Raw genomic sequence first — 535,823 nt, 5'->3', positions numbered from 1 at the left:
GCCGGCGCAGGCGCAGAGTCATAGGCCGGCGCGACGCAGGCCGGCGCAGGCGCAGAGTCGCAGGCCGGCGCGGCGCAGGCGCAGAGTCGCAGGTCGGCGTGGCGCAGGCGCAGAGTCGTGCGCGCGCGCGGCACAGGCGCAGAGTGGCGCGCCGGCGCGGCGCGGGCCGGCGCAGGCGCAGAGTCGCACGCCGGCGCGTCGGGGCGGGGAGGGTGGCGGCGCAGGCGCAGAGACGCACGCTGCGTGGGCCTGAGGGGGCGCGGTGCAGGCGCAGAGACGCACGCCGCCGGGGGAGTGACGCAGAGACGGGGGAACATCAGTAATCTGAAAAGCCTGGCTCGGGTGCCCCCTGCTTGCAGCCGCACACTACAGAGCCCTCTTGCTCAGGGTGCTGTTCCACTGCGCCGCCTGCTGGCGTCTAGAGCAGCTGCAGGGCCCTCTTTCTTACAGTGGCCAGCGCCCCCTGCTGGCGCCGGGGCACTCCATGGCCCTGTTGCTCGCAGTATAGTCACGGCACGCCGCCTGCTGGCAGTTGGTGACATTGCAGGACTCTCTGGGTCACAGTGTAGTAGTAGCACTCCCGATTCTGGCAGCTGGGGACACTGCCCGGCCCTCTTGCTCCAAGTGAAGTGGTGGCTGGCTCCCCGGCTGGCAGCTGGGGACACTGCCGGGCCCTCTTGCTTGCCTTCTAGTGGGGGAACGCCCCCTTCTGGTCGCTGGGGGCACTACAGGATCCTCTTGCTCACAGTGGAGTGGCAGCACGCCCCCTGCTGCCGACCAGGACACTGCAGGGTCCTCTTGCTCCTGGTGTGGTGGCCGTGCGCCACCTGCTGGCAGCTAAGGACACTGCGGGATCCTCTTGCTCACAGTCGTACACTGCCTGCTGAAAGCTGGGGACACTGCTGGGCCTTCTTGCCGGCAGTGTCGTGGCAGCACAACACCTGCAGGCACATGGGGACTATGCAGGGCCCTCTTGCTCCAGGTGTGACGGCTGGCGCCCCCTAAAGGCCGCCTCCTGCACCACTTAAAGTTGGAGCGCCAGTTATTAAGCGCTGTCGGTTTTGGAAATTGATGTCCCAGTTCTTGTCTAACTTAGAAGAATGATTTTTACCAAGAGGCAATACAAAGAGGGCAGATAACTTCATTGAAAAAAATACAGTGTGAAGAACTTATTGTAGAAAAATAGGAGTAGGCTGATCGTGCAGGAAAGCAGCCTGAGAGTCCTGTGCAGGGAATTTTATTTTGGACTTCTTCACATTCCTGCCTCTGTCTCAAGTCTCCGCCTGTTTTCTTTGTCTGCTTTTCCTGCTACTGCCTTAGGTCCCCAACTTGCCCCAGTTAGGCTTGTGGGACCTCCTCACTGTTGGATGAGGCACGTGTGTGGTGATCGATCCAAATTCACTCTGGCACCAGGCTCCTTCCCACCATCCCAGGCAGGCTGACAGCGGTCACATTTGTACCTACTGCATCTATCTCTTTTAAATGTGCTTCTCTGCCCTAATCTGTACTTATGGTGCCAGGTTTCTTTTAAGAATGTCCCCTTTGTCCTTATCAGTATGTAGCTAGCAATATTGTGACATTATTACTGCAAAGTGAATGATGACTGGGGCATCTTAAGAGGAGTTCTAGGGTGTTTCTTTCTGCATAGGTACCTCTTCTCCCTCCTACCCGCAATTGACAAGTGCCCATCCACTCCAGCGTTACAGATGCCACTAAATGTGAATTTTTGGTGGTACCTCCAGGTGAGCCTTCCCAGACTTTCCCTTTTTCAGGAGCTCCCCCTCCTGTTCATGTCTAGCCATCTCTCTGCTCTAACAGAGCCCACTACCCTGTGTCTTTCCCAAAAATAGTGAGGGAACGATAATTGGAAACCATAGGAAATGATATGCATGTAGATGAAAACTTTACAACTTACACAAATAATCACTCAAAATCATCCTTACACTAAAAATGCAAAACTATACAATTTCTGGAAGAAACTATGGAAGAAAAGCTATGTGCCTTTGGGTTTGGTAATGAATTTTAACAAATGACACACAAGGTTGATATACACGGAAGAAATGACAATGTGGATTTGTTAATATTTACAGTTTATACTCTGGAAAAGACCTTGTTAAGGGAATAAAAAGACAAACCACATATTGAAAAAAAATTGCAAAATGCAGATCTGAGAAAGAATTTGTATTCAAAATATATACAAAATTCTTGAAACTAAACAATAAGTTAAACAGCTCAATTAGAAATGCACACAGTTCTGAACAGACACCTCACCAAAGACGATCTACAGATCTCAAGGAAACATACAAAAAGATGCTCAACGTACTAGAGAACTGAAAACCACAATGAGATAGCACAGCTGGTCTATATCTGTTAGAACTGCTAAACTCAAAAAATGACAAATTGCTGGAGGAAAAACAAGAACTCTTTTCATTGCTGGTGGAAGACAGTGTGTAAGACCAGAATATGCCACCCCAAAATATGATGGTAGAAAACCAGAATATGCCACCCCAAAATATGTCCCTTTGGCATAAGAATTATTCTGAGATGATTACTTTGAAAAAATGCTTAAAAAGGAAGTTCTGAAAACAGAGTATAAGTTACCCTTGTGTAAGGAAAATTTACATCTATAAATGAAATCCCCATTTAAAAGATCTCTCTCTCTCTCTCTCTCTCTCTCTCTCTCTCTCTCTCTCTCCCCCTCTCCCTCTCGGCACCAACCAAGAAGAGAAGGATGACTAAATCACCAAAGAGTCTTATCAACAGAGAACGCATGGAGTTAACTCTGTATAAGAAAACTTACCCTTGTCTACTGTGCTTTTGCTTGTTACCTCCCCACTACTGAGCCTCAAATCTTCTTTCTTTAAGTTGAAGATAGCATTTACACTTGAATTGAAAGCCACTTGTTGGGGATTTACTCATTTTTCCCTGAGTATCTCCCATGTATCCATAAGGTATACATGTTTTTAAACTTGTCTACTTTTTTCTCATTTTAATCTGTAATTTGTTACAGAGGGTCCCATCTAAGAATTCCATAAAGGTAGACAGAAAATTATTTTTCCTCCCCTATTACTAGTTGGGCAGTTTTTCCCAAAGCTAAACAAGTCTCACCTTACAATCCAAAAATCACATTCTTAAGTATTTTGACAGCTACTTTGATATTATTTCCAAACAAAAGCTACCATGCAATATGTACAGAAGCGCTATTCATAATGACCAAAGAAAAAAAGGAATCAGAAAGTCTTACAACAGATGACTGTGTGGGAACCCACTCAGACATCAAGAGTTGTCATAGGGGCCGGGCACGGTAGCTCATGCCTGTAATCCCAGCACTTTGGGAGGCCGAGGCAGGTGGATCACCAGGTCAGGAGATCGAGACCATACTGGCTAACATGGTGAAACCTCATCTCTACTAAAAAAAATACAAAAAAAAATTAGCCGGGTGTGGTGGCAAGCACCTGTAGTCCCAGCTACTTGGGAGACTGAGGCAGGAGAATGGCATAAACCTGGGAGGTGGAGCTTGCAGTGAGCCAAGATCGTGCCACTGCACTCCAGCCTGGGCAACAGAGCAAGACTCTGTCTCAAAAAAAAAAAAAAAAAAAAGAGTTGTTATAAAGATTATTTAAATGAAAACATTTGAGATACTGAAGATAAAGAAAGAAATCTTACCAGAACTTACTTTGTCTAATTATAGCAGAGCTCCCAGAAAATACAGCTGCCATTAATCCCATCCAAGGAGTTTCAAATTCAGCTGCCAGGAAGACAGCCTATTCATTCCCATTAGCACTGATAAATGAAAATGAAATCCTAAGCTCCCAAATGACTGAACAGACCCACTCTTGGCTGAGGGGATCCCAGAGTGACTTTCAAAACTGAGTTCTCGGATTTACAGAGGGTCCCATCTTAGAATTCCGTAAAGGTAGACAGAAAATTATTTTTCCTCCCCTATTACAAGTTGGGCAGGATGGGATGACAGGGGTCAGATACACCTCGTTATGCCCCCTCCTTTGCTAACCATGATGAGGCTTTCTTCCCTAAGGATTTAACAGAAACAAGCCTTTCAAAAGACTCCACCAATGATTTCAACCAACTGCCTGAAGCTGCCTCTCCTCTCTTGCCTGATAAGAGACCAACCATGACGGAGAGGTTCTGGACAGCGTACACAGGATGCACAGAGCGAATTTTCATATCCTCTGCTTCACCTTTTAATGTCAGAGGGCTGAAAACTCCACCCTGGGATCATGCTAACACTGCCATTTTTTTGTACATTGGACCCATGAAGGAGCAAGAAACTCAATTGTGCATGCATGCATTTCTCCTTTCAGAAATACGCATGACTCCTCCTAGAGCTTATTAAGTATGTGTATTTGTCCACGCCACTCAGTATAAATTACTATTTCCTTTACCTCTCCCTTGAAGTGTCTGTTTCTGACTTCTGGCTGGAGGTTATGCTTCCTAGCCTCTCAGGACTATCCTGCAGGCTGCAACCCTTTATAGGAAATAAATCTCTCGCTGGGTGCAGTGGCTCATGCCTGTAATCAAAGCACTTTGGGAAGCCGAGGCAGGTAGATCACCTGAGACCAAGAGATTGAGACCATCCTGGCCAATATGGTGAAACCCCATCTCTACTAAAAATACAAAAATTAGTTGGGCATGGTGGTGCATGCCTGTAGTCCCAGCTACTAGGGAGGTGCAGGCCTGCAGTGAGCCAAGATCACTCCACTGCACTCCAGCCTTGGCAACAAGAGTGAAACTCTGACTCAAAAAAAAAAAAAAAAACATAATGAAATCTCTCCTTTCCGAATTTATGAAGCTCATCATTCTTCATTTGACAGCTTTAAAAAGTTCAAAAAGACCTTCCGTACTCTCCCACAGAAGCCCTAGAAATCTTCATTTTGTTAATCATTTTGGATGCCTGAGAACTTGTAATCCAATGAGTAGAAATGTTGGTACCCCATTTATGGTTGTCATCCTGCCACTTCTCTGGAGTTTGTATAAGTCTAAATCTGCAAGGGTCTCATCCCATAAGGACCCTTGTCTCTTTCTCTGTTGCCTTTGCCCACTGACTCTGGCAACAGGGGTCTTTCTTTCTCCTTGGTTATCTTTAGATATGGGGGCTCCATCTTCTGTGCCACCTTAGGGAATGCCTTTTGCATGCAGGGCTAAGTCATTAAAAAGCCTACAGTTTGAATAACATTTTGAGTGAGTACTCTCTGAAGGTGGGTTAGAATCTCAGGCTTCTTTGTCTGAAAGGTAACTCTTGGGCTAGAAGTTTCTTATCCTAGCTTTCGTTTTGAGGCCTCTCTGTTCTCCTCTTGGGTTGGAAGTTATTCCTGGCTTTTTGTTTCATGGTGTCTCTGTGATCTTGGTCTTGCTCCTTTCATGGGAACTTCTCAGTTGACTAAATTCTCCCTTCTCAAAACTCTGTTGTGTGTTCCACCAATATGGAACTGATTCTGTCTACTTCCTTTCCTGTTTGCATGACTTTACCAAGAATTATTTAGAACTTTAATGGTTCTTTTGAGAAAATTTTGATCTTCCAAATTGCATCCTTTAGATCTTTCCTTTCCTAATTGAGTCTCTCAACTCCCTATAATCACTGAAACTTTAGGCACCCCACTCCATGCCTTGGAAGCTCTCAATGTGCTCAAGGATCTGCAAAAGCAAACACCTGAGGCTGAAAAATAAAATAGAAAAAAAACCAAAATTTAATTCTCAGCTTCATAAGATTATATGTCAAAAGAAAATCTTGAAAATCTTTAAAATCTCCAAAAATATTGGTGAGAAAAAAGCTTTAGCCTTCATATGAAGAAGATAAAAACTTGTTCGATTTTCCAGAAACACAGTTATAATACAAACATAAAATGGGGTAAAGACAAAAACCAAGTCTTCTCTATAAACTAGTGAATTTTGTATTACTGTAATCACATTACTCAGAGTTCCCCAGAAAGGCACAATCCGTAGGATATATGTAGATAGACAGATGAGGAAGGTTCACATAATTATGAAGGCTGAGAAAGTTCACGATAGGCTGTCTCCAAGTTGGGGAACCAGGAAAGCTGGTAGCATTGCTCAGCCCATGTCCAAAGGACACAGAATCAGTTAAGCCAATGGTGTAACTCGTTCTGAGGCCAAAGGCCTGAGACCCTGAAGTTCTGATGTCAAAAGCAAGAGAAGGATGTTTCAGTTTCAGAAGGAGATAATTCACCTTTCCTCTTCCTTTTTGTTCTATCTGGGCTCTCAAGTAATTGGATGGTGCCTGTATTAGTCCATTTTTATACTGCTATGAAGAAGTACCTGAGTCTGAGCAATTTATAAAGAACAAAGAGGTTTATTTTTTGTTTGTTTGTTTTGTTTTTGTTTTGTTTTGTTTTGAGATAGAGCCTCGCTCTGTCGCCCAGGCTGGAGTGCAGTCGCGCGATCTCCGCTCACTGAAAGCTCTGCTGCCTCCTGGGTAAACGCCATTCTCTTGCCTCAGCCTTCCTGAAAGCTGTGACTACAGGCGCCCATCACCATGCCCAGCTAATTTTTTTGTATTTTCAGTAGAGACGGGGTTTCACCGTGTTCGCCAGGATGGTCTTGATCTCCTGACCTCGTGATCTGCCCACCTCGGCCTCCCAAAGTGCTGGGATTACAGGCATGAGCCACCGCGCCCGGCCAAGAACAAAGAGGTTTAATGGGCTGACAGTTCCACATGGCTGGAGGCACCTCAGAAGGGGAAGCAAAGATGTCTTTCTTCACATGGCAGCAGCAAGAAGTGCTAAGCCATAAAACCATCAGATCATGAGAACTCACTCACTATCACGAGAACAGCATGGCAGTAACCACCACCATGATTCAATCGTCCCCCACCAGGTCCCTCCCACAACATGTAGGGATCATAGCAACTACAATTCAAGATGAGATCTGGGTGGGGACACAGCCAAACCATATCAGTGCACATCCACATTGGGTCAGGGTGGATCTTCCTTATCTCAGTGTCTTCCAGAAACACCCTCACACTTATGCCCAGAAACTGCTTTACCAGCTATGTTAGTATCTCTTAATCCAATCAAGCTGACGTCTAAAATTAACCATCAGAATATTTATGCCTGATTCGTGACTAAAATTTCAGGATGAAAGCTATGAGATTTCTATTTGTATGTCTATTAATGTATGTTCTGTATATGTGATTTTTCTTAACTCTGGATAGCACTGCAAAATCCATTTATAAAATCCTCTATAAATGTTCTGTTCTAACTTGACTTGGAAAAAAAAATAATCATTTATAAATAAATATCCCCCAAACTCCTAGAAATATAGCAACTGATCCAAATGTTTTTCAAGTGAATGCGATTTGGACACAACTTAGTTAAATAAGATAAATTTAATATTTTTTGTGTAATAAAACAACTATGTCTTCAGAGTTATCACTATTAAATAAAAACAAACAAGTTTCTTTTTTTTTTTCTTTTTCTTTTTTTTTTTTGAGATGTAGTCTCTCTCTGTCACCCGGGCTGGGGTGCAGTGGTGCGATCTTGGCTCACTGCAAGCTCCGCCTCCTGGGTTCACGCCAGTCTCCTGCCTCAGCCTCCCAAGTAACTGGGACTACAGGTGCCTGCCACCACACCCAGCTAATTTTTTTTTTGTATTTTTAGTAGAGACAGGGTTCCACAGTGTTAGCCAGGATGGTCTTGATCTCCTGACCTCATGATCCGCCCACCTCGTTCTCCCAAAATGCTGGGATTACAGGTGTGAGCCACCATGCCCGGCCAACAAACAAATTTCTATTCTGCTTGAGTGCTTACAAGAAGCTAATATTATACTTACTAGATAATTAGAATCAAATCTATAAGTTTTAAGATTTTAAGTCGTCATTCTTATGAAAAACATTATTTCCTCTTTTTTATGGTGAAAAGATATACATCTATGTAGAATCAGCCAGCTAGACTCAGTTTAGATGATTCCAAGTTTGTTGGCAACATCCAAAGCATCGTAATCAGGAGCCAGTCGAACATATGCCTTCTTCTCTCCATCAGGCCGAATCAGGATGTTGACTGTGGCCACATCCACGTCCCAGAGCTTCTTCACAGTCTGTTTGATCCGGTGCTTGTTGGCTTTAACATCGACAGTGAACACAAGCGTGTTGTTGTCTTCTATCTTCTCTATGGCCGACTCAGTGGTCAGTGGAAACTTGATGATAGCATGGTGGTCAAGCTTCTTTCTCCGGGGGGCGCTCTTCCCAGGATATCTGGGCTGCCTCCGGAGTCGCAGTGTCTTGGGACACTGGAAGGTGGGTGAGGTGCAGATCTTCTTTTCTGGGGGGCTGTGGACACATTTCAACACTGCCTTCTTGGCCTTTAAAGCCTTTGCTTTGGCTTCAGCTTTAGGAGGGGCAGGAGCTTCCTTCTTCACTTTTGGTACCATCTTGTGAAAAGTGAAAAACATTATTTCAATAATAAGTTTTTTACAGTAAATCTGCCTAATAGTAGTTTCCAAAATACTTTTGGTAATTTTTAACCTTAAAGTTAAGCTAAGTAAAATATTTCCATTAAATATCTAGATCATTTATAAATAAGATACAATACTAAACATTAATTACTAAACATAAGTAATTCAAGTTTATATACTTTTGGCTTCTTATTTTTACAGAGACTCTAGATATTTTGGCCTGTTAATAAACATGTTTTTGCCTACCACACTGTACTACGTACTATGAGAAACTACCACACTGTACTACGTACTATGAGAAACAACGACACTGTACTACGTACTATGAGAAACTACCACACTGTACTGTGTACTATGAGAAACATATGTACTATGAGAAAACACATCCCAATGTTGGGAGATGGTATACTCATACATTTTCTAATCTACTACAGAATGCTAACATATGACAGTTTAAAACGGTCTATGTCCTAGTTTTCTCTGGAAAATAAAAGTATTAAAATTATAATCAATATATGTAAATAAAACTACTAGAAACAAGCCAGGTGCAGTGGCTCAAGCCTACAATCCCAGCACTTTGGGAGGCCAACGCGGGTGGATCATGAGGTCAGGAGATCGAGACCATCCTGGCTAACATGGTGAAACCATGTCTCCACTAAAAATACAAAAAATTAGCTGGGCATGGTGGCAGGCGCCTATAGTCCCAGCTACTCAGGAGACTTAGGCAGGAGAATGGTGTGAACCCGGGAGGTGGAGCTTTCAGTGAGCCAAGATCATGCCACCGTACTCCAGCCTGGGGGACAGACCGAGACTCTGTCTCAAAAAAAAAAAAAAAAAAAGGGCATGTTGTGCAAGAAAAATAGGATGTAATATTTTATAAGGAAAACCATACAAAATATACAAATAAAAAGAGATACCTAAACTTTGTTATATTTGTATGGGTAAAATGTTATGTTTTCAGAAATTATATAAAATTCCTGGAAATTCATCAACATCCTCCTTATTCATGCTATGTACTGGTATAGAGTTATGAGTCATAATTCCAGTTATTATTTTAAATGTTGTATGCCACAGGAAAAAAAAAAACTCAGATATCCTTGTCAGTTGTGGTATAATGAACTCTCATCAGATCTTTCATCTTTCTACTTATTAGCTGCAAAATATAATTGTATTTGAAATTTTTATCATGGACACTAACCATCACTATGGACACAGGATGGCCATTGACCAATGAGAAAGCATGGTGGTCGTAACAACCAGCAGTGCCCATGGCACATCCGCCAGTGTGCAGTGACTATCAGCTCTGACTGATCTGGATGTCTTAACAGCTTCATCTGTGAGTGAGAGGATTGCCTTGTGTCAATGGCTCTCAAACCTGGGTGCTTGCTTGAATCTCTTAAAGAACTTTCAAAAATATGTTCATCGCTAATTCACAATTATACTGTTTAGGAATTATGAATCTGGGTGCTCCTGTATTGGGTGCATATATATTTAGGATAGTTAGCTCTTCTTGTTGAATTGATCCTTTTACCATCATGTAATGGCCTTGTCTTTTTTGATCTTTGTTCGTTTAAAGTTTGTTTTATCAGAGACTTGGATTGCAACCCCTGTCTTTTTTTGTTTTCCTTTTGCTTGGCAGATCTTCCTCCATCCCTTTATTTTGAGCCTATGTGTGTCTCTGCATGTAAGATGGGTCTCCTGAATACAGCACACTGATGGGTCTTGACACTTTATCCAATTTTCCAGTCTGTGTCTTTTAATTGGAGCATTTAGCCCATTTACATTTAAGGTTAATATTGTTATGTGTGAATTTGATGCTGTCATTATGATGTTAGCTGGTTGTTTTGCTCATTAGTTGATGCGGTTTCTTCCTAGCATTGATGGTCTTTACATTTTGGCATGTTTTTGCAGTGGCTGGTACCAGTTGTTCCTTTCCATGTTTAGTGCTTCCTTCAGGAGCTCTTGTAGGGCAGGCCTGGTGGTGATAAAATCTCTCAACATTTGCTCGTCTGTAAATGATTTTATTTCTCCTTCACTTATGAAACTTAGTTTGGCTGGATATGAAATTCTGGGTTGAAAATTCTTTTCTTTAAGAATGATGAATATTGGCCCCCACTCTCTTCTGGCTTGTAGAGTTTCTGCTGAGAGATCCGCTGTTAGTCTGATGGGCTTCCCTTTGTGGGTAAGCCAACCTTTCTCTCTGGCTGCCCTTAACATTTTTTCCTTCATTTCAACTTTGGTGAATCTGACAATTATGTGTCTTGGAGTTGCTCTTCTTGAGGAGTATCTTTGTGGCATTCTCTGTATTTCCTGAATTTGAATGTTGGCCTACCTTGCTAGGTTGGGGAGGTTCTCCTGGATAATATCCTGCAGAGTGTTTTCCAACTTGGTTCCATTCTCCCCGTCACTTTCAGGTACACCAATCAGACGTAGATTTGGTCTTTTTACATAGTCCCATATCTCTTGGAGGCTTTGTTCATTTCTTTTTACTCTTTTTTCCCTAAACTTCTCTTCTCGCTTCATTTCATTCATTTGATCTTCAATCATTGATACTCTTTCTTCCAGTTGGTTGAATCAGTTACTGAAGCTTGTGCATTTGTCACGTAGTTCTCATGCCATGGTTTTCAGTTCTATCAGGTCATTTAAGGACTTCTCTACATTGGTTATTCTAGTTAGCCATTCATTTAATCTTTTTGCAAGATTTTTAGCTTCTTTGCAATGGGTTCGAACTTCCTCCTTTAGCTCGGAGAAGTTTGATCATCTGAAGCCTTCTTCTCTCAACTCATCAAAGTCATTCTCCATCCAGCTTTGTTCCATTGCTGGTGAGGAGCTGCGTCCCTTTGGAGGGGGAGAGCTGCTCTGATTTTTAGAATTTTCAACTTTTCTGCTCTGTTTTTCACCCATCTTGGTGGTTTTATCTACCTTTGGTCTTTGATGATGGTGACGTACAGATGGGGCTTTGGTGTGGATGTCCTTTCTGTTTGTCAGTTTTCCTTCTAACAGTCAGGATCCTCAGCTGCAGGTCTGTTGGAGTTTGCTGGAGGTCCACTCCAGACTCTGTTTGCCTCGGTATCAGCTGCAGAATGGTGAATATTGCTGAACAGCAAATGTTGCTGCCTGATCATTCCTCTGGAAGCTTCATCTCAGAGGGGCACCTGGCTGTGTGAGGAGTCAGTCGGCCCCTACTGGGGGGGTGCCTCCCAGTTAGGCTACTTGGGGGTCAGGGACCCACTTGAGGAAGCTGTCTGTCCATTCTCAGATCTCAAACTCCATGCTGGGAGAACCACTACTCTCTTCAAAGCTGTCAGACAGGGACATTTAAATCTGCAGAGGTTTCTGCAGACTTTTGTTTGGCTATGCCCTGTCCCCAGAGGTGGAGTCTACAGAGGCAGACAGGCCTCCTTAAGCTGCAGTGGGCTCCACCCAGTTCGAGCTTCCCGGTCGCTTTTTTTACCTACTCAAGCCTCAGCAATAGTGGGCACCCCTCCCCCAGCCTCGCTGCCACCTTGCAGTTAGATCTCAGACTGCTGTGCTAGCAATGAGCGAAGCTCCATGGGCATGGAACCCTCCAAGATAGGTGCAGGATACAATCTCCTAGTGTGCAGTTTGCTAAGACCCTTGGAAAAGCACAGTATTAGGGTGGGAGTGACCCCAATTTCCAGGTGTTGTGTGTCAGGGTTTCCCTTGGCTAGGAAAGGGAATTCCCTTACCCCTTGCACTTCCTGGGTGAGGCAATGCCTCACCCTGCTTCGGCTCTCACTCGGTGGGCTGCACCCACTGTCCAGCACCCACTGTCCAATGTGCCCCAGTGAGATGAACCCAGTACCTCAGTTGGAAATGCAGAAATCACCTGTCTTCTGTGTCGCTCACGCTGGGAGTTGTAGCCTGGAGCTGTTCCTATTCGGCCATCTTGGAACCACCCAGCTTTAGCTTCTTTCCAGGTAACGCTGCATCTGCATTTGAGACCAGAGGCATTAACATGGGTTAAATTGTGAAACTGTCTAGCATTAGATATGGCAGTAGCAACTAGGCAATCAGCCATTTGATTCCCTGCAGTCAAAGGTCCTAGAAGAGGTGTATGAGCCCTAATGTGAGTGATGTAAAAAGGGGGCATTCTACTCCTAACTGCTGTTTGCAATTGGATAAATAAAGTCATCAGTTGTTCATCTGTATGAAATTGTAACTGAGCATTTTCATTTAATTCTGTGGAATGAACCACATATGAAGAACAGAAACCACATTAATAGGCATATCAAAAGCATTCAATACCTCAATTACAGCTATAAGCTCTGCTTTTTGAGCTGAAGTATAGGGCATCTGAAAATCTTTACATTTTGAGCCAGAATAAGAAGCTTTACCATTACTAGACCCATCTGTAAAAAACATTCTCACACCTTCAATTGGTTTAAATTTAGTTATTTTAGTGAGAATCCAATTTGTTAATTTCAACAATTGAAACAGTTTCATTTTAGGAAAATGATTATCCAGAATTGTTTAGTAACCAAGTCCTCTAAAGTCTGCAGTTTCTCTTTACTCAGCGGCCATTGTTCTAGCCAATTTGGATAGCATTTTAAAGGTATAGGTTCTGGAGGCTTAACGATGGCCACCATCAAAAATGATATCCTAAACCTCGGCGGGAACTTTGTCTTTCCACTTAAGCAGTTCTTTCAAACCTTGCAAATTTTGTCCTAGTCCCATACCAGGGACATACCCCATTTAATGCATCATGTGTTGACTTTGGGGGCTGTCTAATTGTTCTGGAATTAGAACTTGTACTCCCCATTGTTGTAATAAATCTCTCCCCCATAAATTTATAGGTATAGAAGTTATAATTGGCTGAATAGTCCCAAGTTGTACATCAGAGCCTTTACAATGCAAAACAACTACTTTGATATACTTCAGGGGATTTACCAACTCCAACTATGTTAAATTAAACTATGTTAAATTGAATTGGCCATGTGGATCACCAGTGTTACAGAGACATGATTAAAATGTCTGCTCCTGTATCTACCACACCTTTAAATTTCTTTCCCTGAATAGTTATTTCACAGGTAGGACGTTTATCAGTAATTTGATTCACCCAATAAGCTGCCGTGCCTTGTTTGTTTGTGCTTCCAAATCCTCCTGTTCATTTCATTTCGCTTTTCCCCATTTCCACATATGGCATAATCAGGAGCTGTGCTATACGCTCTCCTGGCTCTGTTTCCAGGGAACAGACGTAGATATAACAGTTCGAATTTCCCCACTGTAACCTAAATCAATGACTCCTGTATGTATTTGTACTCCTTTTAAATTTAAACTAGACCTTCCTAGAAGTAATCCTATCATCCCCAGTCGCAAGGGTCCACAGAACCCTGTTGGAACTTTTTGCAGGAGTTCCCCAGGCAGAAGGCTCAGAGCTTTTGTGCAGCATAAATCTACTGTGGCACTACCGGCTGTGGTGGGGGACAGACATTGTACAGGGAGGAGGGAATGGCCTGAGCTGGAAATGCCCTGGTTTGGAATGGGGCCTGGGACGGTCCCCTCAGCATCTCCCGAAATCGGGTTCCCATCTTTATCAAATTTAGAGTGACACTGATTAGCCCAATGTTTTCCTTTTTTACATTTTGGACATATTTCAAGATCAGCAGTTTTCTTTTTTCCCCTATCTGGTGGGCTGACTCACTGATTTTTTCTACATTCTGTTTTAGTATGACCATGCTTCTCACAGTTAAAATAAGCTCCAGGAAACAGAGTATTTCCTCTATCCACCTTCAGTCCTACCATTGCCTGTGCCAACAAAGTAGCTTTATGCAGATTACCTCTGATACCATCACAGGCCTTGATATAATCAACTAAATGTGCTTTCCCTCTAAAAGACCACGGAGCAGCCTGGCACTCGGGATTAGCATTGCTGAAAGCTAATAAACACAACACTATACACTGAGCAGCCGAATTTGCAATTGCCCTAGCCCCTAGCCCTAGACCTATCCCCTAGCCCTAGCCCTTACCCAAACCCGAACCTTAACCCTAACCCTAAAACCTTCACCCTAACCCTAGCCCTAGCCCTAGCCCTTACCTGAACCCTAAGCCTAACCCTAAAACCTTCACCCTAACCCTAACCCTAAAACCTTCACCCTAACCCTAGCCCTAGACCTTACCTGAACCCAAACCCTAACCCTAACCCTAAAACCTTCACCCTAACCCTACTCCTAAAACCTTCACCCTAACCCTAGCCCTAGCCCTTACCCGAACTCTAACCCAAACCCGAACCCGAACCCAAACCCAAACCCTTTGCATTTCCCTATAAATTTTATAATTAATTTGCTGATGTCCACAAAAATGTCTACTAGAATTTTAATGAGGTAGCTAAAGGTAGTATGGTAATTTTAGGAGAAACAAGAGATACTTAAAAATTGTGTGACCTTCAGAGATGAGTGTGTTTATTTTTTTCATTTTTAAAAAAATTGGTAATTCACAGAACATGGAGATGAGTTTGTTTTGAAGGCTTGGAGGCATGCAAGCGGGAGAAGAAAGGAGCCAGCTACATGCTGGCTGTGTGCAGAGGCAGGCCGCTGAGGTCACTGTCCCCTGTGCTGCAGGTATACGGCCAATATGTGGTGGTGTTGGGAGAGGCCCCAAGGAGGTGGGAGTGCTCCTGTCTCACGGACTCTGCAACTCGCAATGCTTGGCATGGCCTCCTGACCCTGATGGCAGAGAAGCAAACACCAGTCGGAGAGCTGGGGTCTTCCCGGCCTCTTGGTCCTGTGGACATTTTTTTCTTCAACAGCCTTATAAAATAACATAATTTGAGTGTCCATGGCTCCAAAACAAGCAGGGATGCCCACGGACCCTGATTTTCAGTTGTCACCCCTCCTTCCAAACAGCCCCTCTCCAGGGACACCTCCTGCTGGTGTCATCCTCTTCTGCACATCCTCTCCCCAAGCAGGGACATAAGGCCAGGGCTAGTTGTGCACTCACACTGGGGGCCCTTCCTCTGCAAGCTCTGACACACAGGGGATCCAGGAGCCACCACACCCTCCAACCCCACCCTCCACCCGAACGCATACTCCTCAGCCCTGGAAACTGATTCTGCTCTGCCATTCGCAGATCTGCCCTCACCTATAACTAGGGTGGGGCAGACGGGGTTCAGAAAAGACCTTCGAATGTGAGGTGGATATTGGTTCTGCACTTCCCAGCTGTGTGACTGTGGCCCATTAGGTAACTTCTCTCAACCTCAGCTTCTCATCTAGAAAAGACAGAAAAATTATGACCATGCATGCCTGTGATGATAAAATACATGACCGAACAAATGAATAAATTACATGAATACTCAGAAGGCCCCTGCAGGGTCCCCTCTGCTCAGTTTCCCTGCTGCAAGTCAGAAGGGAAAGGGCCAGAAACCTTCAGGGCTGGCAAGGAGGTTCAGGACCCCAGCACTCCCACCTGCTTCCCAAACCTCAGTAGCGATCTGTTGTGCTCCATGGCCAGGGTTATGGAGGCTCTGGGGAGGAAAGGGGAGGTATGTGGAGGCAAAGGCACAAAGCGCTCCCCTGGAGATAGCCCCATCCTCCACTCAGACCTGTGCACTTCCTTGTATCCTTGTCACCTGCTTTTCATGCCTCAGTTTACAAACACCAAATTGGAAGACAGCAGGAGCTGCCTCATAGTACCAGTAAAGTGAGAAGCAGATAAACCATCCCAGACAGCAGACCCATGCTGGGTGTCCCACACAGCAGACCCAGCTCACTCACAGTGGCCCTGACCCAGCTCTGACTGGAGGCCACTAGCTCTCAACTCCAGGGTGCTCCACGGTCCGTCCTGGTGCTCTGCTCTTCTCTTTCCACCTTCACTTTCCCGGGATCCTTGCAGCCTGTGACTCCATCCATGGGCTAGTGACCCCCAGACCTTTTCCTGGGACCACAGGCTTGTGTCTCTATCTGTTGCTCAACACCTCCCCTCGAACACCCATGGCTGAAACTGAGCTCCTGACACTCTCTTCAAACCCGCTTCTCTGCGGATTCCCCAGCTCCACGAAGGACAGCTTCACCCTTTCAGCTACTCAGGCCAGAAGATTGAAGTCATCTCCTTCTCCAGGAAATCTTACTGGGGGAGCTCCAAACATCCGAAATCCGATTGCTTCTCCACTGTGCCCCAGCCCCACCACCCATTTTGCCTGAGTTGTTGCGGCAGCCTCCTAACGAATCTCAGCTTTCACTTGGGCACCTCGGTTTTTTCCAGAACAACAACCAGAGAGATCTGCTCACACCCAAGTCAGACCAGGTTACTCCTCTGCTCTCACAGCATTTGGAGGAAAACCCAGAGTGCTTGTGTTGGCCGGCAGAGCCAGCCCCCATCACCTCTGATCTCCTCCCCACCTCGCCCTCAGCTAGCCCTCGAACGTGTCTGATGTGGTCCCACCTTGGGACCCACATTGCTGCCTCTCTGCCTGGAGGGTACCCACAGGTACCACACAGTTCACTCCGGCCTTTCAGGTCTTTGTGCAAATATCACCTTCTCGGTGGAGACTGCTCCTTCAGGCTTAGGCTGTGCCTGGCACAAAGTAGGTGCTCAGCAGACACTGGACGTCAGAAGGAATCTACAGGATGAAATGAGGAGATCATTTCCCTGAGGTTCTGAAGCTCGTATTTACTCACTATTTGTTGTTTACTGCTAATACTCAGCACTGTCAGTAAAATACATAAAATCCTTTGCCAATTCAGGAAGTGACAATGACACTTTACTGTTTTAATTTGCATTTCTCTGCTTACAAATGGATTAAACACATTTTCATGTGCTGTTGGCTACTTATTCATTCAGAAAACCTACCAAGTGCTGGCTATTTTTCACGTTCTTTATCAAGTTCGGATCATGTCATTTGCTGTTTCCTTTCTGATGTAAACTCTCAAGTCTGAAGGGTATTGTCTCTTCCTAACACATATGTTGTAAATAATTTTCTAGCTTACATTTTGACTTTTAATTTCATTCACCATGTTTTTAAGGAATAATTTTAATTTTTATGAATGCAAGTTAAAATAATTCTTCCATTGTGGTTTCTGACATGTCATGCCAATAAGGGTCTTCTCCTCCAGGAGCACAGAAATATTTGCCAAGACTGTCCTTAAAATCTGTCAGTTTCATTTTTTATATACACGTTTTACTTCAATTGGGGCTTCATTTTAGTGAATGCCCTATTTGAAACAAGTTTCTCAGTTAATTCTCTTCTCAAAGTGCTAAGATGGTAGATTGCAAACATAAGTGGCCACATATCGCTCCTACCTCCTTTGCCTCCTATCCCAGGAGGAGATATGGTCCATCTTTCCACTCCTTGATCTGGGCTTGGCCGTGTGACTTGCATTGGCCAATGATATTAACAAGTCTGACGTGCACTGGGGCTGTGGTATGTGCACTGGGGCTTGGTCTCTCTTGCTGCCCTGGAGACCAGCTGCCCCACGAAGGAGCCAGAGCCAACCTGCTGCCTCCTGGAGGAAGACAGTCGCTCTGGAGGAAGACAGTCGCTCTGGAGGAAGGCAGTGGCTCCGGAGGAAGGCAGTGGCTCCGGAGGAAGGCAGTCGCTCCGGAGGAAGGCAGTGGCTCTGGAGGAAGGCAGTGGCTCTGGAGGAAGGCAGTCGCTCTGTCTCTGCCATCCCAGTTAACCACAGACATGCAGGTCTGCTCAGGTAAGACAAGCGCAGTCACTGCCCTGTGAGCCAAACCAAATGGTCCAGTCACAGAATCGTGAGCAAATAAGTGAGGCTTGTGTTAAGTCACTAAGATTTGGGCCAAAGCTGAGCATTTATCCCAGTCCCAGTATCGTCTATCCTTCTGTTTCTCTGGGTGTCCTTCCCTGCTGATTTGAAAGGCCCCCACTGCATCTAGTACATTTTTATAGAATCAGGGATCTGCTCTTGGATTAATGTGTTCCCACCTCGAGACAGCTTCGTAACCTGAGCACATCCCAGTTCTGGGTGACTTCAGAGGATGGGAGGCCAGTGCATCACCCCTGGGTCTCAGGAAATCAGTGTCATGCTGACACCACTCCAGACCGAAAACTTAGGTTCTTGGATGTTCTGGAAAGAGGGTTCTTTATCTAGGATCCTTGAAGCACCCCCAAGGGCATCTTCACAAAGTTGGATGTGTGCATTCTCCTGAGAGGGAAGTTTTCCCACATTACACAGGTGACATGAAGCTGAGGCTGAAGGAGCCTGGTGTGGATTCCTCTCAGTTCCTCTGTGCGGCACCAGGTGGCAGCAGAAGTCAGCAAGGCAAACCCGAGCCCAGGGACGGGGGGGTGGGGGCAGGTGCGTCCTCTCTTGAGCTACAGCAGATTAACTCTGTTCTGTTTGATTGTTGTTGTTTAGTTTGCGTTTTGTTTCTCCAACTTTGTGCTTCGTCAGGAAAAGCTTTGGATCACAATTCCCAGTGCTGAGGGAAAAGCCAAACTCTGGAAAAAAACTTTGAATATTCTGAGCCAAATGTGAGGACCATGACCTGTGTGAAAGGAAAACAGATCCTGGGACCCCAGACTCACTGAGCCAAAGGGAAAAGTCAAGTTGGGAACTGGCTCACACAAACCTGCTTCCTATTTGGTTCCCAAATAAGATAGATATTACACAAAGATAAAAAAGCTACATCCCTGCCTCTACCTCCATCGCACGTAAAATGTGTATTCAGTGAACGCTGACCAAAGACAAAAGAATGCACCACTTGCCTCTGATTTACCCATTTCTTCCATTTCTTCCCCTTTCCCCAATACCCACATTTTCCCCTTTAACTACTGAGGTCCCCAGACCATCTCTGGGAAAAGCACGGACCACAGTTTTTCCTGTGGTTTTGTGTTCTTTCCTCAGGTGTGTCCTTAACTTTGGCAAACAGATTTCTTAAAATGATTGAGACTCACTTTGGTTGTGTTCTTGGATTAACGCCTGTGACGCCGCTTCAGGAGGTCCTGAGAACATGCGTACAACGTAGTCAGGCTGCAGCTTGGTTTATACACCTTAGGGAGACGTAAGACCACAGTCAGTACCCAGGAGTCATGCACTGGTTTGGTCTGGAAAGAGGACAATTCAAAATAATGGGGCTTCCAGGTCATAGACAGTGTCAAAGATTTTCTAATTGTCAATTGGTTGAAAGAATTATTATCTACAGACCTGCTGTCAATAGAAAGGAGTGTCTGGGTTAAGATAAGAGACCGTGGAGACCACGGTTCTTATTACATAGATGAAATCTCATAGGTGGTCACCCTTAGAGACAACAGATGGCAAATGTTTGCTGTTCAGACCTATAGCAGGTGCCAGACTCTCAGCCAGTTTCTTCAGCATCAGAAGAAGACCTGGAAAGGGAAGGTGGTTCTCTATAGAATGTAAATGTCCCCCACAAGAGACAGCTTGGCAGGGCCATTTCAAGATATGTCAAAGAAATATATTTTGAGGTAAAATATTGATTTCACGGCCTTCTATCTGTCATGTGATGCTATACTCTGGCGTCAGGTTGGAATTTGGTGTCTTATTGCTACAGAGCGCCTTGTCAGTCTTAAGATCTCTGTTTTAATGTCATTTCTGGTCAGTTGTGCCCAAATTCCGAAGAAGGGAGGAGGGTATAAGGCCTGTCCAGCCCCCACTCCTTCTCATCATGGCCTGAACTAGTTTTTCAGGTTTGTTTGGAATCCCCTTGGCCCAGAGGCGGGGTCCATTCCATCAGCTGTAGGGCTTAGAATTTCGTTTTTGGCTTACGGCAGCTTTAGGAAGGTGCTCTGAGACCCGAAACTAGACTTGACTTTAACAGACACAGACAACCCTGAAGGTGTAACTGTCTGGTGGGATGCTGGACGAGTTGCTGAATGTCCCTGAGCTGCTATTTGCTAACTGTGAAGTGGGATCGTGGTCCCTGACAGGCAAGATTGTGACACACAGAGAGCTGGTGCACTGTGGGCGACTGTCTCCAAACTCTCGGGTCCCTTTTTTCAATCCTACCCCACTGGCTGTACCTGCACCTTCTCCCAGGCACACACTGAAGAGAAGAAGCTGAGATCCTCAAATCTCTTGTCTGCTCCCACCGGGCAGTCTCTGTTCCCCGTGCCCAGGCGGCAGTGGTGGACACCAGTGTCCCGGAATAGTGTAGAAAGGCAGACCCCTTCGTAGCCAAAGCCTGGGGTCCCCTGTTTCCCTCCTCCTCCTCCCCACTCCTCCCCCCACCTCTCCCTCCTCCACTTACCCCCATCCCCTGCATAATGGGTTTCTAGCTGCCTCCTCTGGCTGCCCAAACAGGACAGGCAGGAAAAACTGGCTTGGTTCTGAGTAGGCAGTTTCAGGGCCTTAGGGAGAAATTCGTCGGCCATGAACCAGGGCCTTCCCTCTGGGGAGTGGGCAGCTTCGGGTGTGGTCTCTGGAAACAATCCCCATAACTTATTATCTGAGAACCTCTGTCTTGGGTGGCAGAGGCAGCCTGGTTGGGGTGGGCACGCCGGCCACGGAAAGAGGCAGCTCCCTCCACTTTCCTTCGGGCTGCCTGTGGAGAGGCTCCAGCGCGGCACAGTCCCTGAGGAGACATTAATCTTGTGGTTGGCTTTTTCTTTTTTTTAATAAAGAAGAAACATAAGGTATTGTGCTCATCTTGTAAAAATCAAGCACACAGAACATCATCTATCCTACAAAGAAACACAACCTAAGCAAAAGATTTGTTATGGGCAGTGGCCAGTTACAGAGACAGTGGGACTTGCATTGAGGGTTTTGTAAGGGAAAGAAAGGGAGTCAGAAACAGGGGTCGACAGGGGCAGGAAGACAGAGCAGCTGACACTTCCAGAAATAGCTGGCCAGAGGCCAGCGGGAGGGAAACACCAACCCAAGGAAAGAGAGAGAGAGAGACAGGGATCAGGAGAGAAATTCAGAAGAGACTGAGGGACATGCGCGCACACACACACACGGATTCAAAGAGACACGCACACTCTGAGTTTCTAAGAGGAAGTCACTGTCAGTTACCGGTGTGAGCCACCAGCCACATGAACACAATTTCCTCTTTCTGGCAAGTTCTTTGACCTGTATGAACCCCCTACTTAATTACCTATAAAATGAGTCATTTCTAGGATGACAAAGACACTCTTCTTGACCAAACTCCACTCAGGCTCCTTTGAGCCTTCTCCGTGATAAAGCCTCATCCTTGGCCTGCTGAGCTCAGTGCTAGCAAGGAATCCTGCTAAGGTCCTTTCGTGAGAATCTTCCCTCCCTTGCTATCTAACCAAGTTCCTCTGGTAACTTTTCATCATCTCCCTCACCCTGCTCATTGGCCATCCCCACTTGTCTCTGTCGTATTGAGAGTTGAATTCAGTCTCTCTCTCTCCTATTGCAATAGCTTTTTTTTTTTTCTTAAGAGACAGGGCCTTGCTCTGTCAACCAGGCTGGAGTGCAGTAGCACAATCACAGCTCACAGCAGCCTCAAACTCCTGGGCTCAAAGGATCCTCCCACCTCAGCCTCCTGCGTAGTTGGGACTACAGGTGCGTGCCACTGCACCAAATAATTTTTTAAAATATTGTAGAGACGGGGTCCTGCTTTGTTGCCCAGGCTGGTTTTGAAGTCCTGGCTTCAAGTGATCCTCCCACCTGTGCTGGGATTACAGGCATGAGCCACCACACCCAACCTATTGCAATAGTCTTGACCGGTGTTTCCTGCCATTTTGAACAAGTGTCTGGTGAGTGACCCTCTTTGAGGAGGGCATAAGAGAGACTGCTCAGCTCTAGTCTGGCATGAACGAGTGCTCAGACACCTCGCTGTGTTATCCTGCCTGTCTGGGGCTCTCAGATAGGGTCCCTTTGACTCTGTAACTTTGGTTCTAGTCATGTGTCTGGCCCAAGAGGGCCACAAATGTATGAATGAAGCTCGAAGTGAGGGCTGACCCCCACGGACAGACATCCTCAGGGTCTCAGCAGCACGCACATGTAGCAGGACTTCAGCCAACAGACTTTCACGGACCGTAGCCAAAGGCGTTAAATGCCAGGCATGTCTTCTTCACTGTAGACAAATGTGGAACTATCGCCTCTGATATGAGTTCTGTGGGCAAAGTTCTGAGGGCCAGATCTCCTGCCTCTGGAACAGAAATCAGGAACCCATGGGAACTGGGGTGTGCTAAGGCACAGCCCTCCACTCCTCTTGAGGCTGCCTCAGCTCGGTTCTTGTTGGATCTCATTCTGGACACTCCAAGCCTCTGATCTCAGCACTTACTGGAGAATCGTCTCGGGAGGCAAAGACGTTTGACATGCAGACCCTCCCAGCTCACCTCTTCCAGTGGAAAAGGAATGTAGACATAATCATTATCAATCACTATACTAGCAAATTTGTAGTGAATTATTACTACATCCACTTTTAGAATAAGGCTATGGATACATATTGGACCTGTAACACAAGCAACCTAAAAATCTAGTTATTGAAAACTCCAGGTCTAATCTCCAGTGACAAAATTATGTATTTCTCATATAGCACGTTTATAAAAAAACCCTACAGCTGAGGATACTGAAACGAAACTCCTTGCAATCTGTATTTTCAAAGCAAGAATAGCAGTAGCTGCTAACAAACTCCAGTGATCTGATGATGTCAAACCTCCTCCCTGAAACTGCGGGTGGCCTGCGTGCGGAAGGTGCGTGCGGAAGGTGCATGCGGGCGGCCTGCGTGTGCAGAAGGTGCGTCGGAAGGTGCGTGCGGCAGCCGCATTCACGGGAGGGAGTCACACAGGAATCTGAAGCGAGGGCCAAGAACGATGCCTTCGGGACACGAGACCACATTCTAATAATCCGAATCACCGAGTAGGCAGCCCTGAGTTACACAGAAGTGGAAAGATGACAAAACACAGTTATGTCCATAATTGTCCATAAGATACAAGGATTTAGCCAGGGGCACCGCACTACCTGACTCCAGAATTTACTACAAAGCTATAGTAACCAAATCAGCCTGGTAATGGCGTAAAACAGACACACAGTCCAGTGGAACAGAATAGAGAACCCAGATGTAAATCACACATTTACAGCCAGCTCATCTTCAACAAAACGACCAAGACCATGTGGGGGAAAGACAGTCTCTTTCGTAAGTGGTGCAGGGGAAACTCGATAACGACACGCAGAGGAACAAAACTAGACCCTCCCGTCCCCCTTACGATACACAGAAATCAAACCAAATGCATTAAAGGTAAAACTGAGACCTGAAACTGTAAAACGACTGGAAGAAGACAGCAGGGAAGCGCTCCAGGACATCGTTCTGGGAAAAGGCTTTTTGGATAGGACCCCAAAAGCACAGGCAACCAAGGCAAAAATAGACAAGTGAAATCACACCAAGCTAAGAACCCTCTGCACATCAAAGGAAACAGTCAGCAGACTGAAGAGACAACCCACAGAATGGGAGAAAATATTTGCAAACTTCCCACCTAACAAGGGATTCATAACCAGGAGCTCAAACAAGAGCAAACAATTAATCCAATTTAAAAATGGGCAAAAGACATGAGTAGACATTTCTCAAAAGAAGATGTACAAATGACTGGCAGGTATATGAAAAAATGCTCAGCATCACTAATCATCAGAGAAATGCAAATCAAAAAACTACAATGAGGTATTATCTCACCTCAGTTAAAATGGCTTTCATCAAAAAGACGGGGAATAAGGGATGCTGGCGAGGATGTAGAGAAAGGGGACCCGCACACACTGTTGTGGGAATGTCAATTAGCACCACCACTATGGAGAACAGATGGAGGCTCCTCAAAAAACTAAAAGGGGCCGGGCACAGTGACTCACACCTGTGGTCCCAGCACTCTGGGAGGCCGAGGCAGGCAGATCACAAGGTCAGGAGTTTGAGACCAGCCTGGCCAACACGGTGAAACCCCATCTCTACTAAAAATACAAAAAATTAGCTGGACGTGGTGGTGGGCACCTGTAGTCCCAGCTACTCGGGAGGCTGAGGCAGGAGAATGGCGTGAACCCGGGAGGCAGAGCTTGTGGTGAGCCAAGATCTGGCCGCTGCACTCCAGCCTGGGCGCCAGAGCGAGACTCCGCCTCAAAAACAAACAAACAAACAAAAATAATAAAAGTGGGCCGGGCACAGTGGCTCACGCCTGTAATCCCAGCACTTTAGGAGGCTGAGGTGAGTAGATCACAAGGTCAGGAGATCAAGACCATCCTGGCTAACACGGTGAAACCCTGTCTCTAGTAAAATACAAAAAATTAGCTGGGCATGGTGGGCCATAGTGGGCGCCTGTAGTCCCAGCTACTTGGGAGGATGAGGCAGGGGAATCACTTAAACCCAGGAACCCGGGAGGCGGAGCTTGCAGTGAGCTGAGATCACACTGCTGCACACCAGCCTAGCGACAGAGCGAGACTCCGTCTCAAAAAAAAAAAAAGTAAAACTACTGTATGATCCAGGAATTTCACTAACTGGGCATATAGTCAAAGGAAACGAAATCAATATATCGAAAAGACATCTGCACTCCCTTGTTTACTGCGGCACTGTTTACGGTAACAAAATACAGAATCAGCCTATGGGTTCAGCAGCAGACGGTGGACACACAGAACATGGTACGTATGCACAGTGCAATATTATTCCGCCATGCAGAGGAATGACAGCCTGTTATCTGCACAACGGATGGAACCAGGGATCATTCTGTTAAGTGAGATAAGCCAAGCACAGAAGGACGAACACTGAACGTTCTCACTCACCTACTAAAAAAGTAGATCTCGTGAAGATAGAGGGTAGACCAGAGGCCGGGAAAGGTAGTGGGGAGAGGGGGACAAAGAGAAGTTGATTAAAAGGTACAAATATATGGTTTGATAAAAGGAATAAGACCTAGTGTTACATAGCTCATAGTTGACAGTTGTCTACCGTGTATTTCAAAAGAGCTAGAAGAGAAGACTCGGAATGGTTCTAGCAGAAAGCAAACACAAATATTTAAGGTGATAGATATTCGAGTATGCTGATTTGATTTTTACAATTATATGAACGTATTAAACAATCACATGTACCCTGAAAATATGTACATTGATTATGCATCAAGAAAAAAGAAATAAGAACTTAGATTTTAAAAATCAGCACCCTCCTAGAGAGCTCGGTAAAAATGTTTTGTTTGGGAGGACAGGGTAGGAGGACTGCTTGGCCCAGGAGCTTGAGGCTGCAGTGAGATGGGGCCACTGCACTCCAGCCTGAGCGACAGAGACATACGCTGTCTCTAAATACAAATAATATAAATATATATTTGTGGAATAAATAAAAGAATAAAATATCTTTGCATGCAGGTGAGCCCAGGGCTACAGTCTGCCTCTGGCAGCTCGGTGACACAGCCAAGGTGGCTGAACGATCCTCGCCCACTAGAGAGTGGAGGCCGCCCTCCAGAGGACCTCATCAGATGTACGTGCAAAGCAGTTTTCAAGACAGTTTTCTATTCAGAGTGTGGTTTAATCATTCAGGGAGAGAGATCACAAAGGAAAACCACCTTTAGGAAAGGAGGTGAGAAAGGTGTAAGTTCCCAGACTTGGGGGTCCTGGCCCTGCCTAGCTGTAGGCAACCTGGGAAGGCTGAGCCCCGCAGGCTGTACAGACAAAGCATCTGGCTTTCCACACTGGCCACAGGTCTATCCCTGGCAGTAAACAGGTCGCAGGTGGGCAGCAGGTCTAACACGTGCAGCAAGAGAACGCAGGAGAGGAACTGAGGCTCTGCTCCCACCAGATGCTCCATGCACATCCCACGGAGAAGACCATGCACAACTCAGCTGGCCACGACCAGGAAAACGGTGCCCCGGACCTCAGAGCTGCTTCAGTGGGGCTATTTCCAGGCTCCCAAGCAGTAAGGTGGGTGCCCTCTCCAGAACAGAAGCAAAACAGCCTAACATTAATGTTTGGGAAGAAGAGAACAGTGGTGCCCCTGGTTACCTCCCATCTCTGTCTGCAGTTCTCATGCATCTGTGCACACACACTCACACACACATGTACATCCATCAATCCACTCACAATGTTTGACTTAAAGCAGAGACCATATAAACAGCAGGATAAGGAGAAAAGACGAAAGGAACTGAAAAGATGCAAACAGCCACTAACACACCAATTTGCACCTTCCACAGGGCCTGGGAAGTAATGAAACTTCTTCTCATTATGAATCAACGATCTAATGTTTTCATTTTAACAAACACCCTGTTTTCTACTTTCACTGGCAATTGGTGTTTTTTCTGGTATGGTGTTGTAATACAAAAATATGTTTTATAGGGAGGAGAGAAAAGCCGTTCTAAAGAGTTGGATAGGGTGCTTTTGGCCCACCTGGAGTCAGCCCCGTGCCCCAGCCACCAGGATCGGGCTCCAGGCCCTGGCTAGAGAAACTTGAACACCAGGACCCACTGCCCCCCAGTGCAGGAGACCTGTCGGAATGCTTTCTGCAGTGGAACGAAAACCGAAGAAACGGGAATTTGGTGAGAAATAGGGGAGGTGGTCACAGAATCTGCAGAGCAGTGACTTCTAAACTGTGCGATTGCAACCCCAGCCAGAAAAACACACACATACGCACGCACATGTGTTTGCATGCACACACCGTGTGCAAACACACACACATACACATATGCACAGTATAGGACATCTGGAATACAGAAAGCCCTGGAATTCCTAAATAACATCCTGCCCCCAGCTGTTGGCTTCTCTGAGGCCTAGGCCCAAATCCACACCCACTGTTTAGCCCAGAACCAAGCCTGGGGGTGTAGGGTCACCTGTGTATCCAACCCCATCACTGTCCCTCATAGCACAGGTGCTTCTCAGTTCCACAGACGTTGGCGACTGGGGAGGAGCGGTTCCTCCAGGGCTCCATGTCTGCCTCCACCACTGAGGCCAGCACAGTGGGACTGGGCTGGGGAGACAGGCAGGCTGGCCTCCCCATGAAGGAGCCAGTCTGTCTCCATCTAGTCAGCGGCTACAGTGAGTGCATCTCCCTCCAGGAAGGGCAGGAGGCCAAGAGGAGCTGGAAAGGTGGGCATTTGATATCATGAGGTATAAAGAGAGCCCCTGGAGGTCTCGGACATCAACTAATAAAAGCCCCTGGGAAGTTCATAGATGGGGAGACGGCTGTGTGAATATACTGCGTTATCCAAGTCGTGCAGAGAGGAAGGGCTTGAACCCATGACGACTACTCCCCACCCCCATCCTCCTCCTCCTCTTTCCATTAAGTTTTTGTGGTTATGAAAGTAGCTTATTTTGGTGTAGAAAATATAGAACATACGGAAAAACATAAAAAGACTCAGGCAAAGGGTCACGTGTCACTCACGGCTGGAGGACGTCGCTCTTTATTAACCGATGGAAATCTGTTCTTCTGAATCGTTCTGCACGTTTTCGGCGAGAGCGTGGGGCTGTGCAGCGTCCCCGCCCTGGCGCCCACCTGTGCCCTGCACGTTGGCCTGCACTTTGGTGATCTCACTGGGCCCCCACCTGATTCCCGACACACAGCAGAGGAAGCTGAGGTGCAGGTGGAACGGTTTCAGCTGATTCTGTCCCTGAACTTCGGTACACAGCCCTGGAGTCGTCTTCGAGTCATGATTTATTTAACTGTTCTTTCATTTCACAGAACATAAAATGTGTTGTTTCCAACTTTTTTCCTATGGCAAATAATGCTAAAGTAAATATCTCTGTGCATGAATCTTTTTGTATATGTTGGAATATCCTCAAGATAAGGCCCCAGAACTAAAAGTGCCCTGTCAAAGGCTGAGCATTTCCGGTTCCCCTGCTGTGCTTTGCTGCATTGTTCTCCACGGCTGCAATGTTCTCTCTCCACATTCCTGGGGCAGGTAGGGGAGGGCCAGCTGGGTTTGGATCATAATCCTGAAAGACACAATCCCAAACACCATAATCTCCAATGTTGAAATCCCTAAAGATCAATATCCCTAAAGTCTAACACCCCTAATGCTTCAGATGACCACAGTTAGAGGGCTGGGTGCACACAAGTAGTAACCATGGTCATACACATGTATCCGTTTCTCTTTTGACTTATTTCTTTATGGTCTGTCTTCTTGTAACTGCTACACCCATGCCACCACTGTTACTTTCCTCAGGGTTTATGCAAAAATGCCTGTGTTATCACTGCCTATTTTATTGTGTAAGTTGGCCTATGAAACGTTCTGCTGTGTTTTTGTTTCTCAAATACATACCTTTTAAAATGTAAATAAATAACATTGACATTACTTTTTCCAGAGTTATGTCTTTGGGATTTCAGGATGAGGTATTTGGAGTTGTGTCTTTGGGGATGATGGTTGGCTCCTGTGCCGTCACACCCATCTTTGCAGCGTGGGACATCCCCACCTCGGCCCTGGCTCTACCCGCCCTCACAACGGACCGGGCCAACTCAGTCGACGCGGAGGCAGCAGCAGTTAGACCTGGGGCTGAAACTCAACGCTGGTGCTCACCTTGACCTAACCTCTCTGAGCCTCAAGGTCCTCATCTGGACACCAGTGGGGTTAGGGGCCGAGGTACATCAGCACCAAGCAGGAGAGCTCATCGTTGGCGCGCACCAGCTGTGGCTTCTCCAGCCCCTCCCCCGTCCACCCATTTTGGCTGCACTCACCCTATCACTTGCTGCTGATAAACCCCCGGGAGGGGCACGCCAGCTCCAAGACCTCCTGCTACTCCCAGAGTATCTCAGCCAAAGCTTTAACTAAAGTAGAACCAGAGGAATAACCACCCCTTCGATTCGCAGATGAAAGGGTGACGCGGTCATACAAGTGTCCGTCTGCAGAGCTGGGCCCGTCCTGGACAGGAGGGAACAGGATTCCAGGCAGATCCGCCGCTGGCCGCTGTTCCCAGAGTGGCTGTGTCCCCTCTTCAGTGTCCTCGCCCAGCCAGCCTCCCCCGCCTCCCTCTGCAGCTGCCCTTCTCCGTCCCCCTCTCCTTTCTTCACGGCTCTTTCCCTTTCCCTGCCACGACCAAACTGAGCGGAGGTGTTTTTCGCGGCTTGCTGGCTTTATCCAGCTTCAGGTTCTTGACTTGAAAGGTGGAAGCTGACAATGTGTGGCTTGTGTCACGTGTGTGGCAACGTCGCTGAAACAAGTTACTCTTCACTGACTGGCCTCTGGGGCTTTCTGCTGGGTTTCTGGACCTTGTAAGCAAAGCAGATCCCGACTGACCTCCTGGCTGTGACGATGTGTGTTTCTGTCCCACACGGAGGCTGTTTATGGTCTGAAGCGAGGCCTCTCGTTAACTCAACAGCCGATTGAAGCACAGTTTATTAGAGCCCAGAAATCATGGTAATCCATTCCCACAAGCACATAGCACAGCTAAACCAGCTCCGAGGAGGGTCCGAGTGGCCACAACTGCACCCCAGGCCCACTGTGCCTGCCGCGGGGAGTGTGAAAATCACTACACGAGACAGATCGATCAATAGGAGAAAAGGCATGCAAATTTATTTAGTGTGTATATATGAGTGCCTTTAAAGCAAAGACCTAAAGATGGGGGAAATTGTCCACTTTTATGTTTAGGTTTAAAAAAGTATGAACAGTCCTCTAGAAAAAGGATTGGACAAAAAGGACTTGATCTAATATTAACAGACTGAGTGGGAACCCAGCAAGGTCTGTCTAGATTTTTTTTGGCCTCTTTGAGCATTTTTTTTTCTCTGGGCGTGGGGCAGGGCCCTCTCTGGAATGGGAGTCTTGTGACCTGTAGTCAAACAGGGTCTGTCATATCGTTTCTTTGTAGTCAGTTCTTATATAGAAACGCAGATGGAAAACTGAGTAATATTTTTAGGTTTTATGACCAGCTTTGGGGAGAAGGGGTTCTGGTTTCTACGACTGGCCTTGGGGAAAAACAGTCTGGTTTCTACGGTGCCGTGGGGGAGAATGAGACTGAGAGGCAGGAGGGCAGGAAAAGGTCAGAGAAAACGTTTGCTTCCGAGGCTGCTGCTGAGGCCTTCATTTTGGGGCGTTGTTTTCTGAGCCCCAACAGGAGGAAGGAAGCCTGTCCCTCCAGGGCTCAGTCCTGGGCCTCAAGGGCACCCTCAAAGCAGGCAGCTCAGCTCACAGAGCTCCCCTCGGCCATGTCGTCCCCCCGCCCTTCCCTGGTCCAGCACCTCACCTGCTCACACCTGTCTGGAGAGTCCCCGAGGCGGGAGAGCTGCTGGCAGCCGGGCCGAGCACGCAGCACAACGCTTCCCTGCGCCTCCCAACCATGACGGGCGACATCAGCCCATTTTATGGATGAGACAAGAAGAAACCGGGCTGACAAGCCCAACGTAGTGGGACCAGCAACAGGCTTTTACCCTCCTCCTCTCCTTTGTCTCTCTCCCCCACCGTATCTCCGTCTGCCCCATTCTCTCTGCAGATCAGCTTCCCAGACAGTATTCTTGGTTTCTGAAGCTTCCCCACGGTGGTTGTAACTGTCCAGACTGGGGCCACACCTGGGCCTCCAGTCAGGGATCCAGTGATCACATTCTGGTCGCCTCGTCAGGCCAGCTCCCCTGAGCTCTGCCCTCCTTGTCTCTCCTCTCCCGTCGAGCCCTCAGCTGGTTGCCTGCACGAGGAAACTTGCCCCTAACTGACCCCCGTTCCTCCCTCCATGTCCCTCAATCCAACACCAACTCTGGCAAAATGACAGCCTAAAGCAGAGATTGGGTCCCAGCCTGGCTCTCCCTGGCCACCGCTCCCGCTTCACGCCATAGACGGAAGGCTGCTCTGTGGAGGGATCCCTGGACCCTCTTGGTGGGTGCCAAGCGGGTATGGAGGCCAAGGCCTGAGTGGTGAGAATAGTCAAGGGGCTGGCACTGCGTGGGGAGGAGGAGCTCAGAGGGCAGAGGAGCCTGACCCTGCAGGTCAAGACTTCTGTCTAAGATAAATGAAAAGTTGTTTGGGAATTTTAAGGAAAGGAATGCCTTGACCCAAACCTCACGCCTTACATAATAATTAACTTAAAAGGAATCATAGGTTTAAACAGAAAATCTACATAATAGGTTTACCGTTTAATTTAAAAACTATAATAGGTTTACAGTTTTTAAATTAAAAATTTAAATATAGTGGCTTATAAAACTTTGAGAAGACAACAGAAAATCTTCATGAATGCTGCAAAAGTCACCATGGAGAGAATTAAAACACAAGACACAGAGTTGGAGAAAATATTTGTGAATCGCATATCTGACAGAGGAATTGTATCTAGAATACATAAAGAACTCTCAAACTCCAACAGTAAAAACACCAAATAATCTGATTACATATTGAGGAAGGACTTGAACAGATGCCTCACCAAGTAAGGGATATGGATGGGAAATCAGCACGTGAAAGATGCGTCCATTAGCCACTAGGGAGATGCAAAACAGCCACGATGAAACGCTTTTCACTCATTCCAGGGTGGCTGAAATGTAAGCACGGAAAATGCTGAGTGCCCGCAAGAACACGGAACATCAGGCACTCTCATTCCTGATCAGCAGGCACTCTCACCCCTGACCGTCGGGCGCTCTCACCCCTGACCGTCGGGCGCTCTCACCCCTGACCGTCGGGCGCTCTCACCCCTGACCGTCATGACCGTCGGGCGCTCTCACCCATGACCGTCGGGCGCTCTCACTCCTGATCAGCAAAGTGCAGGGCCAGCCTTTGGTGTTTTCTTGTAAAGCTGAGCATATGCTTTTCCCACACGACTCAGCAATCACACTTCTGGGTGTTTACCCAAGAGAAATGAAAGCTTATCTTCACACAAAAACCTACAACGTAAATGCACAAACAGCTCTACTCAACAATCATCCCACCCTGGAAACAACCCAAATATGCTTCAGTGGCACAGGTGCCTCCATGCAGAACCCTACCCAGCACCGCCGAGGAGGGAGCTGTGGACACACGGTCGGCTCGGCGGGTCCGACGCACCCAGCGGGAGGAGCTGGTCTCCAAGTGCTGCCAGCTGCATGATTTCCTCTACAAAAGACAAAAGCACAGGGAGAGCTGCCGGGGCTGCGCTGGGGGAGTGCGACTACGAAAGGAGTTCTGGGGGTGATGTCACTGTTCTGCGTCCACAGTGTTGCTACATGAATCTGTAAATGTGTTAAATTCATAGAACTGTACACCAAAAAATAGCAGTTGTACTGAATGTTAATTCAGAAATGAAATAAAAATTTTAAATTAACAACAAGCAACTTTACAAGGTAAATAAAACAAAACAACCTCATTTGCTCCCCACAAAGCCACCTCGTGAGCCTGGGTGGTGTCTGAGCCGGGCCTGCTGCTGAACTTGCTCTGACCTGGCCCAAGGGTAGGACTCGAGGCTGGGAGCCAAGGGCCAGCCACAGGACACGCAGAGAGACCCACTCCGCTGGTCTGTCACACACACCGCACCAACTCTGTGCTCAGGATGAACCAGGGCACACTCTGAGCTGAGCCTGTCTCCGGCTTCAACCAAAAAGCCTGAGCTCTGGCAGGCGAAGGACCAGGCGTTTCTGTGGGGCTATGGGCTTGTCTGGGAGGCAGCTGCCTCTGAACCACCCAGGATGGTTTTGGCTGTGTTTGGATGGAGTTCCGAGTTTTGCCAGTTAAAATTCCTCCTTCAGGAGCTCGCTATGGGGGTAAAGCACAAGATTTGGGGTGGAAAAATGACAAGTCAGAGGACTGGAAGGAACATTATGGACTGTCCTCCCTTCTGCCTGCAGAGACGGGGAGCCTCTCACGGGCCATTGTGGAAGACCCCACAGGAGGACCAACAGATGCCTTTCAGCCTGGCTGAGGGAAGAGCCCCTGACTCAGACTCCCCAGGAAGCAGCGGGCTGGAACCAAGTTTCCCTGCCTCAGTCCAGGCAGGCAGCCCCGAACGGTGCACTCCAACATGGGATAGCTGCGCCAGCGTGGGGGACGGTAGCCGTCTCAACAGGAGCGTGCAACTCCCATGCTGGGAGCTCCCCAGGGTCAGAGCTGCCCAGGGTCACAGCTACTCGAGGTCAGAGCCACCCCGGGTCAGGGCTGCCCAAGGTCAGAGCTACCCACGGTCACAGCCGTCCCGGGCCTCAGAGGAGCAGAGGTGGTTAGGGCTGACTTCAGGGAGGAGTTATGTTGCAAAGGGTCTCGAAGGCCAGTGTTGTTGACAGGGTAAGGAGTCTGGGTAATAGCACGGGAAGAAAAAGGCTTAGAGTTGGAGGGAACAACATGAACTGGAGTTGGGGGAGTGGACATGCCCCCTCAGAGACCACAAGGTCTCCCCGGGGCTGGGCCGTGGCTGCTGGAGCTCCCAACCCAGGCCGAGTGTCAGAGCCTGGGCAAGACCCTCTGGGGGCAGCCTGGGACCACCAGAGGTCAGAGCTGGAGAAGGCTCAGCTGGGGCCCTTGCACCAGGCAGGAGGCCCAGAAAAGAGACAGTGCTCTTGAGTTGCAGGAAGGCAGCTCCATAGAGAGGCAAATCTCACCCCAGCTCGGGCAATACTCAACTTCATGGACGTGCATGTTCTCAACGGTGCTTTGGGGCATGCGACATCGGCACTGGACCCGAATATGGGCTCAAAGATTTACTTTACCATATTCTTTCTTTTATTTTTCTTACAGCTTGAGACGGGATAGGGAGGAGTTTAGAGAAGTGAGTGAAGCAGGAAGATGCCGACCAAGGGAATTAATTCCATCAAGAGGAGGATGAGGGACAGAAAGGCAGGAGGAAGAGGAGGAGGATCTTTCTCACAGGGGTGTCAGCTGATGGGGGCAGCACGGGCACCCACAGAGCCCTTCGGGGGCTGTTTGTTGTGTGCAGAGAGGCCACAGTAGGCGAGGCAGGTGGTGTCGACCAGCCCCAAGGAGACACTAGAATCCCTGTTCTTAGGAAGGTCCCCTCTTCCTCCGCCTGAGTCTCATCTTGGAAAGAGGGTCAGTCAGAGCTCAGGCCAAACACTGGGGTTAACAGGGATAAGAACAGGGACCTGTGGGGTCTTCACCTCTGTCCCCTTCTCACCTTCCTGGCTCAGCCCCCAGTGGTCTATTGTCTTTCTGTCACCTACCTACCCACCTATCTAACCGTATGTCATCTATTTCATCTATTTTTATCTATCAACCATCTATCATATATCTACCTACCTACCTTTCCATCTATCATCTAGTTCATCTACTTCTATCTATTCTCTGATTTGCCTATCAATTATCCATCTATCATCTACTTCTATCATCTGTCCGTCACCTATTATCGATCATCCATATACCATCTCTCTCTCCACCTACCGCCTCTCTAGGCAGCAATCCATCCATCAACTACTTCATCTATTTCTACCTGTCTCCCACCCCCTCTGCCCACCCTCACCGGGGAGTATGCAAGCACGGCCATGTCAACAGCCCCTAAAGGCACAGGTGCACACAGCACGTTTTCTGCTCCCTCACGTGTGTGGGGCAGGGGACGGTAGAGCTGGGGGAGAAGAGAGAAGGAATTAAGTCAAACAGGGACTGTCTTGTCTGCCCCAAGGTCCTTTCCTCATCCAGAAAGCAGATTTTTTCTTGTAGAGCACCACGAGAGCTGTAAAATGTGAGTGAGGGGTGAGGCAGGCCACGGGGCCTTCCACAAGGTGGGCAAGATGGTTGTCTCTGGGGAACCGCTGGCCAGAGGGGGCCAAGTGCCAACCGGTTGCGATGCGAGCAAAGCAGCAGGCGGAAGTTTACAGAGGCAAGTGTCAGTGTCGGGGTGAACACTGGGATTTTTCAACTCCAAGAGGCATTTCAAGTAAGGGGAAAACCTCCCCCTGGGGCTGGGCTGCGAAGCTAGTCGGTGATGGGGTGAGAGAATGGCAAGATGTATCCGGTTGTCCTGGAGACCTTGCTGAGAACTCCGTATGATTCTCTCAGGTAGACAGTTACACTCACTCTTGTTTTCAGTGAGAGTCCGTTTCCACAGAGAATTGCGTGGTCCCCAAGAACCGAGGGGGCAAGGCCCAGGAATGCCCCAGCAGTGGCCTGGAAGGGCCTGTGGGGCTGGGCGGGAGGTGGGTGGGGATGGGGGGCAGAGGGAATGGAGGCAGAGAGATGGTGCCGCCCGGGGAAAGCAGCACCCCCAGGACAGAACGTGCCTGAGAGCCACATGCACTCACAGCAGCTTCCCAAAGTGTTGTTTTCCCCCAAACCCTCTGCAGCCCGTTCCCTGCCTTGGGGGTCCTGCTGACGGCCACCCTTTGGGTCTGGGGCTCAGGCCACTGTTCCTTCCTCAGGGCCCCTGGTGTGTCCATGGGATGAGCTGGTCGCCCTACCTAGTGGGAGCCTATGCACTGCGGTTCGTGTGGCCCAGGGGAGGAGGCTTTGCCTTTCCTGGACCCCACTTTATCGGGGTAAAGCCTGAACCCTGGGACCGGCAAGGGGAGGGAGCTAGCGGGGAGGGCAGTGGCTGGTCATGGAGGCCAGTGTCCAGCCCTCTGCTCATCACCTCCAAGACTGATTCTGGGAACGGAGCCCAGTCCCTGGGCCCAAACCTTTGCCTCTGCCCTTCTTGCTCTCCCGAAATTGGAGGCCACGTCCCTGGCTGCTGAAGCCTTGCACTCTGACCCACTGTCTGAACCTGATGGAGTCTCAGTGCAGTGACCTGGTGCCAACCTTTCCTGGGGCTCTGCAGAGCCAAGGAGGGGGTGGATGGAAAGGTGGGGAGTCCCTCCCCTCGGGTGAGGAGAGGAACTAGGGCGGGGGGAGATGCCCAGGCCTGGTGGCCGGCGCACACGGTTCCCCGTGGCCAGGAGGGGGCACTGCAGGAGTGCTCAGAAGCGGAGACCTGGGCCCGCTCCGGGTAGAATCCGCCCCCCTCCCCGCCCCACCGTGGCCACTCGCTGGAGCCCGGCCTTTCCTGAGGTTCCCGAGTGGCTGTGAAGGGTGGGCTCAGGGTGAGGGGTCAGGCCACACCAGTGGGTGCAGGGATGGCTGTGGCCACGGGAGGGTGCTGGGGAGGAGGCCAGAACTCAGGCCCACGCTGCAGCACCCAGCCCACCACTTCCCCTAGCTTTCTCTTCCTTCGTGCACATTCTGGGGCTCACGCTTCTGCCGTGGTCCCACTTAGCAAACCTGGTCAGCCTTTGATGCGTGTTTCATGGGTGAGACGTGGAGGCCAGGTCAGCCACAGAACCCAGGGCACACGCAGCAGGAGGCCGTCTGCGGCCGGGGCCAGCACGGAGTCCACTGGGCCTCAGAGGAGCATATCTGTGCCCGTCCTGCAGCCTAAAGTCCACCCAGAGCGCTCGATCTTCCGTCCAACAGGCCAAGGATGCAGAGTGAGGATGTGTGTGTCTAAGCGTGTGGGCGTGATGTGGGGTGTTCTGTGTGGGGACGTGCGTGTGGTGTTTGCATGTTCTCTGTGCATGAGTCCCTATGTGTGATGCCCGTGTTCTCAGTGTGCGTTCGTGTGACGGGGTGTGTTCTGTGTGCGTTCGTGTGTGTGACGGGGTGTGTTCTGTGTGAGAACGTGTGTAGCGTTTGTATGTTCTTGGTGTGAGTTCACGTGTGCGATGCCCGTGTTCTCGGTGTGCGTTCGTGCATGCTCTTGTGTGTCAGCACATGCGTATGACGTGGGTATGCTCTCTGTGGGTGAAAACGTGTGTATGACGTGGTTCCTTGTGAATCTGTGTGTGATGGGCACGTTCTCTGAGTGTGTGTGGTGAGTGTGTCTGGGTATGTCTCTGGTATGTGCGTGCTGTGTCTGCAGTATGTGTTCCTGTGTTTCTCTAAACTGGTAGCTTCATCTCTCCCATGTTCTCTGACATTCAGAGAAATTTTCTCACAAATGTGTCCACAACATGGCTCTATGCCATCTCCCCTGCTTTGGGGAGCACCAGTGTCCGCAGGGAGAAGTGTCCCTGCTCCTGCCCATGCATTCATGGCATGACCCTCGTTACCAGCTTTCCCCCCATGCAGCCCAGGACACACCCTCCTGGGTGAACGTGGCGGGCTCCACTCTGACCTCAGGGTCTGCCTCTCACCGTGGATCGATATCCACACAAAAGGGCCAGAGCAACAGCTGGCACATCCCCTTCCTTCCTCCACCCTTCCCACTTATTCCTCAACCAGCCCTAGCCAGGCAGGGAGCCCAGGTCCCACAGAAAACCTCTATGAGAAAGACAGAAGGGCAGACCTCCACAGCGGTCCCTGGAGCGCCAGTCGGCGCTGACACCAGGAGCGGGAACTTACCCTGTCCCAGAGGCAGACAGGGACTGTCATCCTTGCCCAGAGGCCTTGCCTAGAGTGTTCCCAGCCCTGCAAGGGACCCCTAGGAAGGGGAAAGGAGCCACTTGTGCGTCCTTGCTTCTTACAGACGAGCCCTCACACGGAGCACGTGGCCACTTCGGTCTGGGTCTCTGCGCTGGTGGTGTGTGCTGTGGAGGTTTCTGGGGAGGTCCCAGGAGCAAGAATGGACCAGGCCCAGGGTAGAGGTGCAAAAGGGTCCTGCCCTTGGCTCCCTCCCCCAGTACAGACCAGTCAAGGCGGAGAGGAGGCCCCAGCTTGTCCAGCTGGTGGAGACTAGCCAGGGCACTGACACGGTGCCACTCTAACCCTCATTTTTCTCAACTCTTCCATTCCTTACGCCCTCTTGCTTGGAGAACCCTGACACCATCCCTGCTGACACTGGAGGGATTCCAGAGAGGTTGATCGTCATTGAAAGGAAAGCTCCGTGAGCCCTCTGAGCCCTCTCTGACTTCAGAAGCAGTCGTCTAACCGCTCGCAGATTCAGTAGGAAGTCCAATTGCATCAGTTTGGAAGTCATGCGGTCAGGCTTCCTGTACCCAGAGGGTGATTCAGCTGCAGGCAGCTCTGGGCTGCACCCCACCCACCCCTGGCCTTCAGGGCCACATCGAGGCTGCAGGGCGAGTCTGGCCCCCACGCTTGACAGCCAGATTCCCTGACAGCCTCACCTTGGATCTGACAGGGAGGGATCCTAGGACACCAGCCTCGACTATCCTCCCTGGGACAGCCCAGAACCTCACAGCCTGTGGGAAACACCAGAGCATGGAGGGTCAAGCCTACAAAACCCCCCAGTAGGTGATCAGGATAAGGTGAGCACTGGCCCTACCTGACTCAGGCCAGCCCCCCAAGCAGCCAGACAATGTGAGAAGTGATGGCCACATAATGCTCTGGGGTCTCAGGGAAAGTCCAGGAGCAGGGGCACTCCAGGCTGCATCCTTGTAGTAAGCACAGAGCAAGACCCCAGCATGTCTGGCAGACCCCACCTATGGGCCCTGCACCCCACGGCTCCAGGAGGGGTCAGCACCCCCATGCCAGGGCTGGTTTTCGGGGTGGGCGCCTGGACAAGCTGAAGGGCCTTTCAGCCACAAGGTGTTGAGAACTCTGCAGAGGATGCTGGGGATTGGCACAGTAAGCTCTGCCCCTTCGGGCTGTGTGAGGCCTCATGAAAGCTCCTAAAAGGCAGCAGAAGGGCCACGGCAGCGCCTGGGCCGAGGGTGCAGCTGACAGAGAGGACCGGCTGCTTGGCGTTAGCCCAAGCTTCTCCCACTGCTCCTGCCTCAACTGCTACTGCCCGGGGTCTAAGCCCACTTGGTTGACAAGGACCCATTCTATAGAGAGCCTCGCCTAGCTCCAGGTAGAGGCAGAAAAGTGTGTGCAGATCAAATAGCCCAGCTGGCAGCAGAGCCAAAAGTCATGCTTCCTCGCTGGCCGGCCTTGCACAAGGCACCAAAGGTCACCTCTGCAGGCTTCAGATCCTGCCCATGAACAGTCAAAAAGAAGGTGCTAGAAGGAGCTAGAGGATGCAAGTGTGGTCAAGGGGCACAGAGGAGGGTTGGGTTACACCGGGGGGGAGGAGAGGCAGCCTTTGCATTCTCTAGGAGAAGCAGGGCAGGAGACTTCGGAGCTCAAGTCCCTGGTGGACATGGGGGAACCTGGGGGGACAGGAGAGTGTCTGTGATAGGCCAGCCCAGTGCCTCTTACCTTCAGGAGGGCGCCTGAACCGTGAAGTCTGCCTCTGTTGCTCAGAGATCGTTCCCTCCATCAGGAAAACCTCTCTGAGGTGAGTTATGGCTTCTGGAGGCACAAGGATGGGCTGAGGTCACCAGGCCTTCCTGTCCACCTTACCTGCCCTGAAGTGCATGGCCTTTCTTAGGGACAGGGTCACTCTAGTTAATCTTAGAGCCCTGGCCAGGAGCCCAGGATGGGGCAGTGTGGGGCATGACACTTACTAGATGGTCAGGCCAGGGGAGCAACTAGGACCCTCCCCTCCAATTCAAACCATGCGTGTGATTTATGTGCATGTACACGTGTGTATGTGAAGCCAGATGTGTGCATGCGTGCTATGCATGGACATGCTAATGTGTGTATGTACATGTGTGAATGTGCACACAAGTGTGCATGTGTTATGGTGTATGTGCATGTGGACATGTGTGAGTTGCCCTAGCACACGTTTGCGCATATGCTTCTGTGGACACGGGCTATGCTGCTCTCTCTCCTGGTTCTCTTTCGGGACTGGCCGAGTGAAGCGGGGCAAGCTCTTCTCTCCCTCTGACGGCCCCTCCCCAGGAGAGGGGAACAGGGACCATGGCTCCTTCAGCCACCAGACCCTAAGGCTCAGGGCACAGGGTCAGAAAGCTTCTAAGGACCCATGAAAATATTGAAACTGGGGAAATTAACTCTTATCTGCCCGACATGTGAAAACTGCTTCTGAGCTTCCGGGAGCTCTCCCCGGGTTTTTGGTTTGGGGATTTCCTGGGAAGGGTGTGTTTCCAAACAAGACTCTTGCCCAGCCTAGTTCCCTTCTGCTCACCCGGAGCTCCCCACCCAGCCAGGAGAGGCCACTGGGCAGGAAAGAAGATCCAGCCCAGCACAGACTCCCGAGGGAGGGCCGCAGCCCAGCGAAAGGGGCATGGAAACCGTGTCAGTCTCCCTCAGCAGGGCTGCCGTGGGTTCACATGTCCCCTCAGGGATCTCAGGTTTCAACCCTCTAGTCAGTTCTGAGCTGAGTTTTCCTGGAGCTTTATATTCAACACGGACTTTGCTCCCCCTCACCTCTACTCCCCACCCTAGAAATAGAAACCCGAGGTCAGGAAGCGCTCAGGGTCCTCGGGCTTGGTGTCGGGGAAGACACCTGTGCTGACTCGCACCCTCTAGACCTCGAGCCCAAAAGTCACTTCTCTGTGGCCTGCGCCAAGCACCTTCAGCCACGTCCCCTTCCCTGTGGTGACCGAGTGACCCCCATTGGCTCCCAGCCACCGCGGGGCCTCAGGCAGTCGCAGTGGCCTCGGCTCTGGCTTTGCTGAGCCAGTGACGGCAATGGCACCTCCTGGATGTGAAATGTGCCAACACCCAGGCCTCGGTGGCCATGTAGCCTGGTGTGAAATTTCTGTTTTAATGCTCCATGACCACATAGGTCTCGGTTTTTCACAAGTGAAGCAGAGACCATGTTGTACTCAAGCTCTCTGGGCGGCACCCACGGCTTCCTCAGTGGGGCACGGCGACGGGTGGACAACTGGCCCACAGGCAAACTGCACGGCCCCCACAGCAAGCATCTCTGAGCTGCACTGACCAGTTCAGGCCCACACTTCACAGGCATGATTCTGAGCCAGCTCCTCTGCTTCGTGAGAAGGTCTGAATTCAAGAAAGGAACCCCCAGCAATTAGCAACGTCCACAGAATCCAATGAGCATGGCTTCAGTCGTCCTCCTGGGCAGCTTTGCCAGTCGGGTATGAGGTAAAGCCAGAGGGACCCTGCCTCACCCAAGCGCCCCAAGAGGGGTCCAAGGACCACCGACTGTCCCCACTTCCCTGGAACTGAGGATGAGGCTGATTCATGTGTTTCCTGTGACAGCCACGACATCATCACATCCGCTCGGAGAACTATTTTTAACTGATTTATGTATTTCTTGTATGAGGAAGACATCAACTTCTCCTTTAGTCTGTTTTACAGGAAAGTGTTGCAACCGTGCTCAGCTCAGCAACATTAATCGCCACAGAGCATCCTCCAGAGTCTTGCAAAAATTAATAAAGTTGGAAATATGAGTCAGGTTCGGATGCCACTCATTTTGAAAAAGAAGAAACTCACAATAGTTACCTCCTTCTGTAGAATCAACAAACCCGGTTTGCGAAAGGGCACACTAGGTCTTTAAATTTCTGTGGCAGTGCCCACAGAGGAAGGCGTTCAGACCTCTGCTGCTGCTGCAGCTCCAGGGCACTGACCACATAGAGCTGGTTTCTGCCCTCGCAACGCTTGCCTGGGAGCGAGTCACCGCGGGTGTGGGCGGGGCTGCCAGGTGGCGAGGGGGCCGAGGGCCACCTGCCTGCCAGGGTCAGTGTGCCTGTCCTTAAGGCTAGGGGCTCCTGAGGACACAGACACTTCCCTCCTCTTTCAGACAAGGACAAGCTCAGGGGCATGGGTGGTTTGGACTCAGGCTGACTGGGGAAGACCCGTAGAAAGTTTGGTGTGTGCTCTGGGTTGTGGGGGCCCGGCGGGAGGGTGGGCATCAGGATCCCATCCCAGGACACATTCATTCTGCAGCCCTCACACCCCAGCACCTGCTCCCTGCTGGCGCCATGGCACCTTTCGCTTTTCCTAGCATGTCCTCCTCACTCACTCGACTCCAACCAACAACCACTTATGTACCAGCTACGCGCCAGGTTGCTGAACAGCTCTGAGCAGTGAAAGGGCAGCCAGGACCAGCTGGGAGAGGAGGGGCTGGAGGAGGAAGAGGGGTCCAGGACCCAGGGGCTCACTGGACGTCCCGAAGTCTTTGTGCAGACCTAGGGTTGGGGCTGCAGCAGTGGGGTCAGGGGGCAGCCAGTTCCTGGTAGACCTGGGAGGGGCCTGATCAGGGGAAGGTGGGGCCACAGAACCAGGGTCAGGCCAGACTGTGAGGGGCCTCTTATTGGGACAGTGTCCCCTCAGAGCGAGAGCCCGGGGCTTGTGGCCGCCTCACTGTGACCTCTGGCTGTGCAGCCTCTGGGGAAGGTGGAGATGTTTTCCCTTTTTCAGAGCAGGAAGGTGTCACCTGCCCACGGAGTGGGAAGTGGGGTGCTCTCACCTGCACTGCCCAGGTGAGGAAGCTGAAAGCCCAAGCCGCCTGTCTGTCCTGAGGCCACCAGATGGAGCGGCAGGCGGGGCTACTCAGAGCCCTTGGTCTCACTCCGGCTGAGTCACCCGGAGGCTTTGGGGAACAGATTTTCTTCCCCCTCCAGCCGTACCGCCACCCTCCTCTCTTCTAGAAGAGGCAAGAAGCAGCGGCGGGCGGGGGGTGGGTAGAATTGCTTGGAGGTAGGGGGACCCCGAGGCCTGAGTCAGGGCTCTGTGAGACCCCCTGGTTCTTCAGTCACTGTGGGCTGAGACACCAGCTGAGTCGTCCACAGGAAGACGCTCTCTCACTCTGCACAACCACTCTTTCGAAGAGGAAACCGAGGCTCAGAGAGGATCCCCAAAGCAATCGCCAGCCACCGTGGGCAGGGCATGGACTCCAGCCCAGGAAGCCTGGCTCCAGAATCATGCTCCAAGCCCCGAAGCTGTAATTTGTGTCCTCCAGGGCTCACAATATCTAAGATTTAATGTGGAAAAATGGTTCTATTCTGTCTCACCCCATGACCCAAAATGAACTTACATTAAAGGCAAAAAAAAAAAAAAAAAAAAAAAAAGAATAATTATAAAGCTTTGGAAGAAAATACAAGAGCATTTTAGTATAAAAAATGCAAAATCCAAAACCTTAAAGGAAACCATTTGACCACTTAAAATTTAAAAACTTTAATGTGATGAAAAGAACAATCTTTAAAAGGCAAAATAATAAGCAGCAGACTGGGAACGAATATCTGCAATGTAAACACAAAGTACTAACATTCATCACATATAAAGAACTCCCACAAATAACAAGAAAAAAGCAAACGACGAGATAGAAGTGGTAAAGAGTAAAAACAGAAAACATAGTCAACTAAACTGATGAATATCACAAAATATCCAACCTCCCTATTAATCATAGAAATAAGAAATTGAAAAATATTTTATGACAAAATCTAGTGTTGCTTCAGTGAGGAAGCGATGCACTGACTCACGCATGCAGGGGTGCAAATGGGAGCAACCTTTTGAAAGGTGATTTGGAGTCTCTATCACAAGTTTAAATGCACCAGCCCTGAGACCCCCATCCCTGGGAAGAGATGTCCATGCAGATGTCTAAGGCACACGTCTGGAACCAGTGAAGACCTGGTAAGAACAATCCTCAAGGGACCCAGCTTCCAGGGAACCAGTCCTCACGGAGAACTCAGAGCCCTGGTGGGGTGGTGGGTGGGGTCTAGGGCCTTTGTCAAGGTTCACCCCAGGCTGGGCTTGGAGGCCAGGGACGCTGCTAGTATCTGGGTGGCTGCCTGAGTCTGCAGATGCCGCACCCAGCTGCCCCGAGGAGCTACCGTCCGCCTGGTGGAGACTCGGGCTGCGCCCAACTCAGAACTAGGGGTGAGGGAGTGAAGTAGGGACGGGGTCCTGCGGAGGGGGTGGGTCCAGCCCTCTTGCTCTGGGGGACCTCCCCGGGCAGCACGCTCCCTGTGTCCCACCCCAACCTCCTGCTGGTCTTTTCCTGGATCCCCCCATCCCCCATTCCCCTCCAGGCTGGGCTTCCCACTGTCTTCCCTCTGACTCAGCCTCCATCCTTCCCGTGTGCGCAGCAGCATCACTGCCTTCTCACGTGGAATCCCAGGGAGCTGCAGCCCGCACCCGGCCTTCTGGAGAGTTCTGCCTCTAATTTTATACACCCTATCAGCCTGTTATTCGATCCAGATGCCTGTGAAATTTGCAGGGATCAGTCTGTGATGGGCGGTGGGCAGCCCAGGCAGGGCTCCCGTTTCGTGCAGCAGCCAGAGAGGTCTGAAGAGGGTGTGGCTCCTTCCCTGGGAAACATGGGATTTGTTCCAGGTGCTTTTCCACCCAGAGCCAACACCCTGGCATTTTGCAGCCCCCTAGGGGAGTATGCGTGGGGGGCAGAGGGCTCAGGCTGGACCATCCCTGCACCTTCCACAGTGAGGCCGTCCCCTCCTGAGCCTCTGGCTCCCGGCCTGTCCTCGCTCCCTCACCCAAGCCCCGTGAGGATTTGGTAGCTCAGGAAGGACCCTCTGCTCACCAGAGGTCGCCGTGACTGTGAGGCCACCCTCCTCCCCTCTTCCCCCCACTCCTTCCTGGACCTTGGGAGACTTCTGGGAGCCAGTGCCCTCCCCCAGCAGAGTCTTCTCCACGGGTCAGCCACAGGGACGTGGAGGATACCAGGTCCTCACCCAGGCGCCCGTCTCAGAGTCAAAGCCGTAACTGCCATAGCGCAGCGGCCTTCAAGATGCCCTCCTGTCACCCGCCAAGGGGTGCCGGGACCGAGTGCGGGGATTCAACTTCCCACCCCACAAGAGGTTCCCAGCACTTCTGCTGACCTGGCTCAGTGGGTCGGGGAAAAGGGGTGCCCAGCCTCTTCTGTGTCTCCAAGTCAGGGGCATCCCAAGGCACCTCACTTGGGTATTCTCAGAAAAGCCACCCTTGAATCTCAGAGCCACCAAAGGCAGGCAGGATTCGAGCCTGGCCTCAAGTATGACTCTGGAATGTAAAGAGGAAAACACGATTTAGGTTAACATGGGACACAACCCATTTCCCGCCCAAACCAAGGTCCAGGGGGACTTCTCATCCCCAGCAGGGGGTGTGTCTACAAAGAACCACCACAAACTGGGGTCATTTCCAAAAGAAACACTCCCGGTTTCCTCCAGGGGCGGAGACCGAGGCGTCTGGGGGAGGAGGCTGGGATGGGCGGAGGCCCGAGGTGGGGAGGTCCGGAGGCACATCCCAGGTCTGGCAGTGTGGGCCAGGCCCTGCTGGGAGGGGGCTGAGGACCCCGGAGCCTAGGCCTGTCCTGAGCCTTTCCTCAGCCGTGACAGCCTCGGCCCTGTGCTGGCAGCAGCAGTCTTCCCTCCACATAGGCAGCCAGGCTCAAGCTCAGGCCGGCCCCCAGCCACCCCCGGCTCCCAACACGCCCGGCCCTGTGGGAGATGCCAAGCTGGCGTCCCTTTCGAGCCAGGCCTCCTGGTGGTGTGGCCAGCGCTGGCACAGACCTGAATTCCATCAAAGAACAACAAACTGAAAATCCAGCTGAGTTCAAATTTGCCCAGATTCCCACTGGAAGCACCTCTCAGGTTCCCTGTCCCAGAGGGTGGCGCCCGCCCTGCCCCGGTGGGATGTGGTCAAGGCAGCGGCTCCTCCAGGCCACAGGGCATAAGCAAATACCTCCTGGCACACAGGGGCTCGGCCGGAGCCCTTGACTCAGCCCCACCCAGGCCCCCTCCTGCACTCGACCGACTCCTGGGACTCCACGACGCATAAGCCGGCAAGTTTCCAGGCCGCCGGGACACAGCCTAAGACGGGGCTCCAGTCCCTGTGGTGCCCATCCCGGGAAACCAGCCTCCACCTGGTCAGTCTCGTGCCCATCCCGGGAAACCAGCCTCCACCTGGTCAGTCTCGTGCCCAATCCAGGAAACTGGTCTCCACCTGGTCAGTCCCAGAGACCTTTCTCCTCACGCCCAAGGTGGGCAGCGCCCCGTGATTTCAGTCTTTCAGGGTTGACCCTGACCTGACCCGCACCCCACCTCAAGTCTCCAGTCCAGTCCCAGAAACCCTCCCCACTCCAGCCCCTACGCCCAGCCCAGCCCAGTCCAGCCCCACAGGGTCTCCTGACTCACCCAGATCTGCTCCCACAAGAGCCCTCCTCGCTCCTCAGTCGGGGACTCCATGGCCTGCGGGCCCCATGAGCTCCGTGGTCCCGGAAGTGAAGGTGGGGCTGGGAGGAGGAAGCGAAGTGGACGTCGGCTTCCTGGAGGGACTCTGGAGCCACTTCAGTGGATATCTTTGGCCAGCAGCACAACTGAGCCTGTGGCCTGTGCAGCCCCAGCCCCTCCTGCGGGATCACTGGCCCATTGGGGATGACCGAGAGACACTCGCCGTCCTCCAGAGCAGGGGTCCCCAGGCTGTGGCTTGTTGGGAACCGAGGAGGTGAGCGTGACCGCCTGAGCTCCGCCTCCTGTCAGATCAGCAGCAGCACTAACTTCTCACAGGAGTGCGACCCTAATGTGAAGGGCGCACGTGCGGGATCCAGGTTGTCCCCTCCTTACGGGAATCGAATCCCTGATGATCTGAGGAGGAAACCATCCCTTCTTCTCCCCAGCACCCACGGAAACATTGTCTTCCACGAAACCTGTCCCCGGTGTCAAAAGGGTTGGGGACCAGATGGTGCCAGGCCCCTCAGCCCCTTCCCGGAGCCTGAGAAAGGGTTCCAGAAACCCAGGGGGGCCGGTCGGTTCAGCAACCCCCCACCCTTGGCTCAGCCGAGTCAGGGGCTCCACCCAGCAGGCAGAGATGAAAACTCACGGGGGCGTCTGCGGGAGGGGAATGTCCACTGCCACCTGCCAGGTCACGGGGGACGCTGGAGGTCTGCTCTGCCTCCGTTCCCCTGGCCTGGGTGCCTGGGGATCCAGACTCACCCTTGTGTGGAGGTGGGGAGGCAGGACTGGGGAGGACCCTGAGTCTCCCAGGCAGGCAGCCTGGCGCCAGGTGGGGGAACTGTGATCCAGCAAACCTGCTCATTCCTGTGGGCGGCTAACGGCTTTTATTTCAGGACACTCACATGTGTTAAAACAGGAAATAAAGTATGAGAAACGGCAATCCCACACACTCCCGGGGAGGAGGCTCTCCCTCAGTCCCCCACCCGCACAGCCCCAGGAGGGACCCCTGGGCGCAGCCCACGCCTCCACCTCCCATCCACCCCCCGCGTTCCTGGGCTGCTCTTCCTCTGAAGCATTTTAACACACACGCGTGAGTGCACATAGGCATGCGCGTTTACCAACAGTGCTTGTCCCCTGTAGCGTCTCCTTCCACCTGGGGCAGGTGGCATCGGGGGCAGTTGCCCGCTGACTCAGGACTTGCTGCTCCTGGAACTCTCAACCTGTGGCTGCACGAGTCCCACCCTGAGGGCTGATGACGTGGACCCACAGAGTTCTGGGCCTGCCCTAAACCTCAGAGCAGGTCACGCTGAATGTCCAGACACCAAGGAGCTTCAGGCAAGGTCAGGGGCCAGGCATCATGACAGTGTCCCTGGGAAACTGCAGGCCCAGCCCGGCATGTGTCTCCTGGGAATCTGCTATGGGGGCCCCAGCACTGTGCCGTGCTCCCAGGGGGACCCCCACATACCCAGGCCAGGGCCAGGGCCAGGGGTGGCAGCTCCATGCAGTGGTCAATGCTGTGCAGGGTCTGGGGGCTGGCACAGGGGAGGGGCTGGCACAGGGGAGGGGCTGGTACAGAGGGGCTGGCACAGGGGTGGGGCTTGTTACAGGGGAAGGGCTGGTACAGGGGAGGGGCTGGTACAGGGGTGGGGCTGGCACAGGGGCGGGGCTGGCACAGGGGCGGGGCTTGTTACAGGGGAGGGGCTGACACAGGGGAGGGGCTGGTACACGAGAGGGGCTTGGTACAGGGGAGGGTCTTGGTACAGGGGAGGGGTTTGGTACAGGAGAGGGGCTGGTACAGGGGAGGGGCTTGGTACAGGGGAGGGGCTGGTATAGAGGAGGGGCTTGGTACAGGGGAGGGGCTGGTATAGGGGAGGGGCTTGGTACAGGGGAGGGGCTGGTATAGGGGAGGGGCCGGTACAGGGGAGGGGCTGGTACAGGGGAGGGGCCGGTACAGGGGAGGGGCTGGTATAGGGGAGGGGCTTGGTACAGGGGAGGGGCCGGTATAGGGGAGGGGCCGGTACAGGGGAGGGGCTGGTACAGGGGAGGGGCTTGGTACAGGGGAGGGGCTGGTATAGGGGAGGGGCTTGGTACAGGGGAGGGGCTGGTACAGGGGAGGGGCTTGGTACAGGGGAGGGGCTTGGTACAGGGGAGGGGCTGGTACAGGGGAGGGGCTTGGTACAGGGGAGGGGCTGGTATAGAGGAGGGGTTTGGTACAGGGGAGGGGCTGGTATAGGGGAGGGGCTTGGTACAGGGGAGGGGCCGGTATAGGGGAGGGGCCGGTACAGGGGAGGGGCCGGTACAGGGGAGGGGCTGGTATAGGGGAGGGGCTTGGTACAGGGGAGGGGCTGGTATAGGGGAGGGGCTTGGTACAGGGGAGGGGCTGGTACAGGGGAGGGGCTGGTACAGGGGAGGGGCTTGGTACAGGGGAGGGGCCGGTATAGGGGAGGGGCCGGTACAGGGGAGGGGCTGGTATAGGGGAGGGGCTTGGTACAGGGGAGGGGCTGGTACAGGGGAGGGTCTTGGTACACGGGAGGGGCTTGGTACAGGGGAGGGGCTTGGTACAGGGGAGGGGCCGGTACAGGGGAGGGGCTTGGTACAGCGGAGGGGCTGGTACAGGGGAGGGGTTTGGTACAGGGGAGGGGTTTGGTACAGGGGAGGGGCCGGTACAGGGGAGGGGTTTGGTACAGGGGAGGGGTTTGGTACAGGGGAGGGGCCGGTACAGGGGAGGGGCTGGTACAGGGGAGGGGCCGGTACAGGGGAGGGGCCGGTACAGGGGAGGGGTTTGGTACAGGGGAGGGGCCGGTACAGGGGAGGGGTTTGGTACAGGGGAGGGGTTTGGTACAGGGGAGGGGTTTGGTACAGGGGAGGGGCCGGTACAGGGGAGGGGCCGGTACAGGGGAGGGGTTTGGTACAGGGGAGGGGCCGGTACAGGGGAGGGGTTTGGTACAGGGGAGGGGCTGGAACAGGGGAGGGGCTGGTAGAGGGGAGGGTCAGTTCTGTGTGATTCTGACCAGGACTTGTGTGTGGAGGGCTTCACCCCCAGGTGGGGCCCCAAGTTTACCCATGGTTCCCCCACCCTATTTGCACACGGGCTGAGGTCGGACGGCTGCCTGCCCAAGGCCCTGCGACTAGCTCGTGGGGTCTGCTCCACTCTTGAGCCAAGGGCTGAGTATCTGCCTGGTGGGGGAGCTTGGCGGGGAACGTTCTGTCTCGTAAATCCACTCGGGGCTGGGTGTGACTGTTTAGTCGAGGTTGGTCATGAATGTTTGGAGGGTTATGTCACTGTGCCTCTGTGGAACTGGCACCGAGCTCATCTTGCCTCCTCTTCTATTGAAGAAATGATGCCCCTTTCTGGGGTCACGTTCTCAGGGTAGGCAGGGGTGGCTGCCCCTCTGACCAAAGCCCCCGTAAGCCTGGCACCTGTCCCCGAGGAGGCCTGGTCTCTCCCTGGTGCCACAAGGTGCCAGTGTGGGGGCAAGCCGGGGTCCCCCTGGCCCTGGGGGAGAGAGGGCTCCTTCCTGGCCTGGGTCCCTAGGGGTAAGGAGAGGAGGTGGCCCCTGCCTTCACCAAGGGGCTCCCCATCAGTACCCCTAACCTGGTCAGAGGGAGGGTACTTAGGTCTCCTGTGCCAGTTTCCAGCAATGGCTGTCCTCGGGGCCTGCCTTTGGTCAGGCCACCCTGGAACAAGCTTCGCTCGGCCACTGATGGCTGTGGCTGTGGGATTCAGCTCCTGGCAGGACCTTGGAGGGAAGCCACTGCCGACCAGCCAGGTCCCACCCCCCGCCCGCTGGACCGCACAGGAGCGCCCCCTCCTCTCAGAGCCCTAGGGGCGGCCCCAGCCTGGCGTCTAGCATTTGATGATGTCCCTGACCCCATGTCCCTCTGAGGGTCCCTAAGAGAAAGCTTGACTGAGACCTTGTCAAGGAGGGCTGGAGTCAGGAGCAAAGGCGCTCCCTCCAAACCAGAAACTCACCCTGGAGCCCGAAGGGCCTTGAGAACAAACAGGCAAAGTGACTTCCGTTTTTCTTTCCACAAAGAGGCAGTTGTGGCACCAGAAAAGTGAAGATGTCCTTCTCCCAGGAACACGGTTGACTCTGAAGTTTGTTCTATCCTAAAAGTGTCACTAAAGCCACATGGCCATTTTGCAATCCAAATGATCCCCCAGCCCATGGTCACCTTCAGAAGGTCCTCACACCAGGTGCCACTGTGTGTCTATGGCCTGCACACCCTCTTCCCCAAGGGCAAAAGCAGAGGCCTCACAGAGGGCTGTGCCGGAGGCAGCCACGGGTTCCAGAAGCCCCTCTCCTGGCCTCGCGGCTGTATCTCTACAACATTGCCATGGAGGTAGAATTAGACGGGAGAGTCCCTGTCCCTTCAGTGAGTGTCACTCCTCCTCCCTGCGGATAAACAGCTACCTCCAGTGGGGATGCAAAGGGGCCATTCCAGTCAGTGCATTTGACACAGCTTGGGGTTGTCAGGCAAGAAATGAACACCAAGGTGAAGACCTTTGAGAGGGAGGCCCTGATCCGGAAGCCAGCCCGGGCACTGCAGAGAGGGGCGGCCCAGCCAGGGCGCCAGCAGATATGGGAGTGAGCCAGGCACCGGGCCAGGCAGGTGCAAGTGCCTTCCAGGACTGGAGGTTTTGTGTGAATGTCTCACTGCACTTCAGATGGACAGATAGAGGTAGGTACAGAGAGACTGCAGATGGCTGGACACATAGACAGGACAGACGTGTGAGGGGGTGTATGTGTGTGTGAAGACTCTGTAGACTCAAACAACAACTGCTATCCAGTGACTGAGAACACAGGCTTTGAAATCAACAGACCTGAGTTCGCGCGTCAGTCCTACCACGTGACCGTGAACACGTATCAGACAGTTCCTTGATCCCCAACGTGGAGAGGGTCACTGCGAGCCTGATGTGACCCCTCTTTGGAAGGGCTGTAGTCACCGTGAGGGGCCAAGGTTTGCTCTCAGGGCTCTGATTCTCATTCAGCTGTGTGCTGGGCACCACTTTAGGGCTTAAGACACTTCCACGAGAAACAGGCTCCTGCCCTGAAGGGCGCCTCCAGTTGGGGGGCGATGCCATCTGCCGTGAAGAAGCCTTTGTGGTGTGGCGTGGGTGACGGGGCTCAGACCAGCACTGGGTGGGAGCAGCTGAGCCAAGCAGTGGCACTCAGCAGGGACTGGGGGGCTTGGTGGGAAGGGGACTGGCAGGAGGCCAGGAAAGAACATTCCAGGTTGTCAGCCCTAGTGAGGGTGGAGACCACTGGGAGAGGAGAAGCACGGAGGCCATGTCAGGGGAGGCTGGTGGGAGGGAGGCACAGAGTCCAGAGGGTCCCTTGTGACCAGAAGGGGCACCCCCAAACTCCTGAGATCCCTGTGTCCACTGTTGCAAGGGAAATGGGACTCCAAGCTGGCCTCGGTTTGATTGAAAAAACAAAGCAAATGAAATAAAACAAAACACTGACATGTCTCGCCCACTGGAGACATGGAATGAGACTCACGGTGGGTGGAAGAGTTGGCTTTGAGTTGTGCTTTGGGAAGTCAGGAGAGAAAGGAGACAGCCCCACCCCAGAGGCTCATGGAGGCCAGGTGGACAGAGGGACGAAGGAAGGCACAGGGCTCCTGGCCCCAAGAGGTTTGGGTTTATCAAGATAACAGACGTCTACGCAGCTCGTCCCAGGACAAGGCGGAGGGAACAGAGCTGTTCCCCCAAATGCCTGTGTTCCTCGGTTGCCATGACTTAACTCCATGGAGAGCTGAACCAGCAGACTGAGCAGAAGCTGGGGCCTCACCGACGTGGCCGGGGCCGAGGCTCAGCCTGTCAGCGTGAACCGTTTGTCACCAGCACTTTACAGACCATGCAATGGCAGCTTTCACGGGCCATGAGCAAAACAATCCCAACCTTATTTTCCACAAGCACCAACAGATGTTTAAGATTGGGGAGAAATTTCTAGGACTGGAACGCTTCTCAGGCAGGGCCTCTGGAGCAGCTCCAGGGAGCTGCACGCCCAGGGCCTGGTGCTGTTGTTCTAAGTGCGCCCTTCACACATCAGGAATGTCAAACAGAGCTGACCTCAGCACTGCCGAGAGTCCCACTCCAAACAGAGCCCTCTCCAGCAGCAGGCAGGCTCCGCGGTGTTTGTCTAATTTAAAACAAACTAGTTGGGCGGTATATTATTTCTCCAACCAAACAGGATTGAAAGCCGCATGTGCGAGGCATGACTATTGCTTCCTGCTGAAGTCCAGGCATCCCTCAAGCCTGCTCAGCACATTTAGGAGAAAGGAGACGATTGTTTCTCATCTCACTGAGAAAATAGAAGCAATCAGAAAAGAATGTCCACGTGCTCCGACCACACCATCTTCCCATCCAACTGTGCTGCCCGGCCAGACCCGCCCCCATCCCCCACTCCAGGCTGGCCAGGAGCTCTGGTTGCCCCTCGGTGGGGCCACCCTCAACAACAGTCGTGCTGTCCCCTCTCCTGCCTGCCAGGGGCCCCCAGCTGCTGCCTGTCTGCTCTTTTTCAAGATGCCCCTCTAGGAACACAGCCTTCCGTCTCCACTTCCTCTCTTCCTAGTCTTTCCTGAGTCCTCTCTAACCAAGCTCTTACCGCCCCGACTCCACTAAACATGCTTTTGCTGATGTTACCGGCAAAGGCTAACCCTGGCGTCAATCCTCAGCCCTCATCTTGGCTGAGCAGCAGCACCCAGTAGGAGCAGGAGGAGCGTGTTCTTCCTGCGGCTTCCGGGACGCCTGTCTCCTGGCCTGCTCTTGTCATGTTCATCCCTGTATTCGCTTCCTATTGCTGCTACAGCCGATTACCACAAACCTAGTGGCTTAAAGCAACACACATTTATCATCTTACAGTTCTGGGAATCGGAAGTCCCACGTGGGTTTCACTGGGCTAAACCAAGGTGTCAGCAAGAGTCTCATCTTTCTGGAGGCTCTGGGGGGAATTCACTTCCGTGCCTCTTCCAGCTTCTAGAGGCTTCCTGTCTTCCATGCCTCTGGGCTCCTCCCTCCACCTCTAAAGCACACGCATCACTCTGACTTTTGCTTCCGTAGTTACGTCTCCTCTGGTGCCATCTTCTCTGAAGAGGTTACATCTTTTCTGCTTGCTTTCTTCTTGTGAGGACTCTCATGATTGCACTGGCCACCTGGTTAATCCAGGATAATCCCCCACCTCAAGACCCTTAATGTAATCACACCTGCAGACTCCCTCTCGACACATAAGGAAGTGGGGAGTGAGATGTGGACATCTTTGGGGGCCATTATCCTGCTGCCTGCAGTTGGCCCCTGGCTTCCAAAGACTCACATGGACGCCACTGCACCCCAGCGTCTGTGAGTGTCTACCTCATTACAGCATCAAGTCAAAGTCCAGAAATCTCATCAAATTTACTCAATTCAAACGTCCCAATTTCATAATGTAAACTAGGGATGGGTTAGGGTTAGGGTAGAATCCATCCAGAGACGTAATTCCTCTCCACCTGTAAACCTGCAGAACTCAAGAAACAAATGATCTGCTCGCAAACATAATATTAGGACAGACATATGTTGACAGTTATAGACATTCTCATTCAAAAAGGGAGAAAATGGAAAGAATAAAGGAGTCCCCAGTCCCAAGCACTTTGAAAATCCAGCTAAGCAAACATTAGATTTCAAGGCCAGAGAAAATAATCCTTTGTAGGTCCCAGATCCAACCTCTGGGCCCATGGCTCCACCCTTGGAGTCCTCCTTCCTTTTTCACGAAAGGTAGCACGCGTTTGCCACTGAGTGGTTTTCTCAGCCTGTTTCCTTCTGGTAGAATTTCAGAGACTCCAAGAGTGTTCTTTCATCTTTCATTTCATGCTTTCTCTGTTCCCTTCAGTCCCAGTTGGCAGTGTTTCTGCTGACATAACATTCTCAAGAACGTTGTGGTCTCCTGTGTATGTCATGCCCAGGATTCACCCGATTTCACAAGAAGGTCCTCCCAAGGCCTTTCACAGATAGTCCTGCCTCTGTCTTCTGCTGAGATGACTGAGGGGCTCCTGAGTCATTCATCTGAAGTCTTCAAAGGCTCCTCTGTGTGACTGAATACACGGGCTTTTGATACCCTCAAGGGACTGGTAGAATGTTGTCCAGCCACTGTGTTGGCTTTCTTTTCAGAGCACAGATTCATGCACATATGCACACATGCACACTGCACACACATACATACTATATACAATGCACTGTGTATACACAGAGACATACTACAGCACATGTGCACACACAGGCACACATTCTGCATACAATACTGCATGCATGCACATACAGCACAGCACATACATGCACACGTGCTGCAGCACACACAATACTGCACACACAGCACACAGTCCGGCATGCACACATACCACATAACCCTTATAGATACCCTGTATATACACCAGATATGTTAAATATGCCTTTTGCACACACAGAATACACGCAAACACATGTGCTCTGTACTCGTAGAGAAACGCATCCACACACACACCATACATGTGCACACCCACATGGATGATAGAAAAGCCATCATATAAACATGCAACTCTAAGGTCTTGCCTGATGATGTCAGAGAAGCTACCCAGGCAGGGCTGAGAAGTGGGAGCTATGACAGGAAACCAGACAGCAGAAATTGACGGACTCAAAGCTGACACAACCAGGACCACAGGTGCTCCCCAGCAGAGTCTGGAGCATGGGAGGCCCTGGGCATGAGCAGCGTGGTGCCCAAGGTCTAGACCTGGCTGTGTGACCACATCTCGCTGCATTGCCCCAGCAATGACCACATGTCTGCCACCAAGGAGGACACTTGTCCTGGGGCTGGGATGGTGACTCTGTTGAGCCCAGGGACCAGGAGCAGGCAAACTGGGGTTGGGAGGGTCGCAGGGTTCCTGCAGGCACTACTTCAAAGATCACAGGAAGTGGGAGAGCCGGAGCAGAGACGCCCTGCTGCACCCTCCAGAACCAGATTGCCAGAAACATCCAGGATTCACCTGGCCCTGAGCTCAAGTCCCTGGCTTCCGCTCAGCACCTTGTGACTTCAAGCTGACTCTGTAACCCCTGACTCTCAGCGTCTTCATCCAACAAAGGGAGTCGGGGAGGCCCACCCCGAGAGCTGCTGTGAGGACAAAACGACGGTCTGAAAGAACGGATCGGCCGCTGGTAGAGGCCCTGTCTCTTCACCCACTCTTTGTCCCCAAACTACTCTCCTTTTTCTTCTAAGGGAAAGGAACAGGAACCATGAAGCAGGCATGCAGCATCTCAGGCCCTCGGCCCCCTGCCTGTTCCTCTGGGCTCCCCAGCCCCAACGAGGCCCCGTCCTCCCTGCTGTGGTCTCTCACAAGCTGCCAGAGGGGGCAAGGACTTGGGTCCCCCTAGTCAGACACAGGGCTTCAGTGGGAGGCCCATTTTGAAGATGAGTGGGAGGTGGAGGGGCATTTCCAGCCAATTCCACACACCGAGAAGCCCCAGGCATGGGAACTCCATACTAAGGCTGAGCCCTACCTGAGACTGTATGTGGGGGCCAGCCCAAGATGCCCGCTTCCTCTAGGGACCATCAGCCGGGGTGCACGTGGCACCAGCCCAAGACCCCGCTTCCTCTAGGGACCATCAGCCGGGGTGTACGTGGCGCCAGCCCAAGACCCCCACTTCCTCTAGGGACCATCAGCCGGTGTGCAGGTGGCGCCAGCCCAAGACCCCCACTTCCTCTAGGGACCATCAGCCGGGGTGCAGGTGGCGCCAGCCCAAGACCCCGCTTCCTCTAGGGACCATCAGCCGGGGTGCACGTGGCACCAGCCCAAGACCCCCACTTCCTCTAGGGACCATCAGCCGGGGTGCAGGTGGCGCCAGCCCAAGACCCCGCTTCCTCTAGGGACCATCAGCCGGGGTGCACGTGGCGCCAGCCCAAGACCCCCACTTCCTCTAGGGACCATCAGCCGGGGTGCAGGTGGCGCCAGCCCAAGACCCCGCTTCCTCTAGGGACCATCAGCCAGGGTGCAGGTGGCGCCAGCCCAAGACCCCGCTTCCTCTAGGGACCATCAGCCGGGGTGCACGTGGCGCCAGCCCAAGACCCCGCTTCCTCTAGGGACCATCAGCTGGGGTGCAGGTGGCGCCAGCCCAAGACCCCCACTTCCTCTAGGGACCATCAGCCGGGGTGCAGGTGGCGCCAGCCCAAGACCCCGCTTCCTCTAGGGACCATCAGCCGGGGTGCAGGTGGCGCCAGCCCAAGACCCCGCTTCCTCTAGGGACCATCAGCCGGGGTGCAGGTGGCGCCAGCCCAAGACCCCGCTTCCTCTAGGGACCATCAGCCGGGGTGCAGGTGGCGCCAGCCCAAGACCCCGCTTCCTCTAGGGACCATCAGCCGGGGTGCACGTGGCGCCAGCCCAAGACCCCGCTTCCTCTAGGGACCATCAGCCAGGGTGCAGGTGGTGCCAGCCCAAGACCCTGCTTCCTCTAGGGACCATCACCCGGGGCGCAGAGAGGCTCGGTGCCTAACTACTTCATTTCAGCAGCCCATAGGTGGCAGGCTGTCCAGCCCTCACCTGCCTGTGTTAAAGCCAGCGCATCAGGGCGAGCTCCTTCCGCTGAACTTCTCTTTGCCTGTAGATTGATTCAAGGACCGAAGCACAGATTGGATTCTGATTCTGCCATTAGCAACTATTATCGTCAAATGACCCAAACTCCAGGCCCTGGTTTCGTGACCTGTCAAAGGGGCATCAAATACCTACCATGTTGGGTTTCATAATATAAATAAGATGGCGTGTTCGTTTCCTGCAGCAGCCTTTAACAAATTACCACAAAATGGGCAGCTTAAAACAATAAATATTTATTCTCGCACAGTTCAGGAGGCTGGAAGTCCAAAACCAGGCAGCAGGGCTCCCTTCAGAGACTCCAGGGGAGGGCCTTCCTGCCCCTTCCAGTCTGGGGCTGCAGGCATTTCTTGGCTTGTGGCCACAGCACTCCAGCCTCTGCCTCTGTGGTCACACGGCCTCCTCCTCTTCTGTCTTCTAAGAATACGTATCACTGGATTAGAGCCCCCCAGGTAGGCAGGAATGATCTCCCCAACTCAATACCCTTCACGTAATTAAATCTGCAAAGACCCTTTTTCCAAATAAGCTCACAGTCCCAGGTGCTGGGAATTAGGATGTGGACATATATCTTTGAGGGTTACCCTCAGCCTAGTACGGGTGTTGTAAAGTGTTCCGTATGGAAGTGTCCAGCACAAAGCAAAGACACAAGAAGATGGCTGCAGGTGTTGCAACAGATGTGGTGGGATTGTTTCCAGAGCCTGCAAGCTCCATGCAACAGGGACCTTCTCACCTGTACCACCACCAAATTCCCAGCCAATTAGACTGGGGTGGCCAGATGGATGCTTCTTGGGTCTTAGGGGGTTAAATCTAGCTCCCTTCAACTGGGGTACACAGGCCCCAGCCTTCTCCTAGTCCTCTGCTCCCACCCAGCTGCCCAGCATCCTCTTGTCAGACAGCGCTAGCCATGGCCCCCTTGAGGCATGGGCTGTGCAAGGTGGGGCCATGGCTGGCACTCAGTATGGAGCAATGTCAGGTTTGGTGTCCCTGTTCCTCCACCCTCCATCCAGAGGGAAGACGAAGGCCCAGGAAGCGATGTCTGTTAGTGTCTCTCACATAGCTGGCTCTTCCCAGACAGTCACCTGTTAATCTTTAGTGCTTCTTGGTGTATACAGTTGGCTGGAAATGCCCCTCCACCTCCCACTCATCTTCTACCCTCATGTCAAAGCTGCAGCTCCAGGGACACCGAGGAGAGGCCTGCTGGCCACAGAGCATGTCAGGGCGGCCGAGCTGGCCCGCCACGCACTACGTCCTTTCCACTGCCCCACATCATCTCTGCAAAGCCAAGGGTTTCAGGAGCAGAGGGACAGGGCAACTCCTGGTGTTAACTTTGCCTTCATCCTCGAGCCATTCCTGTGGCAGGTGGCGTTGTACACTCAGTCCTTCCTTCCCTTCCAGCCCCAGCACCATGGATTGGCCATGGGACTTGCTGCGACCACTGGAGTGTGGCAGGGGACAGTGGGTGCAGTTCTCAGCACAGGTAAGTATGTGCTTCCCCTCGCCCTCCTGCACGCCTGGCCTGGGACGTGCCCCAGGGGGACCTTCTGCCTCTTCCATCAGGTCTCAAAATGAGAGCCAAGCCACACACCTGAAAGGCACCTGCAGCCTGAAGCACACCAACATAGGTGTAAGAGGCAAACAGCTTCTTCTAAACCACCGGGATTGGTGGGGCCATTTGTACACAGCATTATTATAACAATAGCTGACCAATAGAGAATTTGGTGCCAAAAGTAGGTGCTGATGTAATAAAACCTAAAGTATTAATATATGGCACTGGCTGATAGACTGGGTGGTGAATAAACTACTTTAGAAAGTCGGGAAATGGCAACTTGTGACATGTAATGGTAAAAAAATCACTAAAATGGGTTCCTGTAAAAACTTAGAAAGCAGGAGACGTAGCTAATGCAGTCCTGGCTTTGGGCGAAAAGCTTTCCAAGCAAAATGTCTCCAGAGCGAATAATCTTTGCTACTGCATTTGATAAAGTACCTCAAGAAAAAGATAAGCTCAGGAAGGAAAGTCAAGCTTGCAGCAGAATTGAGGGAAAACGCAGGGAGCTCAGAAATTCTAGCATTTGCAAGATTAAAATAAGACTTTTTCAGCCAATAATTAATATATTGAGGAGTAGCTTGAGCTCGAAAAGGTTTTTAAGAGTTAAAACTTGGCATCAGGGCGCTGTGAATTCGAGTGCAGACCCCAGGCCCCACCTCAGGGCTCAGGTGACACCCCCCTAATCACTGCCTGTTCACATCCAAGGCAACTAAGACCAGAGGAGGCGACTCTCAGAGCCCCGGCGTCTGGGAGGTGGGCGCCCTTGGCAGCCGCAGGGATTTCTGCCGCCGTGGGGCTTATCTCAGTGTTCTCAGTAGTTGGAACAGCCCATAGCAGCCGCTGAGTCTGCCATCCTGTTATGAAGGAAACACGCTGAGGGAAAGCGGGTATGAGGCTGGCGTGGACAATAAACAGAGGTGTGCCAACTGGGAAACACGGGGAGGCTGCAGTCGCCACCCGCAGACACCAACATCCCTGCCCTGAACTGACCTTCCCCGCGTCTCAATTCTCTGCCAACCGCGTTTTTACTTCAAACCAGCACAGCCAGGTCACCCACGTCAGGAAGGGCAGAAGGTCATCCAGCCTGGACCTTCACCCCCACTCCTGCGAGGAGGCCTTCGGTGGCCTCAGCCCCCAGGGCGCTGCCAAGAACCTGCCATCCTGGACGTTTGCTTGGCCTGCCTGGGAAACAGCTCATCCTGCATGGCAAGCCACAGAGAGGCTGGGATGTGGAGCTGGACCAGGTCTAAATCTTGGCTTTGCCACTTCCTGTGTGGGCCTGGACTTCCCTGAGTCTCAGTACACACGTATGTGAACCCGAAACGCAACCACTGCAATCTTGAGGTATTGTGGAGTGGCTGAGGTGTGTGCACATTTTCTCAAAGACCACTTGAGCAATAGCTGGTTCTTTGAAAGTCTCGCTGAGGCAACGGAGGAAGATCAGGAGAAGGAGGGGGCCGATGACGGGGACGATGACAGGATTATAAGGAACCAAGACCAGCGCCTGCTCCATGAATGTGCGGGCGTCTGTGGGAAGCGTCACACACAACCCTGGCCAGAGCCAGGCGACAGGCGGAGAAGCCCTAACAGTGGCATTGTCGGAAACCGATTTACTTTGTTCAAAAAAATGGGATAATCCTGGAAAACTGGCAAAATCCCAGGGGTGACTTGGAGACAAAGCTTACGCACTCCAGGGATCAAACCAGGAAGAAACACGTGGGGCTGTAATGGTGAGGGATGTACATTCTGGAAGGCACTGGAAGAAACCCAGTTTCGTGACCTCAGATGACCAATAGCCGCACGAAGGGTCTGCGTGAAGAAACACCAGCCCTGCCGTCTCAGGCATCCGTGCCTTTGTGGCAGCACTGGCATTTCTGTTTGCTCAAAGTTTTAATTCTGTTTTGATGTCAGCAACACGTCAACACTCATATGCTAGATAGCAAATTTGTCCCTCTGCTCCTTATGGCTAATGCAAAAGTAAACTCCAATTTACATTTGTCTGAATTATAAAAAATTCAAGTGGAATCACATAGGATTCAGAGGAATAGGATTTTCCCGTTTCTGCTGTCATCTTAAAATGGCACACAAGCTTCCCTCCCCCTCCACTCACCCTGTGACTTCCTTCTGGTCCACACCCTCCCTCAGGGCGTCTTCTCAGAGGGTGTAGAAACTAGAACTTTCACAAAACACAGAGGCCAGCCTGGCCCTGTCCTGAGCCCGTCTCATTATTTCCTGTCTGTGGACAGGCCCGGACCTCAAGGAGACCACACACTGTGAGACTGTCTTTGCCACAGGCTGCCCTGGCCCAAGGTGGAGGAGCAAAGCTGCCCTCACAGGCTCCCAGACATACCCCTACTGCAGCTGGAGGCGAGTGTCTCTGCCCGGACCAGCCGTGCTCATCAAATTGACTGCACCCTGCACGAGCCACAAGGGCCCTGTGAATTCCTTCCTGATGTTGCCAGTTTCTCTGGCCAGGGCGTTTGCCCTCCTGGGGAAGCTCAATGTCTTCATGTAAAACAAAAGCAATTGTTACCTCCAGGACCCTGGAACTCCATCTGTCTGTCTCTGGTGACCTGACCTTCTCTGGATAGCTGCACAGGACTCGGTTCTCTGGGCCATCTGGGACCCTCTGTGCCAGGCCCTAACTTCCGGAAGGCTCGGCCACAGTTATTTCCCCTCTTACACACGAGCAGTGAGTCTAAGTGCACGTGGGAGAGCTCTGCCGGGTCCTGGTGCTAAGCTCTCTGGCGGGTGCTGCGAGGCTGTCCAAGCTCTCCAGGTCACCCTTCCAAGGTGGCTGACAAACGGAAGCTCTGTCCCAGCCGTGGCTCCTGAGTGCCTTTTGTCCACCCCTCACCCAACCCAGCGAACGGCCACTCAGCTTGTCCACCCCTCACCCATCCCAGCAAACGGCCACTCAGCTTGTCCGCCCCTCACCCATCCCAGCGAACGGCCACTCAGCTTGTCCGCCCCTCACCCATCCCAGCGAACGGCCACTCAGCAAGCCCTTCCTGGAGGGATCCACATCCTGAAACGGCCCCCCAGTGTGGGAAAAGCCCAGAGCACCACGCTGACACCCGGAGCCCAGGGCCAACAGTGGCAGCTGCTGCTGGGGGCCGTGTGGGTCAGGGCAGTGCTACCCACCCTCAGGCGATGCCCGAATGCCCTCCAGGAATGCCAGAGGTGGTATCTGGGTGATGGACACACACGCCCAGGCGTGGAATACAGGCCCGTTCCCCCCTGCACTCCCCAGGCGTGGAATCCAGGCCCGTTCCCCCCTGCACCCCCCAGGCGTGGAAAGCCAGGCCTGTTCCCCACCACCGGCGCTCACTCAGGAACCACACATGAGGATGCCCAGCTGCCAGCTGAATCCCTCAGACAGGCCACTCTGGGAGCATCTGCTTGTCTTCAGGGACCGTGCAGAGTGAGCATCTGACCCTCCCTCCAAGAAGGGCAAGGGTTTCTCTCTGCACGCTGGGGTGATGGAGACGGTTTCTCTCTGCACGCTGGGGTGATGGAGACGGTTTCTCTCTGCATGCTGGGGTGATGGAGGAAGGTAAGCTCATCGAGGAGTGAGCAGACCCGCTGGGCCAGGGTGTTTGGAGCCCCAGGTGGGTGTGCACCTGCTCTGTGAGGGGGAGGCTGCACACGGCTTAGCAGAGCTGAACCCTCGTCATCACGGCTGGGGAGTCTCAAACCCGAAGTCTCAGTGTGGCTTAGGGGAATGCGGATGCCCTGGGGGAGGTCGCCATGACCCGCAACCATCAGACAAGACCAGGGGCCTCCCCAGGTTTCAGGGTCTGCAGACCTTTTCCAACACACAAACATCTGTAGCCGGAAGCCCCACAGACACCTCGAACTCAAGAGGGCACAAAATCGAGCCCATCACTAACCCTCCAGTCAGCCCCTCCCCAGTGATGTCAGTGTCAGACGTCAAGGACTGTTCCGACCTCCTCTTCCCGCCCCACCCCCAAGTCCTGATTGAACCTGCTCTGTTTCCTGCTGGCCCAGCTCTGGCAAAGCCTCCACTCACGGCAACCATCTCATTCCTCTGTTCGGAGCTCCGTGGTGGTCCCTGGGCTCAGGGACTTGTCAAGAACCCCTATTTTAATTGCCCCCAAATTTCCTCTCTAAATACCAGCTCTGGCCCCTCTGCACGTCACCCGTAAGTCCCAGCCTCACAGAAACAAGAGAAGTCAAGGTTCCTGGTCCACACAGTGGACTCACAGTGGCGGGGTGCGGGTGACTGAGGCCCAAGGTTTTCAAAAATGTGCTTTGTGTGTTCTGTCGGTTGTTGTTTCCGAGGGGGGTGTAAATCTACTTCTGATCCCTGTCTGGGGCAGAGGCTGTGGCTCTCGGGTGTGTGAACTTCAGCTTGGCCGAGTCCTAGCTGTCGGGTGCTGCTGTCCCTGCCGCCCTCACTGCCTCCAGCAGAGTCACACCAGGCAGCGCACACCTGTCTGGCAGGTATGATGGATCTGTCTGCTGCTTTAAATTCCTCTGAAAATTGCCTGTTAATATCCTTTGTCCATCCATCCACCAGAGTTCCTGTCTTTTTCTTATGAATTGGGGGAATTTCTTGTATGTTCCTAATTAATCCCGAATTGGGTTTAGAAGTTGTGCATATCTTATCCTGACCTGTCTTGGTTACTTTTGGGGCAGCATTTTTATGGAACCACTAAGGGGGAACCACTGAAATGAAGTGGGTGCCACCACCGAGCCCCCCGTGCCGAGGAAGAAACGGAGGCTCAGAGGTGCTGAGTGCTGGCTGCGGGTTCCCTGGCCAGTGGGTGAGGGAGGTGGGAGTCACACCAGGCCCCGTGCTCCATGCTAGTCCCTGCTCTGCGAGACTCAGTGCCGACACCCAACGGTGAGTCCGGTGAACCCCAAGTGGTCATTGTCCCAGCTCCATGAGGCGTCCAGAGGGAACACTTGATGGTTGTTGGATCCAAGTTTTTGCATTGTGGAAGAGGTTTTGTTTCCACTGAAATACCCAGAAGGTCAAATTCAACAAAATCACTGAAAACTGCTCTCTTCCACAAGTAGCTCTTCTGGGAGAAAGGGAAGCTTCTGGACAAACTCAAGCCGCCGGGACTCCTGAGCCAGCTGGAAAGGCAGGCTGTGAGGAGGACGTGGGGCCTGTGCTACCTGCACCCGGGTGCCAAAACCAGCTTCTGTGTCCTGTTTCCTCCAAAGGTTGGCTCTTGAAAGCAGGGTCACCTCCTGGAAATCCAGTGTTTCCCACCATGCTAACAAAATGAAATAACGAGTCTGGCACTGGGGCGAGAGTCACAGGCCACCGGGCAGGGGTTGGCCGAGGACGTGGCTGGTGTGTTGTCAGGGAAGGTGGGCGCCAAGCACCTGGCACTGGCAGTGCCTTTGTTGGGCGCCTGGGAGATTGTTGTTTAAAAGTTTTAAAATCCATCCTGGCTAACATGGTGAAACCCCATCTCTACTAAAAAATACAAAAAAAAAAAAAACTACCTGGGCGAGGTGGCAGCGCCTGCAGTCCCAGCTACTCGAGAGGCTAAGGCAGGAGAATGGCATAAACCCGGGAGGCAAAGCTTGCAGTGAGCTGAGATCCGGCCACTGCACTCCAGCCTGGGCGACACAGCAAGACTCTGTCTCCAAAAAAAAAAAAAAGTTTTAAAATAGTAATACAAAGTGAAAGGCCTTCCAAGAGGGAGGAGGAGAAAGCTGCACCAAGAGGAAGGTGGGAGAACATCCAGCTCATCCATCCTGATCCACGTAAATAAGAAGAAATGTGAGGTGGTCTTTGAGAATAGAGGAAACTGAGAATAAAAATACCTCAGGGCTGTATCGCTGTGTGAACGCTTTTCCCAGCAAAGTACCTTTCACAGAAAACAGCAAACGGTTTGTCATCAGCTCAGGAAACAGACGGACGGGGACCGCCGCAGCCTCCTCGCAGCTCCCTCGCCTGACGTCCTCTCAGTTCCCCTGTAGCCGGCACTGAGCCCGCGCCCCGAGGGCTGCCACCCTTGCTCTGTGGCCTTCTCTCTCCAGCCATCAGCAGGAAGCGGTGGCACAGGAAGAGGAGGCAGAAGCTGGACGTCCTGGCTCTGTCCTTGGCTGCAAACAGGTTGCTGATGGTCCTAAACACATTTGCCCAACCTGCTCCGTGGAACCCTGAGGCTGGGGGGCCCTCAGCTGTGAGGTGACCCACCACGGGCATCTGTCCTGAGCCCCAGGCTGCCCGGCCAGGCCCTCCTGCACGGGCTCCGTTTCCCTGAGGCAGGAGCACTCCTCTCCTCCCTGTTGGCCTCTCCTTGCTCCTGTGCCTGAGCACAGAACACAGATCCTGCATCGTCACAGAGAGAAACCGGTCTGGAAAGCACCAGTTCAAACAGAATCACAGCAACACTGATGCAATGGCGGCTGTGCCAGGCACCGTTTTAAACTGTCTGAATGTATCCGCTCATGTAATCCCCACCAAAGCTCTGTGAGGCATGGCCAGGTTCAGGGGCTGGCCCAAGGCCTGCAACCCCAGTCAGTCCCCAGGATCTGTGGCCGGAGTCGCAAAGCTGCAGCGTTTCTGGGCCCAGGTGTGGCCAGTCCTGCCACACAGGCCTGTGGGTTGCCTCTGAGCTTGTCCTCAAGTCATTAATAAATAGCACCGTGGCCTGAAGGTCCTGAGAGGCATGTCTGGGGGAGGGGAAGGGACACAAGGCACCTCTTGGTCAGGGGCCCAGGGGCACTCAGCACCTGCTCCTCCCTTGTGGCCCACAGCAGGTGCAGATTTGACCGTGCTCCTCACAGCAGCGCCAGGTGCCGGCCAGGCCAGGGAGGGCCAGAAGCTGGGGGCACAGGCCATGGGGCTGAGCCACCTCTGCCTGGCGAGGCTTCCCCGGTGCTTCGAGGCCGTGCTTCCAGAGGGGCCAGAGGACAGCCCAGTGCTCTGAGCAGCTGCCGCCCAGACAGGACTAACCTCCTGAGGATTTCATCAGGGAAATGCCTGTAAACGGAATGAGCAGGAGCCGGGCCGGCAGGAAGGACAGACCTGAGGGCCTCCCCTGGACCTAGGACATGGCCTTGCGGTTGGTCTTGGCTCTGTCCCCACGGAGGAGCTGAGACTAAAAGGCTGCCCCAAAAGTGCACCCCAGCACACAAGCAGCAAGGAGGGTTGAAGCCGGAGACCTGTAGAGGAAGCGCCCCGGGGCGGCACAGCCCCTCTGTGGAGCTGTAGGCTGCAGGTCACACAGCCCGGCTCTCGTGTGTGCCAGGTACCCCAGAGATGGTGAGAGCCTTCTTCCTGGCTTGCAGGCAGCCACCTTCTCACTGTGGCACATGGAGGAAGAGAGGGGCATGCCTTAGGCCTCTTCTCTCAGGGCACTAACCCCATTCGGGAGCCTCCGCCCTCATGACCCCATCACCTCCTAAAGGCCGCACCCCCAAATGCCATCACCTTGAGGGTTAGGATTTCAACACATGAATTTGGGGGGATGCAAGAATTCAGCCCATTGCTTTCCCAGAAAACAAGCCACGAGGGGGCCTGGTGGGGGCCAGGTGGTCCTCGACAGCAGCCCAGCTCCAGCAGGCTCTGCAGGCTGCAGAACAGAAGCCCACGTCCCAGGCCCCCCTGCAGCTGGGTCGCTGGCACGTGTGTGGCACCTCGTCGGCAGGGTCGAGGTGGAGGCCACTGTCCTGCTGCCAGGCATGTTTTGTAGGCAGGTAGCGTCGCGCCTCCCTGCTCCGTGTCCACCGTCCGTGCCTGCAGCCAATTCCTCATGCCCGGGGCTCAGCTGAGGGACATCTTCCTGAGTCAGCACCCCCAGAGCTGGCTTCCAGTGCCCCACCTGTGCAGGCCAATTCTGCACTATCTCTGGGATGGGTCTTTACCACTTCTCTCCTGCATCCAAGCCCACCTCACCCAGCAGGGGCCTGCTCCTGTGCGGGATGCTGATGGTTGCAAAAAAAGAAAACAGCTTTTGGGGTCTGAGGGGCTGAGGAAGCCCACCAAGCTGCTGGACTCGGCACCCGAGCACCGGCTGGGCCATGTCGGAGTTCTCTGCACACAACATGGACCCGACATCACCGCTCTCCGCAGCTCCCGCAGCCAAAACACAGACGTGCGCGCCAGCCTGCTTGTGCCATGGAACCCCGTCGGCATAGGGAGGCTGTGCCCTGGAGGAGCAGGCTGGGGAACGGCCTGGAAGTGGGCAGGTGTCGGGCCTGAAGACCCCATTTTCCCGGCCATTCCAATCTCCGGGATTCTTGGGTGTCCCCACCTCTCAGAAACTTGATTTCTGAAGATGAACTCACAGAGCTCTTTTGGGCTGAAAGAAACAATGCTAGGAAATGCTTTTGTAAAATCTGCCCTGCCTGTTGTTTATGGAAGAAGGGGCACCCCTTCTTTATGTCCCATCAAGGAGCCCCACCCTGGTGTCCCAGCCCCCGCCGCTGCTGTTAGCCGTGCACAGATCTAAGTGGGCTCGGGAAACCTGTCCCCATTCATCTCACACATTTCTGACTTGGACCAAACCCAAATTTCATTTGGTAAACGCCCTTCTCACCTCCTCCAACCCCATGTCAAGAAATGAAGCCTGAGTGTTTCCGAATCATCTGCACTTAAATAACCCAAGAGAACAGCACTAAGGGGTTTCATCCCCAGAGAGGCCTTGCCCAGCCTTTTCTCTGAGTGACAGGACGTTCCCATCTGCTGGGATATATTAAACTCCAGCTTCTAGAAAGGGTGGAGTAGGATCCGAGGTGTTGCAAGGGCCTGAGCTTCCAGCATGGCCTGAGAATCTGGAATCTGCGGTGTTCCCTCAAGGGGAGGCGGGGTGAGCTTGGACAGGGCCACACACTGGGCCCCAGGGGAAAACCGCTCCCCCATGGTCGAGGGCTACACGAAACCCTCCCTCTGTCTCTCGGTGGTCAAGTGCATGTGAACTTGTCCTCTTCCGAAACCTCGTTTGTCGATGAGATACAAACGTGCCCTGAGCCTGGGCAGCTCGGGGCACACTCGGCACTCGGGAGGTTACGGTCTCTGACCCCAGTGCCGACTCTCACAGAGGGTCAGGCATCGCAGTTGGCGCTGAGCCTGGGCAGCCACAAGGAATTCTGGACAAACAAGAGCGCCACCCTCCCCCAGCCAACCCCTCTGGACTCCAGGTAAGCAGGATGACAGCACAGCTGGAACCCAAGACCCAGAGGGGACAGAGCTGGGTGGGGGCAGGACCAGTGGTCTCAGACCCAGGGAGGACTGTGTGCAGCTCAGCACGCTCTGAACATGGGGATGGAGGACAAGGGGTCCCCTCCTCTCTGAGATGGGCTGCCTGAGGGTGACTGTGAGGAAGGGTCCAGGTCCAGCACCGTCTCAGCCCCTCAGGTCCCACGGAAGCCCAGTGTTCCGGCACCAGGAGGCTCCAAGCACAACCTGGGGCTCAGTTCCCTCACTGGCCGCCCTGCCCGCTCCACACCACTTCCCCTCTGAAAAATCTGCTCTATCTTTATTTCACTCAGAGCCTGCATGCCGTGTCACCACATTTGGAATTATGCAAACTATTGTTATAAATAAATCACAGGCATCGAAAAGTGACCAAGTAGAAAATGAGCCAAACTCTGCAGCCTGCTGCGTCGCTCGTGTGCCCGGCCCCGCGGAGCTGACGCGATCCCACCTAGAATTTGTGCTCTCAGGCCCTGGTGCAAGTCGCCCTCCAGACAGGGCATGGGAGGAGCAGCTGGACTCAGCCTCCAGAGCAAGGAGGGGCGAGAAGGAGAAAGGGGCCTCCTTTCAGAAATCCCTCCTCTTACCAGATGCTATTTCACCACTAGAGATTCATTCCTTTGGCTGAGACTGTGTCTCTGCACCTTCTATTAAATGCAGGTATCTGGATGAGGAGGGCACCAGTGTGTTGCCAAGAACCGGCCTCTCTGTGGGCTTTGTCTGGGTGGCATATTGTGGGCAGGGAAGCCAAGTGCAGAGACAGAAGTGGCCCCGTGGGTGGGAGGTGCTCATGGTCAGTGTGATTGGGGTGTGCACTGGCGACCCCTCTGAGGCCGACAGAGACACCCCCACCGGGTAGGAGAGAGGCACGAACAGGGAGGCAGGCAGAGCTGAGACAGCCCGTGCACCCAGTCCTCTGGCCTCCATCGTAACCAGCGAGGTCACAGAGGCTCCCGGGGGACCCACATTCAGCTGCAGGATGTTGCACCCCCCGGGCCTGGCCGCGGAGTCGTGTAGCTGCAGCTGCATCTCTCAGCACCCTGGGCTCATCTACAGAGTCAACAGGGAGGGATTAGGGAGGGGGCTGCATGCAGAGGGTTTAGGGTTTCAAGTAAAGTAAACCCATGTGTGCACTGTTATGTAACCTGCTCAGCCAGCCTGAGATGCCCCCACCCCGTCCACTAGACAGTGCGGCAGACAGGCCTGGGCACCAGCCCCCAGTCATTAGGACGGTGGGTGCTCGGCCCCCGATGCCTCGTGAGCCGTGTGTTGCAGGCTGGGTCCTTCTCTGGCCTCAGTGCAAGGATATGGAGGCTGCTCGTGTTCACTGGCATTGGGTAAATGCTGTACATGGCAAAGGCTGGTGGTGTGCTGGGAGGGAACTGTTCTCACCTAAGGAAACCGTCATTCAACACATGGGAGCCACAGTGCAGGAGTGAGGAGCAGTCAATGCCACTGAGGCAAAGCAGGAGACAGGCCCACCTTCCTCCAGGCTGAGGGATGCCTGCGGGGACCTAATCCCAGCCCAGGACTGGCCACACTGTCTGGGTCTGGATGCCCCACTCTGCTCAGGGGAATACTGTCCAGTTGAACATCAAGGGCTGCCACGTCTGGGCCTCCAAGGGCCAAAAGTGAGGGTCCTCAAGCCTCCCCACAGCAACCTGCCCCCCACGGGGCCTGCACAGGCCCTGGAGCCACGGAGGGTTCACCAACAGCTGCCGGGGCCGTCCGCCTCAGCCCGCTTGGGGCAGAGCCTGGCGTGGGGGACAGAGGTGGGATGAACAAAGCTCCTGTGGTGCTGCAGCCCTCACTCCTGAGCACCTTGCCAGCCCTCTCCCTCAGGAAGGGGATCGCCCGTATCTGGGCAGGACCCTGTCCCACCGCCACGCAGGCTCAGATGCTGAGGTCGGCTTCTCCTGCCTCAGCATTGACAACTTTTCCGTCTTCATCTGATCTTTCTCCAAGTATTTACTGAGTCTTCACCAGACGTGGCACCACTCTAGGTACTGTGCAGAGTGGAGAAGAGGCCAACACTGCGGACCCAGCCCTCCTCGCCGCACCCCTGACCCCACTGCTCACCCAGCCCTCCTCGCCGCACCCCTGACCCCACTGCTCACCCAGCCCTCCTCGCCGCACCCCTGGCCCCACTGCTCACCCAGCCCTCCTCGCCGCACCCCTGGCCCCACTGCTCACCCAGCCCTCCTCGCCGCACCCCTGACCCCCACACAGGGCACAGCCAGGCGGTGTGTTGGAGCCCATCCCACCCCATGTAGAAGGCAGTGGTTTGGGACACATGTGCTGCCATCACCCCTGCATCCCCTCCTGCCCCCACTCCCACCCTGCTCTGCCTGCCCTTGGCCTGGGCTTCTCTAGACCTTTGCATCCCCAGACTGGCCCCCCATCCAACTCCAGGCTAGTCGGTCTCTGGACACCACTGGGTGCGTCACTTTAGAATATGCGGTGGGCCCTAAACTAGGCTATAAGTAGGTACCAAAAATAAACAATGTACTTAATTTAAAAGAGGGGTGCAAATGAGGAGCTGGTCCCCAGGGACCGCCCTGCTCCTCCATGCCGGCTCCAACGTGAGGAACGCACCAGAAGCTCCCACCACATACGACAAGTGAGGAGCCGTGTTTGCCGAGTGTGCGCTCTGGCAAGGCCTGGTCTCAGCACGGTCACATCCTGGCCACTGCCCACACCGAGTTGCAGGTGAGGCCCTGGCCGTGGGCTCCATCTGGATAAGCCAGGCTGCCCAGCCACGAACCACAGAAACTCTGTTCCTCGGGAGTCCAAAAATCCTGAGGCTGTGAAATCAGTTTAAAAAGATTTCAGATTGATGGAGCTGCAGGAGCCTGGGAAAAGCAAATACAGCCTGTGAAGGGATGCAAATTCATCTCAAACAAGAATTTCCCCAAATAACTGTATAAGCAACATGAGCAGCCCACAGTAAAAAATAGCTAAATATACAAAGACACAAGGCACCGTGAGTTAGAACTGGCAGAAAAAATAGTAAGCAAAAATCCACAAAGACTTAAAAAAATGGAATTATCGACACATATTATTTTTAGTTATCATTATGCTTAAAGAAGTAAAAGATCAACTTGAAAATAACAGAAAATATAGTTTTCTGTTAATTAACACACAGGACCAACAGATTTGTTAAACAGCCAATTAAGATTTTTAGAAATCAAAATATAATGCGCAAAATTGAAAAGATGTGGAGAACTTAGAAGTTGCCGCTCTGTCCTAACAAGTAAAACACTGAAAAATGGAAAAATCACCTCTTCTTAGTCTTTCAGAGAAATTAGGTCACAGGACAAACTGCTCCACCACTGCCCCAAATTGAGGAGAAATTCTGACAGACACAGAGAATCACCACTTCCCAAGGGCAGACACCTCCGCAGGAACCTCTGCCAGGATAAGAAAACCTGGAGGAAATTGATGCGCTGCGGTTCAGTGTGGACAACTTTGAGAGTTAAAAACTCTAGCGGGACCCAGTTGTGGGAAACGCGCCTTTGTGAATTCTGTCTGCAGGAGCTCTACCAGGTCCTCACAGTGAGTGTCAGAGAAAATCCCCTCGTGCTTTCTGTGGGGGGAGGGAGAAAGGAATCGTTTTAAAGCATGCCAGAGCATTCTGTTCTTAACGAGGCTGCCCCCAAGAGAAGCTATTTAATCAGCCTGGCCTGCTGAGGTTTTATCGGGGCCCAGGTGACCTGGGAGAAGGGAAATACCCAACTGCAGGCCCTTCTGGTCGTCCTGTCCAACCTTTAAGGAGGATAAAAACTGAAAAGCATCGGTGAAGTTCACAGTCCAGGGCACAGGTTCAAAAGACTGAGACTATTCAGAGGACTAGAGAGTGCCTCTCCTGGCCCCATGTTGGACCACTACATCTCTCTCTTTTTTTTTTTTTTTTTGTGATGGAGTCTTGCTCTGTTGCCCAGGCTGGAATGCCGTGGTGCGATCTCGGCTCACTGCAGCCTCTGCCTCCCTGGTTCAAGCAATTCTCCTGCCTCAGCCTCCTGAGTAGCTGTTACTACAGGTACCCGCCACCACCGTGGCTAATTGTTTGCATTTTTAGTAGAGACAGAATTTCACCGTGTTAGCCAGGATGGTCTCGATCTCCTGACCTCGTGATCCACCCGCGTGGGCCTCCCAAAGTGCTGGGATTACAGGCACGAGCTACCGCACCTGGCTTGGATCACTACATTGCTAAAGGGCCATTTACTGCAGTTTCTTTTGCCCAGTACATATGTCTGCCTTTCAACAAAACATTACAAGGCATACTAAAAGACAAAAGACATAGTTTAAAAAGATGGAATACCATCAGAACCAGAGTCAGATATGGCAGGCATGTTGAAATTATCGTATCAGGAATGACAAGAACAGATGGGCAATGTAAGCAGAGATGTGGAAAATTCTGAGAAAGAATAAAGAAGAAATGCTAGCGATCAAAACCACTAAAACAGATATGAAGAATGCCTTTGATGGGTTCATTAGCAGACTAAGCATGCATGGCTGTGGAAATGAGTCTTAGCTTAAGGATATGACAATAGAAACTTCCCAAACTGAAAAGGAAGGAGAAAAGGGAAATAAAAAAACAGAATATTCAATAACTGCGGGACAACTACAAAAGATGTAGCACGTGTGTGATGGGAACACAAGAAAAAGAAAGAAATTTGAAGCAATAATGACCAAGAACTTTTCCAAATCAATGTCAGACACCAAACCATAAATCCAGAAAGCTTCGAGAAGACCAACCAGAATAAATGCCAAAAAAACTCCTAACAACCAAAAACACCACCTAGGTATACCACATTCCAACTTTAGAAAGTCAGAAATAAAGAAAAAATCTTGAAAAAAGCCGGAGGGAAACAATCACCTTACTTACGGAGGAGCACGGGTAAGAATCACATCTGACTTCTCAGAATTGTGTAAGCAGCTGGGCATGGTGACTCGCGCCTATAATCCCGACACTTTGGGAAGCTGAGGCAGGTGGAATGTTTGAGCCCAGGAGTTCAATATCGGCCTGGGCAACATGACAGGACTCTATCTCTACAAAAAATACAAAAAGTAGCCAGGTGTGGTGGAAAGTGCCTGTAATCCTGGCTACTTGGGAAGCTGAGGTGGAAGGATCACCTGAGCCCAGGGAAGTCTAGGCTGTGATGAGCTGTGGGTGCACCACTGCACTGCAGCCTATGCAACAGGGTTTCAAAAAGAAAGAGAAAGAAAGGAGGGAGGGAGGGAGGGAGGGAGGGAGGGAGGGAGGAAGGAAGGAAGGAAGGAAGGAAGGAAGGAAGGAAGGAAGGAAGGAAGGAAGGAAGGACGAAGGAGGGAAGGAAAGAAGGAAGGCATGCAGGCAGGCAGGAAGGAAGGCAGAAAGGAAGGCAGGAAAGCAGGAAGGCAGGCAGGCAGGCAGGCAGGCAGGCAGGAAGGCAGGAAGGAAGGAAGGCAGGAAAGCAGGAAGGCAGGCAGGCAGGCAGGCAGGAAGGCAGGAAGGAAGGAAGGCAGGAAGGCAGGAAGGAAGGAAGGCAGGAAAATTGTATAAGCAAGAAAATAGTGGTGGAGTGAAATATTTAAAGTGCTGAGAGAAAAAAACACCAAACAAGAATTAAGTACTCTGTGAAATTATCCTCTAAAAGTGAAGGAAAAATAAAGTCTCAAACAAATAAAAATTGAGGGAATTTGTTGTCAATAGATTCCTTACAAGAAATAGTAGAAATTATTTAGAGAGAAGGAAAATTAACTAGGTCAGAAACTTGGAGCTACGCAAAGTGAGGAGAGCACTGGAACATAACAAATGAAGTGAAATAGAAACTTCGTCTTTTTCTTCATTTAGCTAACAGAAAACAGTGCAAAATAATAACAGCAACAATGAACTGGATTATGTATGCATATATATGCTTATGTATAAATGAAGTGAATGACAGTGATGATACAGGAAGAAGGAGGTTAAGAATTAGAAATATTTTTTATTATAAGATATTTGCACTAGTCATGAAGCTGTATAGTGTTATTTGAAAGTAGACTTACAGATTATTGTATAATGTATGTTGCAAACTCAAGGGAAACCACCCAAAAAATTTTTTTAAAGAAGTGCAATTGACATGCTCAGAATGGGGAAAATGAAATAATACCAAATGCTCAATTAAAACCATAAAAGGTAGAGAAAATGTGACAAAATTAGAAACAAAGATCAAGGGCAACAAATAGAAAGCAGTAAACAATACAGCAGCTATTAACCCAATTAGGCTAATAATCCCTGAAATACCAGTGGTGTAAATACATCAGTGAAAAGCCAGATTGTCAGAGCAGATCAAAAAACAATACCTAATTATATGTCATCTACAAGAAACCCACTTTCATATAACGACACATATCGATTAAAAGTTCAGTACATCTTCACTAAACATCAGTGATAGTTTCTTGGAAACTGTGGCTTTTTGAGTAAAGTGATGTATAACACATCCACTTTTCCTATAGGCTAATTGTTAAAAACAAGAGTTAAGTTTTTAATGACATATTTCTGGTCACAATAGTATCACCAAACTTCTAAATAGAGGCTCAAAATACTTATAATATTAAACATTGAAATAAATGTAAGATATACATACATTTAAGAAAAATTAAAACAAGACAATCATTTACTCAATATTTGATGAATTGTCAATGACAGTGGTCACAGTGGTGGTGGGTTAAATCAAGGAATAAATGTTCATAAAGTGAAAATTGTAAGGAGCACCTCCTACCACCACTCAATTCAAAAACAAACGGTAACAAACACGGCAGGCTTGATGAGCACTTTTGTACCATATTGTTTGTGGTCATGTATTTTTATGATTGTTGTATAGTTTATGAATTGTTACTTTAAAATACTTTATTAATAATTCATTTATTTTTCAATGCACTTACTCTAGTTCAGGGTTGCAGGTGGCTGGAGCTTATCCCAGTAGCTTAGGGTACAAGGTGGGAACCAGTCCTGGACAGGACTCTTCTCCATTGCAGGGCACATTTCACACACACCCCCACTCACTTACAGTGAGACAATGGGGACACCCCAGCTCACCTAGTGTGCACATCTTTGGTGTATCAGAAGAACTGGAATACCTAGAGAAAATCCACACAGACATGTGAGGGAGAATGCACAAAACTTATCATCATTATAACGAAATAAAATGATGTTGATGTTATTTGGGGATCTGCTGTAAATGGATGGAGAAAGATATACCATGCTAACACTAACCAAAGAAAGTGGGAGTGGCTATATTAATTTCAGACAGAGCAGACTTCAGAGCAAAGAAAGTTATCAGAGACAAAGGGAGGTATTACAGGTGATAAAGGAATCAATACTCCAAGAAGATGCAACAATCCTTAGTGTGTATGTGCCTAACAACCGAGTGTCAAATATATACAAGGCAAAAACATCACTAATAGCACTGCAATAAGAAATAGATGAATCCACTATTAGAGTTGGAGACTTCTACACTCCTCTATCAGAAATGAGCAGATCCAGCAGGCAGAAAGTCAATAAGGACATAGATGAACTCAACAACACCATCAATCAACTGAATATAATTGACATCTAAATACCACACCCAACAACAGCAGATTGCGCAGTCTTCTCAAGCTTGCATTGAATATTGACCAAGAGAGACCACATTCTGGGCCATGAAATACATTTTAACAGATTTATAGATCAGAAATCATATAATGTTTGCTTTCCAACCACAATGGATTAAACTCAAAATCAATAACAGAAAGATTGCTGGAAAATTCCCAAATGCTTGAAGATTAAACAACACACTTTAAATAGTCCATGGGTCAAAGAAGAAATCTCAAGAGAAATTTTAAAATATTTTGAATTAGCACTTTAGGAGGCTGAAGCATGAGGATCATTTGAGGCCAGGAGTTTGAGACCAGCCTGGGCAACACAGCAAGACCCCCATCTTACAAAAACATTTAAAAATTAGCTGGGCATGCTTATGTGTACCTGTAGTACCAACTACTCAGGAGACTGAGGCAAGAGGATGGCTTGAGCCCAAGAGTTTGAAGCTGCAGTGAGCTGTGATCATGCCATTGCACTCCAGCCTGGGTGACAGAGCAAGACCCTGTTTCTAAAAAAATTTTTTAATTAAATAAAAATAAAAATAAAACCTATCAAAATTTGTGGGACACAGTTAAAGCAGTGCTTAGAAATTTACAGCATTGAATGCATATATTAGAAAAGAAGAACAATCTAAAATCAATAATCTAAGTTTCCACCTTATGAAACTAGAAAAAGAAGAGCAAATTAAATCCAAACTAACCATAATAAAAGAAATAATAAAAACTAGAGCAGAAATCAATAAAATTGAAACCAGCAATTATAGAGAATATTAACAAAAACAAATGCTGGTTCTTTTAAAAACTGAATAAAATTGGTAAGCCTCTGCCAGGCTAAGAAAAAAAGAGAGAGAGACAAATTACTAATATCAGAAATGAAAGAGGGGACATCACCATAGATCTCATGAACATTAAAGGCATAATAAAGGAATATTTTGAAAAATGCTATGCCCACCAATCTGATAACCTAAATAAAATGGAGCAGTTCCTTGAAAGACACAATCTGCCAAAATTCACACAAGAAGAAATAAATCATCTGGATAGGCCTATTTATATTAAAGACATTGCATCAATAATTAATAACCTTCCAAAACAGAAAGCACCAAGCCCAGATGGGTTCATTGTTGAATTCTACCAAACATTCAAGGAAAAAATCACACCAATCCTCTACAATCTCTCCCAGAGCACAGAAACGGCAGGGACGCCTTCTCAATCATTCTATGAGGCCAGCATCACCCCAACACCAAAACCAAAGATTTTACAAGAAAAAAACTACAGACAAATGTCTCTCAAGAGCATACATGCAAAAATCCTCAACAAAATATCAGCAAATCGATTCAACAATATGCAAAAACATTCTGTATTATGACCAAGTAGGGTTTATTCCAGGTATCCAAGGCTGGTTCAACATTTGAAAATCAGTAAACATCACAATCACATCAATAGGCTAAAGAAGAAAAATCTCATCACCATATCCATGGATGGATGCAAAAACACTTTTGACAAAACCTAACACTCTCATGATAAAAACTCTCAGCAAACTAGGAATAGAGGAGAATTTGATTGTTAAAGAGTATCTACCAAAAAACTAAAACAAATACTCCACTTAATGGTGAGAAACTCAAAGATTTCCCACTAAGATCAGGAACAAGGCAAGGATGTCCTCTCTTATCACGGCTTTTCAACATCGTACTGGAAATCTTAGCTAATGGAATAACACAAGAAAAATAAATAAAAGATATATAGTTAGGATGGGAGAAAATAAAACTGTCTTTGTTCACAGGTAATATGTAGAAAATCCAAAAGAAGTGAAAAAAGAAAAAAAAAAAGAAGAAGAAAACACCTCTCCTGGAACTAATAAGTGATTATAGCAAGGTTGCAAGATATAAAGTTAATATACAAAAGTCAATCATTTTCCTACATATCAGCAATGAACAGTGGAATTTGAAATTAAAAATATATTACCATTTACGTTAGTACCCAAGAAATGAAATACTTAGTCATAAACCTATCAAAATATGTATGATATATATAAGGAAAACTGAAATATCAAAGAACTAAATAAATCGAGAAATTTTCCATGTTCATAGATAAGAAGACTTATATGAAAGGACTTCAAAATGTTTGTGAAGAAAATAAAAGGATAAAAATTTTAAAATGTAAACTAGATTTCTCAACATAATCTCCACCAAGTTCAAGACACTTTTGTAAGTGATGATCCAGCCATTTAGTCCATCCCTAAATAACTGAGGGTCCTGAGAATTTAACCATGTCAATGCAGTCTTTTTCACATTTTCAACTCAAGGAAAATGAATGCCCTTTAAAGATTTTTTAAAATTAAGAACAAAAAGCAGTCAGAAGTAGCCAAATTAGGACTGTACGTTGGATACTGGTGGATGCCTAACGATTTCCCATCACAACTCTCACAAAACTGCCCTTGTTTGATGAGAGGAATGAACAGAAGCACTACCATGACAGAGAAGGGCCCGTCGGTGAAACTTCCCCAGGCACTTTTCTGCTAAAGCTTTGGCTAACTTTCTTAGAACACTTTCATAATAAGTAAAAGTTTTTGTTCTTTTGCCCTCCAGAAAGTCAACAAGCAAAATGCCCTGAGCATTCCAAAAACCTGTTGCCATGGCTTTTGCTCTCGAATGGTCCACTTTTGCTGTGACTAAACCACTTCTACACCTTGGTAGCCACTGCTTTGATTGTGCTTTGTCTTCAGGATGATACTGGTAAAGCCATGTTTCATCTCCTTTTATGATTTGAAAAAATGCTTCAGGATCTTGATCCCCTGGCTTTACTTTTGTTGGCAGCCAATCTGAGCACAATGGTTTTGATGCCCACCAAGTGGGAAAGTTTGCTCAACTTTAATTTTCCAGTTCAAATTGTGTATGCTGAACCAGTTAAGATCTCTGTGGTGTTGGCTATTGTTTCTGCTGCTAATCACTGGTGCTCTTCAATTAGGACATGAGTAAAATGAAATTTGTTCCTCACCAATTGATGTGGATAGCCTGCCACTGTGGGCTTCATCTTCAACATCGTCTTGTCCCTTCTTAAAATGAGTTATCCATTTGTAAACTGCTGATTTATTTGGGGCATTGTCCGCATGAACTTTTAGTAAAGCATCACTGATTTCACATCCCTCTTCCCAAATTTCACCATAAATTTGATGTTTGTTCTGGCTTCAATTCAATTAGCAGAATTCATGTTGTCCTGAAAGGGGCTCTTTTGAAACTGTTGTCTTATTCTTCTTAGTGCCTCAGACTAGAGCCTGTTCAGATGTGTTATAACAAGGCAGTATGAGTTTATTTTGAAATTGAAATCTATGCATTGTTTCATAATACACATTTGCCATGATCCTTTTGGAGACCCTCTCACGTATTGTTGAGTCAGGTGTTCTAGACTAATCTGTAGATTGAACATACTCCTGATAAAAATCTCAGCAAGTTAATTTATAGATATTGACAAACTAATTCTAAAGTTTATATGAAGAGGCAAAAGACACCATAATCAAGATACTGACATAAGAAAAGGCAAATAAAGCAACAGAATAGAATAAAGTCCTGAAATAGACTCACATAATTTTATCAACTGATCTTTGGCAAAAAAGCAGAGACAATACAGTGGCCAAAAATCATCTTTTCAACAAAGAAGGCTAGAGCAACTGGACATCTGCATACAGAAATTAAATCCAGACACAGACTTTATACCTATCACAAAACGAACGAAAAATGGATCATAGACCTCAAGTAAAATGCAAACTACAAAACTCTTAGAAGTTAACACAGCAAAAGCCTAGATGACTTTGGGTAGGGTGATGACTTTCTAGATACAACATTAAAGGCAAAATCCATGCAAGAAATAATGGATAAGCTGGGCTTTGCTGAAATTAGAAATTCCTGCTCTGTGAAAGACACTTTCAAGAAAATGAGAAGACAAGCCACAGGCACATCTGATAAAGAACTGACATCCAAAATACATGAAGAACTATTAAAACCCAACAATAAAAAATGAACTTGATTTTAAATTGGGCAAGAGACCAAAACAGACACCCCATCAAAGAAGATACACAGATGACAAGTAAGCGTGTGAAAACATGTTCAACATCATACATCACTAGAGATTGCAAATTAAAACAACAGTACCACTCTACATCTGTTAGAGTGGCCAAAATGTGTTTTGAGGACACAAAGTGCTGGCCAGGACGTGTAGCACCAGAGCTCTCGTTCACAGCCGCTGGGAATGCAGCACCATTGGAAGGCAGTCCGGCCGTCTCTTCCAAAATGGAACATGCTCTCCCCACAGAATCTGTCAATCGCTGTCTTTGGTATTTAGGCAAATGAACTGAAGGAGTGTGTACACAGAGAACCCTGCACACAGACGTTTATAGGAGCTTGGTCCTTCAGGAAGTGAGTGGCACGTCCAGACAATGGCGTGTTATTCAGTGCTGAGAAGAAACGAGATGTCAAGCCATGAAAGAATCTCAGATGTATTACTAAGAAAACAATCTGAAAGGGCTACAAGCTGTATGATCCCAACTGGACGCCATCCTGCAAAAGGCAAAACTATGGAGACGTAAAAAGTCAGTGGTTGCCAGGGGCTGGGGGAGGGAGGGGCGACCACGGAAGCACAGAAGGTTTTAGGGCGGTGAGACTATCCCACGATGCTACCGTGGCAGCTGCACGTCATTATATTATAAATTTGTCCACACTCACAATGGACAACACCAAGAGTAAATCCTGACGTAAACCACGGAGTTGGGCAATGATCGTGTGTCACTGTAGGTTCATTCGCTGTAACAAATGTACCCTCTGATGGGAAATAGTGATAAGGGGGAGGTTGTGTGCCTGTGTGGGGGTGTAACACAAGAAACTTGTGTAACTTCTATCTAATTTTGCTGTGAACCTAAAATTGTTCTAAAAATTAAAGTTTACTTACTAAAAACCAAGTAATCCCAGATGATCGCACATTAAGATCTCATATTAAGATTACATCTGCAAAGACCCTTTTCCCAAATACAGTGACATTCAAATTCAGAGGCTAGGATGCAAACATTTCTTTTCCAGGGGCCACCACTGAGCAAACCTACTGTGGAAAACAAAGTATGAAGAAGAAATTGTCCAACTCTCCAAATCTCATTATTCCAAATGAACCATTAGTGATATTTAAACATATTTCCTTTGTCTTTTTCCTGTATATTTTAAGACGCAGGGAAAGTCTATATATAATTTTACATAATAGATTTTAATCAACTTTAAGAGGACATAATTTATATACAATACAAAGCACACACTTTTAGTGCAATTTGATGAGTTTTGACAAGTATGTGCACCGCTCACCAGCACCCCATCCGCATCTGGAATCTTTCTCCCCTCCTGGAAGTTACCCTCCCTGCTCTGTCCTCGAGAGCCGCTGATGGATTTTCCCATCACGCTTTTCCTCCGATGTGGTCACAGGTATCCCGTGATCTCCAGGCCCCTCCTCCATGTGACTTCCGTGCTGCATCACAGCCCTTCATTCATTCTCTCAACAATTATAATAATTCTGAGAGGCACTGGGGAATCTGCTTAAGCACTGCTCTGATGTTGAATACTTCAATGTGTCCTAATTTCCCTGATTATGAACAATGCTGTGAGAACATGTTTGGGCGCTGAGTTTTGTCCACTCCCTTTTCTCGGGGGTGGCTTGTCCAGGGGAACACACAGGTCGAAGGTGTGAACTTCCTGGAGCACGCTGGCCGCCTCCCTCCCGGGCTGTGGTGCCTGTCAGTCTCGGTGGCCACACCTCGCAGGCTCAGGGACTGTTTCGCAAACGCCAGGGCCCTACTGTTTTGCTTTGTATTTCTTGGATTACTGGTGAGACCATGTGTTTCATGTTTTTAGCCACCTGGGTTTTCATAGCTCTGAACTATCTGCTTGTGGCCTCTGCCCACCTCTCTGTTGGGAAAAAGTTGTGTTCTCTGGGGACAGTAGCTCAGGGTCCTTGGAAAGGGGCCTCTCTCTGGGCTGTACCAGTCATGAGTGGAGCAATGTCCCCCCGAGGCCTGGAGAAGCCTGTTCCTGCCGGACGGCACCAGACCTGAGCACCCTCCCCCGCAGGAGCCTGTGATCGGCTCCCCCAATTTAACGCTGAGGCGACAGCCATTGGTTCTGTCTCCCAGGGGCTGCCCATTTACAGTGACATCCTGGCTACAGCATCGACCTTGAGCTGCAAAGCACACAAGGAGAATATGCAAATTTGCTGTCAATACGGGGATGGGAACGCTGGGAACTGCGCTCATTTTTAAGCCGAAAGTCCAATATTTGGACACCAAGATTCTGTTTCCCAGTCATAAGCCAGCATAACAACCGCATGGAAACCATTTGTGCTGGATGATAGATTGTAAACAGCTGGTGGGATCAGCCTTCACAGCCCCCAAAACTGCAAATCAAAAATCCACATGTTTAATAAACAGACGATGAATCACAATGAGAACGGAAGGGAGATGGGGAGAGCGCCGGGCCTCCAGTGTTGAGCTGGTGGGATGCGGTGGGCGTGAGCCTCGCCCCAGGCACAGGACACCAGACACTCGGGTCGGACATGGTTCCCAGGCGTGGGGCCACAGCCTGGACCCAGAGGAACACTGCAGCCACAAATCCATCTCAAAACCTGTGAATCTGGGGCAACTCCTCCGACAGAGGCCAAAACCACGGAGAGCAGTTTCGTCAGTACTGGGGAGGGGAAGGTACGTGGTAGGGCTGGAAGTGCCTGGGCCCAGCCCTGGTGCACAGTGGTGCTTAATCAAGGCCAGCACCCGGCGCGGGGCAGCGGTCGCTGGGGTCTGAATTACAAGCTGAAGCTGGTGGTGTCTGGGAGGCCTGAGCTGAGGACAGCTCAGGAGAGCCCCCTGAGACCTGTGTGTCCAGAAGAAGCAGCAGAAACAGGGAAACCTCAGGGGATCCCAGGACAACCGTGACAAACCTGGGCCAGGGTGGGGCAGCTGTAAGGCCCTGATGTGAGAAGAAAGCCTCTGGCAGGATCAGCAGCTTCGGCTGAATCCTAGCTCAGCCACTGTCCAGCTGCAGGCCACGGCAGGGAGAGCCACGGCAGGGAGAGCCACGGCAGGGAGAGCCACGGCAGGGAGAGCCACGCCTGTGATCGGGGACGCCTTGGCTGCTCTGGCCAGCACTGGCTTGGACCTGCACAGATGTGCACCTGTCACCAGACCCTGCGTGGCCAGCATTCCCGGTCAAGAGCCTCTGGCCTGCCACCCACCTTCCCTGGGCCCCAGCCCATGCCAGCCCCCTTCCTTCAATCCCACAGCCTCCTGCCACCCTCACAACCACCCCTCCTGTCTCTGTTCAGCCCCTTCTCCATTTAGGCCAGCCCTGCCCCACCTGCCCTGGGCAGCATCTTCCCTGACCTGGAGACTTCAAGGCATATTGAGAAAGAAAAGGCCACAGTAAAGTGGATGGCGCACTGACGGTCATGAAAGCCAAGGTGACAAGAGTCCCTAGAAGAAGAAAGAGTGAAGAAAGTTCACAGATAACACAAGTGAAGAGCTGCAGGGGTCTGTTGGCATCCGGGGGAGAGCAGAGCCAGCAGCAAAAAGATGTAACTGGAGCTAGAGTGATGGGTTGGGGTGAGGTGAAAGCAGAGATGTGAGGGGACATCTCCCTCACGGCACACGGGGGGCACGGGGACATCTCCCTCACGGCACACGGGGGGCACGGGGACATCTCCCTCACGGCACACGGGGGGCACGGGGACATCTCCCTCACGGCACACGGGAGGCACGGGGACATCTCACTCACGGCACACGGGGGGCACGGGAAGCCCCACGGAAGAGAGAAGCTCAGGCAGTCTTGGAGGGACAGGGAAGGCCTCTGAAGCTGAAGACAGGAATCAACTCCGACAGGGACTGAGCACACAGGAGTGAGGCCTGAGGGGCAGCGGCAGCATTAGCAGAAGGCTTGGGGACGGGAGGAGACATACAGAGAAGGGGACCAGGAGGGCAAGTCCTGTGGGACACTGTGGGGAGAAGTCCCCTGATCATGTCTTTGGTTTTCTTGGATGTCAAGGACATGGTGAGGTCCTTGCTCAGAGTGAGGGGCAGCTTTTGGGTGGGGGTGCAAGGATTTAGGGAGCAGTTAGCTAGGAGATGCAAATGACCAAAGACTTATCAAGTAGTTGAATATCAGTGGTTCAGACTAGATTAGAGATGGTGTATCTAAGAATTAAAATGCTAAACTCTTTAATGGACTAAGCAGCAGATTGGGCAAAGATAAAAAGAGAATTATTGAACTTGAAGATAGATCTAAACAAGTTACCCAGAATGCAGAACAGACACTCAGTGAGAAGGAATCTGTTAAAATGGAATGAAGAAACATGAAGAAGAGACTCCCACTACAACAGAGCGTCTGGTATGAGACTATCCCTCCTACCACAAACATTATAAACTGGAGGAAAAAATAGGAAACATTCGTTCTAAGACAATAGACAACAGACAGCTGGGATCTCTAAGACAAAGACAGCAAGCAAGGTGAACCCCATGACACCGCAGCTTTGTTCCTGGAGGCACTTTCTGGCCCCAGCACAGGTAGAGGAGCTCAAGAAGAGCAAAACAGTTTAACTGGGCTGAGAAGACAGGTGCCAGGGCTCAGAGAGGCCAAGGCTCCTGAAAAGTGTGGGCAAAGTACCAGAGATGGAAAAACCATGTGCAGAAAGAACTCCAGAAGTCTCCATGGTGGCCCCTTGTGCCTTTGGCTGCACCTGTGGGAGACTCCGTGTGGCCGGAAAGAGCTCTTAGTGGGAACTGTCATCCGAACAACGCTCAGAGCCCCGCAGGGCTAGGAGATGCAGTCTGACCAATCAGAGTGAACAGACCTTGGTAAGAAGCAATGATAAGAAATACTGCTGAGTTATCACCAGAAACAATGAAAGGCAGAACACAATGGAATAACATCCGTAATAGAAGGTTCTGGGGGAAAAATACAACTGTCAACATAGAATCCAAGACTCAGCAAAAATCCTTCAAAAATGAAATGATACAATTATAGCATTTTCAGACCAACAAACATGGAGAGCACTGGTCACCAGCAGATGTAAATACAAGAGGTGGAAATGTTCTTTATGCTGAAGAAAAATGATTCCAGAGAGGAATTGGGTCTGTTCAAAGTAACGAGGAACACTGGGAACAGTAAATATGTGGTGAATATAAAAGCCCCTTTTCTCATTTTTAATGTCCCTATCATAAATGTGTCTCTTTAAAGCAAAAATAATCACAATTTATTATGGAGAATTATAACATATATGGAAGATGTATGACAATAATAGCAAAAAGGATATAAGGGAGAAAATGGAAGCATACTATTGAAGAGTCTTACATTATAGTAGCATTTAAAGGAAATGTTATTAAGTTACAGAGGCATGCCTTAAACCCTACAGAAAGCACTAAAAGCATTAAAGAAAGAGGTATAGCTGATGAGCCAACAGAAGAGATAAGATGGAAAAATACTCGGTATACCCAAAAGGAGAAAAAAATGGGAAAGAAAAAAGGAGGAACGAAGAATAAATGAAGCAAATAACAAGATGGAAGACTCAATCCCAACTTTCAATAATCATATTAAATGAAAATGGACCAAATATTCCCATTAAAAAGGCAGAGATTGGGTCGTGCACAGTGGCTCACGCCTATAATCCCAGCACTTTGGGAGGCTGAGGTGGGTGGATCACCTGAGGTCAGAAGTTCAAGACCAGCCTGACCAACATGGTGAAACCCTGTCTCTACTAAAAATACAAAAAAATTAGCTGGGTGTGGTGGTGGACCCTGTAGTCTCAGCTACTTGGGAGGCTAGGGTAGGAGAATCGTTTGAACCCAGGAGGCGGAGGTTGCAGTGAGCCAAGATTACACCACTGCACCCCAGCCTGGGCAACAAGAGCGAAACTCTGTCTCAAAAGAAAAAAATAAGGCAGAGATTGGTCTAGACACTGCCATAAACCAAGAAAAGAAATGGAAGTCATACAGATTGAGAAAGAAGTTAACTGTCTTTATTCACAGGTAACATGATTCTATTCATATACGATCCTAAAATATGTATCTAAGAAAACTACTAAAATAAGTAAGTGAACTTAACAAGGTCATGGAATATAAAAACTATACAAAAATTAGCTATATTTCTGTATATCAGCACAATTGGAAAATGAAAATAAGTAACAAAAACAAATATTTACAAAAGTACCCAGAAGCGTGATATAATTAGGGATAAATTTAACAAAATGTGTGTGAGGCCTGTATACCAAAAACTACAAAGCATTGCTGAGAGAAATTAAGAACTAAATTCATGGAAAGACATACCATGTTTATGACTTAGAAGACTCAATACTGTTCAGATGTCTTTTCTTTCAAATTCATCTATGGATTAGACTCAATCCCTATCAAAATCCCAGCAGGCATTTGTTTTTGTAAAAACTGATTCTAAAACAGATTCTAAAATTTTTTTTTTTTTTTTTTGAGATGGAGTCTCGCTCTGTCACCCAGGCTGGAGTGCAGTGGCCCGATCTCGGCTCACTGCAAGCTCCGCCTCCCGGGTTCACGCCATTCTCCTGCCTCAGCCTCCCGAGTAGCTGGGACTACAGGCGCCGCCACCTCGCCCGGCTAGTTTTTTTGTATTTTTAGTAGAGACGGGGTTTCACTGTGGTCTTGATCCCCTGACCTCGTGATCTGCCCGCCTCGGCCTCCCAAAGTGCTGGGATTACAGGCGTGAGCCGCCGCACCCGGCCAGATTCTAAAATTTTATGCGGGAATGCAAAGGACCCAGTATAGCCAAAACAATTTTGAAAAAGAAGAACAAATTTGGAGGATTTACACTACTTAATTTCAATACATACAATAAAGCAGCAAACAGTAGGGCACCAGTGTTAGGATAAGCATAGAAAGTCCAGAAACAGACCAATATATACATATAGCCAATTTTATACAGTGCCAAGGTAATTCAATGTGAAAGTACAGTCTCAAGTCTTACCTCATGCCATACGTAAAAATTAAGTCAAAAGGGATCATGGAACTAAGTTAAAGTTAAAACCATGAAACTACTAAAACACAACATAGGAGAAAATCTTTGTGGCTTTGGTGTTTGCAAAGGTTTTTTAGCAGGACACAAATCATCTAGTGAAAAGAAAAAGTTAATAAAGTATACTTCATCAAAATTAAAAGCCTTTGTTTTTCAAAAACAACTATTAAGAAAATTTTTAAAAAGATGGACTGAAGAGAATATTCGCAATACACGTATCGGACAAAGGACCTGTACCCAGAATATATACAGAACACTTGCAATTCAAAGTAATTTTTATTGCCTGTAGTCCCAGCTACTCGGGAGGCTGAGGCATGAGAATCGCCTGAACCTGAGAGGCGGAGCCTGCAGTGAGCCGAGATCGCACCACTGTACTCCAGCCTGGGCAAAAGATCAACACTCCATCTCAAAAAATAAATAAATACATAATTTTTATAAGCAACTCAATTCAACAAATGAGCAAAATAGATGGAAAGTTTACAGGCCAAGCGTGGTGGCTCACGCCTGTAATCCCAGCACTGTGGGAGGCCAAAGGGGGCGGATCACGAGGTCAGGAGATTGAGACCATCCTGGCTAACACAGTGAAACCCTGTCTCTGCTAAAAAAATACAACAAATTAGCCAGTGGTGAGCACCTGTGGTCCCAGCTACTTGGGAGGCTGAGGCAGGAGAATGGCGTGAACCTGGAAGGCGGAGCTTGCAGTGAGCCGAGATCACGCCACTGCACTCCAGCCTGGGCGACAGAGTGAGACTCCTTCTAAAAAAAAAACAAAAAACAAAATACAAAAAATTAGCCGGGCGAGGTGGTGGGCACCCGTAGTCCCAGCTACTTGGGAGGCTGAGGCAGGAGAATGGCGTGAACCCGGGAGGTGGAACTTGCAGTGAGCTGTGATCATGCCACTGCACTCCAGCCTGGGCCACAGAGCAAGACTCTGTCTCAAAAAAAAGGAAGTTTACAAAGGATGTATGAATGACTAATAAACACATGAAATAGTGATCAGCATCTTCAGTTATCAGGGAAGTGAAAATTAGCCTCAATGAGACACCACTCCACACCCACCAACATGGCTAAAATTTAAATTACTGGTAAAATCAAAAGTTGCCAAGGATGAGGAGCGGTGGGGACTCCCGCTCTGGTGGGTATGAATCCGTAACCACTCAGAAAGACGGTTTGGTGTTACCAGCTAAAGTTGAACAGACACATGCTCTGCCCAGCAATCACAGCCCTAGGTACACACCCAGCAGAAATGCGTATGTGCCCCCAGCCATGGTAGCATATTCCAAACCGCCATAAACTGAGCAACCCAAATAGCCATCAACAACTGAACAGACAGGTGCAGTGCAGCCTGTTCACACAATGGGCAGTGGCGTGAAGACAAGGGTTCCACTCACATACGTTAAAACAACATGCAAGACGGGCAGAGGTAGGGACCATCCTGACCTCGGCAAGGAGGAATCATAAGTGGGAGGAGTCAAACTCCCCCTGTTGCCCCATTTCACCCCAAGTGAGATGCACCTGTCTCCCCATTTCACCCCAAGTGAGATGCACCTGTCTCCCCATTTCACCCCAAGTGAGATGCACAGACTTTCCAACAGGTCACAGGCCCTGCAAGACACACCCCTGGGGCTTCCGACCTCATCTCCAACACCTGCCCTCCCTCAACCCTCGCCAGCCACACTGGCCCCTCCTCTGCTCCTGACCACACCAGGCCTTGGCTCAGGCCTCTACTCCTACTGTTCCCTCCGCTGGAGCACTCACCCTCTAATCCCCTCCGCTGGAGCACCCTCCCTCCAATCCCCTATGCTGGAGCACTCACCCTCTAATCCCCTCCGCTGGAACACTCTCCCTCCAATCCCCTATGCTGGAGCACTCACCCTTTAACCCCCTCCGCTGGAGCACTCACCCTCTAATCCCCTCCGCTGGAGCACTCACCCTCTAATCCCCTCTGCGGGAGCACTCACCCTCTAATCCCCTCCACTGGAGCACTCTCCCTCTAATCCCCTCTGCGGGAGCACTCACCCTCTAATCCCCTCCACTGGAGCACTCTCCCTCTAATCCTCTCCGCTGGAGCACTCACCCTCCAATCCCCTCCGCTGGAGCACTCTCCCTCTAATCCTCTCCGCTGGAGCACTCACCCTCCAATCCCCTCCACTGGAGCACTCTCCCTCTAATCCTCTCCACTGGAGCACTCACCCTCCAATCCCCTCCGCTGGAGCACTCTCCCTCCAATCCCCTCCGCTGGAGCACTCTCCCTCCAATCCTCTCTGCGGGAGCACTCTCCCTCCAATCCCCTCTGCGGGAGCACTCACCCTCCAATCCCCTCCGCTGGAGCACTCACCCTCCAATCCCCTACGCTGGAGCACTCACCCTCTAATCCTCTCCACTGGAGCACTCACCCTCTAATCCTCTCCACTGGAGCACTCTCCCTCCAATCCCCTACGCTGGAGCACTCACCCTCTAATCCCCTCCGCTGGAGCACTCTCCCTCCAATCCCCTACGCTGGAGCACTCTCCCTCTAATCCCCTCCGCGGGAGCACTCACCCTCTAATCCCCTCCACTGGAGCACTCTCCCTCCAATCCCCTACTCTGGAGCACTCTCCCTCTAATTCCCTCCGCGGGAGAACTCACCCTCTAATCCCCTCCGCTGGAGCACTCACCCTCTAATCCCCTCCGTGGGAGCACTCACCCTCTAATCCCCTCCGTGGGAGCACTCACCCTCTAATCCCCTCTGCTGGAGCACTCACCCTCCAATCCCCTCCGCTGGAGCACTCACCCTCTAATCCCCTCCGCTGGAGCACTCTCCCTCTAATCCCCTCCGCGGGAGCACTCACCCTCTAATCCCCTCCGCTGGAGCACTCTCCCTCCAATCCCCTACGCTGGAGCACTCTCCCTCTAATCCCCTCCGCGGGAGCACTCACCCTCTAATCCCCTCCGCTGGAGCACTCTCCCTCCAATCCTCTCCACTGGAACAGTCTTCCCTGAGGACGTCCGTGGCTCACTCTCTCCTTTCCTTTAAGTTTTGCTCAGACGCCTCCTTCTCAATGAGCCTCCCTGGCCGTTCCGTCTAAACAGCAGCTGCCATTCACTATCATGCTCAGTTCTTCTCACTCCACCTCTGTCCAGTAGAACCTTCCATCACAGAGTCTGTCTCTCTCCCACACAGACGAAACTGCGTTTGAATATGGGCTTCAAGAAGGCAGATGTCCTTGTGACACTTTTCTTGACACGCGGGTGTTTGATGAATGCTGGAGTGAGTGAGTCAGGGCAGGGCAAGGCCGGAGAGCTTCCCAGTAGCACGCTGAGACCGACAGCTGAGCCCAGGGATGGCATGTGGGGGCAGTGGTGCAGGGACAGGCACACGGCCCGTGGAGCCGACCAGGGAGCCCAGAAACGGCCCGGCGCACAGAGAAGCCCTGGGCCTGACGGAGGTGAGGTGCCGTCCTGCGCACGGTGCCAGGGACTGGCCAGACACATTAGGAAAACGAAATTGGATCCCTATCTTCAACCGAACACGAGGAAATTGCTTCCAGATGGATGAGGACTTGTGATGGGGGCAAGATGATGGAAGCAAAAGCTACAGGAGAGTATCTCCCACACTCGAGCACACTCAAGGCTGGGAAGGGTTTGCTCAGATACAAAAGGCTGACGCACGTCCTACATCCAAATCTACCATCAGAAGACAAAAGACAAGGGCAACGGCAAGGCATGAACTGGGAGGAAACGTCTGCAGCGCACACAGCCGAGGAGGTTCGTGTTGGGAGCCACAGGGAGCCGTGACTCAGAAAGCGAGAGGCGGCCCTGCCGGAGGGCACAGGCAGGCATTGGGGGATGCGTGAGGACGGCAAGTTCTACTTACAGTCAGGGAAATTCAAAGCAAACCCCAAGCAAGGCCACTTTATAGTCACCAGATTCCCAAACAGAAAGAGCCAGGATGGGGCCCAGGGCTGCTGTGAGCACTGGAGGAGCCTCTGCCTGGGACCGGCCGTGGGCACCTACCTGCTGGCTCAGGTCTGAGCTGGGGCAGGGCCAGGCGAGAGAACAACAGAAGGTGGGCTAAACTGCCATTTCACATGGGCTCCCACACCCAGGGTCAGTGCAACCACGAGACGCCTTCCTGAGGAGGTCCAGGGCCTGTGGGAGGCGGAGCCGGGGACCCCCCGTCACCTGGGGTCTGAGGGTCTGTGGGAGGCGGAGCCGGGGACCCCCCGTCGCCCGGGGTCTGAGGGTCTGTGGGAGGCGGAGCCGGGGACCCCCCGTCGCCCGGGGTCTGAGGGCCTGTGGGAGGTGGAGCCGGGGACCCCCCGTCACCTGGTGTCTGAGGGCCTGTGGGAGGTGGAGCCGGGGACCCCCCATCGCCCGGGGTCTGAGGGTCTGTGGGAGGTGGAGCCGGGGACCCCCCGTCACCTGGTGTCTGAGGGCCTGTGGGAGGTGGAGCCGGGGACCCCCCATCGCCCGGGGTCTGAGGGTCTGTGGGAGGCAGGCGGGGATGTTCCAGGCTCTCTAACCTGCTCTCCAGTGGAAGTACTGAGCTGGGGCCCTGGAACAGGGGCCTGGGAACTTGGGGAGCTCCTGGGGGTTGAGGGTTTCCTGGCTGGGAGAGGTTTCTCTTGGGAAGGAGGTCAGGGCTTGACTGGGAACACGGCGGCCTCACAGACAGGCCAAGTGGGGCAGGAAGACAAGAATCGTCCTTTACAACAGAGTGCGAGTGGGATTTTAACAAACCGTCCCCATGTCCCCAGAGCAGGCGGCATCGCAGGGCCCAGAACCGTCCCCATCCTGGGTGGCCCCAGGGCTCGGTGGGAGCAGCGGAGGAAAGACCAGGGGACTTGGCTGGTGACTCTGAGAACAAGTTCCTGGATTGGGTTCCAGAGGCCCTGGAAGGCCCCTTCCCGCTCCACACATGTGAGGGGTGCAGGGGACCCCACTCGGACCCCAGCTGGGGCCCTTCCTGACCCACAAGGACCATGACAGGAAGGCCTGAGGCCGCCGCTGGGGAGTTTCTTGGGCGGAAGAGGTTTTTCTCACGAAGGAGGTGGACAGCTTGACTGGGAAGGGGGCTGGGGGAGAGTAAACGGGGGACGTGGAGTGGGGCTCCCCTGCTTCCCACTGTGGGGAGGGACAGGTGCCGGGCGTGCAGGGAGGACCCTTGAAAAGGGCAGATGCCAAGGCCAGGTCCCACTTCAACCCCCAAGGGCACTGGAAAAGGTCACCTCAGCCTCAGTTCCTCAAGCCGTCTCCAGGGCAAGGTCCCTTCGGCCTGCAGGATTCTGGGGTTCCCAAGTTCCCCGATTGACAGACCAGCTGTGGTGGTGACAGCGAGGTCTCCCTGGCGCCCCCCTGCCACAGGAACGCCTCGTGCCTCAGGCGGCGGTGGCCCCCACAGCCTCAAACCCCGGCCAGATCAGACATCCGGGAGGGAGGCAGGACAAGGTGTTCCTGTCACCCCGAGAAGTCACCAGCGCCAGGGGCTGGTCTCCATGCGTCGCACCTGCAGCACAGGTGGGGCTCCCTCCCCCCAGGAGAGAGGGCAGGAGGCAGGCAGCACCGACGTCCCCACATAGCTGTCACCCAGGCACCAGGGCCAGCAACTCTCACACATGCCCTGGAGTATTTCATCATATCAGGTATTCAATCAAAAGCTCACAAAACTGCCCGCAGGACGGAGCCCAGAATTCAGAGCATGAGCAGGGGCAGAAGGAAGCAGCAGCCCCAAGTTAACAAGAAGTGGTGAGAAAACAGGGAACAGAGAAAGTGAGGGTGGGGTCGGACGCTCGTGTTCCCAGCCAGCCTTCCGCAGCGACGCTTTTGGAAAGTGATGGTGACGTGGCCGGGCACGAAGCCAGCAGCGCGGACGAGACGGCTTTCTCCTAAAGACGGGGTTTGGCTTTGACAGTTTTTCAATCCCTCGTTCTCAGCCACAATGGAAAAAAATCTCTTTTCAGTAAAGTATCCCGGATACCAAAGCACCGGCCACGAGGTGTGCGGATCTCAGGGAGCTGATGGTGAGCGGGGGACACCTGCTCCCTCCGCCTGGCCCTGGACGGGAACCGCAGGCCTCCCCCACGGTGTCAGGTCCTCACTAGGCTTCAGTCCCAGCCCGAGATCAGCTCGAAGCCCCATGCCTGTGGCCGTTGAGGGATGGGGGCCTGAGGGGCAGCCCCTCGCCCGGGCCGACTGTTCCCCCCAAGGATACGCAGCCCCTGCCCCAGCCTGAACACCACCGTGGGCTGTCCAGCTGCCCGACTGGGGCTCCCCTTTTCCAGACACGGCATCCCCAGCCCATGGGCACCTCCTGGCCCCAAGTCCCCTGCTGGGGACACCGTCCCCATTCTCAGCCCCGTAAACACACGGGGGGGCCGCGGCCCATCTCCACAGCCAGCCTGGCTGAGGCAGGAAGGGTTTCTCTCGACCCTGTGCCTCTCCCTGTCCGTAAGCGGAGCCCTACGGCCCCTGCTCTGAGCTCTGTGCCCCAATCGACTCCTCTGCCACCGGGCCCGTCGGCCTGCCCTGCACGGGGGGTCTCCTGCCTGGTTCCAGCCTGAGGCCTGGGGGCCTGGACCCTCTCCCTCTCCTGCCCCCAGACGGCATCCACTGTCACCCCGAGAGTTCTCTCCAGGTGTCCTCTCCCGCGGCCCGTCCCCGCTCCCCTTGCTCCCCTCCCCTCTGGCTGCTGGGACCCTTTGTGCGTCCGCAGCCTCTGTCCCCACGGAGATTTCCTGACCGGAACTCCGGCCCAGCAGCACATTCACCTCCTCGGGCACTTTGCCAGCAGGGCTGCCTGAGTCCAGGGCTGCCCAAAGCGGGCAGCGGGAGACACCCAGGACCAGGACAGAGGCTCCGGCCCTGGGCCGCAGGCCAGAGAGAGACGCAGCTGACCTTGCAGGCCCTGCTGCCTACACCCGAGCTTTCTCTGGAGTAGAGGGTATGTGGACCGTCCTTGGCCGTCTGTGGACCGTCCTTGGCCGTCTGTGGGGGAGGGCAGCAGACGCGTCCTGCCCTTGACCCTGCAGGGCCCAGACTCCCAGCTGCCCGTGGGAGGGTGAGGTTCCGTTTTTGCCAAGGTCACCGGTTTGTTCTGCCCACTGTCTCCCTGCCACCCGCAGTTCCTGCACAAAATCCCCAGCGGGTCCCAGCCGCAAGGCTGGTGTCTGTGCAGACGGCAGGGGAGGGTTTGAACTTCGTGCCGATCTCACTCCCTGGTTCCCAACAATTTGAGGAATGTTGGAGGTCCGGGTCAGAATGTAAACAAGGAATCCTCCCAGACCGGGCCCAGGTCAGTGAACCTCACACTGAGCTGCAGGGAGCCCCGCGGCCTGGCGACGTGGATGTGTCTTTGGTCTCGTGAAAATACACAGCTCAGATTTTACACATGGAAGCCTGCGTCTTAGGCCAACGGCTTTCAGGTTCCAGAAACACTGCACACGATTGCTCCCATTGTATCTTCCCTCCTCGTCTGCGGCTGGGGGAGCGCCTCGGGGCTGCTGCCTTGGTGTGTGAAGGTCTACAGCGTGCTGTGGCGACTTCCTTCGTCGCAGGCCCAGCCGGGAGCTCGAGCTCGGACGCCCAGAGCGGCACACGCACCGCCTCTCCCAGGCCAGAACAGCCGGCTCAGCCTCGGCCACAGAGGCCAGCGGACCGGCAGCTCCGAAGGGGGCTGCACTGAGGAACGGGCCTCACTGAAGAACAACACAGAGCATCACACGAAGGTCGGGGGAGGGAAAGAAAGGCGTTTGGTAGGGAGACGTGCCACAGAAAGCAGGGATTATGTGGAGACCTGATAATTCTGCCATAAGAAACAGAAGCTCTGACAGAGAAACATGCACGTGGGGGTGCCAAAAGCCGGGCTGATGTCCAGCTGGGTGTGGGGGCTCACGCCTGTAATCCCAGCACTTTGGGAGGCGGAGGTAGGACGATCGCTTGAGGCCAGCAGCCCAAGAACAGCCTGAGCAACACAGCAAGACCTTGTCTCTGCAAAAAATAAAAATAAAAAATAAACAAATTTAACTGGCCACAAGGGCGTGCACCTGTGGTCCCACCTGCGCGGGAAGCTGAGGTGGGGGGAGGTCGAGGCTACGGTGAGCTGATTGCACCACTGCACTCCAACCTGGGTGGCAGGCTGCAATCCTGCTTCAAAAAAAAAAAAAAAAAAAAAAGAAAGAAAAGAAAACCAGACTGAGGATGGCGGAGTTAACACGAGCTTGCGCTGCACATTTTATGCACTTCATGCTGTTTTCATTTTCTTAACATGATTACATATTATTTACAGAAAAACGAATACGAGAGAAGCAATGCAGTGTGGAAAGGGCCTAGACTGCATGGATGCTGCTGTGTGGTGAGGCCCTCCCTGCGGCCCGTGGCCTGTCCCAGACAAGGCCTCCCAGGCCACAAGGTGGGGGCTGCAGTGACTGTCTTCAAAGTGATCTTCTGAACCTCCATGGCACCAGGTCTCCGTGCAGCCACAGCCGCCCCCCTTCCTTGTTCTGAGGGTTGCCCTCAGGTTGAAGGGGGCCCCTGCTCCTGGGAGGCTGGGGTTGGGAGCTGCGCTGCACCCCCCATCTGAGGACAATGTGTCATGCTCTCATCATCCACCTGGATGTCTACAGGAGAAATGGTCCTAAACCACAGCAGCGGAGTTCACAGGAGGGAAGGAAGGGAGGACAGTCGATTCCAGAACGGAGGGAATGGTTCTGTAAGGCGGCTGCAGGAGAAAGGAGGCGGAACCCAAGCTCTCGAGGGCTTAGGATTTTGTGGCAGTCTGTCGAGGGGCACAGAGCTACACCAAGGGGTTCCACAACGGTCCTTTAAGGGAGGCGGTCGTGGGCCATCTGGTCCCAGGGGCTCCGTTCTGCTGACACCTAGACTTTCCTGGGCACGGGCCTGCGGGGACCCCAGTGCACCCTGAGTCCCTCTGAGTCTCTGGAGCTGGGCCACCAGCAGGGAAGGAGACACCCTGGAATGGAGCCACAAAGTCCCAGCACGAGATGCTGCTCCACCAGGGGAGGGAGGCGTGAGCAGGACACGAGACCAGGAGGCCCGTGGAGAACGAGCCTGGAAAGCCACAAGGCTCCTCACAGCTCCACCATCACACGTGGGCCCGTGGGGAGCCCCCACTCATGCTGGAGAGGCCATGAGGAGCAGCTGCGGCGAGGAGTGGAGGACACCTCGCTCCGTGCTGTGGTGGCCCCGGTGGAGGATGAGCTGGCTGAGGCTGCGTGAGGCTGTTCTTGCATTGCTGTAAATACCTGAGGCTGTGCAATTTATAAGAGAAAAGGTTTGACTGGCTCGTGGTTCTGCAGGCTGTCCAGGAAGCGTGGTGCCTGCATCTGCTTCTGGGGAGGCCTCAGGAAGCTGCAGTCATGGCAGGAGGTGAGGGGGAGCAGGTGTCCCACATGTCAGCAGTGGGAGCAAGGGGGAGGGGGGTGCCACACTTTTGTACAACCAGATCCGTGAGAACACACTCACTGTGGCAAGGACGGCACCACGCTATGAGGACAGGGCTGGACAGGCCTGCGGGTGACGGCCACGTTGGGGTGTGGCTTTAGCATTGAGTGAGACTCCGGGGGGCTTGTCACAGAGCCAGCAAGACCCCTGAAAATCTTCTCCAGCAGCTCTGAAAGCTTGGAGGTACTCGAAAACTCAAGGCCCAGGCGAGATCCACATTCCTTGTTTCTAAACTAAAGCCCAGCACTCTGAAAGCTTGGAGGTACCCGAAAACTCAAGGCCCAGGCGAGATCCACATTCCTTGTTTCTAAACTAAAGCCCAGCATCTGCTCTTGCAAAAGGAATCAGATGAGTTCCGCAGGCGCGGCCTTCTAACAGGCCATTAGCTTCTCCGGCATTTGGGGAGTTTTTGTCCCCTGTTTATGACTAATTAGTGTAGATAGGAACAAAAATGTTAACAAGGAGCACGACAGCCAAAGCCTGCCTGCCTCCAGCCAGTCGGCCGAGTTGGCGGGTGTTTCCAGGCCAGAAGCATCTGTAATGAGATTGTGTTTGATTCAGAGACTATTTTCTGTGTGGCTCTTTAAGGGACAGGAAAGAGGAAAAGCAAAGCTGTGAGGACCAGTCGGTCGCCCTTTCCCAGGTCTGACTGGCACTCTTCCTCCCATGCTAGGAGCTGCAGTCAGCAAGGGTGCACTGGGCCCCACGTCCGGCGCGCCTCAGGGCCAGCGCAGGACAAAGGCACAGAAAGCCTGAGTGGCAACTGGCCCTGGTCCGTCCCGGGACCCTGACCCAGCCCCCTCCTGCACCCTCACCTGGCACCAACACCCGGCTTGTGCCCCCAGCAGTGACCATCCCGTCACCCACAGCCCCACCGCAGCCCCCTCCAATCCTCATTCTGTGCAGTAAGCAGGGTGGAGGGCAGCCCTGGGTTGAAGCATCTGGACGTCAGCACTTGAGCGTTTGCCTGAAAGTGGTGGGGAGGATGCCGCTGTGACACGGCCACAGCCCAGTCCGGACAGGTGCTTAAGGCTTTCCTGGCCAGACCACGTGGGGAGTTTGCCCAAGTCCTGGTAGACCCAGAGTCAAGGAAGGCGAACACAGAAGAGAAGCTAACATTGACTGAGCCCCGTTCTAGTGCTAGCCAGTGTGCTGTGGGGGTCACCCTGTCATCACCTGTGACCGGGAAGCCTGGGTCAGATGAGCGACCACAGCGGATGCTGGGGGTCAAACAACAGGGCCCTGGGCAAGGGCTGGGATGTGAAATAAAAATCTGTTTACCCCTCGCGTCCTTTTACAGTAGGGGAAAAAGATGGGGCACAAGTGACTAAAACCAGGGGTAAGAAGAGAGAATCACTATTGATCCTACACACGTTAAAAGGGTTATAAAATAATAATATTAACAACTGTATGCCAGTAAATTAGACGTCTTAGATGAGATGGACAAATTCGAAGAAATACACAAATTACCAGATCTGACTCAAGAAGACAGAGTATGTGAATAGACTTATAACTAGTAACGATATTGAATTAATAATTAAAATCACCCTATAGGGAAAAGCCAGATGGCTTCATTGGTGAATTCTGGCAAATATTAACAAAAGAAATAATACCAATCCTTTACAAACTGTTCACGAAAACAGAGGAGGAAAGAAATACCTCCCAATTCGTCTGATGAGGTCAGTATTGTCCTTACATCCTAGCCGAAGACATCACAAGAAAAGAAAAGCACAGCTCCATATCTGCCATGAATATAGATACAAAAATCCTTAACAAAATATTAACAAAGGAGGATTTATACCCAAACATTGGAAAGCATTTGAAAATATCCAATACTCTTTCATAATAAAATATCTCCACAAACTACAAATGGAAGAGAAACTTCCTCAGTTTGACAAAGGGCATCTGGGTAAAACCTAGAGCTAACGTAATACCTAATAGTGAAAGACTGATTAAAACTTTTTCCTCTAAGATCGAGAATGAAGACAGTATGCCCACTCTCATCACTTCTGTTCAACATTGTACTTGAGATTGCAGCCAATGCGACAAGGTAACCAATAAAATAAAGGCATCTGTATTGGAAAAAAGAGAAGTAAAACTCTTTGCTGTTATTTTTTTGTACAAAATTCTAAGAAATCCACCAAAAGTACTACTGAAACTAATAAACAAGTTTAGCCAGATCACAGGATGCACAATTTCAAAAATCAACTATATTTCTATACACCATCAACTGTAGCTCTATAATAGCAATGAGTAGGAAAATTAAGAAAATAATTATATTCACGGTAGCATCAAACTGTGAAAAAAAGATAAGTTAAATTTAACAAAACAAGTACAAAACTTGCTGAGAGACTTAAAAGAAGATCTAGATACATGGAGAGACAGCCAATGTCCATGGATTGGAAGATTCGGTATTGTTAAATAGCTATTCTCCCCACATCCATCTTCAAGCTCAACATGATCCATGCTCAAATCCCAGCAGGCTCTTTTTGCAGAAAATAAAAAGACAATCCTAAAATTTATATGAAACTGCAAAGGATCCAGAATGCCAAAACAATTTGGAGCAGAAAAACAAAGTTGTAAGACTTACATTTCCTAATTTCAACACTTACTACAAAGCCACAATAATCAAAACAGTGTGGAACTGGCATTAAGGATGGACTTATAGATTAATGGAACAGAATTGAGAGCCCAGAAATAAATCCTTATATTTACAGTAAGCTGATTTTCAACAAAGGTACCAAGGCAGTTCAGTGGGGAAATTATAGTCTTTTAACAAATAATGCTGGGAAAACTGGATGCCCATATGCAAGAAAGGTGGATATAGAACCTTTCCTCACACCATACACACAAAATAACTCAAAAGGTATCATAGACCTTGACGTGGTTTGGGCGTGTCCCCACCCAAATCTCAAATTGCAGCTCCTAGAATTCCCATCCGTCATGGGAGGGACCTGGTGGGAGGTAACTGAATCATGAGCGTGAGTCTTTCCCATGCTGTTCTTATGACAGTGAATAAGTCTCACACGATCCGAGACATGGGAGTTCCCTGAACGAGCTCTCTCGTCTGCTGCCATGTAAGGCGTGCCTTTTGCCTTCTGCCATGATTGTGAGGCCGCCCCAGCCAAATAGAACTGAGTCCATTCAACCTCTTCCTCTTTATAAATGACCCAGTCTCAGGTATGTCTATATCAGCAGTGTGAAAATGGACTAATACAGACCGAAACATAATAGCTAAATCTCTACAACTTTTAGAAGAAAATATAGGAGACAAAAATTTGTGACCTTCTATTAGACAAGAAATCTTAGATGCCACGCCAAAACCACAATCCGAAGTTATAATCATAAGTTATAATCAGAAAATTAACAGAGAATCAATGCCAAGCGGATGGGCAAAGTAACCCTAACAGGGACATCATTAATATGTAGAAGCTGGGGGCACCCGCCTCCAACACAGGGACGTGCCCCCCACAGAGGTCAGAATCCTGTGTTCGGGGCCAAACCGTCCCCACTCTCAAGCAATGCTAGAGACACAAGCCAGATGTGGTCTCCCTGGGCTCTGCTTTTACAAGGTGCAATGCCGGCCACCCAGCCATTGAAACGTCTTCTCTTCTGACAGAGCACAGTGAAGTTACTGAGATAAGCACTTCCACAGCAATCTGTATGACGCAAGTCACCCCACAGTCTGGAGGTTCAGAGACAATCTCCAAGGCTGTTTCTTGGGATGGCTTATGTCTTCTATTTGGATTTGGATTTTACTCCTTAAATCCATTTTTAAGGTCACTTTGGGGCCACTGTGTACAACATCCATGAGGTGGCTTGTCCCCTCCTCCTCCTAGGCGGACCCAGCCTGAGGCTGGCCAGAGTGTCCCCCTCGAATGCCCCTCACAGGACCCAGCCTTTCTCCACATGGAGCTCCTCCAGCAGGTATGCCAGTGGCATAAAGCAGAGAGCTGAGTGACAGCTCAGACACGAAGGCTGCCCCACATCTCTCAGGGCCTTTCTTCCCAGTCTCCCTGTCGGGTCCAGTGAACCTCGGGACACAGCACCTGGCACCGTGTCCAGGACCTCCCCCAGTCCCCCGAATGCACATAAAGGATTCTAGGACCTGTTGAGAGTTAGCGATAACTCAGCCTTCACACGTACCAGGAGTGATAACGGAGAGCGTCTGTGGTGAATCGGGGAGGCAGAAGCTTAGGATTTTCCTACACCCAGCCGATGGCTAAGAGAGAAAATTCCAGAGTAGGCGTAACTTTGACTGGTGGAGCAGTGGGCGGTGCGTTTCTGATGGATAACGCCCGCAGCATCACCTACCCAGGGCAACGGCAGAGGAAGGGCTGGCTCTGCATCTCCTGGGACCACCGCGTGCTGGCGCAGAGGCTGCAGGGTGGAGCCCACAGTTCCTGTGTGTCCCTGTATGAGATGCGTGAGCGCCGCAGGCAGCATCCCCGGGGAGTGGGCTTGGCATGGGCCACTCATCCGGTCACTGAGTCCCACAAAGGCTGCGGGCAGCACGGCCCTGAAATCGGTCCACTCTCCTAAATGACTGCAGGCTTGCCTCCTGGGCGTTTTTGCTTCTCAGCTTTATGTCACTGGAGGTAGCCAGTCAAGGATGGCCAGGCAGCAACGTAGAGACGTAGGCATGGTCTGTGTCAGACATTGCGGATTATGTCTCCTCCGTGCCCACAGAAGCTGGGTGTGGACGCCCCAGCAGTGTTTGCTGATAGCCAAAGTCAGAAACACCAGAGTCGCCAGCTGAACTGGTCCCAGGCTTCTTCTAATCAAGGAAGAGACAGACGACACCCCAAAGTGTCGGGGAGTGTGGATGGCGCCTGCCCTCCACGGCCTGACTCACTCAGCCCTCTGGCCCCCACAGAGTTCTGAGGTCCACCAAGAGCCACGTAGCTGCCCAGGGCCAGGAGTGGCTTTTTCTGGCCTCCTGGCAGGGGCATGCAGACTGTTCCTGAACCACTCTGCCGCGAAGGGAGTGGAGCAGACGCTGTAAGGTGGGGCCCAGGGGCACGCTTCCGGGGTGCCCTGCTGCCTTCCTGCTGAGCTGTTTCTGGCAGAGAGGGTGTTACAGAGCGAGGGAGGACACAGCTGCACTTCGTAAGCCCAGCAAGCACCGTCACCAGTTCCTTGAGTATCACGTGCAAGGGTTTGGAAACAGAAGAAAGCGCCACTTCTTTTAATTAAAGACAGAGATAAAAAGTTTTTAAATACATACGGCACACACTTAGGACCTGCTAAGATGAGGAATAAGTAAAGGAAAAAAGAAAAGATTAGGTGGAGGGAGAAAGAACATATGCAGAGTGGGTGGGGAAAGGGAGATTAAAGAAAGAATGAGAGATTTCTAGAAACAAAGAGAAATTGAGTGAGGCGCAGCTGCTTTCAAGTAAGCATGAACAAGCGAGTCTTCTCAACTCCCTCAGTGATGCCGGCCTCCCCATCCTTCGAAGGGTTTACACCAGGAGATGGTCACATATCCTTGGCAGACACCGCAGTTCCCCAGATTATCTGAGCTGTGGCCAAATTCAAATCCAACTAGCTTTTATCAAGCACCTCATATGCAAAGTTTCTAAAAGATAATTCTGCCTGGGCCAGCCCCTCGCAGATTCTGTCTGAGGAAGTCTAGGGTGGGAGGAGACACCATTCTTAGAAGTTCTGAAGTAGACTGTTCCGTGCCCAAACTGAGGACCGCCTGGCAGTAAACTCACGTGTGCTGTCCGTTTGTGAGACCCAAAGCTGCTCTGTGAGGCAGGTGCCCTCACGCAGACGGGAAACTGTTCCTCAGATTGAGAGAGGAAGACACCACACTGTAGACCAGGCAAGTCCGAGGCCTACAGCAGACATGCTCAACTCCGGGGTTGAGCCGCACAGGACCTTTAGGGGAATCTAACCCTTCGGAATTCAATGGGAAAGTGTGTTTTTCTGAGAAGGAAGTCTGGGGCTTTTTCTTTTAATTTTCTTTTAAAAATTTCCCTTATATGCACATGTAAGTTTCAGTAACTGTGTATACATCATGATACCATGATACTGTTCAGGATTTCAGTGCAGTCCCTTTTGCTTCCCCTTCCATTTTTGCTTTGTGATCCATCTTTCCCTCCACCATGCCAACCCCAACCCCTTCCAGGTCACCTGGGCTAACAACCAGCTGTATGCCCTTCCATGTTTATAGAAACCATGTGAAATACATAGCGGCTTGTCTAGAGAGCGAGCAGAGAGGCCTTCCAACACCGCAGGGGACAGCGTCATCTCACTGACACGTTTAGAATGTACGCTGACAATAAAAAGCAGGCCAACTTCTCGCCACTTTTACTACTGTTTTTCAATTCATTACAATTTACCCAATGACGGTCAACACCTGGGAGAGACTGACCCACGTTCCCCCTTGGCATGCCACTCAAACATACACACACACACACAAATATGGACAAATATATTAGATTTTGTCATCCTATTTTTGTAAAACTATTTCTTACCCCTTTTTGTCAACTGACATGGTTCTAACTCATGCTTTTTAATGGGTGCTTAATAGTACATATCCATGTCATGGATGTACTATTATTTTTCAACCGTTCTCCCATTGGTAGGATGTATATTGCTTGCAGTTCTTATTTTGTTTTTGTTCTAGAGTAATATTTTCTCCTGATGTAGAACACCGGGTTGACAGTGTTTTTCTTTTGTTCTCCCAGCACTTTAAACATGGCGTTCCACTGTTTTCTGGCCTCCCTTGTCTCTGAGGAGAAGTCAGTGGTTGTTCTATCATCGTTCCCTGTGCATTTTCCCCGCCTGCTTTCGAAATTTTCTCTTTACGTTTTGTTTTCGGCAGTTGGACTATGATGAAGCTAGGTGTGCTTTTATTTTAGGTTTTAATTGACAAATAATAGTGTATATTTATGGTGTCAATGTAATGTTTTGGTACATGTGTACATTGTGGAATGATCAAATCACACTAAATAGCATAGTCATCACCTCAAATATTTATCATTTCTTTGTGGTGAGAACATTTAAAATCCTCCCTTTTAGCTATTTTCAAATATGTAATACGTTATTGTTAACTCTGGCCACCATGCCGTGCAACAGAACACCAGAACACATTCCCCCCGTCTAACTGAAACTTGGCGCCGTTGACCACTATCTCCCCGTCCTCATCCACACTCTCCCCAGGCCCAGCCCCACCCAGCCTCCGGTAACCACCAGTCTACTCCCTACTTCCATGAGTCTGACTTCTTAAAAATTCCACATATAAGTACGATCACACGTATTTTCTCTCTCCATAGCTGGCTTATTTCACTTCACTTAATGTCCTCCAGATGTATTCGTGTTATTGCAAGTGACAGAATTTCCTGTTTTTAAGGCTAAATAGTGTTGCATTGTGTGTGTGCCACATTTTAAAAATCCATTCACCTGCTGACGGACACTGAGGTTGACTCCACACCTTGGCTATTGTGGATAACGTAGCAACGAACCTGGGAACGCAGCTGCCTCTTCCACAGATGATTTCAGTTCCTTTGGGTGTATACCCGGTAGTGCGGTTGCTGAAACAAATGATAAGCCTAGTTTTAGTTTTACTAACCCCCTACTGTTTTCCAAAATGGCTATACTAATTTACAATACCACCAGCACTGTGCCAGGGTTCCCTTTTCTCCACATCTTAGCCAACACGTATCTTTTGTCTTTTCTATCACAGCCAACCTAACAGGTACGAGGTCTCTCACTGTGGTTTTCACTTGTGTTTCTCTAACGATTAGAAAGGTTGAGCATTTTTTCATTCATCTGTTGGCCAGTTACATGTCTTCTTTTGAGAAATGTCTATTCAAGTCCTTTGTCTGTTTTTAATAGGGTTTTTATTTTTGTTATTGAGTTCTGTATATATTTTGAAAAGTAGCCCCTTACACAACATATGACTTGCAGATATTATTTCTCAGTCTGTGAGTTGCACCTTCACTCTATTAATTGTTTTCTTTGTGGTGAAGATGCTTTTAGTTTCATGTAATTCCATTTGTCTGTTTTTGCTTTTGTTGTCTGAGCCTTTGGGGTCATATCCAAGAAATAACTGCCCATATCAATGTCATGGAGCTTTTTCCCTGTATGTTCTTCTAGTAGTTTCGTAGTTTCAGGTCTTCAACTTACGTCTTTAATCCATTTTGTGTTGATTCTTGTAAAGATGTGAGATACAGATTCACATGGATATACAGTTTTCTCAACACCATTTATTAAACAGACTGCCTTTCCCCATTGTGTGTTCTTGGCATCTTTGTTGAAAGAAAGTTACTTCTTTGTTCGTTTGTTGGACTGTTTTGTTTTTTAAGCTATTGGTTTTTATACAGCTATTTTGTATCCAGCCACCTAACCAAATTCTTCATTAATTTTAGTAGTTTGTTATTAGTATCTCTTGAGTTTTGCAGATACACATTCATGTCATCAGCACAAAAGAGGTAGTTTTATGTTTCCTTTTCCAGTTGTATACCACATATTTCCTTTTGTTTTCTTATGCTATATTTTCTATAATCTCCAACACAATGTTAAATAATAGTAATTAAGGCATCCCTGTCTAGCTCCTAAATTTAACTGAAAGGTTTGTTGGCTGGTTTTTATTACACTTAAGTAGTCTCATTCTGTTCCCATTGTACTTAGTTTTTTTTTCTAATTAGGAATGGCTGTTAAGTTGTATTACATATCTTTTCAACATATATTGATATGATTTAATTCTTTACAAATTATTGATGTGATGGTTTTGTTGATAATCCATTATTGAAACACCCTAACTCTTTCCCAGAATAAACCTAACTTGATCAGAGTATATGTGATCAGCAGCTTCTGAAGTGGCTTCTAATGATCCCACCTCCTGGTATTCGCTCCCTTTTGTTTCCTCCCCTTGTGCGTGGGCTGAGCCTAGTGACTTGCTTCTAACAAATAGATTATGACAGAAGTGATGAGTGTCACTTCTGAGATTATGTTGTAAAAGACTGAGACTTCCATCTCTCTCCTGCTTACAGGTACACTCTCAGTCTCAGCTTCTCCCACCCTTTCATGTTGATGAAGCCGGCTGCTGTGCTGTGAGCCGCCTCAGGAGAAGCCTCCGGCAAACAGCCAGTGGGGACCGGCGGCCCTCAGGGGAACGGCCAGTGGGGACCGGCGGCCCTCAGGGGAATGGCCAGTGGGGACCGGCGGCCCTCAGGGGAACGGCCAGTGGGGACCGGCGGCCCTCAGGGGAACAGCCTTGGGGAACCCCAACAACCCCTGCCAAGCCACTGAGTGAGCTTGTAAGCAAGTTCTGCCCCAGTTGAGCCTTGAGATGACTGCAGTCTCAGCTGACACCTGACAGTCTTGAGAGAGACCCTGCACTGCAGAGCCCAGTTGAGGCCATGCCAAGATTCCTGGCCCATAGAAACCAGGAGATAATCATCTACTATTTAACCCACTAAGGTTTGGGGCAATTTGTCACACAATAATCATTAATACAGTGTATTCTATTTTTGATGCAAGACTGAATTTTATTTTCGAATATCTTCTCTGGAAGCAATGCATCGGTATTCATAAAATAAAGTGGGGTATAGGAATGTTCTAGACTGTCTGCAGCAGACTTTCATTTTGAACTAAATAATAAGCTCATAAAAGTAAGTTGGAAAAATTTGAAAAACATTGGACTTAAAATTCAGCTGAGACCGGGCATGGTGGCTCATACCTGTAATCTCAGCACTTTGGGAGGCCAAAGTGGGAAGACTGAGCCCAGGAGTTCAAGACCACCCTGGGCCATATAGTGAGACCCTGTCTCCACAAAATAATTAAAAATTTTAATTATTTAATTAGAACAACATTAAAAATTTTTTAAAATTTAGCTGAGAAGACATCTAATCTTGACGTAATTTCTTTGCAGCTCATAAGACCGCGTAGGCTGGGTGAGGGTGCTGAAGTCCTGAGGAGCAGGGTGGGGTCTACACCTGCAAACAGCTGTAACTTTCCCAGCAACCCACGGCTGGTATTCTGGGTTCCAGCCCAGAGCTTTGAGCAGCCCCTCTGTATCCGAGTCCCCTGAAAACTTGGATTCAAGGATCATGGTCATGAGACGAGGTAGAGCGTGCCACCCTGGAAGAACAGAATAGGGTTTGCTAGAACCTGCTGCTGAAATTCAGACAAACCACTTTCTTCCAGACTTCAGTTTCCTGGTGTTCAAAAGGAGAAGGCTGGGTTTCTAAGATCCTGTCGTGCCTTAAGAGTCCCTGAATCTTTAAGATAATTAAACAGAAAATAAGAGCCTCAAGGGGGGATATAACTGGTATTTTTGTCCCCGCCCAAATCTCATGTTGAATTGTAATCCCCAGTATTGAAGGCAGGGTCTGGTGGAGGTGACTGGACCCTGGGGGTGGATTTCTTGTGAATGGTTTAGCAGCACCTCGTGCTGTCCTCACGAGGGTGAGTTCTCACAGACCTGACTGTTTTACGTGGGTGGCACCTCCCGCGCTCTTTCTCCTCCTTCACCTTCTGCCCCGATTGCAAGCTGCCAGAGGCCTCCCTGGAAGCTGTACAGTTGCCAGCAACATGGTGCCTATAAAGCCTGCAGAACCATGAGTCAATTAAAACTCTTTTCTTTATAAATTACCCAGTCTCAAGTGTTTCTTTACAGCAAGGCAAGAATGACCTAAGACAAGGGTGGAACAATTGTGACTTGTGCTGACGTCTACTTGTCTATATAGTTTCCAGCGACTGACGCTTCAATATTGAAATTGAAGGTGCCCAGTTCACCATCAGGGTGATAATGGCCAGACACCAAGTGGTTCATATCCCAGGTCTGAGGCTGTGGCAGGAGATGGAGCTGGAACCTTTCACAGAGCAGTCCCCGCAACAAGGGTGTTCATCATGGCAACAGGAGTTCTTAGCAAGATCTCAGCCGAGTCACCAGGTGTATTTCCTGAAGGTGGAAGCTCCGAGAGTAGGCATCTTGGTTCCCAGGATGCCTGCAATCCCCGGAAAGCCCTGAAAGAACCTTGGGGGTCCTGGCACACCCTCGAACGCTCAGGGCCTTCGGTTCTTTATGTGTTTACTTATTTTTCTTTCAATGGTTTTAGCTCATTTTTCTATTCTTAACACAGTGAACTGGCATGAGGCACAAGTTAGGAGAACATTTGTTCTGAGAAGAGGTTGAAGCCCTTTCCCTCCCCCCGCCCTGACCGAACCAGACCATCTCCCTCCTTGTGACACCTTCCCCCATAACAAGCCACCTGCCCCACCCCAAGATGAAGAGGTCACACTAAAGTTGGCCTGAAAAGGAAGGCTGAGCACCTTTTTAAAAAGCAACTGAACTGGAAAGTTCGGAAGAGACCGAGGCCACAATTTGCCACCCTTTCCCCCACGCATGGCAGCATCACCCCAGCCCACAGCCCCGGGGCCCCCGTCTCCACACATGACCTTGCTACATGAAAACCCAGATCAGGACCCGGTCTTGGGAACTCAGTCACACCACCCCTGCCCATCAGGGATCTTTCACTTCAGCCCTGGGGTGTCCTCGGCCTGGTCTCTTCCCCTTTCTCTGTCCTGCTTGCTTTTCCCTCATAATCCATTCAGTCCCCCAGGACGTTCCCCCGGGACGTTCCCCCGGGGTACTAATGAACCACATGTTTGCAGGGTGACCTGTTCCACCAGGGAAGAGATGAAATACAGGCGAGTCACTGGAGGAAACCGTACTCCGCAAGGTTGCGAGGAGGGCTCTGCAGCCTGAGACAGGTGAGCCACAAGCACTCCCGACCTTCAGCTGCTGCATCTAGATCAGATGCTGCCACAGCTCTCACCGATGCGGTGATTCTCACCTGTACAGTTTTGGTACAGTAAGCAACCGTACTCCATTCACGAGTACTCAGTAGTCAACAAGCCTGTAAACTTTGAGGCTTTTGTTTATAATTTATTATCAGTAAGTTATAAAATTAAATTTCATGGTGACCAGGGATCTTGATGGGGCTGTAGATATCTCTAGAAAGTAGAGAGCTGCTGTGCCCACTGCAGCCCCCAGCTCTGAGACCCCGGGCCTTGCAAGCCAGAGCAGCTGGCCGGGGATGAGTCCTCCCTGGGTGCATTTGAATGGTCCTGCATGCCCTATGTGGGCAGCCCAGTCTCCTCCTCACCTGTGGCCAGGGACACTGGCTCTTCCTCCCCTCGGGCACAGGAGGCCTGGAGGTGACGCTGGCTCTTCCCTCCCCCGTCTCCGCCCCGCTGGTCACAGCTCCTCCCTGGCGGAATCCAGTCACCGTTCTCTCGTGCAGGAATAGTTTCACTGTTTTTAAAAAGTTACACTTTCATTTAGCACAGCAATGAGAAAAACTTCTTTCTGCAGTTCGTGGATGTACAGAGAGCAACACACACGTTTAATCACTAAGAAACCACGTGGGTCTAATGGCGGTAGATTGAGCGGTGCGGGCCAGGGTGGGGGCAGGTGGGTCTAATGGCGGTAGATTGAGCGGTGCGGGCCAGGGTGGGGGCAGGTGGGTCTAATGGCGGTAGATTGAGCGGTGCGGGCCAGGGTGGGGGCAGGTGAAGCTGATCTGCAGAGACAGGCAGGCAGGGAGGGATCCTGCGTCCTCTCTCAGAGCCCTGCCCCGCAGCCCGGCATGGGAGGGCTTCCACCACCAGGGATGCTCCACATCCAACACATGTCTGCATGGCCGTCCCTCACTGCCAGGTTGTCACCCCCACGGGGAGCCCAGCAACCCACCGCCCCTCAGCCCTAGGGGTGAGGCGGCGACCCCCCAGCACCCAGCAGCCCGCCTGACACAGATGCCCACACGGCCGCCCTGAGCACCACCTGGCACCCAGCACACAGCACCTGACACCTGGCACCTGGCACTCTGACAGGGATGCCCGTACAACCACCCTGAGCACAGCACTCTGACAGGGATGCCCACACGGCCGTCCTGAGCACCACCTGGCACACAGCACACAGCAACTCTGCGGCATTTCTTGTCTGCTTGTTGCTGTTGTCTCTGCCCCGATAGAACTCGCGTCCCTGGAGCACTGGGACGTCGCCTGTCTGCTCACTGTAGCTCTCGTGCTGCAGCCCCCGCGGGCGCCCAGTGCTCTTCGGTGAGTGACAGGAAGCTGGAGGCTGGCCTGTCTTCAGGAGAGATGCTTCTGAATGTCTGCTCCATCCTTGTATTTTGGCTCAGACACACTTGCTGGTTGAAGGAAAATGACAGACAGAGCTCCAGCCACTGCCCAGGACTTGTCCCTGTGCCCCAGGGTGTATTCTGAGCTCCAGCCTCTCAGGCTCACGTGTTGGCTGACACAAGTGGACATGGTCACTCCAGGCAGCCAGCGGCCTGGGGTTCCACAGAAGGGCCCATGAAGCCCAGGTTAGAGGGGAACGGAGTTCTTAAGTCACCTCAGAGTAGGCAGGAGAAGGCGATTTTCAGAATAAGCTCCATGTAGTTCCACAGGGATGAGAAATTGAGGGTCTCCTAATCCCCAGATTTCTCCCATCTGTCTGGCTCTTACTCGGATGTCCTTAGGGCACAGGGCACCCAACAAGCATCGTTCACCAGGAGAAGTGCATCCTTGTTCATGGCTAGCTGCAGCTGCCCTCCAATTCCCCCTTTAATTCCCCGACGCTTTAATAATGCAGGCCACCCATCCTGGCTAACACGGTGAAACCCCGTCTCTACTAAAAAATACAAAAAACTAGCCAGGCGAGGTGGCGGGCGCCTGTAATCCCAGCTACTTGGGAGGCTGAGGCAGGAGAATGGCGTGAACCCGGGAGGCGGAGCTTGCAGTGAGCTGAGATCCGGCCACTGCACTCCAGCCTGGGTGACAGAGCGAGACTCTGTCTCAAAAAAAAATAAAAATAAAAAAATAATGCAGGCCACAGAGTCGGGTGTGGGGGTGCAGGATGGGGGCCGGGAGTGACTGGGCTCCAGGGAGCTCCCAGCCTGCAGCCAGAGGAATGCCGGGCAGACCCCGCCCCTGCTCAGGACAAACTGCACCAGCACAGACCAGAACTTCGAGTTCTTACAGTTTTAGGGTTCCTTTTTCTTGAAGGAATTTGTCATCACTCTGTGCCATGCGGCATGGTGCTTTTAATACGCCTGGCAGGTAACTCCCTAAGACGATACAGCTAAGACAAACCACTGTTTCCCTGAGAAAGCCGTCGCACTGTAGCCTGCGCCCGAGCCTCCGTCAGCGCTACCTGGCATCTGCGCGAGACGCTGCTGCTGTGGAACAACCCACGGGTGCGGGCGCCTGGGAGGAGCCACGCATAGGCTGTGCGTGTGAGACGTGCACTTTACAAAAGCCACTTGTACTGATGTAGCCATGTCAGGCCCTCTCCCCACCACGTGTTGAAATCCACGGCCTGGTGGACTGTGGCTCCTTCTGAGGCCACGACTCTGGCCCACAGACTTCAGCTCATGCACCTCCTGGTCTGCGTGTGCAGTTGGTGAGCGTGGATGTGGGGCCCTGAGGAATGGGTCGAGGAAGATGCCCCCGTTAACAAGTAGATTTACTCTCAATGACCCCAAATGGGTCCAGACCCTCAGTCCCCGGAGGCCCTTCCACAGCCCCTGGCCAAAGACCACAGGCCAACTTCAGACACCAGCGTGGATGGATTTGCAGGCTGCACCGGGAGGAGCTGGGTATCATAGCTTGGGAAAAACAGCCAAGCCAGAGTCACTAACACACCCAAGGGGTCAGCTGACCATGAGCTGGGAGAACGGGGATGAGGAAAGAGACTCAACGAAGGGCACTTTGGGGAGAATGGCCAACCCACCTCACCTGCTTGGTAATTCTGCCCAGTTGGGCCTCGGTGGGTGTAGGGTGTTGGGCACATAGGGCTGTGGGGAGAATTGGGGCAGCGAGGACCCAGGAAGGTCCCGTAGAGACTCCTCCAGCGCCAGACAACCCTCAGCCACCTTTGTTATGCAGCAACACAGAAGTCAGACTCAGACAGAAGGCCAGGTATTCAGAAGTTAAATAAAACTGTACACGCATGCAGCTTGTCTTAAGCTGAACAAATACCTGCAATTCATAAAACAGTCTAAAAGCCACGAGGCCCCTCAGTCAGTTCCCTGAGTAGTCAGTCACTGCAGTTCTGACCCCTGGGGACGCCGAGAAACAGAGCCTAGCCCTGGCTTCAAGGTGTTCTGGGCTCAGCCGGCAGATGGAGACGTGCAGACACCTTATTTCAGTCCCACGGAAGCTGCATGAGGAGGCCAGCGGTCCTCAAGAGAGACGCCATCGAGTCTGCCTGCAGGGTCACGACGTCTCCAAGAGGACTGACACGGAGCAGGTGCTGTGCGTCCACAGGTGGGCGATGGGTGCGGAAATCCCAGCAGGGAGGGGCAGAGAGCACCCCAGATGTGCAAGGCCGGGCAGCTGGCGGGGGTGTAGGAGAAGCAGAAGACAGTGACCACCTCGAACTTCCACCTCGGGTTAGAGAACCATCTGGTGAAGTTCTTTAACAGAAACAGTTCCCTCCAGGGAGAAGTGTCGAGGTCTATCGGTACCACGCGGCACCTCTGTGAGCCCCGACAACTTCATACCTTTGTGGTGTGAGCTCACAGATAAGTAACTGGGATGCTTTGCCTTCTAGTCATTCCTGACGATGACCAGTGAGGGGAAGAAGGAACCCAGATGATAAACACAGAGGCAGGAAGAGGGGGCGCGTGATGGGACCCTGGGGCCTGAAGCTTGGTGCCACTCTGCTGTCTGTCAGACCACGGGCAAGATATTGCCTCTATCTCAGTGTTCCAGTCCGCAAAACAGGCGCAAGGCATCAACTACCTCCTGGCACCTGCCCAGCCAGACTCATGGAACCGAATATAGTTCAGAAAAAAACCTCAATGCGTGTATGAGCTGCTGGTATGTGGCAAAGGCAGCACCTTAAGTCAGTGGTGAAAACACGAATTACTGGTAACGATGTTCAAACACTAGGTGACCACCTTCAGTGAGATCACACCTCACCCCAGCCCCCAGCAGGACCCTACGGGGCCACGGTGTGAACACCAGGGAGAAAACCGCAGAACGTAGAGCGCGTGGGGCCCCCAGGACCCAGCCTGGGGAAGCCCTTCCACATCCCGCCACAAAGCCCAGAAGCTGCACAACAGATGAAAAGTTTTTACCCAAATTTATGTTTTCATGGTCAAAACACCTACAACAAAACAAAGCTGAAAGACAAATGACCCCGGGGGAAAATATGCAAGCAATTCCTGTCTCAGACGGAGAGCTAATCTTTATTGCCAAGAAACTAACAGATCAACGAACAAACTGTTCACAAAAAAATGAATCAAAATGACCCCTTATCATAAGAGATGCTCAAAGTCATTCAGCAAAAGGTAAATTACAGATTAAAGCTTCACTGAGATACCAGTTCTCATACATCTGCTCGGTGAAAGCCAAACTTGCCGGCTGCTGGTGGGAGCACGGAACGGCACAAGCTTCAGTGGAGGAGAGTTCACAGCATTTAGCAAAATTGCAAGTGCATCTGGCTCTGATCCAACAGTTCTAAGAATTTACCAAATCAATGTAAAAATAATATTTTTAAAAGTATGTGTCTTCGGCTGGAAGCGGAGGCTCACGCCTGTAATCCCAGCACTTCGGGAGGCCGAGGCGGGCGGATCACGAGGTCAGGAGATTAAGACCATCCTGGCTAACACGGTGAAACCCCATCTCTACTAAAAATACAAAAAAACTAGCCGGGCGACGTGGCGGGCGCCTGTAGTCCCAACTACTGGGGAGGCTGAGGCAGGAGAATGGCGTGAACCCGGGAGGCGGAGCTTGCAGTGAGCCGAGATCGCGCCACTGTACTCCAGCCTGGGCGACAGAGCGAGACTCCGTCTCAAAAAAAAAAAAAAAAAAAGTGTGTGTTTTCAATGCTACTTACGTCCTAAATGCATATCAAGCAGAGGACCGGTCAAATGTCACGGCAGGTGCATACAATAGAATACTATGAGATGTAAAAGAGAACATGAAGCTCTCTTTGTAGTCATATGAAAAGATCTCCAAGAAATAATATTAAATTAAACATAAATACGCAACCCTCAAGTGTGGGCTGTGTAGACTGACTTCCTTCCCAAAAGTATGGAGAGGGAAGGAAAAGGTTCACGTCACCGCGGGGAGACTTGACTGACTCACCCCAGCCGGGTGGCCGAGGCCGGTGTCCACAGCGAGCATCCGTGCCGGTGTGAGTCCCTCACATGATGGGGTGAGCAGAGCACCTCACCTCTGGGGTCATCCTCCCCAAGCCCCAAACCCCAGTTTTACCACGAGAAACACATCAGAAAATTCCAGTAGAGAGGCGGTCTACAAAACACCCACCCAGGCCTCCTGAAAACCGTCCCAGCCACCGAAAGCTGGTCTGAGAACTGCCGGGCCCAGAGAGGCCTACGGAGACACGGGGACAAAATGTCACGTGGACCCTGGATGGGTCCTGGGACAGAGAAAGGACGTTTAGGGGAAACGACAGACATGAATAAACTACAGACTTTAGCTAACAATGATGTGTCAACATGGGGTCGTTAACTGTAACGACGCGTCGTTCTAACATGCGCTGTCAGGAGGGAGAAACTGAACGTGGGTATGTGGGAGCTGTCTCCACAATCCCTCAATTTTCTGTAGACCTAACACTGCCTAAAAATAAACTCTATTATAAAAATGAAAGAAAATTTAAACATTTTAAGGTAACAAGAAGAGCATTGTAGCATCCTGCCATTTGTGCAAAAGTCCGGGGAATGTGTGTTTGTGTTGAACGGCATGGTGCATTCGAGGACCTCTGGGAAGTCTTCTAAGAACCAGTCACAACGGCTGCCTCTTGTGAGAGGCAGGACTGAGCAGATGGGAGAGGAGGTGGGAGGAGTGAAGATTTTGTAATACATTTTGAAGTTGGAAATGCGTAAACCCATTATTTAAAATGCTTAAATAAGGGAGGAGCAGGGGCTCGCCTCATGGGACCCATCGAGGTGAATAGAGCAACGATTGTGAAGTCCCCGGAAGGAGGCCTCCCAGTGACGGTGAACCCCACCTACAGGATCCACACGGGAAACAGCCACCCTTCGTCCTGGCCGGACCCGGCCCCAGGCGTGGTGGAGATCAGCGCTCACTCCCCTGTTGCTGCAAAACCTCAGTGGTTTCAAACAACAGCAACTTCTTTTTCTCAGGAAGCTGCCTCTGGGCAGCACCCCTGGGGTTGCCTCGGCTCCACTCCACTGCAGCCGTGCTGCACACTCGTGTGAAGCTTTAGCTGCCCCGGCCAGAGTCCATGCTCCTTTGGACACAGGTCCAGGACCCCAGTGTCTGGGAAGCCCCTGTCAAGAAGCTCGGCGAGAGGTCTGAGAGGCAACAGGCGGGACCCACGGACACCAGTGTGAATGTCCCGTTCCTCTCACTCTGTCTGGCGCTGGGATCCCGTAAACCTACAGCACATCCCACTGCAAATGTGAGGGCCCACAGGGCGTCCGTGCCCTCCCCCAGATCCCTTCCCGGCTCCAGGATCTGCCCTTTCTCACTTAGACTCCTCTTCCTACGGCAGGTCTTGCAGGGCTGATGGCGAATCAGAGAGAACGACCTGCCGGCCCAGCTCAGCGGTGTGGGGTGCTCTCCTGGGCGCCGGTTCCCAGACGCCCAGGTGAGTCTGCAGAACAACCAGCACCGGGTTACGCTTTCAAGTGACTGGTACGTAGCAGGAATTCAACAAATATGAATCAGATGAACGAATGTTTCACAGTGTTGCTCTGGAACCCCCTGGAAAGGGGCTCCAGGTCCCTGTGATCTCAAGGGTACGTCCTGTAGGGGACACCCCTTTACGAGAAAAACTTGGGACTGTAACATCCCCCCTCCCAAACTGGGAAGGGTCAAAAGAGCAAAGAATGACCCAGAAGAGTCCACGATGTCTGACAAGCCGATGTGTTGCTCAGGATTTACCCAGGGCCCTGCTGCACGGTGGCAGGACAGCTCTGAGACCTGCACCTCCTCCTATCTCTAAACTATTTTAAGTTGATTTTCTGGCTTTGCCTCCCGTGTGTGTGATGTGACTGTTTCCTCGGTGGGTTCTCAGATCCTCTCTGGGATCTTTGGGTTCTCAGGGACACCTGCTCCTGGCCTGGGCACCAGGGCCTTGGCTCACCACCTGGCTTTCAGGCCCAGGCAGTGAACACAGGCCCTTAAGTAACCTGGTAGGGACCCGCCACCCTAGGAATCCCACACCCCACCCTTCCAGGGTGGTAGGGCTCTGGGAGAGGACGCCTGAGCTCTTGCACTCAGCCCTTCACGTGTGGTGCCTGCCTTTCATTGAACCTCTCAGTGCCTTGTGGTCAGTGTCTGCCTGGGGCCGCGAGGACAGCTGCAGGCTGTGGTCTGAACATGAACAGGACCAAGGGCCACACACAGGGACCTGGTCATGGCCGCTGCTGCTCAGGGAGGCAGGTGGAGTCCAAAGCGTCTGTGCCCTGAGGGGCCGTTGCCTGCCTCTGGGAGCAGCATCCTTTAGGCCGACTTTGTTGTCCCCAGGCACTTCCCGTAAGTGATGATGTCTGCTGTTGCTTGCTTTATTGATTTTCTTATTTTTGGACAAAATTAAAAGTACATTTAAATCAGTCCTCAGATATGGGGGGTTACTTAGCTGGCCTATGAAATCCAAAGCCAACAAGCTTGTTTCTGGATTTACGGTTGAAGCTTGTGCCAAAGAGAAGCCTCTGCACAGGGAGGGGAATGTCCGTGCACAGCTGTCAGGCCGACTGTGCTACAAACCACGCACACTTCAAACCAGCACAAAGCCCAGCTGGGCTGCAGGCATCAATGATGAGCCAATATTTAACAAGGCGTCTGAATATCAGAAGGGTCTACTCATTTATAACAGTAATGTAAATTTACAGACACTTGTAAGAATTGCAAATTGCCCAAAACCTGCTTATCCTTCAAAAAAGACAGTCTTCAGAATTCCATGAAAAAGTAATGTCTCTTCCATAATAAACATAAATATTTGAAACACGGAAACAAACGCTGTTTCATAGAAATAGATGCCCAGGCGTCCATCAGACCAGAGGACAGCGGTCACTCAGAGAAGAGCAGGACGCTGGGAGAGCTGGCGACCCCCACGAGGCCAGAAGTAGGCACGTTCTTTACGAACTCCCAAAGGGTAGATTCTGCTGTGGTGTGCCCTGGACTTAAGCCAGGATGATCCTCGACCTCCTAGGTAAACGACTAAACCCAAGCCCGCTGGTGCAAGGTGGGTCCTGACCTCTGACCCAGACACTCCACCGTCCTCTCTGAGCTCCTCGAGGTGATACATGTCCTCAGGGCCTGTCCAGACAGGGGTTGTGGCATCTGATGGCCATCAGCTTGTCCCAGAGACCAGGGGTCTCTCAGGTGCGAGCCCAGCTGAACAACAGAGGCCCTGAGCAGCGCCAGCCACGCCAGCCATGCCACTGTTCTTGTCCTCAGCTTATTTTCTGTGCAAAGGGAAAGGGGCTGTTGCAAGAAGCAGACCCTCCCTGGTCATGGTACCCTACACTGCCCAAGGCTCCCCAGGCCTGACTGCCCCCCACAGTCATGTGGCTCCCCACTGGCCAGAGCTGCCTCCGCTGCCCCCAGCGTTCAGTGGACCAGGGGCACAGGGCGAATGAATGAATGACTGATCCATTCAGAGAACCTGAGCAAATGCTGTGCAAGCTGCTGGCTTTGATAGGAAGTTGTTCTCACACGCAGGGAACCCTCTTACCGGCCGACAGGTGGATGACCTTCTCCCCTGGCAAATCCCCAGAGAAACAGACTCAGAACTTGCCTCAGGAGTGACAGCCCCACATGTTCCCTGCGTGAAGGGACTGAAGGTCGGACCTCGCAGGTCACCAGGGGTCCCCTCTGCACCCAGGTCCATCATCAGGGCTGGAGTCGAGCTGGGCTCCACCTGCTGCAGGTGCAGGAAGCCAGGGGTTCAAGGACAAGGGTGTAGCCTGCGTCACCTGCCGCACGCACGTATTTCCTACTGATGCCTGCACACTCCTGAGTTATGGTGACGTCTTTATAGCACTAAGCGCGTGGTAAAAATAAACCAACACAGCCCATTCACCTCGCTGTGTCTCAATTTATTCTCTTAGCAAATTTCCAGCGAATGGCTGCAGAGTTGCTGAGGTTGAGCTAGAATTTCAGTTCTTCAAGGACCTAGGCCTGCACAGAACCCAGGGGTGTGGCAGGCAAAGGGACCAGGAGCCACAAGTCCAGAGCCTGGGGGAGCCTCCTGCCAGCCAGTCTGACCTCAGCCATTCTGATGCGAAATCATTGGTTTTCCCTGAAGTATTCCAAGGCCTGTACCGGATGCCAAAGAGCTGCTCTAGCCCCTCACACAATGGATGTGGGGCTTTTCCCGTGCAGGAGGCTGCAGGTGCCTGTCAGTGGGAGCTGCTCCTGCCGCAGCCGCGGCCAGCTCTGTTCTGAAGCACTGGGAACGAGAAGGATCGACCTCTGGGTGTGTGGAAGGACAGAGAGTGTCGGCTTCAGGCACCACGAGCCCTTGGAGAGCAGAGAGGCAGGGCCGTGGGGCCCGAAGGAGAGCGGAGAGGGACAGGGGATGCGGCGGCTCGGGGAGACCACAGCCCAGAGGTTGCAGGCGCCGTCAGGGCCCCTGGGCCAGGGGTTCTCTCAGGCTGCTTCCCAGGGAGGAGCCTTCACGGACCCCGGGCAGCGGCCAGAGGATGCTCCTCTTCCTCGGGCCCCTGTGAATGGATTGAGGCCCCACACACACACAAACCCCCCAACCCAGCGCCAACCCCGCGGCATGGGCTCTGCCTGGTCAACAGCTCTCCCTGTGCCTCCAGCAAGCCCCCAGATGGTGCCACGGCTGCCCGAGCCCTCCAGGGGCTCCATGTCCCACCCACCCGGTCCACAGTCTCCCCAGGACCAACCAGGGCTAGGGGGCCTCCTCCCCACTCCCCTTGGGCCGTGGCAGCTCCTGTCCCAGCCATGGCCTCCGCCGTGCGGCTTCTTGGCTGGACCCCCACCCCCAAAGCACGTGCTGTGCTTTCTCAGTGCGGCCACCCCTCTAACCTCACAGCCCCCACGCTCCTCCCCAGCTCTCTCGCAGCGTTTCTTAGGTACCACGTTAGGCCGTCTTCTCATTCGCTTCATCTGCCCCACGCGCGTGTACAGGTTCACCAGCAGGTGGGTTCTACAAGGTCCTCAATGTTGATACATTTGTGTTATTAAAACTTTCAAACATAATACAAAAGTCGAGAAAATAGTAAGATAAACCCCAGCGTCCAGTCCCCTGACTTCAGTAATTACCAATACTCGCCCATCTTGCTCATCCATACCCCACTCTCATACACGGAAAAGCAAATCCCACACGTTATGTCATTTTCGCTGCAAATGTCACTGAAATGCAAGGAGTATTAAGGAGGGTAACCGGAGTATTAAAGAGGGTAACCACAATAACACTGTCACATCTAAAAAACAAATAAACAGTCCGGGCACGTGGCTCACACTGGTAATCCCAGCACTGTGGGAGGCCGAGGAGGGCAGACCACCTGAGCTCAGGAGTTTGAGACCAGCCTGGCCAACATGGTGAAATCCCATCTCTACTAAAAATACAAAATTAGCCGGGTGTGGTGACGTGCGCCTATAATCCCAGCTACTTGGGAGGCTGAGGCAGGAGAATTGCTTGAACCCGGGAGGCAGAGGTTGTAGTGAGCTGAGATCGCGCCACTGCACTCCAGCCTGGGCAACGAGAGTGAAACTCCGTCTCAAAAAAAAAAAAAAAAATCAAATAAACAGTCAATATCCAGAATTCCCCAACTAGTTGTTAACGCTCTTCTCCCTTTCTCTCTGCTAAAGGAGCTGGGTGTTTGCCTGTGGACTCCCTCCCTCCTGCACTGCAGGCTGCAGCCCCCAGGGCCACCTGCCTGCTCCCCCGAGCCGGGGGACCCTGGGACAAACCCAGAGGTTGGCAACATAAGCTTGTTTCTTGGCAGGAGTGAGTCCACAGGGCTGTGTGGCTTCCCAGCGTGTCCCTCAAGGAGCTCTCGGTGTTGCCGCCGGCACACGGTCCTGAGCTGCCCACAGCAAATCTTACCACTCCTCTCGCATCTGTCAGCCGGGTTTTCCATGAGAACTTTCTGATTGGACACGACGCGTCCGAGAAAGGCAGGAGGAGCACCTGTTGCCTTTGTTTATGCATTTTCAGGAGAATGACTTGGTTCCCGGCATCATTCTCTCTGGTTTCCAGCTTTTTCTTCTTCTTCTTCTTCTTCTTTTTTTTGTTGTTGTTGTTGTTTTCTTCTTTTTTGGCGGGGGGGGAGATAGTTATGAACCCATGGGATGTGAGTTACGTAACACATTTCAACCCATTTCAGCCCCACCTGTGGCCAGCAGGTCCCTTCCCCTTGGTCTGTGTCCTTTTGACGGACCGGAGTATTGGTGAGTCGGATGTCCAGGCTCTGGGCCGGCCACCTCTGAGGAGGGACCAAGATGTCAGGCTGTTGTGCTCCCCCCGTACACCAGCGGCGTTCTGTAAATGCCAGGTGGATGAATGGGCAAGCGAAGGCGCTGGTTGAAGTCTCATGTACGGAGACAACTGAGAAGCCGCCCTCCACCTGCTTGCCCTGCTGTCTCCAGGAGTTCCCACCTGGCTCCTGCAAACACTCTTTCGTCTGGGATTAGCAACGCCACGTTCTCCAGCTCCTCCTTCCTCCTCCTTCCTCTTCCTTCTGCCTGTGCTCTGGCAGCTCCTCCTGCGGTTTTGGCTTCAGCGACAGCCAGGGGACCCGAAACCCTCCCAGCCTGAGTTCCTGGTCTCCGAATGAAGGGGTCCCCACGTCGTGCTCTGAGCTTGCCTCGAGTCATGAGCTCTGTGCTCTGTTTCTGAGCTCCTGAAAGTTTTCTAAAAACCAAAAACAACTCCATGGTACAATTCTCACAACGCCACCGCCACGTGCGATGCCTCCACTTACCGGTGACTGTTCTCTCTCTGTTGGTGCCAAGACTTCGGGCAGCCGTGCTCTTCCCACTCCTGGGTCCACCAACAGGGACCTCCCGATTCTCTGATTTGCTCCTCAAGCACCAGTGTGTGTGGGGCGGGTGCACTGTAGCCCTGGGGGCCGGGCACGTCTTCCCTGGACAACTTGATGCAGACACAGGTTCCGGTCTCCGATGAGTGGCTCCCGGGGAGGAGCCCACGCTTCTCTCCTTTGCGTATTCCTCCACTAAGTCCTATATTCTCCACTTTGAAAATGTGCTTTTGGGCCCCACCGGGCATGAAGCCTCAGTCCTGCTGCCACCCCCTCACCCCAAACAAAACCAAGGCGACTTCCCCGGCTGCCAGGGCCACTTCCTTCCGGGAAAGACGGGCGGCCAGTTTTCAGGAGTTCTCCTCGTTTCCTTTGTGGAGGAGGCCATACGTATTCAGAAGGCAGAACCCCCTCCTCGTCTGGATCCAGAATAGTCTACGATCTGAGGACGCACCCTCATCGTTCTGGTTAAACAAAATGCCTGCAACACACACTCACGCCACACGCAGCCTGCCTGTCAGCCCCTTTACCAACTGGGGGGAAAGCCCCAAACCTGCGCTTCATGCCAACTTCGTCTTTTTCTCTGTCCTGACACAACAAAGTGAAATTGCAGCGAGCCACGATGGCTCACCTGCAGGACACCGGGCAGCACCGGGCAGGGCACAGGGCAGCACCGGGCAGGACACAGGACAGCACACGGGACAGCACATGGGACAGCACACAGGGCAGCACAGGACAGCACACAGGACAGCACCGGGCAGGACACCGGGCAGCACCAGGCAGGGCACAGGGCAGCACCGGGCAGGACACAGGACAGCACACAGGGCAGCACACGGGACAGCACACGGGGCAGCACCGGGCAGCACACAGGGCAGCACACAGGGCAGCACACAGGGCAGCACCGGGCAGCACGGCGCACGCTATGCCACTTGCACCGCAGGTTCCTGTTTTCGGTTCTACCTGGACTCTGCTCTGCGAGGTTCCTCTTCCTCTTTTCCTCCCCCACTGGCACCTCTGTCTCTTCCTCTCTTCCCCCCTTTCTTTTTCAAACAGCTTCATTGAGGAAAAAAGACACGCACCATAAAAATCAACCATTTAAAGTGTAGAATCTGGTGGCCTTTTGTACATTCCAAGGTTGTACGACTCTGATTTTAGAATGTTTTCATTACACAAAAGGAAACCTCGGACAACATTAGCAGCCCCTCCCCAGGCCTCGGCAACCCCTGTCCACTTTCCGTCTCTGGATTTGCCTCTTCTTAGCTCTTGGTGTAAATGGCATCACACACTGTGTGGCCTTTTGTGTATGACTCATGTCACTGAGCACGATCTTGTCGTGGTTCATCCACGTTGTAACAAATGACAGGGCTTCATTCCTTTGTATTTTTGCAGCGCGTTGCACAGACACACCACTTTTTTTCTGAGGCAGAGTCTCGCTCTGTTGCCCAGGCTGGAGCGCAGTGGCACGATCTCAGCTCCCTGCAACCTCCGCCTCCTGAGTTAAGCGATTCTCCTGCCTCAGCCTCCCGAGTAACTGGGATTACAGGCGCCTGCCACCATGCCCAGCTAATTTTTGTATTTAGTAGAGCTGGGGCTTCACCATGTAGGTCAGGCTGGTCTTGAACTCCTGACCTCAGGTGATCCGCCCGCCTCGGCCTCCCACCGTGCTGGGATGACAGGCTGAGCCGCCGCGCCCGGTAGACGTACCACATTTTCTTGTCTACGGATGAACTTGGGGCTGTTTCCACTTTTTGGCTACATCTGGGCGTGGACGGCTGGCCTGTGTGGGGCTCCGTGCTTCTAACCTGAGGAGTGACCGGCTGTTCTGCACAGCGGCTGCGCCCATCACGTTCCCGCTGGTGGCGACAGGCTCGTTTCTCCGCCTCCTCACCACACTTGCCATCTGCCCGTGGGGAGGGCCGTCCCGCTGCCGAGGACCCTGGTTCCCGGGCCGCTCTTCCCGCTGCGTTCCCACCCCCACACGTCTCTGCTCTTTTGAGCCGGAGCTCTGGGTCAGCCATCCGGAGCCTCCACCCACAGGAGCCCAGCGGCTTCTTTTCTCTTTGACTTTTCCAGGTCCACCTCTGTGCTTCTCCCATCCCTCTTCTCACAAAAGTGCCTTTCTGCTGCCAGTCCTGCGGCCGCACCTGCACAGAGCAACAACTTCGTCAGGATTCCCTATGAAAATAATACAGTGATTAAAGCATAAACACAACGAACATGCTTTCATATCAAAGGTCCTGCACTGGGTCCCTCTGCAAGCACAGGGGAAGGCAGATGTTTTGTTCTCAGGTGCCAGCGCCACATTCTCGGACAGGCAGAGATGTTGGCGGTTTAGACGAGCAGAGTTCATCCCTCCTGGACCCCCAGCTCCCCCGGACCCAAGCTTCACAGAGCGCCTCTCCCGGCACGGCCGGGGCGCATGAGTGAGGAAGACACATCCTGGATGTGGAACGTTCTTCCCCGGAGCTCTCCCAGCCCATCCGCCCCACTGTCGTACGCCCCGCACACCCTAGCTACTGCAGGGGCATCTCTGAGGCATCACTGGCTGTTCATTGCGTCTGCTCCCCACACAGTAACCTCCAGGCCTCCCCACATCCCCCAGAACAGAACCCAGCCTCCATGCCAGGTTCGTTCGTCAACGACGGCCACAGAACAGCACTCAGTGACTCAAATCAATAGTGAACATTGATCGTCCTCAATGTCTTCGGCTCAGGGATTTGGGCGCTGCTCAGCTGTGCTTGCTTGGGGTCTGCTGTGAGGTTGTTACCAAGAGGTCGGTCGATGGTAGCTCCCTGTCAAGGCTGGGGAGCCTTCAGTTCCCCACAGTGTGAGCCTCACGGGCTGCTTAAGGGCCCTGCAACAGGGCAGCTGCTCCCCCAAAGTGAACGACAAGAGAGCGCACCAGGCAGAAGCCATCCTTTTCTGAGCTAGCCTGGGGAGTCTCGGCACGTCACTCCGACCACATCCCACTCTCTAAAGGCAGGTCCGGAGGCGCAGCCCACGTCAGGGACAGGAACTGGGCTCTACCTTTTGGAAGGAGGACTGTCAAAGTAGCAGATACATTTTAAACCATCAGGCCGGGTATCCAAGACCCCACAGCCTGTCCCAGCCCAATGTCTTTCTGACGGTCCTGCAGGTAAGAAACCTGTTTGATTGTGTTCAGTTCAAGTTTATGTGCACATAGAACGTGCACAGCAACATGTCCAAGGCCTTTGTTCGGTGTAAGCTGTTCAGGGGCAGAGTGGGTGTGTCGTACCCACAACCCCAACCACCGTGCACACCTGGGAGGCTTCCAAAACTGAGGACCAAATGATAACACCTCAATAATATACTTATTTCCTTTGCACATCAAGGTCAAATTCTAAAAAGGAAAATGTCTATATAACAGAGAGATTTCCAGGCTGCCCTTATGCCCAGAGTCCCACATTCTATATGGTAAACGTTGACTCTGATCAGGAAGCCCCCAGAAGGTTTTTGTAGCCCACTTTGACCCAGACGACCGACGGTTTCCACCGAAGGCACACGTCTTCCATGAACACAGATGTTGTGCAACGTGGCATCTCCTCACACCCGCAGGAGGAGCCCTTGACCTCTCTTCTGTTGCTGTGCCCTTCGTGGGTCAGGTTGCTGGGGAGACACCCACACGCTGTGAGCAGCGAAACGACTCACCCGCGTGGCTCACGGAACCAGACTAGGCATGTGGCTCAGCACTTTGGGAGGCCGAGGCAGGAGGATCCCTTGAGGCCAGGAGTTCCAGACCAGCCTGGGCAACGTAGCAAGACCCCATCTCTGTTTTTCAAAAACTAAAAATAAAACAAATCCATCTCCTAGACCTTGGGCACTAGGACAAAACACGAAAAGCTGGGCTCTGCCGCTGCCTGCTGAGCAGCCGAATGTGGCCTCCCTGCTTGGTGAGCTTCTGAAAGCGGGGTCTTCGGTTTCTCTTTGCTGCCCCTTCAACGTCACCCTGTGACCTTCAAACGCTTTGGGTCTGTCCTGCAAGTCCAGGCCCCCGTTCCAGGGTACCCGTTCCCCACCAGGCTCAGCCTTTTCCAGATAGCACCTCATGTCGACGCAGGCCTTATCAGTGCCTTTATTATCTATCTCCAGTGATGTTCTCCCAGCTTGTCTCCTGACTGTCTGGGACAAGCCCTCAATCCTGCCCAGGCTGACAACCATCAAATCTGGCACCTCCAAATTAAGCCCTGGGGTGGCCACGACACTCCAGAGACAGTGCCTGCTCCACGCCGCCCTGTCCGAGCACGCTGGACAGAGGGAGTGTGGCTGGGTGGACGGGGCATGAGTCCACCCAGCTCATGTGTGGAGAAAGACTCCTCTCCAGGTGAGTGGGGCTGCTTTCTGGACAACTCTCTCCTCGGTGTCAGCGGGGGACACCCCCAGGGCTCCTGGCTGCAGCGGGTATTGGAGCTGAGCTGGGCCAGCGCTCCTGCTGTTTGACCCTCAGAGCCTTTTCTCAGGCACAGCACCTCCTTCCTGCACGTTTTGCTCAGTCATCTCTACGCCCATCACAATTTCTCAGTGTTTGCCCACCGGGGCGCCTGTCAGCCGTGGGAGGCCAACAAAGCCGCCTGGCCCTGTGAGGATTGATGGCCTGGGCTCCCAGCTGCCCCCACCACCCACACTCATCCTTCACCCGCCTTTAATTTACTTCTGACACTGGGGTCTTAAGTCTCTGGCCTCAGCCACCCTGCAGCTCCGAGTTCCACGGTGACCCCAAGCAAGTCCCTCAATACCAGGGGGACCCGAGAGCGGCGGCTGCTGCAGAGACAGCCTGTGGTCACCCAGTTGCCAGGACACTGGCCAGAGAGTGGAGTCGGCCCCCAGGGCTCACATCACCTCAGCATCCTGCAGGCTGCACCACTGGCCTCAATCTCACCCAAGCTCTGAGACGAAGCCCTTGCGGGGCTCTGCAGTGCCCGACCCACCAAAGCTGCCGGGGCGGCCCCTCCAAGCTCCGCCCAGCCCCCAGGACCAGGCGCCGTCCCTGAGCACAGAACGGATTCCCCCACAGGGCTGCAGGGAGAGGAAGCTCAGAGCTGTGACTCCACCCACAGGAAGGATGTGCTGGAGGAAGGCTTGGTGTGATGGTAGACCGCGTCCACCTCCATGGACCCCGTCGCCTCCCCTCCCCGCCGGCGTGGGGTGACGGTGGACCGCGTCCACCTCCGTGGCCCCCGTCGCCTCCCCTCCCCCTGGTCCTGCCCAACTCAAACCTGCCTCACCTCAGACCCAACCACGGAGACCTCTCAGCCCCTCCTGCCACCTAGCTGCCCATAGCCAGGCCCTGATGGCCCCACTGCTGGCTCCTGTGAGGCCACTGCCCTCCCCTCTGGTGGCACCTGTGTCACCCCAGCCCCTCAGAGAGACGCTTTGAAACAGGGACCTGGAGAGGAAAGGGCAGAGGCTACACAGCGTAGGGCCCAGCGAGGCCAAACGACTTGTCCAAGATGGAGCAGCCTGAGGGCGCAGCCCTGGCGTGACCTGAGAAGCATCTGAGCACCAGGGCCAAGCTCTGCCCCTCCCTCTCCCCACCGAGGGCGTCGAAGGAGGCTGGTGCCCACTCAGAAGAAGAATCGCAAGTCAGTCACCCCCTGGAACGCAGCCTCTGCCACCTGCCAGGTGTCCCGCCGTCCCACGCGCACGACCCGCCGCTCACACAGGAGGTGAGTCCACGGAGGCAGATCTGACTCTCCAAGGAACACCGGGCCCTGTGCCACCAGCTCCAAGCAGTGTGGGCACCGCGGCTCCACGCCTGGCTTTGGGCAGGTCAGCCGGCCATACCTGGGAGCCACACTAGGGCTGTTTTCACCCTTAACCTTCTAGCAAGCTCATCGCACAGCTCCTGACCTTGCAGACTCTCTGCACCATTGGGAAGAACAGAATCGCCGAAGCTGAAAAGTCTTTGTCCACCACTTCCATACGTTTTGTGATTTTTAAAGACACCATTGCAAACACTGGGCAGGAGACCCGGTTCCGAGACAGCCCAGCCTGGATGAGACTCGAGGCAACCACAAAAACCGCGGACCCTGAGGTTTACCTGCACCATCGGCCCCTGTAAGATACACCCTGCTCCCCTCTGCGACGAATCCTGGGCTGCTCTGGTGTTTAGACGACATCGGCCCTGGCCCCATGCGCCAGAGACAGCACCTGCTTAAACCCAACACAAAGGGCAGACACTGGCACCTCCCCCTCCCTCAGTGCTTCTGGGGGAGCACGAGACCCTTCCACCCACCACCCAGTTCAAATTTCCTAGGGAGAAAGGGTGGAAATTCCTAAAGATAATTACTGTGAGGCTTTTGGGTTGGGTTTTTGTGGGGGTGGGGGTACTGATTTGAGACGAGAACTTGTCTTTTTGCTCTCTCTTCCCTTCCCTAAATCCCTATTGGGAATCATACACATAAAAAATGTGGCTGGGTGCAGTGTCTGACGCCTGTAATCTCAGTACTTTGAGAGGCCGAGGCAAGAGGACCACCTGAGCCCAGGAGTTCAAGACCCACCTGGGCAATAAAGAAAGACCCCGTGTTTACTTAAAACCAAAAAATTAGCTGGGCATGGCAGTGCACGCCTGTAGTCTCAGCCACTCAGGAGGCTGAGGTGGAAGGATCGCTTGAGCCCAGATGAGGCTGTCTCAAAAAGATGTGCTAGTTTTCAGAGGAACGTGATTCACAGTGGTGTGAAGTATCGCCTCCTGGCTGTTTTGAAGCGTCCTGCTGAAGCCATCCAACAGGCTGCTATGTGTGTGTTTCTGGGCACTACGCAGCGGCACACCCTCTCATATTTGGGATGGGCTGCGCCCATCACACACACCACCCGCCGTCTCCCAGCACTGCTGTGCTGGGCTTCTACAACCCTCACCAATGCCTCCTTTCCACACTGAAGAGATTCTCCTCCCTTGGTACAGCCATGGAGATCCCAGGACTTCTCGTGAGTTATACTTAAAAAGGAAAAAAAGAAAGTCCGATGTGTTTGCAGAATGGCCAGTTCCACAGCCCCAGGGACTGTGCAGGACATCTGCCCACAGGACACACAGGGGAGATCATTCCTTTCGTCGAACTGCACGTGCTCACAAGCAGCACACTCCTCTTCCTCATCAGAACTACTGGGAAGTTTCACGAGCACTGTCCTGTAGATAATACAATTGATTGTGATTGGCTGTTAAATATCTAAAAAGGTGTTTAAATTCAGTGCTGTTCTGACCTCCGGCTCAGCCAAGATGCCCATCTCCACTGGTTTGGTTTGGTGGTGTCCCCACCCAAATCTCATCTTGAATCAGACAGAATAACCCTAATCCCCACATGTCGAGGGAGAGCCGAGGTGGAGGTGATTGGATCATAGAGGCGGTTTCCTCCGTGCTGTTCTCATGATGGTGAGTGAGTTCTCATGAGACCTGATGGTTCTATAGGTGTCTGGTAGCTCCTCCTGCATCATCCTCTCTCCTGCCACCTTGTTAAAAAGGTGGCTGCCTCCCTCGGCCTTCTGTTGTGATTGTTTCCTGAGGCCTGCCCAGCCATGCGGAACTGTGAGTCAATTAAATCTCTTTCCTTTATAAATTGCCCGGTCTCGGGAAGTTCTTTACAGCAGCGTAAAAGTGGACTAACACACCCACCCTGTTCAGGCTTAAACCAACCAGGAAAAGTTGTGTTACAGAGGTTTGGAGACTGACAGGCTTCCAGGCTGATGAAGCTTGTACACGCTGCCTGGCTCAGAGGCGAAACCACATTCTCAGGGAGGCTGTGCAGTTCAAAGGCGAGGGAGCTGGAGGAACTGCAATATTTTTCACCCCATGGAAATGAACTGGGGCCCCCTGTCTTCTAGAACGCTACGGAAGGCTCCATACAGACGATACAGGCATCAAAACATCACCCTCAGCTTCTCGTTCTGAAGGTGGCCAAGGCCTTGTCGCGTTGCCCCTAATTACAAGGCAGTGAAATGGTTCCCACTACATTCTGCATTTGTAAGTTCTGAGCAAAAGTCCTGATTCTCAGGGTCTGTCAGGTAAATGGGGCAGCCCAGGCCTGACTTTGTGGCTCAAACAGCCAAGGTTCCCAAACGTAAAGGGCAGCTGGATGGACACAGTGCCGACCCACCCCCAAAAGGGAAACCAAGCCCCTAGCCCAACCACCTGCAGGAGGCCTGTCCCCCTGGGAGGCAGGGCAGCTGGTGGCCGTCACGTCCTCAGCTGTCCCACAGGTTTGGAAGGGACTCAGGCCCACCCCCAGCTCTTACCCACACAGTATCCCCACTTCCCAAGTCTGCCTTCCATCTCTTCCACATGCTTGGCCGCAACCTCTGGTCCATCCAGGCACCCCTCTCTGCCATGAACCCCCATCCCAACACCCTTGATAGTTAATGGTACCCGTCAGGGGACATCTTCTGAATTACCTCCTCGCACAGCCCCTGTAATTTTGCACATGCATCTCTCACAGTCACCAGCCCCTAGAACCACACATGAAACACAGCCCTGCACAAGGAGTAGGTGCTCACTTAATTTCAGTGAATGAACATTCCTTTCAGTTAAAGTCTTTATTAAAACAACATAGCACAAACTTTTGAAATAAGATAATCTTAAACCCAGCAAATTTTACAAGAAGCTACCTAATCATATTGCCTCCCATCCTGGCTCCACCTCCTTTTGTCCTGACCCCGCCTCCTCCTGTCCTGACCCCGCCTCCTCCTGTCCTGACCCCGCCTCCTCCCCCCTGACCCTGCCTCCTCCTGTCCTGACCCCGCCTCCTCCAGTCCAGACCCCGCCTCCTCCTGTCCTGACCCCGCCTCCTCCTGTCCTGACCCCGTCTCCTTCTGTCCTGACCCCGTCTCCTCTGGTCCTGATCCCGCCTCCTCCTGTCCTGACCCCGCCTCCTCCCGTCCTGATCCCACCTCCTCCCATCCTGACCCCGCCTCCTCCGGTCCTGATCCCGCCTCCTCCCGTCCTGACCCCGCCTCCTCCTGTCCTGACCCCGCCTCCTCCAGTCCTGACCCCACCTCCTTCTGTCCTGACCCCGCCTCCTCCAGTCCAGACCCCGCCTCCTTCTGTCCTGACCCCGCCTCCTTCTGTCCTGACCCCGCCTCCTTCTGTCCTGACCCCGTCTCCTCCGGTCCTGATCCTGCCTCCTCCTGTCCTGACCCCGTCTCCTCCCGTCCAGACCCCGCCTCCTTCTGTCCTGACCCCGTCTCCTCCGGTCCTGATCCCGCCTCCTCCCGTCCTGACCCCGCCTCCTCCTATCCTGACCCCGCCTCCTGTCTGACCCCACCTCGTCCTGACCCCGCCTCCTCCTATCCTGACCCCGCCTCCTCCCATCCTGACCCCACCTCCTCCGGTCCAGACCCCGCCTCCTCCCATCCTGACCCCGCCTCCTCCCGTCCTGACCCCGCCTCCTCCTGTCCTGCTCTGCCTCCTCCCTAAGAACCTGGCTGGGGAGCCCTGGCCTTGGGAAGTCCGTGCCATGTTGAGGGGGCACAGTAAACAGAGGAGAGGTCCTGCCCTCAAGGGTTTGGGGGATCTGGCCTCAGGGAGCTCTGCAAACAGGTTTTATGTTTTTATTGAGGTAAAATTCACATATAAATTTAACCATTTTAAAATGTACACCTCAGTGATTTTTAGTCTATTTGTAATGTTATGCCACCATCACCTTTACCTCGTTCCAAAACATTGTCATCGCCCCAAAAGAAGCCCACGCCTGTCAGCAGCCCCAGCCCCAGGACCCCTCCTGCGGCTGTGTGGGTGGCTGTGCCTGTCCTGGGACCCCCGCGTGCTCCCGTGTGGCGGCTTTCTCTGGGCTTCATGTTTTGAGTCCGTCGGGGGCTCCATCCCTTGCTGTGGCCGAGAGGACTCCACCATGCGGGTGCCCAGTGTGTCTGTGGGCGGCTGGTCCCCTGTGCCCCCCCTACCAGCGGACCTGCCCCTTCAAGGAGGGTTGCAGGGTCCTGTGGGCCAGAGCAGCAGTAGAGCACTGAGGTCTATCTGGTTTCCAGCAGGCTGCGTGGCCCTGGGACACCCTCGGGTGCTCATGGCCAGCATGATGGAAACGCTATGGTTGGCAGGACAGGCCAGACTCCCCAATGAATAAAGGGCAAAAACTGCACTTACCGTGGCTATGCAGGAGAAAATCAGAGCAAAATCTTCCCAAAACAACTGCAGGGGCCACCCAGGCTCCCAAGCGCACTTCCTACCTGAGCGTGTGAGGCTCCAGGCCTTTTGGGTGAGCCCTGGCCTGGGCACCGGCCCCTGGACACCGGCCCTCCGGCACGGAGAACAGGCTTGGGCACCCCACCCTGACGCCCTGGCCCTAGGCCTCCCGAGGGAGCTGAGTGGGAAGCCCCTGAGCCTCCGAATCAGCATTTCCATGTCAAAGGGTCTTAGCAGTAGCCCCAGCTTCTGTCCCTGCGATTTTATCCTGGGACTTCCTGGGCATCAAAGTGGGGCTGGAACAGGACTGAGCTGAGCCCCCAGTGCCCAGAGCAAGGTGGGAGGAATCCCTGGTCTCAGGGCCTGTGCAGAAGAGAATGGCCAGGGGACACCCTGGGCCTCAGCCCACTTATGGCTACAGCTCTCCGTTTCCCCTGGCCTGTCACACTGCCCCACATTTCCCCTGGCCTGTCACACAGGCCCCCCTGCCCCCAGCCCTCTGTCCTGAGGTTACAGAGATTGGAACCCTGGCCTCTCAGGCTCCCGAATTCTGGTTTCCGTTTTATTCACATCCATGGATTGGGGCTGGGAACAGAGGGCGAGGCCACACTCAGACACACTCTGAGCAGGCCCTGCAGACAGAGGCTGGACCTGGGCTGGGGCTGAGACGTGAAAAGCAGCCCCAGATCTGGTGGGAAGCGAGGGCCTCAGCAGGAGGAAACACTGGCCCAACATCATGCGGGCTGCAAGGCTCTTCCTCCCTCTGGATCCTTTCCATAAACCAGGAGAGGCCTTTGCACACTAGGAACGTTGCTCAGGGGCTGCACAGTCTAGGAGAAGCTCCCCGTACCAGCCTCGCGCCCCGCCGTACCCAGGAGTACGAGGCCCCAGCTCACTGACACTGCTGGGAGTGTATGCAAAGGCAGAAGGAGAGAAAAAGCATTGTTTGTAATGCAAGGAAAAAGGGAACCTAAAATCTTAACATCCATTGATTGTGTTCACAAAATAAAAGCCTGCACAACTGTTAACCTGAGTGAGGTACATCCATAGTTACAGTCATGGAAGTCTGTCCCAAGACTTCATTTTAAAATCAATCCAGAAAAGTATATACATACATATAAAATGTGCTCCTGATTTGGAAAAGCCTGAAAACATCCTGCTGTGTGCATAAAAGGAGAAAAGGTCCGCAGTGGCCTATAGGAAAGGATGAAAATAGATCATCCCTGGGTCATGAAAATGGATAATTTCATCAGTAGGAGAACAATAGTTACGCTTGTTTTGTGATTTTAAAAAACAAGCCCCTCAAAACCTGCTCTTGAAAGTAGGTTAAGGCCGGGCACGGTGGCTCAAGCCTGTAATCCCAGCACTTTGGGAGGCCGAGACGGGCGGATCATGAGGTCAGGAGATGGAGACCATCCTGGCTAACACGGTGAAACCCCGTCTCTACTAAAAAGTACAAAAAAACTAGCCGGACGTGGTGGCAGCGCCTGTAGTCCCAGCTACTCCGGAGGCTGAGGCAGGAGAATGGCGGGAACCCGGGAGGCAGAGCTTGCAGTGAGCTGAGATCTGGCCACTGCACTCCAGCCTGGGCGACAGAGCGAGACTCCGTCTCAAAAAAAAAAAAAAAAAAAAAAAAAAAAAAAAAAAAAGGAAGTAGGTTAAAAGGGTCCTGCATCCCCGGCCCGGGACGGGAAAAGCCACACTCCCTAGGAACACAGCGTCATTTTCCTGGACTGAAGGTTGTCGTTGGTGATTCGCACACCCCCACGCACCGCAGTCAGGTCAGCATCCTGCAGGAGGCCAACGCCCGGGGGATGGGGAGGGGACCCTGGGGGTCCACACAGACTGTTCCAGGGACCCTCTGGTTCCACCCACTGGCAGGGACTTAAGGCCCCTCAGGGAGGGTGTCGACTCCCAAGACCCCCCACAGCCTTTCCTGGTGTCCCCACCACACAGCGCTGAGCACGGCCCGGCCCCCAGCTGCAGACCGCATGGCCTTTCCCACCGGCCCTCCTGCAGACCCGGCTCCTGCCCCGCTCTGTACACACCTGGCGAGCTCTCTGTCGCGCTAGACCCTGAGAGAGCGGCTACTGTCTGGCTCCTTCTGCTTCAACGTTCTGCCTGGCCACGGCCCTTTCAAAAGAAAAAAAAGTAAATAAATCTCTCAAAATAGGGTCCATCCTGGGACCTGCGTGCACAGACAGGAGAACAAAAGGGCCCGCCCGGTGGGAAAATGGTTCCCCAAGGCCACCTCCCAGAGCTACCCTCCCTGGTTCCGGGGGCCCCGTCAGCTCTGCCCACTGTAGTGGGGGAAAGCCGGGCTCTGGAACCCAGCCCCTGGCGCCAGGGAAGCCGCCACCTGGGCTGACCTGCCAAGAGGCGGTTCTCCCACAGGTCAGTGCAGGGTGGGGCTGCTGGGCAGGCTCAGGACCCCGGACCCCGTCCTCTTTACCAGGCTCCTGCAGGGCCATGGAGCCTTCACCCTCTTCTCTCAGACAGCAGAAAAAACTCTCAGGTGAGGAGAAAAGAAAACCTGCACCAGCCCTCGCTCTGAAGGAGGGGGTCCCGGAGGTAGACCCCAGCCCACCAAGGATCAGGGTTTGCAACCCCAGCCTCCGAAGGATCAGCTCGTGGACTGAGAGGGGCTTCTCGCTCGCTTGTCTGTTGTCAGGGAAAAGAAACTCGGACTCAGGATGGCCAGGCTAGAGAGACCCCCAGTCCTCCAGAGAGAAAAATTTCTGAACAGCCGACCGTGGGGAGGATGTGTCCGGAGACCACAAAAGGTTTGAGGCTCTTTCCTGCGAAAACCCTGGGTGTGATAATGACCGGCTCCCCCAAATCCTGAGTCCAGGGCATTCAACAGGAAACATAAGGACATTTTGGAAAGAATGAAAATGTGTGTTTTGCTTTGTACAGAACAAGACACAAACGTTCGCGGCCACATTACTCACAATAGCCAAAAAGACCATCTCCAGATGAGCGAATAAAACACGGTCTGGCCACATGAAGGGCCGTTACCCAGCCTTGAAGAGGAAGGAAAGTCAGACGCTTGCGATGGCACGGATGAGCCCCGAGGACACTGTGCCGAGGGAAACAGCCCAGACGCATAAGGGCAAATCCTGCGTGACTCCACTCATGTGCAGTCCCAGGTCGTCCGCTTCGTGGAGACGGAAGCAGAACGGTGGGTGCTGGGGGAGGGGGACTGGGAAGTTCGTGTTTCACGGGGACAGTCTCGGCCAGGGAAGATAAAACATCCTGGAAATTGACAGTTAGTTAATGTAAATGTATTTCATGCCACCAAGCTGTAGACTTAACCACAGTTAAGATGGTAGAGTTTGTTTTATATATATATAAAAAATACAAATTACACAAGTTAAAAAGTAGTTTTTACAGCACATACGACGTGACCCGAGCGATGTGAGCACACACATAAACGCAGACGTGTTTGTATGCACGGACAGACACACAGACATGTGGGCTTAAAGCTCTGAAGGAAATGCCCGAAGGCTGACGGCCGTGGGCTCTGGGTGGGGAGACAGCGCAGCCCAGAGATAAGACCCCTCCCCCATGGCGCTGCTTCCCTGCTGGAGACCTGCTGTGATTTCCAAGTTTTCTGAAAGAGGCAGGCAGTCCTTTCACAATGGAACAGAAGTTATGAAACGTGCGTCCTCCCCCGCCTGCCCCGCTTGGCCTTTCGGCCTCACTCCACACAATGGGGCCGTTCAGCCGCTCTGCCACGCTGCCACGCACTTGCGGCTGCACCCTGGTTCCTCAGCCATCCGCCAGGAGAGCGCCGCCCACGCCCTCGCCCGGCCTCCTTCCTCCTCCCCTGGGGAGGGGCAGAGGCGCCCCCAGGCCAGCACCCCCACGGCTGTGCCCACCCGTGCCCAGGCATCCCTCCGTCCCCACCAGCCAGCGCCCTCCCCTCCTGAGGGTCAGAGACACTTTTCCAGCTGCTGCACTTTGCCGTCCTCTCAGCGCTCAGTAAAATAAGCGGAATCGGTGGCATGCACTGGGTTTGTTATGCCGTGTTCCCCCAGTGCATAATTATGTCTCTACAAGGCACATTCTTGGTGCACGGCCATGCCTCGGTGCCAGAGCCCCAGACGTCTTCCTGCATTCCTGGGCCGTGACACCGGCCGCAGCCTGGCGTGCGTACTCAGCCAGATGTGTGCGTGGAGCTGGCCGTGGTGGCCTGGCTGGGCCTGGGGCAAGAGGGGCCTGTCGGAGAGGACGTGGCCGCGGGGCTGCCTGTGTCTTGTGGCCAGTGGGAGGCCTGCTGGGGAGCCTCTGGCCCCCAAACCCGGCCTTGACACATCCAGCCCAGATGAGAACCTGCCCCTGTGATGCTCATGGCCGGTGGCCCGAGGGTGGCCGTCCTGTTTTCCTGTTCAGCAAAGGGAGGCCCTGCGTGTTGTGAGGTCCAAGGGCCCCCAGCGATCCCTAAGCAAGGGTGGCCAGCGGGACTGAGGCCAGGCCAGGCTGGGGTTGCGGGTGACCGTGCTCTGGGGGCTCTGAAAGGCGAAGTGAAGGGTGAGGACACGCCTCTTCAGGCAGCACCAACCAGGCAGATCAGGGTCCTCCCACCGTCCCCAGACGGCCAACCCAGAGAGGACCCCACAGGCACGGGGGCGCCTGCATGCCAGGTCAGCACCCCCAAGTGATGTGACCCCAGGAGCAGCCACCTGGCCAAGAACTGTCTGCCTGTCCCAGAGCCTCTGGGGTCCTGGGATGCGGGAGAGGGGCGGCCTCTCTTCTGAAACCCACTGAGGGGACAGGGACTCAATGGTCAACGTGGCTCGAGATCCGTCACATCTAGTCCACGTGTAACTGTCCCAAAGGCTGGATGAGAATTCCTAGTTCCCCCCTCACAGCTACGTGCCCTGGGCCAGTGGCTCACCCTCTCTGTGCTGTGGTTCCTCCCTCAAGCAGTGAGGAATAATGGTGCAGTGATCATCTGCAATGATCTTGCAGTGAGGACTGATTCTGCAGTGAGGACTGATCCTGCAGTGAAGACTGATCCTGCGGTGAGGAGCGATCGTGCAGTGATCATCTGCAATGATCGTGCAGACCTCATTGAGCGGTTGTGCCACAGACATAACATGGGTCCAAGTGCACTCAGCACCAAGTGGGGCCTTCCAGTCACTCATAGTCATAATCCCATTTACCCGAACAGAGTTCAGAGGCTGAGAGATCTGGTCTGTCCTGCTGGTAGAGGCTGGGACCTGCTGTCACAGTGTGAGCCTCCCTCTGCTTGTTCTCACCCAGAGCCCCCTGCCCCCCTGCCCCCACCAGTGCCCACACTGCCCCCGTCCTCCACCCAAAGCAACGGCTTTGTCACGAAACTCCCCACTCAGAAAACTAGAGTGCTCATCTACTCAGGATGCTCAGAGCCACTGTTTAACTCGGATGCAACTTTAAAATGTCATCTGTGTTTATCTCTAGGTGATGGGATTTTAGCTAACTTTAAAAATTTTGTCTTTCTTTCATAGCACACTTTGTGCTGTTTGAAAATCACAAAGCCCTATTTTTAAATCCTTCTGTATCTTCCTCTCCCCTCTCTCTTCATAGACCTTCTCTGCTCTGGTCAGCCAGGTCCAGTGGCTGCCCCACCCTCTGCACTGGCCCTCAGCCCCCTTCCCGTCCAGCACCTGCGTGTGACACCGCGTGCCCGTCTGCCCGTCCCCCTCGAGCCTGCAGTGGTGTTGCTGGCACAGCTGAGTCCACCTGGAACGTTCCTCATTCTCCACGGCGGCTCCCAGAGGGGCAACAGGTGACGGCAAAGGAAGAAAACTCAGGCTGCGGACGAGCCTCGTCCCAAGCTCCCCAGGCTCCTCTCCTTTGAGACTTGGACATCCTGAGTCCACATGTTGTCCCGAGGCTCCTGGACCCTGCCCCCAGCAGGAGCCCTAGGCTGCAATGGGGGCAGGATTTTATAAGTAGCTCTGTGTCCTGGGCAGCCCCATGAGGGCCTCTCTCCCGAGGGGGAAGGGGACAGAGGGACCCCCATCCCAGCAGGGGCACCTTCCACTCCTGCGCCAACACCCCCCGAAGCCCCCACAGTGCGCTGTCCAGCAGCCAACCCAGTCAGGTTCCCGAAGCCCCCAGTGCAAGGGTCTAACCCAATACGGCAGTGAGTGGCCCATGCGTGACTGTCCCAGCACTGCCGGCACAAATGACCACAAACAAGGTGGCTTAAAGCAACAGAATCGTGCCGTCTCATGGCTCTGGAGGCCAGAGTCTGCAATCGAGGAGTTGCAGGACCACGAGGTGTCTGCCTGAGGGAGCCCCCCACGGCCGCTCTCAGGGGACCCTGCCCTGCGTCTTCCAGCTTCTGGTGGATCAGACACTCCTGGCCTTTGGCCACAGTGCTGCAATCTCTTTCTCTGTATTCACATGGGCCTCACCCTCTGTGTCTCTGTTTTCTTCTCGGAAAGACACCAGTCATATTGGATTAGGGCCTGTCCTTATGATATCATCCTAGCTTGATTATGTCTGCAGAGACCCTGTTTCCAAATACAGCCACATTCACAGGCCCCGGGGGTTAGGACGCGAACACGTCTTTTCAGGGAACACAGTCGTCACACAGAATTCCATCCCATCACCATGTTGAATAGCAGATCCAGTGACTAGTGAGTTTTAACAAAAGGAAACATCTGTAAAAGGTACAATTAGGCAACTGCAAAACCCTACCACTGGTGCAACGCTTTATTCTCTTGGATTGGTCTTTAGTTGCAAACAATTAACAATTCTTAAGGTCTACTAAATTCTGTTTTAAAGATCTTCAAAATCAGTTTCATGAATGAGCTAAAATGTGCACCTTTACGAAATAAAAATCACGTCTCAGAGTTTACACTGTCACGCTGTTTAAATGTTAAACACAAACAAAAGTGCTGAGGTCACAACAAATCAGAAAACGGAAATAAGTTATTTCTTCACTTTTCTAGTCACAGTGCTGTCGCTGTTTATTTCTTTTTTTTTTTTTTTTTTTTTTGAGACGGAGTCTCACTCTGTCACCCAGGCTGGAGTGCAGTGGCCCGCTCTCTGCTCACTGCAAGCTCCGCCTCCCGGGTTCGCGCAATTCTCCTGCCTCAGCCTCCCGAGCAGCTGGGACTACAGGCGCCCGCCACCTCGCCCGGCTTATTTTTTGTATTTTTAGTAGAGACGGGGTTTCACCATGTTAGCCAGGATGGTCTCGATCTCCTGACCTCGTGATCCGCCCGTCTCAGCCTCCCAAAGTGCTGGGATTACAGGCTTGAGCCACCGCACCCGGCCCGCTGTTTATTTCTACTCGACTGTTTTGACACAGAAAACGTGGTATTGAGTAGGAGACAGGTGAGCCTGGTCCCCGGACTGACCAAAGACAGGACAAACTGGAAGGGACGCCGAGGCCACCTCCAGTCGCTCACTGCCTTGGCAACACCTGGAAGCGACTGCCCATCCTCCAGCTATATCTGAATAACCCGCCCCCTAATTCGCATGTCATTAAAAGTGGTTATCAATATGACTGCAAGTTGGCCCTGGGCGGCTGCACTCTGCACACTGCCTGAGGGGCAGCCCCGCTCTGTGGGAGCAGTCGCAGAGCCGGACCACCACGGCCGCCTCAGCCAAGCTGCTGGCTTCCCCACCACCTCACTCCTGAGTCCCTTCCGGAGGGAAGCGAGAAGCTGGCCAGCATCAGTGCCCCAGGGCTGAAGACGCAGGCTGCACCCAGGGCCAGTGCAAACACTTCTGTTGCTTCAAATTTACTCCTAAAACCAGTGCATGTCGCTGAACCCCACTGGGCTGGGGCAGCAGCTCTGACTGGGAGTTCTACAACTAAACACCACGGAGCATGTCGTGTTTACTGAAGGGTACGTGTAACCCTGTCATTGCTTGAACGTGTCTCCAGGAAAGATAAGATGAAGTCCTAACTCTCAGTACCACAGGGGGAGGCCTCACTTGGAAATCACGTCTTCAAGTAAATTCAGATTTACATTCAATCAAATTCAAATTAGGTCATTAGAGTGGGCCTAAGGCAGGGTCCCAGGCAGGAGGGGTGGGGGCCACATCCCTGCCTCCTTCTCAGACAGGACCTGGTCTCAGGGCCCAGCCTGTGAGCTCCCTGCCCGTGCTGCTGGCCAGCCTCGCCCTGAGTTAAACCCAGGAGAGACCGTGAGAGAAGCCCCCGGTGTGGGTGGGGCTGGGAGGGAGGAAAGGTCCAAGGGAGCTGGCAGGGAGGGTGGGTGCCGGGACGTCTCTCACAGCACGCTGCTCCCTTTGCCCTCGTTTTCTGCCCATGAAGCCACTTTCCAGCTCGCCAGGAATGGGGAACCCTTGGTAGGAGACGGGACGGGTGTCCCAGAGCCGTGACGAGCAATCGCAAGCTCAGATCCCTTCTGTCTCCTGTGACTCTCACTGTTTTGAACCCCAAAGGCCCACAGATGGCTGTGACTGTGACCACATCTCCCAGAGTCACCTGGGTCCCAGGCCCGACCACTCTTTGGGAACCGGCTGCCACCCATCCACTGTCATCAGTTCAGATTCAGCAGCCTCATCACCTGGGATGAGCCAGGGCGTCCTGTCGGGGGCTGGGGGGCTGCATGAGCCCCAGCCCCTTCCACTAAGAAACCCTCCTGGTCCCCACGCTCCAGCCTCTGGGCTGTGGGACTCACCCTTCAGGTGGCCAACGCTCCCATGTCGCATGATCCCTTCCTCTCCCCACGCAAACAGACGGCGTAGGGACCTCGTGCAGGGCCGTCACTGCCCAGAGAAGAGTCCCTGCCTTGCTGCTGACCGGGCGCCCTGAGGCATCGGGCGTCCTCCCACGCACCCCTCACGCCCACGCCTGGACCGCTGGACCCCTCCCCGTCGCCCCTCTGATCCACAGCCAGCACAGGGGGAGGTCCCTCCAGAGGGTGGAGGCAGTTGCCCGAGTCCAGCTGCCAAGAACAACAAGGAGAAGGGGAGTGGGGCTGCCCTCCCCCAACTGTCCACCCCAGACCCGGCTCAAGGGGCACATTCACTGAAGACAGGAAGCACCACATCTGATGCCTGCCGGGCCTGCTCACCGCTTCCCGGAAGGTGCCCCCTATCTCATCAGGAAGCACCAGGCCAAGCCTCTCCTGTCAGCAGTGGGAAGAGGCAGGAGCTCCTCTCTCAGGGTCGGGGCCCATGAGCAAAGTGCGTCGCTGGGGACCCTGGCGAGGAGGCCCCTCCCGGGCAGCTTGGCGGACGCTTCCTGCAAGTTTCTGCCTCGATTCCTCCGCTTCCGGCCTCCGACCCAGGACGGCACCAGCCCTCCCCCGCAGCGTGATTTCTAAAAACCCAGGATCCCGAGACGCGCTGCACTGGTGCAGTCAGGGTATGTCCCGCCTGTTTCCTTCGATTCTGTGTCCGGTGCTGGTGCACAGCCTCAAGTCATCCGCCCGCCTCGGCCTCCCAAAGTGCTGGGATTACAGGCCTGAGCCACCGCGCCCGGCCTCCCATCTGCTTCTGCAACCACCATCCTCCCGGTGCCCTCCGCCCTGAGCAGGGAGGCTGGACCAGGAGCACAGGGACCCCTGGGCTCACGGCAGGGAGGGACCACAGAGCTTGCAGGCAGAAAGTGGAGGGGAGGGCAGGTCCTGTCCTGGGAGAACAGATTCCAGACCCTGGCCAGGAGCCGGTGGGACTCCTGGGAAGGGAACCAGGGAGTGGACAGAAGTGAGCCTTGGTCTGCCTGGGGCCCGAGTGACCAGTAGCAACCCCAGCTCCCTCTCATCAAGACTGGGGAAACTGAGGCATACGCCACCCATGGTGCCCCAGGCAGAGCCCAGCCTGCCCCAAGACACCACCGCTTTGCTGTACGTGGGGTTTTCAGGTGAGGCCCGGGTACATGCAGGAGATCCAGAGAGGGAGAGGCAGGGCCCTGGGGAGATGCCACGGCCCATGGGGGCAGTGCCACAGCCCTCCCCAGGCTTCCCTGCATGGCAGCCCTGGCCCGAGGCAGCCAACCCGTGGGCTTCCATCTTCACAGCCAGAGGGAGGAAGGAGCAGGGCTGGTCTGCAGCAGGACGGGTGGAACCTGGGCCAGGACATTAAACAGTCACAAGACCCTGGTGGGTCACAAGGGTCACCCGCACCCTTCCTAGTCCACCAGCACAGGTGGTGCTGCGAGAAGACCGATGGACACCCAGTGTGGTGGCCCCTCAGTCTGCAGCAGGGACAGCTCTCAGTGTCTCCTGACCAGGCCGTCCCAAGGCTATTTACCATCTGGGGGACCAGGGTCGTGGCAACACAGGACGGGGCATCATCACCACCCAGGAGCAAACGCTAAGCCACATGTGTAAGACCCTGCAGGGCCCCTGGAACAAGCGACCTTCCCACAGCGACCTCTCAGACCCCTGGTGCCCAGTTTTGGGAAGCAGGTGGCACGTCTGTGACAACAAGGTCCAGCAGCCACCACCCAGGCCCATCTTCACACCTGGGATCCCAGGCCCTGCCCAGCATCATGCCCAGCACATGGCAGCCATCTTGGGTGGCTCGAGGTGCCACAGCTGCCGTGGGGGCTGGGGCTGAGCTGAGGGCCATCATGTGTGGGGCCACAGGCCGCAGGGGCCCCCGGGAAAGACCCGCCTGCTCATTTTCTTTTCTTTTTTTTTTTTGAGACAGAGTCTCGCTCTGTGGCCCAGGCTGGAGTGAGTGGCACGATCTCAGCTCACTGCAAGCTCCGCCTCCCGGGTTCACGCCATTCTCCTGCCTCAGCCTCCCGAGTAGCTGGGACTACAGGCACCGCCACCTCGCCCGGCTAGTTTTTTTTGTATTTTTAGTAGAGACGGGGTTTCACCGTGTTAGCCAGGATGGTCTCGATCTCCTGACCTCGTGATCTGCCCGCCTAGGCCTCCCAAAGTGCTGGGATTCCAGGTGTGAGCCACTGCGCCCGGCCGCACCTGCTCATTTCTAACCTTCAGTATCGGCCGCAGGAGTGTCTGAGGTTGGATTCTACATTTTTATGGTTTCTCAGTAAAGCTTCCTGCCCATGGTTTGGGCTGAGCCCCTGGGGCCTGTGCTGGGACGGGGCAGGGGGTCCATGCTATCTTCGTCTGAAGGGCTCTTGCCACTGGACGTCAGCCTGACCTCCCGTCCCTCTTGCCGCCCTGCCACCAACGCTCCTTGCCTCTGCAGCTGGGGCCACTCCCCCTTCCCACTGCCCTGAAGCTCTTCCTGCGGGACAGGCGCCAGGCCATAGTGGGGGGTGTCCCTGGACGAGCTTTCCCAGATGCACCCCATGGTCATGGCCGCATCTGGGCCCTCCCTGGAAGTCGCCCATTCTCTGTCCTCAGTGTCCTCCGCCCTCAGCAAACACCACAGGCCTCTCGCAGACGGCAACCCACGTGCAGCAGCCATGACCGGCACTTCCCAGCACTGCCGGGCCACGGCCTGGAGTACATGCCAGGCCCCAAGGGGCTGTTCCATGGCGAGGAGCAAGCCCTGGGAGGCGCCGGCCATCGGGAAATCAGACAGAGTCTGCTCCACCGGGAAGGCCATGTGCAGCTCAGCTGGACTCAAGCTCGGGGTGGGGAGAGGCAGCTGAGGCGCCTGAAGGCTGGACTGGGGCAAAGCAGCTGGAGGCCGGAGAGAAGGGCAGGCCCTGACAGCAGGCGACGGTGGCATGGACCCACCAGGTTGGTCTCCTCACCGGACTGAGGCCTTCCCTTCCCCACCAGGCTGGTCTCACTGGACCGAGGCCCTCTCTCCCCCAGGCTGGTCTCACCGGACCGAGGCCCTCCCTTCCCCACCAGGCTGGTCTCACCGGACCGAGGCCCTCCCTTCCCCACCAGGCTGGTCTCACCGGACCGAGGCCCTCTCTCCCCCAGGCCCTGGGCCGGCCTCCATGTCCTACACCACTCAGCTTCGGTGGGTCACTGGACAGACTCAGGGACAGTCTCTGCCTGCCTTGGGGTTTTCCCTCCCCAGGTTCCAGTTCTCCCACAAACGCCCTCTGCTCACCTCTCAAGGTACAGGAAGAGCCGTGCTCAGAGGTCCCACTGGAGACCCCTCCAAGGCACGGCAGGTGCCAGTAGCAGCAATACCAGGGCACCCTGCCCGGAAGTAGAGCCAAGTGAGCAAGCCTGGGGGCTCTGGAGGTCCAGACAAGACCGTCTGGGGGCAGAAGAGTCAAGTGTCCTGATCAAGGACACACCGTGGCTGGGACCAGGGACCCCTCCCCACCACCCTGGGAAGCACAGCTGCCTGCGCAGAAGTCCAGACCTGGCCCCACTGCACGGGAGAGGCAGGAGCCCCAGCAGTGGCTTCTCCCTGAGCTGCGGCTCCAGGTGGAACCGGGTGGAGGAGGAGCCTGGGAACCACTCAAGAGGAGCCGGGCGGGGAACACGGCCCCTGCAGCGTCTCCTGGGCAGAAGCAGGTGTGGTCAGGATGAAGGAAGCACCTGGTCTGTGGCCCAGACAGTGTCTCCTCCTATCCACATCTGGAGCAACACTGAGGTTGAACAGAGGCTCTGGTGGACAAAGACCCGTGGGCACCGCCCGGTCTGCCCCTGCCCAAGCTGCCCAGGCTGCTTCTTACTGAGCCCCACTGCATGGCACACACATCGCCTCAGGGGTCCTGCCACCCTTGCCCACCCGCCCACAGACCCGTCACGCCCCTCACAGGTCCTGCCACCCTTGTCCACCCACCCACAGACCCACCACGCCCCTCACGGGTCCTGCCACCCTTGTCCACCCGCCCACAGACCCGCCACGCCCCTCACGGGTCCTGCCACCCTTGTCCATCCGCCCACAGACCCGCCACGCCCCTCACGGGTCCTGCCACCCTTGCCCACCCGCCCACAGACCCGTCACGCCCCTCACGGGTCCTGCCACCCTTGCCCACCCGCCCACAGACCCGTCACGCCCCTCACGGGTCCTGCCACCCTTGTCCACCCGCCCACAGACCCGTCACGCCCCTCACGGGTCCTGCCACCCTTGTCCACCCGCCCACAGACCCGTCACGCCCCTCACGGGTCCTGCCACCCTTGTCCACCCGCCCACAGACCCGTCACGCCCCTCACGGGTCCTGCCACCCTTGTCCACCCGCCCACAGACCCGTCACGCCCCTCACGGGTCCTGCCACCCTTGTCCACCCGCCCACAGACCCACCACGCCCCTCACGGGTCCTGCCACCCTTGTCCACCCGCCCACAGACCCGCCACAGCCCCTGTCAGGCCCAGGGAAGTGCAGCGCCTGTGGGTGGGCCTGGCAGACCCAGCCAACGTGGCCGACACCCAACCTGGCAGCCGCTGCAGCCAGAGACCAGTTATCTACCATCAAGAATGTGCTCTTGACTATTTTTATGGCATCTGTGTTTTCTTTATTGCCTCAATTTTTAGTAAAGCTCCTTGTTGGACACGTGAGTCCCGCTCAGCAGTGCTAAAAGGGGAAAGGAAGGGGCGTTGGGCTCTCTCTGGGCGGAGAGCGCGGGGCAGAGTGGCTCCCGGCCCCTCACCCTCCCTGGGCCCTCCGCCCCTCCCACAGCGCCCCTCCCTCACCGGAGCCCGGGTGCTTTTTTGTTTCTTTGTTGTTTAGCATATTTTTCATCTTGCCCCTGATCAAGCTGATGGCCAGGAAAGTATGTGGCTTGGTAAGCAAAATTCTTCTGAAGAAATTCCAGAGCCCCCAGCCGCCGTGACCTCACCGCCCTGATACCAGCCAAGCTCTGCTGTTTGTATAAACCACGGCCCGCCCGGGTGGCAGCACACAGTGGCCCAGTGTTGACTCCGGATTCCTCACGTTCCCTGGCATCCCCCGTGGGGCCCCTGTCCCAGCAGTGGGGGGAGCAGAGCAGGCAGCTCGGGGTCCCTGGGCAGCCATCCCCTCCCCGCTGGGTGAGCCGGCGTCCTCCTGCAGGTCTGTGTCCCCACGTCCCGCTCCTGGCTTCTGCCCCTCAGAACCCCTGCCATAGCTGCACTGCCACGACCTCCTGCTGTTAGTGGCCGCTCCCACCTCCGAGGCCCAGCCCACTCTGCTCCGAGGTTGCCTGAGTGGGCACTCACCTGGAACCAAGGGTGAATGGCAGAGCCCGTGCTGGCTGCAGGCCAGACACCAGCAGGGCTGACCAGGCCCCAGGCCGCTCCTCCGGCGGGGGCAGCACCCACTGCGCGCTGGCACAGGGGCTGCACTGGGAACCAAGGCTCGGCCCTTCTCCCAGGACTGAGCCTGGGCTGATGTCCTAGAGGGAAGACCTGGGGGTAGGGGGCACTGGGGAGGGCAGGCATGGAGCATGGTGGGGGAAGGAATGGCATGAGGGGAGAGGGTGTTGGGGGATCCCACAGGAGAGGAAGGAAGAGGCTGAGGTCACAGCGCAGAAAATCCCAGGGCAGCAGAAGGCTCTCGGGCCTCTGGGCGCTGCTCCCTGGGCCTCTGCTCACAGCCCCGTGCCCCTCCTGGTAATGAGGAACCCACCTGCCGTCCTTCACAAGGGCTGGTTTAATCCCAGCAGGCAGGTTCCCGGGACATGCCCGTGCACAGCAGGCCACCCTCCAGGCTTGCCCAGTGAGTGGTCAGGGAGGAGAGGACCCCAGGGTCTCACCAGCTCCTCTCAGGACCCTCACCACTTTTGACCAGACAAAGGAGCAAAGAAGGGTTCCCGAGGGCGGCCAGGGCCGAGACCCCACCAACGCGCCTGACGGGTGAACTCCGGGGGCCGCTGCCTGCACAGAAGGGGAGCGGACAGTCCGGCTGGGGCCAATTCCCACCACGCCAGCCTGGTTTCTAAACAGTTTAATCAATTAGCGAGGTGGAAGCCCTCAGTGTCAGCTGCAGTGCTAATGAGGGGCCCCGCCCCCACCCGTGGGACCCGAAGCCAGACTCTGGCCCCTCAGCAGGTCCTCCCAGTGCAGTGGGGGTGGGGGGGGCGGGCAGGGAGGGGGTCTGGGAACCCAGCGGTGCAGCCCCCACCAGAGGCTCAGCCACACGGTGCCCAGTGCCTGGCCCTCCCTGCAGCCAGCTTTCCTTCTGGAACCACAGGGAACCTCCGACAAAACCCTCCCAGCAGAGGAAGCTCAACTCCTGCGATAGCCAGGAAGGGGGTGGCTCCGTATGTGGGGGGAGTCGAGGTCGAGGGAGGCTGAGGGGTGAGCCCAGACTGACTCTGCCACCCCAGCGTCCCAGCTGACGCCTCTCTCTCACACACACAGAGTCACATGTGAACACGGGCCACATTCCTGCCCAACCTGACATGGCTTGCACACGCCGGGGCCTCAGCCAGCCCCGTGACAAACGGGAAACTGAGTCACAGCTGCTATGGGGCCCAGCGTTTGCGGATGGGGGACCAGCGTGGAGCTGTGGGCTGCAGTTGCTCTCAGCTTCTCTCTCATGGCCATCAGTCGACTGGACCCCCAGGGTGAAAGGTGGAGGTGTCTGGCATCCAGCAGGCAGGAGCCCCCCACCACCCAGCACAGGCTGCCCCCTCGACCCGGAGAGTTCTTGGAAAACCTCCAGGGCTCCCCGGAGGGAAAAGGGCAGGTGGAGGGGGCAATTGGGGGCCGGAAAAGCAGGGGCGATCCTCACTCTGGGAGCAAGGAGGAGCTTGTCACCCCCCCTCCCTTATGGGGGGACTGACAGATATGGGGCTACTGGGAGAAGCCACCACCCCCAAGACCTCCGAAGCCTCCGACTTGTCTTGGGAAAGTCTCACTGCTGTTGGAGCACGTGGGGGACGACGGGGGCCACCCTGGAGGGGAAGCAGTCACTGTCCAGGGCAGGACCAGGTGTTCAGCGAGGACAGTGCGGGCTGCGCTGCACTCCCACGGCCTTTCTGGTCGCTCTCCGGGGACGAGTCACCCCCTGAGCCCCGGCCTCCTTGCCTTCGTGTGGAGCTCCCCAACCCTCTCTGGTGGCAAAGTCCAGTGAGCCAGGACCCCCTGCATTGGTGATGACCTAGTGAGTCCAGGCCCCAGCCAGGGCAGCATCTCCCCCTGGTCACCTGCGTCTGCCCCCACTGGGCTCCCTGCCACCCACCCTGGCCTGCCCAGGTCAGACGCCCCCAGCAGATGGGAACCCTCAGGGCTGGGTGCCGTGTTCACCCCTGGGGTGTCAGGCAGGACCATGATATCGAGTCCCCAGGAAGGAGCTGGGGGTGCAGACCTGCAGGCAGGGGTGTACTGCAGAGGAGAGAGCTCAGGGAGAGCCCGGAAGCCACTTCCAGATGCCGGGCTGCAGGCGTGGCTCAAAGCCCACCTCCTCTGTGAAGCCCACCTCGACCCTCATAGTTAGAAGTGAGTTCTGCAGCCGGGCGCAGTGGCTCATGCCTGTAATCCCAGCACTTTGGGAGGCCGAGACGGGCGGATCACGAGGTCAGGAGATCGAGACCATCCTGGCTAACACGGTGAAACCCCGTCTCTACTACAAATACAAAAAATTAGCCGAGCGAGGTGGCGGGCGCCTGTAGTCCCAGCTACTGGGAGGCTGAGGCAGGAGAATGGCATGAACCCAGGAGGCGGAGCTTGCAGTGAGCCCAGATCGCACCACTGTACTCCTGCCTGGGCGACAGGGCAAGACTCCATCTCAAAAAAAAAAAAAAAAAGAAGAAGTGAGTTCTGCAACCCCTAGCACCCACACACTCAACCCTGACCCTCTCTCCCTCTCTTTTTCCTTGGAGGACACGTGGATCCACTGTGAGCATGTTCACAGCTGTGGGCTCCTGCAGGAGGGCAGGTCCCAGAGCTGAGCAGGCCGCTGGACCTCACAGCCCTGTCCTGGCCCAGTGAAGAGATGAGGCCCCAGTGCCATCAGGGTATCCTGCTGCGGCAGCGGGGCATGGGGGGCCCACACACGGCTCTTGGGGTTCCCTGGCACCCCAATAAGCAGGGCAGGCAGGCGTGGGTCCCCAAGGGGCCTGTGCCAGGGGCCCTGACTGATGCTGGTCGGAGGTGGGAGGAAGGTGGACACCCCTGGGCATCTGTGAACTACAGGAGCCTGAGGCCCTTGGGGCATCCCATGGGTGGGAGGAGAAAACTGGGTCCAGCGTCCTCACGAGTCCCTCTGTCCCCAGCTCTAATGTGGGCCCCGCCTGGCAGGGTTGTGGAGACAGGTGAGGCGGCCCCTCTACAAACAGACCAGGGAGTGCAGTGACCACCAACCACTGCGCAAACCCATCAGGCTGGGGGCTCCCTGCACCAGCGTGTTTGAGGAACGTGGCGAGAAAGGCGTCCGGGCCTCTTAAGGCCTTGGGATTGGACCAGATGAGGCGTCGGAGGAGCAGGACAAATGGAGCTGGCACTAAGGGAGGGAGGGTCCCTGAGCGCATCGTGGCCTGACACCCGGAGGCTCTGGGCAGCAGGAGGGCACGGGTCAGAGGGAGGTCGGGCGCTTTCACTGCTGGGAAATGTGGATCTTCCCACTGCCCTGCAACCCGCAGCCGCTGGGGGAGGCTCCCTCGTGGTACTAGGCTCACAGGCCAGAGAGAGAAGGTTCTCGTGTGCCAGCACCAGGCGCCCACCCACAGGCCCCGACAGCCTTGGCTGCCTCTCACAACAGCCTCCTGGACCCCTCCCACCTCAGCCTGGCCCCCGACCCCGAGTGGAGACTGTTCGGTAAGCTTTGCCTTCCCCTAGACTCTGGACCAAGAGCCCCCCAGCCCACAGGCACTTCTTAAAACACAGTAGCTTCCCATGAAGCGTGACCTCTACTCCACCTGACCCCAGGTTCGGGCCCCAGGTTCGGGCCTACCCCCGCATCCCTGTAATTGAGGAGGCCGCCAGCCTGAAACCTGACCTTCTTGTTCTGCAGCCTCCTCCGGTCAGTCAACACCCCCTGGAGCTGGCCCAGAAAACCCAGGTTCCAGGAGCAGGTTCTCCGCCTCCCCACTGTGGGCTGGGCACCTGTGCTGTGGCACCGTTGGCAAAGGTGGGCTGTCCACCAGCCACAGTGGGACCTGGCCCAGCCCCAGTCTTGCTGCTTCAGGTCCTCACCCAGAAGCACCTGCTTCTTGTTGTGACCTGTGGGAGCCTGTAGACATGTGCTGGCTCAGATCTGAGTCGGTACACACCTGAGCTGGTGCACACCTGAGAAGGTGAACAGTCCTCCCCCGGCTGAGGAGAAGGTGAAGAGTCCTCCCCCGGCTGAGGAGAAGGTGAAGGGTCCTCCCCGGCTGAGGAGAAGGTGAAGAGCCCTCCCCCGGCTGAGGAGAAGGTGAAGGGCCCTCCCCGGCTGAGGAGAAGGTGAAGGGCCCTCCCCGGCTGAGGAGAAGGTGAAGGGCCCTCCCCAGGGTGAAGAGAAGATGAAGAGTCCTCCCCCGGCTGAGGAGAAGATGAAGGGCCCTCCCCGGGGTGAAGAGAAGATGAAGGGCCCTCCCCGGCTGAGGAGAAGGTGAAGGGCCCTCCCCCGGCTGAGGAGAAGGTGAAGAGTCCTCCCCCGGCTGAGGAGAAGGTGAAGGGTCCTCCCCCGGCTGAGGAGAAGGTGAAGGGCCCTCCCCAGGGTGAAGAGAAGATGAAGAGTCCTCCCCCGGCTGAGGAGAAGGTGAAGGGCCCTCCCCGGCTGAGGAGAAGGTGAAGAGTCCTCCCCCGGCTGAGGAGAAGGTGAAGGGCCCTCCCTGGAGCCCCTGGAGGGAGAGGCTCTGCCCACACCATGACTTTGGATTGTGGCCTCAGGAATTCAGAGAACGAGGCTGTCTCAGCCTGCAGTTGGTGGTGATTTGTTCTGGTAGCCGCATCTTTTGGGGACATGGCGTCACCAACTTAGGTTCAGACCAGCTCCTGGGCATCCAGAGACTTGCTGTGGGCTCCTGCACTTTGGGGAGGCTGGGGCCCCAGGGCAGGACCTGAATTAACGGAAATGCAGCAGCAGGCGCTGACGGACAGTGGCCGGGAGGAGCAAGGCGCGTCTGCCGAGGCAATGGACGCCCGTGGGTATGTCTAGCGTGGCCCTGAACAAGGGCTGTGGGCACCAAGCCTGGCAAAAGATAGACTGGCTCCTAGCTGGTCGGATCCTGGTCTTTATTCTCTGGAATGGAAACAACTAGCAGTCCGAAAAGGACTACAGCTGGCCAAGCTCATTCTTTAAAAATAAAATGAAAATAAAAAACGTGTTATTTGGCTCCATAAACTTCTGTCGTGAGAATAACTCTGGATGGCGCCTTTTCACACGTCCACTGTGCCCAACGGCCAGCGCCTCCCCCAACACCAGGCCAGACGCCGCGACTCAAGACGTCTTTAGAGAACAGTATCAAATGGCACACCAAGGCATTTTAAGACACAGGAGTTGCTTTCCTATGGACATTTCTTTTTTACCAAAAAAATATAATAACTTAGTTTGCATTTTACAGCATTTCCAACTGGCCAGGGCGTCCTTGGCTGGGAGCTCATGGGGTTGAGTGTGGCGAGAATGTCCACAGCTTGGGCACCAGGGTCAGGCCTGGGTCCCCGGCACGCGGCCCCCAGCGGGCGGCCCCACTGCACGGCCCCACCGGGACCGCAGCACCCACCGCAGCACGGGACTCATCAGGAGAGGGAGGGCAGCGCCCCAAGGACCCCCAGGGTCAGTCCGTGCCAACCTCGCACGGGTTCAGTCCCCTCTCCTGGGCGTCCCTGTACATCCTCTGGAAGTCTTTGAAGCGTGGGGCACAGCCGAGCCGCGCCTCCCCAAAGTGCATGTGGCCGGTGAAGAGAAAGTCGCCATGCCCTGGCCGCACGCCACACTCCAGCAGCGTCCTGACACGCCCCTGCCAGTGGCCGTCGCCCTCGGGCGCCGGCTCGAAGACCCTGCTCTTCTGCCGATAGAGTCTGCTCACGCGCAGGTGGATGGCCGAGTCCTGCCGCTCGGGCTCGTGGGTGACTTCCTGGATGGAGCCTCGAACGGCTGTGCGGGAAAGGAGATGGAGACCGGCAGTGAGCGGGCATACGGCAAGGCCACCGCCCCTCCCCCGGCCCCCGCATCGTCGGGCACTGGAACGGATAGCTGACCCCAGACTCTGCCATCTAGCGTGGAAATTCCCACAGAAAAGTACAAGGTAACAGCAGGAAGCTGCCAAGGGGTGTCCCAGACAGTTAGACTTCGTCAGAGAACAGGTGGTCTCTCTACCAAGCGGGAAAACAGAACGAACACCGCGGTGTGTATCAGATGCTTTTCAAGTCAGAACAGCTGACACACAGGGTGCCCCTGCAGTTCTGTGTCCTGATCAGACAGACCCGGTGCTGCTCAGAGGAGAGGGTGGGCATGGGGGCAGCCGTAGGGCCGCACTTGGAGACCCCTGCCCGGCCCCGATTCCATGCCAGGGATCGGGAAAGCAGTGAGAAGGGGCCCGTCCTTGAGCTTGGAGGTGGAGTAGAGTGGACACAGCTTCCACGGCACCACACGGGAGGCCAAACTTTTCCCAGAGAGCGTCTGTGCAAACGCCACAAGCAAAGGGGCTGCAGCCCTGGGACCCCAAAGCTCCCCCTGCAGAGCCGCAGAGCCACCGGGAGCCTTAGGCATGGACCAGCGTGAACTCTGGTAGGGGGCAGGGAGTGTCCAACGCCAAGGTTGCTCTGGGCTGCTGATAAAATGCTGTTTACAAAGCACTTCAGCAAGACAAGCTGCTGGGAAACAGTGCACTTCAAGTGTCCCCTCGAAGAGCAATGATCTCATTTACAAAATGGGAAAATGCTTGACAGTCACCTAAAACCACTCCCGGCTCCCTCCAAGTGTGGGCAGTGGAGTCCCTGTCCCCAGGGCTGGTGGAGGGCCAAGCCCAGGGCTTCCATGGCGTGTAACCCTCCAGCAGGGTCCACACAGCACCGGAAGGCTGTCCTGGGCCCTGAAGAGGGACCCCTGGGCCCAAACAGCTCCACGTGGCAGAAACCAGGCTCACAGGAGGTTGAAGCTACCAAGCAGACACTCACCGAAGTCGCTGGTGCAGACGGCTAGGAGCACCTCGGTGTCACTGCAGGGACGGCACGGGGCTGCGGAAGAAAGGCAGAGTCAGGAAGCAGCCTGGATGGGGCAGGCTCTGGGATGCCACCCACCACAGTCAAAAGAGCGTCACATTCAGCAAAGCCAAGTCAGGGAGGTGCCCACGTCAAGGCACCTCTTGGCCAACGCCACTTCCGAGGTGAGTCGGCGGCACGTGCTGGAGGGGCCGGCAGAGCAGGAGACAGAAAACACAACCTCGGCCATGCCAGGGTCTCACCCAGGGGACCCCTCAGCCCCACCTGGACCAAAGGCACCTGCAACTCGGCCATGATGGGCACGTGCCCTGACACCAAGACCCTCAGTCCGGCCACGTCCCAGGGCCTTCGTGGGGAGGGGTCTTTGTGCTGTTTCCCCACTTACCTCCTCAGTGCAGCCGAGCCGGACTCTGAGAAATCACTCTCATGCCTGACGCAAATGCAAAGCCCACCCGGGGCTGAACCGAACCCACGGGACAACAGTCACCCCCAACCCACTCCACAGCCCATGACGCCGGGACCACCCTCACTTCCCAGAATCACCCCCAACCCACCCCACAGCCCATGACGCCGGGACCACCCTCACTTCCCAGAATCACCCCTAATCCACCTCCACAGCCCACGATGCCAACGCCGGGGCCACCCTCACTCGCCAGAGTCATCCCCAACCCACCTCCATGGCTCATGACGCCGGGACCACCCTCACTTCCCAGCTCCCTCAAAGGGCAGACACTCCCCACAGCTGTGCTGCCCACTTCCCTGGGCCACGACGGCAGCGGCACCTGAAAGGAGGGTCACATCCTGCAGGACCCCCCACACGGCTAGAAGGGCCAGCAATGCTGAGACTCCAGGAAGGTGATCCCTGAGCAGGCAGCAACGCGTCCACCTGCCACCGGCGTGAGGCCTCACCCAGCAGGGCAGAGATCCAGTCAGGGCCATGGGCTCAGCCCCTTCTCCGGACGCCACCTGGCCGTGGGATGAGACACGCACCCCAAACGGCTCTCGAGCCAAGCCCCGCTCACAGAACCCCCTCTGAAGCCCCTGAAGCCTGCAGGGCCCGGCCTCCCCCAGAGAATGCAGAAAGCACGGAGGCTTCTCAGAATGAGCTCCCGCACCAGCCAAACCAGGCTTTCTCAACGAGCTTCTCCCGGGGCCCAGCCCTCGCCCTGCCCTTCGCCCCAGTTTCTCAGACGGGCGGGCCACTGCGAAACAGAAACCTGCACCACGCGTCCCCACACCCAGGATGGACTTGGGAAACATGGTTTTATTATTTGCTCTTATTGCAGGTTTCAAGGCCTCACCTCACCTGTTCTGAGCCTCTAGGTTTTGGCCCCAAGTCTGCTAACTCAACAGAAGCTTTGAGATGTGAAATCTCAATGACGCTGGTTTCCCCGGTGCCGTTTCACCTTCTGAAGGCTCTGAAACGTCCCTGGCCGAGAGCTGGGACAGCCTTGACGTGGGGTTCACCGGCCCTGGAAGAAGCTAACGCTGTCTGCACCCCTGTCTGCTGGACTGAAGTGAGCTGAGATCTCGCCTGCCTGATGAGTGTGGGTCCGAGCTGGCTGCTGGTGACTGGCGGCCCCGGGGGACAGGGCAGCACACATACCTGGCACCTTGGCCGAGGTGGGGACAGCTGCTCGGAGAGGCCATCTGGGGTCAGGAACTTCCTTCTGGGGTCAGGAACTCGCATGGACCCTCAGGGCCTGCACATGTGGTCAATGGAGACCCTGGAGTCTACAGTGCCCTGGGCAAGTGCAGGTGTCTGTGGGCCCCTCAGGTGGAGGTAGGAGGGACCCAGAGACAAGGCCAGGCAGGGGTGAGGGTGCCTCCCAGCCAGGCTCAGTGCCTGACTCACCGGCCCACCCACCTCCTCCTGCATTTGCTTCCATTAAGTTATCAGGAAAAAGAAGCTGCAGAGCAAGCACAGACTGCTGGGAGCCTCGCGGCCGGTCCAGCCTGGCACTGGGGGCACCTCGAGGCCGGTCCAGCCTGGCACTGGGGGGTACCTGAAAGTTGGTCCAGCCTGGCACTGGGGGCACCTCGAGGCCGGTCCAGCCTGGCACTGGGGGCACCTCGAGGCCGGTCCAGCCTGGCACTGGGGGGTACCTGAAGGCTGGTCCAGCCTGGCACTGGGGGCACCTCGAGGCCAGACCAGCCTGGCACTGGGGGCACCTCGAGGCCGGTCCAGCCTGGCACTGGGGGGTACCTGAAGGCTGGTCCAGCCTGGCACTGGGGGCACCTCGAGGCCGGACCAGCCTGGCACTGGGGGCACCTCGAGGCCGGACCAGCCTGGCACTGGGGGCACCTCGAGGCCGGTCCAGCCTGGCACTGGGGGCACCTCCGCCATCCCAGCAACCCTGCAGAACGGAAGCTTCTGGCCAAATCCCCCTCCTGCTGCTTGGTACAAACTCACACTGCAGCCCCCACCACTGGGGCCTCCTGACCCGCAAGCTGGAAGCTGCCCGGTGGGCTCTTCTATGGGGGCCCCGGGGTGTGGCCCACCCTCGATACTTGGTTCCCCTATGTGGACCCCCATCCCACTCGCCGGCGGGGCCTGCAGACCATGGTGGGCCTGATGCAGGCGCTGAACAGAGGCCAGGGAGGGCCAGGACAGTGCTGGGGGGACTCAAATTTCAGGCAGCATTTTTACCCTTCACAGGTGACTGCACCTCGGCCAGCACCTGCCCAGTGGCCACAGGGCCAGAGGTCCCAGCCCAGGGCAACTCATGTGAATGAGGGTGGCCTCGGTTGAGAGAGAGCTGGTCAACAACAGAAGCCTGGTGACCACAGCCCACAAGAGGGTCCCCTCACCGAGCAGCACCCTCCGGCTGGGCAGCCATGGCCGCTGGGCTGGGCCGGGTGGTCCTGCAAGGGCAGGAGGCAGGAGGTGCCCAAAGCCCATCCTCACAGTCAGCAACGCAGTTGGGTCCGTGTGTATCTCCCACCCCGGGGCAGTAGGTCCATGTGTATCTCCCACCCTGGGGCGGGGGGTGTGTGTATCTCCCACCCCGGGGCGGGGGGTGTGTGTATCTCCCACCCTGGGGCGGGGGGTCCGTGTGTGTCTCCCACCCCGGGGCGGGGGGTGTGTGTATCTCCCACCCTGGGGCGGGGGGTCCGTGTGTATCTCCCACTCTGGGGCAGGGGGTCCGTGTGTGTCTCCCACCCCGGGGCGGGGGGTGTGTGTATCTCCCACCCTGGGGCGGGGGGTGTGTGTATCTCCCACCCTGGGGCGGGGGGTCCGTGTGTATCTCCCACTCTGGGGCGGGGGGTCCGTGTGTATCTCCCACCCTGGGGCGGGGGGTCCGTGTGTGTCTCCCACCCTGGGGCGGGGGGTCCGTGTGTATCTCCCACCCTGGGGCGGGGGGTCCGTGTGTATCTCCCACCCTGGGGCGGGGGGTCCGTGTGTATCTCCCACTCTGGGGCGGGGGGTCCGTGTGTATCTCCCACTCTGGGGCAGTGGGTCCATGTGTATCTCCCACTCTGGGGCAGGGGAGCCCACAGGCCCAGCCGCACACGTCCCACCCCGGGGCCTGGGCGTGCGAGCGTATCCAAGTCGTAGCTCATCACCGTCTGTGAGTCACGGCCCCAAGACCTCAGCGGACGGCTCAGGGGGAGGATGGAGACGCTGCCCTCACGTGCCCTGCGTATCCCGCCCTGACTCATCCGGCCAACAGCGGGGGTGTGGGGCCCGGGGGCGGTCAGCACCTGCAGCCTCGCCTGCTGAAAGCCTCTGGAGCCGACTCATCAACAGCTGAGCTAGTAACAAGCACCCTGGAGACCTCCCTGTTCTGATTCTGAGCTTTACAAAGCAGAGGTCACCTTCACAGAGAACACAGGGCGGACTCCAGGAGACTATCTGGAGACAATTATTAACAGGAGCCAGGCTCATAAAGGCTTCGGAATGTGCTGGTCACGGACACATCACATCTAGTTTCCAGGCGGCGGGGAGGGTCGGCAAAGGGTTGGAATCCTGGTCCCTCCTCGTTGGAGGGGAGGGCTGGGGTGTGGACATCTCAGGACGGTCACTCAGGAGCTGGCATGAACAGGGTGGGAGGCACCAGCAGGGTGGGGTTGGGGAAGCTGCTGTGGGGACTTAGGTTGGACAGCAGGTGTAAGTGGAGAGGCGGTGCCGTAGGTAAAAGCAGGACCGGCTGGTTCCGAGGAGAGGCTGAGAACGACAGACACCGACCGGTCCAGCAGGACTGCCCAGGTTAAGGACAGCCAGAGGGACTCACACAGTTCTGACGGGAAACCTCTGTGGCCAGGACTGCCGGGTCTCCCACGCAGCTGGTGACGGGGGAAGGCGGGGACACGTTGCTTTCAGAGGAGGTGGTGACGGGGACAAGGTGCTTTCACAGGAGCCAAGAACAGGGAGCAGTGGGTAGGGGTGGAGGGTGGGCTCCCGTGGGCTCGAGGACCCAAGGCCGAGCTCCTAAGGCTCCTCCCAAGGCTGCCATTGTCACCGTCGCAGTGAGGTCGCACTCCAGGTTGCAGTCCATTGCTGGGGGGCCCCAGGGGTGTTGGCCCAATGGCCCCTGCCCTTCCCCGCCTCCCTCTCTTTCTCCCTCCCTCTTCCTGGTGAGGAAGCTGGCAGGGGCCACGCCCTTCCTCTCCGCAAGCCCGGAGATGGTTAAAATGAAAATTATAGTGGCTGGAGAGAAGCCACCAAGCAGGAAGCCAAAGATGGACGAGAGATGGGACGCCTTGGAAAAAAATCAGCCCCTCTCCTCTGCCTCCAGGAAATAATGAGAATTATCTTCCACACTTTTCCACCCATCCCTCCCACCATCAAGGACTTCTCCAAACTCTGAGGCTCCTGGAGGGGGCTCATCGGCAGGGACTCTGTGCCCGCCAAGCTGGTCATTCACCTACGGGCTCAGCCAGGGGCAGGACTGTAAAGGGAGGGGCGCTGAGGCCCCTGAGACGCTGCAGGACTCCGGCGTCCTGGAGAGCCAGGGATGGCACCATGTGTTTACGATCAGCATCAAGGCAGCGTCCCCTCCCCTCCCACTGTCTGTGTCCACGATGCTGCTGCCCGGCCCTGGGCACCTGCTCACTGGGGCCTGCACCCCAAGCTCCAAGCAGACGTGACCAACCCAGAAGCACCTGACACATGGACCTGGGAGAAGGTGAAGGACAGACTGGAATCCTGGGACCTGCCTGGACTGCCTAGGGTCTGTGTTCCCCAGAACCAGACAGAGCCCCCACCCACATTCCCCAAGCCACTGAGTGGTGCCTGTTTCCCAGATGCACTGGCCTGAGAACAGCAGCCCCACACAGCCTCAGCCAGGTCTGTTGGGCACAGGTCTGGGCACGGCCTGGAGTAGCACCTGTCCACTCTCTGCGCCTCCCATCCTGCAGGGTTTCCTCAGCATCCAAGGAAGGCGTTCGTGTCGCCTGCGGAAGCAGCCAGTGCAGGGCTGGGAGGTCCTGCCCACAGGTAACCAAATCCCAAGGTCCTGGGGCCAGGTCCCCTCCCTCCTGGTCCTGTCTGTGCCCCTGCACGAGCAGCCCGCCCCTGTGTTCTGGCCAACTCCAGGTTATCAGTGCCAAGTTTATTCAAGGAACCTGATTACGGAGCACGAAGGTGCCATGATCACGCCTACAAGAACCACCAGAGCAGCGGGTTTCCTCCTGGCTGGGCAGGGGACGGGGCTCACACCCCATCTCTTGTCCGGGTTTCCAGCCCATGGAACCTCTGTTCTCCTAAATCAGCACAAACTGGACCTTCTGACTCACAGATGAGCTCGTCCACCTCTCGGCGGGTCGCCCATGCCAGGCCAAAGGCATAGGAAAGGCATAGGCACACCTCAGGCTCAGCGAGGCTGGCGCTGCGCGGCTCAGCCTCCATCGGTTCTCGCAGCTGCAGCAAGTGCAGGAACGGGAGACAAGGGAAACTGCAGCGCTGGCTGGACAGAGCTGCGGAGCCAGCCTCGCCCAGGGGACAGCGTCACTGCTGCCAGATGGCCGGCACCGACATTCCACATTACGTACCCATTCCTGCGGCATTAAGGGCTTAGGGGCCCCCGTCCCCTGATGAAAGGCGAATACCCTGGGGACAGGCGATGCATCAACCTCCTCGGATCCCTCCTGCCCCTCGACCCCATCAGGATAGGAGAGGCCTCTCGTGAGGGCCCTGGAGGTGCTCAGCCCAGGGAGGGGCCCTGCACCTGTGCCTGTTCCTGTGGCGACACCAGGCGTGGGTCCCAGCTCCGGGGCCCCCGGTGAACCACCAAGTCTGGGCCCCTGTCCTCAGTTCCGACGGTCCCTGCACGTCTGCTTCCTCACATAGACAACCCACCAGGCACAGAGCCCTGGAAATCACCTCAGGCTCGGTTTAAGCAGGTGCCACAGGGTCACCAGGTGTGAACAAGGAAACCCCGGCACCTGCCTCACAGGACACAGCAAAGTTCTGGGACCCCCAAGCCAGCCTGACATGTGCTGGGCCACAGTCCCGCGCAGGACCCCACAGGCCCAGGAGGCACATGGAGGGCGAGCGAGGACCCATGGCCAAATGCCTGCTCTGGTCCCTCGGGGCTCAAGTCACTCCTCACAAGAGGCCGCTGCCTCCCTGCGACCCCACAGGACCCCAAGGCAGCTCAGCCCCGACCCTCATGTGTCTCTCCCAAACCCACCCACTGCCCCAGCCTACACAGGGCCTGGAGGCCTCGGACCCCCCCCCCCCCCAGAGGCAGGAGAGGCAGTCTCTGTTCCCAAAGGAGAGCTCACAGGCTCCATAAGGGTCACCCCAGCTGACAAGCAGAACCATTGATTTTCACTGGAAATGTCGAAATTGGGCCTGTGCCACGTGGACGTCCAGGTGTGCATGGCAGGGACTGATGTGCTGCAGCCTCTTTAAGAATCTCACCCAGAAGCAGAACAAAGCTCAGGCCACAGAGCACGTGACCTGCAGCCCAACGTCTTCAAAACCAATCATCACTTCAATCAGCAGAAAGAACGTTCGCAAGTCACTAATATCTGGCCGGGCACCTTTACCTCCGGCTAGAAAGACTGGACTTGGTGCTTGGGTTTCTCTAGCTTTTATCTCATTGTGAGTTTTTCTCCAGGACCCCCAGAGCAAGGCTGGTGCCCCCTCCCCCAGATCTCCCACCCACCGTAACTGTTGGTGACCGAGATAAAGGCCGCTGTGGTTAAAGTTTTATCCAGCGTGCAACCAACCACAGCACAGCTGAGTTTTCACCAGCATCCAGCCCTGCGGGTGCTGAGGCCCAAGGGGCAGTCAGAGCTCATGGGCTAGTCAGGACTCCAGGCAGACGGTCCTACGCTCACTCTGTAAATGACCAGTCCATTTAAGAGAGATTTCAGAGAGAGACGGAAAACTGATCTAGGCCAAGAACATAGAACACAAAAACGTGGGCTCCCATCAGGATAAAAGTCTGCACACCTGAGGCCGAGGCCACACAGACCATGGAGGTCACACAGCCCACAGGTGCCTCCCAGGACCTCATGCCTCCTGGTGTCTACCCTCAGAATTTTCTAGAGACCAACACAGCCCTCCACAAAGGACCTGTCCCCCAAGCACAGGCGTCCACAGACGCCACGTGACAACTCCACACCCTGCCGGCCACACAGGGAAGCTGTCTGCTTATCGTACCCACAAGACCCCTCAGGGACGGGGGTGGCCCCACGTTCTGGGCATCACAGCTGAGCACCGCTCCAGGCTGAGTCAGTCTCAGCTCCCACCCAAAAATTGACGTTTCAGGGTCTTTAGCCGACACCAGAAACACCCAGACAATTCCCAGGGCAGTTTGAGTGATAAAAGCACCCGTTTCAAAGGCACTTCACCATCCACAAGCACGGGGCGTGTCTGACCCAGCAATGGCCCCGCCGCCCACAGGGGGACGCTCGCCATGCTCCCCCCAGACACACCTCCCGGGAGACAGGCCCCGCTTCGCCAAGGCCATGCCGCCCAGAACACTAACCCAGATGGGCCAGTCTTTTCAAAGGTGGTTTTAGTGGGAAAGGCTACATTTCAAAGATGGTTTAGTTTGGACGTCCCGCACCCCCCACACCATGTCACACCCCTAGGAGGGCCCCTCTGCGGGCGCCAGTGCCCCCAAACCCCAGTCGCCCGTGGGGTTCTTTGGGTAAAACGTCATGTCCGAAGCACAGACACAGGAGGGTTTTCACCAAGGCTGAGCAGATGAGGGGGCAGGAAGAAATCAGAGACACCTGTCAGATCACAGCCCCACAATGACAAGGCCTGCCGCCCTGGACAGGGGAGCCCGCGCCAGCCCACTGCCCCCGCCCCGGGCAGGACACTCACCAGACAGCTCATGCAGGTCTGACGCCCTGTGCCTCCTAATCAGCTCATACTGGAAGCCCGTGGTCCTCCGGCCGATATCCTGCTGCGGCGTGGCCTCCACGAACAGGCCGCCCTGCTCCAGGCCAAAGCACTGCACCCGGCCAGGCCTGCCATCCCCATCCGGTACCAGCAGTCTCAGTTCTCCAGTTTTTTCCAAATAAATATTGGCCCCCGAGGAGTCCCTGAAGGGCTTGATGCACACAGTCAGGTGCCGGGCAGGCGAGAAGGTGTTGGGCCGCAGGTTAACGATGAGAGCACCTGTCGGGTACATCCACTCCACGGCGCCCACTGCGCAGCGCAGATACACCTGCTCCACCTCCTTCCTGTGCGTCTCGTGCGTCAGCCCGCTGCAGAGGACAGACACGTCAGCCAGGCCCGGAGCTGAGACTCCTGCCCCCAGCACACACCCCACCCACACCCACAGACAGCCAGTAAGAACGACACCCCTCAAATGATGGTGGCTCACGGACCCACCCGCTGCCAGCCACAGGTGCCACAAGGACCCCTGCCCGTGAGGCAGGCCGGCGCCATCTCCGCCCTTCAGCACAGGGGCCCCACCCAGTTCCTTCCAGGGCATCTGCACCAAGAGCCACAGTGGGGCTGAGCTCCCAGGAATGCAGGTGGTGCTGGCCCCCAGGCTCTCCAGACACCCTCCAACACTCAGAGTCTGCGCCTCTGCTGCCATAGTGTCCAACACCAATCTCTGCAGTGTTCCTGAATCAGGGTGGCTGGAGGTGCCGGGGCAGTGGGAGGGAGCCCGAAGGAAGGGATGGATTCCTCCGGAAAATCACGGAGTATCATGGAAACACCAGCAGGCCCTGTGTACCAACTCTGGTTCCAGATGAGCACGAGTGCTGGGACGCTAGAGGCAAAGTGACGGTGGGACCCCACGCTAGAGGTGTGTGAAGGAGGAACCCTGGGATGCAACCTGCCCAGAGAGCAGCTTTTAAATTAATCCAGAGGATTGGCAGTTTGGGGGGAAGGAGGTTCCAGATGAGTTTTGTTTTTAGCACCTAATTAAGCATAGATGTTTATACATTTTTCAAAGTAACGATGTGACCGTTTTCTGCAAGCCTGAAGACCCTGCACTGCCGACAGTGTTTGTAAAAATAAGCTATCATTAAAGCAAGATTCACTACAAAAGCGAGGTGAACTTCCTCCACAGGGTGAGGATTCGGGCGGGGGACTACTGTGTGAGTAGCAAGCTAAGTTTACCCCCATAAACGCTAAATAGAAAAAAATGAAGTGTGCTACACCCTTGGAGAGGCAGGTCCTGAGTAGAAACAGTTATATTTTCGAGAAACTGAAACATCAAAAACCTTACACTTCTTCTCCACACTTTAATGTAAATGCCAGCTCGTGGCTAACAGTCACATCACAACCACCAAGTGGGCCTGGAACTAACCCAGTGACTTCAACTAAGTGTTTTATTACATGAAACTGGGTTCTGAGCAGATCTCAGACAGGTTCACCCACATTCTTAGGATTTTTATGTGAAATAAGCAATGCTCTTTCCAGAGCCCTGGCCTGAGCGAGTCACCAGAAACCCTTTCGGCGGCAGAGAAAATGCATAACATATGGTTTGCATTTACTGCTGCTGACTCACACTCTCGGCCCCCAAACCTCACTTTTCATAGGCTGCAGGCCACATCAGAGGGAGGTGTCGAGGGGTGCACTCCCCCTCACCCTCTCCCCACCCCCACAAGGCCCTAGGTCATGAGTGGCCACGCCGCACCGGCTGCCAGGATCACACACCCAGAACAGACTCACAAATTACAGTTCATAAAGCTCACGCAAGCTCATCTAACACATATGTGGGGAAGGGCATGATGATCGTGCTGTGTGGAAACCGGACTCAGTGGAGAGTGGCTGACACACTCGGCTACAGTCAGTTCTCTCCTTATGCAGCCTCATCGTCGTGTCCCTCCCTCCCGTCTGTGGCATCGAGGCCACTGTCCTCCTGCCCCTGCTCGGGCACCGAGCCTCAACCCTCTCTCCACATACACCGTCCTGACGCGTTGCCTCCTCTCGGGGGGTCCTGAAGCTCGAGGGAGTGGGCTCTGGTCACCTCTGACAGTACTGCCTTCATCCGAGCAGGGGAGGAGAACAGCCACAAATCAGCAGGGGCGCAGGGCACCCTCCTGGGGACAGGCAGCCAACCCACCTCTGCCCAGGGGGAGGCCAACTTGAGCCTTGGGGCCATCCTGGCCTAGCACAGGCTACCTGCATCTGGTGGGCACATCTGGCTCCACCCACTCAGAAGACACTGGGCAAAAAGAGGACGAGGACAAAACGAAGGTGGACACAGAAGAAAGAAGGCACCCGGCTACCTCACCCTTCACCTAACGTCTTCTCAGCCCACTCAGAGGGGTCTGCACACAGCGCAGGGCCTGCTCCCCTTTTCTCACATTCTTGCGAAACATCCAGACCAACAAGACTTCAGCTAGGCCAGTGACATGGGAATTTTCACATTAAAATCAGTAGCATGTGATGCACAAGACCCATGCAGATTAAAAAAAAAAGTAAAACGATGCGTCCTTCAGCCTGGGACGCAGCGGACCTCCGCACGAAGTCCAAGACTCATGGTCTGTGCTGGTTCCTACCAGAAAATCGAGTGCCTCAAAGTTCTCACCTGCAAATATCCAGCACCTCAGCAAACCTGGAAACAGAGCCTGTTTATGCAAAATCGGTGGCATTGCAAAAATGTGACATATTTAATGGTCATGGATGAGGGCATTTTGTGATTTTCACAAGAGATGCAGGTGACACACACACAGTTCTGTTGTGATAAAACTAAACCGTGCAGACAAAACTGTGGTTCTGTCCAACTTTAGGAAACTGGCAAGACTGATTTGATGTTGGATAAACAGACTCAACAGATGCATTTTAATAGTCAGCAAAGGACATGCTTGTGGGGCACCTTCGTGGAAAGGAGGGCAAATCCCAAGTGGATCAAGGGACTCGCTGAAGGACGCAGTGCAGGTCACTGGAGTGCTGCTGAGGCACCAGCCCACACACAACTCTGAGTCACCAGGACAAAATGCCCGGCTCCTGTATGAAAGTCAGGAAGGGCTTTGAACCCACTGGCAGGTTAACTTTCCTTTCCCACCTTGCATGAGAGACAAACCAGGTGTGACCGCACCTGCGATGCCTGGGCTGACACAAGTGGGAAAGTTCATGGTCCACCTTTATGGCCACTGGCTGATAAAGACAGGGCGCTGGTCCTGCCTCCCCCAAAGGGAAAAAGGTTTCATCATCTCCTACTTAATTGCTTAGAAGAAAAACCCAGCAACAGAGGCTGTCAATGCCGTCGCCCGTGTCATGAGGGGCAACTTTCCTGCTATCAGTGGATGAAAATCCACCCAGCACACCAGTGCTCGCTCCACGCTGTGCTTCTTCAGGACAGCTGGTAAAAAGTCACAAACACTGGAGGGTCGCAGGCAGGCCGGTGCACTCCAGTTTCGACAGCGAGTCTCTGTCACTGATTTGTGAAGTGTGTGGATCAACGGGGCAGTGATTACAACAAAAGGAAGTCTCACTTATGCCCCAGAAACAGCCAGGCCCCGTGTCCCCTCCAGATCACACCTGCAGCTCCAGCAGCCCCCACAGCCGCCCTCTGCCAGGCTCTGCAGGTGGGGGTGGGGGCCCTCCGGGGAGTCTGAGGCCAGGAGCACGCCGGCAAGGACGGGGCGAAGAGGGCCTCCGGGTAGACCGGAGGGTGCACAGGTCCTGGAGGGCAAAACACTCCTGTCCCGCTGCCATGACCCGGCTGGAGGAGCCGCCCGCCCCTGGAGGTGGAGGGGTGGAGGGGTGGCCTCCCACCCACCCTTGGCTCCCTACTGCGCCCTCCGGGCCCCAGGAGACGCCCCCTCCCACCGGGCAACAGTCCCCCGACACCCTGAAAAGGCTGCCGGCTCCTTCTCAACAAACTCAGCCTGGGCGGCGGGGGCTGCGTTTCTGGTTTCGGGCTGCTGAAGCAGAACGCCCCAAGGCCTCGGTTTAGGGGTGCACTGACCCGCCCGGCAGAGGCAGCGAGCCGGAATGTAATCACCACGCGGGGGCAAGGGCGGCCCCAGCCTCGGAGGCTCCCAGCCAGCTCCGCCGGCGCCAGCGTTCCCGGCCGACCCTCCCCCGACCTCCGTCCGCCCGCGGCCCAACCTCAGCTCCCGCGTCCCCGCTCGGCCGGCCCGGAGGCTTCTGCGGAGAAGGGAGGCGGCCGCTCCCGGGACAGCCGGGCACCGCCCACGGCTCTCTGGGGTGACTCTCCCTCCCCGCGCCACGCCCCTTCCCCCGGGAGGCTCCGCTGGGGGCGCTGGGGGGTGACCGCGGCTCCCCTTTCCCCGGGAGGCTCCGCTGGGGGGTGACCGCGGCTCCCCTTTCCCCGGGAGGCTCCGCTGGGGGGTGACCGCGGCTCCCCTTTCCCCGGGAGGCTCCGCTGGGGGGTGACCGCGGCTCCCCTTTCCCCGGGAGGCTCCGCTGGGGGGTGACCGCGGCTCCCCTTCCCCCGGGAGGCTCCGCTGGGGGGTGACCGCGGCTCCCCTTCCCCCGGGAGGCTCCGCTGGGGGCACTGGGGGGTGACCGTGGCGCCCCTTCCCCGGGAGGCTCCGCTGGGGGGTGACCGTGGCGCCCCTTCCCCCGGGGAGGCTCCGCTGGGGGGTGACTGTGGCTTCGCAGAGACCGAGAACGGAGGCTGCGGTCCGGGGAGACCCGCGCCTGCCCCGCGGACACCAGCCCCGCACCGGCTCTGCCCCGACCTTCTCGGAAAACAGCTTCGCTCGAAATAACCGCGTGACTCGGTGCCCGGCGGGGGCGGCGGCCGGCGGGCGGGGGACGGGCCGAGGGGAAGCGGGACCCGGGCCCAGGCCGGCCTGGCCACGGCTTTCCGGGAGGCGCGCGTCACTCGGGTCCCCGCGCATCTGCGAACTCCGGAACTGGCGACTCCGAGGCTCGCGCAGGGCGGGTCCGGCCGCGGTGCCCTCGGCGCCCCGGGATTCGCGTGGGAGCAGCGGCGGCTCCCGAGGGGCACTCGCGGCTGGCGCTGCTCTCGGCGGCCACACTTGAGTTAAAAAGAAAAGTCCTCGGCGGCCACCGCGGGTGGGGGGGTCGCCCAGCGCAGCGCGCGCCGCGGCCAAGGGCGGCCTGACCTTCACGGGGCAGGGCGGGGGCCCGGCCGGAGCCGCACTCGGCCCGGTTCACAGGTGCCCGCCCGCGGCTCCCCGAGACAGAAGTGGCCCCCGCTGCGGTCCGGCCCGTCCCCCGAAACCGCCGCTCCCTCCCGCCGCCGCCCCTTCCCGCTCTGGCCCGGGGCGGCCTCGGGGCGCGCAACTCCCGGAGCCTGCAAGGAAGGGCCCGAGCACCGACCCCCGCCTGCCCCCGGGATGGGGTCGCGGGCCCGGCGGCCCCCGAGGCTCGGACACGCGCGGAGCCGGGACCGACCCTGCCGCGCTGCAGGCGCCTTCCCCGGGCGTCCTCCGGGGAAGGGACCCGGACGCCGCAGGCTCTTTTGTTCTAGAACCGGGGGCGGGGGACAGCGGGCACCGGACTGGGCCTGGAGAGCGGCCCCCGGAGCCTCTGCCCCGCGCTCGCCCCTGGCCGCGCCCCCGCACGCTCGGCCGGCCCAGGACGGGAGGGGACGCGAGGGGAGGGGGCCGGGCCGGGGTCGCGCCGCGCACACTCACCTCCCCTTCCAGCTGCACAGGTCGCTGGAGTACTGCGCGCCCGCGCCGCCCAGCAGCACGGCCGGGAGCAGGAGCAGCAGCAGGAGCGGCGGCGGGGGCGGGCCCGGGGCGGGGGGTCGCGGCCACAGCTGCCCCGCACGCCCCCAGGCCGCCCGCGCCGCGCCCCGCATGCTCTGGCTCCGGCTCCGCCGCCCGGACCCGCGTCCGCGGCCCGCGGAGCAGACCCCGGAGCCGGCGAGCCGGGCGGGGGCGGGGCGGGCTTCGAGTCCGGGTGGTCACGTCGCGCGCCCCCCGAGTCCTCCGCGCGGCCGCCCGCCCATCCCGGCCCGCTGGAGCCGCTGGAGCCGCTGGAGCCGCTGGAGCCGCTGGAGCCGCTGGAGCCGCTGGAGCCGCGCGCACTGGTCCGCGCCCGCCGCCGCCGCCGAGCCTCTGAAGTTGACGAGTCCGAGTCCGCCCGGCCGGGCTCAACCGGGGGGTGGGGCCCACCCGCCGCCCCGCCCCGCCCCGCCCCGCCCCGCGCCGGAAACTCCTCCCGGGGCGCCCGGCCGGACGCGCAGACACCGAGTCAGCAGCGAATCGGGGGCGCGGGCACCGGGGCGGGGGCGCTGCAGGAGGAGGGGGCCGCGCCGGGCCGCGAGCGGGGTCCGCAGGGAAGAGCCCGGCCTGGAAAGCGGAGTCCGGGGCGGGAGGGGGTGCGAGGCGGGGGCGGGGTGGAAACCCGAGACCCCCGAGTAGTGGCCGACGCGAGCCGCGCCCGGCCCCGCCGACCCCCGGAGACGGTGCCGGGGCCCATCCTGCCCCCCATCCAGCGCCCCATGCTGCGCCCCATCCTGCCCCCCATCCTGCCCCCCATCCTGCCCCCCATCCTGCGCCCCATCCTGCGCCCCATCCTGCGCCCCATCCTGCCCCCCATCCTGCCCCCCATCCAGCGCCCCATCCAGCCCCCCATCCTCCCCCCATCCTGCCCCCATCCTGCCCCCATCCTGCCCCCCATCCTGCCCCCCATCCTGCCCCCCATCCTGCCCCCATCCTGCGCCCCATCCTGCCCCCATCCTGCGCCCCATCCTGCCCCCATCCTGCCCCCCATCCTGCGCCCCATCCCGCCCCCCATCCCGCCCCCCATCCCGGCCCCCATCCTGCGCCCCATCCCGGCCCCCATCCCGGCCCCCATCCCGCCCCCCATCCCGCCCCCATCCCGCCCCCATCCCGCCCCCCATCCTGCGCCCCATCCTGCCCCCCATCCTGCCCCCATCCTGCGCCCCATCCTGCGCCCCATCCTGCCTCCCATCCTGCCCCCATCCTGCGGCAGCCCCGGCGCGGAGCGGTGAAGGAGGCCCCGGCCCGGCTGGTTCTGGTCCCCCGCGCCTCGCCAGCCGGCGGCCGTCAGGGGCGATCCGGGCACCCCGGGCCCCGCAGAGTTGGTGCCTCGGGAGTTCCCGGCTCCCTCCTGACCGGGGGAGGCACGGCGGTGAGTCCGGCTCCCTCCCCGCTCCCGGGGGACCTGCGGCCGCCGCGCTGGGGCCTCTGCCGAGCGCTGCCCACGCCTCGCTGCGGACACCCGGGGCCTGACGGTTCTCGGGGTGGGGACCTCCTGCGCCTGGTGGGATGTTAGCAGCACCCTGGCCCCCGCTCTCCGGTTATCAGCAGCAACCCCCGCCCCAGCTTTGACACCTAAACTCTGCAGATGAGGCCGAACCCCGCCCCGCCCCCGTGCCCGCGGGGCAGAATCACCTGCTCGAGTGTGGTCCTTCCCCAGGTGGTCACCGCAGCCACCACGTGCCTGAACCATTGCGGGGGACAGCGGAGACCCCCGCCCGGACTGGGGAGGCCCTACAGACTCAGGCCGGAGAGGGGGAGCCAGAGGGTGCCGAGGGCCCTCCAGGCCGTCCCAGCTGCGAACACAAAGCTGGCTTCTCTGGGCCGCGGGTCAGTGGCCCTGCCCGAGACTGGTCAGCTCCAGAGCCGAGCGTGGCATCCAGTGGTGGGGAAGCTTGGCCTTGTCCCCTTTTCCAGCCAGGATACCTTCCAGGAGGACTTGCAAACGACCTGTGCAAGTCTGAATAACTGGGTTGTGACTACCAGAGGAGGTGGGGAGAGGGCTTTGGAAATTGTGGGTCTGCAGGGATGGAAGTCACCGGCAAAGGTGGGTGGAGCCGAGCCCCCAGCCCAGGAAAGCTGGGACAAGGGTGAAGGCCTGAAGAACTGGAAGGCGATGACGGTGACCAGTGAAGGTAGTTTCATCGTAAGGATCTGTTTAGCGCACCTACTCCATCAAAAACCTGAAGCCAGGACCTTGCCCAGCACACCAAGTGACATCGCACTGGGGCTCGAGATCTGGTTGAGGTGCATTTCGGAGCTTGGGGAATGCCCACCCACCCCCATCTGCTCTAGGATTGCCCCTCCCACCACCCCCATACTGCAGGTACCAGGGTGCCCAGGCTGCAGTGGAGAGGGACCTGTGGCTTCACACCTGTGCACAGCAACCACTTTCCATGTTCTCCAAGCATAAGACAGCAGCCCCCCCAGGCCCGGTCCACACCTGAAGGGCCACATGGCCTGTCAGGGTCCAGATCATCACACCATGGAAGAGGCAGGGGCAGTGCTGGGACCTCTTGAGTTATAGATGCGGACGTGGGGAACTCACGCGCTGTGGTGGCCTGCTCAGGGTCTCAGAGCCCCTGGTGGCTGCTAGGCCGAAGCAGAGAGGCCACCTCTGGGCAGCAGGCAGCTGGTTCCAGCCTAGGCTGGGGCAGAGATCTGCCACCTGGCGGGATGCCCAGCCTCCTGTGCCCAGTGGGCTGTCCTAAGGCTGGGATCGTACGATGGTGAGTATGGGACCCATGTGTGCTTTTCAAAACCCATAGAAAATACAACACAAGAGTGCATCCTGATGGAGACTTCAGACGTTTGTGATAATAACGGATCAATATTGGTTCTTTGCCTGTCATACGCCTACACCCTAATGAGAGAAGGTAATCATAGGAGAAACTGGGTCAGGGAGAGGGGGTGTGGGGGACCTGTACCATCTGCTTGGTGTTCCTGTAAACCTAAAACATTAAGTCTGCTAATTAAAACAAAACAAAGCGAGGGTAAGAATGCTTGCTGGCCAGTATTCTTGGAAGAAGCTGATGTATCTTGGGAAAGGGGCCTGGCCCTTTTCGCCCTGGGACTGTGGTTCCCCAAGCTGTTCCCCTGAGGAGGTTTATGCCCCAGAGGCGTTGGGTCCTCCTGAGCACCTCTGCTGCCCCTGTCCTGGCCCAGCAAGGCCACCTACAGCTGAGACGGCCCCTGTAGACGGGGTTCTTGGTGTCAGGAGGTATCAGGCTCCAGAGGATGCAGGCTGAGATGGTCAAGGCTGTCTGGGGGTGTTCCGGGTGTTCCCAGTCACTGCCCCTTGTACCTCCAGACCCTGAGGGGCCGATTATGAACCAGAAGGATCCCAGCCAGTCGTGGCGTGTGGCCCTCCCCGTGGTCCTCTGGGAGGCTCTGTGAGGAAAGGGCCTTGGGTGTGTTTGTCCCTGGATGTCTGGGAAGGGGCTGCTTCCCGGCGAAAATGTCATGGGGTTAGACCCAGGAAGGGGCCACGGCATCGTCCCCGCCACCCACTTGTGGGAAGGAGCTGGTCTTCGCAGCTTTGCATGAAGCTCTGATACTTCCTGCCTCAGCTGGAACGTTGAGGCTGAGCTGCGGAATCGGAAAGCTCCAGAACCCCCCCGGGATCACGCCTGCTTATTCCCTGTACCGGCGGGCCCTGCAGTGATGCTTCTGCATCCTGGGAGACGGCAGCTAAGGGGCCTGGGCCAGGGGGGCCTGTGGCCCAATCCTAGGTCTACATCAACCCTCTCTCCTTCCTCATCCATCCATTCCCTCGAGAAACAGCTCTCAGGCGCTTCCTGGGCAGACGTCTGTAATAAAAAGTTCTGGGTGCACCCTGGGCAGGCCTTCTGTGCCCCACCAAGGTCTGAGGCCTCAGAAAGCAGGACGTGGCCTCCCACGTCTGAGGACCACGACCCACTGTTAGGATCGAGTGACCTTGGCAGGGTCACCTCTGTGTATTTGACTTGGCAGTTTTTATCACATGCATTGCAGGGAGCCATCACCTGGAAATTTGCTGGGGTGGGAGGCTGTGGGACTGGACCCCTTTCTCAGCCTTTCCTATGGCGGGTGCCTGCAGGCCCTGTGGGGCGGTAGACGGACATGGCTCGGACGTCAGCTCCCGGCTCTGGGTCACGCCTGTGGTGGGGCTGGAGTCTGTTTCTGAGCCTCAGTTACCTGCAGAGTGGGTCCGTTCTTGATTCCCAGGGCGTTGTAGGGTTTGTGATGTCAGCGTTCAACGCCACATCCCCAGCTGGGAGCTGACAACCGAGGGCCTGAGTTCAAAGGCACCACCGGGCTGTCGCCAGGGCTCGGGGCCCTCGTGGGGCTGGGTGGGGGGAGCCCCTCCTGTCGTGCTCCGCACAGCTGTGAGTTCTTCGAGCCACTGGTACGACCCAGTGGACTTTAATGACTTTATTTTCTGCCGTCTTGAGGTTTTCAAATGTCTGTTGACGGCCAGTGGGCTGCCCGAGATGACCAGTCACCTGAATCCACTCGCTAAAGCAGCAGCTCCTCCCGGAGAAGCTGGATTCCTCCAGAAAAACATTAAACAGTTTCCCCAACTGTGTCCAGGACATTTTCTCTTTAAGCATTTGAAAAATACTGGAGAACGTCCACCAGTCTGTCGTTCACGTGAGAACAGTTCATCCCAGAGCCCCACTCAACCACCACTTCCCAAGTCATTTGCCACCCATTTCCCCTCCCAGGCCATTTTCGCCGACCTTCTCGTGGGGACGTAATTATCATAATTGTGGCTGAATGATACGTGGAGAGCCTATGCTTGTAACTTCACATTCAGCAACTTCAATGAGCAACATGTAATTACTACACGAAACAGCCATAGACGCCAGCCAGCCTCCACCTGATAACCTTCAGTGTGTAATTCTTGCTGAAACCCCTCCTTAACCTAATTTGCTGTCATGTCTTGCTGTCTGTGCGTCAGAGAAAAGTGGCAGGGGGGAGTTTCCTTGAGTCAGATACAAGTCCAGGCCAGTGCTGGCCGGCTATTTGACCTTGGGTGGTACTCGCCCCCAGGTTGGCCAGCGGGAGAGAGGCTGCCGGCTGCCAGCTCAGCAGTGAGAGACAGTCCGTGTGGCACGCTGACCCCACGCTGTCCTAGCTGTTGTTTGCAGCAGCTGCTCTGGGCAGCATCTCACCCTCTGCCCCGCCGTGAGCCGACCATGGGCCCCAGGGGTGGTGAGCTGTAGTGACTCTGCCATCTCAGACACTCAGACCCCACAGGAAGGAGGGGTCCCCGGCCACTGCAGGGTGGTGTCAGGAGGGGCCATCTACAGTACAAGGTGGATTTGTACACGGAGGTGGACATCTGCGTGGACCCTGGCCACGGCCGGTCAGATGTGCTCAGGCAGGACCGTGAGCCCAGTGATGACATGCTAAGGTCCAGCCGGCCAGCCACACGCAACAGTCCTGTGGTCACCCAGGATATCAGCTGAGGGCCTCAGCCCACTCGTTCTGGAGGACGCTCATGGCAGAAACGCCTCAGAAGGAACCGGCATCCCCACTGCCTTGGGGGAGAGGGAGCGTCCCACATGCCAACTACCAAAAGCCTGAAACTCAAAAACATTGAAGGCCAGTGTGCAGGGCACCCACACATCCTCTGGCTCCGGCTGAGGGCTGCTCCTCTGTTTTGTGCGCACACACATTTTCCCCTGAGCCATATGGGAGCTGCAGAGGCTGTGACCCTTTGGCCCTAACCATGGGAGCAGGAGTCACCCCTCAACGGGGACCATGTATGGTGCCATCCAGCGCCATTGGCATCCAGCTAGCCGTGTGGAGATGGTGCCCCTCCGTAGAGTAAATGCGCGCCACTTTGTTCCCTGTGGGCCCCACACTTGTCTGCTCCTAACTGGGCTGGGGCCCCTCTGACAGGCTGGGCAGGGCACAGGGTGGTCCCACCCAGGGTTCACTGGTTGGCACCAGAGAGCAGAGCCCCACTCAGTGGCCATCCTGGCAGCCCGCCCCACTGGTATGTGAATTCTGGAAGGCACTTCTAGGGCCCCCTTGGCCACCCTCTAGAATAAACAGAAACGGGGGCATCTGCGGCGTGGGACTCCTAGTGAGCTGAGATCGGTCTGCATGTCTCGCTGAACGGATGGGCCTCCTTGTTTCTTGCAAGTTTATAATTGAAAGGAAGAGCTTGTTTTTCTCTGCTTCTGTGGCCTTTGGTTTCACGCTACAGGAAGGCATCTCCCAGACCCCGGGGGGCCTGCTGACAGCAGAGGTGTGCGAGGGGCCGTGCCCTGTTCTTGCTGTGCCCCTCTGCCCTGGCACCACCCCGAAGGAGGCAAGGCCTTGTCAACATCTGTTAAGCTGGGAACCAGGGACCGCCCAGGGTCAAATGGGCTGGCGTAGCCACGCGGCAGGAAGCTGAGGGCACACAGAGCTCTCTCCTGCCATACCCCACTGGGGTGTCCTGGGGAGGGTGGACGTCCAGATGCTGGAACACCTAACCTGGGCCGGGGTGGGCCGCTGCCCAGCGCACGGGGAAGGGCAGGACCATGGATGGCTCAGTCACCATCTGGGACCTGCCCAGCCGGGCGGGGTTCCACCTCCTCCTCCAGTCCACAGGGTGAGCCTCCCCTGACAGCCGCAGGGACAGGCCCTGCCCGCATCGACGCTGCGCCTGGGTGACTCAGCCCCGGTGGGCGGGGGCGGCGGTAGCACCCTCACCAGGAGCCTGTCGTGTGGGGCCCTCCCATGCAGGTAATGAGCCCGGCTGTCCTGCCCCCGTGCGCTGAACAGCCCAGAACTGCCCCCGGTTGGAGGGGCTGAGAGCTCCGGCTGTGGAGTGTGGGTGGGATGTGGAGGCCGGGGGCACAGGGCAGCTCTCTCGCGTGTCCGTCCCTTTCTGCCCACGCTGAGATAGTGAAGAAGGCCTTGACCGCCGTTTGGACAGACGGTCCCACCCAGAACGAGGAGAAGCAGGCGACACCCAGCTCAGCGGCACCGGTCAGGCACACTGGGAGGTAGGCTCAGGATCTGTCTCCCGAGTCACCTGTGTGCCAAGACGTCCCCAGACCGCAGGGTTTGGGGAAGGGTGTCAGTGCGGCTGGGCACGCAGGGAGCACCCCGGGGCCAGGTCACATGGACTTGGCAGATCTTGGAGAGAGAACTGGACCCCCGCAGTGTCCAGGGGCCCAGCGGAGTGGGGACCGAGCAAGTGAAGGCAGGGGTGGGGCAGGGCCTAGGTGCCTCCCGGAGGGCCAAGCTGGAGTGCACAGGATCACCCGGGGATGCTGGCTTCATGCTCTTCCCGCAGCCGTGCCTGCCTAGACTCAGCGGAGGAATCACTCCCTCCAGAAACCCCTCCAGGCAGGCAGGAGCGAGCCCAGCTGGTGGGCTTTCTCCTCAGGCGTGGAGGGGTCCCTCCCATCCACACAGCAGGTGCTGAGCCCCCCACCCCAACCCTGCCTGCTGCAATGTGTGGGCCCAGCTTTGGCACCGGCTGTCCCAACAAGGACCTGAGGACTCCAAGGTGCCTTCTCCTGGAGAGGTGGCCAGGCCTGTGCCGCGGCTCCGCTCCCAGTGGTGCCAGGAGGCCCCCACAGCCCCAGTGCCAGTGCTGTACCTCTGCTGGAGTTTGCGGAAGTGACACGGCCCAGAGGGACCCGCTGTCCACACCCAGGATGGTGGACTGTGTGTCCTGGGCCTCAGTTCAGGCTCATGAAAGATGACTGAGCCCCCTCCACCCCACACCCTCCAGCCCCCGCACCCCGCCATGCCCCACACTGCACCAGCTCCCCCCACAGATGCTCCTCCTTGTCAGCCTGGGCCAGAGCTAGGCAGGACCCACAGAGGCAGGGACCCCTCCCCAAATCCTAGCTGGCAGTCTCAGCCTTTCAACCCTGTTTGGGGGGCTCCATCAGTGTTGGTGGGGTGCACTCCTGTAGGGCTGCCTGGAAGAGGTGACCTGCATGCTCGTGCACCTGTTCAAGCCAGGGTGAGGAGGAGGAGCAGCTGGCGCTGCGCACCTTGTGGGGGTGCAACAAAGCCCAACCCAGCAGGAGTCGGAGCGGGAGGCTTGGGGCAGCCTGACCTCACGTGGAGGAGCTTGGGGTCATGAGGCTGCTGTCACCAGGCTCTCAAGGGACTCCAGGCAGAGGGTGAGGCGATGAGGTCACGTGAACTGGAGAAACAAAGCCACACATCTGTAGATGCAGTGTGGCAACAGGGATAGGAGCCGGGGACGTCTCCCCTCAACTCCGCAGTGGAATTTTAATACTGTCCCCAATTTTTCTACAATGACTAGGTATTGCTATTAAGATGAGAAAACAAATAATTTAAAAAGGAAGAAAATAAGAAAGGAAGGAGGAAGAGAGGGAGGAAAGATGGAGGGAAGAAGAGAGGGAAGGAGACAGATTGCTATGAATGATGGAGGGGACACAGTTTACCCAGAAAACAGCTACAGCCTCGTGGGGCCTCTTGGGGGCCCAAACCCAGGGCGTGGCTGACAGGGAGGTGGGCCTGGGGCACTGGGGGCCCATGCTGGGCTTAGGGAGGTGCCACAGGGTGACCTGAGGAGCGTCCACTGTTAAACTGCGTTACTTGGTGGCGATCAACCCTCCAGCTCCCCATCTGAGAGCGACTTCGTGATGCTAACCCCACGGGGCCCAGTTCAGTAGGAGCGTGGGCCTCCCACTCCAGCCTCCCCACTCCCTGCCTCGACCTCAGCAGCCCTGTCCCTGTCCCCTCATGGCAGTGGCTGCAGTCACTAGGATCTGCCCCTTCCTCGCCACCCTCTGGCTCTGTTCTCCCCTCCGGAGCATGAAGGACCGTGGGGCACTCGGTGTCAACCCTCCTGACTGGGCAGCCTCCTGCCTGCCAGCCCTTTGTGTGTCACAGAGAAAACAAGGTGAAGAAGATGATTATTTGAGTCTAGAGAGCTCATTAAAATGTTTTAAAACATACTTTTTAACTACAAAAGTGAGTATGCTTATTGACAAAAAGTCTGTTGTTCTGGGGTTGCTGAGAGAAAAAAGAAAAGAGAGATTTCCCCTTTGACCTCCTGGCCCTCTCCAAGGGTCGGTTTGGGCTCCCTGGGACTCCCTGGGTGTTGTGTGCACGTATGTGTGCACGTGTGTGCTCGAGTGTGCATTGTGAGCATGTGCGTGCCTGTGTGTGTGTGTGCATGCCTGTGTGAGCCTGTGTACGCGTGTGTGTAGAGCTCCGCGTGGGATTTGGCCCAAGTGGTTCCATTTTGACTCTCATTTCCAGGAGAAACTCTGCAGAGCTCTGTCCGCAGCCGCGATGCTGGCACCAGTGCCTGTGGGGCAGGATCTGGATTTCAAACTCAATTTCAAAAAACAAACCATGGCTGAGTCCACTAAAAGGCAACGGGAAAATAATGAGTGGCAGAGTGGGGGCTGGGTGGCAGGACTTTATTTTTCGTGGTCCAGTGGTTGCCTGGGGGATGCCGGCCTTGGAGGGTGCGGACGAGAAAGGCCTACGAGTGTGCTGATGTCAACAGGAAGCGCTTTTGTGGGTGTCTTTGGGCATTGTCTGTTCTCACTGCTTTCAAGTTCAGTGAGGGGGCAGCAGAGCGGCTACCAGCTCCCTGAGTGACCAGCATCTGAATGTCCCCAGGCTGCTTGCCGGGCCACCTCCCAGCCCTGCCCACCCATGGTCCCCTCCTAACCCTTTCTAGGCGTCTCAGGCCCCCAAGGTCCCACAGCCTCTCCCCTGCCAATGAGGGGTCATCAGCGCAGCTCAGCAGGGACCCCGAAAGGCCAGAGGCCAAGCCACCACGCTCAAAGTAGAGGTCAGGCCCGTGCTGACCGGCTGGGCTGGGGGGAGCCGTCCGTGCCCTGTCCACTCCCTGCACCTGTCCCCCAGAAGCCTCCACAGTGGCACAGTCCCAGCCTGTGCCCCAGACCGCAGCCCCCTGAAGCAGACGGTCCCAGCCACCTTTGGGCCCAGCACACTCCCTCCCAGCCCTGCACACAGGGGCTCTGCAAGCTTGTGCGGCCGTGGGGGCCCGGAGGGAAGGCCCCGGAGATCAGGGCTGCAGTGTCCGCCCCGGAGGCGTCCCACACGGCTCACCTCACACTGGGTGTCTGCCTTTCACGTGCTGCGGCTCCTGCCACGTAGGCCCCATCCACCGCAGGGCAGACCCCTCCTGGCAGGTTCTGTGCACAGAGGGACAACTACAGCGGCAACTACAGCCCCTGACCCTCCTTCCCTGGCTCGGAAGAGGGGCCAGAAGCCACTGGACAAAGGGGCGTGGCAGGCGTGTGTGAGCCACGTGTGTGAGGGGGTGTGTGGGAGCATGTGTGTGTGGGAGTGTGTGTGGGAGCAGGTGGAAGCGTGTGGGAGATCCAGCAGGTTGGGGAAGGACTGGCCCTTGTCCCAGCCCCAGCTCTGGCACCCATATTAGCTTTTGGGAAGGGACACAGTTTCTAGCACCTTCTGAGAAGGGGCCTATTTGAGAACAGCCAGACCCTGCCAGCCCCCCGCCCGGCCCAGCCGGCTCTCAGAGAGGATGGGGCGGGACCCCATGCCCAGCGCTGGCCACCTTTGGGCTGCTCTGACAGTGTGGTGGGGTGGGCACCGAGCCCCGCCCATGGGGGTTGGCACCTGACCCCGTCACCCTCATCACCCGCGACCCCCACACCACTCCCAGGCACCCCTAGGAGTGCAGGGGTCAGGGCTGTGGGCGAACCTGCCAAGCTCCCTGGGTTTCATTTTGTCCCGCCCTCCCCCCATTCTCTCTACTTGTGCACATGTGATTTCCACAAATGACAAGCAGCCTCAACCTTTTCCTGAAATATCGTGATTTTAGGTGAACCTCAGGGATGCTTTCCTACTGGAAAAGGTGAAGTTAGGGAGATGCCTCCTCTAAGTCCAGAGGGGGACTCTGGCAGGGCGGCCGCCGGCCCTCCCTCCTGGGGTCACCGCGGGAAGGTGCCAGGTCCTGCTGTCCTCACCTGCAGATGCGATTTCCACCCTGACAGCCCCCACGGCCGGGCTTCCTGGGCCAGTGTGCGATGGGGGGGGGCACCCGACTTCCAACCTGCGACTCCCACAGAGCTCACCCTGGGAGGACCCCCATTATCGCCCCCGCTGTCACCTCCCGCGACCCCCGTTATTGCCCCCGCTGTCTTCTCCCGCGACCCCCATTATCGCCCCCAATGTCACCTCCCGCAACCCCCATTATCGCCCCCACTGTCACCTCCCGCGACCCCCGTTATCACCCCCGCTGTCACCTCCCGCGACCCCCGTTATCACCCCCGCTGTCTTCTCCTGTGACCCCCGTTATCGCCCCCGCTGTCTTCTCCTGTGACCCCCGTTACCAGCCCCGCTCATCCCAGAGAGGACTGGAGGGGTTGAGGTGAATGCCTGCGGGGCAACAGTGCCCGATACTCGGGAGGGGCAACGTGCCTCGGGAAGGAGCGAGAGAACGGCTCCCGCTCAGCCCCCGCCAGGTACCAGCAGAACAGTGTGAGCCCGGAGTACAGATGGTCAGTTCCAAGAGAAGCCCGAAATCCAAACGTGGGCTTATGTGGAATTACCTGACATTTGGGTCACTCTGCGGCCCGCACAGGCGTGTGGAGCCAGACGGAGCCGGGGACGTGGCGAGGGGGCCGCTTGGTTTGCAGCCCCGGCTTGACCATAGAACAGGACGATGGAAACTCTGGGAGGGCCTGAATTATTACCTGACTTCACAGATCAAAATGGCCAGATAATCCGAACCAGCAGTGCACACCTGGCGTTTGGCAATTCCACACCCACCTGTGAAATTCACTTAAGCATTTTGGAAAGTTTGAGTTATTTCAATAACAGAATCCGTATCTAACCAGATGTGGGTGTGAGGTCAGTCGTAAACGTTTGCTGCACGGGCCGATTCGCTGGCATTCTCTCAGGCGCTCCTCCTTCAGCCCGTCAGCGGTTCCTGGGCACCAGGCTCTGCTGGCCGCCACCCCCACGGTGCACAGCAAAGCCACGCAGCCACGGAGCTCCTTCCAGAACCAACCAAATAAACAGCAGGACTTTAGGGGCCGGGGTGAGGGGGAGAGCAGGGAGGGAGACCTCCCTGTGTGGGTCTCTGTGCTGTGTGGCCATGGGTCATGGGATAACAGGGCTGGAACTGCCCGGACACGGAGCCTGTCCTGGAGTCCACGCCTGCCGTCCCTCCTTGCAGGTGTGGACAGGCTAAGGCCTTGCTTCTCAAGGAGCTTGGTCAGAGACCCTCCCACACCCCATCCTAAGGAACCATCTCCCTCCTCAAGCTGCTGCTTGGGACATTCCCAGCCACCTCATCCTGGCGCCATGGCTGTAACTGGCTCACGTGGTCACTGGACTCTGCCAGCCACGGGGAGTTGGCAGTAGACAAGAAGACCCTGTCCCTGCCCCGACAGGCAGTCAGTTTACAGAGCTGGAGACCACTTAGCAGAAGGACCTCCTGCAAAGGGACAGGCAGGTGCCAGGGACAGCCCTATGGCATGAAGGGGGACAGTGTGTCCGTGCATGAGCTTGAGCTTCACAAGCTGGGCCGCCAGGTTGCCTTTCGTAGCTTAGGACAACTCGGGCTGGATGGCCCCAGAGCCAGGTCCTGGGAGTCAGGAGTTGGTCGGGGTACCCCAGGCCCCGCAGCCGTGAGGACAGGGCCCAGCCCCGACTGTGCTGGACGCCGTCTGAACTGTGCAGGGGCCTGAGATTTTACTTCCAGGCTAACAAGCCTGCCTGTTTCCGGGGTGCTGGCAGGAGGCACCAGACGGCTGGGGCCAGAGACAGAGGATCTTATCACTCGCGGCAAAAGCAGAACCAGAGGGTCAGCACGCTTGGGTGGGCTCCCAAGCCCCTTCCCCAGTGGCAAGGTGCGGGGGCTCAGACAGATGCTGCCCATGCAGGGGGCTGCTCACAGGAGAGGCCCTCAGCTCTGGGAAGCCGTTGCTGTCCAGCAGGCAGACAGTGTGCCAGCTCTTCGTCCCAGAGACGGGCATCGGTCACCGTGCATGCACCCCTAAGAAACGACCCCGGGAACAGGCGCTGGGGTTTGCGTTCCTGGCCCAGCAAGGTGGGCAGGAGCAAGGGATTGGGGAGCAGCGTCTTCCAGGAGACACCGGGCAACCTTTGACACAGCCTCAGACAGTGGGGTTCAGGGAAGCCGCTGGGGGCCGGGTGCCAACTCTCCCGGGCACAGAATACTGTACAGGCCATGGGTTTCCGGGCGGCTGCTGGCACAGTTCCCTGTCAGCGGGTGCAGGTCCCACCTGCCTTTATGGCCCTGGTGGCCTGTGGAGGGGGCAGCGGCACTGCCCAGGGCCAACAGGAAGCCTGGTGTAGGGCTGTGGGCGGATGGTTCCTCCCAGGGTGGACCGTTAGGCTCCGCTCCCTGCCTTCCCCATGCTCTCGATGCACCTCCCCGCCCCAGAGGGGAGACCGCTGGGTGGGTCCCACAGCCAGAGCCCACCCTTATGCTCTGCCTTTCCCCAGCCCCGCACACCTGCCTCGGGGGGGGGCATGCACCCCCGGGCCTTCTGCCGCCAGGCCCAGTTGTGCCCAACGATGCTGTGAGTGTCTGTGCTGAGGCTTCCTCAGGAAAATGTGGAGAAGATATTAAAATGGGTGAGGAGGCTTCTGGGCATCCTTTCGGTGGAGGGCCAGGCGATCCCCCCTGGCTTCTCTGGTGCTGCAGTGCTCAGCACCTTCCTCATCTTTAACAGAGCTGTGAGACAAGCTCCCCGAACACCCGAAAGGCGATGGCCACACACAGGAGCCCACAGAGGTGCAAAGAAACTCGTCAGTGGAGACGCTGCTGATTTCCACCAGCGGAAGAGAGAATCCGAAGGGGAGGTTTCAGGCCCTGTGGATGTTGGCTGGTTTGGTGATGACTTGGGGGACACGTTCCAGTCACCCTAGTGGATGCCTGAAACCTTGGATAGTATCGAACCCTGTAGAGACTGTTTTGTCCTATATGTATATCCCTTTGATAAAGTTTAGTTTGTAAAATAGGCACAGAAAGAGATTAACAATCACCCATCATAAACAGAGTAATTATAACAATCCACGGTAATAAAAATTATGTGACCGTGGTATCTCCCTCTCTCTCAAAATATCTAATTGTGCCGTGCTCACCTGTTTTCCGGGGTGGAGCACAGACAACTCCAGTCGGGGACACTGGGGACGACTGTGTTAGCAAGTTCATTTCAGCCCGATTGCCTAAACCTGTGGATTTTCCTTTGAACCAGTGTTGATATAATCCTGCTCCCCCCATGAATTAATAAGTTAAAGAAAACGTTTGACATAACACGTGTATTAGTCCATTCTGGCATCGCCATCAAGAAATACCTGAGTCTGGGTAATTTATAAAGAAAAGAGGTTAAATTGGCTCAGGCAAAGTGGACGCAAGTGTCTCACACGACAGGGGGAGGAAAAGCGAGGGGGAAGGTGCCACACACGTTTAAACCAGATCCCGAGAGAACCGTCACAGGACAGCACCAAGGGGATGGCACAGATCCAAACCATATCAGCGTGTGTTCATTTTATATTTGCATGTCAATATTTTACTTTTTTGAATTGCAGCTTTTAACACTTCATTGTCTGATACAACAGAGTTTCACCAATTAAACTTATGAGAGACCCGTTTATAAACCCCCACCAGGCCCTTGTTTATGAAGGATATTATGAGACATTTCGTCATTCAATGACACTTACGAGCACCTGCCGTGTGCCAGCGATGAGCAGAACAGTCTTCTCCGCATGGGGCCACCAGAGGCTTCTGAAACTGACTGGGAAGTCACAGAAGATCCCCGGAGGAGAAGATGCTGGAGCCTGGCTTTGAAGGACAAGTAGGAATTAACTTTAAGGTCCTACCTAAATGAGGGGGTGTTGAGAAGGACAGGCACTGGGTGGCTGGAACCACCCACAAAAGGGCAGCCACGCTGTCCTGAAAGTGTGGGGACACAGACAGCTGTCACCAGCTGAGCCTGGATTCAATCTGCGTTTTGTTTGTTTGTTTTTGAGACAGAGTCTTGCTGTGTTGCCCAGGCTGGAGTGCAGTGGTGAGATCTCGCCTCACTGCAACTTCTGCCTCCCAGGTTCAAGCAATTCTCGTGCCTCAGCCTCCCAAGAAGCTGGGATTACAGGCATGTGCCACCACATCCTGCTAATTTTTATATATTTAGTAGAGATGGGGTTTTTACCATGTTGGCCAAGCTGGTCTCGAACTCCTAACTTCATGTGATCCACCTGCCTCGGCCTCCCAAAGTGCTGGGATTTTAGGCGTGAGCCACCACGCCCGGCCAGACCTGCATTTTGGAAAGATGGCCCTGTTCACTGTGGATACGCAAGAAGGTGAGGGAGGGAGACACAGAGGCCCCGCAGGGACCGTGGCACGGGGCAGTAGAGGTGGGTTTTAAGGTGGTGGATCTGCAGGTGCTGGGTGTGCCGGGTGGCGGTGGCTGGAAGGTACCTCAGGTGTGTGGAGCAGGTTTTGGGCATTGGGATCAGGGTTGTGCCTCCTACCTGGGGGTGCCCGGGCCAAGTCCGCCAGAACAGGGGCCTAAGAGTTCAGAGGGCACCAGAAAAATGCAAAGACCCACTGGCACCAGGCAGGTCATGCTCTGTCAATTTGTACATTCAAGCTTTTGGTACCCAAAGTCGGTGTTTCCACGGGGACGGGACCCAAACGGCCATTGAACTCTCCTCTAGCCTGCAAGAGCCAGTGTGGGTCTTGGGCAGCTGACAGCCTCCGGAGGGTGCATGGATGGGCTGGGCAGGGGCATCTTCCTTGCTGGGCACGGCACAGGGGACCAGGCCGGGGTGCAGCTGCATTGGCCACACTGTCTGCTGCGCAGGTTCCGAAGGGCCGTCTATGTGTGCACTGGGGACAGGGCCTTCCCCCAGCAATGGTGCCCCGGCAGCCTGCTGTGAGCCCCGCCTTCCGCAGCAGCGTCAGACTCACACCGTCCTCTTTGGGTCGCCAGGGACTTTGGGCTGAGCCCTGCACCTTTAGTAGCTGAATAACCCATATTTGTTCTCAGGGCCTGGCCCAGGCTCCCCTACCCCAGCCTCTCTGGCCCCTCTCATGTCCCACATGGGCTCTCAGGACTCCCTGTGTAGACAGCACCCGCCACCCCACATGAGAACCACGGACTCATCTTTCCCTCCAGACTGTGGCAGGCACCACAGCGAGAAATGCGCTTTCATTCTCGGTCCAGCACACTCTGGCATAGAACGTGCAAAACCAACACAAGCTTTACACATCAATGCAGCTCTTACTATATGAGACAGACTCAGATTTTACTTTTAGGAATTGCCAGTTAGAGCCCAGTGTACTGACCCCATGACCCCAGTATAACAGCCACGACCTGCAATTTGAAAACTACCCTGGGCCCTGGCACCGAGCCCATCCCAGAGAGGATGCACAGGAACGTGTGAGGGCTCCATCCAGTCACGGGGACGGCTGGGCAGCCAGCTCCTTCGGTGATCCACGCCAACAGCGCCCCTGCCTCCCTGCCAACTTGGTGGGTCAGGAGCACGCGGCGGCTTCTCAGGCCGGCGGTCATGTCTGTGCACTGACTGTGACGCCGTGGCACTGAGCGCCCCTCAGTCAGCAGCACAACGTGGGGAGGGGTGGTGCGGCTCCCCAGGTCGGCCAGGCGTCTTGCCCGCATCGGCCAACTTGACTTTTGCCTCCACTTTGCCATGAGGAATGGAGGCCTCTGTGGACACCACGGCTGGCATGCCAGGGCCACTTGCCCAGGATGTGGCAGAGCTGAGAGCAGGTCCCAGTGTGGCCCCTGGACTGGCTTCACGCACTGTCCAGATGTGGCTCCTCCCACGGCCTGGCATCACACCTGCTTCTCAGCCACCTGCTTCTCAGCAGCTGTCTTCCATGTGAGCTGACAGGGCCATCTGGGGAGGACGCCTGAGGGAGGCTGAGGCGGATGCGGGGGCAGCTCCAGCTTTGACAGTGATGTCAGGGGCACCACGGGGTCCTCACAAGGTCTCATGCAAGACACGGAGGTGCCCTGGAATGTCCTGCTTCCCATTTATCCTCAGCATTCTCTCAGGCACCAGTCGATCCCAGACCTTTCTCCCACGTGTGAAAAACATTGCATATCTCATGAGAGTGAGTTCCATAAATTTCACTTGGAGCCCCCACGAGACACCTTCCGCTCCTGTTTAGGAAAGCGTCTAATTGAACACGGAACATTGTTCAGCACAGGCCTTTCCCGTCCACGTCAGCGGCTAACACAGGTGCCCCCGCATTGAGCGTGACTGGGGCTGCACACTCAGCGTCCGCAGGCACCTGCCACCCACCGCAGATTCTCTCCAGACTTGGACAGCTGTGGGCTTAGATCACCTCCGAACCCGCCTCGAGTGCTGAGTGTGCAGCAGGGCAGCTCCGGCGCGCAGGGCCATCCCTGGAGGTGAGGCTCCGTCTCACTGCACATCTCCTCCTCCTGCCAGCCTGCCAGCCAGCCCCTGAGTCAGCCCATCCCACCCTCCGGGTCCTAACTCCAGTTCCTGCAGAGCAGCCTCTGCTGTGAGAAGAGCCTCAGGCCTCGGGACACCTGTGGGATCCTGTAGTCACCACCCCAGGGCCAGGGCAGTAAATGCCCCAAGGAGCAGCTCCAGCTGACAACAAGCAGAGGCTCCTCGCTGCCCAGAGGGAACATTCTCCAGGCTTGTGGAGGTCCAGGGTCCAGCCCTCAAGGCGACCCTCAGCACAGTGCGCTGGTCCTGGCCCGCTCGCTCCTTCCCGGCCCCTGCCCCAGCCTCCTGGGCATGAAACGCTCCATGTACAAGCCCCTGACTCCGGCTCCACGTTCTGGGCTCGGGCGGGACGGGGGAATCCAAGCAAACATTGTCCCTGGTACTTGATGCTCCCCTAGAATCCACAGCCAGCATCTGCCTGGCTGATCACGGAACGCTTCTTGTGACCGGAACCTCATCCCTTCCTGCAGGCCCGGGGAAGGAATGCAGACTCTGGCTTCGGGTCAGTCATGCAGCACTGCGCTTGAACGAGGTATTTGCAGTGCTTGGAATTTTGGAGAGGCTCAGTCAGTCGGATCTCCTTCTCTTTCCAGAAGGCCTGAGGGTGCAGGTTGGTGCAGCCAACACTGATTGCCGCCTTGTGCAAGGCGCTGGGCAGGGCCTTGGTCCCTCCAAGGGGCCACATGGGGCTGTCCCTTCCCCCTGACATGTCACAGAATTTCAGGGATCTGCAGAACGCCATCACCTCGACCTCTGTCCAGGCTCTGCAATTCACAGGCTTGATTTTCCTTCCGTAGCCTCCGGAGCTCCGGTCCGGTACGCCCACCCCCAATTCGCCATCATCCCCCTGAACCCACATAGGGTTTTCCTGTGCAATTCGAATCCCCAACGGGTCTGAATCCTAGGAATGCGGGCGGCTGAAAAACAGAACTTGAGGGACCACGTCCGGACTTGGTTTACTGTCCTGGAGACTTTTCCATTTATTTTTTGTAGATTACCTTTTTAAAAAGCACGGGCTGCAACTCCTCAATGAGCCATTAAATCCACATGGTGAGTCACGGTCAGCCTTTAAATACCTGAGACAGAGTAGAAGAGATGACCCCAGTGCACACGGCCGAACTGCCCGGATGCCCTCGTGGGCTGCTTTATCATGGGGTGTTGTAGTCACCACGCGCAGAGTCTTGTACGGTCTCAAGCGACCCTGACCTCCAGGCGGCACCCACTGCCTAAGGGAGGTCGAACCAGGTCTGTCGAGGTTCATCCCCTCTGGAGACTTGGGCACACGAAGGTCTTAGGGATCAGGCTGTCTCAGGAACCCATCTGGCTCTTGTCTTTCAAGCTCGAACTCAGCCCTCACTAGCTGCACTCACGGCAGAATCATTCTTACTGGGGACCCAGCATCCCCCAAGTCTAACACCATCTGTGCAGACCTGCAGGGAATCTCTGCCTCCCCACCAGCACTGAGGGGCTGCTGTGCAGTTCTTCGATTTGGAGACCTGGGGTCTTGGTCCATTTGTGCTGCTGTAACAAAATACCTCGACCACGTGACGTATAAACAACAGAAATGTGCTGCACACAGCTCTGGAGGCCGACAGGTCCAGGATCCAGGCGTCAGCAGATCTGGCGTTTGGTGACAACCTGTTCCCCAGAGATGGCACCTTCTATGGGCCCTCACATGGAGGAAGGAACAGAAGGGCACCCATCCATCTTGAGAGGAGAGCCCTCACGGCCCAGTCACCTGCTTAAAGCCCCATCTCCTAACCCATCACCTTGGGGGTTACGTGTCAACATATGGTTTGGGGGGACACACACATTGAGACCACTGCACCTACTCCAGGCCCCTGGCAATTGGTACTGAGGCCTCTCCATATAGCCAGTATTCACCAAAACTTTCGCATAAACAATTAAAAATAAAGAAAACTGGTCATCTGCAAAGGCTCTCACTGGTAACCCCAGCAGTCTGGGAGGCCAAGAGCTTGAGACCAGTCTGGGCAACAGCGAGAACCCATCTCTACAAAAATAAAATAAAATAAATAAACATAACTGCCCACTCAGTGAACCCAAAGCTGTGGGGTGTCTTGTGTCACTTCCTCCGCTGCTGCCCACGTGACGCTGTTCATCTTTCCTCACCACCTCACTTCCCTCTGAATGAAGACCACACGACCTCAACCCAGCCAGCTCTGAGGTCCCAGGCTCCCCGTCCTGTGCCTCTCCAGGCTAGGGTGTCAGTGCCTTTGGCCCAGGCCCTCTGCCGGCCTCTCCCCGAGGATCTGCCTACTGCCAGGGCAGTGATCTCAGGCCCCACCACCCTTGGATTTCAGGACTCCGCCCCTGCAACCTTGCATTTCTGAAATGCACCTTGGCACTTTGAATGTTCCCAAAGAGGAGATTCTAATCAAATTTGAATTAGGGGGAAGTCAGTGAAAAACAAATTTCTGGCAGCGGGAAATGTGCAGGAAGGAAGGTGGGAGGCAAGCCCAGTTCTGGATACCATGTGCTGTGGAGGTGCAGAAGCCATGTGTGGCCCCTCACCCCTGGCCCTTACCACCTTATCATGAGCCTGCAGTGCATTCTGGCAGCTACAGGGCTACTTTTTACCGAGTCCTTTCCAATGAAGTGATTCCTCGTACCCCAACCTCTGGAGAACATGAGGTCCTTGGAAGCAAATTCTCAGGTTGCTTTTGCTAAAGTGTAAATAAGGCTGCATTTCCACTCACGTGACTTAAGCATTCCACTTGCAAAACAGGCTTTGCAGACAAGGAGGCAATTTAAGGAAAAAAAATCATCTACGAAGTGATGCTTAACAGAAGTTTGGCTTTGTTGTAACGGTTAATTGACAGAATGGTTTGCATTCAATCTTAGTTTTACACAGTCGAGGATTTGTCCAGGAAGGGCTGCGTACAGTCGCGCTCATTAATTGTGAATTACTCATTACTTCAGATCAGCTGGAACAAATCACAAGTGGGCTTAATCTCTGTGTGCAGACAGCACAGGGCTAATGGCAGCAGTCCCTTTTACTGACCTCCACGGCCCCGTCCCCAGTCAACCTCCTCCAAGCAGGGAGGTTCCAGAGGCCTCACAGCCGCCTGGGAGACCTCTCACGGCAGGCCGCTCCCCTGACAAGTTCAGGACTGCTGGGGTTCCCGGCCGCGCGTTCAGGACTCAGATCTGGAGATATCCGCTCTGTGCTCCTCCAGTATGAGGTTAGATACAGATGGGGCCTGGCCTGTGTTCCCGGCAGGGAAGGCCACCTCCAAGCTCCTCCAGATTCTGGCCGCCTTCTCCGGGTTCCCAGCCCTGCAGTTCCCAAGGCTGCACGGGGAGGCGGAAATGAGGGCAAAGGTGGAGGGTACCCGGAGCCCCTGGCGTCATGTCTTTCCTCGGGCACCCCTTCCTCCTGGGGGACCTCACAGTGGGGTCAGGAACTCACCCCGGGCACCCCTCCTCCTGGGGGACCTCCCGGTGGGGTCAGGGCCTCACTCCTGGGCACCCCTCCTCCTAGGGGAGTTAACCCCGGGCACCCCTCCTCCTGGGGGGACATCTCAGTGGGGTCCAGGCCTCAGCCCTGGGCACTTCTCCTGGGGGACCTCCCGGTGGGGTCAGGGCCTCACTCCTGGGCACCCCTCCTCCTGGGGGGACATCTCTGGGGTCCAGGCCTCAGCCCTGGGCACTTCTCCTGGGGGACCCCCCGGTGGGGTCAGGGCCTCACTCCTGGGCACCCCTCCTCCTGGGGGGACATCTCTGGGGTCCAGGCCTCAGCCCTGGGCACTTCTCCTGGGGGACCTCCTGGTGGGGTCAGGAACTCACCCCGGGCACCCCTCCTCCTGGGAGACCTCCCGGTGGGGTCAGGAACTCACCCCGGGCACCCCTCCTCCTGGGGGGACATCTCTGGGGTCCAGGCCTCAGCCCTGGGCACTTCTCCTGGGAGACCTCCCGGTGGGGTCAGGAACTCACCCCGGGCACCCCTCCTCCTGGGGGACCTCACAGTGGGGTCAGGGCCTCACCCCTCACCCCCATCCTGGGGCCGTCGCGTGTCCTGCACGCCCTGCTCTCCCCACTCCCCTCGTCCTTCCCGGTCAGGTGGCACAGCCCGGGTGAAATGCAAAGACTCTTACACATCAGCCTCGTTTGAGGCTTTACAGCAACCTCCAGGCCGCCTGGCTTGGGTTTGCAGCGCGGCGCCCTCGCACAGCCCCGCCTTCCCCGCGGCGGCGTCTACTGGGGGACCAGAGATTGGGACGCACGCCCCAGGGGAGGGCAGGAGGGTTCCACGGGCCGAGGAGGCCGCCCCAGAGGTGACCCGGGCCGGGGCGTGGCCCAGGGCGGAAAGGGGAGGCCGCGACCTCCCGGCCCCGCCCCGCGCAGCCCCGCCCCTGCCCCGCCCCGCCCCGCCGGGCAGGCCCACCCCGATGGACGCCGCTCTGCACCAATCGGAGGCTGCCTGGCCTCAGACCCGCCTCCTGGTGCCGCCCGCGCAGGCGCCGTAGGCCGAAGCGGCGGGACGAGCGCAGCGGCGTGGGCGGGGCGTCCGAGGAGCTCCAGGCCATGCAGGCCCACGTGGTAGGTGCCAGCGGGGAGGGCGCCCCGCGGCTCAGCCTGGGTCCTCGCGTCCCCTCACCCCGCCCTCCAGCCCTCTCCCGTTCCGGGCTCCGCAGCCCTGCACCCCCTCTCGGGCTCGCCTCCGGAGCCTCCACCCTGAGCAGCCCTTCGGCCCTGCGGGCGAGCGCGGCTGCGCGTGCGGGGACGCTCGGGATTGGAGCCCACGGGGCGCGGCCGAGAGCTGCAGCTCGGGCTGCGCTTCCGGCTCCCAGTCCCGCGAACGCTGCCTCCTCACTGACCTCCCTCGTTCTGATTTTGAAGCTTCGGGGCTGGGAGCTCAGGCAGTTCCCCGTTCGCCCTCACCTGGTCGTGGGGTGGACGGACGGCTCACCTACCTCGTTCCCTCCCGCCTGCGCCGCGCTCCTTCCCCGCGCCCTTCCCCGCGCCCGCGCTCCCGCCTCGCTCCCGCCTCGCTCCCGCCTCGCTCCCGCCTCGCTCCCGCCTCGCTCCCGCCTCGCTCCCGCCTCGCTCCCGCCTCGCTCCCGCCTCGCTCCCGCGCACCTGCTGTGTGCACCTGCCCCAAGCCTGCACACCTGCCCCACACCCCACAGTCGTGCCCCGCGCACCTGCCTCGCCTCCGCACCCGACACACCTGGTCTGCACACCTGTCCTGCGCTCCACACACCTGGTCTGCAGACTTGCCCCACACCCTGTACACTGTCCGCACCCGCACACCTCCCCATGCCCCACACGCCTGTCTGCACACCTGTCCGTGTGCCCCCACACAACCTCGCGCCCCACACATCTGCCCTCACACATTCCCGGCACACTTGCCCGTGCCCCACATACCCGTCTTGTGCCTGCACCCCTGCTTCACACACCTGCTCTGTGTCCTGCATACATGCCCGTGCCCTACACCTGCCTGTGCACCTGCCCCGCACACCTGCCTGCATATGCCACACACCTACCCGCAACCTGCTCAGTGCCCACACACCTGCCTGCGTGCCCAGCACTTACCCCAACACCTGCCCTGAAAACCTGCCCACAAGCCCCAAACACCTTCCCCATGCGGCCGGGAGAGGCAGGAGCAGAGGCCCTCGGGGTTCAGACCCAGCCAATAGACTGATACAGTGAACAACCACAGAGGTGTAGGATCAGCAGTCGCCCAAAGGCTCAGCATGTTTCTTTTTTTTTTTTTTTTTTTTAATTCCAGCCTTTTTTCTTTTCTTGTTTATTCCAGTCTTACTAAAATTGGGGACAGATTAATCAAGATCTGTCTTTGATAGAAACATTGTATTTTGTAGATCTTGAGAAAAATTATTTCCTTCCTTTCCTTTAAATAAATCCAAACTAAGGTAAATTTGTAAATAAATTAGGGAACTCGTTTTATTCTTTTTTTTTTTTTTTTTTTTTTTTTAACAGAGTTTCACTCTCGTTGCCCAGGCTGGAGTGCTGTGGCGCGCTCTCGGCTCACCGCAACCTCTGCCTCCCGGGTTCAAGCATTTCTCCTGCCCCAGCCTCCTGAGTAGCCGGGATTACAGGCATGCGCCACCATACCAGGGTAATTTTGTATTTTTAGTAGAGATGGGGTTTCTTGATGTTGGTCAGGCTAGTCTTGAACTCCTGACCTCAGATGATCCACCCGCCTTGTACCCCCAAAGTGCTGGGATTACAGGCATGAGCTACTGCGCCCAGCCAGAACTTGTTTTATTCATATAAACCTAAGTCCAGGAAGGGATAGAGTGAGGTTTCATTTATAAAGAGCTTGACTAAATTGTGTTTTCAACACAATTTCAACTTTTCTTTTTTGGATATAAATTAAGGGTGAGGACAGACTAATATCTGAGTATTGCTCTGTATCACTTAATATCATAATGTATAAAATTAAGACAACTCCTGTTAAGTCAGTTTTGTTGGCATTGGGTTTCACTGGTTTTACTCCATCCCACTTGAGAAGTTTTGGTTTTGGGCTTCATGAGAAGAGGACAGTGCTAGTGCCAAGTCAGCCCAAAACGAAGGTAGAACCGAGGAATCCAGAGATGGACCTCAGGACTCCCATTGGCTCAGCTCGGTTCTCTGAACACCGCCTGCCGGATACTTTGTTAAAACATTGCTTTTTGTGGGCCAGGGGTTACTTAAAGGGGTTATTTTGTTGCAGATTTTCTAACATGGTTTGCTGAAATGCTTATTCTACCTAGAAAATCCAGTTATTTCCATCAGTGGGTTGGAAGATACCCAGATACTTGTTTCAACCAAAATGATGTTTCTGATCAGTCATTGGAAAACTTATGAGTTACCATTGAATTGGGAACAGTTTGATGCCTTTCAGTTTTTTTGTTTTTGTTTTTGTTTGTTTTGTTGTTGTTGTTGTTTTTGAGACAGAGTCTTGCTCTGTCGCCCAGGCTGGAGTGCAGTGGCGCCATCTCAGCTCCCTGCAGCCTCCGCCTCCCAGGATCACGCCATTCTCCTACCTCAGCTTCCCGAGTAGCTGGGACTACAGGCGCCTGCCACCATGCCTGGCTAATTTTTTGTGTTTTTAGTAGAGATGGGGTTTCACTGTGTTAGGCAGGATGGTCTCGATCTCCTGACCTCGTGATCCGCCCGCCTCGGCCTCCCAAAGTCCTTTCAGTTTTTTTTCCCCCCTTTCAAAAGCATATGGAAGGCAGTTCAGGGAAAGCTAAGGCATAAAAAATCTTACGAGCATGTTAAGAGCCTGGAGAGAAGGAGTGGACACCTTTTGTTTGTCACGGCATATGTGCGGATGGGGAAGGGGAGGTAAATTAGAGCCATGGAAAGGGAACTAAGTTTACACATTTCTATTAATCCATTTTTTTTGAATTCCAGTCTGTTATCCTCCCAGTCCACAATGCTGAACCATGGCTGGATGAGTGTTTGAGGTCTGTTTTGCAACAGGACTTTGAAGGCACGATGGAGCTGTCTGTTTTCAATGATGCCAGTAAGGTTTGTATCAACTTCCTATCGGGTGACTCAGCCCCAGTGTCAGCAACGGTTGACTGTTCTGAGGGCAGTTTCCTGACCTGCCAGCGTTCTGCTTTCAGGACAAGTCTGGGGCTATCATTGAAAAATGGAGAGTGAAACTGGAAGATTCTGGTGTCCATGTGATCATTGGGGGGCACGATTCTCCTTCTCCCCGAGGTGGTAAGTAAACATGCTTAGATTATTAGACTATAATTTGTGGTTTCTTATCAACTTACATACTGAAACAGTTTCGTGTTGTTCAAATACTGACAAAAAGTATCCTGGTGGTAGCTGGGTCTACCACTTATTAAGAACCTAGTAGAGGCCAGACGTGGTGGCTCACGACTCTAATCCCAGCACTTCGGGAGGCCAAGGCAGGCAGATCACTTGAGGTCAGGCGTTCAAGACCAGCCTGGACAACATGGGGAAACCCCATCTTTACCAAAAAATACAAAAATTAGCCAGTTGTAGTGGCACATGCCTGTAATCACAGCTATTTGGGAGGCTGAGGCAGGAGAATTGCTTGAACCCAGGAGGCAGATGTTGCAGTGAACCAAGATCATGCCACTGCACTCCAGCCTGGGTGACAGAGCAAGACTCCATCTCAAAAAAGAGAGAGAGAGAGAGAGAGAGAGAAAGAGGAAGGAAGGAAGGAAGGAAGGAAGGAAGGAAGGAAGGAAGGAAGGAAGGAAGGAAAGAAGGAAAGAAAGAAAGACAAAGAGAAAAGAAAGAAAGGAAAGAAAGAACCTAGTAGACGTAAAATTTCTTCTTCTTAGGTAGGGATTTATTACTGTGATCTGACTGTCTGTGTCCACCTCCCCCCAAATTCATATTTGAAGCCCCCGGGGTGATAGTATTAGAATGATGTTAGGTGGGAACTTTGGGAGGTGATTAGGATGAGGGTGGGGCCTCATGAATGAGATTAGTGCCCTTACAAAAGAGGCTCCACAGAGCTCCCTCCGCCCTCCTGCTGTGTAAGAACACAGGGAGAAGGCACCTGTGTGAGCCAGGAAGTGGCCCTCACCAGACACCGACTCTGCTGGACCATTACTCTGGGATTTCCCAGCCTCCAGAACTGTGAAAAACCCCTTCCGCCCCCCAGTCTGTGGTATTCTGCAGTGGCAGGTTCTTCTATCCCTAGCGACCACTCGTCTGCTTTCTGTCTCTGTGGATTTGCCTATTCTGGACATTTCGTATGAATGGAGTAAGGTTACACGTGCTCTTTTGTAACTGGCTTCATTTAGCAAAAATTTTTTTTTTTGGAAACGGAGTCTCGCTCTGTTGCCCAGGCTGGAGTGCAGTGGCGTGATTTCAGCTCACTGTAATCTCCGCCTCCCAGGTTCACACCATTCTCCTGCCTCAGCCTCCCGAGTAGGTGGGATTACAGGCACCCGCCACCGCGCCCGGCTAATTTTTTGTATTTTTAGTAGAGATGGGGTTTCACCGTGTTCACAAGGATGGTCTCGATCTCCTGACCTCGTGATCCGCCCGTCTCGGCCTCCCAAAGTGCTGGGATTACAGGCGTGAGCCACCACGCCTGGCCCTAGCATAATGTTTTAACATTCCTCTGTGCTGTGGCATGTATCGGTGCTCCATTCCTTTTTATGGAAGGACAATATTCAGTTGTACATGTGTGCCAGGTTTTGTGTGTCCGTCTGTCAGGCAATGGACATTTGGGTTGTTCTACTGTTTGCTGCTATGAATGGTGACAGTATGAACCTTTGTGTATGGCTGTTGTTTGAACCCTGGTTTTCAAATCCTTTGGGTATATTCCTTGGTGTAGAATTTCTGGCTCATATTGTAACTCTGTGTTTAACATACTGAAGAGCTGCCAGACTTTTCCACAGTGGATGCATTTTACATCCCTACCAGCAATGTATGAATGTTCCAATTTCTACATATCCTCATCAATACTTGTTATTTTCTGTTTTTTAAATTATAACCGTGCTGGTGGGTGTGAAGTGGCATCTCATTGTGGTTTCAATTTGAATTTCCTTGTTGACTAAAGATGTTGTACCTCTTTTCATGTGCTTGTTGGCCATTTATATGTCTTTCTTGGGCCAGGTGTGTGGTGACTCACGCCTGTAATTCGGCACTTTGGGAGGCCGAGACGGGCGGATCACGTGAGGTCAGGAGTTTGAGACCAGCCTGGCCAACATGGTGAAACCCCTGTTTCTACTAAAAATATAAAAATTAGCCAGGCGTGGTGGGCACCTGTAATCCCAGCTATTCAGGGGGCTGAGGCAAGAGAATCGCTTGAACCCGGGAAGCGGAGGTTGCAGTGAACAGAGATAGCGCCATTGCACTCCAGCCTGGGTGACAGAGTGAGACTCCATCTCAAAATAAATAATAAAAAATAAATGGGCCGGGTTTGGTGGGTCATGCCTGTTATCCCAGCACTTTGGGAGGCCAAGTTGGGTGGATCACCAGAGGTCAGGAGTTCGAGACCAGGCTGCCTAATATGGTGAAACCCCATCTCTACTAAAAATACAAAAATTAGCTTGGCATAATGGCCCCTGCCTGTAATCCCAGCTACTTGAGAGGTTGAGGCAGAATTGCTTGAACCCAGGATGCAGAGGTTGCTGTCAGCTGAGATCGTGCCATGGGACTCCAGCCTGGCAACAAGAGCAAAACTCCATCTCAAAAAATAATAAATAAATAAATAAATAAATGTATGTATATCTTCCTTGAAGAAATGTTTATTCAAGTATTTTGGCCATTTTAAAAATTGAGCTATATGTGTTTTCAGCTCAGTGCAACCTCCGCCTCCTGGTTTCAAGCAATTCTCATGCCTCAGCCTCCTGAGTAGCTGGGACTACAGGTGTGCACCACCACAAGCAGCTAATTTTTTTGTATTTCTAGTAGAGACGGGGTTTCTCCATGTTGGCCAGGCTGGTCTCAAACTCCTGGCCTTTTTCTTAATTGCTCTGGCTAGTGCTTCCAGGACAGTGCTGAATAGAAGTGGTGAAAGTGGGCGTCCTTGCTTAGGTTCTCCTAAGCAATTTTAGGGGAAAAGCTTCCAGTCTTCCACCACTGAGTACGATATTAGCTGTAGATTTTTATAAATACCGTTTGTTACGCTAAGGAGGTTCCCTTTTAATTCTAGTTTGTTGAATTTTTAAATCATGAAAGGGTGTCAGATTTTGACAAGTGCCTTTTCTATACCCATTTGAGATGATCATATAGTTTTTCCCTTTATTCTGTGAAGATGATATATTATGTTGATTGATATCCTGTGTTGAACCGTCCTTGCATTATTGGAATAAATCCCTCTTGTTCATGGTGTATAATCTTTCTAGTATACTGCTGGATTCAGTTTGCTCGTATGTTGTTCAAGATTTTCGCATATATATTCGTAAGGAATATTGGCCTATAGGTTCCTACTCATATGTTATCTTTGTGTGACTTTGGCATCAGAGTGATACTGGCCTCATAGGATGAGTGTTTCTTCCTCTTGTTTTTTGGAGGAGTTTGGGAGGGTTGGTGTTAGTGACTCTCTACGTTTGGTAGAATTCATCAGCGAAGTCACCTGACTCTGGGCTGTTTTGTTGGGAGTTTTTTTTTTTTAAATTACTGAGTCAATCTCTTTATTTGTTACAGGTGCGTTCAGATTTTTTTTATTTCTTCTTGAGTCAATTTTGGTAGTTTGTTTGTTTCTAGGAATTTGTCCATTTCATCTAGGTTATCTAATTTTTTGGCATACAGTTCTTCATACTGTCATAATCCTTTTAGCTTCTGTTAAGTTTGGGAGTGATGTACCACTTTCACTTTTTATCTCAGCGTTTTGAATTGTCTTTCTTTTCTTCTTAGTCAAGTTGGGTTTGTCAATTTTGTTGACTGTCTTCAAAGAATCAACTTTTTCTGTTGATTTGCTATTGCTTTGTTATTGTTTATTTATTTTCACTCTAATCTTCACTATTTCCTTCCTTCTGCTGGTTGAGTGTTTAGTTTATTTTTCTTTTTCTGGCTTCTTAAGGTATACTTTTAGGTTCTTGATTTTAGACCTCTTTTATGTAGGCATTTATAGCTATAAATTCCTTTCTATGCACTGATTTTTCTACGTCCTGAAAGTTTTGGTTTGTTGTGTTTTTGTTTTCATTTGTCTCTGAGTATATCCTAATTAGCCTTATGATTTCTTCTTTGATATATGGGTTGCTGAAGAGTATATTGTTTAGCTTTCATTTATGAATTTTTCAGTTTTACTTCTGTTATTTATTCCTAGTTTCATTTCACTGTGGTCAGAGAAGATACTTCATATAATTCCAATCTTTAAAAAAATGTTTAAGGTACATTTTATGGCCTGACGTGTCATCTGTCCTGGATAATGCACCCTGTGCACCTGAGAATGTGTGTTCTGCTGCTGTCGAGTGGAGTATTCTGTGTATTTCTTTCAAGTCTAGTTAGTTTATAGTATTGTTCATGTTCTCTGTTTCTTTATTATCTTCTGTCTAGATGTTCTATCCATTATTGAAAGTAGAATGTTGAATCTCCGACTGTTACAGTAGAACTATTTCTCCCTCCAGTTCAGTCAATCTTTGCCTTACTTAATTTTGTGACCTCTTATCAGATGTGTACAGTTTTATACTTGTTACATCATCTTCTTGATCAATTGACCCTTTTATCAATATATCGTCTTTCTTTGTCTTTTATAATAATTTTTGACTTGAAGTCTATTTTGTCTGATATCAGTACAGCCACGCCAGCACGCTTTGATTACTAGTTGTGTGGAATATCTCTTTCCCTTGTTTCACTTTCAACCTCTTTGTGCCTTTGGATCTAAAGTGAATTCGTCATATAGACAGCATTTAGATGGATCATAATTTTTAAGATCCATTCCGCCAGTCTTTGCCTTTTAATTGGAGAATTTACTCCATTTACATTTAAAGTGATTGCTGACAAGGAAGGGCTTTTGTCATTTTGCTATTTGTTTGCTATATGTCTTATGTCCTGTATTACTGCCTTCTTTTCTGTTTAATTGCTTATTTCTAATGTGCCATTTTGATTCCCTTCTCATTTCCTTTTCTGTATATTTTTAAATGATCTTCTTAGTGGTTACTGTGAGGATTACAATGAACATCTTAAATTTATAACAATGTAGTTTGAATTAATACTTAGCTTCAATTGTGTAACATTAACAAATGCATAAGTTATTTTCATGAATGTAGATTTATAATTGTTTACTGGTGTGTGTGCAGTGGTAGGGGGCAGGGGCTCACCCTGTCACCCAGGCTGGAGCGCAGTGGCATGATTTTGGCTCACCACAACCTCCACCCAGTGGGTTCAAGCGATTCTGGTGCCTCAACCTCCAAGTAGCTGGGACTACAGGTGCATGCCAGCATGCCTGGGTAGGTTTTGTATTTTTGGTACAGATGGGGTTTTGCCCTGTTGCCCAGGCTGGTCTCGAATTCCTGGACTCAAGTGATCCACCCACCTCGGCCTCCCAAAGTGCTGGGATTATAGGCGTGAGCCACCGCACCCGGCTTGTTTTCTGTGTTTGTTTTAAAAGCATGTAGGAAAAACTATAAACCAAAATAATACTATCTTTTATATTTACCTGTGTAGTAAACTTTATCACCGTTCTTCATTTCTTCTTTGTCTATGAGTTCCCGTTTAGTGTCCTTTCATTTCAGCCCTGCAGTGAACTCCCTCAGTTTTTGTTTACCTTAGAATGTCTTAATTGCTTCTTCGTTTTTGAAAGATGGCTTTGCTGGGTATAGGATTCGTAATTGACAGTGTTTTTCTTTGAGCACTGTGAATACAGATGGTCCCCAACTTACAATAGTTTAACTTACCATTTTTCAGCTTTATGGTGGTTCAGAGGCAAATACAAATTCAGTAGAAACTGGTTCTGTCATGATGCCAGGCAGTGGCAGTGAGTCACAGCTCCCAGGCCCCCACACATTTTTGACTTCGGATGTTTTACAGTGGGTGTGTGCTATCCCATTGCCTGTGGCCTTCATTGTTTCCAGTGAGAAGTAAGCCGTTGGTTTTATCGAGGGTCTCTTGTAAGTGACAAGTGATTTTGTCTTGTCACAATATTTTGTCCTCATCTTTGGCTTTCAGCATTTTTACAATGATGTGTTTAGCTGTGAATCTTTTGTGTTTATCCTACATGGAGTTTGTTGAGCTTCCTGGATGTGTAGATGAATGTTTTTCAATAATTTGAGAATTTTTCAGCCATTATTTTTTAAAACTTTTTTTCCTGCTTATTTATCTTGCCTCTCCTTGTGGTACTTGCATTGTGTATATGTTGGTACAGTTAATAGTATTCCAGCTTCCTCTGAGATGCTCTTCACTTTCTTCATTCTTCTTTCTCTCTGTTGTCAGATTCAGACTTATCCATCTGTCTCTATGTTTGCTATTTTTTCTTCTGCATATTTACATATACCCTTGAGCTCCTCCAGTAAAATTGTAGTAGTTTGAGAATTTTTCAGCCATTATTTTTTCAACCTTTTTTTTTCTACTTATTTCTCTTGCTCAAGAATATTTTTATGCTCAGTTGACAGTTTGGCTGGGTATAGAATTCTAGGTGCAAAATAATTTTTCTTAGAATTTTAAAGGGATTGCCTCGTTATATGCTAGTGTCTGTGTTTCTAATAAGAAATCATACGCCAGTCTGACTCTTGTTATTTTAAAGGTATTGTTTCTCAAAGTATTTAAGATTTTTCTTTTGGGGTTTTGAATTTTGAAATTTCATGATACTGGGTCAAGATGTGTCGAGGTTTCTTCATTCACCCTCTGTTTTTATGTTGAATGATTAGCTTGTGTTCTCAGCTTTGATTGTAATAGATCAGGGTGCTTTTAGTTCGACTTTAAAGTTTCCGTGTAAGACTTGAAAAAAATATGCCTGCCTCCATTGCATGGGGCTGAAAAAGTCGAGGTTGGCAGATGAGACATTTTTAGTTGGTGGACAGGTTGCTATGGATTTTAGGAGTCACAGCTTCTCTAAAATAATGGTCGTCCCCTTTGCCGCATGTTAGAATCATCAGTGAGTTTTATAAAACCAAGCCTGAGTCTCACCCTGAGATATTCTCATGTAATCGGTCTGGGGTGCAGCATGAGCACTGGGCTTTTCAAAGCTTTCCAGAAGATTCTGAGATGCATCCAGGATCAGGAGCCACTGCTTCAGAATGTGCTCAGGAATGGGTGGCTCCGCCCCAGTGGACTTGGTCCCGAGGGAGTCTCATAGCTACGACGTATTTCAGGGGCAAGCGGCTGAGGGTTTAGAGTCCCTCTGGAATGTCCCTATGTGAGAGCCTGTGGAGTTAAGTCCTCTGTTGGGTCCTGTTCAGATCTGTGAGATTCACATAATCACAGGCTCACCCGCGGGGTGTCTCAGTGAACAGGAGCAGCTCGCGGCCCCAGCTCTTCTCCTGCAGCGCTTTGGGGCTCAGAAGATGTAGGAGTGAAGTAGACTCAGGTGTGGGGCCAGGCTAGTGGGGCCAGGCTGGTGGAGTCGGCTCCACGGCCGCCTCGCTCTGCCTCTGTTTCCTTATTTGTGAACAGGCCGTGGTAGTCAGTACCCATCTTGGAGCACTGTGAGGTGTGAAATGAGCTAATCCACATGGTGTCTAGAACAGGTGCGGGCCGTGGGCGCTCGGCAGGGTGCCTAGAACAGGTCCCAGCGGCGGGCCCTTGGCAGGGTGTCCAGAACAGGTGCAGGCGGCGGGCACTCGGCAGGGTGTCGAAAAGCCAGGGGCATAAACAGGCGCGGGGAGGAAATGCACCCGGGGAGGCGAGTGCCTGTTCTGCCCTGGGATGGACGGTGGGCACTCAGGAGGTGTTGGCAGCTTTCGGTCATCATCGTCATCTTGTGTATTTGGAAGATGTTTTCCCGAGTTGTGTCTTATTTTCATTATCTTTTGTGGGTTTAAAATAGAAAACTCTTTATAAATTGGTAGAATGTTTCAACTTGCTTCTGAAATGTGTTTAGACAAACTGGTTTTTGAAACTACTATAAACATCCTTTAATAATCTTTTTTTTTTTTTTTTGAGACAGAGTCTCGCTCTGTCACCCAGACTGGAGTGCAGTGGCCGGATCTCAGCTCACTGCAAGCTCCACCTCCTGGGTTCACGCTATTCTCCTGCCTCAGCCTCCCGAGTAGCTGAGACTACAGGCGCCTGCCACCTCACCCGGCTGATTTTCTTTGTATTTTTAGTAGAGATGGGATTTCACCGTGTTGACCAGGATGGTCTCGATCTCCTGACCTCATGATCCACCCGCCTCGGCCTCGCAAAGTGCTGGGATTACAGGCATGAGCCACCGTGCCCGGCCTAATGTTCTTTTAAGTTAAAGAATGTTAGAGGGTGTTTTGCATCTTTTATAGTTGGATGAAAACAAATTTAAAGTATTTTGGTGACTGTTGTGACACTCCTTGTCTAAAAACATTCGTCCATATTCAAAACATTTTGCTTTTCATTAAATACTTTTTATAGCTTAGCTCTAACTTGAGTCACATCCCATTTGTATGAATTCTATCAACAATAAAAGCGATCTGTGGTAAAGTTCTGAAAGACCAAGGTGAAGGTCTGAGATGAGCTGTCCTGCTTCCTGTCTGAAGGTGGGTAAGGAGACCTCACGAGGACCCTGTTCTACACTTTGATAAAATGGGGTTGGTTTGGTTATAGCTGAAAGGGACATAGTTTCCTGTAATAATATTTTTTCTTAAATAGGGAGAGTTACACTGACCGTTAGATAACATAGATCCAAAGTCTCTCTTTTCAGAAGTGCTGGGTGTTTGAAATGGGTTGGTTCATTTATTACAATTCGGCACCGCGTTTCCTAATAATGTGGCCACTCACTGAACCCAAAATGAAGCCCAATCCCACCCTCTTCTCTCCAGGAGGAAGGAATGTTAATATCTCGCCTCCTTGTGAGTTTTTCCTGCCGAGACCATGGCAACCAGATCCCCTCACAAAGGGACCGGCCTCCCCAAACAGGAGCCCCGCACAAACATTTGACTTTCTTCAAGGCAATAATATTAAAGCAAATTCCTTGTCTTTGCCAAACACAGGATTCATTGTGAGAAACTTCCAGCTTCCTTAGTGAGATAAGTCTTCCCTCGTTACCCAGGTTCACGGATACCATTCTCCCCTGAAATCTGACACTGACAAGCCACGCTGTGAGCGGAGCCCCTGGTGACTGCGGCGTGCCTGTGGAAGGCCCCTTCCGGCCCTTCGCTCTCACAGGTGCCCTCCGCCTGTGTTTCTCGTGGGGAGCTTCCGGGCACTCACCGTGCTCTGCACGATGATGGAGGCTCGGCTGCAGCCGCTGTGGAGACACGGCCCACCGTCCGTCCCAGGGCAGAGCAGGTGCTCGCCACCCCGGGTGCATCTCCTCCCTGCACCTGTTCATGCCCCTGGCTTTTTGACATCTGAGATCATCTGGCTAACTGGGTTGAGCTGGCTAAACTTTAGGGATTAATGCTAGAAGTTAAACTGCTACCTGGTCCAAAGCCCCCCACCCTGCAGAGGGGCACTGCTCTGGGTGGGAGAACACAGAGAGGGTGGGCGACTCTGCGTCTCACTTCTGTGCAGCTGTGCAGTCCCAGTGGTGCCGTGAGTTTGCCAATGCCCCCCCTCCTGGAACAGGGCAGCCCCCGTGCGGCGGGAGCCCTGCCTGCCCCTCCGTGTAGTGGAAACGGGAGAGGGACACGGGCGTGGCTGAAATGCACACTTGGCCTCTGTCCCCTCAGACCCACAACTTTCTGCAGCTTGTCTTGGTTTGGACCAGAGGGATTTATTGTTTACTTCTGTGCGCGTCTGTTTTGCTTTGTGTGACTTTCCTGGCTGCCGTCACATCCGTAACTGTACGGTGCTACCAGCCTCGCTTCTAAGGAAAGTGGGTATCCTGCCCCTTGGAGCCCCCTCAGCATCCTCATTTTGGGCTAAATGCCGCCCCTGATCCACCCTGCCGTCGCATCCAAGCTGAGCCTGCCACACGTCCATTTCTGCTGGTTATTCTTGGTTCAGATGCCTTCCTTGGCTACCCCTGCCTGCAGGGGGAAGTTGAACCTTCTTTGCCCAACAGGCGGTTCCCACGGAGCTGCCCAGTGCCTGCTTTCCCAAACATAGGCTGCCCCAAATAATATTGTCTGCCCAGACGGCCCACCGCCCACAGAGCGGCACCCTGGATGGTGGTCTGCCCTGGGCTGCCTGCTCCTGCCGGTTCACATTCTTAACAGCCTCAGGCTCTTGCCACAGCTCCCTGACAGGGACCCGCTAAGCCTCCCTTTCCCTGCTTTCAATCCCGTTCATTTGGCATTTAACCCTAGGTCGTCGTTCAGCTCTTTTTCCAGCTCAGTTGTGATATCTTTGAAGACAAAGACTTTTTGGAACTCCTGTTAAAATATAATATCCACACAGAAAAGTGTACATCGTCATCGTACGGCTGGATGAAGGTTCGCAAGCTGAACACACCATGTAACCGGGACCCTGAGGAAGAACAGAAGATCACAGCCCCCAGAAGCCCCTCGGGTCCCGCTGGTCACCCCCTTTCCCCAAGGGCAGTTCCTAGTTTCTCACAGCACAGAAGAATTTCGGCTGCCCTTGTGCTCCGGGCCAGTGCCCCTACCCGGCAGCCGCTCCCTTCTCTGCCCAGCAGCCTGGGAGAGGCACCCACACTGTGTGTGCAGCCCTGGAGGTGCCTTCTTGTCGTGTGTGTTGCCAGCTTTTCCGTTCTGCGCTTGGGTCGTTCCCAGTTTTGAGCTCTGACGACACCACTGCCCTCGGTGGCCATGCAGATTGAGCTCTGCTGGGTTGACGCTGTGGGTGTCTGTCATGGGACGTGCACCCACTCTGGTGTTGGGGATGCTGGTCGCACATTCAGCTCATCACAGAGATGCACGCCAAGATAATCACCCTCCAAGCGTCCAGCCCAGTGACCTCCACCAGCCCATCACGCACATGCAAACTGCTCGCCGAGCGTCCAGCCCAGTGACCTCCAGTCCGTCACACACACACAAACCGCTTGCTGAGCGTCCAGCCCAGTGACCTCCAGCCCGTCACACACACGCAAACCACCTGCCGAGTGTCCAGCCCAGTGACCTCCAGCCCGTCACACACACGCAAACCACCTGCCGAGTGTCCAGCCCAGTGACCTCCAGCCCGTCACACACACGCAAACCACCTGCCGAGTGTCCAGCCCCCAACTTCCCCTTGTGACTGGATCCTGACTTTCATCAGAGTAGACTTTGCAGACTTCCTTCCAGGGGTATTTTAATTTTGTTTAAAAAAATATTTGCAGGACTTAGCTTCGTGCTGTACTCAGTGAAGGTCCATCTCATTTTTTTTCCTTCAGTGAGCATATCAGACTTTAACGAAGTGCCCGGTGGACTCTGTGTTTTATCCTTGTTCTCGTTATGCCACCTACCAGAGGTGGAATATTGTCTCTCTCTGACTTTCCTTTCAGTCCTTTGACAGCTGACCCACGTTTTTGGTGGCAGTGCAAAATGTTCCTAGCTTTCTTAGAGAATAGCGTATATTGGCCGGGTGCGGTGGCTCACACCTGTAATCCCAGCACTTGGAGGGCCGAGGTGGGCAGATCACCTGAGGTTGGGGGTTCGAGACCAGCCTGACCAACATGGAGAAACCCCAAATACAAAATTAGCCAGGCGTGGTGGTGCATGCCTGTAATCCCAGCTACTCGGGAGGCTGAGGCAGGAGAATCGCTTGAACCCGGGAGGCGGAGGTTGCGGTGAACTGAGACTGCACCACTGCACTCCAGCCAGGGCAACAAGAGGGAAACTCCATCTCGAAAAAAAAAGAATATCGTATACTAAGCTCTTGGAAAGAGAATTGCTGCAGGAAACTGAATTACAAAAGAGTTTTGCTCTTCTTTTTTCCACAGTCGGATACTCTAAAAATCAAGCAGTTGCCCAGAGCTCAGGGTCTTACCTTTGCTTTTTGGATTCGGTAAGTAACTTTCTTTCGTTTGTAATGTATACACGTGTACATGTTGGTTGAGTAATTAAATGATCTTACATTTTAGTGTGGGTCTTGAAAATCATTTTTCTAATGGTTATTAGACTAATAATGTATTAGTCCGTTTTCACGCTGCTGATGAAGACACAGCCGAGACTGGGTAATTTATAAAGAAAAATAAGTCGAATAGACTCGCAGTTCCATGTGGCCGGGCCGGCCTCACAGTCATGCGTGTCTGATGTGGCGGCAGGTGAGGAAGGCAGCTTGTGCAGGGAAACTCCTCCTTTGAAGTCCGTCAGCTCTCCTGAGACTCACCCAGTATCACTAGAAAAGACAGACCCACCCCGTGACTCAGTGGCCTCCCAGCGGGGCCCTCCCACGACACGTGGGAATTGTGGGAGCGACAATTCAAGGTGAGATGTGGGTGGGGACACAGCCCAGCCATATCAAAGTTATTAGACAACCTTAAAAATTAAGGTCAATAGGTTGTTCCTGTTTAATTGCACTTAATGAGTTAATCATGATAAGTACAATGATATAAAAATGTAAAATTGCACAGCAGAGAGCGATGTAAGCAAAATGAAGATAAACTGGGATGAAATCGGAAAATATGGTACTTAAAAGATTAATAACCTTACTGATTAATAAAGGTTGATAAGAAAACACTAAGAAAAGGCCAGGCACAGTGGCTCATGCCTGTAATCCCAGCACTTAGGGAGGCCGAGGTGGGCGGGTCACTTGAGGTCAGGAGAGTTCGAGACCAGCCTGGCCAACATGGCAAAACTCTGTCTCTGCTAAAACTACAAAAATTAGCCGGGCGTGGTGACACGCACCTGTAGTCCCAGCTACTCAGGAGGCTGAGGCAGGAGAATCGCTTGAACCGGGAGGCAGAGGTTGTAGTGAGCTGAGATCGCACCACTGCGCTCCCGCCTGGGCGACAGAGCGAGACTCCATCTCAAAAACAACAACAAAAAGCTTTGGTAAGCTGCGGGCAGCAGCCAGTTGCCCTGGGATGCATAAGACCAGCTGGCCGTGGCACGCTTGCCCTCCTGGTGACTGGTGGGGTGTCTGGGAGGAACAAATGGGGCACACAACCTCTGCTTTATTTGGGGTTCAGTGTGGGACACACAGATACTGCCCTGGGTCTTCAGACTTTATCACAGGGTTTAGATTTGGTCTTCATAGTTGAAAAACCAAAAACCAAAACCACGACAGAAGAGGAAGGACCCTGGGAAAAGCAGAAAAAGTAGAAAGACAGACGAATTTATGAGGCAGAGAGATGAAGCTGTGTACAGATCCGTGGTCTCATTTGTCCGTGTCTAGAGAGAACAACATCAAAAACGCGTTTCCTTGTATTCAGGGGTTTGATTCCCTGCCGCGGGGGTGTCTTTGTCTCGTATTGAAGGTGCATTGAAGCAGCAACATCATGAAGGCCCCACAGGAGGAGGGAGGCCTGGGAACCAGAGCGTGCTGGGACCCCGAGCTCGGTCTGGGTCGGAGGCCGGGCCTGGTCTGACCCGTCGTCCGGCCCCCGTGCCTGGCTCAGGAGCAGGTCTGCAGATGTTGTGAGGCTGGGCCTGTGGGCAGCTTCCCGGGTGGAGTTGGTGAGGACGAGAGGTGAACATCCTGGAAGGACGCTGGGGTTTTGCCCGGCTGACCAGTGTGAACGTCACCTGAAACTCACTCTGGATCCAGTATGTGCAGAGGGGGTTAGAGCGGGACAGATACGGTTCCTGACCTCTAGGTTGGCAACTGAGGACAGTTTAAACAGATCTTCACCTTTTGCTCATGAAGCGTCTCCATCCTCCCTGGGACCCGCCCCACACCCACTGCTGTCAGAGTGGGGCCTCACTGCACGCCGTTCTCGTCACGCGACAGCGCCTGGCCGGCTTGTCCTCGAGCCTATTAGGTGGGCTCAGGTGTCCGGAAAGGCTGTGGAGGGCCTCCCCGTGACTGTCCCATGGCCAGGTTCCTAAGGGGCAGGGGTGAGTCCTTACAGAGCCCTGTCTAAACGTGGCACCAGTCCTGCGAGGGACCCGCGGGTGCTCGGGCGGCCGTCGCTGAGTTTACGCCCTTCCCCGCCGGCCTCTGATCGATCAGTGCCTGACGCGGCGTTTCCTCCTGGCACACGCTGCTGTGTTCTCTTCGGCGTTTCCTCCTGGCACACTGCGTGTCCTCGTCTCGGTTGTTTGTGTTCTTGGAAACTTCAGCAGAATAAGACAAAGAAAACAAGAAGCCCGGCTTTTAAAGAAAATAGACTTTAAATGTCTCGTTCATTACAATGATTTGGGTTCCAGGCCTCTTGGAAATGTTCAAACGAAATGTCTATGACAAGGTCTGCAGAGCAGCTCCACCCAGGAGGTCCAGCGGTTCTTAGAGCGCTGCCTGCTTCTGAGCTGGCCAGGTTTTCTTTTCCCTTCGCCCTGCAGGGTTCTCAGGGTGGAGAGCCTCTGTCTGGCCCCCTCCTGTCCCCCGACTCCCGTCCTCGCTGGGGAACCGGCCGCGTCCCCCGACTCCCGTCCTCGCTGGGGAACCGGCCGCGTCCCCCGACTCCCATCCTCATTGGGAACTGCCGCGTGGCCGTCCACATGCACAGGAAGCCACGTGGCCTTCCTGGAACTGCCCCGAGGGCTCTGAACTGGGGCCTCAGGTGAGAGGAGGGGGCGCGTGTGGCTGGGATGAGAAGGGCCAAGGCGGGGCGGATGCTGCAGGCAGGGACGGCCCAAAGGCTCTGCCTCCGCTTCGCCAGCCCTGCAGTGTTGTTGTGGCAACCCCGGGGCCATGGGGAGGGTTAGACAAGCCTGGCCGTTCTCGTCCTCGCTGCCAATCCTTGAACCGAGGGGACAGGGACGCAGCGGTAGCCGGGCCGCAGAACCCTCGCAGCCGCCAGGCGCTCTGAGCACGGCCTGTAGCGCCCCAGGCCCTCCCGCCTCGGAGGCTGTTCCCCTTTCCACCCCTACGGCTGCCCTTGGCCTCCTTCGCTGCTAAGTCCCTTTATTTCTTTACTTTCCCACCTGTGGTTTTGCTTCTGCTTTATTTGCGCTCATGCTGCTGTTGTGTTCCTAACCCTTGGGCTGGGCCCCTCCTCTCCAGGCTTTTGTTTTCTAATGTAAGATTTAAGCAACTGGTTTTCCTCTTATGGAGAACTTAGTACTGTGGGGGTGTCCGTAAATTTGAATATAAAGCTCTAGTTATTATTCAGTTATGTTTCCTAATGTCCATTATGATTTCTCTTTCTTCTCATTCTTTTTTTTTTTTTTTTTTTTTTGAGACGGAGTCTCACTCTGTCGCCCAGGCTGGAGTGCAGTGGTGCGATCTCGGCTCACTGCAACCTCCGCCTCCTGGGTTCAAGCGATCCTCCTTTCTCAGCCTCCTGAGGAGCTGGGACTACAGGCGCCGCCACCACACCCAGCTAATTTTTGTATTTTTAGTAGAGACGGGGTTTCACCGTGTTGGCCAGGACGGTCTCGATCTTTTGACCTCGTGATCTGCCCGCCTCGGCCTCCCAAAGTGCTGGGATTACAGGCGTGAGCCACGGCGTCCGGCCCCTTTTTCTCCTTTTCACATTTAGATCTTAGGATCTCAGGAGCCCAGAATCAAACTGATCAGGCCCCTTGGTTCAGGACACATTCTCATCATTTGTTCAAGCACGGCCCGTTTTGTTCGTCTCTGTGATTATAACGGTACCTGTTTTCCTGGGTAGCGACTAACCGAGGCCAGTGGTGCAGGTGGTAAAGGAATTCACCAAGACAGTTGTAGGTCAAGAAAGGCAGATTCATTTGAGAAAACATGGAGATAGGTTGCAAGAAAGCAACGGGCACGTCAGCAAGAGAGGAGCTGACTGGCCGGAGACAGAGCTTGCCGGGGTTTTAGAGGTGGTGCTTGTGCTGGAGAGGGCCACGAGCAGTGCTGGTAACACCGAGGTTGCAGGGAGCTAAGGTGTATTTTTCTCTCAGCCGAGGGTCTGCTGATGAGTTGGGCAGAGGAAGATTGTGAGTTGGGTGAGTTATTTGTGCAGAAATGCTGTGTGTCCTGGACCATGAGGAATCTGCTTTTTCTTTTTGCTTCCCCTGCTCCCCTGAGCCTGACTTCTTTTCCCTAATTACGACTCCACACCTATATTTTTTATTTTAATAGTGTTACAAACACCCATGGACCTGCCACCTAAAACAAGAGCCAGCCCAGGCCTCTCACGTCTCGCAGGTGACCATGCGTATCCCCTGCCTCCTTCCGCTCAAATTCTGTGCTCCTCCTCCCTTGCTCTCCTTTTAAAATAAGTATTTTGTATCTATACAAATCTGAAAAAAAAATTTTTTAACTTCGGTCCTTTTTAACTTTATAAAACGGGTATCACTGTACGTAGTATTTTGGAACTTTTAAACCTTACTGTTGTTAAGGTCCGTCCATGTAGTTGCATCTCATTATAGTTTGTTCAGGTTTTGAAAATGGCGGCAGAATTTACATGCAGCAAAGTACAAGATTTCTGTGTGAAATTTGTGCACAACATGGGTAATCTGCGATGTCTGACAGCTCACACGCCTGTGTAACTAACACCCCAGTCAAGTGCAGAGACCTGTCCCTCGGAACGACCCTGCGTGCTCCCGGCTCCGGTCCCCACGGCAGCCACTGGCCTGACTTGGAGCCCCGGGGCTTCCGTTGCCAGCCCTTGAATTTCACGCGTAGGTGAAACCACACAGCTGTGCTCTCGCGTTTCCCTTCCCTCTCAGCCGAATGATCGTGCGTTCCAGCCTTCGTATTGCTGGCTCCGTCCCGTGTCCTCATCCTCATGTGACGGCACCATGATCGTTTCGATGCTGTGGTTTCCGGCTCGGGTTACTGGGAGAAAGGCGCCATTAACATTCCTGTCTGTCTTTCTGTGGACGTACCTCTCCGTTTCTCTTGGGAAATACCTAGGGGTGGAATTGGCACGCCATAGGGAAAGGTATTTTTACCCTAAAGGAATCTGCGGAACAGTTTTCCGGCGTTCGTGCTGTTCTGCCTTCCCGTCAGCAGGTGCGGGCTCTGCAGCGTTGATGCCGTCGGCCTTTATTTTCATGATTCTCGTGGCCCCGAGGTGTGTCTCACTGTGGTCTGACATTTTCCTGATGGCTGGTGATGATGGTGAACACCTTTTCGTGGGTTTATTGGCCATTCATAAATCTCCTTTCATGAAATGCCCGAATCTCACCTTTTACAAAATTATCTTTTTTTTTTGAGATGAAGTCTTCCTCTGCCACCCAGGCTGGAGTGCAGTGACACGGTCTTGGCTCACTGCAGCCACTGCCTCCTGGGTTCAAGCAGTTCTGCCTCAGCCTCCCAAGTAGCTGGGACTCCAGGTGCCGCCACCACACCCAGCTAATGTTTTGTATTTTAGTAGAGACGGGTTTCCCCATGTTGCCGAGGCTAGTCTCAAACTCCTGAGCTCAGGCGATCCGCCCGCCTTGGCCTCCCGACAGGCTACGATTCCAGGCGTGAGCCACGACACCTGGCCTGTTTATCCGACTAGTAATGAGTTAAAGAGTTTTGTGACATATTCTGGATACAAGTCCTTTGTCAGGTGTATGCATTGTGGATATTTTTTCCCTGTAAGTGGCTTTTTTTTTTTTTTTTTTTTTTGAGAGAGTCTCACTCTGTCACCCAGGCTGGAGTGTGGTGGCCCAATCTCGGCTCACTGTAGCCTCAGCCTCTGAGGCTCAAGCAGTCCTCCTGTCTCAGCCTCTCAAAACACAGGGATTACAGGCATGACCCACTGTGCCCGGCCCCTCTTCGTGTTTTGATGGTGTCTTGATGAGCAGTAGTTTTTAATATCAGTGAAGTCCAACTTATTTACTGTTTTCTAGTTAAATTTTTTCCTAAGAAACCTTTGCTTACCTGAAGGAGAAGTTGTATTTCTCTGGTAGCTTCTAGTTTTGACTTTCCTGTCGGCGTCTCTTGTCCATCTCTAGTTAATTTCTGTATGTGGCGTGCAGTAAATGTCAAGGTTAGTTTTTTTCATGTGGCTATTCAGTCCCAGCATCATTTGTTGAAGACCTTTCTTTTCTCCGTGGAACTGTGCTGAAGCCTTTGTTGAAAATCACTTGGCCATGGGAGGGTGGGTTTGTCCGCGGGCTCCCTGCCCCGCTCTGTGTGGGTTTGTCCGCGGGCTCCCTGCCCCGCTCTGTGTGGGTTTGTCCGCGGGCTCCCTGCCCCGCTCTGTGTGGGTTTGTCCGCGGGCTCCCTGCCCCGCTCTGTGTGGGTTTGTCCGCGGGCTCCCTGCCCCGCTCTGTGTGGGTTTGTCCGCGGGCTCCCTGCCCCGCTCTGTGTGGGTTTGTCCGCGGGCTCCCTGCCCCGCTCTGTGTGGGTTTGTCTGCGGGCTCCCTGCCCCGCTCTGTGTGGGTTTGTCCGCGGGCTCCCTGCCCCGCTCTGTGTGGGTTTGTCCGCGGGCTCCCTGCCCCGCTCTGTGTGTCTGTCGAGGGTGGGTTTGTCCGCAGGCTCCCTGCCCCGCTCTCTGTATCTGTCGTTTGCAGTTCGTTTGGTTTCTCTGCCGAGCAAACCTGCTGTGTGCATCCACCTGGCCTCCTGTGGACGGGCTTTTGGGCTGCCGTCGCTGTGCACAGACCTCTGGCTGTTCCTCTTAGGTTTGTGCCAGGAGGTGGAATTGCCAGCTCCAAAGGCGCGGAGACAGATACCTGCAGACGCCGGCACTCTCGCCGGCTCCAGCACTCAGATTCCAGGGGTTCACTTTCCTGGCTGGGCAGGAGTGAAGGGGGCCTCACCCCGCCTGGATTTGCACCTGCTGGTCACGGGTCACGGTGAGCATCGTCTTCTGTTCTTGGCCGTGTGGGTTTCCTTTTCTGTGAAAAGTGTTTGCATCTTTTTGCGCATTTCTTTTTCCCCTTTGAAACCACCAGAACTCATGGAAAGTTTCAAGGATACCGCAAAGAACATTTTGTTCTCCCTGAGCCATTGGCATAGGCCACCACCCTCATGCGTGTCATCCCGAGTACGTTTTCCTGCGGCCCAGGCCTCCCCTTACGACAGGAATGTGCTCACCGGGACACAACTCACACCCGGTGCTGGGCCAGGCCGTCCCAGTGGTGCCGTGGGAGAAGCCCCTGCTCAGAATCGCACTCCGTTTGGTTGCCCTGTCTCTGTAATCCCCTCCGCCTGGAATACCCTCAGCCCCACCTTGACTCTGCTCTTCTTGATGTTTTGAAGGCTCTGAGGCACTTTCTTTGTGGAACACCCTGACACTTGTGCTGTCCGTGTTTCCTCACAGTGAGGTTAGGCTGTGCAGCTTTCTCTGGCGTGTCTCGGAGGTGGCACAGCCCTCTCACTGCCTCCTTCACGCGTGTGGTTTTGATTTGCCTCTTTGCTGAGGGGGCTCGGCTCTAGCACCTGGGGCAGGTTGCACCTGCTGTGTGGGAAGGTGAGGACAAGCACACATCCTGCTCCTCATCAGACTTGCAGTGCAGTGGGCACCTGCACTTCTTTACGTGTGTGTGGACTCCGTGCTGTCTGCGTGTGTGTGTGTGTGTGTGTGTGTGTGTGTGTGTGTGGGGGCTTCACGGTTTCTATGTGTGTGTGGACTCCGCGGTGTCCGTGTGTGTGTGGACTCCATGGTGTGTGTGTGTGTGTGTGTGTATGTGTGTGTGTGTGTGTGTGTGTGTGTGTGTGTGTGGGGGCTTCACGGTTTCTATGTGTGTGTGGACTCCACGGTGTCCGTGTGGTGGGGGGAGCTTCACGGTTTCTGTGTGTGTGTGGACTCCGCGGTGTCTGTTTTATTTGAGTTATCAGTAGTTACTGTCACTTACTGTCACTGGCCAGTGAGGAACCTTTCAGACTGGCCTCCATGCCCTTTGACCAGGCCCCACGACCCTGGAGGACGTCTTGCTCCTGGAACGGGGACCGTGGTCTTGCGGCTGCTGGCTGCTCTCGCTCTGGAGATCCTGGACAGCGGTGGCCGTTCGCTGCCCTCTGTGCTGGCCGATGTGTCCAGCAAGGTGTCTGGGGGGGTTGGAGCGCTTTGCACCCCTGAGCGGCACGGCCTGGCCCCCTGGCTGCAGCTGCGGCGTTCTGGTCAGTCCACAGCGTCGCGGTGTCGCCTGTCCAGCTGCAGAATGTGGTCCAGGGCAGGCCAAGCGTCGAGGACATCATGGACCTCAGGCCCCTTACCCAGGCCTGACCCACACCAGGCCCCTGCAGCTTCCGCAGGCTCAGCCCCGGGGACGTGTTAACACGTGTGGCTTCGCCTCTGGGCCAGAGTCCTCTTTTCCTGGTGGGGCTGGGGCCCTGCACGGTTCCCAGCTTTTCCCTCCACATGGAGAGCCCGGTCTCTACGCAGGACACAGATATTTATCCCTCAACAGTTGGGCCCCCCATGGAACCCACCTCACCTGGAGATTGGAGGTGGGTGAGAGGCTCTGCTGGCCGTGTCCGTGCGTGTCTTCCGCGTGGTCTGGCGAACTCTGTCTGACCTGCCGTGTGGTCTTGGAGGAGACTTGATATCCAGTTCGGGAAACTATTCAGAAACCCGCGGAGCACCGCCTCCCACCGGGGGTTCATGTTGAATTTAGAAGCAGGGCCCGCCAGCCTGCAGGACCCCGTGCAGAGGCTGCTGCTGAGGTGGCCACCTGCTGCGGCCGGGACCACCTGAGGCCTGTGCCGGGCGCTCCTGTGCGGACGACTGGGGGGGCCGCTCTGCTGCCTCGGCACATCGGGGACGCTGCCTCCAGGAGTGGACACCTGGAGCCTCTTGTACGTTCACCCATGTGTAGCCTGTAGGTCCAACAGGAAGTGTGGGGACACAGGACCTCGTGTCAGGCGAGTCCTCCCCACACGGTGCCCTCCAGCATCTCCAGGGTTAGAGACACACGGTCTGGTGTTTTCTCTGGCGAGGCAGCAGGAACCCGCGCAGTCAGTAGGGGAGGAAGCACTTTTAAATTACTAATTTGCAGAAGATCGAGAAAGGCAATTCAACCTCCTTTGTGATGAAACATTTTGTCCCACCGTGTCCCACGGCTACCGAGGGCTGTAGAAGCATCGGCCCATTTCACCCGTGAAGAGGTTTCCACTTTCCCTTCCAGCTCTTTGCTGCAGCTGTGGGAGGTCAGGAGACGGAGGGGTGGGAGGAAGGAGAAGGGGAGGTCGGGAGAGGTGGGGGTGGGAGGAAGGAGAAGGGGAGGCCGGGAGACGGGGGGGTGGGAGGAAGGAGAAGGGGAGGCCGGGAGAGGTGGGGGTGGGAGGAAGGAGAAGGGGAGGTCGGGAGAGGTGGGGGTGGGAGGAAGGAGAAGGGGAGGCCGGGAGAGGTGGGGGTGGGAGGAAGGAGAAGGGGAGGTCGGGAGACGGGGATGGGTGGGAGGAAGGAGAAGGGGAGGCCGGGAGACGGAGGGGTGGGAGGAAGGAGAAGGGGAGGTCGGGAGACGGGGGTGGGTGGGAGGAAGGAGAAGGGGAGGCCGGGAGACGGAGGGGTGGGAGGAAGGAGAAGGGGAGGTCGGGAGACGGAGGGGTGGGAGGAAGGAGAAGGGGAGGCCAGGAGACGTGGGGGTGGGAGGAAGGAGAAGGGGAGGTCGGGAGAGGTGGGGGTGGGAGGAAGGAGAAGGGGAGGCCGGGAGAGGTGGGGGTGGGAGGAAGGAGAAGGGGAGGCCGGGAGAGGTGGGGGTGGGAGGAAGGAGAAGGGGAGGTCGGGAGACGGGGTGGGGGGTGGGAGGAAGGAGAAGGGGAGGCCGGGAGATGTGGGGGTGGGAGGAAGGAGAAGGGGAGGCCGGGAGAGGTGGGGGTGGGAGGAAGGAGAAGGGGAGGCCGGGAGACGGGGGGGTGGGAGGAAGGAGAAGGGGAGGCCGGGAGACGGGGGGGTGGGAGGAAGGAGAACGGGCGCCTCCCAGCATGCATTTAACAGAAAGGGGACGCGAGGCCGTGCTTTGTCTTGGGTGGTTTTGAGAGCAAAGCATTTCACCGCAGAGCATGGCGGTGACCAAGAGATTCCTGAATCGTGCTATTTTCCCTCTATTTAGAATGACACGCTGGTCAGTAACTAACTAAATGCAGATGTAGCTAGCTGAGTGAGGAAGCGTGTTTTTCCTCGTCTCTTCATCACGTGCCACCTGACTTCTATGTTTGACTTGTCGGCTTTAGCCTGGAATTGTTTAGAAAAGAGTGTTGGTGTCAGCTGTGTGGAATCTGCTGCAACTTAGAAAATAGCGGAGAGGAGCCAATGTCCGTTCACACTGGTGCAGGTGGGGCGGAGACAGGGCTAAGGTGATGTGAGTTCACGCCAGTGTAGACGGAGCGGGGACAGGGCTGAGGTGATGTGAGTTCACGCCGTGTAGACGGGGCGGGGACAGGGCTGAGGTGATGTGAGTTCACGCCAGTGTAGACGGGGCGGGGACAGGGCTGAGGTGATGTGAGTTCACGCCGGTGTAGACGGGGCGGGGACAGGGCTGAGGTGATGTGAGTTCACGCCGTGTAGACGGGGCGGGGACAGGGCTGAGGTGATGTGAGTTCACGCCGGTGTAGACGGAGCGGGGACAGGGCTGAGGTGATGTGTTCACGCCGGTGTAGACAGAGCGGGGACAGGGCTGAGGTGATGTGAGTTCACGCCGGTGTAGACGGAGCGGGGACAGGGCTGAGGTAATATGTGTTCACGCTGGTGTAGATGGAGCGGGGACAGGGCTGAGGTGATGTGAGTTCACGCCGGTGTAGACGGAGCGGGGACAGGGCTGAGGTGATGTGTTCACGCCGGTGTAGACGGAGCGGGGACAGTGCAGCCGGGGTAGAAGCAGGCAGAGGAACGTGGAAGGAGGGACTGGCTGAGTCTTCCGGCCTCACCTCTCCCGGGCTGGAGGCTTCCTGCCTCGAACGTCGGACTCCACGTTCTTCAGCTGTGGGACTCTTGGACTCACGCCCGTGGTTTGCCAGGGGCTCCCCAGCCTCGGGCCACAGAACGAAGGCGGCGTGTTGGCTTCCTTGCTCCTCGGCCTGCAGACGGCCTGCCGTGGAACTTCCCCTCGCGGTTGTGTGAGTCGGTCTTCCTAACAGACTCCCTTCATCTGCACGTCCATCCTATTGGCCCCGTCCCCGCAGGGAACCCTGACAACTACGGGGGGCACTGCGGACGCCATGGTACCAGCTCCCCTCTCCAAACACACCACCCCTTCCTTTCTGCTGTATTTGTCCTCTCCGTTTCATTCCTAAGGCAAAAATTACGGGCTTGTGTTTTAGCCCCAAGGCCCGGCGGGGTTGTAGCTGGTTCAGGGGCTGTGGGATTCCAGTGGCGGCCGACCCCACAAAGGCTGAGTGCGGCTGACTGCAAAGCAGAGGACGCCCTGGATTCCTGAGCAGAAGGCCCCTCTCTGAACGGGAAGCTGCAGATCGGCCAAGCCCTGCCTGTGTAGACGCCCCCACCCCACTTCTGCCCTCTGCGAGAAGAGCTGTTCCTTTCTTAACCCTCATGTTCACGAAGGGTGTTCCTGAACAGAGGAAAAGCGGTAAAATAGCCCCGGAGAGGGCCTGCCTGGCTGCTGCAGCCTCCACGTTCCAAAGGCGCCATCGCCAGGCCGCCCGTGTTCCTCGGCACCGTAACTGTTATCCCTGGCAGCCTGCAGCTCCCGAAAGCCACTGGACTTGGTGTTTGCTGAAGGCGCTCGTGCCCCAAACGGGGAGATTTTGAAATATCTTTGTTTAGGCAGAGTGTGTTCGTTTTAAGGCTTCGCGAAGGGGAATGACCGGGGCATTGTGGCTCCTCCAGGGCACTGGCTCCGAAACCCACGGAGAGGGAGTGACCACTGCGAGGCACACACTCCGGGTCTCACAGGCGGACTCTGGTGTTTTTGGAGGATACTTTTACAGCCAGTGCCGGACTGGGTGGCACGTGGGCTGCCTTAGGAGCCCCAGTTCTTACCCAAAAGCTGAGAAACAGTTGCTGTCTGAGTGCATTTGTAAGACCGCTCTGAGCTGTGTGTCCCGAGATGCTCAGATGGGGACTTTGTCTCATGAAGGGTGAACTGGAGCCTCACCCCCGAGTCCTCACTCTTCTCACCTCTGCCTGTCCTGCCGGAGCCTCACCTGCGGGTCCTGACTGTCCCCTCCTTACTGTCCTGTGGGTCCTCACTGTCCCCTCCTTACTGTCCTGTGGGTCCTCACTGTCCCCTCCTTACCTGTCCGGCCGGAGCCTCACCTGCGGGTCCTCACTGTCCCCACCTCACCTGCGGGTCCCCACTCTTCCCGTCTCCTGTGCATCATCTTCGGTGCACTGTCCACCTTTTTCCTTCCTGCCACTGACTGGGGCCGCCCCCCTTCCTCACTCCTCTCTCTCTCTCACTGTCTCTCTGTGCCTCTACCCCGTTAGAGTGTGGGCTCAATGAAACCGGACTGCTGCTGTCTCTCTTTGTATCCCTAGGACCTAGTTCAAAGTTAGGACCCAGTAATGCTGCTGTTTTTAACTTTGAAAGTGGCCAGACATTTGCAGGTTCACATGCCTCAGGTTCGCCTAGTATTCGTTGGCCAGATGAACAGCAGTGGGTACACTGAGAACAGGCACCCCATGTGGGGTGTGCAGGTAACGTGAAAGCTCCAGGAAGAAAATTATCCTGTGGCAAAAGCTGTAAGTAAAATTGTCTGGCCGAGGAGGACGAGTGCGGGCTGCTGGGCTGCTGGTGTGGAGGTGCAGAGAGGAGAATGGGGAAGGGGAGCTACAGACCTCTCTACAGACCTCTCTGATCTTGCTGGGAAGCCCGAGGAGGAAACTCAGACAGCACCTTAGGTAGACTTCGTCTTCTTTCTCTGCAACACGTGCAGAGCCCGTGGCCGCTGCTGGTCAGGCCGCCCATGCTTGACAGGGATTGGCGTGTTCTAGGCTGCTGGTCCATTTGGAAGACGGGAACAACCCCACAGCTCCTGCCGCCCGTTGGTGTGGGTGGCTCTGGATTTACGCAGCCGTCAGTGGGTACGGAGGGGTCATGCCAGAGCTGGGGTCCCCGGGCACAGAGCGGAGGGGCCCAGTTTTTAGGACGCCTGGCTGAGGCCCTGCTGTTATGTGGTTGGCTCAGTCCTCCGGAGGAGAGATGACCTTCCCCGGGAAAGGGGCTCTCTGTGGGGCCTGGGGCCCATCTCCAGTTCCCCGATGTGAGACCCAGAAAAGGGCAGGTGGCGTCTTCCAGCTCAGGAAGCTGCAACCCCAATTTCTTTGTTCATCCCGCTTCCCATTAGAATTGTTTGCTGGCCAGAGGGAATTCTTCTTGTCCTCTCTCCCAATTCAGAGGAATTCCTTTCTCCATGCCCTTCAGGGCAGAGCAACAAGCCAGGGGCAGAGCCTCAGCTGGGGAGGGGGCAGGCCTCGGACAGCACTTGATTCTGGGGTCTGCTGGGGGTGCTGTCAGAAGGGGAGGTACGCAACTTGGATTTGTATGTATTGAGATGATGGTGGGTCTGTGTGTACCCAGACAGTGGTGGGTCTGTATGTATCAAGATGATGGATCTGTATGTATCGAGATGATAGATCTGTATTTACTGTGATGATGGTGGGTCTGTATGTACCGAGACGATGGATCTGTATCTACCGAGATGATGGTGGGTCTGTATGTATCGAGATGATGGACCTGTATGTACTGTGATGATGGATTTGCATGCAAGTCTGATTGTTTTCTTCTTATGCCACCACTACTGCTCTGGAAAAGGCCATGTTCTTCTAACTGTAGTTAGGGACTGGAAGAGACCTTAGAGCCATGGAAACTGCATTTGGGGCATGGTGATGTTATGTGAAACTGAACATTTCCGATATTTTGTGTGGAGTTTGTGCAGCATTATGGTCTGGCTCTGTGTCCCCAGTCTCACCTCGCACGGTAATCTCCGTGTCCCCAGTCTCACCTCGCACGGTAACCTCTGTGTCCCCACCCAGTCTCACCTCGCACGGTGACCTCCGTGTCCCCACCCAGTCTCACCTCGCACGGTGACCTCTGTGTCCCCACCCAGTCTCACCTCGCACATTATTCTCCGTAATCCCCACGTGTTGAGGGAGGAAGCTGCTGGGAGGTGATTGGATCGTGGAGGTGGCTTCTCTCCCATGGCTGTTCTCTCTCACGATCTGATGGTTTTATAAGGGACTCCTCCGTCTTCCCTCTCACCTGCCACGTTGTGAGACGGCCTGCTTCCCCTTCCGCCATGATTGTAAGGTTCCTGAGGCCTCCCCAGCCATGTGGAGCTGTGAGCCAATTAAGCCTCTCTCCTTTTTAAATTACCAAGTCTTGGGTATGTTTTTATTTTTTATTTTTATTTTTTTAGACAGAGTCTCACTCTGTCGCCCAGGCTGGAGTGCAGTGGTGCGATCTCCGCTCACTGCAAGCTCTGCCTCCCAGGTTCACGCCATTCTCCTGCCTCAGCCTCCCGAGTAGCTGGGACTACAGGCTCCCGCCACCTCGCCAGCATTTGGCTATTATGAGTAAAGATGCAATGAAATTTGTGGACCTGTGCTTTTGTTTCTCCTGGGTAAATAAATACCTAGAAGTAGACCTGCTGGATGATACAGTATGTGTACATTTAACTTGGTAAGACCACCCCCCAGGGCCGGGCGCGGTGGCTCACGCCTGTAATCCCAGCACTTTGGGAGGCCGAGACGGCGGATCACGAGGTCAGGAGATCGAGACCATCCTGGCTAACACGGTGAAACCCCGTCTCTACTAAAAAAATACAAAAATTAGCCGGGCGAGGTGGCGGGCGCCTGTAGTCCCAGCTACTCGGGAGGCTGAGGCAGGAGAATGACGTAAACCCGGGAGGCGGAGCTTGCAGTGAGCTGAGATCCGGCCACTGCACTCCAGCCTGGGGGACAGCGCGAGACTCCGTCTCAAAAAAAAAAAAAAAAAAAAGACCACCCCCCAAAACTGTTTTCCGGAAAGGCTGAACCATTTTACCAGAGTTCTACATTCTTATCAAGACCTGGAATTGTCTTTTTCCTGTGGCGCTTTGCGGTGTGTTCGTAGCTGTGTCTCACTGTGGTTTCAGTTTGCATTTTCCTGCTGACTGAATGTGTGAGGGTTACTCGTGTGTATTGCTCATGCACGCACCTTCCTGTGTGAAGTGTCTGCTCAGATCTTTTGACTTTTTCTTTAAAGTTGTTTTGTCTTCTTACTGTTGAGTTTTAAGATTAAAAAGGGATCTGTATACAAGTTCTATCTTCCAGTCTATGGCTGGTCGTTATTGTTTTTTTTTTTTCATTTTCTTAAAAGTGTCTTTTGATGAACCAGAAGTTTTGAATTTTGATAATGACCATTTTATCACTTAAAAAAATAACATTTGTGCTTTTTGTGTTCTAAGAACCTAAGGGCCGGGCGCAGTGGCTCACGCCTGTAATCCCAGCACTTTGGGAGGCCGAGGCGGGCGGATCATGAGGTCAGGAGATCGAGACCATCCTGGCTAACACGGTGAAACCCCGTCTCCACTAAAAAATACAAAAAACTAGCCGGGCGAGGTGGCGGGCGCCTGTAATCCCAGCTACTCGGGAGGCTGAGGCAGGAGAATGGCGTAAACCCGGGAGGCGGAGCTTGCAGTGAGCCGAGATGGTGCCACTGCACTCCAGCCTGGGCGACAGAGAGAAGACTTCGCCTCAAAAAAAAAAAAAAAAAAAAAAAAAAAAAAAGAACCTAAGAAGCCTTTGTCTGCCCCAAGGTTTTCTTCATTTTCTCCTAGACGTCTTCTGTTTTTATCTTTTACACTGAGACCTGTGGTTCATTTCAGGTTAGTTTTTGAAGATGGTGTATATGGGGGTTGCAGATTGTTTTTCACAGATGATGTCCAGTTTTTCCAATGTTCCTGTTCTTTCTCTGTGGAATTATCTTGGCACCCTTGTTGAAAATCAATGGACCCCAAAAACAGCATAGATCTATTTGATCTGTTTCTGTACTCTGTTCTGTTGCACTGATCTTTATATTCCTCTTTACACCAGTTCCACACTGTCTTGGTTACTATTACCTGATTATTCTAGCAGCTGCAGGAATAAAGCTACGGCATAGCTTTATAGTAAGTCTCAGAATCTGGGATTGTGAGTCTCCAGCTTCGTTTTTCCTGCTGTCAAAATGGTTGTGTTGGTTTTTGTCTGTTTGGTTTTTTTTTTTATTTTTTTATTTTTTTTAGGTCCTTTGAGTTTGGCAGAATTTTAGAGTGAACTTGTCAAGGCTGCTGATTTTTATTGGGATTACATTGAATCTGTAAATCCACTCGAGGATCTTAGTGTTGAGTCTTCTAATCCGTAAACATAGTGTATCTCTCCATGTATTTAGGCCTTCTTAAATTTCTCTCCAGAATGTTCTGTAGTTTTTAGGATATGGGTCTTCAACATAAATGTAATAAAATATATCTTTAAGTATTTTGTGGGTTTCAGTGCTATTGAAAAGTGGTATTAATTAATTTCCAAGTTTTATTGCTATAAATATGCTACATTAGCTTATTCTAGTAGAGGTTTTTTTTTGCATATTCTTTACAATTTACTATGAAATATTATGTCACCTGTGAATAAGGATCCTTTTACCCCTTTCCAATGTCTATTCCAATCTTCCTTATTCCACGTTCTTGGTTCAGTTCATGATACTGACTAGGACCTCCAGTACCATGTTGAACAGAAGTGCTTCTAGCAACGACCTCATGTTCAAAATTCTTGTTTGTTTCATCATTTTCATTATGAAGAAAAAGAATACAGAGAAGAGCACAAAACACAAATGTCCATAAAGTATCATTAAAGTATCGTAAAGCAAATATTCGTGTGGCCACCATTGAAAATAACCACCTCGGAAGCCCCTTTCTTGCCCCTTCCCAGTGGCCTCTTTCTCTGTCTTCCCCAAATTAAATGCAGGTGGTTCTCGTGGGTCCCAGCAGAAAACGCTGGGCGTTCCCCGGTCCCCGTCCTCACAGGTCCCCGAACCCCGTGTTTCCTTCCAGCCCTGGGAGCGGCAGAAGCGCCACGTGGCTGTGGCCCCTCCCCCACTGCGCTCAGAATCAGTAACTCTTTGAGACGCTGGTTTTAGAAATAACTGGATGGTCGGGATGACCATCACCTCCCCTGGGGCTGACTTTGGCTCCTGGTGGGCCGGTGGGCCGGTGGGCAGAGGGGCCGGTGGGCAGGTGGGCAGAGGGGCAGGTGGGCAGGTGGGCCGGTCGGTGGGCAGGTGGGCAGAGGGGCTGGTGGGCAGGTGGGCCGGTGGGTAGGTGGGTAGGTGGGTAGTGGTAGGTTGGCCGGGCCCCATGGCCTCCCCGGGGCGCCCTGCTCGTCTCTCTGGGCTTTCCTGCTCCAGACCTCGGTCTTTGGTCCTTGTGGCCTGTGTGGTTCTCTGGTGCCTTTCAACAGGCATTTTGTTTTGTTTTAGTGTTTTTCTAGCTACTCTATGGAGAATATTGCTCTGAAGCAACTTAGTCATCCGTTCCGGGAAGTGGACTCGGCACCTGGAGTTTCTGTGCCTTGCCCGGCCTGGGCTTTGTAAGCGTGTGTGCTGGTGTCCTTATCGGTCTCAGAAATTTCTCAGCCATCGTTTCTCCAAAGCTTGCTTGTTTCCAGTGCACTTTTCTCCCTCTCTTTCTGGGACCCTATTATGCTTTATAACTCTTTGGTTTTTCTTTTTCTTTTCTTTTTTTTTTTTTTCTTCTCTGTTTCTCATCTTCTGGTCTTTTCATGCTGAATTCTGAATAATTTATTTTTATTTATGTTCAAATTCACTGATTATCTCTTTAGAAAATCTGTTTTGCTGTTAAATTTGTCTGTGTTATGCTTAATTGGGATTTGTATTTTAGTTCTAATAGTTCTATTCTTGGCCAGGTGCGGTGGCTCACGCCTATAATCCCAGCACTTTGGGAGGCCAAGGCAGGTGGATCACCTGAGGTCAGGAGTTTGAGACCAGCCTGGCCAACATAGTGAAGCCCCGTCTCTACTAAAATGCAAAAATTAGCCAGGCGTGGTCCTGGGCACCTGTAATCCCAGCCACAGGAGAATCGCTTGAACCCGGGAGAAGGAGGTTGCAGTGAGCTGAGATCGCGCCATTGCACTCCAGCCTGGGTAACGAGCAAAACTCCGACTCAAAAAAAAAAGAAAAAAAAGTTCTGTTGTTCAACTTTGTCCTTTAGTTTTTGTGTGTAGTAAAATGTATATAACATAAAATTTACCATTTTAGCCATTTTTAAGTGCTAGTTCAGTACAGTCACATTGCTGTGCAGCCTCCACCGCCCCCTTCTCCAGATCTTTTCCGTCTTCCCGAACTGAAGCTCCGTCCCCATAAAACGGCCCAGCCTCTGGCTCCCACCCGTCTCCGTCCAGTCCCCATGACTTTGGCTGTGCGCGGGGTCCTACTGTGACAATATTGGGCCTTTTATGACTGGCTCATGTCTTGTATCTTTTAGTTTTTTAAATACAATTTGCATAGAGTTTTAAAATTTTTTGTGTGTGATAATTTGAACATATCAAGTCTTCTGTTGTCTGGTATTTTGTCTATTTTTACTTACATGCCTGGCTGTCTTTGCGTACTGGCCACTTTATTCGAACCGTTCTCTGTGGAGTAATTTGACGCCCAAGCGTTCTCCTGCATCGCAGACTCCGTCCTGCCTCTGTTGTGGCGACGTAGGCCAATTCCCCCGGGAGGTCAGGATCAATCCCCAGGCCAGCACAGAGAATCCCTTTCTGGGTGTGGACTCAGAGGCATGAGGAGCCCAGAGGGGCCGGAGGCGGTCTCAGCTTCCATCCCGCGGCGTCATCGTGCGTCTCCTGGTGGCCGTGTTCCTCCCTGGGACTCCGGCCTCCCTGGGACTCCCTGGGACTCCGGCCTCTGGGCCTGTGGACCGTACGTCAGGGAACAGGAAGAGGAGCTCCCCTAGTGCATCACTGGGGTGACAGTGAGTGGCCACTCCCATGTCTGCCCCTCGATTCCTGGCCCCGTGAGCCCTGGCTGGGGAGAAACAGCTCCAGGTCCCAGAGGCTCATTCGGAGCCAACGCGGCCTCTGGAGAGCCTCGCCCTGGCCCTGCCAGTGTCGCCGCTGAATGGTGCCGTAGCCGGACCTCCAAAGGCTGCCCCACCTCTATCCGACCCACGGCTTCAAGACGGTAGGGACGGGGACGTGTGAGGTAAGTTGATTCCGGGAGCCCGGCCCGTTGTGGCCCTTCTTTGACTGTTAAGTGAGTTCCTTGGTCAGAAGCAAAGTCCTGTGGAAAACTGTGATGTTGGATGAGGCGTTGATGTTGGATGAGGCGTTCTGTCCAGTTTTAACCCTGACGTGTAATTGCTACGAGACTTTGGGTGAGTTACATACCCTTTCCAAACCTCCGTTTTCTTGGCTACAAAATAGAGACAATATTAGCTGTTCTGTTTCCAACCATAGAATAGTGTGATAAATATCAATAAAATGTGTACGTGAGTGTTTTGTAAATGCTGAGGCGCATTAAAGACCCATTCATTTGTTCTACAAATATATTTTTGAAATTTTTAGGGATCGTACATGTTCATGGAGCATGCATGGTACCCGGGACGGGCACGCCATGTTCGCGAAACACGTGTGGTACCCGGGACGAGCACGCCATGTTCGCGGGGCACGCGTGGTACCCGGGACGAGCACGCCATGTTCGCGAAACACGTGTGGTACCCGGGACGAGCACGCCATGTTCGCGGGGCACACGTGGTACCCGGGACGAGCACGCCATGTTCGCGGGGCACGCGTGGTACCCGGGACGGGCACGCCATGTTCACGGGGCACGCGTGGTACCCGGGACGAGCACGCCATGTTCACGGGGCACGCGTGGTACCCGGGACGAGCACGCCATGTTTGCGGGGCACACGTGGTACCCGGGACGAGCACGCCATGTTCGCGGGGCACGCGTGGTACCCGGGACGAGCACGCCATGTTCGCGGGGCACACGTGGTACCCGGGACGGGCACGCCATGTTCGCGAAACACGTGTGGTACCTGGGACGAGCACGCCATGTTCGCGAAACACGTGTGGTACCCGGGACGGGCACGCCATGTTCGCGAAACACGTGTGGTACCCGGGACGGGCACGCCATGTTCGCGAAACACGTGTGGTACCCGGGACGGGCACGCCATGTTCGCGAAACACGTGTGGTACCCGGGACGGGCACGCCATGTTCGCGGGGCACACGTGGTACCCGGGACGAGCACGCCATGTTCACGGGGCACACGTGGTACCCGGGACGGGCACGCCATGTGTCATGATCAAGTCAGGGTAACTGGACCATCCATCACCTCAAAGATTTACCATTTGTGTTGGGAACATTCCAGATCTTCTAGCTATTTTGTTTTGTTTTTTGAAATGGAGTCTCTCTCTGTCACCCAGGCTGGAGTGCAGTGATGCGATCTCAGCTCACTGCAGCCTCCACCTCCAGGTTCAAGTGATTCTCATGCCTCGGCCTCCTGAGTAGCTGGGACTACAGGCGTGCAGCACCATACCCGGCGAATTTTTTTTTTAAGTAGAGACGGAGTTTCACCATGTTGGCCAGTCTAGTCTCGAACTCCTGACCTCAAGTGATCCTCCTGCCTTGGCCTCCCAAAGTGCTGGGATTACAGGCGTGAGTCACCACGCCTGGCCATAAAAGTCTTCTAGCTCTTATGAAATATAAAATAACTTATGGTTAACTATAGCCTCCCTATTGTGCTGTCGAACACTAGAACTACTCCTTTTGCCTGACTCTAGTTTTGTGTCCATTAACCAACCCCCTTCATCCTCCCGCCACTGCCGTTCCCGGCCTCTGGTGAGCGCCGTCCTTCTACCTCCGTGAGATCGTCTCCTCAGCTCCCGTGCACGGGTGGGAACACCGGCATTTGTCTGTCTGTGTCTGGACGTTTCACTGAACATAATGACCTCCATGTCTTACAAATATTTTTGAGGGCCAACTACATAGAGGAACTGGTCTGGCCCTGGTTCTAGAAGGTGCAAGAGACCTTCCCACAGGACATTTCAGCCTGGGCTTGGGGCATGGGTGATTAGGTGTCTGGACCAGGGGTCAGAAGGTTTGAGGCTCCCCTGTGTTTGAAGGTGGGCAGAGACCTGCCCCTTAGGTGGTGCCTGCAGTTCCTTGGAGCCTCCTCAGCTCTTCTTTTTGAAACACCTGTCAGGGTCATACGCAGGTTTTTAGCCCTCCCCCTCGTCCCCCTCGTCCCCCTCTTTCCTCCCTCCTCCCTTCTCCACCTTCATCCTCCTCCCTTCTCCTCTCCTCCACCCTCCCTCCTCTATTCTCTCTCCCCAACCCCCACTTCCCTCCACCTCCCTCCTCCCCCTCCTCTTCTGTTCTCTTCCCTCCTCCCTCCTCCCTCTATCTCTCCTCCCTCCTCCCTTCTCCCTCCTCCCTTCTCCACCTTCCTCTTCTGTTCTCTTCCCTCCTCCCTCTATCTCTCCTCCCTCCTCCCTTCTCCACCCTCCTCTTCTGTCCTTTTCCCTCCTCCCTTCTCCTTCCGTCCCTCCTCCCTCCTCCCCCTCCTCTTCTGTTCTCTTCCCTCCCCCCTCCTCCCTCCATCCCTCCTCCCTCCTACCCCCTCCTCTTCTGTCTTCTTTCCTCCTCCCTCCATGCCTCCTCCTTCCTCCCTCCTCCACTCTCCACCCTCCTTCATTCTCTTCTCTCTGCCCTCCTCCCACTTCCCCTCCCTAACCTCCTCTCCTCAGCCCTGCTAGGTTCCTCTCGACATCCCTCAGGTTCATTGGATGATCTGAATGTTCTGAGGCCATTTTGCTGGAATAAGAGACGTAAATGTGGGTCTTTTAGTTCATCTTAGTGTTCAGCTTAAAAACAAATATCCTTCCGGCCGGGCGCAGTGGCTCAAGCCTGTAATCCCAGCACATTGGGAGGCCGAGACGGGTGGATCACGAGGTCAGGAGATTGAGACCATCCTGGCTAAAATGGCAAAACCCCGTCTCTACTAAAAATACAAAAAACTAGCCGGGCGAGGTGGCGGCGCCTGTAATCCCAGCTACTCGGGAGGCTGAGGCAGGAGAATGGCGTGAACCCAGGAGGCGGAGCTTGCAGTGAGCTGAGATCCGGCCACTGCACTCCAGCCTGGGCGACAGAGCAAGACTCCATCTCAAAAAAAAAAAAACCAAATATCCTTCCAATGACATTATTCTTATTTCTTCTATTGAGTATGTTTGTGCCTTTAAATGACATACTTCCACTTAAAATGTTTTTTTATCATGAGATAGAATATACCCACAGAAAAATGCACAAAACATAAATATCCACTTTACAAGTCAATTATGAAGCAAATATTTGTGTAGCTACCACTCGATCAATAAATGCTTATTGCGGGCACCTTAGGGGGACTGTCCCGTCCACGCCCCCACCTCGACTTCCCCTCAAAAAGTGGCCGCTCTTCTGATCTTCAGGGTTATAATGTTGCTGCTTTTATGGTTTGTATCTGTGGTCCCAGCCTTTTCGGCACCAGGGACAGGTTTTGTGGAAGACAGTGTTTTCACAGACCCATGGTGGGGGCATGGTTTCGGGATGAAACGGTTCCACCTCAGGCTGTTGGCGTTAGGTGGATTCTCATAAGGAGCCTGTGACCTGGATTCCTCGCGTGCGCAGTTCCCAGTGGAGTCTGAGCTCCTGTGAGGGTCTCATGCAGCCGCTGCTCTGACAGGAGCGCAGCTCAGGCCGTGATGCTTGTCCAGCCACCGCTCACTCCTGTGACCTGGATTCCTCGCGTGCGCAGTTCCCAGTGGAGTCTGAGCTCCTGTGAGGGTCTGAGGCAGCCGCTGCTCTGACAGGACGATGAGCTCCGTTGGTGACGCTCGCCCGGCCGCTGCTCACTCCTGCTGTGTGGCCTGGTCCATGGCCCGGTACCAGCCCACTGCCCGGGGGTTGGGACCCCTGGTACACACTGTGTGTGCATTTCTTAAATAATATGGTTTATTTGGCTGGGTTTTGAATTTAAATAAGTGGAAAATACGATGTATATTCTCGTGTCTTGCTTGTTTCACTGAACATTAGGCTTGTGAAATTCATGGTGTGTTCGGCTGCTGAATGGCGTTTGAAACTAACGTGCACAATTCATTTATCTGTGATTCTCGCCATTGGGTTCTTTCCACATGTGAACGAGCTGCCGTCAGCAGGTCTGTGCGTGTGAGTGGGGCTTTTCCTACCCAAGTAGTCAGACGTCAGGGTCTTAGGGCAGCTTGTCTTCCGCTTTGCTGGGAGATGCCAGACGGTCCCCTCCACGGCGGTGGCAGTTCTCACCGCAGAGGGTCCCCAGCTCCTCACCACAGACGTCCCCTCCACAGCGGTGGCAGGTCCTCGCCGCAGCCAGCAGTGCATAGGAGCTCTCGTTCAGCCTAATCAAGTACACTTGGAATTGTCAGCGTTTTTTATTTTTCTCTCTCCATTGCATAGCTAATTGCGTTTCTCTGATGGCCGATGAGGTTTTTGGTCCACTGGAAATCCTCTTGCTTGATGGCCGGTTCAAGGTCCTTGCCTGTTTTGCTGTTGGATTGTCTATCGTTTTCTTACTTGCCAGTAGGAACTGCTTTACATGAGTTTAAAATATGTTCTTGGGGCTGGGCTCAAGCCTGTAATCCCAACTGTTTGGAGGCTGAGGCGAGAGGCTCAGTTGAGGCCGGGAGTTTGAGGCTGCAGTGAGCCGTGATGGTGCCGCCGCGCTCCAGCCTGGGCAATAAGGCGGGACCGTAGCAGCCCATCCATCAATCAGTGCAAACAAACAAACGTAAAGTGTGTTCTGTACCGCAGGATGACGTCATGATGCCCCAGCGGGTGAGGCTGCAACACCAGGCTGCCGTTCAGCACCCGTCGAGCGTAAGTACTGGCCTCCTTAGTGTCGTTACTACCTTTAATGAAGTTACCACTGTGGTTCTTTAAATAAAGAGTTGTCCTGGGGTGGAAAGACTCCGGCTGTGGTGTGACTGCCAAGTCACGGAGCGGGATCTGCAGCCGGCACGTCTCTGAGCCCTCGAGGGTGTTTTCCTCGGGAGAAAAACACGCCCCTGATTTTTTCTCCTGTTATTTTTACAGGGTGCAAAGGTGGTTGTGTTGTTTGTTTTTAATCAGCATTTTAGAAGCTGAGCACCTTAGACATGAGAACACAGGCTGAGAGCTATACCGTGTTCGCAGTTAGATGTTTTTCTTGTTTAGACAACCTTGCATAATGGTTTTTATCTTTAGAACGGCTTCTCGGTTGCCCCTCCAAGGCCAGGCTTCCTGGGGCCCCTCCTGAGCCCAGCAGTGCCCCGTGGGCTCCTCTGCCCAGCAGGAGGAAGCACCGAGCCCCACTGCAGACGGTGGGGCACAGGGCCTGGGGATCCCTGGAGCTGGTGTCCCAGCCACCCGAGGCTCCTGCCGGCTTCAGGGAAGGTGACTCGGTCCTCAGAGCCCTCGCTCAAGGTTTTAGAAGTGGGATTTTAACACCGAGGGATCCATAACCGTCCAGCGCCCGCGGTGTCTGCCCCCGGGCAGTTTGGTGCTCACCCTGGACAGGCCCCTGCCCTCCCCCCGCGGGGCTGTGTGTCGTGGGCACGTGTGCGGTTGGGTCACCACATGGCTCTGGTCACAGCCGGGCCGGTCACTGCAGGGTCTGTCCCAGGCGCGCTGGGAGCCCGGCTCCCCACAGAGCGGGTGCTGGTGACCGTTTCCCCGGGTGTGTTCCACGGAGATGGCTCATGAGATGCGCTCGTGGGGAGAAATGTCTCCAGGAGTGGGAAGGACTTTCGTTGGCCCGACGCGAGTCATTTTCTTCCAATCGGCTTTATTTAGGGTGCTCGGAATTTAGCCACTTACTTTCTGCTCTTAAGTTTAGCACCGTGGGCGGCCTTCGCTTCCCAGCCCCCAGTGCGTGAATCTCCCGGACTCCCCCCACGCCCTGCGCGTGGATCTCCCGGACTCGCCGCGCCCGCCCCGCGCGTGGATCTCCTGGACTTGCCACCACGCCCTCCACCTGCCCCGTGGGTGGATCTCCCGGACTCCCCACCACGCCCTCCACCTGCCCCGCGCGTGGATCTCCCGGACTCGCTGCGCCCGCCCCGCGCGTGGATCTCCCGGACTCGCCACCACGCCCTCCACCCGCCCCGCGCGTGGATCTCCCGGACTCCCCACCACGCCCTCCACCCGCCCCGCGCGTGGATCTCCCGGACTCCCCACCACGCCCTCCACCTGCCCCGCGCGTGGATCTCCCGGACTCGCCCCGCCCGCCCCACGCCTGCCTCCTCCTGAAGGTGCTGCGGTGTCTTCCTTTTCATGCAGCAGGTGCTGTTTTCCCGGCTTGAGTTTGAAACTGAGGATTCTTAGTCCCTGAGTTGTAATTGTTGGGCGAGGGGAGCTTAGGGTGGGGGAAGGTTGTTGGGGGGTCAGGGCAGGGGGCAATGGCAGGGCTGGTGCGCTGGGGCCGTCTGAAGGGGAGGGCCTGGGTGCTGGGGGAACCGGAGGGTGTTGGGAGGGGGAGGGTGTGGGGGTTTGGGGGGGAACAGCATTGAGGGGGAGGGGCTGAGTCGGGGCAGGGCTGGTGCGCTGGGGGTGGGCGGCGCTGGGGGTGCAGCTGGGGGTGGGCGGCGCTGGGGGTGCAGCCGGCTGCAGGGGGTTTGCGTCTCACGTGCGCAGTCGCGGGCAGGAGACAGACTGAGACACAGGCCACCTTCTCGGGTGCAGAGGGACCACACGGTTGCCTCCTTTGGGGGTGTGTCGGGTCCCGGGGCTCAGTGGCCCCAGCGTGGCTGCAGAGCCTTCTGTGGGGGCACGTTTTCCATGAGGGCAGGAGAGAGCTCTGTCGCTTGCACCAGATTCTTAAAAGGGTCACGTGTTTGCAAAGTTTGGGAACCACAAATATGTCTGAATATGTTTCTCTGTAGCAACCACAAATATGTGTGAGTGGGACTTAGCAGATCCACGGCAATCAGTGCCACAGGCTCCAGAAGTCGGTTTCTGGACGTTTGCAGGCGTGGACTACCTGGGAGAGATGTCCAGGAGTGTCTGCGTGTCGGGCGGGACGGGGATCCAGGGATCTAGGGGTTAGGGTGGTTTCTACCCCAGCCACGGGTGCTGTGGGTTTCAGTCACATGGAAACAAAGAGTGGTCAAAGACGGCTTTTCTGGGCTGGTTCCTTTGTGGGGAATACGGGAAAATGGAGGGAAAATGCCCTTCAGGATGGACTTCTGTGGACAGTTTACATCAAGGAAAGTGCAGAGTCTGGGGTTTCCAGGAGGGCCCTTTGCTGTGAGGTGTGAGATACCACACGTGGAGGCTGAAGAGGAAAGGGGCATCCCCGCCACGTTAGCTGCCCAACAGCTCCCTTTGCATCCCTGCTCTTGCAGCTGTGTGGTCCTGTGGACTGAAAGGTGAGGCAGACCCTGTGCCGGCCCGTGAGGTGGAAACCGTGGCTGGACTGAGCCGTCCTTATGTGAGGTGCCACGTCTTTCACTCGGCGATTTTTACACAACTAGAAATGATAGTTGCCAGGTATTTAGAATAGATCATACAAATGTCTAAGAAATTTTGTAATGAGTGTTGACATTTTAGTGGAGGAGATACTTCCAGATGTGTTTTCATTTCCATACTGAAAAACAAGCCCAGACTGGCTTCATTAATGGAGTTGCTTTTGGCAGTTCTTCGTGGCGTGTGTTCACACGAGCTGGGATACTTCGGAATACACACGAATGTGGAGAAAATGCACATGCCCAGTTTGTCTTAATTGTAATAAGACAACCTTGATTTGCATTTTCATCGATGATTTTAAACCTTTTTCTCGCTACTCTTCTCACTGCCTTCGCTGATGCTCTGTTGTGCACTCGGGAGAGAAGCTTCCGGCCCAGGTGCCTCCTCTTCTCCTGATGGTGTGGTTAGGTGGAGTGTCCACGCCGTTTCTCCACGTCGAAGCTCTTTTGCGGGAAACTTAGGGATGTCATCATAGTTTTGTTTCACTGAAACAAAGTCAGCTTTAGAAAGGCTGTTATTGCGTGGCTGCATTTTTTAGAAATCATGACCTACAAAAATCTTAATTTGCAGTTGCTGGTTAGTGGTTACGTGAATTACATTGTGTAGTTTGTCCTGAGAGAATGAAGTAAATGCTGAGTGCATACTTGTGCTTGGTCGTTGTTTTCTTAAGGTCTTTTACGAGAAACCATCTAATTAGGAAGGACCTTTGATGACAGCTTTCATAAATGCATTTGCATATAAATAAATCACTGCAGAACCTTAGGAACCCTGCATCGGGCATCGTTACGCAAGATTAGCAAGAACAGGGAGTGCCGCAGTGCGCCCTGTAACGTGCCCCTGCTCCTGAGGGCCGGTCGGCCCCCGTGCTTCCTGCCGCTTTTGCCCCGGCTGACCCTTGGATTCCTGATGCTGTCACCCGCCTCTGTGCCTGTGCTCAGGAGACCCCGGAGAGGAAAGTCTGCATTCATGGTCACCTCTAGACCACCCCACACCAAACACGGAGGCTGCCCTGGCTCCGCCCACCTCCTTTCCAGAACTGATCTCTGTTCCCAGTGTCCAAGACCAGTCCTCAGGGCACAACCCCATGCGCCCTCATCCTCCTGGTGAGCCTGGTGAGGGCGGGGCGCTCCACCTGAGGGCACAGCCTCACCCACTCTCGTCCCCCGGGATGGAGCATGCAGGGAGGGTTAGGGAAGCGAAGCGAAGGAACAAAGACAGGAGGGTTCCTGTGGAGCAGCCTGAGCCACAGCTTGCCTGTCAGGGAATGGGTGGAGCCGCCGTACCCGGCATCCTCTGGCACTGTCCCTCGCCCCCCTGCCTATGCCAAGCCATAATCATCCGGACGGCACGGCAGCCGACTCTCCCGGCTTCTACTTCTGCCCCCACAAGAAGCTGCATGTTCACTTAAATAAACAAAACTTCCAGGTGTTCTGTTTACATGAAGTCCGCCTTGCACTCTGCAACCTTTGTCCGAGGAGCTCCCCGGAGCGCAGGGCTGGAGCGTCAGCCCCTCTGCACAGGCAGCCTGGGAGGGCCACGGCCCCAGCCCCGTGAGCCTGTGCCCAGACCGGTGGGCGACTTCCCCAGCAGGAAGGGGTCGGAACAGGCCAGACCGGGCCTCGGAGAGGCAGAAGCTGTTGCAGTGACTGACTCTCAGCTCTCGAAGGCCCGGAGTGCTTACGGGCTCTCCTCTGACAGTGCTCTTTGCTCCCCGAGGCAGTCAGTGACAGGGTCCCATTGGACGGGTGCCTCAGGGCTCTGCTGGGCTGTAGTTCAGGCTGTTGGCCCTGGGCGTTCCTCCTTCACCTTCGTCTTCACCGTCGCTGCTCAGGAGTGGCGGCCGAAGCCCCTGGTGCTGGTGACTCTGGACCCTGGGGCCTGGCTCAGCAGCAGCAGTGCTGGGGGACAGTCGTCTGCCTGGTGTTTGGGTGACCTCCGCGTGCACCCCCAACTGCCTGCAGCCCCCGCACCAGGGTCCCCCGAAGCCGCCCACACCAGGGCCCCCCCTCAGCTCCCCACACCAGGGACCCCCCCACAGCTCCCCACACCAGGGACCCCCCTCAGCTCCCCACACCAGCGACCCCCTCAGCTCCCCACACCAGGGCCCCCCTCAGCTCCCCACACCAGGGCCCCCCCACAGCTCCCCACACCAGCGACCCCCTCAGCTCCCCACACCGGGGACCCCCCCCCCTCAGCTCCCCACACCGGGGACCCCCCCCTCAGCTCCCCACACCGGGGACCCCCCCCTCAGCTCCCCGCACCGGGGACACCCCCCTCAGCTCCCCGCACCAGCGACCCCCCTCAGCTCCCCACACCAGCGACCCCCTCAGCTCCCCACACCAGGGTCCCCCTCAGCTCCCCACACCGGGGACCCCCCCACAGCTCCCCACACCAGCGACCCCCTCAGCTCCCCACACCAGGGTCCCCCTCAGCTCCCCACACCGGGGACGCCCCCCTCAGCTCCCCGCACCAGGACCCCCCACAACCCCCCCCAACTAGGGCCCCCCCAGCAGCGGACGGCAAGTCGTTGACTCCAAAGCGGTGGCCCCAGGGAGTTGATGTTAGTGTCAAAAATGCAGCTGTTCTTTCTTTCAGTGTAATTTAGAAGCTGACTTCTCGAGTCCGTTCCAGAACGTGTCTTTCTGGCAGGAGCCATTCTCAGCTCTGGCTGCGTTTGTAATGCTTTGCCTCCCGCCTCAGCCCAGCCCCTGCTTCCTCCCTCGCACCCGGCACCCTGCACTGAGGTTGCCTCCCCCGGGTTCACCCAGACGCACTTGACCCTCCTGCGCTGCCCATCGAAGGCCTCGCCCCTTTCCTGTCTTCAGGACTCAGCCTCCACGGCGAGTCCACAGGGAGCCTGAGCTGCAGCCCTAGGAGCCCTGACCTTCTTGCCACCGTTTTTAGAGCCAAGTGCCCTGCAGACTGTGCCAGGCCATGCAGTGGGGGGACTCACCTCGTGGGTCTGAGCTCCTTTCTGTGTGGGGGGCTTACCTTGTGAATCGGAGTTACTTTTTTTTTCTTTTTTGAGATGGAGTCTTGCCCTGTCACCCAGCCTGGAGTGCAGTGGTGCAATCTCAGCTCACTGCAAGCTCCGCCTCCTGGGTTCAAGCGATTCTCCTGCCTCAGTCTCCTGAGTACCTGGGATTACAGGCGCTGCCACCACGCCCGACTAATTTTTTTGTATTTTTAGTAGAGACGGGGTTTCACCACGTTGGTCAGGCTGGTCTCGAGCTCCTGACCTTGTGATCCGCCCGCCTCTGCCTCCCAAAGAGCTGGGATTACAGGCGTGAGCCACGGCGCCTGGCCCTGAGTTATGTTTTATGTTGGGGGACAGACCTTGAGGGTGTGAGTTCCTTTCTATGTTGGGGGGGCTCACCTGGGGGTGTGAGTTTCCTTCTCTGTGACGGATTCACCTTGCAGGTCTGAGTTTCTGTCTTTGTCGGTCGGGAGGGGCAGCTTGTCTACATTCGCAGGCGTCCTCACCTTCTGGACTGCCGGGCTGGGGTCGTCTGGAGTCTGCGCACTCGCTCAGAGCAGGGATCCTGGCTGGGCACTCTCTCTCCACGCACGGTGGCTGCAAGAACGAGTGTCCAGGAGAGCCTGCTGGAAGCTGCGTTGCCTGTGACAGTGGAGCCTCAGGGCGACAGGGTCACATGGTGTCGTGCTGACCCCAGATTTGAGGGGAGGGAGCACAGACCTCATCTCTCAGTGCTTGAGGGTTGATGGCCATGTGAGGAGGGCAGGCAGGGACGGACTGTGGTGGGCAACTCAGGGAACACAGCCCCCCGTGTCCCCCCTACACCTCCCGTCTGTCAGCAGCCTATCCTTGCAACATTCCGACTCTTTTTTTCAGTGGAATTGCCAGATCCTGGTGGTCCCCATATAAATTCAGAAAGAGTTCCAAGATTGCTTGTCGGGATCGACTCCAGCAGCCTGTGCGTTCTGCTCTGCCTGTTGGCACGGAGGCCTTCAATATGAACTAGCTCACAACATTTCTCGAGAGCTTGGAAAGTGGCTTCTTCTAGGAACCTGGAGGAAGTTAGCCAGCCTCTCAGGCCAGCCTCTCAGGCCCCCCTCGTTCACATCCGCTCACTGGGTTCAGGCCCCGTGCTAGGCGCGGCGCCCACAAAAGCTCCTGCCCTGAGAATCTGACGTCTCAGTGCAGGATTAAGCTCAGAGCTCCCCTCTTCCCCTGCGCCTCCTCTCGAGAGTGCGAAATCCTCCTGCCGACGAGATGCCGGCAGCTGGGCGCTGTGGTGCCCAGGAGGGAGGGGTTGGTCTCTGGAATCCACGCCTTCCTCCTGCTGTTTGATGCAGTGGCACCGGAGAGAGCTTGCCGCCGTCTTCCGAGGTTAAAACACGTTGAGGCCAAAAAGGATCCTCTCCCCCTCCTTGTAGACCAGTGCTCATGGCTCGCGGCTAATTAAAGCCACAGGAATTGCCAGCCTCGGGGTTCTACTTTGACGAGATCCCCCACCCCGTCCTCACTCTTGGTGAGAGACCCCACCCAGCGTGGGCTCTGCCTTTTCTGGGAAGCCTGAGGCTGGGGGAGTCGTGGGGAGGAGTCGGGCACGCACGGTGGAGGCAGCCATCCGTCGGCCCCCGTCCGAGAGGTGCCTCTTGTGCCCCGGCGGGATCCAGGCTCTCGGGAGCGGGCTGGTGTGTGCTCACACCACCTGCCGCCCACGGCTGCCTCGCAGGACCTGGCGGTGCTGGCCGGAGGGTCTCGGTGTTTGTGTGTAGATGCTGGGCTCTCGGTCTTCACGTTTCAGAACAGAGGACTTCTGCCTCCAGCTTTGGATCTGCATTTTCCTTTGTCTCCCCTCAGAATCGTTTCTGTTCAGAGTCAAACGTGAGACAGTGCAGACAAGACCGGAAAACAGATGCAGTGGTAGACAGGTGGATGCTGTGCACGATGGACAGACAGGCACACGGAGCAGTTTAGAAATGCGTCTTGGTCAGGTTGTTTGTGGGGGGAACCTCCTCGCTGGGCAGGGCGGCAGTTCCAGAGCTGTCCTCATTCACAACTGTTTTTAGCGTGTGCTTTAGGAGAGAGACAGGAAAGGTTCACAGACAGAATTCAGCAGCATATGAAAAGAATTACACAGCCATGGCCGAGTGCGTTTCGCTCCAATCAGAAAATGAGCAAAACGTATGAAAAGACATTTCACCAGGGAGGGGTGTGCAGACGGCAAAGAGCCGCGCGAGAAGGTGCTGCTCGCCAGCCTCAGGGAGCCTGCGTCAGAGCAAGGTGCCGTCAGAACGGAGTGAAAACCAAGACGCCCGGCGCTGGCGAGAGGCAGAGAAGCTGGGTCCTCACGCATCGCTGAGGGTGTGAGACGGCGCGGCCGCTCTGGAGACCGTTCGGAAGTTTCTTTAAAAACTAAACCTGTCACTGTTCTGTGACCTGGCAGTTGCCCTCCTGGGCGTCTATCCCAGTGGATCGAAGACTCTGTTCACAGAAAAGCCTGAACCTGAATGTTTGGGGTCGCCGGTACAGGAACTGACTACAGTTATATGCAGTGACCGGAAGGCTGTCCCGGGAGCCAAGGAGCAGCACGAAAGCCGGGCACAGAAGGCCGCCTCCTGCAGGTTCCGGGATCACGCTCTCGAGAGCACGCCACGGCGTCAGGATAGCTGAGGGGCTGCTGGGGGCTGTGAGGGGCGCCTCGGGTCCTCGTGCCCTGGGACGTCTGGATCTTGACGCCATCCGTGTCCCTCTCTTGGTGCGACGTTGACCTTGAGTCCTCGTGACGTTTCCACCAGAGGAAGCGGTGAAGGGCACAGACGGTCTCTACGGTTGTTTCGTACGTACAGCTGCGATGTGAATTCACACTTTTCTCAAAGTGAGTTTAATTACAAAAAAACAGCAACAAACACAAACAGACGCCTCCCCAAGCTCTTCATTAACTGCGTTGGTGGAAACGAATCACTGACTACGTATCGAGGCTGCACAAAGTGGAGGCGGATCCAGGGACCTCAGATACCGAGACTGGCTCCCGGTACTGCTCTGTGGGCCGCGGTCACTGTCTCACTGTTGTCTCCTTGTTGGTCTTGGGTGAGGCAGAAACAGCCCCGTCCGCTGGGACTTGTGGGCTGTGCTGTGAGAACGTCCACTCGGGCGGCTCTGCTGGACCTGGGCCCTCACCTGGGGGGGGGTGCTGTTTCCTGCAGACGCACCCAGGTGCCGTCTCTCCAGCCGGCTCCTGCCGCTGCAAGGTGAGTGTGAGCCCTGCAGGACCTGCCCTCCTACCTCTGGGCCTCAGGAGCAGAACAGAGCCAGGGCTCAGTGCTGGGAGCCCACGCCGGGCAGAGGTCAGGCAGGAGGCGGGCCGGGGCGGCGCAGAGGGTGGGGCGGGGGGAGCACTGAGAAAGGCTGAGGCAGGTGATGCTCTGAGGCTCTGCAGGGGCCGGGAACGGGTCAAGGCTACTGACAGGACATCAGTGAGGCGGGGCTGCTGGCCTGGCAGCCCGGGGAGAGGGTCATCGGCCCTGGAGGAAGCCGGCTGGTGGCTCTTCTCCGCTTAGGGACACTGCTTTCCGGAGCTGAACGGAGTGAGTTGGGTGGGTGGCCTGCGGCCAGGGCAGCGGTTTCCTCACATCCACTTTGCGTGTGATTCAAGGAGTGAGTTCTTAGAAATAACTCACCTTGCATACGGGCCGTTTGATTTGAGTTCATTAAGGGGAAACATCATCTGCGACATATTCTTAGTCCAGCCTAGGGCAGCTCTGCAGTTCACCACCGAGACGCGCGTCCGGGGCCGTCTGCTGTAGCACCCATTGTCGCTCTGCTGTCCCCAAACAAGAGCAGGCATCCCTCCTCCTCCTCCTCACCCTCCGCCTCTCCCTCCTCCTCCTCCTCCTCACCCTCCTCCGCCTCCTCCTCCTCTCCCTCCTCCTCTCCCTCCTCCTCCTCACCCCCCCTCCTCTCCCTCCTCCTCCTCCTCGCCCTCCTCCTCCTCTCCCTCCTCCTCCTCCTCTTCTCCCTCCTCTCCCTCGCCCTCCTCCCTCTCTCTCCTCCTCCTCTCCTCCTCCTCCTTTCCCTCCTCACCCTCCTCCTCTCCCTCCTCCTCCTCTTCTCCCTCCTCCTCCTCTCCCTCCTCCTCCTCCTCGCCCTCCTCCTCGCCCTCCTCCTCCTCACCCTCCTCCTCTTCCTCGCCTCCCAGTGTTTGCCTGACCCAGATTCGTGGCATTTTGGTTTCCTGTCTGGACATCTCTGCGTAAAACATGTGAGATGAATACACACAGGTGTGCACACACACCTGCGCACCTGACTGTTTTGAGCTCTGAGATGCACACACACAGGTGCACACACACCTGCACACCTGTTTTGAGCTCTGAGATGCACACACACAGGTCCACACACACCCTGCGCACCTGACTGTTTTGAGCTCTGAGATGCACACACACAGGTGCACACACACCTGCACACCTGACTGTTTTGAGCTCTGAGATGCACACACACAGGTGCACACACACCTGCACACCTGACTGTTTTGAGCTCTGAGATGCACACACACAGGTGCACACACACCTGCACACCTGTTTTGAGCTCTGAGATGCACACACACAGGTGCACACACACCTGCGCACCTGACTGTTTTGAGCTCTGAGATACACACACACAGGTGCACACACACCTGCACACCTGACTGTTTTGAGCTCTGAGATGCACACACACAGGTGCGCACACACCTGCACACCTGACCTGTTTTGAGCTCTGAGATGCACACACACAGGTGCACACACACCTGTGCACCTGACTGTTTTGAGCTCTGAGATGCACACACACAGGTGTACACACACCTGCGCACCTGACTGTTTTGAGCTCTGAGATGCACACACACAGGTGCGCACACACCTGCACACCTGACCTGTTTTGAGCTCTGAGATGCACACACACAGGTGCACACACACCTGTGCACCTGACTGTTTTGAGCTCTGAGATGCACACACACAGGTGCACACACACCTGCACACCTGACGTGTTTTGAGCTCTGTTTGTTGTTGTTTTTCACAGATCGTCGGTTGCCGAGTGAGGAGAGATCCCCCTAACTCCACCGAACGATACACACGTTGGATCAACCAGCTGACGCCCGAGCAGCTCCTGACGCAGGTACCTCGCCTGGCGCCTTGCCTGGGGCAGGTGCGCAGGTCACCTCTGGGCGCCGTCTCCTGCGTTGTGCTGTGGTCTCTTGTGTCTGTGTTGCCGTGGGCCGTGGGCCGTGGTCCTTCTGTCCTCACCTTCACTCACATGCCGTCGATCACACGGAGTGGGAGCTGAGGGTGGCCCAAGCAGGCACACACGCTAGGCTGGTCTCAGGCCGGTAGTTCAGACGGGTTCGAGTTCTGAGCTGGGAAACCCGACGGCACAAGTCCACTTACACGTGGACTGTAGAGGGTGGGAGGGCGAGCTCAGAAATCACATAGCTAGTGTTTCAGAGTCCGTGTCCCGTGTGCCCCCAGCACGTTCCAGGAGCCAGGCTGCTGCATGCGATGTGGACGCCAGGGTGTCCTCGGCAGCGGACTGTGCTGGTGTGAGACTGGACTTGGGGCCACCTGCGGTGCCCCCTCGGGTATGAGCGGCTGCCATCTGAGAGAGGGGACATGGCCGTTGCCACACGGGTGGCTTGTCCCTGCCATCCTCTGTGGGGCCGTTGGTGCCGCTGGGGGAGGCAGAGACCATCTTGTGGTCACATCATGACAGCCCCTCCCTGTACAGGCGGCCGAGGGCGGGTGTCCTGGTTGCTAGGCGGCACACTGTGAATGAGTTGACGTGCTTTTCAGTGAACTTGTGAAAATACTTAAAACAGGGCCTCAGGCAGACTGTGGCTGCTTTGCTAAGTAACGTGCACCTTGTGCAAACCGGAATGCGGTTCGGCATTGCCAGGCTGGTTCTGAACTGCAGGAATCTGGACACGTGTTGAGTTTCGGCCCAGCTCCGACCGCGGTCAGAGCGCTGTTCCCCGAGAGCCGGTTCCCCGGAGACTGCGGCAGTGAGTCCCCGTGGGGGTCAGGGTTTGTCCTGAGTGTTAGGTTTGATGCCAGATTTTTTTTAATTTTCATGTTTTTTAATTAAAGGAAACAAATGCTCCTTTATCAGTTACATACTGTATTCACTTAAAACGATTTTAAGATAGACCATTGTGTCAGTGTAGTGTGGGAAATTAAAAAAAGCGAAAGGCTGGGCACAGTGGCTCACGCCTATATGCTTTCTGTGACCATAGACCGGATTTTTATGTTTTCCGGATTTTTATGTAAATGGAGTCCTACACCCTGTGTTGACTTGAAGGATGCCGAAGTGTCCCATCCCGGGACTTTCTGTTTCATGAAGTTCTGTTTTCTCCTCCTTGTCCCCTTTCTCATCTTCCTTCCTTTTTCTTTACAGTTTGCTGGTTTGACTTGAGTTCCAAGGAAGGTCCGTACGTGGCAGTTGTTGATAAATGTCTTTAAATATCCAGATTCCTCCATCATCCTTTTCCTTGACTATGTTGTGTTCGATGTTGAGTGATTTGCTGTCGGTGCTTTCAGCAGTCAGACTTCTCTGCGGGTTGCGTCTCCCTGGTCTCATTCAACAAATTCCTGTGTCCCTGGAGCTCCTGCAAAGCAGTACTTAGAGCTAAAGGCTTTATGGGATTTACAGTGATTTGTTCATTGTCTTGCTGATGTATAGCTTTGTTGATGTATAACTGGCTACAGCAAATGGCCCCTATTTCAAATGTGCGGTTTGATCGGTTTTGACATACATCTGTACCCCGATGAGCCACCACAGTCAACGCGGTGAACATATTTATCCAACACTCCACGTGTCCTCCTGTCCACCCCGGAGCCCTCCCCACACCACACAACCACCACCCCCTTCCTGCCTGCTCAGCAGTTTTACGTTTGCTGGAGTTTCAGGTAAATGTGGTCGTGTGCTGTGTGCTTCACTGGTCTGGCCGCCTTCACTCAGCATGATTACTGTGCGGTCCAGACACGCGGCTTCCTCACAGCAGCTGTGGTGGCCCTCGAACAGCGTGTTGGAACCACATAGGCCACGTACACGTGGGTTTTTCTCAGCAAGTGTATTGGAGAAGTTTTTGGAGACGTGTAACAATCTGAAAAAGCTTTCAGACAAACGGCATGGCCCAGGAATACTGAAAACACCAACAAAAAGATGCGTCATGAATACATAAAATATATAGACATGCTACTGTTTTAAAATCATGTAATACCAAAAATTATACACAAATCTATTATGAAAAGTTAAAATTTATCAAAACTTACGTGCACGCAAACACTTATAGACCATATGTGGGGTCTTTCACAATTTAGAGAAATTGAACAAATGTAGGGATGCAGAAATTAATCACAGCTACCCGAAACTCACTGCAGTGCGGACTGCACGACTGCGATATTTTACAAACCCCTCCTGCCGGCACAGCCGTGAGCTCAGGTGCTGAAAACGCGGGTGAGGCCGGTCATCTCCACATGCACGGCTCCTCCCTCCAGTAAATCACAAATCACAGTGAAAAGTGATCTCTCGGCCGGGCGCGGCGGCTCACGCCCGGAATCCCAGTACTTTGGGAGGCCAAGGCGGGAGGATCACGAGGTCAGGAGTTCACAGCCTGGCCAAGATGGTGAAGCCCAGTCTCTAAATTAGCCAGGTACAGTGACAGGTGCCTGTAATCCCAGCCACTCGAGAGGCTGAGGCAGGAGAATCGCTTGAACCCAGTAGGCAGAGGTTGCAGTGAGCTTAGATCGCGCCACTGCACTCCAGCCTGGGCGACAGAGCAAGACTCCATCTCAAAAAAAAAAACCAACAACAGAAAAAAACAGTGACCTCTCACAGTTCCCACACAGTTTTAATCATGTTTAAGGCGATCCTATAAACCCTGCATGACACCCTAGGACCCATACACAGTGCCACGGATGATGCTGGAGGTGCTCCCAAAAAGCAGAGAAAAGTCATGACACTACAAGAAAAAGCGGAATTGCTTGCCGTGTGCCGTAGACTGAGGGCTGCAGCTGCGGTCACCGCCGTTTCAGACGGGTGATTCTTCTCGTTAACAGACGACGTGAACTTAGGGTATCCATAAATACAGCACTATAAATGTATTTTCTCTTCCTTGTGATTTTCTTAATAACCTTTTCTCTCCTCTAGCTTACTTTATTGTAAAACTACAGCATATAGTACATATAACGTACAAAATCTGTGTTAACCAACCACTTGTGTTACCAGTAAGGGCTCCCATCAACAGGAAGGTATTAGTGGTTAAGTTTTTGGGCAGTTAAAACTGATACACGGGGAAGGGGAACATCACACACCGGGGCCTGTCATGGGGAGCGGGGAGCGGGGAGGGATTGCATTGGGAGTTACACCTGATGTAAATGACGAGTTGATGGCTGCAGCACACCAACATGGCACAAGTATACATATGTAACAAACCTGCACGTTATGCACATGTACCCTAGAACTTAAAGTATAATAATAAAAAAATAAAAAAATAATCCATGGATACATGGATTTTCAGCTGTGCAGGGGGTCAGTACCCCTAACCCCCGCCTTGTTGAGGGATCAACTGTGTTCTGTGGTGTGGATGTACAATTTGTTTACCCACTTAGCTGTGGATGGACCCTTGAGTTGTTCCAGTTCCTTGATATGATAAGTAAAGCTGCATTGCACATTTGTGTACAAGCCTTTGTGTGTGCATGGCCGTGATCATATGTCCGGCCTTTTCTCTTGGGAAAATACTTAGAAGTGGAAGGGCTGGTTCGTATGGTAGGGATATGTTTCACTTTTAAAGCAACTGCCAACATGTTTCCCAAATTGGTTGCACCGTTTTACATTCTCAAGCCGTGTGTGAGAGTTCAGTTCCTCCATGTCCTTGCCAACTCTTGATATGATCTTTTTAATTTTAGCTAATCTAGTAGGTATGTAGTGGTACCTCGTGGTGGTTTTAATTTGCATTTCCCAAATGGGTAATAATGTGAAGCATCTTTTCGTAGATGTATTTACCATATTTGCCATCCACGTATCTTCTCTGGTAAAGTGTCTGTTCGCATCTTTTGCCCATTTTTGTATGGAATTGTTTGCATTCTTATTGTTGAATTTTAAAAGTTATTTATATATTCTGGACACAAGTCCTTTGTGAGACTTTGTAAATATGTTTTCTGAGTCAGTGACTTGTCTTTTCATTCTTTTAACAATGTCTTTCAAAGAGTAGAAGTTGTAATTTTTGGGTCGGGCGCGGTGGCTCACGCCTGTAATCCCAGCACTTTGGGAGGTCGAGGTGGGCAGATCATGAGGTCAGGAGATGGAGACCGTCCTGTCTAACATGATGAAACCCCGTCTCTACTAAAAATACAAAAAAGTTAGCCGGGCGTGGTGGGGGCACACCTGTAGTCCCAGCTACTTGGGAGGCTGAGGCAGGAGAATGGCGTGAACCCAGGAGGTGGAGCTTGCAGTGAGCTGAGATCACACCACTGCACTCCAGCCTGGGAGACAGAGCAAGACTCCGTCTCCAAAAAAAAAAAAAAAAAAGTTGTAATTTTAGATGAAATTCAATTTATCTATTTTCCTTTTATGGATATGCTTTTTTAGATTTAATTTTTTTAAAAAATTATTGTGGGAACATAGTAAGTACATACATTTATGGGTTATGTGAGATATTTTTACATAGGCAGGCAGTGCATGATAATCACATCGGGGTAAATGGGGTATGTATCATTTCGCCTCAAGCATTTATCCTCTGTGTTACAGACAATACGATTATATTCTTTTAGTTATTTTTAAGTGTATAGTTAAACTAATTTTGAATGTAGTCACCCTGTTGTGCCAGCAAATTCTAGGTCTTATTCATTCTTTGTAACTATATATGTGTGTATATATATGTGTATTACCTATTAACCCTCCCGACTTCGCTCCCACCACCACTACTCTTCCCAGCCTCTGGTAACCATCCTTTTATTCTCTATCTCCATGAGGTCAATTGTTTGAATATTTAGCTCCCACAAATAAGCGAGAACATGTGAAGTTTGTCTTTCTGTGCCTGGCTTATTTCACTTAACATAATGACCCCCCACCCCCGCCAGTGCCGCCTATGTTGTTGCAAATGCCAGGATCTCATTCATACACTTCACTGTGTGTATGTACCACATTTCTTTATCCGTTCATCTGTTGATGGACATTTAGGTTGTTTCCAAATCTTGGCTATTGTGAATAGTGCTGCAATGAATACGTGAGTGCAGGCATCTCTTTGATATACTGATTTCCTTTCTTTTGGGCATATAGCCAGGAGAGGGATTGCTGGATCATATAGTAGCTCTATGTTTAGTTTTTTGAGGAACCTCCAAACTGTTCTCCATAGTGGTTGTACTAATTTACATTCCTACCAGTATTGTACAGGGGTTCCCTTTTCTTCACATCTTCACCAGCATTTGTTATTGACTGATTTTGGATAAAAGCCATTTTTTGTTTGTTTGTTTGTTTTTTTGTTTTGTTTTTTTTTTTTTTTTTTGAGACAGAGTCTTGCTCTGTTGCCCAGGCTGGAGTGCAGTTCAGCTCACTGCAAGCTCCGCCTCCCGGGTTTACGCCATTCTCCTGCCTCAGCCTCCCGAGTAGCTGGGACTACAGGCGCCCACCACCATGCCCGGCTAGTTTTTTTTTGTATTTTTTAGTAGAGACGGGGTTTCACCGTGTTAGCCAGGATGGTCTCGATATCCTGACCTTGTGATTTGCCCGTCTCGGCCTCCCAAAGTGCTGGGATTACAGGCTTGAGCCACCGCGCCCGGCAGATAAAAGCCATTTTAACTGGAGTGAGAAAATATCTCATTGTACGTTTTATATGCATTTCTCTGATGCTCGGTGATGTTGAGCACCTTTTCATATGCCTGTTTGCTGTGTGTCTTCTTTTGAGAAGTGTCTGTTCAGATCTTTTGCCCACATTTAATCGGATTATTCTATTTTTCCTAGAGTTGTTTGAGCTCCGTGTATATTCTGGTTATTAATCCCTTGTCAGATGGGTAGTTTACAAATATTTTCTCCTATTCTGTGGGTTGTCTCTTCACTTTGTTGATAGTTTCCTTTGCTGTACAGAAGCCTTTTAACTTGATATGATCCCGTCTGCCCATTTTTGCTTTGGTTGCCTGTACTTGTGGGGTCTTACTCAAAAAATCGTTGCCCAATCCAGCGTCCTGGAGAGGTTCCCCAATGTTTTCTTTCAGTAGTTTCATAGCTTGAAGTCTTAAATGTAAGTCTTTAATCCATTTTGATTTGATTTTTGTATATGGTGAAAGGGGTCTAGTTTCATTCTTTTGCATGTGGATATCCAGTTTTCCCACACCATTTATTGAAGAGGCCATCTCTTTCCCAGTGGAAGTTCTTGGCATGTTTGTCAAAAGTGAGTTCACTGTAGACGTATGGATTTATCTGTGGGTCCTCTGTTCTGTTCCACTGATCTACGTGTCTGTTTTTATGCAAGTGCCATGCTGTTTTGATTGCTGTAGCTCTGTCGTCTAAGTCAGGTGATGTGATTCCTCCAGTTTTGTTGCTCTTGCTTAGGATAGCTGGGGCTATTCTGGGTCTTCGTGGTTTCATATAAATTTTAGTTTTCTTTTTTTTTTTTTTTTGAGGCAGAGTCTCGCTCTGTCACCCACGCTGGAGTGCAGTCGCATGATCTCGGCTCACTGCAGCCTCCACCTCCTGGGTTCCAGCAATTCTCCTGCCTCAGCTTGCCGAGCAGCTGGGACTACAGGCGCGCACCACCAAAATTAGACCCAGCTAATTTTGTATTTTTAATGGAGATGGGGTTTCACCATATTGGCCAGGGCTGGTCTTGAACTCCTGACCTCGTGATCCACCTGCCTTGGCCTCCCAAATAGAAAATATAAAAAATTTGCCAGGCGTGGTGGCACACGCCTGTAATCCCAGCTACCTGGGAGGTTGAGGCAGGAGAATTGCTTGAATCCAGGAAGCAGAAGTTGCAGTGAGCCGAGATCATGCCGCTGTATTCCAGCCTGGGTGACAGGGTGAGACTCCATCTCAAAAAAAAAAAAAAAATAGAAAAAGAAATACTACTGATTTTTGTATGTTGGTTTTGTATCCTGAAACTTTACTGAGTTTTTTATCAGGTCTAATGGTTGTTTGGTGGAATCTTTAGGTTTTTTTAAAATGTAAGATTATATCATCTGCAAACATGGATAATTTGACTTTTTCTTTTCCAATTTGGATGCCTTTATTTCTCTTGCCTGATTGCTTTAGCTAGGACTTTCCGTGCAATGTTGAGTAACAGTGGTGACAGTAGGCATTCTTGTCGTGTTCCCAATCTCAGAGGGAAGGCTTTCAGTTTTTCTCCATTCAATATGATGCTAATTGTGGGTTTTTTTTTTTTTTTTGGTTTTTTTTTTTTTGAGACAGAGTCTCACTCTGTCACCCAGGCTGGAGTGCAGTGGTATGATCTCGGCTCACTGCAAGCTTCGCCTCCCGGGTTCTCACCATTCTCCTGCCTCAGCCTCCCAAGTAGCTGGGACTACAAGCACCCACCATCATGCCTGGCTAATTTTTTATATTTTTAATAAAGACGGGGTTTCACCGTGTTAGCCAGGATGGTCTCGATCTCCTGACCTCGTGATCAGCTTGCCTTGGCCACCCAAAGTCCTGGGATTACAGGCGTGAGCCACTGCACCCGGCCAATTGTGGGTCTTTTGTATATGGCTTTTATTATGTTGAGGTATGTTCCTTCTGTACCTAGTTTTTTAGGATTTTTAATCATGAAGAGATGTTGAGTGTTACCAAATGCTTTTCCAGCATCAATTGAAATGATCGTATGGTTTTTGTCCTTCATTCTGTTGACATGATGTATCACATTCATTGATTTGCATATGTTGAACTATCTTTGCATCCCTGGAATAAATCCCACTTGGTCATGATGCATGATCTTTTTAATGTGTTGTTGAATTCGGTTTGCTAGTATTTTGTTGAGGATTTTTGCTAGTACTTTGTTGAGGATTTCAGTGGTTTCGGTGATATTGGCCTATAGTTTTAATTTTTTTTATGTGTCTTTGTCTGGTTTTGGTATCAGGGTAAAACTGGTCTTGTAGAGTGAGTTTGGAAGTATTCCCTCCTCCTCTATTTTTTGGAATAATTTCGGTGGGATTGGTATTAGTTCTTTAAATGTTTGGTAGATGTCAGCAGTGAAGCCATCGGGTCCCAGGTTTTTCTTTGCTAGACTTTTTATTGTGGCTTTGATCCTGTTACTTGTTACTGATCTGTTTAGTTTTTGGATTTTTTCATGGTTCAGTCTTGGTAGGCTGTATGTGTCTAGGAATTTTGATTTTTTTCCCTAGATTTTCTAGATCTTTTCCTCTAGATTTATTTCTAGATTTTTCTAGGTTTTTCCTCTAGATTTTCCAACTTGTTGGCATATAGTTGCTCATACTAGCCACTAATTCCTTTGAATTTCTCCGGTATCAGTTGTAATGTCTCCCTTTTCATCCCTGATTTTATTTGGGTGATCTCTCTCTTTTTTTTTCTTACTATGGCTAAAAGTTTATCGATTTTGTTCATCTTTTCAAAGAACCAACTTTTTGTTTCATTGATCTTTTGTATTTATGTCAAATTCATTTATTTCTGCTCTGATTTTTGTTATTTATTTTCTTCTACTGATTTTGGGTTTGTTTGTTCTTGCTTTTCTAGTTGCTTAAGATGCATTGTTAGGTTGTTTATTTGAAGATTTTCTTCTTTTTTGATATAGACACTTATAACTATTTAAAACTTCCTCCTTGGTACTGTTTTTGCTATATCCCATAGGTTTTGGTATGTTGTGTTTCCAATATCATTTGTTTCAAGAAAGGTTTTAAGTTCCTTCTTAATTTGTTCATTGACCCACTTGTCATTCAGGAGCATATTGTTAAATTACCATTGTTTGTATAGTTTCCAAAATTCCTCTTATTTATTTCTAGTTTTATTCCATTGTAATCAGAGGAGATGCTTGATATTATTTCAGGGTTTTTTTTTTGTTTTTTTTTTTTTTTTTTTTTAATGTTTTAAGACTTCTTTTGTGACCTAACAAATGACCTGTCCTTGAGGATGATCCATGTGCTGAGGAAAAGAATGTGTCTTCCGCAGCCAATGGATGAAATACGTTGAAGTATCTATTAGGTCCATTTGGTCTGTAGCACAGGTTAAGTCCAGGTGTTTCTTGTTGATTTTCTGCCTGGAAAATCTGCTGCTCAGTGCTGACAGTTGAAGGTGTTGAAGAGTGTGCTGAAGTCTCCAGATATTATTATAATGAGGGTCTGTCTCTTTAGCTTTAATAATATTTTGCTTTATATATCTGGGTGCTCCAATATTGGGTGCATATATACTTATGATTGTTATATTCTCTTGAATTGACCTCTTTATCATCATATGGTGACCTTCTTTGTCTCTTATAGTTTTTTTCTTGAACCTATTTCATCTGAGATAGACCCTCAATATAAATATAGCTACTCCTGCTCTTTTCTGGTTCCATTGGCATGGAGTATCTTTTTCCACTGCTTTATTTAGAAGCAAAGTGTGTTTCTTGTAGGCAATGGGTCATTGAGTCTTGTTTTTTAATCCATTCAACCACTCTATGTCTTTTGATTGAAGAATTTAGTCCACTTACATTTAATGTTACTATTGATAAGTAAGGACTTACTCCTGCTATTTTGTTACTTGTTTTCTGGTTGTATTGTGGTATTCTCCTCTTCCTTTCCTTCCTTCATGTCTTCCTTTTAGTGAAGGTGATTTTCTCTGGTGATATGATTTGATTTCTTGCTTTTTATTTTTTGTGTATTCATTGTATATTTTTTATTTGAGGTTACCACGAGCCTTACAAATACTATCTTATTACCCATTATTTTAAGCCAATAACAACTTAATACTATTTGCATGAAGAAACATACAAGCAAAAAGAAAACTAATAAAATCTCTATACCTTAAATTTGTCCCCTACTTTTTAACTTTTTGTTGTTTCTATTTATATCTTATTGTGCTGTCTATGTGTTGAAAAGTTGTTGTAGTTATTCTTTTTGATTGGGTCATCATTCAGTTTTTCACTTAAGAGTAATTTACACACCACAGTTACAGCATTATAATAATATTTTGTGTTTTTCTGTGTACTCATATTAGCTGTGAGTTTTGTACCTTCAGGTGGTTTCTTTTTGCTCAATAATGTCCCTTTCTTTCTGATTAAAGTGTTCTTTTTAGCATTTCTTGTAGGACAGGTCTGGTGTTGATGAAATCCCTCAGCTTTTGTTTGTCTGGGAAAGTCTTTTTTTTTTTTTTTGAGACAGAGTCTTGGTCAGTTGCCCAGGCTGGAGTGCAGTGGCGCGATCTCAGCTCACTGCAAGCCCCACCTCCTGGGTTCCTGCCATTCTCCTGCCTCAGCCTCCCGAGTAGCTGGGACTACAGGTGCCTGCCGCCACACCCGGCTAATTTTTTTGCATTTTTAGTAGAGACGGGGTTTCACCATGTTAGCCAGGATGGTCTCGATCTCCTGACCTCGTGATCCACCCGCCTCGGCCTCCCAAAGTGCTGGGATTACAGGCTTGAGCCACTGCGCCCGGCCTTGTCTGGGAAAGCTTTTATCTCTCCTTCATGTTTGAAGGATATTTTCACTGGATATACTATTCTAGGGTAAAAGTTTTTCCTTCAGCACGTTACGTATGTGATGCCACTCTCTCCTGACCTGTAAGGTTTCTCCTGAAAAGTCTGCCAGATGTATTGCAGCTCCATTGTATGTTATTTGTTTCTTTTCTCTTGCTGCTTGTAGGGTCCTTTCTTTATCCTTGACCTTAGGGAATGTGATTATTAAATGCATCGAGGTAGTCTTCTTTGGGTTAAATCTGCTTGGTGTTCCATAACTTCCTTATTCATGGACATTGATAGCTTTCTCTAGGTTTGGGAAGTTATTATCCCTTTGGATAAATTTTCTACCCCTATCTCTCTACCTCCTTTTTAGGACCAATAACTCTTAGATTTGCCCTTTTGAGGTGATTTTCTAGATGTTGTAGGCATGCTTCATTATTGTTTATTCTTTTTTCTTTTGTCTTCTCTGACTATATTATCAAATAGCCTGTCTTCAAGCTCACTAATTCTTAATTTTGCTATTAAAAGGTTCTGATGGCCGGGCACGGTGGCTCACGCCTGTAATCCCAGCACTTTGGGAGGCCGAGGCAGGTGGATCACGAGGTCAGGAGATCAAGACTATCCTGAATAACATGGTGAAACCCCGTCTCTACTGAAAATACAAAAAATTAGCCGGGCATGGTGGTGGGCACCTGTAGTCCCAGCTACTCAGGAGGCTGAGGCAGGAGGATGGTGTGAACCCGGGAGGCAGAGCTTGCAGTGAGCTGAGATAGCACCACTGCACTCCAGCCTGGGCAAGAGAGTGAGACTCCGCCTCAAAAAAAAAAAAAAAAAAAGAAAGATTCTGATGCATTATTTAGTATGTCAACTTCATTTTTCAGCCTGAATTCCTTCTGTGTTATCTTGAATTTCTTTGAGTTTCCTCAGAATAGCTATTTTGAATTCTCTGACTGAAAGGTCACGTATCTCTGTTTCTCCAGGATTGGTCCCTGGTGCCTCATTTAGTCCATTTGGTAAGGTCATGTTTTCCTGGATGGTCTTGATGCTTATGGATGTTCATCTGTGTCTGGGCGTTGAAGAGAGAGGTATTGTCAGATAGTCTTTGCAGTCTGGGTTTGTTCATACCTGTCCTTCTTGGGAAGGCTTTCCAGGTAGTCAGAAGGACTTGAGTGTTGTGATCTAAGCTGCATCTGCATTCCACATGCTTGGGGAGGCCTCACAATCATGGCAGAAGGCGAAGAGGAGCAAGTTACGTCTTACGTGGATGGCGGCAGGCAAAGAGAATGAGAGAGAAGCAAAAGCAGAAACCCCGTATAAAACCATCAGATCTCGTGAGACTTATTCATTACCATGAGAACAGTATGGGAGAAATTGCCCCCGTGATTCAATCATCTCCCACTGGGTCCTTCCCACAACACGTGGGAATTATGGGAGTACAATTCAAGATGAGATTTGGGTGGGGACACTGCCAAACCATATCAGCCACCTTGCTCCCCACTCCCCGCTCATGGATGTGGTTTTGATGTTGTATCTAAGAAATCTTTGGCTAACTCAGTTCACAAAAGTTTTCCTCCTGTTTTCTTCTGAAAAGTATAGTTTTGAAAAGTATCTATAGTGTAGATATAAAATCTACAATCCATTTTTTAGTTAATTTTGGTCTATGATCTGGGTTATTATCTTAATCAGCTCAGGCTGCCATAACAAAATGCCAGAGGTTAGGTGGCTTAAACAGCAGAAATTTATTTTCTCACAATTCTGGAAGCTGGAAAGTCTTAGATCAAGACCTGGCAGGGCTTGCTTTCTGATCTGGCTCTTCCTGGCTTGCAGATACCCACCTTTTCTGTGGACCCTGATATGGCAGAGACAGAGGGAGGGAGAGGGCAGGTTCTCTGGTGTCTCTTTCTAGAAAGATCCCAGTAGATCCCCACCCTCACGTGAAATCTAATCATCTCACAGAGGCCCCATTTCCACAATACCTCAACTAGGGGGTTAGGGCTCCAACCAGTGCCTGTCACAGTCCTGGAAGACAGAATCTCCGATGCTGTAATTCTGAAATTTGAAATTCCTAAAGATCAAAATCCCCGAGCCTAAAATTCCTAACATCTAATCGAATCCCCAAACTATAATGATGGATTTGGAATTAGGTGCCATCAAGTCTTCTATAAGTGAATTTCAAGTTGTTACCAATAAAGTTTGTTTTTTCCATTCAGTCCAATGCATTTGGTGGAAAATTCAGATGAGTGGATTGGCCACGTGATAGGGCAGTGACAGAAACTTCCATTTAAAAATGAGTTGAGTCTCTTGCCTGCATTGACGTTCTTCCCAGCTGATGACACTCCGGGAGCTTTTAGGGAATCACGGCCACATTTGCCCAAAGAAGCCAGCAAAGTTACTGACTGCTTCCAGATAATTGTGTGTGTAGCAGAAGAAGACATTTGCACAACAGTGCTCTGTTCCATCACCAGTATTGTTTGTGTTAAACCTGTGGTCTGTACAAGAGGGCATGCAGAATGCATATCCACGTACCCAAACAACACAGAAGCACAGCATGGAAGACGGGAAAATGTAAGGGGAATGCTCATCCTGGCGTGCGTCAAATCACAGAGGAGTTTCAAAAAGAGCAGTGCCACGGAGAAGATGAATGTGAGCTCATTCTCCAAGGAAGCCATGTCCTAAAAGAAAAAAAAACAGTTATCCATTGCAATGCAAACTTCAAAATACACTTAATGATCGTGAAGGTCAGCCAGCTCTTAGGGACTGTTTCTGTGCAATTGCCCGTAATACATTCCTGTGGTATACTTTTTCATAAATCAGATTTTCTGTTTAGTTTTTTATTGTTTTTAATTTTTTCTATTTTTGTTTTTTTCTCACTATTTTGAGTTGTCAGCATTATGTTTTACAATCACTATGCTTTGTGTTTCACCTTTGCATCATTTCTTTTACAGAACTCTAATTCATTAATGCATCTTTTGCAAATTCAACTCCACAAAGGTGCTCTATCAACAATGCTGACTTTGTAAGCATTGCACGTGTCCGTAAAAACGTTGAAACTTCCTTGGTAAACGAAGAGATGTCCTTTTTGTACGTCTGCGTTTATGAAAGATGAAATTTCTTAAGATCTTGGCTTTTGGGGCGACTGTGTGTGCAGTGGTAACTATTGTTTTGTTTTTAAGTTCCAGGATACATGTTCAGGATGGGCACATTTGTTACATAGGCAAACATGGGCCATGGTGGTTTGCTGCACCCATCAACCCATCACCTAGGTGTTAAGCCCTGCCTGCATTAGCTGTTTTTCCTGAGGCCCTCCCTCCCCCAACCTCCACAACAGGCCCCAGTGTGTGGTGTTCCCCCCGTGTCCATGTGTTCTCATTGTTCAGCTCCCACCTATGAGTGAGAACATGCAGTGTTTGGTTTTCTGTTCCTGTTTTGGTTTGCTGAGGATAATGGCTTCCAGCTCCATCCATGTCCCTGCAAAGTACATGATCTCATTCATTTTTATGACTACATAGTATTCCACAGTGTATATATGCGCCACATTTTCTTTATCCAGTCTATCATTGATGGGCATCTGGGTTGATTACACATCTTTGCTATTGTGAATGGTGCCGCAATGAACATACGCGTGCATGTACCTTTATAATAGAATGATTTGTATTCCTTATATACCAGTAGTGGGATTGCTGGGTCAAATGGCATTTCTGGTTGTAGATCCTTGAGGAACTGCCACACTGTCTTCCACAATGGTTGGACTAATTTACATTCCCACCAACAGTGTAAAAGCGTTCCTACTTCTCCACAGCCTTGCCAGCATCTGTTGTTTCTTGATTTTTAAAAAATCGTTATTCTGACTGGCATGAGATGGTATCTCATTGTGGTTTTGATTTTCATTCTCTGATGATCAGTGATGTTGAGCTTTTTTTCATATGTTTGTTGCTGCCTAAATGTCTTCTTTGAGAAGTGTCTGTTCATGTCCTTTGCCCACTATTTGATGGGGTTGTTTTTTCTTGTAAAATTGTTTAAGTTCCTTGCAGATTCCAGATATTAGACCTTTGTCATATGGACAGATTGCAGAAATTTTCACCCATTCTGTAGCTTGTCTGTCCACTCTGATGATAGTTTCTTTTGCTGTGCAGAAGCTCTTTAGTTTAATTAGGTCCCATTTGTCAAATTTTGCTTTTGTTGTAATTGCTTTTGATGTTTTTGTCATTAATCTTTTCCTATGCCTATGTCCTGAATGGTATTGCCTAGATTTTCTTGTAGGGTTTTTGTAGTTTTGGGTTTTACATTTAAGTCTTTAATCCATCTTGAGTTAATTTTTGTATAAGGTATAAAGAAGGGCTCCAGTTTCAGTTTTTTGCATATGGCTAGACAGTTTTCCCTGCACCATTTATTAAATAGGGAATCATTTCCCCATTACTTGTTTTTGTCAGGTTTGTTGAAGCTCTGTTTGCAGACAACATGATCCTATATTTAGAAAACTTCATCATCTTAGCCCAAAAGCTCCTTAAGCTGATAAGCAACTTCAGCAAAGTCTCAGGATACAAAATCAATGTGCAAAAATCACAAGCATTCCTATATACCAACAGTAGACAAGCAGAGTGCCAAATCATGAATGAACTTCCATTCACAATTGCTACAAAGAGAATAAAATACCTAGGAATACAGCTAACAAGGGAGGTGAAGGATCTCTTCAAGGAGAAATACAAACCCCTGCTCAAGGAAATAAGAGGGGACACAAACAAATGGGAAAATATTCCATGCTCATGGATAGGAAGAATCAATATCATGAAAATGGCCACACTGCCCAAAGTAACTTATAGATTCAGTGCTATTCCCATTAAATTACCATTGACATTCCTCACAGAATTAGAAAAAAACTACTTTAAAATTCATGTGGAACTAAAAAAGAGCCTGTATAGCCAAGACAATCCTAAGCAAAAAGAACAAAGCTGGAGACATCACATTCCCTGACTTCAAACTATACTACAAAGCTACAGTAACCAAAACAGCATGGTACTGGTACCAAAATAGACACATAGGCCAACAGAACAGAATAGAGATCTCAGAAATAAGACCACACATATACAACCATCATGGTTTTTGATGGAGCTTGTCAAAGGACTTAGGTTGTCCAACACGGTATTTCAGATGACAGGAGCTATTTCTTTATGAATATGGTTCATCTGCTCATTAAATGTTATACCCATGTGACTGTCATTACTATACTTGAATGTTTATGCTTGCAAAACTGTGTGTGTTAGTATTGTCTGTTTTATTGCATAAAGTGGCCTTTTCGCATTCTGTCATGTTTTTATACATTTCTCAAATAAGTCTTCTTTTTAAAATTGTAAGCACATGTCTTTCAAATAATTATTTATTTTTTCATTTTTCTTCCTAATGGTTGAGATAAAGAATTTTTAAAAATTTTATGGACACATAGTAGGTGTATATAATTATGGAGTACACGAGATATTTTGATACAGGCATGCAAAGTATAATAACTATATTAGGGTAAATGGGGTAAAGAATTTTTAAAATTATTTTTTCAAGAACTACATTTTTCAGGATTGTGATTTGGGGGATTTTAGACTTTAGGGATTTTGATCCTTCAGGATTTCAACATCCTGGATTATGGTGTTCGGGACTGTGCCAGCCCCACCCCAGGGCAGGAGAAAGGCGCTCTGCCTGGTGGGGGTATGGTCAGGTTAGTGGGACAGGGAGGAGCGGGGGCAGCCAGCTGCACACCTCAGTCCAGGAGGAGAAAGGTGCTCTCTACCCCATGAGAGGTGCCAGGATGTCTGCGTCTAATACCGAGGTTGTGGGAGTAATACACCCCAACATTATGGATTTCTTGTGATCCTACCACGTAATGAAATACTTTCTGAATTTTGAAAATGTAATTTCGATCTGCAGTAAAACTGAAACCTTGATACAAGGATCATTGGCTTCTAAAGTTGGTGTTGTGTATGATGATGGCGTCAACGATTCCATCAAGTGAGTTAAGTGAACAGGGTTTCCTGGTGGGCTTCGCTTTCAGCATCAAATCTGCTTCGCCAGCTTTCAGGGTCTATTCCATAACATCCTGCGTCACACGGAAAAGCGGGGGCAGAAAAAGACCTTCTTCCATTTAGACTTACTTTTTACATTTTGAGAAGATGAATATTCCACTGATGGCCTTTTACAGGTACGAGTGGTTAAAGCGTGGGGAAGCAAATTTGTTTTCCTGCTTTTAAAGCAATTTCCTCACTTCCAGCCCAGCCTGTGGGTCTAGCCTGGCCTCTCCCAACACACCTGGTGTTGCACGGGAGCCTCCAGCCAGCAGCGTGTGGTGGGGGTGGGGGTGGGGGTGGAGGGGCATGGAGGTGCCCGCCAGATGTTGACGATTACCGAGGAACAGAGGCCGCTCTGTGGCCACAGGGGTGGGCTGCCGCAGAGCAGCTATTTCCTGTCTGCACTGGCGGCAGCAAGCCCAAATTGTGGGCTGCAGCCGAGTTCACGGGCACAAAGTCACCTTTGTGAGTGCCTGGTGCAGCTTCCTGGCTGCGAAGCGGAGAGGGTCCCCCACATGAAAGGGTGTGCACAGTCCATCGCCCTGAGCTCCTGGCGCAGTGTCAGGTTTCTGAGCAGGGCCCTGAGCTCCTGGCCCGGTGTCAGGTTTCTGAGCAGGGCTCCTGAAGACACAGTGTGAGGGCTTTGATTCCAGGCACTCGACACTTGGAGTGCTTGGAAAACAGGCCTGGACCCTCCCGAGGAGCCTTCCTAGGTCCTCCCATCACCAGAGTTCAGAGATTCTGGGATGTGCAACTTCTTCAGGGACCCACACTTTCCTGGAATACACGATGATTCTTAATGCTTTTCTTAAAGAATACCAGCTGTCTCACGGGGCAGGGAAATGGAAAACCTCGTAAGGCCTCTCCTTAACTGGGAAGTAAAAATTCCGTATTCATTGTGGAAGCTTTTGGCCTCCAATCCACTCTGGGCTCCTGATTTTGGTTTTCCTCTTTGGAGATTCAGTCCCACGTGCTAGAGCAGTGGGGGGCGTAGGGACCTGCTGAGCAGGACTTCTACTGCTTTTGATTCTCAGGTAGAATGAGTCATGTGAAAACGACGCCACTAAACACCGAGGATGTAACTGAAGTGGAGCAGGCACGCTTTCAGCCAGAAATTCATGCTCCGAATCGAGGGGTAACAAGAAGACCCAGTCATAACAAATACATCAGGTAGGGTCCTCTGAGATAGGATTTTCCTTTAGGAAGTTAGTGGAATTAAAGTGTGAAGTTCAAAGAAGGGATGGCTTATTTAAACCATTTCTCAGCTGTTACAGAAATCACTGCCAACTATTTTAATAAGGTAACTCAGCTACCAAGTCAAGGTTTATGTTCATTGTCTGAGTCACATTTGCGACGTGGGAAGCGGCAAATGGGAAGTATTTTGATTTGACTTTTGATGTGTCTCCTTGACATGCCTGGTGGGATATTCACCACATACAACGTTAAATCAGAGCTGCGTAAAATTAACACTCCGCTAATTCCAAACAAACTGAAAGGTGGAAAGTTGTCTGTGCCAATGGCCCGGGGTAGTGCCTCCCTGAACGCACCCATCTGAGACAGGCCCTCTTCATACTTTCTGTGCCCTTCCCCGGGGGCCGCATCTCCTGATTCCAAGGAGGCCCAAAGGGGAGGTATGGGCAGAACCTGCACCCGGCTTCCCAGGTTGCCTTGGGCCCTTCTGGAAACTTGAGGGAGGGGGTCCCAGCAGGGCCATGAAGGGGCCTCAGAGGTCCTGGCAGCTCGAAGGAAGTGGACAGGGCTGAGATGCATGCTCCTGCTTCAGCTACCCGGAGTGGGCTGCGCTCACCAAGAAAGGAAGGCACACAGCAGTGTGATGCGGACCCCTGCTGCCCTGCACGTCTCCTGGGGGATCCCTGCTTCCACGCCCTCCCAGCTCAGGCCCCCATAAAGGAACACTACAGACAGGGCGGCTTAAACAACAGACATTTATACTCTCAAAGTTCTGGAGTCTGGACATCTGAGCTCAGGCTGCCGGCAGGGTGGGTTCCTCCTCAGGCCTCTCAGTGGCTTGCAGATGGCGCCCTCTCCCTGCATGCTCATGTGGCCTCTCCCCTCTCTGGTCATGTGGCCTCTCCCACCCCGTGTGCTCCCATGGCCTCTCCCCCACGTCCTCACGTGGCCTCTCCCCCTGTGTGCTGATAGCCTCTCCCCTACATTCTCATGTGGCCTCTGCCCCGTGTCCTCACGTGGCCTCCCCCCCCCATGTCCTCACGTGGCCTCTCCCCTACATCCTCATGTGGCCTCTCCCCCCCGTGTCCTCACGTGGCCTCTCCCCCTTGTGCTCACGTGGCCTCTCCTCCGTGTGCTCACTCCTGGTGTCTCTTCCTCTTCTTATAAGGACAACAGTCCAGGGCCCCACCCTTGGGACTCACGTAACCTTAGCTACCTCCTTAAAAGCCCTGTCTCCAAATACAGTCATATTGGGAGTTAGGGCTTCAACCCATTCATCTGAGGCACACAGTTCAATCCTCAGCACTTGGACACCCTCCTCGGCCCCTGGGGTCCCTGCCCTGCCTGGTGCCCCTGCCCGCTCTGGGACTGCACAACGGGAGCTGCTGCCCCCATGGAGTGTCTGCTGTGCTGTTCCTGGCAGCGCCCATCCTGTCACCATTGCTGAGCGGTTCGTTTCCTTCCCCCAGTGTCTGAACGGCACCTGCCACATGTTGGCAGGAATGAGAAGTGAGAAAAATGAGACCCACTCTTCGTAGTTTCTGATCTCGTGGTTCTGGTGGGGCTGGGAATGTGTGTCTCTAACGCATGCCTGAATGTTTTTAATGGACTCTGAGAATGTGTCGCACCGAGTCCACATGGAGGTCAGGCTTCTGGCAAAATCTGCATGAAAAACTGCTTCCCGCCAGGATGGTAGAGTCGTTTTGACAAAGTCTACCCAATTAAAAAATGTTGTATTTTGAAATAATTTTAGACTCACATAAAAATTGCAGAACTAAAACATACTATATTTTGAGACGGAGTCTCGCTCTGTTGCCCAGGCTGGAGTGCAATGGCATGATCTTGGCTCACTGCAAGCTCCGCCTTCTGGGTTCAAGCGATTCTCCTGCCCCAGCCTCCCGAGTAGCTGGGATTACAGCCACGCGCCATCATGCCTGGCTAATTTTTGTGTTTTTGTAGAGACCAGGTTTCAGTATGTTGGCCAGGCTGGTCTCGAACTCCTGACTTCAGGTGATCCACCTGCCTCGGCCTCCCAAAGTCCTGGGATTACAGGTGTGAGCCACCGCACCGGGCCAAAAAGTTGCATAAATATTAATAGTACAGAGAGTTCCTATGTACACCCCCCCCCCATCCCCTCTTCCCAGCTCCTAACATCGTATGTAACCGGAGAACAAGGACCCAGAAACTCCACATGGGTTCGATGTGGCAGCCACAGACCCCGTGCAGTCCACGTGTTCTTGGTGGAGGGACTTCTGGGAGACGCCCCCGGTTACTGCGGGCAGCGGGAGTTCTGTGAGACGCCCCCAGTTACTCCGGGCGGGGGGGTTCTGTGAGACGTTCCCCGGTTACTCCGGGCAGCGGGAGTTCTGTGAGACGCCCCCGGTTACTCCGGGCGGGGGGAGTTCTGTGAGACGTTTGCGGTTACTCCGGGCGGGGGGAGTTCTGTGAGACGCCCCCCGGTTACTCCGGGCGGGGGGAGTTCTGTGAGACGCCCCCGGTTACTCCGGGCGGGGGGAGTTCTGTGAGACGCCCCGGGTTACTCCGGGCAGCGGGAGTTCTGTGAGACGTTTCCGGTTACTCTGGGCAGCGGGAGTTCTGTGAGACGTTTCCGGTTACTCCGGGCAGCGGGAGTTCTGTGAGACGCCCCCGGTTACTCCGGGCAGCGGGAGTTCTGTGAGACGCCCCCGGTTACTCCAGGGGGGGGGAGTTCTGTGAGACGTTTCCGGTTACTCCGGGCGGGGGGAGTTCTGTGAGACGCCCCCGGTTACTCCGGGCGGGGGGAGTTCTGTGAGACGTTTCCGGTTACTCCGGGCGGGGGGAGTTCTGTGAGACGTTTCCGGTTACTCCGGGCGGGGGGAGTTCTGTGAGACGTTTCCGGTTACTCCGGGCGGGGGGAGTTCTGTGAGACGTTTCCGGTTACTCCGGGCGGGGGGAGTTCTGTGAGACGCCCCCCGGTTACTCCGGGCGGGGGGAGTTCTGTGAGACGCCCCCGGTTACTCCGGGCAGCGGGAGTTCTGTGAGACGCCCCCGGTTACTCCAGGCGGGGGGAGTTCTGTGAGACGTTTCCGGTTACTCCGGGCGGGGGGAGTTCTGTGAGACGCCCCCGGTTACTCCGGGCAGCGGGAGTTCTGTGAGACGTTTCCGGTTACTCTGGGCAGCGGGAGTTCTGTGAGACGTTTCCGGTTACTCCGGGCAGCGGGAGTTCTGTGAGACGCCCCCGGTTACTCCGGGCAGCGGGAGTTCTGTGAGACGCCCCCGGTTACTCCAGGCGGGGGGAGTTCTGTGAGACGTTTCCGGTTACTCCGGGCGGGGGGAGTTCTGTGAGACGCCCCCGGTTACTCCGGGCGGGGGGAGTTCTGTGAGACGTTTCCGGTTACTCCGGGCGGGGGGAGTTCTGTGAGACGTTTCCGGTTACTCCGGGCGGGGGGAGTTCTGTGAGACGTTTCCGGTTACTCCGGGCGGGGGGAGTTCTGTGAGACGTTTCCGGTTACTCCGGGCGGGGGGAGTTCTGTGAGACGCCCCCCGGTTACTCCGGGCGGGGGGAGTTCTGTGAGACGCCCCCGGTTACTCCGGGCAGCGGGAGTTCTGTGAGACGCCCCCGGTTACTCCAGGCGGGGGGAGTTCTGTGAGACGTTTCCGGTTACTCCGGGCGGGGGGAGTTCTGTGAGACGCCCCCGGTTACTCCGGGCGGGGGGAGTTCTGTGAGACGCCCCCGGTTACTCCGGGCGGGGGGAGTTCTGTGAGACGTTTCCGGTTACTGCGGGCAGCAGGAGTTCTGTGAGACGCCCCCGGTTACTCCGGGCGGGGGGAGTTCTGTGAGACGCCCCCGGTTACTGCGGGCGGGGGGAGTTCTGTGAGACGTTCCCCGGTTACTCCCGGCGGGGGGAGTTCTGTGAGACGTTTCCGGTTACTCCGGGCGGGGGGAGTTCTGTGAGACGCCCCCGGTTACTCCGGGCGGAGGGAGTTCTGTGAGACGTTCCCCGGTTACTGCGGGCCGGGAGACGTTCCCCGGTTACTCCGGGCGGGGGGAGTTCTGTGAGACGCCCCTGGTTACTGCGAGTGGGGGGAGTTCTGTGAGACGCCCCCGGTTACTGCGGGCGGGGGGAGTTCTGTGAGACGCCTCCGGTTACTCCGGGCGGGGGGAGTTCTGTGAGACGTTTCCGGTTACTGCGGGCAGCGGGAGTTCTGTGAGACGTTTCCGGTTACTCCGGGCAGCGGGAGTTCTGTGAGACGTTCCCCGGTTACTCCGGACAGCGGGAGTTCTGTGAGACGTTCCCCGGTTACTCCGGACAGCGGGAGTTCTGTGAGACGTCCCCTGTGTTTCTGGATCAACACAACAATCAGGACATCGTGGGTCCCATCACCCGGAGAAACTGCCTTTAGAGTCACATTTTCTCCTGACCTGCCCTAATCTGTCCAGGCTGCTACTACAAAAATACCATAAACTAGGTGACTTATAAACTTCGAACATCTATTTCCCCCATTTTGGAAGCTGGAGTCCCAGATCAAGGCATGAGCAGATTTGGTCTGGATGAGGCCTGATTCCTGGTTCTTACCATGTCCTCACGTGGTGGGAGGGACGAGGATCTCCGTGGGGCCTTTTCGTGGGCTCTATTTATTTATTTATTTATTTATTTATTTTTTTGAGACGGAGTCTCGCTCTGTCGCCCAGGCTGGAGTGCAGTGGCCGGATCTCAGCTCACTGCAAGCTCCGCCTCCCGGGTTCACACCATTCTCCTGCCTCAGCCTCCCGAGTAGCTGGGACTACAGGCGCCCGCCACCTCGCCCAGCTAGTTTTTTTGTAGTTTTAGTAGAGACGGGGTTTCACCGTGTTAGCCAGGATGGTCTCGATCTTCTGACCTCGTGATCCGCCCGTCTCGGCCTCCCAAAGTGCTGGGATTACAGGCTTGAGCCACCTCGCCCGGCCCGTGGGCTCTAATCCCATTCACATGGGGTGAGGGAGGAGGATTTCCGTGGAGCCCTTTCGTGGGCTCTAATCCCATTCACGTGGTGGGAGGGAGGAGGATCTCTGTGGGGCCTTTTTGTGGACTCTAATCCATTCCCGTGGGGTGAACCTTCCTGACCTCATCACCACCCAAAGGCCCCACCACTCAACACTGTCACTCCGGGCAGAGGGACCTCTGTGAGACGTTCCCCGGTTACTCCGGGCGAAGGGATTAGACAGTGACCCCTTGACCTTGGGGGTTAGAGCTGTGCCATGGTCTCAATTTGGGGGTACACAAGCATTCTAATCCCTGGCAGTGACTTATCTATTTCTCTTCATGTAATTGTGTCACTTGAGAAAGTTATAAAAATGGACCCATACGGCATAGCTTTCTTCACTCAGCACGGCCTCCGAGGTCCATCTGTGTTCTGGCACCTGTCAGTAACCGATTCCTCTTTATTGCCATGTATTGTTCTGTTGTGTGGGTGAACCACCATTTGTAAACGATGCATCTGTTGAAGGACTACTGGGATGTTTCCATGTTTGGACTCTAACTAATGAAGCTGCTGTGAACATTTGTGTATTTTTGTGTGAACATCAGTGTTCATGTCTCTGGGATAAATACTTGGGCGTGGAATTGCCGGGTTGCATGATAAGTGTATGTTTTACACTTTTATGTTTTACGAGAAATGGCCAAATTGTTTCCCTGAGTGGTGGTACCATTCCACATTCCCACCAGCAGTGAGTGAGGCCTCCGGCTCCTTCATCCTCCCCAGCCCTTGGTATTACCAGTATTTTTAACTTGAGCCGTCCTAGCGGTTGTGTGGTATCTCATTGTTGCTTTAATTTGACTTTCCCTACTGACTGATAATGTTGGATATCCTTTCACATGCTTATTTGCCACCCATATGTTCTCTCTGGTCAAAAGTGTGTTCAAATCTTTTGCCCATTTTCTTCCTCTTTGTTTTTTAGAGACAGGGTCTCACTATGTTGCCAGGCCAGAGCACAGTGACTATTCACAGGCCTGATCGTAGCACACCGCACCCTCAAACCCCTGGGCTTAAGCAATCCTTCTGCCTCAGCCTCCTTAGTCACTGGGACTGTAGGCATGTGCCACCATGCCTGGCTTTTTTGTTCATTTTCCAATTACGTTACTTGTTTTGTTACTGTTGAATTTGAGAGTTTTCTTCTGGACATAAGACTTCCATTGGATATAAAACTTGGAAGTACATTTGATCCTTGAATAACAGAGTGTGAACTGGGAGTCCACTTACACAGATTTTCAAAAATAAGTATGTTGGAAAATGTTTCGGAGATTTATGACAATTTGAAAAAACTCACAGACGAAGTAACACCCGAGACAGCAAGAACCCCCCTTCCCCCACCCGTTCGGCCCTACTCACTGTGAAGGTGAGAAGGATGAAGGCCTTTGTGATGATCCACTTCCATGTAATGAACAGTCGATGTGTTTTCCTTATGATTTTCTTAGTAACACTTTCTTTTCTCCAGCTTACTTTATCATAAGAATATAATATAATACACAAAGCCTACAGAATATAATACACATAATACACAAATCATACAGAATACGTGTTGATCACCTGTGTATATTGTTGGTAAGGCATCCGATCAACAGTAGGCTCTCAGCTGTGTCAACCTAAAGAAAGACGCTGAGGCAGTCAGTACACGTGGAGGGTTTATTTGGGCCACGTTTGAGGACTGCATCCTGGGGGACGTAGATTCAGGTGGCTCTGAACATACGCTCCAGTTAGCAGCAGTTACGAGTGGGTTTTAAAGAAAAAAAGAAGGGGCAGTTCCCACATTGGTTCATTAAAATAACATAAGCTATTGACTGGCCATCGGTGGTTGGTTGTGTCACAGCTTCCAGGAACGTGAAGATAATGGGTGAAGGTCACATTGTGTAACTTGTGTAACGTTTTTTGTGATTTTTCAGCCAGCCTGGACACGACAGGGAAGGAAAGGAAGACACAAAGCCTTTAAACAGTTGGCCGCGGTACGGGTGTGGTGGGGCAGGCATGATGGAGGTCTCACTCTCGCAGCTCTGTGGGGCTGGTGAAACGTCTCATGTCTGCGACTGCTTTGAACCACTTTTCTTCCTCAGTGGTTAAGTTTTGGGGGAGTCCAAAGTTATACACAGATTTTCAGCTGCATGGGGAGCTGGTGACCCTAAACCCTGTATTGCTAAGGGGCCAACTGCGTTTCTCCTGATCTGTGACTGGTGCTAGGATCATGGATTTGGTGTTTCGTCCAGGATCCCTGACTCTGATCCCCTGTGATTATTTCCTAAGTCACTAGAGCAATAAAGTATTGGGCCTTTTGTCTTTGGTTTCTGAAGTAGCTTCTAAAGCTGAAAGTCTTTTGTTTACAAGTCCCTTCAAACACACCTGAGTGTATGTTAATGAGGCATTTTTGGAACACCCCTAGATACCATAGGATGAGGGGCTGGTTGCCAGGGGAGCCAGCCATGTGCTCAGAGGGTCGGAACTTCGAGCCCCACCCCCAAACCTCCAGGGAGGGAGGGGGACTGAGGCTTAGGGTGGTCAGCGATGGCCCAGGATCTAAGCAACCACACTTACATCATAAACTCCTATAGTAACCCAAAGGGATGAGCCTCGGGGACTTCCAGATGGCTGAACACATGGAGGGTCCTGGAGGGTATTGGGCCATGCCCCAAGAGGACCTAGATCATCTACACCCCTTTCCCCGTACCTTTCCCCGTCATGTCTTCATCTGTATCCTTGAAGAACATTCTTTTTAATAAACTGGTAGATGTAAGTAAGTGTTTGCCTGAGTTCTGTGGGTCCCTTTAGAAAATTAATTGAATCCAAGGAAGAGGTCGTGGGAACCCCGGTTTATAGCTGGAGGGTCTAACAGCCTGGGACTTCAGCTGGCATTGGAAGTTGAAGGGGAGGAGTTGCGGGGACTGAGCCCTCACCCTGGGGGTCTGATGCTGTCTCCAGGTAGGTGGTGTTGGGATTGAGTTAGGGGACGCCTGAGTGGTGTCTGCTGCAGAACTGATGGTTTGCTTGGTGTCCGGAGAACAGACCCGCACATTGTGGTGGGAGAGCAGAGGAAAAATAGCCTTTTTCTACATGGTGGCTTCTCTTTTCATCCATGTAGAATCTTTCACAGAACAAAAGTTTTTCATTTTGATGAAGTCCAATTAATTGATTTTGTTGATGTATTTTTTTTTCATGTGCTTTGAGTGTCAACATCCTTCTTCACCTAACCCTAGGACATAAGGACTTTCTTCTAAACGTTTCATAGTTTTACATTTTACATTTAGAGCTATGCCCTTGTAGACTGATTTTGTGTGAGTTAGTGTGAGGTTTAAGCCAAGGTTTTCTGTTGTGTGTGTGTTTTGGCTCATGAATGCCCACTTGTTTCTACACTGATTTTGCTGAAAATCCTTCTTCTTCTGGTTGCTTTTGGACCTTTGTCAAAGCCACTACCACGGTCTTGATGACCAAGTCTAAAAATTGGTTCATGTGATTCCTCTAACTTTATTCTGTTTTTCAACATTTTTTTGGCTCGTCTAGTATTTTTGCCTCTGTATATAAATTTTAGAATCAGCTTGCCTATATTTACAAAGAATCTAGCTGAGATTTTGATAGTGAGTTAAACTTATAAATCAATTTGTATAGAATTGACATCTTTACTATAAAGTTTTCCAATTCACGATTTTATTTATTTATTTTTTTTTTTTTGAGACGGAGTCTCGCTCTGTCGCCCAGGCTGGAGTGCAGTGGCGCAATCTCGGCTCACTGCAAGCTCCGCCTCCCGGGTTCACGCCATTCTCCTACCTCAGCCTCCCCAGTAGCTGGGACTACAGGCGCCCGCCACTGCGCCCGGCTAATTTTTTTTCTATTTTTTAGTAGAGACGGGGTTTCACCATGGTCTCGATCTCCTGACCTTGTGATCCACCCGCCTCGGCCTCCCAAAGTGCTGGGATTACAGGCGTGAGCCACCGCGCCCGGCCTCCAATTCACGATTTGTCCCTTCCTCCATTTATTGACGTTTTCCTCGACTTCCTTCCTTCGCATGTTGTAGTTTTTGGTGTACAAGTCCTGTACATTTGTTAGATTTATACCTAAGTATTTCTGGGTTTGTTGGTTTAGGCAATTATACATGCTACTGTGTGTTTAATTTTGTTTTCTAATTGTCCACTGCTACCTTACAGAAACATAGACCTAAAAGTTACAGGACTGTTCAGACTCTATTTTCTCTTGGTGTAATGAAACTCACAGTTTTGGCAGCTTGCGATTTTTGAGGAATTGATCCACTTCCTCTAAATTGTCCAATTTGTGTGTTCAGTTATTTGATAGTATTCTTTACAATGCGTTTAATATCTGTGAGGTCTGTAGTAATATCCCCTTTCATTTTTGATGTTAGTTATTTGGGTCTTCTCACTTTTTTTTAATCAGTCTTAGTTTATTATCAATTTTATTAATCTCTTCAAAGAACCAGCTTTTGGTTTGACTTTTCTCTATTGATTTTCTGTTTTCAATTTCATTCATTTCTGCCTTTATTATTTCCTTTCGTCTGCTTGCTTTGGGTGTCATTTTGCTCTTCCTTTGCAGTTTTTTTAATGTGGAAGCTGAGTTTTTTGTCCTCAGACCTCTCTTCTCTTTTAACGTAGCCGTGTAGAGCCACCAACTTCCCTTTACATTAGCCGCATTGTACAGGTTTACAATGTACTTCCATTTTCATTTTGGTCAATACATTTTAGATTTCTCTTGAGACTTCCTCTGTGGCCCATGGATTATTGGGAAATGGGTGGGGCTGCTGCTGACCATTGGGGTCGGCGGAGAAGACGGAATAGGCCCTTGACATGCGGGAACAATGGCGTCTTCCTCCTCGTCTCCAGACTCAACCTGGATTTGTCCTGAGAAGGACATTCTGAGAAACTTCTCTCCCAGCTTCAGATGGTCTGACATAGCAAAATCAGAGTTTTTAAAAAAATAGAAGGAAGTAAATTAAGAAGAATACAGAAAAATTTCCTAGAACCAAAGAGTGTGAGTGACCTGATTAGAAGGGCTCACCTGGTGTTGCGTGTGGGAAATGAGACCTGGTCCAGCTTGGTGGTCAGGATGCTTCAGAGCCAAGCACAGTCGGAGGGAGAAACACCAAGGAGCAGGAATCGAAGCGCTCGGAATTCCTCACTCACGGCCGCAGAATCCAGGAGAGACGGACGCTCGTTTCAGATTTCTCACAGAAAGGAGTTTGAACTAAGAGTTCTGTGCCTCACCAAAGTGTCAGTCACGTGCAGAGACATAAGAACCTTTTTGTATTTGGATTCACAATTTTCCATCTCCGATAAAACCTTCCTCAGGGATTTGCTGGAGCCAGTCCCTAAAATTAGGAAGCAAATTGAGGAAGGTGTGAGATGGGGCTCACGTGCTTGCAGGCTGGGGGAGAAGCAGAAGGGACCCCAGGAGGAGGCAGGGGAGTTCTGCCCCAGGAGCCGGGAAAGACCACGCGTGGCTTGTTTTTATGGAAATAAAGGATTTTAGGTACAAACAGCACATGCTTTTTTAAAATTACGGAATTACTCGGGGAGCAGCGGAAAACACCCGATGCCCTCCACGTAGCCGGAGGTGGCCCGGGTCGCGTGATGGCCGCCCACTACCCATGTAACCAGAGGTGGCTCGGGTCGCGTGATGACTGCCCACTGCCCACGTAACCAGAGGTGGCTCGGGTCACGTGATGACTGCCCACTGTCCACGTAACCAGAGGTGGCCCGGGTCACGTGATGACTGCCCACCGCCCACGTAACCAGAGGTGGCTCGGGTCGCGTGATGGCTGCCCACTGCCCACGTAACCAGAGGTGGCCCGGGTCGCGTGATGGCCGCCCACTGCCCACGTAACCAGAGGTGGCTCGGGTCGCGTGATGACTGCCCACGTAACCAGAGGTGGCCCGGGTCGCGTGATGACTGCCCACTGCCCACGTAACCAGAGGTGGCCCGGGTCGCGTGATGGCCGCCCACTGCCCACGTAACCAGAGGTGGCTCGGGTCGCGTGATGACTGCCCACGTAACCAGAGGTGGCTCGGGTCGCGTGATGACTGCCCACTGCCCACGTAACCAGAGGTGGCTCGGGTCACGTGATGACTGCCCACTGTCCACGTAACCAGAGGTGGCCCGGGTCACATGATGACTGCCCAACGCCCACGTAACCAGAGGTGGCTCGGGTCGCGTGATGGCCGCCCACTGCCCACGTAACCAGAGGTGGCTCGGGTCGCGTGATGACTGCCCACGTAACCAGAGGTGGCCTGGGTCGCGTGATGGCCGCCCACTGCCCACGTAACCAGAGGTGGCTCGGGTCGCGTGATGACTGCCCACTGCCCATGTAACCAGAGGTGGCCCGGGTCGCGTGATGACTGCCCACTGCCCACGTAGCCGGAGGTGGCCCGGGTCGCGTGATCACTGCCCACTGCCCACGTAACCAGAGGTGGCCTGGGTCGCGTGATGGCCGCCCACTGCCCACATAGCCAGAGGTGGCCCGGGTCGTGTGATGGCCGCCCACTGCCCACGTAGCCGGAGGTGGCCCGGGTCGTGTGATGGCCGCCCACTGCCCACGTAGCCGGAGGTGGCCCGGGTCGTGTGATGACTGCCCACTGCCCACGTAGCCGGAGGTGGCCCAGGTTGTGTGATGGCCGCCCACTGCCCACATAACCAGAGGTGGCCGGGGTTGTGTGATGGCCACCCACTGCCCACATAGCCAGAGGTGGCCCGGGTCGTGTGATGGCCGCCCACTGCCCACGTAGCCGGAGGTGGCCCGGGTCGTGTGATGACTGCCCACTGCCCACGTAGCCGGAGGTGGCCCAGGTTGTGTGATGGCCGCCCACTGCCCACATAACCAGAGGTGGCCGGGGTTGTGTGATGGCCACCCACTGCCCACATAGCCAGAGGTGGCCCGGGTCGTGTGATGGCCGCCCACTGCCCACGTAGCCGGAGGTGGCCCGGGTCGTGTGATGGCCGCCCACTGCCCACATAACCAGAGGTGGCCGGGGTTGTGTGATGGCCACCCACTGCCCACATAGCCGGAGGTGGCCCGGGTCGTGTGATGACTGCCCACTGCCCACGTAGCCGGAGGTGGCCCGGGTCGCGTGATGACTGCCCACTGCCCACGTAACCAGAGGTGGCCGGGGTTGTGTGATGGCCGCCCACTGCCCACATAGCCAGAGGTGGCCCGGGTCGTGTGATGGCCGCCCACTGCCCACGTAGCCGGAGGTGGCCCGGGTTGTGTGATGGCCGCCCACTGCCCACATAACCAGAGGTGGCCGGGGTTGTGTGATGGCCACCCACTGCCCACATAGCCGGAGGTGGCCCGGGTCGTGTGATGACTGCCCACTGCCCACGTAGCCGGAGGTGGCCCAGGTTGTGTGATGGCCGCCCACTGCCCACATAGCCGGAGGTGGCCCGGGTCGCGTGATGACTGCCCACTGCCCACGTAGCCGGAGGTGGCCCGGGTTGTGTGATGACTGCCCACTGCCCACATAACCAGAGGTGGCCCGGGTCGTGTGATGGCCGCCCACTGCCCACGTAACCAGAGGTGGCCCGGGTCGCGTGATGGCCGCCCACTGCCCACATAACCAGAGGTGGCTGGGGTTGTGTGATGACTGCCCACTGCCCACATAGCCGGAGGTGGCCCGGGTTGTATGATGACTGCCCACTGCCCACGTAACCAGAGGTGGCCCGGGTCGCGTGATGGCCGCCCACTGCCCACGTAACCAGAGGTGGCCCGGGTTGTGTGATGACTGCCCACTGCTGCCACCTGTGGGAACCTCCAGCCAAGCCCCGGAGCAGGAGGAGCTTGGGAAATAGAAAAACGGGCGCACGGCGGTTGGGATGGAGCGGAAACACGGGGCTCCCAACCCTGGTGATGGGAAGACAGAATCCGCAGGAAGTACCAGAGCGTACGTTTCCGTCCTCGTGTGTGACACAGCCAGTGTGAAGACGAGGCTGTCCGAGGCCTGGCTCCCTCCACGCCACTCGGCCCCAGGCTGGAATCTGCCGGCTTCTCCTCTCGGGGGTCACCGTCCTGTCCGGCGTCTAGTGCCTGAACACCGCCATTTCACTACTCTGTCTGATTTTCCAGTTGTCTGCGGAGGGAAAGGGGTCCAGCTCTTTCACGGTGACCAGAAATGGGATTCACCAGTGGGGGGTTTCGAGTTGCACCCCAGACCCCTAGAGAGCCTGAGAATCAGGGCGTCGCTTGCTCGCCACTGTAGCTGCATCCCGGATCCCCGTGAGTGCTTTTAAACAGAGGAAAGTTTTTTTAGAATTGAAAATGCTAAGTCCACAGAGGGGTGGAGACCACTGTCACGTAACAGCTCTCACGTCCCTCACAACCCTGAGCACGCCGGAGTCCTTCGAAGCAACCCCAGACCCGACTTCAGCCACTCCGGAATACTCCAGTGTGGGGTTCGAAGCAACCTCAGACCCGACTTCAGCCACTCCGGAATACTCCAGTGTGGGGGTGTTACTTTTTGTGGGGTTCCATCCTCAAGCCGTTTGAAAGTCACAGGTGCACACACGGTCCGCGTGGGGGCGCCACATCTGTCCTTATTCACACAGACTCCGACGCCGTGGCCTGTAAGCCACTTTCCTCTTACTCTCAGGCCTCTGTTCCTGGGTGTCCTCGAGCTTTCGTTCTAATTGAGAATATGTTTCCAAGTGTCCATTTGGCTCCCTCCGTGCAATGGCCAGCGTTTGGCTTACGTCGTTTCTCCCCTGCCGTGGCCTTCGAGGTGGGCACTGCGGGTCAGCAGGACCGTCTTCCGGCCTCCCTGCCTGGGACCCTGACTCTCCATAGTGGCCTCAGCCCCTGGGAGGATGGAGTCGGGCTCTGTCCTGGGGCCCTGGTTCCCCCACAGTAGCCTCCTGTCCATGGGAGGATGGAGTCAGGGCTCTGTCCCGGGGCCCTGGTTCCCCCACAGTAGCCTCCTGTCCCTGGGAGGATGGAGTCGGGCTCTGTCCCGGGGCCCTGGTTCCTCCACAGTAGCCTCCTGTCCCTGGGAGGATGGAGTTGGGCTCTGTCCCGGGGCCCTGGTTCCCCCACAGTAGCCTCCTGTGCATGGGAGGATGGAGTCAGGCTCTGTCCCAGCCCCACCTTCTTTGCCTACTTCCACCTGTGCCTGTCCGCGCCATGTGGACACTGGTTCCCGGCCTGCCTGTGCCTCCTGCCACTGTTCCAAACTGTGGGGGAACCCAGCTCACCCCTAGGGCCTAGTTCAGACTAGAAGAGAACGTGGCCCCCACACCCTCAGCCTTGATGTGGGGCCAGGGACACCCCCCTGTGGGGTGTGAATGTGCTGTTTAGACCCTGGGTGGATCTCCACACACAAGCAGTCAGAGGGTCATTTACAGCCTGAGCTCACTCCTGTCCCTCACAAGGGGACGCAGCTCTGCCTGACCCCTTGGGGAGGCACCAAGTCCGCCCTGACCCCGGCACACCTGAATCTGCTGGCTGCTTTGTGGGCAGCTCCTGAGGGCAGCTCTGTTCTGCAAGACTGAGCCACCTCCAGGCCCTGGGCCTCTGCTCGGGGTGGTCAGTGTCCAGCCAGCTCATCCTTCACCTCAGGGGCCTGTGGTTCGCACGCACGGTGTCCAGGGTCAGCTTGTCGGCGCTGGCCACGCGGGAGACCTCAGTCAGCACGGAGTTCCCCAAACCAGTGGGGCCCCACGCTTGGTGCCGAGGGTTGATGAGGACCCAGGGAGGAGGGGAGTGGAAGTGGGACCTTCTGCCGGCTCCGTAGAGGACGGCCTGGAACCGGCCAAGACTGGAGGCAGGGAGGCCCGAGGGGCATGAGAACCAGGCACCTCGAGGGTCAGAAACAGCACTGCAGCGGCAGTCGTCCACGGAGCATGGAGTGCTGGCCTGCAACGCCCCTCGACCCACGGGGAAACGTGCCCCACGGGGCAAGGGGCTGGGCTGTTTGCTGGTCAGTGGCAGGCAGGGCAGGAACACACGGGTGCATGGGGCATGCCTGGGTCTCTACCACCCTCTCCTGTCCACGCGGGAGAGGAGCCGAATCCTAGGGCGTCTCTCAGCGGCCCAAGCACCGTTGTGGGGCCACTGTGTGAGAGCCCCCGAGCTCCGCCCCCTTTGGGTCACTTCTCTGGGACCCAGTCTGACTGCTGGCCGTTCTGTGCCCGCTCGTTTGATGCTTAGTACAACTACACACAGGTAACTTCTTAGCCGGCTCAGAACTCAGTGTGTGGTTCCCTTGGTGTAGGCTTCGGTTGCACTGGGTTTCCTCCTGTGTCCCAGGGGGAGGAAGAGGCTGAGTCCCCCCAACCCACCTGTCTCTCCGACACCCAAGGGCCAGGTGCCAGGTGAGAGCCGGCCTCCGATCCTGCCAGGCGTCGTGTGCTGCTGGGAAAAGCGTTTCATTTCCTTTTCCATTCTTAGGAGCTCCCGGGAAGACGGTGAAAACCGACCTGGTCTATGTGAAAGACTGAAATGTCATCAGCTCCATATCTCAGTGTTTCTTTTCCTTAAAAGTTTGTCCATAGCTCAGTGATTTTTACCTCGTTCTAATAAATTATCAATCATGAAACTGAAAACCCCACCTATCCTAAACCAGATTCGCCTGTACCGTTTCTCCGCAGTGTCTGTGGCACGGATTCCTGTACGCTGGCGAGTTTCAGTGAGTTAGAAAAGGGGTATTTACTAACTTGCTCTAAGCATATTAATGAGAAATGAAACTTTGTTAATATCTGTATCTTTATTAAATCCAGAAGCCATCGTTTTGAATGTCACATAAGAGTTTATTCTTACTGCTGTGAGGGTGTTAAAATATCAGAATACTGTACTGGAAAATTTGTCACCGTTAAAGATAGTCTTCAAAAAAGTTAGAATTTAGAAATAAGGTATAGAAGCCACAGGAATCTGGAAATGAGCTGTGTAGACGCTACACTTTTCCCTCAGAAGAGGCCGCACCACCCTCTGGTAAGAGATAGCTGAGGAGGTCTATACCTTTCATTAAATACTTTGTTTTTTCTTTAACTCAGGGACTTTTCATTTCTAATTAAACGTGGAGTTAGTCTGTAATCCCCGTGTCTTTTTTCGAGGGTCTGAGAGCATCAATATTCTTCTGTCTTTGATGGTGCCTCTGAGGGAGCCTCCCTACGCCTCGGTGGTCCTCTCTGAGGACCTGGGAGACTTCATAACCTGTGGGATTTGTTTCACCTTATTTTGTTTACCACCCAAGGCACTTGAGTAGATTTCTAACTTTTATTAAAGTTCCTTAGAATTTATTTGTGCAAAGTAGTGGCAAAACACAGGCAAGATTCCCAAAGCAAATCCCAGAGGAGCCGCAGAGGAGCCACGTGCCAGCGAGCCCCGTCCACGGCTTCTCCGGACCCACAGACAGTCTCAGAGCTGGTTCTCTCGTTTCTCCAGAAAGGGAGCGACAGCCTCACAGTGAGGGAGGGACGGAAATCAGTCAGGAGACCAAAGGGATCATTAGGAAGAACAAGCCAAGGTGCTCCCGGGAGGACTCCCCCTCTTCCAGCAGCCCTGTCCCCTGCACCTGCTCCCCACTGCCTGCTCTCCCCTCCCCTCTGCCTGCCCCGTCCCCTGCGCCTGTTCCCTGCTCCCCAGTCCCTGCTCCCCACACCACGTGCTCCCCCACCGCCTGCCCCCCGATGGCCTGCTGCCCCTCCCCTGTGCCTGCTCCCTCATCACCTGCACCTGTTCCCCCTCCCGTCTGTCTGCTCCCTCCCTTCCTGCACCACCTTCCTCACCTCTGCCTGCTCCCCCTCCCCTGTGTGCTGCTCACTCCTACCCACGTGTCCTCCCACATAGCAGATGGAGTCTGGTATCCCATTAGGCCCTGGGATAGGTGCAGGGGAGCCAAGCCTGAAATTTTATATACAGACATGCGTTGCTTAACGACGAGGATCTATTCTGAAAAATGCATCTTCAGGTGATTTTATCATTGTGTGAACATCACAGAGTAACTTACACAAACCGAGATAGTGTAGCCTACTACACACCTGGTCAAATGGTGGAGCCTAGTGCACACCTGGCTGGACAGTGGAGTCTAGTGCACACCTGGCCGAATGGTAGAGTCTGCTGCACACCTGGTCAGATGATGGAGTCTAGTGCACACCTGGCCGGACGGTAGAGCCTGGTGAACACCTGGCCGGACGATGGAGCCTGGTGCACACCTGGCTGGACGGTAGAGCCTGGCGAACACCTGGCCGGATGGTGGAGTCTGCTGCACACCTGGCCGGATGGTGGAGTCTGCTGCACACCTGGCCGGATGGTGGAGTCCGGCGCACACCTGGCCGGATGGTGGAGTCCGGCGCACACCTGGCCGGATGGTGGAGTCTGCTGCACACCTGGCCGGATGGTGGAGTCCGGCGCACACCTGGCCGGATGGTGGAGTCTGCTGCACACCTGGCCGGATGGTGGAGTCCGGCGCACACCTGGCCGGATGGTGGAGTCTGCTGCACACCTGGCCGGATGGTGGAGTCTAGTGCACACCTGGTCGGATGGTGGAGTCTAGTGCACACCTGGCCGGACGGTGGAGTCTAGTGCACACCTGGCCGGACGATGGAGCCTGGCGAACACCTGGCCGGACGGTAGAGCCTGGCGAACACCTGGCCGGATGGTGGAGTCTGCTGCACACCTGGCCGGGTGGTGGAGTCTGCTGCACACCTGGCCGGATGGTGGAGTCTGCTGCACACCTGGCCGGATGGTGGAGTCTGGTGCACACCTGGTCAGATGATGGTAGAGTCTGGTGCACACCTGGCCGGATGGTGGAGTCCGGCGCACACCTGGTCAGATGATGGTGGAGTCTGGCACACACCTGGCCGGATGGTGGAGTCTGACGCACACCTGGTCAGATGATGGTGGAGTCTGGCGCACACCTGGCCGGATGGTGGAGCCCAGTGTTCCCAGGCTACACGCCTGTGCCGCAGGCAACTGTCCTGAGTGCTGTGGGCAACTGTAACACAAGGGTGAGAGTTTGTACATCTAATCATAGAAGAAAAAGTGCAGTGAGAATATGGCACAAAAGGTGGTCAGTGGTCACCTGCGTAGGACACTTACCATGAATGGAGCCTGCGGGACTGGAAGGTGCTCTGGGTGAGTCGGCGAGTGAGCAGGGACTGGATGTGAGGACCTCAGACGCTACTGTGCCCTCCCAGAGACTCTATGAACACTGTACACTTAGAGTACTCTAAATTTATTTTAAAAAACAGTTTTTCTTTCTTTAATAAGTTAACCTTAGCTTTTCATTGCTTTTTTACGTCATAACCTTTTTACTTTTTAAACTTTTTGACTCTTTTGTAATAGCACTTTGCTTAAAACACACACACACTGTACAGGCATACAAAAATATTTTTTCTTTATATCCTTATTCTACAAGCTCTTTTCTGCTTTAAAAATTGTTTGTACCTTTTTGCTTTCTAAACCTCTTTGTTAGAAACTAAGACACACGTTAGCCTAGGGCTACACAGGGTCAGGTAATCAGCATCGCCGTCTCCCACCTCCATACCTCGTCCCACCGGCGGGTCTTCAGGAGCGGTAACTCGAGTGGAGCTGTCATCTCCTGTGAGAATTGTGCCTCCTCCTGATGCCTCTTGAAGGACCAGCCTGAGGCTCTTCCTCAGTAACTGGTTGGCTGGTTTTTTACAGTTAGGGTCTCGTTTTGTCGCCAGGCTGTGGTGCCGTGGTGTGATCATGGCTCCCGGCAGCCTCAAACCAGTGAGCTCAAGAGATCCTCCCCCTTCAGCTACAGGCACACGCCGCCGCATCTGGCTGGTTTTAAACTTTTTTTAGAGACAGGGTTTTGCTCCGTTGCCCAGGCGGGTCTCAAACTCCCGAGCTCAAGTGATCTTCCCGCATCTGCCTACTGAGTTGCTGGGATTACAGGCAAGAGCCATCCCACCCTGCCAACTTTCTTTGGTAAGCAGGAGGAGTACACTCTAAAATAACAATAAAAAGTGTGGTGTAGTAAATACACACTGTACATAAAAACAGAAAGCAGTAACACAGCTGTTTATTGTCAGGTATTAGATACTGTACATAATTGACGTGTGTGACTTTATGCCCTGGCAGTACAGGAGGTTTGTCTGCACCGGCATCGCCACACGCTCGTGAGCCTCGCACTGATGTCCTGACGTCCACGGTCTCACGGGGTGAGGGTCGTGTTTCAGCCCCATCACGGTCTTAAGGGGCCACCATCACCGACGTGTCCATCGTTGGCTGGAGCGTGGCTATTCAGTGCAGGACGGTGATGGCATCTGAGCCTCCTCCCCATGCTTAACACCCCCTCCTAATGAGAGCTTTTCTCTACAAACATACCTTATGGTCCAAAACTTTATCTTCAGAGGAAGGAAGGTAGTCTCCGGCGAAATATCCCCAAGCTCATTGGGACCAGGGGAAGACAGTATTCGAAAAAATACTATTGAAACCAACTCACTGACTCTCCTGTGCTGGCAGACATAAGCCACTCGTGGAACTCTTGAGACAGGGTGGTGGAGGGTGGGCCGGGGGTCCTCACCTGTGCGTGAGGTGGGGCTGGAACCACCCTCCAGAAACAGGCCAACAGCCCAGGGAAGGGGCAGTCCGTGGAGTAGCTGGGGACACCAGAAGGGACAGAAGCAGCTGCAGTCAGGCCTCTTGTGAGGGACGGAAGGATCAAGCAAGGGGCCCCAGAGGTGTCCTTCCCTGGGTCGGGGCACACACTGAGGGCGCGTGGGGCTCCCGGCAGTGCACATCCAGCAGCCCAGGCGGGGCAGCCCAGCAGCTGAGCGTCAAGCCCAGGCGGGGGTGGAAGGCCGCGTGTTCCTGCTGTGGAGAAGGGAGCTTCTCAGAGGAAGCGCTGGCTGAGCTGCCTTCCCTTTCACGTTCGCGTTGGCCCAGCTGCGGGATCTGACACTGTCCCACGTCCTCGTGTGTGACGTGCACATCATCTGTGGCTAAAGCACCCTCTGCTGGGCCCTGGGTTTGGCCGACAGTGAGGTGAGGGCCTGTGCCAGTTGCTTGAATTCTTTTTTTCTCTAGACACAGGGTTGGTCTCTGTCACCCAGGAGAATGCTGTGGTGTGATCACCCCACGGAGCACAGTGAGCTTTACAGAGCAGAGCCACACTAAAGAGACGGCGAGATTGGCAGGCAAGGGCCCCATCCGCTGGCTCCTCTGACACCCACTTCCCTCACCGTCCGCAGCAGCATCCTGGTCTGACCACGTGGCTGAGTGGTGTTTTCCTACGGTGTGCACCTTTTGTCTTCCGGTCCTGGAGGTCCGGGTCTGAGGTGGGCTTCGGGCCGACAGCAAGGCTCCTGGAGGCTGTGGTGGAGACGGCGTCCCTTCCTGCCTCCAGCTCCAGACACCACTGCCGCGTTCCCGAGTTCTCAGTCACGTCACCTGACTTCTGCTTCTGTTGTCACGTCCTCTTCTCTCAATTTTTTGTCGTGGTAAGACAGCCCCAACCAAATTCATCTTTTCGACCATTTAAAAATCCAGTGGTGCTAAACAGTCACATGTTGTACAACCGCCACTTCGATTTCCAGAACTTCCTTTCCTTTTGCAGAAAGCAGCAAATCAGAGACTAAAGTTACAAGAGTTACACCCTATGCAAGCGTCTGATTGCTTTCCACAACCAGAGTCTGAAGTGAAGTTACCAAGTTACACTTCTGTGCAAACAAGACTCCAGCCCAGTCTGATTCGTTGTGGAAAGCAGAGGTTGCAAAGGGAGTCGCCTCTGGTCCTTTTGTTGCTTAGGTGTGGAAAGTGGGAGTTTTCCTTTTGATTTCGTCCTAGGAAGTCAGCATGAATCAACCTTAGGTTCTCTGCCTCTTTACCCTGTTCTCCTGCCTCACTGGTAGCCTCTGTCCTGTGTGTTTCGTAGAAGTGGGATTAAACGTCTGTCCTTTGTGTCGGCCTTGTTCTCGTAACATCACGTTTCAGGGTTCGTCCCTGTTGTGACATGGACTTCATCCTTTTTGTGACTGAATAGTATCCCACTGCACGCATGTGGGTGTGTGTGCGGGTGTGATGGGTGTGCATGTGGGTGTGCATGCGGATGTGTGTGCAGGTGTATGGGTGTGTGTGGGTGTGGTGGGTGTGCATGTGGGTGTGCGTGCAGGTGTGTGAGTGTGGTGTGTGTGTGCGGGGGTGTGGGTGTGTGCGGGTGTGTGGGTGTGGTGGGTGTGTGTGCGGGTGTGTGGGTGTGCGGGTGCGAGTGCAGGTGTGCGTGCAGATGTGTGTGCAGGTGTATGGGTGTGTGTGCGGGTGTGGCGGGTGTGCATGCGGGTGTGGGTGTGGTGGGTGTGCGTGTGGGTGTGGCGGATGTGCGTGCGGGTGTGTGTGCAGGTGTATGGGGGTGTGTGCGGGTGTGGTGGGTGTGCGTGCGGGTGTGTGGGTGTGGTGGGTGTGCGTGTGGGTGTGCGTGCAGGTGTGGTGGGTGTGCGTGTGGGTGTGCGTGCAGGTGTGGGTGTGGTGGGTGTGCGTGCGGGTGTGTGTGCAGGTGTATGGGTGTGTGTGCGGGTGTGCGTGCGGGTGTGCGGGTGTGGTGGGTGTGCATGCAGGTGTGTGGGTGTGCGTGTGGGTGCGCATGCAGGTGCGTGTGCATGTCTGTATGGTTGATCCGTTCATATCTGGGTAGACGCTGGGCCGTTTCTACCTTGTGGTGAATAGCACTGCTGTGGACATTGTTGTGTATTTTCTGTTGAGCCCTCTTCTCAGTTCTCTTGGGTGTCGACCTGCGCGGAGTTGCTGGCCGTGTGTAATTCAGCTTCTTGAGGAACAGCCAAACCATCTCCACAGCAGCTGCCCCGTTTCACTTTCGCCCCAGCAGCGCCCAAAGGGACCCGTCTCTCCACATCCTGGTCAACACGTGTTACTTTGTAGATTTTTGTTTTGTTTTTCGTAATAGCCATCCTGACACCCATGAAGTGGGGTCTCCTGTGTCTTGGTTTTCATTTCCCTGATGACTGGTGACGCAGATCCCGTTTCATGTCCTCGTGGCCATGTGTGTGTGGTCTTTGGGGATCTGTCTATTCACGGCTTTTGCCCTTTTTTAAATTGGATTTTTGTCTTTTTTGTTTGTTGTGTGGTAGGAGTTCTTTATATATTCTGGATACCAGAGCCCTATCAGAGCTATAACTTGCGAATATTTTTTCTCATGCTGTGGGCATCTTTTCGCTGTACTGAAAATGCCTTCTGAAGCACCAAGTTTGCATCCTGGCGACATCCCGCTTAACACTCTTTTTCCCTTGGTTGCTCCTGCATTTGACGTCACATCCAAAGAACACGTACGCCTGTTTTTCTGAGAACTTTATAGTTTCTGCTCGTTTTTAGGTCTTTGATTCATTCTCAGTTAATTTTTGTGCGGTCGTCCCTCGGTATCCAACTGGGATTGGTTCCGGGACTCCCCATAGATAGCAAATCCACAACGCTCAAATCCTTGATGTAAATGAGCTCAGATTCATGTGGCCTGGGCCTCGTCCTGCAGAAAAGACCAGATGCTCTGCAGACTGGCAGGGCCGCGGCAGCCGCGTGCGTTTCTTGGAGCGCTGTGCCATTGCAGGGCTGAGTGTAAACAGAGGGAATGGTCCCTGCGTTGTCCAGCCCCCCAAACAGCAGTAAGGCTCGGCGGCGGAAACCTGGCTCCTCAGCAGGGCATGGCTGGGCCCTCCCTTCCGGGCCCAGTCCACCGAGAACGGGACACGCCCGCCACGCCCCATGGCATCTGCCCTGAGTGTCCCAGTGTCTTCCCTTTTCCCAGTCCTGTGTACAAAACCCTAAATAAGTCTTTTTCTTTTTTTCTTTTTTTTTTTTTTTGAGATAGAGGCTCGCTCTGTCACCCAGGCTGAGTGCAGAGGCACAGTCTCAGCTCACTGCAACCTCCACCTCCCAGGTTCAAGCGATTCTCCTGCCTCAGCCCCCTGAGTGGCTGGGATTACAGACGCACACCACCAAGCCTGGATAATTTTTGCATTTTCAGTAAAGATGGGGTTTCACCAGGCTGGCCAGGCTGGTCTCAAACTCCTGACCTCGGCCTCCCAAAGTGCTGGGATTATAGGCGTGAGCCACCGCGCCAGGCCAAATGTGTCTTTTTTGCAAGGGCTATTATAGTTTGGGGGAACCTGTATTTTATATTTATTTGAAGTAAGTATTTAAGAGAAAAAATAGATAAATATGTTTACCATCAGGACAGATATTTTAAGTGAAAAAAAAAAGTGTTAAAAGCTGTGTCTTATGCATATTCTCTCACTTTAGGGAAGATTTTTACGGGATTTTTCTTGTCTGTTTTTAATTTGTTTTAAAATTTTCCAGTCCTGGGAGTTAATCATTAAAAATTGCTTGCTGAGAATTAACTTGAGTTTCACTAGACCTTGGTTGAAGAAGGAAGTGGGGGATCAAGGGCAAGGACCCCACCCTCCTTCCCAGAGCTGGACGGGCTGGGCCCACGCCCCTGCACTGTTGGCCGCCTCCGAGCCACCTCAAGACCCAGGGCCCTTCCTGTCGGAGCCAGAACTGAACCACCGACGTTTCCCCAGTGTCGGGAGGTGATTCAGGGCAAGTGTTGAGGAGAAAACCCCAGTTCGTGGTAGGGAGGTCACACGTGCAGCCCGAGAGGTGGTCAAGGGTCGAGGGTCAAGGGTCAAGGATCCTGTTCCACTCCTGGGCACACACACACACGCGCACACGCTGCCTGCACACATGGGCACACATGTACATGCAGAAACACACGAATGCACACATGCTGCCTACACACACTGCACACAGCACCAGACCGAGTACCCATGCCTGGAGGCAGCTGCGTCACCCCCACCGCGTGTGCACGCACTCGTCCTCTCCGCGTCACCCCCACCGCGTGTGCACGCACTCTTCCTCTCGCTCACAGACATATGCACACATGGGCAGCACGCCCTGCCCCAGCCAAGGGAAGTGGTCACCTCCAGACCCCTGTGCCTGGAGCTGGCCTGGCCCGTGCACCGGTGTGCACAGAAGATGGGGGCCTGGCAGAGCCACGGGAGGCCCCTGGGGTCCGGGCGTGCATGGAGCACCCGGGGCTTTGAGCAGCGCTGCGCTTGCCTGGCTCTGCAGTGGTTCCTGCCGAGAGAAGACGTGGACGTCACCGCCCAGCAACACTGTGCTGCCCAGTGAGGCTTCGCGTGCGGGGACGCGGTGCTGGCCGGGCTGCGCCAACCAGGGCCCTGTAGCCACTGGCATGTGATTGACACCAGAGCGTCTCGGGTCATCCCCGGCCCTGCGTCACGTCCTGCTGCAGAGTGGTTCACATTCGGCCGGCCTGTGTCTGCCGGCGACGTTTTAAAGTGCGAATCGCTCTTTCCTCAGGGGTCACTTCCTCTAACGAAAGCACAGTGTTTGAGTCAACAGGGTGGCTTGGTTTGGCTGCAGGCACTTTGGGAAGTCAGCTCCGCGGGGTTGCCGAGTCCTGCAAACACCTTCAGAGGGTCACTGGTCGTGGCCGTTTCTGTTCCGGCTTCGGAGGGGAAGCGCACAGGCCTGGCCAGGGTGTTTGGTGCCAGGGAGGGTGGTCAGCAGAAGCTGGTACGGGGCTGGGGAAGGGGGCGGGGGTCCTGCTCTCAGACACCTGCAAGCCCAGCCATGAGCCGCCTGCCCACAGTGCGAGTTCACACCATGGTCATCGCAGGCCTGGCACGGTCGGGTGGGGGCAGGACCTGTTTACGGTGAATTCCCTGGGCCTCGGCTCCCCGGGGGCTGGGCCACTGGGCAGGACCCTCAGGTGGTCTGTCTGCCGGACTGGGCCGCACTCCCTGGACGAGAATAGCTGTTCTGCCATTTGGGTTGGGTCTTCTGCGACTGGCAGGTGTATTCAGATGGTCACAGGTGTTTTAAATCTTCAGGGTCCTATCTGTTCCGTGTCCTCCTATTAACAGACCATCAAGGCGTCTCCAGCTTTCATTGCGGATTTGCCGTTTTCTCCTTTCAGTTCCTTCGGTCTCGGTGCAGTGTCTGTGCTTCCATTTTCTGTCCGGTGTGAACCCCAGGCCTGGGCCTGTGAGTGGGTGGTGGCCCCAAGGCTGTGCACATGGCCCTGCCCACGCTGGCGGCCGCGGGAGCACACGAAGGCGTCAGAGCTCTGTGCCGTGCGTGACACAGGCCCCGTCCTTCAGGGGAGGGTTCCAGAACTCTCCAGCCCCTTCCTCCCACAGCCCCAGGTCCTTCTGGCCCCTGGAGTGTGGCGTGGTCAGGACGGTGGGCAGCGTAGCCCCCACACCTCCTTCCCAGCCTGTTTCTACTGGTCCTCACTTGGTTTCCCACTCGGAGGCCCCAGTCGCCGCCATGGAGCTGCCCCCACCCCGGCGCTTGCCCGTGCCTGGAGGACTCGCCAGGCGCCTGGCGGTCCAGGCACAGCCCCTGGTGCCCTCTGCTGACCGAGCCCCTCCCCAGAGCCGGCGGAGCCCGTGTCCCCGCTCTGTCCTCGCCGTGTCTGTCACGTCCTTGTGCCCTCGTTTCTGGGTCGTTCTCACTAAAGAATGGATTGAGTTGTTTGCAGACAGATGCGTCATTCTGTCCAGTAGAAGTGTCCCGTGAGCACAGACCGGCCTGGGTGTAATTGTTGTGGTTTGTCCCCAAGAAACGTTGAAGTTTGACGCCAGCGTGGCCGTGTGGGAGGTGCTGGGGTCTCAAGGGGACCCCTCGTGCACAGATGAACGCCTCCTGCCGCGCTGGGTGAGCCCTCGCGGGAATGCACGGCGCCCCACGAGGCCGGGCTGTGGCACGGACCCGCTGCCTCGGTTTCTCTCCTGCATCCTCCCTTGCCACGTGCTCTCTGCACACACCACACCCCTTCCGTTCTCCACCCTGGGTTAAGGCAGCCTGAGGCCCTCCCAAAGGCAGCTGCCCAGTCTTGGACATTCCCCCAACCAGAACCGTGAGCCAAATGTCCTGTCAGTGACATTTTACATTCTTGTTTTACACCAAGTCTCCAGAATGCCCTATGTATTCCCCACACACAGCCCACCTCAGTGAGGACCTGCCACGGCTCGGGGGCTTTGGCCACATGTGACCAGGGCATGGCCACACTGGGCGCAGAGGCCTCACGTCACAGCCACACTGGACGCAGGGGTCTCACGTCGCAGCCACACTGGACGCAGGGGTCTCACGTCGCAGCCACACTGGACGCAGGAGTCTCACGTCGCAGCCACACTGGACGCAGGGGTCTCACGTCGCAGCCACACTGGACTTAGGGGTCTCACGTCGCGGCCACACTGGACGCAGAGGCCTCGCGTCACCGGCCACACTGGGCTCAGGGGTCTCGTGTCACGGCCACACTCGGCGCAGAGGCCTCGCGTCACCGGCCACACTGGGCGCAGGGGCCTCGCGTCACCGGCCACACTGGGCTCAGGGGTCTCGCGTCGCGGTCACACTGGGTGCAGAGGACCTGGGTTTGGTTTCTCAGGTCGGCCTCACCACGGCGCAAACAGTGGAAGCTCCAGGTGTCCGGCTGCAGGGTAAACCTGCCAGAAAACGCCTCTGGATTTTTGGCAAGCGGAAGTTGAAAACAGGAAGCTACATTGTTGCTTTGTAACGGTGAACTCCGTTTTTCTGAGGTTGAGGGAAGGCTGTGTTTGTCCGGGCAGATGTTTCACGTTTGCTGGGAATGGCAGCCTCTCAGGGGCCCGTGTGGTATCCACTGACGTGCCAAGCCCCCTGCCCGGAACTGGCACCGGGTGCTGTGGCCTTGGCTGGGCTGGCTTCCAGGACCCCATCGGGGCGCTTCCTGACGTCCCAGGGGGCCACCCGTCTGGCAGGCACCTGCCCGTCCCAACGCAGGCACCAGAGCTTTGATGTGCAAAATGTAGGATGCTCGAACTTATCCCATAGAGCTGCGTTATTTCACTTTAAAACGTTCATTCCGAGAGTTTCCTTGGTGATAGCAAAGATTTTTTAAAAAATTTTCGGCCAGGCACGGCGACTCACGCCCAAAGTCCCACAGCTTTGGGAGGCCAAGGTGGGTGGATCGCTTGAGCTCAGGAGTTCAAGACCAGCCTGGGCGACACGGTGAAACCCCATCTCAACAAAAAATACAAAAATTAGCAAGTTGTGCTGGTCCACACCTGTAGTCCCATCTTCTCAGGAGACTGAGGCAGGAGGAGCGCTTGAGCCTCAGAGGTGGAGGCTGCAGTGAGCTGTGATCACGCCACTGCACTCCAGCCTGGGTAACAGCAAGACTCTGCATAAAAAATATATATATATTAGAAGATGGGGTCTTGCTACGTTGCCCAGGCTGGTGTCAGCACAGCACACTAGCCTCAAACTCCTGGCCTCAGGCGAGGTTGAAACTGCCACCTCAGCCTCCGTGCTGGGACCACTGGCGTGTGTGCCACCACACACTGGGCTTTAACATTTTTATTTAGGCCAGGGCAGCGGCTGACGCCTGTAATCCCAACACTTTGGGAGACTGAGGCAGGTGGATCACTTGAGGCCAGGAGTTCAAGAGCAGCCTGGGCAACATAGCGAAACCCTGTCTCTACTAAAAATACAAAAATCAGCCAGGCGTGGTGGTGAACACCTGTAGTCCCAGCTACTCGGGAGGCTGAGGCTGCAGTGAGTAGAGATTGAGTCACTGCACTCCAGCCTGGGTGACAGAGCAAGACTCTGTCTCAAAACGAAACAACATAAATTTTCTTTTGTTTTGTTTTGTTTTGTTTTGTTTGAGACGAAGTTTCACTCTGTCACCCAGGCTGGAGTGCAATGGCACAATCTCAACTCGCTACAAGCTCCACCTCCCGGGTTCAAGTGATTCTCCTGCCTCAGCCTCCCAAGTAGCTGGGACTACAGGCACCTGCCACTGCGCCCGACCAATTTTTATATTTTCTGTAGAGACAGAGTTTCTCCATGTTGGCCCGGCTGGTCTCGAACTCCTGACCTCAGGTAATCTGCCAACCTCAGCCTCCCAAAGTGCTGGGATTACAGATGTGAGCCACCGCACCTGGCTAATTTTGTATTTTTAGTAGAGACGGGGTTTCTCCCTGTTGGCCAAGCTGGTCTCGAACTCCTGACCTCAGGTGATCTGCCTGCCTCGGCCTCCAAAAGTGCTAGGATTACAGACATGAGCCACCGCACCCGGCCAACAAAACAAATTTTAAGGCTATGCCTTTGCCGTCAGGCCCAGGCACCCCCAGCCTTAGGTGCCCACAGATGTGACGTCGGTCCCTACAGGTGAGGTTAGAATTCCCACTTTTTTGGATTTCATGTAAGTGGAGTCACACCGTGTGCAAACGTGACTGCCTCCCTTCACTGTTGCCGACAGACGTCTGTGCTGCCCTGACCGGCAGTTTGTTCCGTGGGTTGCTGGTGAGGACTCCACTGGACTCACGGTACGGGCACCACAGGGCTTATCCAAGTTCACTGTTGACAGACAGTCTGGGGCTGCTGTGCATGGAGCTGCTGTGAACACACACGGACGGTGCTGGATGGACGTGTCTGCGTTTTTCTTGGGTAGATGTCCAGGCCGGGAGTGGCTGGCTGTGTGGAAGTCTGCATTTAGCTCTAAGAGCCTGCTCTGGTCTGCAAAGTGGTTCTGCGTTTTTCCTTCCCTTCAGCATGATGTGAGATTTTTACTTGGTGTTGTCAGTGTTTATTTTTATTTTTACTTTTTATATTTTAAGAGACAGGGTCTCCCTCTGTCGCCCAGGCTGGAGCGAGTGCCGTGGTGCGATCACAGCTCACTGCAGCCTTGACTCCTGGAGCTCAAAGGACCCTCCCGCCTCACCTCCTGAGTGGCTGGGCCTACAGGCGAGCGTCACCATGCCCAGCTAATTTATTCTTCTTCTTCTTTGTAGAGTTGCCCAGGCTGGTCTCATAGTCCTGGGCTCAAGCGATTCTCCCGCCTCAGCCTCCCAAAGGACTGGGATTGTAGGTGTGAGTCACTGTGCAGTATTTTCAGTTTTTAAAATTGTAACAGTCCTGGAGGGTGCAGTGGTATTTCACTGCAGTTAGAATTTTACTTCTCCATCTCTGGAATCTACAACCAGATGCACGTAGCACCCCCACCCCCACAGTGTGACGGCCCAGAACGTCTCCAAACAGGGCCACATGTTTCCTGGGGGCACATCAGCCCAGGCGAGGACCACGGTGCTGACGTGGGCCCGTCTTAGCCAGCCGGCTTCCTCAGGATGGACGAGAAGCAGAAAGCCTTTGGGCTTTAAAGGGATCCACAGTGAGAGGAGGTTCTCAGCCATTGTTTCTCCACCCGACGTGCGTGCTCACACACACAGCACTTCCAGGGACGTACGCACACGCTGGCGTAATCTCAGTGTCGGTGATATGGAAACGTCACCACCTTAGCCACCCAAGAAAGAAGATTAAAGTGCTAGTGAGTGAAAATGTCGTGGGCTCAATGGTGTCCCCCCAAAAAGATATGTTGGTGTCCTCACCCCCAACCTCAGAACGTGGCGTTATTTGGAAATAAGGTCTTTGTAGATGCAAAGTTAAGATGAGGTTGTTGGGTGGACTTTCCTGCCGAAAGCTCATTTCACCGATGGCCAGTCACGTAGAACCTGTTTTCGCGACCTAATCGTTTACGTTTGAGGAAGTGGTTTCAACCTCTCGCCCATTTTTAACCCATTGCCTGTCTTCTTCTTAATGGGTGCTGAGGGTTCTTAGTGTTCGCTGAACGTACGTCCTCAGTGAAATGCACGTATTGCAAATGCTTCTCCCAGCCTGGATTATCTCTTCGTTTTCTCTGCAGGATCTTTCAAAGAACCAAAGATTTGACCTTGGCGGCATCTGGTTTATCCGTTTCTTCTGCTGATTTGAGCCTCTTGTGTTACCTGAGAAACCTCTGCCTACCCCGTAATCACGAATGTTCTCCCTGGATGAGCTCGTGGCCTCTGTTGTGTTCAGCTCACTGAGGTCCGGTCTGAGGTTGGGAGTTTGCGTTTGGAGCCCGAGGCAAGGGTTGAGGGCCGTTGTTTGTAAGGACATCAGTGGGTCCAGTGCCATCTCTCATTTCCCCCACTGACGCCCCTGACATCTTCAGCAAGCATCAAACCCCAGCCAGGCGGCTCTGCTTCTGGTCTCTGTTCTGTTCCGTTTATCTGTGTCTGCCCGTAAGCCGATACCAATCAACCTTGATTACCACAGCTTTGTAGTAAATCTTGAAACCTAGTCATAAAACTTCTCCAACTTTGTTCATGGTTTTCAAAATTGTTTTGGCTCTTCTAAGTCCTTTGTGTTTCCGTGTACATTTTAGAATCTTCTGTGGAGCCAGGCATGGTGGCTCACACCTGTTATCCCAGCACTTTGGGAGGCTGAGCTGGGAGGATCGCTTGAGGCCAGGAGTTTAAGACCAGCCTAAGCAGCATAGTGAGACCCCATCTCTACAAAAGAAATGTAGAAAAATGGGCAGGCATGGTGGTGTGCACCTGTCGTCCCAGCTACTTGGGAGGCTCAGGTGGGAGGATCGCTTGAGGCCAGGAGTTTGAGATCAGCCTGGGCAGCATAGTGAGACCCCATCTCTATGCAAAAAAAAAAAAAAGTAAAAATTAACCAGGTGTGGTGGCACAGGCCTGTGGTCCCAGCTACCTGGGAGGCTGACACGGGAGGATTGCTTGAGGAGGTCAAGGCTGCAGTGAGCGATGATCGCAGCACTGCACCCCTGTTCAATGATGATCACACCGCTGCACCCCTGTTCAGTGAGCGATGATCGCAGCACTGCACCCCTGTTCAATGATGATCCCACCGCTGCACCCCTGTTCAGTGAGCGATGATCCCACTGCTGCACCCCTGCTCAATGATCGCACCGCTGCACCCCTGCTCGATGATCACACCGCTGCACCCCTGTTCAGTGATGATCGCACCGCTGCACCCCTGTTCAATGATGATCCCACCGCTGCACCCCTGCTCGATGATCGCACCGCTGCACCCCTGTTCAGTGATGATCGCACCGCTGCACCCCTGTTCAATGATGATTGCACCGCTGCACCCCTGTTCAATGATGATTGCACCGCTGCACCCCTGTTCAGTGAGCGATGATCCCACCACTGCACCCCTGTTTGGATGACAGAGCAAGACTGTTTCTAAAAAAAGAAAAAAAAATCACCTGTCGATTCTATTAAAAATTCTTTTGGGAATTTCACTGAGATAACGTTGAATTTAGAGATAATTTGGGAAACAATTTCATCACGACAAGATGGAATCTTCCAACCCACGCATGTGGTATTTTAAGTTTCTTTAATTTTTCTCAGCGGTATTATTTTCAGATCTTATGTGTACTTTGTTAAATTTGATCCTAAGTGCGTCCTGTGGTTTGAAGCTGTTAGGTTATAAATTTCTTTTTTTTTTCCCTCTCTCTTTTTTTTTTTTTTTTTTTTGAGACTGAGTGTCACTCTGTTGCCCAGGCTGGAGTGCAATGGCACAATCTTGGCTCACTGAAACTTCCTGACTTAGTCTCCCAAGTAGCTGTGATTAGAGGTGCTGCCACCACGCCCGACTGGTTTTTGTATTTTTAGTAGAGACGGGTTTTGCCATGTTGGCCAGGCTGGTCTCAAACTCCTGACCTCAGGTGATCTGTCCGCCTCAGCCTCCCAAAGTGCAGAGCTCCTGGCTCTGGAGAGAACACAGGAGGGTGTGGGGGCGGTGGCAGACGGGAGGCCCGGGGTTCCAGGGGAAGGAGAGTCAAGCCGGGGACCCCTGCTCCTCAGAGACCACATGGTAAGGACCTGGGCTTGGCCACCAGAGGGTGCAACTCCCCTTCTGTGCTCCCAGGGAGGCCCAAAGACGGGGTCTGGGTGGCTGAGGGGCTCCCCACAGTGGCCGTCAACTACTGGGCAAGGGCAAGCTTCTTCATGGCTGGACAGGAGACAGGCTGCTGTTCGGGGCAGCGGAGGAGAGTGGGGGTCTCCCGGGAAGGTCCTGGGGGGGTGGGTTGAGGTTAGTACCACAACTGCTGTTGACATTTTAACAATTATTTTTACTTTTGATGATAAAATATACATAGAATAAAATGTATCATCTTAACCATTTTGAGTGTGCAGTTCAGTGGCGTTAAGTACACGTACTTTATTGTGTACACACCACTGCTATCCAGAACTTTCTCATCTTCCCAGACTGAAACTGTCCCCATGAAGCCCTGTCTCCCGCCCTCCAGCCCCGGGAGGCCTCCACTCTCTGTGAACGTGACGACTCTAGGGACCTCATAGAAGTGGCATTATGCAGCATTTGCATCTGTGTGACGGCGAATTCACTCAGCACAGTCTCCTCAGGTTTCATACGTCGCTCGGCACGGCGTCCTCGGTGTCCATATGTCGCTCAGCACGGCGTCCTCGGGGTCCATATGTCAGCACGGCGTCCTCGGGGTCCGTATGTCAGCACGGTGTCCTCGGGGTCCGTATGTCGCTCAGCACGGTGTCCTCGGGGTCCGTATGTCAGCACGGCGTCCTCGGGGTCCGTATGTCGCTCGGCACGGTGTCCTCGGGGTCCATATGTCGCTCAGCACGGCGTCCTCGGTGTCCATATGTCAGCATGGCGTCCTCGGGGTCCGTATGTCAGCACGGCGTCCTCGGGGTCCATATGTCGCTCGGCACGGTGTCCTCGGGGTCCGTATGTCAGCATGGCGTCCTCGGGGTCCGTATGTCAGCACGGCGTCCTCGGGGTCCATATGTCAGCACGGCGTCCTCGGGGTCCATATGTCAGCACGGCGTCCTCGGGGTCCATATGTCAGCATGGCGTCCTCGGGGTCCGTATGTCAGCACGGCGTCCTCGGTGTCCATATGTCAGCACGGCGTCCTCGGGGTCCATATGTCAGCATGGCGTCCTCGGGGTCCATATGTCAGCATGGCGTCCTCGGGGTCCGTATGTCAGCACGGCGTCCTCGGTGTCCATATGTCAGCACGGCGTCCTCGGGGTCCGTATGTCAGCACAGTGTCCTCGGGGTCCGTATGTCAGCACGGTGTCCTCAGGGTCCGTATGTCGCTCGGCACAGTGTCCTCGGGGTCCGTATGTCAGCACAGCGTCCTCGGGGTCCGTATGTTGCTCAGCACAGTGTCCTCAGGGTCCGTATGTCAGCACGGCATCCTCGGGGTCCGTATGTCGCTCGGCACGGTGTCCTCAGGGTCCGTATGTCAGCACGGCGTCCTCGGGGTCCGTATGTCGCTCGGCACGGTGTCCTCAGGGTCCGTATGTCAGCACGGCGTCCTCGGGGTCCATATGTCAGCATGGCGTCCTCAGGGTCCGTATGTCAGCACGGTGTGCTCGGGGTCCATATGTCAGCATGGCGTCCTTGGGGTCCGTATGTCGCTCGGCACGGTGTCCTCGGGGTCCGTATGTCAGCACAGCGTCCTCGGGGTCCATATGTCAGCATGGTGTCCTCGGGGTCCGTATGTCGCTTGGCAAGTGTCCGCGGGGTTCATCCCTGTCCTAGCAAGTGTCAGATCTTCCTTCTGTTTGGAGGCTGAAGAGACCACACTTGGTTTATTCATTTGTCAGCGGATGCTGGGGCTGCTTCCTCCCCTTGGCTACTGTGAATGATGCTGCCGGGAATGTGGGTGTATGAAGAGCTCTTGGAGACCCTGCTTTCACTTTTTGGGGTCACACACCCAGAAGCAGTATTGCCGGATCCTATGGTAATTCTACGTGCAATTGTTTGAGGAGCCACCACACTGTTTTCCCATCGCGGCTATGCCGTGTTGCATTCCCCATCAGCAACATGCGAGGGTTCCCGTTTCTCCACGTCCTCACCCACAGGTGTTGCTTTCTGGTTTTTTGATAGTAGCCTCCGAATGGACGTAAGTGGTATCTCACTGTGGTTTCGATTTACGGTTCCCTAGTCATTAGTGACGTTCAGCATCACTGTGTGTACTTATTGCCCATTTGTATATCTTATTTGGAGAAATGTCTGTTCAAGTCTTTTGCCCATGTTTATAATTGGGCTGTTTTTTGTTGTTGAACTATAGGAGTTCTTTATATATTCTAGATATTAATCTCTATCAGATATATGGTTTGCGAATATCTTCTCCCATTCCGTGGACTACTTTTTCAGTCTTTTTAATGTGTCCTTTGATGCACAGAAGTTTTAAATTTTGGCATACTCTGGTTTATCCAGTTGTCGTCGTTTTTGTTGTTGTTGTTGTTACCTGTGCTTTTGTGACATCTAAGAAATTATTGCCAAATCCAATGTCAGGACGTTTTCCCCGTATGTTTTCTTCTAGAATTTTATAATTTTAGCTCTTCTGTTTAGTTCTGTGCTCTGCATTTTGTGGTGATCTTTCTCCCCAGAACTCTTAACACGGTTGCTAAGGATCTCACCACATCCTGGGTAGTGGTCCATAGCATCACTGAGCGCGGGTCAGGCACCTCGATGGAGCCGCAGGACTCACAGGGATCAGACGCACAGTAAGGGTGAGGACCCGCGATAAGCAGTAAGGATGAGGACCCGCTCGGTAAGCAGAGTGTGGCTGTGGAAAGCCAGCAGGAGCACCGAGCCCACGGCTCGCGGGCAGGGACGAGGCAGCACTCGGCACAGCACGTGCAGAGCTTGGCTTTTCCACAGGCTTGGGCCACGTCGGGCCCGAGGTTCACCGGGGTGGGGTGAGCTGACCATCGTGGCCACTGGCGTGTTTTGGTGCCTTCTGCTTCGTAGCTCTGTCCAGACAGGAAGTCACCGGATATGTGTGACATTAAATGGAAAACTCTTGGCCTTTTTTTTCCTGTAGAATTCATGACAGTTTAACTTCACTCCCGCCCCTTTGCGGAGGATTCCAACACAGTTCCAAAAAAAGTTTGGGAAGATTTCCTTTCTTTGAGGAGAAGTGAGTTTAAGAATCAGTGACTCTTACCGATTACACCTACCGTGTACCCACAAAAATTAAAAAATAGAAACAAGAGGAACAAGGAGTCTTGATTTTAATTTGTATTCCTGCCTTAGTGGTTTCTCCTTTCATTATGAAGGTTTTTAAACTTTTATTCCATAATTTTTTTCTCTGTTCTCTTTTTGTCACTTTTCAAATCTATGTTTTTCCCCTTTCAAGTAATTAAAAAGAAGCCCAAGGCATTGCACAGTGTCTCGTCTCTAAATCACGTTATAGGGTAATGAAGGATCATGTAGCTGACAGCCTCCCACCCCGACAGAGGCAGAAAGATCCCGGAGGGGGAAACAGAGGCACCACCTCCTAAAACCCAGTACTCACCAGTGTGTGAAGAAACTTCCTGAGGCCAGGAAAAGAAGCACCTGAAAAGATAAGAGGGACAGTGCCCAGAGCTCCACTGCACTGGGACCCTCACAGTCCGCAGGCACTGGTGCGAATGCAGGGGGCTGGTGGGAGGAGTCGGCCCTGGACTAAGTGATGCTCCAGCCTGACCTGGCAGATGCTGGGAGGAAGAACCAAAAGGAACAGACTGTTTCCAAGTGACTGTGTCCCCAGACAAAGTTCAAGAATGTTTATATGACACAAAAAAATACCCAGCACCAACAAGATATAAAACTCACAATGTCTGCCTTGCAATAAAAATGAATAAGTCAGACACGCAAAGAAGATGGAAAATGCAACCTATAATGAAAAAAATTTTAAGTTTGTGTTAATCCTAACAAGTGTTTGGCAGACACGTATATTAAAACACTTACTGTATTCTATATGTTCAGAAAGATTGAGGAAAAATTGAACATTTTATGTAGATAAATGGAGATATGAAAAAGACTTAAATGAAACTAATAGAGATGAAATCTACCATGTCTGTGATAAGAAATACACAGAATGGAATTAACAGTAAATTAGACATTACAGAAGAAAAATGTAGTGAACTTGAAGATACAGAAATACAAATGATCTGAAATGAAACAAAGCCTGTGCATGTGTGTATGCGAGTGTGTCTGAGTGTGTATGTGTGTCTGTGTGTCCACAAGTGTATGAGTGCATGTAAGTACATTCGTGACTGCATGTATGTGTGTGCATGTGTGAGAATGTGTGTGTGAGATGCATGTGAGATGTGTGTGAGTGCATGTGTGAGAATGTGTGTGTGAGATGCATGTGAGATGTGAGTGCATGTGTGTACATGCATCTGTGTAGTGTGTGTGCACGCATGTGTGAGAATGTGTGGGCAAGTGTGTGTATGAGTACATGTGTGTGCAATGTCTGAGTGCATATGTGTGTGTGCATCTGACTGCACGTGTGTGTGTGCAGGTGTGAGAATGCGTATGGGCAAGTGTGTGAGTGCATGTGTGTGACTGCATGTGTGTGTGTGTGTGTGCATGCGTGTGTGCATATGTGTGTGTGTGAGTGCATGTGTGTGCGTGTCTGTGTGTGTGCATGTGAATGTGAGTGCATGTGTGCGTGTCTGTGTGTGTGTAAGTGTGTGTATTATCTGTATTACCCAGGGTTTCCCACTCACAGGAGCATATGCCGTCTGCACACAGGCACGGTTTGACTGCTTCCTTTCCAAGCTGGATATCGTTTGTTTTGCTTTCTTGCCAAGCCGCTCTGGCGAGAACCCCCAGCACGGTGTGGAGTAGAAGTGGTGAGATATTCTTGTCCCTGACCTTAGGGGAAGCTTTCGGTATTTACCACTGAAGTGTGACCTTGGCTGTGGGGATTTCGTAAGTGCCCTTCATCGGGTGAAGGAAGCTCCCTTCTATCCCAGAGTTGGATAGTGTGATCATGGAACGGTGGTTTTTCTGAGTTCATTGAGATGATCAGGTGGGTTTGGACCTTCATTCCATTAATGTGGTTGGTGGATTCCGCTGATTTTCGTATGTTGACCCACGTTTACAGTCGTGAGGTGAGTCCACTCAGCCGTGGTGGGTCCTTTTTCTAGGATGGAGTCCGTTTGCTGGGGTTTTTTCGTTTGCCTCTGTATTTACAAGGGGTGTCGGCCTGTTGTTTCCCTGTAGGATTTGTGTCTGGCTTTAGTATCAGGGTAGTGATGGCCTCATAGAATCGTCTGGGAAGCGTTCCCTCCTCCTCTACTTTTGGAAGAGTTTGAAGGATTGGTATTAATTCTTTGCACATTTGGTAGAGTTCAGGGAAGCCGTCTGGCACTGGGCTTTTCTTTGTGGGGTCTTGTCTTGCCGCTTACTTATTAGTGATTCATATTTTCTATTTCTTTTTGAGTCAGTTTTCATGGTTTACATCTTTCTAGGACTCGTGTGTTTCATCAAAGTTATCTCATTATTCTCCATATCCTTTTTTGCTATTTCGTGTTTTTCTCCTGATTAAAAGGAGCATGTTTACTTTGGATTTTCACAGAAAACTTTTCCGTCTATCAGAAACAGAGAGAAGTCCTTTTGGTGAGGCACAGCCAGTGAGCTCGGGAGTGAGGCCTGCAGGTGGGACTGAGTTTGGCCGCTGGTCTCCCCTTGCCTCCTCCCCTCATCTCTCAGCCGTGGGGCCCAGACACGTCCCCTTGAGCCCCTGTCCCTATGGAGAAGGGACACGGATTCATCTGTCACTGTCTCGTGACACTTTGTGGAAATAAACTGTAGGTTGTTTGTGACAAGCCGTTCTTCTCTGCTAACTCTGTCAACGTTAATTGCTCCTAGGTTTTCACCGCAAATGGTCCAACGGTGATCATGCCCACCTGGTTCTGTTCGCGGGCGTGGTTTTCCCACGTGGGCCCCTTTGACGAGGGAGGTCAGGTAAGGGCCGAGAGGCGGGAATCGGGTCCCTCCCCTGGGCTTGGGGCCCTGTCCTCTGTGTGTGGGCTCCGCACACTGGCCACCCTCCGCTCCGCCATGCCTCCAGGGCTCTGGAGATTCAGGAAACCCCTGCCCCGGGGGTCCTCCCGGTGCCCCTCCTGGTTCCCCTCCTGGCACCCGCCAACATCTCAGTTGTTTTGCTGAAAGCAGCGGGTTTCTGCGTGAAGGCTGTGGACGCCCCGAGCATCTGCACCTGACCTACAGTGGCTCCAGGTGACCATCCTGGTTTAAAAGCTGTGTGTGGGAAAGCACAGGACACAGAAGCTGTTTACAGAGCTGTCTCTGGGACGACAGAGGAAGAAGAGGAGCCCATTCTCCTCACCAGGGTGTACCTGCAGGCGTCCATGTCCCCGTCCTCCCCGAGGGGGTGCACCTGCAGGCATCCGTGTCCCCGTCCTCCCCTCCGGGGTGCACCTGCAGGCGTCCGTGTCCCCGTCCTCCCCTCCGGGGTGCACCTGCAGGCGTCCGTGTCCCCGTCCTCCCCTCCGGGGTGCACCTGCAGGCGTCCGTGTCCCCGTCCTCCCCTCCGGGGTGCACCTGCAGGCGTCCGTGTCCCTGTCCTCCCCGTGGGGGTGCACCTGCAGGCATCCATGTTGCCCGTCCTCCCTGTCAGGGTGCGCCTGAAAGCATCCATGTCCAGACCGGGCCGCTCTAGCCTCTGCCTCCCTGTGGGGACTGAGGAGCCCAGGGCTGGGGTGTCACCAGCAGAGAGCTGGCCACATTTGCCCATGCTGGTCTCTAGTTGCAGGGATACTGGACACAGAGACCAGTGGAGGGTCCTGGCACAGGGTTCCTGGGGGGTGCAGAGACCCCAGGCCAGTGACTAAGATTTAGCCTCCACCTCCTACTCTTGTGACAGGGACCAAGTTCGTCTGTCCTGCTCTGAGCCTCAGCTTCCTCATCGGGACAACAGGGTCAGGCGTTCAGCAGCTCACAGGGGCCACATGGAGCCTCACGTGGGCCTGGCCACACCAGGGTCCCCACTGCCCCGCTACCTCGGATCCTGGCCTGGGTATCCCTCATGGTCCAGGTCTCTGGGGTGCAGATGGGGCAGAGCCGTGTTTTCCCAGGGTGGGGCAGGCTCTCAGCCTGCAGCTCCCCCATAATTAATCTCCGGGACACCGGTGGCGGTGGGTATAGCTCCAAGCAGGTGCTGCCAGGAAGCGTGGCCGTCGCTGGGGCCTGCAGGAAGCCGTGTGGGAAATGGTTAACAGAAGATGTTCCATGGGAAACACTGATTTAAGGATTTTTTTTTTTTTTTGAGACGGAGTCTCTCTCTGTCTCCCAGGCTGGAGTGCAGTGGTGTTAGCTTCCTGCAGCCTCTGCCTCCTGGGTTCAAGCGATTCTCCTGCCTCAGCCTCCCAAGTGGCTGGGATTACAGGCACCCACCACCACCCCCGGCTAATTTTTGTATTTTTAGTAGAGACAGGGTTTCACCATGTTGGCCAGGCTTGTCTTAAACTCCTGGCCTCAAGTGATCCGCTCGCCTCAGCCTCCTAAAGCACTGGGATCACAGGCAGGAGCTACCACATCCGGCCTGATTTCAGGATCTTATCATCCTTAAAGCGTGGCCGAGCAGCCTCAGGATTCAGAAGTGCATGAGGCCGCAGCCTGGATGGGGAGCTCCTGGAGGAAAGGAAAAGCCCATCCCTGCCTTGTTCTGAGACCAGAGAGCAGGGCCAGGGGCCAGGGACCAGGACCAGGGATCAGCGATCAGGGCCGGGGACCAGGGATCAGAGCCAGGGGTCAGGGATCAGAGCCAGGGGTCAGGGATCAGAGCCAGGGACCAGGGATCAGAGCCAGGGGTCAGGGATCAGGGCCAGGGGTCAGGGATCAGGGCCAGGGACCAGGGATCAGGACCAGGGACCAGGGATCAGAGCCAGGGACCAGGGATCAGGACCAGGGATCAGGGCCGGGGACCAGGGATCAGGGCCAGAGACCAGGGATCAGGGCCGGGGACCAGGGATCAGGGCCAGGGACCAGGGATCAGGACCGGAGACCAGGGATCAGGGCCGGGGACCAGGGATCAGGACCAGGGACCAGGGATCAGGGCCGGGGACCAGGGATCAGAGCCGGGGACCAGGGATCAGGGCCAGGGGCCAGGGCCTGGGGCTCAGGGATTAGAGCTGTGATGGGGCCATGGCTGGAGCAAGTGAGGACTTTGGGGCCTGAGGAGGCCTCGGGTGACAGGGACAACAGCAGTGTCGGCCACCAAGACGGGGATAGACAGTGTTTCCTTGGCTTCTGCCAAGTCCTCTCCAGAGAAATGAGTCAAGCAGAAGTCACAGGGCGCCCTGAGCCAGACGCTCGGTGTGGGGCTGATCCTCAGCTCTCTCTCTGTGGGCCCCGGGGTGGAGGAGCTGAAGGGCAGGCGTCCAGAACAGCAGGGGACCAACCAGGTGGACGTGGGTGGTGCGGACCCTGAGGCAGCCAGACTGGGAGGCCAAGCCAGGGCCACGGGGGCTGCAGAAACGGTCGCCAGGAGCTGAAACATGCAAGACAGGGAGATTCCTGACTGGAAAGTGCGTCCACTTCTGTGTTCACGGAGGAAGGATGGGAGGGCAGGTGAGCCTGAGATTTGGAGGTGGGCGTGGCAGCGCCTGAAGACACCCACCTTTGGTAGGGAGTCCTCTGTGGGCAACCATCATAGGCCCTTAAATAAGAAGAAAAAACCTGATGTTTTCTTGGTTTGAAACAGGTTTATAGCCGGACATAGGGGCTCATGCCTGTAGTCCCATGAGCACAAGAGGCAAAGGCAGGAGGATCGGTTGAGGCCAGGAGTTCAAGACCAACCTGGGCAGCACCAGGAAACCCCATTTCTAACAAAACGAGACAAAGTAAAAACAGGTTTCTGAGGGCAGGTCTGGCCTGAAGGAAGCTTATCACTGCCACAGGAAGGACTCGAACCACCACCGGCACAACAGCCACACTTCAGACGTTTTCCTGTCTGTGGGGCACGTTCCTAGGGTTAGACGCAAGCGAGGCCAGGCGCGTGTTCGGTTTTGTGAGACAGGTCCCCCGGGCGCCGCCGTTGGTCCCCCGTCGCCGCCGTCTGCATGAGAAGTTTCCCGTCCCTCAAACTCCTCACCAGCCCCTCGCCAGACCTTGGTGGTGTCAATTTTTTTCTTTTTTTTTTTTTTTGAGACGGAGTTTCTCTCTTGTCTCCCAGGCTGGAGTGCAATGACACAGTCCTGGCTCACCACAACCTCAGCCTCCCGGGTTCAAGCGATTCTCCTGCCTCAGCCTCCCCAGTAGCTGGGATTACAGGCATGCACCACCACGCCTGACTTTTTGTACTTTTAGTGGAGACGGGGTTTCACCATGTTGGCCAGGCTGGTCTCGAACTCCTGACCTCAGGTGATCCACCCGCCTCGGCCTCCCAAAGTGCTGGGATTATAGGTGTGAGCCATTGCGCCCGGCTGGTGTTGTCAACTTTTTAACTTTGCCTGTCCTAGTTGGAGTTCGTGGTTTCCTACTGTGCTTTCATTCTGCACTTCGAGCTGGCTAACGATGTTGAAGGACATCTCACGTGGTGACGGGCAGCTTCTGTGTTATTTTGTGGTGTGTCCAACTCATCGGCCTGTTGTCTTCTTCTTGTTGGATTGCGGGTGCTCCTGCTGGACGTTTACTTTGTGAATATTCCCTCCCGTTTTGGTCTCTCTGGGACCACCGCTGCCCCCAGGTGCTCTGCTTGTCCCGGATTCTGCCTCAGCCCCTCCAGGCCGGGACTTTGGGTTTCCATGCCCTCCTTGCCCTCCTTGCCCCTGCAGCACCACCTCCCCAGGCTCTGGCCGCACACAGTCTCCTCTGAAGGTGCTGGCTGCTCAGCCACGGACAGCCTGGAGCCATCACCTGCTTTCTGCAGATTGAAGGTTTGCATTTTGGTCTAGTGGTTATCTGTGTACTTAACCCTTTTCTAAACACCTTGAATCCCCCATATATTGCCCACACAACAGTCAATAAGATTGTTGGTTTCCTATTTTTTTTTCCTTTTCCCCCTCCTCCTGTCCTCCTGTCCTCCTTTTTTTCTTTCTTTTTTTTTTTTTTTGACGGAGTCTTGCTCTGTCGCCCAGGCTGGAGTGCAGTGGCCGGATCTCAGCTCACTGCAAGCTCCGCCTCCCGGGTTCACGCCATTCTCCTGCCTCAGCCTCCCGAGTAGCTGGGATTACAGGCGCCCGCCACCACGCCTGGCTAATTGTTGTATTTTCAGTAAAGACAGGGTTTCACCATCTTGGCCAGGCTGGTCTTGAACTCCTGACCTTGTGATCCACCCGCCTCAGCCTCCCAAAGTGCTGGGATGACAGGGGTGAGCCACCGCCCTGGCCCTTTTGTTACGCGGTTTCTACTTAGGTCCGAGGACAAACATCCATATACTAGTCTTACACCCTTGTCCCGATCTGTGTAGTCTCCCACCTGCTGTCACATCCGGCGTCCACCGCCGCGGCTCTGGCCGGGTGTCTGGTCCCCGTGTGGCTGGAGCCACAGCTCTCTGTGAGGCTGCGCTCGTCAGAACTGCGTTCCTGGAGCCTGAGGCTGGAGGAAGCCTCTGGCTGTGCGGGAAGTTCTTGGTCCCTGCGCTGTCCGTCGCCGCTCCGTGTGACTGTTTTGAGAAGTCCGGTGCACAGTGAATCTTACCTTTGTAAGTTTTGTGACCTTTTTGCCTGGAGACTCTGAGAATTATTTTTTATTGCTGAAGTCTAATGGTTTCACCAGGATCTGCCTTCAGGTTGACCTGATGGTGCTTTTCAGTGTATAGAAACAGATCTGCTTTCATTTCTGGAAATTTTTCTTGGATTGCGGTTTTAAATACTAGCTATGTCCATTGTGGGTTTTGTTTTGTTTTGTTTTGTTTTAAAGACTCCAGTTCTACGCAGATAAGATTTTCTTAGTCTTTCTAACTTACCTTTTCACTTCATTATATAATTTCTATTTTCCTTTCTTCAATGTCCCTTATTACATTTTTAATTAAAATCTATTTTCTCTTAAGGATCTTGTAATTTAGCTTTCATTTTTCATATATTTTGTTCCTTTTTTTTTTTTGGAGACAGGGTCTCACTCTGTTGCTGAGGTTGGAGCGCAGTGGCTCAATCTCAGCTCACTACAACCTCTGCCTCCCAGGTTCAAGCAATCCTTGTATCTCAGCCTCCCAAGTAGCTGGGACTACAGGTGCGCACCACCACACCCAGCTACTTTTTTCATTTTTGGTAGAGACTGGTTTTGACATGTTGCCGAAGCTGGTCTCGAACTGCTGGGCTCAAGCAATCCACCCCCCACCTCAGCCTTCCAAAATGCTGAGATTAAAGGCATGAGCCGCCACCACACCCAACCAATTTTGTGTCTCTCTTTTTTTTTTTTAAGAAGAGACGGGGTTTCACCGTGTTAGCCAGGATGGTCTCGATCTCCTGACCTCGTGATCCGCCCACCTCGGCTTCCCAAAGTGCTGAGATTACAGGCGCGAGCCACCACGCCCAGCCAATTTTCTGTCTCCATAAAATTTCTTTTTTTAGTTTAATCGACCCAATTTTATATAAAAGCTTCATTGAGGTATAATTCACATGCCATACAATTCACCTATTAAAATGTGCAATTCAGTGTTTTTTAGCAAATTTCTAGGGCCGTACAATCACCAGTCACCACTACCACCTGATGTTAGAACATGGTCATCCCCCAAAAAGCACTTCCTGTACCCAGAGGCGCACCTCATCCGCCCCCTGCCAGCCCCGGCCAAGCACTAACGCACTTTCCTCAATGCTCTATTTAGACGCACCCCATTAGGGTCCAGTTCTGCACTTAGTCCTTGAGTTTCTGATTTAAGATGGGTCTCCGCCACCTCCCCGCACACCCCACCCATAGCCTGAAACACTGGTGGAGGGTGTGGAATTTATCTTGGCGGGGTGTTCACAGGAGTCTCTGTTTCCTGGTTTGGACGTTTGTTGTTGCTGTGGGGGACAGGCTGAATTTTTATCCATGGAAGTGTTTCCCGTTTTTAGTTTTCTCTGCTGGTTTGGTGCAGAGGACTTAGCGTCCCTGTGTCCCACAGGCTCTGATTGCTGGGCCCGGGCTGGAGCTCTCCCCGTCTGTCCCCACGTGGTGACTGCTGCTTCCTCCTGGAGGCTCGCGCTGGGGACGGGCTCTGGAGAAGGGCGCGCGGCGCTGGGGACGGGGCTCTGGAGAAGGGCGCGCGGCGCTGGGGACGGGCCCTGGGGAAGGAAGCGTGTCCCTGATTGGGCTTCCTTTTGCCTCTCAGGATTGGAGCCTCCAGAGCCTCTGGCCTGGCCTTCCTGGGAGTGGCTTCAGCTCGCGCTCTCCTCCTCCAGGCAGTTCTGGGTGCTCCATCCCCAAAGGCTGCCCGGGATGGTTCCGTGAGCAGATTGGGGCTGGGCAGCCACACTTCCTCCGCTCTCGGCATCTTCCCTGATGCCTTTCTGGGTAGTGACGCATCCCCTCTCCCTGCACACCACAGGGCAGTCCAGGCACCTGGAGGCTGATTGGGAAAAGCCTGGGGGAGGAGTAAGGCCATTTTGGGTCCTCAGGTCTCAGCAGCAGGAATCGGGGGAGGGGAGAGAAAAGTGAGACAGACCCTCTGAGTCCCCCTCCTCCCGGGGCAGAAGCACCACCCAGGAGTTGCTGTTGACTAAATTCTGACTTTACTGCCAGAAAATAAGAAAACCCCAAGGGTCAGGTTCTTCCTGGTGATAGGAAGAGAGAAGCCGTTTTTGTCTTCCTAAACCTATAACGTGTTCAGAGTTCCGATGCTCTTTAGAGCTGCCTTTGAAAACACAGAAAATTAGAGAAAATACTTCAGTGACCCCTGTGAGGGTCTGTGTCCACCAGCACCTGCGGGAGCCCCACCCTGATTCACCCGTGTGAGGATCCGTGTCCACCAGCACCCGTGGGAGCCCCCACCCTAAATCACCTGTGTAAGAGTCCGTGTCCACCGACACCTGTGGGAGCCCCCACCCTAAATCACCCATGTGAGGCTCTGTGTCCACCAGCACCTGCGGTAGCCTCACCCTGAATCACCCGTGTGAGGGTCCGTGTCCACCGGCACCCACGGGAGCCTCACCCTGAATCACCCGTGTGAGGGTCCGTGTCCACCGGCACCCGCGGGAGCCTCACCCTGAATCACCCGTGTGAGGGTCCGTGTCCACCAGCACCCGCGGGAGCCTCACCCTGAATCACCCGTGTGAGGGTCCGTGTCCACAGGCACCCGCGGGAGCCTCACCCTGAATCACCCGTGTGAGGGTCCGTGTCCACCGGCACCCGCGGGAGCCTCACCCTGAATCACCCTTGTGAGGGTCCATGTCCACCGGCACCCACGGGAGCCTCACCCTGAATCACCCGTGTGAGGGTCCGTGTCCACCGGCACCCGTGGGAGCCTCACCCTGAATCACCCGTGTGAGGTAGCACGTGGGCTTCTGTGATTCCTTTGTCTTTATCTTATGGTGGATAAACTTTTAGCAGAGCTGTACACATGATTTTGAGGTCTGTTCTTTGACTCAGCATCTTCTTACAAATCTTTCCATGTCACCGTGGTTTTCATTAAAAGGTATTGCCCTGCGGAGGCGGAGGTTAAATAGTGCATTTTTGTTGGACACGGAAGCGCAGCACTGCCTGTCTGTCCTGGGAGCAAACAGAACCACAGCACTGTCTGTCCTGGGAGCAAACAGGCCAGCGGTCGGGCCGTGATATTTTGGGACCTTTACTGACCTGCACTTGAAGTTTGAGTGCCAGCCAAGGAGAGAAGAGGCTGGACTTAGTAACAGACTGGCCCTGCTGCTAGGCTGTCAGAAAACCCACCCTTTCCTGGAGCAAAGGTGTCTGTGGGCAGCTGACCCAGGTGAGCTGCGGCAGAGAACCATGAGGAGACCAGACTCCACGCCCTGCTCCTCCCCCAGTTTTATGTTTGAATTTAAGGAAACAACAGGGACCCAGCTCTGCACAAGGCCCAGAGCCGGCCCCAGAGGGACCCACGGCTCGGCCACAGCCCTGGGCTGAGGACGGGTCTGCCCAGGAGAGGAGCAAGCAGAGGGCAGGGGCCATTGGGATGATGGGCCGGGGGAAGGAGGGCCCAGGTTCTCACAGGACAGAAAAGTCTGGTGGGAATGCCTGCAGAATGTTCCAGAGCAGAGTCCCCACTGACATGGAGGTGTTCGTGGATCAGCCCCACGGGCTGAGGTTCAAGTTTCTGAGTGTGGACAAGTGAGCGGGGCTGACACAGGCCCGGGGCTGCCTCCCCTCTGCTGGGCTCCGCTGCGCGCAGCCCCTCGCACCCACCCAGCACCACCGTGCTCTGCCCACAGTCGGCACTTTGAGTCCCTTGAGCTTCTGGGGCCGCAGCCACCGGCAGGGAAGGATGGGGATGGAGACCGGACAAGCCGTCCAGGAGCCGCAGCTGCAAGACCCGGACCCGCCCAGCCCCTTTCCTCAGCTGCCTGTCGTCCGCTTTGCCCTGAGACCTTTGCTCCCCAAAATGGAATTTGGGGCAGAATCGAGAACCAGCACACCCTCCCTTCCCCTCTTTCCCGCCTGTTGAGAAGCTCAGTTGCTCACCTCTGTTGGGGTCGCCACCTCATGTCCCTGTTGAGCCTCTAAACTGGCTTCTTTGCAACAAAAGCCTTTCCACCAGTTCCTGGTTGGTCAGCTGAGCACAGGTGCATCTGGGGCAGGCACGCGTTTCCGGCCCCGGTGATGCCTCTGCTCCCGCCCTACAGGGCGTCCCAGAGGACCTGTTGTTCTTCTACGAGCACCTCAGGAAGGGCGGCGGCGTCATCCGCGTGGACCAGAGCCTCCTGCTGTACCGATACCACCCGCGGGCGGCCACGCACTCCGTCCTTGAGTAAGTCGGCCCCGCCCAGCCCGGGACGCCCCGGAGGCCAGGAACAGGGGAGGCGCCCAAGGTCGGGGCCGGGGTTGGTGGGGCCGACCCCAGAGGCTGTGATCAGGCTCTGCCTTGAGACCCAGGGTCTGGTGGGACACGGGGAAGCGCACATCCCAAGGGTCGGGGGCTCGGGGTCTGCAAAGGAGCGTTTCCCAAGGGTGCCAAGGGTGAAGGCAAAACGTCCTCCCCTAGTTCCTAGAGGTAAAACAACCACGCACTGGGTCATTTGAAACCCTGTGCTCCCTTCAACCCGACGGAAGTCTCATGAGTGGGGTCCAGCTGGGTCCACAGGCCTGGGTGCCACGGCTGCCATGGAGGGTGGCGGAGGCTTGGCCAGGAAATCATGGTGCCCAGTGAGGACGAGCTCAGTGCTGCAGGGCCCGGCTCCCTCTCCCACGTCACTGTCAGGTGTGGCCACGTGGGCCTGGGTCCCTCTCCCGTGTCACTGTCAGGCGCGGCCATGTGGGCCCAGGTCCCTCTCCCGTGTCACTGTCAGGAGCGGCCACGTGGGCCTGGGTCCCTCTCCCATGTCACTGTCAGGAGCGGCCACGTGGGCCTCTACAGCTCACAGGCTCCTAACTCCAAGGTCCGTGGCTCTGGCTGGTCTGGGGGGTGCCGCGTGGCTATGTTGGAGCCATGGCAGGGGTGAGGCAAATCAGGGTGAAGTGACGTGCATCTGGAATTATTTCCTTAGATCCGGGCGGGACGATTCCTTCCTTAGAACTCTGCAGGACACACAGGTCTCGGCCACCTGCCTGCCGCGTGCTGCAGCGTTAGTTGGAGTGCAGGCCACCGTCCGGGACTGGTGTCTCGGCCCCTGTGGATACTCAGGGCCCCCGGAGTCTCAAGACCCTAACCAAGGTCCTGTGTGGGTGTGGGAGCCGCGAAGGTCCCGGGCTACTGTGACAGGGCTGAGACTCTCGGCAACTTCCCAGCTCCCCAGGGGGTTTAGGTCACAGGTCACAGGTGGGGCTGGGGTGTTGGCAGGAGGGTCACGAGCTTCCCCACTGAGGGCATCATCTTCACTCCCGCCTGCTGGGGCCACCCACATCTACACTCCTCTTCCTTCTCCCGCGTCCACACTCCTCTTCCTTCTCCCCTCTCCACACTCCTCTTCCTTCTCCCCTCTCCACACTCCTCTTCCTTCTCCCCCGTCCACACTCCTCTTCCTTCTCCCGCGTCCACACTCCTCTTCCTTCTCCCCTCTCCACACTCCTCTTCCTTCTCCCGCGTCCACACTCCTCTTCCTTCTCCCGCGTCCACACTCCTCTTCCTTCTCCCCCGTCCACACTCCTCTTCCTTCTCCCCTCTCCACACTCCTCTTCCTTCTCCCGCGTCCACACTCCTCTTCCTTCTCCCGCGTCCACACTCCTCTTCCTTCTCCCGCGTCCACACTCCTCTTCCTTCTCCCCTCTCCACACTCCTCTTCCTTCTCCCGCGTCCACACTCCTCTTCCTTCTCCCCCGTCCACACTCCTCTTCCTTCCCCCCTCTCCACACTCCTCTTCCTTCTCCCGCGTCCACACTCCTCTTCCTTCTCCCCTCTCCACACTCCTCTTCCTTCTCCCGCGTCCACACTCCTCTTCCTTCTCCCCCGTCGACACTCCTCTTCCTTCTCCCCCATCCACACTCCTCTTCCTTCTCCCCCGTCCACACTCCTCTTCCTTCTCCCCCGTCCACACTCCTCTTCCTTCTCCCCCGTCCACACTCCTCTTCCTTCTCCCCCGTCCACACTCCTCTTCCTTCTCCCCCGTCCACACTCCTCTTCCTTCTCCCCCGTCCACACTCCTCTTCCTTCTCCCCCGTCCACACTCCTCTTCCTTCTCCCCCGTCCACACTCCTCTTCCTTCCCCCCTCTCCACACTCCTCTTCCTTCTCCCGCGTCCACACTCCTCTTCCTTCTCCCCTCTCCACACTCCTCTTCCTTCTCCCGCGTCCACACTCCTCTTCCTTCTCCCCCGTCGACACTCCTCTTCCTTCTCCCCCATCCACACTCCTCTTCCTTCTCCCCCGTCCACACTCCTCTTCCTTCTCCCCCGTCCACACTCCTCTTCCTTCTCCCCCGTCCACACTCCTCTTCCTTCTCCCCCGTCCACACTCCTCTTCCTTCTCCCCCATCCACACTCCTCTTCCTTCTCCCCCGTCCACACTCCTCTTCCTTCTCCCCCGTCCACACTCCTCTTCCTTCTCCCCTCTCCACACTCCTCTTCCTTCTCCCCCGTCCACACTCCTCTTCCTTCTCCCCCGTCCACACTCCCCTTCCTTCTCCCCCGTCCACACTCCTCTTCCTTCTCCCCCGTCCACACTCCTCTTCCTTCTCCCCCATCCACACTCCTCTTCCTTCTCCCCTCTCCACACTCCTCTTCCTTCTCCCCCGTCCACACTCCTCTTCCTTCTCCCCCGTCCACACTCCTCTTCCTTCTCCCCTCTCCACACTCCTCTTCCTTCTCCCCCGTCCACACTCCTCTTCCTTCTCCCCCGTCCACACTCCTCTTCCTTCTCCCCTCTCCACACTCCTCTTCCTTCTCCCCCGTCCACACTCCTCTTCCTTCTCCCCCGTCCACACTCCTCTTCCTTCTCCCCCGTCCACACTCCTCTTCCTTCTCCCCCGTCCACACTCCTCTTCCTTCTCCCCTCTCCACACTCCTCTTCCTTCTCCCCCGTCCACACTCCTCTTCCTTCTCCCCCGTCCACACTCCTCTTCCTTCTCCCCCGTCCACACTCCTCTTCCTTCTCCCCCGTCCACACTCCTCTTCCTTCTCCCCTCTCCACACTCCTCTTCCTTCTCCCCCGTCCACACTCCTCTTCCTTCTCCCCCGTCCACACTCCTCTTCCTTCTCCCCTCTCCACACTCCTCTTCCTTCTCCCCCGTCCACACTCCTCTTCCTTCTCCCCCGTCCACACTCCTCTTCCTTCTCCCCCGTCCACACTCCTCTTCCTTCTCCCCTCTCCACACTCCTCTTCCTTCTCCCGTGTCCACACTCCTCTTCCTTCTCCCCCGTCCACACTCCTCTTCCTTCTCCCCTCTCCACACTCCTCTTCCTTCTCCCCCGTCCACACTCCTCTTCCTTCTCCCCTCTCCACACTCCTCTTCCTTCTCCCCCGTCCACACTCCTCTTCCTTCTCCCCCGTCCACACTCCTCTTCCTTCTCCCCCGTCCACACTCCTCTTCCTTCTCCCCCGTCCACACTCCTCTTCCTTCTCCCCCGTCCACACTCCTCTTCCTTCTACCCCGTCCACACTCCTCTTCCTTCTCCCCCGTCCACACTCCTCTTCCTTCTCCCCCGTCCACACTCCTCTTCCTTCTCCCCCGTCCACACTCCTCTTCCTTCTCCCCTCTCCACACTCCTCTTCCTTCTCCCGCGTCCACACTCCTCTTCCTTCTCCCCCGTCCACACTCCTCTTCCTTCTCCCCCGTCCACACTCCTCTTCCTTCTCCCCCGTCCACACTCCTCTTCCTTCTCCCCCGTCCACACTCCTCTTCCTTCTCCCGCGTCCACACTCCTCTTCCTTCTCCCCCGTCCACACTCCTCTTCCTTCTCCCCCGTCCACACTCCTCTTCCTTCTACCCCGTCCACACTCCTCTTCCTTCTCCCCTCTCCACACTCCTCTTCCTTCTCCCCCGTCCACACTCCTCTTCCTTCTCCCCCGTCCACACTCCTCTTCCTTCTCCCCCGTCCACACTCCTCTTCCTTCTACCCCGTCCACACTCCTCTTCCTTCTCCCCCGTCCACACTCCTCTTCCTTCTCCCCTCTCCACACTCCTCTTCCTTCTCCCCCGTCCACACTCCTCTTCCTTCTCCCGCGTCCACACTCCTCTTCCTTCTCCCCCGTCCACACTCCTCTTCCTTCTCCCCTCTCCACACTCCTCTTCCTTCTCCCCCGTCCACACTCCTCTTCCTTCTCCCGCGTCCACACTCCTCTTCCTTCTCCCCTCTCCACACTCCTCTTCCTTCTCCCCTCTCCACACTCCTCTTCCTTCTCCCCCATCCACACTCCTCTTCCTTCTCCCCCGTCCACACTCCTCTTCCTTCTCCCCCGTCCACACTCCTCTTCCTTCTCCCCTCTCCACACTCCTCTTCCTTCTCCCCCGTCCACACTCCTCTTCCTTCTCCCCCGTCCACACTCCTCTTCCTTCTCCCCCGTCCACACTCCTCTTCCTTCTCCCGCGTCCACACTCCTCTTCCTTCTCTCCCGTCCACACTCCTCTACCTTCTCCCCCGTCCACACTCCTCTTCCTTCCCCCCTCTCCACACTCCTCTTCCTTCTCCCGTGTCCACACTCCTCTTCCTTCTCCCCCGTCCACACTCCTCTTCCTTCCCCCCTCTCCACACTCCTCTTCCTTCTCCCGCGTCCACACTCCTCTTCCTTCTCCCCCGTCCACACTCCTCTTCCTTCTCCCCCGTCCACACTCCTCTTCCTTCCCCCCTCTCCACACTCCTCTTCCTTCTCCCGCGTCCACACTCCTCTACCTTCTCCCCCGTCCACACTCCTCTTCCTTCCCCCCTCTCCACACTCCTCTTCCTTCTCCCCCATCCACACTCCTCTTCCTTCTCCCCTCTCCACACTCCTCTTCCTTCTCCCGCGTCCACACTCCTCTTCCTTCTCTCCCGTCCACACTCCTCTACCTTCTCCCCCGTCCACACTCCTCTTCCTTCTCCCCCGTCCACACTCCTCTTCCTTCTCCCCTCTCCACACTCCTCTTCCTTCTCCCCTCTCCACACTCCTCTTCCTTCTCCCCCGTCCACACTCCTCTTCCTTCTCCCCCGTCCACACTCCTCTTCCTTCTCCCCCGTCCACACTCCTCTTCCTTCTACCCCGTCCACACTCCTCTTCCTTCTCCCCCGTCCACACTCCTCTTCCTTCTCCCCTCTCCACACTCCTCTTCCTTCTCCCCCGTCCACACTCCTCTTCCTTCTCCCCTCTCCACACTCCTCTTCCTTCTCCCCTCTCCACACTCCTCTTCCTTCTCCCCTCTCCACACTTCTCTTCCTTCTCCCCCGTCCACACTCCTCTTCCTTCTCCCCTCTCCACACTCCTCTTCCTTCTCCCCTCTCCACACTCCTCTTCCTTCTCCCCCGTCCACACTCCTCTTCCTTCTCCCGCGTCCACACTCCTCTTCCTTCTCCCCCGTCCACACTCCTCTTCCTTCTCCCCTCTCCACACTCCTCTTCCTTCTCCCCCGTCCACACTCCTCTTCCTTCTCCCCCGTCCACACTCCTCTTCCTTCTCCCCCGTCCACACTCCTCTTCCTTCTCCCCCGTCCACACTCCTCTTCCTTCTCCCCCGTCCACACTCCTCTACCTTCTCCCCTCTCCACACTCCTCTTCCTTCTCATGCCCACTGGCACCATGGCTGCCTCCTTGTGCTGTGACGTGTCCCTGTGCTGTGACGTGTCCCTGACACTTCAGCTCCTTTGCAACATTTCCAGAAATGCTGACTTGTGCTTTTGGGAAAAACTGGGTTTCCACCTTTCCCAGTGCTAAGGCGGGGCCACAGCTTCCTCTGAGGATGTAAAAAGAACGTCACAGGGGGCCCTGGGGAGCCTGTTCTCCCTGATTAAATAAGAACTTTTTTAAATGTGAAAAATGAAAATGAACCAAATACAGATGTTTCATCATGGCTGCTTCTAAATTTTATCTTCCTTTGATGGGCCAACGTTTTCAGACCAGAGACCCCTAGGAAAGCCCGGGAGACAAGGGGCCGTCAAGGAGGCCGGTCTCAGAGGCTCCCCCAACCCCACGTGCCACCCACGGCCACAGAGGCCGGCTGCTTCCTTCTGGAGCCTGACTGCTTTCCTCTCACGTGAACCCCATGGGGCCCCCGAGCTGATGTCGCTGGATGAGGATCAGGCTCGTCCCCCCAGAGACACCCACAGACCGGGGCTGCCGAGGACAAGATGGCAAAACCCGGCGAGGCTGCGTCACCTGGTGGGCGAGTCCCCGCAGTCGTCTGCAGGATCTGTCCTCGCCCAGGTTGATGCCCACACACGCAGGCACGCACGCACACACACTGCACACGCACACAGACCACACACACGCACACACACGCACACACACTGCACACACACACAGACCACACACACGCACACACATGCACACTGCACACGCACACAGACCACACACACGCACACACACTGCACACACACTGCACACACACACAGACCACACACACGCACACACACTGCACACGCACACAGACCACACACACGCACACACACGCACACACACTGCACACACACACAGACCACACACACGCACACACACGCACACACTGCACACGCACACAGACCACACACACGCACACACACTGCACACACACACAGACCACACACACGCACACACACTGCACACGCACACAGACCACACACACGCACACACACGCACACACACTGCACACACAGACCACACACACGCACACACACTACACATGCACACAGACCACACGCACACACAGCCTCACAGTACACGCAGATGTGTGCTCACTGCATACATGTACTCACACTGCATACACAGACCCTCACTGCACACACGTGCACACATGCATGTTACACATCCACACAGTACATACACGCATGTACTCTGAACACCTGCACACACTGTACACACGTGCTCATGTACACGCATGCACTCACTACACACGCATGCACAGTGTGCACACACCCCGTACACCCCACACGGTGTGCACACACCCCGTACACCCCACACAGTGTGCACACACCCCGTACACCCCACACGGTGCGCACACACATGCTTCAGTGTCCTCAAGTCACTGGGACACGCATCTCCCTGTGTCCCGGGCGGGGTCAGGACTATTGAGGTGGCTGCAGAGGGTGGGGAGGAAAAAGTGGACTCCAGGCAGGACATCCCTGACCATGCCTAAGCCCTGCAGCTCCCTGAGCTGACAGAGGGGACCCCATGTCCCCTCATCCCATTGCCTATGGGGGTTCTGCTGCAAACAGGGGGTGCCACAGGGTTGTGGAGTCCAGAGTTTATCCTGGGAGGTGGAGGCAGCAGCAGAATCGTAGAACGGACGAATCCTGCCCCGATCCCGAGGCTGAACCCACAAGGGCCCTGCTCAGGGGAGGCCTGTCACCAGCCAGCGTTGTTGTGTCCGAGACCCAGTGAGGCATGGCCCAGACCCCGTCCCGGAGGAGGCTCCCACGGACACAGCTCCCTTGACAGAGAGCAGAGGGCATCCCAGGACTCGGCCAGGGCAGGGTCTGCCGGGCACAGGGATTCAGCGTGGCTGCCTCGCAGCCGCTGGGGAGGACGGCATCTGGGACATATCCCAGGCCTTTCTGGCCCCGTTGGCCTCTGCATTGCCGAGCCCCTCTGGCTCCTCCAGCTCCTGGGCCTTTGAGACGGGGTCGGCCTGGGCAGCCCCAGGAGCAGGCTCGAGGGAGAGGTGCCCACAGGCAGGTGCTGACAGCGATGGGGCATGTGGGGAGGGGCTGGGGCAGGAAGAGAGAGGGTGGGACGGGGAGGGCCCAGGCAGCGATGGGGCAGAGCTCAGGTCCTAGGAAGGAGCCTGCTCCCGGGACAGCACCTGGGGTCTGCTTATCACAGCAGAGGCAGAAAGAACAGAGACCAGGATCCCAGGGGAGTGACCGGGTTCGGGGCAGTGACCTGAGGCAGAAGATCATGTCCAAGTCTGAGTGCTGTGATTTTATGGGATGGTCGCGTGTGCCCTTATGGGCAAAGGTTTCTCTGGGAAACTGACTTGGGTCAAGTCCAGTCCTCTGCGTCCTACAGAAATTCTGCCTTCCAGAACCTTCTAGATTCTTAAGTGACAGCTTCTTGTCTGGCCCCACCTGTTGGGGTCTGATGGAAGGGGCGGGTCTCCACCTAGGCATGTGGCTACATCCAGCTGGGGCAGGTGGCCTGACCGTAGGACAGCCAGTCTCCCAGACCCTGGGCCCGGTGTCCACCCCACTGGCAGCATCAGCAGAGCACACACCATGTCCTGAATGTTGGCATCTGTGTGCATCTCTGGGGCCCCCGGCCTGCCTCTCACCCTCTTCTCCACTGCAGGACGACCATCTGGACCCACCGCGTCCGCTTCCTGGAAGAGCAGGCCCTTCCCCGCTGGGCAGGCTTCACCATCTGGAACGCCGGCAAGCAGGGGCGCCGGCTGTACCGCAGCTTGACCGCCGCCAGCCAGCGCAAGGTGGGCGCCCTGCCACCCTCTAACACTGCCTGCCCCGCCCCCATGCCGTCCCATAGCACAGGCCCCAGCCTCGGCCTGTCCAGAGCTGCCCTTCCGTGCCTGTCCCCAGGTGGTGGCCTTCTGTGACTTCTGTGCCTGTCCCCAGGTGGTGGCCTTCTGTGACGTGGATGAGAACAAGATCAGGAAAGGCTTCTATTGCCACGAGGACTCTCAGGTGTGCAGGGCCGCACGGCATCACCCTTGGGGTCACCCACCTGCTTCAGGGCTGAGGGACAGCTGCCCAGAGCCTTCCCCTTGGCAGAGTCCACCTGGGCTGTGCCGGCTCCTCGGGGCCTCCAGGGAGCCCAGCCCCCATCCCCTGGGGGAGAACCTGCTGTCCCTCGTGGGTCTGGGCCTTGGCGTAGCCCACCCTGGTCCGTTCTGCAGTCAGGTGTCAAGCAGGGGTGGTGGGGGTTGGGATCCTGCCCTGAATGGCTGCCGCCCAAGCCCTGGGTCCTGTGTGAGGCGACTCAGTGGCTGCGTGCACCTGAGGGCGTCTCTCCTGGGAAGAGCCGAGCTCGGGCAGGACTGACGGCCACTCTCACCCTCAGGAAAGACCCAAGCCCCGAATCCCCATCCTGCACTTCCGAGCCGCCCGGCCACCCTTCGTCATCTGCGTGAAGCTGGTGAGTGTGGGGCCCTTGGCCGTGGGGGGCTTGCGGGTCTCGGGCTCTGCCACGTGGACAGCCTGCCCTGCCATGCAGTGCCTGTGTGGCCTGGGATGAGAACCCAGCCGATGGTGGGCATGGGGACAGGTGCCACAGCTGTCCACAACGGCACCACAGACCAGGCTGTGAGGTGATGGCCACTGCCCTGGGCACAGGAGGCAGCTGGAGGGTGGCCTGCACGGGTGTGAGGGGGATGGATTCTGGTCTCTCTTCTGTCTTTAAATACCTGTAAAACCAACATTTGTTAGAAACTTGCAAAGCATGAGACCCTACGGTGCCATGTCTGAGGGGCCAAGGCCAGGACCTTTAGCTCCCATGGACTGAGGCAGCCGCACCGGGGATGTCCGAAGCCCCTGAGTGTGAACGACCCTTGCCTGGGGTGGGCAGGTGACAGGCACCTCAGGCTCCAAATGCAGCCTTTTTCCCCAGGCGTGGGGGGTCCAGTTGGCTGCAGGGGGCTGAGGTGAGTAGTGTTTTAAAAATTTTACTTTTAAGTTCTGGGATACATGTGCTGAACATGCAGGTGTGTTACATACGTTTACCACATTGTGCCATGGTGGTTTGCTACACCTGTCAACCTGCCATGTAGGTTTTAAGCCCTGCATGCATTAGGTGTTTGTCCTAATGCTCTCCCTCCCCTTGCCCCCCACCCTCCAACAGGTCCCATCGTGTGACATCCCTGTGTCCATGTGTTCTCATTGTTCAGCTCCCACTTACGAGAACATGCAGTGTTTGGTTTTCTGTTCCTGTGTTAGTTTGCTGAGGATGATGGTTTCCAGCTTCATCCATGTCCCTGCAAAGGCCATGAACTCATTCCCTTTTATGGCTGCAAACTATTTCGTGGTATATATGTGCCATATTTTCTTTATCCAGTGTATCATGGATGGACATTTGGGTTGATTTCATGTCTTTGCTATTGTGAATAGTGCTGCAGTGAACACACACGTGCACGTATCTTTATAATAGAATGATTTGTATTCTTTTGGGTATATACCAATAATGGTATTGCTGGGTCAAATGGCATTTCTGGTTCTAGATCCTTGAGGAATCGACATTGTCTTCCACAATGGTTGAACCAATTTACATTCCCATCAACAGTGTAAAAGCGTTCCTACCTCTCCACAGCCTTGCCAGCGTCTGTTCTTTATTTTTTAAAAATCGCCATTCTGACTGGCGTGAGACGGTGTCTCATCATGGTTTTGATTTGCATTTCTCTAATGACCAGTGATATCACATTGTGGTTTTGATTTGCATTTCTCTAACGAACAGTGATGAGCTTTTTTTCATGTTTCTTGAACACGTGTCTTCTTTTGAAAAGTATCTGTTCATGTCCTTTGCCCACTTTTGGATGAGGTTGTTTTTTTCTTGTAAATTTAAGTTTCTTGTAGATTCTGTATATTAGACCTTTGTCAGATGGATAGATTTCAAAAATTGTCTCCTGTTCCATTCCTGTCACTCTGATGATAGTTTCTGTTGCTGAGCAGAAGCTCTTTAGTTTAATTAGATCCCATTTGTCAATTTTGGCTTTTGTTGCAGTTGCTTTTGTTGTTTTAGTCATGAAGTCTTTGCCCATGCCTATGTCCTGAATGGTATTGCCTAGGTTTTCATGTAGGGTATTTATGGTTTTAGGTTTTAGGTTTAAGTCTTTAATCCATCTTGAGTTAATTTTTGCATAAGGTGTAAGGAAGGGGTCTAGTTTCTGTTTTCTGCATATGGCTAGCCAGTTTTCCCAGCACCATTTATTAAATAGGGAATCCTTTCCCCATTGCTTGTTTTTGTTAGGTTTGTTGAAGGTCAGATGGTTGTAGACATGTGGTGTTATTTCTGAGGCCTCTGTTCTGTTCCATTGGTCTATATATCTGTTTTGATACCAGTACCATGCTGTTTTGGTTATTGTAGCCTTGCAGTATAGTTCGAAGTCAGGTAGCGTGATGCCTCCAAATTTGTTCTTTTTGCCTAGGATTGTCTTGGCTGTACGGGCTCCTTCTTCGGTTTCATGTGAAATTTAAAGTAGTCTTTTCTGCTTCTGTGAAGAGCCAGGAATGGCAGCTTGATGGGAACGGGACTGAATCTATAAATTATTTTATGGCCATTTTTATGATATTGATTCGTCCTATCCACAAGAATGGAATTTTTTTTTTCCATTTGTTTGTGTCCTATTTCTTTGAGCAGTGGTTTGTAGTTTTCCTTGAAGAGGTCCTTCACATCTCCTGTAAGTTGTATTCCTAGGTATTTTATTTTATTTTATTTTATTTTATTTTTTATTTTATTTTATTTTTTATTTTATTTTATTTTTTATTTTATTTTATTTTATTTTTTATTTTATTTTATTTTAATTATTTTATTTTATTTTATTTATTTTATTTATTTTATTTATTTTATTTATTTTTTTGAGATGAAGTCTCGATCTGTCGCCCAGGCTGGAGTGCAGTGGCACGATCTCCAGTCACTGCAAGTTATGCTGCCTCTCCGGTTAATGCCATTCTCCTGCCTCAGCCTCCCTAGAAGCTGGGACCACAGGCGCCCGCCACCATGCCCGGCTAATTTTTTTGTATTTTTAGTAGAGATGGGGTTTCACCGTGTTAGCCAGGATGGTCTCGATCTCCTGACCTCGTGATCCGCCCGCCTCGGCCTCCCAAAGTGCTGGGATTACAGGCGTGAGCCACCGCGCCCAGCCGGTATTTTATTTTCTTTGTAGCAATTGTGAGAGTTCACTCATGATTTTGCTCTCTGCTTGTCTATTACTGGTATATAGGAATGCTCGTGATTTTTGCACACTAGTTTTGTATCCTGAGACTTTGTTGAAGTTGCTTATCAGCTTAAGGAGTGTTTGGGCTGAGACAATGGGGTTTTCTAAATATACAATCATGTTATCTGCAAACAGAGACAATTTGCCTTCCTTTCTTCCTATCTGAATACTCTATTTCTTTCTCTTGCCTGATTGCCCTGGCTGGAACTTCCGATACTGTGTTGAATAGGAGTGGTAAGAGAGGGCATCCTTTTCTTGTGCCGGTTTTCAAAGGGAATGCTTCTAGCTTTTGCCCATATGATACTGGCTATGGGTTTTTCATAAATAGCTATTATTTTGAGATACGTTCCATCAATACCTAGTTTATTGGGAATTTTTAGCACTAAGGGGTGTTGAATTTTATTGAAGGCCTTTTTGGCATCTGTTGAGATATTCATGTGGCTTTTTCTTTGGTTCTGTTTATGTGATGGATTACGTTTATTGATTTGCATATGATGAACCAGCCTTGCATCCCAGGGATGAAGCTGACTTGATCATGGTAGATAAGCTTTTTGATGTGCTGCCGGATTCAGTTTGCCAGTATTTTATTGATGATTTTCACATCAATGTTCATCAGGGGTATTGACCTGAAGGTTTCTTTTCTTGTGTCTCTGGCAGGTTTTGGAATCAGAATGATGCTGGCCTCATAAAATGAGTTACAGAGGACGCCCTCTTTTTCTATTGTTTGGAAGTTTCAGAATGAATGGTACCAGCTCCTCTTTGTACCTCGGGTAGAATTCGGCTGTAAATTCATCTGGTCCTGGGCTTTTCTTGGTTGGTAGGGTATTAATTATTGCCTCGATTTCAGAACTTGTTATTGGTCTTTTCAGGGATTCGACTTCTTCCTGGTTTAGTCTTGGGAGGGTGTATGTGTCCAGGAATTTATCCATTTCATCTAGCTTTCCTAGTTTATTTGCGTAGAAGTGTTTATAGTATTCTCTGATGGTAGTTTATATTTCTGTGGGATCAGTGGTGATAGCCCCTTTATCGATTTTTATTGTGTCTACTTGGTTCTTCTTTTCTTTGCCTGGCTAGCGGTCTATTTTGTTAATCTTTTCAAAAAACCAGCCCTGTCATTGATTTTTTTGAAGGGTTTTTTGTGTCTCTGTCTCCTTCAGTTCTGCTCTGATCTTGCTTGTCTTTTGCTAGCTTTTGAATTTGTTTGCTCTTGCTTCTCTGGTTCTTTTAATTGTGATGTTAGGGTGTCGATTTTAGATCTCTCCTGCTTTCTGATGTGGGCATTTAGTGCTATAAATTTCCCTCTTAACACTGCTTTAGCTGTGTGCCAGGGATTTTGGTGCATTGTCTCTCTGTTCTCATTGGTTTCAAAGAACTTCGTTATTTCTGCCTTAATTTCGTTATTTACCCAGTAGTCATTCAGCAGCAGGTTGTTCGGTTTCCATGTAGTTGTGCAGTTTTGGGTTTCTTAATCCTGAGCTCGAATTCGATTGCACTGTGTTCTGAAAGACTATTAGGATTTCCATTCTTACGTGTTTGCTGAGGACTATTTCACTTCCAGTTATGTGGTCAATTTTAGAGTAAGTGCTATGTGGTGCTGAGAACAATGTATATTCTGTTGATTTAGGGTGGAGAGTTCTGTAGGTGTCTATTAGGTCCGCTTGGTCCAAAGCTGAGTTCAAGTCCTGAGTATCCTTTTAATTTTCTGCCTCGTTGATCTAATATTGACAGTGGGGTGTTAAAGTCTCCCATTATTATTGTGTGGGAGTCTAAGTCTCTTAGATCTCTAAGGACTTGTTTTATGACTCTGGGTGCTCCTGTATTGGGTGCATGTATATTTAGGATAGTTAGGTCTTCTTGTTGCATTGATCCCTTTACCATTAGGTAATGCCCTCTTTTGTCTTTTTTGATCTTCATTGGTTTAAAGTCTGTCTTATCAGAGACTAGGATTGCAACCCCTGCTTTTTTTTTTGCTTTGCATTTTCTTGATAAATAACCAAAGGGTAGGTGGTTGATAGAGTGAGCCAGGCCTCAAGCAGTACTGTTGGGAGGTTGTGGGGAACACACAGACACGGGCACCCGTGAGAGCTAGAAGCATGCCACACCACGGCGGGTCATGGTTCCCGCCCTGCAGAAGCCGTGAGGCCAGCATGTGTTGGTCTGTACTGCCCGGCCTGTGGTGAGTTGTCACACAACTAATGCAAGTCCAGGCAGCAGAACGTGAACAGAGCCTCATGGGCACAGCTTTTCGGCAATTACTGGCGCATCCCATTTTATTGCACTTCATTGTGCGTTTTATAAATTATAGGCGTGTGGCAGCCCCACTAGAGCAGCCCTGTCAGTGCCACTCTTCCAGCAGCACGGCCACTCCATGTCTCCTCGTGGTAGTTCTCGCAATACCTCAAACTGTTACTGTATGTGTTACGGTGACCTGTGGTGGCACTACCACCTTGGGGCGCTCATGTGAACCCCAAGGCACTTGGTGAAAACCCTTCCCAGGGAGTGGGCTTAGCGTGGAAAGGAGGTTCCTCCTTGTCCTGCACACGCCATGTCCTTGGAGGGCCCGGAGCCCCCGCGGTCACCTGTCTTGCGTGTTATTCCAGGGGCAGCTGGCAGTGTGGCCTCACAGCACATGCTCGTTCCATGTCGTGCTCTTTTCACATAATGTAGATTGGAGGTTATTCCGTGTGAAGCCCCTGGGCTCCACTGCCGCTGTGACCTTTCTATTCAGGGATATTTCCGGCTTATTTGAGCCGTATTAGCAAAGCGACGGGAAACCAGCCCCACGTACCCATCCCTGGAGCCAGCGTGTCCACCTTGTGTCCTCCACGCCTCCAAATCCCCACGCTGGGGTGTGACACTCATTCTAGCCTAATTTCATCCATTATTGTTTCCCTGATGTATCTCAAAGAGATAAAAACGTTCAAAAGACCATAAAACCACCACAGAATTCCAAATATCCAATGTTCAGATCTTCCTCACTGCCTTGTAAACTGCTTCATGTTTTAAGTTTGCTTGCTGGAATCCGGCAGTGTCCGTGTGACCTCTACGACACCTTTCTCTCTGTCTCCCCAACACCAGCGCTCTCTTCTCAGTTCAGCTAAAGCAGGGGCTTGTGCATCCTGCACTCGCCGACGGGGACCCTGTGGTTCTGCTCCGTCCTATTGAGAGGTGGTCAGACCGAGGCCACATCAGGCTCCCCTGCGATTCCGTTTGGCAGGAGCACCTCGGGGGTCTCGGCACCTCTGTGGCGCTGCTGTTGTGCCTTCCTCCACTGTTAGCTGGAATAGTAAAGAGAAACCCAAGGTTCACGTTCCTCACTAAAACACCTGCTCTTCGATTATATGGATGTTTCATGCATTTGTGATACAGTTACTTACTGATGTACATTTTGGCCATTTTTAATCATTCACTGTTTAAAATGCCGCTGCAGTGAGTATTTGTATATATACATAATTTCGCTCAAGTGGCTCTATGTGGAATAAATTCTAAAAATTTCTGGGTCAAAGAGCACACACATTCAGCCCCAATCTTGCTGTTCACCACCTGCAGGGGCTGTGCCAACCCACCCCCACCAGCGACGGAGCACCTGCCTCGTGCCCTTACAGGGAGGGAAAGCATCTTCTCACGTATTTATGAACTGCTTTATTTCCCTTTTAGTAAATTATTCTTTTCATTAGCCCATTTTTCTATTGGTCAGTATTTTCATAAGGAAAACTCTCTGACGTGCTGTGAATTTTTCTGCCACTTGACATTTTTATATTTATGCCATTGTGATATAATCAAATTAAATGACTTTCATTTATGGAGTTTGATTCATTCTGAGGCAATCACTCCTGGTTGTGAAGTTCAAAAAACCACATTGTCCAATTTTGCTTCTGGGATTTCTACTTTTTAATTACATCTTTGATACAACTGGAATTTCTTTTGGTAAATAGATTACAAATGCAAATTTTTCTTTCCATTTGGATACCTAATTGTCCCAACATCATTTATATCCTGCTTTTCCAGGAATGAAATGCCATCTTTCTATGTTGGTTGTGAACATGCTTTTGGCGCCTGGCAGGGCCAACCCTCATGGCGTGTGTGTGAACACATCCCTAAACCGTTGTCTAATTTACCCTATTTTTGTAGTTCACGTGAGCAGAATCCAGTATCTGTGTTCTTGCATCTGGTTTTCACTCCACGTGTTTGGGGCGTGTGCATATCCGCTGTGTGTGGTGTGGACTTTATCCATGTCCCATGTGCAAACGCCACCCCACCCAGAGGCCACGCCAGGACCCAGGCCTGTGGGCAGTGGTTCCCAGTTTGCTCTTGCAAGGACGCTGTGTCCTCCTGCGTGAGAGTCCCTGCTTCAGGTCTAATCCTGGGAGTGGAAGGCAGGTCGTGGGTGTGGCTGCATCCTCAGCTTCTCTGGATGATACTCGCCAAGAGGCTGGCCCGGGAACACACCGGGAGCCAGAGGGCCCAGCCGCACAGCTCCCTCGCACTGGGCTGGGCACTTGGTCACCAGCAGTTTGGGGAGCGTGTTCTCATGGTGGTTTCAGGTGTGAGTCTGAGCATCAACCCCGTGTCCACTGGATGCTGGAGTTCTTTCCTCTCTGGCGGTGTTTCTCATCAGGGTTCCCCACCGGCCTACTGCACGCTGCGTCTCTCCTGACCTGTAGGAGTCCTCTGTGCCTCTGGCTGCTCACCTTTGTTGGTTTAATGTTTTGCAAATGTCTTTCTCCGTTTTGTGGTTTGCTTTTTCATTCTTCTAATGGAACATGTTGCTTTACAGAAGCATCTAGTTTTAACAGTCTTGTTTAAGATGGTGTCAACACGCACTGGGCTGGCCTGGTCCCTGAACTCAGGTGTGTTTCCTTTGCAAACTCTAGAGGAGAGAGACAAGGGAGGAAGGACAGATAGCAGCAGAGCGTGTGGAAATGTTTTCCAGGCAGGATGGCTTTCATTCAAGTGACAGCATCATTTGAGTGACACCAGTGGTAGGTGGTGTAATGGATTCTGACGTGGTGGGGGTAGGGGGCACGGCCAGGCTCCGATTCCTCCTGCTGGGCCCAAGGACCGAGGACTGTGACGGGAGTGCACGGTCCCTCCCGTGTCCTGCCAGAGGCCAGGGACTTGGGTCCACCACTGTGCCGGGATATGTCCTCAAGAGCTTCTTCAGGAGGTGCTGGGGTGCAGGGCATGTCTGAAAGGCATTTCTGGACACTTGCTGTGGCCTCATACAGGAGAGTAGATGACCTGTCCAGTCGGTACACAGGACAAGATAAAGCATCCAGGGACCCGGGGTCACGGCCCTCACTCCACTGCAGGGGTGGGGATGAGAGAGGCCAGAGGGGATCAGACAGGGCCAGCTGTTGATGGTTCTGAGATGCAGTTTCTGTCTGAGGGGCCTCCTCCCACTCCTGGCCTCTGCAGAGGGGTGGGTGTGTGGAGGGAAGGTGGGTCTGCCCTGGTCGAACAGCAGAGGCATTGCCTGTTAGTCTCATTCCATTCCGAGTGCCCCCAGGGAGAGTCAGCCACCTTCTGCAGAGAAGCAAGGCCAGAAGGCAGGGGCCTCCCCTCTGGTGACCACCAGGGCCTGTGGTACAAGCAGTGCCGGCTGCTGTCCTCTCTGGCCCTTGTCTCCTTTCAGCCTCTCCGCTATTAGCAGAGGGGCAGAATTTCATAGTAGACCACTTGACAGGTAGACACAGGCCACCCCCACACAACCCCTGACTCTGGAGGAGGCTCCCCAGTGGCCTCCTGGAGCCAGGAGAGATGGGACTGAGCTGTATCTGCTGCTCCTGACAGGACCTCACAGGGGGCGCCTTTGAGGACAACCTGAGGTCGCTGCACTTGCAGGAGGGCCAGGACTTCCTTCACTTCAGCTGACGGACCCATGGCAGCTGCTCCCAGGTGGGTCTTTTCACCGAAGCACCATCTGAGTTTGTGCCTTTATTATGCTTAATTTCCTCTACATTCTGCTCTTATTCTAATTTTCTTTACAGTTAGTCTTCTGCTTATGTTCAGCTCATTAATTTCCAGCCTTTCTTCTCTAATGTATAATTCAAGACTTCAGAATCACTTACGCATCACTTTAGGTGAAGTCTATCTGTTGTGATTATTTTATCTTTCATTATATATTTTGTAATTTTCATTATTTCTTTTAAAGAGATGTTCTTAAAAACATCTTTTTAAAATTTGTGTGTACACACACACACTTAGGTTCTGTAACTGTCCACTGGGTCAAGCTTTTCTTCTTCAGCCGTGCCTTATGACACTCTATTGAAATGTATCAATTCAGTAAAATACACTGTGGTAGTAGATGATCAATTTCTTCTTCCATGTTTGCTTTAGTATCTTCTGAGACTGGGTTACAAATGTAGGAAAGTTCTATCATCTTCCTGTTGAACTGAGCCCTTAATCATCATATAGTAATCTATTCCTGATAATTTGCCTTTAACTGGAGAACGTTGTCTTTAACATAGAGGTTTTAATCCATTTACATTTATTGTGCCCTAAAATATTTATTTCTTGTTTTTTTTTTTTTTTTTGCAGCTTGTTCTGCCTTTTCCTCTTGCCATTCTTGCAATTTTGATAGTGTATTTTTTATTATTGTTCCATTTCTCTCCTACTAGTAGTACAGAAGTTATCTTCCCCATATATTAACTGTTTGTGACTCTAAAAACTTCAACATGCACTTAGCCAAGCTGATAACTGAATTGTCTGCACTCTGTTCCAGGAGAACATAAAGACTTAAGATGCTCTAAATTCAGCCACCAACTCTGCTGCTGATTTATATGCTGCTGTTGTCGATTTTAAGCAATTCTATGTGCTTAAAAAAAATCCACATATCAGCCATCTTTCTGTTTTTATGGTCACAGTTTATTGCTTTCCTTGTTCCACATTCCTCCAACTATCCAACTGTGATCATTTCCCTCCTGCCTAAAGTTTATCCACTAAAGCAGTGGTTCTCAACCAGGGATGAATGCACACCCAGAAGATATCTGGCAATCTCTGGAGACATTTTTTTTCTCCTTTTGTCACAGCTGGGTAGGGGGATGGCTACTGCCATCTGGGATGTTGCTGAATAACCTGCAATACACAGGACAGCTCTCACAACAAATAACTCAACCCCAAATATTAAGCCAAGATTTAAAAACCAAACATGCATGAGAACGGCATATTTTTATCTAAATGACTTAATTTTCTTCTCTTATTTTATGTTATGCTATGGGCACAATTCAAGCAACTTAACAGCTATTTTCTCTCAGCATAATGAAGATCTTGGTCTACTTCTTCCTCAACTCCAGGGCTGCTGCTGGGAAATTGGTAGTCATTTATATCACTCTGTCCTTCTTACAGTTCTGCAGTTTCACTGTGGCAGGTCTAAATGTGTGAGACTGTTAGGCTTCTGTATCTGGGGACTGTTGCATGTCAGTATGGAGTATCTGCATCATTTCATTTCGTTCCGAGACCCCAATTACCCAAACATTAGACATTCTTCAATGTCTTGTGATGTTGCTTTCGTATTTTCCAGTTCTCCAGATAATTTTTTCAGATCTTCCAGTTTTCTGACTCTCTCTTCAGCAGTGTCTAAAGTATCTATTGAGCTTTTAATTTCACTTCTTACATTTTTAGGGGCTCTATTTTTTTCAAATCTCTTCTTGATAATTTCTAGCCCTTTCACAAATGTACTCATAGCCTACATTCCTCCAGAGAGGTTTTATATTTGCATCTTCTGCCCCTTGTCTGGGAATACCACTGGTCAAGGCCAAGTCAATCGAATTTTCCACTTTAGGAGTTTTGGGGATCATATAGTTAGTATTAATTCAGGCCACTTCAGGGGAGATTGAGATAAGAGTCTTGTGCTGTTCCTTTGAGAAAGATTTATTTAGGGTCCCAGCTCTACATAGGGGTCTCCTATTAGATCTGGCCCTGGGCCTTACATCCTCTCATCCATTCTGCTATCAAAACAGCATGAGTGGACTCCAGGGCTCAGCAGAAACCCTCAGGATCTCCAAGGTCTCTTCTGGTTTGTGGGTGCACAAATCCTGCACCAGCTCCCCAGTTCCAGGGATACTGGCTTCTTGCTGTTCTCTAAACTCACAAAGCTTGCTCTACTTCTGGGACCACAAGCATTCTCTTTTCTGCCATTGGGCACAGTTTGTTTGGACTTCTGCCCAAATGCTGCCCCTTCAGAGCCGTTTTCTGAACACCTCTTCTAGGGGTCAACACCCAACACACCATTGCATTGCCCACTTTATCTTTCTTCGCAGTGCTCAGTATTGCCTGCCTTGATGGTGCTTGCTTGTTCATATGCTATTGTCTGCCCCAGTTATCATGTGAACAAGGGGTTCCTCGCCAAACTCCATCACCTGGACCCTGGTGGGCTCCAGAAACGGCTGCTGAATGAAAGAGGCTTTCCAGGCCACCAGTTATCTGGTGAGCACAAGTGCCCCAGTGATGGATGGGATCCAGTAGGAAAGGGGCAGCAGCCAGTGGAGCGATCCACTTTCCTTGGGTTGCTAAGTTAGACCGACATTGAAAGAAGAACTGCTTTGCCCTGTCACTGATGGGCCTGGGTGGGGAATCGACCTGCCTCCATGTCTTAAAAATGCCATTTCTCTGGAATCTTCTTTTAATTGCACTAAGAACAGTTCATCATGTTTTTCTCAGAAGCCACTTGTTCCCTCCGTCCTCAGTGCATCCCAGGCCAGCAGGAGCTTCGTGAGCTGCAGGCATGGCAATGGTGCACCCCAGTTCCACACCCAGCAGGTGCAACCAGTCTCGTGTGTGCCGACCACAGGAGCCGAACCTTTTCCACCGTGTGGACTCGTGTGGCCAAGGCTGGGCCTGGTCACCCAGGACCCTCACCACGTGACCCCAGCCAGTCGAGGGGACAGTTCGAGGAGGAGGAGACCCCAATTACACAGGTTGGAATAAAATGTTTAAATCTCGTAAAAACGTTAACACAAGGCTCTTTTAAGGGATAAAGACCATTGGCCACCAGGTCAAGCACAAGAACGGTAGTGTGTTAACCCCACACTCCTGTGTGACCAGGTCATCACACACATTCCGTGAACAGCTGTCTGCTAAACAGACAGCATGAACTGTCAACAGTCCTGGCCTTGTGGTCCTGGTGGCCTCACAAGTGAGAACCACGACTGAGCCTTGCCTCACAGATGCAGGCAGCATCTCCCAGTTCTGGGCCTGCCCATGTTCCTGTGTCCAGACCCCATCCCCACCTGAGAGCGCAGGCCGGGGAGCCACCCCCATCTACACCACGCACATGGCACCCCTGGGCTCTTCACCCAGGGAAAGCACTGCTCACCCAAGCCCTCGGGCCTCCGAGTGGCCACACCTGAGGCTGCCTTGGTGCTGCGTGCTGCTGGCGGTGGGGCGGTGGTTCTGCACCTCCAGCCCTGTGAGCACAGCACAGGTCCCAGGTAGGTGGGTGTGGGTTGCTACCACAGTGAAATTTTTATACACGTTCCCCTCACCAGCTTTGGGATGGATCAGCATGAGCTCAGACACGGAGACAAAGGTAGCCTCCTGCCCTTTGCTTAAAAACCCAAGTGTAGACTCTGCCCAGGCTCTCCTAAGACAGTGTAATCGTTTCAAGAATTGTATTTCCCATATTCTTGTAGAGGCACACATTGGACTCTGACAATTCCCCTTGCAGCAGACATTTGTGAAGCTGCTGGTCTGCACACCCACCAACCAGTGACCCTGCACTGCAGGGGACCACATGCACGATGCTCACGTGTGCACAGGCGGGAGGACAGCACCCCCACCAGGCAGATGGTCCCAGAAACAGCATCTGCGCAGCACTCTAGACCATGCCTGCCACCAGGGCTTGTCAGTTCTCTGGCATTTGAACCTCTGATTTAACATCTCTCTCCAAGACTGGGCAGACCATCAGCTGTGGCCAGACGTCTCCCACAGCAGGGACAGCACCAGGCGAGAAGGGGGCCTGGTCTCCAGGCAGGAGGAGTGGAACCCAACCCCCTCTGGCTGACCCCTGGGCAGTGAGCCCCTCTATCACCCTACACGCATCAGGCTCAGAGACAAAAGGCAGGAACTTCTTGGTACATGATTTTATAGGAAGCACATTTGTGTTCAAGTGAAGGCAGAGGCATCCACCCCAGGTCATTAGAGGGCAGGTACAGAGAGGAAAAGCTGTCAGCTGGTGCCAGCCTCCGAGGGCCAGCACTACCCTTCAACAGCTGGAGGCACCACCATGCCAGGCTTTCCACACCGGCCTCCCTCAGGAACAAGACATCCCCACCAGGCAGGGGTGAGGTACGGGCTCCAGGACTGGCTTCAGCAGGCGTGAGGCTGCAGAAGAGACAAGACAAGCTCAGGCTGGTCAGCTCCATCACACACCATTCCCAGCCAGGGGACCCTCGCCCCTCTGGGCCCTGTGTGGGGACTGACACTGGGTTCCTGCAGGAAACTGTATTTGTGCCGTTTCCCCCACGCGCGGGAGCCTGAGCTATGTGGCTGACAGGCGCTCATGACTAACGTGTCCTCGGAACGGCACCCCATTTGGGGAGCGGGAAGGGAGGTTCGCTGCACTGCTCTTAACCTGCATTCACACGTTTGAAATTTTTCCTAATAAAAATGCAAAAAGCACATTTAACTCCAAAGTCTGCTGTTGAGTTCAGCCTTTACACACACAGAAATGCGGGAGGCTGTGTCCTGGTGCTCAGCCCATCCCCACTGCCCCCATGGATCTGGATGTGGTTCTCCTCCCCTCCTGCCGTATGAAAGGGGGCTGAGAGGAAAGGGCCGACCCAGGTAACGAGAGAGACAGGACAGCAACCCTGGGCCCCAGCCCCCGTGAGAATTGAGGCACTTGTTTTTGTTACTTTAGAAGAAGAGTGACGGGCTGGCGAGGTGCACAGGGCAGCTTCTGGGGGCCTCTCACCCAGCCCTGGCCCCACTCGTGGGAGGCAGATGAGGAGTAGGGAGGCACTCTTGGCACTTGGGAGTGCAAACAGATGCCAGGGTCAGGCATGAGGAGCCTGGATCAAGCTGATCCCAACCCCAGCCCCCCAAACATGCCCCAGAGCAAGTGGCCTAGACGCCACAGGGACCCACAGATGCGGGCAGAGAAGGCAGCTCTGCTGGTCCTGTAATCCCAGGGGTCCTGACATGAGACGAGGGAATGGACCGTGTGGATGCACTGGCAGAAGCTGAGCACAGCCGCTGGCCCCAGAACATTCAAGGGCTCAGGGAAGCACAGGTGCCTCATGCTGTGCAGGTGACAGCGTTACCTGGGGCACCAGCTGGGGCCTGGGCACACCCAGGAGGTCACACAGACGGTTGCGCTGCTCTCTCACGACTGCAAGCTCCGCGTCCCTGTGAGGAGAGGGAGCCACGAATCTCTCAAGTGCCCACCTTAGAACCTCAGGTGTGCAGAGGCCCCACGTCAGCTTCCACGGCAGCAATCGGGGAAAGGAGACCTCACCCCAGATATCTGCAGCCAGGCTGAGGGCAGAAAAGCCATCACAGGAGCCCGTTCTCCAACAGGGCCTCAGGCCTGAACCCTTCCAGAATTGCAGGACGGTTCCGGAGCCTGTTCTCCAACAGGGCCTCAGGCCTGAACCCTTCCAGAATTGCAGGACGGTTCCTTCCCAACAAGGGTCGCCCCTCGGGGAGGACCACGCCCACGCCCAGTGCAAGGGCTGCAGGAGGACAGACCAAGTGAGGCCAAGGAAGGGCTGACAAGGATTTTAGAAGTTTTAACTCAGCTGTTGATGCCAAATAAAAATTCTAGCAATGCCAATGCTGTGGAGATGTCTGCGGCATGTGTTTCATTTGTAATTTAAAAGATTCTCTTTAAATTCTAAGGATTTTTTTAACAGAAAGGGGATTAAACTATAGGAGAAGCCCCCAGGCCCACCCTGCTAGTTCCTCCCTCCCCGACGTGAGGAAAGGAGGCTGCCCTGGCCCAGCCTTGCTGGAGGCCTCAGCCCGCTCGGGACCCCTGGCTGCTTCACTGTCCTAAAGCCAATTATTTTAGAAGCTGATCCAGAATGCACCTTGGTGTTCTAAAAACATCATTTTAAAAACGTGTCTCTAGAGCAGTAGTTAAGACGGCCAATCTCTCAATGGATGTTGAGAAGACAGCCCAGCTGCTCCTGGTTCCTCTCCTGGGACCACGTGTTTGTTTAGGAGCAGAGACACTCACTCCTCCCCAAACCAGAAAACCTCGGGGAAGCCCTGGAGAGGCCACCTCTGTCCTCCGAGGCCACAGCAGCTGCCCGGCACCTGAGCTCTATGGGAACCCAGCCCTGTCGGAAGGTCACTGTTCCAAGGAGACACCTAGGGAACGTCACCTACGTCCTTGCTGGCTTCAACAGGTGGCACGGACCCCACAGACCTGTAGCAACGCACTGAGATCGGCACGGAGGCCCTCGCAGTCGGCGCTCTAAACAGAGCAGCCGACTGGGACTCAGCAGCACCTGGGACTCCACCATCCCGGGTGTGCCACGGGGACGCCCACACAGCCTCTGGGTGCTTCAGGCCTGATCTCCAACACGGGGTGACGAGACTGCTCCCCTTTTATAGGTGAGTGTGCAAGTGAGCATGTGTGTGAGCCAGCGTGGGTGCACATGCCCCCGTGTGTAAGGCACCATCACTGCTGCTCCCAGGACCACACCAGTTGGCCCAGGACACCTAAGCCTGCACTTTCCCCACTCTGCTCTCTCATTCAGACCCTCCTACCCCGCAACTCAACAGACACATCTTTCAAAACTGCCATTCTAATCCACCCACGGTAAAGAAACCAGCCCACGTGGTAAAGAAACTGTGCCTGCCACAGTGAACGTGGAGAGTGGCACTGTGGCCTCCTGAGGGTCTCCCGGCCCCGGGGAAGGGGGTGGACATCAGAGCAGAGGCGTGGGGAGATCTTTTCTTGTTTCCGCCTGTGCCTCTTGATTTCCTACAGGTGCTCACGCGGCCTATTCCAAGAAAACTGAAGAGAGGCCCAAGAGGCCCTCCCTGGGGGGCGCCTGGGGCAGCAGTACCTGCCAGGCCTTCAGACACAGCCTTGTGGTGGCACGATGGATGGCTTTGCTGTGTTTCTGACACCCGACAGTGTTCAGGGACAGGGTGGTTGAGGTTTCGGCTACCGCACCACTGCTGCCTCGTAAAATCCAAGCAGAGGCTGTCGAGGCCTGGGAGCCCTCTTTCCTCCTATCCGAGGGTTTTGGGAGAGACGAGCTGACATGGTGGGGAAGGGGGCGGTGCCAGGCCCGGGTGGCCGTTTGACATGGTGGGGAAGGGGGCGGTGCCAGGCCCGGGTGGCCGTTTGACATGGTGGGGAAGGGGGCGGTGCCAGGCCCGGGTGGCTGTGCAGGAAGGGTCTTCACTCACCACGCAGTGTCGCTGAGCACAGTCACCACCTCGTCCAGCACGTCCGCGCCCACGACGTCACTGTAGGTGAGCAATGTCTCGTACACCTGGCTGGCCGTGGTCTTCCGGATCTGGGACAGGGACGCAGGGTATTGGCGGGAGGGAAGCACCACTGCCCCACCCCAAAGAGACGACAGGACCAGGTCAGGGAGCCCCGTCAGTGGAAGGCGTCAGGAGGAGGGCTCTGACCCTGCATCCCATCCCAGCCACAGCAGGAGGCGCCTTCCACGCCCATTAACCACCTCCTCCCTCCACAGACACACAGCTGCAGGCTCCCAGCAGTGAAGATCACATCATTCTTGTCTAAATGCTCTGTTAACCAGCGTGCTCCCTCTCCAGAGAAGCAACTTCGCCTGCTTTTTTCCATCAGGGAAGCAATCACAGCTGCTCTCTTTGCTAGCGGTGCTCTGGTCATCACGTCTCACTGAGCTGGTGGTCAGAGCCCCGGGCCCACCCCTGGAGGTGCTGAGTCAGCAGGACAGGGCCCAGGAACCTGCATGCGGAAGCCCCAGAGGTGCTGAGGCTGAGGGTCCAGCACCCCGCTTCGAGAACCGCTGTATAACGTGAAGTTACTTTTGCCTTTTAGGAAAATGTCACCTTCGGATCATGTGAGGTTTTTTTGCAGCCAAGAGAAAAGAAATCCTAGAAGTCTAACAGCTGGGGAGTGCTGGGGATGAAGGGCACTGCCCCAGGTGTGCTTAAACCACTTCAGCCTGGATCCTTCCGGAAGCTCCTGAGCCAGTTCCCATGGCCAGGTCACCCCTCGGTTTGTGTCCATAGAAATGCCAGCCGGACACCCCATCCTTGAAGCCAGAACAGTGACGTCCGAGCCCCTTGATGGCTGCGTGCCTGGGATGCACATCACCCAGGCGTGTTACAGAGGGGGCTCGGCTGGAAAGCACAGCAGCGAACAGTGCCTTCCAAGGCCTCTGTGTCACCAAGGGGCTTGAGTCCACACAGCAAACACACATGAACGGGGGAGGCACTCACCAGCGGGAAGCGGTGGCAGAGGAGCAGACACAGCTGCAGGAGGGCGCTCCTCCTCACGTTGCCGGGGAACTGCACCATCTCGCAGAACCTGCCGAGAGCAGCACACGGGCCGGGTGAGCCCTGCCCCCACGCAGGCCGACCCCAGGAAGCCCCCGACCCCAAGACCCACACAGAGACCGGGGGAGAGCAGATCCGTGAGCACAGTGCGGACCGGAGCCCTGAGCCAGAGGTGTGTCTGTGTGCACATGTGCACTGTGCCTGTACACGCGTGAGTGTCACACTGGGAGAGCCCACTGTGGGAAGTGAGGACGCCTCAGAGGATCTCCTGCAAGGCTGCTCGCCCTGCCACGAGCCTCAAAGAGCCACAGAGCAGCCAAGGTGCCTATCGCTGGCTGGCGCACCTGCCCAGTGTCCACCTGAGCGCCACAGAGCAAGGCACTCAACAGCAACCCCCTGGGCACACAGAATCGGGGAGGCAGCCCCTGACCACATACCTCCTTTGTGGGGCTCCCCTCCCCACCGGGCAGAGCGTGAGGGCAGCAGGGCAGAGCTCGCTTGCTCCGGCACCAGCACCTGGGCTGCCTCGCCTCCCACTGCAACTGCTTTGGACATTGGAACGCACAATCTTAGCTTAGCTCGAGGGATAACACTAACTGCTCCTCTCCCGCCTGGAGCCGCGGACTCCTGCCCTCGGCCAAGGGAGGCTGCGCCCTGCCGTTGCGTCTAAGGCCAGTAGCACTTGAAACTCACACGGGGATGGCTGACAGCAGTTTCTGGACGTCTTTGGAATTCTTGATTTCTTTCTTACAAAGCGCAAGCAGCTTCACAGCAAAGGGGTGGCTGGAAGAACAACACACTCTTTAGAGATGAGCTTTCACAGGCAGCCCCGGGACGCACACTTTTTCTGTCTCAAAGGTCAACTCCGTCCTCCCAGTGCTCAGTCCAAGAAGCCTGCAGCCCTGTGGGCCCCTCTGCCAGCAAGTCCGCTGGTCCCCATCCCGGTACCTCCACAGGCCGGCCTGGTCCCCAGCTGCTGTGCCACCACCTGGCCGGCCTCTGCTCTCTCCCACCTGTGGTGCAGCAGCCCCCACGGGGCCCCCACCTCCCTTCCCAGGCCCCAGGGTCCATCCCCAACACAGCGGCAGCCAGGATGCCCGTGCTCCTCCACCGCCCTCTCCAGAGGCTGCCTGGCCTGGCTGCTGCAGAGCCGGGGGAATTTGCTGACACACAGAGGACACACAAGGCTGTGCAGTGTTGTTTTGAGCCTTCAGTGGCAGCAGGGACAAGGGTTGAGGCTTGGTGCTGACAAAGACGCAGCCCTGATGAGCAGCTCTGAGAGGGCACCCAGAAGGCCTCTCCAGGGAGCAGAGGGAGAAGACACGCACCTGCCTCTCGGGGGAATGCAGCCAAGTTCCAGCCACCCGACAGGCCAGGAAACCCTCACTGCTGACCGTAGGTCAAGGAGACCCCAGGCTGCTGCTACCCTCCCTCAGGTGCCCAGAAAAGGCAAACTAAGGTCCTGCCTGCCAAAACGCAGGCTTAGCCCAGGCCTTGGCTTGCTCTGAAGTGGAACCCCTCAAACGCAACGTCCGGAGAGTACACAATAGCAGATAAGTAAGAAAACAAACCAGCTTGGGCTGCAGCTCAGACACACCCAAACAGGCAGGAGAAGAGTGTTCAAGAGGATGGACACCGGGCACGGAAGGAAGGGCCGCAGGGAACGGCCAAGCAGAAAGCACGACAAGCAGATATGGAAACACACGAGACAAAAAACCTGCACCTGAAAAGACGCAAAACTCCCAAATAAGAATTCCACAAATCACAGTTCAAAGTCATTTAGAGACATCAGAGAGAATCAGCAGCTGGCAGGTGGGCCAAAGGTAATGAAGCAAAGAGAGAGGGAAAAGACGTGTGAAAATTGCAGAGGGGGTGACGGGGGAAACGCATGAGCGTGATAATGACAGAAAAGCCAGGGAAGGAGCAAACCCGAGCAGGAGGCGGGAAACCCAGGCCATTCCCAGGGAGCACAGGCTGACTCAGGTGACACTCAAAAGCAACAACAGAAGCCAGGAGGAAGTGGGAAAATATTTTTAATGTGCTGAAACAAAACAGCCACCTGAATTCTATACACCTTCTGAAAATAATCTGCACATAAAATGGGAAAGCTTCACCAGCAGCAGACCCCACTCGAGGAAATCCAAGGGAGTGTGCTGTAGGGAGAGGGAATGTGAACCTCGATGCAGGGGGAGGGGGCGGGTCCCAAAATCAGTAAGTGATGAGAGACAAAGAAAGCATAAAAACGTGGAAAATTCAAAATAACGCACATTACACGATACCACAATGAACAGGAAACTATGTACATCCAAGACAAAATATCCAACAATAGTAGCATATAACTCAGGACGGAAGCACGCAGAACCAACATGTTCTAATATCCTTGCTGTTGTCCAATAAGGAAAAATGTTGAAAACTGGACTTCGCTAAGAATATGTGGTGTCATTTCTAATTTCCAGGGTAAGCGTTAACAGAACAGAAAAAAAGAGTAAAATGTCCCAAACAAATATATGAAAATAATGGAATGACAAAAGCAATTCTACTAATCCAACAAAAAGCACAGATGGGGGCAGGGAGGGGCGCTGGGAACGCAGCACAGGGAAAAGCCCTGTGAGTGGCAGACTGAGAACCAAGGGGATCATAAAGGTCATGAAGGACGCAGGTAAAAGCTACAGGCTGAATTTTTACAAAACTATACTGTTCTATGAGAGATGTACAAAAACATAAATACACGAAGATACTGAAAGTAAAAGAATGGAAAAAAGTATACAGTTCAAAGTCAAGCGAAGCAAGACAAAGAATGAAGCGAAAAGCATCCTAGAAATGAAGCGGGTGATGAGGGCAAGATTCAGCCCACAACACGCTTCGAAATCTGACAAAACGAGAGAGAAACACAAAGAGCTGTATTCACAGAAGGACATGGCAGGAGGTATTTTCTCTACCATCCTATTTTGGGGAAAAAAATTTTTTTTTTTTTGAAACAGTCTGGCTGTGTTGCCCAGGCTGGAGTGCAGTGGCTCAATCTCAGCTCACTGCAAACTTCACCTCCCAGGCCCAAGCCATCCTCCCACCTCAGCCTCCCAAGTAATTGCGAATACAGGCACCACCACACCCGGCTAATGTTTTTGTATTTTTTGTACAGATGGGGTTCCACCATGTTGGCCAGGCTGCTCCCAAACTCCTGAGCTCAAGTGATCCACCCGCCTTGGCCTCTCGAAGTCCTGGGATTACAGGCGTGAACCACGGCGCCCAGCCTTATTTTGAAATTTTTAAGCCGGAAAAATATATGTTAATATTTTAGGCCAAGCGCAGTGGCTCACGCCTATGGTCCCAGCACTTTGGGAGGCAGAGGCGGGCAGATCACCTCAGGTCGGGAGTTCGAGACCAGCCTGACCAACATGCTGTAACCCCATCTCTACTAAAAATACAAAATTACCTGGGCATAGCAGCGAATGCCTGTGATCCCAGCTACTAGGGAGGCTGAGACAGGAGAATCACTTGAACCCAGGAGGTGGAGGTTGTGGTGAGCCGAGATCGTGCCAATGCACTCCAGCCTGGGCGACAACAGCAAAACTGTCTCAAAAAAATTTTTTTTAATGGAATACTTAGCATTATATTAAAGAATAATACACCACAACCGAGCTGGGTGCACCTGTGAACATGGAGGTGGTTCCAACAGCAGGTATAAGGTCAGTGATGCCCATGAACAAACTAAAAGGGGAAACCCTGTGATGCTGTCAGATTAGAACACATGTGCAGCGTCCAGCAAAGATCCGCCTCCCGCCCGAAGGTTAAGGCAGAGCCAAGTCCAGCAGGTGGCAGGCTCCAGCGGGAAGCCCACGGTGAGAAGCGGGGAACCCCGAGTCTGCAGAGCTCGTTCAGGTTCTCAGCACCAGAGGGGGCTTCCTGGGGGCCCTTGAGGACTCACCTGGGCCTGGGTCAGCCAGTGCCTGAGTATGAGGACGCTGCCCAAGGCTGGGGAGGAACCACCCAAAAGATGACCAGAAGCCCTGGCACTGCCCCAGCAGCGGTGGGAAGGGAAGCGCCAGGGAGCAGAGACCTTAAAGAGGCAGAAAAACCCAGAGACCAGAGCGGCGCTGGGTCCACCTGACAGCTTAAGAACAGCGCCCAAGCCGGGCGCAGTGGCTCACGCCTATAATCCCAGCACTTTGGGAGGCCGAGGTGGGCAGGTCACTTGAGGTCAGGAGTTTGAGACCAGCCTGACCAATATGGTGAAACCCCATCTCTACTAAAAATACAAAAAATTAGCCAGGTATGGTGGTGCACACCTGTAATCCCAGCTACTCAGGAGGCTGGGAGAGAACTGCTTGAACCCGGGAGGAGGTCGTGGTGAGCTGAAATCGAGCCACTGCACTCCAGCCTGGGCAACAGAGCAAGACTCCATCTCAAACAAACAAAAAGCACTCCCCCCCCCCCCCCCATAAAAGACCACACTGTCTCCAGATGACCCAGTGCACCCCAGATACAAATCTATCCAGGTCGGGGCAGTGGCTCACACCTGTAATCCCAGCACTTTAAGAGGCCAAGGCAGCAAGACCAGCCTGGGAAACACAGTGAAACCCCGTCCCTTCTACAAACACAAACACTAGCCATACATCAGACTATAGCACATGTCTGTAGTCCCAGATCCTTGGGAGGCTGAGGTAGAGGCTGCAGTGAGCTGTGACTGTGCCACTGCACTCCAGCCTGGGCAACAGGGCTAGATAGACCCTGTCTCAAAAATAAATAATAAATAAAAAACACTGGCCCAACACGGTAAAATTCAATGAAGCAAGAAAACACAGCAACAACGAGATGACCACTCAGGGCCGACAACCCAGCTGAGGCCAGCCGGGGACATCCGCAGGGCGCAGAAGGAGCTCCCATCTCCTGTGCATGTCCTTGCCGGGTCACCAGCCTCTGCCCTCTGCCCTGTGAGTCTCATCCCCGTACAGCGCGGGGGCCCCACCTCAGCCCCACATGGGGTCGACTGCACTTACAGTCATAATATGTCACTATGTGACTCATTACTCCGTGTTATTCTGAGGGTCAGTTGTTAGGACGGTATTTACAGTCATCATAACTGACCCTGAACACACTGCAAGATCATTTCCTGGAATTCTGATCTCTGTGTCTGATTACTTTTTCTTTCATACGTGAGCTACTTAGGCTTAATCAGAAAGGAAGTCATGAAAAGCAGAGCCTCACTCCTCCTCCGCAGTGAAGATGTCGAAGCAGCCGTGGGTGAGCACGTGGTCCAGAGTCTTCAGCAGCGGCAGGGACACCCTGAGGGGAGAAGGAGCTGTGAGACCCTGGACACCAGCAACAAGGACGCCCATCCCCGACTGGCTGAGAGTCAGTACGATCCCAGTGGAAACCCTGGCACCACTGTGGAAACCAAAAAGCCCCCTTTATAATGTATGTGGAAACGCAAATCTTCAGGAAAAGATAAAACAACTGTGGCAGGAAGGAACAAGGCTGGAGGCTGACACTGAACTTCGAAGACGATGGTAAAGCGGAAGGGATGGAAAGAGCACAGCCCTGGTGCAAAGCGAAGCAAACATGTCAGGCACAGAAGGCTCCAAAGTAAACCCACAGTTTCTTACAAAGCTGCAACGGCAACACAGCGGAGAGGGAGCCCTCCCGGCAACTGAGGTGAGCACTGCTGGGCGTCAAGGTCCTGTGCCGACGCTATACCACGTACAAAACCTCACTCAGGACACACCCCAGGTGTAAATACACAACCCAAAACTATAAAACTTCTAGGACAAAACAGAAAATCTCGGTGACCACGGATTAGGCAAGCTTGTCTCAGACACACCAGAAAAATCTGTGCCTCAGAGGACAAGGGGAGATGCTGGGGCATGAGGAAAGTGTAAGCCCCCACTCGGTGTGTGAAGGGACAGGCAGGGAGAAAACATCCTCAAGTCACATGTGTGACGACGGAGGATCAGACCACAACAGTCCAGGAAGGAGACCAGAAAAAAATGAAGACACTTCTCCAAAGAGGATATAAAGCAGCAAGGCGCCAGAGAGAGCAACCTCAGACAGCAGCAGCAGGAAGGCATGACACGTGGGCGCTCCGGAAACCCTCCAGCAGCTTTCCAAAGCTAGACATTCGCCTCCGTGTGGGCCAGCCTGCGGCACCTCGGTAGTTACCCCACAGAAAAGGAGCCTGGGGAGGTTCCCTCTGGGTGACAGGAGCCTCAGGAGAGCTTTAGCACAGGCCAACGGACGCAGGAGAACTGGGATCCGCAGCCCACGGCGAGGGAGGCCCTGCGGTGCACACCTCCCCACAGGCGTGCACACACTGACTGCCCGCAGCTCTCCCAGCAATAGCCCCAAGGGAGAAACCACCAAAATGCCCACAGACAGACGCACTGTGGTGCCTCCACCAATGGACACGACTCGTCAGCAAGCAGGAATGAGCGACCGGCACACGGCCCAGACGCCTCAGGGGGCCACATGCTGAGGCTATGGTGACGCAGGTCGACTCGAAGGGCCAGGAGGAAACCCTGGGCTGGAGCCCTCCATCGTGAATGGGGACGGTTTCAAGGGTGGACACCTGTCAAAATCGATTGAACTGCTCCCTTTACGTGCAGCTGATTATAGTCATAACAAGAAAACATGGCTGGGCCGAGTTCCTGTTTGCTGAGAGCGACATCTGTGCTCTCATGGGAGAGGCGGCCGAGGCCCCGCCTGAGGGGACACCAGGTCCACGTCCTCGTCCTCACACACGCCGGGAACAGCCCTTCCAGAGGATGTTCCCAATTCTGAGGTCAAGGCCCACAGGGTCTATACTCTGCCTCCAAGTAAAGGCAGAAACTCCAGAAAGCAGCCATGTTTCTCACTTGACATTCCATCCTTAGGAACGCAACGCTCTCACACGCTGGGTGACTGTGTCCGCAAGCACGTCCCCAGGAGCACCGAGCCGGAGGAGCTCGCCACAACGCCTTCCTACACGCAGGGACCACCTTTCACTCATATTACCTTTACATCCAGTGTACACAAAACAGTCATTTCCCTGCCTAACGTGCAGACTGGAAGAGGAGGTGCAGGGGCTGAGGCTTGACCGCCCAGAGAACCATGTGCTGCAGGCACATCCTCCTCGCTGAGCCACCAATGGGTAAAGCATGTGTCTCGCTTCTCCCTTCAGACCCCAGACAGACCCTGCAAGACCCCGGGATCTAGGGAACGTGGTGAGAGGCACCAGCACCACTCACACCTCTGAGGCCGCCAGAGACACCACTCACCTGTCATTCAGAAGGTTGTCCTCGAAGATCTGCAGAAGGGTCCTGCTGAAGCTGCCTAGGGCCTGCGGGTCACTCTGAATGCCCTTCATGTACTCAAAGAGGCTCTGGGTGGAGTGCCGGACCTGCAACACGGAGATGCCTCAGAAGGGAGCGGGACCCCCCAGCCTGCCACCCCTCAGGCTTGGCTGCAGCCGGCCAAGCATCTGCTAAAGCGGAGAACTGCTCTGAGCTGCGGAGATGTGAGGGTCTGGCCCACAGCGGCTGGGGTGGACGCCGGCACGGAGGCACCCACGGCGCAGACACCCAAAGCAGACACACAGCTCTCGGCAGCGGCAGCGCAGCCTAAGGCCTCTGCAGCCACTCACATTGGGTTTCGCTCACGTTTCCCACTGAAGCAGGATTTGATAATCCCCGCAACTCCCCTGTGTGCAGAATGTCTCGGGGCCCGGCTCGCAGGGCCTGGGTCTCCCCGCACGTGTCCGCATGGTGCAGAGGGCACCTCATGTCCTGTTACGTGTTTTCTAGGACGCAGCAGCTATCACAGGGTTGCCACACGAAGCAAGTCATGACCCAAGGTGCAGGGGCCACGAGTGACCAGATGCAGAGAGGCCTTCCAGTTCCCCAGCTCAGCCGTGACTGAGGCTCTGGAGACCCTCCCCACAGAATGGGAAGCTGCGCCTGGAGCCCTGGAAGTGGAGGGCGGAGCCCAGGTATCCACATGCAGGCATCAGACACAGGTCCTGGAGGGCTGAACCCCGAGGGGACGCTTGGGGCTCCAGGGCTGCGGCTGCGGGAGAAGGGCGGAGCCGGCCCACTTCAAAGTCTGCTGCTGACCCCCACTCAATGTGCTGTTCCACCTTTATCAGACTCGACCATCCCATAGGCCCTGAGCCTCCTGGGTCATGAGGAAGCCGCTGGGCCCCTGACCCCCTAACCAAATATGCCAGAGAGAGAGAGAAAGCACTGGAAGAAAAGGCGCAGCTCCACACACACTCCCAAGAAGCAAGCAAGCGCCAAGTGCCCCTGGAGCCACCACCTCCCACCCCCGCCAGCCCGATGCCTCCTCACCGTCGACTCCGTCAAGCCACCCAGGGACACGACAAGCCCCAGTAGGACGGGGTAGCGGTAGGTGGGCAGCCCAAGGAGCTGGGTGATGCGTGGGAAGGCCTGGGAAGGTGCATTCCAATTCACGGAGGCCACGTCGCACCTGCAAGAGAGAGTGGGAGGAGGCCGGGCAGCCCATGATCTTGCCACGGCTGCGGGGCCAGTGTGGGCGGCCTACACCCCGACAGTTCCTGGGAGCCAGCGCGTGGGGCGTACGCCCTGACAGTACCTGGGAAACAGCTTTTCCAATTCTCCTCGGTGGGGCACGTGGGGGATGGGAGGGCTGTCAAAGTGCAGGAGCGTCAGGAACACGCTGATGGCGTGAGCACGGAAACGGTCGATTTTCTCACTGGCCTGCTGGGCCACACAGCACATGACGCGCTCACAGCTGCAAACCAAGAGCAGGAGGTAAACCGAGGGCGGGCGGTCAACCAAGCGCGGGCAGTAAACCAAGGGCGGGCAGTAAACCAAGGGCGGCCGGTAAACCGAGGGCGGGCGGTCAACCAAGCGCAGGCAGTAAACCAAGGGCGGGCAGTAAACCAAGGGCGGCCGGTAAACCGAGGGCGGGCGGTCAACCGAGCGCAGGCAGTCTGAGCCATGAGTCCAGCCCAAGCACCACGAGGACACATGGGCTCCTCAGGACTTGGTGGCTGAGTTGGCAGCTGACACCAGGACACCGGCTTGGAAGGACCACACCCCGTTACCTTCACATCCCAGAAGCCCGACCCTATAGGTGCACAGCAAATACACACTACGTACATGTGACACACATGCCAATGAGTTCTTAGGGTTGAAGCAGGGACAACAAATATGATTACAGAAGCAGGTAGAGAGGAGTGTGGGGGACAGAGAGGCCAGGGATAGGGACAGAGAAGCTGGGGCTGGCGAAGAGATCGGGGGAGGGAAGGAGAAAGAGGTGAGAACGAAGGAAATCAGGCTCCGGGATCCCCACAACCGAGTGCCCCTGACAGAGACCCACAAGGGCAGGGCCTGGGACCCCCATGACTCAGTTCCCCTGACAGAGAGACCGACAGCAAGTGCAGGGCCTGGGGGTCCCCACAACCCAGTACCCCCGACAGAGACCCACAGCAAGGGCAGGCCCCAATGGCAGCCTCAGGTGCAGGGAACTGAGTGATGGCTCAGCTGGTCCTGGCAGGATCAGACCCCCAGGTTCAGGGTCCTAAGCTGAGCAGTCCCCACCTCCAGCCCAGCCCTAACCTGGGATGCTGGTTGTCATCAAACTGGCCAGAGCACTGGGGGAGGCCCAGGCTGGGGAGCAGAGCCTTGTCCTGGGGGCACTGGGCAGAGAAGGAGGGGCCCCAGCTCAAGCCACGGCTACAGGGGCAGGAGGAGGGGCCTGCACAAACCTGAGGTCACAGACCAGAGAGACTCTCTGGGAGGAAGATGTGTGCCCAGCAATGCACATGCCACTGAGCACCAGGACTGCCCGCCCCACCAGCCTCCCCAAGCTTGGGGATGCCCTCTAGGATGCAGAAGAGCTGCGACGTGACACTCACATGTGGGCCTCGATCAGCTCAGGCTGGCTCCGAGCCAGCAGAAGTGTCACATCCATCAGACCGGTCATGGCGGCCTTGCGGACCCTGATGGGACAAGGAGAAGCAGAGACACCCAGCTTGAGAGGGAGTTCCCAACCCCGGTTCTACAACCACGCTGGCAGGCTGTGCCAATTCAACACCAGTGACTAACCCCACACAGAGCCCAGGCACACTGCCAGGGAGAAAAGTCACAGGGTCTGCAGAGGTTCCCTGCATGCTACAGGAACGTGTGCAGGGAAGGGAGACCCACAGCCGCATATACGGGGGCCCCGAGGCATCCTGCACACACAGGAGTTTCAGGGATTATCAATCCCACTTCAGCGAGAAATGCTGGCAAAACCCAATGTAAGCAGCCGCCAGCCTTTCACTGAAGACGCGTCCTCCCTCACACCCAGTCAATGAGGATGACGCAGGCCCAACACCTGAGGACAGGCTGGACAAGGACCTGCAAAGCCCCGCTACGCAGGCTCACCCGGGAGCAGAGAACAGGTCGTCTTCCCAAGAGCCTTTAAAACGCAAAATACGGCACTCTACGAAGATTTCTCCCTGCAGAAAAGCCCAGGGCCTCCCAGTTTCCATGGAACAGACGGGCTTCTCCGAGGAAGTGCTCCCCACCTGCTGCGTACGTACCAGCCGCCCACGTCCCCCCCCCTGCTGCGCACTTACCAGCCGCCCACGTCCCCCGGCTGCGCACTTACCAGCCGCCCACGTCCCCTCCTGCTGCGCACGTACCAGCCACCCACGTCCCCCCCGGCTGCGCACGTACCAGCCGCCCACGTCCCCCTGCTGCACACGTACCAGCCGCCCACGTCCCCCTGCTGCACACGTACCAGCCGCCCACGTCCCCCGGCTGCGCACGTACCAGCCGCCCACGTCCCCTGGCTGCGCACGTACCAGCCGCCCACGTCCCCTCTGCTGTCCGTGGTGTAGTCGTTCATGCAGCCCAGCAGCGTGGAGTAAATCTGGGAAACGTTCTCTCTGCACACAGCTTCGTCTGGGGCTCCTGGTTTCACACCAACAGTCTGGCAAATCCTAAAAATTTAAAACGTCTGAGCTAACAAACATCTGTGAGCCTCGCCTTCCACGCCACAGAGTCTGATGTGTGTTCCCGATCCTGAGAAGACACACTCAGAACAGTCCAGGACCCTCGGGTACACCAGAAATCCAGAGCTCCTTCCACACCTACAGAACGTGGGACGTGCTTCCCCGAGGTCACGCTCTGCCGTCTCTCTTGTTGAAAGGTGGACGGGGACACCCCCTACGGCTGGTCCCTCCCACTTCCCACCCTGACTAGAGGGGACGGATGCTGGCATAGGAAAGAAGGGGGCGTGCATGACCCCCATGGGGCTGCTGCTCTTGTATGCCTGCAGGGAGGAGAGGGCGTATGGCATGGCCCCAGGTGCGTGTCTGTCAACGAGGGTGGAGATCATTCCAAACACTGGCTGGCAGGGTCACCTCCTCTTTGCCAACCTTGGGCCAGGACACGTTCCCCAATTCTCAAAGGGGCCCAGTGTTGCTAAAGATGTTTAACATTCACTATGACTATGACAGCAAGAGACTGAAGGAGCCTCCAGGACCTGGGACTGGCAATCCTCTGAAGAGAGGAAACCCAGGAAGTGAAGAATCATAAATCCTGCCTCTGAGCAAAAACATCCTCCTTAGCGTTCATTTCTTGGCCTTTCAGAGACTTACGACTTTAGGGAGGAACTGCTGGGACTCACCTAGCAATGGCCTTCAAGCCATCTCTCCTCGACTCAGGGAAATTTACGTCCTCGGGAGAAGTGTGGGTAACTGCTCTTAAACCTGCGAGAACCTGGAAAGCAATAAAGAATCATGGAAGAACCATAAGCTATAACGAAGTGCACTCTAGGGAGGTGGTGATGTCGGCCCGGAGCCACAGACCCCGCACCATGTGACAGGCAGCTCCTGGCACCACCTTCCTCCAGGGGCCACCCATGGCCCCCGGTGGAGCCCAGGAAGGACACCCAGAGAGGGGTCACCTCCAGCCTCTCCACAGTCAGCCCCCACCCCAGGGCGTCACTGGCAGTCTGGTCGCGCCCTACCTGAGGTCCCCCTTTTGTCCTATGCTGACACCTGGGGTATGGGACAAAGGAAGCAGCTGGGTCTCAACAGCCTCATCTGTCATGTCTCCAAGTGATCCTGTTTCACAGTTATCTGTGTTTCAACTGCGTGAGACAGCAGGTTGCCGAGGCCAGCGTGGGGCTGACCTGTGGGAGGACGTGGAGCCGCCTCTGCCCCGGCCTGGATGCGCGGCTACAGCCAGAACAGGACCCGGCTCCACAAACGCACAAAGACAACTGTGTTCTCCTCACTCTCAGCAGCTGCTTCTACAAACACCTCCTCCCTCCCAGAATTCAGCTTTTCAAAGTCTGTCCTCTGACAGGAAAGGGTTCGCCAGGGCCCTGAGGGGCCACAGACCTTGGGTGCCCTCTGCCCCCTTTCTCCTGGCCACAAGTGCCAATTTCCAGGAATCCCCTCCCAGCTGCAATCACTGAGTGGATTTACTAATGGCTGGGCCTACCTCATGCCCCAACACACAAGGCTCCCACACCCTCGCCCCAGGCCCCGTCCGCTGCTCCCACACCCTCGCCCCAGGCCCCGTCCGCTGTGCGTAGCCAGAGTCTCACCTGCTGGAGCCGGCCTTTCAGAAGGAAGCCTGGAAGAGCGCCCAAGGCCAACGAGAAGCCACAGCGAGTCATTTCCTCGGGACTCCGAAGCTCGGCCAGGTACTGCGTGATCAGCTTCTCTGAAAGGAAGTGACGAGTGTGAAGAGAGGCCTCTGCTGCCCATCGTGTACAGTCACACCCGACGTGTGCCCCAAAACAGGAGCAAAGCCACGGTCAACAAAGGTTCCCAAAGCAGACACATTTCCAAAGTGGCCTACCTCAAAATAGGAATCAAAAAGAGAATTTTTTTTTTTTTTTTTTGAGACAAGAGTCTCATTCTGTCACCCAGGCTAGAGTGCAGTGGTGCAATCTTAGCTCACTGCAGCCTCAAACTCACACTCAGCCTCCCAAGTAGCTGGGGTTACAGGCGTGTGCCACCATGCCAAGCTAATGCATGATTTTTATATACTTATAATAATTTTAAGTGATGATTCACACACTTTTGATGTGATTAATACATGTTCTATCATATGACATAGAGGAACACTGTGGGCCAACATACGTGCATGTGACACTTTAAAAATAAAAAGTACGATTCAGGAAGCAGATCCTTCAAACAGATACATGATGTGCGATAAATGAGCCTGAACTTCAGCATGGGGGTGCAGGACGTACAGTGAGGCGGCCACGCACAGGACAGGGGGCGCAGGATGTACAGTGAGGCGGCAGGGCGGCCACACACGGGACACAGTAAAGCCAGCCTTATGCTACTTTCACAAAAAAGGAAAAAACAGCAAAATATATTAACAAGTGAAGAACACACACCAGAAAAATGTCACGGTGTGCGCAAAAATTCTAAAAACACTGGCCGGGCACAGAGGCTCACACCTGTAATCCCAGAACTTTGGGAGGCTGAGGCGGGTGGATCAGCTGAGGTCAGGAGTTCGATTCCAGCCTGACCAACATGGAGAAACCCCTGTCTCTACTAAAAATACAAAAAATTAGCCGGGTGTGATGGCGGGCACCTGTAATCCCAGCTACTCGGGAGGCTGAGGCAGGAGAATTGCTTGAACCCGGGAGGCGGGGACTGCAGTGAGCCGAATCATGCCACGCCACTCCAGCCTGGGTGACGGAACCAGACTGTCTGAAAAAATTAAATAAATAAATGTAAGAAAACACAACTGAAAGTGTGAGGAACACTGTGCTCCAGGACCAGCTGCCAGGGTGCCGTCAACAGAGGGCAACACCCTGGGCGGCTGTGGGACCTGCCCAGAGGTCCTCAGCCGGGAACCTGAGACCCGAACAGTCCCGCTCCAGCCGTGATGGTGGTGGCTCTGCTCCCCTGCACAGCTGAGGCCTCCTCCGTGCCCAGACACTCCCCGAGCAGCTTCCTGTTGGAAGCCCCTGCAGCCTTCAAGGAAAGGGCCCCCACTCACCCTGAATTGCGGGATCTGCCTCCCCCGGCTCCTTCATGTAATATTCACTGCAGAGAGTGGCCAGGGCTGAGACTGCTGCATCCTAAAACAAAGGCAGCACAGTGAGCACACAGCAGCTCTGCTCGGAGAAGCCCCTGGCCAGGGACATAGCAGGTCACCCTGAGGTCAGAGAAGCACCTGACCAGGGACACCGTGGGTCACCCTGAGGTCAGAGCAGCCCAAGACCAGGGACACAGCGGGTCACCCTGAGGTCGGAGAAGCCCAAGACCAGGGACACGGTGGGTCACCCTGAGGTCAGAGTAGCCCGAGACCAGGGACACAGCGGGTCACCCTGAGGTCGGAGAAGCCCCCGGCCAGGGACACAGCAGGTCACCCTGAGATCAGAGAAGCACCTGACCAGGGACACCGTGGGTCACCCTGAGGTCGGAGAAGCCCAAGACCAGGGACACGGTGGGTCACCCTGAGGTCGGAGAAGCCCCCGGCCAGGGACACAGCGGGTCACCCTGAGGTCGGAGAAGCCCCCGGCCAGGGACACAGCAGGTCACCCTGAGGTTCAGGCACAGCGATGACTTTAGAACCAAACTGAGAGAACCCCTAAGTCATGCTGCTCCTTTTCCAGCACGGCTGCCCGCCAGCGTCTGTCAGACACACGCATCGCTTCACTACAACTAAGAAACTGAACGGACAACCTGATTGTTCTTTCCACACTCCCTGTCTTCTAATATGGAGCAGTAATAAAATGGAGCATTTTTTTCTTTCCCAGAAACAGGTATGAAGGAAAAGGCATACATTATGCACCCAGAGTAATGGGGCAGGGCCTCCAGGCCAACCCACGTCAGCCTCAAGTAGAGACACAGGCCTCGGCGGGGGGGGGGGGGCACTGGGAACAGGAGTTGGGGCTGGACAGCAGGAGACCCTCGGGAACCCATCCCAAGGCCACCAGGAGCCATGGTGGGAGGGATGGCAATTGCTACAGAGCAGGAGCGTGCGGAGAGTCACCAGTCCCACCGCGTGTGGGGCTCAGTGCCAGTCTCCTCGAACCCCCACCTCTGCCACTTACGGAGGAGCCTTTCATGAGCACACAGCCAGCAAGTGGCAAACACTGAACCCACGTGTTCTTTCCACTGCTCCCCCAAAGCCCGGGAGCCGAGGCCAACAGAGCAGCCTTGGAGAGGCACTGGGCACAGGGCAGGCGGGGCTGTGAGCAGAGAAGGTGCGTCTTCCACAGAGGGCTGCATTCCACAAGTCACCATCTGTGCCAATCCCAGGGGCAAAGTATACCAGCATCACGGCAGGCGTGAATTAATCATGGACTTTTGAAAGAAAATTTTGAGGCACTGATCATGATGCATTAAAATTCAATTAATAGAAGTGTACTTGGATCCTACAGAACATTCAAGTTACTTAAGGAAAAAAAAATTAAGGAAATTGAAGACGCTAAGGAAAAAGAAATGCCAAGCATGGAGGAAGTCAGAGAATTACAAGACACCTTAATGTACTTCTGTTCTTCATCCTCAGTATCAAAACCTAGTCAATGTTGGTAACCATGGTTTCTTTCTTTCTTTCTTTGAGACAGTCTTGCTCTGTCACCCAGGCTGGAGTGCAGTGGCGCGATCTTGGCTCACTGCAACCTTCGCTTCCCAAGTTCAAGCAATTCTCCTGCCTCAGCCTCTTGAGTAGCTGGGACTACAGGCATGCGCCACCTCAACCCGCTAATTTTTGTATTTTTAGTAGAGATGCGGTTTCACCATGTTGGCTAGGCTGGCCTCGAACTCCTGACCTTGAGTGATCCACCCGCCTCTGCACCAGGCCCATGGTTTGTTGTCTATGCAATGAGATCAGTGGTACAGCTCTGTGAGTCCAAGTCTACCTGTACCCCCCAGGATGGGAGGGGAGGGCAGGTGGCTGCGGACGGGCACACACACTGGCACCCACACAACATGACTAGGTCAATGCATGTGGACAGAGGTCCTGGGGTGCTGTTTTCTCATCTGCCCAGGAGCACCGTAAAGGGAGTTTCCAAACCTCGGATGCTAAGGACACAGAACTTAATGGAGCACAGCGACTATCGATGCAGAACAAGTGTCTCAAAGGTGACTATAATCAATACAGTCAGAAACAATAAAAAATTAAACATTTGGATTCCGATGGCTGTGTTGAATTTTCTGGTTATAAACCACGCTGAGTCTACCATCCAGGATTCCAAATCGAACGCCCGCATTGTCGGTTATCAGGCTAGCGCAGGAACGGCCTCGTGAGGCCCCGTCGCCAACACAAACACCATCCGTAACTAACACACAAACACCGCCACAGCCCCGCGCCGGGAACCACCGTGCTCACCGTACCTTGATCTGCTGTCGGGAGTGACTTGAGATGAGATGGAGACATCCCAAAGTGTCATTTATCAGCCACTGCCAACCATCTGTCAAAGAAACAGGTTAGCGTACCCAGGCAAGAGTGGTGAGTTGAAATCAAAAACAGCAGCAAAAAATAGCTTCTATTAATACTAATCTTAAAGTCGACAGTAACCTTTGAGGTGAATCTGTGGAAAAGCAAAACTGAACACTCTCCATGTTGTGGTAAGTCTAAGGCCCCTTCCATTGAAGGGAAAAGGCCCTCTCACGGCTGTTAAATTGTGTTAAGCTCTTAGTGGGGGAAACACCAGCATTCTGTAAACTTTCATACATCATATTTTGGGAAACTTTCATTCTTTTGTTACCCCTAATCTTTTCCTTCAAACGGTCTCCCCAGCTCCCACCAATATAAACCCAAATCTTTAACTCAATTAGATCCTGCAAAAGCAACAAATGTGAAGGCTATTCAATCCAAAAAAAAAAAAGTCCTAACTTCTGAGGCTGCTGAGACAGCCCCGGGACACGACAGCCCTGGGGACTCCCTTCACTGTGCTCTGGTGGCCCAGTGTGGGGGCTGCTGAGGGGCCGCAGGCACTCTGCCCGCAGGGTCCGTGGTGCCAGCGGCCAGCACTCTCCAGGTCCACAAGGGCCTGGGTCGCTGCATCTCCCGACTGTCTGCCTGGGAGAAGAACTGACACAGAGTCCCAGGCACCGGGCATGGCAGCGAGGAGATGGGGGCACTGAGGTGGTGGCGGGGAAGGGCCCTCCTGTGTATGGTGAAGAGGGTGGAAGGCACCCATTATTCAAGCAGATTCTTGTAGCAACTTCAAGGCAACATATCCCATTAATAATATCGTGAACCTTTAAGCTATAATCCTTTATCGCCCCCATCCTAACAGGTTCATTTTTACCTTTTAATTTGAAGTCATTCTGGAAGCAAATGCTATTAAAAACAAAAGCACTTACCAATTATGGTGTCACCTTGAAAGGGCATTTTGGAAAGTGACAACTTTTCTATTAAAACGCACACTGGGGGGGAGAAAAAAGGACAGACACAATGTTAGTTTTCCAAAAGCTCCTGCCACAGCGCCTTGCCCTGGCCGCATTCTGAGCTGTGTGTGGCCAGCTCCTGCCCCCGCCCACCCAACCTACCCTGCTGCCAGAGCTGGAAACATCCCAGAACCATTTCAGAACCACCATGAGAGGCCCAGAACGCCTTCTCCACTGAGCAGCCTGAAGAAAGTGCCGTAGACCCACCCACGCGGCCAGGCCCACATGCACTTCAGAGAAGCTGGGCTGGCCTGTCAGGGAGCTGCAGACGTCCCTGTAACAGGCTGTACAGGAAGCACAGAGGCTTCTGCTCCTGGACCTGTCACTCAGGACCCAAGCGACAGACAGCCATCACCCACACTGCTCCAGACCGCAGGCCATGCCTCACTTCCCCACACAGCTCGTCACTCACTCTCTCCATGACCAGAAACGTGACCCTGACCAGCCACCAAGGGGCCGGGACGCACGAGACAGAGACAACTGAACAGAATCAGCAGCTCCCACGGCCGCGCACTGCTCTGGCTCCCACCGTTTCTACCTGACAACGGAACCCACTCATGGACGTCTCCTGCACACTTTTTCATGGTATTTACTATTTCTCCTGAGGGACTAAACTCTCCTTCCATTTTTTGTCACGGTGAACAAGGAGGCCCGTCCATGCTACAGACGCAGAGGCCGTCTGTCCACCTGGCCTGTCCTCCCTGCGCACACACTTCCCATCATCACAGACACTGCCACTCAGCAAACTGAACAGACCGGACAACTCCTGTTCCACGAGAGACCCTGCTCTGCGTCTTTCGGCACCAGGATTCTTCAGCGCCAACCGCAGCCAACTGGAAAAGAGGAAAATGGTCCTCTCGATGTGAAGTAACCTGGCACTTCCCTGGCTGCGAGGTGAGGCCGGGCACCCTCACCGTCCACGGCCGTGTGGGTCTGCTCCTCTCCTGCATGAAATGCCACACGTCTGCTCTGCCCCGTTTCCCACTGGACCCTTCACCTCGTCACAGGCAATTTTACAAGTCACTGTACACTAATTAACTTTTTACCTTTCGACTGTGGTCAGACATTTACTCTGCATCTCTGTTTTCCCTACCAACCTATCCATGGTCTGTTCTTCAGTATAAGGCCCAACAAAATTATCTCCTTGTGGAATTATTTTTCCAAAATCTGTTAACTGGGGATTACATGCCAAGAGTGGAAACAAAAAGAAACAACAAAGAAAAACCTAGAAAACCAGTTCTTACCACCGTTAGAAAACCCCAGTGAGGGCTTGCTGGGACCTGACCTTCAGGGTCTGCTTTAAACTCGGGGGAAGGGAGGAGAAAGGAAGCGCTGGGAAAACAAAACAAGGGTCTGTGCTCAGGGATGCCGGGCGAGACTCTGGGCCCCATAAACTATTTCCCTTTACTTCTGTGCAGATTTGAGAATTTCTAAACGAAGAAGTCTTCTTCAGAGACTGACATTGTCCTACGATGTCTCCTAAAATGTCTGAGGATTCTGATGATTGTAGTTTGTGCGCGTAAGTTTTTAGTTTTACCCTCACACTTAGTTTTAGACGCGATTTTACCTCCTTCCACGTGGCACCTGTTAACACCATCACTCACTCAGTGCACTCCCCTTTCCACCAAAAGCAGACACGCCTCCGTCACAGTGCGAATCCGTTCAGCTCTGAACACAGTACTGCTCTCATGTGTTTTAAAGCCTGGGAAACCAAAGTCCTAACTAGTTTTTAAAATAACTTTCTTGGGGATGCACCCTGCATGTGAACTTTAAATGTATTTTATAATCAAGTTAAAAAATTTTGGCCAGGGCTCAGCGGTGGAATGAAGCAGTGCGTCAGCCTCTCACGAAACGGCACACAGGACTCAGCGGTAGAAATGAAAAGGTTTGTACACACAACGTCTCGCACGTGAATATTCCTGGCAACCTTATTCACAACAGCAACAGATAGAAATAGTCCCGGTGTACCTTACTGAGTGCTGGTTGAAGGCACTCTGGTAAAACCCAACCGTGGGCTAGGAAGGCACAAACTGTGAACGCACGGACAGCTCAATGGGGTCTCAGGGCACCACGCTCATAGAAAATGCCACGACCATATGAGTCGATCATGGCATATTCTAGAAGGGCAGCAAGGGGGTGAGAATGCAAAGCGCAGGGGCTGTCTCTGGGAAGGACGCAGGTTTCTGATTGAGTGTGGAGTTTGTTACAGAAAAAGCTACAGAGGGCATCAGTCTGCACAAAACTAGACACACATGCCCACTCCACACACACATGAAGCCGCAAAACCGCAAAGGCCTGCAGTCCAGTTAAGAGGCAGGGCCTCAACACACGGTCCTGGCTCCAACACTGCGGCCGAACCCGGAGTCACCGCAGGGGAAGCGTGGGAAGCACAGCTAGGCTCCGTTACTAATCTCATAACTTCCTGTAAGTCTGTAATTATTTCAAAGTGAAGAATATTTTTTAAAAACAGACTGGATAATGCAGACCAACCCTCCACTAAGACATTTTTAAAAGCTAGACAAAATAAAAACACACAGGAAGTGCCTGCAGTCACCAGAGAGCTCACGAGGCCCTGACGGGGACCGCGCGGCAGGGGCCAACTCTCCCCGGCTCACGGCTGACTCCAGGGGGTGCCACAAAAACCAGAAACCCCCAACAGGGCATCCAGGAGCGTCCCCAGCCAGCGGGACGACGGGACTCCAGGACGACCATGGGAGAACCGGGAAAGCTCTCACCACAGTTCTGAACCCGGAGTACCACACCTAGAAACAGGTGTGAAACGTGGGCCAGCCCAGCACCGACCCCCTCACATCCTGAAACCCGACAGAGGTGACCCCGACAGCAAGCATCCACCTCCCGTCAAGGGCAAACGTCAAGTCTCTCTGGGAGAGGAGAACATTCCAGGCCTCAAAGCATTTCTGTAATGTTTTGTTCCTGTGGCTTGGTGGAGATGCTTTTCGTGTGTGATACGCTGTCCTTCAGAAACAGCCACAGAGGCTCCAGGTGATGACATTAAACAAAGACGTTAAACCATGCTTAATATGTTCCAGGATGTGAAAAAAATGAAAACTAAGAAGAATATGCAAACTATAAAAAATTAATATAAGTTCTGAGAAGTAAAAAAGAATTCAAGGATGCGTTTAATGGCAGATATGGCACACCTGAAAGAATTTGTGACAATGAAATTTAAGTCAAAGAAAATGTTCCTGTAATCCCAGCACTTTGGGAGGCCAAGGTGAGTGGATCACAAAGTCAAGAGATCAAGACCAACCTGGCCAATGTGGTGAAACCGCATCTCTACAAAAAATACAAAAATTAGCCGGGTGAGGTGGCACACGCCTGTAGTCCCAGCTACTCGGGAGGCTGAGGCAGGAGAATCACTTAATCCCGGGAGGTGGAGGTTGCAGTGAGCTGAGATTGTGCCACTGCACTCCAGCCTGGGTGATAGAGCGAGACTCCAACTCAAAAAAAAAAAAAAGAAGAAAAAAAAATGTCCAAACTGAATCAGACAATACCAGAGGAGGGAGGTAAGAGGCGTAAAGAATTAAGTGCAGTGAGATCCAGATGAGAAGTGGGTAATGAGTCCTAAAAGGAGAGGAGAGGCCAGTGAGCAATGTTCAAAGAGATCATGGCTAGGAATTTTTTTAAAGCAAACAAAACATCGACAGAAAATACAGATTATGGAACAAGTATGAACCCTAGAGCCCCAAGTCAGATAAACACAAAGGGAACTTGTTCTAGGAATATCACGGTAAAAGTGCTGAAAACCAAATAAAGATAAAATCTCAAAAAAAGCTGGGGAAACTTAAAAGATTGTCTCCAATAAAGTAACAAGTAGACTGGCGGCTAACTTCTCCAGAAGACAAGAGACTATTATTTTTAAAGTGCCAAAACACAAGCAAATGAAGAAATGCAAAGTTTCATTCTTAGCAACAATAACCTTTAAGAATCAAAGTGAAAAAAGAAAAAAAAATAAAAGCTCTCTGGGAGGCCTCGCGGGTGGATCACCTGAGGTCGGGAGTTCAAGACCAGCCTGGCCAACATGGTGAAACCCCATCTCTACTAAAAATACAAAAATTAGCCGGGTGTGGTGGTGCGTGCCTGTAGTCCCAGCTACTTGGTTGGGAGGGAGGAGGAAGCTGAGGGAGGAGAATCGCTTGAACCTGGGAGATGGAAGTTGCAGTGAGCCGAGATCGCACCACTGCACTCCAGCCTGGGCAATAAAGAGTGAATGAAACTCTGTCTCAAAAAAAAAAAAGTGGAAAAAAGCCATTTTGGGATAAACAAACGAGTGGGTGCCACCAGCAGACACACACTACGGAAAACACTAGCGTGTTCTCCAGGCAAAGTGAAAATGGTCTTCTTAGAAGGTGAGAAATGCAGGACAGAACAAGGAGAAGCAGCAGGTGTCTGTGTGGGTAAATCCCAGTGAACTCCCACGGAACAAGAGAACAGGGTGTCTGTACATGTAAATCCGAACGAACTCCGACTACATAAAACAGCACAAACAATGTCCTGTGTGATTTGAGACAGAAGTAAAAGCGAAGGCACGACAGCACCGGTGACGTCTCTGCTGAGAGGACGGGGGAGGTGGCAGGTGTGTTCGGGACATCTGGGACGGAGCACGGAGCCCTCACCCCCACAGCAAGAAGTCCATTAACAGCGTATCCCGGCTTGCTAAGTCACGATCCTCCACACACCCGTGGCCAACTCGAGGCTCACCGATGCCTCTGGTTTCCCTCCTGTCTTCGGCATGACAGGAGAGAACTTTTCCTGGTTCTCCTGACGCCTCTGGTGCGAGGCTGCGAGAGCCAGATAACCCTCTTCCTCCCGGCCCCCACCCTCAGTGATCCACATGTGAGCAGGATAAAAAAACACCTGTGGTTTTAAGACACTGAAACTTGGGGATTGTTTCAAGAGCAAAACGCAGCCCACCCTGACTGATGGACCCCTCCTTCACCTCCGCTTTACTAAACAGAGCTCCTGTTTCTTTCCTTTGATCCTAAAGCATGAAATGCAAGAGCCGCTGAGTCTAAGATAGAGATGAGGGGACGCTTGTCCTCCTGGCACCGGGGGAAGCAGCTCAGTTCCGGCCACGCTGAAGACACCCAGGATGCTCATCCCCTCTCATGTGAATATTCATGACAAAGGCCAACCTGTACGACATGTCTTTGATATGGGAACAAAGGGGACTCGGACAACTCCCAAGGGTTGAGCCACTTTTCCCACAAAATGTGCAAAAAACATCTGAAGAAATCTGTGGTTCAACACCTCCAGGGTACCTGCGGCCGGGGTGCACTGGGCGCTCCTGCGGGTGGCATGTCACCGACGTGCCAGAGTCCTCGGGTGCAAAGGTGCCATCATCTGGCCTGGGTGAGAAAGTGACCAGCAGCCCCTTCCCGTCTCCCACATGTAGCCCATGAACCCACGGATCTCTCACCCCGACAAAGCTTGGAGTCTTGTCTCACTTGAAAGAACATATCTAAAACTAAGGATATCAGGAAACAGCTCTGTACACACAGAACTTAGAAATACAGAAGCAAGGAAAACAGACAGCTAAGAAACTGAAAGGGTTGCTTTTGGAAAAATAAAAATGTGGGACTGGGAGATGCGAGGCCGTGACCACCAACGCTCTGCAGAACGATTTCACTTTCTGAACTATGTCTACTTGAAAGCTGAAAGGGAAAATGTCCCACGACGTGTAAAACTGAACGAGGAGAAAAAACCCTGAGCTGACACCAAGGCTCAGTCAGGGTCACCAGGGACACAGCTGGCTTCAGAGCCTGCAGGCCACAGAGTCTCTTGGGGCCAGCAAAGGCCCTGGAGGGGAAGAAGCCGCACGAGGAGGGCCAGCTGTGGGGAGCTGTGGCCACGGCTGGGGAGTGCAGGACGCAAAGGGGCCCCCAGGGAGGGCGTGGGCAGCTTTCCAGGGGATACGCCCACCACGGCGCGAGGCCACATTTGCAGGAGTGAGTTTGCACTCAGCGGTGCGAGGGAGTGCAAACGCGGACTCCAGCAAACACACTCATGGTGCAGACACAGCTGGAGGTTGGCAGTGGGTCCAGAGCAGGGATGCCTCCCACAAAGACGCCGTCCTCCACGATGCCCCCGAGCAATCCGTGCCCAGCAGTGAACCCTGAGGGATGCACCCCAACAGCACACATGCCCCAGGGCAGAGCACGGGGGGAAGCTGGAGCTGGGGATGGAGAGAGACCGACAGAAACCACCCTGCACCCAGCACCCCCAACAATTGACCAGAGCCCACCGCCACCCTCCAGAGCACCGAGAACCTGGAGGGCGTGAAGACGCCAGACGCCAAAACCGTGGTAATGGCACCTTTTAAAAACCCGGACAAAGTACATTAGTGTTTATGTTCCACGGTCACTCGGTCACTCGGGCAGCCTGCAAGGCCTGCTAGCAGGGAGCAGCGGGTGTGGTGGGTGAGGAAGGGACAGGACAGAGTGGCTACTTTGTATCACGTCTTTCCAAATACCATCATCAAAAAGCCCAACTAGAACCCACAACTCCCTCCTCTCCCGGCTACGTGCAAACGCAGCCTCAGCCCAGGGTGGGCATGCGGTGTGGAAGGCTGCCCGCGACGACCACATGGAGGCTCCGGGACCTGCGGCTTTTCCGTGGTTTCCTTCTGAGCTCGTGACAATTCTGCCCATCGTGGGTAGGTGGCAGCAATGCCCAGGCCAACGGCGCCCTGCGGCCAACAGCGGCCGGCACCCAGCAGAACCCCTGAGGGGCGGTGACTCTGGAGCCTGGGGGCCATCACCGCAGCTGCCCTGACCACACATTCAAGAAGAGCAGACGACAGAGCAGCACCTCCCCGTGGGCCCGCCTCACAGAGCGGGGGGTGAAGGAAATGCAGCCAGGAGGGCGTCACCAGCCACGGGGACTCGGAACACGTTCGACTGTCGCCGCTGGCCACAGGGACTGGGAACGCCTTCAACTGCGTCGGGGGCCATGGGGACTGGGAACGCCTTCAACTGCGTCGGGGGCCACGGGGACTGGGAACGCCTTCAACTCTGTCACCACCAGCCATGGGACTCAGAACGCCTTTAACTCCGTCGCCGGCCAAAGGGATTCGGAACCCTTTAACTCCCCCCCTCATGGTGGGCACGGGCTCCTGTGCAGACTTACTGGTCAGACACCAAGGGTGACCCTAAAAGCACATCCCACAGCACACGGGGAGCACGTGAAGGCCGTGTGAAGGTCGTGGACTGCCTCCAACTGCCATCTCCAGGGCACGATCCGTGTCGTGGGTGGGAACTGGGGGACACTGAACCCCTCTGAGCACCCGGCACCCCACCCCGTCCCATCCCAAGCCAAGCTCCTAGATCCAGAAATGGCTTTTTACAGGTCACCAGCTGTCCACGATACGTGGGGGATGGTTTCGACCCCACTAAGGAGGCAACTCCAGGCACCCATGGGTCCGTCGGAAAGGTGACCGCCCCGCACCACGTGCTCTGGAGGCATCTGAGGGACAGTGACCACGTCTACATGCCAACACGACATGCCGGTCTTAGCCAACAGGGACCACCTGCAGAACCGGCAGTCCCAAGCCTCCGACGTCAGCTGACAGAAACTGGCTCAGGTTTCCAGGACTGACTTTCCCGTGACATCCATCAAACCCATGAGAACACTGAGCTGACACCAGCAGAAATGCAAGCTGGTTGCTCTCAGTACAGAAGCCCTGCGGCCTGGCTGGAGGTAGATGGCTGCAGGCCTCGGGCAGGTCCCCATCAGGTCAGGGCTGGGAGGTGTGGACAGAAAGCACAAGAGGCGGGTACAGCCCTGACATCCGGCCACGGGCTCCCCAAACCCAGCCTGCTCTCCTCTGCTCGGACCACACAGACCTCAGCAAAAGTCTGCACACAACAGCAATTTTTCTAAGCTTCCTCACCAGCTGTGCCTCCACACTCACATTCACTCACAGTCTCACAGCGGGGGGCTAAGGGTGGCGTGGGCCGGGCCGTTCGCAACGGCAGGGCCCTGGGAGCTGTGTCAGGGGAATCCGGCTCCCTGGACCCTTGGGGTTGGCTGCTGCCATCGGGAATGTCTAGGGAAATGCAATCAGGCTTTCACTTTAATACTTCGTGGAACTATCTAAAATGTGTTCTACGCTTCCCTCCTCACACACCAGAAAGAATCAGCAAAGAGAAACGAGGCACTGCCCGACTGTGCTAACCCCCGGCGGGTATCAGAAGCTTGGAAATCAGGCGCAGACATTCGCCTGGACTCGGCGTGTAAGGAGCTTCGCCTCTGCTCAGCTTTCCTCTTGCCCCCACCTGAGCTTCCTGTGCTCGCCCAAAACAGCTCTGGGTCCCTGCACTGCTCAGTCCACCAGGGCAGGCCCGGGGCTGCTCTGTCCACCTTGGGGCTGTGCTTGGAGGGATCTGCAATGACCACTGGGTCCACAGGCGAGCACTGGCCCCACTGCCCCAGCTGCCTCTGCTTCCTGAGAAATTTCCAGAACCAGTGGCTCTGGGGTGCAACCCCTCCCAGCTCACACTTCCTCTTGTTCTCTCTCTCAATCTCCATCTCTCAGTCTCTCTCTTGTAGGCACCACTGGGCAAACCAGGCACACCACAGCTGCCGCCTCCACAGAAAAGACACACCCAGCCCTGCACCCTGGCAGGCCAATGGGCCGCCCCGCACCCAGGAGCACGCCTCCCTCATCGAGGGGGCAGCCCTTTGCTGCAGCCTTCGGCCTTCAGACCTACCTGCTTGTCTCATGAGCTCTCCTCCCAGACCCCTGAAAAGGAATGAAAACATCAGAATTAGAAGAACCTCCTGACGTACAAAACACCATGAAAGATGCTTGCCAGTGTAACCTCGGGCTCCAAAAAGCACTAAAATGAGAACTAGTTGAATGTGTTACTGAGCATGAGTGACCTTTCATGAAAAAAGTAAAAAACGTGGTACAGCCATCTTCCGGAGGCCTCCCATCCTAGCTGGGTCATGCTAATTTTTAATTTTTCCTGGACATTAGAGTACCGACGGGTATCCCATCACAGAGGTAACTCCAAGCAGCGCTCAGCTCTTACTTTATAAAAGCAATCTCAGACGCCAGAAAGAGCCCCATCCAACCTAGAGAAGCAGCGCGCTGCGGTTCTACCACAAGCAAAGCCAGGCGGGGCTCCGGGCTGCTCTGCCCATCTAGGATGCCTGCCCTCCAACAGCGGGCCGGGTGACCCCCGCTCAACCCACACACAACCAGGTCAGGCCCTTACACACCTCCGTCAGTGGGCCAGGTGACCCCCGCTCAACCCACACACAACCAGGTCAGACCCTCACACACCTCCAACAGCGGGCCGGGTGACCCCCGCTCAACCCACACACAACCAGGTCAGGCCCTTACACACCTCCGTCAGTGGGCCGGGTGACCCCCGCTCAACCCACACACAACCAGGTCAGACCCTCACACACCTCCAACAGCGGGCCGGGTGACCCCCGCTCAACCCACACACAACCAGGTCAGACCCTCACACACCTCCAACAGAGGGGCCGGGTGAGACCCGCTCAACCCACACACAACCAGGTCAGACCCTCACACATCTCTGACAGCCGGCCAGGTCCAGGTCAGACCCTCACCCACCTCCAACAGTGGGCCAGGTGACACCTGCTCAACCCACACACAACCAGGTCAGACCCTCACACACCTCCAACAGCGGGCCGGGTGACCCCCGCTCAACCCACACACAACCAGGTCAGGCCCTTACACACCTCCAACAGCGGGCCGGGTAACCCCCGCTCAACCCACACACAACCAGGTCAGACCCTCACACACCTCCAACAGCGGGCCGGGTGACACCCGCTCAACCCACACACAACCAGGTCACACCCTCACACATCTCTGACAGTCGGCCGGGTCCAGGTCAGACCCTCACCCACCTCCAACAGCAGGCCGGGTGACACCCGCTCAACCCACACACAACCAGGTCACACCCTCACACATCTCTGACAGCCGGCCAGGTCCAGGTCAGACCCTCACCCACCTCCAACAGTGGGCCAGGTGACACCTGCTCAACCCATACACACCCAGGTCAGGCCCTTACACACCTCCAACAGCGGGCCGGGTGACACCCGCTCAACCCACACACAACCAGGTCACACCCTCACACATCTCTGACAGCCGGCCGGGTCCAGGTCAGACCCTCACCCACCTCCAACAGCGGGCCGGGTGACACCCGCTCAACCCACACACAACCAGGTCAGACCCTCACACATCTCTGACAGCTGGCCAGGTCCAGGTCAGACCCTCACCCACCTCCAACAGTGGGCCAGGTGACACCCGCTCAACCCACACACAACCAGGTCAGACCCTCACACACCTCCGTCAGCGGGCCAGGTGACAGCCGCTCAACCCACACACACACAGGCAGCGCGGGGAGCGAACACATCCGTCCCGCCTGCTCCTGACAGCACAGCTCTTCATTAGGACACAGATATAAGAACTTTGGTTTTGTAAAGCTCACCTGTATAACTGACGATCATAGAGCTGAAAATAAAAAACAAAGTTATTTAATAATTTAAATTTTAAAATAATACATATACATTAACAATTGTCAAAAATAAGAACAAAGAGAAAATGGCAGAAGACGCCGTGCCAGCCAGGAGAGCCGCCTAGGGGACTGGGGATGGAGGCCCACCTACTGACGCAGATGGCCTCATTTAACCTCCAGACAGGCCCAGCGCTCCCTTGAAGGGGAAACTGAGGCACGGAGCGAGGGAGGAGAGGGTGGCCAGACAGGGAGCTGGAGCCACCTGTGCTCTGGTCCCAGGGACCGACAGAACGCACCAGGCAGCCCTCGGGCAGGGAAGTAACTGTGCCCAACAGGATGCTGATGTTTCTTTTCCTTTAAAAGAGCTAAAAAGCCACACGGGGATGAGCACTACTACTAAAATTTACTGAGCGCTCACACTGTGCCAAATATTCTCCTAAACTCTTTAAAATACATCATTTAATTCTCACAAAAACTCAAGGAGGTCGGCTCTATTACTGCCTATATTTTACAGGAAAAGGGAGCCATGGCTCAGCCTCAGTGGGGAGGCCACATTCATGGCTGCTGCCCGGGGCCACCTCCCCGTCTGCACTCTGCAGCCATGCTTGTCTCAGTCAGAGGGGGAGGACAGACACCACCTTAAAAGTGAAAAATGTAAGCAAAGTGGCTTTGCCAAAATCATAAAGCAAGTTAATGGCAAAAATAGGATAAGAATCCAAGAGATGAATCTTAAAGAATATAAAGCTATCTGGAACAACAGACAGTAAACCATGTAATCCCTTGTGAGTAATTTTTATATTCTCCTGTAACACCAAGATCCATAGTTCATACTTTACCTCTGGGTCACAGAAGCCTTTGAGACTCTCTAAAAGCCCAGAAAGATGAACACATCATCTCCCCAGAGAAATGCACACACAAAATTCTGGTTTACTTTCAGGAGACGCCAGACCCCAGTTGCAGTTGCACAGCTGGAAACTAGAGGTTTCTGTGCTTGTTCTGTGTGCCCAGCTCCACAAGAGCACGGGGCCCACTATCCCCACCCACAGTTGGCTGCACGCTCCATCCTGGGACTGCGCCGTGCGCCCCCGAGGGAAACCGCACTCCAGCTGCAGCTGAAACCTCCACTGACTCCACTGGCTTCATAAGCCGTCCTCAGAGACCGAGGACATGTTGGCTACGTGCAAAGAAAGTCTGCACTCATTTCCCAGGAGTCTTTTCTCCCAGGGCAACCCCCCAAGGTGGCTGTTCACAAGCATGACACCAGCGTAGAGCCTGTTCCCAGAGCGATCACACCCAGGTTCCACCACTGAGCCCAGGACTGACGGAGCACAGTGGCCACCAGGACTGCAGACCCTGCCTGGGAAGGGTGGGAGGCCCTGTGATGCCTTCCCAGGGGCACACCCAGAGGCTGCACACAAACCTGCTGGTGAATCTGCTTCAGGCCCTGCACTGCCTGCTCGTCCAGATGGTCCGTGACAGGCCTGCAGAAGGTCAAACAGCGAGTTGAGGCCACACACCCCAAGACCCCAACCCCGGGTACACTCGGAGAAGCTGAGGTCACAACCCCCAAGACCCTAACCCCGGGTACACTCGGAGGAGCATGGGCTCAGCAAAGTCTCATCTTGTTCAGGTCCTGGTGGGTCCCAGAGACCTCTGCAGGGCATACCTCTGATTATTTTTTTATTCTATTATATTGTTTTGTATTGCACTGTTTTCTTTATTTTATTGTATTTATTTCATTTTAGAGATGGGGTCTCACTGTGCTGCCCAGGCTGGTCTCAAACTCCTGGGCCCAAACAATCCCCCCACCTCCACCTTCTAAAGAGCTAGGATTACAGGCATGAGCCACCGCGCCCGGCCCATTTGTGACTTTAGATGAAGCAGTGCCTGGTCAAAGGAAGAGGATGTTGGGACATTCCCTTAAAGCTGTGACCCCTGCCAATGTGACCATCTTGGAAAACAGACAAGTCCAGGTGAGGCTGAGACGAGAGCTCATGTCCACTGCCATCCGAGGGAAGGCCCCTGGCGAGATCAGCCCTGGGCTGGCATCTGGGGGCCTGGATGCCAGCAGGGTTCCCACCAAGCCCTGCTGGATGAGGCCCCCTCGCTGGCTCAATCTGCACAAACCGTGTGCTTTACTCCGGTCACCTGCTTTCCTCCTGGGGGTCTGGAATTTTGTTTTGTGCCAGGTGGAGGTGCCCACATAGCCAGACTCCAGGCTGGCCTAGGCACTGAGGCTCAAACGTGCTTCCCTGATAGACACCTCACAGGTGAGGTCACATTTCACTGCTGGGGGAATGTCACAGGCTCTGTGGGACCCAACTGGAGGACCCTGGGAGCTCCTGCCTGGTTCTCCCCAGACCCCACTCCATGCGCCTTCTTCCTCCACCACAGAGCAGCGCCATCGAGGCCAGGTCTTGCACGGGCATCGGCCACACCCACACGAGCGAGCGAGCGTCCCTGAAGGAGTTGTACTGTGCATCTGAGCTCGGGACTGACCAGAGCTCCCTCAGGCTGGGGCGGGAGGCGGCCGATACCCTGCTCTCAATCCGTTGCCAGGAACTGTCTCAATGCACAGAGCATAACTTAAAATTGTTTCTCAAACTGGAGTCCGAGAACCAGGTCACCATCACTATGGTAAGTCAGAGAGTTTTTACTTTTGAGGAAGAGTCAACCGGGAGGAAACGTAAGACAGTCAATGCCTTACAGCCTCCTGCACACAACTTCCCAGCGACCCCGTATTTTTCATGCTTTATTATTATTTGTACAAACATAGCCAACTGAAAAATTCAAAAGAAAAGTGCATGTTCTCTGGCATTTTAAACTATCAGACGTGATGAAGAAAGGACACTGAACATGCAAGTTGCTCGATGCCATCTTGGAAAAAGGACCTTTGCTGTCAGGACCTCACTCGTCACCTCTGAGACCAGGAGGTGCACAAGGAGGCGGCAGGGGCAGGGTGACCGGGGGGAGACGCCCGACCCATCTGGGTGACGCACCCCGTGAAGAGAGGTGGGTGGTCCACCCTGGCACGACGGTCAGGAGAGGGCCACTCACACACTCCGTCAGTACAACCTGGGGCCTAACAACTGTGCCACTGGTGCAAATAAACAAAAATTAGAAGGGATGAGATAGCCCCGAAGTGGAGAGCACTGTAATTATATGGCAAGGGGATCAGGAACGGAGCCCTGTGTCTCCTCGAGACCTGCTCTTCCTACCTGTTCTCTTGGGCTGCAAGTTTGTACAAGGCGTAAGCAACCTCCGCGCAGGCAAGAATCGACCCGTGCCTCGTGTGTAGGTCTGGACTCAGCGTCATGGACAGCAGCCTCGGGAAGACTGCAAGAGACAGGGCCGAGAGGGCAGGTGACAGTGTGTACACACAGATGACCGGTGGGATGTCCACAGACACCCACACAGGGCCTGGAGGGCAGGTGACAGTGTGTACACACAGACAACCAGTGGGACGCCCACAGACACCCACACAGGGCCGGGAGGGCAGGTGACAGCGTGCACACACAGACGGCTTGTGGGACGACCACACTCACACACCAACAGTGGCATCCCTCAGGGTCATCACCCCAGTGCCCAGGAGGGCACCCGTGGTGATGCAGATGGCCTCTGAGACACCAAGGGTAACAGGACAGAGGCTGCTGCGTGCTCCCAAATGCCCCAGACGGGGTGGGTAACTCAGACAAGAGAGGCAGCACAAAAGAGGAGGACACACTCCCCAGGCCTTCCTTGTCGGTGAAGGGTGGCCTCTGGTCCTGGCAGGGGCTCTGCCTGGCTGCCTGGGTGGTGGAGGGGGCGGAGCAGGACGGAGGCAGGGCTGCCCCAGGGGCGGTGCCTCTACTCTGAGTTTACTCAGAAAGCACAGACTCCTCAGAACCCTCGCGGCCACAGAGGGAGGAGGCTCTGCCACACCTGCGGGGGAAACCAAGCCCCCCGAGCCTTCGCCTTCCCAAGTGCTGCCAGGTTTGCGATGGGCTGAGAACCAGAGAGGTTAAGATGTGGCGGCTGGGGGTGACAGGTTTTTCGAGAATCAGAGAAATCTACAAAAGGTCACAATCCCATCCTGGGTGTCCATGCTCTCCACCCTGACAGGGGACAAAGCCGGCCCCTCAGTGTCAGCTGTCAGCAAAGGTTAATTGTGCATTGGAAAGTAGGGCAGCACCACACTAAACCCATGACATGGACGCCTCGTTCACAGACCACAAAGCTGAAAGATCCCTTAGGAATTAACAAGCCCCCACAGGATGTGGAACAGGCGTCACATCAGTAACTCCACCCAACAGCCACAATCCGGCCTCCAGTGGAGCCCCTGTAATAAATGTCAGGGGAGTGAGGGTAATGTTGAGAAATGTGGTATTCTTCCCTACATTTAAGTCAGATGATTATTTATTCCAAGTAGAAAGAACAAGACAGAACAAATGGGATTTCTCTCTTCATTGGTGAAGCGTAAGAAGTGCAGGCTTAGCTGAGCCATTCCAAGGTGATTTTAGTCCGGGGCAGACTTTGAGTCTCCCATTCAGGCCCTTTCTTTCTATACACCCTGCCCAATTCCCAAGTGCATTCCTGCGTGGTGCGTCACGTGTGGTGGGTCGCGTGTGGCAGGTGCAAGCCAACTACAGACCAGGGAAGCAGCACCGCCTGTCAGGCGTCTGGCGGGACCACCACAGGCTTCGGTGTACATAACAGTCCAGCGGCTCCCTGCCACGCAGGCGGACCCACTCACCGCCTCCGTCCTCACAGCCTGTCCCCCGATCAAGTCCACAGCTAGTTCCTCAGATGCTTCTCACCAAGACAGACGCAGAACCTTATTTTCAGCCCCCAGAGTTTGAAACCAGCAACCCGGGCCTTTCTGCGGTGCGCGAGCGTGGTGCCCGCAGGCCGGCCGGGACACACACCCACCTTGCGTGGCGCTGTACTCGGGCGCTCGCTGGGTCAGGTTGTGCAGCGCCTTCACAGCCAGCTCTCGGATGACCCTGAGAGTGAGGAGAGAACATCGTTAGTGCCTTCACTTGGACAATTCTGGCTTTATTCAATTCATAAAGAGAAAGTGAGGGAGACAACATCCATCAGTCCTCAACCCACCACTTGGCAGAGGCTCACTCACTCACACACACAAACCAGCACAAGAACCTCCGACTCCAACAGACGACAGGGACAGTCTACCACAGCAAGGTCACACGGCTAACCACGGTTCTTCTTGGGACACAGGTGCCATTCCGTCTCAGGGCCAGGTGGCAACTGGGTCCTCGGCCTCCCCACCCCCACACTACCCGGAGGATGCGAGTCTGAGACAGAGCCACGTGAAACGGTCCCTCCACGGATTACAAGGGGTGAACAGAAGGAATTTCCTAAGGCTCACCCACCAAATCTGGGGCACATATCCAGTAAGTGCCTCATCAGACACACACTGAAAGCACCCAGCGGTTGAACACGAGGATGGCGGAAGGCTGACCCAAAGCCAGCTCAAGAGGCCAGAGCCCCTCCTGAGCCCACCTCTCCTTCCAGAGCTCCACACAGAGGCAGACGGTAAAGCCGGGCGTGAACTGCAGAGCCCGCGCCCCCAGCCCCTCCAGACCCAGATGGAGCGGCAAGTGGTCATGACTTAAAATCATCATGATGGCGACCACATAACAACAAAGAAGCAAAACGTGAAGGTGAAAACGTGCAGAAGGTGGGTGTCTGTATTCTAACTATTTGAAACCACCAAACCCACAGCACCACAGTGAAACAAGGCACGAGGGCAGACACCCACACTGGCAGCACCACCTGCCATAGCCCCTCCGGTGTCAGCTGAGGGCCCTGCTCAGGGTCCACTTCCAACAGTAAACAAAGAGCTCTTCGAGGCAGGTGGCGTTTCATGTGCCAGGAAACTCACACCCTGAGCAACCCCCAACCGTGTGCCGTCTACCAGACCATCGCCCGCAACTCTGAGGGAGCGGGAAAGACAAAGCACCTGGGAAGCGGAGGCAACGCAGTCTGCAGCCGCAAGCCCAGCCCGAGGCTGCTGCTTGTCAGGACGGCCCTCAGCTAAGAATGGTTTTCGCATTTTTCAAGGGTTACATAAACTAAATAAAATAAAGCAAAGCATATGGAACAGAGATCTACCATGTTTATCTAGCCCTTTAAAGAAAAGCTTGCCAACCCAGGTACTACACTAGTCATCAGTTACTTTAAGGCAAGAAATCTAACATGAGACAAAGAGGGCTGTTCCTTAAAGATAAAGGGTCAATACATTAGGAAGAGGCAAAAGCCGCGAGTGTATCTGCTGCCCAAAACACGTGAAGGAAAGGCTGACAGAACTAAGGCAGAAACAGGCGACACAGGAACAGCTGGAGAGTCCCACAGCTCTGACACCATGGATATACATCTGTAACTTTGGTTTTAAAGATGTTATTGACTAGTCGGCTGATACAACTGACTAATTCACTCATTTTCCCAAGGTCTGGCTTAGGGGACCTTTCACTCTAATGGAGAGAGCTTTGGTGTAACATGTGCAGGGACACCCCGAGGGTCAGGAACTCACACCCTTCTCTGGAAGCGAACGATCACCAGGAAGGGAAGGGAGGGTCTTCCCCCGGCAGCCCGAGTGCTACCTACCCAGGATTCCTTTCCCAGAGGCTCCCAGCCCTGAGAGCCCTGCCTGGACCACGGCAGGCAGCTGGGCCTCTCCCCAGGCAGCAGCAAACGCATCCCCCATGGATCAGAAAGGACCTCCTCCACGTCACACCAACTGTCAAACTGAGATTCTGGACTTGCACCCTCACAAAGCCACCTCCACCCACAGGCACCTGCTGCTCCTCAGGGCTCCCGTGAGGAGTGCCACAGCATGGCACTGTCCTAGGAGGGGACCCTGACCTCCTCGGGGCAGCGGTCACGGCACTAACGCTCTGTTTATGCTCCAGACCGCACTTCGCTTTTCCTTTGAGACACATTTAACTGCCTATGAAATGCAAAGAAACTCTGAAGCTGCTACTGTAATTATGAAAACAGCCACTAAAAACTGCTGGGCTCCCAGCAGACAGCGCAGAAACCACTGTGGAGCCACGTGGAGCAGAGTCGGGGGGAAGCACCGCCCGCTGAGGGAGATGACAGAGGCTCCACCTCCAAGTTCCACCTGCGCCCCCTCGGACGCAGCGGCACTCCGCAACACACCAGCGTGGGCACTCGCACGGGAACACCAACACGTCGGACACACGGGACCAAGGTCTCCAGAAGTGGAACTGGAGACAGACCATGACCAACACATGCGCATGAAGACTGGAATTCATATTACCTCTCAGAAGTTATTTTAAAATACGACATCCACAGTGAGAAAATACACTCAAGGCTTAGAAGCTCAACTGAATCTCTCCTTTGGGGAAAAAAAAAAAAAAACTCTTAGAAAAACACAAACTGAAAACCTACCCATCCCAGTGGTTGATCTTCATGGTAACCAGGTGGTCTATCATCGGCTGGGTGTACTCAGGAAAGCCGGCAATGTACACACTGGAAAAGACAGCAGGGAGAGGCGGTGAGACGTGGAAGGCCGAGAACGCACTGCCTACGGGGGGAATTCAGCACAGTTACTTTCAAAACCAGTTCGCCCATTTCTTCAAATCTACCACATGACCCAGCCATGCCCCCCGAGCAGCTACGCCAAAGAAAAGAGCATTTGTGCATATAGCTTCATGTGTGACGTGTAACAGCGGAAACCGGAAACCGTCCTGACATCATCTACGGAGAAAACAAACCGTGGTTGATCCACACAATCGAATACTCAGCAGCAACACACACAACCTGAATCTCAACTACCCCAAGCCAAAGAAGCCTGACAAAATGAGTCACACGGCTTCGTTTCATCCACACAAAACTCAAGGACGGGAAACTAATCCACACCCACAGAGGCAGGTCAGTGGTGGCCTCCGGGTGGGGGAGGACCGAGGCGGGAATTACAGGGAGCAGACACGGGGAGGCTCCAGGGTGATGGCTGTGCTCAGGCCTCACACGCAGGAAGCTGTGCGCTCGGTGAGCGTGTGCCAGCTGCACTTCGGTAAAGCCCTGCACTCCATACACAGCGAACGTGTCCCCGTCACACCTCGTACAGCGGTTAAAAACTTTTAAGAAAATCCACAGGCAAGCTGACTTGTACCAGAATGTAAAAAGATAAACCCCAAACAAAACATTGGCACAAAATTTGTACAGAGACATCATAAAAGAAAATAAATAAAAGGCCAATAAACACATGAAAAGATGTTCAACATCAGTATTCAGCCAGGAATGCTAATTGTTAAACCATTACCCCCACTCGAATGGGCAAAATTTTAAAAGACTGACAAATACCAAGTGTTGGCACAGATGTGGGAAAACGAGCCATTTTGCAAAACAGTTTGGCAGTTTCTTATAAAATATACAAAAATTCCCTTTTAACTCTTTATCTGAAAGAAATGAAAATATACATCCACATGAAGATGATTTCTAAATAAATATATACAACTGCTTTATTCACCAGAGTCAAAAACTCAAAATAACCCAATGTCAGGCAAACTCACAGAAAAACTGTAATGCCACAGAACACTGCATACAACTCATCACAAAAAGGAGCTGTGGACACACGCGCTGAGGACACACGCACTGTGGACAGGCCCCAGGTGCGCTACACTGAGCAAAGAACACTGACACACAGGAGTGTGTTCCCTCTGATTCGGTGGATAGGACCCTCCACGAGGGCCAGCCCTGCTCCACATCGAGGGCGGGGCAGCGGCTCACAGGCTGGGAGGAGGGAGGGTGGCGTGGAGTGGTGGGAGCTCCACTCTCAAGGAAGATGCAGGTGACGCAGGTGGACACACCATCAGCCCCTCCACAACCGTCCACTCCATACGGGGGCAGCTGAAAGCAAATTATGTCTCAAAAATAAAAGTTACATCTTGTGAAAACAACATGGAAGACTTTTAAAAAATAATCTCCAGGTAGGAAATGCCTTTCTAATTATGACTCAAAACCCAGAGCCATAAAAGAAATCGATCCCTACGAACACATATGCTGAAAAAAGTCTACCAGGAAACACCAAAAACAAAGTCAAAAGTCAAACAACAAAATCGGAAAAAACATCCGCAACTGGTCTTACCAACAGGAGGATTCCCTAAAATAAACAAGTTCTTCTGAATCAATAAAAAAAAACAGTGTAGCAGAAATATCATCAAAAAGTTTACAGAAAACATACACACACTTCAACCACTTGAAGCGGTGCAGCCACCGGCACGGAGGAAAAGAAAAGGAAGCCTCCGCTCAGCCGTCCGACGGCCCAAGCCCCGGGGTCTGCAGCCGGAGCTGCGGGAAGCAGGACACCGAGCCTGCTGGGCAGCACCTGGGCACAGCCCCAGTGGACGGTGGCCAACAACGCGCAGGAAACTGAGAACACGCGGACCCTCAGGTCCAGCATCTCCGCTTTCGGTAACCCATTCCAAAATAACCACACAGGTGACGAACTGCAGACACAAAAACATCCACCTTGTTTATCACAGCAAAAAACTGGATGGACCCAAAGGCCACGTGGGGGATCTATGAAGATCACGCCTGACGTCCAGACGCAAAAGGCTCTCCGGGAAGCGTGGGTGAGAGAACAGACGGGGCATCCCCTCCCCTTCCTTGCCGCGGTGGCCCGGGTCTGTATCGTCTCTAAGACCCAGGAGCTCTCACGTCAGCCAGCCTCTGCTGATGAGCTCGGAGGTCGGTCCACACACGACAGGAGCAGACTCTCTCGGACACACAGGAAACCAGGCATGATGGCGGCACCGGGAAGAGTCGAGAGACAGGTTTGGTTTTCCCTGATCACTCCTGTCCCCTCTCAATTTTACACCATGTGGTTTCTATAATTCATTTATCTAAAACTCCAGCTGCTTGCACGGATTAACTGAACCTGCCACCACCGCCACCCTGTGTTGCCATGGCCTCCACCTGTGTTGCCATGGCCTCCACCACGGCACCCGAGAGCAGACAGAGGAGCGGGGCCCAGGAAGAACGTTGACTGCAGAGGGGCCCAGGCATGAGCGTGAACTTCGGACAGGCAGACAGGCACCTGCTGCAAGGCACCGGCCTGGGAAAGTCAGCCAGGGAGACAAGAGAAAGGAAGCAGATGGAGACAGAGCCCCTCGGAAGGCGAGGAAACAGCCTGCGAGAAACTCAGAAAAAACTGAGAAATCAGGCAGCAGACGAGCTGTGGGAAACAGTGCCATGACGCTGAGAACCATGTCACCCTGGACCCTGGCACAGAGGTGCTGCAGGGGCCCTGGGGCTGCACGCCCAGAAGGCAGATGCATCCAACTGCGTCCTAGAGCCCAGCAGCAGGTGTCCCAGACAGCAGGGTCCCAGACAGCAGGGTTCCAGAGAAGCAGGCAGGCGGCCAGTGACTTCATGGAAAGCAGCAGATAGAGGCAAGGCCACCTGAGTGCTCACGCAGGCAAGGGCACCAACTAGCAACTGACCCTGAAGAAGACATGCTCCTGAGCCCCTGGCCCAAGGCGGCAGAAAAAGGGGTGTGCCCTGGGTACCCAAGGTCCCAGAGGAGAAGAGTATGAGAACCAAGGTGAGTATCCACCAGAAGGTGGGAGAGACGGAGGGGCTGGAGGGAGCCAGGGCAGGCAGAGATGTGAAAGAAAATGGACTCTGGCCATGAGCAAACCAGACAGAACCCACGGGCAAAGCACAGATGGGAGAGGTCAGGGCATGAGGGTGCAGGGTCAGCTCAGAGGCTTCTGCGAGACAAAGGCAGCTGGAAGTGAGGTGATGGCATACAGAGGGTCCCAGGATGAGGCATGTCTGAGGTCTATTAGGGATGTGGAAGTGGCAGACCGAGGTCACCAGCCATGTGTGGGCAATGAGAGAAGGAGAAGCAAGTGAGCTGAGTATGTGGACGGGATGTCATTCACCAATTCAGGAAATACACAAGCAAACAGTCGACTTTGAGGCTTCCTTGCTTTGAGGAGCTTATACAATACGAACATAAAAAATTATTGAAAAGCAAAAGACGACAAAATATATTTTTAAAAGGACACTCGACGCTGAAGATACCAGAAATCAGAGGAGGAAATTTACAACAGCAGGAAGAGACCAAACACCCGAAGTCCTCATGTCTGCTCACTCCGACAGAAAACAGCCACAGGGAGAACAGAAGCCGTGCCACGCACTCACACCAAAACCCACGGGGCTCAAAGCCCCTCAACTGGTGGGGCGACCACGCAGCGAGAACCACTGAGGAACCCCGAAACACAGGGAGCTGAGGAGGCAAGGAGCTGACAAAGGAAGCCACCTGCAGATTCTAAACTGGTGGAGCCCCAGGGACAGGAGTGCCGGCGGGACGGGGCCTCCCGGAGGGAGGGTCGTGTGCACCGTGCTGACCATGGTGTGGTCATTCAACGGCTCACATCTGCCACACTCACTGCCATACTGAAACCCATACTGAAAACTGGCGATTTTACTACATGTAAACTACATGTAATAAAGTAGATACAAAGATAAAGCTGAATTTTTTTTTTTTTTTTTTTTTTTTTTTTGAGGTGGAGTCTTGCTCTGTCACCAGGCTGGAGTGCAGGGGCGCGATCTCGGCTCACCGCAACCTCCACCTCCTGGGTTCAAGCAATTCTCCTGCCTCAGCCTCCCGAGCAGCTGGGACTACAGGTGAGCACCACCACGCCCGGCTAATTTTTGTATTTTTGGTAGAGACGGGGTTTCACCATGTTGGCCAGGATGGTCTCTTGACATCGTGATCTGCCTACTTCAGTCTCCCAAAGTGCTGGAATTACAGGCATGAGCCACTGCGCCCGGCCCAAAGCTGATTTTTTTTTAAAAAAAGGCTTTGACTTAGGAATATACGGGATACTGAAAGGAAAAGCCACAGAGTGGGAGGAAATATGTAGCAACGAAGCATCTGAAAAAAGGAATTGTATGCAGAACGCATGAAGAATTCTCAATAGGAAGAAAACCACTCACCTAATGAATGGGCGAACGGTTTGTTAAACACGCCCCCGAAATGGATGATGACTGAAACAGCATCATCAGTCACTAGACACAAGTTAGTGAGCTGCTTCCACACCCCACGACAGTAGCCAAGCTTGAAAGACCAAACACCCCCAGTGCCGGCCAGGACCCCGGACCCCGAGCTACCATCCGGCCCGGGGGGTGCGTGGCACCACCACGCTGAAAGTCGTGTGGCCATTTCGTAAGTGGCGCCACCGCGCTGAAAGTCGTGTGGCCATTTCGTAAGAAGTTACAGGCAGGGTGTGGTGGCTCATGCCTGTAATGCCAGCATTTTCAGAGGTCAAGGCAGGCAGACCACTTGAGACCAGGAGTTCAAGACCACCCTGGGCAACATGATTTGTCATCTCTACAAAAAAATACAAACATTAGCCGGGCGTGGTGGTGTGCACCTGTGGTCCCAGCTACTCGGGAGGCTGAGGTGGGAGGATCGCTTGGACTCAGGAGGTCGAGGCTGCAGTGAGCCGTGACTGTGCCACCACACTCCAGCCTGGGTGACAGAGCAAGGCTCTGTCTCAAAAGGACAAAAAAAAACTTACAGCACAGCCACCCAGCTCTGGGCATCTATGCCAGACAACAAGAGTGCAGGCCAAAGACAGACGTGTACACACACGTTCACCGCAGCTGCATTTGTGATAACCCAGACGGGACACTGCCCAGAAGCCCCTCACCAGGTGAGTGGAGACAGACGCTGTGCACCCCACCCCCGGCCCTGGAGGCTCCGTGGATGGTCCCCACAGGCGGAAAAGTCTGCAGGAAGCACGGAGCAGAGGAAGCCAGTGTGAGTGAGGAGGGTGCCCAGTGCCTGAACCCATTCACACAGAGCTTCGGGAAACACAGACACAGCTGCAGTGACAGCAACAGACCAGGGTTGCCTGAAGAAGGGTGTGTGGGAGGGGAGGGACCCCAAAAGGGCAAGGGGAAACCTGGGTCTTTTCTCGTCTTGATTGTGGTGACAGGTACGAATTTACAGGTGTTAACATTTACAAAAATCCTCAACGCGGCTGTGACGATAAACAGGAGAGTGGGGCGACGGCTGGTTCCCCCATCCTCCTCGTCTCGCCTGACAGTCTTCCCAGGGGGCCCTTCCATTAGTTCAGTTCCAGTCTGTGTGTCTGAAACTCCAATTTGCAGAGGAAACATCTCCGTGTCAGCACAGCTGAAGTTTCCTCACAGGCCGGCATGTGTAAGCTGAGCCCCGACCTCCTCACACTCAACGATAGTGTTGCCCTCGGCTGTGCCCTCCACCTGCGGAGCGATGCCAACACTGCCCTGAGACCCTGTGTAACACCCTGGCGACTCCCACCCTCCTCCAGTGGGCACACCTCCAGGCCCCCAACCCTCTCCCCTTTCCCGAGAGCCCCCAAGCCCTCTCCTTATTTCCAGTCACCAAATACTGCCACAGTGATATATTCAAAACACAGACCTGACCATCAAAGTGCCAGGACCTCAGGACAATCCACACTCTTCACCATGGCTCAGAGGCCCCCAACAGCTCCCCACCAGGGCCCAGGGCCCTGTTAACTCTCCTCCCTGTTGGGCTGTGCCCAATCCCATGCCCTCTGCTGAACAGGACCACTGCCCCCCTCACTCCAAGGTCCAGGCCGACAGCAGGACCCTGCCTCGGGTACAGGGGGCCACTGGCCCCCCTCACTCCAAGGTCCAGGCTGACAGTAGGACCCTGCCTCAGGTACAGGGGGCCCCGTGGTGCTAGGGTGCAGCCACAACCGCCGGTCCCCGCGATGCCGCACTCAGGATTGGAGGGGCCTGCCTGCCGGTGTGTCCTCACAAGGTGGCATCTGGTCTGCACGCAGGGCCTGGCACCGTGAGGAAGCCAAACACACTGAGGGAAGACATGCCTGGACCCAGGTCTCATGTTGGCAAATGTTTTTATAAAACGCACACAGCTATTACATGCGAGTTTTAGGCTGGCTTAGAAACCTCAGCAACAAGGGAAACATGCTGAAGCTTCCATTAGCTGTCAGGTATGTTACCCAGAAAACTCGGGAAAAGGCGGTAGATTTTCTGTTTCTTGAGATGGAGTCTCACTCTGTTGTCCAGGCTGGAGCGCAGTGGCGCGATCTCGGCTCACTGCAACCTCCGCTTTCTGGGCTCGAGTGATTCTCCTGCCTTAGCCTCCTGAGTAGCTGGGACTACAGGCACCTGCCACCACGCCTGGCTAATTTTTGTATTTTTAGTAGACACGGGGTTTCGCCAACTCCTGACCTCAGGTGATCCACCTGCCTTGGCCTCCCAGAGTGCTGGGATTACAGGCGTGAGCCACTGCACCCGGCCAGTAGATTTTCCACATAAAATATATGGCCAAGTATTAATAGGAAACAACTGATAAGGCAAAAAAGGACATTAAATGTTGAGGAAAATTGAAAGGATATAAAAATACAGATAAATGTGTTCAAAGATCCTTCCTGGGAAAGAGGTTCAAATGCTACATTTTGAAAATTCTGCCCAGGCTGGTGATGGAGAAACGTCTTTTCTGCACGGTCTACACAGCAGGGCTGTTGGGGAATCGATCCTTAAGGTATTTAATGGTTAATAATGTTAAACATGCATCAGGCATGCTTCTTGTCCTAATTTAAGGCAAATAAATCACTTCATAAAGTCACACCCCACGGCACTCCAGCCTGGGCGACAGAGCTAGACTCCATCTCCAAAAATAAAGTCACACCCTTTCTCGCATATCTGCTGCGATGGATCAACTAAGACAACTGAAGTAACCTCCCCAGTACCTAATTATACAACTAGAACAATTTGATATAATTCTGTAAACTGCAATTAGAGGTGCTAAATATTTGTTTCTAACCTGATTTCTAAAATACCTCTTACTCATTTCATAAACAATCTACAGATAACTTCAACTTCAAAACACTTTCTAGCACCGAAACAGAAAAAGAAATAGTCCCTTCTAATCCAAGATTTCAAACTGGGAAAGCATTTAGGACATCCAGTAGGGAAGTGTCAGGAGGAGGCGCGGCCGTGCTTGCAGCTGCTTCCTGTCAAACTCCAAGCCCCGCACAGATAAAACGGGGTAAAACTGGGTGACTAGGAGAGCAATCATAAGCAGGGACACAGAAGCAGCACGGGTAAAATGGGGCGACTAGGAGAGAAATCATAAGCAGGGACACAGAAGCAGCACGGGTAAAACGGGGCGACTAGGAGAGAAATCATAAGCGGGGACACAGAAGCAGCACGGGTAAAACGGGGCGACTAGGAGAGAAATCATAAGCAGGGACACAGAAGCAGCACGGGTAAAACGGGGCGACCAGGAGAGAAATCATAAGCAGGGACAGCACTCACGGCAAGGCTGCACTCCTGACGCTGAGCCCCACTTTAACATGTGAGTAAATGTCTCCCATCTACCGAGTAAAGCATGAGGTGAGTCCAATCAACACGAAACACAAGTTTCGATAACTGTCCCAATTCCACTTTTAATTTTTCACACAAAAACCACGTTACATTTAGTGGACATTACAGGATGAAAAAAGAAAATGGTGGAAGCTGATTTTTGACATCCAATCTGATTTTAGGATATTCTATTTTTGTGATATACATTAAAAACTTACCTTATAACCAGGAAACAGTTGGTTCTGTTACCGACAGCAAAATAGTCGGCTGTGGTCAAAATATCAATCCCATGCGGGAAAGTGCCCTAATAAAAAAGTGAAATTGGGGGAAAAAGAAGAATTTGAATGAGCAAAGGCATTTTACCAAGTTCCATCATCATATCCACAGACACTGACACTCACGAACCCCGAGCCCTGAGACAGGTGGCAAGAGAGCCACACACCACAGACACTGCTCACCGAGGACTTCCACGTCACACTGACTTCCTGACGGGCTCCCCAGACCACACCACGCCCAACGACTGAAACCACTCACAAGGATTTCATCGTTTTCAAACAACACAAACGTTTCCACTTCGGTATGTTGTAAGAGACCTTTCCTTAAAACATACACTGTAAATGGGCTTCAGGTTTCAACAGTGTTCCAGCCACTGACCTCCACCAGCCTGAGCCCCATGCCACAAAGCTGGCAGGTCGGTGCACACCAGAGCAAGCAGGCCTGGGTCAGGTCAGGGATGCAGCCGCCTGCCCAGTCTGCGAAGCCTGGACCAGAGCCCAGGCCTCGCTCGGCTGTCCTGGGCGGGCAGGACATTGACTGGGGGCAGCCGGCCCAGCCGGTTCTGGGGGGCGGTGACAGCTGACCCCAGAAGCATCGCGGACCAGCAGCACCCAAGGCTCTGACATGGGAGAGGCGGACCTCCTCCCACCCCACGACAGCCTCCCAGTGGCGCCCCAGCGGAGCCCCAGCTCCAGCCCCGAAGGCTGCATGGTGTTACTGAGACCACTCTCAGGTTCCACGATTGGAAATTCTGGAAACAACATAAATAATTTCCTAAGAAAATACAAATGACAAACTTTGAACCAAACACAGAAAGCCTCACAGCTATAAACCGCAGCAGGGTTTTTCAAAGGCCTCCCAGGCCTGCCCACCTCCGAGGCCAGGATCCAGATCCCTCCTCGACTTTAACACACTCACCACCACCCTGCACTTCATCACGAAAACCTCACACCTTCGTGCGTGTCATCGCTTCGCAAATAAAGTAGCTGAACAGCCAGCTCTCCTGAGAACACCCAGGGCCACATCCCTGCTTCCCGCCAGGAGAGCCGGAATGAGCAGGTACCATGCGGCTTTCTCCCAGCAAATCCTTCCCAAGGGTTACACTGGGAGCTTGGGCTGATGGAGATACCAGAAACTTCGGCCTGAGGCTGCTGGAATCAGTGACAGCACAAGCGTCCTTCACTGAACCGTGGAACAGGGGAGAAACCGGCACCCAAGTGGAGGTGTCGCAGCTCACTCTGCAGAAAGACAGCAGGTGCCACAACCTGGGATGTCGCCCACTGGGGTGCAACTCCATGTCCCACACTACAGCAGGCAGGAGCCCAGGGAAACATCCGGGGTGGCCCAGGACCAGGTCTCACTGAGAACAAGAACAAGGGGCTCTGTGCCCAGCATCCCCCCACGGTGAGAACAAAGCGAGACCAACACAGGGGCTAAGGCTCTGTCTGGCCAGGTTGGGGCTGGAACAACAGGCTCCGAGCAGGCAAAGGTGGGCTCAGCTGCCCTGAGCCTCAACTTGCTCACCTGTGCAGGGAGGAAGTTGGGGGCCTGGGTGTGGACAGGCCACCACAAGGGCCCGATGGTGTTGGGGGCCTGGACAGCACTCGCCTAGGAGCAGGGTCATAGGGCTGGCATGTCTGGCAGGCCCTGGACATGGAAGTTGCCCATGGGTTAGTCACCACCTGCTCAAGAGCCCCCGGGCTCAGTGGGGAGAAGGCAGAGACCACTCAGGACCAGAGTCTCCAACTCCAGCCAAGATGAGCCTGGACAGAGAAGCTGGTCCCTCGTCTCTGCCCCCAGCCCCCTCCGTGTCCCCCCAGGCTCCTCCCTAACCACCCCCCATCTCTGCTGCTGTTACCCAGTAGCCTCTACTGTAAATGCGTTTCTTACAACTTCATTCCAAATCTGTGTATTAGAAACAGCCTTCTCCACATCCAAGGGTTTTTAGGCTGCTTCCCTGCGTGCTACGTAGCACGTCCGCTCCCATTTGCTTTGCCAAGTTCTCGACCTTCTTCTCAAATGTTTCTATCCAACCTCAGCAGGACATGGCCGTGCAGGCTGGGGACACTCCGGACCTGCCCATCTCACACTCCTGTCAAAGTCTGTGGCCGTGCGGGCCGGGGACACTCCGGACCTGCCCATCTCACACTCCTGTCAAAGTCTGTGGCCGTGCAGGCTGGGGACACTCCGGACCTGCCCATCTCACACTCCTGTCAAAGTCTGTGTCTCTTCAGAGTCTGTGCAGCTTCTTCCACGAGGCTCCCGCTACCATCCGCATGCTGGTCACTGTGCCGGATGCTCTGAGACTCACGGGGCTCAGGCTCAGGACTGAGGTGCAAGACTCCTGCACCCACGGGAATATCCCATTTTTTGGCTGCTTGCCTAAATTTAGACCAAGTTTAAAGGCCTTTCCTTTCCCTGTCAATCAATCCCCAACCTAAGCTGCCCCGACAAAGGTAACGTGGCTCAAATCCAGCCACACACACAGGGAAGCCGGTCAGCTCAGCTGCAGGGCCCCATGGCTCCCTACGCGACCCGGCTGCTCCTCCCAGGAAGCGGCATCTGGGAACCCGGAACAGAGTGTGACGGTGGAGTGTGCCCCAGGGCCCCCAGAGCGTGGTCGTCACCCCGGGCTCTGGCCTCAGCACGCCCCCCTCCGGCGGGGGCTCTGGAGGGGTTGGAAGCCCAGGAACAGGGAGACGACTTCTCCTGGGCTGTCACTTTCCAGGAAGCTGGCAAGTCCGTCAGCTCAGCTAAGTGGTTTCCAAGAAGCTCCTTCTTCCTCACAGCAGCCGCACTCTCCACTCAAAAGCCCAAACCTCATTCATGTTCTCCTCGGCCTGTGCGGCTCTTGCTGTCTGCACACCCAGGCTCCCCTTCCAAGGCTGGTGTCTCTTCCTAATGAACTGGCTCCTACCAGGGCTCAGGGCTCTGAACACGTGCAGACCCCACGGCACCCCAAGGACACTGGGTGGGCCTCGGCCACCTCAGGCCAACAAGAGGAAGTCACGCCCCTTCCTGGGCTCTGTCTACAGAAAGCCGCCCACACCACTCATGCCAGGCTCCTCGAGAACCATTTCAATAACACGCACAAGTCCTCATCCACCCGCCTCTCCAGCTGACGCTGGTGTCCGGCTTTTCCTCTGGACTCATTTGGCCTTGATGCTTCCACTCCAAGTCGGACATCTTTGCCTGGAGGGTTCCCCACAGGTCAGAAAGGTCCGCAGGCCACATGCACACCATCCACCCCACACGACCCAGCCACAGCCCAGACCCCGGCTGCATTTGCTTTGCTGCCCGGGAACTCCAGAACCTTCTCGGCTGACTTCTCTGGGAACCTTGCTTCCCGCCCAGGTCCAGCCCAGACCCTGGTCCGCTCTCCGGCCTCTGTCCCACTCTCCTGCAAGGCCCGACCACACACCCAAGATGTGACGTCATCACACACAACATGAATAACCTGGGCCCCCATTCACAGGTGAAGCTGACCAGGGACCAGATGTCAGGGTCAGAGGGCACAGCAAAAGCAGCCCCAGCATGACGAGGGGTCATGGGGTCCACAGCTCCTGGGAGCTGGCTTCTGGGCCCGCCTACGGTCTGGATGAGGCACGCGCTGACGTCAACAGAGTCAGCTCCTGCTCTGTGTGGGATGAGGCGGGGTCAGGTCTGCGTCCCTGCAAGGCCAGCCTGGTCCCAGGGACCCACCCCACCCTGCAGAGTCACATTATGTGGCCCTTGGCAACGCGTAAAGCACAGCTTTCCGGCCTGTGTGTGCAAACTGCTGTACATGCAGGTTCCCGGTGACCCTGCCGCTGATGTAGCCACACCACACCTCGCAGTGCGAAAAGACACCGGGGTTATGGCTCTCCAGATTCCTACCTGTAAACCTGCAGGAAGCTTTTGGAATAAAGGTGTTTAAAAGCAGCCATACCTGTCTCCCCACATTCTCCTGGAAGGCGGCCTGCGGAGCAAAGAACAAACACAGCAGGTAAGCGAGGTCAGCTTCCGCCAACACCAGAGGCAAGTTCAGAACAAACAGCACAACGTCAATGACCCACGGCTTTATTTTTTAAATAAAAGCCCTGTTGTTGGCTGAACAGAGCCTCAAGGTGTGTCACTCTGTTTTTACGTCCTGGTGCTCTTTAAAACCACAATTTAAGAATTCAAGTTTATAAACTCAGACACATCCTGAAAACTGGCCGTTACCACTGAGCCTCCCAGCAGCACCACGCGGAGGCCCCAGCTGTCAACACGGAGAGACAGGCAGGCAGGTTAAATCACAGCCCAGGCCCCAACACTCTTCCTCAGGAGCTCTGTGAGGCAGCTCATGGTCACCCACTGGCACCGCGCGCTGCCTCCAGGGAGGGCGCTCTGCCCACACCCATGGCACGGTGTCAACAGGCCGAGTCCCAGGCCGGGCACAGGCCCAGAGCAGGGGCTGCTGAAAAGGTTGAAATGTGAACGTCAACAGGATGAAGTGCTTCCAGGAGGCCTCTCATGTCCTCCCCACACACCCTGCCCTCCTGAGGCGCACCAACCAGGTAGAGCAGGTTACCTGGGCAAGGTGACAAACACACTTCCCTTCCCATGTGTCACCAGCTGGTGCCCCGTCCTTCCCAAAAGCACCTGGGCTCAGAGTTCTCGGGGCTGGAGACACAGGAGACTTCAGCATCCCAGGAAGACCCAGCAAAGTGCACACACGGCCACACCACACACGCCACCAGCACGGGGTGAGGTCAGGGAGTTGGCGGCTTCAGGGAGCACGCGCTGGAGAAGCGACCTCCTGCCCGGCAGGATTCCTGCCAACACTCGCCTGGGGGCTTCCGAGAGCAAGGCCGAGTGAGGGCTGCTGGCAGGTGCACACACAGACGGGCACCAGGTAAGGAACCGAAACACAGCCACCCAGGGTCTGTGCCCCCAAACCCCAGGGAAAAGGAACAGATGCACCTGCCACCTCTGGCCAGTCACACAGAAACCAGACATGCAGGTGGCTCCAAGGCAGACCCCTGGGCTGGGCTGGAGATGGGCGGAAACAGGTGCTTCGCGGCAGGCTCCTGTGCAGCTCTTACACCAGGAGGGAAGAGGCCTGACTGCTACCGTTTGCCATTTTGTAACACTTGAGATAAATTCAATAGGAAAGTAAGAAACAAAACCCGCCAAAAGGCAACGCAACAAAGATATACTTTGATGTTAATTTAACGCACACTATTTAGGAACACATGTACTATTCCAGTGGTATCTAAAAGACGTTTTAAAAATTCAAGACTTATGTGGAAAAGCACAAGCCCTAAAACAGGGAAAACAATCCTGAAAAAGCAGACGCTGGGAGGCATCGCCCTACCCAGTGCAAAGGCTGACGACACGCAGCAGCGTCACAGCACAGCCCATCACACGTGCGCACTGGCGGAACAGACACGCAGACCAGCCAGCAGAGCAGGGCACATGGGACAGCATCCCGGGACCCAGTGAGGCGGAGTTCTCAGACCTTAAGAAAGTCTTCATGTCTTAAAAAGCACTAAAAACATGATCCACAAAAACAAAAAACTGATCAAGACCCCAGCAGAATTAAAAAATTAAAAACTCTGCCCTATTAAAGAGGATGGAAAGATGAGCCACAGACTGGCAGAGAGCCAAACACAAATCCAACACAGGACCAGAATCCCACATATGTAAAGAGTGCTCAAAACTCAACAACAAAAAACAATCCACTTAGAAAATCAGTAAAGACCTGAGCAGACATTTCACCAAAGAGGAGGTACAGACGGCAAGTAAGCCCGTGAAAGATACTCCGCACCACCAGGCATGACAGAAGCGCAGGTAAAGCCCACAACAACACATCACCGCACACCGGTCAGAAAGGCCGACACAGAAAACGGTGGCCACATCAGACGCAGGCGAGGACAGAGAAAAGCAGGGCTGCTGACAGGTGGTGGTGCGAACGTGAATGGAGCAGCTGCTCTAGAAAGCAGTTTAAATGTCCAACTACCACAACCCAGAAACTACTCTTGGCATTTATCCTAGAGAAACGGAAGCCACACTCACACGAAAACCTGAGCACGAATGTTTACAGCAGCTTAAAGACCAGAAACCATCCTGATGCCCTAACACATAAACGGTCACACAAACCACAGCACCCCTCAGCAACAGAAGCTCTGGGTGGGTCTCCGGAGAGCTGTGCCGAGAGAAGAAAGCTACAGCGTTGGAGGCCACAGAGTTCATTTACACGGCATTCCCGAGATGACAGAATAGGCAATGGGGAGCCGACCAGTGGCTGCCAAGGGTCAGGAGACGGAAACGGCAGGGGCTGTGGGCAAAGCAGGAGCACAGGGCCTCTCGGGGAGACGGGGCTGCTCTGTATCCTGACCGTGGTAGTGGATACACGAATTTGTATGGGATACAATCACACAGAACTAAACGCATGAGCGTGCATGGTGCACACACGCACACACACACACACGTACACGCACACGTGCACACACGTGCCCTCGCACACACGCACACACACATGCGCACATACATGTACACGCGCACACACGTGCCCTCGCACACACGTACACACACGGGTACACACACATGCGCACACACGTACACACACGTGCCCTCGCACACACGTACGCACACACGGGTGCACACACGGGTACACACACACGTGCCCTCGCACACACGTGCACACACACGTACACACACACGTACACACACACGGGTACGGGTAAAACCAAGGAAGCAGGAATAAGGCTGGTGGGTTGGCTCAATGTTCATGTCTAGGCTGCGATGTTCCACTGTGCTTTTGCCAGATTTTATCATGGAGGCAATGGTGAAACACGCATGGGCTCTCCCTGCATTAGTCTTTAAAACTGCATGTAAATCTCTGCCAGGCGCAATGGCTCACGTCTGTAATCCCAGCACTTTGGGAGGCTGAGATGGGCAGATCAGTTGAGGTCAGGAGTCCGAGACCATCCTGGCCAACATGGTGAAACCCTGTCTCTACTAAAAATACAAAAAGTAGCCAGGCGTGGTGGTGCACGCCTGTAATCCCAGCAACTCGGGAGGCTGAGGCAGGAGAATTGCTTGAACTGGGGAGGCGGAGGTTGCAATGAGCCAAGATCGCACCACTGCACTGGGAAGGAAGGGAGGGAAAAAGGGAGGGAGGGAGGGAAGAAAGGAAGGAAGGAGGGAAGGAAGAAGGGAAGAAGGAAAGGAAGGAGGGAGGGAGGGAGGGAAGGATGGAGGGAGGGAAGAAGGGAAGGAAGGAAGAAGGGAAGGAGGGAAGAAGGGAGGGAAGGAAAGGACGCACTGCATATAAATCTCAATTATCCCAAAATAAAAAGTCACAAATAGAGGTCAGACACTAAATATCCAATGAAATGCTGGATGAAAAGATTTAAAATCTTTTCAGTTAAATGGGGTCTTTAAGTGCCTTTACTTTAACTGTCAGTGAACAGGGGCCCCATCCCCACCCTGCTTCCTCGTGATGAACAAGAAGCCACGACCACCCCGTCTCTACTGCCCCTTCCTTCCGGCAGGGGACACGTCTTTCTGCAACGTCAGCACCTCTGGGGGCCTGCTAGACTCCTTCCAAAGCGCAGAAAAACCAGCGTTCAGCAGCGAACACAGCTGGAACTGCTTTCACAGACTCACTCACACGCTGACTGCCTGAGTCGCTGCGCTCCTGCCAGTGCTGAGAACCAGCTGCAGCACCTTCCTCACCGCGTCACTGGGAGGGTCACGAACCGTGGAATGCACGACCGCAGCCTTTGCTGCCGTGGCCAATCTCGACACGGGAGCACCAAGGCGATGCAGGGCGTCTAGAGTTCAGGGGCAAGGGACCGTGTCCAGCCCCAAGGAGGGACGGGACTTCAATGCCTTTCACTGTTGCCTCCTGGCCGGTGCTGAAGAGGCCTCAGGGCCCCCAGGGGTGACCTCACCCAATGAGGCAGCGAGGAACAGGAACCCAGCGGAGCCAGGAAGACCGAGACATCTTTATCTGAAAGCAGCAGCTCCACAGTTGGAAAAAATGATTCCCAATGCTGAGGCCCTCAATCCTCACATTTCCTAATAGGCTTCAAACAGGGAATCTTTTACCTTTGGCTGTTTTAATTTTGCAAGCTACTGGGTAAGCAAGTGCACTCCGGTGGCATTTACCAGAAAAGATTTATTGCCAGGTTAAAGGGATTTTAATGTGAAAAAATGATTTATATTATTTCACCTCATATTCAGGGTTCACAGAAGCCTAAGTACTTTAATTTTATTACTGCTTCCCATGAAATGTCTTAGGTTGCAGTAAAGAAAATCTAAAAGCTTATTTTTAAGTACAGATTTAACATAAAATTTTATTATATTTCAAAGTCTTACAATTACTGCCTGTGGGTAAATATCAGGGCAAAAATGTGACGACTTCCCGAAAAAATTATGAGGTTTTCTACTGACACTGAAGACAAAATAGAGAAGAGCCTCTGAGCTCCTGCTGAATTCTCTCCAGTTTTAAAGGACCTGCGGCAGAGAAAGACTTCTCACTACTTCAGGACACAGACGGCAGGCAGAGGCCACCACAAGCCACACAAGATGACTAGAAAGACTTCAAGGCATCATCCGAGCTCCTGCACGTGAGAGAGAAACCAACTCTGCACCTGCACAGTCCACACACTGCAGGGCTGACAGGAAATCTCACCGGTCCCAGCACCCCTTCCACCTGGCCCACTGGCCCCTGAGTCTGACAGGAACGGAAGCATGAACAGCTCCCTCAACAGGTTCCCACTAAGCCAACGACGCTGAGCCTGGACACAGAGTTCCAGCAGCTCGAGCCCAGGAGGATGGGCCCACCCCATCACCAAAAGCCAACCTCACCCCTCCCTCTTTCTCAAAGTGCTGCCTCTCCGTTCTTACCCTCTTAAAACGTGTTCAGCGTCTTATCTGTATCTGAAATCAAGACTCTCATCTTGACACTGGTCCACCATCTCAGCTGCCCGCTCTCTGTGGTCCCAAGAGACTCAGGCCTCACTCCAGCCCAGCTCCGAGCCAAATGAAGTAGTCTGGTCAGCGTGGCAGCACTTGCTACCGCTCCTCACACCGAGAATTCACCCCAAACACCACAGAGCTCCCTCTGGAGGAAACCAGCCATCTGTGATCAAGACGCACCCAGTCCTGCAGCCCCACATCCAGCAAGGCCCGGGCGAGTGTGGCCGGGGGAAGTAGAGCTGACCACTGCTCGCAACAGCCCCTCCCGAGGCTCAAAGTCACCTGGTGAGTGACCATCCCGCCGCCACATTCTGGCCACCCTCACAGAACCCACTCTCTTTCGCGTCTTCAGCACGCAGCTGCCTGCACTGAGACCTGCCATCGGGCACCGTCCCACTCGCCTGCTTCGCCCAGCAACCCCCAGCAGTGATGGCCGCAGCTCTGGGGATGTCTGGGGTGTGGGGACTTAACCCTGACCGCCCTTCACACGCTGAAGACCACGGCCCTCCCCGACACCCAGAGACAGTAAGAACCAGTGGGCTGCCTGCAGCTGGCACCCTCGGCAGCTCCCTCGCGGCTCCTGCTGTTGGCGGGTGAGCTGGCCAGGTGGCAGCGCACAGAGGGGCACCGCAGAGACCAGGCCCACCCCCTACCTTCATGAAAGGAAATATCAAAAAGAGAGAACTTACAGAGGCTGCTCTTCTGCAGTTTATATCTCGGTCAAACACCGCGGCGATCACCAGTGCGCTGTGAAAAAGAGAAAGGATTAGTTAAAAAGAAATCTGTAAAAGAGTATGGACCACACAGTGTCGATGAGAAAGCCTTTCTCTCACGACTCACGCCCACCTGAGGTTCAGACACGCCCCGCAAGCAACGCGCAGCTGGAGGCACCAGCGCTGCGGACAGACACATGTGACCGAGACGCCAGACGCCATGCGGGAGCTGGGGGTGGCTGACCCTGGCTCTAAGGAGAGCCCCGAGACAGCGCACACCAAGGGCGCAGGATCAAAGGGCCGTGAGGACATGGCCTGGGGGCAGAACGCATCTGGCCTGCTGTGCTGATGTGGAGTGGGAGGAGGGGAGGTCCAGTGAGTGAAAAGACAGAAATGGGGTGCCCTGGAGGACGAGAACTGGCAGCGTTTAGCGGGGGGGTGGGGGGGGCAAACCAAGGTGGCCGACAGAAATGCCCCAGGGCAGGGGCTGTCCAGGTCCTACAGACCACGCTGCGCACACAGCCTAACTGCAGAAACGCATGAGCACCCACCGTGCCCAGAGGGGCCTGAGGCCCTGCAGGCAGGGTGTCTGGCAGAGGCCCCTTCCAGAGAGTGTCAGGAAAACCACCGCACCACACACAGAGGCCAAGGCACTGCCCCCACGCGAGCCACACTCAGACAAGGCTTCTCCTGGCCCCCGTCAGACTCCTTGGGCCTCATTATGTCCTCTCGTGAGATCGTCCAGCTTAGTTACTGTGTATAACCCAGAACGCTCTCATCGGACGCCGCACAGAACACAGGGCGTTTGGGGTGGGCAGAGGACAATCACCCGTTCTAAAGAAGGCGTGAGAGATTGTGCCTCCTACCAGCCTAAAGGGAAAAGGTGGAAAACAGAATTTCAGACACGTGGAGATAAGCGGCCTCCACAGCCGCCAGCGCCTCCCAGGTTCCTGGTTTCCAGGTCTCCTAGGGGCCAAGTGCTCTGCCTCATTCTAGGGAAGTTGACAGACCTGAGCCATGGGGCGGGGCCCACGTCAACATGAAGGATGCCGGGGACACGCACAGGGGACAGTGGTGATGCCAGCTGTGCGCCCTCTCACCAGCTCTGCTGTTAAACAAGCTAAATGTGAAAGATACATCCAGCTGAGGAAAAGCGTGTGGGTTCCATTGCAGAGAGTAAGCCGCGCTCCAGCCTGGCAACGCGGACACTGTCAGCACCACACCCTGACTCCCAGGGCACGTGTGAGGTGCCGGCCCCACCAGCCGCAATGTACGCGACATCCCGCCTGTTCTGCATCTCACACTGTCGCCCCAGACCCAGACTCACTGGCCTTGTCTCCGGGTTCACAGCATACCTCTCAAGCAAGGGGCTCATGTAGCCTCATGTTCTCTGCGCTCCTCCCTCCTCGGCCCCATGAGTCCCGAGGGTGTGGGCTTGGGGATGCTGAGCCAGGAGACCTACAAACTACAGCCACAGAGCTGAAACTCAGGGGCGTTTATCAGAGAGAGCACTTGTCCCCCAACCTCCAGCGCGGGGCACAGGTGCCTGCTCCAGGCCCTGGAGATGGCCCAGAAGATGCCACAGAGCCTCGCACTCCTGACTCAGGTTCTGGGGCCATGGTCTCCTCCAGCGTGTCTAGCATCGGGGTGGGGGGGCGGAGCTTGACAGCGGGGTGCTGGGCAGAGACGGAAGGAGGCAGGAGAAATGGGTGGGAGTGTGTCTGAGTGAGCAGCCACAGAGGTGAGCCCACAGCAAACAAGCAGGAGGACAGCTGGCCCCAGGGCCGGTTGAGAAAGTCCTCCCTGCGGCCGGACTCTGCACTTCCTCAGAGACGCTGGGGCTTGTAACTCGGGCCTCGTGACCAAGCGTTCTGCCGCGGGGGCTTCAGGGACGCCCAACCAACCAGGAGCCCCGGGGGAGGCCAAAGGTTGGGTGGGGCAGCAGCTGGATGGCCAAGAGGGCCTCGATTCTGGGGAAATGCCTCTGCCTGGGAGGGAGCGGCAGCGAAGGGGAGAGAGAGAAGAGTGTGTGGTCACCGAGAACCACAATAAAAACAGAAATGCGTGGATGGAAAGGGTGGGAAGTTAAACTAAAAATATAGCACAAACGTAGAAGCCTCTTTGGAAATAAGAACGGCAAACGAAATTAAGCAAAACAGAAACAACACAATACAAACCATCAGGTGCATTTTCCATCCCAGTCAAGCTCAGACGCGCTGAGGCCCAGAGGAGGCCCCACAACGGCATCAACACAGCCCGAAACAGCCACCAACCAAAGGCAAAGCCAGGAGGGCCTGTAGGCACGGGGTACCCTGCGGCTCAAGCAGAGGGTCCCTCCAGCCCCCGCAGCAGGCAGCAGGCCCGTTTCGGCTGGGAGCGAGAAGCTTCCATCCAGAGCGGGTGCGGGGCTGTCCGGAGTGGCCTAGCAGCTCTCCCCGCCGGCTGCTCCAGCATCAGCACAGCCCAGACCCACGTTCCGGGACCTCCCCAGGACGCTGCAGAAACTCCACACCCCTCGCCAGCAGTGAGCGGCCGAATGAGCTACGTTTACTCAGTTTAATCACTAACAACCACGGATCACCAGTGGATACAGCATTTATTTCACATTTCAGAGAAACGCTTGTTTACTGAAGGGTCAATCTGTGGTCTCGGGGTGGAAAGGCCTTCTTCTCCCACAGGGTCACTTCTCAGCTCTGGTATGCAGACCACCATCGGGCAGAGACAGACCCCAGCGTCCAGGCCACAGCAGCAAGCCCAGGCGTTCGCAGTGTCCAGCCAGCCTTGCAAACAGAAGCCAGAAACCAGAGCCAGAAAACAAACAAAAAAAAAAGGATGGAGCCCAAGGGGAATAGGGTGGGAAGCTTCTGAGGGCTGGGGGAGGCTCTTCCCAAAAGCACTGGCCTCCCTGCCCCGAGGCCCTGCCCTGTGTGGCCACAGCCACAAACAGAGCCCAGAGCTATGGGAGTACGCGGCTTCCTTCCGAGTTCCGCCTCGAGCCATCCAAAGTCTACCCCTCGGCCACTTGCTCACTCACAACGCGAGGATGGCCACACCACCGCCCTCGGCACCCTGGGGAGACGGCAACAACAAAGTCCCTCCCGAAGGGTCACTGCTCAGACAGACCCTGCGTCTTCCCCGCCCAGCCCCTCCTGCTCCTGCAGACAGACAGACGGCGTCACTGTGTGGGGACCTGCGGTTCCTGCAGATGCCTCCGGGCCCAGCACCTCCCAAGACCACAGAAGCCCACCCGCTACCTGCCCTGAGGGCCTGGACGCCTACTCCTGTTCTCTACCTGCCTCCTCCAGCCAGATCCTTGGGGCATCCTGCAGCACACCCGGGTCTTTCAGTCCCTCCACGTAAACAGCAGCGAAGTCCTAAGCCAACCACCCTGGTCACAGCACATCTGTCCACACCCTTGTCTTCAGCAGAATAACACCCCTCCCAAAGACGGGGCGTCCCCCTTCACACACGTTCCTTTACGTGGCAAAGGGGAATTAAGGTTGGCAATCAGCTGACCCTAAGATGGGGAGAGGGCCCTGGATCATTCCTGCAGCCCAGCGGGTGCCACACACAGGCACACACCAGCGGCCCTGGCCACACCTGTGCTCTATCTGCCTGTGGGAGGCAGAGGAAGGAGGATCCCTCGAGCCCAGGAGTTTGAGTCCAGCCTGGCCAACACAGCAAGACCCCATCTAGACAGACGGATAAGTAGACAGGTAGGGAGAGAAACACACACAGGAAGGGGGAAGGACGGACGGACACAGGAGGCAGAAGAAAGGGTCACAGGCATAGGGTATGTGAAGGATGCAGCCAGACGTGGACATGGCTGGCTGTGAAGGTGGATGAAGGGCCATGAGCAAAGGAACGTGGGCAATTCAGGCAGGGAAGCAGAGTCTTCCCTTGAGCCCCCTTGAGCCTCCAGAAGGGACTGGAGACACCCAAGGAGACGGGCAGGCCAGTGACCGGCACGTCCGTCCAGCAACACACCACTCCGCAACAAGAGGAAAGATCGGGGATGAGTCCCAAGGGTGCTCTGCAAGTCAAAGCAGCCAGAATCAAAAGCCTATTGTGTATTTCGGTTTCTAAGACACTCCAGAAATGGTAAACTATGAGGACCAAAAACAGATCAATGGTGGCCCAGGGTTGGGGAGCAGACTGGGGAGTTTTGGGGGAAAACGGACTGTCCTGTTTGGTACTAGAGTTGTAGAACACAATCACATGCAGATCGAAGAAGCAACAATCACAGACCTGGGGAGCCCAGCACAGAGGGAACGGCAGACGTGTCCGCATCCCGGACCGGCACACAGGGGACCGGCACAGAGGGAACCAGCACAGAGGGAACCGGCAGACGCGTCCGCATCCCGGACCGGCACACAGGGGACCGGCACAGAGGGGACCGGCACAGAGGGAACCAGCACAGAGGAAACGGCACAGAGGGAACGGCACAGAGGGAACCGGCAGACACGTCTGCACCCTGGACCAGCAGCGCCAGAAGGGCTGACCCGAGCGATGGCCCCAGCAATGCTAGGCCCGGGGTGGGGAGGATGCACAGAGCGTCCCACCCTGGGGGGTGGGTCTGTTGCTCACACAGGTGTGGGCTGGCAGCTCCGAAATCACGTCAGATGCATGACAGCAGAGCGTGCTGCACAGGAGGCCCAGACGCGGCACGCAAAGGGAGGCCAGAAAGAAGCTGGGCTAGAGCCGGTGTCTGTGCAAACACGGACTGCGAAGAGGGGCACACGCTCGGCTACAGAGGAGGGAGGGAACCTAGAGGCAGCTGAGGCCAAGCCCAGCGTCCTGGATTCCAAATACCGCTCTCCGCCGAGAGGATCTGAGATTCCTGGGCAGTGGTGGACGCCAGGGCTGGGGCAGGGGCAGAAAGATAAGCCACGTGCATCTTGTGGTGCCAGAAGGAAAGAAAAAACGCTCAGGAAAAAAAAAAAAAAAAAGAACAGGATCTTGCTGAAATGACACAGAAGCCAACCTGAAGTGGCCAAAGCTGGAGCAATTTCAGTAACATTAATAACAATAGTTAGTGTTAGATTATAACTCAAACAACATTAATAACAATAGTGTTAGAGAATAACCCCCAAAACAGGATGAGGACCCATGAGTCCACACTGGCAGGAGCGAATGATGAAACAAAGCTGGAGAGGAACCAGGCTTCCTTAAGAACGAGCTGCAATCACTGAACGTCGGAGTGGGGAAACAGGAACTAACTACCAGACCACAAGGTCCTTGGACAGAGCTCGGCTGGCGTGAAAACCGAAGGAGAAACAGCAGGATGCTGCACAGCCTTCAAGTACCCCCCAAGAACATTGCTAGTTACAGAGGAAAAAACACAGTCCCCTCAAGCGGAGGCACCTGGCAGGCCCCATCTTGACCAGGGATCAAGGTCCAGACCAAGCAGGACCAGCGTCGTGGGGCGCTGCAGGCCCAGCACAGCACATGGAGGAGGGCAGGTCACCTCACATCGCTCTTTCCAGTAACGCACGAGAAAACATGACGGAGAGAGGGGCATCCTACAGAACACCTGGCCAGTCCTCTCTGGAGGTCTCAGGGTCAAATCCAGAAGGGCAGAAGGCAGGCGGGCAGTGCCGGGCTTGGAGTGGGTGACAGGACCTGGCGCACGTGGGTTCTGTCTGGGGTGAGGTCTCCTCAAGTCTGAGAATACACTAACCACTGAACTGTGGACCCAAAAGGGGTGAATTTTATGGCAGGTGAATTAATCTCAATAAAATCTATTTCTTAAATGCCCCAACATCAAGAAAGATAAAGACTGAGAAGCCGTCACAGAGCGAAGGAGGCTAAGGGCACAGGACCACCAGGTGCCACGGGGGTCCCGGGCAGACCAGCCTGTTAGTGGCCTTTATCCCACACAGCACCTCCTGGCTTCCGAACGCGCGACGTTCACGTTGGAGAACGCCGTGGAGGGTCTAGAAAAACTCTACTGGTTTGGGAATTCTTCTTGAAGTCTAAAATGAGTTCAGAATTAAAAGTTATTTTTGAAAGCAACTAATTATCTAAAGATCTTAAAAGAGCCAGTATTAGTATCTGGGAAGCCTTCTGTTAACACTGCTTTCACCACTTGAAACTGAAACTTTTGAGTTTAATTTCAGAAAAACTCCACAGAAAAGCACTCCCTTTTCCTCTCTACACTCTTTATAACAAACTATAGCCTAAATAAGAGGAAAACGCGGGTTTAAAATTAAAGGGAACTCACGTTACATCAGCACAAACGTTTTCAGATCAGTCCTATTTCAACACATCACAATGGCTTTTGTTAACGAAATCTCAGAATCATTAAACTCATCAAGACATACGAATGTGATCTTTTGATAACTAAAAGTTCTATAACTGTAGCCGGGCGCGGTGGCTCACACCTGTAATCCCAGCACTTTGGGAGGCCAAGGTGGGTGGATCACAAGGTCAGGAGTTCCAGAACAGCCTCGCCAACACGGTGAAAGCCCGTCTCTACTAAAAACACAGAACGTCAGTCGGGGGTGGTGGTGGGCTCCTGTAATCCCAGCTACTCGGCAGGCAGAAGAACTGCTTGAACCCGAGAGGCAGAGGTTGCAGTGAGCCGAGACTGCACCACTGCACTCCAGCCGGGGCGACAGAGGAAGACTCCGTCTCAAGAAAAAAAAAAAAAAAGGTTATATAACTGCTATTTTTAACAACAAATGGCAGTTTATTCTAAATCTTTTCAGAATGCGTAGAGATTTGTGTCACATTTACACGTGAACAAGAGGTTCATTTTTTAAAACCCATAAAGCCACGTGTTCTAGGGAAAAACACTGATCAAGAATTTCTGGTTTCCTTTAACATGTACCAGAAGAGGAACATAGGCTTACATCTTTATTGACTCTGGCTCCAGCCAATCATACTGAAAGGTCACGTTTTACACTGAATTCTTGAAATTTGCTATTTGTTTAAATTACTATATTTAAAGTATGGAACATTGATTAACGAGGAAAGAATGGAAGAGAAGAAACTTTAAATCATCTACCATCCTAACCAGGTCTAAGGCTCTAAGGTCACTGTTGTTCAGTCCAGCTCAACAGCTCCTCTAAGGCAGCCAGACCAGCTGACACCAGGAGACACCAGGAGCTCCCGGCTTCCTCTCACGGCAGCGCTCAGCCATTCGGACACAGAGCACACGCTGTGCAAAGCCACAGCCACACTGCCGGGCAGCTCACCTGAACAAGCGCGGTGCGGAGGAACAGGCGTGGCGTGGGGGAACAGGCGCGGTGCGGAGGCTTCTGGGGAGCCACGTGGGCTTCCGCAGGCAAAGCGGGCTCGGGAGGAACGACCACAGCCTGGCCCACTTCCACGGAGCCGGCTCCTGCCATGAGAAGTCAACGTCATGATAGCTGCTGCTGTGTGTGTGTTTTACCGAACCTCACAGAACGTCGTAGGACAAATACAGCAACGCCTGAAAAACGCTGCTTTTAACTAACCACAGACTCTGAAGCTAATTCAAGCAATCAACTAGATATGGACCTACAACAAGTCAAACACTGTCCTGATTTGGACACTTACTAAAACGGCTCTAATTTTCTCATTCTCAGAACAAAACTGGCTCATCGAGAAATACATACAAACAGGTTTAATGATGCTGGTTAAATATAAATATAAAAGCTCCTTCCTAAACGATGGCTCCAACAGGGCACCCAACGTCCCACGTGGGCCTCTCAGTTTCCCTTTGCAGGAACACCCTGATGACGTCACCACATTCATCTCCTGTCCGGGAACCTGGAGACACCGCAAGGCCGCGAGACGGGCCGGCCTGTCTGCGCTGAAACGTGCCCCAGGTGTCCTTGCCCGTTTGCTTTCGCTGGAGAAGTTTATACGAAACTTCACTAGGATTTCCCAACACAGAGAAATGGTCTGTGTCAAACAGAAAGGGATTCTCTTTCCTGTCCTTGTCAAGGGGACGTGCACGCCTTGACCTGTCCCAAGCTCCAGGCACCTCATTTTCGGCAGGTACGGCAAAGTACAGACCTCACCCCAGCTCAAGTTTTCTTATTTATATAATATTTTATAGCAATAAAAAGCCAAATACACCGTTTTTACCTTAAGTAACAATAATTCTGTCATTTGAAAGTCAAACATTTAAAAAATATCAGACTAGTAATTTGTTAGCCATCCCTGTTTTTTGAAAGCTGCAAATCATATCTTCCTTCACGTAAAACTGGGCCTGCCTAGGGCTGAATTCTCCTGCCCCCCAAGAACCAAAGCTCACATTAATCCACATGGTGGTAAAACACGAGAAAGTTTTTAAGTGCTTTCGAGTCACAGCTGAGCTGACGCAGAGGCTTTGCCAGGTTTCACGGGGTTAGGACTCTGGTCGGTAACGGCCACTTAACTTTTCTTGAAAAACAAGAGTTGTCTTCCCCTGGAAGCTGTGCCACTGAGAAATACCAGTGAGAACAAGACGTAGCTTTGAGCAATGCCTGCCATTTCCTGATTTTCCAGGACAATCCTGCCCCCGAGGAAGAGATCTCGGATCTGCAGGCCCCGGCGGATCCTCCCTGGGCCGCGCAGCTCAGCAGGTTTGCTCCAGGTGGAGGCCGAGAGTCAGAGGCTGCCCGCAGGCAGGGGAGGGCCCTGTGGCTGCCTGGGCGGAGCTGATGTCAACATGAGCTGCTTACAAAAGAGTTTCAGGTGAGGAAATCACTGGATGCACAATGGCAACAGCAGCGTAGGCTTTCTTTTCCTTCTTGCAAATGATATTGTGATTACTGGTTAGGAGGGATTTTGTAGATAACACACAACCACTCTGTCCCACTTTAACTCACACTGTCCGTGCCCCTGAACCACACTCAGCTGTTCAGGGAAATCCATTCGCTGCTCCAACAATTATCCCACCTCTGAAGCTACCTGCGTGCAACACTGAGGAAATCAGGTTTTCAAAACCAGCGCTACCTCCAAAACACGGGAAAAGTTACCTGAGAAGCCCCTTTTGATACTTATAAAACAGGGACGGTATACATCCACACCATGAGGTGGAAGAACAGTTCATCCAAGGTGTTTTTAGAAAAAAGCTAGGAAACAATTAGAAAAAGTGAGCGAGCCACCAAACCCCCGAACTGACTCTCAGAAGAGCCAGGCACCCGAGGAGTGAGGAGCGGCTGCTGCCCCCATTTTCAGGCGGAAATTACACTCTGGTGCTCTGATCCCAAGCATGCACTGCCACAGGACCCACCGAAGAGCTGTGAAAGTTAGAGAAATCAAGATTGTATCACGTTCCCAAATGGACGGGCATAAAAGCTGGTAATTAAAATGTGGTCACTTATGACAAACCAAGGGAGGCAGATCTGGAAGGGCACACCCCAACCGATACCCGGGTGCGCAGGGCTCCTGGGCAGGGAGGCTCACACCAGCAGCACCCCACATGCTCACCTGGCACAGCCTGACTCACAGCCCGCCCGGCCGGATGCCTGGAGCCTGCATGGGTCAGGGAGGGATGGGGCCCAGGTTCTCCAAGAACCCGTCGGACAAGCCTGACACCCAGGCCGGCGGGCATGGCTCCAAGGGCACCCTTGGGTCTGCGGCCGGGAAGGCACAGGTAAAGGGGCGAGAGGGGCACAATGCCAGCTCCAGGCTAAGGCGTCAGAAGCCTGTGAGCTGCGAGCCCTGAGGCCCCAGCAGCTGCTGGCTCGGTGTGCGCAGTGCGCACAAGGGAACCCGGGGGCCACGGTGGAGGCCCATCCAGGACGTCCAAAAACCAAAGCCCCACGAGATCAAAGCCAAGTGGGACCCAGGCCAACGCCAGCCCCACCACATGCCGGGGAGCACCTGGCTGTGTAGTCCAGGCTACTCCAGAAACTCATGTCCTTCTTCAAGCCTGCAGCCCACAATGCGTCCTACAGTCCTGCAGGCCTAATCCAGAAACTCAAAGAGTCCCAGGGCCCCCTTTTGCACACCCCGCCCAACGTGCCCCAGACAGAAGTCACACTCACCCTGACCACACCTCCCACCGTGGGACCCCCACACAGCCCCGGGGGCACCCCCACAGCACGATGGGCTCAACCCCACACCCAGCTGGGCAGACCACGGCCATGCCAGTGCCGGTCCACACGCGGCAGCTGCTCCAGAAGAGGAGCCCCGGTCAGGACCCTCACGGGGCCTACAGGAGCCTGTGCAGGGGCGGCTCAAGGGGCTCCGAAGTGAGGAAGATGACCCTGGAGCAAGAGGGTCCCCTGTGGAAACTGTGCAAGAGAACAGGAACCCAGCCCAGAAGGTTCATGCCTGAGAGAGAGCGAACAGATCACCGAGCGGCCCCAGCCTCCGTGAAGACCCCAGCCTCCGTGAAGGCCCCAGCCTCCGTGGAGACCCCAGCCTCCGTGAATCAGGCCTAAGAATAAGCGAGCAGGTCACCAAGCGGCGCCAACCTCCACGAAGCTCAGGGCCCGCCTGCACCAGGACTACCGACCGGCTGGCCCCCAGCCTTCCACACCCACACCAAGGCCAGGCTCCACGCACATCGGCAGGTTTTTATAGATACTTTACCCTGGAATGATGAGGTCTAACGTTGCCAAAGGCAGAAGTTATTAATCTGCCTGCCCAGGACCTTCAGTAAGAACTTTCTTGCTCATGACTTTTCTCTCCGGTCCCAGCTGAGCTGCCAACCCTGTCCAGTAGCGGGGACTTGACTTGTTCGGATGGTTCCGCCTGCAACTCTCCAAAGTCAGCACCTGATCTGGAGACCCTCATTACAGTCACCCTCCAGTGGGATCAGCTTTCCCCCAAAACAGAGAACCAATGAGTTATGGCCCACGTGCGGCCCTGGGTTCCGTGCCCACCTAGACGCCCTCCCAGGTGAGTGGGGGTTTTGCCTCACCCCCATCTCCTGTGCCAGCCCTCAGCCCTGGCCCTGCCCCTCCTGTGACACTGGACCAGAGTTCCTCCCAGGAGGAAGGGCAGGCCCAGGTTCCAGTGATGTTGACGCTCTTAGACAAAATAAGAGGCTGGAAAGGAAATCTGTGAGGATTCTCACTGTGAAATGGGAGCCACCATCGGAGGAGCCGGACTCAGCCGCAAACGTCACCGTCTGAATCACGTTCTTCCCAGGGCCTCACAGAAGGTGGTGAGGAGCTTCTCAGCCACGCGGCAGCGCCGAGCCCTGGGCCAGGGCCGGGGAGTTGCTGCCCAGACAGGCCTGCTCAGAAGCTGTCGGCCACAAGGTGCCGGACAAGTGTCTTCAGTGCTGTCCTGACCTCCTCAGTGAAAACGGAATGCACTGGCACCTGCCCACCTCGCAGGGTTGCTAAGTAAACTGAGTGAGGTATCAGTATAAGGAAGTTTTCTCATTCTGTGACTATTCATATAACCAATAAGAGAAATTTTTTTGCTTTCACTGCCTAGTTGCAGGATCAACTTCCTAAAAGTGCAGGAGCAGGGCAAGGAAGTACCAGGAAGAGCCTTTCCTGAGGCTGGTCACACTCAAGAGCTCCCGCACACAGACAGCAGGGCTGCAGGCCGGCACAGGCACGTGGCAGGGCCTCAGGAGCTCAGCAGGGGCCCAAAGCCAGGCCCCTCCGTCTTTCCATCTTCTCTGCTCCACTTTGCAAGGTACTGCTCCCTGAAGACCACCGGCAGCCAAGCCCCTGCCCAGCAGTGCCACCAGAGTGGCCACTGGGGACAGCAGCGGACAGAGGCCACACCTGCTCCCAGCCACCCCAGACCTCCCTGACCTCAGGTAAGCCACACTCTCCACAACACACTGGCCAGCGCCAGCACCCTCCAGCCGCGCTGCTCTCCTCTGAAGAGGAGCAGGACAGGAGGGATGTGCATGTTCACAGCTGCCTCGGGAAACACAGGGCCTCCCTGGATAGGAGGAGGACCCTCAGCCCCTCTCAGGCTGATGCAAGAATCTATGAGACACCGGCCACGTGCTGCAGGCCCAGGGAAGTAACAGGGTTGAGCTCCCTCTCTGGCGCTCTGAGTATTTGGTAAGACAGAACAGCAGTGGGCAAGAACAAGAGAAAGTGTCTGTCACCAAGACCCTTGGGAGCCTACGCCGGTGTGTGGTTCACGAACTGCTTGTCGGACAGAGCCAGCGGCACCTCCACCCGGGGGATTCACTGCGGGTGCTCACGGGGCGTGGGAAGCAGAGGGGACCCAGCACTTCAGCCTGAGCCTGCCACCAGGTGCATCTACCACCAGCGCCCCACCCGCCCAGACCAAAGGAGCAGCCCTTCCGGGTGGAAGCCGCAGACGCTGCATCCCGTGACCCCCACAGGGACCGGCCGGCTCCTGAGCAGCTTCAGGAGCTTCATTCTGAAGTCAGCTTCCCCAGTTCATTTCCTAGTGAAAGTTGTCGGGTGAAGTGCGGGTGTGAAACCTCGTGATGATTCAGCCGTGGGCTCACACGCCCATGACAGACAGTGACGCCGAGTCGCCTTCCTCGGTGTCCTGCCTCCAGCTCCTTCATGCACAACAAGAAAGGAAGTGCCTGCCTTCTTCAGCACAAAAGAACTCATTTCAGTCCAAAGGCAGGTACAAAACCAGTGTACATGGCTGGATTGAATCCAATCATTTCCTACACTGGGGGCACATCTGTTCTGCACGTTTCCTCAGCAAAAAATATCAGCTCCTGAAAGTTGCTGGCACCAGACACCACCACGGGGCTCAGCTGGGTGCGTGCACTGGACACTGAGGCAGGGCCCCGCCTGCCGCAGGCCGCACAGCTGCTGAGGTTCTGGTGACCACATGAAACCTGCTGGCTTCAGTTCTTTCATCAAGAAGCCAGAGGGAAAAAATGGCTTCCTCCCTCCCAGAGGTTCTGAAGTGTTCACTTACATCTCAGAGGAGCTGAAATCAGGCATGCAAGCGAAGGCTGCTGCTACTGAATATTCTCTCAAGTGCTGGTCCACAAAAACACAAAATCCAGCTCCTCAACAAAAACAAACACCGTCTAAAGACTTCCATGTCCAACATGCCTGCCGTATTCCAGAGGAACTTGAAAGGAGAGAGAGACAGGAATTCGCCTCTCGGTAAGACCCATGACTGCAGGCGATTCCCGCGCCCCACTTGCTTCCTCCCATGCCACCCAGGGTGCCTCCACCTGCCCCCAAGAATCTGCTGCCTGCAGGGTGGCCAAGACCTCCAGAATGTTCCTCCCACACACTTCCGCTCCGCTTGCTCCTCCACAGAAGAGGAACTTGACCTTCGAGTGGTGGCTTTGTCACAGATCCTCTGGTCAGGGAATTTCACCTGTTCATGAGCATCTGCGGTGCACACCTCTCACGGGGAAGACGACACACGGCGCCATCAGGGCACATGGCGCGTCTGAGGCGCCTCGACGAATGGGCCTACCTAGAGATGGCAGTCACAAAGGGCTTCAGCTCCCGAGGCTCATAGGCACGCGCGAAGGCCCAGCACACATAGCAGGCAGCGTCCCTGACGTTGGTGCCCACGCTGCAGGAACCCCGCTTCTCGTCGTAAGTCAGCGCCTTCAGGATCACGGCGACAACTGGGCAAGGAAAAGAGAAAAGATGGTGAGGAGCAGACCACACGGGCAACGCGTGAGGCTTCAGAGAAGCAGGACTCGGGGCCGGAGCACAGCCATGGCGCCAGATGAGTGAGGCACACAAGCCACGTGGGGCCCACCCAGAGGCTTGGGGCTCCTGTGAGAGCCACGGCCTGGTCAGAAAACAGGCCTCCGAAAAAAAGACGCATGCCCACCAACTCAGATCCAGTGAAAGGATTTTTTTACAAGTGACATGAAGAAGCAAAAGCTCCTTCAGAACAGCATACAATGCCACCCGGCGGTCTGCTGAGTCTGAGGAGACTCAAGGAAACGCGGCTCCCACCAGGCAGGGAGGGAGAGAGCCGCTGGTTCAGGGGAGGGAGAGGAGCCGCTGGTTCAGGGGAGGGAGAGGAGCCGCTGGTTCAGGGGAGGGAGAGGAGCCGCTGGTTCAGGGGAGGGAGAGGAGCCGCTGGTTCAGGGGAGGGAGAGGAGCCGCTGGTTCAGGGGAGGGAGAGGTACAGATGTCATGCTGTCACGGTCACGCAAAGGCAGAGCGTCCCAGGGGATGCCTGGCTCTGCCCAGAGCAGGTCTGGGGTGAACCAGGATGAAAATGCAAAGCTGGCCGTGCCGCCTTCAGTGCTGACTTCAGGAACCATCCGTGCAGGGTTCCTATGCAAAACGGCTATGTAGTGAAATCCGAGGTAGGTGTGGATTATCCTTCCGGCTCCATTTAAAAGTGGGTTAGGCCGGGCGCGGTGGCTCAAGCCTGTAATCCCAGCACTTTGGGAGGCCGAGACGGGCGGATCACGAGGTCAGGAGATCGAGACCATCCTGGCTAACACGGTGAAACCCCGTCTCTACTAAAAAATACAAAAAACTAGCCGGGCGAGGTGGCGGGCGCCTGTAGTCCCAGCTACTCGGGAGGCTGAGGCAGGAGAATGGCGTGAACCCGGGAGGCGGAGCTTGCAGTGAGCCGAGATCCGGCCACTGTACTCCAGCCCGGGCGACAGAGCGAGACACCGTCCCAAAAAAAAAAAAGACAGTGGGTTAATGAGTAATGTGATATCACACCCGTGTGTGATTTCATTTATTTTTTTTTTTTTTTTGAGACAGGGTCTAGCTCTGTCTCCCAGGCAGGAGCACAGTGCCACAATCTTGGCTCACTGCAGCTTCCACCTCCCAGGCTCAAGCAATCCTCCCTCCTCAGCCTCCCGAGCAGCTGAGACTACAGGCATGCCACCATCACACCCAGCTACTTTTTAAATTTTCTGTAGAGATGGGATCTCGCCATGTTGCCCAGGCTACACATGATTTTTTACGTAGACACGAGAGGATTTTAGGACATGTGGTGTAAGTATATTGGGATGTTCCAAGGAGCTCAAGTTTTACTGTATTTGATTTATTAGGTTCATATATTTCAAGTGCTTTGGAATAAATACTTGAGATCAACTGCTGAACAAAGAAAACGGAACACAGCTATGAAGCCAGCGATGGAGACCCACGGAGCCAGGAGGAGCACCCAAGTCCCCAACCCAGCTCCGCCTCCCGGACAAGCGCTCCTCGCCAAGACGCCCTCGTGCTGAAGCACCCACACACCCAGGGCCTCACTCAGGGCTCTGCACACAACCCCCTCCATGCACACACTGTCTGTACACTTCACACCCACCAACCGAGCTCACTGACACCACACACCGTCTGAGAAAAGGCACTCCAGGCACGGACACACGAGAGGCCGGCTATCTGCACATGCAGCTGTCATCGGATACGTTATCTCCCAGAAGAAAGCACCTAGAAATGATCTTAGGCAAAACACCATAAGCAACAACTGTAGGACTATGAATATTACATGCAAATTTCCCCTCTGACTTTTTGCATCTAAGGATCTTTATGGTCCATAAATAGCAATAAAAATGGATGTTTCTTCACAGTTTATTTTATATACATATGGTGATTACTTTTAATAAGATTATCACATTTATACACTTATTAAAACTACATAAAAATGAACTTTCCTCAAAACAGAAAGTTCAAAGATACCGTGGTATCAAGGATGTGAAATTCGCCAGAGTAAGGAGCTGGGGAAACTGCCTCCTCTCAGCCCAGCCACAACGCAGGGCACCGCACACAGAGGCCCAGGGAGCAGCAGGACATTCCGGGGTCCCTGCCAGACACCAAGGTCTCCCCAGCCTACCTGGGGCCCAGCCCTCTCCAAGCCTCATTTCCTCAGGACACTCCACCTGGATGTGCTGCAGGCTTCTTCAAGCCCAGTGCCCAGAGCAGAGGCGGTCTCTGGTGTGGTGCCCATGCCCACAGCCAGCCCTCCCCTCGGGTGCAGCTCAGGGCTGGCTCCTCCTCACTCCTCCACATCCAGACACCACGCCATTCCCAGAGCCCACCCCAACTGCGGCAGTCATGCCTCCACAGGACCCAACGGCTCCCTCCCACCGTGGTCAGACCACCACCAGCTCTCACCCCAGGACCCCACAACACACTCTGGACAGCTCCGCGTTCCCTCTCTCAGCCATGACTCCCTCCTGCAAAGCACCTCCTGGAGCCTTCTCCACCTGGGGGCCCTGTGCTCTCCAAGGCCCTCCTCACACAGGTCAGAGCCGGCAGCACCATCATCGGCAGGAGGCACTGAGAGTAACGGCCAGTGCGGCCATCAATCTGCAAACCACAAACTGCTGGATGATTTGCAAGAGCATCTCTCACTTCTTATAAATGTCGAACGTTTTCCTTCTACAAAGTGAAAGAGTGAGGATTACGGAATGCGTGTGAGACGCGAAACCAAACAAGAGGGCGACTGTGCGAGAGAAAGTCACTGAATCTAACAAGCGGGTTCAAGATGATTATCTCGATCTGAACTAAACCAAATCTGTGACACGCAAGAGGCCGTCAGTTGTTTGCCCTGCAACGTCCACTCTGAGCCTTCTCTACGGCTCATGCCCACTTTCTGTGCGAACAGGGCAGCCTGTTCGTGACCAACACGCATCAAACTAACAGGCTGTGGCACCTCCAGGAGGAAAAGCGTGACACAAATGTGGCATCCCTGCCAGGCCAGGTCCCCAAGGGCAGCCACTGCAATGCCACTCCAGGGCACGAACGTGGTGTCCCCGCCAGGCCAGGTCCCCAGGGACAGCCACTGCAATGCCACTCCAAGCAGCCCCAGGCACAACCACCCAGCAAATCCACCGCCTCGGGCATCTGGGTACAAACCGCTGAGTCCCAATTTATCCATCCACCGGACAGAACCGATTCCCAACAGACAACCACGAGTGGCAGTGGCCAGCGTGGACATTGGTCTCAGGCCCCCCCCACGCCCAACGCATGCACCTGGACGCTGGTTGGCAGCCCCGTGAGAAGCCCCCAGGGGAGGACACAGACCCCCCCACCCCAGGCCACTGAGGCGCTGCGGGAGCTGATCCCGCCACACCCCCAGGACCTGACCTGGGTCGGGGAGCCCAGGTTTCTGTCCCCAAGTCCATGAGAGCTGGTTCTCTTCAGCACCAGTGCAGTCAGCTGCTGGGATGAATCAGCCACCCAGAGACAGCTGTGCAGACACGACGTCCACTAACAGGCATCTGGGCCAACACACACGCAGGCCTTCCTTCCGTCTGACCAGCACTTCCTGCTGGAAACTGATGGCGGAGGAGGTCTAGCCAGAGGCCGACCTGGCCGCTCCTGTTTTAAGGAGAAGAGGCCAGTTCCTGAGAGGGCTGTGGGTGGCCACGCACACTGGGCCGCTCTCCCCGGCTGTGGACAGAGTCACAGAGGTGTGGACTTCCCGCTGTCCTCCCTGTTCTCCCACAGGGCTGAGTCCCAGCAGCAGAGAGCAAAGCCTACCCCACCTCAGCTTCCGGGGCCTCTGCCCAAGTGGCAGTGCTGCTACAGGCGTCCAGAAGGGCCCCGCCGGCCTCCTTCCAGGCCAGGCCACAGCGCAAAGTCCTGGGGCCTTTCTCCTCGCCCTCCTGCCACTCAGAAACCTCCAATCCTGTTCCATGACACCTGCAACAGACGTCAGGGCCCCACATGCCAGCACACATGAAGCGCCAGCTGCCAAGGCCTGGCTGCTGACGACATCCCAGGGAGCCCTAGAAGCTGAGGATGTTTCTCCTCGCAGGTCCCTGGAAAGGAATCTAATTTGCACAAAGTAAAACAGCTTGAGAGGGTGTGAGATGATCAGTTTCCTTAACAAGAACAGAAAAACCAAGCCTCTTGGCTCTGATTCATCCTAGGGTGGTAGGTGCTATATCCTGGGGTGAAAAATGGAGTGAGGTCTGCTTCTCCTGCTCAGGATAAAGAGGAAACCTTGGGCTGCCAGCTCTGACATCTCGGGACCCCGAACACAAGGGGCAGGCCTGCCTCGGTAGCCAGGCACCTGGGCGACCACAAAGCTGGGGGAGGGGCACGTGGAACAGAAACTCCTTTGCCATAAACTTTTATATAAAGTCATTATCAGAAAAAAATTTCAAAAACAACTCTTTCCAGATTCAACAGGTTTAAAATAAGGAAACTATCCAATAGCTCTGAACAAAAACCTTTCTCATGGTTCCAATTACACACAGCAAATGCATGTCGAGTATAGAACATACCCCAGGAGGCTTCCTTTTGGCAACCCAAGCCCAGCCATGTAATTTAAAAACCCTTCTCTCTAGACAGCTTGTCATTTGTTGAACACCAATCGCCTCAGGATAAAGCAGCCTCCAGGTGACAGAAACAACTTAACCCTCAGAGCACCACAGTCCCCACTGCAGTATGCGACCCCAAGGGGCAGAAGGGATCCAGGCATTCTCTGCAAAGGCAGAAATAATCCGTCTACAAAAAATCGTCACATAGTTACACCTTCTGATAACTAATGAGGTTTTACTAATTTTAAAAACAAACGTCACTTCTAGGCATAAACTGCATCGTGCCGGACTCCTGCAGACACGGCTGGTGCAGACTGTATCGCCCTGTCAGGCCTTCCCATTTCGGCACCGGGAGGTGAGGGCTGGGCACAGTGCAGCGAGTACCCCCACGGCACAGACAGCCCACCACATCCTCCGCGAGGAAGGCGTGGGACCGTGGGCACCTCCCGAGTAGCCCAGAGCGGGTGGCTGTGGGCAGGCGGTGTCTCCCTGACTGCTCGGGCCCCTCCAGAGCCCTGAGCCGCCCTCCCACAATGGGGCTGATGTGGAGGGAGCCTCGGCCTGGGTGCAGAGCCTGAGCGCAGGAAACGCAGCTCCCAAGAGCCCCGCAGACCTTCCCTTCAGCACCAGCACACACAGCCACGGTCCCCGCAGACCCTCCCTTCAGCACCAGCACACACAGCCACGGTCCCCGCAGACCTTCCCTTCAGCACCAGCACACACAGCCATGGCTCCTGTCCCAAAAATGCAGTTCAACTTGCTCAGAAAAAAAAAATGCCAGGGTTGAATTTGCTAGGGGGCAAGAGGCAGTGATGGACAGAACACCTGGTTCCACTGACATCTGGGTTTCCAGTTCCCACAGGATGTGCTAGAGAAGCCATCCCAGAGGCCCTCAGCTGCCTGCAGGGAGCAGCAGCTAGCCTCACGTCTGCCACACCTGCCATGCTGCAAAACACAGACTTGGTGCTTGGCCTGCCCCTGGGGCACAAGGAGCCCCACCCACCAACAGGAGCAGAACCCTGCTGTCCCCACGATGCCCAGGGGAGGGATGCTCCCAGCATCTTCCTGTGCTGCTGGGGGTGAGTACCCAGATATGCATCACCTGCCCTGCTCTCCCCCACTGCCCCAAGCACACCCCCCAGCCTCGGTGGATCACGCACCAAAAGCCCCAAGCCCACTCTTTCCACAGGAAAGTCACCCAGCCACGCTGGCCCAGCAGCTCTCCCATCTGTGCCTGTGAACTGAGACCCCACCTGCCACCACCCACTGTGCAGGGTCTAAGAGTCAAGGACCCTCTGTCAAGGTGCTGGGGACAGTCATGAGTCCCCACCACACAGAGACACGCAGTCCAGGCCAGGTGTATGACACAACCTAGCCAACACGAAGACACAGAGCCTGGGTCACCCAACTGTCACCAAGCTCAGATTCTTACAGTTGTTAAAATAAGAGCACAGAACGTCTCTGCTGTGAAAGGCCACGTCCGGGAGAGCACAGAGAGCTGGCACTCGATCTGTCTGGGAGGCGGCGACGAGGAAGCCCCACAGGCTGGGCACCCACAGGTCACACAGCAGCTTTCTGTTCTCTGCACTACATCTGTTTCTTCATGAAATTAGAAAGTTAGATGCTTCAAAGAGCCCTGGAAGCACAAGTGAAGCTGGTAAATCACAGAAGAGATGACACCTCTCTCTAAGGAAGTCCCAGGCCACAACACAGACGGCAGCCACGCCGCAAACCTCCTGGGGAGCGTCAACAGCGGGCAGCTCCCTTCACTGGGAAGACGGCTCCTAAGAACACTGGTTAAGAACTTCCAGCACCAAAACTGTAAATGCTGCACCCAGTGAAGATGCTTTTGCATTTAATCCTGAGGGTGCTAACTCACTCAGCCGCCACCTCAGACCGCCACTGTGAGGCGTGTGAAAGGCTCGAGAAGCACAACTCCATAAAAGCCTCCACGTGAAAACCAGACAGGACTGAACTGGGCCCCTGCTGCCCTCTCTGCCCCCTTCACCCACCTCTGCTATCAGGCAGCACCTCCTACTCCTCTCCAGGTTCCTCACCAATCCTGCTCTCCCAACAGGATCTGAGGCTGGCTGCATCAGGAGCCAAGTGCTGCTTCCCAAGGAGGCTCACAGTCTGAGCCCAGGGAAGGCACCCAGTCCCTCCAGGGGTCAATGCTGGGCTCAGGGGCGCTGATGAGCAGACTTTCAGGAGGGCACTGGGTACAAAGACTGCGTCCCAAGCACTGCCCCCCAACCGGCACCCTCCCCGCTCACACGAGATCACACTGCCTGGAACTCCACTAGCTCGCTACTCGTACGCAGTCGGCGCAACCTTATCGTGAGTGAGTGCTTCTCTCCCGGTCTTTCTCCAAGAACACAGATCACTTGCAATTTTTAAGAACTGTTTAAGCCGTCGGTATCGGAGAGCTTTCCCCAGGACCTGGCTGGAGCACGGTCACCCTCATCACTGGCGGGTCCTGTAGAGACACCGCTTGGCCTCCATGCTGCGTCCAGGGCTGTGAGGCCACAGCACCTCCAGGTTCCAGGCACACAGCACAGTCCAAAGCCCTGGGAAGAAATGCTTCTCCTCCTCCTGGGGGCATCTGCCACCCAGCTGCAGCCAATGTGCTGAAGCAGTGGTCTGAGGACAAAGCCTGGACAGACGCAGGCACCATGAGGAGGGCGGGGCCAGCACACCGAGGTCTGGTTCCCCCAGCGTGCTTGGTCCCTGGGCTACTGGAAAGCAACACAAAGAAATTACGATCCAATCCTCGTATCTTCACTTTTTTAAGCCTCCCAAGAGAGAGGTCAAGAGGTCAACACAAAAGGTGGTCGGCTCCATTCCACCCAGCAACCCTCTCCCCAGCCACTCCGCAAGAACAAGGAGAACAAGGAGGGGCAGCGTCACCAGATACCCCCACTCAGAGCTCGCACTGACAAAGTCACACCCGCACGCCGGCAGCCACCTCGGGCGCACGAGAGGACAGACACCCGGCCCCGCTTGACCGAAGGAGGCCCCTGGCCTGGGGTGGCCACCTGGACGTCCGTAACCCCACAGGTGACTGATTTCTGCCACAGCGGAGCCGGGGCTGGCCACACAGGTACGTGGGCAGAGAGGCCATCTCACTGCAGAAAACAGTTCCTAAGCTAACAAGACATGGTGGAGCCACTCTCCTGCGCTCAAAATACATCATTTGCTTAGAAATCACCCTCAAATCGAAAAACAAACCACCCATTTACTAAATTTTTAATTTACTAAATTTTTAATTTTTTCAATACAGACGCTAAGAACCCACACTTTGAAACATTTTTCTCTAAGACTGAGAGATTATACTTGTTATAAATCTCCTGTTAGGCCTCATCACACGTTACTCACCCAAACTGCAAGGAGGAAGGAACCCAAGGCCATGCTCCCGCCTCCCCATCTAGTGCCGTCCAGGCCAAAGACCCCCAGGCTGGTCTCTGGGTGAAGGCTCCTCTGCTGAGTGGCTGCCTGGCCCAGCTCTGGCTCCTCTGCTGAGTGGCTGCCTGGCCCAGCTCTATCCACAGAGGCTCAGGCTCTCCAGGCAGACATTATGCAAACCCTTCTGCCTAAAAATCTGACAAATATAAAATGATGGAAATAAATATAAACTCACACCACAATAAAAGACCTTCAGGTTTTTAAAAGTATTGTCTACCTCTTAACAATTTTAAATATTCTCTATGAAAGTACCTTACTTTCTAAAATGAGCTGTAATACTAACAGAACATTTACTTGAAAATTCCCTATTAAAATTCCTGTACTTTAGCCATCCTATGCCCACTGACTCACTCCCCAGAAGTGAGATGTAAAAAGCCCAGTGTGTGCCATGGCCGCACCAGCACAACTTCGTGAGGTGCAAAGACTCCCAAATCTTTAGAGGAAAACCTTGTCAAAATAAATCTGAGTTCATCGAGTTGCAGTTCCAATGGGCAGGGCTGACAGCCACAATCACGGCCCTCTCTGGACACGTGGCCCGTGCACAGCCACACCAGGGCTGGGCTCAGGTCTCTGGACACGTGGCCCGTGCACGGCCACACCAGGGCTGGGCTCAGGTCTCTTGACAGCCCTGGATCTGAGTTTAAGGGATGACTATCGATATAAACAAACACTGATTTTATGCCCACACAGCTTTATTTCTCCATCCACTGATCCATCCCCCAAGAAAGAAAAGCATCACGCGAACAGCCAACACCAGCAGCCGACGTGAACCAGCAGCCGACGTGAACCAGCAGCCGACGTGAACCAGTAGCCGACGTGAACCAGCAGCTGCCGTGAGGTGGAATTCAGGGCTCGCCAGGCTCACAGCCCAGACTCGCGGGGACCTGCAGCATGAATGTGTGCCCCCAGCCGGCTGCACATCCCAAGCCCAACGATGGCAGGAGTGGGTGGGTCCCTGACCACCAGGGCCTGCCCTATGCACGGCCTCTGGGGCTGCCGCTGGTGCAAAGCTGTGCATCCTGTGCAGCTGACCCCCCCGCCAGCAGCAGGCAGTAACAGGCACCACCCCCACCCTGCAGCACCTGGGACAAAGCTGCCAATGCCCACACTCTTCTTGTGATGGGCCACGGTTTTATTAAAATTAAACACAAGTGACAGCTGCTGAAGAGCTCCTCCCCTGAGTCCCCCCGGCCACTCTGGGTCCAGGGCCGGGCGCAGTGGCCGTGTCCCAGTGCTGCCCGCCAGAGCATCCAACAAGGGCCTCCTGGCCTCCCCCAGGGGTGGAGCAGAGACCCTCTGCTTGGACAAATGGACGTGCCTCTCACACAGCCCGGACACGGGCGAACAGACAGGGCAAGGGCGCTGGGGTGGAACCAAACCCCATCCAGGGAGACCCACGGTGCCTGCAAGCACAGCACACAAGGACGACCACAGATGGCAGAAGACGGAAGCGCTCTCTCCATTATCCAACAAAGCCAGTGGCGTCTGCTGGCTCTGCACTGTCACAGTGGGCACCGCATTCCAGCGTGGCCAACCCTGCTCAGGTTCCTGTTCTAAGAACCATTTCTTTTTGGCTGGGCGCAGTGGCTCATGCCTGTAATCCCAGCACTTTGGGAGGCCAAGGCAGGCGGATCACAAGGTCAGGAGATCGAGACCATGGTGAAACCCCGTCTCTAAAAATACAAAAAATTAACTGGGCGCGGTGGCGGGCGCCTGTAGTCCCAGCTACTCAGGAGGCTGAGGCAGGAGAATGGCAGGAACCCAGGAGGCGGAGCTTGCAGTGAGCCGAGATCGCACCACTGCACTCCAGCCTGGGGAACAGAGCGAGACTCCCTCTCTAAAAAAAAAAAAAAAAAAAAAAAAAAAAAAAAAAAAAAAACCATTTCTTTTCAAGCAATCCCAAGTAATGGCTGTTTGCAAATTAAACAGCCTCAGGATCTCCTGAGTCACTGTCACTGGTTCCTGAAACCCACTGTGGTTCCTTCCACCTGTGTCTGTCCCCCTCGCTGTCCCCTCACTGCCACCCGAGCAGCCACCACGGGGAGAAAAGCCAGTCAGTTCCTGCCCCTCCACCACTGCGAAAGGCCACCAAGGGGAGGGGACGCTCAGCGCAGCGTGACCGCCATGCGGGGGGCAGGGGCCCTCCCTGAAGCCAGGGCGCTCCTACCCGCTCTGCTCAACATCGGGCGCGGGCACTCAGAACGCCCACAGCTAATGACAGAGTGGCTCAAGCACAACAACTTGAAAGAAGCAAAAACAGGCGTTCGGGAGAATTAAAGGCTCAACCAGGAAGTCAAGGACCAGTTCTGCCATGACTCACTGCCTAGGACTCCCAGCCCCCATACTCAGACCGCCACTGGCCCCAAGACGGTGTCCCTGGCACGGGCCCTTCAGAAGCAGCAGGGTTAGAGGACCGCAGTGCCGGAGCTGACACCCAAGGACACATGAAGTCCAAGAGCAAGACCCCGAGGCCCAGGGTCAGACAGCTGGGGAGGCCAAAGGCCATGTCACCAGTGCACAGTGAATGACAAGCCTGCTGCCCGTCTCCAACCCAGTTACCTCAAGGGTTTCCTTCTGTTCCCAACTCACCGCCCACTGATGAATCTTTCTGGGTCACTGCCATGATCAGGCAGGACAGGTGGCTCTGAAGACACTTTATTCAGGTGAGTCTGGGCAGCAGCCCCCGCTGTGGACTGGAATCTTACCACAGCCACACTCCCGGCGGGCAGGCCCTGGCCTCCAGCCTCTGCTGGTCCTCAGGAGCCTGTCCACAATTCTGACTCCAACCTCCACTCTTTGTCCTCACTACAGGGCACACTTGGAGTCTACACTGCTGGAAACCACAGAGCAACTTCCATAGCCCTGAAGTCACAGCTGGTGTGTCCGCTCACCCAACAGGACACGCGCGACCCACGAGACCCACTCTCCTGAAAGCCAGTGTGTCCGTGTAGGGAGGACTCAGACCTGGCAGGCAAGTCATGGCCTCTAGGGTCCTGAGCAACGACAATGAGGGTGGGACTCGGGGTTGCCACGCAGCCTGGCCCCGGCCTTGCCACCCAAGACCCCTGGCCCCACAGAGACACTGAGAGCCACACTCATACCCCCTGCAGGAAGCACCACCTGACAGCAGTTCTCTCGTCAAGACAAAGTCCCAGCAAGTCCACATGGGGCAGCCCCAGGCAGCCACCCACGAGCCGCACCCTCCTTGCCACCAAGCGGGGATCCTAAGACAGCCAAGGCCGGGCTGAGCGGGCCCGTTCACACCAACAGGCCCTTCGCACAGTCGATTTTCCACCCACAGGAGGGTCAGAAACTGTGGAGATGACAACACGGTAACCTCACCTCAGGCACATTCAAAAGCAACCCTAAGAAGTGTCCCGTCTGTGAGGCACACGCAGTGGACCAGGTAGTCCTCACAGCACTGTCATCACCAGAAGCCCGAGCGAGCTACTTTCACAAGCAAAACCTGAATTTCAAGTCAACTGGGATTCTCCAGCCGTAGTGCCTGTAACTCCCCAGCCAGACTGGCCAACCTGCATTTTACTTTAAATGCCGAATGGGCCTGGAGCTAGCAAAACACGGAGACAACAAACTCAGGAAGGTGTGAAAATAAGTTTAGTAGGTAAAGGGTTTTTTCCAGGCAGAAAGATGTTCATAAAAGATTCATGAAGAGGTTGCTTTCCACACAGAGCGCACAACCAAACGTAACTAGATCACTTCATGTTCCTGTGTCACAGCTTAGCTTTGACCCAAAACCATGAATTTCAACTTTTAAAAACAACGAAAGCTGGCTGGGCACAATGGCTCACGCCTGTAATCCCAGCCCTTGGGAGGCTGAGGTGGGAGGATCACTTGAGCCCAGGAGTTCGAGACCAGCCTGGACAACATAGGGAGATTCCATCTCTACAAAAACATACAAAAGTTAGCCAGGTGTGGTGGTGTGCACCTGTAGCCCCAGCTACTTGGGTGGCTGAGGCAGGAGGATCACTTGAGCCTGGGAAGTCAAGGCTGCTGTGAGCTGGGATCAAACCACTGTACTCCTGGCTGAGTGACACAGCAAGACCCTGTTTCAAAAAAAACTAAAACAAATTAAAATAACAAAGGTAAAACCATGAGGCGCAAGCAGCAAGGCTGTACCATCCGCATGGCTGCTGTGGATACATCAGGTAACAACACCTGACAAGCTTCATACTTCCCTTTTATTCGACAATAAATTATTCCACACAGAATCTCAACTCCAATTTAAAAGTATCAAATATTTAAAGCAAAAAACTTAAAATACTTTTTAGACACCCATATATGTGTATGTGTGTATGTACACATCACACACCCCCCAAAACTGCACACATAGAGAAAAGAACTAAAAAGAGAGAATTGAAACAACGGTGAAATGTTTAAACACGACACAATACAAAGATATTATCAAAAGAAAGAAAAGACAACCAACAGAATAGGAGAAAATATTTGCAAATGATAAATCTGATAAGAGTTTAACATCCAGAAGATACGAACAGCTTTTACAACTCAACAACAAAAGGACAAACATTCCAATTTGAAAATGGTCAAAGGACTTGACTAGACATTTATCCAAAGAAATACACAAACAGCCAAGGCGCACAAGGAAAGATGCTCAGTGTCATTCGTCACCAAGAAAAGTTCAAATTAAAACCGCAAGATACCCCCTCACACCTATGAGGATGATTATAATTTTTTAAAAAGAAAAACACAGATATTGGTGAGGACACGGAGAAACCAGAAGCTGTGTGCCTTGCTGGTGGGGACGCAGAGCAGTACAGTGTGTGTGGAAACAGCTTGGGGACGCCTCAGTGAGCACACCGAGGGTCCGCACGCGCTCCAGCAATCCCACCCAGTGAGCACACCGAGGGTCCGCACGCACTCCAGCAATCCCACCCAGTGAGCACACCGAGGGTCCACACGCGGTACAGCAATCCCACCCAGTGAGCACACCGAGGGTCCGGACGCGGTACAGCAATCCCACCCAGTGAGCACACCGAGGGTCCGCACGCGGTACAGCAATCCCACCCAGTGAGCACACCAAGGGTCCGCACGCACTCCAGCAATCCCACCCAGTGAGCACACCGAGGGTCCGCACGCGCTCCAGCAATCCCACCCAGTGAGCACACCGAGGGTCCGCACGCGGTACAGCAATCCCACCCAGTGAGCACACCGAGGGTCCGGACGCGGTACAGCAATCCCACCCAGTGAGCACACCGAGGGTCCGGACGCGGTACAGCAATCCCACCCAGTGAGCACACCGAGGGTCCGCACGCGCTCCAGCAATCCCACCCTGGATGCACACCCAAAAGAGGGGAAGACAGGGATCCAAACAGACACTTGTATGTAAACGTTCACAGGAGCATTATTCACAAGAGCCAAAAGGTGGGAAAACCTAAGTGTCTATCAACTGACAGAGAAACAAAAAGGGGTCTAGCCATACAAAGCAATATTATTCAGCCATAAAAACAAATGAAGGCCTGACACGTGCTAAAATACAGATGAACCAAGCACAAAGGGTCACACATTGTAGATTCCATGTGTATGAAATTCTCAGAATAAGCAAATGTACAGGCAGAAAGCAGTTTGGCAGGTGCCAGCGGTTGGGAAAACAGTCGTGTCATGACTGTGTGAATGGACACCAGCATATTTTTTTGGTGATAAAAATGTCTCAAAGTAGATAGAAATAGTAGCTGTGTAACACCGTGAATGTACTAAATGCTCTGAATTGTTCACTTTAAAGTTAATGGTTATTTTTATGTTATGTGAAATTTTACCTCAAAACACACATACACACAGAAAGAGAAAAATGGTTTTTTAAGAGCAAACACCTGGCCAGGCACAGTGGCTCACACCTGTAATCCCAGCACTTTGGGAGGCCGAGGTGAGTGGATCACATGAGCCCGGGAGTTCGTGACCAGCCTGGGCAACACAGTGAGATCCCAACTCTTCAAAAAATAAAAAGAATTAGCCGGGTGTGGCAGCACACACCCATAGTGCCACAGTGACTTGGGAGGCTGAGGTGGAAGGGATCGCTTTAGTCCAGGAGGCCAAGACTGCAGTGAGCCGTGACTACACCACTGCACTCACTCCAGCCTGAGCAACAGTGACCCTGGCTCTAAAAAAAACTTTTAAAACAGCAAACCCCTTTCCCTGCCCCTCTTGAAAACTCAGTCCTGGAGCATCAGGTGGCACCACGTAGGGTCTGCACGTCCTGGAAGGGATGGTGGGGGCCAAAGTGGCCCACGCAGGACGAAGAGGGGTCCGTGAGGTGGAGAGCAGGGTGAGGGGGCAGCTGGCAGGGGAAGAGAGGCCACGGGGAGGAAGGCCACGGGGAGGAGGGCCACAGGGAGGAAAGCCACGGGGAGGAAGGCCACGGGCAGATGCGACGCCCCAATGCTTGTGTTCCCCCAAATTCCTGCTGAAATCCTCACTCCCAAGGGCACGGTATTAGGAGGTGTGGCCTTTCATAGGCAGTGAGTCACAAGGACAGAGCTTCGTGAACGCGATTAGGACCCTTACACGGAGCTTTGCTTGTCTTGCAATTGGTGCTGTTAAGTGGCCTGGGTCCACTGCGATGCTGACAGATCCACTCTTTCAATACATGATAGAAACTTCACCTGTAGCTTTGCGCAGTGTTTTTCTGGTCATCATTTCAGCACAGAACATCAACCATTCCTCCTGTTTCTGAGGTCATATCTGGCACTCACTCCAGCACCGTGCTCTCACACTGCTGCCCAGTTCCCTCCAGCAGCCGGGCTCTCTGTGCGATATGTGAACATGAATGCTTGCTCCTTTTCTGACCACCATTACCCACACAAGTAATCTGCAGGCCTTTCTGACATTGTCAACAGTATCTGGACACCACAGAGAGAGGACACACACACACAAGCAGAGCGCACAGGTCTCACCCGTGTGGAGCCTCGTAAGGAGCCCGCAGTGCCTGCGTCCGGCCGGCACCCCCGCCATTTTATCGCCCTTTGTGGACGTGCTTGCATGAGGGAACATGGTCTTATGTGGAAAGGATTTCTCCAAGCTGAAGGCGGCTGGGAGGATCTTTTCCCCCCGGGGTGCTGAATCAACTGTGCGTTGTTTACCTGTGTTTTGACTGTAACCCATCACCCACAGAGTGTCAAGTCAGCATTCAAAAAGTTTTGAGTTTTGGATTTTCGGATTCAGGGTGCTCAACCTGTAATGCCTAATATTCAACAAGAAGAACTAAAAACTCAACAATGTCAAGTATGTCCGGTGGAAAGTGATCAAGGTCAGGGTATGCTGTGTGTTATTTGGAGGGGAGGCTAAGAAACTAGCTGTTGGCTTTTAACATTCATGGTACAAGCTGAAGACGACCACTGAAGAAAACACAAGGAACAGAATATATGATTTCCAAACCAATAAGGAAGAAGATGTGGAATGGGACCGAGTTGGGGGACACAATAGAAACCACAATTTTTAAAAACAAAAGAAAAATCTGAAAAAGCAATTCAAATAGTAAGACAAAGACATCCAAACATGTCAGTAAAGCAAATGGACTAAACTCACCAGCTTAAAACCAAAGGGTAGATTTTTAATCAACATATATCTAAAATGTAAGACTATAAAAAGATTAAAAGACAGAAAAGAAAGAGAAAACACTAACCAAAAGAAAGCTGGGGCCAGTAACAGTGGCTCATTCCTGTAATCCCAGCACTTTGGGAGGCCAAGACGAGAGGCTCATTCGAGGCCAGGAGTTCAAGACCAGCCTGGGCTAGATAGTGAGACCCTGTCTCTACAAAAAAATCGAGAAAATCAGCTGGGTGTGGTGGCAAACCCCTGAGACTCAGCTACTTGTGAGGCTGAGGTGGCGGGACTGATCTAGCCCATGCGGTCAAAGCTACAGTGAGCCGTGACTGAGCCAGTGCACTCCAGCCTGGGCAACAGAGCAAGACCCTGACTCAAAAAAAGAAAAAAAAAAAGGGGGGGGGGTGCAGGATGCAGTGGCTCACGCCTGTAATCCCAGCACCTTAGCAGGCTGAGACAGGTGGACCGCTTAAGCCCAGAACTTTGAGACCAGCCACATGGCAAAGCCCTACCCTTAAAAAAAAAGGAGAAAAAAGATGCGACACTCAGCTGGGCATGGTGGCACATGCCTGTGGTTCCAGCTACTCAGGAGGCTGAGGTCGAAGGACCACTCACGCCCAGGAGGCCAAGGATGCTGTGAGCTATGATCGCACCACTGCACTCCAGCCTGGGCAACGGAGCAAGAACCTGTCTCAGCAACATAAATTAATTTAAAAAAAAAAAGAGAGAGAGAGAGAAAGCTGAGTAGCCACATTCCCATCGCACATAAAGAGGCAGCTGCATCACAAGCTCCCATCCTCTGGAGCCGCTCTGCATCCTCGTCACCAACCTCGAAAGAGAACGCGTCACACGCCAGACACGGTTCTGAGCTCCGGATGTGTTCATTCCCTTACCTCTCCAAACAGCCTTGCGCTCCATGCCCAGGCCTGTACCCAAGACAAAAACCACATCCACACAAAACCTCACACACGAATGCTTTATTCACAGCAGCCTACGGGGAAACAACCCAAATGTCTACCAACTGACGGACGGACAATAAAATGCGGCCTCCACGTACGTCGTGGGCTGAATTCTGTCTCCCTGAAACCCACACACTGAAGTCTTAACCCCAGTGCCCCCGAGTGCCTGTATCTGGAGATGTGGCCCTTAGAGATGCGAAAGGTAAAACGAGGCCATGCGAGTGGGGCTGGGTCTGCTATGACCAGTGTCCCCGTAAGAGGAGGAAATAAGGACACCCAGACACAGACCGAGCGGCGAGCACGCGGCAGGAAGGCAGCGCCTGCAGCCCCAGGAGAGCTCGGAAGAAACCGAGCCTGCTGCCGAGCCTGCTGGCCCCCCGATCTTGGACACCCGCCTCCAGAACCGTGAGGGAAGCATTCGTGCTGCGTGAGCCCCCATCTGTGGCGTCTTGTTGCCGCAGCCTGAGCTGACAAAGATGCCACACGATGGAACAGGCTTCAACAAGGAAAAGAAAAGGGGCACTGCTGGGGACTGCGATGCCCACGGACCACGCCAACACCACGTTCGGGGCAAGGAGCCACCACAGAGGACTGCAGGGGGCATGGTTCCATTCACAGGAAACGTCCAGAATGGGCAGACACAAAGACAGAGAATACAGCTGCGGTGTCTAGGATGGGGAGGACGGGGGCTTGGGGATGGCAGCGAAGGAGTGTGGGGTAAAATGTTCCTACAACCAACTGTGGCAATGGCCGCAAAACTCTGCAAATGCATCGCAAGCCACTGAACTGTACACTTAACGAGAGAACTGAATGGCATGTGAACTGCGTCTCAACAAAATCACTGAAAATCCTATGGGGTCAACAGTAATTGTTCAACTTACAAGCAGAGGTACTGAAGCAGCGAGGAGTCACTTTTCTACTCCTACCTGGGTCAACTTTGATAAATTACGCTTCTCTCAGAATGTCTATTTTGCCTGAGCTACGAATTTCCTGGCAAAGGTATTTTTAACACGCCATTTTCCATCTCCACGGCGACTACACGAGGGCTCCCTTCCGTGCGTAAGGCTCCTGCTTTCTGCCCGTTGGCCACGCGTTTAGCGGTCCCATCAGCCCTCTCCAAGAGCTGTGTCTGGCTCTGCATGTCCTTTCCCATCTCTGTCTTCCACCTCCTTCATTTCCAGAGTTCTGCTCACTGCCCTCCTCCCACCCGCCCTGTGCAGAGTGAACCTTTCCCCTTTTCTGTACGTGCGTCTGAGGCCGAGTTACCAAATGACTCCTGCCACGGCCAGAGGGAACCTCAGGCCCTGTGGGCCACGTGCAGTCCACGTCGCAGACTCTGCTTGGTTGTGTTTATTCTTATCGGTAACATTTTTAAAATGTGAAAAACACTCTTGGCTCCAAAACTGTAGAGAAACAGGCCGAGGCCCCATGGGCCTGCAGGCCACAACCTCGTCATACCTGTTTAAGGATTTAAGTTTCCTTAGTTGCTCCCCAAAATTTTAGATGGAATAATTTTGTGACTGTTTTTTTTTAAACTTGTTTTTATTTTTAAACTTTTTTAACTTTTTATTTCAAAACGTCTCCTGAGACTTCTTTGACTCATGTGATTTAGACATTTGTATATCTTCTAACTAAAAATTATCACCTTTCCCTTACCGTTCTGTATCCAGTTTTTAATTTCATTACTTTGTGAGCATGGAATACCGTCCGTACGCCAGTGAGTCTCTGAAATGTCTCGAGACTTGTTCTATGGCCTCGATGTGTAATATCTGTGAATGTTCTTCAGGTGTCTACAAACGTGTATTCTCCAACGGCTGGCTCAGGATTCTGTATCAATTACGGAATCAAGCCAGTTACCCCTGTTGTTGAAATACTGTATGTACACACAGTATGTAATGTGCATTTTATACATATCCATATCTCTGCTACATATTTATTTATCACTAACTGAGAGGTGTTCTGAGCTCTCAGGAGGATACTGGGTCTGTCCATTTATCTCTGTAGCCCTGTTAACTTCTGCTTTTCCGCTTTTAGAAAGCTGAGTCAGTCCAGACTCACCACAAGCCCCACAGGAATTCAGTGCAGGGATGGATCAGGGCTGATGAGGCCATGGGGGCCAAGTCACCAGAGTCTCAGCACAGCCACACCGCAGCGGGTCCGGGGTCAGCACCACAACCAGCAACAGCACAGCCCCAGGAGCTGCCGCACAAGCACACGGGGGCTGCTGCTTCACTTCTGCCTCCAGATGGTGCACAGCTCTCTCCTCCAACTCCCAGTGAAGGGGGTTCTAGCAGAAGGTCCTGCCTGGCTGAGGTGACAGGACGCAAAGCCACCATGGTCACATCCTGGGAGAGGGACCCATGCGGCATCACGGGCAAGAGCGGGTCTCTCTGGACGATGGCAGTCCCACCCCCGGGGCAACCACATGGACGCTCAGTGTATCCACGGGCTTGGAACAACGCCTAGCGACTGCCAGTGCGATGCAGTACAACGCGGTTCTGACTTCAATCCTTACTTTCAGAACTTGAAATGAACTTGAGATAACCTAAAAAGACACTATCAAAAACCAGGTTAAGAAGATGAAAGGATAAATGAAAACCACAGCGAGGAAACAAGGAAGATATGAAAAGGAGCCAAAACCAAGGTCTGGAAATACATGAAGGAAAAGATTTCACTGCAATGGATGGAAATGTGACTCTCAGGACTTAGCTGAGGAGAAACAGTGGCCCTGAAGACCAAGCCCAGTAGGCAGCACTGACGCAGCAGGCAGAGGGGGACACGGAGGTGGAAAAGACGCAGCAGAGCGGGGAAAGACACACAGGTGGAGAAGCCGGCAGCAGAGGCAGGAGGGAGAGGGAAGACACAGAGGTGGAGAAGCCTCCAGGAGACACAGGAGAGGATGAGAAGGGACCAGCCCCACTGGCCTTTTGTCTGTTCACATCTATTTTCATTGCTAGGTTTTTCACTGTTATTTGTAGCATGAAAAAAAAGAAGATCTGAGTGTTAATTTTTTAAATTTTACTTGTCCTTGTGCAATTTAACTAGATGACTTCTGTACCTGACTGCTGTGTGTGTAAAGGCACCTTTGAAGAAATTCCCTATACGGGGGCCACATGAGTTGCTCCTGGAAAACTAACAAGCCTGAGTCAGGCGAGCGAGAATTCCGAAGCCTAAGACGCTTCACTGTCAGGGTGGGTGGGGGGAGGAGAGGTGGTGAGGAAAACTGTGGGAATTCTTACACTTGGCCCAGGTTCACAAACCTGAATTGGGTTTCCCAATCAAAGACAAAACAAGCCATAGCTCAGGGTTTCAAGTTTCCCTCTCAACACAGAAGCTGCAGCTCCAATCCGCACTAGGAGAGGAGGGAGTGACAGGACGCTGTTTAAACAGAAACCAAAAGCTGTTCGCCCTCCCTCTGACTCTGACGCCCTCCCTCTGACTCTGACGGTGCCTGCAGAGCCGCCAGGAGCCCCATTTCCAAGGCCGCTCTGGGTGAAGGTGTTGGGAGGGAGGAGCCAGGGACTGTGCACCCAGTACAAAGGCTACCCACAGGCCACACACCCAGCAACTGTCAGCCCTGCCACAGAGCACCATCCCACAGGGCTGCGCCCACCCATCCCCTCACACTCACCAGGCAAGAGACAGCCTGGAGGGGCCTTGGTAGGAAAAAGGGGCAACAGAGAGGGGCTGTTCGCTACACTCCCACTCGTCTGAAAAAATTAATTAGCTCCAGTTCCATGAAAATGCAAATCGTGGGCCCGGCCCGGTGGCTCACGCCTGTAATCCCAGTAATCCCAGCACTTTGGGAGGCCGAGGCGGGAGGATCATGAGGTCAGGAGATCAAGATCATCCTGGCTAACATGGTGAAACCCCGTCCCTACTAAAAATACAAAATATTAGCCAGGCGTGGTCGCACGCGACTGTGATCCCAGCTACTCGGGAGGCTGAGGTAGGAGAATCGCTTGAACCCGGGAGGCGGAGATCGTGCTACTGCACTCCAGCCTGGGTGACAGAGCAAGACTCCGTCTCAGAAAAAAAAAAAAAAATTAAATCGTGGCGTTATTTGTACAAACAAAGTTTAGGTACTGACATGACAAATCTCAGACTTCAAATTACAAATAAAGCCCTCCACTTACTCATCAAAGTCAACAAATGTCCAGAAGAAAAGCCTTCCCCAAACTTCTCCTACGCCTTGGCCATCTCTCACCACAACGGCCAAATCAACTCCACTTCTATTTCTCCGCATTGCTGAGCTGTCTGACACAATGAATAAAACCCCACTGATGTTCTCAGGGTTGTTCATTGTTAATGAGAAATCAGATGTCTCCTCGGTCACCTGCAGAGAGTGGCTGAGCAGTGCCCACAGCGCCCAGAGCAGGTCGGGCCCAGACCTTGCCACTTGGTGGTTGAGGACCCTGGGGGTACTGCTGAGCTTGGCCTTGTTAGTGTATGTGGCCCAGAGACCAGACACCCGAGGCCCAGCTCCTGGACAAGCAGTCCCAGGCAACGAGGGTGGGTGGGGAGGGAGGCAGCCCCTTCTCGGTTGTGCTCTGTTCAGTCAAATCGACTTCCCAAAACACAGGGCCTGCAGGGGTTCTCAGGCAGGTGGCCACGTAACACAGGCGAAGGACGTGACCTGTTCCTGGGCTGCTGCTCCGCTGCTCCAAGGTGACAGGAGGCAGAGAGGTGTCCAGGCCCGGCTGGCGGCTTCCAGGCAACCTGGAGGCAGGGCCTAGGGCCCTCACCCAAGCCAGCAAGCCTGTATGGCACCATTCCCGAAGTCTAGGACAGTCTCCAGGCTTCCCCTGGGTCTCGGCCTGTCTCACTACCGCCAGGGACGGAAGGCAGAGGCCGCAGCAGGGCCCCGCAGCAGCAGGAAGGGCCCCCGCACTAGGGAAGAAAACCAGGAAACGAAGGGGAAGGGGAAACAAGGGAAGTCCCAAAGAGAGCAGCGGGCAGCAGAGGGCTGGACGAGAGGACACGGCACACAGGACACAGCACATGGAGGGGGCAGCAGAGGGCTGGACGAGAGGACACGGCACACAGGACACAGCACATGGAGGGGGCAGCAGAGGGCTGGACGAGAGGACACGGCACACAGGACACAGCACATGGAGGGGGCAGCAGAGGGCTGGACGAGAGGACACGGCACACAGGACACAGCACATGGGGACGCAGTGTGTGGAGGGGGCAGCAGAGGGCTGGACGAGAGGACACGGCACACAGGACACAGCACATGGAGGGGGCAGCAGAGGCCTGGGTGAGAGGACACAGCACATGGGGACGCAGCACGTGGAGGGGGCAGCAGAGGCCTGGGTGAGAGGACACGGCACGCTGGATGCAGTGTGTGCAGTGGGCAGCAGAGGGCTGGAAGAGGGGACGTGGCACGCTGGACGCAGCACGTGGAGGGGGCACAGGGACCACAGCCGTGGCGCACTCAGCAGCACAGGGCACATGGCAGCCCCTAGGCCAGCGCAAAACCAAGACAGTCTCTCACGATGGGAATTCCAACCAGAAATGAACGACAACCAAGAAACTCTAAGAAACACTTTCCAAAGGAAGGGGAGGGGCAAGTACTCAAAACCCCTTAAGAGCTGCATGCAGGTCAGGGGAGGGCAGGAGACAGGACAGGCCTGTGGGGGTTCCTACGCCTTCTGTTCCTCCTCCTCTTAACATGCGCTGGGCAGACAGACCCGGGATGCCCTGCCCCCAGATCTAGAGTCCGGTTGGGAAGGGAAGCCGGAGCCTGCCCACCACCCTCACCCCCTCAGCCTCCCGGTCCCAGCCCACAGTCCCGCCCACTGGCCTGAGTCCCTTTAGGAGGGCAGAGGCCTGAGACACCGCCAGGCGAGAGGCGCCCTCAGGCCCGGAGCTGTTCCTGAAGCCGTGCCCTCAAGGGACAGGATGTTGCTGAGTCTCCCCAACAGCCGCGGCAAAATCAGACTGGGAGCCTGATGCCAAGCCTCTGGATTTTCTGCAGTTTTCATTTCCTTTCTCCTTTCCTCTGGATGCAGCACCCCACAAGGAACACAAAGGATTAAATCAAAAACAATCTTGCATTTTAAGAAGGTCAAAGATGTGACGCGCTTCCTTCACCTCAGGTGTCCTGTGAGAGACACTCACAAGTCCCTTTCACGGACGGAGGCCCAGGGAGGTCAGTAACTGCTGCCCCAAGTCACAAAGGGTGAAGATGGAAGAGCCAAGATTTGAGTCCCAGCACACAGTGCTGGAGAGAATGATGCTTCAAAGGGACCGGGGTGGGCTGGGCAGGATGGAGAGGAAGGGGCCAGGCCAGACAGGACGGACGGAAAGGAAGGGGCCGAGCTGGACAGGACGGAGAGGAAGGGGCCAGGCCGGACAGGATGGAGAGAAGGGGCCAAGCTGGACAGGACGGACAGAGAAGATGGGGCCGAGTTGGACAGGACTGAGAGGAAGGGGCTGTGCCGGCCATGTCCTGTGCCTCATACCCCCACCTGGAAACTAGGAAAGCTCAACCAGGACTGCGCTTCCAGCCCGTGTGCCCCTAGAGAGAGACCCTGACACAGAGGCAGCAACGCCAGCACCTGCCTGTGTCCCTGGCACCCCCAACACACTGGCACCAGGGCTTACCCCCAAGAACAGCCACCGCCCCAGGTACCGCTCCCTCCCCACCCAGGGTCTGCAGCCACAGGGAAGCACCCCCCACATCTGGTGTAATTCTGCTCATCGCCCCCTGGGCTGGGTACCTCGGCCACGTTCCCGACCTGTGTGTGGGGGGCTCCACGGGCCAGGTGCATGGTGCTCCTGAGTAAATGGACGTGTGGGGGGCTCCACGGGCCAGGTGCTTGGTGCTCCTGAGTAAATGGACGTGTGGGGGGCTCCACGGGCCAGGTGCGTGGTGCTCCTGAGTGAATGGACCAGCACAGGTGGTGCACTTCACCCCGACACCATGAACACGCAAGAAACACCAGCGGCCACCCCCATGACAGTTCCTAAGATTTGGTCAAAAACCTAACCACAAGACTTCTGAGTAACATAGGGGGTTGAACACATAAAAAATAGTGGGTAAAATCCCACTAAAAACAGCAGAAATGGACCATTTTCTTTTTTCAAGGCATAAGCTACAGGGTAGAAGAGGAAGGGCAGGAAAGGCAGCACCAGGACCACGGAGGAGCCTGGAAGTGCAGGGACAGCAGGAAACGCCTTAGACCGAGAAGCCCAGCCCTCTCCTGGAGGGAGGAAACCCACACTCCCCTGATCCACAGGACAGGAACCTACAAAGCTCCAGGTCTGTGGCACCACAGAACTCGGGGGGGTGGGGCAGGGCAGGCCTAACCCAAGAAGCACTGGGGGAGGCCTCCCACCTCTGCAGGAGACAGGGCTGATTCCCCGAGGTGCTCGGCAGAGGCCATGCTGAAGATGCAGGGAAGGCACCAGGCACGGCATGGCGCTCCTGCAGTCCCGGCTACCCGGGAGGCTGGGGCAGGAGGAGCCCTTGAGACCAGGAGTTCAAGTCCAGCCTGGGTAACACGGTGAGACCCCAGGTCTTTAAACACACACACACACACACACACACACAGGGAGAACATCCACCCCCACTCCTCCACCCCCCACTAAAAGAAAGCTATCACTAAAATCCTTAGGAAGGATAAGAAAAGCTACTGCAACTACTGCATGAGAATGAGATGCTACAAAAGGAACACTCAGAACAAAATAGAGCTCATGGAAACCAAAATGAGAAATCAAATACTTAATGGAAGTGTTGGAATATAAAGTTAAGAAAACTAAGACTACTGAGGATAAAGGAAAGAACCTGCAGGTGAGAAACAGCTGTACGTAAAAACCAGGAACCACTACTGACATGAAATTCTACAATACATAAAACTAATCCATGGTGGAAAAGTATCAGCCTGCAGTTGCCACGGTCTGGGTGGGGAAGGGTAGCATCGGTGTGACGGTGCTCTCTGGGGCCGTAACGGGAGAACATGTTTGCCAAAACTCGTTAAATGGTCCTCTTAAGACCTGTGCCCTTCACTGAATGTAAACCTTACCTTTGAAAGAAGAATCACAAACTAGTAAGAATACGCCTGCAAAGTGTTTGGAGCAAAGCAGACTGATGTCTGCAACTGACCTGAAATGCAGCAAGATAAGTAAGCGGGACGGCGAGGGCAAGGGAAGGGGTAAGTTGGATGGCGAGGGGAAGGGAAGGGAACGCACACAGCTGTGCTAACTGCAGAACCCCGCTGTTGGGTATATGAGAGTTCACCGGAGCATCCTTACAACTTGTCCATATGTTTGAAAATTTTCACACGAAATGTTGAGAGAGAAAGAATCAGGAATCTGAATGGCATCAAGGCTCTCAACCGCAGTAGTAGAAGCTGGAGAAAATGGAGAAAATTTGCAAAACTCTGAAGGTCAATGATTTCTGGCCTGAAGTTCCAGACTCAGCCAAACTATCAGTCAGGCAGATAAAACCATTTTCAATAATTCAAGGCCTCCAAAAAACTCTCTCGCGCTTTCTCAAGAGCCTATAAAAGGTATGTGCCTCATGTCAAAATAAATGATTAACTCAAGAGAAAGACATGGGATCCAAGCAGCAGGCCTTCCAGTGCGAGAGAGGCAGGCAAAACCCCCTGGATGACGGGAAGGCAGGCATGGGGGCAGAAGGGGCAAAGAGAGGCAAATCCCCATCTTCCATGAAGGCAAGCCACCAGACAACACCCAGACCAGGAGTGGAGAAGGGAGAGGGAGAGGGAGAGGGCGGGCACAGAACCACCGACAGGTCAGGAAGGCTGGAATCGAGGAGGTAAACACCCGAACACTCAGCTCAGGAAAGGCCGCGGTGGGGCTTCCGGGTAGAGGCAGTCGCAGCGCAGACACCCGGCACTCCCGCCGCTGAGAGGTGGAGCCCTCGGCTCCCGCCTTGCATCTGGGCGGCATGAGGCTTCCTCGGCAGAGAAAGCGACAGAGGGACGCCCTGACAATCCACAGCCCAGCCTTCTGGAGGACTGGAACTTTCCACCTTGCTCTCTTCAAGTCCTGAGCCATCACACAGCTGGCCACCCTCCTAGAGAGGTCTGTGAAGTGCTCCTGAGTGAGGATGAGGTTCCAGCGGATCGCAGGATCCCAGCTGCCCCTCCATGACAGAGGGCAGGTGAGTGAAGCTGTCCTGGACCCGCCAGTCCAGTCACCTGCCAGTTTTCTCCTCACTGAGCCACCCCAGTGTCCATGAAACAGAAGCAGCACTCAGCCAGGCCCTCCACAAACTCCTGACACAATATATCCGAAGACGGAATAAAACGGTACTTATTCTAAGCCACTAAGTTTGGGATAGTTTGCTATCCGGGAATAGGTAAGAGGGACAGAGAACTGCTGTTTTTTGTGGTAAGACTTATGTAACTCTTTTTGACTTCATAAAGTATACGGATGTCTCAATGGACAAAAGTCACACACACAAAAAAATTTAAGGTATTAAACCATCCTGGGCAACATGGCAAAACCCTGTATCTACAAAAAATTCACCAGGCACAGTGACCGCGTCTGTAGTCCCAGCTACTGGGGAGGCTGAGGCAGGAGGATCACCTTAGTCCATGTGTTTGAGGCTACAGCCAACTGTGATCACACCACTGCACTCCAGTTTGGGTGACAGAGCAAGACCCTGTCTCAAAAAAAAAAAAAAAAAGGAATTAAACATAAAAGTAAAAGCAAAGCCATATAAAATCTTAAGGAAAAAAATAAACAACAAAAACAAAAAAATAGGCCGGGCGTGGTGGCTCACACCTGTAATCCCAGCACTTTGGGAGGCCGACGTGGGTGGATCACAAGGTCAGGAGATCAAGACCATCCTGGCCAACACGGTGAAACCCCATCTCTAGTAAAAATACAAAAAACTAGCCAGGCGTGGTGGCGGGTGCCTGGGCGACAAGAGCGAAACTCCGTCTCAAAAAAAAAAAAAAAAACAGACACAGCGTGTCCGTCCCGGCCAGCTCGTCCCTACGCCTCTGCCCTGCAGCCTCAGGCTCATCCAAGGGCCTGACAACAGCTCATCCCACCTCCTTTCCCAGTCCTCAAACCGACACCACATTCCAGCCTTCGCGACAGCTGGGGTGCAGCCTCCGATTAAATAAGCAAGCAGTTTGGGGGGAGGAGGTGTGGAGGTAAAAACTGGTCCCCACATCAAGTGCCTCTGCAATTTAAAGTGTGTGGGGGGTGGTCTGCGGGAGCGCACAGCTGGCCCCTCCCCCTCCCCCGCACCCACACACCCGGCTCCGCAGCTCTTGCGGCTCTTGCGGTGCCTGGCGTCGGTCGGGCAAGCTCCGGCAGGTCCCTGCAGCCCGGTGCCGGGTGAGCTCCCTCCCTGCCAGCTCAGCTCCCGAGGAGGACCAGGGACAGAGACTCTCAGGAGCAGGGTAGAGGGTGGAAGGTACTCAGACCCTCAAAGGCCTCACTGGACCCTTCATGGCAAGGACGCCATGAATACTGTACCTCCCAGGGTACGTGTACTTGAGAATCAACCGAAGTGTCTGCCTCCTGTGTACACACGCTCAGGTTCTAAAGGGAAGGCTCACATGTCTTTGCCGTAACGCCAAATATTCACCAGGTGTGATGAACACAGTAATCTACGTTCTAACTGCGGACACGTCGGAAGCCCTCCGACCCATGGCCGTCCAGGCAGCACTGACACCGCACTCGGCACTCACAGACGGCGCCGGGAGTCTGCCAGATACTTGCTCACTGGGTCCAGTGCTGGGGAGGCTGCCTGCAGCAGCTCGGTGGGTGCAAACACATGAATTGTAGCTGCGGGCAGGAGGAATATCAGGTGCATCTCTACGCCCCGAGGGCTCAACTCCTACACTTAAATCCCTCCCACTGGAACAGCCGGCTCCAGTTTCACCAAGCAAGCGTGAGAACAGGTACTGCTTCCTGAGCACCGCCAGCCACCAGCACCAAGACCCGGCCACATCCCAGCACTGCCCACCTCTGGTAAGTACTTACTATTTCTTTTCAAATTCAAGTTTTATTTTAAAACTCTTCTCAGACGTATCTAAAATACCCGGCTGAACGCAGCGTTTGCCCCGTGTCTGCTCTGCCTTGCTCTGGGCTTCAAGGATTACTCAGGACCCAGCAGGTGCATGGCTGGGATGCAGACCACGATTACAAAACTTCTAATGAGGCTGACACTTAATTCTAAGAACAGGAACAAGCTTATCTGGAAATTAACTCCTTGTTCTGCCCTAAAATTCATAAAAATTAAACCAACACAAATTCATATTATTGCTTAACTGTTCCTAACCTCGAAAACAAACTATAATAAATGCTAACAAGAGGTAAGGGTCATATATATGTGTGTGGTGTATGTACATTAGGGTGAATTTAGGGTTTATATATGTGTGTGGTGTATGTACATTAGGCTGAATTTAGGGTTTATATGTGTGGTGTATGTACATTAGGGTGAATTTAGGGTTTATATATATGTGTGGTGTGTGTACATTAGGGTGAATTTAGGGTTTATATGTGTGGTGTATGTACATTAGGGTGAATTTAGGGTTTATATGTGTGGTGTATGTACATTAGGGTGAATTTAGGGTTTATATGTGTGGTGTATGTACATTAGGGTGAATTTAGGGTTTATATATATGTGTGGTGTATGTACATTAGGCTGAATTTAGGGTTTATATGTGTGGTGTATGTACATTAGGCTGAATTTAGGGTTTATATGTATGTGTGGTGTATGTACACTGCTGAATTTAGGGTTTACATGTATATGTGTGGTCTATGTACACTAGGCTGAATGGAGGGTTATATGTGTGTGTGTGGTATATGTACATTCTGCTGAATTCAGGGTTATGTATGTGTGTGATGTATGTACATTAGACAGAGCTGAATTTAGGATTATAAGTGTGTGGTGTATGCACATTAGACAGTGCCGAATTTAATATCTAGTTTAACTTTTAATACTTTTAAAGTTTAAAATAAGTACATAAGCTTACATAAAGTTTAAAATTGAACATAAGCTTTCAAAAACAAAACCAAACCAAAGGGGTTAAGTTTCTGTTTGGTTGTTAAAGTCTCATGTACATGTATACACAGACACAAAAGGGGTTTTTTTCCTTACACAAAATTTCTCATAAATCTGCTTTGGAGGAGAACAATTATTGACCCAGCACAATCCGTCCACATTTGTGCCCCTAATTTTCACTGCGCAGTAGCAAAGGCCTTCCAGCATTTCTGACTAGAGTTTCAGGATGAGGCGGTGACTGTAAAGTGGTGAGCGTTTGTTTACGAGCTCAGGTCTGTAACTCGGGATCTCCTGCCGAAACTAGAGTAAGAGCCCCTGGTTGTTTTTCTGGATCCATTCTTCCAAATTGTATTCCGGAAGACTGTCTTTTCCCCAGGTCTTGGTTGTCCTGAGGTTTATCCTTCATTTTAAAGAGCCGAAAGGCTGGGAGGGAGTGGCAGTCAATCACTGGAAAAGCTCAATTGGAGTAAAACTCACAAATCTCGTTCTTGCGACATCCCAGTGGGTAGGCGACAATGGTGTGTCCTTGAGTTATGCAACAATGCCACATCACAATATTGTAATTACAGCATGCCCTTCACAATGCTCCAGCCCAGCAGGCTCCTCGCCAGACAGCTGGACACCACCAGAAGGAACATTACAGCACAGTCTCAGGCACAGGTTAGGACACATGATAAGCATGGTCGCCCAGCCTGTCACAGAAACGTCCCATGGTCACCCAGCCTGTCACGGGAACGTCCCATAATTACCCAGCCTGTCACGGGAACGTCCCATGGTCGCCCAGCCTGTCACGGGAACGTCCCATGGTCGCCCAGCCTGTCACAGAAACGTCCCATAAAGTTAAACTGTAATTACCTCCACTGTGTCCTATCAAAGTGTTTTTTTTTTTTAAGAACTCTTTCTCTCGTCTATTTTTCAAAGTTCAAACTCCTCAGAAGCTTGTTAAGCATCCCAGCTTCTCACTATCACCCCAACAACTGTCTGCTGCATCGACTGTCCACATTTAGGAACCTTTGGAAAGACAGTATATTGGCAATTTAGAACTTTAAAAACAAGACAGACACAACCCCGTGGCCAACCGAAACCACTCACTCTTCAAAGCACTGTCTGTGTGGGCAGCTACACCCCAACACCCAGCCCAGTGCACGCCGAGCAGGAAGAGAAGTGAGCTCTCAGCTCAGCGCACTTTCCAGAAGCCAAGTGCACTGGCTGAGCACACGACATTTAAAATACTTAGAAAGGCACAGAACGGCATCTGTAAATACAGCAAGAAAACCTGGCGAGAGCTCGGTGGGATCCTGAGCATGTTTTAAGCCACTGCACCCCACTGTTCTTATGCCCTTTAGTGCAGATATTGTCTACGTTGGCTGCTTGGTCTGAAATAATTTGGAGAAAGAAGTCTTTGTGTCAGGCCGGGCTCAGAGGAGGTGGGTTGGAGGAGAGGGCACACGTTAGCCAGCAGCAGGCAGGGAAGAGTCTGTGTAAGTATTTCAGTAACAGCCACCTTTGATCCAGATCTGGAAGCTCTGTGGAATGTCCACCCTGCTAACGTTTCCTGCCAATCCAGTGGGAATCGAGAGGAGGATGAGACCCTCCTTCAGAATCACACCGAGGTCTTCACTGTAAAACATGCTAGCACTGCAGTTCTCAAATGAAAGCAGATAACGAACGAGACTCTGCTTTATTACTAGACAGATAGACAACTCTCCAGGCATGTTATTAACTAAAATGGAAACATGCCTCCCCCAGGAGAAGAAGATGCCCGGCACTTCTTTTTCACCTCTAGAGAAAAACTGCACCTCTAAATGCAAATCCAAATTACTATAAACAGCTAGAGTTCTGGGTTACACTGTTTGGGCAACAACATACTCTTCTGGGAATATTTAACACCAGCAGTTGCCAGAGTACAAAGTGGGGCTGGTAGAAACTGACCAGAGACAATGTAAACGCCGTGCCCACAGAAGATGTGACAGCCGGAGGTACTGGCCGTCGGGTTTGGTTTCTTCATCCTTATAAACCTCACTGAAGCAGGACACAGAACTCACAGGCTGACATCATCATTTGAAAGCTTACCAAAGCAACAATTTTATCCCACTTACTCCTCTGACACTACTGTAGTTTTATAGATCAGGTGAACTCCACCCGGCTTACACTGAAGCAGCTGTGCTCCCTGTTTTAATTAGCAAATTGTGCAAGCCTGAGAGGTCAGTTTATCCAAGGTCTGAGAGGTCAGTTTATCCAGGTTTTACTAAAACTACTGCCCGAGAGTCCATGTTTACATAAATTTCCTTCAAGCAATTCAACTCCAAAATGCTCTCACTCACCAGGGGCTTCCTCCCTGCCACACCTGCGTACGTCAACTAATTGATCCAAGAACAAAAGGGCAAATCGTTCAAACCTTCAGATAATAACATCTGACTAGAAAAGAGACATATTAATATAAAAGCAATTATTTTCCTAATTACTATTTTGGCTAACAGCAGAGCTTACACATAACTTGCCTGCTGTAAAGCTTTTGAGAAAATCTAACCAACACGGGTTATTTATTTATTTGCCTGAGAGTATCAGCAATGTGAAATAATGCTGCTTCGAAAACTGAAGTCCTCACTTTCTTAGATCCCGAGGGAGTCACCTGCCCCTCTGAGGGCTTGTGTTTCAGGTGCTAGAGGCGACGTTTCGGTATCGCAAGGACGCAGCTCTCACTTGATGAACGTTTTGCAACTGTCATCGTTTTGATCATGATGCTTCCAGCTAGTGATGAAATCATCAGTTTTCAGATCCCTGCCATAACATATCCTATACAATCATGGGAACCTGACTTGCAGAGGTTCTCACGCCTTCAGAACCAGGGAGCGCGGCGAGGCGTGCCAGCACAGGCCCCACCGACTGATCTGGCTGGCCCAGCGTTTGGCTGAAACCAGGCACCGGCTTTTCCACTTCCTGAAGGGAGGCAGGGAAACTGCTTTCATCACCCAGGGCAGGTCTGCCCCACACGGTAGGGACTAAGCCCATAAAGAAGTCGTTCACGTTCTTTTTTCTAATGGGGGAAATTAGAAAGACAAAGACAAAACGATCATTACATGTTTCATTTGCTTGGCTTTGACCCGGTTCATTGTAGCTTCTGTGGCGGCCCACGGTGGGAGAGGGGTGCTGAGCGCGGGGTCTGAGCCCCAGGGTGTCACCCGACACCCTCCCTGGTTGTGGGGTAACAAACATCTTGTCCTCATCCAAGGACAAGATGGTTGTGACGAGTTCCTGCTACATAGAAACTCATCACAGAGAAGGCAACAGGTCAACAGAACCCCTCTTTTCTACCCAGACCACTTCTTAGTAAATAAATGTCTTAAAGAACTTAAAGTACGTTAACAGAGGCAGTTTGTAGGGGGAAGGGTGGTTCTTTGGGTTTTTAAGAAATACGAATAAAGGAGCTGGGCGCGGTGGCTCACGCCTGTAATCCCAGCACTTTGGGAGGCTGAGGTGGGCAGATCGCCTGAGGTCAGGAGTTCGCGACCAGCCTAGTCAACGTAGTGAAACCCCGTCTCTACTAAAATTACAAGAAATTAGCTGGGCGTGGTGGCGGCACCTGTAATCCCAGCTACTAGGGAGGCTGAGGCAGGAGAATTGCTTGAACCCAGGAGGCGGAGGCTGCGGTGAGCCGAGATCGCACCACTGCACTCCAGCCTAGGCAACGAGAGCGAAACTCCATCTCAAAAAAAAAAAAAAAGAAGAAAGAAAGAAATATGAATAAATGAGTAGAGAAACCAGTGTGCTGAGAATAAAATCAGAGTACTTCCCCAGAGTTCGGAGCAGCCGTATGAAAGCCCAGCCTCCACCCCCGGCCTCTGGCGTGTAGGAGGAAGGACACGGGGTGCAGGGAGGCGGCCTTGCCTCAGGGACAGCCGCCTCCTAGGCTCCACACACACCACTCTACTTTCAAGGGGCAGCTTCTCACTCGACTTTTAGCCATCCTGATGTCTACACATAAAACCTCGCAGACTCAAGAATGGGCACATCTGCCCATTCCTTAAAAAAAAAAAAGCTGCAGTTGAAACAGTTTTGTTAAGTCATTTCCATTGAGCCTTTTTTTAGGCAAGGTCTCACTCTGCTGCCCAGGCTGGAGTGCGGTGGCAGGATGACAGCTCCCTGCAGCCTCAATCTCCTGGGCTCAAGGGATCCTCCCACCTCGGCCTCCCAAATTGCTGGGATTACAGGCGTGAGCCACTGCCCCCAGCCCTCCATTTAACTTTACTTTTATGTATTTTTTTTTAATTATAAGTTTGGGGACACAAGTGCAGAACGTGTAGGTTACATAGGTAAACGTGTGCCATGGTGGTTTGCTGCACCCATCAACCCATCATCTAGGTTTTAAGCCCTGCATGCATTAGCTATTTGTCTTAATGTTCTCCCTCCCCATGACCCCCACCCCCAGACAGGCCCTGGTGTGTAATGTTCCCCTCCCTGTGTCCGTGTGTTCTCGCTGTTCAGCTCCCACTTACGAGTGAGAACATGCGTGTCTGGTTTTCTGTTCCTGCGTTCATTTGCTAAGGGTGATGGTTTCCAGCTCCATCCACATCCCTGCAAAGGACATGATCTCATTCCTCTGTATGGCTGCACAATATTCCATGGTGTATATGTGCCACATTTTCTTTATCCAGTCTATCATTGATAGGCATTTGGGTCATCTAACTTTATTTTTAAGCTGTTTGAAAATATTTAGACGCTAAAAGACCTTTTCCTTTTTACATTTTTAATATGAATTAAAGTGCTCAGATCCACAGCACCTCCACCCCATCTCCCACTCAAGCTGTCTCCCAGGCACAGTTGCTGCTTGAGTCGCTCCAAGCCCAGCTGCCACGTGGAGAGCCCCAGACTCTCAAAGCCTTTGTTCTGGGCTGGGCACGGTGGCTCACGCCTGTAATCCCAGCACTTTGGGAGGCTGAGGCGGGTGGATCACCTGAGGTCAGGGGCTCAGGACCAGCCTGGCCAACATGGTGAAACCCTGCCTCTACTAAAAATACAAAAAAAAAATTAACCGGGAGTGTTGGTGGGCGCCTGTAGTCCCAGCTACTCGGGAGGCTGAAGCAGGAGAATCGCTTGAATCTGGGAGGCGGAGGTTGCAGTGAGCTGAGATTGCGCCACTGCACTCCAGCCTGGGTGACAAGAGAGAAACTCTGTCTCATAAAAAAAACAAATAGCCTTTGCTCTCAGCCTTGGGTTAGGAGGCAGGTGAGAGCCCCAGCGGTGTGCAGTACAGCCTCTGAAGGAAACCTGGGGCTGGTAAGAGGGACACAGAGACCCTCTGGAAGAATCCAAAAGAGCAGGCCAGCCCTGACATCAAGCGCAGCCCCTGATGGGTCCCGGGACCTGAGCAGGTGTGGCCCAAGGGCTGAACCCACTCCCTAAAGGTTAAGGGCCAGGACAGCTTCCCCGCATGGCCCAACCATCCCTAAAGCAGACACCACTCGCTCCAGTCTCGTCTCGGGCACGAGTGTGGCAAAGCTTTGGCTCTTCCATTTGGAGGTGCACCTGGATGGGCAGGTGCTGCTGGCCGTGCCTCCTGGCCAGCAGGAACGGGGTGACCGTGAAAGCATGTCTCACAATGCTGCTGTCACGCACAGGATGTACAAATTCACCTCAACAGTATTTCAGCCATTTAAGTCAACATAAACAGAGCATCTGTATTCCTATCTGAGACAACGTAAATGCTACTTAATGATAAAGCTAACTTAGAAGCAGCAGGGTGGAGTCTTGTGTTCGAATGTTCTTCGTTTTTCAATAAGCACACTGGGAATGCACCAACAACGTGGCTGAAGAGGGCAGAAACTGCCGTGAGCGTTCAGGGATTGGCCGCAGGGGAGGCAGGGAGCATCCATGGTCTCGGGCTCTGCAGACGGACAGCAGGCCACGCTGTACTTGGGCGAGCTCCCGGCCAGCAGGTAGGACCAAGTAGACGGTGGCCAGCCCATGCTCTGTGTAAAAGTGAGGGGTCACTCTGTGACTGTGGGGTACACGTTAAGGGGAAACAGCCACAAACCCCTTTGCATTTCAGGTGAGAGTGCGGCCAACCACATCCCCACTGTTTCAAGCGTGTAACCCTCCAAGCAGAGTCAGGCAGCACTGGGACAGGACTCTGTCTAGACCCCGGGAGGGGGATCGGTGTCCTCAGCCCCCAGCAGCGTGCTTTCAAGGAAAGGTCCAGGTCACAGGATAAAAGTTCCCAAAACTTAAAGGCTTACAGGCATTCTCAGAACAGACACTCAACGCACCACACACCACACTCCACCTCTAGGCCCCAAGGCGACTCTTTCAGATCAGACTCAGAAAACATGGTGGGGAGTTAGCAGCCAGGTTACCAAGGGCAGGGCTGCTTCTGTGACCTCAGGAGCAGGCGGTTTCGGCCCTTCCGGGGCTCTGCTTCAGGGATCCTGCGGCGGTGTGGCAAGCTGAGGCCGGCTTCTCGCCGACCCCTCACTCGCTGTCCTGACACCAAGACTCTGCTCTTTGTTGCAGCTCCCGGCTGCCAGATGACGGAGGCTCTCGCCAGACCCTCAGCACACAGAGCTGGCTTCCGGTAGAAGCGCTCGGGAAAGAGGCAAAGCGGGAGGTGCCTCTTCAGAAACCACAGGGTGCACGAGGTGTCGACGGTGATCACGCCACCTGGACGGCCAGAGTCCGAGGCATAAGAAGGAAAATGAGTCTTCTCAAAGAGCGGAAGCCAAAAAAGCCACATTACATCCCCAGGCCTCCGGGAAAGCCCTTCAAGTATAAATGTTTCCAATGTCCCTTTACTTGCAATGAGAAGTCCCATCTTTTTAATCACATGAAGTATGGTCTTTGTAAAAACTCGATTACTTTAGTATCAGAGCAGGATCGAGTTCCCAAGTGCTCTAAATCTAACTCGCTAGACCCTAAGCAAACCAACCAGCCCGATGCCACGGCCAAGCCAGCCTCTTCCAAGTCTGTCATGAACGGAGTCTCCGCCTTTGACTCAAAGCTTCAGCACAGCTCTGCCAGGGAAGACATCAAGGAAAACCTGGAGCTGCAAGCCCGGGGAACCCACAGGTGCCCAGGACAGAAGCCAGCCCTCCACAGGGCATCAGCCTGCGAGAGCCCAGCTCCGGAAGCCGCCCTCGGTGCCCAGCCTGCTCTGGAAGGCGCAGCTCGGCCTTCTGCATTTGTTCCAGTCGGCGAGCACAGACTTAAGGGGCCAGACAGCGCTGAGGCGCCTGAGACACTGGCTTTACCCAACCCCACTGCCAAGGCCGCCTCCTTCCACACCAAGTCAGCCTTCCACGCTCCTGGCTACCCCTGGAAAGCCGGCTCACCATTCCTCCCACCAGAGTTTCCACATAAAATCTCATCTACAAAGGGGCTTGGGGCCATTTCCCCTTACATGCACCCCACAATCCCAGAGTACCCGCCTCACTTTTACACAGAGCACGGGCTGGCCACCATCTACTCGCCTTACCTGCTGGCTGGGAGCTCGCCCGAGTGCGACGCGCCCCTGCTGTCAGTCTACGGAGCCCAAGACCCGAGACACTTTCTGCCTCACCCGGGGCCGATCCCTAAGCACCTGACTCCATCTCCAGCCACATATGATCATTACAGGTTTTTCCAGCAATATCCCTCTAATCTGCCAATTCCTTACGGATTTTACAGGCCAGAGTCTGCGTTTTCCTCCTACGGTCTCAGACTCCCACCTGTCGCTGGCCTCACCCGAGATCAGAGCTCTCACCTGCTTGAAGAAGCCACCCTGGTCTATCCAGCCTCAAGTCCTTCCAGGTTAAACCCTTCAGACCCCAACAGAAAACACATCGAGTTCGAAAGTCCAATTCCTGAGGCTAAAGACTCCTCCAAGGCTGGGCAGAGAGACACGGAAGGGTCCAAAATGAGCCCCCGTGCAGGGAGCGCAGCCACAGGCTCCCCGGGGAGGCCAAGCCCCACCAACTTCACGCAGACGAGCCAGACCTGCGAAGGCCTGTGCGACCTCTCCAACAAGGCGGCCTCCAGCGCACTGGGAAGACTCTACCAGCCGGAGCAAAGCCCCACAGCCTTCCAGCCTGTGAAGAAAATCCCAGAATGCCGACCTGCCCAGGCTTCTGACACCAGAGCAGAGTCTCCAATAAGGTAAGAAAATGTCATTTTCAAAACCTCCAAGGGAATGTTTCTGGTTGGGTTCCATGAGCCAAGTTTATACTTGTTCAAACTGCTTCACGCAGTTGCTTTTCTAAGCAAGCTCCTACTAAGCTTTCTCTTGGCTTCTTCTAGCCTCAATGTTGTGAACGGAGACCCCCCCGGTCCGACAGGAAGCACCTCTCTCGTCTTGGAGGCCGCGCCTTCCAGTCCGGAGGACAGCTCCAGGATGGGTCCCCTCAACCTCTCCAAGAAATCAGAGATAAACCCGGCAGCCACCCACGAACCCACGTACCAAGGCAGCCTCCAGGCGGAAACCGCCAGCTTCTCAGAGCTGCAGGACCTTCCTCTCAATCTCTCGGTGAAGGACCCCTGCAACGCCCCGGCTCTGAGGCCTCCCTTCCCCAGTCAACCACGAGCTGCAGAACCTGCTGCTGCTGCTCTACGGAAGACTGGGACAGAAGGTTCTGAGGATGTGCCCAGCCACCCTGAGACCAAGCCAGGCAGCCTCGATGGTGACGGGGCCCCACCCACAGGCCCCGGCGAGGAGGCTCCAGACGCACGTGCGGTGGACAGCAGCGAGGAGCAGAAGCAGACGGCAGCTGTGGCCCTGTGCCAGCTGGCAGCCTACAGCCCCAGGAACATCCGGGTGGGCGATGGGGATGCTGCAGCCCCGGAACCTGTCTGCCAGCAAGACACACCCACACTCAGCTCCACGGAGAGCCAGGAGGCCCAGGGTGACCTCAGACCCAAAGGACAAAAGAGGACAAGTCAAAGGGATGCTGGAAAATCCCAGCAAGGAGCTAAGAAGGCAAAGCTGCAGGACACGGCCAGAGTGTTCACACTACGAAGGAGGGCCCGGGTATCCTAACGCCGGGTTCACGCGTGTGCTTACAGAGCTACGGCCACACACACGCCTCCCAAGGCGGCTACGCCATCTCTGAACTGGCACTTTCCTGTTTTTACAAATGCAGCTTCTTCTCGAAAACAAACAAAACCTCCAATTCAGTTTTTATAAATATTAAGCATGAATATTAAAAGGTGCTTCTACTTTTGGTTGTAAAAACATCTGAATGACTCTAAGACTGATAAGTATTTTGAAGTCTAAGCCGTCTTACAGAAGATCTTTTATAAATGTTTGCTTATAAATAGTTCACCATTACAACAAATTGTTTTAACTGTTTTTCTATTAGTTCTAGCTGCATATTTGAAGTAAATGACAATCACTGAAAAAATGTCAGAAAAAGCATTTTCAGTACTAGCATAAAAGTGCCGTATGTAAAAAAGAAAAATGTGATGTTATAACTAAATAACACACAAACATCGAGAGGCTATTTATACAAATAATTTATTTCCGCTAGAGAAAGTGCATTACTGGTGAAGGTATTATCAATTTATTCTACTTGCTTATAATGCTACAGTGAGTGTTCTGCCTTACTCTGCCTCACTTTCCATTCCCCAAAATGATGTGTATGTTGCTAATTTTCCAATAAACTCATATGAACCATAAGGAAACATAAAATGAAGATGAATGTCAATCTATGTTATCCTTTAGAACAGTCTGCCATAACACGCAATGAAAAAGAGCTCATAGCTGAGGCAACAATTAACCTGTGAACGGGTGCGTGTATGCACATTCAATTGTGTGGGTGTGAGCGTGTGCTGTCTGTGGGGGTGTGTGTGTGCACATTAGCCCATGTGGGTGTGCACGGCTGCCGGTGTGTGGGTGTCTGCTTGTGCATGTCTACAGATACATGTGCACATTTGATCGTGTGGATGTGTGCGTGTGCACGTCTGTGGGTGTACCCACTTATGCATCTCTGCGGGTGTGTGCGCATTCTATTGTGTGGGTGTGCGGGTGTGCACGTGCGCATATCTGTGAGTGTGTGTGCGCATTTGATTCTGTGGGTGTGCATGTGTGCTATCTGTAGGGGGGCACATTCAATTGTGTGGGTGTGCGTGTGCATCTCTGTGAGTGTGGGCACATTCGATTGGGTATGCATGTGTGCATATCTGTGGGGGGTGTGCATTCAGTTGTGTGGGTGTGCACGTGTGCTATCTGTGGATGTATGCTCATTCTATCCTGTGTGTGCACGTGTGTGCATATCTGCAGGAGTGTGTACACAGGTAATTGTGTGTGCACATGTGCATATCCATGGGGGGTGTGCACACTCAATTGTGCAGGTGTCCATGTGTACATACCTGCTAGTGTGTACACATTTGTGTTAGTGTGAATGCATATGTGGGGGGGTATGCACGTTTGTGTGGGTGTGTACGTATGCTATCTGTGGATGTGTGCACATTCGATCCTATGAGCGTGCACATGTGCATATCTGTGTGGAGGGGTGCACATCTGATTAGATGTGTGCGTGTGCATCTCTGTGGGTGCGTGCACATTCGATCACGTGTGCATGTGCATGTGTGCACACTCGATTCTGTGAGTGTGCATGTGTACATATCTGCAGGTGTGTGCACATTCGATTATGTGGGTGTGCACGTGTGCATATCTGCAGGGATGTGTGCATTCGATTGTGTGGGTGTGCACATGTGCATATCTGTGAGTGTATACACATTCAATCGTGTACGTGTCCACATGTACATATCTGCGGGTGTGTGTGCATTTGTGTGGGTATGCAGGTGTGCATATCTGTGAGTGTATGCACATTCAATCCTGTGGGTGTCCACGTGTGCATATCTGCGGTTGTGTGTGCATTCTATTCTGTGGGTGTGCACGTGTGCCTATCTGTGGGGATGTGTGTGTACATTCAATTGTGTGGGTGTGCACATGTGCATATCTGTGGGGGGTGCATTCAATCGTGTGGGTGTCCACATGTGCATATCTGCAGGTGTGTGTGTGCATTCGATTGTGTGGGTGTGTGCATGTGCGTATCTGTGAGTGTATGCACATTCAATCATGTGGGTGTCCATGTGTACACATCTGCGGGTGTTTCTGTGCATTCGATTGTGTGGGTGTGCACGTGTATCTGTGGGTGTACGCACATTCGATTGTGTGGGTGTGCACGTGTGCATATCTGTGGGAGTGGGTATGTGCATTCAACTGGGTGTGCACGTCAACGTGCATGTGTCAGTGTGCAGGTGTACACATGTATGCACTTCTGCATCTGTGCATAAATGAGCGTGCATGTGTGCACATGGGTTTAAATCTGTGGTCAAGTACAGGCATGTGCGAAGCACACCTGGGGTTATTCAAAGGCCATCCATAGGGTCCTCAGGCTTCAGAGTGCTTTACGAGTGTGCGCTTCCGGAGCCTCAGCCGCTAAGGCTCTGGTTTTGAAAGGGTTATCTCCATCCCCAGGTACCCTCTCACAACAGCCCTTCCTCTCACTTTTCAAGAAAGGCAGCCTCTCACCCAATACACGGGAAACCATGCAGTGGGTACGACGACAGGAACGGCTCCAGTGACTGGGAAACGCTGCCCAGTGCAGGCGGCTGTCAACGCATCACTTCCCAGGACTGAGGCCACCCCACTGAAGCAGCTCAGGTGCGATGATGGGAATTACCCAGTGACTGACCGGGAAATGCTTCCCCAATGCAGGCAGCTGTCAACGCATCACTTCCCAGGATGGAGGCCACCCCACTGAAGCTGCTTGGTGATGGAGCACAGAGGTCAGGCGTGAGCTTGAAAAAGGTTGAAACACCAGCATTGCTAAAGCAAAATTTCTGCCATTCTTAGCTACTTACATGAATAAGACTTCTTAGCACTTAAAACTAAAAGTAAAAATAGGGGCTGGGTGTGGTGGCTCACACCCATAATCCCAGCACATTGAGAGGCCAAAGCGGATGGATTGCCTGAGGTCAGGAGTTCCCAGCAACTCTGGAGGCTGAGGTGGGAGGACGGCCTGAGCCTGGGAGGCAGAGGTTGTAGTGAGCCATGATCACACCACTGCACTCCAGCCTGGGTGACAGAGTGAGACCCTTTCTCAAAAAAAAAGGAAAAACAGTACTATTTCAGAACCTTGCCTTATTCTGCTTAAAAGCATGGCTCACGGCCAGGCACAGTGGCTCACACCTGTAATCCCAGCACTGTGGGAGGCTGAGGTGAGAGGACTGCTTGAGACCAGGAGTTCAAGGAGTTCAAGACCTGTCTGGGCAACATAGGGAGGTCCCATCCCTACAAAAAACACAACAATTAGCTGAGCAATGTGGTGTTTGCCTGTAGTCCCAGCAACTTGAGAGGCTGAGGCAGGAGGATCGTTTGAGCCCAGGAGGTCAAGGCTGCAGTGAGCCAAGATCGTACCACTTCACTCCAGCCTGGGTGACAGAGCAAGAACCATCTCAAAAAATAAAAATAAAAAACAAAAACAAAAAAAGCTTGACTCATCAAAAGACAACTCAAACTAAACAGCTATCTTGTCAAGAGCTAAATTTCAACAAAATGCTATTTTATGTTGGTTTGTACTAATAATTTGTTAAAACCCAATCTAGAAAAACTTCTAAATAACTAGCATCTTACGGCCATACAAAATGTAAAAGTTGAAGTTTACATTCATGTTATTTTCTTTGTTGCAGATATATGATATATCAAAGATTCTTAGGCACTGAAATACATTACATTAGGGTAAAACGCTCTGGGAAAAAAGTAAATGGAAATACGGGCTTAAGAAGAAAAAGGAAGAATAAAATTTCTGTGAGAGAAAAACTTGCCTATGAAATTGTTTTTTAGACAGGGTCTCACTGTGTGGCCCAGGCTGGAGTGCAGTGGTGCGATCACAGCTCACTGCAGCCTCGACCTCCCTAGGCTCAAGTGATCCTCCCACCTCAGCCTCCCAAAGTGCTAGCAGTACAGATGTGAGACACGGCGCTCAGCCCTGTGAAATTTTTAATGAAGAACGGTAGATTATTCTACCTAGATTTCCCGGATTTATTTAGATGAGTGATGCAATCGTTTTATTTTAAAATGACAATACTCAGGATGGCAAACAGTTACTTGCAACTGGTTAGAGTTCTATAAAACCTGTAAGAGGGATGGAGTTTGTCACAATTCCAAGGGGTATCTGAGGCCACTGCTTCAAGATGTCCCTAAAGCAGCAGCAAGGGCACCAGCAGGCCCCCAGCCCTGTCGGGCACCCACCTCAGACAACCACTACACTAGCCCAAAAGGCACATGGTCAGATGCAGAACCATAAACACAGGCACAGTGCTGACTCGCACACCTGGGCACTTCTGTTTATATACACCAGTATGTCTTGGCAAAGAACAAAAATATTACACCTCCAGCTTTCCAGAAACTAAACAGACATGCAGGGAGCAGTGACAAGACATCACAGGCCGCGGTCCACACTCAGGACCCAAAGCCTCACGCCCTGCAGACAAGGAGCTCTCACGTCACACCCTCAAGAACACAGCCCTCCGTGTCAAAGGCCCAAAGATTCTGAGAACACCATTTTATTGCTCACCTAAAGCACCAGGAATCATCTTAATGACAAATAGGGAGAAGCAGGGGCAGCTGAGTGCCCTCCTGCAACTGGGCAGTGTGAGGGATCCCCGCCTGGGCACAACGGTTGCGGCACAGGCTACATGTGCCTGACGCATGGTGAGCCGCACTGTGAAAACTCTGCGCTCCAACACAATTCCTCCAAAGGTCATCTGCAACAGCTCACCCACTGCAACCAGGACAAGCCCTTTGTGTCTCTCTTTAAAAGCAAAAGCAACTCCCAGAGCTTTATAGAAAAAAAAACAAAAAACTTATTTTTTAACTACACTACATTTCTGCATTTATGCATCACTCGACTTAAGAGCTAAACACTCGTAATCTTTACATACAAAAAGTGATAAGCTCTCAAAAAGTTGAACACAGAATTACCACATGACCCAGTAATTCCACTTTTGGGTATATACCCAAAGGAACTAAAAAAGGGGGCCTCAAACAGGTACTTGTACCCATCCATGTCCATAGCAGCATTATTCACAATACCCAAAAGGTGGGAAAAACCCAAGTCTCCACTGACAAATGAATGGATGGAGAAAATATGGCCAGGTGCGGTGGTGCACACCTGCAATCACAGCTACTCAGGAGGCTGAGGTGGGAGGGTTACTCGAGCCCAGGAGTTGGAAGCTGTAGTGCACCATGATTGGGCCTGTGAATAGCCACTGCACTTCAGTCTGGACAATACAGTGAGATCCCATCTTTAAAAAATAAATATATGGGCCAGGCGCAGTGGCTCACGCCTGTAATCCCAGCACTTTGGGAGGCCGAGACAGGCAGATCACAAGGTCAGGAGATCAAGACCATCCTGGCTAACACGGTGAAACCCCATCTCTACTAAAAATACAAAAAAAATTAGCCGGGTATGGTGGTGACGCCTGTAGTCCCAGCTACTCAGGAGGCTGAGGCAGGAGAATGGCGTGTACCCAGGAGGCGGAGCTTGCAGTGAGCCGAGATCGCGCCACTGCACTCCAGCCTGGGAGACTGAGCAAGACTCTGTCTCAAAAAAAATAAAAATAAAAGTAAAAATAAAATAAATAAATATATTGTATGTCCATACAATGGATCATTATTCAGATTATTCAGATTATCCTTGAAAACATGATGCTAAATAAAATAAGCCATACGTGAAAGGCCAAATACTGTAGAATTCCACTTGTGCAAGGTCTCTAACACAGGCAAAGTCCTTTTTCAAGCAGAAAGTAGACTAGAATGACAAAGGGTTGAAGGGAAGGAGAATCAAGGGCGAGCTACTTCTTAATCTGGGGTGATGAGAAGTTTTGGAACCAGACGATGGTGATGGTTGTACAAAAGTGAGAGTGTAATTAATGCCACTGGATTAATATGCTTAACAATTAAAAGAGTAAATTTGTTACATATATTTTACCACAATTTTCTAAGTAACAATAGAATATTCTAAAAACCATGGAATTATATATTTTAAATGGGTGAATTATATGGTAGGTGAATTACATATCAATAAAGCTGAAAAAAAATGAAGGATTCTTGAATTCACACGTAAGACAAGATGCCGACAACGCCCTTTCTAAACGGTCTTAACAGGGGCCACTGCCGTCTGCCCCACCAGTGTTAACGCTCAGCCAAAATGCCACGTTCTACAGGGAGGGAGGGAGAGCAGGGCGGAGCGCAACACAAAACACGCACATTCACGCAAGGAAAAAACACATTAACACAAAAAAATGAACAATCGGTCCATGTACAAAGTCAAAGATGTCTCATGCTTTTCCTTTTCCTGAAAACCTGAAAGCTTAAAAGCCTACCAAGATTAAACAAGCCACAAAAACAGGCGGGGAACTGGACACTGGGGCTGTGTCAGGGCCAGCTCGGAGCTGACCTCTGCCAAGCCCCCCAGTCACCTGGGAACTGAGGTACACAGGCCTGCGGGGGCGCAGCAGGGTCAGGCCAGGCCACAGCCAGGGCTGCACAGACAGCAGGGCCCCCCACAGGAGCCTGAGCCAGCCTCGGCACTGAGCCCCCACAGCTCCACCGGGGAGGGAGCGCCCTGTCCCTAGACCTCCGCTGGGGCTGCTCTCCTGGAACTCACCGTCCACCTCTGTATTCCAGAGCCTGTGAGGAAACTCGGGTCCTCCACTCCTGCCCCTCTCAGAATCGGACTCCTCTCCTAGAAAACATCCCTCTGAAGGAGCCCCTGCTGGTTTGCTTCCTTCCACCTCGGCTGCTTCTCCCCTTTTCTCCACCTCCCCAGGCCAGTGAGCCCAGGAACCTGGTTTGAGCTTTTCCACCCACTCCCCTTCCTCGTATCACCCCCTCCTGCGTGAACTCACCCAGCCCATAACTTTGTAGACCATTTCTATGCGGAAGGCTCCAACATGTCACTCACTGACCTTCTTACTATCTCACTCTCTTTCACTGAATAGAACAGCAAATTCGTTGAGTTCAGAATCCTAAATGCAGCATAAGTATTTCCTTTTCTCCTTCTTCATAGCTCTGGTCTCAAACCAAACCACGGGAAGCACTGTGGCGGCTCCCAAACGGCCTCGCTGTTCCTTTCCACTGCGCTCCCGTGTATTCCCCAGTATCTGATTTTATGTCGAATAATTTCCAAACCCCTCACTGTCTTCCGAAGCTCCTCTGGATCTAGCCCCAGGAGTTTTTCTGTGCCCACTCTTCCGTTCTTTCGGCCGCCCCAGCTCGTGCGAGCCTTCGTTCCTCTTTCTGAGATGCTGCAGTCAGGAGTCCACCCTGCTTGGCTCCTTCACGGCAGAAGCTCTCAGCGTAAATGTCGCCCCAGGAGGTCTTCTCCAAGTCCTATTCAAGTCACTGGTTGGCCCCATCACTGAGGATCTCACCGCCCTTGTCTATTTTCTTAACCATTTTATCCGTTCTCTGAAATCGCCCCCTGGTTTCCTTGTTTAACGTCTGAATCTCCCTCCAAACTCTGTCCCCTTCACTGTCACAGAAATGCTGTGTCCTCATGTCCTCACCTCCGCTGCCAAGAGCACTGGGCGCCAATCGTATGTGTCGTAGGAAGGACGTGCAGAGTTTTTGTCATCCAGAGAGAAAAACACGACGGTTTCTTTAGGAAAAGCCGGAAAACATTGTCCACAGGTGGCAATTAATCTACTGAATGGTGCTTTTAACAAGACCCCAGATGCAGCAACATCGTCACAAGATGCTGCTTGTACGTCTTTGATGAACGCTGAGAGCGTGTGCGCTAATGTGACTTTATATAGTTTTCAAAATTTATAAAAATTTATTTAAAAATTTTTTCAAAACATGTTTTGTTTTGATAGGAGTTAGGCAGCCTGTGTTTCTGACATGCACGGCTTACTACCCGGTGCAGGTTCACAGGGACCTTGAGCCTCCCAGCAGTAAAACAAACATGCTCTCCGTCCTTCAGAAAGTTACAGAAGGTTAGAATGGGCTTCTCTATGGCTGTGGGACACCAGACAATGACACTTTATAGGACATGGGGCGACAGACTGCACCTTCTGGGGGAAGGGGTAGGCCTCCTTGAGAGAGGGCAGTGAAGGACCCCAGCCTGAGGATTGCATAGGGAGCTTCCTAAATTTGAGGGAAGGCATGAGAAAAGCTTTGTAGATGCTAATTTAACAGAGACCTGCTTTAGCCACACAGTGTGAATAAACAGACCTACGTCACCAACACAGCCCTCAAATCTGTTATTTGGGAAACACATATGCAAAGATTTCTTCCTATTTAGGCTTTAAAGCAAAGGCTAAGTGCTGGGAAGCAAGTGGAGCCACTGTGCTGAGTCTTAGACAAAGACTTTAAATCAACGGCTTGAAATACGCTCACAGATCTCAAGAGAACTGTAGACCAAGAACTAAAGGAGACCAAGAGAACAGCATTTAAACTAACATGGAATGTTGATAAAGAGAGAAATTATAAAAAGAGGCTGGGCACAGCAGTTCACTCCTATAATCCCAGCACTTTGGGAGGCCAAGGCAGGAAGATCACTTGAGTCCAAGAATTTGAAAGCAGCCTGGACAATAAAGTGAGATCCTGTTTCTACAGTTTTTTTTTTGTTGTTGTTGTTGTTGTTTTTTGCAGTGCAGCAGGCCTGTAGTCTCAGCTGCTCAGGAGGCTGAGGTGGGAGAACTGCTTGGGCCAGGGAGGTGGAGGCTGCAGTAAGATGTGATTCTACCACTACACTCCAGCCTGGGTGACAGAGCAAGACCCCGTCTCAAAAAGAAATTATTAAAAGAGAAACTAAAGAGAAATTCTGGAACTGAGGGCTCAAGAGCTGAAATGAGTGTGGATCCTAAGAGACTCCTAGGGCACCATCGAGCGTGCCAACATGTGTGTTAATGTAACAAGAGTCCCATAGGGAGAGGGAAGGGGCAGCAAAAATACCCCAAGAAACAATGACTGAAAACTTCCCAAGTTTGATGAAAGACATGAATCTACACATCCAATAAGCTCAGAAAAACGCCAAATGCTAGTTATTATTACCCAAATCAATATGCACAATTCTCAATCAGTAAGGATAGCAAGGAAAACAGGATTCATACAAAATGTCCAAAGAGATCAGAACACTTGACATTTTTCAAAAAGCAAAATACTGATGAAAACCACAAAATGCATGATTAGGAGCACATGTATAAACTTTATCAAAATAGTACAGTTGACTGGGCATGGTGGCTCACGCCTGTAATCCCAGCACTTTGGGAGGCCAAGGCAGGCAGATCCCTTGAGGTCAGAAGTTCGAGACCAGCCTGGCCAACATGGTGAAATCCGGTCTCTACTAAAAATTAAAGAATTAGCCAGGCATGGTGTTGGGCGCCTATAATCCCAGCTACTCAGAAGACTAAGGCGTGAGAATCGCTTGAACCTGGGAGACAGAGCTTGCAGTGAGCCGAGATGGCACCACTGCTCTCTAGCCTGGGTGACAGAACAAGGCTCTGTCTCAAAAAAAAAAAAAAAAAAAAAAGTAAAGTTAAACCAAACACATCCCCTCACCTGTGCTTCTTGTATCCAACAAGGGAAACCGTAAAGGCTCACAAACATTACATGAGCTTACTCATGGTGAGGAGTACCCACTTCCTCCTGCTACAACAACAGAGGGGTTCAAAGAGGAGCCACAAAGGACCTACGCCAGGACCACTCAAGAGTCTTGGAATTTGAATCACCTAAAATAAAGACCAAGTAGCCCTTTAGCAACAGTCCTCAGATGTGATAATGTGAAGAGAAAAAACATGGCCCACTGTCCACAGGCCAAGGCAGGAGTATCGCTTGAGTGCGCAGTGTAATCACGGCTCACTGCAGCCTCAACCTCCTGGGCTCAAACAGTTCTCCCACCTCAACCTCCTGACTAGCTGGGACTGCACCCAACTACTTTTTTAAAACAATTTGTGTAGAAACAGGATCTCACTTTGTTGCCCAGGCTGCTTTTGAATTTCTTTAAAAAATTAGCTGGGCATGGTGGTGTGCACAGAGTCAGAGACCTAGAAATAGGCTTACAGGACAACAGCTGGAGACTGTGTGTGTGTGTGTGTTTTGCAGGAAGTCAGGGACCCCGAACAGAGGGACCAGCTGAAGCCGTGGCAGAAGAATAAATTGTGAAGATTTCATGGACATTTATTAGTTCTTCAAATTAATACTTTTATAATTTCTGACGCTTGTCTTTACTGCAATCTCTGAACATAAATTGTGAAGCTTTCATGGACACTTATCACTTCCCCAGTCAATATCCTTGTGATTTTCTATGCCTGTCTTTACTTTAATCTCTTGATCCTGTCATCTTCGTAAGCTGAGGAGGATGTATGTCGCCTCAGGACCCTGGGATGATTGCGTTAACTGCACAAATTGTTTGTAGAGCATGTGTGTTTAAACAATATGAAATCTAGGCACCTCAATGTTCAGGGAACAAGGGAGATGGTCTTGGACTCTGACTGCCGGTGAGCCGGACGGAACAGAGCCGTATTTCTCTTCTTTCAAAAGCAAATAGAAATATCGCTGAATTCTTTTTCTCAGCAAGGAACATCCCTGAGAAAGAGAATGTGCCCCTGAGGGTAGGTCTATGAACAGCCCCCTTGGAGGCAGCTGTCTTTTACGGTCGAAGCCGAAGGGATGAAATAAGCCCCAGTTTCCTGTAGCGCTCCCAGGCTTATTAGGATGAGGAAATCCCCACCTCATAAATTTTGGTCAGACCAGTTGTCTGCTCTCAAACCCTGTCTCCTGATAAGATGTTATCAATGACAATGCGTGCCCAAAACTTCATTAGCAATCTTAATTTCCCCAAGTCCTGTGGTCCTGTGATCTTGCCCTGCCTCCACTTGCTTTGTGATATTTTATTACCTTGCAAAGCATGTGATCTCTGTGACCCACACCCTATTCCTGCACTCCCTCCCCTTCTGCAAATCGCTAATAAGAACTTGCTGGTTTTACGGCTCAGGGAGCATCAAGGATCCTGCCAATATGTGATGTCTCCCCCGGACACCCAGCTTTAAAATTTCTCTTTTGTACTCTTTCCCTTTATTTCTCAGACCAGCTGAGACACTTAGGGAAATAGAAAAGAACCCACGTTAAATATTGGGGGTGGGGTTTCCCCTGACTCTGTGTGTGTGTGTGTGTGTGTGTGTGTGTGTGTACGTACTGTATGTGTGGAGAAGAATCAGCAGGATTCCCTAAAAAGTAACCCAAAGAAAATGCGGTGCTTCTTTCCTGAGTCCGACGGGCAGAGTCCCCCTATTCAGAGGACTAAGGGCAAAAAGACCCAGGGTGCCTTCAAGGCAAACATGGCGTCACTGCCTGCCCACCTGACTTCCCTAGTTTTACTTCTTCCTCCTTTAGCATGCACCAGTGAAGCTCCACATTTCCTCTAAGACAAACAAAAGCTTCAATCTCAAACATGCTCATCTGTATTGTCTTTCTAGAACATTTATTTGCCAAGTATTTGTTTTCGCTTTTTTTTTCTGAGACAGGATCTTGCTCTGTTGCCCAGGCTGGAGTGCAGTGGTGCGACCTCAGTTCACTGCAACCTCCGCCTCCCAGGTTCAAGCGATTCTTCTGCCTCAGCCTTCCATGTAGCAGGGACTACAGGCATGTGACACTACATCCTTGTATTTTTAGTAGAGACGGGTTTTGCCATGTTGGCCAGGCTGGTCTCGAACTCCTGGCCTCAGGGGATCCTCCCGCCTCGGCCTCCCAAAGTGCCAGGATTACAGGAGTGAGCCGCCGTGCCCAGCCTGTTTTCACGTTTGAAAGTAAACTGACAGAGAACCACAGTAACTTTCCAAGGAGACAAGGAGGTGCAGGGACAGCTCAGTCATGTGACATGGAGGAGGCCGAAGGACTGAGCATGAGCTGTGGCTCCAGAAAGACTTCCTGGCTGCCACAGCTGCAGTGTTTGTTTGTTTGTTTGTTTGTTTCGAGATAGGGTCTCACTATGTTTTCCAGGCTGGTCTCAAATTCCTAGGCTCAAGTGATCCTCCTGCCTTGGCCTTCCCAAGAGGCTAGGACTACAGGCACCGCCACCGCACCGGGTTCCCAACTATAGCTTTATACAAACAGCATGGCTCTCGGAGGAATGGTGTGAGGTCTAAAACAAAAACATAAAAAGTACGCTGCAAACACTCAACAAATGTTAGCCCTGTCACCTCCTGAGTTGGCCCCAAGATGGGATCTCTTCACCTCGCCCTGCCCAGACAGCACAGCTTCTCCACATCCCGCCAGGTACAGAACGGGGCTGCAAAGAGGGCTCCGCTCACACAGAGGGCACCGCCAGGCAGGAGGGGCCAGCCAACCACGCGAAGGTCTTGGGCCAGTGTATCCCACGTCACGTATCCGTTTCTGAACAAGAGCTTTACCTTTTTGCTGATGACGCCAACACCCGTCTCCTCTCTCCTGCTGCCCGGGGTCGGTGGGTGTCACCGGAAGACACACCAGAGCACACACACGAGCCCGTCGGGTCTCGTCTCCTTTGAGTGAACCTGGAGCTGGCTCCCCGTAGGCAGGAACATCATTCCATCCCGGCCACGCATTCACACACACACCCTCACACATCTGGTGTCACAAATAAACATGACGCGTCACCTGCTTCGGTGGAACAAAACGTTAAATAAAACCACAAGAGTACAACTTCATGGTTCTGGGGCAGGCAATGTCGTCTTAGCTTTGACACCAGAAACACAAGAAAGAAAAGACTGATGAGCTGGACTTAATTAAAACTTAAAATCTGGGTCAAATACCACCATCAAAGACACTGAAAACACACCAGGTACAGCCTATAATCCCAGCACTTTGGGAGGCTGAGGCAGGAGGATCACTCGAGGCCAGAAGTTCAAGTCCAGCCCGGGCTACATAGTGAGACCCCCATCTCTACAAAACATTGTTTTAATTAGCCAGGCATGAAGGCCAGGTGCAGTGGCTCACGCCTGTAATCCTAGCACTTTGGGAAGCTGAGGCAGGGGGATCACTTGAGCTCAGGAGTTCAAGACCAGCCTGGACAACATGGGAAAACCCCACCTCTACAAAAAATACAAAAATTAGCCGGGCATGGTGGCTCGCACCTGTAGCCCCAGCTACTCGCGGGGCTGAGGTAGGCGCATCACTTGAGCCTGAGAGGTGGAGGCTGCAGTGAGCCGAGATCACGCCACTGCACTCTGGCCTGGGCGATGGGAATGAGATCCTGTCTCAAAAAAAGAAAAAAAATTAGCCAGGCGTAGTGGTGACCCTGTAGTCCCAACTACTTGGGAAGCTAAAGTGGGAACATGGCTTGAGCCCAGGAGATCACGGTGGCAGCGAGCTGTGGTGGGGCCGCTGCACTCTAGCCTGGGCAATGGAGTGAGACCGTGTCAATCAATCAGTAGGAAGTGAAAAGGCAGCCGCGGAACGCAATAAAACATTTGCAAACCATACATCCAATATGAGACTCATACCCAGAATACATAAAAAACTCTTACAACAATTTAAAAAATAATTTTTTAAATGAGTAAAGAACTTGAACAGACATTTCTCCAAAGAAGACATACAAATGGACAAACACAGAAAATGATCAGTGTTATCAGTCGTTAGGGAAAAGCAAATGAAAAGCACAACAAGGTAGCACCCCACACTCACTAGGATGGCTTTTTTTTTTTTTTTTTAAAGAAGCAGGGGGCAAGTGCGGTGGCTCATGCCTGGGTTCCCAACACTCAGGGAGGCCAAGGCGGGTGGACAGCTTGAGCTGAGGAGTTCAAGACCAGCCTGGGCAATGTGGTGAAGTCCTGTATCTAACACAACTAAAAGCAATCTGGCATGGTGGTGCGCACCGGTGGTCCCAGCTACTCAGGAGGCTGACGTGGGAGGATCGCCTGGTCCTGGGAGGCGGAGATCACAGTGAGCAGAGACTGCATCACCGCACTCCAGCCTGGGCAACAAAGTGAAACCCGGTCCAAAAAAAAAAAAGATAAAAACAAGTGTTGGCGAGGATCAGAGAAACAGAACCCTCATACACTGGAGGCAGGAGTGTGAAATGGGGCAAGCATTTTGGAAAAAGTGTGGCAGTTTCTCAGAAAGTTAAACATGGAGTCACCATATGACCCAGCATTTCTACTTCTAGGTCTATATTCAACATCCACTCAAAAACATGTACACAATGTTCATGGCAGCATTACTCTAACAGTGAAAGGCAGAAACAGCCCAGAGGTCCATCAGCTGATGAACCGGATGGATAAAACGTAGTGTGTGGTGCATTTACACAGCAGGACCAGGCTCTGCCACAGGAAGGAAGGAGGCACTCCACAGGCTACCACACAGAGGAACTCAGTGGAAGAATTCACACACCAAAGATCACACGTTGTAGGTTCCACTTTTATGAAATGTCTATAAAAGACAAATTCCCAGAGACACTGGAGATGTGGCTGCCGGGGCGAGGGTGCTGGGGAGAGTGCAGTGAGTTCTTAAACACAGGGTTTCCTTTGGAGGCAATGAAAATGTTCAGGAATTAAATTATGGCGATAGTTGCACAATTCTGTAAATACACAAAACCACTTCACTGTGCACTTCAGTGAGTGCATTTTATGGTAAGTAAATTAAACTCAATAAAGAGGTCTAAAAATTAAAGAAGTCTGAAAAAAAAATAAGCAGAAACATTAAAAAAAAGAACTGCCGGCTCTACAAGCTCTCCCCACACATCACAACGCCAAGTGCAAAGCAGTCGCTTCAGACGCCACCACAGCTCCACACCGGGAAGACGCGGGGTCACTACATCTCAGGCGTCTTTATTTTGGACAGAATAAAGTGTCTGTGGTGAGGCCCTCTCAGGATGGGCCCCCACTCTATTCTGTACAGACATCCTTTCCTTCCTGCCCGCAGAGGACACTGCCAGCCACACCCAGGGACTGTCCTCACCAAACACACACGGGGCTGCGTGCGGCTGCTCGATAGAGGGTCTGCGGCAGTGCCCCTGCGTCCGCCGCGCTGCGCCCTCTGCCCCCACCGTGTCCCTGCGTCCGCCACGCTGCACCCTCTGCCCCACTGTGTCCCTGCCTCTGCCACGCTGCACCCCCTGCCCCCACCGTGTCCCTGCGTCCGCCACGCTGCACCCTCTGCCCCACTGTGTCCCTGCCTCTGCCACGCTGCGCCCTCTGCCCCCACCGTGTCCCTGCGTCCGCCACGCTGCACCCTCTGCCCCACTGTGTCCCTGCCTCTGCCACGCTGCACCCTCTGCCCCCACCGTGTCCCTGCATCTGCCACGCTGCGCCCTCTGTCCCCACTGGCCCTCCACCCCAGTTCCCACCCTGGTTTCACACTGGCATGAGCCTCATCTCCAGGGAGCACCACGTCACTCCAGGTGGCCTCGGATGCTGCCAGGAGTACCGGATTCTAGAACTGAAGCAGGTGCCACTGCATGTGTCCTTAAGGGGCAACAACGTCCCTCAAGAATGAAAACTGGTTGTGGGGGGTAAGAAAATCAGACATTACAAGGATTCGTGGCCCTCTAAAACCAGGTACACACGGTAATCTGTGGCATTAAAATTTCACAGCAGAAAAAAGAGGCAATTAGGAAATTACGAAGGCCGATGTGAGAAAAAGGGGGACAGACCTCGTTCTCAAGCTCTTCTGTGTGTGCCTGCGGCAGGGCCACACCGCGAAGATGGGATCAGACGAAGGGCCGCAGCCTGCCACGGACAGCCTTGGTGACACAACCGACCGTGCTTCAGCTACTCACCATCCACGAGTCGAGACGGCAGCAACAGGCCTCTCCTGCCCAGCTCTGCCAGCGCCAGACATCCCCCGTGCCACGCCTTGTCGGTCTCCTGGAAACTGAGAGCAACAAAGATCCTGAGACCACAGCTCGCGTGTCAGTTTTTGGTTCAAAGCCCACAGCATGGCAAGGAGCACAGCTTGGCAAGTCCATATCCTGTACCTGTAAGACACACTAAAACCTATTCATAAGTTTTTAAAGTATCAAGGCTGGGCACAGCAGCTCACGTCTACAATCCCAGCTGCTTGGGAGGCTGAGGCAGGAGAATCACTTGAACCTGGGAGGTGGAGGTTGCAGTGAGCTAAGATCGCGCGACTGCACTCCAGCCTGGGTGACAGGGCGAGACTCCATCTCAAAATAAAAAAATAATCAGATGGGTGAAGAAATAACACGCTGTGACTGAGTACAAAGACAACAGCCGTGCCCACCCCAGGGCCTCTTCAAATCTCCCGAGAGTGAAGACAAGTCTTGGTCAGTCCCCAAAGAGACCGTCCCGTCCGTGCCATCCCAGGTGCAGTTTCCCCACCACAGCAGTATCACTCCAAGTATGGGCAACAGCCATGCTCTCATAGAAAGAAACAAGATACTTCAGAAAAGTGTTAACAGTATTAAAAGTATTAAAGTATTAAAAGTATTAGAACAGGAATCCTAGCACAGGAAGATGCCAGCAGAAAAGGCAGCAGGAAGATACCCCACTATTTAGTCAAGTTCAAAATTAAAAGCTAGAATAATGAATTGGCATTTTGAGATTTTTCACAGTACTTGAAATATGAACTTTTAATGAACAACTGCAATGCCCATTGATCAAGTCATAATATTTTATATTTACTAATTTCCCTGGGGTGGTTCAGAAGCTCTGCTGAGGCTTTTACTGATTCTAATTAAATTGATTTGACAACAAAGAAATGTTTAGGAAAACCCACTAAGTTGTATGACTAGCTGGCAATCAATAGGGACAAGAATACTTAGGAAAATCGGACAGGCCACCCGGCGGCTGCCTCGCCTGTGGCGTGCCCGGCCCAGAGGAGAGGAGGGGCTGAGACAGACACCAGCTGCCCCTCAGAGCTCACTGTCACCGACTGCCTCAACCACAATTACACTTTTTCCAAGTTCCAGGTGTTTTACTGTCTGCCCAGAGGCTCCACGAGCCCTTACATATTTTCACATCAGCACTTGTGTCCTTTAGGGTTTTCACTGGAGAAAGATGCTTCACACCTTTCACAAAGATTTAGTAACATCTGAACGAACTTGACAAAATACCAAGGTTACCGTGACTTAAAAATACCAAAACAAATGCCTGTCAGGCCAATGTTTACTTCCAAATCAGACGTGTTCACTGCGGCACGGTGGCGAGGGCGGCAGGGTCCAGGGGGTGCCGTCCATGCATGAGGCTCGCCTGAGAGGCCCAGCCCCCCGCGGCACCGCCGAACCGGAGAGGGGGCCCTGGCCATGGACACCAGGGGCAAGAAACCAAGCAGCCGGGGACGAGTTCCTGCCCCAGACCCAAGCTGAAGGCGCTCCTGGGCGCACAGGGGGGTCTCGGGAGGGAAGACAACAGAAAGTGGTGGAAGCTCTGAGTGGGAGAGGAACAGAGAGAGAGAGTCGCAGGTACACGGGTCTCAGATTACCAAGTGCAAGGGAAACAGCACTAACATACAATGGCCTCAAAGATGCGTTTGGTGGAGAAGTGTGACAAGCAAGCCACTACCTGTGTAAAATGAAAGAAACAATTTGAGCCAGGCACAGTGCTCAGGCCTATAGTCCCAGTACTTTGGGAGACCGAAGCAAGAGGATTGCTTGAGATCAGGAGTTCAAGACTAGTCTGGGCAACATAGCAAGACTCCATCTCTAGAAAAATAAAATAAAATAATTAGCCGGGTATGGTGGCACACACCTGTAGTCCTAGCTACGCAGAGGCTGAGGCGGGAGGATCACTTGAACTCAGAGGGTAGAGGCCGCAGTGAGCTACCATGGTGCCTGAGCAACAGAGCAAGACCCCATCTCTAAAAACAAAACAGCCGGGCGTGGCCGCTCATGCCTGTAATCCCAGCACTTCTGGAGGCCGAGGAGAGCGGATCACAAGGTCAGGAGATCGAGACCAGACTGGCCAACAGGGTGAAACCCCATCTCTACTAAAATACAAAAAATTAGCCGGGCGTGGTGGTGCGCGCCTGTAGTCCCAGCCACTCGGGAGGCTGCGGCAGAGGAATGGTTTGAACCCAGGAGATGGAGATCACAGTGGGCCGAGACCCCGCCGCTGCACTCCAGGCTGGTGACAGAGCGAGACTCCGTCTCAGAAACAAACCAAGAAAACCTCTGTACCCATCACACCTGCATCAGTTCCCAGAGGGACGAGGGATGAGGACGGGATCAGCTCCCAGAGGGACGAGGGATGAGGATGGGATCAGTTCCCAGAGGGACGAGGGATGGGGAACGAGGGATGGGGACGGGATCAGTTCCCAGAGGGACGAGGGATGAGGACGGGATCAGTTCCCAGAGGGACGAGGGATGAGGATGGGATCAGCTCCCAGAGGGACAAGGGATGAGGATGGGATCAGCTCCCAGAGGGACGAGGGATGAGGACGGGATCAGTTCCCAGAGGGACGAGGGATGAGGATGGGATCAGCTCCCAGAGAGACGAGGGATGAGGACGGGATCAGCTCCCAGAGGGACGAGGGATGAGGGACGGGATCAGCTCCCAGAGGGACGAGGGATGAGGGACGGGATCAGCTCCCAGAGGGACGAGGGATGAGGGATGAGGGACGGGATCAGGTCCCAGAGGGACGAGGGATGAGGGATGAGGGATGGGATCAGGTCCCAGAGGGACGAGGGATGAGGGATGTGATCAGGTCCCAGAGGGACGAGGGATGAGGGATGAGGGACGGGATCAGGTCCCAGAGGGACGAGGGATGAGGGACGGGATCAGGTCCCAGAGGGACGAGGGATGAGGGACGGGATCAGGTCCCAGAGGGACGAGGGATGAGGGATGGGATCAGCTCCCAGAGGGACGAGGGATGAGGGACGGGCTCAGGTCCCAGAGGGACGAGGGATGAGGGACGGGCTCAGGTCCCAGAGGGACGAGGGATGAGGGACGGGCTCAGGTCCCAGAGGGACGAGGGATGAGGGATGTGATCAGGTCCCAGAGGGACGAGGGACGAGGGATGAGGGACGGGATCAGGTCCCAGAGGGACGAGGGATGAGGGACGGGATCAGGTCCCAGAGGGACGAGGGATGAGGGACGGGATCAGGTCCCAGAGGGACGAGGGATGAGGGACGGGATCAGGTCCCAGAGGGACGAGGGATGAGGGACGGGCTCAGGTCCCAGAGGGACGAGGGATGAGGGACGGGCTCAGGTCCCAGAGGGACGAGGGATGAGGGACGGGCTCAGGTCCCAGAGGGACGAGGGGTGAGGACTGGATCAGTTCCCAGAGGGACGAGGGGTGAGGAGGGGATCAGTTCCCAGAGGGACGAGGGATGAGGACGGGATCAGTTCCCAGAGGGACGAGGGATGAGGACGGGATCAGTTCCCAGAGGGACGAGGGATGAGGACGGGATCAGTTCCCAGAGGGATGAGGGATGAGGACGGGATCAGTTCCCAGAGGGACGAGGGATGAGGACAGGATCAGTTCCCAGAGGGATGAAGGATGAGGACGGGATCAGTTCCCAGAGGGACGAGGGATGGGGAATGAGGGATGGGGATGGGATCAGTTCCCAGAGGGACGAGGGATGAGGACGGGATCAGTTCCCAGAGGGACGAGGGATGAGGACGGGATCAGTTCCCAGAGGGATGAGGATGAGGACGGGATCAGTTCCCAGAGGGACGAGGGATGAGGGATGAGGGATGAGGACGGGATCAGCTCCCAGAGGGATGAGGGATGAGGACAGGATCAGTTCCCAGAGGGACGAGGGATGAGGACGGGATCAGTTCCCAGAGGGACGAGGGATGAGGACGGGATCAGTTCCCAGAGGGACGAGGGATGAGGACGGGATCAGTTCCCAGAGGGACGAGGGATGAGGACGGGATCAGTTCCCAGAGGGACGAGGGATGAGGACGGGATCAGTTCCCAGAGGGATGAGGGATGAGGACGGGATCAGTTTCCAGAGGGATGAGGGATGAAGACAGGGTCAGTTCCCAGAGGGATGAGGGATGAGGACAGGATCAGTTCCCAGAGGGATGAGGGATGAGGACGGGTGCCCCGGGTCACTGTGGAGGGGGAGGCTGTCTTCTTCCCTTCAGTTTCAATTCTGAACTAAAATATCACCCAGTCTAAAATCTCAGTGAAACTGTAAAGCTGGAGCAGGAAGGAACCCATGTGGTGAGGCTCCTGCTGACACGGGGTGGGGGCGGGTGGCGGGGGCACAGCGTGGTGCCATAGCTTCCCAACGCTCCACACCAAGTGTCTCAGAAGACACTCGGGCAAGTCAGCAGGACCCACAGCTGGGCCTGGGCACAGGTTCAGTTGGTTTGCTCATGGGAGAACCCAATGGGGTTGGCACAGACACAGACACACTCCTCTCCAAGGCACCCTGCTTCTGCCACAGCCTGTGGTCTGGCACTACGTCCTGGGTCCTGGGTAATGCTGCAGGGCCGGGGATGGGAGTCGGAAGGGGGCCCCAGGTCCTGAGGGAGTCGTGCATGCTTTGGGGACAGCCAAACCAGCCACACAGGTCCCGAACCCCCTGGGGATGGGTGCAGCTCCACTCTGTATAACCCAGCCCAGAAATGGAGCGGGGCGTAAGTTAACCGTCCTGGGTGCTGGGTGTTCTTACAGTTAATATAATTAAGGTCCTTTCTCCAACCCGTTTCAGAAGAGGCTGGTAGCTCACCACACATCCCAGGGACGGACAAGACTGGAGCAGCCACCATGCAGGGCTGTGGGCCGCCCCACGCACCAGCAACTCCTGGCTTCCTGGTGTCTTCAGACATCCTGCTCTGAGGCTGCACCTTTCTGTGCCATGGTTGATAATCACATGCTGAGCACACAGGGAAAGGGGAGGCAGGCGCTGACCAGAGCAGCATCCGCGAGGACTCAGGGTGACGGCCCTGTAGCTGCTTTGGGCTGAAGGTCCTGAGAAATCCACAGTAAAAAGGCTACCCTGTCCCAGAACCTACCTACAAAAATGGAATGAGAGCATTAAAATAACAAAAATAAAGGTAAAGAAGCACGTGAAGATTAAACCAGCCAGGACAAATGAAACCAGACCAAGATGGTGAGCTGGAGTAAGGAACACACAACCCAGAGAGGCTGCACCTTGTGGGGGAAAGACACACAGTGAGTTTCAGGAGATACACTAGGCCTGACGAGCAGGCAGCCAGCAGCCGGAGGAGACAGGCAAAGTCCAGAGAGGCATGGGCAGGCCCGGCCTGGAGCCCACCACACTGTTGTGAAGGCCGCAGGTGGCACCAGGTGACAGGAGCACGTACGCCCACCACAACCACCAGAAAGGAGCTCCAGGGACACACCTGAAACGAGGCTGGAGCTCCAGGGACACACTGGACCGAGGCTGGAGGTCGCCTAAGGAGAAGCCAAGCTCGGAGCACCCTCAACCCCGCCTCCCATCAAGCAGTTACAATAAAGAGCCTGCTTCTGCTAGGAACGTTTCCACTGGAAGAACATTTCTCACGCGTGCTCACTGCTCTGAAAAACATGACCCATATCTGACACATTGTTTCCTGTGCTCCTGAAATTGTCACTGAGCAGGCTGGAGGCTAAGTGCACAAGAAATCTGCTCCAGAAGGAAAACAAGACTTTGTGGACAGCTGCCGGAGCTGTCCCTGGTGACTCACAGGCAGCGCGAACTGGAGCCTCCAAAGTGCTGACACACAGCTTTCTCCACGGTGTCCGGGCTAATGCAGAGCAACAGCACGCCCGGGGTCCTGAGCAAGCCGGACGCCTGTCCTCCACCCTCCGCTTCTGAAACTGGGAGACATTACGCCCGGGGTCCTGAGCAAGCCGGACGCCTGTCCTCCACCCTCCGCTTCTGAAACTGGGAGACATTACGCCCGGGGTCCTGAGCAAGCCGGACGCCTGTCCTCCACCCTCCGCTTCTGAAACTGGGAGACACTACGCCCGGGGTCCTGAGCAAGCCGGACGCCTGTCCTCCACCCTCCGCTTCTGAAACTGGGAGACACTACGCCCGGGGTCCTGAGCAAGCCGGACGCCTGTCCTCCACCCTCCGCTTCTGAAACTGGGAGAGACATTTACACAAGCAAAAGGAAGAATCCTGGGGAGGTCACAGATCGATGCCTCACATGTGTGACCACATGAGGGCTGTCTGCAGGCCCCAGGCTGAAACCCCAGGCCCTGCCACCTGCACGTTCCAGCCCACACCTCTACCACCCACAAGCCACACGGCCGCAGGGCTCAGCTCCCTGGGGGCTGACAAGACAAAGGCAGCACAGTGCACATGGCCGTCGAAATTCAGTTTTGTTCTGAGACCAGGTCTCACTCTGTTGTCCAGTCTGGAGCAGTGGCATCATCATGACTCACTGAAGCCTCAAACTCCTGGCCTCAAGTGATCCTCCCACCTCAGCCTCCCAAGTAGCTGGGACCACATCCAACTAATTTTTTAACTCTTTGTAGAGATGGGGTTTCGCTTCGTTGCCCAGGCTGGTCTCGAATTCATAGGCTCAAGCAGTCCTCCCACTTTGGCCTCCCAAAGCCTCACATTTCATTAAAATGAAATCCAACTTTGAACTCAGGCCTTGGCCACACCAGCCTCACCGTAAGGTCTGAGTGATACACGTGGCTAACGGGCAGGTGAGGGGCAGACCCAAACCTCCCACAGAAAGCTCTTGGAGCAGCCCCAACTCACTCAATAGAGCTTTTCCTTTCAGAACAAACATCTACCTGGGTATATGTCTAAACTGACTCTTTCCCTTAAGGTTTTTAAATAGAATGGAGTTGATAAAAGTAACATACCAGAAATAACAAGAGTTCTCAAGTTTAACTTCAAAAGGGGGAAAAAAGAGCTTCTGGAGTCTGACAAACAGCTCAATGAAAATAAAGCATGAAAGGGTATAAGGAAAGCCAGGGCTTCTCAACCCACACCCCTCCCGGCTCTGCTCACATACCTGAAGCAGTCCAGCACAGACCCGACCACATCATCCGCCAGGGCTTTGGGAAGCCTGCCAGCCATCCTGCCGATGCTGAAAGAGAAGTGCAGCGATCCGTCAGGGGCACCAGCCTGTCGCCAAGGGCACGCGTGACACGTGTGAACGTCCTGAACAAAAGCCTTTCCTCCAGAGACCAGGAGAGGAGGGGCCGACTCCAGGCAAGCCTAACCCTGTGCGGAGCCCCTGTGGTAAAATACGCCGAAGGGTAAAGCAGCCTGCACACGTCTGAAGCCAGCCAGATTCACAGGGGACGAGTGAGCACATGGAGCACGGGGCAGGTCGCCATGTACCACCGTGACGCGGACGCCGCAGGCCACCAGTGACGGCTGAGGGCAGCGAGGCAGCAGGCAAACGCTGAGGGCTCCCCCTTGACCCTCCCTACTGGAGCAGGGCTTCCTCTGTGCTGCCCCAAATACTGACTGCGCAGGTTCCCCTCAGGCCAGGTGAGATGGGCTCACGGCCCCACAGGAAGGCCGCCTGGGGCTGGCTCACAGGGTCCAAGTCCCTGGAGATGGCCCCGCGGGGAAGGTCCTGGCCAGAGGCCTCCAGGAAGGACCCTGGGAAGGTCTGCCCAGGCTCTCACTGCGTGGCCCTATCACATTCAACCAGACAAGGCTCCGGGCTGAGAAGCCATCCCCTGTGAACAGCAACACAAAGGCCTACATGAGCCCCTGCAGCCCTGTGGAGCTCCTCCTAGAGCTCATGGTATGGACTGACCCAGCACAGATGCAGGGGAGAGTAAGGGCAAAGGCAGCCTCCCCATCCCCCAGCATCTGCTGGCCCCTCTGCCTGCCTCATCCCCCAGCACCTGCCAGCCCCTGCCTCCGCCTCATCCCCTCCACAGCAGGGACCCCCCTGACACCTCAACACCTGCCAGTCCCTGCACCTGCCTCATCCCCTCCACAGAAGGGACCTCCAACACCTCAGCACCTTCTTCACGTGTATCACTGTCCCTGCACAGCCCAAGCCCACAGGGCCACCAGCTCCTCCAGGCCAGGGCTCCACCTGCTGTGCTCAAGGCCAGGCCCTACTAGATCTGCCCCACGACCTCCACTGAGGCCCGGGATGCAGGGTGCGTGTCGGCTCCCACTGGTATGACAGGTGCTAGTGAGGGGTGAGTGAGGGGCTGGCACCTCGCTCACCCCACAAAAGAGGGCTCTTCCCTGAGCACCATCACTGTAGGAGCCGTGACCTCCATCTGTGAGGAACGACAGGTAGGGGGGCACAGTGAGGAGGATGTGGAAAAACAAGGGAACATTTTGAAGATAAACAGGTAAACCTGGTCTGCTCGTGACCCGGCAGGGCCAGCCAGAGGCAAGAGGACGGAGGAGCCTAAAGCTCCACCTCGGGAACCATCTTCACGCCAACGCATAAAGTAACACACGTTAAGGTGGAGGGGGCCGCGGAGGGGGCCACGCTGCCACTCCAAAGTTGTCGGGTATTTGTAGCTGTTGAATCGCACTTGAGAGGCTGGTCCACTCCCCAGGGTGCTTCTGTGGCCGCGGACACCTACCCTTTGGCTGCAGACCACCGCACGACAGTGTCCTTGTCCTTCAGTCCGACCAGCAGCTGCTCTGTAGGAAGAAGGTGGTGATGCACGACAGAGTCCACACCAAGTTCCTAGTTTCCCAGCCGTAAGGTGACCCATCCTGTACGCTACTCGGTGCATATGATGAAGGGAATTACATTAACAATACTAATTTTAATGACAGGAAAAGAACATTTCCTTCTCTCCCTTCTCAAATAATCACATACAGCCAAGTTCCTAAGTTCTCTGTTCCTAAAAAACAGATCTACCCCATCAAAGCAGGCGACAGGGAGCAGCTGCCTGCCTGCCCCCAGGTGAAGGCCAACATCAAGGGCCCCACCCAGGCCAGGGGAAGGGCCCGCAGCTCAGGGGTGACCAAAGTGGGCTGGGAAGCTTCCAGTGAAAACCCCTGGCCAGCGGCTGCACAAAGACGTCTCTCCCAGGGACCAGGCCTTGGCTGAACTTTTAAGAACCACACAGAAGCCTAGAGGACGCAGGGAGGGGCTGGGTCACACGGTGAGGGCCCTACAAGCCCCAGCAGGGGTGAAGCCTCAGCCCGAGGGCACCAAGCAGCCCTGGGAAGACCCGGAAGGAGAAGCTCACTGAGTGACCACAGGGGAGGGTGGAGGGACAGTCTGGAGCCAGCACAGCAGCTGGAATGCAGGCAGAGGGGACTGCCTGCAGGGGCTGGGAGACAGGAATGAGCCTGGGGCAGGTGGCGGACATGGGGAAAGGGCAGACCCAGGACCCCGCCCGGGACTTGGAGCCGCCCAGCACAGATGCGGGCGCCTACCACGCAACCAGGGAGGGCTCTGAGAAGCAAAGGTCAAGGGAAGGGCCAGAGTGCATGCTGGCTCGGGGCTGGCAATGGCGCCGCAGGCGCCCTGATGGTCACGGTCGAGGTGGGGTGCAGATGACTCTGGGCAGAAACCGGCCCTGGAGGGAGCGGAGGGGATGTGAGCAGAGAGCGGCACAGCACAGGCAGCGTGGCCCCGCCCGCCCATCAGGAAGCTGGGGACACTGGGAGGATGGGGGCCTCACAGGGAGGGGACATGAGGAGGCCCTGCCTGGGTCCAGGGAAGACCTCAACCAACCCACAGCAGGAGGGCAGGACAGTGTGTGGACAGCAGCCAGTCCCAGGATGGCCGCCGTGAGGGGCTCCGCTGACAGCTCTAACTGTCTCTGTGCAGCAGGAGACCCCACAGGAGGAGAACAGGGCAGTGGATGGAGATCCCTGCAAGGTGTAATGTGGTTTAAGGGAGTTTGAAACGGCTCCTGAGGTAAGGAACTGAGCAGGGTTTAGGGGCCAAGGAGCCAGAGACCTGAGCCCCAGGGACCCCAACTCAATTTCCTGGGAGAACTGTTTCCTGAGGACACGCCCAGCTGCCCAGGTCAGGAAGGTACGGAGACGGTGGGAAAAAGGGCTTCTATGGCACACAGGAAGACTGTCCACAGGCAGGGACAGGCCTGGGTTCAGGAGCCAGAGGACAGGCAGTGACCGTGCACTGGCCAAAGGGAACTGGTGGCCAGACAGTGCTGGCACCAGGAAGGGAAGAAGGAAGTGTGGTCCTGGAGTGGAGGGGAATTTGCCTGACGATGCCCAAGAGCAGAGGCTGCCGCTTAGACCCCACGCACCTATCACGCTCTCCACGCCCTCTGGGACGTCGTCATCTTCGTCGGCATCCTCGGTCGGGATGAGCGGCTTCTGCTCGCTCTGGCCCTGAGTGAGAAGCTGCAGATTTGCAGCCAAGGATCGGCAGCCACGCTGATACCTGTGCAAACAAAGCATCCTCAGATCGGCTTTGCAGCTCACAGCATCCTGAAGACTGAAATCAGTCATTTACTGTCACTGAATCTTAAAGGATGCCTGTGAAAATTCCACGCACTTTGCAGAAACTGGATAAGAAGGGGAAACCCGGAGGCGCCGCCGTAAGCACAAACTGCCGGGACGACCCTGGTGTGAGCCACAACGCACGCCCCGATTCCACAGCGTCCTCACCTGCTGTCCAGTTTTGATTATGGAAAGTCAGAAGAGAAGGCATGATGATGGGTACACAGACGACAGGACCAGCACCTTCCCCGGGGAAGCACCCGGCCTCCGGGACCCTCTGTTTCCTGAACAGCCACCACTGCCACCACCAGGGCCACACATGGCCCCTTCATCGCCAGGAGCTGCGTCTCACCCGTCACCAGTTCCTACAGATCCTGCCTCCCGAATGCCCCTCAAAAGGCAGCAACGTGTAGCCCTCTTCACACCCACGTGGGCACCTGCATCGTCATCCCCGACAGGGCCCACGGCACAGGCCCCGGGACCCGGCTCCTGGTCAGGCCTGCTCTACGCCTGCTTGCTGTGTGAGTCTGCACAGCTCCTGAGCCACTCCACGCCTCCACTTCCCCCGCTATAAAACGGGAACGCAGACCTACTCAGAAGCTGTGTGAGGAGCAGTGAGAGTATGTGAGAGCAGTGAGAGTACTGAGCAGCCCAGTCCCGCACTGAGCAAGGGCCCCTCGAACACGACTGCTCCTGCCAAGGGTGAGCGCAGGGCAGGCAGCCTGGCTGTGGGTCCCACTTACTGGGCCTCATGCAGAAAAGGAGTCCAGTGAGAGTTCAGGGCAGCTGCTGTGGCTGTAGCCTGAGACAGCTTTGCAGAGGACAAACAACTTGGGCTTCGGAGGCAGAACCAGAACTCACACACTGATGTTGACACCATCAACCTGCCTCAAATGACTCATCCTAGCTCTAGCTCTCTGGCACTCCGTTTCCAAGTCCAGGAAACAAGGAGAGTGGGGGTCTCCAAGATGGCCTCGTGACCCCCGCCTCCTGGCGTTCCTCTCACACAGGGTGTGGCATGGGCCCAATGATTCCCTCCCAAAGAACAGAATACGCAGAGTCTGGCGAGAGTTGCCACCTCTCAAACAGCCGCGGATTCCCCCCGCCTCTCAGCCTCCAACGAAGCCAGCTGCCATGCTGTGCGCTGCCCTGCGGAGGGGCCCATGTGGTAAGGACTTCAAAGGGGTCCCTGCCAACAGCCCACAAGGCGCCGGGTCCCGACGGAACCCATGAGGAGCATGGAAGCAGAACCCCCCGACGCAGGCCTTGAGATGGCAGTGGCCAGGCTGGCACCTTCACAAAGCCTCAGGAGAGACCCTGGCTGGGGACCTGGCTGAGCCACATCCAGATTCCAGACCCACTGAAACTGTGAGGAAAAAGTACACTGTTCAAGCTACTAAATTTAAGGGTGCACTGTTATGTGGGGTAACTAGGATGAATAGAGTATCATCAGCCATCATAAGACTCTGACAGAGACCGTCAGGCACCCAGCAAGACACCTAATGCCTCACGAGGAGGCACACCCCGGCCCCCACTCTCCCCTAACGCCCCACAGGCAGGTGCACACCCCGGGCCCAGTCTCCCCTAACACCCCATAGGCAGGCACACCCCAGCCCCTTGTCTCCCCTAGACTCCAAGGTACACCTTGGCCCCCACTCTCCCCTAATGCCTCATGGGCAGGCACATCCCGGCCCCCAGTCTCCCCTAAACTCCACAGGCAGGCACACCCCAGCCCTCACTCTCCCCTAATGCCCCACAGGCAGGCACGCCCCGGCCCTCAGTCTCCCCTAATGTACCACAGGCAGGTGCACACCCCAGACCCCAGTCTCCCCTAACGCCCCACAGGCACGTGCACCGCAGCCGCCACTCTCCTCATGGAAGTGCGCAGCTCAGCCACCTCACAAAGATCAGATAGCACCACAAAGACAAAGACCTCAGGCTGCTTCCGTACGTGCCCCCCCTGACCTCAACAACGGTGAGACTCGGAAAGAAGGCGTAAAGCCACTGTAGGCCAGCAGGTGATGGCAACCAAGGTAGGGCAACAATCCCCAACCAGGGAAAACTGCAGGTGCACCACCTCCACCTCCTCCCCGCAGGGGTACTTTCTAAACTGTACCAGGGAAACGGCCCAGGGAGCAGCAGCCTCACTGGGTGGAGGGTTCATATTTGGGGGAGAGGAGAGGAGAAGAGAGCTGCTGAGAAAGGGCCCCAAAACTCTGCCCCAAAATTCCCGTGGATCCCTGGGCACCCCAAGACGAGGAAGCACAAGGCGAGACTCAGACGCACCTGTCAGAGAATAGCTGGGAGGCTGAGTGCTGCAGAGAACTTGGAGACTTTGCAACCCTCAGAGGGCCCAGCAGGACGGGAGGGAAAGCCGTGACTTCCACCGAAGACCCCGAGAGGCTACAGACTTAAAGCAAGGACCCTGCTGTGGAGGAAAGACCCATCCCTGGAGGAAAAGAGCTGAGACAGACCCACCCTAACAAAGCCTCAAGCCAAGGCTGGGCAGGAAGAGTGAGAAGAACCAGGAATCTAACAGCCCCCAGAGCGTAAGTCCATCCTCTTTAACAGAAGGTAACCAAGAAAAGAATGGTACTAAAAGAGACAATGAAAATCCAACCGAGGAGATAAAAATGGAAAAAAGTTAGAAATACATAAGAAAAAGCAAACGTACAGGAAGATGGAAGAGAAAAATAAACACAAGAACAGGGACTAAAACCCAGCCACGTTAGAATTACGTGAAATGTATGTAGCAACACGTACATCATTATCGAGAGAACTAGGAATTCTGGATTATTTTCCCCATCAACACTTCAGTACTTGCGATGCTTAACTTTACACGTCAAGCTGACTGGGCCATGGGGCGCCCCGCTATTTCATCACACCTGCTTCCAGTGCTTATGTGAGGGGCTCTGGACGAGCAAAGCATGTGAATCTGTAGATAAAGTCAGGCAGGGAATCCTGCCGAATGCAGGGGGCCTCGTTCAGCCAGCGGAAGGCCCCAGCAGAACAAAAGGCCGGCCCTCCCCGAGGACGAGGGAAGCCCTCCTGCCTGGCAATCTCTCAGCTGGCCTTGTTCTGTCTTCAGACTAAAACCAATCAGCTCTTCCTGGGTCTCCACCCTGAGGTCTTTGGCCAAGAACCACCATGAGCTCTCCTGGTCTCCAGCTCACAGCCTCGCCGATGCACACATCCTGTGGGCTGCTTCTCCAGAAAACTCTGCCTGGTACAGCACTGAACATTCCCCACAGCAGCACTGAGAAACCAGCCACCAACACCGCAGCAAGAAAGGTGGCTGCACTTTCTCCGACAGTCTCTGAAAGGGAGCCTGTCACTCAGACTCATCACAGATCAGATGCAGCTTTCCCCACAGCGCGTCCACACCAGGGAGGCCGCAGCGCCTCTGAGCGACACGACGCGCACACGCCGCCACACCAGGGAGGCCGCGCCGCCTCTGAGCGACACGACGCGCACACGCCGCCACACCAGGGAGGCCGCGCCGCCTCCGAGCGACACGACGCGCACACGCCGCCACACCAGGGAGGCCGCCTCCGAGCGACACGACGCGCACACGCCACCACACCAGGGAGGCCGCCTCCGAGCGACACGACGCGCACACGCCACCACACCAGGGAGGCCGCCTCCGAGCGACACGACGCGCACACGCCGCCACACCAGGGAGGCCGCGCCGCCTCCGAGCGACACGATGCGCACACGCCACCACACCAGGGAGGCCGCGCCGCCTCCGAGCGACACGACGCGCACACGCCGCCACACCAGGGAGGCCGCGCCGACTCCGAGCGACACGACGCGCACACGCCGCCACACCAGGGAGGCCGCGCCGACTCCGAGCGACACGACGCGCACACGCCGCCACACCAGGGAGGCCGCGCCGACTCCGAGCGACACGACGCGCACACGCCGCCACACCAGGGAGGCCGCGCCGACTCCGAGCGACACGACGCGCACACGCCGCCCACCTGTCACACCAGCTGCAGTTCCTCCAACTGGGAGATGCAGAGTCAGAAAATAACCAAAAGAAAACCATTCCTCTCAAAATCAGAAACACTTCTGGGATTAAAGAAATGAACAAAAGCAGAAAACACTTGTTACTAACGCACCTTCTCTGCCATCACCACTGGACCCGAAAGCCACAGCACCGGCCAGACAGTGCCCCCGACTGCGTCCAGAACCATGGCACCTGCCTCCCCACCCCACAACAGGGCACCTGCCTCCCCACAGCACCTGCCCCAACAGCACCTGCACCCCCATCAATGGCACCTGCCCCCCACAGCACCTGCCCCAACAGCACCTGCACCCCCATCAATGGCACCTGCCTCCCCACAGCACCTGCCCCAACAGCACCTGCACCCCCATCAATGGCACCTGCCCCCCACAGCACCCTTCCCCAGGCGCCGCCCTCACGGTGCCTACCTCCATGCCGCCACCCTCGGCTTCAGGAAGGTCAGCCCCAGTCGCTGCACAAGCTTCACCCCCAGCTTCCGCAGCAGGGTCTGGTTGCTCTCGGGGAGTTTGCAGTCATCGAGGCACCTGAGGACGGTGGCAGCTGCAAACAAGAGCCGGACTCAGCGTGGGGAGGGTTGCAGGCATCTTCTGACTGCACCACCTGTGTCCCTGAAGCCAACAGCCGGCTCCACAGGGGCCTCGAGGCAGGAGACATCACCGAGACCCCCATCATCCCAAATTGTGAACCAAGAGCTGCTGGAGTTGAACCTACTCAACTTCCTTGCTGTGAAGCAACAGTGGTGGAGGTCAGGAGAGCAGGAGCCAACCTGAAGGGGGGCAGCACACACAAAGGCCCAACCAGCCACGGGCACACTGCAGCCACAGAGACCACACAGGCCATGGGCATGCTGCAGCCACAGAGACCACACAGGCCATGGGCACGCTGCAGCCACAGAGACCACACAGGCCACGGGCACGCTGCAGCCACAGAGACCATGCAGGCCACGGGCACACTGCGGCTGGGGAGAACACACAGGTTCCTGTGGCTTGCTCTGTTTTTCAGGGGGAATCACTCGGTGTCATGCAGCAACGACAATAGCAGGACAAGAGGCTGAGCCAAGGGGAGGCTCAAGGCAGCGCTGGGCACAGCAGGACAGGCAGAGCCTGCGAGCAGGAGACGCCCGGGGGGCTGTGGAGGCAAGCTGAGGCCAGGAGGACAGCATTCCCGGGACAGACAAAGGCTGGGGTGGACGTGCATGGCGGCTTCAGAGATGGGCTGGAGGTGAAATGGACAAGACTGCAACCAGCTGACAACGGAGAGGAGTAAAGAAGCTGAAGACAGAGCTGAGAGTTAGGTGAGGTGATGGAAGACAAGGAGATGGAGGAAGGGGCAGTGGGGTGGGGACAGGGCAGGGGGATGGGGGCTGGAGCTGCAGGACCCTGCGGGAAGCTCTGCCTGGAGGCTGGGAAATGACAGAAAGTGAACATTCACCAGTTTTAGGTGGGCGCCATGACCTCAGGCAGAGGTACTGTTTAACTCATAATGCTTGCCTATAAAACCAGGTCAGCTGTAAGAGCATCTGAGTAACTTCTCAGAAGGCTCCGACAGTGGGCAGGACGAGCGTGGGTGACAAGCATGACAGCCCAAGAGGGAGGAGGTCTGTGTTCACGTCACCAAGGACACTCCTCCCGCCAACAGGGCCTGGCAACTGCTGCTCACGTTTTCAGGTGTGGTGAGGACATTAAGGGCCCCACCTTCCAGAGACATACATGGAAGCACACGCAGGTGAGATGGCACTGCGTGTCCCTCCTGCGCGGTGCAGGGATGAAACAGGCCGCACATGAGAACTCGTACACTCCTGAGACATACATGGAAGCACACGCAGGTGAGATAGCACTGCGTGTCCCTCCTGCGCGGTGCAGGGATGAAACGGGCCGCACATGAGAACTCGCACACTCCTGAGAGGGACACAGGGCGTATGCACCACTCTCCCTTCTTTATACATGTTTCAAATTTTCCATAATGAAAAACTTTGAAAAAAAGAAAGTTATTCAAATTTGATATTCAGATAGCTTCTAAAACACAAAGGCTCTAAGAAGTTTCTTCTTCCAGATGGTAAATCTCTGCATGGAGAGAAACTCTGCCCTTATTTTCAGAAATTGAGGTTCAATCTAAAATTAAGAGAATTGGGCCAGACGTGGTAGCTCATACCTTTAAGCCCAGCACTTTGGGAGGCCAAGGCAGGGCAGATCACTTGAGCCCAGGAGTTCAAGACCAGCCTGGACAACACAGCAAGACTCCACTGCTCCAAAAAGTACAAAAATTAGCCGGGCGCGGTGGCTCAAGCCTGTAATCCCAGCACTTTGGGAGGCCGAGACGGGCGGATCACGAGGTCAGGAGATCAAGACCATCCTGGCTAACACGGTGAAACCCCGTCTCTACTAAAAATACAAAAAACTAGCCGGGCGAGGTGGCGGGCGCCTGTAGTCCCAGCTACTCCGGAGGCTGAGGCAGGAGAATGGCGTAAACCCGGGAGGCGGAGCTTGCAGTGAGCTGAGATACGGCCACTGCAGTCCAGCCCGGGATACAGAGCGAGACTCTGTCTCAAAAAAAAAAAAAAAAGTACAAAAATTAGTCGGGCATGGTAAAGCTCGCCTGTAGTCCCAGCCACTCAGGAGGCTGAGGTGGGACGATGGCTTCAGCACTGGAGGTCGAGGCTGCAGCAAGCTGTGTCATGCCACGGTACTCCAGCCTGGGAGACACAGTAAGACCCAGTCTCAAAAAGAATACATTAAGAGAATCAGGAGAAGGCAAAAGAGGTGGTGGTTGTGGCTGCTACTGGGTCCCAAAAGCCAGGTCCAACCTCCGATCGTAACAACCTCCGATCGTAACAACCTCCGATCGTAACAACCTCCGATCGTAACACAGGCTTTGCCCAGACCTCCCTCACGAGGGAGGGAGCAGCAATCCCTCTTTATGACAGGACTAGGAGAGCGACAAAAAGTCCAGTTATGACGCCTGTAATCCCAGCACTTTGGGAGGCCGAAGCAGGCAGATCACTAGGTCAGGAGTTCAAGACCAGCTTGGCCAACATGGTGAAACGCCATCTCTATTACAAAAATTAGGCCGGGCGCAGTGGCTCATGTCTGTAATCCCAGAACTTTGGGAGTCTGAGGTGGGCGGATCACAAGGTCAGGAGATCGAGACCATCCTGGCTAACATGGTAAAACACCGTCTCTACTAAAAATGCAAAAAATTAGCAGGGTGTGGTGGCGGTGCCTGTAGTCCCAGCTACTCAGGAGGCTGAGGCACGAGAATGGCGTGAACCCAGGAGACAGAGCTTGCAGTGAGCCAAGATAGTGCCACTGCACTCCAGCCTGGGCGACAGAGCAAGACTCTGTCTCAAAAAAAAGAAAAAAAATACAAAAATTAGCTGGGCGTGGTGGTGGGCGCCTATAATCCCAGCTACTCAGGAGGCTGAGGCAGGAGAATTGCTTGAACCCAGGAGGCAGAGGCTGCAGTGAGTCGAGATTGTGCCATTGCACTCCAGCCTGGGCAACAGAGAGAGACTCAGTCTCAAAAAAAAAAAAAAAAAAAAAAAAAGTCCAGTTACTAAAACCCACAACAAAAGAAAGAATGATAGACAGTGTCCAAACATAGCAACATACAGTTCCTATACCTATGAAGAAAATGTGAAGGAGAGACTCCTGATTGTATATGAGCAAACTCACATCACAAAGACACCTTCTCTTAAAAATAAACCTTACCGGCCGGGCACGGTGGCTCACGCCTGTAATCCCAGCACTTTGGGAGGTCGAGACGGCGGATCATGAGGTCAGGAGATCGAGACCATCCTGGCTAACATGGTGAAACCCCGTCTCTACTAAAAAAAAAACAAAAAACTAGCCGGGCGAGGTGGCAGGCACCTGTAGTCCCAGCTACTCGGGAGGCTGAGGCAGGAGAATGGCCTAAACCCAGGAGGCGGAGCTTGCAGTGAGCTGAGATCCGGCCACTGCACTCCAGCCTGGGCGACAGAGAGAGATTCTGCCTCAAAAAAAAAAAAAATAAATAAAAATAAATAAAAAAATAAAAAAAAAAACCTTACCATAGGGCAAGCAGTCTTCACGTTTTCCATGTTTAAATATTTGTGCCTAAAAAAAAAAAAAAAAGTCTTTTAATGTTACAAATACAATTACAAGTTTAAAACACAAATTGTAAAAACAATTCATCACATCTTTCAGAATTTTTATTCTAAACACTCACCACCTAATAATAAAGAAAACACTTTCTGTACATGATAATTGTAAGGGACTAGTGAAATCACCTCCCAAAAGTTCATCTGAAAATAGGGATGCAATGATAAGTCCAGTCCCCTCTTGGAGGCTGCAGCCTCTCCACCCCTCCCTCATCGTGGCATCACAAAACGTGTCCAGGTTTAAGTTCAGGGCACTCCTAGCCTGGAAAAAGAAGACATCTCAGTAGGTTTTTAAAAACTATCTGTGTATAAATAAAGACACAAAGGATTAAAATTACAGGCCAAACCACCTCACACAGAGGCTTCCATCTGCATTCATGCTTCACCAACCATCCTCAGAAGGGTGACCGGTTCAGCCCGAGTCTCACACACACACGGCAGCCGGGTCCCCACGACGCACACACACACGGACGTCATCACCTGGAGTCCATCAGACCAAACAGCAATATCAGATTTTCTCTCAAACCTGGTTCCTGAATTCTCAACCTGAGGTTTTACCTTCTGCTTTAAAGTCTGGAGGACAAAACTGATGATTCACATAATATCCAAGCCCTGTAACCAAAGAATCCTAGAGCTGAGCCCTTCTAAGAAAAAGCGAACGAATTTCCTTTCCTTCAGAAAACAGAATCTCACAGGCAAGGTGAGGGCTGCATCTGTCTCAGACCATCGGCACCACACACCGCGCCACCCCCGCCTGGGTCCTCGCCGCCGCCCACCACACGGCAAAACGAAGCAGCAGGTGCCGCCCATCGGGGCTGCTCAGCCAAGGTGAAGGGGCTTTCACTAAATACTGGCGTCTTTTACTTGCATTATGAACCCTGTAAACTGCCTGATCTCTTACTTAAGTGTAGAATAGAAACATCTTAAAAGGAGAGGGGACTCAGACTCTCTCCACGGAGCCCGCTGGGAGGCTCTCCTAAGCGCTAAGCGGAGAAGCAGCGAAGCCACGCAGACCACCAGTCACACCTGCGGAGCAGATCCCACACCTATGAGCAAAACGGAAAGGAGACAGCCAGGAAGACCACCAGGCACACCTGCGGAGCAGAGCAGGGTCTCTGCGTTCCGTTCCTCTGTCTGTAAAACGGGGCAGTGGCAGCACCCACCTCACCAAGCCACTCAGAATAACACATTCACCAAGGCGGTCAGAGACTTAGCCCCTCTTTTTAGGGAAATAGATAGTAACACGTTCCCTACCAAGTGAATGGAGATGATCCTTGTTTGCCCAAAACGAGTTCTCATTTCACTTTAAGAACTCTCCCCTATCTTTAGCTTGTGTGAAATACAAAATTGAAAGTTAAATTACTTCGCACCAATCCAGATGTATCCAACTTAGTATGTGTTTTAACCCTAAGTCATTGGTTTACACAGCAAACACTTGCTGAGCAGAAACTGTAGGGCACAGGCGAGCTCCCCTCAACGGGAGGCAGGGTTCGGGGGCAGTCGCAGGGCACAGCACACACTCAAATTCCCTGGGAGGTAGGCTGACGGCCTGAAGCCCACCTAATGTGCAACAAGAAGCCTAACCATGCCTGGGGGATAAGAAGACAGGAAACTTCACAGGGAAGCTGTCACAGCTGCCAGCTGGCCACATCAGTGGTGAACAGAGTTTGCCAGATGGACAATCAAGGGTCCCTCACCCCCAACCTTGGTAGGCTTCCAACTGCCACAACCAACAGAGGCAGGCAGGAGCAATGCCAGTGACCTCCAATCTCAGGTCGGAAGCCCGGCACCCTCTTTCAGGCTCTCTCCAGACACCGCCCCTCGAGACACTCCCTCCGGGAAGCCGACTGCCACACAGGAAGGGCCAGCTTCAGTCGAGGGCCTCCGCCACACCCAGCCCTTCCAGGCACCTGCCATGTGGTCTTCTCGGCAGAGGCCCAGGCATCGAAGGGCAGTAACAAACCACCCCCTGCACCCCACCATGCGAGGCCACAGAGTCGGTCCACGCAAGAGTGCGGCTGTCACAGACGCCACCAGCTGTGGGGTTCGTTGCTCCACAACAATAAACCTGGGAGCAGCTGAAATCTCGTCCCGTAGGCGAAGGGCACCCCCGCATCACGTGCAGCCACGGCCATGTGACCAGACTCCAATGGCAGCGGGAGGGAGAACGTGGGGATGAACGAGGACGCGCTAAACAACGAAGACCGCTACAGAGGCTGCTGGAAAACCCCAGCGGGAAAGGCCAGAACCTAAACCAGAAGAGCAGCTGTGCAGCGATGCAGGACGAAGATCTGGGAAATAACTAACCGCTCTCAGCAACAGGCTACCATGTCCCCCGGTCTCCCTAAAACAACAGGCTACCATGTCCCCCGGTCTCTCTCAACAACAGGCTGGCGTGTCCCCCGGTCTCTCTCAACAACAGGCTGGCGTGTCCCCTGGTCTCCCTCAACAACAGGCTGGCGTGTCCCCCGGTCTCCCTCAACAACAGGCTGGCGTGTCCCCCGGTCTCTCTCAACAATAGGCTACCATGTTCTCCGGTGTCTCTCAACAACGGGGTAACACGTCCCCCCGTGTCACTCAGCAATGGGCTAAGACGTCGTCTGGTTTCTCTCACTAAATAAAAAGAATCCAAGACACTGGTGAATTCCTAGAGTGCCCTCACACATGAACATTCTTTAGTTACTAAATTCCTGCGAGGTGTAGTACAACATTCTCAACAGCAGACCAAGATACAAGCGGTGATGAGTTCTCGCGAAAGCAAGCAGCGTCTCTTGTAACTCGCCTGGACGCCCCACACCTGGAAAGGCCCAGCCCAGCTTCCACTGTCCCCAGCCACACACAGCAGACAGCACCAAGGCCAGGGCCAGCCACCATCTGCAGTAAGGGAGAAACCAGCACCCCATAAGCACCCCACACGTTTACAGGTCAAAGGTTATTTTTCTCCCCACTCCTCTCTCTCCCCTGGGGACAGTTTCCAGCTGAATTGCACAGGCAGCCTGCTAGGCAGTCAGTACACACAGAGAAAAGCCCCAAAAGTTACCCACTTTCCCAGGCATGGGCTCAGGAGGGCAAAAGGGACGACGGGAGGAACGAGTCAATGAAGACAGGGCTTTGTTTCCATTTATTTCACTTAAAAGTGAGGCTGTCTTCGCCTGAGAAAGTGTGCAGCGGCCAGTGCTTGGTGTGTTGGCAGGACGGGGGCCCTGTCGGCAGGAGGACGCGGCCAGAGAGAGCACATTCTAGTTATCAACGGTCTTTGAGTGCTCATGAGCTAGGCCATAAAACGGGGGGCACAGCCCACTTTCATGGAAGCATAATGGGAACCAACTTAAAACCACCTGCTGAAAAGCATACACTAGACAGAGGCAATTACACCAGGCATTAGAGAAAACCACCACTGCACAGTAAAGGAGGAATGACCGCCAGGTCTGTTTTTGTTGTTCTAGAAACCGGCACAGCACAAGGTGCAAACAAAAGGAGTTTCTCAGCAATCATCCTAACCCGCCCCACCTTTCCATGGCTACCCACCCAAGCTGGCCTCTCTGCAACGTGCAAGCCAGCTTCCCCTCCCCGGGGCATGTTCTCCAAGCCCAGTAAATCACAGGCTGCCGAGCTACTCGGGAGCAAGCTCGCCCGCTGCCAAGCAGGAGATGCTGGTTTGAGGCTCCCTTCAGGCACTGCCAAATCTAGGCCAAGAAAAGCAGCTCCACCCGAGGGAGGCCCTGGGAGAAGGGCCCCACACCACAGCAGCTCAGGTTTGGCTCTCGCTGGTAACACAGGCTTCTGAGAAGCTGTGAGGGCCGGCCGGCACCAAGGCAGAGGCCGAGACCACGCTAGCTCCACGCCAGCAGGTCACCCTGTGGCCCCACGTAACCGTGCCGACTCCGCAGACGAGGAGGGCGAGGCTGCTCCCCTTCTGCCCTCCGGAGTCCTGCCTCCACACCAAGAAACAGTATCCTGGGAAACAACCAGCCGCATCCGTGCCCCCACAGGCTCAGCACACAGAGGGCGGCCACGTCCAAAGCCACTCTTGGGCACGCCACACCGAGGGCTACAGGACAGGCACGGAAGAGGATCTTCAACACCAAAACAACCCTTTCCAGGCTGGCATCCCTTGAGAGCACAGCCCCAGGTCCGTGCCTGCGCTGCAGTGAGCCCACCAGGGCCAGGCCTTTCCTGGAGGGCAGTGAAACCCACGCTGGGCTGCACCTCGCAGCACGTACAAGGCTTCACGGAGGAACCGGCATGCTGGAGGCTCCCCGCAGCAGCAGGGCAGGAAAGGAGCCTTCCCACCACGCCACTGCTGGAACCCAGAAAAATCCCAACTCCCAGCGCATCTGCTGGCCGCAAAAACCAAAGCGAGGGGCACCTCACAGAGCCCCCACCACCACCCCAAGGAAGAACAGTGGTTGCCCTAGACGGGAGAGCACTCGGAAACAGGAGAGCCTGTCCTGACGGTGGGGCAGGTGGGGCCAGGCCAGACCACCACCGCCCCCAGAAGCGAGCACAATGCACCCCCTCAGGACCACCACACATTCAGAGGAAAAAAGGCATTGACAAGTGAAAATTTTAATTCCTGAATTAGTAAATGACTGATTAGAATCAGGACCCCAGAGTGAAAAAATAACTGTTTCTGACAAAATACATTTCTGGCAAATTATAAAGAATTTTAAGAAAACAAATATCAAAATGAAAACTGATTTCAGGCAGGTGTGGTGGCTCCTGCCTAGAATTCTAGCGCTGAGGGAGGCCGAGGAAGGAGGGCTGTTTGAGCCCAAGAGTTCGAGACCAGCCCGGACAACATGGCGAGACCTCAACTCTACAAAAACTACAAAAATTAGCCGGGCGTGGTGGCGTGCACAGGTAATCCCAGCCACTCACGAGGCTGAGGTGGGAGGATGACTTGAGCCTGGGAGGTGCAGGTTGCAGTGAGCCGCAATCGTGCCACTGCCACCAAAAAACAAAGGTAATTTCACACAGAAATGCTTCAATGATCGAAATAGTCACATCTAGCTTTTATCTTTCAAGAACAAGGTGTTATTTTTCACCTAACCTTGGACTGTAAGGTAAACACTAATCACCTTCGCTCGCAGGTGGGGACCACACAAGGCCCAGCTCCACACCCCAGTACCAACCTGGCAGCCCCTGACCTCGGTCCACGTCCTCATCTGTAAACCAAGGCAACACAGCCCTCAAAGAGAGCTTGAACACAAGACGATTGTGGTTCCTATGTCTGTCCTTCACAGGCATCATCCTCCACCTCACTTATCAATCTGTTCATGACCGTGTATCGCACTATAGTCCTATATCATAGAACATTCCGGTCAATGAGGAACCACATGATGATAGTGGGCCCATAAAATGATTTTACATATGTATGTGTGTGTGTTTACATGTATATATATGGGTATATATACGTGTGTGTGTATATATACAATTTCTGTTTTTTTTTTTTGGAGACGAAGTCTCACTCTGTCACCCAGGCTGGAGTGCAGTGACACAATCTTGGCTCACTGCAACCTCCGCCTCCCGGGTTCAAGCAATTCTCCTGCCTTGGCTTCCCAAGTTGCTGGGACTACAGGTGCCCGCCACCACGCCCGGCTAATTTTTGTATTTTTAGTAGAGATGGGGTTTCCCCATGTTGGCTAGGATGGTCTCGATCTCTTGACCTCGTGATTGACCCACCTCAGCCTCCCAAAGTGCTGGGATTGCAGGCGTGAGCCACCGCGCCCGGCTGATAGTGTATTTTTACTGTACCTTTTCTATGCTTAGATGTGCAAACACCACTGTGTACAGTTCCCTGCAGTATTCAGCACAGTCAGGTGCTGTACGAGTTTGCAGCCTGGGAGCAGCAGGCCACACCACCGAGCCTGGGAGCAGCGGGCCACACCACCGAGCCTGGGAGTGCAGCGGGCCACACCACCGAGCCTGGGAGTGCAGCGGGCCACACCACACGGCAGCGTTTTAAAATGCTCTCAGCAGCCCATGTAGTGACCTCACAGCTGTAAACAGACAGCAGCATTACAGTATTCCAGCTTAAACAATCCGCCATCACCGAGCCTTCTGATTGCTATTCCGAGCTCATTCTGCACAGCTCAGCTTTGCATGACAGTGACTGCGCTCACGTTCAGGTGTGTGTGACACCTCCGGGGTGCGCCCCTCACCCAAAGGGAACAGTTCCCACAGGAGAGAGGAGCAGGGAGCCCACGTACCTCCCAAGGCCGAACAAAAGCTCGCAAAAGCCCTTTATTAATCGTGAACCACCACACAGAGGTAAGACGCTAGAAAAGAGGTTAATGATCCATGGCCAGGCACAGTGGCTCACGCTTGTAATCCCAGCACTTTGGGAGGCTGAGGCAGGCGGATAACTTGAGGTCAGGAGTTTGAGACCAGCCTGACCAACATGGCAAAACCCCATCTCTACTAAAAATACAATAAGCTGGGTGTGGTGGCGGCACCTGTGATCCCAGCTACTTGGGAGGCTGAGGCAGGAGAATCGCTTGAACCCCAGAGGCAGAGGTTGCAGTGAGCCAAGATTGTGCCACTGCACTCCAGCCTGGGTGACAAAGCAAGACTGTGTCTCAAAAAAAAAAAAAAAAAAATTCCCTGTTAATTTAAGAATTTCAAACACAGGAAACCTACAAGATCTAAAAGGATTAGAATCAATTTCTAGGGCCTAGCACAGTGTCTCACACCTGTCATCTTAGCACTTTGGGAGCCCAAGGTGGGTGGGTCGCCAGAGGTCAGGAGTCCGAGACCAGCCTGGCCAACATAGTGAAACCCCATCTCCACTAAAAATACAAAAGTAGCCAGGCATAATGGCACGCACCTGTAGTCCCAGCTATTCAGGAGGCTGAGGCACGAGAATTGCTTTACCCAGGAGGCAGAGGTTGCAGTGAGCCAAGATCGTGCCACTGCACGCCAGCCCAGGTGACAGAGACTCTGTCTCACAAAGAAAAAAAGGAATCAACTTCTAACAGCAGCAAAAACGCAGTCACACACAGCAATCTCCACAATATCAAAAGAAAATCTGTGAGATGAAGAAAAGGGAAAGGGAAGATTAGCCCTACAGACAGAACCCAATTTTAGAAGTCTAGTCCCTCCCAAATATAGTTCTGTTATCACTATTTATGCTTTTACATAAAATTAACCATTTCTCAATTAACCAAAAAACATCCATCATGCATCTCCCATTTGCCCAACGTACTGATACATAAAAGATGCAAGAGACAGCCGGGCACAGTGGCTCACGCCTGTAATCCCAGCACTTTGGGAGGCCGAGGCAGGCAGATTACGAGGTCAGGAGATCAAGATCATCCTGGCTAACACAGTGAAACCCCATCTCTACTAAAATACAAAAAAAATTAGCTGGGCCTGGTGGTAGGCACCTGTAGTCCCAGCTACTTGGGAGAATGAGGCAGGAGAATGATGTGAACCCAGGAGGTGGAGCTTGCAGTGAGCCGAGATGGCACCACTGCACTCCAGCCTGGGGGACAGAACGAGACTCCGTCTCAAAAAAAAAAAAAAAAAAAAAAAAAAAGATGCAAGAGACACAGTTCCCGCCACAGAAAGCCTGAAAACAAACCAGACAAAATAAAATTGTATGTAGCTCCCAAGCCACCAAGCAGCCCACGGGCTCAGCAGCAGCAGGAGAGACCACGAAAAGCAGTGGCTTTGCAGGGACCTGAAGGGGCACTGGCCTGGGAAGCGGGGGGCTGAGGCTCCAGCGTCTCAAGTCAGAGAGGGGTCTGAGCTTCTCTGCAGTGCAGGTGGGGGTGGCACAGCTCTGAGCCCAGCAGGAGGAAGAAGATCCACCAACCAAGAGGCCTGGGGATGTGGCTATCCCCTGTGGACCCCGTGTGGAAGAGAAAAAAGGAGACACATAAAGGCAAGGGGCCGGGCGTGGTGGCTCAAGCCTGTAATCCCAGCACTTTGGGAGGCCGAGACGGGCGGATCACGAGGTCAGGAGATCGAGACCATCCTGGCTAACACGGTGAAACCCCGTCTCTACTAAAAAATACAAAAAACTAGCCGGACGAGGTGGCGGGCACCTGTAGTCCCGGCTACTCGGGAGGCTGAGGCAGGAGAATGGCGTAAAAACCCGGGAGGCGGAGCTTGCAGTGAGCTGGGATCCGGCCACTGCACTCCAGCCTGGGTGATACAGCGAGACTCCGTCTCAAAAAAATAAATAAATAAAAATTAAAAAAAATAAATAAAGGCAAGGAAGGAAGAACGGGCAGAGACAAGAAGAATGCTGTGCTGATGCCACATCTCCCGGATGGCGCTGCTGACATATGCTGGGGTCAGCAGGGTGCACAGGGGTCCCATGGGCTGGCCACCTGAGCAGCTCTGCCAGGGCATAAACAAAGCATGAGGACGGAGAGTATGGCTGAGAACCGCCTGCCGCCTGGGGAGCCCAGAGGCCGGCGAGCCAAGTAAAGACACCAGGACACGCGGGGGGGATGGGGAGCCCCAGGCGTGGGCCACAGCCTGAGCCCTACTGTTTCTGAGGCCAAGACGAGGCCACCCTTTACCCAGGCCACAGGACAGCCGGTGTGCTGCCAGCATCAAGGGCACAGAGGCAGCATGGGACGGAGCCTGGCACTCTATGAACAGAAGGCTCACACCCTCTACCAGCACCTTTACTGCAGCCGACGGCCACAGGAGAGGCAGGAGGGCAGTCGGGGAGACCAGCGCCTCCAGAGGGAACATTTCACAGAGGGAAATGGCTCCCATCTGGACCAGGCGGCAGAGCAGGGCAGACTCAGGATGACATAAAGCATAGAGCCACGTGCTGGGACGAGGACCCCCAGGACAGGCTGGCGGCACAGCCACGTGAGAACAGACGAGCAATGAACCAGGAAAGGAGACATGTTAGAGCCACATCTACACAGACAGGCGTGAGCAGACAGCGGGAGGAACACGGTGTCCTAGGGATGAGCCCAGCTCCCGGGCTGCATGCATGGACAGCAGCACAGAAGCTCCCGTTTGTTGCTGGGCTCCTGAGTAAACAGGCCGAGAGGGGAAAGTGATGGTCCAACAAGTGTGACCTGGGACTTGCGCGTTCTGAAGCGTCACACGTGTACCCAACAGGTCCACAGGAGGAGGGCTCCAGAGCCAAGGACAGAAATCAGGAAATAAAGGTCAAGGGTGAATCAGAGCTGAGATATCAATAGCCAGGGCCAAAGCCTGAGGGACATCTGCCTTAGAGGGAAGGTGCCTCTAAGGTGACTGCGTGGGCAGTCAGGCATCGCGGGCCTGTGAGCCGGGTGAGGGCGGGGCAGGTGAGGGGCAGGGGCACCCCATCCTGCACAGAGGCCACAGGCCAGGATGACTGGGGCATGGGTGAGGGCGGGGCAGGTGAGGGGCAGGGGCACCCCATCCTGCACAGAGGCCACAGGCCAGAATGACTGGGGCATGGGCCACTGACACCCAGCTCTAGCCCACTCGGCACCAGCCCAGTCTGGCGCACCATCCAGCTCTCTGCCCGTCTGTTCCTCACTAAGAACTGAGGGGGGTGAGGCTGGTGACCCACCCAGCCCCGTCCCCGTGTATCACATGACCCCGCACCAGGCTGCCTGTGAGAGCAGGTCGCGCCACCTCGGCAGGGATGGGCCAGGGCTGACAGGAACAAAGGTGTGCGGCTCACCACGCAGGTTTCTGCGAGACTCACACCACTGTGCCCGCCCCACATAAAATGCTGAGCCATGGGAAACAAGTGTTAGAGCTGCTGCTCCAGGTCTTTACTTAACGCCACAAGGAAACTGAACCAGTGTGGCCTGGGGCACCTCGTTTCACCCCAACGCTACAGGAGCAAGATCTCTGGAAAGTACCCACATTCAGACGGCTCCTGCCCCATTGCCTCCATCCAAAACCTTGCCCCAAGAGAGCACTACAACTAAAAAGGGCCACGTGGTCATCCTCCTCTGGCCTGAATTGAACAGTAGGGTGCTGTTCTCCAAATCTGAAAAGAAATCACAGCCTAAATGAGAAACGTTTTAGATAATCAGCTGTCTTCTTTCACCTTCAAAGACTGTGACTGTGCTAATTAGCCTCACCCCAACCTCCCGGTGAGAGGCCTGCCGCTTCCCTCCCAGGTGGGGCGGGCGTTGGTGCTCACCCTTGCCTCGGGTCACAGGAGAGCTGGAGTCAGCAAAGGGCCTCAGTAGAGCTCACAGCGGCTGGAGCCCTGGTCCCGGCCCACGCACTCTGGGCCACAACCACCCCTACTCGGGGACCTGACTGCTTTTATTAACTATAAAAAAGCAGAGTGGCTTCAGCGCCTCTCTTCACAAGTGCCCGGCAGGAGCTGGGGGTGAGGCTGACGGTGCCCGTGTTCTCTGGCTTTCTTGGTTTTTAATGCTGTTGTTTGTGACTATTTTATCCTTTAACAAGAGTTGTGCTTTTGTCAATGATAAAAATAAAAAGAAACCGCACTGCAAAGGGGACACTCGAGCCGCCTAACAGCCGATAAGGGGAAGAGTATCCTATTACCACTTCCATTGTCAACAGCCCCGACTCACAGTCCGAGTCCCCTGCACTGCCGCCGCCTCCCAGCCATTGTGAGAACACACAGGGAGAAACCCATGCCATACAGTCAACACTCTTCCAATCAAAGAGTGCACAACCAAGAGAGCACAACTAGCAATCAGCAAGCGGAGTTACACATGCAAATGACAGCCATTTTCCTTTTCGTCCATTTTTTTTTTTAGATGGAGTCTTGCTCTGTCGCCCAGGCTGGAGGGCAATGGCGCGATCTTGGCTCACTGTAACCTCTGCCTCCCGGGTTCAAGCGATTCTCCCAGCCTCCCAAGTAGCTGGGATTACAGGCACGCACCACCACGCCCAACTAATATTTTATATTTTTAGTAGAGACAGGGTTTTACCACATTGGCCAGGCTGGTATCAAACTCCTGGCCTCAAGTGATCCACCTGCCTCGGCCTCCCAAAGTGCTGGGATTACAGGCATGAGCCACCGCACCCAGCCCATTTTCCATTTTTAATGTGTTTTTCTCCTTCCTTGAATTTTCTCAATTTGCGTTAATCTTAATGCTTAAAGTGGGACTAAACCAAAGGGTGTTTTTAAAGCTGGAGTACAGGGGCCTTCCAGGGAAATTACATTGCCAAACACTAGCTTCCCTCCCACAGGAGTTAAAAACCCTCACTGCAAGGGAACTATGCTTCGAGGGAAATGAAGATCAGATCCTGGTTTCGATGGTACTTGTTGAGAGTTCACCTGTTTCGCCCACAGTAATGAACAGGTGGATGACAATGAAGCCAAGTGCATCAAAGGAAACAGATGAAACCCTAAGCAGAATTCACCTGCAAGTTTCATCACGCACGGCGGGCACCCAGCCTCTGCCTGCAGCTCTGCCAAGCCCAGGGTGAAACCTCCCGCCCGCTCAGCACTCAGCATGACTTCCTCCTGCTGGGGCCACCTGGATCAGACCAAACGGACCCTTCAAAGAGAGAGAAGGAAACAACACATGGCTCTGGAAAGACTCGAGATTCTCCAGCAGCCGCCCAGGGCTTCCGATGCTCTGGAAGGGACATGCCAGCAGCCCAGCCCTGCCAGGCGTTGCTTCACGGCAGTTTCATTCATTCCCGTCCCAGGGATTGCAGCCGGCTGCGTCAGACAATTACTCACTCTCGCTGAGGGCAAATCTCTGAATAGCTGTGAGGTGCTGGTGCCAAACGGCCTGGGTGCTCTGCACCAAACAGCAGGGACAGCACGCCTCACTCTTTGCCAGCACATGCTGGGGGGTGACAGAAGGCTGGGCTTCCTACGCCTTTGAGAAAACCTTTTCACACCTTGGGAGGAAGGGGAAAAATGAACTTCTCTCCACCTCAACGTGGAACTTGGAGATGTCAAAGTAAAAAGCCCTTCCCCACTCCTGGCTGGCTTGATTTTGCTACAGGAATTCCCACCTGTCTCAGCAGCTGGCAGGGGAAAGGGGCAGCGAGCTGGCCCGCCCACCCGCCCTCTGGGTATTCCACATCCAGGCTGTGCACCGCGCACCTCCCACCTTGGGATGGAAGAACAGAAAATTTGGGAACAATCTAGAGAAAACCGCAAGATCATCAAAAAAAAAAAACAAAAAAAAAAACAGACCCGAACCCGCAGACAAAGAAGCTGCAGAACTAGACACACGTGGCCACATGACCTTCCCAAGCCGAGAAGGACTCAGAGCCCTGCGCCCAGGGAACACCGCCAGGATGCACCATGGAGCCCTCCAAGGCAGCCTGAACGCAGTGGCCCACAGCCCCTCACCAGAAGGCTGCCTCTCCCACAGCCAGCCTGGCCAGGAGCGGGTGTGCCTCAACTGCCTACAAGTCCCTGGGCAGCCACAGCTGGCTCCAGCCCCAAGGCTGAGGTATCCTACTGACCCAACAACATGGGGTGGGGAGGGGTGAGAAGGGGAGGTTCCCAGGCCAGGCTGATGAGAGCTGCAGGAGACCCCCAGAAGCCCGTCAAGAGTGCAGATTCTCAACTGGGCAAAGGTGGTCTCAGACACTGACCAGACAGAGATCAAATGTGCCTACCCTCCCAAAGCAGCGCCCACGCTCGGGGCAGGGCTTCCTTCCCTGCAGAGCCACTGGAGACAACCAGCACTGGTCACATCCTGTTAGACCTCCCGTGTGCTCTCCTGACCTGAGACGTTTTCCCCACAGCACCGAGTTTTATTAGGGATTTCATTAAGGTTAAATTTCTAGGGATGAGGAAATCCTAGTTAGAGGGCAGAGAAGCCCAGGAAGCCTCCTCAGATCTTGTGAGCCACAGGTTCTTTGGTGGGATCGCCACGTGGTTCCAGGTGCAGATTATTGTAAAGACACGGCTTTGGCCCCACAGGCTGATAGGCTGGGTACTTCTTCCCACCCAGAACATGATCAGGAAGGCTGTGAAGCTGAAGAGCTGCTTACACGACAGTCCAAGAAACAGGTGCGGGGGACGTATCCACATGGATCCTGACACACATGTAGGTGCCAACATTGTCAGTTCCCTGGTCCAACCTCAGGCCAGGTGGTCCCAGTCACAGCATGGACCCCACTCCCGCTGCGATGGTTGGGGTCCAGTGGTCCCAGTCACAGCAGGGACCCCCTCCCGCTGCGACGGGTCAGAGAGCTGCGGCAGGTACCACACCCCATGCTACCAGCCAGGTAAGGCTCATGGTCTTCCACACGTATGTCATACTTCTTGGTGGTGGCGGCCCGTTCTTCTGGGGTCTTAGGGCCTTGAGAGCACGTCCTTGGTCATGTGGGAGGCTGTCCGTGCACCCAGCATCACAACATGAAGGTGAAGCTACCGGAATCCCAGGAACCCCACACTGGCCACTGCCATCTTCCCCTTCTTCATGTTTCCTCAGTGGGACTCAAGGCAAAAAAATGAAGAATCCAACTGCACCTAAATTTCAAATTAACCGTGTGTATCCACCACCTTTACCAGAATTGCCTAAAACATAAATGCACATTCCCTGAGGATCCATGGACCAACGTGGGCACATCTGAGACCTGCATCCTCCCTGCCCTACCCCTCCACCCCCATACCCTCCAAGGCCAGCTTCAGCCTGCCCTGACCTCCACGACAGCAACGAACCCTCTTTAGACAGCAATGAATCCTCTTTAGACATTGAGGACGCTGCCCCAGCGTGGCCAGAACGAGGGGCACCTGGGGACGCAGACAGCACATCAGTACCTGCAACGCCCAAAAATGCCTGGCACGAGCAGGTCCTCTATTTCATCAGTATGGCAGGTACGCCACCAGAAAAATCTTAAAGACTTCAGAAAGATGGAAACATTCCAAACTTTGTTTAAAATTTTATTAAAACCTAGTGCTATGTACCCAAGGGTACTGAAAGCATTAAGTTGTGTTTGTTTTTTCTCCTGGCAGAGTCTTGCTCTGTCGCCCAGGCTGGTGGCATGATCTCGGCTCACTCAATCTCTGCCTCCCAGGTTCAAGCAATTCTCCTGCATCAGCCTCCAGAGTAGCTGGGATTACAGGCCCGCACCACCATGCCCAGCTATTTTTTGTATTTTTAGTCGAGATGGGGTTTCACCATGTTGGCCAGGCTGGTCTCGAACTCCTGACCTCAAGTAATCTGCCTGCCTCAGCCTCCCAAAGTGCTGGGATTACAGGCGTGAGCCACCACACCCAGCCTGAAAGCATTAAGTTTAAACAAAAACTTGCACATGAAAGTTGCTAACGGTATAATTTGTAATAGCAGAAAATACCCATACACTGCCACATGATTAAGGAATAAAGGGAACGATGCACTGACAGCACCTCAACACGGATGAACCTTGGACACGTCGGGCTCAGCGAAGGCCAGACGCAGAAGGCCATGCAGTGTACAACTCTGGTGAGGTAAGATGTCCACAACCAGCAAGTCCACAGGGACAGAACATGGATCCACGGCTGCGGGGGCTGGGGAGGGTGAGGGAGGGACTGCTTGGTGCGATCACGGTTTCTTCCAGGGTGATGACAGTGTCCTGAAGTGCATAGCTTTGTGAATATACTAACAAGTACAGAATTATTTCCCTTAGAAGGATGAATTACTTGTGGTATGTGAATTATATCTTCACTTCTGAAAACTGCTGAATCTGTCACATTTATGTGGAGGTTGACGGGAGGCCTGAAGACAACAGACATCACCTGGGCAGAGCACAGGCTCCGGGAAACACGTCTGTAGTTTTCTCCCACACGTCTGAAACCTTCTCCTCATCTGAAGGGCTGCCCTCCTGAAGACCATGGCAGCATGACCGGGAAGCAGCAGACATTGAGGACACTTACCAACTCCCCCTCAAGAAACGCACGCCCCAACCCCAGGTTATCACTCCCATGGCCCCCACCCTCCACCCAGCTGACAGCCTCCCGCTCCCCAGCAGAACCTGCCATGGCCAGGATGACGCCACGGACAGGACGCCGCCACTACGGACAGGAGGACGCCATCACGAGGTGGCACTTGTCATCTGCCCTAAAATGCACTCCAAAGTGTCCTTCTAGGTGTGGAGGCTCAGGCCTGTAATCCCAGCACTTTGGGAGAATCACAAAGGCAGGAGGATCTCAAGGCAGGAGGATCACTTGAGGCCAGGAGTTCAAGACTACCCTGGCCTACATAGCCAGACCCTGTCTCTATAAAAAATATATTTTAAACAAGAAGAACAAAGTGCCCTGCTCCTCAGAAGGACCACAGGCTCCACAGAGTGAGACAAGGATGAGAAGTGCTCTCAAAGCCTCACCTGCTGCAATGAAAGAGAGAGGAAGGTACTGAACCCATCGCGCCAATGGCCACAGCAGGCTGCTGGCTCCCCCTCCAGAAGGCTGACCCGGGAGCTGCAGCCTCCAGAAGGCTGACCCAAAAGAGGCTTCGCCCTCTTCTGAGACTTGATCTTTCCTCCTCATTAGCACAAGAAAAGGTAACACAAGAGACAGCCAGAGCGAAAGGGAGGGAAAGGGTTGGCAAAGGGCTATAGCCAGGGCACCAACCAGACACCTGCAGGCAGAGGTCAGGGTCTGTATCCAAACGAAGCAGTCAGGAACATCCAACCCAAGCCCAGTGCAAAGGAACAGCATCAAGTTTCAACTCACCCACCTCGTTTTATTAGAGCTCATTCAACCTCTGCACTTGACACAGGAACTAAGCAGGAGACCAGGTGCGGAGAAGCCTACCCCGGGGAGCCCCGGCTGCGTGGCACCACTGCCCTCTGCTGGCGACGGGTGGGGCTCCAGGCCCCAACGCAGAAACCAGCCCGGCCTGAGGCAGGACCCACAGCAGTGGAAGAAGGAAACTGCCCCTTAAGACCCTGGCCCGGTTACATCAATCCCACGGGGTTCCAATGACATCAAGATGGAACCACAGGTAACACATTCTGGGGTCCCCATGTAAGGTGTCATTTCCCTGCTACCTCCACGGCCCCTTCGGGCAGCACTTACCAGGGCCTGCAGCATCCCGTCCATGGTGATGACCCCCTGGAGGGTCTGGAAGGAGGAACTGGCCAGGTTGCACAGGCTCCAGTCCAGGAACTCAGCCATCTTGCTCCGCTTGACATCAGGACGTGTGATAAATCTGCCAAAAGGAAATAAAAACACAAGCTGCAGCTCAACCAAGGCCTCAGCACTGAGACCTCGCCCACGCCTCACCAGCCCACCCCACACACACCCCCTCCTTACACCCTCCCACCTCACGTGCCTTACTGCAAGACACCAGCTCTGTACTGAGTCCTGTCCTCCTCCAGCTAGTTCCTCCTCTCTCCAACCCTAGAAACCAAGTCACTATCCTGACCAGGGCCCTCAGCAGTTGGTTCTCCACCACAACCTCTCAGGTTGCACCCAGGCCTACTGCCCATCCCCTCCCACCTGCCCCCACCATCCCCCCAAGTTTTACCTGTCCCCATTACCGCCAGGGAGCCCTTTTCCACTTCTCAGCCCCTCCCTCCTCCCTGGACCCAACTCTGCATCCCTTAACCTCAGGACATCGTGCCCACGTGCAAGGCTTGGCCCCAAGCCCCTTCGACCTCCCTCCCCCGCACCTGCCATGGGTCGTGTGCACAGGCCTGTTTCCACAGCCAGCCACTCGTGTAGCCCCATGAACGTCTTCCCAGCTGGACTCGGCCTCATGTTCAGGGAGTGCTCACACTCCCCACCCCTCTTGCAGCCTGGCCTCAGCAGAGGGCACCCTGAGCACACAGAGCTCCCAAACCAAAACCCCAAGTCCTCCATTTTTTTTTTTTTTTTTTTTTTTTTTGAGACGGAGTCTCGCTCTGTCACCCAGGCTGGAGTGCAGTGGCCGGATCTCAACTCACTGCAAGCTCCGCCTCCCGGGTTTACGCCATTCTCCTGCCTCAGCCTCCCGAGTAGCTGGGACTACAGGCACCCGCCACCTCGCCCGGCTAGTTTTTTGTATTTTTTTAGTAGAGACAGGATTTCACCGTGTTCGCCAGGATGGTCTCGATCTCCTGACCTCGTGATCCGCCCGTCTCGGCCCCCCAAAGTGCTGGGATTACAGGCTTGAGCCACCGCGCCCGGCCTTTTTTTTTTTTTTTTTGGGAGATGGAGTCTCGTGTTGTCACCCAGGCTGGAGTACAGTGACATGATCTCGGCTCACTGCAACCTCTGCCTCCTGGGTTTAAGCAATTCTCCTGCCTAGCCTCCCAAGTAGCTGGGACTACAGGCGCCCACCACCATGCCCAGCTAATTAGCCCGAATCCTCCTTATTTCTCCACCAGCGGTTCACAGACCAGGCCCCCAGCTCTGCCTCCATGATTGAGACTGGCACTGCCATTCAGAGAACAGACAAGGCTCTTCCCTCCCACAGCTGACACTCTGGAAAGAAATGGCAAACAGCTGGGGACTTCCAAAGTGCAAAGAAATGTCATGAAGGAAATGGGGGGAGGGCACGGCCTGGTTAGAGAGAAGACGGGAAGCCAGAGAGCTCAACGAGGGGCGCTAAAAACCTGGTAGGAAAGTGCTGCTGCCCAGGGAAGCTGGAGAGCCAGGGCCCAGGGCAGAAGGGAGCCAAGGGAACTCAAGAAATGCAAAGACAATGTGGTCGGAAGCAGAGCAGCCGAGTGGGAGAGGTGCTGGGGGCAGGACCAGTACTGGCCCAGCCTGCCCGCCTCCTCTTCAGGCCATGCCAGCAGGTCTGACTGGCATCCTGGCCACATCTTTATGGGGGGGAGGGAAGGAGACAGCAGTGATGCCAGGAGGGAGGCACGAGGCGCTCCCTCAAGAGCAACAGGGCCACTTCCCAGAAGGGACACTTGGGCGGGCCAGAAGGCGGAGGAGTCCATGTGGGGATGCCACACACGATGCCACGAGACAGCTATGTGGAGACCCCAGGCAGGGCGAGACGTGGAAGCTGGAGCTGCCAGGCGACGATGCCCACCCTCCCTCCAGCCCCCATCTCATCTCCACTACAACTTCAACTCTGGCCATCCCACCTTCCTGGCCATCGTTCTAGTGCAACCATCCAATCGGCCCACACGAGAGCTGGCTCCACACTTCCAGGATCACAACGCTAACACGCAGGCGACAGCCATGCACGTGCCATCCTACTCTGTCATGGCCCTCCCAAAACAGAAGTGCTGCCCAGCTGAGGGGATGGCTGGCACCTGCCAACTGCTCATAACAGCAAGGACCTCTCCCCCACCACTGGCCCTGTGGAACACACTTAGGGAGGGAATCATTATGAACAATGGGGAAAGAAGTCCCTACTTCCAGAAAGTAAAGAATCATCTGGCTGGGTACAGTGACTCACGCCTGTAATCCCAGCAATTTGGGAGGCTGAGGCAGGTGAATAGCTTGAGCTCAGGAGTTCAAGAGCAGCCTGGGAAACATGGTAAGACCCCATCTTGGCTGGGCGCGGTGGCTCAAGCCTGTAATCCCAGAACTTTGGGAGACCAAGGAGGGTGGATCACGAGGTCAGAAGTTCGAGACCAGCCAGTCTCACACCCTGTCTCTACTAAAAATATTTTAAAATTAGCTGGGTGTGGTGGGGCAGGCCTCTAATCCCAGTTTCTCGGGAGGCTGAGGCATGAGAATCGCTTGAACCGGGGAGGTGGAGGTTGCAGTGAGCCAAGATTGTGCCACTACACTCCAGTCTGGGCAACAAGAGCAAAGCTCCGTCTCAAAAAAAAAAAAAAGAAAAGAAAAAAGAAAAAGAAGTTGGCTGGGTGTGGTGGCATGTACCTGCAGTCCCAGTTACTAGGGAGGCTAAGGTGGGAGGATTGCTTGAGCCTAGGAAGTGGAGGTTGCAGTAAGCTGTGATCACGCCACTGCACTCCAGCCTGGGCAACAGAAGGAGAGGCGGGGGAGGGAGGTTGGGGGGAAGGGAAGGAAAGCGGGGGAAGGGAAGGGGAAAGGAAAGGAAAAAGGAAAGGAAAGGAAAAAGGAAAGGAAAGGAACGGGAAAAGGGGAGGGGAGGGGAGGGGAGGGGAGGGGAGGGGAGGGGAGGGAGAAACTCGTGTGTCCTCCCCAGGAGATTTAACTTTAGTGGATTTGCAAAAGGGGCCCAGGACAGTTAACTTCATGGCAGGAGGAAGCAGCACCAAGGTGGAGGTAAACCCTATTCCCTTTAAAATGCAGACACACCGAGTTCCTTCAGAGCATTAGAAATGAATGGAAAAATGGGATACAAAATGACGCTAAAGCAACTGGTTACTTACTGGGAAGGGCGGGGTTCTACTGTAGACGAAAAGAAACCCCAAATGAATCAATAATTTTGTCTTAAACAATAAAAGGTAGAGAAAAATATAAATGACTACTTATTAAATCTCTTATAAGACTTCAGGCTTAAAAGTAAAAATAACTAAATAAAAAGGAAAAAAATGGTTTGACGTTAAAATTAAATCTTTGGTCCAAAAAAAAAGGAAAAGGGTATCCACCACCGGGGGCAATCCCCATCGTCCTTCACATGGAGGAAACTCACACTCGTGGAGAAGAAAAGGCTCCAAGGAGCCCACAGACACTCAGAGTCAGGTCACGAAGCGGAATATGTAGCACCTAAGGCTACGGCAATCAGTGCGATGCCAATTAAATATCTGCAATAAGTGACACCATGTTTCATCTGATTTGGGGGTTGGGTGTTCCTGGGCTGCCTCTACCACCAAGGCACTGCTCAGAGAGCAGCTGAGAGCCACCAGGTGTGCAGACCCCAACACCACTCTCAGGTCCTGGAACCCAGAAGGCCACCTCTAAGGGCCCATCCTCACAAAACAATCCTGACACGAGAACGGGTCTGTACCCAAACCCAGGCATCTGTGACTGCTCACAAGAGGCAGGAAGTGACAGAGCTGACTGCAACATCGAAACACAGCAGAATATGACAGACTCATTCATCAGCAGTTACATGAAATGAAGTGAAAAAGCACGATGCTGACTTGATAAGATCATGCTGGGCCGGGCACGGTGGCTCACACCTGTAATCCCAGCACTTTGGGAGGCCGAGGGGGGTGGATTAACTTGAGGTCAGGAGTTCAAGACCAGCCTGGTCAACATGGTGAAACCCCGTCTCTACCAAAAATACAAAACTTATCCGGGCGTGGTGGCACACCCCTGTAATCCCAGCTACTGAGAAGGCTGAGGCAGGAGAATCGCTTGAGCCCAGGAGGCAGAGGTTGCAGTGAGCCGAGATCATGCCACTGCACTCCAGCCTGGCCAACAGAGCAAGACTCTGTCTTTAAAAAATAAAATAAAAAAGGCCGTGCACAGTGGCTCACGCCTGTAATCCCAGCACTTTGGAAGGCCAAGACGGGTGGATCACGAGGTCAGGAGATCGAGACCATCCTGGCAAACACGATGAAACCCTGTCTCTACTAAAAACACAAAAAATTTAGCCGGGCATGGTGGCGGGTGCCTGTAGTCCCAGCTACTCGAGAGGCTGAGGCAGGAGAATGGCGTGAACCCGGGGGGCAGAGCTTGCAGTGAGCGGAGATCACACCACTGCACTTCAGCCCGGGCGACACAGCAAGACTCTGTCTCAAAAAAAAAAAAAAACAAAAACATAAAGAAGATCACCCTGTGTACATCCAACAGGATGACGGTACAGAAAAGACAAATACAGCACACGCACTGTGTGTAAGAATTACCTACATATTCTTTTTCAACTTCTATGTTTCAAGATTTCCAACTTTGAGATGGGGTCTTGCTCTGTTGTCCAGGCTGGAGGGCAGTGGCGCAATCACAGCTCACTGCAACCTCAACCTTCTGGGCTCAAGTGATCTTCCCACCCAGCCTCCGAACAGCTGGGACCACAGGCGCATGCCACCACGCCAGGCCAAGATTTCCAACTTTTCTGCATACAGCAAACCTCTTTTATTTATTTTGAGATGGAGTTTCACCGTTGCCCAGGCTGGAGTACAATAGTGTGAACTCTGCTCACTGCAACCTCTGCCTCCTGGGTTCAAGTGATTCTCCTGCCTCAGCCTCCCCAGTATCTGGGATTACAGGTGCACATCACCACGCCTAGCTAATTTTTTTGTATTTTTAGTAGAGACGGGGTTCACCATGTTGGCCAGGCTGGTCTCGAACTCCTGACCTCAGGTGATCCACCCACCTCAGCCTCCCAAAGTGCTGGGATTACAGGCATGAGCCACCATGCCTGCCATTACTGCCTTTCATAATCAGAAAAATAGTTATCTGAAAAAAATGCGCTGGGCACAGTGGCTCACGCCTGTAATCCCAGCACTCTGAGGCTGAGGCGAGTGGATCACGAGGTCAGGAGTTCAAGACCAGCCTGGTCAACATGGTGAAACCCTGTCTCTACTAAAAATACAAAAATTAGTTGGGCGTGGTGACACGTGCATGTAATCCCAGCTACCCGGGAGGCTGAGGCAGGAGAATCGCTTGAACCCGGGAAGTGGAGGTTGCGGTAAGCAGAGATCATGCCACTGCACTCCAGCCTGGGCAAAAAGAGCAAAATTCCGTCTCAAAAAAAAAAAAAAAAAAAAAAAAAAGTAATCTATAGGAATAAAGGTATATGTTTTTTCTTTTTTTCTTTTTTTTTTCTTTCTTTTTTTTTTTTCCTGAGAGCAGAGTGGGCGAGAACAGGCTGCTCCTCCCTGGAAAGCAGAAAACGAACTCGCACTACAGACAAACTGGCCTGACTTGTAACAATCCCCACACCAAAAAGGGGTCTGAGAAGTACAGGAAACTCAGAACCTGCGGTGAGTCTGGGAGGTGTCCAGGAACCAGCCAAGCAACTGTTAAGAGCTCTTCCACTGACGGCATCCGCCATTCTCAAACACTGCGAATCAGTGTGCGAGACCAAGGGGGGAAAAGGCTCCAAGGCCCCGACGCCCAGGCACCCTCCTCCCGGATCCCAGGCTCAGGGGTTCTGCACCGAAACTGGCTCGGCCGAGAAGCACCCGCTCATCCCGGCACTAGGTGGCGCTGCGGTGTCTCGCCAGGAGTCCGCCCGGATCCGGAGCCAGCGCGCCCGCGTCTCCCGGAGGACCCCACGGAGGGAGCAGGCACTCAGACGCTGCCTCCCCGGCCCACAGCACGTGTCCCGGAGGACCCCACGGAGGGAGCAGGCACTCAGACGCTGCCTCCCCGGCCCACAGCACGTGTCCTGCAGGACCCACGGAGGGAGCAGGCACTCAGACGCTGCCTCCCCGGCCCACAGCACGTGTCCCGGAGGACCCCACGGAGGGAGCAGGCACTCAGACGCTGCCTCCCGGCCCACAGCACGTGTCCCGGAGGACCCCACGGAGGGAGCAGGCACTCAGACGCTGCCTCCCCGGCCCACAGCACGACTCCCGGAGGACCCCACGGAGGGAGCAGGCACTCAGACGCTGCCTCCCCGGCCCACAGCACGTGTCCTGCAGGACCCCACGGAGGGAGCAGGCACTCAGACGCTGCCTCCCCGGCCCACAGCACGTGTCCTGCAGGACCCACGGAGGGAGCAGGCACTCAGACGCTGCCTCCCCGGCCCACAGGCACGGCACTCCACAGAGCCACATTCGCAAAAACCTACCCAACCCTCAGTACTGCTGCTAAGAAAAATAAAAATAAAAGCAGATAACTAGTTTCCATTGAAGGAAGTTGGCAAACATTCTTTTTTGTTTGTTTTGTTTTTTGTTTTTTGTTTTTTTTGAGACAGAGTCTCGCTCTGTCGTCCAGGCTGGAGTGCGGTGGCGAGATCTCCACTCACTGCAAGCTCCGCCTCCCGGGTTCCCGCCATTCTCCTGCCTCAGCCTCCCGTGTGGCTGGGACCACAGGTGCCACCACCACGCCTGGCTAGTTTTTGTATTTTAGTAGAGACGGCGTTTCACCGTGTTATCCAGGATGGTCTCGATCTCCTGACCTCGTGATCCGCCCATCTCGGCCTCCCAAAGTGCTGGGATTACAGGCGTGCGCCACCGCGCCCAGCCGGCAAACATTCTTAAGGTTTGACCCAGCTAGTAAATATGGGGAAAGAACTTTCAACTTGTTCAGCCTCTCCAGTAATTGCATTCAGACCCTGAAAATGTTCATTCCACTTGTAGAAACTCATCCCTAGAAATCATTCAGAATGGTACACAATTTTACGTGGACTATTCGCAACAGAGTTTTAATACCAAATTGGGAGAGCAGCAGTCTAAATGTCCCACAGCAACGGACAGGTAGAAAAGACATACTCGCACCAGGTCGTCTTGTTTTGGAAGAAGACAATGACGCGCCAGGCCCATCTCCTGGTCCGCAGTGCAAAGAAGCGAGTGCGGCAACTGAGCCACGGACAGAGTTGGTGCCGCCCGGAGGAGAGACCATGGACAGAGCTGGCGCCACACGGCAGGGAGACAGGGGCCATCACACCCCCACGGGATGAAAGCACTCAAGGGTTTCATTTTGTACTTCATACTCTATTATCTAAATACACACAGATTACTTTTATAATTAGACGATCATCTTATGTCCTTGACAAGGCAGGAAGCAGCCTCTGCCCTCTCGGGAGGGGCCTCGCCTGCTCCAGGGGACTCAGGTTCCTTCCTCAGCTCCAGGCTGTCACAAACCCCTTATCCAGTGCCTCCAACTGCCCCAGAAAGGAAGCTTCTCTCCTCCCACTTCTCTGAGAAAGAAGCTGTGCAAGTTGCAGCTACACAGCCAAGTGAAGGTGACACTGCATGGGGCACTGACCATATTCCCAACCACAACCACCGAAAGGTTTTATGACCAGCTTTAGACTTTCACCATTGCAGAGGGGGAAAATGTCAACTGTTCTGACTTAGTAAACTACATACATACTTAAAATCACGTGTCATGTAAAATACTGATTTGGAAATACTGCTTTCTTCCTTTTTGCATCTCATGAAACAGGTTCGCTCAGTCTACACACACATCCTTGGTATCTTTCCAACACCGCAGGCCTGCTGTGCTCAGCAGAGAAAACCGCCTTCCTGTCTGCAGCATACGGGGGGTGCAGTGAACACAGGACGCTGGGGGATTTTCATCCCCAGTCACAATGGCCCACTACCACCATCATCTCCACGGGAGACGGCACGAGCTGTTTCTTGTAACTGCCACCCCATCCCTGTGGGGAGGCTGCACCCCAGGGATGATGCCACGCCTCTTCTAGACCTGCACGCCTGTCGATAGGCCTGTCACGTGACCCCCACCAGCACCCCACACCACCACTGAGGGTGGTCATTTCAGGGTCGGACGTCTTCAGTGCCCAAACAGTGGTGCATGCTGCCTCAGAGAAAGCCACAGAGTCTGAGGAGTCCGAAGACTTCCCTGGGTCCTCCATCTGAGGACTAAAGACACGCATGAAACACGTAACAGTACCCCGACAAACCCCTCAGAACCTACCAGCCACGCACCAAAAAACACGCCATGGAAACTTACCTAGACATGAGGACGGCAGCTGCATCTCGGGCCTTGTCACTGACAATCAAGTAGGACTGCAAGAAAGGGGGAAGCACAGGCACGGTCACTGCTGCACACGCCAGCCTCGGGGACCCCATATAGTCGCAAAGCAGGCATGGTCAGTCCTACACACGCCAGCCTCAGGGACCCCACACAGTCACCAGTCCCACCCTCACCAGCTTCCTGAGGGCCCAGATTCATAAACCTTACCAGCACAGGCCTAAGTCCAAAGCTGCAAAAAAAAAACCTGTCTTCAGTCTGAGCCAAGGGCTACGGCTGCCAACTGCTACACTCAACCAGGTAAGTGCCTGAGCTACACAGAGCACTTGGTCACACCCCCTTGAAACACACATTTGCAAGAACAGAGCAGGAAAATGTAAACAAAGGAGCTACCCAATTGTAACAAAGAATCAAGAGTATCCATCCAGCACCTAATGTGCCTTCCAGAGCGCAGAACCATCAGTACTGGAGCATTCAGACTAGACAAGAGGCCCCATCAAGTGAAGAGCACCTAGATTTACTACAAATGCTTACTTTTTTTAATTTTTAGTTTTTTTAATTTTTGGGGTACAGAGTAGATGTATACACTTTTTTTTTTTTTTTTTTTTTTTTTTTTTGAGACAGACTCTCATTCTGTTGCCCAGGCTGGAGTGAAGTGGCGCCACCTCAGCTCACTGCAAGCTCCGCCTCCTGGGTTCACGCCATTCCCCTGCCTCAGCCACCCAAGTAGCTGGTCTTGGGGTTTTTTGTTGTTGTTTTGAGATAGGGTCTTGCTCTGTCGCCCAGGCTGGAGTGCAGTGATGCGATCAAAGCTCACTGTAGTCTGGGCGCCGTGGCTGACACCTGCAATCCCAGCACTTTGGGAGGCTGGGGCAGGCAGATCACCTGAGGTCAGGAGTTTGAGACCAGCCTGGTCAACATGGGGAAACCCCGTCTCTACTAATGATACAAAAATTGGCCAGGTATGATGGCGCATGCCTGTAATCCCAACTACTCAAGAGGCTGAGGTGGGAGGGCTGCTTGAGCCTCGAAGGCAGAGGTTGCAGTGAGCTGAGATTAGACCACTGCACTCCAGCATGGGTGACAGGGCAAGACTCCATCTCAAAAAAAAATTCACGGCAGCATCAACCTCCTGGGCTCAGGTGACCCTCCCACCTCAGCTTCCAGAACAGCTGGGACCAAAGGTGTGTACCACTACACCTGGCTAATTTTTTTCATTTTTTGGTAGAGATTGAGTCACATTATATTGGCTAGGCTGCTCTCAAACTCCTGCACTCAAGCTACCCTCCTGCCCTGGCCTCCCAAAGTGCTGGAATTACAGGCATGACACCACCATGCCCAGCTAAATTTATTTTTGGGAGGGCTGCCTTAAAATGTTTCCAAAGCTTATCTTGGCTAGTTTTTTTCCCCCAAAACGATACGCTATACACTTAGAAGATCTTTTTTCTGGGGCAGGCTTTTTTCTTTTTTTTGAGACGGAGTCTTGCTCTGTTGCCCAGGCTGGAGTGCAGTGGTGCAATCTCGGCTCACTGCAAGCTTCACCTCCCAGGTTCAAGCAGTGCTCTGCCTCAGCCTCCCGAGTAGCTGGGATTACAGGCGCCAGCCACCATGCCCAGCTAATTTTTGTATTTTTAGTAGAGACGGGGTTTCACCATCTCGTCCAGGCTGGTCTTGAACTCCTGACCTTGTGATCCACCTGCCTCAGCCTCCCAAAGTGCTGGGATTATAGGCATGAGCCACCGCGCCTGGCCTCCGGGGCAGGCTTTCTAACGGCAATCACAGAGTGCCAAGTCTTGACAAACCATGCTCCCGTGACCTGGCAGTCCGTCTCCACAGACAAGTAAACAAGGGTGGGTAAATCACACTACCTTTTTTTTTTTTTTTTGAGACGGAGTCTCGCTTTGTCGCCCAGGCTGGAGTGCAGTGGCACAATCTCAGCTCACTGCAAGCTCCGCCTCCCGGGTTCACACCATTTTCCTGCCTCAGCCTCCTGAGTAGCTGGGACTACAGGTGCCCGCCACCACACCTGGCTAATTTTTTGTATTTTTAGTAGAGACGGGGTTTCACCGTGTTAGCCAGGATGGTCTCGATCTCCTGACCTTGTGATCCACCCACCTCGGCCTCCCAAAGTGCTGGGATTACAGGCGTGAGCCACCACGCCTGGCCCCACTACTTCTTTTTTTTTTTTTTTCAGAGTTTCACTCTCGTTGCCCAGGCTGGAGTGCAATGGCACAATCTCGGCTCACTGCAACCTCCGCCTCCCAGGTTCAAGGGATTCTCCTGCCTCAGCCTCCTGAGTAGCTAGGATTACAGGCGCATGCCACCATGCCCAGCTAATGTTGTATTTTTAGTAGACACGGGGTTTCTCCATGTTGGTCAGGCTGGTCTCAAACTCTGACCTCAGGTGATCTGCCCACCTTGGCCTCCCAGAGTGCTGGGATTACAGGAGTGAGCCACCGCACCCGGCCCATCACCACACTACTTCTAACATAACAAAACAAGAACAAACAAAACATCCATCTATCAGAGAGAATTTTAAATTAGGTTACAACGGAGTACCTTCTCCCTTAACAATTATGAGGGGGACACTTTCTGACATCATAGGACACTAAGAACGTGTTGCTGAGGGTAAAAAGGACTCAGAACAGCAGGTCATGGGGCAGTGTTGAGCCCTGATGAAGAGCACCGACTCCAGAGATAAATGGCCTGGATTCAAATATGGATCCACCATTTATGAGCAAAGTAAGTTATTAATTTTTATGCCTGTTGCCTTCTTGGTTAAATGAGGGTAAGCATTGTCAACAACCTCGTGAAGGAAAATTAAATGATTATCACAGTTAATCACTGATGATCTATAAATCAATGTATAGGTTAAATTTTTTTTTTTTTTCGCGACGGAGTCTCTCTCTGTCACCCAGGCTGGAGTGCAGTGGCACAATCTCGGCTCACTGCAACCTCTGCCTCCCAGGTTCAAACAATTCTTCTGCCTCAGCCTCTTGAGTAACTGAGATTACAGGTATCTGTCACCAGACCCAGCTAATTTTTATATTGTTAATAGACACAGGGTTTCGCCATGCTGGCCAGGCTGGTCTCGAACTCCTAACCTCACGTGATCTGCCTGCCCCAGCCTCCCAAAGTGCTGGGATTACAGGAGTGACCCACCACGCCCAACCCGATGTACAGGTTATTAATCCATAAGTGATTAAAGATTAATCTATGAAGACAGGCGGATCACGAGGTCAGGAGATCGAGAACATCCTGGCTAACACGGTAAAACCCCATCTCTACTAAAAAATACAAAAAACTAGCCGGGCGAGGTGGCGGGCGCCTGTGGTCCCAGCTACTTGGGAGGCTGAGGCAGGAGAATGGCGTGAACCTGGGAGGCGGAGCTTGCAGTGAGCTGAGATCCGGCCACTGCACTCCAGCCTGGGCGACAGAGCGAGACTCCGTCTCAAAAAAAAAAAAAAAAAAAGATTAATCTATGAGTGTTTGAACGGTGCCAGGCACAGGCACACAGCAGGCACTCAGTGAACGCTGACCCGGGTTATCGCGGTCAGCGTGGCAGGAAGACCAAGACAACTGAGATGGCTCAGAGCCTGACAGCCTCCTAGTGCTCGCTTTTGTGGGTTGGACTCAGTGACTTGCTGCTAACCACAGGACCTGGCAGAGGAATGGGACATCACTTCCATGATCAGGTAACATATTATCATGACTTCCATCTCATTAGCAGAGCCTCTCCCTTGCGGGCTTTGATGGACTAAGCTGCTAAGTTGGAGGGGCCCAGGTGGCAAAGAACTGAGGGTGGCCTCAATCCAACGGCCTTGGGACAAAGCCTGCCCACGTCAAGTTTTAACTGCAGCTGTGGACAAGCTTGACAGAGAGGACCCAGCTCAGTCATGCCAGACTCCAACCCACAGAAACTGCAAGAGGATAAATGTATGTCAAACACTCAAGTTTGGGGTAATTACTTATGATCCAATAGATAACTAATACAATAAGCTGTGTTTATATGCATAATATTTACATCATGAAAAGTTTGAAGAAAATAACGTATCTTTTGGTGCTGGAATTTCATAAATCTAAATTTAGTATTTTTCATGCTTATCTTTATTTTCTAGTTTTCCTACAAACGAACATCTTTTATATAATGTTAAGAACTAAATGTAAAATGGGTCCTTATTTTCTCTTACCATTGCCACTAAACCCCTTCCTTACCTGCCATGATTACCCTCAACAGAGTATTTGCATCATCTACAAAGAAATGAGATTTGCTAACTCGACCTGACCGCTACATGAATTATCACAATTTCAAAAGAAGTTATCATATGGGAGTTTACCTCACTGACAAAAACAGCAGTTGAATAAATATGTAAGTATCAAAAGCTTACTGAGTAAAACACTAATATCAAGACAGCATGAACATGAAAGTGAATGCTCATTAGCAGCTAATTATCTGCATGATACTTACCTCTGCTATTTGGAGAATGCGGTCCATCATGGACATTCGTGTTTGCCCAGGCTGGGTGAGGAGGTTCCCATCAAGGCGAGAAAAATCGAAAGGGATCAGGCAGGTCACAGAGAGCCATAGCAACAGCATGTACCGGGTTTCCCAAGTCTACAAGTTCAATCACAGCATGAATGAGTCTTGTTTGAGAAACAGAGGCCACGGGCCACAATCGACTTAAAGTCCCTGTCCTCCAGGCCCACCCCATGCCCACTAAAGCCATTCAAGTGCCATCACCCTCAGGGCCAGAAATGGAGGCCAGTCACCAGCTCCTCGTCACATTCCCCCAGAATCCCACCACGCACACCCACTGCTGTAACTCAGCCAGCTCCACAGACAAAAGAGACATCGACATGAACAAAGAAAAATCGTAATCCATCAGTATAACAGCTTCTCTTCGCTGGCCCCTCTCAACATACAAACTGGCCTTTTGGGAAAGTGAAAAACAGATAAAAAGTACAAACACCTAAGAATAAAGAAAAAAGGCCAGGCACGGTGGTTGTAATCCCAGCACTTTGGGAGGCTGAGACGACGGGCGGATCACCTGAGGTCAGGAGTTCCTTTTTTTTTTTCTTTTTTTTAGAGACAGAGTCTGGCTCTGTCACCCAGGCTGGAGTGCAGCGGCACAATCTCTGCTCACTGCAAGCTTATCTCTGCTCACTGCAAGCTCCGCCTTCTGGGTTCACGCCATTCTCCTGCCTCAGCCTCCTGAGTAGCTGGGACTACAGGCGCCCGCCACCACGCCCGGCTAATTTTTTGTATTTTTAGTGGAGACAGGGTTTCATCGTGTTCGCCAGGATGGTCTCAATCTCCTGACCTCGTGATCCGCCCACCTCGGCCTCCCAAAGTGCTGGGATTACAGGCGTCAGCCACTGCGCCCGGCTGAGGTCAGGAGTTCTAAACCAGCCTGACCAACATGGAGAAACCCTGTTTCTACTAAAAACACAAAATTACCCTGGCGTGATGGCGCGCGCCTGTAATCTCAGCTACTCCGGAGGCTGAGGCAGGAGAATCGCTTAGAACCCGAGAGGCGGAGGTTGCAGTGAGCCGAGATTGTGCCATTGCACTCCAACCTGGGCAAGAAGAATGAAACTCTGTCTTTAAAATTAAAAAAAATTTTTTTAAAACGGGCTGCATGCGGTGGCTCACGCCTGTAATCCCAGCACTTTGGGAGGCCAAGGCAGGAGGATCATGAGGTCAGGAGATCGAGACCATCCTGGCTAACACGGTGAAACCCCGTCTCTACTAAAAATACAAAAAAATAGATGGGCGTGGTGGCGGGCGCCTGTGGTCCCAGCTACTCGGAAGGCTGAGGCAGGAGAATGGCGGGAACCCAGGAGGCGGAGCTTGCAGTGAGGCGAGATCATGCCACTGCACTCCAGCCTGGGCAACAGAGCAAGACTCCGTCTCAAAAAAATAAAAAAATAAAATAAAACAAAAAGAATAAAGAAACAATTATCAACTTCTAATAAAAAAAGGAGTACCCTTTTTTATTAGATCCAATTTGTCCCTGCAATCATTCCACTGGGGGGCGCTGGAGGCACTAGCGAAAGAAGGGCATGGAGGGCAGAGCAGCAGGGAAATGCCCCACAGCTCTCAGCAGGCACACCCACGCCAAGACAAGCCACTGCACAGCACGGTTATAAACCATGTGCTCTTCCGAATACATACCGTGCAGAAGACAGCGAGCACAGCAGGCCCCACTGCCGTCCAAGGAAAGGCTCCTGGCGAGGCCGGCCGTGGGCTGGCATCCAGGGGCCTGGACACCAGCAGGGTTCCCACCAAGTCCTGCTTGATGAGGGCCCCTCGCTGGCTCAATCTGCACAAAGCATGTGCTTTACGCTGGCACCTGCTTTCCTCCTAGGGGTCTGGAATTTTATTTCGTGCCAGGCCGAGGTGTCCACGTGGCCAGACGCCAGCGAAAGCCCTGGGCACTGAGGCTCAAACGTGCTTCCCTGATAGACACCTCACAGGTGAGGTCACATCTCACTGCTGGGGGAATGTCACCCGTCCTGTGGGACCCAACTGGAGAACCCTGGGAGCTCCTGCCTGGTTCTCCCCAGACCCCATCCCATGTGCCTTTTCCCTTTGCTGATTGTGCTGTGTATTATTTTGCCATAACAAGTGACAGCCAAAAGGAGGAATCTATGCTGAGTGCTGCAAGTCCTCCTCGGGAAGCATCAAACCTGGGGTGGTCTTGGGAACCCAACACACTTATACTTCCACGAGTTAAAAAAACATATGAACAACGACGGATTTATTGTTAAACTATACACAGGCATAATTTTTCTTTATAAAGGGTCAATTTTAAACAAAAACAATTTAAAGGAACTTGTACAAGAAGGAAAAGTCAAAAGAAAAGAAAGAGGAGTGACACAAAACAAAGGGAGATAAAACTGAAAGAAACAGGAAGGGGAAGGTGCAGCAGGGTGGGGCAAGCAGGGAGGAAGGACAGGCACGAAGGGGCTGGAGACGAGGGGGGAGGCAGAGTCGCTCACCTCATGGTCCTTGGGATTCTGATCTGTGACCAAATCTAAAACAGGCTCTACGTCAGCAACTTCGTGGGGAAATAAACTAAGAAATGTTTTATAGCCTCGAACCTATCAAATAAAGAGATGCTGAATTATTATAAAATTTAAAAATACAGAGAGCAGCAAAATTGCCTTTCTTCCCTTTCATCAAAAATCGCCACCTATGTGACCCACTGATCAAAGAGAATTCTGTCACATTACAGTGACACAATTTAGTAAGACCACAGTCACCACAAGAAAGCTACCCATGGCCAGGAGCGGTGGCTCACGCCTGTCATCCCAGCACTTCGGGAGGCTGAGGCAAAAGAACAGCTTGAGACCAAGAGCTGGAGACTAGCCTGGGCAACACAAAAACTTAAAAATCAGACAGGCGCGGTAGCTCAGGCCTGTAGTCTGAGAGGCTGAGGCAGGAGGGAGAATCATTTGAGAGCAAGAGTTTGAGGCTGCAGTGAGCTGACTGCACCACTGCACTCCAGCCTGAGTGACAGAGCAAGACCCCATCTCTCAAAAAAATAAATAAAATAAAAAGGCTATCCTTCCTTCCTAAACTGGCTAGTGTTGTTCATTACCATATTTACGCAATCAGTCATTAAATATGTTCATTTACATGACTGTCCTCTGACATTTATGAAGAATAAATGCATACAAACCTCAAGGGCTCAAATTCATTAACACTTCCATGAAACTCAGTGATACCACACCTTCCGGAGAAATCCTAACCTCAAACAGCAGAGCTACAGAGGCCTACGTGTCCTTGGCAGCACACTCGCAGCGCCCTCTCGCTGGCCAAGGACTCTCCCGCCAGACAACAGAAATACTGCCTCACCACCACGAACCCCAGGTCCTACCCTGAGATGGCCGTGAGTATTCCCATAGTCAAAACTGCCAACAATGAGCCTCTGGGCCAGCACAGAGACACCCGCAAGCTTGCAAGAAAAGCAGACTATGGGACCCCAACCTAGACCCACTTGCTCAAAATCGATAGTACAGCAAAATTTCCAGGAAATTCATCTGCACATTAAAGTGTGAGAGGCACTTCCATTCTACCATCTCACGCTGTCACTCAAGCTGGAGTGCAACAGCGTGATCTTGGCTCACTGCAACCTCTGCCTCTCATGTTCAAGCCATTCTCCCACCTCAGCCTCCCAAGCAGCTGGGATTACAGGCATGTGCCAACAAGCCCAGCTAATTTTTGTATTTTTAGTAGAGACGAGGTTTCACCATGTTGGCCAGGCTGGTCTCGAACTCCTGACCACAGGTGATCCACCCACCTCAGCCTCCCAAAGTGCTGGGATTACAGGTGTGAGCCACCGCGCCTGGCCTCCTTTTCCCTTGTAAGAACTTTTTCTGAGTTAGTCTCATCTTCACCCCATTCCCTTCCTAGCTAGATGGTGCTTCAATCTATTCAAATGCAAGATGCTAAATATCCTGACACTGTTTCAGCCAAAGGGCCCACATCACTCAATTCTGATCCCCAACATACAGTAAAAAGGGACAGAATTAAACCCACAACTTGTGTCCGAGAACTATCTGTCTTAGCAATAACATTTTGAAGGATAACCTCTGGACCGAGAATATTACAAAAGCATCTGTCAGCTCTGAAGGGCTATGGTAACGTTACCTTGGTGATGATGTAAAGAAATTTAAAAGCCAGATGCACAAGGGAAGCTGGAGATGTCTGATCCTGCACTATGTCCAACAACAAGTTCATCATCCATTCTAGGGAAAAACATATGAAACATTTACTGTAAAAGCGAACATCAACATGACACTTGAGCCCGGCCAGGTGTGGTGGCTCATGCCTGTTTTCCCAGCACTTTGGGAGACCAAGGTGGGAGGATCATTTGAGGCCAGAATTTCAAGGCTGCAAACAGCTATGATCCTACTACTGCACTCCACCCTGGGCAAAGGAGCAAAACCCGTCTCTTTTTTTTTTCTTTTTGAGACAGAGTCTTGCTCTGTCCCCGAGGCTGGAGTGCAGTGGCGTGATCTCGGCTCACTGCAACCTCCACCTCCCAGGTTCAGGCGACTCTCCTGCCTCAGATTCCCAAGTAGCTGGAATTACAGGCACACGTCACCACGCCCAGCTAATTTTTGTATTTTTAGTAGAAACGGGGTTTCACCATGTTGGCCAGGCTGGTCTCGAACTCCTGACCTCAGGTGATCCATCCACCTCGGCCTCCCAAAGTGCTGGGATTACAGGAGTGAGCCACCGCGCCTGACCCAAAACGCTGTCTCTTAAAAAACAAAAACAAACAAGCAAAAAGACATAGGTAGGTTAAATGCAAGCAAAAGGAAAAAGATATTCCAACCAACCACGAATCGTAAGAGAGCTGGAGTGGCTCTGTGAATATCAGACAAAGTAAATGTCAGAACAAGTAATATTATCAGAGATAAAATGGATGTTTCATAATAATAAAAGGATCAATTCATCATGAAGGCTTAACAATTCTGTAAGTATACACACCAACCTACAGAGCTTCAAAATAAGCAAAGAAAAAGCTGAGAGAAATGAAAGGATAGGCCGGGCGCAGTGGCTCAAGCCTGTAATCCCAGCACTTTGGGAGGCCGAGACAGGCGGTCACGAGGTCAGGAGATCGAGACCATCCTGGCTAACACACTGAAACCCCATCTCTACTAAAAAAATACAAAAAAATTAGCCAGGCGTGGTGGCGGGCGCCTGTAGTCCCAGCTACTTGGGAGGCTGAGGTAGGAGAATGGCGTGAACCCAGGAGACGGAGCTTGCAGTGAGCCGAGATCGCGCCACTGCACTCCAGCCTGGGCGACAGAGCGAGACTCTATCTCAAAAAAAAAAAAGAGAGATCGAGACCATCCTGGCTAACACAGTGAAACCCTGTCTCTACTGAAAAAAAAAAAAATACAAAACAAATTAGCCAGGCGTGACAGCCAGCATCTGGTTAGTCCCAGCTACTTGGGAGGCCGAGGCAGGAGAATGGCGTGAACCCAGGAGGCGGAGCTTGCAGTGAGCTGAGATCGCACCACTGCACTCCAGCCTGGGCGACAGAGCAAGACTCTGTCTCAAAAAAAAAAAAAAAGACGACGACATCCAGATGCTGGGTCTGGGTCTGGCAACACCAGAAGTGGAAAGACAATGGATGGAAGCACACCTTCTGTCTCCACCCAGCCATGCCATCCACCAACCGCAAAAATCCATTCCTTGTTCCTCAGACCCGTGACAGTCCAGAAAGTTCACCTCCTACAAAAATCTAAGTCTCACTCTGTCACCCAGGCTGGAGTACAGTGGTGCAATCTCGGCTCCCTGCAACCTCCGCTCCCTGGTTCAAGCGATTCTCCTGCCTCAGTCTCCTCAGTAGCTGAGACTACAGGCATGCGCCACCACATCCGGCTAATTTTGTATTTTTAGTAGAGATGGGGTTTCACCATGTTGGTCATGCTGGTCTCCAACTCCCAACCTCAAGTGATCCACCCACCTCGGCCTCCCAAAGTGCTGGGATTACAGCCGTGAGTCACCACCCCCAGCCAAAATGTGTTATTTGTTTTTTTTTTGTTGTTTTTTTTTTTTTTTTTTGAGACGGAGTCTCGCTCTGCCGCCCAGGCTGGAGTGCAGTGGCCAGATCTCAGCTCACTGCAAGCTCCGCCTCCCGGATTTACGCCATTCTCCTGCCTCAGCCTCCCGAGTAGCTGGGACTACAGGCGCCCGCCACCTCGCCCGGCTCATTTTTTGTATTTTTAGTAGAGACGGGGTTTCACCATGTTAGCCAGGATGGTCTCGATCTCCTGACCTCGTGATCCGCCTGTCTCGGCCTCCCAAAGTGCTGGGATTACAGGCTTGAGCCACCGCGCCCGGCCCCAAATGTGTTATTTGAAAGAAAAAAACCAGAACAGGATGCACAGCACCAGCTACTCTTTAAGAGGCATGTGTGCGCACACGAAAGGCTGACCCTTAGCACCTCCCACACAGATCTCAACACCACAGGGGGCAAGGAAACCCAGGCAAAAAGCAGCTCAAAGACTGAGTGGTGAAACCGGGCTGTGAAGCCAGGGTGTATAGTCCCCACTCATGCTGCCTCTCAACGTGGTGAATATTGCTACCTTCCTCTTTCCCAGGTTAACTGCCAGGAGCATGCGTTTTATTTGTAGGTAGAAAAAAAAATTTTAATCAGTGTGAAATACATGAAAAATATAGACAAGAATAAGAAATCACACCCCTTACACTAAAGTAAGAAAACCAAGCCTCAGTGTCCCCATCTGTAAACTGGAGATGGCCACAGACGCCCTCTTTAGCTGCCGTGACAATTAAATGATGGCCCATGTGAAACACCTGATGCTGTATGACTATTATCAGAAAGACATGTGCTCAGATGTAAACTAAAACTACTGTAAACTAAAAACACATGAGGAGCAAATGCTGTTTCTTTAGCAGAGAGGAAGAAAGTAGCTCAGATACCTCTCCCCCTAGTCCCCAGCCCCCAGCCTAGAGTGACATCTGGAACTCAAGCCACTATCACAGGTCAGCTAAAAGCAACCAGCCGGGCCCTGCAAGCAAGAAAGACAGGGACACTTCTTGGCACTTTGTCCTGGCAAAGCACACGCATGTGCCAACCATACACCAAGGCCTCTGTGGTCATCTGTAATTGAAAGATCAAAATCAGCAGCTTCTATTCTTACCAAGGTGTGGGTCCAACAGATGAGGCTGCTCCTGGTATTTGTCCATTATTACTAAAAACAAACATAACATGAAAATTAATTATCACTAGGCCAAACATACCCAGGAGCCTGAGAAACCCCGTTTTCCCTTGCTACCTTCCACAGGGCAGCTCCACCTCTTCCCCAGTTCTCAAGAGCACACCTCCCCTCTCACTGACGGAGGCCACACAGGCCACCTGGAGGGAACGCCCCACCTCCCTCTAGCCTTTTGAGGGCCACTGTGGCCCAGCCTCGTGCACTTTACTTGCTTGGCACACCGTTCCTCTTTTCCCACTTCCTCTATACTCTTCCTAACAGTCTCCTCCTCACCTCTTCCTTCCTTCTCTCTCCCCTGCCTCTGCCAGCCATTAAGGGCCAAGCTCAAGGCTGTCCTTGTGAGACACACATCCCTGGCATTCCTCTCACACTTCCCTGCCAAACATGCCTGTAAACTGAAAACAAAATTCTAAGCCCCCCAGCCATCTAACAGACCCCTCCTCTTGGCCAACGGCATTCCAAACTTAACCCGAAAAACTTGTTCAGGCCTCATGATGGGAAGGGAGTGGGCAGGGGTCCGCACAGGCCTCATTATGTACTCCTCTGGCTGGAATTCAGGCACAGCTGATCAGTATTAGCATTAAAACTTAAGTAGTAGGCCGGGCGCGGTGGCTCAAGCCTGTAATCCCAGCACTTTAGGAGGCCGAGACGGGCGGATCACGAGGTCAGGTGGTCGAGACCAGCCTGGCTAACACGGTGAAACCCCGTCTCTACTAAAAAAATACAAAAAAAACTAGCCGGGCGAGGTGGCGGGCACCTCCTACTCGGGAGGCTGAGGGAGGAGAATGGCGTAAACCTGGGAGGCAGAGCTTGCAGTGAGCTGAGATCCAGCCACTGCACTCCAGCTTGGGAGACAGAGCCAGACTCAGTCTCAAAAAAAAAAAAAAAAAAAACTTAAGTAGTAATAAATTGTAATTAAATCTTAAGCAATAAGACACCAAATTCCAGCCTGATTCTAGTATAGCATCACATGACAGCAGGCCCTGTAGGAAATCAAAATATTTTTCCCTAAAATATATTTGACTTTTTTTGTTGTTGTTGTTGTTGAGACAGAGTCTCGCTTTGTCGCCTAGACTGGAGTGCAGTGGCCGGATCTCAGCTCACTGCAAACTCTGCCTCCCGGGTTCACGCCATTCTCCTGCCTCAGCCTCCCGAGTAGCTGGGACTACAGGCGCCCGCCACCTCGCCCAGCTAGGTTTTTGTATTTTTTAGTAGAGACGGGGTTTCACCGTGTTAGCCAGGATGGTCTTGATCTCCTGACCTCGTGATCCGCTGGTCTCGGCCTCCCAAAGTGCTGGGATTACAGGCTTGAGCTACCGCGCCCGGCCTATTTGACATATTTTGAAATGGCCCGAATAAGTTGTCTCTTGTGGGAAAAAGCTACATTCTGTAAAGAATCCCTTCCCTTTCTAGGTCTTTTCCCTGATCCAGGAGAAAATTAACGAAGTCTGGTACCTTTTTAGTCTGATAAAAAGCATTTACAATCTATTCTCTCTGAAACCAGCTAACTGGAACCTTCATCTGCATAAGAAGAACCTTGGTCTCCACAATTTATCTTAATCTAGACAATCCCTTCTATGGATTCCAGGTCTTTGGATAAACTCTTTCAACCAATCACCAATCGTGAAATATTTGAATCCAGCAATGACCTGGACACCCTCCCACCCAAGCTATCCCGCCTTTCCTAACTAGACCAATGTACATCTTACAGGTATTGATGTCTCGTGTCTCCCTAGAACGTATAAAACTAAGCTGTAGCCCGACTTCCTTGGGGACATGTGACCTCCTGAGGCTGCCTCACGGGCACATCCTTAACCTAAACTGATTGAGACTTGTCTCAGATTTTTGGTTAACATATCCAGGCACTGCTCCCTTCCACACAGCTGCCAGCTCTTCAAACCCATGACTCAACTTCCCAGACCCTGAGCCACCTATTTGGCCTCCTCTCAGCAGCTGAAATTGCTTCTGTCCAATCCAGCAGCTCCCATCTCCACATCTGAACACACCCACTGCTTCCCAGCAAAACTGCCTTTGCAAAAGTTAGATCAGTGAGGAAACCATGGCAATGCGGGAGATTTGATCCAGCCAACCCCCTCATGCCTTTAGTCTTCAAGTTTAAGTTACCTTTGGGAGACATTTAGCTGACAGCTTACATGCTAAGAGCCCTTCCCCAAAACTCAACTGCCTTTGTAAAGTTAGAGGCTGCCAGGCTAGAAGGCGGGGAGCCTGAATTCCGCTGAGGTGTAACATAATTGCCAGCCATTATTCTTGAGATCACAAGACATGCGAGTTCTCCAATTACTCCTGCAGACCACATCACCATTGCAGAACCTTTAAAGATGTCTGTTCAGATTGTTTCCAAGTCCGACACCTACACTAGGATCCTCCGACCCATGAAAGCTCCACCTGGACCCGCCCACTGCTCCTGGGGCCCCACCCAGAAGCGATTCAGCACATCACGGAGGATCATTTCCGACTCCCCTATGATTGTATGCCCCTATCCAATCAGCCACCCGCATCCTTTCCCCCAGATTACCTCTAAAAAACCCTAACCCTCAAATTCTCAGGGAAACTGATTTAATAATAAAACTCCAGCTGGGCGTGGTGGCTCACTTTGGGAGGCTGAGGCGGATGGATCACGAGGTCAGGAGATCGAGACCATCCTGGCTAACACGGTGAAACCCGTCTCTACTAAAAATACAAAAAATTAGGCGGGCGTGGTCGCACGCAGCTGTAGTCCCAGCTACTCGGGAGGCTGAGGCAGGAGAATCGCTTGAACCCGGGAGGTGGAGGTTGTGGAGGTTACAGTGAGCCAAGATCTCATCACTGCACTCCACCCTGGGGGACAAAGTGAGACTCCGCCGCAAAAAAAAAAAAAAAACACACACACACTCCTAGTCTAGTCTCCCTTTCAACCAGCTCTGCAGGAACTAAACCTCCATTGAAATTCCCCCGCCCTGACAAATCAACTCTATCTGGGCAGACCGCAAGAAGAACCCACTGGGGCCGAGCGCGATGGCACACACCTGTAATCTCAACACTTTGGGAGCTTGAGGCAGGCGACCACTTGAGGTCAGGAGTTTGAGACCAGCGTGGCCAACATGGTGAAACACCTTCTACGAAAAATACAAAAGGAGCCGGGCGTGGTGGCGCGCGCCTGCAGTCTCAGCTACCCAGGAGGCTGAGACAGGAGAATCGCTTGAACCCGGGAGGTAGAGGCTGCAGTGAGCCGGGATCGCACCACTGCACTCCAGCCTGGGCAACAGAGCAAGACTTCGTCTCAAAAAAAAAAAAAAAAAAAAAAAAAAACGGAAAAAAGAAAGAACCCATTGGGCTCTTACACCAGGAACCAGAAATCTGGCTTCACTGGTTCCTGGATGAGGGTCCCTCACCCTCAGAACAGTTCTGCACAGAGGTATCGTTATTCGCCCCAGCTTACAGCCGAAGACAAGGGCAATGAAGTATCAGGTCCAAGTGACGGCCAGAATTCACAGGCAGGAGCATCTGACGCCGTAGCCCGCACTCCCCCGCCACGGGCCCGCACCCTGCCTGACTCCTAAAATCAGAGCGCTGTCGTCGCAGTTCTTCTTACTCAAAGGGTCTAGGAAGATGATTTCGCTGAATTACAAAACCCTCCGTAACTATTTACGAGGTCCTAAGGGCTTGTTTGGAAATAACCCACTCGAGACAGCGGTAAAGGTGGGTCTGAACGCGGAGAATTGAGATGCATCGAATGGCCTCCACGGGGTACCCACACCGCACCCCGCCTGCAGAGGCACGGACCCGGCCAGCCCGCCCGCGCCGTCCACCGCGTCCACCGAACCGGCAGGCTGCTGCCCTCCCCACCCGAGGCCCTCTGTTTGCAGCAGGTTTGTCCCCCGCGTTCCCCTCCCATTCCCTATCTCCCCGTCCACACGGCATTCACAGGAACCGCGCTCGGTGCAGGCAGGCACGGCAGCGCTGAGCGGCCGTCCGGAGGGGTCGGGCCCGAGTCTCCCCGGCCCGGGCACCTCCTCCAGCGACGGAGACGGGGGCGGGAGGGCGCAGAGGCTTCACCCCGCGCGCGAGCAGGCGCTCCGCGGGCCACGGTCCCCCCGAGGGAGGTGCGCGTCTGCCCCGTGCACCTAACGCCGCGCCGGCGTGGCCTCTCCCGCCTGGGAAGGCCGCGCCCCACCACGGCCCGCGGGACCCACGCAGAGCGGCCGGCGCCGTCGGGCTGCGGTCCCCGCCCGGGAAAGTGCACCCGGGGCGCCGAGCCCGGGCTGGGGGAGGAAGCGGGCGCGCGGCCCCGCCCACGCACCGCGGAACCGCTCCAGGGCCACCTCGCGCGCCACGCCGCCGCCGTGCACCTCCCGCAGGCGGCCCAGCAGTGCCCGGGTCTCCGCGCTCTCGCCGAACGCTTCCAGCGCCGCGCGGAAGACCAGTGTCTCCTCCTCCGCCTCCTCCTCGGGGCCGCCCGCGGCCGGCTCGTCGCTCAAGGCCATCTCGGCTGCCTGGGGACCGCGCCCCGCCTCAGGGACTCGCAGCTCCGACTCCGCTAGAGCGTGAGCGCCGGGGATGAGAGATGAGGGATGAAAAGGAGGCGCCCGCTGAGGCGGCAACCGACGCTGGCCCCGCCCCGCGACCTCCGACCCCGCTCGCCGGCCTCGCTACGGAACGCGCCGGCCGCCAAAATACCGCGCGCGGGACCGCGCCGTGCACGTGAGGACGCGAGCGGGGGCGGGGCCCAAAGGTTCTGGAACAGCGCGCCGCGGACAGACACGGGACGCGAATGGAGCCGGGACCGCTCGGCGGAGCCTGAGCACGCGGTGGGCGGGGCGGGACAGGGGGTGGGGCCTGAGACGCGGTGGGCCGGGCAACAGGGTGGAGCCGGTGCCAGAGGACAGCGGGGCGGGGCCTGAGCACGCGGTGGGCGGGGCGGGACAGGGGGTGGGGCCTGAGACGCGGTGGGCCGGGCAACAGGGTGGAGCCGGTGCCAGAGGACAGCGGGGCGGGGCCTGAGCACGCGGTGGGCGGGGCGGGACAGGGGGTGGGGCCTGAGACGCGGTGGGCCGGGCAACAGGGTGGAGCCGGTGCCAGAGGACAGCGGGGCGGGGCCTGAGCACGCGGTGGGCGGGGCGGGACAGGGGGTGGGGCCTGAGACGCGGTGGGCCGGGCAACAGGGTGGAGCCGGTGCCAGAGGACAGCGGGGCGGGGCCTGAGCACGCGGTGGGCGGGGAGGGGGCGGGGCTGCGGGTGGGGCAGGGGGACGCCGGGGCGGGGCCTGAGCACGCGTGGGCAGGGGGCGGGGCCCGGGCACGCGTGGGCGGAGGGGCGGGGCTTGCAGTGGGGCCGGAGGTGGGGCGGGGCCTCATCACGCCGGGGGCAGGGGCGGCTATGTGCGGTGGAGCCGCGGGAAGGTGGAGCGGGGCGGGGCCTGAGCACGCCTGGCCCGGGAGGGGCGGGGCCTGAGCACGCGTGGGGGCGCGAGGCGGGCCCAGGGACCCACCCCTCAGAGCCTACCGCCGTGATTCCCACTCCCGCCGCGCTGGGACCCGCGGATCCCACGGGGGCGCTGCGCCGACTTTGGTCTTGGCCACCGGGTCCGCGTGCGTTTCCCCTGAACCGCCGCAAACACGTCCGCGCACAGCTGGCCGTGCGTCTGGCCCTGAAAAGCTGCCCCACGCGCGGAGGAAGGAGGCGCAGGACGCCGGCCGAGGCCCGCTGCGGGCTTTATTGGTCCCCAGGATCTGGGAGGGGTCAGGGGTCAGGGGCACGGGGGGCGGGGACGGAACCGAGGGTCGAGACAGGGGGCCGGGGGTGGGACGGAGCTGGGGGTCGAGAACAGAGGGGACAGGGACAAAGGGACGGGCACAGGGGAGCAGGGGCGTGGGGGACGGAACTGGGGGTCGGAGACGGGGGACGGGGGACGGGGGGGGACGGAGCTGGGGGTTGGGGACAGAGGGGATGGGGACGGGGGGCAGGGACGGAACCGGGGGTCGGAGACGGGGGGGACGGGGGGGGGACGGAGCTGGGGGTCGGGGACGGGGGGACGGGGGGGACGGAGACGGGGGTCGGGGACAGAGGGGATGGGGACGGGGGGCGGGGACGGAACCGGGGGTCGGAGACGGGGGGACGGGGGGGGACGGAGACGGGGGTCGGGGACAGGGGCAGGGGGAAGGGGGGCAGGGGCATGAGCAGGGGCAGGGGCCGCTACTTGAGCAGCCTCCGCATGGTGCCCAGCGAAGGGCTCCTGTACTCCCGCCCGAAGTGGTTCCAGTGGTTCAGGTAGTTGAACAGCTGGTAGAGCAGCAGCCGCTGGTCGAAGCCCGGAGCCTTGGGGATCTTCCGGTGGTAGGCGGTGAAGAAGGATCTGGGGAACCCCCCAAACATCAAGGCGATTGCCAGTTCAAACTCCGAATGGCCATAGAAGGAAGCCGGGTCGTAAATAATGGGCCCCACGTCGTCCTCAGCCACGTTTCCGGACCAGAGATCCCCGTGGAGCAACGCGGGGACAATCTCTAGGCCACAAAACAGATCCGGGATCTTCACCTACGAGAGCAACGGCTGCGTTACCGCCGGCCTCAGGGCGCCCCGGCCTCGTTCTTGGAAATAAGGCAAAGCCCACTCGCGAGCTGCTCTGGTGTCCAGCCCCAGCACCGCCTGCGAGCCCAGAAATAGGGGCCACCTGACTTCAGGGAGTCCAGCTTTGTGTCACTTAGGATTTCCTCCTAACTTAGGTCTAGAAGCTCCACGCAGTGGAGAACCTCCGGGGTGGCAATGTTAATCGATCCGCAGAATAGGAAGCAGTGTTGCGCTACCTTCAAAAACTCTCTCCACTTTTATTTCACTACACAGATATGTCTGCAGGTTTTGTTTGTTTTTTCTTGGAGATGAAGTCTCGCTCTGTCGTCCAGGCTGGGTGCAGTGGCGCCATCTCGGCTCACTGCACCCTCCACCTCCCGGATTCAAGCGATTCTCCTGCCTCAGCCTCCCGAGTAGCTGGGATTACAGGCATGCACCACCATGCACGGTTAATTTTTGCATTTTTAGTGGAGACAGGGTTTCACCATGTTGGCCAGGCTGGTCTCAAACTCCTGACCTCAAGTGATCCGCCCACCTAGGCCTCCCAAAGTGCTGCGATTACAGGCCTGAGCCACCGCGCCTGGCCGAGAGTTATGTTTTGAAATTGGTCACTCTGGAGCATCTGGTACCTACATCTTCCCATGGGAAAGGAACAGGATGGAGTGGACAAGTGTTACTGATAGTAAGAAAAGTAATCATGGTCAACGCCACCATTTACAAGCACCTGTGTTTCACATGAGGAAAGTCTGAGGTTAAATACCTGGGAACCCAGCAGTGGAGAGGGGCACTAGGAGCCAAGTGTGTCTTCTCACCCCTTTCGGATTCCCTGTCAGGGGAACCCCCTGCCCCTGCCCCCCCTTCCTCCCTGATGTGTCTCTGACTTGACCCGCTACGCTCCAGATCTCCGTGTTCCCTGCTCCAGCTCAGTTTTACAGAGGACCCCGCCCAAATGCAGTGGGATCATGAGAGAACCAGCTCTTTCCCAGAGAAGTCACTGCCGTGCCCACCTGTAGCCGGGACCAGAGTTCTCGTGCCTCTCGGTCAGCATAGTCCTTCTCAATGAGGTCCAGCTGCGCCTGGAGCCGGTGCCGGGCGAAAAAGGTCGGCCAGTCATCCTGCCACTCGTTCACCTGGGCAACAAGGGAAAAGAGGCCAGTGTTGCAATTCGGAGCCACGTGCTGCTAAACCCTAGAGGGACCATTAAAAACACAGCAGAGATAACTAGTAAGCCAACAAAGGAGGGAGGACAGAAACATAAAATACTCCACCCAGAAGGCGGCAGGTAAAGAGGGAACAAAAGGCAGATGAGACAGACAAAAAAATCCCAAGATGACAGACTCAAACCTAACCATATGACTAAGCACATTAAATACAAATGTCAAAAATAAATACTCTAGGAAAATGACAGATTGGAAAAACAAAGCAAATCCAACAATAAGTTATGTGCAAAAAGACATTATTAAAAAAAAAAAAAAAAAACCCTTAAAAGGATGGAAAAGATACACCATGCTAACACTGGTCAAAAGAAAGCTGGAGGCTGGGCACGGTGGCTCACGCCTATAATCCCAGCATTTTGGGAGGCCAAGGCGGGTGGATCCCTTGAGCCCAGGAGTTAAAGACCAGCCTGGGCAACACGGGGGAAACACCATCTCTTCTAAAAATACAAAATTAGCCAGGCGTGGTGGCGTGTGCCTGTAATCTCAGCTACTCGGGAGGCTGAGGCAGGAGAATCGCTTGAACCCGGAGGCAGAGGTTGCAGTGAGCGGAGATCGCACCACTGCACTCCAGCCTGGGCAACAAGAGTGAAACTCTGTCTCAAAAAGAAACAAAAAAAAAAGAAAGGTAGAGTGGCTACATAAATACAAGACAAAGCAGATTTCAAAGCAAAGAAAATGAAGTGCCGGGCACAGTGGCTCACGCCTGTAATCCCAGCACTTTGGGAGGCTGAGACAGGCGGATCACAAGGTCAGGAGATCGAGACCATCCTGGCTAACACGGTGAAACCCCGTCTCTACTAAAAAGTACAAAAAACTAGCCGGGCGAGGTGGCGGGCGCCTGTAGTCCCAGCTACTCCGGAGGCTGAGGCAGGAGAATGGCGTAAACCCGGGAGGCGGAGCTTGCAGTGAGCTGAGATCCGGCCACTGCACTCCAGCCTGGGCGACAGAGCCAGACTCCATCTCAAAAAAAAAAAAAAAAAAAAAAAATGAAGTATAGTCATTTCACAAAGGGAGTCAACTAGTAAACATAATAATCCTGAATGCCTACGCCTATAATAACAGAGCTTCAAAATACATGAAAGAACTGCAGGAAAAATAGATAAATCCCATATCCTGCTGCAGACTCGATGGTGCCCCCACCCCCATTCCTGCATTGAAGCCCTAACCCCTAACACACCTGTATTTGAAGGAAGGGCCTCTAGGAGGTAATTAGGGTTAAATAAAATTGTAAGGGTGAATTATTAATCCACTAGGATTAGTGGCCTATAAGAGGAATAGAGTAAGATTTCTCTCTCCATGCACACGAGTCTCAATAAATTGAAAAGAATTTAAGCATGCAAAGTATAATGAAATTCAATTAGAAATCAATAGGAAGGCCAGGCCTGGCGGTTCACGCCTGTAATCCCCGCACTTTGGGAGGCTGAGGTAGGCGGGTCACGAGGTCAAGAGATCGAGACCATCCTGACCAACATGGTGAAACCCAGTCTCTACTAAAAATACAAAAACTAGCTGGGCGTGGTGGTGCACGCCCGTAGTCCCAGCTACTAGGGAGGCTGAGGGAGGAGAATGGCTTGAAACCAGGAGGCAGAGGTTGCAGTGAGCCAAGATTGTACCACTGCACTCCAGCCTGGCGACAAAGCAAGACTTCGTCTCAGAAAAACAAAATAAAACAAAAAATAGGAAAATTTCTGGGAACTCCTCAAATATTTGAAAACTAACACACTTCTAAAATCTTTGTAAGGAAGACTTCAAAAGGGAAATGAGAAAGTGTTTTCAATTGAATGAAAGCAAAAACACAACTTATAATTTGTGAGATGCCACTAAAGCAGTACTTGGGGGAAATGTATAGCACTAAACGTCTGTGTTAGCAAAGATCTCACAGTAATGACCTCAGCTTCTACCTTAACCAACCAGAAAAAGAAGAGCACATTAAACCTAATGTAAGCAGAGGCCAGGCACAGTGGCTCATGCCTATAATCCCAGCACTCTGGGAGGCCGAGGCAGGTGGATCACGAGTTCAGGAGTTCGAGACCACCCTGGCCAATATGGTGAAACACCATCTCTACTAAAAAGACAAAAATTAGCCGGGACTGGTGGCAGGCGCCTGTAGTCTCAGCTGCTTGGGAGACTGAGATAGGAGAATCGCTTAAACCCGGGAGGCAGGGGTTGCAGTGAGCCGAGATCGCACCACTGCACTCCATCCTGCTCAACAGGGCAAGACTCCATCTCAACAAAAAAAAAGGATAATAAGGATTTTTTTTTTTTTTTTTGAGACCAAGTTTTGTTCTTGTTGCCTAGGTTGGAGTACAAACGGCATGATCTGAGCTCACTGCAACTTCTTCGCCTCCCAGGTTCAAGCGATTCTCCTGCCTCAGCCTTTCAAGTAGCTGGGATTACAGGTGCCCGCCACCATGCCTGGCTAATTTTTGGTATTTTTAGTAGAGATGGGGTTTTACCATGTTGGCCAGGCTGGTCTTGAACTCCTGACAAGTGATCTGCCCGCCTCGGCCTCCCAAAGTGCTGGGATTACAGGCACGAGCCACTGTGCCGGGCCTCTGAAGGACACTTCCAAGAAAATACACAAACTAGGAGACACTATTTGCAAATCATGTATCTGGTAAAAGACTTACATCCTAAATATACAAAGAACTCTCAAAACTCAATAATAAGAAAAACCCGTATTCAGAAATTGGGCAAAATAATTGAACAAATGGTTCACCAAAGACGATATTTTATCAGCAAACAGGCACACGAGTAGATGCTCCACATCTTTAGTCATTATGGAAATGCAAAATAGAGCCTCAGTGAGATAATATTTCACGCCCACTAGGATGGCTGTAATTTAAAACAGAGAATCTCAAGTGTTGACAAGGATGTGGAGGAACTGGAACACTCATATGCTGCTGGTGGGACTGTAACAGGGCGCAACCACTTTGGAAAAGAGTTTGGTAGTTTCTTTTTTTTTTTTTTTTTTTTTGAGACGGAGTCTCGCTCTGTCGCCCAGGCTGGAGTGCAGTGGCGCAATCTCGACTCACTGCAAGCTCCGCCTCCCGGGTTCACGCCATTCTCCTACCTCAGCCTCCCGAGTAGCCGGGACTACAGGCGCCCGCCACTGCGCCCGGCTAATTTTTTTTCTATTTTTAGTAGAGACAGGGTTTCACCATGGTCTCGATCTCCTGACCTTGTGATCCGCCCGCCTCGGCCTCCCAAAGTGCTAGGATTACAGGCGTGAGCCACCGCGCCCGGCCGGTAGTTTCTTAAAGAGCTAAATATGGACCTACCATTGGACACAGTCCTTCCCCTCCTAGGTATTTATCCCAGGTAAGTGGAAGCATATTTGTCCAGACCAAGATTTGTACACAAAGGTTCACAGCAGCTTTATTTGTATAAGCAAAAACTGGAAGTGACCCAGAAATCCATCCACGTGTGAAGGGATAAACAGGCTGTGTTAGATCCATACAGTGGAATGGACTTTTGACACACGCAACATGGATGCGTATCACGGATGAATATCAAAGGATTTAGGACTTGAATAAATATCAGAATGACTATGCTGAGTGAGAGAAGGCAGACGGAAAGAAGACATACCACATGATTCCATTTATATTAAATTCCACAAGATGCAAACTAATCTACAGTGACAATGCCGATGAATGGTTGCCCGGGGGCAGGGAAGGGCATGAGGAACCTTTTGGCGGGCATCAGTATACTCACCTCGACTGTGGTAAGAGGTTCACAGGTACAAACATGTCAAAATGTACCAAATTATACGTCTTAAATGGGTGCAATTTATGTCAGTTACACCTCAGTAGAGAAAAATACAAAGCTGATTTTATACAAAGGGTTATTTTGTAAAACTCCTTTGGGGAGGACCACCCTCGTCAGTGGCTCCCACCAGGAGCACCCTGCACATGCGTGCTGTGGTGACTCGGCCCCTGGACTCGCCCCTGGTGCTCTGTGCACCTCCAGAGCAGGATGGAAAGGCCCCTCCCCACAGCCTGGCTGTCAGACCCCCAGCCCAGAGGTGCACCGTGCAGCCTCCTGCCATTTCCCATTTGTCCACCCAAGCTCCCAGCGTCTGAGCTCTGTCCTCTTTCCGGAAGACAACCAGGCTTAGTGCTGGGAGCAGGAGAGCAGCATGGGCTCGTCCAGTCCCGCCACCTGAACAGAGGGGCTGTGACCCTCCACGCTGCCCAGGGAAGGGCCACCTGGGTACACAGCTGGTCCCAATGACCAGGCCTCCCCTGACAGAGGGGCTGTGCCGTGGTCAGGGCCTGTGCTATGAAGCCAGACCGAGAGTCGAAACCCGGCTGCCCCACTGACAAGCTCCACAGACCCCGGTGTGAACTCTGCACAGCACTTTCCTCATCTATACAACGGATCAGTGACATTATCTGCCTGATTACCTGCTAGGGCAAGTGGGTGAGTTGAGTCCGATGAAGCGCTTAGAACGGTGCCTGTACGGGGCCGTGTCCAGAGCATGGGGCAAGCACCACAGCCCACCCAGCGGGCAGCCGGAGCGGGCCTTAGTGCCCAGGTTTCCAAGGAGCCCACCGCTTGCACTGCCCCCCATTGGCTGCAGCACACACTCCCCCAGGACCCATTCAGCCCTCCCAAGGAGGGGGAAGCCCCCGGAACCTGGTGCTGTCCGAGACACGACATGCAGGAAGCTGGGCGGGTGTCCTCCCTGGCGCCTCGCCCTTCCTAGCCAGGCTGCACCTGATCTGAGGTGGGTTCTTTGATCCTGGAGTCTGAGGGGCATTGAGGGCCTCCCTGCGCTCCAAACAGACCAGCCCCCTTCTCATCCGCTTCACACACAGGGGCTTTCGGTAAGATATCACTTTGTTTCTTTGAAACACTACCCTGCCGGGCCAGCCAAGTCCTGTAGACCCAGCCGCTTGCAACCCTTGACCTCAGCATCCACAGCAGGACCACAGGCTGCGCCCAGCCGTGCTCACCCGGACGATGAAGAGGGTGCTGCTCACTGGCTCCAGACAAGTGTGTGACCCCAGGGGAGCCAGCGGTGGCTGAGATCTCGGGGACCTTGGTAAACCTGGGAAGCTCCATGTGCAGTTGTAGCGAGCCCAGCTGTGAGGACTGCCTGTGGGCTGGGAACCCTAAATCTGCTTGGACATCATGAGGATCTTGTCCCAAGTGACCTCCAGCTGGGAGACTCGCCCTCCACCTGCGCCGGGGAGAGCTTGGCCATTGTCTGCAAGGACCCAACTAGTCAGGACGGGCTTCGACCAGGAGACAGACTGGAAAGTATTCTCTCTTCAAGAAGCAGTGACTCTGAACTCGCTCCTATATAATGGGTGCTGTGTTCCTAACAAAACCAAAATATGGACCAATAATGGCTGCTTTGAGGGAAGCACAGAGCACTTGGGCTGTCTAAAGCCTTCTTTGAAACTTCACAGAGGCCGGGCGCGGTGGCTCAAGCCTGTAATCCCAGCACTTTGGGAGGCCGAGACGGGCGGATCACGAGGTCAGGAGATCGAGACCATCCTGGCTAACACGGTGAAACCCCGACTCTACTAAAAAAATACAAAAAAATTAGCCGGGCGTGATGGCGGCGCCTGTAGTCCCAGCTACTCGGGAGGCTGAGGCAGGAGAATGGCGTGAACCCGGGAGGTGGAGCTTGCAGTGAGCTGAGATCCGGCCACTGCACTCTGGCCTGGGTGATACAGTGAGACTCCGTCTCAAAAAAAAAAAAAAAAAAAAGAAAAGAAACTTCACAGATTTCAAAGATGATGGTTCAAGAGGCCCCAGTATTATTCAGCCATAAAAAGGAATACACAGGACGCGGTGGCTCAAGCCTGTAATCCCAGCACTTTGGGAGGCCGAGGCGGACGGATCGCGAGGTCAGGAGATCAAGACCATCCTGGCTAACATGGTGAAACCCTGTCTGTACTAAAAAATACAAAAAAACTAGCCGGGCGAGGTGGCGGGTGCCTGTAGTCCCAGCTACTCGGGAGGCTGAGGCAGGAGAATGGCGTAAACCCGGGAGGCAGAGCTTGCAGTGAGCCGAGAACCGGCCGGCCACTGCACCCCAGTCTGGGTGACAGAGCGAGACTTGTCTCAAAAAAAAAAAAAAGAAAATGTTCTGGAGTTAAACAGCAGTGATGGCTGCACACCATTGTGAATGTACTAAAACCAATTAATTCTAATCCTTTAAAATGGTGGATCTTATGTGAATTATATCTCAATTGTATCTAAATAAATAACAATTTGTAAAGGCCTCAGGAGAGGAGCTGAGTAATGAGGACTTAATCCCTGACTTTGCACACTACCCATCAGGCAGTTTCCAGTCCCTCACACTCATCAGGAGCCTTGTGCAACACAACCTTTGCACCTGAGGCTCCCTCTGCGTGGAATGCTGATCTGCCTGCCCCAGCTCAGCTCAGTGACCCTCGGCATCTGCTCTCCCCATTCCAGGTTTCACAGCTTGTACTCTGCTTTCAGAAATCAGGTAGTCAATCTTGCTGGTGCCTGGGGGACTGGCATTCTGTCACGTATGAAGAGTGGGTGACCAGCATTAGGGCGTCAGGGAACCCCCTCTCCCAGGCACTCACCTGCGGGATGAAGCCACAGCACGTCACCGTGTGGAAGCCGAACTTGTTCACATACCGAGGCTCAGCACCCTCACCTCTTCGGCCTGTTGACAGAGATCCTTGACCTGAAGGAGCTGTTTGTCTTTCTCTTAAATGCCAGACCTCAGCAGAGCATCAGTATACGCCTGGGCTACGCATGCTAGAATATGGGTGGTCTGAGGATGTACTACATACAATAGCAATTAGTCAATATATGGATCTGCCAGGACAGTCCTACCTCAAGCACACTGGACAGCAGGGCTGGGTATAAAAGGGGTTATTACTACCTCAAGCACACCAGAAAGGAGGGCTGGGTATAAAAGGGATCATGTGCCAATTCTACTAGCTTGTCAGCTACATCAAAATTCTTATTTAATAATCTCATTTTCATAATGTAGTGTAAAGAGAGATGGATACAACTTGGCCTGTTATTGAAATGCCACCAAGAAGTACCATGAGCGCCAATCTAAGGTAGACAGTGTGGCTGGGTCAAGGGTACCAAAAAGCAATCTGAACATACCCACTGTGTTCTCCTCCTCCTTCAACTTCTCCCTGAGTTTCTGGTTGTAAAGGTGCAAATCTGCCATCTGCTCTCCAAGTTTTGATGCTTGACTAAGGAAAGAAGAAATGCAGCTAATTAAAACAACAAATGATAAATAACACCACCCAGTTTGTCTGTTCCATTTTGAGAAATATTTTAAATACACTAAAAACTACTCTCCACTCTTCAAACAGTAAAAAGTAAATACCAGGCGATGACTCTTTCTTTTCCTTTTTCTTTCTTTTCTGGGGCCAGGCCTTGCTCTGTTATCCAGGCTGCAGTGCAGTGGCACAATCATGGCTCACTGCAGCCTTGACTTCTAGGGCTCAAGCAATCCTCCCACCTCAGCCTCACAACTAACTGGGACCACACGCCTGTGCCACCATTCCCGGCTTTTTTTTTTTTTCTTTAAGAGATGGGGTCTCCTCCTGCCTCGGCTTTCCAAAATACTGGGATTACAGGTGTGAACCACCATGCCTAGCACTAGCAATGACCCTTTCCAGAAAACAAAATCATGTAATCACCAAGAGGAATTAACCAAGTGAGCTTCAACAGAAGTCTTGGGAGGTACCAGGAATTCAGGGAGGGGTCCTGAAAAAGTAATGAGAAGTGAAAACGCAGGGCCAGGCACGGGGGTACAGTGGATCCGGCCTACAATCCCAGCACTCTGGGAGGCTGAGGTGGGAGGACCGCATGAGGCCATGAGCTGACGACCAGCCTGGGCAACACAGTGAGATCCCATCTCTACGAGAAATTTAAAAATAAAAAAAAAAAAAAATCAGCTACAAATGTTTTTGTGAAAACCAATGTAAATCAGAAATAGGAAAAAGACTGGGGTCCAGGCATGGTGGCTCATGCCTATAATCCCAGCACTTTGGGAGGCCAAGGCGGGCAGATCATGAGGTCAGGAGTTCAAGACCAGCCTGGCCAATATGGTGAAACCCCATCTCTACTAAAAATACAAAAATTAGCCAGGCGTGGTGGCAGGCACCTGTAGTCCCAGCTAGTTGGCAGGCTGAGGCAGAAGAATCACTAGAACCCAGGAGGCAGAGCTTGCAGTGAGCCTAGACTATATCACTGCACTCCAGCCTGGACGACAGAGTAAGACTCTGTCTTAAAAAAAAAAAAGGAAAGAAAAAGACGGGCTGGGTGTGGTGGCTCACATCTGTAATCCCAGCACTTTGCGAGGCTGAGGCAGACAGATCACTGAGGTCAGGAGTTTGAGACCAGCCTGGCTAACACAGTGAAACTCCATCTCTACTAAAAACACAAAAAATTAGCGGGGCGTGATGACGGGCACCTGTAGTCCCAGCTACTCAGGAGGCTGAGGCAGGAGAATGGCGTGAACCCGGGAGGTGGAGCTTGCAGTGAGGCAACATTGCACCACTGCACTCCAGCCTAGGTGACAGAGCAAGACTACGTCCCAAAAAAAAAAAAAAAAAAAATTAGCTGTGTGAGGTGGTGGGGCACCTATAGTCCCAGCTACTTGGGAGGCTGAAACAAGAGAATTGCTTGAACCCAGGAGGTGTAGTTTGCAGTGAGCTGAGATTGCGCCACTGCACTCCAGACTGGGTGACAGAGCAAGACTCTGTCTCAAAAAATATATATATGGCCGGGCACGGTGGCTCAAGCCTGTAATCCCAGCACTTTGGGAGGCTGAGACGGGCGGATCACAAGGTCAGGAGATCGAGACCATCCTGGCTAACCCGGTGAAACCCCATCTCTACTAAAAAATACAAAAAACTAGCCGGGCGAGGTGGTGGGCGCCTGTAGTCCCAGCTACTCGGGAGGCTGAGGCAGGAGAATGGCGTAAACCCAGGAGGCGGAGCTTGCAGTGAGCTGAGATCGGCCACTGCACTCCAGCCTGGGCGACAGAGCGAGACTCCGTCTCAAAAAAAAAAAAAAAATATATATATATATATATATATATACACACACACACACACACACATACACAAAAATTAGCTGGGTGAGGTGGTGGGGTACCTGTAATGCCTGCTACTCAGGAGGCTGAGATAAGAGAATTGCTTGAACCTGGGAGGTGGAGGTTGCAGTGAGCCAAGATCAGACCACTGCACTCCAGTGTGGGCAAGAAAGTGACACTCTATCTCAAAAAACAAAAAAAGACTGGCATGATAATCATATACCAAATGTTAACAGTGATCATTCTTTGCTGATGGAATCATGGTGGCTTTATGTCTTCACATGAGTTTGTATTTTCCACATTTTATACAATGACCATGTATGACTTTAATAATTAGAAAAAATGTAAGGACTCCACAGCATTCATAGATTGCTTCATTCCGCCCAAAGTGAGCTGGCATTAATGTGCTATAAAGTACAAAACAGGCCGGGCACGGTGGCTCACACCTCTAATCCCAGTACTTTGGGAGGCCAAGGCAGGCGGATCAGTAGGTCAGGAGTTCAAGACCAGCCTGGCCAACATGGTGAAACCCCGTTTCTACTAAAAATACAAAAATTAGCTGGGCGTGGTGGTGCACATCTGTAATCCCAGCTACTCGGGAGGCTGAGGCAGGAGAATTACTTGAACCCAGAAGGCAGAGATTGCAGTAAGCCAAGATGGCACCACTGCACTCCAGCCTGGGCAATAGAGCAAGACTCTGTTTCGGAAAAAAAATAAAATAAAAATAAAGTACAAAGCAAATGATGGGTTCAAATATACTTATTTTGGCCAGGTGTGGTGGCTCAGGCCTGTTATCCCAGCACTTTGAGAGGCCTAGGTGGGCGGATCACTTGAAGTGAGGAGTTTTAGACCAGCCTGGTCAACATGGTGAAACCCCATCTCTACTAAAAATACAAAAATTAGCCAGGTGTGGTGGCAGACACCTGTAGTCCCAGCTGCTCAGGAGGCTGAGGTGGGAGAATCATTTGAACCCTGGGGGCAGAGGTTGCAGGAAGCCGAGATTGCACCACTTCACTCCAGCCTGGGCAACAGAGCGAGACTGTGTTTCAAAAAATAATAATAATGGCCGGGCGCGGTGGCTCAAGCCTGTAATCCCAGCACTTTGGGAGGCGGAGACGGGTGGATCACGAGGTCAGGAGATCGAGACCATCCTGGCTAACACGGTGAAACCCCGTCTCTACTAAATATTACAAAAAAAAAAAAACTAGCCGGGCGAGGTGGCGGGCGCCTGTAGTCCCAGCTACTCGGGAGGCTGAGGCAGGAGAATGGCGTGAACCCGGGAGGCGGAGCTTGCAGTGAGCCGAGATCTGGCCACTGCACTCCAGCCTGGGCGACAGAGCAAGACTCCGTCTCAAAAAAAAAAAAAAATAATAATAATAATAATAATAATATATATATATACTTATTTTATGCAACCTCATTACAGCCAAACTAATCTAGGAAAACCAGTCATATACCAGAAAGCAGTAACTTTTTATCTCCATTAAGAATGTCAGGGTGGAACTCTTGGCCCTGCCTCTGATAACCAGGCAGTTGTGAGGACAGCTCAGCCACAGGCTCTCCCTGTTTCTGTCTCCCTCCCCTTCTCTATCCCTCTCTATCCCTTTCTCTGTCTCTCTCTGTCTGTCTCGGAGTCTCTCTCGGCCTGTCTCGGAGTCTCTCTCTGTCCCTGAGTCTCTCTCTGCCTGTCTCTGAGTCTCTCTCTGCCTGTCCCAGAGTCTCTCTGCCTGTCTCGGAGTCTCTCTCTGCCTGTCCCGGAGTCTCTCTGCCTGTCTCGGAGTCTCTCTGCCTGTCTCTGAGTCTCTCTGCCGGAGTCTCTCTCTGCCTGTCTCTGAGTCTCTCTGCCTGTCTGGGAGTCTCTCTGCCTGTCTCGGAGTCTCTCTGCCTGTCTCTGAGTCTCTCTGCCTGTCTGGGAGTCTCTCTGCCTGTCTGGGAGTCTCTCTGCCTGTCTCTGAGTCTCTCTGCCTGTCCCAGAGTCTCTCTCTGCCTGTCTCTGAGTCTCTCTGTCTGTCTCTGCGTCTCTCTGCCTGTCCTGGAGTCTCTCTGCCTGTCTCTGAGTCTCTCTCTGCCTGTCTCTGAGTCTCTCTGCCTGTCTCAGAGTCTCTCTCTGCCTGTCTCTGAGTCTCTCTGTCTGTCTCTGAGTCTCTCTGCCTGTCCTGGAGTCTCTCTCTGCCTGTCCTGGAGTCTCTCTCTGTCCCGGAGTCTCTCTCTGCCTGTCTCAGAGTCTCTCTGCCTGTCTCGGAGTCTCTCTGCCTGTCTCAGAGTCTCTCTGCCTGTCCCGGAGTCTCTCTCTGCCTGTCCCGGAGTCTCTCTCTGCCTCTCCCGGAGTCTCTCTCTGCCTGTACACGTGTGTGCAGATGGGTCTCACACACACTTACCTGCTCAAGCTCCTCATCTTCAAATGCTCCATCACAAAGGCAGCCCCACCTCCCGGCAGGTCGATGACCTTCATGGGCCTCGGCACCCGCACCAGGCCCGTGCTCCGGAGGGCCTCCAGGCTGGCCACCTCCCCCTCAAACATCTGCCGGGCCTGCATCCAGAACACAGCCGTGAGCCCTGTCAGCCTTGTTGACTCAGCCAGGGCCTCTGCCCACCGGGCCCTTGATGGAAGCGAACACGTGGGAGTCACAAGGACCTTCAGTCACTGATAGCTGGTGTCCACCGCAGAGGGCAGGGTGCAGAGGGGCCCCTGTCGGAGAGAGAGGCTGCAAGCTGAGGCTGAGCCTGCGGCATGAGGGGTGTGGGGTCTGCAGGCTGCTGTGACAGGAGGATGCACAGGCCACATGTGGGCACCAGGGAGCACTGAGGGCATGGGGAGGTGTGAGTGAACCAAGGTCCGGAGCTGGACCCCCGGGTTACCCACCTTCCTTGCTGCCTTACTTAGGGTGGGGCAGCCACAGCACACACATCGGTGGAGCTGACTTGGGCACACACTTCAGGCAGGGAAGAAGAGGGCTGGGCCCATCAGGCGGGGCCTCAGGTCCAAAGTAGGGGCTGGGAAGCTCAAAGGCGCCGCACACCCGGCCGGCCCCTGCCTCCCACGGGACCCGGGCCTTCCTGTTTCTGAAATATTCCCACAAACATTCCTACCGTAAGTCAGGTGAACTCTCACCTCACGTACACTACACATTGGTTGAAAACATGCATTGATGAACGTGGTCTGTGAATACCTCGGCCTATAGAATTGCATGTTTGTCTGTTTTGAGACAGGGTCTCACTCTGTCACCCGGGCTGGAAGGCAGTGGCATGATCTCGGCTCACAGCAGCCTCCGCCTCCTGGGTTCCAACAATTCTCCTGCCTCAGCCCCCTGAGTAGCTGGGATTACAGGTGTGGGCCACCCCACCCTGCTGTTTTTTTTGTATTTTTACTAGAGATGGAGTTTCACCACGATGGCCAGGCTGCTCTCGAACTCCTGGCCTCAAGTGATTCACCTGCCTCGGCCTCCCAAAGTGTAGAATTGCATGTTTAAAAAAATCAAACCTCATGAATGAGACCAAAGCATCTACTGGTGCACAGGAACAGAACGCCCTTTCCTTCAAAGTACCCCAGGGAAAGCTCAGGGACAGCCTCCCCAGCCTGGCAGCCCTGGCCAGCCTGCACCGAGGGTGGGTGTGAGCGTCCCCAGGTGGGAGGGCGGCCGGCACGCCCCAGCCCTGCTCCCAGGGTGAGCTCACAAGCACCATGCCAGGAACTCCTGGGCCTGCCCCAGGGGCTCTAGCATCACCTGCTCTTGTGCAAGGACTGAGCAGCTACCGTGGGCAGGCCCTTCACGGGGGTGGGAGGGAAGGAGGGGTCTCACCCGGCAGAGCTTTCAGGACCAGCTGAGGAAGTTTCCCAGGGCCCGTGGGAAGCCTGAACCAAAAACTGCTTCCCTGTGAGTGGGACTCCCCACTTTGAGGGTTTTGGGTTCTGAGCCGGCAGAGCCAGCGGTGCAGGAGGATCTGATCGCACACCCAGGCTGCATGGCTCTGGGGTTCCTCCTGCCGGCACTGCCCACCAGGACCCCTGCTGCCCCTCAGACAGCCCCCCCACCAGAGTGTACAGGGCCTCCTGAGCCCATTCAGGCCGGGAGGGCACCCAGGCCTGCCTTTCGCCACCTTTCGGCTCTCAAGGCCTAACCTTCTCCACTTTCTCCGATAACATTTTCCATACTTTATTTTTTTTTTTTTTTTGAGATGGAGTCTCGCTCTGTCACTCAGGCTGAAGTGCAATGGCACGATCTCAATCTCGGCTCACTGCAACCTCTGCCTCCTGGGTTCAAGCGATTCTCCTGCCTCAGCCTCCCCAATAGCTGGGATTACAGGCCCGTGCCACCACACCTGGCTAATTATTGCATTTTTTAGTAGAGACAGGGTTTCACCATGTTGGCCAGGATGGTCTTGAACTCCTGACCTCAGGTGATCCACTCACGTCGGCCTCCCAAAGTGATGGGATTACAGGTGTGAACCACCGCGCCTGGCCTTCCGTACATTCTTAAACAGAACTATTTTCAGCAGGAGATAGAAATCAGGTCTAAACACAGGCAAGGCCTGTGGGAAGGAGAACGCTGGCCTGGCCCATGGGGGTCCCAGCACGGGCCCAGCCGTGTCTCTGCTTCTTCCCCACGGCCAGGAGGGCGGTGGGCTGAGAGGGGCGGCCCAAAGTGGAGCCAGGGACCCCAAGCCTCACCTCCCCTGACGCTTGCTGGATAGAAAAGTTAAAACCACCCCCAAAAGCCTGTGCGCTGCGCACCGAGGCCAAAGGAAGGTCACGGATCGTGCAGACACAAACCCTCACTGAACGCTTGATCCGGGCTCCCCCGGCAGGTGCCACCTCCCAAGGGCCAAAGCTGACCGCCCCCTCCCCAGGCCCAGCCCCAGGAAACGCGCCTGCCCGCGACCCCTCCACCTCCCCAGGCTCCGCAGAGCCCCGCAGAGGCCCCGCCTGCGCACCTGCGTCCTGCGGTTGACTTTGACGAACACGGGGCCTGCGTCCGTGTCGTAGGCTCGGCCCTCGCTGATGCAGCCGGCGCCGGGGCTGCCGAAGGCCCGCAGGGTCGCGGTGCGCAGCTCGGCGCGCAGCAGCTGCTCCATGGGTGCGGGGCGCGGGGCGCGGGGCTCGGCTCGCTCGGAGCCCGGCCCAGGCGCTGTGGGGCGGGGCGGGACCGCGCGGCGCGTGACCCCGGGCGGCGGGAGGGGCGGCCTCGGGCGGGCTCGCCGTGCGCTCCCCGCGTTGGTCCGGCTTCCTGCGCCCGGGATGCGGGGGAAGGAGCCGGGGTCCGCGCAGCTCTTCGCGGGCGCGCTGGGGCCTGAGCTCCCTGCAGGGACCCGGAATCCTTCCCCCGCAGCGGACGCAGGTCCGGCCCTCGGCCCGGGCGCGGGTCACAGGCCTGGCCGGCTTCCCACGCTGCAGACCAGGCCCCAGCGGCCCCCGTGATGACGTGGGGCTTGCGCACGGGGTGCCAGGTGCCAATCCGAGAGAGAGGCTGACGAGGGGGCTCCCATGGCACGCGCTGAGCCGGCCCAGGGTGGGACCCCTGATTCCAGGACATCCTGGGAAAGGGACTTGAGACACAGGAGTGCCCGCGCGCGCCCATGCATGCATACACGTGGGTACACACACGAGCAGGTGGGTACTGAGCCCAGTCCACGCTGAAGTCATTTGATGTGAGGTTTTTTTAGTGTTTGTTTTTTGTGTTTTTAAGAGATGGAGTCTCACTGTCTCCCAGGCTGGAGTGCAGTAGTGTGATCTCGGCTCACTGCAACTTCTGCCTCCTGGATTCAAGGGATTCTCCTGCCTCAGCTTCCGGAGTAGCTGGGATTACAGGCGACGGCCACCATGCCCAGCTACATTTTGTAGTTTTGGTAGACACGGGGTTTCCCCATGTTGGCCAGGCTGGTCTCGATCTCCTGACCTCAGTCATCTGCACACCTCAGCCTTCCAAAGTGCTGGGATAACAGGCGTGAACCACCGCACCCGGCCTAAAGTGAGCTGGGGGACCAGGTCACGGGGGCCCCTACCACGACCCCCCTCCACCCCCCTCATGAGCCCGTGAAGCCCTCCCCCACTCTCTGCTGGGTTTTCATTCAGCCCATGGTGAGTTCACTTTACAAAATAAGAAAGGGCCCAGGAAGAGCGATTTGGGGCTAATGGCATTTATTGAGCTTTTGCTGTGTGCTAGCACCCAAGTGAAATGTCAACGAAGCCTCACAACCATCCTGTGAAGGGGCTGGTCACTACCCCCGCCTTCCAGATGAGGAAACCGAGGCACAGAGAGATTAATCTGCCAAGGGTCCTGCACTGGGAGGTGGCAGGGGGATGTCAAGGGTATCTTTCTGACATCAGCCCCACTTCTCAACCCACGAGTCTCCCGAGGAAGCCGTGCAGCAGGGAGTCCCCAGAAGGTCCTGGGACTGGGCCAGGACTCTGCATTCCCAGGATGTGTCGCAGGAAACTCCCCACGCCCAGCTGGAACCCTGCGACTCTGTTCCACAAGCAGGTGCCCACTTTTGTAGAGACACCTCTTCTAAGAGGTAGGCAGCCACAGGGAAGATAAAGCCTACAGCTTTTGATGAGACCAACATCTGCGTGAGGTTGGTTGATTGATTGATTGATTGATTGAGATGGAGTCTGTCGCCCAGGCTGGAGTGCAATCTCAACTCACTGCAACCTCCACCTCCAGGGTTCAAGCAATTCTCCTACCTCGGCCTTCTGAGTAGCTGAGATTACAGGCGCGCACCACCACACCCTGCTAATTTTTGTATTTTTAGTAGAGACGGGGTTTCGCCATGTTGGCCAGGATGGTCTCAAACTCCTGGCCTCAGGTGATCCGCCCACTTCGGCCACCCAAAGTGCTGGGATTACAGGTGTGAGCCATGGCACCCGGCCAAACAGCCACCTCGTGACAGGAGTGGCAAGGCTGCCGCAGAACAGCAGGTAGGACAGGAGAATGGCTATGGTAGCTGCAGAAAGGGCATGTGCCACTCCCTGGCTTTATTTTTTTTTTTTTTGAGACGGAGTCTTGCTCTGTCGCCGGGCTGGAGTGCAGTGGCCGGATCTCAGCTCACTGCAAGCTCCGCCTCCCGGGATCACGCCATTCTCCTGCCTCAGCCTCCCGAGTAGCTGGGACTACAGGCGCCTGCCACCTCGCCCAGCTAGTTTTTTGTATTTTTTTTAGTAGAGATGGGGTTTCACCGTGTTAGCCAGGATGGTTTCGATCTCCTGACCTCGTGATCCGCCCGTCTCGGCCTCCCAAAGTGCTGGGATTACAGGCTTGAGCCACCGTGCCCGGCCTCCCTGGCTTTCTTTTCTCGTCTGAAGCCCACCCTGCTATTGCTTTTTTTTTTTTTTTTTTTTTTTTTTTTTTTTTTGAGACGGAGTCTGGCTCTGTCGCCCAGGCTGGAGTGCAGTGGCCGGATCTCAGCTCACTGCAAGCTCCGCCTCCCGGGTTCACGCCATTCTCCTGCCTCAGCCTCCGGAGTAGCTGGGACTACAGGCGCCCGCCACCTCGCCCGGCTACTTTTTTGTATTTTTAGTAGAGACGGGGTTTCACCGTGTTCGCCAGGATGGTCTCGATCTCCTGACCTCGTGATCCGCCCGTCTCGGCCTCCCAAAGTGCTGGGATTACAGGCTTGAGCCACCGCGCCCGGCCCTGCTATTGCATCTTGACAGAAGGTACATGATAGGCCAATGTGAGCCCTCGTATGTCTGTAAATTTCTTTATTCCTTGTTGACAGTTTGGCTCGATATCGAATTCCAGCTTGGAGATCAGACATTTCTTTAGGAACTGCGGAGGTGCCACGGCTTGCCAGCTCCAGTTTTGATGTAGAGAAGCTCATGCCATTCTGGTTCTTATTCTTTGTGTGGAAACTGTTCTATCTCTGCAGGCTTTTAGGGTCTTCTCTGTGACACCAGTGAAAAATTCCCAGGGAGGTGTGAGGATGAGTCTCCTGTCATCCCCTGAACAGGGCTGGTGGGTCCTCCAATCCTGGGACCGTCTGTCTTTAGCTCTTTATGATGTTCTCCCTCTGTTTTCTTGGTTCTCTTTTTTGGAATTCCAACTCTTTGGTCTAGAGTCAGTCCTCTCTGTTATCTTCTCAAAGCCCCTTGTGCCGGGCGCGGTGGCTCACGCCTGTAATCCCAGCACTTTGTGTTGGGGTCCGCGTGTTTCCTAAACAAAGGAATGAACACACAAGACAACACAAGACAAGACAAACATGGCGGCCGCCCCGAATGGCGAGCTCCACTTTATTTTATACAGTCGTTTGTGGAATGTTGCCAAGTCACAAGACACACTGTTGTTTTTCTGACCTTTCCCTGACTTTCCGGATTTTCAAGATATTTACATATAAACAGGCCCCCAACGCCCTGCTTCGTTTGCGAGAGCAGGACTTATGGGGAACGCCCTGCTTCGTTTGCTCGTTTGCGAGAGCAGGACTTATCGGGAACACCCTGTTTGTGAGCACGTAGTCCTCTACATTTCCCCTTTCCTTATTTACAAGTTTGAATTTCTTTTAAAACCATCATTACATGTTGGACTCGCTGGGATTCAGTGTTTGCCCTTTGGCACCATCTCCAGCAGACTGTGAAAAATGACAAGGCAAGAACAACAATCAATACATTACTAGAAACAGAGGTCAGCAAAGTTTTTACAGGACTCATAGGGTTCAAAGACGTCAAACTTTGTGCAATACCAGTCATCAAATCTGCACCAGTCAGCAACGGTATCTGATTACAAAATGTTTCAGAAATGTTCTGTGTTAATTCTTATATTTCTAGGGAAAGATTATTATGACCAATTAAAAGTCTCTGTATCTCAGTCCAGTTATGTACAGTGCTGTTTAAAGGAACAGGAGTAATACAAAATTGGGTAGTGTTTCAATCACATTTCAACAAAGCTCGGGTATTCAACACTGTTAGCTGATCTCCTAACCAAGAAACCACTTGTTCTAGATTATCTACTCGTTCAGTCAAATGAGCATCTACGTCTCGTTGCTGCTGCCACAACAAATGTGATTGTTCATGCCATTGTTGCACAAATTCTGCATTTTGTATACTCCGGTGTAGAGCTAATCCAGCAACAGCGGCGGTGGAAGCAATTGCTAGAAGTCCTATCACCGCGGTCACGATTTCAACCATCCTCTGACTGCGGTGGACAAGATCTTGCATAACCTTGTAAATTTGAGTAATCCCAGCAGATTCACTCCAAGTACGTGTTAAGTTTACAGGTAGCCAGGTTTCTTTTCTGGCTCTTAGTATATATAAATCGGAATGAGACTCATTCCAATTATTATTCCACCAAGTAGTATTTATACAACTTAAGAATGTGCAATTGTTTGTACAGTTAACTACCCCTGTATTATTATCCCATTTAAAAATTCCTGTCAACGGCCGGGCGCGGTGGCTCAAGCCTGTAATCCCAGCACTTTGGGAGGCCGAGACGGGCGGATCACGAAGTCAGGAGATCGAGACCATCCTGGCTAATACGGTGAAACCCCGTCTCTACTAAAAATACAAAAAAGTAGCCGGGCGAGGTGGCGGGCGCCTGTAGTCCCAGCTACTCCGGAGGCTGAGGCAGGAGAATGGCGTAAACCCGGGAGGCGGAGCTTGCAGTGAGCTGAGATCCGGCCACTGCAGTCCAGCCCGGGCTACAGAGCAAGACTCCGTCTCAAAAAAAAAAAAAAAAAAATTCCTGTCAACAACAAGTAAGGCTTTCTTACACATGCAATAACATATCTAGAACTATTTTGATGCAAACATATATGGAAAGGGTTAGCAATATTAGTAAGATTTAAGGACATGTTTCGCGTGAAAGTGAACACTGGTTTACCAGCAGCTAGCAACTTCCAAATATGACCTTGTATTTGTGAGGTATTAGCCAAATGTGGCATAGGGGGTGATCGACCACCATCATGCCAAATAATAGTTTCATTGCCATCTGCAGAAATACTGTGATTACCTTTATGCCAACTCAGGATGACATGACTGAATTTAGTCTGAAAATCTCTAAGTACACTCCAATCTGTAACAAGGTATTTACAACTCTTCCCTTTTACTTCTAACAACAATCGTGGCCCACTACTTTTACATCTAGTCCACTCTAGTTGGGAAACACCTCCGGACACATCAGGGATGGGGCATAAAGATAATGTACTTGGCAGAGTTTCATTAAGTACTGCAGTATGATTACACTTAAAACTTTGAGCAACAATAATCATAGTAAAGGCAGAAATATGACTATGGTTATAGCGAACAGCCCAAGCCTCATGAGAAAGATGCAGACAATGTGGACTACCCCCTCAAGACATATAGGTAACCCTTCAACCTCAAATTGATATGAACTATTTACTGTGCCAGTGTTTAATTCAGGATCCTGGTTTAAAAAAGGCGATGGCATCCAAGCAGTATCATTAGTAAATACTGGGACTTCTCTGTCTCCCCAGGCCACACCTTGATATAAGGGTGGAAAAGGAATATAAGGCAGTATGTAAATTCTCCAGCTGTTACCTGACAATTTACTACGGCCAGCATAGCCAGGAATAAAGTCAGTGGGGTTTTGGGCTGCCCAGCTTGTTGAACAACCCCTTCAGCTTCTTAACCTTTTCAGTTGTCCCCATGTCGGGGGCTCCACACGTCGAGTTCCGAAGGTGAATGTTCTCTGAGCGCTCAGATTTAGCTCCTGGAATTCCTTCAGGAACTCTTCGGATCGGCTTCTCTTCGCCATGGCACTGTTTCAACCCGGCACCTGTATGGACAAGAGCATAGCCTCGGCCCCATTGTAAAACTTTTCCTTTTAAATATTTTCCTTGTAATGAAGGATAATACACCCACAGATTACTGTTTTGCGGCTTTTCTAAAGGCTGTTGAAAATGTTTCACCGCTGCAGACTGCTGTAATTGGCACCAATGGTTGAGAAAATTTAAAGTAAAAAGGGCTTTCAGAATTTGATGTTTTGGGGAATCTCGCCCATCTCCCCCTTTTAGTTTTAAAAGTTGTAATTTTAAGGTAGCATTGGCTCTTTCAATAATTGCTTGACCTTGACTGTTAAATGGAATACCAGTGGAATGATGAATATGGTATAAAGAGAGGAAGGCAGCCAATTTGCGAGAGCAATAAGCAGGGGCATTATCAGTTTTTAATTCAGCAGGGACTCCCATAACTGCAAAGCAAGTAAGTAAATGAGTAATAACAGAGTCAGCCTTTTCAGAGGGTAATGGCGTAGCCCACTGTAAATGTGACCACGTATCAATAGTATGATGAACATATTTTAAACGACCAAAGGAAGGAACATAAGTTACATCCATTTGCCAAATGTGATTTTGAATGCCTCGAGGATTAATACCTGGACTTAAAAAAGGTGTAATAATAGGAGCACAAGATCAGCAGGCTCTGACAATAGCTCGGGCTTGACGGCATGTTATAGAAAATCGCCGATGTAATCCTAAACTATTAGTATGATGTAGGTAGTGTTCATCCTGAGCCCGCTGGACACTGCCAATAAGTAAAGAATCAATCTGACTATTGCCAAAACATAAAGGTCCTGGCAAAGCTGAATGAGAATAATTTTTATAGGGTCAGCACCAAGCAACTGACGAGCTCGATGTCATCTTTTAATAATTAATTCAGCCAATTTATCAATATATGGGTGAATTTTCTTAATGGCTTTATTAGCCAAAAACAGCCACTCCAGAATATTATTATCTCGTTGTAAAACGGCCATTGGTGAATGGGGAGTATGCAAAAGACACAATGAAAGTGGAAGATTGGGTGCAATATAATCAAGGTGAGCTTCACTAATTCTATTTTCTGCAAATGACAATTCTTCTTCTGCTACAGGGGATAAAGTCCCCATAGGTTGAATACAAGTATTTACAGCTCTAAGATCAGTTAATAAGTGCCATTTTCCTTTTTTCTTTTTTTTCTTTTTTTTTTTTTTTTTGACAAGACAAACACAGGGGAATTCCATGCAGAAGTACTTGGTTCAATATGCCCCTCGACCAATTGTTCCTTAACTAAATTCTTTAAAGTCTTAAGTTTTTCTTTAGATAATGGCCACTGTTCCACCCAAACAGGAGTTGTAGTTTTCCACCTTAATTGTAAAGCTTGAGGCTTGTGGACAGTGGCTAAGAGTTTAAAGGATTGTAGCCCATTTTGAACATCATATTTTTGGCAGCAGAAGAAATATGAGGAATGCTTAAAAAGGCACCAAATTGTTGTAAAAGATCACGGCCCCAAAGGTTAATATTAATGGGAACAATATAAAAGAACACTTTTCCTTATTGTCCTTCAGGTCCTACACAGCTCAGGGGCTCGACACTTTGGTAGACTATAGAAGCAGTACCTAGGCCAGATAGAGGAACCGGTACTTGTTTCTTTTTCCAGTGATAGGCCACTGAGCCAAACATTATTATATACATCCTCTCCTGTGTCGACTAATCCCTCAAAAAGTATCCCATTAATTTGCAATGAACATAAAGGTTTTTGATCAGAAACTAAAGTTTCCCAGAAAACAGTTTTCCCAGTACTACCAAAACCTCCTTGACAAGACACATCTCTAGATAAGAAAGGAAAAAAAGGCAATAAAAGCAATTGTGCAATACGTTCCCCTGCCTCTAGGCGCATAAATTGTGAGACTTGTACCATAATAAGGATTTCTTTTTTTTTTTTTTTTTTTTTTTTTGAGAGGGAGTCTCGCGCTGTGGCCCAGGCTGGAGTGCAGTGGCCGGATCGCAGCTCACTGCAAGCTCCGCCTCCCGGGTTCACGCCATTCTCCTGCCTCAGCCTCCCTATAGCTGGGACTACAGGCGCCCGCCACCTCACCCGGCTATTTTTTTGTATTTTTTAGTAGAGACGGGGTTTCACCGTGTTAGCCAGGATGGTCTCGATCTCCTGACCTCGTGATCCGCCCGTCTCGGCCTCCCAAAGTGCTGGGATTACAGGCTTGAGCCACCGCGCCCGGCCTAATAATAAGGATTTCATCAGTAAAATCAGGATCAATAATTCCTGGGACCACCATTAACCCCCGCATAGCGCTGCTGCTTCGACCTAGTAAAAGTCCTACATGTCCCTTTGGCAAAGGACCACACACTCCGGTAGCCAACTTATATATTCCTCCATTAGGAGATAAAGTATAAGGTTGGACAATAGCTAGGTCAGCAGTGGCACTCTGCTTAGTGGCAGCATAAAGCTGAGAAACTGGGGTAGGGTAAGATGTCTTTAAGGAGGACGTGAGGTCATTCCTTGATGTTGTAAGCCACTGCTCACTGGGTACTGGCGTAGGCCTGCATTGTAGTTGTTGGGGCCCCAAGCCTGCGGGCCCCGGCTCCCGTTTCCCGAGAGGGGTGACAATACACTCCCACTTTATCAGTTTTTGAACGGCATTCATTGATCCAATGTCAACCCTTGCCACATTGTTTACACATATCAGATGGTAGCCTTTTTTCTTTTAGAGCAGAAGAGCCTAATTTTTTCCGGCATTCCTTTTTAAAATGACCGGGTTTTCCACATTGATAGCATATACTTTGTTTAGAATTGCCTTTTAAAGCCTTAGAAAGTGCCCCAGCAAACAACTGAGCATTGTAAATAGCTCCTCCAACACCTGCACAAGCCCGAATGTATTCAGCTAAATCAGCTCCACTAGCTTTTAGAGGACGCAGCAATTTTTGGCACTCGGGATTAACACTCTCAAAAGCCAGAGTATCCAAAAGAATTTTAGCAGCAGGGACTGAACCTACAGTCTTTAATACAGCATCTTGAAGACGGGCTACAAAATCTGGATACGGCTCAGTGGCTCCTTGTAGGATCTTTACAAAAGGTAAAGAAGTTTTACCCGCTATTTCAACCTTAGTCCACGCTTTTATAAACAAGGCTTTAATCTAAGTGAGAGCAGTATCATCTAGGCCTGCCTGAGCATTAGGAGTGGCCTATTGTCCTGAACCCATAAGCTGCTCTTCAGTAGGTCCTGGGGGATTTCGGGTAGCATTTTTTCTAGCTTGTACTCTTGCTTCCTCCCACCACCAACTTTTTAATTGAAGCCATTGTGAACGATCAAGGACAGCCTGTCCCAACGTTTCCCAGTCAATAGAAATCATCATACGTTCTAAAGAGAAGGAATCGAGAAGGCCAAGAACAAACTGTGACTGAGGTCCATAATTAGCATTTCTTGAGGTAGTACTTTCCACTGAAACCTGGTGACTAGTTCTTTATTATTTATGGCTGGTATAGTAAAGGCAAATTTTTCACAATCTTGCTCTGCCAGAGGAATGGTGAAAAAGCAATCCTTAAGATCAATTATAATTAAAGGCCAGTCTTTTGGGATCATGGCCGGAGAGGGCAATCCGGGTTGAAGAGGCCCCATGGGTTGAATTACAGCATTTACGGCTCTTAAGTCCATTAACATCCGCCATTTGCCTGATTTTTTCTGAATTACAAATACAGGAGAATTCCAGGGTGAGAATGAAGGCTCAATGTGTCCTTTTTCTAATTGTTCCTTTGCTAATAAATGTAAAGCCTCCAGTTTTTGCTTCGGTAGCGGCCACTGATTTACCCATACCGGTTTCTCTGTTTTCCAAGTTAATGGAATGGGTTTAGGAGGCGCTACAGTGGCCGCCCCTAAAAAGGATATCTTATTCCTTTTCTTTCTTGATTTTTCTCAGTCTCAATTGGGACTTTAATGTCATTTTTATTTTTTCCTAACCCCTTTCCTGGTATATATCCCATCTTAGTCACGATTTTTTGACTCGTGGGGCTGTATAATGGAGCGGGCATAATGATTTCCGCACCCCATTGTTGTAATAAATCTCGACCCCATAGATTAACAGGAATTGAAGTAATCATTGGCTGAACAGTACTTTCTTATCTGGTCCTAAACAATGTAAAATCATTGTACTTTCACACACTTCTGAAGCTGTGCCTACGCCGACAAGTCTTGTACCAGCCTTTTGTTTAGGCCAATTTTTTGGCCACTGATTTAAAGCAATGACAGGGATATCTGCTCCAGTGTCTACCAACCCTTCAAACTGTTTTCCTTGAATAATGGCCTTACACACAGGTCTGCTCTCAGAGACCAGACTTGCCCAATATGCAGCCTTTCCTGCCTGATCAGTGCTTCCGAACCCTCCTGTTCTTTTTATCTCACTGTTTCCAACTTTAATATAAGGTAGGAGTAATAATTGAGAAATCCTGTCTCCTAGACTGGCACTCCAAGGAATTGAGGAACTAATAACCAATTGAATTTCACCTTTATAGTCTGAATCAACCACACCAGTATGAAACAGGAGCAGCGGTACCTTGCAATTTTAACAACTGTTGTAACAGCTCTAAAATGCGCTGCAAATCAGAATTTCCTTCAGATGAAGGAGGCATTAGCTCTTTTTCCAATTCCTTGTCCTCAACAACCGGGGCATAAATATGTCCCTCTCTAGGACCATTCCTCTCTAAAGCTTCAGATGCCTCACCTCCTGTGGCAGTATCGCCATGCTTTGAGTCAGTTTCAAGTAACTCTAATGCCTGAGTAATGGAACTACACAAAGTCCACAAAGTCAGAGGCATCATTTGCCCCCACTGATGAGCTCGACGCAGGGCTTTAACCACTTGTAACCATTCCTTTCTATTTAACTGCACTTTGGTTTGATATTGAAACCAATAACAATGTTGTTCAACATGGGCAAACAATCGCTTCAAAGTCTTATGTTCCTTAACTAACTTCTACTCCTATAGACATCAACAGTCCCTGGAGTAACCACAAATATTCAGAGGCCAGAGAGGTGGAATTCCCCATAATTTTCCCGTGGGTCCCCCTTTCTTTATTTACCTGCCCGGGGTGTTCCCCCTCCGGTTCCTTGCTCTCGTGGAGCCACGGACCCTGCTCGCTGCGCCAGATGTTGGGGTCCGCGTGTTTCCTAAACAAAGGAATGAACACACAAGACAACACAAGACAAGACAAACATGGCGGCCGCCCCGAATGGCGAGCTCCACTTTATTTTATACAGTCGTTTGTGGAATGTTGCCAAGTCACAAGACACACTGTTGTTTTTCTGACCTTTCCCTGACTTTCTGGATTTTCAAGATATTTACATATAAACAGGCCCCCAACGCCCTGCTTCGTTTGCGAGAGCAGGACTTATCGGGAACACCCTGTTTGTGAGCACGTAGTCCTCTACACTTTGGGAGGCCAAGGCGGGCGGATCATGAGGTCAGGAGATGGAGATCACGGTGAAACCCCGTCTCTACTAAAAATACAAAAAATTAGCCAGGCGCGGTGGCGGCGCCTGTAGTCCCAGCTACTCAGGAGGCTGAGGCAGGAGAATGGCGTGAACTCGGGAGGCGGAGCTTGCAGTGAGCTGAGATCCGGCCACTGCCCTCCAGCCTGGGCGACAGAGCGAGACTCCATCTCAAAAAAAAAAAAAAAAAGCCGCTTGTAATTTTCCTTCCTACAACTCATGAGTCTACAGTCAGATATTAGGCGTCACACAGAGAACCGTACGAGTGCTTAGGTCTCTCAGTGAGGAGAGGTGCCTGAATGAAGAAATAGATATGCGGGCACCAGGCTAGGAAGTCCTCTAGGTAGGGGGTGAAGAGCCATTGAAGATTCAAGGGCAGGGCAGTTAAGTGACCCCAAGTTTCTTACAGGATTAGTAGTGTAAATTGTATGGTGTGCAAATAATACTGTTTTTGAAATGACATGTATCGCCCAGGCGCAGTGGCTCATGCCTGTAATCCCAGCACTTTGGGAGGCCGAGGCGGGGGTGGATTTCAAGGTCCGGAGTTTGAGACCAGCCTGGTCAACATGGTGAAACCCTATCTCTACGAAAAATACAAAAAAATTTTAGCTGGGCGTGGTGGCACACGCCTGTAATCCCAGCTACTTGGGAGGCTGAGGCAGGAGAATCGCTTGAGCCTGGGAGTGGAGGTCGCACTGAGCCGAGATCGTGCCACTGCACTCCAACCTGGGTGATAGAATGAGACTCCGTGGCAAACAAAAAAGAACCTGCCCTCCATCCGGTTTCCCGTTCTGGGAGTGGTGCCACCCATCTTTTCCCCCATCTGCCTGGATGTCTTCGCACAGGGCCTGGTCTGCAGTGCTGGTCAGGTCTTGGGGACCACCCACGCTGGAGATCCCACCACTAGCCCAGGGGAGAGGCGTGGACACAGTGGAGGTGGGATGTGGACCTCAAGCTGGAGGAATCGAGGAGGACCCGAGAAAGGAGCCTGACACAGACATGAGCAGGGTGTGGGGAGACCACAGGACAGAGCCGAGCCTGGCCACGGGGCCGGCGTCACCCAGGCCTGGGGTGTGGGCTCGATGAAGGAAGTCCGAACAATATCCTGACCTCAGCCCTCTCCCTGCCCTCTCCCTGCCTCCTGGAATTCCCTCCAGTTTAGCCCTCCACCGACCAACAACCCAGGGAAACTGCCTCACACTCTCCAAATGCAGCAGCATCTGGAATCGAAAGCCGTTCACCTCTCAGGGCTGTGGGGTTTCAGACACTGATGGTTCACGTGAAATACAGAACGGGAAATGGAGACTCTACTTTTCCGATTCTGTTTATTTATTTATTTTAGAGATGAGGTCTCACTGTTTGCCCAGGCTGGTCTCAAGCTCCTGAGCTCAAGCGATCCTCCTGCTTCGGCCTCCTCCCATAGTGCGGGGATTACAGGTGTGAGCTGCACATCCAGCCTTCTCTTCCGATTCCCTAAAGCTGAACGGATCCACATTCCATCCCGTTTCCCGGCCCGATGGCCGTTCTGCTCCTACGTGACTAACCACAGAAGGGAGGAGCCCGGACTGTGCTTCCCAGACGGTCTCAGTTGTGGACTCTGTGGAAGGCCTCAGGCCTGGCAGCCGCCAAAACCAAAACCCTCCTGGAAACCCACTGCATCGCTCGGTGGGACCTACCCGGTGGGGGGGAGTCGAGCGGCACAGGTGCCCTCAGGATGGACCCACTCGGTG

At 53.5% G+C, this 535,823-nt stretch overlaps 6 protein-coding genes, 1 long non-coding RNA gene and 2 pseudogenes across 17 annotated transcripts; 3 read left to right on the top strand and 6 right to left on the bottom strand.

Annotated features, from left to right (window-relative positions):
- Positions 1–6,684: 6,684 nt before the first annotated feature.
- Positions 6,685–46,956, bottom strand: LOC119622149 (large ribosomal subunit protein uL23 pseudogene; annotated as a pseudogene).
- A 101,545-nt stretch (positions 46,957–148,501) lies between these two features.
- On the bottom strand, positions 148,502–164,879 carry METRNL (meteorin like, glial cell differentiation regulator). The gene is made up of 4 exons (XM_008013394.3): positions 164,452–164,879; positions 158,735–159,120; positions 150,403–150,462; positions 148,502–149,380 (listed from the first exon to the last, which is right to left on the bottom strand). Exons 1-4 carry the CDS (start codon positions 164,619–164,621, stop codon positions 149,061–149,063), a joined length of 936 nt encoding a protein of 311 aa, XP_008011585.2. The 5' UTR covers positions 164,622–164,879; the 3' UTR covers positions 148,502–149,060.
- Positions 164,880–184,801: 19,922 nt separating this feature from the next.
- LOC103243782 (uncharacterized) lies at positions 184,802–186,367 on the bottom strand. The gene is made up of 2 exons (XR_501215.3): positions 186,123–186,367; positions 184,802–185,319 (listed from the first exon to the last, which is right to left on the bottom strand). It is a non-coding gene; the product is annotated as an uncharacterized lncRNA (long non-coding RNA).
- Positions 186,368–186,464: 97 nt separating this feature from the next.
- On the top strand, positions 186,465–324,241 carry B3GNTL1 (UDP-GlcNAc:betaGal beta-1,3-N-acetylglucosaminyltransferase like 1). Of its 10 annotated transcripts, none has more exons than XR_012088961.1 (15): positions 186,510–186,567; positions 187,969–188,107; positions 189,391–189,507; positions 189,606–189,705; positions 201,374–201,438; positions 225,138–225,203; positions 235,849–235,944; positions 291,122–291,217; positions 299,992–300,116; positions 308,191–308,326; positions 308,436–308,540; positions 308,917–308,991; positions 317,576–317,680; positions 320,444–320,700; positions 324,136–324,241. XR_012088961.1 is itself a non-coding variant. In XM_037993785.2 (14 exons), the coding sequence occupies exons 2-13, from the start codon at positions 188,090–188,092 to the stop codon at positions 317,654–317,656; spliced, it is 1,080 nt and encodes a 359-aa protein (XP_037849713.2). In that variant the 5' UTR covers positions 186,510–186,567; positions 187,969–188,089; the 3' UTR covers positions 317,657–317,680; positions 320,470–320,731. The 10 variants fall into 10 exon arrangements, 7 of the variants coding, with proteins under 7 accessions (XP_008011577.3, XP_072861625.1, XP_037849713.2 ...); XR_005238826.2 differs by lacking the exon at positions 324,136–324,241 and adding an exon at positions 321,450–322,416; XR_005238824.2 differs by lacking the exon at positions 324,136–324,241 and adding an exon at positions 321,415–322,416.
- Positions 315,708–316,679, top strand: LOC140708742 (uncharacterized; annotated as a pseudogene).
- On the bottom strand, positions 321,850–505,752 carry TBCD (tubulin folding cofactor D). Of its 2 annotated transcripts, none has more exons than XM_008013393.3 (39): positions 505,358–505,752; positions 500,983–501,033; positions 497,954–498,051; positions 496,300–496,401; positions 493,766–493,912; positions 489,277–489,332; positions 480,889–481,021; positions 464,868–464,913; positions 461,230–461,362; positions 456,600–456,736; positions 454,950–455,010; positions 453,395–453,469; positions 446,284–446,378; positions 392,773–392,929; positions 379,426–379,483; positions 373,713–373,742; positions 369,727–369,812; positions 361,541–361,621; positions 359,036–359,109; positions 357,346–357,463; positions 355,548–355,608; positions 354,101–354,123; positions 352,346–352,377; positions 343,530–343,592; positions 342,555–342,631; positions 340,210–340,291; positions 338,795–338,913; positions 337,868–337,959; positions 337,041–337,178; positions 336,108–336,191; positions 334,820–334,978; positions 334,555–334,693; positions 333,487–333,608; positions 331,442–331,519; positions 326,930–327,019; positions 326,180–326,267; positions 325,151–325,260; positions 323,047–323,131; positions 321,850–322,105 (listed from the first exon to the last, which is right to left on the bottom strand). In XM_008013393.3, the coding sequence occupies exons 1-39, from the start codon at positions 505,539–505,541 to the stop codon at positions 322,091–322,093; spliced, it is 3,579 nt and encodes a 1,192-aa protein (XP_008011584.3). In that variant the 5' UTR covers positions 505,542–505,752; the 3' UTR covers positions 321,850–322,090. The 2 variants fall into 2 exon arrangements, with proteins under 2 accessions (XP_008011584.3, XP_072861623.1); XM_073005522.1 differs by lacking the exon at positions 505,358–505,752 and adding an exon at positions 504,084–504,358.
- Positions 322,438–323,040, bottom strand: LOC140708743 (uncharacterized). Its single transcript, XM_073005525.1, is given in 4 exon segments — positions 322,438–322,673; positions 322,676–322,757; positions 322,759–322,883; positions 322,886–323,040. Coding segments are annotated over 4 exon segments (582 nt in total). The 5' UTR covers positions 323,025–323,040.
- Positions 418,592–431,236, top strand: ZNF750 (zinc finger protein 750). Its single transcript, XM_008013389.3, has 3 exons — positions 418,592–420,513; positions 428,060–429,676; positions 429,818–431,236. Exons 2-3 carry the CDS (start codon positions 428,241–428,243, stop codon positions 430,551–430,553), a joined length of 2,172 nt encoding a protein of 723 aa, XP_008011580.2. The 5' UTR covers positions 418,592–420,513; positions 428,060–428,240; the 3' UTR covers positions 430,554–431,236.
- A 993-nt stretch (positions 505,753–506,745) lies between the features above and the next one.
- FN3K (fructosamine 3 kinase) lies at positions 506,746–523,250 on the bottom strand. Its single transcript, XM_037992969.2, has 6 exons — positions 522,826–523,250; positions 520,272–520,423; positions 515,949–516,040; positions 515,411–515,493; positions 508,629–508,751; positions 506,746–507,588 (listed from the first exon to the last, which is right to left on the bottom strand). The coding sequence occupies exons 1-6, from the start codon at positions 522,964–522,966 to the stop codon at positions 507,250–507,252; spliced, it is 930 nt and encodes a 309-aa protein (XP_037848897.1). The 5' UTR covers positions 522,967–523,250; the 3' UTR covers positions 506,746–507,249.
- Positions 523,251–535,823: the final 12,573 nt, after the last annotated feature.

Source organism: Chlorocebus sabaeus, chromosome 16, assembly GCF_047675955.1.
Source record: "Chlorocebus sabaeus isolate Y175 chromosome 16, mChlSab1.0.hap1, whole genome shotgun sequence".
Taxonomy (NCBI): domain Eukaryota; kingdom Metazoa; phylum Chordata; class Mammalia; order Primates; family Cercopithecidae; genus Chlorocebus; species Chlorocebus sabaeus.
The sequence above is the reverse complement of the archived record's forward strand: the minus strand, read 5'-3'. Positions and strand labels throughout refer to the sequence as shown.

Bases quoted from the DNA above. Each gene is read 5' to 3' on its own strand.
- ZNF750 (XM_008013389.3), top strand. From the start codon at position 428,241: ATGAGTCTTCTCAAAGAGCGGAAGCCAAAAAAGCCACATTACATCCCC. The intron at 429,677-429,817 runs GTAAGAAAATGT...GGCTTCTTCTAG, and splicing joins AGAGCAGAGTCTCCAATAAG to CCTCAATGTTGTGAACGGAG.
- B3GNTL1 (XM_037993785.2), top strand. The intron at 189,706-201,373 runs GTAAGTAAACAT...TTTTTTCCACAG, and splicing joins TTCTCCTTCTCCCCGAGGTG to TCGGATACTCTAAAAATCAA. The intron at 308,992-317,575 runs GTGAGTGTGGGG...TGCTCCTGACAG, and splicing joins TCGTCATCTGCGTGAAGCTG to GACCTCACAGGGGGCGCCTT.
- METRNL (XM_008013394.3), bottom strand. From the start codon at position 164,621: ATGCGGGGCGCGGCGCGGGCGGCCTGGGGGCGTGCGGGGCAGCTGTGG. The intron at 150,463-158,734 runs GTGAGTGTCCTG...TTTCTTCCGCAG, and splicing joins AGACCTGCATGAGCTGTCTG to CCCCGTGCCGTCCCTGCAGT. The intron at 149,381-150,402 runs GTGAGTGTCTGC...TTTCCCGCACAG, and splicing joins CGTCTGCACCAGCGACTTCG to CCGTTCGAGGCTCCATCCAG.
- FN3K (XM_037992969.2), bottom strand. From the start codon at position 522,966: ATGGAGCAGCTGCTGCGCGCCGAGCTGCGCACCGCGACCCTGCGGGCC. The intron at 515,494-515,948 runs GTATGTTCAGAT...CTCTGTCAACAG, and splicing joins GGAGGAGGAGAACACAGTGG to GCCGAAGAGGTGAGGGTGCT. The intron at 507,589-508,628 runs GTGGGCACGGCA...TTGCTCTCGTAG, and splicing joins AACTCTGGTCCCGGCTACAG to GTGAAGATCCCGGATCTGTT.
- TBCD (XM_008013393.3), bottom strand. From the start codon at position 505,541: ATGGCCTTGAGCGACGAGCCGGCCGCGGGCGGCCCCGAGGAGGAGGCG. The intron at 392,930-446,283 runs GTGAGTAGCTGA...TTCCTTGCCCAG, and splicing joins GCCGTCTCGACTCGTGGATG to TTGTCGCCGTGATCCTGAAG. The intron at 333,609-334,554 runs GTGAGGAGGCAT...TCCGTGTTGCAG, and splicing joins GTGGCTTGACGGAGTCGACG to GTCCGGCACTCCACCCAGAG.